The 572,478-nt window shown below is 38.6% G+C and overlaps 38 protein-coding genes and 1 non-coding gene across 89 annotated transcripts; 18 read left to right on the top strand and 21 right to left on the bottom strand.

Moving 5' to 3' along the window:
• Positions 1-1,041: 1,041 nt before the first annotated feature.
• chn2 (chimerin 2) lies at positions 1,042-29,424 on the bottom strand. Of its 2 annotated transcripts, none has more exons than XM_077528125.1 (13): positions 28,867-29,424; positions 20,949-20,987; positions 19,514-19,569; positions 18,498-18,529; positions 18,315-18,428; positions 17,140-17,410; positions 11,273-11,386; positions 9,407-9,491; positions 6,098-6,271; positions 5,933-6,010; positions 3,425-3,562; positions 3,251-3,356; positions 1,042-1,892 (listed from the first exon to the last, which is right to left on the bottom strand). In XM_077528125.1, exons 1-13 carry the CDS (start codon positions 28,913-28,915, stop codon positions 1,721-1,723), a joined length of 1,428 nt encoding a protein of 475 aa, XP_077384251.1. In that variant the 5' UTR covers positions 28,916-29,424; the 3' UTR covers positions 1,042-1,720. The 2 variants fall into 2 exon arrangements, with proteins under 2 accessions (XP_077384251.1, XP_077384250.1); XM_077528124.1 differs by having other exon boundaries at positions 11,273-11,356; positions 28,867-29,423.
• A 1,200-nt stretch (positions 29,425-30,624) lies between these two features.
• cpvl (carboxypeptidase vitellogenic like) lies at positions 30,625-37,584 on the top strand. The gene is made up of 13 exons (XM_077528123.1): positions 30,625-30,746; positions 30,855-31,036; positions 32,280-32,401; positions 32,541-32,658; positions 33,613-33,671; positions 33,746-33,825; positions 33,902-33,968; positions 35,235-35,357; positions 35,421-35,552; positions 35,633-35,731; positions 35,816-35,989; positions 36,838-37,020; positions 37,099-37,584. The coding sequence occupies exons 1-13, from the start codon at positions 30,733-30,735 to the stop codon at positions 37,195-37,197; spliced, it is 1,452 nt and encodes a 483-aa protein (XP_077384249.1). The 5' UTR covers positions 30,625-30,732; the 3' UTR covers positions 37,198-37,584.
• Positions 37,585-38,104: 520 nt separating this feature from the next.
• On the bottom strand, positions 38,105-113,093 carry creb5b (cAMP responsive element binding protein 5b). Of its 2 annotated transcripts, XR_013284412.1 has the most exons (12): positions 113,055-113,093; positions 104,139-104,209; positions 103,716-103,809; positions 101,309-101,430; positions 95,395-95,546; positions 75,186-75,312; positions 70,619-70,729; positions 50,077-50,406; positions 47,107-47,334; positions 44,975-45,083; positions 42,964-43,283; positions 38,105-42,835 (listed from the first exon to the last, which is right to left on the bottom strand). XR_013284412.1 is itself a non-coding variant. In XM_077527986.1 (11 exons), the coding sequence occupies exons 2-11, from the start codon at positions 104,190-104,192 to the stop codon at positions 43,129-43,131; spliced, it is 1,482 nt and encodes a 493-aa protein (XP_077384112.1). In that variant the 5' UTR covers positions 104,193-104,209; positions 113,055-113,093; the 3' UTR covers positions 38,105-43,128. The 2 variants fall into 2 exon arrangements, 1 of the variants encoding a protein (XP_077384112.1); XM_077527986.1 differs by having other exon boundaries at positions 38,105-43,283.
• Positions 107,333-107,405, top strand: trnak-uuu (transfer RNA lysine (anticodon UUU)). The gene has a single exon. It is a non-coding gene; the product is annotated as a tRNA-Lys (tRNA).
• Positions 113,094-119,663: 6,570 nt separating the features above from the next.
• jazf1b (JAZF zinc finger 1b) lies at positions 119,664-135,878 on the top strand. Its single transcript, XM_077528128.1, has 5 exons — positions 119,664-119,922; positions 132,012-132,084; positions 132,515-132,711; positions 133,058-133,227; positions 134,311-135,878. The coding sequence occupies exons 1-5, from the start codon at positions 119,808-119,810 to the stop codon at positions 134,488-134,490; spliced, it is 735 nt and encodes a 244-aa protein (XP_077384254.1). The 5' UTR covers positions 119,664-119,807; the 3' UTR covers positions 134,491-135,878.
• A 97-nt stretch (positions 135,879-135,975) lies between these two features.
• Positions 135,976-153,547, bottom strand: tax1bp1b (Tax1 (human T-cell leukemia virus type I) binding protein 1b). 3 transcript variants are annotated; one of them, XM_077528120.1, is made up of 17 exons: positions 153,387-153,547; positions 151,141-151,334; positions 148,004-148,106; positions 147,622-147,812; positions 146,727-146,885; positions 145,893-146,041; positions 145,641-145,731; positions 144,825-145,010; positions 144,488-144,739; positions 143,382-143,552; positions 143,183-143,255; positions 142,952-143,088; positions 142,751-142,876; positions 139,325-139,523; positions 138,966-139,129; positions 137,838-137,923; positions 135,976-136,744 (listed from the first exon to the last, which is right to left on the bottom strand). In XM_077528120.1, the coding sequence occupies exons 2-17, from the start codon at positions 151,315-151,317 to the stop codon at positions 136,546-136,548; spliced, it is 2,463 nt and encodes an 820-aa protein (XP_077384246.1). In that variant the 5' UTR covers positions 151,318-151,334; positions 153,387-153,547; the 3' UTR covers positions 135,976-136,545. The 3 variants fall into 3 exon arrangements, with proteins under 3 accessions (XP_077384246.1, XP_077384248.1, XP_077384247.1); XM_077528122.1 differs by having other exon boundaries at positions 143,382-143,549; XM_077528121.1 differs by lacking the exon at positions 153,387-153,547 and adding an exon at positions 153,129-153,296.
• Positions 153,548-153,885: 338 nt separating this feature from the next.
• hibadhb (3-hydroxyisobutyrate dehydrogenase b) lies at positions 153,886-160,799 on the top strand. 2 transcript variants are annotated; one of them, XM_077528126.1, is made up of 8 exons: positions 153,886-154,050; positions 155,557-155,717; positions 155,825-155,934; positions 156,023-156,144; positions 158,355-158,488; positions 158,595-158,671; positions 158,762-158,918; positions 160,218-160,799. In XM_077528126.1, exons 1-8 carry the CDS (start codon positions 153,981-153,983, stop codon positions 160,374-160,376), a joined length of 990 nt encoding a protein of 329 aa, XP_077384252.1. In that variant the 5' UTR covers positions 153,886-153,980; the 3' UTR covers positions 160,377-160,799. The 2 variants fall into 2 exon arrangements, with proteins under 2 accessions (XP_077384252.1, XP_077384253.1); XM_077528127.1 differs by lacking the exon at positions 153,886-154,050 and adding an exon at positions 154,978-155,092.
• Positions 160,800-163,545: 2,746 nt separating this feature from the next.
• On the top strand, positions 163,546-165,871 carry hoxa13b (homeobox A13b). Its single transcript, XM_077527201.1, is given in 3 exon segments — positions 163,546-163,560; positions 163,563-164,337; positions 165,612-165,871. Coding segments are annotated over 3 exon segments (1,050 nt in total).
• Positions 165,872-173,271: 7,400 nt separating this feature from the next.
• On the top strand, positions 173,272-175,438 carry hoxa11b (homeobox A11b). Its single transcript, XM_077527473.1, has 2 exons — positions 173,272-173,854; positions 175,203-175,438. Exons 1-2 carry the CDS (start codon positions 173,272-173,274, stop codon positions 175,436-175,438), a joined length of 819 nt encoding a protein of 272 aa, XP_077383599.1.
• A 3,269-nt stretch (positions 175,439-178,707) lies between these two features.
• Positions 178,708-181,546, top strand: hoxa10b (homeobox A10b). Its single transcript, XM_077527261.1, has 2 exons — positions 178,708-179,826; positions 180,983-181,546. The coding sequence occupies exons 1-2, from the start codon at positions 179,079-179,081 to the stop codon at positions 181,255-181,257; spliced, it is 1,023 nt and encodes a 340-aa protein (XP_077383387.1). The 5' UTR covers positions 178,708-179,078; the 3' UTR covers positions 181,258-181,546.
• Positions 181,547-184,487: 2,941 nt separating this feature from the next.
• hoxa9b (homeobox A9b) lies at positions 184,488-187,222 on the top strand. Its single transcript, XM_077527441.1, has 2 exons — positions 184,488-185,044; positions 186,973-187,222. Exons 1-2 carry the CDS (start codon positions 184,519-184,521, stop codon positions 187,209-187,211), a joined length of 765 nt encoding a protein of 254 aa, XP_077383567.1. The 5' UTR covers positions 184,488-184,518; the 3' UTR covers positions 187,212-187,222.
• A 9,897-nt stretch (positions 187,223-197,119) lies between these two features.
• Positions 197,120-198,393, top strand: hoxa2b (homeobox A2b). Its single transcript, XM_077527276.1, has 2 exons — positions 197,120-197,396; positions 197,648-198,393. Exons 1-2 carry the CDS (start codon positions 197,120-197,122, stop codon positions 198,274-198,276), a joined length of 906 nt encoding a protein of 301 aa, XP_077383402.1. The 3' UTR covers positions 198,277-198,393.
• A 2,357-nt stretch (positions 198,394-200,750) lies between these two features.
• skap2 (src kinase associated phosphoprotein 2) lies at positions 200,751-231,819 on the top strand. 2 transcript variants are annotated; one of them, XM_077526882.1, is made up of 12 exons: positions 200,751-200,903; positions 201,131-201,236; positions 201,309-201,334; positions 202,392-202,496; positions 205,537-205,617; positions 206,700-206,783; positions 206,876-207,000; positions 207,275-207,338; positions 207,431-207,550; positions 209,333-209,448; positions 214,063-214,160; positions 231,004-231,819. In XM_077526882.1, exons 1-11 carry the CDS (start codon positions 200,759-200,761, stop codon positions 214,153-214,155), a joined length of 1,065 nt encoding a protein of 354 aa, XP_077383008.1. In that variant the 5' UTR covers positions 200,751-200,758; the 3' UTR covers positions 214,156-214,160; positions 231,004-231,819. The 2 variants fall into 2 exon arrangements, with proteins under 2 accessions (XP_077383008.1, XP_077383009.1); XM_077526883.1 differs by lacking the exons at positions 214,063-214,160; positions 231,004-231,819 and adding an exon at positions 209,564-209,927.
• Positions 230,112-234,832, bottom strand: snx10b (sorting nexin 10b). Its single transcript, XM_077526884.1, has 6 exons — positions 234,692-234,832; positions 234,388-234,500; positions 234,205-234,305; positions 234,020-234,121; positions 232,022-232,234; positions 230,112-230,362 (listed from the first exon to the last, which is right to left on the bottom strand). Exons 2-6 carry the CDS (start codon positions 234,478-234,480, stop codon positions 230,242-230,244), a joined length of 630 nt encoding a protein of 209 aa, XP_077383010.1. The 5' UTR covers positions 234,481-234,500; positions 234,692-234,832; the 3' UTR covers positions 230,112-230,241.
• Positions 234,833-236,780: 1,948 nt separating this feature from the next.
• On the bottom strand, positions 236,781-241,970 carry cbx3b (chromobox homolog 3b). 2 transcript variants are annotated; one of them, XM_077526554.1, is made up of 5 exons: positions 241,661-241,970; positions 240,808-240,952; positions 240,030-240,174; positions 238,727-238,860; positions 236,781-238,545 (listed from the first exon to the last, which is right to left on the bottom strand). In XM_077526554.1, exons 2-5 carry the CDS (start codon positions 240,945-240,947, stop codon positions 238,425-238,427), a joined length of 540 nt encoding a protein of 179 aa, XP_077382680.1. In that variant the 5' UTR covers positions 240,948-240,952; positions 241,661-241,970; the 3' UTR covers positions 236,781-238,424. The 2 variants fall into 2 exon arrangements, with proteins under 2 accessions (XP_077382680.1, XP_077382681.1); XM_077526555.1 differs by lacking the exon at positions 241,661-241,970 and adding an exon at positions 241,271-241,459.
• Positions 240,947-269,729, top strand: LOC144022080 (uncharacterized). Of its 6 annotated transcripts, none has more exons than XM_077526549.1 (11): positions 240,947-240,982; positions 248,256-248,381; positions 249,730-249,796; positions 259,919-259,986; positions 260,068-265,850; positions 265,932-266,000; positions 266,079-266,240; positions 266,309-266,391; positions 266,481-266,628; positions 268,007-268,098; positions 268,175-269,729. In XM_077526549.1, exons 6-11 carry the CDS (start codon positions 265,979-265,981, stop codon positions 268,739-268,741), a joined length of 1,074 nt encoding a protein of 357 aa, XP_077382675.1. In that variant the 5' UTR covers positions 240,947-240,982; positions 248,256-248,381; positions 249,730-249,796; positions 259,919-259,986; positions 260,068-265,850; positions 265,932-265,978; the 3' UTR covers positions 268,742-269,729. The 6 variants fall into 6 exon arrangements, with proteins under 6 accessions (XP_077382675.1, XP_077382674.1, XP_077382679.1 ...); XM_077526548.1 differs by lacking the exon at positions 240,947-240,982 and adding an exon at positions 241,543-242,026; XM_077526553.1 differs by lacking the exons at positions 240,947-240,982; positions 248,256-248,381 and adding an exon at positions 249,187-249,412 and having other exon boundaries at positions 260,068-265,465; positions 265,804-265,850; positions 266,145-266,240.
• pde11al (phosphodiesterase 11a, like) lies at positions 251,225-263,237 on the bottom strand. The gene is given in 22 exon segments (XM_077526547.1): positions 251,225-253,218; positions 253,305-253,388; positions 253,998-254,072; positions 254,441-254,504; positions 254,589-254,666; positions 254,835-254,935; positions 255,413-255,503; positions 255,580-255,689; positions 255,996-256,103; positions 256,997-257,143; positions 257,282-257,332; positions 257,802-257,894; positions 257,960-258,027; positions 258,721-258,796; positions 258,961-259,087; positions 259,892-259,956; positions 260,075-260,215; positions 260,338-260,427; positions 260,908-261,066; positions 262,197-263,011; positions 263,014-263,051; positions 263,053-263,237. Coding segments are annotated over 22 exon segments (2,856 nt in total). The 5' UTR covers positions 263,121-263,237; the 3' UTR covers positions 251,225-253,011.
• A 569-nt stretch (positions 269,730-270,298) lies between the features above and the next one.
• Positions 270,299-301,128, top strand: osbpl3b (oxysterol binding protein-like 3b). 2 transcript variants are annotated; one of them, XM_077526881.1, is made up of 23 exons: positions 270,299-270,677; positions 282,254-282,393; positions 283,410-283,526; positions 284,621-284,674; positions 284,842-284,955; positions 285,166-285,330; positions 285,449-285,572; positions 286,139-286,242; positions 286,451-286,543; positions 286,627-286,783; positions 289,151-289,281; positions 291,931-292,026; positions 292,842-292,973; positions 294,749-294,842; positions 294,933-295,183; positions 296,643-296,780; positions 296,914-296,977; positions 297,062-297,140; positions 297,211-297,355; positions 298,325-298,466; positions 298,541-298,667; positions 300,139-300,261; positions 300,390-301,128. In XM_077526881.1, the coding sequence occupies exons 2-23, from the start codon at positions 282,298-282,300 to the stop codon at positions 300,484-300,486; spliced, it is 2,643 nt and encodes an 880-aa protein (XP_077383007.1). In that variant the 5' UTR covers positions 270,299-270,677; positions 282,254-282,297; the 3' UTR covers positions 300,487-301,128. The 2 variants fall into 2 exon arrangements, with proteins under 2 accessions (XP_077383007.1, XP_077383005.1); XM_077526879.1 differs by having other exon boundaries at positions 270,300-270,677; positions 283,407-283,526.
• Positions 301,129-301,787: 659 nt separating this feature from the next.
• gsdmeb (gasdermin Eb) lies at positions 301,788-306,358 on the top strand. The gene is made up of 10 exons (XM_077526985.1): positions 301,788-301,921; positions 302,114-302,381; positions 302,564-302,756; positions 302,839-303,010; positions 303,213-303,333; positions 303,451-303,573; positions 305,190-305,317; positions 305,388-305,565; positions 305,649-305,722; positions 305,810-306,358. Exons 2-10 carry the CDS (start codon positions 302,177-302,179, stop codon positions 306,032-306,034), a joined length of 1,419 nt encoding a protein of 472 aa, XP_077383111.1. The 5' UTR covers positions 301,788-301,921; positions 302,114-302,176; the 3' UTR covers positions 306,035-306,358.
• Positions 306,359-316,514: 10,156 nt separating this feature from the next.
• Positions 316,515-327,861, bottom strand: pals2a (protein associated with LIN7 2, MAGUK p55 family member a). Of its 5 annotated transcripts, none has more exons than XM_077527897.1 (14): positions 327,558-327,856; positions 326,143-326,215; positions 325,742-325,858; positions 325,174-325,292; positions 323,754-323,906; positions 323,123-323,272; positions 321,955-322,182; positions 321,305-321,436; positions 320,066-320,168; positions 319,921-319,992; positions 319,687-319,848; positions 319,375-319,577; positions 319,176-319,304; positions 316,515-318,087 (listed from the first exon to the last, which is right to left on the bottom strand). In XM_077527897.1, the coding sequence occupies exons 3-14, from the start codon at positions 325,770-325,772 to the stop codon at positions 317,911-317,913; spliced, it is 1,659 nt and encodes a 552-aa protein (XP_077384023.1). In that variant the 5' UTR covers positions 325,773-325,858; positions 326,143-326,215; positions 327,558-327,856; the 3' UTR covers positions 316,515-317,910. The 5 variants fall into 5 exon arrangements, 2 of the variants coding, with proteins under 2 accessions (XP_077384023.1, XP_077384024.1); XR_013284398.1 differs by having other exon boundaries at positions 317,939-318,087; positions 319,375-319,590; positions 327,558-327,859; XR_013284399.1 differs by having other exon boundaries at positions 317,939-318,087; positions 319,687-319,825; positions 327,558-327,858.
• A 436-nt stretch (positions 327,862-328,297) lies between these two features.
• LOC144022558 (peptide YY-like) lies at positions 328,298-334,214 on the bottom strand. 6 transcript variants are annotated; one of them, XM_077527464.1, is made up of 7 exons: positions 333,499-334,214; positions 333,338-333,390; positions 333,167-333,241; positions 330,342-330,441; positions 330,058-330,232; positions 329,896-329,985; positions 328,298-328,891 (listed from the first exon to the last, which is right to left on the bottom strand). In XM_077527464.1, the coding sequence occupies exons 5-7, from the start codon at positions 330,216-330,218 to the stop codon at positions 328,867-328,869; spliced, it is 276 nt and encodes a 91-aa protein (XP_077383590.1). In that variant the 5' UTR covers positions 330,219-330,232; positions 330,342-330,441; positions 333,167-333,241; positions 333,338-333,390; positions 333,499-334,214; the 3' UTR covers positions 328,298-328,866. The 6 variants fall into 6 exon arrangements, with proteins under 6 accessions (XP_077383590.1, XP_077383586.1, XP_077383589.1 ...); XM_077527460.1 differs by lacking the exon at positions 330,342-330,441; XM_077527463.1 differs by lacking the exon at positions 333,338-333,390.
• A 129-nt stretch (positions 334,215-334,343) lies between these two features.
• On the bottom strand, positions 334,344-336,443 carry malsu1 (mitochondrial assembly of ribosomal large subunit 1). Its single transcript, XM_077527458.1, has 4 exons — positions 336,057-336,443; positions 335,186-335,361; positions 335,001-335,082; positions 334,344-334,910 (listed from the first exon to the last, which is right to left on the bottom strand). The coding sequence occupies exons 1-4, from the start codon at positions 336,367-336,369 to the stop codon at positions 334,753-334,755; spliced, it is 729 nt and encodes a 242-aa protein (XP_077383584.1). The 5' UTR covers positions 336,370-336,443; the 3' UTR covers positions 334,344-334,752.
• Positions 336,444-337,011: 568 nt separating this feature from the next.
• Positions 337,012-342,057, bottom strand: smpd5 (sphingomyelin phosphodiesterase 5). Of its 3 annotated transcripts, none has more exons than XM_077528079.1 (8): positions 341,986-342,057; positions 339,286-340,420; positions 338,361-338,436; positions 338,125-338,265; positions 337,956-338,045; positions 337,818-337,881; positions 337,577-337,736; positions 337,012-337,402 (listed from the first exon to the last, which is right to left on the bottom strand). In XM_077528079.1, the coding sequence occupies exons 2-8, from the start codon at positions 340,342-340,344 to the stop codon at positions 337,310-337,312; spliced, it is 1,683 nt and encodes a 560-aa protein (XP_077384205.1). In that variant the 5' UTR covers positions 340,345-340,420; positions 341,986-342,057; the 3' UTR covers positions 337,012-337,309. The 3 variants fall into 3 exon arrangements, with proteins under 3 accessions (XP_077384205.1, XP_077384208.1, XP_077384206.1); XM_077528082.1 differs by lacking the exon at positions 341,986-342,057 and adding an exon at positions 341,801-341,946; XM_077528080.1 differs by lacking the exon at positions 341,986-342,057 and adding an exon at positions 341,561-341,749.
• Positions 342,058-343,090: 1,033 nt separating this feature from the next.
• grinab (glutamate receptor, ionotropic, N-methyl D-aspartate-associated protein 1b (glutamate binding)) lies at positions 343,091-346,149 on the bottom strand. Its single transcript, XM_077526784.1, has 6 exons — positions 345,812-346,149; positions 345,611-345,714; positions 345,107-345,307; positions 343,893-344,021; positions 343,665-343,808; positions 343,091-343,482 (listed from the first exon to the last, which is right to left on the bottom strand). The coding sequence occupies exons 1-6, from the start codon at positions 346,038-346,040 to the stop codon at positions 343,330-343,332; spliced, it is 960 nt and encodes a 319-aa protein (XP_077382910.1). The 5' UTR covers positions 346,041-346,149; the 3' UTR covers positions 343,091-343,329.
• A 656-nt stretch (positions 346,150-346,805) lies between these two features.
• rbm24b (RNA binding motif protein 24b) lies at positions 346,806-355,621 on the bottom strand. Its single transcript, XM_077527927.1, has 4 exons — positions 355,119-355,621; positions 353,946-354,069; positions 352,791-352,845; positions 346,806-348,451 (listed from the first exon to the last, which is right to left on the bottom strand). The coding sequence occupies exons 1-4, from the start codon at positions 355,284-355,286 to the stop codon at positions 348,088-348,090; spliced, it is 711 nt and encodes a 236-aa protein (XP_077384053.1). The 5' UTR covers positions 355,287-355,621; the 3' UTR covers positions 346,806-348,087.
• Positions 355,622-356,770: 1,149 nt separating this feature from the next.
• Positions 356,771-400,499, bottom strand: kif13a (kinesin family member 13A). 10 transcript variants are annotated; one of them, XM_077526863.1, is made up of 40 exons: positions 400,139-400,499; positions 399,876-399,966; positions 389,888-389,903; positions 386,788-386,848; positions 385,327-385,419; positions 384,030-384,210; positions 379,991-380,078; positions 379,239-379,373; positions 378,347-378,459; positions 378,063-378,174; positions 377,773-377,985; positions 377,587-377,697; positions 377,389-377,523; positions 375,018-375,148; positions 374,735-374,821; positions 374,490-374,665; positions 372,646-372,865; positions 370,331-370,493; positions 370,104-370,247; positions 369,854-370,003; positions 369,594-369,758; positions 368,486-368,659; positions 368,215-368,366; positions 368,000-368,132; positions 367,732-367,878; positions 366,336-366,368; positions 365,579-365,678; positions 364,804-364,930; positions 364,656-364,711; positions 364,420-364,538; positions 364,120-364,296; positions 363,493-363,585; positions 363,261-363,413; positions 362,952-363,029; positions 362,791-362,850; positions 362,505-362,586; positions 361,886-362,025; positions 360,830-361,021; positions 359,313-360,273; positions 356,771-358,676 (listed from the first exon to the last, which is right to left on the bottom strand). In XM_077526863.1, exons 1-40 carry the CDS (start codon positions 400,191-400,193, stop codon positions 358,543-358,545), a joined length of 5,751 nt encoding a protein of 1,916 aa, XP_077382989.1. In that variant the 5' UTR covers positions 400,194-400,499; the 3' UTR covers positions 356,771-358,542. The 10 variants fall into 10 exon arrangements, with proteins under 10 accessions (XP_077382989.1, XP_077382990.1, XP_077382994.1 ...); XM_077526864.1 differs by having other exon boundaries at positions 359,313-360,270; XM_077526868.1 differs by having other exon boundaries at positions 360,881-361,021.
• An 848-nt stretch (positions 400,500-401,347) lies between these two features.
• On the bottom strand, positions 401,348-405,493 carry LOC144022436 (E3 ubiquitin-protein ligase NHLRC1-like). 2 transcript variants are annotated; one of them, XM_077527216.1, is made up of 2 exons: positions 404,412-405,493; positions 401,348-403,760 (listed from the first exon to the last, which is right to left on the bottom strand). In XM_077527216.1, exons 1-2 carry the CDS (start codon positions 404,503-404,505, stop codon positions 402,541-402,543), a joined length of 1,314 nt encoding a protein of 437 aa, XP_077383342.1. In that variant the 5' UTR covers positions 404,506-405,493; the 3' UTR covers positions 401,348-402,540. The 2 variants fall into 2 exon arrangements, with proteins under 2 accessions (XP_077383342.1, XP_077383344.1); XM_077527218.1 differs by having other exon boundaries at positions 405,177-405,493.
• A 146-nt stretch (positions 405,494-405,639) lies between these two features.
• ptdss1a (phosphatidylserine synthase 1a) lies at positions 405,640-417,187 on the bottom strand. Its single transcript, XM_077527215.1, has 13 exons — positions 416,770-417,187; positions 415,268-415,359; positions 415,031-415,075; positions 414,837-414,961; positions 414,489-414,647; positions 413,467-413,618; positions 412,239-412,380; positions 409,710-409,822; positions 409,564-409,629; positions 409,230-409,329; positions 408,217-408,285; positions 407,987-408,074; positions 405,640-407,184 (listed from the first exon to the last, which is right to left on the bottom strand). Exons 1-13 carry the CDS (start codon positions 416,952-416,954, stop codon positions 407,090-407,092), a joined length of 1,431 nt encoding a protein of 476 aa, XP_077383341.1. The 5' UTR covers positions 416,955-417,187; the 3' UTR covers positions 405,640-407,089.
• Positions 417,188-418,088: 901 nt separating this feature from the next.
• LOC144022342 (uncharacterized) lies at positions 418,089-419,881 on the bottom strand. Its single transcript, XM_077527069.1, has 7 exons — positions 419,828-419,881; positions 419,500-419,665; positions 419,330-419,368; positions 419,187-419,243; positions 418,519-418,614; positions 418,285-418,407; positions 418,089-418,212 (listed from the first exon to the last, which is right to left on the bottom strand). The coding sequence occupies exons 2-7, from the start codon at positions 419,656-419,658 to the stop codon at positions 418,144-418,146; spliced, it is 543 nt and encodes a 180-aa protein (XP_077383195.1). The 5' UTR covers positions 419,659-419,665; positions 419,828-419,881; the 3' UTR covers positions 418,089-418,143.
• Positions 419,882-419,922: 41 nt separating this feature from the next.
• Positions 419,923-423,274, top strand: LOC144022881 (uncharacterized). Its single transcript, XM_077528048.1, has 5 exons — positions 419,923-419,966; positions 421,022-421,197; positions 422,380-422,499; positions 422,575-422,631; positions 422,692-423,274. The coding sequence occupies exons 2-5, from the start codon at positions 421,033-421,035 to the stop codon at positions 422,896-422,898; spliced, it is 549 nt and encodes a 182-aa protein (XP_077384174.1). The 5' UTR covers positions 419,923-419,966; positions 421,022-421,032; the 3' UTR covers positions 422,899-423,274.
• A 659-nt stretch (positions 423,275-423,933) lies between these two features.
• On the bottom strand, positions 423,934-450,227 carry plekhg4b (pleckstrin homology domain containing, family G (with RhoGef domain) member 4B). Of its 4 annotated transcripts, none has more exons than XM_077527794.1 (24): positions 449,962-450,226; positions 445,132-445,329; positions 443,533-444,760; positions 440,801-440,998; positions 440,542-440,665; positions 439,927-440,020; positions 438,829-438,918; positions 438,538-438,654; positions 438,212-438,310; positions 437,260-437,402; positions 437,042-437,180; positions 436,852-436,974; positions 435,212-435,376; positions 434,082-434,947; positions 432,680-432,929; positions 431,156-431,245; positions 429,894-430,118; positions 429,465-429,635; positions 429,221-429,398; positions 429,023-429,139; positions 427,878-428,156; positions 427,314-427,555; positions 426,007-426,066; positions 423,934-424,215 (listed from the first exon to the last, which is right to left on the bottom strand). In XM_077527794.1, exons 1-23 carry the CDS (start codon positions 450,028-450,030, stop codon positions 426,022-426,024), a joined length of 5,250 nt encoding a protein of 1,749 aa, XP_077383920.1. In that variant the 5' UTR covers positions 450,031-450,226; the 3' UTR covers positions 423,934-424,215; positions 426,007-426,021. The 4 variants fall into 4 exon arrangements, with proteins under 4 accessions (XP_077383920.1, XP_077383924.1, XP_077383922.1 ...); XM_077527798.1 differs by lacking the exon at positions 449,962-450,226 and adding an exon at positions 449,510-449,562; XM_077527796.1 differs by lacking the exon at positions 426,007-426,066 and having other exon boundaries at positions 449,962-450,225.
• A 15,857-nt stretch (positions 450,228-466,084) lies between these two features.
• Positions 466,085-503,752, bottom strand: nkd2b (NKD inhibitor of WNT signaling pathway 2b). 2 transcript variants are annotated; one of them, XM_077527320.1, is made up of 10 exons: positions 503,451-503,752; positions 503,307-503,333; positions 503,127-503,218; positions 471,808-471,868; positions 470,440-470,552; positions 469,491-469,586; positions 469,245-469,380; positions 468,914-468,971; positions 468,707-468,834; positions 466,085-467,334 (listed from the first exon to the last, which is right to left on the bottom strand). In XM_077527320.1, exons 1-10 carry the CDS (start codon positions 503,473-503,475, stop codon positions 466,736-466,738), a joined length of 1,335 nt encoding a protein of 444 aa, XP_077383446.1. In that variant the 5' UTR covers positions 503,476-503,752; the 3' UTR covers positions 466,085-466,735. The 2 variants fall into 2 exon arrangements, with proteins under 2 accessions (XP_077383446.1, XP_077383447.1); XM_077527321.1 differs by having other exon boundaries at positions 468,707-468,831.
• Positions 503,753-508,700: 4,948 nt separating this feature from the next.
• Positions 508,701-514,120, bottom strand: trip13 (thyroid hormone receptor interactor 13). 3 transcript variants are annotated; one of them, XM_077527325.1, is made up of 14 exons: positions 513,885-514,115; positions 513,575-513,644; positions 512,890-513,049; positions 512,697-512,823; positions 511,938-511,993; positions 511,678-511,768; positions 511,529-511,601; positions 511,373-511,436; positions 511,218-511,304; positions 510,139-510,245; positions 509,906-510,059; positions 509,715-509,827; positions 509,568-509,637; positions 508,701-509,488 (listed from the first exon to the last, which is right to left on the bottom strand). In XM_077527325.1, the coding sequence occupies exons 2-14, from the start codon at positions 513,640-513,642 to the stop codon at positions 509,393-509,395; spliced, it is 1,266 nt and encodes a 421-aa protein (XP_077383451.1). In that variant the 5' UTR covers positions 513,643-513,644; positions 513,885-514,115; the 3' UTR covers positions 508,701-509,392. The 3 variants fall into 3 exon arrangements, with proteins under 3 accessions (XP_077383451.1, XP_077383450.1, XP_077383449.1); XM_077527324.1 differs by having other exon boundaries at positions 508,701-509,491; positions 513,885-514,113; XM_077527323.1 differs by having other exon boundaries at positions 512,697-513,049; positions 513,885-514,120.
• Positions 513,990-519,925, top strand: brd9 (bromodomain containing 9). The gene is made up of 17 exons (XM_077527319.1): positions 513,990-514,148; positions 514,725-514,933; positions 515,019-515,144; positions 515,226-515,355; positions 515,443-515,500; positions 515,655-515,799; positions 515,889-515,999; positions 516,983-517,143; positions 517,238-517,370; positions 517,461-517,536; positions 517,617-517,712; positions 517,782-517,914; positions 518,013-518,124; positions 518,197-518,253; positions 518,326-518,431; positions 519,455-519,625; positions 519,705-519,925. Exons 1-17 carry the CDS (start codon positions 514,100-514,102, stop codon positions 519,785-519,787), a joined length of 1,956 nt encoding a protein of 651 aa, XP_077383445.1. The 5' UTR covers positions 513,990-514,099; the 3' UTR covers positions 519,788-519,925.
• A 267-nt stretch (positions 519,926-520,192) lies between these two features.
• zdhhc11 (zDHHC palmitoyltransferase 11) lies at positions 520,193-526,815 on the top strand. 2 transcript variants are annotated; one of them, XM_077528129.1, is made up of 11 exons: positions 520,193-520,497; positions 520,962-521,180; positions 521,394-521,572; positions 521,831-521,932; positions 522,013-522,137; positions 522,235-522,390; positions 524,275-524,393; positions 524,470-524,519; positions 524,603-524,666; positions 525,861-525,936; positions 526,151-526,815. In XM_077528129.1, the coding sequence occupies exons 2-11, from the start codon at positions 520,962-520,964 to the stop codon at positions 526,291-526,293; spliced, it is 1,233 nt and encodes a 410-aa protein (XP_077384255.1). In that variant the 5' UTR covers positions 520,193-520,497; the 3' UTR covers positions 526,294-526,815. The 2 variants fall into 2 exon arrangements, with proteins under 2 accessions (XP_077384255.1, XP_077384257.1); XM_077528131.1 differs by lacking the exon at positions 520,193-520,497 and adding an exon at positions 520,670-520,761.
• Positions 526,816-528,192: 1,377 nt separating this feature from the next.
• On the top strand, positions 528,193-543,784 carry tppp (tubulin polymerization promoting protein). Of its 4 annotated transcripts, XM_077528323.1 has the most exons (6): positions 528,226-528,347; positions 530,646-530,773; positions 535,128-535,208; positions 537,018-537,353; positions 541,295-541,448; positions 541,529-543,784. In XM_077528323.1, exons 3-6 carry the CDS (start codon positions 535,195-535,197, stop codon positions 541,736-541,738), a joined length of 714 nt encoding a protein of 237 aa, XP_077384449.1. In that variant the 5' UTR covers positions 528,226-528,347; positions 530,646-530,773; positions 535,128-535,194; the 3' UTR covers positions 541,739-543,784. The 4 variants fall into 4 exon arrangements, with proteins under 4 accessions (XP_077384448.1, XP_077384449.1, XP_077384447.1 ...); XM_077528322.1 differs by lacking the exon at positions 530,646-530,773 and having other exon boundaries at positions 528,193-528,347; XM_077528321.1 differs by lacking the exons at positions 528,226-528,347; positions 530,646-530,773 and adding an exon at positions 532,747-534,329.
• On the bottom strand, positions 543,142-548,763 carry cep72 (centrosomal protein 72). Of its 3 annotated transcripts, none has more exons than XM_077528317.1 (11): positions 548,398-548,762; positions 548,097-548,224; positions 547,823-548,015; positions 547,676-547,736; positions 547,337-547,473; positions 546,643-546,680; positions 546,464-546,557; positions 546,216-546,373; positions 544,574-544,700; positions 544,409-544,500; positions 543,142-543,982 (listed from the first exon to the last, which is right to left on the bottom strand). In XM_077528317.1, the coding sequence occupies exons 1-11, from the start codon at positions 548,471-548,473 to the stop codon at positions 543,941-543,943; spliced, it is 1,146 nt and encodes a 381-aa protein (XP_077384443.1). In that variant the 5' UTR covers positions 548,474-548,762; the 3' UTR covers positions 543,142-543,940. The 3 variants fall into 3 exon arrangements, with proteins under 3 accessions (XP_077384443.1, XP_077384446.1, XP_077384445.1); XM_077528319.1 differs by lacking the exon at positions 543,142-543,982 and adding an exon at positions 544,190-544,320 and having other exon boundaries at positions 548,398-548,763; XM_077528320.1 differs by lacking the exon at positions 548,097-548,224 and having other exon boundaries at positions 547,823-547,951; positions 548,398-548,759.
• Positions 548,230-563,042, top strand: LOC144023049 (kinesin-like protein KIFC3). 3 transcript variants are annotated; one of them, XM_077528315.1, is made up of 22 exons: positions 548,230-548,375; positions 548,956-548,984; positions 549,096-550,445; positions 550,548-550,667; positions 550,882-550,978; positions 552,182-552,339; positions 552,403-552,649; positions 554,850-555,010; positions 555,072-555,137; positions 556,113-556,250; positions 556,320-556,517; positions 556,606-556,779; positions 557,535-557,682; positions 557,749-557,879; positions 557,944-558,055; positions 558,160-558,341; positions 558,424-558,528; positions 559,508-559,638; positions 559,710-559,830; positions 559,918-560,047; positions 560,666-560,895; positions 562,301-563,042. In XM_077528315.1, exons 4-22 carry the CDS (start codon positions 550,569-550,571, stop codon positions 562,424-562,426), a joined length of 2,754 nt encoding a protein of 917 aa, XP_077384441.1. In that variant the 5' UTR covers positions 548,230-548,375; positions 548,956-548,984; positions 549,096-550,445; positions 550,548-550,568; the 3' UTR covers positions 562,427-563,042. The 3 variants fall into 3 exon arrangements, with proteins under 3 accessions (XP_077384441.1, XP_077384440.1, XP_077384442.1); XM_077528314.1 differs by lacking the exon at positions 548,230-548,375 and having other exon boundaries at positions 548,710-548,984; XM_077528316.1 differs by lacking the exons at positions 548,230-548,375; positions 548,956-548,984; positions 549,096-550,445; positions 550,548-550,667; positions 550,882-550,978 and adding an exon at positions 551,307-551,389.
• Positions 562,109-570,271, bottom strand: ccdc12 (coiled-coil domain containing 12). Of its 3 annotated transcripts, XR_013284481.1 has the most exons (9): positions 568,411-570,098; positions 567,341-567,417; positions 564,446-564,525; positions 563,967-564,028; positions 563,855-563,889; positions 563,719-563,795; positions 563,503-563,642; positions 562,600-562,681; positions 562,109-562,434 (listed from the first exon to the last, which is right to left on the bottom strand). XR_013284481.1 is itself a non-coding variant. In XM_077528326.1 (7 exons), the coding sequence occupies exons 1-7, from the start codon at positions 570,186-570,188 to the stop codon at positions 563,563-563,565; spliced, it is 495 nt and encodes a 164-aa protein (XP_077384452.1). In that variant the 5' UTR covers positions 570,189-570,271; the 3' UTR covers positions 563,308-563,562. The 3 variants fall into 3 exon arrangements, 2 of the variants coding, with proteins under 2 accessions (XP_077384452.1, XP_077384451.1); XM_077528326.1 differs by lacking the exons at positions 562,109-562,434; positions 562,600-562,681; positions 568,411-570,098 and adding an exon at positions 570,105-570,271 and having other exon boundaries at positions 563,308-563,642; XM_077528325.1 differs by lacking the exons at positions 562,109-562,434; positions 562,600-562,681 and having other exon boundaries at positions 563,308-563,642; positions 568,411-570,097.
• Positions 570,272-572,478: the final 2,207 nt, after the last annotated feature.

Raw genomic sequence — 572,478 nt, 5'->3', positions numbered from 1 at the left:
TTGGCTTCTGGTTGTTGTCATTCACCAATAAATGACATTACAAGGCCCCAGAGAGTTGCCTTTGAAACCACACGATTTCTTAAAACAACACAAACAGTTGGGTAAAAAAAATAACCTGAATTGGGTCAAGAATGGACCGACCCAACTTTTTGAGTTATTATAAAAGGTGGTGTTAAATTAAATTAATAATCCCCAAAAACAACCCTTATTTTTGGGTGGAGGGGTATTGTTTGTGGTGTATACATTTGACCCAACTTTTTGGGTTAATTGAATAACCCGATTGAATTGGGTCAAAACTGAGCCGACCCAATTTTTTTAGTTATTTAAGCCAAAATTTGGGGTCAAATGAAATTAATAACCCATAAACCAACATGATTTTTTTTTTTTATTGTTTGGCCAAACTTTTTGGGTTACTTGAATAACCCAAATGAATTGTGTCAAAAATTAACCGACCCAATTTAATCTCAAAAAGTTATTGAGTTATTTAATCCCAAAAGTTAGGTCAAATTAAATTAATAACCCACAAAGCAACCCAAATTCTTGGGCTGTTTTGTGGGTTATTGATTTAAACTTTTTGCGTTATCTATCCCAAAAATGAATGACCCACAAAGCTGTTTGTGGGTTATTCGCGTGACCCAACTTTTTGGGTTAATTGTGTAACCCAATTGAATTGGGGGAAAAAAAAAAAAAAAAAAAAAAAAGGACTGAAATAACTGTTTGAGTTATTTAACGCAAAAAGTTGAGTCAAATTAAATTAACAACCCACAGAGCAAACCAATTATATTGGTTGTTATACGTGTTATTCAATTGACACATTTTGGGTAAATGGAATAACCCAAAAAGTTGGGTTGGTCTCTTTTTGACCCAATTTAGACTATTTTCGGCCCAACAATTTTTAGAGTGAAATACTTGATAAATACTAGCATTGTAATCACCATCTGAATCTTGTGTGGAACGGGATTTCTATGATCTCATTGAAAAAGCAAATGATGTCTATAGAGGGCAGCATTTGCGACATATTGATAGAAAGGAACAAAAGGGTAAATTTAACACAGCTTTTATTTTTCTCAACTCTTTTGTATCCAGACACCAACTACACATGCATCATTCCCAACTGTATACTGTATATATATATATATATATATATATATATATATATATATATATATATATATATATATATATATATATATTACTGTGACAAAACAACATGATTCAGAGTAAAAAGACAAAAATAAACATCTTTACAAAACAAATCTGTACACACGTTGCAAAAAAGTGCTTCATGAATTGACCAATTGTCTCATCCGCCATCCTTTTGAATATTGATCACTTCAAGATCTTCTCTGAATGAAAGCTTGTCTTGTTTCCATAAAAGTCGGATGACACCCACACAAAATGATCCAGGAATTGCACGCGTGGGAAAGTTCACTCGTAATTCACACGGCGTGCGCGGGAAGGTAGCGGCGCACTCTTCAAATAAAAGCGAGCAGGGAACAGCGCTGCGGCTTGTAAACATCTCGGATCCTGTGCTAAATCAATCATGACGGTCTTGGCGCCCCGTGACAGACAGAAACAAGACAATGTCAACACCGAAACATGTCATGCGTGAAAGGAAGCTCCCTCAAGAGCATTGTGATCAGAAATGACTCTCCTCACGGTGGCTTGGATTTCCTGGTCGACAGAATAAATACGCGTCCGTGGCGGTGGCGTGCGGCACCTAAAATAAGACGTCTTCGTGCTCGATCATGAGCTGCACCACGAGCTTCTGCTGCCTCATGTCGTTCAGCGTGGTCAGGGCGTTCTGCTCGGGGGGCTGCATCAGCGTCGGACCAAAGACGATGCCCAAGTTCTCCGAGTTCATTAAATTGTCCTTCTCGAATGTTGTTACCCTGGAATGTGACAAAGAGAAGCTCTAAGCGTGATACCACTAGTCCACTAGTATGACTTCAGGGAACATGTATTATTATTATTATTATTATTATTATTATTTGCTGTACTAGAATAAAGTGCAATTGCGCATCCACTACAGTAGGTGGCAGTCACGCTCTCATTGTAAAACAGTGCGCAAGGAGTATTAGCTTCTCTGATGTGCACTTACAACAATTTTATAAACAAATTATACAATTTAGTCGAGGCAGAGAGTTTGAGGCACACAAAATATTTTCTTCTTCATGAAATCAAATAATGGAGAAGCACTGTGGTATACAATAAAACACACTGAATTAATTAATGTACAGTACAAGTAGAATAAAATCAAAACATTAAATAAAATAAAAAACATTAGCATAAATGAAGATTATGGCCCTGGTTGATCTCCTTTGTATCTGCTGCCACCTGCTGGCCGTTTGTGTAATAACTACCATTTCTGCAACCGTTCTTTGCAGTTGAGAGGCTGCATCAAAGCCTTATGTATAAAACAAAAACAAAAACGTATAAATACGTCTTTGGGACACTTATTAGTATTTACACGTTATTGGGAGCGAATGAGTTAATGATGCGAACAGTTACAGTATTTAGACACAATTTTAAATTTACGTGCAATAAATTTGAACTGAATCATTATTTCAGTACAGTAGTTTTTTTCCTTCCCATATTTAAATGTTAACATTAAATGGAAATTCAACCCAAGAATTTTCTTAACAATATGTTACATGTGCCCCCACTAGTCTCAACACCGTATTCTGATTAATATTGCATTTATGGAATATGAATAAAGCAGCAAAATCCACCTGTTTTTATTCATCTCAGTGGGCGGCCATTTTGCCACCTGCTGTCGACTGATAATGACATCACAGTCGCTCAGGTCTCAGCTAACGACCAATCATGGCTCAGCTTGTGAACATCATATGACCAAACTCAAGAAACATGTAGTTGATGATTTATTTACAATAATCTATGTTAATCTATTTATTTATCTATGCCAGCGATGTATAATGACAAACAGAACAATTAAAATGCTAATGCTAATATAAATCATTTTTTGGGACGTTTCTGTCTGTTCATGTGTTGTAGGCTTTTTCTAATGTAAATTTCATTGCCTTGGTTAAAAAATAAAAGTTGGAAAACACTGCTGTAAATGACATTAGTTCACGCAATACCTATAAAACGGCAACAGGTGTCAGTACTGCAAATTTTGTTGGTCCTTTTTCATCACGTGTTAGTGTCAAGCTTTTTACAAAGGATGAGTAGCTTACTACTGTATACTGTATTAGGAAACGTTGTGTTGACAATGTCTTTTGTGTCCCACCTTTTGAGGTGAGCCATCAGGTAGCGTAAAGTCTCATAGTGAGCCGGAGGAAGCTGCAGCAAACCCTCATGGACGGCCTCCAGCCTGGATTCAGCATTTGGAATTTCTGCAGAAATTTGATCGACGTGAATATCACGCTAGGGAGCCGCAACCGGAGAAGTGAGACGTCCTTACTTGCAGCCTGAATGAATTTGGGGTACAAGTCGAACGTAATGACAGGGATGGGGAGGTCTCTCAAGTAGAGCTTCAGAGCACCAGCAATGATGTTGATGTCTGCGTAGGCACTGGCACTGATGTCCGCCTTTTCACCTTCTGTTGACAAGATTGCAAACGTACATATAATGTTGTGCAGGCAAGAATACAAGCTATTAAAGGGGAAGTCAACCTTAAACATTTCTTGACAATAATATGTTCTATGCCAGGGGTGTCAAACATAAGGCCCGCGGGCCGGATCAGGCCCGCAAAGGGGTTTAATCCGGCCCGCGAGATGATTTTGTAAAGTAAAAAAAAAAAATTAAAAAAATTGTAATGCCAGACTAATAAATCAGCCGGCCATAATCCAAACATAAATTCGTAATCTCGCAAGCATTCCTCAGATGAGCAATGCAACTTGTACAAGGAAGAGTCATTATTTTACACACAACCTAAAGTTACGGTTTGTTTAAATTTTTCTGAAAAAAAATAAAATAAAATCATAGACCGATAAACGTATAAATACGACACAAATTCAATTACTGGTAACACAAATACAAATTAGAAAAATTAACGTCCTTATATCTTCATTAACTGCGCCAGATATTACATTCTGTGAACAATATATATGCAAAACAGGTCGATTTAACACATCCGGAACTCATACTGGCAAAGTGTTGCCGTGTTCCATTGGCATTCCTGTTACTTTTTTGGAACAATAGATTACAGCTGAGCTCCGTAATTTAGGGCTGGTCCACAAATAGCGAAAATCTGCGTAGAATTGATGGCAATTGTTTTTATGTTATATACCATTATTTTACTGATTCGGCCCACTTGGTCATATATTTTCCTCCATGTGGCCCCTGAGCTAATATGAGTTTGACACCCCTGTTCTATGCAGTCCCACTAGTCTAACTGGTTGATATTGTGTTAGTGGAATAAGAGTTATGAGGCAAAATCCAGCTGTTTTTATCCATCTCAAGGGGCGACCATTTTACCACTTGCTGTCGACTGAAGATGACATCACAGTTGCTCAGAGCTCAGGCAACATCCAATCACAGCTCATCTGTTTTCTGAAGCTGAGCTGTGATTGGTAGTTACCTGAGCAACTGTGATGTCATTTTCAATTGACAGAAAGTGTTAAAATGGCCGCCTTCTGATGTTGATAAAAACTGCTAGATTTGCTGCTTAACTCATATTCCACTAACGCAACATTAACACATTCACTGCCATAGACGGCTTTAGACGTCAAAGATTCTTTTTTTTCCTGCACACGCAATAAAACAATGTGTAAAAAAGCTTTTTCGTTATGCATCAACTTGGTATTAAAGCAACAACAGTAAATTGCAGCGTTTGCTACACATAGTTAAAAAAAAACAAAAAAAAAAAACTTTTGTGTCGTCTCCAAGAATATTCAAAACATGCGGACATCCAACTTTAACACATTCACTGCCATAGACGGTTTTAGACGTCAAAGATTTTTTTTTGTCCTGGACTGGCAGTGAATGAGTTAAACAGATTACCGTATTTAGAATAGCGGGGCTGCATTATACATATTATTGTCAAGAACATTTTTTGGGATTGACTTCCCCTATAAAGCGCACATTCATTCAAAAAATAAAAAATAAATAAAAAATTCCCAGTGTAAAATTTATGATCAGATTTCAAGCCATTAAGCTTTTTAGCCTCACCAGCACTGTTGTGTCAAATAATAGGGTTAGTGTTTGTTAACTTTCTTGATGCAATCTCAACAAAAATGTCACAAAAATATGATGACTAAAATGATTTCGTCTCCATTTACACACAAATTAAAATGCTTCGTGTAAAAAAACAAACGTCTCAATTAGAAAGCTGTTTGCTGTGAAATTAAAGTAGAAGTCAACCTTAAACATTTCTTGACAATAATATATTATATGCGACCTTACTAGTCTAAACATGACATTCTGATTAATATTACACTTGTGGAATATGAGTTATGAAGCAAAATCCAGCCGTTTTTCTCCATCTTAGGGGGCGGCCATTTTTCCACTTGCTGTCAACTGAAGATGACATCACAGTTGCTCAGAGCTCAGGCAACATCCAATCACAGCTCATCTGTTTTCTGAAGCTGCATTGTGATTGGTTGTTACCTGAAACCTGAGCAACGCTGATGTCATCTTCAATCGACAGCAAGTGGCAAAATGGCCGCCCCCTGATATGGACAACAGCTGGATTTAGCTGCTTAACTCATATTCAACTAACGCAATATTAACCAAAATGCCATATTTAGACTGGTGGGGCTGCATAGACCATATTATTGTAAAAAAAATAAAAAAAATAAAATAATAATAATAATAAATTGGGGGTTTACTTCCCTTTTAATTTTTTATTCCAGGTTGCTCAAAATGCAATGTAAAAATGTAAAGAATTTCAAGCACCCATGGGAACATTGCACATAACATTCAGTCAGTTTTAAACTTCCTTGTTCAAAAAGCTGCAAAAACGACAAACCTCGGTCAAATGCGAGTCTCACGTCCTCGATGTGCTCCGAGAAGCCCGACACTCTGTACAGACCTTCCGATTTCATACCTGCAACACAACCGTTGGGCAGGATATCACTCATCTGCCAATACTCCCGAAGCCCCCCCCCCCCCCCCCGACTCGCCACCATCTTACCTCGGAGCTCGATCTCCCGGATGCACAGATCCACCACCATGGGCCTCGGGGTGTTGTGGGCCTTGACCAGCGTGGTGAGGTCACAGCTGAACACTTTCTTTATCCGCCGCAGGTCCGGCTGGCAGTCGCTGGGGACCAGTTTGGAGCACTGTTTGTGTACATTCAGCCCGCAATCTACAGGGATGAGATAAGGAAAGGATGACGATAACAAAAAAACGCACCAAGTGATCGTGACGTGCACTGTCACACCGCACGCTCCTGCTCTGTCTCGTTTCACTGCGCCAATAGAAGATAAAAACAAACATGGCAGCCCAGAGTCATTTTAGTTGCAAGCAGAGTGTGTCTGAGTGCAGGTTTGAACGGTATGAGAGGATAAATGGATGGTGGGAAAAGGGAGTGAGAGAGGGCAAAAGATGGCCCTGCAGTTTCCAAAAGCACATGAGGTCTGATGATACGGGTCGTGCCGCAGGCTTGTCAGCATGGAACAAGTGTCAACAACAAACACTGTGTTTTTTTTGGGGGGGGGGGGGGCATCAGGTCTTGACACATGTCTCAGTTTCGAAATAGGAAATCTTATGATCTGTTATTTTTAGTTACGTTTGACCTGTCTATAACTTTTCACGCTTACATAAGTCAATTTTTGTTTTGTTTTTCTAGCTTTTATGATCAAGCAGCTGAGAGGATTCGGAACAGATGTGGAATTAGCAACATTTCTGCTCTACAAGCAAATTTATCGCCTTGTTTTGATTTGAATTAATTGCACATTCCAAAAAAGAACTTCAAAGCCGTAACATTCATTGTTACACTCCATTATAAATAAGTCGCGCTATCAGCGTAGCATCCATGGCTAACATTGGTTTGTTTACAGTGCCAGCGCATGCAGGTCAGTGAGGGGCGTGGCATGTGGTTATTGTCACAAGACTCAAGGAGCGACGGGCTCAGAGAAGAGAGGCCACATTCAAATCATGCTAGCAGCTTTGAAACGGCAAAATCCCCCCTTAACTCATTCACTCCCAACATTTTCACTTAAGTGTTTTCCTGGATTTTGACTGATTTTTCAAGGCCCGCGAAATATTATGCTCTATTGCTATAAAAATATGGAACATACCAAAAGAGAGATTAGAGTCTCTTCTTTTATCAGGGAAAAAAAAAAGTATATTCCTTTCTGTTTTCGCTGTGCAACAATTAGCAATAGAACATAGCTAAGTTTCATCGTTTTTCACAATTCTGCTTAGAACTGTGGGGAAATCAGCTCGTTTTAACATGGCGTGGTTGATCTCATATACTCTGCTGCCACTCAACCATTTTCTGCAGTAGAGAGACTGCATCAAAGCCTTCTCTATGCTCTGGCATAAAAAACGTATAAATACGTCTTTGGGACACTTAAAACATTTAAAATATGACGTATTTATACGTTTTTGGGAGCTAATGAGTTAAAATGGAGGTCAACCATAAACATTATATGTGACCTTACTAGTCTAAACATGACATTCTGATTAATATTACATTTGCTGAATATGAGTTATGCAGCAAAATCCAGCCATTTTTATCCATCTCGGGGGCGGCCATTTTGCCACTTCCTGTCGAGTGATAATGACATCACGGTTGCTCAGGGCTCAAAGCAACGACCAATCACAGCTCACCTGTTTTCTGAAGCTAAGCTGTGATTGGTTGTTACTGGAAACCTGAGCAATACTATTTGTCATCTTTGATTGACAGCAAGTGGCAAAATGGATGCCCCTGAGATGGCTAAAAATGTCTGGATTTTGCTCCTTAACCTATATTCCACTAACACAATATCAACCAGAATATCGTATTTAGACTAGTGGGGCTGCATAGAACATTTTGTCAAAAATGTTTTTTGGGTTGACTTCCCCTTTAACAAAGAAATGGTATGTGGGAGGAAGGGTCAATAACAATTGTTTTATTATATTGATGTGGTTTCCCTAGAAAAAAAACATTCTCCAACATGATTTTGAATCTTTTAATTAAGATGAAATGAACACACATGCTCACAAATTTGGTTTGTATGACAAAAAATAAATGTGCTTATCCGGACGGCTGAAAACATCCCACCAAGTCATGAACAACTTAGATCAGGGGTGTCCAAACTACGGCCTGGGGGCCATGTTCGGCCCACCGTCCATATTTTAGTGGCCGGCGACTTATGCTAAAAATGGTATTTGACTCAGTTCAAATACAATAAAAAAAAAAAAAGTTTGGAGATGGTCAAAGTAATAAGAGAAGGTGTCGAAAAACACAGGTACTATTAAAGGCTAAAACTAAAAAAAAAACTAAAATTCCAAAAACAATTTCATTAACGAAATAAAATTAAAACCAAAATGCTTTTTTAAAAAAGAAAACTAACTGAAACTACATTTTATGTTTACAAAACTAACTAAAATAAAACTAACTATAATTATAGTAAACATGTCCTTCGTTTTAGTCTTTGGTAATTAATTTAATGCATGAGCCTTTGGGGATGATTTTAAATGTGATTTTTATTAGATTTATTTTGATATAAACCGGAATAAAGACGTCACGCCCATGGTGTTTTTTAAATATTGCGCACAATACTACACATTAAAAAAAATAAAATAAAAATAAAACTAATACTGAAACTAACTAAACTAAAACTAAGCATTTATTAAAGAACTAAAACTAATTAAAAAAAAACCTAACAGAACCATCCTGAAAACTAATTCAAACTAACTAAATTAAAAAAAAACTCAAAACAAAATAAAAACTAAAATGAAAAATTCCTAAACTATAATAACCCTACTGTCATATTACAAATAAATTGGTTTATATACTGTAGTATTTTTACTAAATATGGAAAAGCACAAATAAATTACTTGTACAATTTTTAGGACTAAACACAATTTCTCTTCATAACATTATGGGGCCCTTGCGTCCTTCTGATTTTCTGTATGTGGCCCTCAAATGAAAAAGTTTGGACACCCCTGACTTAGATCATATCATATGTGATGTGTTTGCTGCAGAAATCATTCTGTACAAACCCCAATTTCAAGAGCTAGAGAACTCGACTGGCCTGCCAGCAGTCCAGACCTGTCTCCCAATGAAAATGTGTCACACTTTATTCAACTACTACAATGACTGAGACCCGAGAGTGTTGAGCAACTGAAGTTGTACATCAAGCAAGCTTCGATAATTAGGGCTCTATTTTTGGAGACTGTTTTTATGTATGTTTTACAATAAGTCCCAACTTCATTGGTTTGTACATGCCTGGTGAAACCCACAACCGACAAGACAGTCTTTGTCTCGTGCGCGAGTGCTCCATGGCGTTACCTGAGCAGCGAACACCTTGGGCAATCAGGCCCCACATGAAGTTGGCACAGTACTCGCACCAGTGGGGCCCTCGAAACGTGTGCACCTGCAGGTGGAGACCGCCGGGATTACAAGAACAGAAACACACAGTTGAGAATTACATCCCCCAAGAACCCTTTTGATGGGCCGCACAGAGCTTACTTTGTGGTCGGGATGGGAGACGAGACCCTTTAGTGGTCCAAAGGAGAGCATGTGTACATATGAGGCAGATTAAAGGATTTCCGATTATGTGTCTGGCATCTGCTGCAAGGCAGATCCATGCAATCTCTCAAGTCACATATGTGTATCCCAAAACAGTATTTGACTGTGTGGGAAGAATGAAGTGGGCATATGGAAGGTGCTGAGGGATTGATTTTGTTCTGTTTTCCAAGCCAAACGCTCTGAAATTTAATAGACATTCTCAAAATTGAACTTAAAAGTAGCTCAGGGGTCTGCATTGCAACCTGCGGCTCTGGAGCCACGTGTGGCTCTTTAGTCCCTCTCCTGTGGGCTCTCTGCGGATCGCTAAAAAAAAAATATTTTTTTTTTCTACAAACTATTACAAACTATTTTTTAGATCAAATATTATTGAAATGAAACAATGATTTAGATAAAAATGATTAATTAAATATTTAAAAAATATCAAGAGTCCAATTTTTATGTTGTCATAAAAAGAGAGACAAAAGGCAGATGAAAACGTTTTTAAAATGACCTAAAAATATCCAAAAAGTGACTACAAAATGTCAAAAAGGATTACCAGAAAATGGCCACGAAAATGCCAAAATCGTGAGAGAACTGAATTCTGAAGATAGAAAAGAAAACATTCAAAAAGTAATCAGAAAATGTCCAAAACCAAAGAAAAGGCAGAAAATGACCATAAAATATCATTGGGATTGCAAAAAAAAAAAAAAAAGGCAGAAAATGAATAGTAATTTTTTAAAAAGTCAGAAAAGAAAATGTTCAGAAAGTAACAATAAATTGTCCAAAAACAAAAGAAGAAATCCCCCAAATTACCATAAAATGTCCACACAATTACCAAGAAAGTCAAAAAATTGATTTAAGAAAAGGCTGGAAATGTTTTTTTTTTTTTTGTTTTTTTTTTTTTTTTAAGTAGCCATAAAAATGTCCAGAAACAAAAAAAGAAATCCGCCAAATTACTATAAAATGTCTACAAAATTCTCAGAAAATTGCTAATAAAAAAGGCAACAAAAAGCCAGCCAAAAACTAGCCCTAAAATGTCCAAAAAAGGGAAGACGAGTCAGAAAATGACCAGATTATGTCGATACAATTGCCAACAATGTCAGAAAATTGACATAAAGACAGAAATGTCTAAAAATGAAGAATGAAAGAAATGACAAAAAAAAAGTCAAAACCGGGAGATGAAAGGTAGTAAACAATGAATGTCAAAGCATTAGATGCGGTATATTTTTCTGTTATAGTGTAGCTCTAATTCGATCTTGGGCCCTTCGTACATCAAACTAACACTAACACTGTTTCCTTCATCACAATCTTAAAATGTTTTGCGACTTCAGACAGATTTTTTGTTATTTATTTGGCCTAAAATGGCTCTTTTAGCAGTAGTAAAGGTTGCTGACCCCTGCCCTAGAATAGTACAGGACATAAAATGGCAAATTATTTTACTTGTAGTCAACAGACTAAAAGAAAGAGCTTAAAATCAATTATGATCAATGCACGCCTCTGTTAATGGGTTCTGCTTGGCTATATCCATTAGTTACGCATATTGTGCAGGAAGTCAGATCAGCTGTGCGCTCCCATCAAAACAACATTTCAGCCGGTAATGAAAACTTTTGAAGCAAGTTTTGAGTTTTGAAACAAAACTCAGCTCACCTTGAAGTTGTGGATCTTCTCATAGGAGCACTGCTTCTCCGTGGTGTCCTTCAAGGCGCTCTGCCGCACCAGCGCGGACGAGATCTGTGGACAGGAGGCCAACAATTTGATAGGCTTCCACAAAAGTGTCCCTTTGCTTCCAAGTTTGACTCCCAGAGCAAAAGCCAACAGTTCCTGTCGCTTCCGCTCTTGTCTTTTGGCCTTGTGGTTGCTCATCTCCCCTGCCAAACCTCCTCGGTTATTTTCGGCCTCTAAACCGGACTGTTCCCGCAGACCCTCCATCGCCTCCGCAGGAAGATGCGGAAGGGAGCCGGTGCGGAATCCACTCTCAGCTCGGAGGGCGACTGACGGCCGATAGCGAGGGGATGGCTCCACTTCTGGCCTGAGTGAGTGTCAGCAGGGGAGTTTGACAAGACGGGCGGTGGGTGGCCTGAGGGCTGGAGTGTGCCTCGCACAATGGCCCTCTTTCACACGCCCAGAAAGGAGTGAGAGAGAGAGAGAGAACAGGCTCTGTGATGGGGAGGGGCCGTGGAGGGGGTGTTGCTGTCAGGACTGTTTCACACAGCTCAACGGCTCTGTAAAGCAGGATCAATAGTGCAGACGCCCTCTTTATATCACAGAGCACTCTCACATTAGCTCACTGCCTTCCGGACACACTCCACTCCACTTAGCTGCGGATTGAAATGCCAGCAGCACTCGGGCCTCCTAAATGTGTCACTCGCTGCCTCGGAAAAAAAGATTACTGGGCCGGACAGATGAGGAGCTTCTGTCGAAGAGATCGTGACCTCCGTCTTTGTCAGTTTGCTGGTGGAATTCGCCATCCTTCCACATACTATGACAGCAGACAACTTCCACCAGTCACAAGCAAAACTTGCAGAGCCAGACCAGCAACATGGGGGGGATTACTGCCATAATCCTGACATAGGGAATAATCCTAGAGTGCTGAAATCCATGTAAAAGAGCAAAGGAAGCTAATTTGCCGCTCTGCAGACATACGGCGGTTCACCAGTGGGGGTCTGTTGCTATGGTCAAGCTGAATTTGTGCACGTAAGCAAGTACTTAAGCGGGCTACAAGCCTGTCAACTGCCCTTATTATCATTCCATTGCAGAGCACACAAAAACACACAAGACTCCACAAAGTAATAAACGACAAGATTAAATGTGCTACAAAGACATACTGATTAATACAGTCGAAGCTCTAAAGTGACTGTGATTAGTTAGCATTGGCTGACTTTGAAGTTGTTCTAATAAAAAAATATATATTCACATAAAAATACAGTAACTTATCTGTTTCAGGGTTAAACTGCTGCCATCATACAGTAAAACCTCTATTTACTGTACAGGTAATGCTTTAAGTAAATGTCACATAAGTAGAAACAGAAGCAAACGTGAGGTGTGGAGTAGGATCCAAAAGCAGACAAGACTTGGGTGTTGGGAAACAAAACAAACAGCTTGCATTGAAGAAAGTTTGCATGGAAGACTACAGATAGAAAACCTCGACGTGCTGCGATAAAACCAACAATTGTATATGACAGAAAAGAGGCCTATATGACGATAGAAGAGTCATAAATACAAAACCTAAATAAGTGACAATTGCAGGAAAATAGCAACTGCAGAGCTATTGACGACTTCATCAAAAGAGCCATAGCAACTGCATAACAACTTATAACTTCATCATCACAAGGGACATTGCAACAGCATAGAAACTAACAACTTCATCATCATCATCATCACAAGGGACATAGCAACAGCGTAGTAACAGAAAATGTCATCATCACTATGAACATAGCAACAGCATAGTGTGTGACAACTTCATCACCACAAGTGACATACCAACTGCAGAGCAACAGACAACTTCATCATGACGGCCATAGCAACTGCACAGCAACTGAAAACTTCATCACAAGGGGCATAGCAAACTGCATTGTAACTGACAACTTCATCATCACAGCAACAGCAACTGCATAGCGACTGACAACTTCATCATCACAATGGGCATAGCAACTGAACACTTCATCAAAAGGGTATAGCAACTGACATCATCATCATCATCACAAGAGACATAGCAATACCATAACAATACAATGACCGCATTATCCAACCCAAAACGTCGCCATAAGAATAATTCTAAAAAATTAAAAGTGTTGGCCATTTTGCTCATGTAAACTTTTTTTTTTTTTTTTTTTTTTTTTTACTCACACAAACTAACCACTCCTCCACCTGGAGCCCGCTAATGTAAACATATGCTTGCTAATTTATTTGTGAATGTGAATATATTTCAGTAATTATATATTATTATTCTAATATTTCAGTAATGATAAATTTCATGTTTAATATCTTGTTTTTATAACAGCTTTCATTTATCCATTATTGGGACCTTCCTGTGGTCGTGTAACAAACTAAACTGGCAAACAAAAGTAAAACACTTGTGGTAGTTAATCCTTTGGATGCACATTGAACTGAAGTTTGTGATGTATCACATGATGCCATTTTGAACTCTTTGACTTTTGAGAAATGTTTTTCCAGAGGATTTCCATTCATAAAACTATTTTCTTTTTGTTTTGAGGCCTTGTTTAAAGTTAAAGCATCACTGCAAAGACTGGCATGACAGGTGAAGATATTTGTCATTGTTGGTGACATTCTTTGAGAAGACCAACACATACCAGAGGATACAATTTAGCATACAAGTCCGAGGGGACAGATGAGAAATATACCACCCTGAGATATTTTAGCCTCGAGAGAGGAGGGGGGGGCAGACCAGGGCTGAGCTTTGTCTGCGGGCAGATGGCCTCTTGTCTGGCCAAAGAAAAAGCGTGGAAGAAAAGGACAAAAGGTGGTCACACACAACAAGCTCCGCTTTCTTTCAGAGTGGCTTGACTCCTTTAGTTCAAGTCTTTGTGAAGGCGCAGCTGAGTGGACTCCTGCGAGTTAGAGCTTGCAATGGTGGCAAAACAACACAGTGGTCACTGACATGATGCGCCCCCTTACACATCACGAGACAAAACATCAGTAACAAGTCACAATTGTGACGAAAAGTCCAAGGGGGACAAAATGTTAGAAACGGCCACTTGGATGTACTGGTTTCTCTGCCTCATTGCTCCTTCCCTCCTTCCTCTCTTTAGTTTTTCCTCTGGTCTCTTGAGATCTCGTTAATTTGTTGGAATTTAGAGGCTACCGGGGTTGGTGTAAGACTTTGATTTTGTAACCATGGGGAAGGCAGGAAGTGTTTGGTCGGTGCTGGATTTCACTTTGATTTATCTTTCTTTTCTCTTTATCTTTTCTGACCGTTTCTCTGGTCTCCTGACCATTTGAACCTCACCACTTTGGCGAGACTCTGAAGTATCTGGTTAAGGCGAAGGGTAATGGGATTTTTATAAGGTTTTAGGTGAATTAATGAGTATAAATTTATACGTATTTGTACGCACACGCACGCGCACGCACGCACGCAAACGCACGCACGCACACATACAAAAAAAAACAAAAAACAAAAAAAGAGCAATGATGATAAGACGTTGAATCGGTAAGACTACCGAATGAACAATTCTGAGCTCTTAAAAAAGAAAAAGAAAAAAAAGAAACGGCCACTTGTTGTTTATCTAAAATATTGCTCGTGTTAGCAATTTCAACTAAAATACTCACACGCTAAAAAAAAGTTGAGCGAAAAAGAGCTTACTTTTTGAGATTTTCATGTGATAAAATTCGGGCTATTTACTGACAGAGCAGCTCATTATCTGAGCAAACAACACAGCCATTACTGTGAAAATCATTCCAGGGCAAGTAACCAGACCAGCCTGACCGGCACCTCGCTGATATTCCGCCAGTCAGAGTGGTGAGGATCAGGAGGAATGTGGTCGAGGTCTGACCACATTCAGCAATGCAAAAGGAATCAAACTGAGGAGATAAATCTACAGTCCCCCTTTCGGCCTCTGTGAAGCATTTTGGTTGCTCTATGAACCGCAGCCGTGTGGAGGTGCGTTCAAAGGGTAAATACGTGCACATATTGGCCATACAGTGAAGCCAGTGTGCAACGAAAAGCTTCAGGGCGCGGCTGTGAGAACGGTAAACACGCAGGTCAAAAAGACTTCTCCACATTGAAGCCATCAGAGGTGAGCTGTGCTTTTTAGATAAATCCAGTCAGGCAAATAAAAATATTTGCTGCAAACACCACCTGACTGCTCTGATCATTGTGTGCAGTATATACATTCAAAAAAAAAAAAAAAAAAACATCAAAAGGAGCTGCAGACATGCTCAAAATGTACACAGGAGTACTTTCAGGACACGCTGGTATCCTTAAAAGAAGGGCAAGGCATCGTAAATCAATGGATGACATGTTGATCGATGTCCATTTGCTGTATTAATGTCTTAAGTGTCAGGTTACAGAGAGCAAAGCGATGACTGATGCTGATAGCACAGCTGATGTTGAGACAGAGTTGTCATGAGTCTGTCAATAACAAAATCCCCCGAAGGGATGAAAGCTCATTACACACAGATGACAGATTTCATTCATTTGTTTGGAGAAATAACGTAGCTTGAATAAAAAAAAACGCCGACAGGCCATTATAGAGCACACACATTAAGATCGCCCCCTAGTGGAGGGATTGCTGAAGCTCTTCCAGGAAAGCAAACAACGTTTCCTTGTTTTTTTGTGGTAAGACATTCACAGACTATTACGGAAGTACTTCGCAGTGCCGGTGAAAACAATGAGCTGGATCAGTGTGTCCGATATGCGTGCCAGGGAGAGCAAAGGCCCCCGTCCCCTTGGTCATCATTACTTTTCAGAGAGGGCAATGAAGCATGGCAACAGTGAACACACCCGGAGGCAGCTCGCTGATAATGTGCACTTAACTCCCAGGACAACACGTCCTCTAAAAATCACTTTTGGCCCACTGTTAAAAATGTTCAGTAGGTCGAGAGCCGATCAAAATCAGAGTATACCCTCTGTTCAATCCAACCCCCATGTATATATTTCAGGGGTGTCCAAACTTTTTCCTCTGAGGGCCACATACAGAAAAATAGAAAGCTGCAAGGGCCACTTTGATTTTTTTTTTTTAATTTTTGTAAGTTAGTCATTCCCAGACCAGCAAAAAATGCATCATTTGACGTCTTTTTCCGTCAATGGCAGTGAATGAGTTAAACATGGTAAAAATCAGTGAAGCAATTATAAATTGTTGATATAATGTACAGTTACTTATTGAAAGCTGCTAACAGTCACAAGGCAAATAGTGACCCATGTGCCACTATAATAGATACGCCTCTCCACTGAGCAGCTGCTGAATCCCAACTTGACATTCTGAACCACAAGAACAATCGGTCGTCAACTGACCACACTTAAGAACCATTAATCTAATGTGATGTTTTCACAAATTGGACCGTGACACTAAGCAACAAGTGGATGAAACTTTTTTTTTTTATTTCTGAAACTGAATTATTCGCTGCAAATTTGTGTCTAGGCGTAGCTAGAAATGTTTAATCCACCCTCTTTTTTTTTTTTTTAAGTTAAGTCATTCCCAGACCAGCAAAAAAAAAATGCATCATTTGACATCTTTTTCCGTCAATGGTAGTGAATGAGTTAAACATGGTAAAAATCAGTGAAGCAATTATAAATTGTTGATATAATATACAGTTACTTATTGAAAACTGCAAGTGGATGAAACTTTTTTTTTTTTTTTCTGGAACTGAATTATTAGCTGCAAATGTGTGTCTTTGCTTAGCTAGAAATGTTTAATCCACCTTCCTTTTTTTTTTTTTTTAAAACAGCATTGAAAAATAATTTTTAGTATTTGCCGCGGGCTGCCAAAAAATGTATGGCGGGCCGCAAATGGCCCCCTGGCCGTAGTTTGGACACCCCTGATATACTTGAAACTGACCTGTTCGTCCCGTACAAAGGTGACCCTGCGGGATTCTGTGCGTCCGCGGCTCAGCCTGTGCACCATCTTGTCCTTTAGCAGCGAGGTGTAACCAAGGTGCTCGTAGATGGGGTTCGCAGTCATTTTGGCGATGTACTCCGCCGCCTTGGTCTCGATGTAGAGAGTGATGAGGGCGTCCGTGACCAGGTCGTGCACGGACTCGAACCTCTTCTCGGCGACAAAGTGCTTGCCATCGTAGAACAGCCTGTAGTTGAGCGTCTGCGGTCCGAATCTAGATGGAGACACGTGGTTGGACGTGCAGACCAGTTGGATGATGTAGTGACTAAATCAAGGGTCAACATTTTTGCAGCTAAAAGCTACTTCTTGGCTACTGATTAGTGTCAAGGGTTCCCAGTTTGATACAATTAGCATTATGGCTAGGGAAGAAAAGTCGACCAAAAAAATTGGTTGACACAAAAATGTCTGCCTAGAAACATGAGCGACGCCTGACTTAAGTAAAAAAAAGATTTGTTTGTAACAAGCCCTAGTTACTATATTTATAGTTATTAATTTATTCATATGAACACACTTATGTTAATAATTTTTCACAATTAGGAAACATATAAATACTAATATGCAACATTTTATTTCTATACAATTTTTCCATTGTTTACATTTTGAAATGATCACTTTTGCACAGAACATATTGCTTTCACTTGGAAAAAAAAATCTATTATTGTAATTTTTTTTCACGTTTTATTTTAAAATATTTTTTGTTTTCTGTTTAGAAATTATTACTATTTTTTATTGTTTTATGGAATATTTGTTTCTGTTTTTCTGAATTTTTTTTACCATTTTTTTCTGAATATTTCTTTCCTGTTTTTAATTTTTGTTCTGTTTTTCAGAATTTTTTTCCCTGATTTTTTTGAATACTTTTTTTCTGTTTTTCAGAATACTTGCATTTTATTTTTTTTTGTAATATATTAATGTCAGAAAAAATATTTAAAAAAGAGAAAAAATAATTAAAAAAAAACTTTTTTGGAATAAGTTTTTGTCTGTTTTTTAGAATTTTTTTTTCTGTTTTTTTGGTTTATATTTTTAATGACAAAAAAAAATCAGAAAAACAGAAAAAAAATCCATAACACAGAAAAAAAAATAATATTGGGGATACTGTGGCATACTGTCACTGCTGGTACCTTAAGGCCAGTGTGTGTGTCCCGGGCTGTCTTTGGCTTTCTCTGATCAAGTAGGAACCATCAGCTGCCCTGAGAAGTTCATCTGCATACTCTCGAGAGATCATGCCATGAAATCTGGGACGAATTATAACATATGGATTAAAAGAGTCACTTTAGAAATACTGTAATTAAGTTTACACTCACTCTCTGCCGTAGTATTTGGGCCTGGTGTCCATCTGTGAAACAGAAAGGACACAGTTAGCTCTGTGATATTAACTCATTTGCTCCCAATAACGTATAAATACGTTTTTTTTAATGTTCTAGGTGTCCCAAAGATGTATTTATACGTTTGTTTGTTTGTTGTTGTTTTTTTTTTTAATGCATCTTAACTCATTTGCTCCCAGTAATGTATAAATATGTTTTTTTTAATGTTCTAAGTGTCCCAAAGACGTATTTATACGTTTTTGTGTTGTTGTTTTTTATGCTAGCGCATACAGAAGGCTTTGATGCAGCCTCAACTGCAAAGAACGGTTGCAGAAATGGTAGTTATTAAACAAACGGCCAGCAGGTGGCAGCAGAGCAAAGGAGATCAATCAGGGCCATGTCGAAGAAAATCTCAATTACTTACAATTTTAAATAGATGTGTGAAAACTGATGAAACTTAGCTCTCTTCTAATGCTAATTGCTGCAGAACGGAAACAGATAGAAACATACTTTTTTTTCCTGGTGAAAGAAGAGACTTTAATCTTTCTTTTGATAGGTTCCATGCTTTTATAGCAATAGAACACAATATTCTGTGGGCCTTGCAAAATCAGTCAAAATCAAGTAAAACAGACGGGAGCTTTGGAGAAAGTGGGCAAAAAAACAACCGTTGATATTATACTATACTGTATTGTCAAGCTTTTGAAATTCAAACATCAGCATGATGATACTTTAAAGCTAGCAGTGTTCCAACTTGAATGGGTTGTCAGACACACAATAGTTAAGTGCGATCCATCTTCAGGGTAACCAACCAACAAATTACAGCCATTACAGTTTACTGCCACTGTTGGACATTAAAAGGTCCATCAAGTCTGAAAATTAAGTGTGGGATGCAAACAAGCAATGTAGGAGTAGACAGTTTTAATGAGTGTCTGGGTAAGCAAAAAAGTGTGAGTATACACTACAAATCCAGCTTCTAGCCTACAATACGTCTCGTGTCAGGGGATATACAAACTCACCTCTTTGGGACATACGATCCTTTTCGGTCGCGGGGCCTCCTGCTGTAATTGGTACACTGTTAGAGAGACATATGTGGAATTTAATTAAGGCCTCTGTGTGTGCAGTTCAGTGCACGTTGTAATTACTCAAAAATAGTAGATTCTTGCCCAAAAAGAAGTCGTCGATGTACATTTAAGAGGAGGTATACGAAATTAGAAGCAGCAAGTGTGGCCCGGACATTGTGAAATTTTTAGCTGTCACGGGAAAATAACCAGCCTGAACTACACTGAAATCCTTCTTTAAGTGCAAGTAACTAAACTATAGTATTGGGTGTTATGTAGAGAAGTTGTATTTATTTGAAAATGAAATGAGGTTGAATTCAATATGATATTTGACAACATTGTTGATTTGTATTGGTAAAAATTTGGATAGCTGTTGTTCACATTGTTGTAGCTATGTTATCATTGTGTGGCTATGTGCATGTTTTTTTTTTGCCAGGTGCATACTGTGCTCCACTTTTAAAGATCACAAATTGCCCCCCCCAATAGAAAAAAAAAAGAAAAAAAGATGTATTTATTTATTACATCTAAGAAACTTGGGGAAAGAAAAGCAACGCAGCATTAATCCGACCAGCACAAATCTTTTTTAAGTTGTGCACATTCTTTCTTCACTTTGACAAACACGAGTTCAACATGGCAATGAATAACTCATGTCGTGATTGTTTAATTTGACCTCAACCTTGATCTACAACATCTTTTATCATACTTATCACAAGCAGCAAATAATTCTCTATGTGAGGCTGAGCCCGCTTTTTGTTGCAGCAGATTCTGTTGGAATGCAACAAGCATCCTCATTGTGTATATTTTTTTGCACAAACTGACTTCAGATCTGGACATCATCCATCCCTTTGACACAGTAAGTGCTGATTAGACCACAGCGGGACAAAACACAATTATTAGAAAACTATGAATATACGGAAAGGGAATGCAAAAAGAAATTGCTACAATGTGTCACAGTTTCCATTTGCTTCCCAGTCGAAATGATTGGAGTCACATCAAATATGGAAGAGTGGATCCATTTCCTCCCACAAGGCAAAAACACTGGATGCTGAAGTGGGCGTTATGAGGACGTTCCGAACCTCTTCACAGAGAGAAAATCGTATTTCCTCCAGCGAGGGTAACCCATTTTACTCACGCTCGGCTTTGCATGCGTTGTGTGGGTGAGCGGCCGTGCTTGTGTTTGTGCTGCTTGGCATTCGGAAAGCCTCATTTGAAATGCAGGATTTTCATTCACTTCTTTCAGAATGAGATGATGTGGCTGAATTACACAGGGCTTTGTTCTAGTAAACGTGTTACTATTACTATTAAAAATGAGTGAGATTTGTATTGGAAGAGCATGTGGATGATTTACATTTTCCACACAGAAGGCAAATTCATCGTTAATCATTATACTCACAGTAGGACTTCCATATTGGTGGTTGGTAATCCTCAGGGTCTGTAAAAAAGACAAAATGTGAAGCAGGTCACTGTGCCGCTTGTCAACAGTGTAAAATTAAACTTCTAATCAGCATTTCTGCCTCAAGGTCAATCAATAAACGTCTGCTGGCTTTGTTTAACATCATTCCGACTCACGCGGGATCTGTGGCACCGGCCCGCAGGGTACACAACATTTGTTGCTAATATGGGTACAATTTCCTGTTAGCCGATAAAATAAAGGTTCTTAGTCTTTTTTTTTTTTTAAGCTTGTCAGAGTGATTCTCAAATACCACCTAAAAAAAAAAAAAAAAGGCATTTAAGAAAATGAAAAAAACATGACTGCACTTGAGGATTTTTTTTTTCAATTAAAGGTTAAGCTACCTAAAGTATTTGAACAAAAACTTAAAGCCAAAAGATTAAATGCAAATGTATTGTCGTGTTTTGGATTGGGTCATTGTGTTGTTATGATGACGAGGTTGTCAGTTGCGATGCAATCGTATGATGATGATGTATTTGCCACTTTGATTTTGTCTTGTGCTCTGTCCTGTATAATGGTTATGTTTTTGTTATTGTTATTATGACAAGTCACTATTATTTTGTAGTAGCTGTGCAGTTGCTATGTCACATGATGATGTCACTATTATTTTTTGACTAGTCATTATTATTTTGTAGCTGCTATGCAGTAGCTATGTCCCTTTTGATGATGTTGTCAGTCGCAATTGTTGTCCTTTATGATGATACATTTGCCATTCTTTTATAACTATTTTGTAGTTGCTATGCAGTTACTATGTCCCTGTTGATGACGATGTCAGTTGCTATGCGCTTGCTATGTCCCTTATGATGATGGTGTTTTCAGTTCCTATCCAGATTCTATGTTCCTATGATGTCTTTGTCACTCTTATTTTTTCTAGTCACTTATATTTTGTAGTCGCTATGCAGTTGCTATGTCCCTTATGATGATGTTGTCAGTTACTATGCATTTGTTGTCCTTAATGATGATGATCTATTTGCCATTTTTTGACACTACTATTTTGTAGTTGCTATGCAGTTACTATGTCCCTGATGATGATGTCAGTTGCTATGCACTTGCTATGTCTCTTATGATGATGATATTTTCGGTTTCTATCCAGCTCCTATGTCCCTTATGACGATGGTGTCTTTGTCACTCTTATTTTGTTTAGTCGCGTATATTTTGTCATTTCTAGGCAGTTACTATGTCTCTTATGATGATGTTGTCAGTTGCTATGCAGTTTCAAAGGTCATGTATTAGTCAGTCTTAGTTTGTCATATAGAATTGTGCCTTGCCCAAGCAGGACTTAATGAGTGACCCTTTTTTTCCCCCCCAGTAAGTCAAGGTTTCCTCTCCTTACTATTCCATGCAAGCTGTTCTTTCATGTGTTTGAGGTTGTTTCCATGTATCCAGTCATGCTCTGTCAATCGAGGTTTCTCAGTCAAGGTTTCTCGGTCAGATGTTTTCTTCGAGGCCATCTGAATCCAGCCCTGCTCTCTGTTGTTACTTCATATCTTTGTATATAAAAGGCAGTGATTCCTTTGCATACGAATAGTGGTACTAGTACACCAGAATCACCAAGCTAGTAAATACCCGCTGTGTAGCGTAGAAGCTACGGGAAAAGCAATAACTTGTGATGAAAACACAGTTAATTGTCAGCAATGTACTGAACGATTCCATGATGCCATTCATTAAGGTTTAGCACACCCTTGTTGACAAAACAATACGGAGCAGTTAAGAGCAATCTCATTGAGCTGCCGCAGGGTTTACTACGCGCATAATGAGTCATATCAATCCAGAGGACTTGCATTCTTTTGGCCTCCACACCCTTCAGACCTGAGGTGGTGAAATGAAACACACCTGAGCGCTGGAGGGGATTAATATGGTGTCAACCAGTAAGCACTTGTTAGATGTGGCTACTGTGGAACAGGCTGTAAAATATTATCAACCTCAAACTGCATCATCGCCGGCTCCCTCTGTGTCTTATTTAGTGTGGTAAATATATTTTCATTACTATTTCTTTGCTCTACTCACTGCTCGAGTGCAACATTATGGCACAAAATCACAAGCTCACTGTCGTTTGGCATCATGAGAGAAGAATTGAGCTTGAAGGAATGTTGGTGCTCCACTTGAAAGGAGTTATTATTTAGAGCAGGGGGCCAGTTTGGTTTTTATAAACACCATACTGAAAGTATGAAAAAAAAATCACATTATAAGCATGAACATGTGCGTTGATTTTCTTATCCAGATCAAATATTCTCGTGGTAGGTTGCGTACCTCTGCTCTAGAAGATAAAGAAATGAATCGGCATTAGATTGCGTTTGCAGATATGTTGCAGAGGAAATTCTTATCACTGAGCCTGTGTCGTTGGGCACAGCACTTGCAGCCTGAAAGATTTATTCCACTGCAGCTCGTTTATAGAATTTGATTTCATCTGGTTGCCTGCCAAATACTCCCTTTTAACAGGATTTTTCAAACCCACCATCCTGGTTTCTTCTGATTTCTTCTGAACACACCAACACTCGTCCACACACACACACGCCTTCGCAGATGTACACGAACGTAAATACAAGTAAACATGCGGAGATGATGCAAATATCCGTAAAACATCAAAAGGATGACACAGTTGGAGGCCTTTTCCCCCTCAAAGAGAAAGCAATTAGAAGCATCGCCTAGAGATCTTCAAGAGTCAAAGATACTCATTAAAATAATAATCATGTTTACTCAAGTGACAAAGAGCATAGCTGATGAATGAAGACCAAATGCCTTACTTGGCAGGCTTTTTTGTGACCTTTAAAGTGCCGCTATGATATGTGACATAAAAGTGCAGCGCCACAAAAAAAACAAAAAAAAAACAAACAAAAAAACGACATCGTGGAAAACTTATTTCCATGGCTAAATTAAAACATAAATAATACCATTTTTATTATATAGGAATTAAGGGGTGTCCAAACCTTTTCATTTGAGGGCCACACACAGAAAATCAGAAGATAAATTGTGTTTAATCCTAAAAAATTGTACAAATAATTTATTTGTGTTTTTGCATATCTACAAAAATGCTACCGCATGTCAACCAATTTATTTGTAATAGTGGCACCTATTTTTTTCGACATCCTCCCTTCTTACTTTGACCATCTCCAAACATTTTTTTTAAACTGTTTCAAATCCCATTTTTAGTATATGTCGTCAAATGGACACCATTGATGATTCACTTCAGAGTGAAATATGTAATTGTATTTTTTTTTTTAATAATTTGGATTATTATAGGTTAAAGATAACATTTTCATTATTATTATTATTATTATTATTATTATTATTATTATTATTATTTATTTTTTTATTTTTTTATCATTGAACCAAACATGGAGGGATGGTCATGGTAAAAAAAAAAAAAAAAAAAAAAAAAAAATCATTAATTTGCATTGCAGAGCTGATAAAATAATGTTTTTTTTTCACATTGGCCTTGGAGGAAGGAAGTGTCCTTCATGGTTGTGTTTTTTTTTTTTAATTAAACATTTAGAATGTTAACCTTCATGATGGAAAGTGGCAGACAGGGAGGGCAATATTAAATAATACTTGAAATGTTCAAAATCACCGAAAATGGATCAAGGCTATCTATGTATGCCACATTATTTGGATAACAACAAATTATATAAATAAATCATTCACCATTTTTTTTTTTTTTATTACGCTTGGTTTCAAGTCTAGGAGGTAAACAAATCATTTCTTGCTGGGCATGTGATAAAAAAAAAAGTTCACTTTCTCAGATGTGACCATTTCAAATGGTGCAACAAGGTCATAGAATGCTTGTTATTAGCCATGCAGCCAAAGGAATGTGTCCAGTCATACGGCAAGGTTTGGCGTTATCGTTTCCTCCACGGACGCCGTGTTCTCACAAAGCTACCATCACGTTGTAAGCTCATAAACTCATGTGACTGCTAGCAAGCTGTAGAAGAGGTTTACCTAACCACCCATGAGGAAGGCGAAGAACAAGCGTATTGTTGCTACCCCGATGTGTGTGCGCGTGTGCCAGCAGTAGGGAGACCATCTGTGTATGATGACCCCAGTCCAAAAGAAAAAAAAATTTAAAAAAAAATGTTGCCCTAGTGCAGATAAAATTAGATTGATATCAAATCATGGTAATCTACGAATTCAGTTTCACAAAATCCTCGTTGGAAAGGAGGCATAAATGTAAGTAGTGGAAAGACTTTTGAGGTGAGCAGTAATATTTAGCAGAAACATGTGCTGGGTGGTGTGAACCTCAGCTTTCATTTCATCTCCTTCAACCATGCTGTCATTCACATCCTGAAGCTCACCGTATACTTTTCTTTTCTTTACGCCATCACATAATTGATCCCCTGAGAGCCAGGTGGGAAATGGAGCATTGTTGCTAGCTTACATGCTTCTGTTTGTACTTATGCCAACAATGTGTTTTTAACATTTGGGCTTTTTCGATTTGAAATAAACAGCTCACGTACGACTATATCTATTGTGCGTAAATTGCATCACACTGTATTGTTTTCCTTGACAAGGTGTAGCATTTTTATTATTTACTCATGACGTGCTGGCTAGGTAGAGCTAGCCAAAAAGCACTTCCTTTACAGCCAGTACAGACGGCCTGATTTGGGTCAGCAAACAGCACCAGCCAGGATTCATTTCGCCTCGTGGTGGAGATTATTCAAATGTTGCGTCTGCCTGCCAAAAAGCTCTACTTGAAAATAATCATACCCTTGTGACAACCACTCCAACCCTGGCGGCAATGCAGTTAGTAACCTCTGATAATTACGCCGAGTAGTAATGACAGCCCTCCCAATGCCATCGAAAAGAAAAGTGTTTCCTCTTAAAGCAGGCAAGGCAGCAGTCAAAGAGTACAGTGTATAGAAAGTGAACTGAGGCGATGCTTCCCATTGAAATGAATGGAAATGAAATGAATCCGTTCCAGCCCCAGAACAAAGTTGTTAGTAGTTTACATTATTTTGTTTTAGTGTGTAGTTAAAAATATACACACTTTGCTATGAAGAAACAACAGTTTGTGTTTGCTAGCAAACCACTACGCAACATCTTTAGCCTTTTCGCATACTGTACACTATAAAAAAAAAAAAAAAAAAAAAAAAAAAAAAAAAAAAAAAAAAAAAAATTAAAATGCTGATTTTACGGTAAAATACCGGCAGCTGTGGTTGCCGAAAATGTACCGTTAAATTACGGTAACACATTTTCTACGTTTACGGTAAAGAATTGTTTTGACGCTGTTGATTTTACAATTATAAAAAGTTGATTTTTACTGTTAAAAAAAAAAGAAAAAAAGTTTTGGCATTAAAAAAAAAACGTTTTACCTGAAAATTTACAATTATAAAAACTACTTAATTCAACATTTTACTGTTCAAAAATAAGTTTTGGCATTTAAAAAATAATAATGTTTTACCTGGAAATTTACATAAAAAATAAAATAAAATGCTATTTCTATGGTAAAATACCGACATCTGTGGTTGCTAAAACACTACCGTTAAATTACGGTAACACATTTTCTACATTTATAGTACAGAAATATACTGATACTGTTTATTTTACAATTACAAAATGTACTTAATTCAGGATCTTGTTATAAACAAAAAAAAAAAAGCATATAAAAAAAACTGACAATTTACATTTACAAAATTAATAAAGTTTACCTTTAATTTGAAAATTTACATTAAAAAAATATATTTCTATGGTAAGATACTGACAGCTATACTTTAAGAAGCGAGTTGCATTGTGGGAGCTGGCGGCCATTTTGGGCTGACAGTATCCATGATGGATGTAAACAAGACTGTCTAGCTGCACAAAAAGAAAAGAAACGGAAGCGAATTTACAGGGAAACATTAAGCTACATATGCTTGCTAACGCTATCACCAGCGAACTCTCGTACTCTCGCTAAATGTGGTGCCTTTAGCTATTGTTTCCTTTTTCTTTCTTTTTTTAACAGTAAAACAGTATGTTTCAGCTTCCTAATAACACTTGATAGTAGTTTTAACTCCTTGTAGCTAGCTGCACAGAGGGCTAATTTCAAGTAATATGTTATGTGGCCTGAGAAAAAGCACAATTGAATCTTTGTTTGTGAATCAAATCTATTGCATAACCGACATACGATTGGGCTCGTTGATATAACGTAGCAAATGGTGGGTGATATTTTTAACTTTTAATTCCAGTCCTTCAAAATACGTCTTCACATGAACAAAATAGTGAAGTAAAATGTTTAATATTTAAGGCAAATAAGCCTTTGTGAACTTGGCAGCCATGCAGTCTCCTTCACTCCCTCACTCTCTACACTCACCTTTGGTTACTGGAGGGCCTCGACCTCAAATAGCAATGTGATAGCACAATGTGTATTTTCCACCCTAAGCAAACGTGAATGTGCTGCTTTATCAACACTCTCCAGTCACAATATTAGGTACACAAGCACATTTATACATACAATCAGTAGAGCTCTACTAATAATGTTTTTAGACTACTATCATTTTCAACCACAACTGCTGTACAAGATGTGAAAACTGAACATTTACATTGAATAACATTTTCCTGCTAAACTAAACTCCACTGAATTCAGATATAAGTGGATTATATAAGAGGCACTGTGTCACTGTATCGTGACATATTTGGGTTTTCACAACCCCAGAGAACTTCCAAGCTTGGCGCCGCATGCATGGAAAGTGTACTACACATGCCAAACGTGATTCTTCCTTGCAGCCCACCACCAAGTGGGAAGGCAAATAGGAAACTATGGATGTGATTGACAATGGCGTGCTGAGGTCCCAATTCAACATGTATAATAATATGCAAATGAACAAATAAGACAATGTGTGCTTTTAGTTCATAAAAAAGGAAAACAGTGGACTACATTTAATATACTACTGGCTAGGGGTGTTAAAAAAAAAAATCAATTCTGCAATATATCGCGATATTAAATCGCGCAATTCTTGAATCGATTCAAAAGGCGGCTGAATCGATTTTTAAACATCCATTTTTGATGGAAAAATATTCAGCAAAACGTCTTAGTTAGGGTTAGCGTTCACACCTTAATCATGGAAAATGTTATATTAATGGAACATGAAGCCTTAATAGTTTATTTCAATGCTGTTCAAACATGAAAAACATTAAATGCAGTGGCTCACAGTTATAAGAGTGAAGTTTCAGATAAATAATACATTTTCATACAACTCTTACAGTGTACGGGTACAAGTTTACTGATTAGTATTTTCTAGGGGTGTTAAAAAAAAAATCGATTCGGCGATATATCGCGATACTACATCGCGCGATTCTCGAATCGATTCAATAAAAAAAAAATCAATTTTTTTTTTTTTTTTTTTTTTTAAGAGCTCAGAATTGTTCATTCGGTAGTCTTACCGATTCAACGTCTTATCATCATTGCCTTTTTTTTCTTTCTTTTTTTTTTTGTGTGTGTGTGAATCGATTTTTAAACTTCCATTTTTAATGGAAAAATATTCAACAAAACGTCTGACTTCGGGTTAGGATTCACACCTTGAGCATGGAAGAATGTTATATGAACGGAACATTAAGCCTTAATATTTTATTTTAATGCTGTTTAAACATGAAACAGATTACAACCTCTATAAGACTGAAATTTCAGATAAATAAATAATACATTTTCATATAAATCTTACACTCTACAAGCTTACTGATTAGTATTTTCTAAATTTGAATGAAAAAAATCGCAACAATCGACTTATAAATTCGTATCGGGATTAATCGGTATCGAATCGAATCGTGACCTGTGAATCGTGATACGAATCGAATCGTCAGGTACTAGGCAATTCACACCCCTACTACTGGCCAAGTTTACCCACGTATTAGCCTATAATATATATTATTCTACAGAAATGTGAACTCATACCAGATGACACGGATGAACCGGAGAGGCTGGAATTACTGGAGGCTGCCATCCCGTCCCTCCTCTCCTTCACACCCGCTTAGCCAAGGTGCGCTCCGGGCAGCAGCAGCTCCTGCCCGGCGGTGCTTCCATGCCGCTCACGTTCGATGACGGATCCACGCTGGCTCCCGAGTCCTTTTTATTTTCTATGAATGAGCCGATCCAGTGCTCGCAGTGCAGCCGGTCGCCGAGCAGCTTCAAACACGGAGCAAGAAACGAAGGTGCAGCATTTTGTTTGTTTGTTTTGTTTTCAAGGGGCGAGAATACCCATGGGAAGCTCCACCGAAAGAGGCTCACATGTCTAACAGGTTGTGGATGCAGACGTACGGCAACATGCCCCCCATGTGCCTCCAGCAGGCTCGAGGTATAAACACACTCCGCCGCAGAAGCAGAAGCACAGACGCGCCTTCTTAAAGTGAAAGTTTGACTTGCTGCATGTGAAACCAAAACCGAGCGACCGATTTTGACTCGATTAGGAAAAACAAAACCGCAGGAATCCTTTACTTCACGGCCCAATTCTAAGAATCAGCGAAAAAAATTCTAATTAAAGCACACTGTAAATACATTGAATTCAAACGTGAGCTCATATTAGGTCAGGGTGCGTCTGAGGGGTAATAGCGCCACCTGGTGTGTCTACTTTCTCATCTCTCTCGCTCTCTCCCTCCTAACATTTATTGAACATAGAATACAGTAATACAAATACCAATCTACTTTCTCGTCTCATCGAGGCACCTTATGACGTCACTGAGTTTGCATGGCAGGTTAATTGAACACTCTAAAATCGATCCTTAGTGTGCTTGTGAGTGCGAATGGTTGTTTGTCTCTGTGTGCCCTGCGAGTAGTTGGCAACCAGTTCAGAATGTACCCCGCCTACTTCCCAAACTTGCTGGGATAGGCTCCAGCACCCCCAACCGCGTCCCTTGTGAGGAATAAGCGGTTAAGAAAATGGATGCCTGGCTAATTCTTACTTGTCATCATTTAATATAGGAAACAAATTATTTAATAAAAAAAATGCAAAACTTAAATACAGCATATTCAAATTATTTAATTGGACTATTTTTCATTTTATTTACAATAAATTAATCAATTTGAAATACGAAACATCGCTGGTGTCAGGCCTCCAAAATACTCACTTTTCAGAAGACCCCCAAAATGGCACATTTCCTCAACTGTTACTATTGCATCATCAAAAAGAAAATGCCATTTCAAACACTTTAGATTGGTCAATAATTTGTAATAAAATAAAATAAAAAATCATACAGCTTTTACAGCTGGCCCGACACCAGCTATATGTAAAAATGTTTATTTTACTAATTATTTTATTGTTCACTATTTCATGAAATGTATTTAAAATATATTAAAGGAATATTTATTTAATGAGATAAATGAGCTGAAACATTACCATGGAAAAAATGGAAAGCTCATAAATGTCATATAAGTGTAGAGTAGACCCATACAATAATTAACAAGGTCTTGTATTTTTCATACATACACTAAATATTAATGATACTCGCAAAGTGATTCTAACAGTGCACTTTCACTTTTAAGTGTGAACAACAAGATAAACCCCACTCGTATGCGAACTATAAAACAATCAACTCATCAATTAGAAATGAATGATTCTGTAATATGAATGTTTTCCCATCGTTTTCCTCCAAATTAAAGTACAATTTATGTCAAATCATACGAGTGCCTGTAAGGAAGAATTCAGGGCACAAATAACGTCCTTTTGAGCACGTGATCTGTTAATGCTCACGTGAGGTTTCATTTGATCTGATCATGTGACTGGGGATCTTTTAGTTGACTGAAGGACTGTTTTTGTTGAAAATCATGAGCCGCATGAGGTGAGTTTGAACAGATAATGAAATAAATTTGTTTTTTTAAATATCTTAACAGGCGTGTTGAAATGTGAGCGCTGTCTAACGTTTGTGCCGACTTGTAAACAATGGCAGAGCGTGGATGGAAACAGTGGGCGTCCTGTTCCTCCTGTGGGCAGCTGTGGTTCCTGTACAAGCACGCAGATGCTCGTCCTTTTTCTGCCGAAAGTCGCTTAATGTCAGCAGCCTCAACGGCGTGGACCCCGGATCTCCTCTTTTTCTCACTCCTTACCTGGAGAAGGGAGCCGTTGACGAAGGTAGATCCAGATCGTTCCAGAACTCGACAACGTAACATTCATTTGAATTCTTGAAATGTGGAAAGTGAAATTTTGGAAGGCTGTTGGATGCAGTATTGAAATGACATGGTCACTTTTTATGAAAACTGTGTCTTTTTTTTATGTTAAACTGTAAATTCAAGGCTCCAAATAACTTTTTTTTTTTTTGACGAGCAATTTAGCTAATCAATGACCTAATATGAGTAGCAGTTATACTATTTATTATTATTTTTTTTAGTATTTTTTCGAGGCAGAGACATGATTTTATTAAACAATAAATTATTTAACAATTAAAAATACAACAATATAGTGGGAACTGTTGAATTTAGAGCTGCAGCTATACTGAAAATTCTGTTGACTAATCGAGGGTCTGAATAAAAATTTTTACATATCCATATAAAATGAAAATAAGATCAATGAATACTTGCAAAGCTGGCAACCAACAGAAACTCACTTCAAGAACAATTTTACATAATTTTAAAATCATATCAAGATTATTACTACCGCTGGACAGTTCTTACTAGGGGTGTTAAAACAAAATCGATTCGGCAATATAACGCGATATTACTTCACGCATTTCTCGAATCGATCAAATAGGCGGCCGAATCGATTTTTAAACGTCCATTTTTGATGGAAAATATTCAACAAAATGTCTTACTTAGGGTTAGGGTTCACACCTTAATCATGGAAAAATGTTATATTAATTAATGGCACATTAAGCCTTAATATTTTATTTCAAAGCTGTTCAAATATGAAACAGATTGCAAACTGTTTGTTAAATACAGTGGCTCACAGTTATAAGACTGAAGTTTCAGATAAATAAATAATACATTTTCATACAAATCTTAAAGTGCACATGTACAAGTTTACTGGTTAGTATTTTCTAAATTTGAGTTAAAAAGAAAAAAAAAATCGCAACAATATACTTACAAATTCGTATCGGGATTAATCGGCATCGAATCGAATCGTAACCTATGAATCGTGATACGAATCGAATCGTCATAGTTCTTACAGTGTACAGTGCAATAGAATAGTATGTAAAAGATCTGAATAAGGTAGTTGGAATGGTTTGAATCAGTCACGAAATGTGGAAGGAGGCATGTTATGTAGTAGTATGTGTGTAAAATATCTCTAAACGTTTCTTGTAACTGGAATTTTGGGGAAATTAGTGTATTTGTGGACTGACTGAATTTAAATAATCTTCATGTTCTTGTTTTTGTTCCAGCCAGGAAGTTGAGTGTAGTTGGAGAGCTGCCTGGCGAAAACGTGAAGAGTTATGCCGGCTACCTCACTGTCAACAAGGAATACAACAGTAACCTCTTCTTCTGGTTCTTCCCTGCACTCATGGTAAACTCAAACCACTGCAAACTGCAAATTTACACGGGAATATAGCATGCTGAGTATTTTTAGGGATGAACTCCTGCTATACAACAACCACAAGATGGTGCTGAAATTCTACGACATTATTTTTGCGCGACTCTTCCAGCCATCCCATGACGGAAACGCCCCCGTCCTGCTGTGGCTGCAAGGGGGCCCCGGAGGGACCTCCATGTTCGGCCTCTTTGTGGAACACGGACCTTATGTGGTTTACAAGAACATGACGGGTAAGTAAAAGAATAGCGTCCTTGCTTGATTTAGAAATCTCAATATTCAGAGGAATCTAATTTAAATGTATGTTTTCAAGTACGAGAAGAGTACAGTGAACAACCTTCTTTATTGTATTTCCAAGTAATGCAAATTGCTTGTGTTGTATTTATTCAAAAAGTCAATGTCATCTGGCTAAATAAAGTCCATAAAGATCAAAATGTAAACAATGTGCGCATGCTGTCTTGAATCTTATATTGCCAAATCATAGAAGTGTACTTTATAATGTTGTGCAGTGGTCTGATAGTGCCCGCAAGCAGCATGTGATTTTTTTATAAATCAATTTCAGTATGTGAGTTGCCTGAGTTATAACTTTAACTCATTCACTCCCAGCCATTTTGAGGGAAGCAACCCCCTTCACTTCTGGCTATTTTACTGGATTTTGACTGATTGTGCAAGGCCCATAGACTATTTTGTTGCTATTGCTATAAAAACATGGAATCTACCAAAGCAAAGATTCGAGTCAGGAAAAATAAAATATTTTTTATCCGTTTTGCAGCAATTAGCATTAGAATATAGCTAAGTTTCATCATTATTCACAAATCTGTTTAAAACAGTGGGGAAAAGAGCTTTTGGCAACATGGCCCTGGTGGATCTCTTATACTCTGCTGCCATCTGCTGGCCGTTTTTGTAATATCTACCATTGCATCAAGCATTCTCTTCAGTTCAGAGGCTGCATCAAAGCCTTCTGTATGTTCTAGCATTAATAAAACAACAACATAAAAACGTATAAATACGTCTTTGGGAGCAAATGAGTTAATTGGTATGTGCTGTAAATGAACAACTAGATAAGACGCCAATTTTAGAATATTTTTCCATGAATGTTCCATCAATTTGAATTAAGAAAATCCGATTGAAAATGATGAAAAATGGCTATTGTTTATTTGTAATTCATAACTTTTGTGTCATTGCAGTGAATCTGCGGGATTACGCCTGGACCTTAAAATATTCCGTGTTATACATTGACAATCCCGTAAGTATTCAATTTAGATTGCCTACACATTATCGAAGATCTCAAATAGCCTTTTGTTTGTTTTTCTGTTTCAGGTGGGAACAGGTTTCAGCTTCACCGACGACGATCGTGGTTATGCTCGGAATCAGGATGACGTCGGCAGAGATCTGTACAGGTGCAACACTTGCTTCCATTTATTACATCGCTTGAATTTTCTTGGACTTAATTTTTGTATTCTCTTGCTTTCCAAGTGCTTTGATACAGTTCTTCCAACTCTTTCCCGAGTACCAGTCCAATGACTTCTATGCGACTGGAGAGGCAAGTCTTTGGAATTTCTGGAGGAAATGAAACAATTCGCTGGCGGTGGTTGACAGTTCAAAATAATACATGCTGCTGTTTGTGCATACAAATATGTATAGTATAGTTACTAGTACAAATGTTGATTTTTTTTTTTTTTTTTTTAACAGTTTTACTCCAATTTCAATCACACGTGTTAGCTTTTATCATTGTTAGTCAACCTCACTGCGATTGGCTGGCAACCAGTCCATGGTCGACCCCGCCTACTGCCCAAAGCTAGCTGAGATAGGCTCCAGCACCCCCTTGACCCTTGTGAGGAATAATCCAAAACTAGTTCACATAAAATCTTCTCTCATTTTTTAAAATTTATTTCACACACAGTATATCAACAAGTGACTATTATGACTCCATGCTACAAGCTAGTAAGCTAGCTAGCATTAGTTAGCGGTCAGATTAACATTGTTTGAACGTTTGAGCTTGTCGCAGTTGCATTAATGTTAACTGCTAACTGCAGACTTGAAAGGCACATGTCACATGTAGAAAGGATTTTACAAAATCATAATTTTCATCTCGTTTTCGTTTGTGAGCTAATATGTCCATAGATTTTAGTCCAGTCTTTATTAGGTGAGCAAAATTTTTGTCTCATTTTATTTTACAGATTTAGTCTCAATAATTGTTTATTAGTGGCTGTTTTAGTTTAATTTAGTCTAGTTTTTGTCTGGTAAAAAATGTGTGTTGAGGAAAATATTTTTATTTATTTTTTGCTAACAAAATTAACACTACTAATTGTTTTAACTCCAGTTTCAAGTTGACGTTCTGTCAAACTCCGAGAGCAGGCATTTGCGCAAAACTGGGAAAGTCAATCTGGAGGGCTGCTCAGCTACTCAGTAGGGATGTAACGATAAGCGCGATATCGTGATATCGCGATATCAAAACTGCCACAATATCGTCGTCGTCGTGTTGACGATATTTAAATGCAACACATCTGTGAAAAAAAGTCAGGTTGATTTCCATTTGTGCAGTTCTAGCACCCTCTGGTGGCTAGTTTTTTAGTGCAGTTTAATTTTCATTAGGGATGTTTTGGCTCTTCTGTTTTTAAAATCTACACTAATTGTCAGATGAAGGGGAACGTAATATGCCTGTGAAGCAAGTAAATATGTGGAGGAACATATTAACAGCATAACATTATAATAACATAAAAAAACATAATAATATTATTGTTATGTACAAAAAACAAAATTGTGCTTTTTTTTTTTTTTTTTTTTTTTTTTTTTTTTGTCTCTGCAGTCATATGCAGGCAAGTACGTTCCTGCCATCTCTTATTACATCCATAAAAACAACCCCACCGCCAAGGTCAAAATCAACTTCAAGGGCATGGCCATCGGCGACGGCCTGTGCGACCCCGAAATGGTGCGTATGTGCCGACGCGAGTGTCACACGTCGTCCACGGGAACGTAACGTCACATCTTTCAGATGCTGGGCGGCTACGGGGAGTTTTTGTACCAAACGGGCATGATCGATGAAGGCCAGAAACAGTACGTCGACAAGCAGACCGACTTGGGGGTGGCGCTCATCCAGCAGAAGAAGTGGGTGGAGGCTTTTGAGGTACACTGAAATGTCATTTTGAACCTGCACTTGAAGTCGATGGATTTTTAACATCACTCCTCCGTCCTGTCTTACGTCAGGTTTTCGACAGCTTGCTGAATGGCGATCTGACATCGGACCCTTCCTTCTTCCAGAACGCAACAGGCTGCACAAACTACTACAACTACATGTTATGTCGGGTACTAAGAAATATGACCCATCAAAACAGCACCTATCTTTTATAGAGGTAGAATTTTTCGATACATTTGTATGTTTTACGTCAGGAACCCGAAGACCAGGAGTACTTTTCCACGTTCGTCACGCTCCCCGAGGTGCGGCGCGCCATCCACGTGGGCAACCTGGAATTCCATGACGGCTCGCAGGTGGAGAAGCACCTGATTCAGGATGTGATGAAGAGCATCAAACCCTGGCTGGGTGTGCTTATGGACAACTACAAGGTGACGACTCCAACGCAATAAACATAAATAATAATAATAAACTCCTACATTTAAATATAGTCTCTCATATTTTCCCTTTGTGACACTCATAGTAGATTTAACGGAACAAATACTGTGAGCGATCACAAGTTGTTCAACGCTGCCATCTGCTGGCCATAATTGTCTTTTTTTTTTTTTTTGTTAAAGCAGAAGTCAACCCCCCAAAATTTTCTTGACAATAATATGTTCTATGCAGTCTCACTAGTCTAAATACGGTATTCTGGTTAACATTGTATTAGTGGAATATGAGTAAAGCAGCAAAATCAATATCAGAAGGCGGCCATTTTGCCACTTGCTGTCAAGTGAAAATGACATCACAGTTGTTCAGGTCTCACGTGACACCTCAGCTTCAGAAAACAGGTGAGCTGTGATTGGTCGTTGCCTGAGCAACTGTGATGTCATCTTCAGTCGACAGCAAGTGGCAAAATGGCCGCTCCCTGAGATTTTTTTTTTTTTATTATTATTTTTTATTTTTTATTAATAACAAATCTAATATTAATCAAAATGTCATGTTTAGACTTGTGAGATCACATATACAATATTGTTGTCAAGAATCCTTTACGGTTGACCTCCCCTTTAATGTTCAAACCACAGCTAGCCAAGACTTTGCTCCGTCTATTTCCATTAATAAATACATTTATATATATATATATATATATATATATATATATATATATATATATATATATATATATTAAAAAAAAAAAAAAAAAAAAGCATTGACGTCGATTTCCGTCTCTGGCACTCGTTGTTAGGATTCCCGTTGGCAACATTTATTTGGCCCGCTCCTGACTCCCTGTCGTCCTCAGGTGTTGATCTACAGCGGCCAGCTGGATGTAATCGTGGCGGCTCCTTTGACCGAGCGGTTCCTGCCTACCGTCAACTGGACCGGAGTGGACGACTACATGACGGCGCCACGCTTTCCCTGGAAGATTCAGCCCGACGACACGGAGGTGGCCGGTTACGTCAGACAAGTTGGAGAGTTCTACCAGGTGGGCTCATGTGACCCACTCCCACTAAAAACTACTTCATCAGCAGATCGCTTTAAAATGTGTTTTTTGATCACGCAGGTCATCATCAGAGGAGGTGGCCATATTTTGCCTTACGACCAGCCGGCGAGGTCTTTTGACATGATTGACAGGTTTTTGTCAACACGAGGCTGGATATGAAGAGCACAGATGATCAACCACTTTGACGAGTGTATGCAAATCAGGTTCTTCTTATTGCTGCTAATCACAACATTGTGTTCTTTTTTTAGGAATTCATTGCCAATCAATTCATCTTGAAAATGGAATTTTACACAATGCGTTTTAATATGTATGGCTAATAACATGTTTTTATTTGTGTTTTTTAAACATTGCCATTCACTCTTACTGATCATTTTAATTAGAATTGTTTGAAATTCTTTTTGACTGTGGCTTATTATTATTTTTTTAATCAAGACTGTGCAGCATAACTATTTTGAATTTACTTTTTTTTTTTTTTTTAATTTCCCTTCAAACACAAAATGTAAAAAATCTATTTTCAACTTGAACTGCCGTAAAATTAAAGGCACTAAAAAACAAAAAAAAAACAGGTGTGTCGTAGTGTGTAATATCCGGGCATGGTTTTGTGTACAATCAAACGATCTCTTAAAAGTATTGTATTGAGCGATACCAAGTGTAGTAACGATAATAACCACCAGAGGGCAGTGTTCGCAAAGAATTTTCACAAATTCACAAAGAAAACGATCCAGTCGGCTACTTCATTTGGAATCAGCATCTGATGAAATTTGCCTTGATGAAGATGTGAAATACATTTCACGTCAGAAATATGCAAGAAAAGTAATCAAATCACTACAATCATTATTATGCCCATACGTAGTTTTTCCATTTTTACACAATTACTGCTACATTTGAAAGTTAAATTGTATTCGGTAATGTATTGCAGCACACATTTAAAAAAAAAAAAAAAAAGAACTTTTTAGGCTCTACTAATAAGCAGCTCTGTCATAAAAACCAACTGGGATGATTTTGTTTTGCACTTTTCCACTTAGCCAGTTATGAAGTCAACTCAAGCAAATCTCTTAGCTGCAAGTTGCAGAGCAAGTGCTTTATTTTCCGAACGTAACTGCAGCGATAATGTTGAACATCTGTACAAATGGCCAAAACAAGTCGACATGGGGACACAGAAAGTGTACAAAGTTATTCAGGCGAGGGGTCAGAGTCAGTTCATGACGTATAAACAACGTTTTTAAGCGCTGAAATGAGCCTCGACGTATGACAAAAGGCAACAAGTGCTGTATGCAAACATACATGTGTATTCCCTTCAAAAAGAAAGGTAGTTGCATTACATGTACATGATTATAGAAATTCATGGTCTTATGTACATTATTTATAGTTTTACACTTAAAATTATACAAGTATGAACGCATAAGAATTATTCTTTACACAAACAGTTGCATTGAAGTTTTTTTGTTTTTGTTTTTTTGCATGTAAAGCATCACATAGCATTTTCTTTCCTACTGCATTTCATACAACCTGTCATGTCATTCCAAATAAAAACAACTGTTATTTTAAAGAAAAAGCCCACAAATGCTCATAATGTATAATAACGAACACTTATAAGTTTTTTTTTTTTTTTTTTTTAAGTACTGCATTGCCCTGAGGACTAAAACTAGAAAGCCCCCCCCCACTCCATAGTGACATCTTCCGAATTATTCCAGTTGAATTATCACATATAGGGGCTTGACTTGGAATGCTCTAATCCAGGGATTCTCAAACCTTGTGGGTCCAGGGATTTATTTTTTTTAACTGTTTCCCAAAATTACATATGAATTTTACAGTGTTTTATTTTATTTTATTGAAAAATAAAAATAAATCATAGTACTATGAAAACAAATTAGGACTTTCGTAAAAGAAAAGTTGTAACGTCATAATTTATTTATTTATTTTTTTTCTGTAAAATGGCGGCCATTTTGCCACATGCTGTTGACTGAAAATGACATCACAGTTGCACAGGTAACAACCAATTATGGCTAACCTGCTTTCTGAGTTTGGTCGTGTGAATTTTGCAGCTGAGCCCTGATTGTTCGTTACCCAAACCCTGAGCAACTGTGATGACATTTTCAGTCAACAGCAAGTGGCAAAATGGCCGCCACTGATGCATAAAATTGTTTGGACTTTGCTACTTAATTCATATTCCACAAATGCAATATTAATCAGAATACTGTGTTTAGTTAGACTAGTGGGGCTCTAGAGAACAAATTATGGTAAAGATACATTTTGGGTTGTCTTTTGCTTTAATATTTAAAAAAAAAATTATTACAAGAACAAAGGTGCATTGTTGGGATAAAATGTTTGCAATCTTACAACATTTATGTTTTTCTTACTACAGTCTTAATACTAATGTTGTTCCGATACTGTTTTTTGGCCCCCGATACCAATACCAATACCCAGCTTTGCAGTATCGGCCGATACCGATACCATACCGATACTTAAGTTTTTTTTTCCTCAACATGAAAAAGCTGTCCTACCATTGGTTCAGAGCATTCAAGGGCCAATAGGAAATCTTAGATCGGCATGCAGCGAACATGTCACATATCAGTGAATGTCGTGCGCCAGCAAGAGACAAGATGCTGCATCCAAAATCCTGTATTAGCTCTGGAATTAATGGTATCGGCATGTTACTTGTGAGTAGTCACCGATACCGATACCACTGTTTTAATGCAGTATCGGCACATCTGCCGATACCAGTATCGGTATCGGAACAACACTACTTAACTCATTCACTGCCATTGACGGAAAAAGACGTCAAATGATGCATTTTTTTTTGCTGGTCTGGGAATGAATGTGTTAATACAGTGGAATTTGGCTTATCTGGAGGTTAGTCGGTGATGAAAAAAAATTTATATACTAAAAAGATACTGACTGCAATTTTGGAATTAGCATGCCAATATTAGTTTTAATTAAAAACAAACAAACAAACAAACAAACAAACGTTTCCCCAGTCTAATTGGCCCTAAAATAATCTAGGCACAAGTAACTGGTTTATTATATTTATTTTATTGTCGTGTCTTCCTCCAAATGGAGGTATGCACTTTAATGAATTATATAATTTATTTCAAATTATTTTGCGGACCCCCAAGCTCCAACTCCCGGACCGCAGCTCAGTTTGAGAACCACTGGTGTAATTATCAAGAAGTGAGCGTTTTAAAGGTGAAACAAACTTTCCTCCTGCACTCACTACTGAAGGAAAAAAAAAAAAAAAAAAAGGCAAGATAGTAACAGAAGAATTTTGCTTCACAAAGTAAACTTCCTTCAACTGAGACCCAATGGATGAAGCCAAAGCCGTTTCTCGCTGGTGTACTTATAAAAGGGAATTATTTTTCTTCTTTTAAATATGGCTATTCGACCCTCTGGCACGGCAGAGGACAAAGTGCATAGACAGCTCTGCTTGACCGTACTGTACAACACAGTGCTTTAGGGTGCTCACATCGACATTCCTGGTCACAAAATGAAAGAAAAGTTCCCGTTTCCTCTGAAGGGAGAGCGTACAGTATGTCGCCATTGAATACAAAACAGAAAAAGGCCTGAGAAAGATGATGAATAATAAAGAAGAAATCCAAGACAAAAGCCAATAAGAGGCAAAACTATCAATAGCATAATGAGGCTGAAATAGATACAAGTCAAGAAGATTGCCAGAACAAAATAACCGAGGCACATTGTGACATTTGGGAAATCACTGGCATAAATTGCTCTTCTTTTAGAAATATAAAATCATACCAGTTATGGATTACAGAGATGCTCTCTTACATGCACTATATTATCCACTTACGGATTTGATCCAACCTTCCATGCAAGTCTAAAAATGAGTAAAACCCTCAGAGGAGTTATTAAAAAAAAAAAAGTGCTCATTGTTTGATCGTTGCACCATATTTTGTCATATGGCCCTTGGAGGACTTTGTAAAAACTGACAGGAAAAGGGTTCCCCGCCCTTGAGTTAAAGCTTGGGGTGGTCCTGGAGGAGATTGTTGGGACTCTTTAAGCTGCCACGCCGCTTATCACAAGTGTTCATATTTAGCGGACATATTTGATCATGATCCACACTGCGCCGTATTGCTTGTCCCTTGAGCACTAGATGCTATTAAGGTCATGATGAAGTTCATATGATTCTTTAAGACTGGCAGCAATGATGTTAACGGTCTGATAGGGAAGGAAAAGATGATCACATATAGCCCATAGTGGGGATTTATTTCAAGGCAACACCATCGCACCGTGCAGATTTACATTCAGGTCCACAAGTACAATTAAACAACGACAGAGTAATGTTGATTGTTTTGCTTTTATACACCAATTGACTGGAAACGAGTTTTCACAAAAATATGGCATTAGCTATTTTATGTTAGCGTCCTGCTACCTGAACTTTTGTCTTCAGAACGGCTTACAATTTGTAATGCACGGAAATGCCATTAATCTGCTCACACGAACTTGGCCACCAGGGGGCGGTATAATACAGAGCGACATAAACAAAGAAGATCGCGATGACATCGTGGGTTCGCATTAAGCTAGCAGACTTTCTGAAAGTTATATGATTTAAAAAAAACGAACTTTGTTTTAGGTTCCGTTTGATAATAAACTGCAACTGGGAATGACAACAAACCAACTTGAAGCCTCTTTTTGGAAAAATTGTTGGCTATATTGTTCCTCAATTTTTCTCATATCTGGCAAAATTGAAGGCGTGATAGGCGTAGAAAAATAAAAACCAATCCCGGCCCGTTTGACCTAGAGCTACGAAAATTGTCAGGCACGTGTAGCACCCCGAGATGCACAAAAAAGTCAGTGGAAGCCATTTCCTAAAATGTACAGGAAGTGAGCTATGAATTTTTGAATGTCCAATTTTCGCCCATTTTGGCACATTCACTGTGGTCATGCTTTTTCCCCCTTTGCAAAAATTTTTCATCCAATTGACTTCAAACTTGGCATGTATCATCTCAAGACCTGAGACAACAACTGGGCAAAATATTTTGACTATTCGAAATACTATATGACGGGGGCGGGGCATAAAAAATTGCCTTTCAAATTTCTTTTGTCCAGAAAGACAAAATGTTTAATAACTCCCATGTACAAGCTCAAAAAATCTCAAACTTCTCATTCAACTTAATAGTCACGGCCTGAAAACATATATATAATAAAATTCAGTTATACATTTAGCGCCACCTAGTGGTGACAATAAATGTCATACTTGACGTTTTTAGCTACTGTGCCTAGCTCGTTGAAGGGATCCAGTTGAAAATTGGTCAGAAAAGTCTTAAGATGTTGATCATGCCCCACATCGAATATTGTAACTTTTCGCCAAAGGGCGTGGCCGTTAAGTCAAGACACCAATGTACCGTATTTTTGTGAAAAAAATCATAGATTAAAGTCATCTACAGTTCAATCACTTATTGATTGTTTTAATATCCACTGTAGACAAATATAAGAATGTCATTGCTGAAATACTTCTGGACCTAAATGTACTTGACGTACTGTTCTCACGAGAATTTAGTAGCTTTTGTACAAAGACGTGACAGTCTGACTCTCAATTTTGAACATGGAATTTCCAACAAAACTGGAGGTCACTAACTGCTCTGGAATGAATTGTTCTCATATGGTAATAGTTCCACTAGTTTTCTACTAAATAGTTGTGAGAACATGCTAGGTGCCCACGTGGGAAAACGTTTGACTCATGACCAGTCCATGGGTCAAACGGAGAAAGTTTAAGAGATGAAAGCCTCCAGTCTCTTCCCTCATGTTCCATGAACGTTTTGGTCCATTTTGTACCGCTACACTGGAAACAAACAACAACAAAATTCTATAGCAACGCTGCCGACGTAACTCAGAAAAGCAGATGTAAAAAAAAAAAAGGCAACATACCGTCAAACATGTACACATTATAGGATCTATAAAAATACATACCATGGCTACTGTAAAAAGAACAGCCTTGGAGGCCTTTGAGGTTTTTCTTGATTGGAGGAGTTAGGGAGGTGGCGGTGGGCGATGTGTGCAGCTGGAGGGTCTCAGAACGCTGAGGTGTATTGGGGTGAAGGGAGGTCTTGTGGGCTGTCCAGTCTATCTGCTGCCCTAGTGGATGGGGTTAATGTCTGTTCGGCTGTTGGCTTGTCCGTGCACGCTGCTGCCCCCTACGGTGGTGGTGGAGGTGGTGATGGTGTTGTGCTGAATGACCTGCTGCTGCGTACAAGCTGGAGATGGACTTCCCGCTGAACTGCTCTCTGGACCTGCGGACACATGACTGGGGATGGTAAATGACCTTCTGGTTAGGGCCTGACCGATTTATCGGCTGGCCGATTACACATAGACACATTTGGTGCCATGGATGGTTCAAAGGTTTTAGGGTATTTTGATGTCGCTGAGTCTGAAAATGACTTTTTTTTTCCCCCCAGAATTGAGATGTCCCAAATTTTTGCTTAGAGAAAGTGCTAATAATACGCAAGTTATGACATTGATTTTCTCTTTATGCTACAAATTTTATGAGGCGTGAAAGACTGCAATCATTATCGCGAAAATTAGGAAAAATGAGCAGTAAATGGAAAAACAGGTGATGTCAAAGCCTAATCACTATTTTTTTTAATAACGATCAAAAGTAAATTTCGTAAACTGTTAAAGCACATTACTGGTCAATCAATTAATTGTAACCCCCCCCAAGAAAAAAACAAAAACAAAAAACCCCCCACCAGAAATAGCAATATCTTAAAAAAAATTAAATAAAAATAGTGACAATTCAAAGAAACTTATGCCATTTTTGACTCATCAGAACCCAAATTACCAAGAAATCCTTATAATATCTTTGGCACTCAAAATTATTCGTAATAGCAATTTTAAAATCAGCCAAAATGGTCCATATTTGCCAGTTGTATTATTTATTTATTTATTAACATATTGACACATTACAACTTGACATGACCAGTTTGACGGTTTACTGTGGTTAAGATTTCTCCATTAAAAAATTTTTTTAATAAAAAAAAATGATGCCAGCAGGTACTATTTAGCCCCAAGGAGCCCACGATTCCTTATTAAAAATAGTTCACTTAGTGATTAGGACTTACTAAGAACAATTAAATAATGATAATAAGAAGAATGGGTTCGTCTGGACAATTATTTTTAATATTTAATTTAAAATTAATTTAAATTAAATTTAATTAAATTTAATACCAACATTATAATTGCTCACCATTATCATATATTCAGAAGTTACAACTCGTTACAAAGTAAGAAAATATAGACAATCAAATAACCCCCCAAAAGGCAATTTTTTTCTGATATTTATTTTTGCAATTATTTGCATTAAATTACTTACAAACCCTCTCATGATCTTATTTTATTTTATTCACTCGAAAACCTCAGATTGAACAAAAACTTATTTGCTATTAAAACGGCATTGCAGACCGGAACAAATGCTCTTATGGGACATATTGTACATATTTGTAGGTTACCTTCTTTAGATAGATTTCAAACAATATGAAATCACCCCAAATGCCTCACTTGTAAAAACAGACCATGAACAGATAAGACAAAAATGGAAAATAGAATCACTCGTCTCTGTACACACGCCAGCTGACTTATGCTCACATTAAAGTGGACATGTGCGCCCAGCTTAAGAATCATTGATGAACGTCTCGCCCAGTCTGGGAGGAGGCTCTCTACTTTACAAAAGAAACATTCAGTCAGGACGGATATGAGCCTGATTTTCCTCAGTGGAAGCACACAGGGGAGGCTCGCTATCCTAATTATGTCTCGTATCCCGATCAAAGGGCGGGGCTCAAAAATACCGCTCATGACGTATTTGTCACGTCGCCTTTCAGATGTGGGATTTCTTCTTTTGTTTCAGACTAAATAAAGCATCTCCACAGCAGCGCTATCAACACATATTTGAGTTTGTTGGTGTGTTGTTCGTGTTTGAGTGACTCACTGAGGTAACCTTGAGACTCTTTTTGCATAGTGGTGATGGGACAGTCCTTGTGTGTGAGGAGGAGCTGCTTGAGCTGGGTCACCTCGCTCTTCAGCATCGTCACTTCATTCTGGAATAAAAACAAACACAATCATCATTTAACTCATTCACTCCCAGCCATTTTCACAGAAGCAATCCCGTTCGCTCCCGGCTGTTTTACTGGATTTTGACTGATTTTGCAAGGCCCACAGAATATTGTGTTCCAGTGCTATAAAAACATGGAATCCATCAAAAGAAAGATTAAAGTCAATTCTTTCATCAGAAAAAAAAGTATAGTTCTGTTTCCGTCAGCAATTAGCATTAGAAGAGAGCTAAGTTTCATCAGTTTTCGCAAATCTATTTAAAATTGTAAGTAATTGAGCTTTTTTTCTCGCTGGCCCTGGTTGATCTCCTTTGCTCTGCTGCCACCTGCTGGCCGTTTGTGTAATAACTACCATTTCTGAAACCGTTCTCTGCAGTTGAGAGGCTGCATCAAAGCCTTCTGTATGCGCTAGCATAAAAACAAAACAAAACGTATAAATACGTCTTTGGGACACTTAGAACATTAAAAAAAAACATATTTATACATTACTGGGAGCAAATGAGTTGAGATGCATAAAAAACAACAACAACAACAAACAAACAAACGTATAAATACGTCTTTGGGACACTTAGAACATAAAAAAACATATTTATACGTTATTGGGAGCAAATGAGTTAAGATGCTGAAACGTCAATTGACAGACTGTGTTTAATGAGTATATGTAAGGTTTGCAATACAGCTTTGTTTATTAGAGTAAAACATTAGGCTGTTTGACAGTTTAAACACCTTAAAAAAATAAAGAATGCAGTTGTAATTCATTTTTAATTCACTTATCCTCATTATACTCTTGACATTTGCAATTTCTGAAGAAGTTGTGTGTGAAGGCTGAAAACCTGAAGGAAAAAAACATTAAAGCATGTGGAATGATTGTGAATGATGTAGAATTGTATTGAATGGCATGGAACGATACAACGACCGGGAAATGAGTGGAAGATATTGAAATTTGAATGGTTTGAATCTGTCACTATACGTGGAAACTATAGGTGAATGTGTAAATATTTTGAATTTGGGGCTTAAAAAGTAATTTTGTGAATGAGAATAATAATTGAGATGGTTTGAACATGGTGAAGTTGAAATGTATTGAGGAAGGAGTGAATAATGTAGACTATGTCGTCATATGAGATTTTTTTGGGGGGTGAAAAATTGGGACTTTTTCATATATGCAACATTTTGGCATGTTGAAAATTGTTTACAAGATGTATTGACTGACCTGAATGAGCCGAATGATTTAAATTTTAAATTCGAACGACCTAAATGTGTAATGTTAAATATGGCTTAAAGGTAAACAATCTTTTGGGGAAAATTGGAATTGGGTGAAAAATGTTGAATTTCAGAAAAACTACAAACATTTGTCATGTGAAAAATAATAGCCCTCATGACGTGAATTTTTGGAATATGTTGAAATTATAACGATGTGAATTAAATGAATTATGTGGAAGTAGATGCATGTCAAAAAACTGTATCATTCTCCAGCATTCTACATTCTTGGTAAAACTAGACTAAGTGCAATTTCTGGAGAAATTGCGTGGGAATGCTGAAAGCTGAATGCTAAGATTTGAATGCATGTGGAATGCTTATGAAGTAAATTGAGAGATAAATTATGAAATTATAACCTGGTTACTGGACAATGCACTTTACCAACTGTGCCACCAAGCAGTATCAGACACCTGGTAATGATGATAAGTTATATGTATGGAAGTGGGCGTGGAAAGTGATACTTAGAAAAAGTTCAATCGCTGTCCCATTGAAAATGAATGGGGAAAGGTTGATATTAAACATTAAATTGTGCAAATACTGTAAGTAATGTGGAACCAGACGATGTATACCCCGGGAGGTGTGAAGTTGAAATTTGAACAGTGTAAATCGTAAATATTGTGTGGGAGTTGTTACACGGCAAAAAAGTGTGGAGAATAAAAATCACAATAACATATGTGGGAATGCTTCATTCCACAATTACAAAAAGTAGTTTGAAAATAAAACAATACATTTTGCTGTCGTTTGACTATGATACCTGAAGCTGCATGTTGGTCTGCGTGAGTTCTTCCGCTTTCTTCTCTAACGACATCACCCACACTTTCCTCTTTTGTCGGCATCGCGTCGCCGCCGCTCGATTGCGTTCCAGAAACTTCCGCCGACGTTCGTCCGGATCTTCGTCCACTGCTCGCCTGCGCCGGCCGCCGCTCGGGGGCGGGGAATGAAGCGTCTGCGTCGGCTGCATGTGCTGGGTGGCAGGAGACATCTGAAACACGGAGCGGGGTGGTGGGGGACGGCTTGGGGATTAATCATAACCCGGCTCTCTAATGAGACAGTTTACGTCTGCCAACTTGCAACCACAGACGCAATCTTTGTGACACAGCTGGAAAACATCCAGACACCTGACTGCAGCAGCCACCCTGCTGCTCTCCAAACACAAACAAGCGTCCATACATTTCCCCCCCAAAAGCTATTTCAAGTGTGCCAACTGGCCTCAAAACAACATCTGCTTCAATGAGTGAGTGACTGGGCTGATTCACCAAGCTGCCTACCTAGTTAAAGAGGTGTCAGCCACTTTTCCACCACCCACTTCCACTCAGACTAACAGCAGCAGACAACAAGTGTACGTGGACGGGCAGATCTTGACATATACTTGGCAAGGTCGACTGTTTGCAGCTTGGACCGTTACCATTTTTATGAGAAGCACGGAAAACACAAGCCGCTTTAATGCATGCCAAGCATACATCAAAAGTCTTGTTTTAATGTATTAATGGCGCATTTGGAGCGTACGGTGACTCGTATCGCCCGATGCAGTGACGATACATTATCCAACATAGCAAAGGGCATCAGACGACGCAAGGACAAAGCGACTTAAATCAAGTTATTATTAAAGGGATACTTCACTTATTTAGTCCATTATAGCAATAAAAAGTTAACATTTCGTCTATAATTAATTTGATACTTTCATTATTTTTCACATACAATTAGTACCTTTAAAAACACATTTTGCAACTTGCTGTCGACTGAAAATGACATCACAAGGGCTCAGGTAACCAATCACAGCTCAGCTGTTTTCTAGGTTTGGTCATGTGACATTCACAAGCTGAGCTGGGATTGGTTACCTGAGCCCTTGTGATGTCATTTTCAATCGCCAACAAGTTGCAAAATGTGTTTTTAAAGGTACTAATTGTACCTTGTGTAATTGAAAATGAATGAAAATATCAAATTTATTATAGGCAAAATATTAATGTTTGACTGCCAAAAACGGTTAAATAAGTAAAGTATCCCTTTAATCTTGTGAGCGAGCCATTCTTGCATACTACAAGCAAATATATTTGCAGGAAGGTGTCAGCAACGGGTGTGGAGCAAAAACAAACCTACAAGCATTCAAATTAATTTCATGAACTCTTCTCTGCAACTGGCTTTGCTAAAAGGATAACAATAAGACAAGAAGCTCTATGACAGTAGAGAGATTAGACAAATTAAATATTAAAAAAGGCAAGTTTGTAAACAATAGCGAAAAGTATTTACAGTCAGAGTGTAAAGTGGAGTAATGTATGCAATACACAGAAGAGTGAAAACTTAATGTGCCTTCAGGCTTATTCTATTTTAGTAAAAGAAAATACTTTTTTTTTATGAGATAAAATGTTTTTAGAAGCAAAAATAAAGCTTTGTCACAATGCACAACTGTTGTTATCGTAACACTGTTACCATATTTATGCTTGTATTATTACTTTTTAGTAATATTTGAATATTATTATACAACAGGGCAGGGATGGGCAACTGCAACCCGCAGTCCTGCAACCACAGCCTGCGTGGCCACTTGATTGATTAAACAAAAAGAAAGTAAGAAAAAAATTCCAAAATACATAGATTTAAAAAAAATTTTTTTTGTAACATACACCAAAAATTCTTTAAAAAACACTGGGAAATTATTATTTGCAAATATGTTCGAATGTATTGAAATATGTTCGAACATACTCGCAAATAAGTTCGAACATACTCGCAAATATGTTCGAACGTCCATGTAGGCTACATGCTACAAAGTTAGCATACCTTCCCATAATGCCACGGGGTATTATTTGCGCATGCGCGAGTGAAAACAAAACCCAATTTTTTTTTGCCATTTGGGCCACATTACCAATTCATTAGAAAATTAAGTAGACAAAAAAACAGTGTTTATTCGTAAATTTTATGATTTATTATGTCTGCCGTGCATGATTTAGGGTCGTCATTTTTTTCACTCGCGCAAGCGCAAATAATACCCCGTTATGGGAAGGTATGCTAACTTTGTAGCAGGTAGCCTACAAGTACGTTTGAACATATTTGCAAGTATGTTCAAACGTATTTGCGACTACGTTCGAACATATGTGCGAGTATGTTCGAACATATTTCAATACGTTCGAACATATTTGCGAGAATGTTCGAACATACTCGCCAGCCAAAAATGTTTACTCCACATTGGCAGCTCTACGCTTCCGTCATACTAAAATCTGCAAATATTCGATTTCCCCGGTGTTGAACTGCAAATATACAGAGGTTGGATGTCATTTTATGTTGTTATATCACCAATCACCACTAGATGGCAGACATTATTTGCATTTACAGTGGGACGTGTGTGGCCCTACGTGGCCCCCCCCAGTAGCAGTGATGGAAAACTGTGTCATTTAAGTTGTCCTAAAATCCCTGCTATATACTGTACTTTGTTGTTGGAATATTATTTTTCTTAACGTCAAATTTCTACTTAAAAAAAAACTTTTAAGTAGAGCAGGTTTTTGCTCTCTATGTTCATGAATGATATGTGAATCAATATTGAAATCATTGCTTCCAAAATCAGATGTTAATGTTCTAAATTTGATTGTAAAATCAAAATGTCAATACTTTTGATACTCTTTTGTCAGCCCACTGGTAGTTATTAACAGGAACACAACTAAAATGAACTAAACTATTATGATCGTAATACTCCAAAAGCAGCACGTGGCTGGCAAGTACCAAAGCGAAATCTTACCTGTGAAGCGGAGTGCATCTGCGGGTGCGGCGATGTCTGGTGCGGGTGCCCGGGGTGGAGGTGGGCATTGTGGGAGTTGTGATGCGGGTTGTGCCCCTGCGGGTGATGGTGGCCGCCCTGGCCGTGGCCCTGGCTGTGGTGGTGGTGACCGTGGTGCTGGTACGCGTGGGGAGGCGCTTGGAGGTGCTGGTGCGGGTGCGAGTGCGAGTGCATGTGATGGTGGTTGGCTTGCTCCTGCCGCGACGACATCATCTCCATCATGTGGCCCATGGAGTTCATGTTGCCGTTGGCGATGGCGCCGGGGTGGTGCGAAAGTGCAGCCTTCAGTCTCTGAGTGCAAAGGAGGAAATTTATGTAACATCTTTGGAGTAATTAGTAATTAGTCCATAAATTGTAAATTAAAAGTCATTGATGCAAAATGGAACGTAGTACTTGGTTGAAACCAAAAGGGGCACTGTTGAGTCAATCTATGCAATATTATGGCCAGAAGAAGAACAATAAGGTGAATCGCTCAATGCCATGGAAATTACTTCTTTTTTAACCTGAATATTCCTAACCGAATTAGTAGAAAGTAGAACATAGCAAAACATACATTAATTTAATTTTTACCTATCACCGTTATTGAATATTAATGTTTATCATCAACAACAAAAAAATAATAGCAAATTGCCCTATTTCTTGAGTCAAAGTCCTTAAAATCCTTCTTAAGGATTATTAGCGAATAAGTAAATCACTTGAGTGTGTTGACTGTAATTGAAAATAACAATCAACATTTAATATTGTTTACCATTTTGACTGCTTTAATCTATCGTTAATCGTCGAGTGAATTTTGTTTTGCTACCCTCTTCCTGAATCAAGTCTGCAATTGCACAGTAAGATTTTCTAGTCATGAAAAGGTACGGGGGAGCATTCAAAACTGTCTTGATAGATTAAGCATTTTGATGCTTTTAAGCACTTGAATTAAGACTAAAACAATTATTAATGATTGACTGATTTTCCCCAGACCGATACCACTACAAGTACTCATCTTTTAAGTAGTCACTCATATCGATACCAAGAACAGATATCACTGTTTTGATACATAATATCCCCCCCCCCCCACTAAAAAATTACAGATAATTTTAAAGGCATACCTGTAGATCCTAATATTTTTTTTCCCTTAAAATTGCATGAAATGAATATTCTTTTCTTATTGTTTGCCTTTTCTAGTTCCTGATTATAAAATGACCACAAGATGGCAGCTCCTACCTTGAAATAAGGCTGGATATCAGCCTGGTAGGGATCTAACAATATCCAATTGTCAAGATGTGATATTTTCTCGATATGAGGTTGTCGATATTATAATAAAGCTTATGATAATATATTAAAACTCATGATATGGATTCTGATACTGAAAGTGATGTTTTTTTTTGTTTAGTTTTTTAACTCTTTGGCCTCCAAAAACGTTTAATAACGATTCGTAAAATCACGATATATGGCGCCATAAACGTTAAATTACATCAACTATGTTTTTTTTTTAAAATTTTAATCAATGGGCAGTGCAACATCTTAGTGCAGTGTTGCCTGGTCAATACATTGTGGAATCCAAAACACTCACTAACTTTGGCCAGCAGATGGCAGCATTGTATCTCTTTTCAATGGACTGCCGGTGTATGAAATGACAAGAAAACATGATGAAATCTGATGAAATCGAACTTTTTCAAGGATGATGTGAATGATCATATTAAAGTTTTTTTTTTTTTGATAACGTGTGGCAGTAAAAGAGTTAACGGAGACGTACGGATTTCCCTATCATAACAAGATGACAATATCGCGGTAATTTTAATATCGCGTAATATATCACCATTATCGTTATATCCTTAATACTGATACCTAGTATTGGTACTCGTTGATTCCTAATAAAAATTGCAAAATCTATAATACATTTTTATTACTGTGTTTTAAGATGTTTGGAGGCCCCAGGAAATCATGGGGCACCAGGCAATTGCCCATGTTTGCCTAATGGTAAATACGTCCCGGAGTTAGCATACGTGCTAGTCAAGTTCGGCAAGCACGTCAGGATCTCTGCGTTAGTTCCACTGTGTTTACATTTGCTGACGTAAGTGATTGTTTCCAGAGTGTTATTAACATGCTTACGTTATATTTGTAAACATGAGCTAGCATACTTACACTACTTTCGTGTTTTAGCTTGATACAGTGCTTAATGTGAAGCTAGTTGGACCTTGACTCAAAACAATAATTTCCAATCCATACCAGGCAACTGCCTTCAAAATAAATATACCGTATTTTTCGGATTATAAATCGCAGTTTTTTTCATAGTTTGGCCGGTGGTGCGATTTATACTCTGGTGCGACTTATGTGTGAAATTAACACATTATTATATCATTTCACATGTTATTTTCACACTAAACCGCAAGAGGGCGCTCTAGGCCTGTGTTGATAAGTTCAACATTGCATTGTCTACCTCCCAAGTTGGGGGAGTTGTTTAAAAGTGACACGGAGGATGAAGATTTCATTGGATTTAGTCATTTGGAGTGAAACTGATAGTTTGGTAAACTTGTTAGCATGTTCTTTATGCTAGAGTTATATGAATAACTTGTAGTGATGGGAACATAATTCACCTGCGGAACGTTGGAATGAAGGGAGAGTTCCGGGTGGGAAGGTTTTGTTATGTAGAAAAGGGGAGTTAGCCTGTTAGCTTCTAGCTGAATGGGGAGTTGCTGTTAAGACCTCAGAAGCTGATGTCAATAAAACGCCGGCCTTTGGCTCCGCCTCCGACTCCCGTCACTGCTCGCTACAAACTCTTAATATGTTACGTCGTTACTGACATTACCAGGCATGTCAGTCATGTAACGTTAGTATACCGTACACTTATTCAGCCTGTTGTTCTCTCTTTTATTTTTATTTTAAATTGCCTTTCAAGATGACATGTATGTTTTTGGTGTTGGATTTTACCAAATACATTTCCCCCAAAAATTCGACTTATACCTCAGTGCGACTTATATATATTTTTTCCTTCTTAATTATGCATTTTTTGGCTGGTGCGATTTATAATCCGGAGCGATTTATAATCCGAAAAATACGGTATATCCCAGATGATGTATTGCTCATTTATCCCATTGTCATCAAGGATTTAGTCAAAAGCCAAACCTACATTCTCCATAAGCAAATCATTAAAGGCTTATAGGAACTGATATGTTTTTATCAAGCTGATTACTAACAGTTACGATGGTTCCATGCGCTGCCTAGATGAGATGATGAATAGCGCCATAAATCCATACGTCTGGGGAACAAATCAAAGCACTTAGTCTGTCCTCTGTCTCCCCTTCAGTCCTGTCATTCTCCCGCTTTACATTCCCTGATTGCCCATTCCACATCTTGCCTCTTCATATTGCTAATAACCTCCCTCTTTGCGTGTGCGTGCACGCGTGTCCGCTTATGAGATGAGCTCTCTGGCAAGGTGCAAGTCTCAGACTGTTGACCCAGCAGGAGGTTTGTTGCCTTAAGCGTGTGGTCTACTTAGCTGTGACTGAGGCGCTGGTTCGACGCTTTTCACGCTCGTGTTGTTTGTGTTTACCCGCTTGACTTTTCCTCAAGAGGTTTGTTTTTCTAGGCATGGCATGAAGACAAGATAATACACAAACACAAGTGGCCAGAATGCGCATTGGAAACAACTCTAATGCGCTTAGATTTTGCTTGATTTATGATTTTTGAAATAAAAGTTAGCAAATGAAAGACTTGAACGCTACTGACATGAATCCCACACTTTTCATCTGTGAACTCCCCTCCCCCCTTCCTCCCAGCTGCTGTCAGTAAGTCCATGGAGCATCCAGGGCTCCATATCTTTTAACAACCTCTACATTCATGATTCCCACAGGGAACGTCATCCAGCTGGTCCGGATCACAATACGCGACCGGAGCTCACCATCAGCTAGCTCGCCCTCTCCTCTCTCACACCATCCACGACTGGAAAGCTTTTTACCAGAAGTCCACTACTGCATTCTTTTCTGACCTTGATTTAGAACTATTCTCACAACCCCCAAATCCTGTATTGTAGAGAAACCAGGATTGTGAAACGATGACCTCGTCAAGCCTGTTTTGGCTGAGGATAGTTTCAGTTTGTCATACGAGAGATGCCTGTCATGTTGTTTTTCTTTCACTATTCCAATTCCATCCGAAAATTCAGCCCCTGGTAGCCGTTTTGACCGCAGCCTCAACAGGTCAACTCTCAGAGGGGGAGGACCAGCTCCACGGTGTTGTGACCACCGGGGTTAAAATACCACAGAGGCCATGCTAACACACAGCATGCAGCCTCAGGCCTGCAGCTGTCCACCGTTTGGAACACATGGAGAGGAAATAGTGTGAAGAAGAAATCACAAACTACGACAAACTGATCACGCGGCTAAGACACAAAACCATATCAAGCTTACAGACGTCCGTCATGTCGAGCGGTGCCGACGGGGACGTCGTCCGCCTATCACGGGATGAATTCTGAGGATGACAGCCGTTACTAAACACATTCCCTTCAACCTTCAACTTGTCACTTCGCACCAGGGAGGTGGGCCCCGCCCCCTCTTGCGTAAGAGGAAACCAATCAGACACAAGCGCAAGTCTCAGAGTCACGTCAGGTTATCGTAAGAAATAACATAAAATGGCCGTCATGCGCATCTGGGGGGGGGATGCTTGCCAACTGGACGCCATGATAGCAGGACGTTGAGAAAAGGTAGTGAGAGAGTGAAAGAGTGAAAGGGAGATTAGATGCCTCCTCTTAACACGCCATCAACCCACAACAGCGGCAGCTTTTTTTTATTGGTATGTTTGATAGAAGTCCAGCTGGTAATATGGTGCAATCGGTTCAGTAATTGAATTAGCAAGACACCAAAATCCAGATGCAGGTCAAACATAGTTGCACGGACGCTGAGTGGTGATGGTGATGAACTAGATGGTAACTATAACTAACTGTGCATTATTTTGGATTTTAAAACAGCCAATTGACAACAAGGTGATAGGCAAGGCCAAGGCTGCTGCATCTATAATAATAATAATAATAATAATAATAATAATAATAATAATAATAATAATAATAATAATAATAATAATAATAATAAAGGCAACAATAAAATAGTACTTCATTAATGGGTTGGGAAACTTCCACTCTACCACTGAGCCACGCCACCACCAATGGAAGCACACAATATAAAAAAATAAAATAAAATAAATTTAAAAAAGCCAATTTAAAAAAATAAAATAAAATCAGAGTTTAAAAAAATACATAAAAATCAAGCCGGAAAAAAAATATATATATATATTATTTTTTTTACAGTACTTAGGTTGATCACCCCCCGGCATTTCTGTGTTACTTATTTTATTAATTTTTTTTTGACAGTTTTTATTTTTACTCACTGCATTTAAAATCAGAGCATTAAATCGAGGCAGCAAACATGCCAACAATTCCACGTTGTGTATTTTACTAAAAAAAACACCTAATTTACACTTACTTAATGCTAACACACAATTAGCATCAATGTTAGCCATAAATAGGGCACGACCGATGTGATTTTTTTTTTTTTTTTGGCCAATATTGATTCCAATATTTAAAAAAATGAATAATGACTAAAACAACGTTTACAACAAATAAGATTACGGGCAGAACATTTGACCATTTTACAGAGCTTTGAATGATCATATTTGTTTAACTTACAGCAAAACACTTTTATTTCGAATTGGTACTTCTACTTGAGTACAAAGCTTGAATACTTTTGCAATGTCTGTATGTGACTAGAATTACATGCAAATTCCAATTTTCAATAAAGAAAGAAAGCCCTTACTGTGACATTACAGGTGCAGCTATCGTACAACAGGCCAAAAACTCAGCCAAAAGTGGAACCAAACATAAAGCTACTTCAATATTTGTGTCCACAACCACAGTGGTGCAACTACAGGGCGCTAGCAAAGTGATGATAAACATTCTAAAACGCCTTCCTCAGCTTTTTGGATGCCTCTCTAACACATGGTTGTATTTTGCCAGACTGTGCTGAGTACCACAACTGAGCTGCCACACGCATTTTACTCTAATAACACACACAGTACTGTCCATTTCTACATGGCAGCCACAGAAAACAGTCATTAAATAAGCACAGGTGTTAGCCTGTAGGGTTCGGGGTGCAGAATTTTGTCAGTTTTTTGAGGGGAGGGGTTTAGGGGACGGTGAGGAAAACACAACAAATTGAACTAAAAAAAAAAAAGAATATTACTGAAGCTTACAGATTAATTTAATTATTTTCACTGAAGAAAGATGATTTGCTAGCATTGTTGTTCCCGGTAGTTATGACTCATGAGCATGGTCTCAGAATGAATTATACTCTTATCTCAAAGCACAACTGTGCTGTACTTCAAAATGCAACACGATGCTACAGTACACATTTTCGCATATCAGGTTGAACTGGAGCACAAAAACGAGGAAAAAAATGAAAGTGAAGCAGAAGAGCACAAAATGCGCATTAATGACATTAAAGTCAAATCAGTTCGCTAAAAGGTTGTTTTAATATCATTGGCTAATAAAGGTGATTTTGAATGGGAATAATGAACCCAAAAAATTCAGATTGATCTAATTTTGATTTTCTTTAAATTATCCGAAAAAGTAAATTTTCAAATCACGATTGAACTCGATTAAACTAATAATTTTCATCATTTCCTATGTTTACAAACAGCCGAGGATGTATGGAGGACCAAAAATGCCAAAATTCAAAACAAATAAATAACTAAATAAATACATAAATGACAAAAAGTGAAAATAAAAGTGGATATAAAAAAATATAATTCGAAAATTATATCCAAAAAATAAATATAAATGAAAAAAAACAAATATATATATATATATATTTTTTTTTTTCACTTGTAGTAATTTATTTATTTATTTAGTCATTTATTTATTTTGAATTTGGGCAGTTTTGATCCTCCATAAGGATGCTTCTAAATCCGCAACTCTATTGATGTTTCATTGTTGATGAAACACCACATGGGAACATTCAGCCATCTTTTGTCCAGGGAGTATGTCTACTCTCAGGCCTTTGCCCCCTGATCTCTCTACTTTCTCTTTTTTAGTCCTTTCTCTTTTATGTGGTTTCAGGGAGAGCAGGTGATTAATGCTATTTATTAATGGCCACTTCCTCTTTGACACGGGGTTGCTGTGAGTGATGTCCTGTGAGTGCTCTGGGCACCTTCGAAGAACACGCCCGGGCTTCCACTCGACAAATGACTTCATATCTATTAACCCGAGATGGAGGAAGTGCAGAAGTGGTACTGAGGCCGGGAGGGCTAAATCAAGCCCAGTGAGGTCAAGGTGAGCAATTTTATTCGCCTTAAAAGTGGGAATGGGTATTATTTGGCTACAAGTGGCCCTCTGGCGCCACACAACAGCTCCCAGAGATTTAGCCAGGCAACACATCCTTGCATCATAGCTTGTCATAAAAACACAGTGAAATGTCCAAAAAATGGTCAAATTAAAAGTTCAAACGAATTTTTCAAGAAAAATACACCACAAAGGTCAAACGAATCGTCAAATCGTCTGAAACTTTAGTACATGAGCATCTTTTTTCCCCCCCCAATACCACCTGAAGTATTGTTCACTATCTGCAGCTTGTTGTTCGCAAGTCAAGACAAAACAAATAAGACGGGTGACGGTTCATATCTTGAATAACTCGAAGAAGTCGGGTCACCCATAAGCAGGATTATAATAGTTTTAAATTATAAATTATAGTGAGTTTTTATTTTGATTAGTGTTTTTTAAATTCAGTTAGTTACATTAGTTTGTTAAAAAATATATGTTTAAGCTTTTTTAAATGTATTAATTTGTATTTTCTGCATGCTTTGTTTTTGTTTACTTTTTTTATTCGTTTTAGTATTAGTTTTAGTTTTGTGAGTATTTGTCTAGCGCAAGATAAAAAAAAAAAAGTAAACTGTAATTTCAACCTTCTTTCTTCTTGCCGGCTGTACAGTAACGCCAAAATAAAATACATTTAAAATAAACCCCGAAAGCTCATGTAAGAAATTCACTAACAAAGATGAAAGCTAAGAACATTTTCACTAACATTTTAATTAGTTTTAGTTCATTTTATGAGTGTAAAATATAGTTTCAGTTAATTAGTTTTTGGAGTTTTATTTAAAAAAAAAAATAATAATTCTCGTTTTTATTCAATCTCATTAACAGAAAAGTTAAACATTGCCTTGACGTGTAATAAAGGATTTCTCATGGTAACGGTTTGAATTTGGATTGACTGTATTCAATATCCTTATGGGAAAAATTGTTTTGGAATTTGAACAACTTCATAACAGATGCAAGTCCACTCAACAAGCACAGCTTCCAGCGGTCACATTTGATGTGAAGATCATCATTTGTTGCATCATCCTTCATTGTCACAACTTCTCTGACAATATTTTGTGTGGGATTTCTTCCCCGAATTCCCAACCAAACATGGTTGAACATCTGCAATTCAAAAGCAGCGGTTCGTCTGTGTAGTTTTGCCAAGCGCTAAGAGGATGTAAATCCACTACGTGCCTGCCTGCAGAACCCACTCTCTGTCCCCTTCAACTCCACACCCCCCATTAGTTCACTTTTATTAAATTTCCCTCTCGCCCAGAGAGGCACTACCCCCCCCCCCCCCCCCCCTCTCTTTCCCTCCCCCCCTTTTCGCCCTGTGCTTGCCAAGAGCTGGGGACTGTTAAACTGATTTCCTCAGGGAACAGCGAGGCAGACAGTCTGATGGGAGAGCTCGGCTGTAATGTCGCCCCCTCTCTCCTCTCTCAGGTGCCGGGCCAAGTGCATAAGACCGAACCCGCCTCTGGCGGCGGCACGGACGCAAACTGGCTGTTCCAGACGCTCGGACGAACGGGACGCACACCCAAACCGAGCAGCGTGATCCAAAAAGCATGCGCTCATACGCTTAGCTGCTTCTCCACCCTGTCAACTTAATGGATGACGTTCTGACTGCAGTCTGTTCCCGCTCATGTAAAGCAGAGCTCTCAACAAGCATTTTATGCTTACCGCTACAACCGCTAAACTCAACAGAAGGCCCGATCATAAATGTGGCTGACAAAGCCGAAAACTTGGTCTAAAATTATAATAATAATGCACAATGACATACAGAATGTCTTAATGGATCATAAGATTGCTTTCATAGCTAGCTAGAGACCGATGCAACCCATTGTCCTTTGAAAGAAAAGGAACACCAAAGGGAGGCTTTTATTCCATTTCATTTCTGTTCTGTGGAGAGAAATTGGAGAAAAGAAAAATAAAGTGGGACCAAATGAGATCTCCTGGTGTCCAAGGAGATCAGATATTGACCAAAGTCTTCAATATTGACTTGAACGTAATCTGAGTGAAATCTCTGACCCAACAGTCTTAATCCAATCACCTCTCTAGTGTGTGAGGTCTTATTGTGCAGTCCGGGGAATAACTCGCTTGATGGTTGGTGGGTGGGGCCGCGTGTTGGGTTCATTGACAGCGGACCAGTACATGGGGCGACGGCAGCTGGTTTACCCAGGCCAGACCGGCCCATTCACAGGCCCTGGACCGTGACCAAATGGCCTTCGCGTCAGCGCGGCAAAAACAACATGGAGTCGTCCGAAGATGAACAGATGCAACACGGAGTCGCTCCCATCCACACATCAACCCCCACACATACTGTATAGCTATCAAAGCACATTCCAAGGGGGAGGGGGGGGGGGGGTGTTCACAAGTAACCCCAGGGAACTTTTTTTTTTTTTTGCTATACTAGAAATAAATGTAATTGCACATCCATCACAGTAGATGGCAGTGGTGCTCTCATTGCAAGAGACTGCACAACGAGTATTAGCTCCTTTGCAAAGGTATCTACAACAATTTTATAGACAAATGATACTATTTATAGTTACGGTGGAGAGTTGGAGGGGCGCAAAATATTTTTTTTTCTTCCTTGGGGCAATAGACCCAATAGAATAATAACCCAAGTCATTTTTAATTTACCTGTCACAATATCAATAAAAAAAAGTGTTTGCTAAAAAGTGGGTTTTGCTTTTTATATAGCTCTGTAAAGTCTGGGCTATATTTTTGTAGATTTTTAATATTTTATTATTATTATTTTTTTATATTTGTAATATTTTGTATTTTTAACAATATATGAATATTCTCATGCGCCCGTGCGCTTGGTGTAAAAAACGAGTACATTGTCTTTTTTGTGCCGGGGCAAGTCTACTTTGGCCTATTTGGGACCATGTTGCGCCTCGCTGGAAATTCCGGCAGAGAGAGCTGCCCACCCCCAGTATATCTGGCAATTTGGTAACAAAATGTAGACTAGAATTAGATCGGCGTTAATTTTATGGTCCTCGGGGTCTTTTTATGCATTTTTTTTTTTTTTTTTTTAATAATTTTTAATGTATTTTATTTAATTTCACCTATTGTATTTCACTATTTTATTGACTATTTATTATTTTTATAATTGGTTTCATTAGTTTTTATGTGTATGATAGTGTGCGGATGTCAACGTGCAGCACTTTGTAAACACTTGTTTGTAAAATGTGCTAGAGAATTAAAATGGATTGGATTGGACTAGAGACTCGCAAAAAGCAGGCCCAACTTGTGGCGCGGGTGGCGTGACGCTATTTTGGTGGATTTGATGAAGGGGGAAGAAGAGAGATTTGGCGGGATGGATATTATCGTATTTCATTCAGGAATATAACACCAAGGTGGGACAATCCTTCGGAATAGCAGAACAATTAATTGAATGCATTAATCATTATCATATTGAAAATCCTTTAAAAGTACTTCCCATTGTCAAGCACTGTGTGTGCTTTCACAGCCCTGATTTAAATGGGAATGAGGGGAGCCGCTTCGATTGGCCAGGAGTTGGCTATGTTCCATTCCATACAAAAAAAAACCCCATGTGCAGTTAGACTTACATTGAACACGAAAATAGGGCGAGATGATGAGTCACCCACATCGTTAATCTACAAAAGTTGAATCGAGGCAACTGGACTCTTGTTGAATTGCTTTTTTTCCCCTTTTAGGCTAACGATTTTTTTTCTTCTGTAATTACCTAATCAAGATTTACTTCGTGAGGTTATGACCCCAATTAAAATGTGAAACTTTTGCCAGTACAGTTTTATGTTATGATGCAAATCCTGGAAAAGATTTCCATTATTTGCTACGCAGAAAATGAATTTAACGATTGTTAAATGACTTCAGCGGTTCACCGATGGTGATTGTGCACATTGTCACCAAGATTTACTCGACGAGTGTCACGCCATCAAAAAGACAACAGTGGAAGAGACAGTATGTCTCCGTGTCAAGAAAAAAAAAAAACAACAACACACTGTGATCAGTGTGAGAAGGGGCCCCCCTACTTGGTCTGAGTCCAACACTGATAAACTCACAACTCCTCACTCTGACTCCGCTCACCTCACTTGTGAAAGAAACAATTGTATAGTCATCATCCGTAACTGTATGTCATCAGTACATGTTGGCGTGCGCGTCCACTGAGGTTAACTGTTCACAACTGCTTCGATAATTCGGCTGTGCATCAGTGACTATATAAGGACGACCAAAACTGCCAAAATAAAAAATAAATAAATGACTAAATAAAGACTAAGAGTGAAAATAAAAATGGATATAAAAAATATAATTAAAAAATTAAATAAAAGAATATATACATGAAAAAAAAAATATATATATATTAGTGCTGTCAAAGTTAAAGCTTTAACTAATTAATTAATCACAAAAAATTATCGCATTAATCATTGTATTACCACAGATTAATCACACTATTAATTTTGACGGCAGATGATCCATTTTAGCCGACAGCGGTGGTTACGTTAAATGTAGCTGTTGGAGTTTGAGCAATAAACATAACTACATGCATTAAAGTAAAGCAATTAATAAATGTTTACATATGCCGTAGGTCATTTTTTTCCCATTTTAAATTAGGCAAATAATTAATTGATTAGAAAAAGCAGGATGAGCGTGTGCAGTGGATATACATTTTTGAAGATATCCTTATAACATTAAATGTAAAAAAACAACAACACATAAGTTGGGGAAGAAAAGCCTTTTTAAGTCTGTGATTAATCATGATTAATCAAAATTCTAAGATGTGATTAATCTGATTAAAAAATGTAATCGTTTGACAGTTCTAATATATATATATGTGTATATATATATATATATATATATATATATATATATATATATATATATATATATATATATATATATATATATATATATAAGTAAAAATAAAAAATAAAAAGTATTCAAAAATAAAAATTAATGAAAAAATAAATGTCAAACATAATACATACATATATGCAAATGGTTTGTTGTAGTCCAGCTAATCCCCAAATGTGTTTTGACTCCCAAGGACTGCGAGGGCCGGTGGAATGAGCGTGAGTCATTTTTGTGCACGTGGTCCACACAAATATATACAGCACACGACACGTTCACTGCGGCTCTGCCTGCATTTTCAGCTGCGCTCTTAGTTCACCGTCCCTCTCCGATGACATCACGCCCTGACAATGTTGGCATTCATACAGATGTTGCTTACAAAACCTGGAGTTCCACTTGTATTGTGTGTGCGTGTGCGCGCGCGTGCGCCTTGCAACAAGTAGCTTAGCCTGAGGTGCTCCACAACGGTGCTAACAAAAGCGATCATGCGCTATAATTGTTTAAATGAAAGCAAATGACTTCATCCTAAAACGATTATAAGTGTAAAATGTATTAAGGGTGACGCATAAACACATGCTGTATTTGGCCACAGAACGTTTATGAAATGTCCTCATACTTTATGAGTGCAAAACTCACCTTTAAGGCAACACTAAGAGCTGTGTCAACGAAATGTAAAAAGCCACTTTAGTCTGGTAGAAACCTTTTTGATTATAGGTCCTCATGTGTACTATGAAATATCTCTTTAAGAGTCCACCCCCCCCCCCCCCCCCCCCCCCCCTCCGCGCAGTAAAAAGGAGCACATTTAGAACATGCCAGCAATTATGTCATCTAGCCATCGTGCGCCAGCTCGACAGCCAAGAGCGCCGCAGTGGAGCAACGTATAGCATTGTTTACCTCGTTAAAAACTCAGCGCCTAGCGTGATGCTAAGTGACACATTTATTGTCCTTAGCAACAATGTAAACAATGTCTAATTGGAAGCTAATAAATAACACATTTTTCAAACATTAAAAAAAAAGACTTGGCGGGGATGGAGAAAAGCACAGAAGATTATTTGAAGGGAACAAAAAAACAAACAAAAAACAATGTGCAGCACTTTGGAAATGGATGCGCTGAGTCATGACTCATTCATGGGGCACTCGCTCATGTTGTTTGGAACTAGTGTTAATTTCGTTAACGAAAACTAAACAAAAACATTTTTGTCAACACATGTTTTTCACCGGACGAAAACTAGACTAGACCAGACTAAAACCCTCATTAATAAACAATAACGGGGACTAAATCAGTATGCATATACGTCGACTAATGAAGACGAGACAAAAATGTACTTCACTTAATAAAAACTGGGCTAAAATTTATGGATATTTTAGTTCATGAACGAAGACGAGACGATTAATGATATGATTTTGTAAAATCCTGTCTCTGCTAATCCGTCATGTGACACACAGTGACACACCCCCATTCAAATCTGCGACAGGATGGGACAGACAGGAAGTGGATTAAGGGTGAAAGGTTAAAAAAAGAAGAAGTAAAGTATAGCTTTAATGTAAAATTAATCAAACGGTTATAATGTTCCAACAATAATGTTAAAAGGATACTTTACTTATTTAGCCATTTTTGGCGGTCAAACATTATTATTTTGCCTGTAATAAATTTGATATTTTCATTATTTTTCATGTACAATTAGTACCTTTAAAAACACATTTTGCGACATCACAAGGGCTCAGGTAACCAATCACAGCTCAGCTTGTGAATGTCACATGACCAAACCTAGAAAACAGGTGAGCCGTGATTGGTTACCCGAGCCCTTGTGATGTCATTTTCAGTCGACAGCAGGTTGCAAAATGTGTTTTTAAAGGTACTTATTTGTACGTGAAAAATAATTAAAGTATCAAATTAATTATAGACAAAATATTCACTTTTTATCGCTATAATGGGCTAAATAAGTGAAGTATCTCTTTAATCCGACTGCTAACTAATGCTAACTAACTTACTAGCTTGTAGCATGGAGCCATAGTAGCCAAGTTGTTGATATCCTGTAATTCGTGTGAAGTTTTTCATCAAAAAGATGAAAGAAAATTTGATGTGAAATAGTTCTATATCCGAAATGTTCACTATCTGCTGACAAAAAATTAAAAATTAAAAAAATAGAGAGAGTGGTAAAATGATTGTCCTGACTAAAACTAGACTAAAACGTTAACAGTTTTTGTTGACAAACTAGATGAATACAATTATGTTTTCTTGGACTAAAATAAAGACTAAAATGTTAGATTTATATGAGGTTGACTAACAATGATAGAAAGCTGCCACACTTTTAAACTTATGCGTTCATAAAGCTTGAATGAAACAGGACTAAAACTGAGACTAAATTTAAAAATGTCTGAAAAAATTAACACTATTTGGAACAAACCCGATAAGGTACCGTATTTTCTGCACTATAAGGCGCACCTCATTATAAGGCGCACCTTCAATGAATGACATATTTTAAAACTTTTTCATATATAAGGCGCTACAGTAGAGGCTGGGGTTACATTATGCATCCATTAGATGGTGCTGCGCTAAAGGGAATGTCAACAAAACAGTCAGATAGGTCAGTCAAACTTTATTAATAGATTACAAACCAGCTTTCTGACAACTCCAAAATGAATAAACAGCTGTTTTATTATTTTCTCTGAGGTAAAGTATTAGTTAGCGATCCAAGATGGCGGGATCTTCTGCACATGCTCGACACCGATCGTGCAGGGTCACCGATAGCGTCGTGACAGCGAGACCTGTTGCGGATCAATATTGATCCATATATAAGGCGCACTGGATTATAAGGCGCATGGTCAGCTTTTGAAAAAAATGAAGGCTTTTAGGTGCTCCTTATAGTGCGGAAAATACGGTAATCAAAGCAGAAAAAAAAAAGAGCTCATAAGTGCGTATATTAGCACAGCGCACGTTTACCTGCCTGCGTGCGTGTGCGGGTGTTTGTTATTGTGCGGAGATGATGAAACCGATTTGGAGCAGACTGCGTGCGCATGTGTGAGTGAGCGAGTGCTCACGAGGCCCTGCGGAGAACCGGCTCTGAACGCTGATGTAATGCGTTGGCCGGCACGCTGTGGAACTTGGCCTCGTCCCGATTTCCTTCACACTATGAAGGTCAGCTATCCCACAACCTCGAGCACCACAACACGCACCGTTCTGTTCCCTCGACCACAACAGAACAGAACACAACCACACCCGGCACCGCCAGCGCCCGGCGAGCCACACAAAAATCACTTGTAGCAAAACTAATAAAACGCTCCGATCTCGGCGAGCACTCCCGGACGACGAAACGCAAAGACAGAAAACATACAAGTCAGTTGTGACATAGTCTCGAGTTTTGCAGTACCACGTAACCAGAGGTGTCCAAACTACGGACCGGGGGCCATTGGCGGCCCGCCTTCCATTGATCAGCGATCCACCGCATATACTAAAAATGGCTGTGGCCAAAATAAATAAATAAATAAATAATTAAATAAATAAATAAATAAAAAATTAAAATAGGTGCCACTACTACTAATAAGTTAGTTTATATATTACAGAGCTTTTCTCCATATACAAACATACAAATAAAGTATTTATTTATTTAGTTATTTATTTATTTATTTATTTATTTATTTATTTATTTTCTATATTTTATATTTATTTTTCTAAAAAAACAACAAATAAAGTATTTATGATTAAAATAATAAAACAATTTTTCTTCAAACTGTGGTGAAAAAAGATTCAATTTTAAAAGCAAAAATTGTTTATTTCACTTTGTGGTCTGGGATTTATTTATTTATTTATTTATTTATTTAATATATTTTATTTTATTTTTTTTCTAAAAAAAAACAAAGTATTTATGATTAAAAAAAAAAATAATTTCTTCAAACTGTGGTGAAAAAAGATTCAATTTTAAAAGCAAAAATTGTTTATTTCACTTTGTGCTCTGGGATTTAGTTATTTATTTATTTATTTATAGTTATATCAGGCACAGCAACCGTTTCAGTGAATATGCCGGAAGGCTATTTTTCATTTGCAGTCCCGAGTCAGATTGTGTCACCCTAATAAAAAAATAAAGTAAAAAAAAATAATATTTTCCCCAACCGATACTATTATGATTACTCAGCTCTTGAGTAGTCAATGGCAACGATACTGAGTACCGATACCACTAATACTTTTAATACATACAATTTCAACCCAAAAAATAATGACAGATAATTTTAAAGAGAGACTTAGATGTATATATACCAATATACCCTTTTTCTTTAAAGAGACAGTGTGTAGAATTTAGTGCCATGCATTTTGAAGCATGTGCACTACAGTGCCTCGGAGAGACCACACTTCGCAAGCCTACCACCAATTACTACGTTCGCTAAGTTCTTCTCCTTTGGGTATCCGTAGCAGAAAGATGGCGATGAAACATGTCAGCCTCCTGTAAGGCACGTTGAGACCTATGTAATATAATTGGTGATTACGAAACCTACAATTAAAAAAAATAGTACATCGATGTGATTTTTTTTTGCATATTATTGAAATATTTTTATTTTTTTTAAATGAATGAACATTGAAAAATACAAAAAATTATCCACACTGTCCCATTAAAATTGCATGAAATATATGACAATTCTCTATTCTTCTAATTTCTAGTCCCTGATCAGCCAAAATATCGGTTTCCTACTCGACCACCCCTACTAAGATATCTTAGTAGTTTGCTTTTGTTTTGGTTCTGAATATGGAGATGGGATTTGGTCGCTTTTCAGTGAAGTGTTTGATCTAGTCTAGTGGGATACAGGCCCGAGGTCATCCAAAAATCTTGAAAATCTGATATACTATTTGACTTATCACCTTGAAAAGAAAGGTGTTCTGGACCAGTTTTTTTAAATTAACACAAACATCTAAACAATATATAATTGCTTGATTGATTGATTTTCCTTGCATCCTTCCATTTTTCTGTACGTTGGTGACTTAATGGGGTAAAAAAAAAAGGCAGACAGAAGAGAACAAATATGAACACTGATGCAGAGATGTCGTCTTTGGCCCGTAGAGCTCAAACAGAGAGCTTCGAGCGCGATACGAGTCCCCAAGGGGCCACAGCAGTCCTTTGGCTCATTAACTATTTACACCAGAGACAGGCCTCCCTGCTGCTCTGGCCCACCGCAAAATCAATTAGCCTTCATTAAGCCCCCCCCCTAAAGCTCAGTGTGCTTTCTCTGACAGGGGAGGGTTAAATCTGCAACAGGGGCCTCCAGTTACCGCAAAATATCAAACAAGCACACAAAACGAGTCCTTTCAAGTGGTGAATTATAGCAATTTCCCCGTGTTTGGGTCCTCGGAATATCAATGTCTCTCACTTTTCAACTCCCTGTCTATCTATTTCCCTCACGTCTATCAAAGTCCCACTCGATCCCCCCCTTCCCCGCTCCAATAATGTCAACTTTGGTGGGAGAGAGTGCACCCGGGTCCATGCCTCATGGGTGTGGGATTACAGTGCGGAGATTTCCCATTGGCGGGAACGTCAACATGGTCGGGGTAATGCGATTAGAGCCGGCTCGAGAACGTCGCAGGGGACACATGGGCCTGATCATGGCCCAGTTATCCGATAGCGAAGTCCTATTTATCGACCTGGCCCGGTTGCGGATATTATGGAATTTTAACTCCTTCTTTGCTTACGAAACGCGTGCTAAAGATTGCGTGCTTGATAACACAATTGCACCCAATTCTTCCGTAATCACAAAAATCCATCAGTTGTGTTCCGACATCAGGGATGAGAATCTGGAGTGATCCACTTTTTTTTGAGGGGGGGGGCTTGCGTCTGGATGGCAGAATAAAGCGGTGGCCTGTAGCCACTTAGTGACTGCATATGTTTATGGAAGGCCCAATGGAGCATTTACAATTCAATTACAAAGATAGGAGGAGTACAAAAACGAGTAAGATGTGTCTGGATGACAGCCAGAGGAGAGATAAGCCTAATACACCAATATTGTGTTACCCCCGCTATGTTACCATAGGAACCGTCCAGGAGATTCAAAAGACCACAAAGACGATCAATCTTGAGAGAGCAGGAGGAAGAGGGAGAATTAAATGCCCTGGGAATGCTCCTGCGCTCCTCTATCAGAGCAATAACTCTTCTAATGACCTCTACTACTTCTCTCGCTCGCTCATCCTCTCTCTCTCTCCTCGCTCCGTCCACTCCAACTCTTCCAGAAAAGTCAGCCGTCAGCGGCCATTTCCAAGCACGCTTTCCATTACTCATTATATTTCCAAGTAGGGACATTTGCTGTTTTTGTGGAGAAGTTCCTATTTTCATTGTCATTTTAGAACAAAAAGTTGGCTGACTGGTAGAGCAAAATTAGTTCAGCCATTACATAGTGAACACGGGGAGATTATTTACGAAAATGGAGATTTGGGAGGCATCGATTGAGGAATATAATATTCAACTGGGGCTAAATTCCAGAACCTGCAATATAAAAAAACTGCAATACAAAAAGGCCATAAACACACACTTGAGCGCCTACTGTATATTTAAAATGCATTAAAACTTGTATGTACTCTATACATTAGAATGCCTGTGTTAAGAGGCGGGGCTTGATGGGTTTGTGACATCAGTGAGACTGCATGTGAGTGTTTGGGCGTAAGCTGTGGCCAACAACAGTTATGTTTGTGTATTTTATTATCCCCTCCACTCTTTCATTAAATGACTGAAAGTGCATTGACAACTGTTGCTCTCCTTTCCCACATTTGAGGGTATTAAAGTGGGTAAGTATATTGTAAACTTAATCTGATGTAGCAGGGAACATTCACATTTCACATGCCATGTGCAAGTGGAGTCTAAAACAAAATTATTTATGGAGAAAAACAGAGAAAAGTCTGAGAATTAACTCAGAGTTGGTGGATCAAATAAGTTGCATAATAAACAATTACAACGTAAACATGGGCGCACACATGCTAATGACCGGAAAAGATGTACTTCCAGTCTTCCACACAATAAAAGATCATCTTTAACTCATTTGCTCCCAAAAACATATAAATATGTTTTATTTTATATGTTTTAGTGTCCCAAAGACGTATTTATATGTTTTTTTGGTTTGTATTTTTTTTGTTGTTGTTTTTTTTTGCTAGAGCATACAGAATGCTTTGGTGCAGCCTCTTAACTGCAAAGAAGGGTTGCAGAAATAGGTAGTTATTACACAAACGGCAGGCAGGTGGCAGCAGAGGAAAAGGAGATCAACCAGGACCATGTTGAAAAAAAGCTCAATTACTCACAATTCTAAATAGATTTGCGAAAAATGATTAAACTTAGTTATATTCTAATGCTAATTGCTGCAAAACGGAAACGGATAGAAATATACTTTTTTTCCCTGATAAAAGAAGAGACTTCTTTTCTTTCTTTTGATAGGTTCCATGTTTTTATAGCAAAAGAGCACAAAATTCTGTGAGCCTTGCAAAATCAGTCCAAATCCAGTAAAACAGCCGGGAGCGAACGGGATTGCTTCTGTGAAAATAGCTGGGAGCGAATGAGCACAGAGTTGGTGCTGCTGTTTTGGTGTTCAAATGGTCTAAGCAATAAATCATTTTGCTAAAATTGCCTTGCTAAAATTATGGCTTCTTTTCTTTTCTTTTTTTTTTCTTTGCCCTAATCATGTCCTCGGGATGCTGGACGCCTCTATTAAAATTGGCAACATCCTCAGTTGAACAGATCATGCAAAATTATTAATATCAATTATTAATGAATACAATATAGTGAGTATTTCGTTCAGTTTTTCGTGTTTTCTGAAAAACTAAATGAAAAACCGACTCAAGCCACTATTTTATGAATGTGATGATTTAACATCTGTACATGAACAAAAGCATCGATAAAAAACGAGAAAACTACACGTGTACATTTATTCCTTACATGAAATTGCAGGTGTCCATTAGAAGGAGGTGTTGTGGCTAATACTGTATTTAGACCTCATGCAAATTATTTGACAATATTTCTAATTTTGTATCTCTCGACTCATTCCTAACTTCTCCCTTTGCGAACTATGACATCATGTAAGCTTGTGAAACTCGTGCTAACAAGTTGCAGGAGCGACACAACATGTTCTGTACATTAAGATAGACATCAGGCAGCATAGAATGGGCAGCTGGGCCACAACTGCATAAAGAGCTCTTTATTCCACTCCCCGGCGCTTTGCTGGCAGGTTGAGACGCAGCTTTGATTACACACACAAATGATGAAATCCACACAGGCCGAAGAGAGCGGGGCCGTGCTTGGCAGAGCCCAGTGGAAAAGAGAGCCGCCACGCTTTTAAGCGTATGTGCTCATAAATGTGTATGTACGCGTATACAGTACTCACCAGTTTGGCCTCTGAGTGCATGGAGGGAATGTGCGCGGAGGAACAGGGGCTGCTGTGGGCGGGACCTTGCATACCCATCATGTTGGCGCCCATCGACATTTGTCTCTCCATCTGACAAACACGACGGCAACAGTGAGTCAATAAATCCCAAATATTTCGCCAAAAACGCGCGAGGCGAGAAGGCTGACATGAGAGACAACGAGCGGGGGATTTCACATGACAGGCTGCCCTCCGCTTTGTGTGATGATAACAGGAGCTTGACCCAAAACAGGAAGCCGGCATGGAGAGACTTAACACAGGAAGCTGGTAAAACAAGGGTGTGTGTGTGTGCTGATACACAGTAAATTTGACTCTATTTAGTGTGGGACCAAATAGGCTCAGTTTTAGAGTAATATTTACAATTGGAAGAGAGTAAAATAAAGAATTGGGAAAAAAATCAATCAAAGTCACTCAAGGGTTGAGGAACAAACTCATGACCTTCAGCTTGGGAGATAGCCGATCTACTCCCTATTTGTATATCGCTCGGGTCAACTGGAATCTTTATATATCCCAAGCTGAATGTCGTGAGTTCCTTCCTCAACCCGTGTAAATATTACTCAGAGTCTTAACTCGTTCAAACCCAAAAACGTATAAATACGTTTTTAATACTTTGTCCTAAACTCCCCAAAACTGATTTTTTTCCTTTTTTATGTTTTTTTTTTTTTTTCATGTTAGAACGGAAGGCTTTGATGCAGCTTCTGACCTGATGAGGTCGCTTAAAGCAATGGTAGTTATTCCAAAAAAACGGCCAGCAGGTGGCAGCAAAGTATAAGAAATCAGCCAGGGCCATAGTCCAACAAGCTGTTTTTGCCAGTGTTTTCAACAGGTTTGTGAATAATGATGAAACTTAGTTATATTCTAATGCTAATTGCAGCAAAATGGAAACACATACAAATATATATTTTTTCCTGATGAAAGAAAACTCTAATCTCTTTTTTGGTAGGTTCCATGTTTTTATAGCAACAGAACACAATATTCTGAGGGTTTTGCAATATCAGTCAAAATTCAGTAAAACAGCCGGGCGTGAAGGGGATCGCTCAAGTGAAAATGGTTGCGAGTGAATGAATTAGTCAAATTTACTCCAAATATAGTAAAATTTATTTTACAGAATCTACTCCCTGCGCCACGCAGCTTCTGTAGTATATTTGTATATCGCTGGGGTCAACTGGAATCTTTATAACTCCAAGAGACCAAAAATGGTCCCCTTTTGGATATAAGGAAACAGTAGGAGGGGCCTCCCAAGCTGAAGGTCGTGAGTTCGTTCCTCAAACCTTTAGTGACTTTTGTATTTTTCCCCCAATTCTATTTTACTCTCTTCCAAGTATAAATATTACTCTAAAATGGAGTCTATTTGGGCCCACTATTAACTCGTTCAAACCCAAAAACGTATAAATAAGTTTTTAATACTTTGTCCTAAACTCCCCAAAACGTATTTATACATTTTTTATGTTTTTTATTTTATTTTTTTAAGTTAGAACGGAAGGCTTTGATGCAGCTTCTGAACTGAAGAGGTGGCTTAAAGCAATGGTAGTTATTACAAAAATGGCCATCAGGTGGCAGCAGAATATAAGAGATCAGCCATGTTGCAACAAGCTGTTTTTTGCCAGTGTTTTCGACAGGTTTGTGAATAATAATGAAACTTAGCCATATTCTAATGCTAATTGCTGCAAAACGGAAACAAATACAAATATATACATATATATTAGGGGTGTGAATTGCCTAGTACCTGACGATTCGATTCGTATCACGATTCACAGGTCAAGATTCGATTCGATACCGATTAATCCCGATACGAATTTATAAGTCGATTGTTGCGAATTTTTTTCATTCAAATTTAGAAAATATTAATCAGTAAGCTTGTAGAGTGTAAGATTTATATGAAAATGTATTATTTATTTATCTGAAATTTCAGTCTTATAGAGGTTGTAATCTGTTTCATGTTTGAACAGCATTAAAATAAAATATTAAGGCTTAATGTTCCGTTCATATAACATTCTTCCATGCTCAAGGTGTGAATCCTTAAAAAAAAAAAAAAAAAAAAAAAAAAAAAAACGATTCTGCCGATTATTGAATCGATTCGAGAATCGCGCAATGTAGTATCGCGATATATCGCCGAATCGATTTTTTTTAACACCCCTAATATATATATATATATATATATATATATATATTTATTTATTTTTCCTGATGAAAGAAGAGACTCTAATCTTTCTTTTGGTAGGTTCCATGTTCTTATAACAATAGAACACAATATTCTGATGGCCTTGCAATATCAGTCAAAATCCAGTAAAACAGCTGGGAGCGAAGGGGGTGGCTTAAGTCAAAATGGCTGAGAGTGAATGAGTTCATAGAGTAAAATTTACTCTACAGAATTGACTGTGTAGTTGTGTGGCGAGAGTCAACTTCGAGCCCCTCTAGTTGGCATTGATGTGAGTTTGCCGTCCATTACAATACCAATGCTGGTCAGCCCGCTCGTGTGTGGAACTCAGCTGAGCGAGTAACGAGCGTACAGGAAAGAAGGCGCCTTTGTGTGAGTGCGTGCATGCATAAACGTGCATCTGCGAGCTGCTGCAACTTCACAGCTGCTAACTCTGGGTGGTGGTGTTAGTGGTGGGGTGGCCTCCGAGGGGAAAAGCCCCCCCTCATACCCTTCAGCCACAGAGAACGGTGGACTCGAACCTGACACACAGCCTTAATTGCACTAAGTGTGTTTTGTGTAAAAATATCACCCGAACCTGCACCCCTTTCCTGAACCGTCAATCTTACCCGAAATGGCTTAACTCTTAATTTAATAAACATGGGAGCTTTTTTTTTTTTTTTTTAAATCGTACCATAAACATGAGCTGTCTTGTGTTACAATGTGAACATGAAATAAATGGACAAAAGTATTGAGACACCTGGTCATGCAGGAAGTGACGACGAAAGAAAATATGGAGTCGGTCTACCTTTTACAACTATAACAACTTCCATTCTTTTGACAAGATGTTGGAGTTTGGGGGGGTGGGGGGAGATTCTTGGCTTGCTCTAAACTCAAACTTGTTTGTGTTATAAGATATTCTTTCACATCAAAACTCATGTACTGCAACTATCTAAAAAAAAAAATAGATTAAATTTATAGGCTGGGGCGGAGCTAGATAAGATGCTGGCTAAGTAGTCATTGTTGATCAAATGACCCACAGACAAGTTTTAATGAAATAAAATGCACCCATATACAGAACCTTGTCAAACACTCTCATAATAAAAGCAGGATCAAATTTACAAGAAAATGCAGTTGTTGTTGTTTTTGTTTTTTTTTACTGTTTATTGGTTTTTGTCATTCTGTCAACAGCAATCAATTGTCACTGACGGCCGACACCATTTCGCATACTACTGATCAATGGCTTATTAAATTGTATCTGTTCTATATATACAATAAGATTTCTTTTTTCCTAGTTTTTCATACTTTTGTTAACATAAAAGTGGATAAATAGCATTACCCATTTGCATCGTTCAGTTCATTGATTCAGTAATTTTAAAGTTATTGACTAAGTTTTTTGAGGTTAAAAAGATACACTAAACGTATGAAACATTGAGTCATAGATTGGTGTTGAAGTTTTTATCTGCCACTATAAGCCATTAGCCTTTCATGTTGGACATTGGAAACAGTAACACTTACATTTTTCTTTTCAAAATTAAGAGCAAATTACATTGTATAAATTTGAATGCCTCTGGACATCGTATTTAAAGCTTTTTAATGCCATTTAAAGAGGAAGTCAACGCCCACATTTTATTTTTTATTTTTTTGCAATATGTTCTATGGAGCCCCACTATGGTAAATATGAGTAAAGCAGCAAAATCCAGCAGTTTTTATTTCACCTCAGGGGGAGGCAATTTTGACACTTGCTGTTGACTGAAGATGACATCAATGTTGCTCAGGTAACAACCAATCACAGCTCAGCTTCAGAAAACAGGTGAGCTCTGATTGGTCCTTGCTTGTGCCCTTAGCAATTGTGATGTCATCTTCAGTTGACAGCAAGTGGCAAAATGGCCACCCCCTGAGATGGAGAAAAACGGCTGGATTTTGCGTCATAACTCATGTTTCACAAAAGTAATATGAATCAGAATGTCATGTTTAGATTAGTGAGGTCACAAATAACATATTATTGCCATTAAGGCCTTAATTTTAGCAAAACCTATTGAATGACTTGTAATGCTTTTGAATGACCCATGTTGGAGGTTCCACATTATTAGAATTCTCAAGAGGTTTTTTCTCATTCCCTCCTTCTATACTTTTTTTTTTTTTTGGCATCATTTCAATAAAATCTATATCCTGCACTCAGATATAGATTTCCTCTCTGTTTCTACAGGAAGTGCCTTTCTCGATAACCTGTGCTTAGTCAATGTAATAGTGACAGAGAGCATACACAGCAATGACTCCGCACAGCGCCGTGTGTAAACCTACCATATGTGAGTGAAACACTGCAGCGCATATGCGTGTGCGTGTCGGTGATTGACTGAGTGTGTGCTCTGTGCTCCATTGTGTACTCACGGGCATCAACACAGCAGAGGAGCCAGGCATGGTGGGGTCTGGCAGCGTTCCAGGCATGGAGGCTGGCAGAGGCTGTCTCTGTCTGTTCCGTAGGTGCAACAGTGAGGACAGAGAGCCAGGGACAGGCCTGAGAGGACACACAAAGTACTGCAATTGTCAAGGGAGTCAATGAAAACCAGGTCAGATCAATAAATCAAACATTCAAAGTGAATATTTAATGTATGATCGGCTAAGAAGTGTAATTATTACTGGAAGACGAACTTTAAAAGGACTTCTTTTTTGTTAATGAATGTTATGAAAAAAATATGCCCTAACCCACTAACCACGTTTTTATGATTTCATGGCAATCTGTTTTGTTTTCCACAGAGTGATCTGGAGCAGGGCTGGCCATTTTTTTTTTTTTTGGTGGTGGTGGAGGGGAGTGCTGAGAGGGTTAGGGCATGTGCATGATGCGAACACTGCACAGGGATACTCATGTTAATAGAAAATATCCAAATCAATTCTCACAAGAAGACAGGAACTGCCAATGTGGAGTAAACATTTTTAACTGGCGAGTACGTTTATTGCGAGTACATTCGAACATAGTTAAATACATTCAAACGCACTCGCAAATACAAAATGCGTTCGAACATACTTGTAGGCTAAATGCTACAAACATAGCAAATTTTCCCATAATGCCACAGGATGGGGTATTATTTATTTGTGCATGCAAAAATCAATACCCCAATGCATTATGGGAAGAATGCCAAACCTAAATCATGCACTGCAGACATAATAATAAATCATAAAAGTTATTACTATTTTTTTTTTTTTTTAAATTTTCAAACTAATTGGTATAATGTGGGCCAAATGCTTAAAAAAAAGTGTTGCTTTTCATTCGCACATTATGGAAAAATACTGTTTGTAGCATTTAGCCTCCAAGCATGTACGTTGGAACATATTTAAAGCTTTCAAATGATTTCATTTTTTAATCAAATTAATCACATCTCAGAATTTTGATTAATCACAATTAATCACGCAGTTAAAGTGATTTAATCAACATTTTTTGCTCACCAAATTTGAAGAGCATCTGTTATGTGTTAATTCTTTCGACACTTAATGTTACGAGGACGTCTTCAACATTTTTTTTGATCCATGCGCACTCTCATCCTCCTCTTTTTCTATTTCTATTGCATAATTTAAAATGAAAAAAAATTACTCTAGTAGTTTAACATGAGATAATATTCTGAATGTTATAAATGCTTTACTTTAATGCATGCAGTTATGTTTATTGCTCAAACACAACCTGTACTACCTTTAACATAACTACCCGCTGTCAAGCTAAAGGATCATCTGTGGTCAAAATTACTAGTGATTAATCTGCGTTCAGACATGATTAATGCAATATTTTTTGTGATTAATCAATGAGTTAACAACAACACTAATTTGAACGTACTCGCCAGTCAAAAATGTTTAATCCACATTGATAGTTCCATGCGTCCGTATAAATCAACATACAATGGAGGCTAGAAATCTTTGATGAATTATTTTTCATGAGAATATACTCTATAACGATAACCATGATGAAGAGTAGTTTCAAAGTGAAATAAACTGCAATGACAGTTTAAGATTAAATGCCTGAGATGTGGGCTAATCATTTTACTTAAAGTGCTTGATAGCTTTGTGACCTTTTTAACTATTGCATGCTCCAAAGTGCGGCTGCCAAAGAGCTATTGATTGTCACATTCCTCAAGAAAAAGGGTCGATGCAGGCTGCGAGCTTCAAAAAGTGGCGATGATCGCACGATGGACAAATGGATTTTTCAAAACTTAAAGACAGCACACAAGCCCACTTCATGACACACAATTCAAAACCCAGAAAGAAGGAATTATTTATAACCCGGAGCAGAAGAATTATCCAAAACATTTGTCACATTATCGTGGAACGCTTCTGAAACCTCTGCATAAAGCTGTTAAAAAGTGCGGTTATAACCCACAGAGTCTCATACTTCCCTCTATGAGTAATTGCTCTTATATTAATCATTTTCAAAGCAAGCTTTATTCCATCGACTCTCTGTTTTAGAAGCGATATGTCAGGATTGGAAAGTCAGGCCGCAAAAGTTGAGGTATCAGGGGATGGATTATGGATGTGCTTAAAACATCCACACTTCATGTTCAGTGACAGATGATAAAGTCAAAGCATTTATCATGGCGAACAGCAGAGATTACGCTGATGCGATTCCCATTCACAAACAGGAAGGCTCGTGGGAAAATTCTCACCAACATCACGTGAAAAGAGGAGCTCACTGGCTATGGAATCAACAATGGACAAGGTAACTGTAACTGGTATGTGAGAGCAGCCTAAAAATCACTGAATTTCATGACATAATTCTTTAATATAAACGAGTGTTGTTCTGATACCGTTTTCTGGCTCCCGATACCGATACCGATACCCAGCTTTGCAGTATCGGCCGATACCGATACCATACCGATACTAAAGTTTTTTTTTCCTCAACATGAAAAAGCTGTTGGTTCATTGGTTCAGAGCATTCAAGGGCCAATAGGATATCTTAGATCGGCATGCAGTGAACATGTCACGTATCACTGAATGTTGTGCAAGACACAAGATGCTGCATCCAAAATCCACCGATACCGATACCACTGTTTTTACGCAGTATCGGCACCTCTGCCGATACCAGTATCGGTATCGGAACAACACTAATATAAACCAATATTTAAGCAATCAATAACTCTAGTCACCAGTGTCATCAGGATGAATTACACCTCTCACTAAGATCAGCTCAATATCCACAAGCATTTAGGCGTAAGTGCAAACATTTAGGTTAACTGGCTTCAGCAGCTTCACGTAATTAATTGACCACATCATAGGCAGGCCCGGGATTATTCTATTGGCAAGGTCGCGTGCAAGACTGATGGTCACGTATGGGGGCGCAGCAGCAGTCCCACACCTGAATAAATACCTGTATTTTTCCAAACCTAAATATGTGCATTTAGCCTGCAGACATTTTGGATTGCTCCGTACACACAGCACGATTACCATCCCGACTGGGTGTCATTTCGGTCTAACATAACAATTTATCACAATCACACTCATTTAACAGCGCGTATGACACCTGAGCAGCGCCGCGTATCCAAACATTTCCACATGGGAAAAGTCATGAAAATACAATGAGGTATGTAGTGTGGCTGTGCACGGCTCGAACACAGTTTTCCTCCGCCAGCTGTCAAGAGTGTGGAATAACACGGCCAAGGCAGAAATAAACTGTTGATTTGCTAATTGTTTGTTGGACTTTCAAACCAGTTCTTGTCATGTACAGCACTAAAATAACATCTCAAGTAAATATGTGAAGTATTCAATTTTATTTATATTAAAAAAAAGTTGTTTGTTTCATTGAGTAACACTTCAATTCAATCAGATTTAAAAATAAAGGAAATACTGTACACTTAAACTATAATGTACATAAATACATCAGTTTGGGTATTTTCCATTAAAATCCTCTATGCTGCTATAGGCCATAACTTTTTTTTTTTTTTTACTTTTGTGATTGATTTTTGAATTAAACTAAATGCAATTAAATGAAATATCTGAATGAAATACCAGAATTTTAAGTAATAGCTAAAAAAAAATAATAATAATAATTACAATACTGTACTAAAAAGGAAACACAATCTTTTCCTGGACGCTGGTTGCTTTAAAATCAGTTTATGAAATTTTTTAAAACAGAAGTCAACCTTAAACATTTCTTGACAATAATATGTCACTAGTCTAAGCATGAAATTCTGATTAATATAACATTTGTGGAATATGAGTTATGCAGCAAAATCCAGCCATTTTTATCCATCTCAGGGGGCGGCCATTTTGCCACTTGCTGTCGACGGAAGATGACATCACAGTTGCTCAAGGCTCAGGCATTGACCAATCACAGCTCAACTGTTTTCAGAAGCTGAGCTGTGATTGGTTGTTATCTGAAGCAAAACCTGAGCAACTGTGATGTCATTTTCACTCGACATCAAGTTGCAAAATGAACGCCTCCCGATTTTGATAAAAATTGCTGGATTTTACTTCTTACCTCATACTCCACTAACACAATATTAACCAAAATACTGTTTTTAGACTAGTCGGGAAACATGTTATTGTCGAGAATTTTTTGGGGGGGTTGACTTCTCCTTTAATGCAATAAATAATTCCATTATTAGGTTCTTGTTGTTGTTGTTTTTTGTAAAAGTTTTTCATTACATATTTATGTACAATCAATAAAAGTAAAATTTCAATTACGGTATATAAAATATAAAATGGATAGAAAAATCTACACACCCCTAATCAAATGCCCTGGTTTTTGCAGTTGGGCAACCACCATTATTTCATTTGTTTATTTATCAGATTTAGTTGATTAAAAAAAAAAAAAAAAAAAAAAAAAACAACAACATTATCGGTCAAATTAAATGCTACATTCAAATCTTGGTAGCAGTTTGAAAACTTAAAACTTCTCCTTTAAGAGTAGAAACGACTTATTATTGGCTTTTTTTTAATCTGCCCTTTGAACAGGGGTGTGTAGACTTTTCTCACTGTATTCTATTTTGACAGCCGCTATGTTAGCATTCTGTCTCAACTTTGTCCTCAGGATGATGAGTCACCAATCCTGTATAGAATTTTGAATATTGTTGTAAAGAACACTTTGCGCATTGTTCTTCATTATTTCAGCTTTGTCTTGAACACGGTTTGTATTCCACATAAGACAAACCGCACTCTGCGGTGCCTCATGCGTCCTGTTCCTTAACATGTGTGTGTTTGTGTGTGTAGGTGAGTGAATAATAACAGGCTGCGGCTCCTCTGAGGGGATTGATAATAGCCTGGGCTGCAGGCCCCTCGGGAGAGCAGGTAGACACTCCACAGTCCTGACCCTGCACTCTCACATTACTGAGTGCTGGGCTCTCACAACGGCTCTTTTTCCGTCCCAGAACCACAAAGCCTCCACCCAACACCCACCTTTAGTCCGCCATTACATCACTGCTAGACCCTTTTTGCATGTATCCGTTCTTAATCCTTCATTAAAGGGATCACACCATAGTATTTTAAGCCCTTTCAACAGTTAACTATAAGCATATAATGATTAAATCTTACCTTTGACACCATGGCGATGTAATTTTTTATGTAATATTAGGTGTTTTGCTGGTTAGTTTTCTAATGTGGAAGTAAAACGCCTGGTTCAGTAAAACCCCGCCTCTCCCCGTGTAATTGCCGCGCCACCCGGCGAGCTGACTGCAGTCTGCTGTTGGAGATCTGCGTTTGAGCACTCCTCTGAATGTAAGCCATCAATTCTTCAATAAACATTTGAAAGAAATCGTGGAAGAGGAGGGGGGAGAAGAAAAACCCGGAGCTCATCTCGAACCAGGGACTTGCTGCTTACAGAGGGTGCACACTGTCCACTATTCTATTCAGTTTACACAAGTGTCAGCCAGAACCTTTGTGGGATTTTAAGACAGCCGATTGTCATTGCAAATGTAAAGGATAATTGATTGCTTTAGTTGGACAGAATGTTTACTGATAAAGGCTACTTTTGTCACTTTCCCATGGAGGCCTCAGAAAAAGTGGGCGTCCGTTTAGTCCAAAAAGGCGGTACGGGGGTGGGTCAGCACCTTATGATGTCAAAGAGTGCAAACAGCTTTCTTAGGTTGGAAGGGGCTGGTACATGGAGAACAGAATTACCTTGAATTTCTCATAGAGGAGCAAATGGAGGAATACACCACTCCGATCATATTTTGCTCCAGAATGTTGATTTTTCATGTTTCTGTCCCTTTAAATTAATATAGATTCTTCATTTTTTACAGCTAAACTGTAACTGGTTTCTTGTGGTCCACCACGGATGAAGACATTCCAGATTAGCCTGTTAGCGGACACTGGTCTATAAAGCATGTGTGTGCACAATCCCAACTCCGACTGGAGTACTATAGACTTCAACACAAGGGCCTTGGATGCACTCCAAAAGGAGAGGGAGGGGTGGAGAGAGAGAGAGACAGAGCGAGGCACAGGTCCACTGACTCATATCCTTCCCTCTCTGAGTCGACTCCAGCAATGATGTAATGCTTTTGGCTTTTCGCCCTCCCCCCACCCTGTGCCTGCCTACCCCAAGATTTAGTCCCTCCCTCCTCCAGTCCTCTCGCCAACCCCCCCCCCCCCCCCCCCCCCCCTCTCGAGCTTCATCCAACGTCGACGCACTCGCCCCGTGCCGGGGTGAAGTCACCGAGCTCCGGGTAGACACAGCAGCGAAAAACTTTCGATCGTAACCAAAACATCCCAGGGCCAAGTTCCAGACGCTCGGGAGACGGTGGTGCAGTTGCCATGGGAACCGAAGCAAACAGCGGGAGAAACAAGGGCCTCAAACAGCTTGCAGCTGCCTGGCGCTCCGAGTAAACACTACACAGGACCTGCCCCTGATTTACTGCCTTTAATCACTGGTGGGAGGAGAGTGCCATGGGGTTTGGGCTGAGGAAATAAAACGAATCTGATCAAATAAATCAGCGCTAATGGGTTAAGACACAGGCTGACTTTTATTAGCTGGCTAGTGGCGGGATGGATGCTGGGATGGCGCTACGCTACAGGAGGAGATGGGATGGATCTGGGATGGGGGTGTCCACATTTCAGGGAGACTTAAGATGAGGCAAGTGGGGAGAGCTCGTGAATGATAGTCTGTTATCAATTAGCGGACTGTTGCTCAATCATTTTTCGAGATGTGATGTGGCACGATGAGAACACCAAGGATTTGTCTCTCATTGGAAATGAAATATTATGAAAGCTGGCCTATAAATTCATTTCACCACTAAATGAGATAAACCTTTTGGCAACAATTAAACATCTTTTTTTTTTCAAAGGAAACTGACTGCTTCTGGCCTTGTTTCAATAGCCTCTTTTACACAGCCTGGTCGAGTCCGGATTTATCTGCATTTTTTTTTTTTACCTGGATGCTGCTCTGTGTAAAACTGTACCGACATGGAATGGGGTGACAAAGTCAACTTGGCCTTGGGAGGTATTATAAAAGCTGTGTGTGAGAGAATGTCAGAAAAGCAAGAAGTCAAGTTGCGTGTTGAAAGCTTTTCTGGGTTGTGTGAAAAATGCAAATGTTGATATACGACCTTCTGTTACTAATTTTGCAGCATCTTTGTGAAAATGAAACTGATGACAATTATTTGCACCAAGTGGTACGGTTCAATGGGTTTGGTACTGTATGATACATTCGTATGCCAAACCATTCCACTTTTCACTACCCCTTCATTGTATGCTTCAGGAGGGTGGAGCTCGACATGATGCTATCTCTTGATTGGTCAACGATGAACGAATGAACTTTGTGCACTGGAATCGTGAAATAGTTCTAATTTCGCCAGTGATATGCAAATTAGTTTCTAGTTCAATTTCTGATCCATTTACAACAGCAGGAAAATAAAAAAACGAGAAAATTTAAAAAGATGGTCCGAACTTTTTGACTAAGAAAGAAACACGAGATAAACACTGGATGTATATACATGAAATCCATCTCAACACCTCTGGGCTTCTGTTAATGTGTGGTGGTGATTTTACCCTCAACACCCCTGTATTTTACTATGCCATTCACTGGCATGACTGCCATTTTTTTTTTTTTTTTTTTTATCCAAATGTGTTGCAACTACAGTGGTTTTGTTGTATTTATAAGTATTTTTAATATTTACCTAAACAAATGAAACAAAACTAAATAAAATGTTGTTGTGCTTTGACATAAGCTGGGTGGAAAGCCAACGTTAACCCCTCCAGCCAATCACAAAGTGGATGGCGCGTCACTGTCGGCTCGCGGAATGTTATATATGAGCAGAGCGGATAGCGCAAAAAAAGAGGACGTAATTCACTACATAACAAAAATAAGTTAATATTATCTTGGCATTTACCCGCTTGTAATAAGTGACAAACACAGAAAATGTTAGCTTGCTAAATTAGCGACATGCTAGGATGCCGAGTCACACTGGCAAGGGTAACTCGGTAATACAGAACGAGGGTCAAACTTTTCTTATATTGTTATATTTACACTGTGCAATAGGTGAGGCTAAGCCAACAGGCAAATGTGTTTTTGTTTTTGTTTTGTGTTTTTTTTTTTGGGGGGGGGGGGGGGGGGGGTTCATGGGAGGAGTCCGTTTTTAATGGCTTGTTTACAAACGGAAAAGAGAACAACTTCAGACCATCCCTTTAAATATAATGTAAGGGATTCCTTTCAGTTCCGGAAAATGTTGGGTGGCTCAAATCCGAACGACCCCGTCCTTCGAGTGCAGTGAACACACAGAATACAAAGGAGGGTGTTGGTTGTTGCTCATCATACGAAAGTAGGCACAGCAGCAGACATCTTGGCAAGGCTCAAATTCACTGTACTGTTAAGGGTAGACGGGTTTTAGTCACAAACACCAAACCACAAACGTACGTGAACACTAACATAAAAGGGCCCCAGAAGCTCTGATTGCTGACATACAGTAAATTGATATGAAACCTAATGTATGCTTTTAATATAAGCATTCTTCTTCACTTGTACTGTTGAACTCTCAAACATACACCATGATGACGTTGCTACTGGAGTAGCTGTTCCATTCATTTTCCATTTGTTTTATGGAACTCAAGAGAATCCCTCACATTATGTTTACTGATTTTTCTGACAGTTAATGCGCTCAGAGTTTTTCTGTCCTGTTGTTGTGAATGGAGCTGAAAGTTAAGCTGAAACTAATTTGCAAATCATTGGCGAGATTGGAAATACGTACGTCATGGCCCTGCTGCGAGTAGTGCATCGAAAGGGACGACAAAAAGCTTTTAAAACTTTGTTTATAAAGCACTTAAAAAAAAAAAGTGCTGTCTACAAATAAAAAAGAATGCTATAAAACAATTTAAACATAAAACAATTAAAAAGTAAAACAGTAACACACTAAAAAGGTGCAGAGTCTCATGCTGTGTTGAACGCCAAAGAATAAAGATGAGTTTTAAAACTGGACAATATTGGGATTTCCATAATGTGTAGAGGGAGGCCTCTTTTTTTTCCCGATGTTGGACCAGAAAAAAAATTCAATTTAGACCTTGCTACCTCCACAAGCAGCTGGTCCACTAACCTGGACACCGAGCAGGAGCGCACAATTGGCATATCTCAGAGAAGTAAGGTGGTGGGAGACCATTTAGGGCGTTAAAAAACTAATAAGAGTCTTAAAATTAATTCTAAGCTGCACAGGCAACCAGTGGAGGGAGGCCAGAATCGTGCTCCCTCTTTCGTGCTCCAGTTAAGCATTGGAGATGTTTAAAGGAAGACTGGCGGATTGCTAACGAGTGTTTCACTGCAAATTTAAGCTATCTAACCTAGACTTAAACACTTATATCAAGCCATAAAGTCTTATTGATCTTGTGATAAGAATTATTTACTATACAAGAGCAGAATTTCTAAGATTATTAATGTTGTTTTAAGATTATTTGTCTTTTATTTCTTACTTAGTTTGTAAATCCTAAAATTAGTTAATTTTCACGTATAATAAACTAAAATGCTCTAAGAATCTATGTTCACTAAAAAAAAAAAAAAAAAAAAAAAAAAATCAGATATCTAACCCAGATTTAAATGCTTATATCAAGCCATAGTCTTCTTTGTCTTGTTTTGAGAATTATATACTTTGCAAGAGCAGAATTTCCAAGATGATTAATCTTGTTTTAAGATTATTTCTCACTTAGTTTGTAAATCTTAAAATTGATAATTTTTTATGCATAATAGGCTAAAAAAAAAAAAAACTACAACACTGTTGCATTTTATTGTAAGCCAGTTCCTGGTTATACTTACTAAGCTCATTTTCCGTCTTTCCAGTGATTAGGCTAACAGCTCCGTGGTCTAGTGGTCGAGTGTCTACCCTCAAACTCGGAGGTTGTGAGTTCGATCCCAGGCTGAGTCAAACCAAATGCAATTAAAAAACGGTGCCATCTCCCTGCGTGACAGTCAACTTAAAGTACAAATAAAGAGTGACACTTGATGCTCTGTTGCAGTAGGGATTTATGCTTTTAAAAAACACAAAAGATTAAGCGTTTATGGCTTATTTTAATATTGAATTGCTTGTTTTGTTACTTAGAATAAGTGCATACAGCTTATTTTAAGATTTAATTTAATAAATAAGTGTTTTAAGCTCATTTTAAGATTAATATAAGAGCTACACATTTTTCTTATTTCAAGAACTCTAAGTAAGTAAAATTATCTTACTGCACTGGCAGATAATTTCAAAATTTGTTTCTAGTAAATTTACACTAAGAACAAGTGTATTTTATCTAGTGCTGTCAAAGTTAAAGCGTTTACTAATTAATTAATCACAAAAAAATTATCGCATTGATCATTGTATTACCACAGATTAATCACACTATTAATTTTGACCGCAGATGATCCTTTTTAGCCGACAGTGGATGGTTACATTAAAGGTCGAGTTTGTGCAATAAACATAACGACATGCCCATTTTAAATTATGCAAATAATTAATTGATTTGAAAAAGCAGGATGAGCGTGTGCAGTGTTTATAAATTTTTGAAGTCGTCCCCATAACATTAAATGTCGAAAAAATTAACACATAACAGGTGCGCTTCAAATTTAGCGGGCAAAATATGTTGGGGAAAAAAAAAAGCTTTTTTAAGTCAGTGATTAATCATGATTAATTCAAAGATGTGATTAATCTGATTAATACATTTAATCGTTTGACAGCTCTAATTTTATCTCATATTAAGCAGACGTGTTTTTGCAGCGTTCTTGTTTTTAATTGGCAAATAACACATTTTGTCCCAGCCTAGGTATGGTATAATGCTACTTAGTGACTTGACACAGTTATCGCCAGTTTCCATTGAGTGTAAATGCAAGCCTGACGAGGAATTACTGATCCAAAACATCCTGTGGCAAACTAAACAGAACTGTACCGCTTGATGTCTCTTATCTCTCGTCAAGTAATTTACACTCCCACCATAATTTACTCGCGAATTCTATTGTCCCGGTTTTACAGCACTTTCTTTTGATCACCTTCCGATCTTTAATCACGTTTGTCTTCCGTACAATTTCAACATGATCTAACTTTTCCTTTCCTTGTGCAAACAAATCTCCGATCCTCTCCCGCCGTCCCGCTAAAGCCATCCGATGCCTCCCCTCTCGCAATCCTTCATTTCCTCTCCTCCATCCACCTCTGATCCCTTTCTTCCTCCCCTCCGTCTACCTCTGACCCCCCCCCCCCTTTTCCACACCTCCCCGCGCGCTGATCCCCGCGAGGCAACGTCCCTGCTCGCGCAGGAGGCTGCATGTGTGGTGGCCCCGGGGCAGGGATGACACAGGCCCGCTGGAATGAGAGGGAACAGAGACTTGCATGGGCGTTCCTCTACAAACGCACTATTAAACGCGCCGCAGTACACAATGAGCTCATCTTAATTCAGGTCAGATGTACGTCGGATGTTCTGTTGCTTTCTTTTTTCTCCCTCGTCGGGTTGTAATCGACTGCACACCATCGCTTCGCCGGACCTTCGAATGTATGCTCAATACGAAGCCACATGGTTGACTTTTGCTCGTGCGCTCGTCAAGTCGGGACATGAGGACACCTGGGGCATTTTGTAGAGGTCTTGCTCTCCCGCACTCAGGAAAAGACCTTTCCTCTTATCTCCCTAAACAAATCATAAACACTCATAAAATGTTTTGTTTAAATTGTCAACTCCATGAGGTTAAAGTTTATCTACAGAACACAAAGTGCTGTCTTGGTGACCCCGGGTTTTCACCGGATGCGGTTGCGGTGCGGTTGCGGTGCGGTGCGTCTTGACTGCATGCTCCGGACGGGTCAATTTTTTTGTCAATCCACACCGGCTCCGCACAGCTGCGGTCCGGCAGCTCCGTCGCCGCCCACTTCCCAACGTGTCTCGCGGGACCGCGCGCGCGCGATCATGTGGCATTTCACAACGACAAACATACAGAATGTCTGTGCTCTTCTGCTATGAGATTCCATGCAGCATCCTTTTTTTGGTTGTCCTTGTAAAGTATATTAATAACGAGAGTCGGGTCAGTGCGGGTCCACTCTTTATTTCTGTCTTCCCCGTCCGGCTGCCGCTCAGTACGGCAAGCGAGACGGGCACAACAAGCAATCGCGAACATCAAACTCACAATACATTACAGTCCTTATAAAGCGGATGTGCCGTGTCATATATTATTTTGTGGTTTTCCACCTCCAATATAAACCTCTCCTCGTCCATGTTCGCTGGTGTCTAAACCGTGAATGAGCACATGGCCCGGCGACGCCCACGTCACGTTTTGCTGAAAAACTTGCGAAATAGGAGCTGGCGAGTGTTTTATTCTGAAAGTTAACCGGAAATTTATTTTGAAACTGCGTCGGTCTTCCTGTCCCGCTCGATGTGTTTTGTGCTAGCTTGCCATTTGCCGGAGGCCTACCGCTGCGGCGTCCGGCAAAAATAGAAAATAGGTCTATCCTTGCGGAAGGCCTGCGGCACGCCGCAGCTGAGACGCAGTCGACACGCAACGCACCCGCAAGCGGTGTAAACTGCACCATTCGAATGAATGGAATCTAATTGCTTGCGTCGCCGGACCGCACCGCAACCGCACCGCAACCGCACCGCAACCGCATCCGGTGAAAACCCGGGGTGATGGTTTTTAACTCTGTCACCAACTAAGTAGGTATAGAAATTATAACCACAGTGGATTATTAAAAGGCTAAATGGAGTTGAGCTGTATTTAAGAAAGTCAAACAACGCCGGACGTCTTTCTACGGGCAGGCTTGTTTTATTTTATTTATTTAATGTGCATTGCATTCAGGACACAATTAGAGCAATACTATTGCGGTTCTGTTGTAAAGTTGCACACACTCACTTCAATTGTTTAGAAAATGGAAGGAAAAACGGAAACATAAAAGTGACCATTTCAAAGAAAATAATTACGGGTGTCTTAGATTAAATAGGAAAGCCACAGAAAATGTATAACCTTACACACGTTTTGAAATAAGACTAACTTCCATTTCCTTTTAAGGTAAAGATAAGGAGTGCAAAACTTGGTGGCTCCGAGGTGTGAAAAATATTGTGCATTTAATGCAACATAGAAACAAAATGACTTCCTGTTATGTGATACCCAAAGTTGCACACAGTGTGCCCAGTTTAAAAATGAGTAAAAAGGGGACATTTTGTTATTAGATCAACAGTAATTTGTTGACTTTATACTGATTTGATCGGCTGGATTGGGATTGGACGATATTTACTAGGGTTGGGTTTAAAAAAAATCAATCAATATCGATTCATAAAACCATGAATCGATTATTATTTTAACATCACTTTTTCCCATAAATTCACAAGACAATATCATTTTAAAGGACATATATTTTTTTGTATCTTATTGTTTTCTTCAAATTTACTGTTCACATGAATTTAAAAGTATTTTCTTACATTTATGAAAAACTTGAATTATTGCACTTTAAGACAGTTCAGAATCCTTTTAATTTATATTTACAATTATTGAATTTGAATTATGAAAATATCTTCATCTCATCCTTGCTGATGTTTGTGTAACACTTACGTGATTATAACACGTTAGTTTCATTATAAACCAAATCATTTCATCAGGTATGCCGTCGCAAAATTTAATTTGGAATGTGATGTTTGTGGAGTTTTTAATCATGTGCTTGATATTTATGACGAATTTATGTTTCAAATTGAATCGCGAAAAATTGAACTCGTATCGAACTAAACTCTTGTGCAAAATTGAATCGATTAAGGAAATTAGAATCGATAGACAGCCCTAATATTTACCATTTTTTGCAAAATTGGAGTTCGGCTGTAATGTCTTAGTTCTCCCAATCGATCAATAACATCATTGATCGGCTTCATCTTCAGCATTTGTCTTAACCTGGTTGCAGCCAAATAGAAAATTCTCTTAATTGCTTCAAGACATTATTAATCAAACTGAATCCCGCAAAATTGACCAAATTCTAATTGATCAATTCATCATAAGATAATAATAAATTTGCTTCAATTATTATCATTACTTTTCCCATTATAATTAGAGGGGTTCTAGTCCAAAACCACACCGACGACAAAAACTCTGCTCAACTGTTGACCCTTGACTAAAACAACACATTTTTTATGACATCAACCATTCAGGAAGGACATCTACTTCCAAATAGAACAAATAAATCGCCACTCAATTCACTCGGTTGCATTAAAGCTAATTGTGCTACGTAATGGAAACAACTGGACTGAAAACCCTCTCAGGAACCCAAGTGGAATCATGTCATTGTAAATGTCTTGTGCCCACACCCATCTCCCAGCACATCCCCTGTTATGAGTGCAAAAAAGTTGAGGTCTGCGCAGAATGTTCGACTTGTAACGTCCAACACATTTAACTGTGACATAACTCAGTCCCAGATGTTTACCATCGAAAAGCATTTGAATCGGTTTGAGACCCCTTTTCCTTTGTTTGATCACGATCGTCGTGGCTTTCAGTTTCTTATTCTCGCTTTTTAACACTGGTTTGTGTCAGTGTCGCTCCCCAAAGACCATTTTTAGGGACACGGGGAACGAGAAAGGCGAGGAAAAAAGGAGGGTGGGCGAGCGAGTGAGAGACGTCCTCAGGTTTCACAGCTGCAGGCCCGGCTCAACTCGAAAGTAAATGGGCTTGAGGAAAGCCAATCCTAATTGATTCCAAGCCTCAAAGCTCTTTAGTAAACATTGTGGAGCAATGAAAATGACTTGTTATCCTAATTCATTGGATGCTCGCGCTTGTGTGTTCAACAAAGCTCGAGAACAATTCGAGGAAGCAAAATCATGTGGTTTGGTCATAATTTTTTTTTTGCTCTTTTAGCAATAATACCTCTGCTGAGCTCATGTGCCAAAGAATAAAAGTTTATAGGCCTCCAGCGTTTGCTTGAAAACCGATCAATGAGGAAAACTCGTTATTGTATGTCAAAGTATTTTAAGTACAGTTATGTAACTTCTTTCAATAAATGAGCCTCAGAGGATGAAAATCAACATCGATGGGGAAAATCCAATATATATATTACCAATACATTTGGCCATCTGGGTCCAACTAAGAATTTGAGTCCAATATATAGTAAGCATGGGAAGTGCCATAATGGACAAACCCCATAGTTGAGCACAAATAGTTTCTTAGAGAAATTTATTTCACGTTTGTGAATCTTTTCTCACCCTTAATAGTCAAAAAAATAAAATATTCTTGAAAATACCACAAAAGTTAAACATTTCAAATGATCACTTAACTGACATTCCAACAAAATCCCAATTTCTCATTTTCCCTGGCCACTAACACAGACTAACTGAGCTATTTTTAGAACTGGCCCATCTGGTCCTTGGGGTGACCTGGTGTCCGTGAGCACCATGTTGGTGGTGACCCCTGATCTAAAAGGTCAACTTCACACGGCTTTGGGTTATTATGAGTGTGGATCCACACTATTTGCGAGGGATAGGGGTTGTAAAAACCTGCATGGTGTTGATGCTAGGGATGTCCCGATCACCATCACATGATCGGAAATCGGGCCTGATCACATCTTTTTTTCTTTTCTTTTTTTTTTATTGGAGTCGGGCGGAAAAGACTGAGGGGTTACAATTATTTATTTAAATTTATTTATTTATTCTCAAGGGCAACAAAATAATCCAGAGGTACAAAGCCAAAAGAAAAATTTTAGGATAGTTTTGTAAAAATAAAAAAAACAAAACAAACAAACAAAAAAAAAAACAACGGAAAAAAAAACCCAATCACTTATTATTATTATTATTATTATTATTATTATTATTATTATTATTATTATTATTATTGTTGTTGTTGTTGTTGTTGTTATTATTATTATTATTATTATTACATTGCCGAGAAATCAGATCGGGACTCAAAATCAGGTGAGTCAGGTGCAAAAAAAAAATGTGAGCGGGACATCTTTAATTGATGCCCATTATTTTATATAATTTTTACTCCCCCATCCCCTAATAGGAAAAAAAATTAAAATGCTGAATATGGGATTAAAAGCCAAAACGTGCTTGCCATGAAAAACGGGGGTTGGATGGCTAAAAAAATTAATAAATAATAATAATAATAATAATAATAATAATAATAAATTAATGAATTAAAAAAATACTAAAAAATATTGAAAAAAAATATCGACAATAAACCATTCATTTTTTAAATTAATTAATTTGATTTAAAACATTATACCGAAACTAATTGAATCACTTTACTCCCGCATTTTCAGTGGGGGAAAAATGACTAGTCACTCAGTGTCACGGCAAGTTCCACTATACACAAAAAGACAAAGAAAGCATTCAGAGAGTTAGAATAAGTGATAGAATGAAATGTCTACAAGCAGAAAGCATCTAACCAGAGATCAGACAAACATGTGTGACCATCAACCAGTGTCGAGGTGAACATTCTTCAGTAAGGTGAGGAGTTTTTAATGACAGGTAAACTCAGGTGAAGCAGGTCCCGCAAAGTGTAGGTTACCGGCTGTGATTGCCGCTGCACCTCCAAAGCGGATGAAATTCCATCCTTGCCCTTGACAAAGAGCCTGACGGGATGTCAGTCAGGCTTATAGCGATGGGCCTCCCATCCAATATTCACTAGCGTCTCAAGCTGTAAATCTACACAGGATAACCTCGACATCTCGATGTCTAGCTTCACGCAGGTCTGGTTTAAAATAACACAAAGCCGGCACAATTCTGAAGGTGCTCGGGGTACAAAACAGGCAGTTAAGGCGCTCGGTCAGTGTCATCGCAAGATAAAGAGCACCGCAACCTCCGCAAGAAAGACTTTCGCAGAGCTCGTACGTATCAAACCCTGAGCAGCTGAAAGTCTTCACTGTCACCACATACGTTGCTTTATCCTTTTATCAGGCAAGGGACCATATTTGGAAACTTAAGTGAGGGTTTAAGACGAACCCTACACACTTCACTGTGAAGCTAAATTCTCTCAGTCAGGCAGCAAATACAGCAAGAAATATGTGATGAATATGTTTTTAATGTGACTGTAATTGTGGGAATGCTGAAAGCATTCATCTTACTTATTATTATTTTTATTATAGCATTTTATTCTCCCCACTTTTTTGAAGTCAAACTACTCCCACATAATACTTCCAATTTACACCGTTCAAATTTCAACTTGTTATAAAATGTAATTGTAGTAGTATCAGAGCTGTTGAATGAATCCAACAAGGGGCATTAGAACATAAGAAGTAGGGGTGTGCCAAAAAATCGATTCATACAAGAATCGAGATTCTCATTTATTAACTCTTTGACTGCCAAACGTTATCCAAAAAACAACCCCATCGGTGCCAGCCGATTTCGAGCATTTTCACTCACCTTTCAAAGCAAACAGAATATTGTGCGGTATGACTACATAAACATGGTGGATATCATATGAAAGATTCGATTCCATTCTTTCATGAGAAAAGAAAAAGTATGTACTTTCTACCTTATTACGTTTTCTAGTAATCACCATTTGAAATTGGGTCATTTGTGACATAAGCGAAAATACAATAATATAACGAGAAAACTAGCTTTTTGTAAAATGATACATTTTTTTTTGCACAACAGGGACTTTGACACTAATATTTTTTGTTTAGTGACAAGGCAGCGCTGCACAAGACGTTGCGCTGCCCATTGAGAGAAAAAAAAAATGTAAGAAACGTAAATTAACGTTTATGGCAGCATTCATTAGGATTTTAAAATACGTCATTAAACGTTTTTGGCAGTCAAAGAGTTAATTCTATCGATATTAATATCCAAAAATCGATTTTTATTTAAATTAGAAATGAAGAAGAAGGGGAAAAGGCAGTTGTAGCGCACATGCTGTTTTTGTGGAAAAATGCACTTACAATACAAAATTGACCAATTTTGGCCCATTTTTGCACATTTACAGGGGTCATAACTTTTGCCCGCTTCTCCTACACGGTTAACCCGATTGACTTCAAACTTGGGCTGTACCATCTCAACACCATGGACAACATCATGGTAAAAAAAAATCTCAAGTTTTTGACATACTATATGACAGAGGCGAGGCATCAAATTTAGAGTTTCAAAACTCTTACTAAACGTAGCATTGCCGGTTGTACGTTTACCCTAGAGCTACGAAAATTGGTGCACATATGTAACAGACTATGACCTACAAAAAAAGTCTGTTGGTGTCATATGCGAAACCGAACAGGAAGTCTGCCAGAGGCGAGGCATCAAATTTTGTGTTTCAAAATTATTACTTAATGAAGCATTCCCGGCTGTACGTTTCACCGAGAGTTACCAAAATTTGAAGACATATGTAACAGCCCTCGAGGTACAAAAAACTCTTTTTGAACCATATGCTAAACATAACAGGAAGCCCGCCATTTTGATTTACTTTGGAACGTGTTGCCATTTTTTTGGCCATTTCATACGGGTCTTATTTTAACGAACTCCTCCTACAGAGTTTCTCCGATCATCTTTAAACTTGGTGTGATTCATCTTAAGATGTTGAAGATGAAAAGTTATTGAAAGCTTTTTATTTCGTCGCACGCTGTTGCCGTGGCATGCACTGCTTGCAAAGGAAAAAAAATCCGTCTTAATGAAGAATTACCAGTTGTACAAAGCAATTTTGAATCGAAAATCGATTCTGAATCGGATCGTAGGGCCAAAAATCGTAATCGAATCGAATCGTGAGACAGTCAAAGGTTCCCAGCCCTAATAAGAAGTATACCCTAACCCTAACCCATGCGTTCAACCTTAGAAGTTCTACTCCATTCCTGATTTCTGGTGTCGTTTCACACCTGTGTCATAAATGGAGCAAAACACGCCGCCATAGCTGTCATTCCCCCGCAGAACATGAAATGTTAAACCACTGTTAAAGCGGACACTACAGAGGATTTCAACAGTGAGCTCATCTTTGGCATGTTCTGCTTAAGGACAATGCTGAATGAAGAGCAAAAATATGTTCAGCTACCCCCACTGCTCAAAAAGGAACAAAACACTGACATTATCTCAGAGACCAGCGAGAATGAAAATTGGCGGCAACACAAAGGAGACAAGTCAAGCTTGTTACTACGTTTGTTGTGGTCAACACTTCTAGTCATTCTATACCAGGGGTCTGCAACCTGCGGCTCTGGAGCCATGAGTGGCTCTTTTGTCGCTCTCCTGTGGCTCCCTCTAAACATCTCTTAAAAAAAATAAAAAATAAATAAAAAATAAAAAATTGTAGAAAGTAAAATATACTTATTTTTACATAAGTAACGTCACGCGGGGTGATGGAGCCTACTGGCTTCGGGCAGTACACCCTCAACTGGTGGCCAGCCAATCGCAGGGCAACACGTTGTTATTTTTTAAGATAAATAATTTTCAAATATGAATATAGATAAAAAATAATAATAATTCAATATTTGAAAAAAAAGTCAATTTTTTTTAAGATAAATAAATAAATAAATAAATAAATACATAAAATTAATAAAGAGATATGAAAGGTAGATGAAAAATGTTTTAAAAATTACCTAAAAATGTTCAAAAATTGACCTTAAAAGGTCCAAAAAGGAAGCAAAAAAGCAGAAAATTGTCATAAAATGTCCACGAAATGGCCAAAAATGTCAGAAATTCAAATAAGAAAAGGCGGAGGAAAACATTTTCTTCACCAAGTGACCATAAAATCTCCAAAAGCATAAGAAGAAATCCTGAAAATGACTATAAAATGTCCACAAAATTGTCAAAAATGTCAGAAATAGATAGCAAAAAAGGCAGAAAAAAATGGTTTAATAATAAAAATGGCTATAACATGTTCAAAATGGAAGAAAGGCAGAAAATTACCATAATCGAGCAAAAAAAAAAAAAATGTCAAAAATGTCAGAAATTTGATCGAATGGCAAAAAAATCTAAAAAAAAAAGAAGCATGATAAATAATTTTAAAAAAAATTATACATATATACATATATATATATAAAGTATTGGATGCTGCACATTTTTATGATGTAGCTCTAATTAGCATTTGGGCCCTCAGTACATTAGACTAATATTAAAACACTGTTTCCTTCATCACTATGTTAAAATGTTATGTGGCTTTGGACAGATTTTTTTTTTGTTATTTAATTGGCCTAAAATGACTCTTTTGACAGTAAAGGTTGCTGACCCCTGTTGTATACAAACATTCTGGTTGGTGCATTCTCTGGTTCTTTATTAAATGTGAGGTTGATTCCAGTGGCTGACTCACCCAATTTGTCTGTTGGTGGATGGCGCCTGAGTGATGACGGAGCTGGACTGAGGGGAGGGTAAAGCCTGCTGGATCACGATGCTGGTGTCGTGGTTGCCCATTCTCGAGTGGGCCTGCTGGTGTTGGCCCCCCTGGCCGTGCAGAGAGAGGTTCTGAAATGCCAAATACAAAAACATGAAGTGAAAATGATCATAATGCTGTAACACAGGGATGGGTAAAGGGCTCGCGTGCATGCATAAAAAGTAACATTCAAGGATGGCACAAAACTGCTCAACAGCAAACCAATATTAAACAACTAAATTCATAAATTTTTCACAAAAATCAACACAAAATTCTACATTATTTTGGTATAAGCCAGTTAACAGTTTGACGCTTTATCATGGCTTTAAAAAGACAAAATTTCAATTAGCTAATACTGGCTGTCATCTTCTTTTCTTTTTTTTTTTTTTTTTTTTTTTTTTTTTTTTGAAGAGCTCAGAATTGTTCATTCGGTAGTCTTACCGATTCAACGTCTTGTCATCATTGCTCTTTTCTTTTTTTTTTTTTTCTTTTTTTTTTTTGTGTGTATGTGTGCGTGCGTTTGCGTGCGTTTGCGTGCGTTTGCGTGCGTGCGTTTGCGTGCGTGCGTGCGTTTGCGTGTGTGCGTTTGCGTGCGTTTGCGTGCGTGCGTGTGCGTGCGTGCAAATACGTATAAATTTATACTCATTCATTCACCTAAAACCTTATAAATATCCCATTACCCTTCGCCTTAACCAGGTACTTCAGAATCTTGCCAGAGTCGTGAGATTTAAATGGTCAGGAGACCAGAGAAAAGGTCAGAAAAAAAAAGAAATAAAGAGAAAAGAAAGGTAAATCAAAGTGACATCCAGCACCGACCAAACACTTCCTGCCTTCCCCATGATTACAAAATCAAAGTCTTACGCCAACCCCGGAAGCCTCTAAATTCCAGCAAATTTAGCGAGATCTCAAGAGCCCAGAGGAAAAACTAAAGAGAGGAAGGAGGGAAGGATCGATAAGGCAGAGTGAGATCAATAGAAGCCAGTACATCCAATCCATCAAAAGTGTCATCTTCTTTTCTTATTTTCATGGGATTTTAACCAGGGCACAATACAATTGGCTGCTTGCAGGACTGAGGAAAGAGCCGCCTCTTTGAACTTAATTGCCTCCAATTAAATTTTTACCCCCTTCTCGCTAGCAGAGTGGGGTAGAGGTGACCAGGTACAGATGGGAGCAAGACAAAATACATACTCGGTAAACATTTTGCTCTGCTGATTAATGAACATTGTCCTAAAAAATGGTGGCACTGTGTACTAATTAGCCCCAAGAACAACATGAGTAGCCTGTGACTGTTTAAAATAATAATAATAATAATAATAATAATAATAATAATAATAATAATAATAAATAAATAAATAAATAAATAAATAAATAAATAAATAAATAAATTTACAAAAAAAAGAAAAAGCTCACCAATAATGGGCCACTGTGACACTACTCATTTATTTAAACTTAACATGGTACATGTTTGTTATGTACTAAATATTCTTCATTTTGTTTAAAGGTAAAATAGTGTTAAAAAGGTATACATAAACAAACAAACAAACAAATAAATAAATAAATAAATAAATAAATAAATATGGAGTTTTTATTTACACACAGACAAAAAAAAGTCATTTTAGAGTTGTAATTTTAATATCATGATACTGCAAAACTTTTGTTCATGATTTTCATGCCAACAGAATCTAATATCTCCTATTCAGGTACTATGTTTGGCCTGAACATCAGTCAAAATCAAATAAATTATTTGGCTTACTCACGTTGCAGTATAGGTCAGTAGAAGACCTGGTGCAAGGGCAACAAAGACGTGGTTTTTTTTTTTTATCTTAATGGTGATATAACTACCTAAATCTATAGTGGAGGAAACATATTTTATACTGTAATTTCCCTCCCCCGAATTTGTATGGATTTTTTTGTAATTAATTGAGGGCTGATCAAAGTCACAAGTTGCAATTTGTCTTGCCTCTAACATTTTGTTATGGAAAAATGTGTGCAAACCAAACGTGGAAGCGGATAACCCAACTGGCCGCACCCAGTATTGCGTCTCCCGAACATGCTAAATTGCAGCACAGTCCATTTTCTCGCATTGTGGGAATACAATATGCAATACATTCGGCACGCCCAACGCGATTTATCAAACCTGAGACGAATTGAGTTGGCTGATTTTGCGTCTTGCAATACCGTGGCTGAAATGCAGGTGCAAACGGCACAGCTGCGCGCGGCGTAACCATGACGATGAGGCACATGCAAAATGAGAGGCGCCTGGGAAAATGGATTTTCTGTTTGTGTAAACATTTTTAAAATGCCAGAAAGCTAAATTATTACGACATATTGTAATGTTGGAACTTCTGAATGATCTGAAATTCGCAGGACTGATTTGGAGCCAGTGGCGATGACAAAATTTCTTTCAACCCAGCATGATCTTGCATCTGGGTCATTTTAGCGCACTGTGACAATTGTCTGGTGCTGGCCTCTCCCACAGCAGTTTTTCACGCATGCTGTCCCAAGTTTTAAACTTGGAGTGAGTTAAATGGAACAAAAGATGGCTTTCATAAGGCTGCTGGCTTTGCCTAAATTATCGGAGCGATAGAATTCATTTCTGTAACTCGGTAATATGTTTGTTTGCCTTCAACTAACACCACTTCAAACTCCACCATTTCAAACTTTGTTTTGCCTTGTGGTCTTCTCAATAATCTTCCACAGTGTAATGTGCAAAATCCTCTTTTAAATATGCCGGTTTTGACTACTTTAGCAAATAAAGATGACTTGACTTGACTTGACTTGACTTGAGCTGTTGCCAACAGCGTATGCAATCTGTTTGAGTGATTGAACACACAATTTAGTGCCTATTATTTGGAATTTTCACGCCCTTAACTCATTTGCTCCCAAAAAACGTAGAAATACGTTCTATTTTAAATATCACTAGTGTTCCAAAGACATATTTATACGTTTTTTTTATGCTAGAGCATACAGAAGGCTTTGATGCAGCCTCTGAACTGAAGAGAACAGTTAAAGCAATGGTAGTTATTCTAAAAACCAGCAGGTGGCAACAGAGTATAAGAGATCAACCAGGTCTATGTTGCAAAAGGCTTTTTTCACCGGTTTTAAACAGATTTGAATAATAATGAATCTTAGCTATATTGTAATGCTATGTGCTGCAACAGATAGAAAGAAATAGATAGAAATATACTTTATTTCCTGATGAAAGAATAAACTCTAATCTTTCTTTTGGGAGGTTCCATGTTTTTAAAACAATAAAACTGAATATTCTGTGGGCCTTGCAAAATCAGTTCAAATCCAGTAAAACAGTGCGAAGGGGGTTGCTTCAGTGAAATGGTTCAGAGTGAATGAGTTAATGAGGCAGACTCTGAAATACCACATTAACAAATTTTTACATTAAAATCATAGGCAACTGTCTTTGTACTTTTGAAAAATATATATTTATTTAATAGTTTCTAATTCAATTTTTATTTTATTTTATTTATTTATTTATTTATTTTTTGGGGGGGGGGGCGTAATAATCAGAGGAAAAAACACAAATTTTTCGCAAGAGTTTTTTTTTTCTCTAGCAAATCAGCAAGTTTAATTCTTTTAAATCTCCAACTTTTTTCTTGCAACATTGCAAATGTATTTCTTGTAAATTTGTGATTTTTTTTTCTTGGTATATTCAAAAAAATAAATAAATAAATGTGGCCCTAATAGCACCATCGTAAATCCTTGGTGATGATAATAGATCATATTTAAATTTTGTTTTCATATACTGTATTATGTATTATGATATGAATGTCAATGACGTACAGATTACATTTGATGCACAGGATATGCAAATTAGACATTTTTCACATTTTTTCAGTGCTATCATTTGTTCATTTCTTTGTATTTTGCTTGCTGGGACTCGCCCCCTACTGACTTGGCACAACCTCCCATCATAAAGCATACAGACTGGGGAGGCTAGACATGGCTGACCCGGGCACAGACAAGATCCAGAGTCAAAACACTTGGACAACAACTTGCCCCACACATTTTTCCAGACAGGCAGATAAGATAAGAAAGAAGTCTGTCTTGTGATGATTTGACGAGTAGCAATGCGTCGTTTTCGTCTGCCAAAACTACAAAGCGTGATGTATGATGATATGTTTATTTTAAATGTACAAAGGACTCCTAAACATTGATGCATGTCTGCATGGGTATTGTCAGCACTGGGGAAGACGGAGGACTCCCTCACAAGACTGAAGTTGTATTTGAAGTTACAGGTGGAGAAGTCAATCTCTCATCTCCTCACCTGTAGTGGATGACAAATCTCCACCTGCTAGCCAGGGCTGTCAATGTCAACAAGACCGACGAAAGGTCATAGACTGGGGCACTAAGCTGGATATACACAAAAATGTATCTAAAAGGTTTAAAGTTTAGATGCTGTTTATAGATTTTATCTTATTTATTTTTCTCTCCCCACCGAAGAACAGTAGAACCATCACTCTCCCGCCTCCTCGACCAGTTTATGACATTTGTGATGAACGAGGAACAAGCCCACTAACATATGAGCAGTCAAACAAAAACAAAAAATATGGGGCGCCATGATTTCCCCCACATTTGTTGGAGGAATTTACTTTGTATTTTTACTATTTGAGTCATAATGGAAGAGTTCACTCTCCTCCAGAATCAGCCCCTTAATCCCAATCGCTCAGTTTAGGCGGTTGAGGTCACATGGAGGTCACTAGGAACTTTTGAAACAGCATAAATTTGTCTGTACCCTTCCCCAGGTCTGCAATCCAAACTAGGAGGTCCACAGACAATTTATTTGACTTGATGATTGGCTTGTGCGCCGACATGTGCTCTCAACTGTACGACCTTAAATACCCAGGTGTGTGCCTTTCGAAATCATCTCCAATCAACTGAATTTGCCAAATGTGGACTCCAATTCAGCTGTCGAAACATTTCATTGATGATCTCTGGAAACAGGACGCACCTGAGCTCAATTTTGGGACTCTTGGCAAAGGTTGTGAATACAAATAGGTACATTTAATGTGCAAGTACATGTCACCCATTTTTTTTTAAATACACTTTAAAAAAAATAAAATAAAATACAATTTGTTTATTTTATAAATTAATACATTTTTATTATTTTATTTTAAAAATAATTTTCTGTATTTTGTTGTTATTGTCATTATAGGGAGTTGCGTGTAAAAAAATATTAATAAAATAAAATAACATTTGTTTATTTTATAAATTAATAATTTTTTATTATTTTTATTTCAAAAATAATTTTCTTTTTGTTGTCATTATAGGGAGTTGCGTGTAATAAAATATTAATAAAATAAAATGTGTTTATTTTATAAATTAATAAATTTGTATTATTTCGATTTAAAAAAGAATTTTCCGTAATTTTTTGTTGTTGTTGTCATTTTAGGATGTTGTGTGTAAAAAATAAAAATAAAATAAAATGTGTTTATTTTATAAATTAATACATTTGTGTTATTTTATTTTAAAAATATTTTGTTATATTTTTGTTGTCATTATAGGGTGTTGTGTGTAAAAAAAAAATTAAATTAAATTAAATAAAATGTGTTTATTTTATAAATTAATATTTTTTTATTATTTTATTCCAAAAATATTTTTTCGTATTTTTTTTTTTTTGTCATTATAGGGTGTTGTGTGTAAAACTATATGGAAAAAATGATAAGGCTTTCCTAACCTAATACCGCCAAGCGAACCGAAGTGTACCGCTTGCGGTGGAAAAGCGATATGATTGATGACTGCACCAGATAGGAGGTCACCGGCACCTGACCTGACCCCTTGTCAGAGAGCATGCGGCTTCAGGTTCACCTGTTTTAACCCGATGCTTCTATTCCCGCAGTACCTGTTTGGAGTCCTCTTCTTCCTGTGCCTTGCAAAACTCCTGCTCGATGGAGCAGTCCAGCTCGCTGAACAGTCCCACCTCCTCGCAGTTCTTCAGGAAGCGCGTTGGCGTTGGCGTCTGGTCTGCAGATCAAGCATGATTATCACTTATTTATGATATGCTCAATTTTCCATTTAATGTTGTGATATTTTATTGTATGAATGGCTTTGTTTACATTTTCAGCAGTCACATAACTGCTTGAAAACAAAAGGTGCATTACTATAATGTGGTTGCTATTATGTTTAGGAAAACGTGACAATTTTTCAATTAGATGGGGCAGGAGAGACGCTTCTCTTGACAACACCAGCGCAGCTGATAAGGTACAGATCTCACCCACCAAGAGGGGGTCTCATTTGTCGAGGGCACTCAAAAGCTGCGGTATTCAACTTGGCTTTGTGGGGGGTGCGCACGGATCAGGTTTCAGACAGTTGAGGGTGATTTTAGGGTTGTTTCAAAGGCTAAAAGCATAGCTCAGAGTCTGTTTATCTACTTTCAGGGGACCCAGGCTTGTTTCACTCTGACTTGCATGATGACCTATGAACCCAAAATAAGCTTTTATTTATTTATTTATTTATTTTTTGTGGTGGTGGCTAAAAGTGCTTGAAAGAAAACGAGAACACTGATGTCGAGTTGCTGATAAGACCTCTCTAAATAAAACTACTTAAATACTTTTTTCACACATTTAATGACTATGCTCATTATTTTAGAGAGGCTCAAAGGAAGAGCTACTTTCATTTGAAGCAACATCTTGTGACAAAAAAAATAATAATAATAATAATAATGCAAGCGCCTCGGAGGTGTAACCTGAGCAAGAAAACCAAAATGTGATCTTGCAGTCCAGGAAGAGGGCGAAGGGATGACACATGTGGCAGACAGACTGTAATACGGATTAGTTTTTGCACAGTAGATTGATAGATTATGTTAAGATTAGGCGTGTGCAAACAATTCTTTGTCATCCATATAATAATAGTAATCATAATTATAAGGATAATAACCGTGAACATGAACGGATGTTTGATTATAAGTGCCAGTGATTTCTACTTAAGGGGAAGTCAACCTACACGTTTTTCACAATAATATGCTCTATGCAACCCCACTATTTCAAAAACGGTTTTCTGATTAATATTGTGTTTGTTGAATATGGATTAAGCAGCAAAATCCACTTTTTTTTTAATTAAGTTTTTTTTTTATCCATCTCAGGGAGCAGCCATTTTGTCAATAGCAGTTGACAGAAAATGACATCAGGGTTGATCAGGGCTCATCTAACGACCAATCACGGCTCACCTGTTAGCATTTGAAATTAAATTTAAAACCAACTTTAAGTGTTCCATGTCCAAAGTTGCGACAGAACATAATTGACGCGCATCTGCTCTTAAGAGTCACAACGAAAACTATTGTCATGTTCGTTTCACAATCGTGATTGCACAATGTTACCATGAGTCATTCAGAAAACTATTTTTTAAATAATGTTAATCTCAAAACAAATTCATTACAATAGTAAAATCCTAGCTTTCATGTGTTTAATTTTTTAAAGACTTTTGAAAGATTGATTGAAGACATTTTAATGCCATTTAAGGCTTATACTTGGACATATCCTTGAGTTTAAAATATTTACCTCCAAATTTAACAACTGGCTGAAAATGAATCAAAACTGTGCCCATACTGTATGTAGTGAATGATCGATCAACATGTGTTATTGAACTCTATTATTTGATTTTTAGTATTTTTAAGGAATGGAATTTATTTTCAGATTGTGAATCAATTGTAGTTGGAGAGGAGTTGTAAATTAGCTTCTGCTAAATTCTATAAAGTCAAAAAATATAAAAATAAAATAAAATAAAATAAAATAAAAAAAAGGCAATGCCTAAAAAAAAAAAAATCTGTGTGAACCCTGAGAAAATGCTGGGTAATAATGCCATAATAATCCAACAGATTTTTTTTCAATGTTTTGACAGAAATGGCAGAAATCGTTTTCCAAAACTTTCATTTTTAGATCCAATTTGAAAAGAAAAAACAGTCTCCAAAATGCTTTTGACATGGAAATGAACGTGCATTACAGTATTCTTATTTTAATCATTGTTGGTATTATTTGAGATATTTCATTGTTGTCTTGCATGTATCCTTATGGTACAGGCCACATTCATAAAAACCTTCCCATAAATTATCATGCCACCTTTTGATTAAACACCTTACCAGCAGATCAACCTTAACGATGGCCGAATGCAAATCAACCGAGTGACTGTGAAGACGTTCAATAAACACGATTGTCTCGGTCATATGTCAGCATCTCTTGCGCGTGTGCGTCACATGGCTGCTGTAAACAAGGCACGTCGTGAAGATTACAGGCCACTGGCAAGCCGTAACTCACCTGATAACAAGTTGTCATTCTTTATGGAAGGAAACTTAAGGGTCATCTCATGTTTGTGTCGATGGATCATCAGATGGTCTTCAGTGGGAAATCGCTATATGGGAAATGTATAAAAACAAAGATTAATTTAACTCATTTAAAAGACTTTTTAACTCATTCACTGCCAGCCCAGTTAAAATGGAACTTTGACGTCTATAACCGTCAATGGCAGTGAATGTGTTAATGAATACAGTTTAAAAAATATATACATTGTTTATACATAAAGGATCCTGAGGTCTTTTTATAGCCATCCTTGTGTTCCTCCTTGATATGCAAGGCAGTAATCTCCTCCTCAGTCGACCTCTTTGTCCTTTTCTTCGTATTACACACATCAGCACACACTTGTACACACCGTGCGGTGTTGTTTTGTGTTGACACACTTACCTGAGAACAGCCAGGAGCGTTGCAAACATACGGCCTTTCCGGGTCTGAGTTCATCACAACTTCTCATAAAACTAAAAAAAAAAAAAAAAAAAGGACAAAAGAGGAAAATAAAGAGAGGAAGTAAATGACACAGATTTTCACAAATACACTCATTGTGTGGCATAAAATTATATTGCACCTGTAGCAGCTGCAAGGTAATTTCAGTAATAAACGACGCCTGCTCACGTTTCACTTGAAATTACATGAAAGTAATGGGTTGTGGTTTTCAAAGGCTGAAAATGATGGATTTAGCAAAATATCCTCTTGGGACACCTGACAAACAAAAGTCATATGGAATTTAGACCACAGCTGGCTAAAGGTTAGGAGAAAATTGTTTTCTCCTCAATAGTTTCTGCAATTTTGCAATTAGAGAAAAACGAGACAAATTGGTTGAGACACTCTTAATTTCATTTTAGGTTTTGGGGGATTATATCTTCAAGTTTCATCATGAAGCAGCCATTTTACCGTCAGTTTCACTCTGTCGGGTTTGTTGACGGTAAGAACAAGAAGGGCGAGATGTGGCGTAACATGCAGTTTTGTTCCAGAAGTTCAGGCAGTTGGGTTGGATGCTAACCGCTACCGTTAGTCACAAACTGGCAAGCTGCCGTTTAGCTTTGTCACTTGTTATCAAAGTTGTGTTTTGTTGGTTTTACAATTACGGTTAGTATGTTTTAAATCTAATTAATACTGTGCTAGTGGAATTACGAGTTATGCCGCAAGAGCTACTTGCTTTCATCAATTTCAGGGGGCGGCCATTTTGTTACTTGCTGTCGACTGAAAATGACATCAAAGTTGCTCAGCGCTCAGGTAACGACCAATCACGACTCATCTGTTTTTGGAAGCTGCTGAACCATGGTTGGCTGAACCCTGAGCAACTGTGAGGTCATTTTCAGTCGACAGCAAGTGACATAATGGCTGCTGGTATAGTTACAAAATTGTAAGATTTTACTATTTAACTCATATTCCACAAACACATTAATCAGAATACCGTGTTTGGACTACTGGATAAACATACGACATGTTGTAAAGACAATTTTTGGGCTGACTTCCAAATTAAAGATCATTTCTGGAAATGTACAAAGACGGAGAACTGTAGTTGTGGATATATAGCGTTAAACTGTTAAGTGCATACACAGTAGAGAAAGAGAAAGACTGAAGGGCGAGGAATTATTATTTTTTTTTAAACGAAGTCAACCCCCCCCCAAAATAAAAAATAAAAAATAAAAATATTGACAACAATATGTTCTATGCTGCCCCACTAGTCTAAATACGGTATTCTGGTTAATAGTGGAATAGCAAGTGGAATATCAGTTAGTCCAGCAGTTTTTAGCAAGCTCAGAAGGCGGCCATTTTACCACTTGCTGTCGAGTGAAAATGACATCACAGTTGCTAAGGTCTCAGGTAACAACCAATCACAGCTCAACTTCAAAAACAGGTGAGATATGATTGCCCGTTGCCTGTCGTCCTGCACAACTGTGATGTCGTCTTCAGTCGACAACAAGTGACAAAATGGCTGCCCCCTGAGATGGTTAAAAACGACTGGATTTTGCTTCATAACTCATATTTGACAAATATAATATTAATCAGAATATCATGTTTAGACTGGTGAGGTCACATAGCACATATTATTGTCGAGAAATGTTTAAGATTAACTTCCCCTTTAACTTTAAAGGTGCCAGTATGTGGACCTGGGATTCGGGTTGATTTGACCATATTAGAGTGCCTCGTTGTAAGCAAAAGTTAAGGCAGAAAAGTGAGAGGGTGAAAGTCACCGCAAAAAAAGTCAGTCTTGACAGCCAGTGAGTGGACCGGGGCTTTGTGCTGACATGGCCGCATTAGAGCGCCTTGTTGTCACAGTTCAGAAAAGCCCCGCAGCGACCCGGTGGAATATATTCCAGCTACCCGAAGCCTTGGCGGATATATCTTTGTGGCTCAAACATCCACAGCATTTGAGAGTGGAAAGAAGAACTTAATTTTTCACCATTTTAAAGCCTCATTTTATATACTTGGCCTTTTTTTAATTATTCCAATTTGGCAGGGTTGCAAACAATACTCTTCTCTGTAGTGGGTTAAATTAAGAAGACATTTATTTTCACTTTACAGTGACTTTAATATTTACAGCGGTTACTTTCTTTTTACATTTTTATGACGGATGTTAAAATTTGATTTAAAGCATTGCATGTACAGTTAATGTGTTACTGGCGTCTGGAACTAATTATTTCTTTTGGCATTATTTCCTATGGGAAAATTGTTTTGAAATCCAAACAAACTGGAGGTTGAGCAGCTTTCCGGGATGGAGTGTGTTCAACCTTGGAACTTCAACTTTATGGAAGCACTGCATTTATTGAGCAGAGGATACTCACAATTTAGAGACAGACTGAAGCACCTGGGGAAGAATTGGGGGAGTTTAATGCCTCGCTCACGGGGAACATTACTTACTGTGACCCTGCCATATACTTTGGCTGCTGGGAATTGGAGATGATAAAAAAATAAAGACTGTAGAAATATGAATTAATTTAATATTGCCAGGCACTGCCAAATGTAAAATTTGCTATGGCCAAGTACCATGCCATATATTCTACTATGATTTTAAAAAAAAAGAAAAAAAGAAAAAAAAAAAAAGAGTAATCTAGAAACAAAGTCATGGCACTTTGTAAAAGAAGCATGTGTCTTGTGTTCCATTTAAAAATAATATTTTTAAAACCCCACAAAGAATTATAGGCCTACAAATTTTCATCCTTCTTTTCACTTACAGTAATTGGAATGTGGACATGGCAACAACAAAAAAGAGACATTCGGAATTCATCTAAAAATGCATTCATGGTTGAGCACCAGCAAGAGAGAGAAAAAAAAAAAAACGCACATCAAAACATTTTAACGGCTTCTCAAGATCGATCCAAGGCCAAATATGTGACGGTTTAAAGGCTCTGAGGCCCGAGTGCATTTAGGAAAATACAACCTTGACTCAATGTTGCAAATGCAAAACTACAAGCGGGGATTGACTACCTGTCTCGGTTGCAAACTCCAACGTTTGATGAACCCATCTAACGCTCAACCTTGTTGACGAGATGAGAGTTACGTGGAAGTCAAGGACATTTGGAAGATGAAGTACAGTTGTAAGAATAGATTTTTCAACAGCCGATGCTCACATATGAGCCTGGATAGCTCAGTCGGTAGAGCATCAGACTTTTAATCTGAGGGTCCAGGGTTCAAGTCCCTGTTCAGGCGTAGTATTTTCAAGGCAGGAGTGGCGCAGACATGAATAGTACATGGTGGGTTAATTTGAGCAAAGTACCACGCTATTATTCATACGACAAGACACATTTTCCATATTGTGATATATTACCCTCAATCCGCTATGATCCCTGAATTTTGAAAATGAGAGTAAACATATTCTTCGTTCCACTGTGTAGGTCCTGCTTGAACTGTCATTGGTTGATAGGCCACTCGGTGTGTCGATAACTACAAGTAGGCTATTACCTGCTATTTAAATATTTTTTTGTAGCCATTGAGTTGCCCCTTCTGGCTCCTGAAGAATGCAGTTTTGAGGAAACAGTCCAATTCTTTAATTAGCATATTAAGGAATTAGAATTAATTAATTTCTAGTTATGTGCAACATCAAGGTTTACTAATGTTTTTATAGCTCAAGAACCGAATCCTAAGAGTGGTTCCTTCCCATGATGCCAACTTACAAAAATACATTATTATTATTATTATTATTATTATTATTATTATTATTATTATTATTATTCACAAGGCAGTGGATGCCAGGACAAGAGTGTAACACTGACTTTTCCTGCCCTGTTGTCAACAAGTATTGTTCTAAGTCACAATACCAAAATTATGGTTTTAATGCTATACCTGTATAAAGTACCTCAATAGTGATAATGAAGATACATGGCGAAAATATATACATTCCCTCCTCTTGGTAAAATAAAATATAATTTGAGGAGAGAAGTTTACAGCATGGTTGATTTGTGTTTTTTGAATGTTGACAATTACCGCAACGTCTATGCTACTTGAAGCTAGCCCAACTATGCGTTTCGGATTAAGCTAAACAGACTTTTAGGGTTTAAGTCTTTATTATCCCCCATCATGGTGAAAAAAATCAAAATTTAAGAAGATATTTTGTCAACATAACACTTGGGGTTGCTTCATTTGTGTTTTTTGAAGGTTGACAATTACCGCAACATCTATGCTACTTGATGTTAGCCCCACTATGCATTTCGGATTAAGTTAACAGACCTTTAAGGTTTAAGTCTTTATTATTCCTCATGGTAAAATAAAATAAAATTTATGAAGATATGTAGCCTACATAACTCTTTGGGTAGCTTCATTTGTGTTTTTTGAAGGTTGAAAATGACCGTAACCTCTATGCTCCTTGTCGCTATACTGTTTTGCATTAAGCTAGCACACTTTTGTAGTTTAATTCTTTGTTATCCCTCCTCTTGGTAAAATAAAATAAAATTTTAGAAGATCAGTTTACAACCCTCGGGGTTGCTTCATTTGTGTTTTTTGAAAGTTGACAATTACCGTAACATCAATGCTACTTGTCGCTAGCCACGCTAGGCCCTCTCGTATTAAGCTCGCAGACTTTTGTGCTTTAATTCTTTGTTGTCACTCTTTTCGGTCAAATAAAATACAATTTTAGAAGATAAGTAGCCTATATAACACTCGAGGTTGCTTCATTTGTGTTTTTTGAAGGTTGACAATGACCGTATCATCTATGTTACTTGTCGCTTGCCACAATATGCTGTTTTGCATTAAGCTAGCTGACTTTTGTGGTTTAATTCTTTGTTATCCCTACTCTTGGTAAAATAAAATGAATTTGAGAAGATCAGTTTACAACCCTCGATTTTGCTTCATTTGTGTTTTTTGAAAGTTGACAATTACCGTAACATCTATGCTACTTGTCGCTAGCCACGCTAGGCCCTCTCGTATTAAGCTCGCAGACTTTTGTGCTTTAATTCTTGGTTGTCACTCTTTTTGGTCAAATAAAATACAATTTGAGCAGATAAGTAGCCTATATAACACTCGAGGTTGCGTCATTTGTGTTTTTTGAAGGTTGACAATGACCATATCATCTATGATACTTCACGCTTGCCACAATATGCTGTTTTGCATTAAGCTAGCAGACTTTTGTGGCTTTTTGTTATACCTGGGAGCGACACACACACACACAAAAGAAAAAAAAACACTAGGTGGAAGCAAGCATGTTTGCTTATTCTTTGGAAAGATGTTAGTTATCTGTTGAGCTGCACAAGAGCATCTCTTATACCAGTAGGCTACTAACAAGACGTACAACATGGTATCGCTGTACAATTTTAAGCTGATTAATGCTATGTCTTCTGTTACTGGTATGGCAATTTTGCTGCGTCTCTTTATACAAGAGGCTATTGAAACATAAGGGGTGCTTTAAAAGACTGATGATTTACCCTGATTAATTCCACCTTATTGCACTTCATATTTGTCATTTATTCCACACATTTATGATTATTTTACCTTTAGGCAAGTTCAACTGGGCCCCAGATGTAAACTACTTAAATGTGTTTTTTTCATGGCTACAGACTTATTTCCTCAAGCACAGTCAAAACACTCAAATATTGTGTTATGCTAAGCAGTGCTGTTTTCCCAACAAGCTATGCTTCATGAGCAAGCCTGCAGAACAGGGTCTGGACAGGGTCTCTCTGTCAAGGACCAACGAGGCCCTGCTCTCGTTTGTTGTCACCAGGTCGCTGCGGGCCCCTGAAAGCTCAGCTGGTCCCCTTTGACACAACAAACAAAACATGAAGCCACACTGGAGGAAAAATGGCGAGTTTCATGTGCGTTTTCGTTGTCACTTGTTCTGTTTCTGCATCCTTCTTCAACATGTTGACAAAATAATCAAAAAGAAAAATATATAATGACCCAGATGAAAAATAGGTCTTTCTGCATTTCAAATAGGCCAAGAAATTCAAACCACGTGAGTTGAAAAAGGTGTTATCATTAATTCTGTAAATGACCCAATCACTTTCACACTTCTCATAATCAGTGCTAAATGTCCTTTCCTCGGAAAGACCACTTGGCTCTAATTTGATAGACGTTTAAGTTTAGCAAAGGAAATTTGGTTGCGCTTTACATTAACTATAACCTGATGTGCGCGCAGGGGAAGGATTAAGGGTGCGGAGTTCAATTTCAAGAAGAAGTAAGGGAATGAATTCTCCAGGTTGAGTGCATATTTGAATTTCAACAGCACATCAAGGGAATGACGGGGTTAAAGCAAGCGAAAACATGCACAGCAATCCAAACCTCCAGCTCCCCAAAGCCCAGGCCTTTGACAGCGCAGGTTCAAGGTGGGATCACCACAATCCCTCAGGCGGGGAACACGGACCACGTACACAATATCTGTGCACAACCGCGAGCGCTTTGACTGAACATGAAACACTAAGTAAGTGTACACCTGAATAGTTGTCACTTTGCAACATGTAAACTAACACGAGCAACTATGACAATATCATTTTCTGACACTACTACTATTCAGTCTTAATACATCAGATGCGCCGGGGGAAATTCTCCAATTTCACTAAACTTCACAAAAAAAACACTGTATCTTTGTTCATATATCTAAGCCAGCAACATATAGTGACAGACATACCAATTGAATGTGTTTCCACTCGATGTCAAAAGGTACATAATTAACCTGTGTATGCACTTGTTGAGACATTGTTGTCTGATGGCGTGCCAAGGGATTTTTCCGATGTAAAATATGCGCTTTGGCTCAATAAAGGTTGGGTAACACTGCTTTAAGATGATTGTTTATGACTGACTGAGCAAAACTGTTGACTGAACCGTGACTGATTTCAGAGATTGGGGCCGCAATTAAGAGAGGATGGTTTCACCTTGAAAACATGTAACAACCATCACGAAAGAAATGGAATGGAAATGCGGGTCATATTTCACGTGCAGCTGGATAATCAACAAGCTGATTCGAAGTATGGGAAGAATTAGGTCTGCATTAAGAACATAAGCATAGTTAGCTACATACAGTACAGTCAGTAACATTTTCAATTCTGGAGGCAGAAGTGGTTAAGTAGAAGGTCTCTGGTTCGATCCCCCCACCTCATCCAAGTTACCCTTGAGCAAGACATTCAACACAGTGTGAAAATGACTTCTACAGAGTCAATTTCGACACTTTTCCTGAGTTTATATAGCGCCACACTCTACGGAGTTGAATTGAAAATAATAATAATAATAAAATAGTGGTATCAAGCATCGCAAGACTCTTTTCAGTCACTCTTCAATCATCTTCCCATATACATGCAGTCATTACACGCAGCACTTTGAGTGGTCGTCAGTTTCACTCAGTGGGCACACAAATCAATCATTACACATATCAGCAAGAATTGCACATACTGCACAATATATAGTTTACATTTACAGTATAGGAAATCCTTAATCATTTTAGGACCTAATTTTGAATAGAAAGTTACTTTTTTTTTTTTTTTTTTTATCCTTGGCTATAAAATTGTGTGGAATTGTAAAAACATTCTATAAAATATAGGCATACTAATATTGTCATTATAATTTATAATATGTTGTTTTGGCTTCTTTTCCTTACATGTCAAAGTATTAAAATTAAATTTCATACTTCGCTAGGGGGTTAGTGAATATAGCTCAAAAGTAATGCAGAAGTCATGTAATGCATTACAGTTCAAAAGAAGTGATAATCTAATATTACTACTTTGAAATGACAGTTTACTAATAATATATTCATTAACGTACGGAACGTGCTGAACACAATAAAAAAAATAGATCATCGTGATAATAATGCTGGAACTGATGTCACTGGTCAAGATACACTTGAACAACTCATTTTACGACTAAAAAAAACAAAACAGTCATCCCTTGTTGCCACTAAAATGTGTTTGAAGTGATGGATTAAAACCACAATAAATTACATTAATCTTATGAAAAGCATTGATCTTATAATAAATACAAGTATGACAGCCTCTCTTTAACTGTGACCTGCTTTTACAGGTGTATGTATGCAATGTGATCCATATAGGACTGTACCCCCAAATGTAAGGAGCACTTAATAAATAATAGTATCATCAAGCTTAAAGCTTTTATATGAGGCGTTTGATTACTATAAATAATTAAAGGGGACACACTGGATAATGGTGAAAGCCGACATAATCATTTATCAACACTCACAGCAGCGTGCACTGGACACAAGTGGTTATTGATAGCGTGTCACATAAACATAATGACAGTGGGGAGTAATCAAATGATTAGAGCGTATATGTTTTTTTTTTTTTTAAACCTCGTCAGCACAAGCTCGCGCAAAAGTAAACCACAATATCAAATATCGACTGAGCTGCAAAATGACGTAATGATGTGGATGACTTTACTGCAACAACAACAACCATGAGTGCTTTTCTAAGTCGTTGTGAGAGGAAAACAGTGAGGATAGAGGATATGTGGTGGGCTGCAGCGCGCGCATGCACCGCACACCGGCTCAGCTGCCTATCCCGAGATGGGACAAGCATGACAATGAAAGCCCCGGCGGGAAGAGAAAACTATCCGAACCAAAACAACCGGCGGATCCAATGTCATAATAACGCATATTGCGCAATTATCTGCCCTTAGATATTCAATCGAGCAAGCGATAAATTCTGTGGACTTCAAACTTAACGGTCAACACCCAAGTGACATGTCACTGCGGCAGCGAGAGCATCGTGACACTTAATCATAAGTAACGTGCATCAATGAGGAAGAAATAATACACAAGCGTGTGACAAAACAAGCTGTTGCATTCAAAAGTAGAAAGGAATGCGTAAAAAAAAAAAAGCTGCATGGGACGCGTGCAGCCTCCCCCTTGCGAAGCTTTCAACTTACCAAACAAGTGTAGAAAACGCGAAGCAGCCTCTCAGAAGAAACCACGTTGGACTGAGAAAAGATTACAATACGATCTATTTAGAGAAGCATAACGTCACCCCGGGGTGACGTCACGTGGGATTCCTGAAGTTCTAAATCATCGCGGTCCGCTTGGAGGGCGGCGCGAGATGGGCGGAGTTTGCAAGTGCACTACACCAAAGAGGATGGATCCGGCGCTGGACTGCATGGGGCCGGTCGGGGTGGGTGTGGTACCGAGCTGGATGCTCCGGCCCGGCCAATTAAGTAGACTGTAAATAGTGGCACTGGACCTGGACTAAACATCCCGGCCCATTACTATAAATAAAATTGTAAAAATCCTTACTTGATCAATAGGGGGAGCTGAGAAATAATTTCTTACATATAGAATATTTTTTTTTTGGGGGGGGGGGGGTTGGGTCAAATTGATCCAAAACCCATAAAATGCTGGCTCAAAAATAACCTAATTTGGACTGACCTCCATACTTCACTTTTAAAAATTATTTAAAAAAAAAAAAAAAATATGCATCAAAATTTTGACCGTGCAGTGGACTTACTAGTTTTTTTTTGTTTTGTTTTTTGTACAAACCAATTCCAAAAATTGGGTTGTAACAGCTAACTTGGGTCAATTTGACCCAACATTGGGTTGTTTTGTTCAAAACATTATGGTTTGTTTTGCATGAAAACAACACAAAGTTGGGTCAAATTGACCCAAGCTGGCGGGTTGGTCCAAATTTTGGTCCAAATTGCGTCGTTTTTGACCAGGCAGTTTGAAGAGTAAAGTAGCAGATCAGTCCATTTTTGACCCAAATTGGGTTATTCTTGACCCAACAGTTTTAACAGCTGTGGCCAAAGATAATACTAATTTAATTGCCAACATTTTTTCAGATGAAGAAACAACTTTTCCCTGTCAAGAGTCATGACAGCAAGTGCTTGCATGATATGTTGGGCACAGTTTTGACACCGAACGCCCTTTCTGCCAAAACCCACCTAGTTTCTATAGGTGGGATTTGAACCCCAATCACGTCCAAAATCAGCGATACTACTGAATCACAACATCCGGCCACTAACAACGACTTTTAAAAATGATACTTCAACTTCAATGTACAAAAAAATGGTCACCTGCTTCAAGCTCTTCAGCATATGCCTAAATTCAATCTTTAACTCGTCGTGTCAAAATAATTAACCAAACTTCATGCTATATTTATGAATGAAATATGATGACATCCACCAAACATCTGCCTGCACTTGGATCAAATACACCAAAATCGTGGTAAATCACCTACACCACAACTTAGACCTGGTTTTACCTGGTCTAATGTCTAGTCTACTTTCTCCCGCTAATTTGTCAGGTGAAATAGAAAACACACTTGTAGCACGATCTGCCAAATTCCCAAATATGGTAAACTCAACTTGCCCCATCTGAGTACGTGCGCTGTCGCCCAACTTCCATATTTTGGTCCGCAGCAGTCTCATACCTGCAACCCCCTCCTACGCTCAAAGTGTGACAAAAAGTCTTTATGGATTTAAATATGACCCATCCAAAAAGTTTTTATGGCCTGTAATAGGAGTGCATTTATGCGTCTCAAGGTACAATCTCCACTAATGCACCCAATAGGGCTAATTATCGGGCTCCAACTGTTTGTACCACTGCCAAAAAGCAACACGTTTGCTCCCAATCTGTTGAAGCCAAGTCTCAAGGGCACAAAAGCAAACGCAGTAGACCTGAACAGTGTAAAGTCTGAACCGCTATTGTGTGTGACCTAAGCAGAAACCTTAGCAAATCTCACAGGGTCGCAGCACGCTTTAACAGATTAATTCTGAGCGTCTGTTTTGCTTTTTCATTGGCTTTATGTGGCTTTTTTTTTTTTTGCAACACTTATTCAGAAAGCTTGTCATGCAAGAGTTCAGCAACTCTCGCATGACTTGATCTCTGGACCAAAATATGGAAATTGGTACGGCTGCTGGAGAAATGCCAGTCCACTTTCAATCATTGTCGAGTTGCTCTTGATTAGGCACCAATCCCCAAATGAATGCGTTTCTTTCCTTCCCTGGATTCCTCCGCCTCCTCGTGACTCACATTGTTCATGTGTAGATTCCATATGTTGATGGAAAAAATATGGGATAAATTAGGTTTTCCCAAAGGTGAAAATGAAGACGAGGTACACACAAACCAATTTTGACATCTTATAACAGATTTGAGAGTCCACACGTGATGAGGAAAAATGGCCGTGTGTGCTTACTGTTCTTATATTGTGTGGCGTACTCGAGATGACCAACACAGCACACCACACACATAAATCAAAGAAAAAAAAGAGAAGAAAAGAGTACGGTAGTAGTGGAAGAACAAATAGAAGAAGCTAGGCTAACTGTTAGCTTGTATGGTAACTGCAGTGCAATTGTAAACTCTTCTTTTGGTCATTTTTATTGTGGTGAATGACTTGTGAAATACATTATACAAACACTCAACACAACCGTTTCATGTCACATTCAATAAGTGGACTGACTGAACTTGGAATGGTGAATATTGAACAGCTTTAACATTCATAAATGTAAAAAAAAATCCCACTTGTTAAAGCCCACACCGCAGGATAATTTTTTTTAGTGATGTCCAAAAATCGGGCCTTTGCTGATTTTGATCACAAATGAAGAGAATTTGGCCCACTTGTCAATATGTGTGCGCGCAAAGATTATTGAATTAATTGCCAACAAATTAATCAGTAATTCTTTTTGATAATCAATGGATAGTTTTAGGATCTTGTTTCATTTAAAATTGTTTCAGAAAAATCAGAAAAATCTCAGCATTTCAACAGTAAATATTCTCCAATTTCTGTAGTCCTTAATGAAAGCAGAATATCTTGGTGCTTAACCAAAAATTTGCAAAAGCAATTATGCTGTAAAACACTGATCAACATTTTTTTTTCCTGTTTTTGGATTTCATGGACAAAATAACTGAATCATAATCAATTTACGTTTGTTCATTTTCTGAACTGTCACATTGAAATGATGTCTTGATTTTGAATAAAGGGATCGGAATTAAAATACATTTTTATCTGAATTATTGATTAATCGACAAAATAATCAACACAATAATTAATAATTCAGAATTATCATTCGTGGCAGGCCTACCTAATTGTTTAGCATTTGTGGATAATAATGATCAAATTACTAGAGTAACTACTGCATTTCATAATTGTAATGCAGTGCTTCTCATTTATTTTTTGTTAGCCCCCCCAGGAAGAAGAAAATATTTCACGCTAATACTCCTCGTGCACTCTGACAATGACAGCAACACTGCCATCTACTGTAGTGGATGTGCAATTACACTTTATTCTAGCATGGCAAAGCACATAAATAAATAGATAGGTTATAGATTTATCTGATGTTATCGTTTCAATCACAAGCTAGTTGAGACTAAATAAACTTTGCATCACTTTTTATTAAACAATCATTAACAATCAATTCCACACAATAAATTGAATTTTTAATCATTTATTATGCCCATGTATAATAACTGTTTCGCTTATTTTCGACACGATTGCCACATTCTAATAGTTGCATACAGAAAACGATATTACTACTTTCCATTCACATCAACTACACTTGCTCCACTACACTGTTTTAATGTGCGTCTTTTTCAGCACATAAGAAGAGATTTAAAGGACTTCTGAGAACACGCCATTTATTTAGTCGCTCTGTTTGACCTGCTGGTGCCAACTGGCTGTGATTCCTGGGGGGGGGGGCCCACAGACGCTGCTAGTGAAGCCACAGCCCGGCTCCTGGGATTAATGACTCCTCGCACGTTGAGAGATGTTTACCACTTGCCTGCGACCACTCCGCTAAGAGCACTGTCACTGAAACAATAACGCAGTCTGAAAAGCCCTCATAACTCAGCGCTCCTCCGCCTGTGTCTTTTAACCAGAGTCTTAATCAACGTTTATGACATCCTTTTGTCTCTTTATTGCCAATATATTACCCAAGCAGTCCAAACATTATGTTCTCAAAGAAGCAGACTATTAAGGCTGGAAAGCGCAGTTGCGGTTTGGGTCAGTGACCCACACTAAAGCCGATTTGATCTATATTATACTAAACCTTTTATTATTATGCCTTTGTGCAACACTTATGAGGAAGTTCACCTTGGAAGGGATTGAGAGTGTTGCACGGATGGCAAAAGGTGCTCGATCTATACGGGTATTAAAGATCAAAAGTAGCTTTTATGAGTGATATTGAAGACGATTGGATATTTTTGCTATGCTACGCTGGAGCTGGAAAAATTTATACAAATACACTCAAACATTGGTGAAACAAATGTCTCAAGAATTACTCTTAACAAAGACTTTTTTTGTGTTATTTTTCTGTCCCTAGGGGGGGGGGGGGGGGGGGGGATCTTGTAAAATGGCCACAAGCGGATTAACAGTTGAGCCGATACAAGCATGACTGCTGAACCTAATTCAACAAAATGTATGGAGTGGGAGGCTCCCCATAGATAACCCCAGTGACACTGCAGCTTTCAAACACTTCAGCCTGTAACATTTACATTAGGTGGCTGGAGAATGTGGCTGCCTGTCTGATGCGTCTGTGGATTTATTAGGGTGGTCTGTGTGCTTACCATGGGCCCATGGCTCTGTTGACATCTGAATCGGGCTGATGTTTGTGTTTGGTCTCATGAAGGAGTAGAGGACCGCACTGGGGAAAAAAAAAAAAAAAAAAAAAAAGTATAAACTTTTGAGCACAGGATAATATGATAAGTCGCAATAGATCAAGTATATAAAACTTTTTTTGTGAAGCACCCCAGTAGCCCTTTTCATAAACTATTTTGTTTGCACAGTTTGTGACTCTAATACGTTTTATTCATGACATTTTAATCAGTTTATATGAGCCAGTTTTTAAAAACAAATATTATGATATACTGCATACTATTATCGATAGCTGCAATATTTTGATTGTGACAAAATGGCAGTAATACAGACTACTGTTATCGTCTTGTGACAATATTTTACATTGAGTTATTCCCTAATCACCACCACTAATTGAAGCCCATGTCAAAATATAAAAGGGTAAATTATTTCTTGATGTCAACAACTATAAAATAAAACGTGGCTTCTCCCTGTTTAAATAAACTGTTCAGTAAATTTTGATTGCTCCCAAACACAATTAAGTCGATTAACTCATCCATGTTTATGATCAAAACTGAAAAACAATGATAAGCTGCAGCATTTCTCATCAGTAACATCATCACTGATGCCAAAATCATAGAAAAAAACATGACTTTATGTACCCATTCATATTCTATTGTTCTGCTGGAACCGAAATTGCAGCTAAATGTTTTCCCCATCAGGTCCACACAAGCATGGATTAAACCTAACCAACACTGCCCCACTGTGGCAGTAACATTGTTTTACATTGCTTCTTCACATACAGTGCTCAACATAAATGATTACACCCCAAAAGGTTTGTTTTGTAAGAAACCTTTAGTTTCCTTTCAGAATTAAGATTTTCTATGGGACACTACAAAATACTCCCACAAATGTGGGCTATTGATTGCAAACAAGATTTGTTCATTAGTTCCCACGAAAAAAGGTGAATTTGAATTACATTTTTTAAAGTACATTTTGCACAAATAAGTAGACCCCGAGAAAAAGACTGATAACTTGTTAATTCCAGGCCGAGCAGGCATGTTGCTATCCATAACAGTCATGGAGGTCATAGAAAATACTAGATGTAGTCGTTTTTTTTTGTTGTGGGTTGCATTAATTTTTAGTATTAATTCATTTGATTAAATTGAAGATTTTGTATTCTCTGCATTCTGTTACAACCTTAGTTTCATGTTGTGAGTTAAGCGCACATTCTACAGAAAACATTTTGTCAAAATTTTGGAAATTGTTCTTATATGCTCATTGAGATATTGAATAAAATCTTTACATTTTTGTAAGGGGTGACAAACATTATATAAATAAATAATCTGAAGAAATACATTTTAATTAACACATTTTATGAAAAGTATAACAAATTAATGAAATAAGTTCAGAAGGACTCTTGATGATGTAAAATTGCAAATGCTTGGTGGTAGGGAATAAAGACTGGGCACGTGGACATGGTCGTTTTCAAGTAAACAATTTAATTAGCAATCACAAAAAAATGTGGTTAAAAAATAAAAATCAACATAACACACATTTTAACTGACTCCGTCTGAGTAAATGTAATTAGTGGTTTGAGCAACAAAATAATCTATATTTGTCAGTGCGTGTCTCAGTACTGATTTCTACAAAATGAATGAATAAATCTGATTTATTTCAAATACATAATTTTGAATTAAATACACAAAAATAAAAGACACAAGTAGCAGTACAGTATTCAATAGGTGCAGGCAGAAAGAAGTAAAACTAATATTCCTGTGTCCTCCTAACGCTCTGCCTTGTTAATTTCTTCTGTTTTTTTTTTAAATTATTATTATTATTTATTTTTTTATTTTTTTATTTAATCCCATTTCTCTGTAAAAAAATAAAATTATATAAGGCTATTGCTCATTGCTGATAACTACAACCTTTGTATAATTTCTTCGCTTTTGTTGTGAAGGGCAAGGCAGCTTACTTCCGGTAACATTACCTGTCTGCGTCGAGTTTGACGCAAAAAAGTCCCGGCCGGCACGCGGCACACCGCCCCTGCAGCTCCAGCTGTTCTCACCGCTGCGGACCGGCCGTCAGCCCGCTACCCCGCGGTTCCAATGCTGCAGCGACCATGACAGGCATCGCCGCTGCTTCTTTCTTCTCCAACGCGTGCAGGTTCGGCAGCTGCGGACTCCACTTTGACTCCCTTGCCGAGCTCATTTTGCATATCGAGGATAACCACATCGGTAAGCGCGCCCGACGGTCGAGCTTCTCGGTTAGCATTAGCGGCTAAGCTAAGCAGCTAGCCGGTGGCTTCCTGCTCCTTGACAACCCTGTTGCTAGGTGTGGTGGGAGTCGCTCTTCGCCTGTTATTATGACTGTACTTCCTGTCCATCACACCGTGACGTAAACACATCGCTTGTCCGCACGGGAACATGTCGCTACACGTCGAAGACCTTTTCACTGCACCAGGAAGAAGAGTTGTTGACATTTCTGTCTTCTCGCTCGTGCGACATTTATTGTAGTGCGAAGGCCCCCCCGCGCCAAACTACCGGAAGTTCGGTTGGCTTGTAGTCCACATCAACTTCAAGCTACTTTAAAACTTTTGCAGTCCACTGAAAAATACTTTTAGAGATAGCTTTACTTCGTTTTTTAACTTTAACAGTCTTTTTAAAAGATGACGCATTGCGAGAAGAGTTGCCAGCGGGCCGGTTCTTGAAATAGCAAAACCAGTGATGGGATAATTAATTCCCAGGAACGATTAAGTAGTGCTCATTTGACTGATAAATAGAAATAAAATGTTGCATATTAATATTTAGCTGTTCCTAATAATTATGAGAAATCATTAACAGGATCTGTGTCTTAACGTAAATAAATTGTAATATAATAACTAATAAAAGTACAATTACAGGCAAAACATTTGACTGTTTTACAATACTTTGTCCTTTTGGTATTTAACTACCGTAAATAATAAAAATAAATAATAATAACTGTGAAATTAAAGATCATTAGAATATTTTATGCCATTTTTTTGTGACTACTTTAAAAGCTCATATTGGGCGATTTAAATGTGTCAGGCCCTAATAATACCATTATTAAAAGTAGTTGGAACAAATTTATTACTTCAGAAGTGTGTATCAAACTGATTGCCTTTCACATTAATCAGTACTGAAGAAGTAGCTCTCAGCTTCAAAACTTTATTTATGTAGCCCCATTTCAGAAATACTGTATACTGTATGTCATGTTTGTATTTATTGATACAAGGGATATTCGGACATAAGCATGCGAGGTGCCACAGATATATTAAGAAAGACACTGTTCATTTATTAGACAATGGCATCTGCATGTGTGTCTATAGTTTTTAAATATTAATATCAGGCATATATCAAACCTGCCAAACATGTTGCTTTTGCAACAAGTGTCTTTTGTTGTTATATGTTTCCTTTTTGTTATTCAATAGTCTGTTTAAATCCTCCTTGCCTTAATGTTTGAAATAAATTAGCTGCTTATTGGAAATGTCAATTAATATTTATTTAGCCTTCTCCGTGGATGCGATGCTTTGAACGTAAGGCTTTGATAGTCCAGAGCAAATGTATTTTAGCTTGAGTAAATTCCTTCCCTTGCTCTCTTTTTAGCATGGTTAGCTCCTGCATCTGTTCCCCCCATGTAATATTTCAGTCTCATTATTGAAGCTGACAGGCCCAGCTGCCTCTGTTGTTCTTGTTTGTTGCTTGAACGGCTTTAATATCCTCTCCCCATGTCATTGTGTGCAGTGCGTGTGTCGAAGGTGTTAGTCGCAAGGGGAGATTTAAAAAACAAAACAAAAAAAACACCCAAAATGACTTATTGGGGAATAATGAGGCAATTAGTGTACTCTGTGCGGAAAAACTTTGTGCCCCCCTTACTCGCTCACCCCCACCCCCATTGTGCGCTGGCCTGTGCCCACTGGAAGAAGTGCGAAATCTCGCGCGCTGTGCCAAGTGCCTGTGAAGCGTAATTACAGACAGAGCGCCTGCTTTGGCCGCTCTTCCTCCTCATCTGGTGGCCTGCTGCACCAAGCACATTCTCCTTTGTAATTAGGCGCCTGGAAAATAAGCAACATTCTCCTTGCAGAGCCACAGGCTGCCTGGTGAGGCTGACAGACAATAGATGGCGCTGCCCAACTATGATTGGTGCAAAAGGGACTAAATTAATATGTGACAGGTTCTCTCCTTGTAGATGCTTTTGTCGATGTAGTGAGTCAGTGCGGGAGTCTACAATGAATATTGTAACCTCACTGAAAAGGAAAATGTTACACACATTTTTGTTCTATGGTTTTTGACCCAGAATGGAACTTAGATTTTTTTTTTAGTGTTTTATTGTGTTTACTGTTTTTGATATTATTAATTTATTGTTTTTACCTCTTTGTTTTTGTATGACTACTTTTCACTCCATGTACTTTGTATGCTGCAGTGGTTGTTTTTAAATGCTCTACAAATAAATTTGAGTTGAATTGACCAAAAAAACATTAGTAATATTAAAAGAAAAAAAATCTAATTCGACCAAAGTTATATTTTACAATAATGTTGTAAAATCAGTCATATTGTTACATTTTTTCCCCCCAGAAGTCAAGATAGTGCAACCATAAATTTGTGATATTACAAGGAAACACAAATAAAGTTAGAATATTATGAGAAAATGTTTAAAATTTAAGAATTAATTTGTCATTTTTAGGGATGGGCGAGTATCCCACAGCAGGTATCGATATCGGGCCGATACGAAGCCTTATCTCAAGGTGTTGGCATTCGTAACGGAGGTCAATATCAGTATCGGTACTCCCAACATCCAGTATCACCCACCATCTTGTGGCAATTTTACAATCAGGAATTATAAATTAGAAAAATGGAGGATTCATTTCATGCAATTTTAAGGGGAAAAAATGCTATACTGTTCCCTCATTTATGCAGTTACATTCCAAACAATACCCACGATAAGTGAAATCTGCTAAGCCGTCAGCTTGATTTTTTTAATTTATTTTACATTTATTATAAATGTTTTAAAGCTGTAAAACCCCTAATCACACACTTTATCCACTTTTTTTCATAGAAGCATTTATGTTTTGTCACATTTCTATCTTGTTAAACACTCTCAATGTTCAAAACTTTATAAAAAAAAATAAAAATAAAAATATGTATACTGCTGTAAATATTTATTATAATTATAGATTATATAGGTCTTCCTTAAAATCTGTCATTACTTTTTGGTGGGGAAATTTTATGTTTCAAAAGTACTAGTGGTATCAGTACTTGGTATCGGTGACTAAGAGTTGAGTATTGTATCAGTATGTAAAAAAAAAGTGGTATCAAACAGCCGTTGTAAATGTACAAGAACAAAGTAATGAAAGTGATCATTTTGAATATTGAAAATATAAATAAAATATAAATATAAAACATTCATCCTTCAACATTTTTTTCCCCTTACAACTGAAAAAATATATATTTTCATGACAGCCCTTAAGCTCCTCCACTGTACTTCCCATGACTAAATCAATACCACAGTTGCAATATGGTGAGAGTGGAAGCTGTAACATCTGCAAAAAAGGGCAGATGATAGATCACTAATGGCTTCCAACTTTGTGAACATGCAATGAAAGAGCAGATACTAACAAGGACCAGAAGAAAAGCAGCTTGCGAGGAAAGATTGCAGCATGGAGCCTAAATCAAGCTATTAAGCTTGAAAGATGCCCTTAGCGGTCTGCTGGGTATGTGTTGCAGGAAAAACCTCACTCCAATGTTTGCTTTGTTGCTAAGAAACCAGGCCCAAGTTGACTCCAAGCACACAGTGAGTGTTATGTGTGTGCGAGCGCTGCTGGGGCCTGGCGTCATGATGGCCCGCAGTGTCCAAAGCTAGCTAACAATCAGTCTGCTTGTTGCCAATCCTCACTGGAGGCTCATTTAGAAGATTTTGCTCGGCATCCCCTCCCCCGAAAAACTGTGCGGAAGTAATAAATTTGGAAAAGCACCAACTAGTGCCCTGATCTGAGCACCTGGTTGGCCTAATTAGATTTCCCCGTCCCCCGACACCAATTGCTCCTGTTCGTATGCGGTGACTGTCAAACGGGGAGGCTATCGTCCCCGCCAAAACATGTATCGATAATGGTGACTAGCTCAGTTTTCCACACACAATCATTAAATAGTTAACTACAGTGGGGATTTGAACACCTGCTAACTCAGTCGCTAACCAAAACAGGAGCACCGACTCATGTAAACAAACCATGTGGACTACAATGAGTACCAGTAGATTAATGGGAAAAAATTTTTATTTTTGTTTGAAACTCCATTTTATTTGACATGATGTATCATACAACAAATGTTATTTACCTCATTCACTCCCAGCCATTTTTACTAAAGCAACTCTCTTCGCTCCCGGCTGTTTTACTGGATTTTGACTGATTTTTCAAGGTCCGCAGAATATTACTATCAGAACATAGACAGTAGAGTCTCTTCTTTCATCAGGACAAAAAAGTATATTTCTATCTGTTTCCATTTTGCAGCAATTAGCATTAGAATATAACTAAGTTTCATCATTATTAACAAATTTGTTTAGAATTGTGGGGAACGAGCTTGTTTTCAACATGGTCCTGGTTGATCTCTTATACTCTGCTGCCACCTGCTGGCCGTTTTTGTAATTACAACCATTGCTTCACCCATTCTCTGAAGAAGAGGCTGCATCAAAGCCTTCTGTTTACTGTAGCATAAAAAAAAAACATTAAAAACATATAAATACGTCTTTGTGACACATAAAACGTTTAAAATAGAACGTATTTGTATGTTTTTGGGACCAAATGAGTTAATAGTAAAAAAAACAAAAAAACTGGTTCTACAAATTAAAGCCTTCCTCTGATAGACTTCCCACTTACTTGATGTCTACCCCATTTGCTGCTCAGCAAACCCAAAACAGAAATTGTATTATTATGATGTTCAACTTAATTTAAAAAAAAAAAAAAAAAAAAACACAGCTGAAACTGAATAAAACATGAATGAACATGAATAAAATCAAACGTAAACCACAAGTAGCAATAATAAATGACAAAACAATAAACATTACCTTTTTAAAGTTTTTTTTTAATAAGAATATAAAAGCTGTTATTACCATAAAACAAGTGGTCGTTGCCATTGCTGCCTCCTTAATGGCCCAGACAGGACAGCTCTCGTGTTGTTAGCACGAGCCTCTGTGCTAATATCACTTGCAAATGCTAATGCTAACCCCCCTCGAAACATTTTAGCATTTAGCATGTACATTCATTGGCTTGACTTCTTTAGATTCAGACCACGTATTTACTCGTTAATTAAAAATGATAGTTCACTAAGTAACTGGACATTGCTGTTACATGCTGCATAAAAAATGACAGACGTGTGTCTGTGTTCATGCATTAGTCGGCGCTCTTACGTTTTTGACGGATTGTTTGAACCACTTTCTGAGTACACTGCTGCAGCTCACACATGGAGCTGGACTGCTCTGTTTCATTTCCTTCTTGAGGCCACATCATAATGAATCGCCTGTGCCGCTCGTGTCCCCCGCTGATGGCAGCCGTCATAAACATGTCACCGTAAGGCTCGCCACTCGACTCTTACCCCACGCTGCATCTGGCCTTGAGGGTGGATAGGGAGAACCAGACGACGATGGAAATGAGAGGCGGGCGGGGGGTGTTAGCGGGAAGCAGGCGTCACTTCCTCCATTGCCTTCGGAAGGTTTGTTGGGTTCTTGTTGTACACTGTGAAACTACAAACTAATGATGGGCATTTGAAAGCGTTTCCTTGGCAATATGAATGTGCTAATTGGAATATTTGTTCTCCTTGTGTTTTGATCTCGGAGTCTTATTGAGTAAATTCATCTTACCCGACGGAGTTGTGTCACAGTTAAAGGTCTGCACGGATATTGCTCAACTTCCCATGACGTTTTGTTTTTCCACTTCAGGCCTGCTGCTGGTCAGGTAGAATTTTGGTTGTCATTTTTTACATCTCTCCAAAAAGACGATATGATACGTATCTTGTCATATTTTAAAGTAGAACGATGCAGATACACTCGCATCTTTTAAATCCAAACTTTTTCCGATTCTAATTATTTTTTTGTTACATCCCTACTATCAAACATACATAAACACACATGCAACAAAATAAACCCACACTTCTGCCTTAGTCCTTTTTGTAGGCAAAATCATGTGGGCTGCCTTTCATCAAGTTTTTTTTTTTTTTTTTTTTTGAATGAATGAATGAATGAATGAATGAATGAATGAATGGATGAATGAGTTTAGTATGACCGTAATTCTATAATGTTTGCTTCTGACATCCTCTTCTTCGGCTATTTGTGTCCTGGGAAAGATGCGAGAATCGGAAAAGCAGCAACCAGCTGTGATAAAAATTCCTTGTTTGTTTTTACATAGTTGGCCAATAATATAATTCTGATAAATATGGTACTAATGTTAATAAAAATTTGAAAGGACAGTACAACAATAACCTTCTTAAATATCTGTAAACTGTTAATATCTTACAACATAACTTGGAAACACATTTGTAGGTCTTTGTTAAAAATAAGCCGTAAAGACCTTAAACATTTCTTGCCAATATTAAGTTATATGTGACTTCACTAGTCTAAACATGACATTCTGATTAATATGACATTTGTGGAATATGTGTTATGCAGCAACATCCAGCCGTTTATATCCATTTTAGGGGGCGGCCATTTTGCTACTTGCTGTCAACTGAAGATGACATCACAGTTGCTCAGGGCTCAGGCAACAACCAATCACAGCTCACCTGTTCCCTGAAGCTGAGCTGTGATTGGTTGTTACTTGAGACTTGAGCAACTGTGATGTCATTTTTAACTTGACAGCAAGTGGCAAAATGGCTGCCTTTTGATAATGATAAAACCTGCTGCATTTTGCTGCTTAACTCTAACGCAATATTAACCACAATAACTTATTTAGAGTAGTTGGGTTGCATAGAACAAATCATTGTCAGTAATTATTTGGGGGGTAACTTCCCCTTTAAAATGAAGGACATTAGAATTCCTCTGTTTACCTCTTGAAGACCCACCAAACATTTCACCTTTTATGTTAACCATCATCTGAGTTTATAGAAGGACTTCTGTAACTAGATATGGTGACTAAATTCCCTCCATTCTTCGCCTGCTATTTTTTGCCCACCAAGGTGGACCACCAATGTCGTTTCTTTCAAGGTGTTCCCATCTCTACTTGAGGCACCTTCCTCCTGGTCCCCCAGGTCCTGGCCTGAGTGCTGGTGGGCCCCAAAAGAATAGCAAAGGCTGTAGGGAATTGCCCCCCGGAGACCCTCCATCCCCGCAGCCCCCACGCGAGGCGCGTTCGATTTACAGCGTGTGGGAACAGATTGATGCGCTGCTGTGTGAGCGGGCTGCCATTCCGCTCACGGAGGCTCATTAGCGAACTTCTGCTGGGCTCGCTCAGCAACAACATGACTTTTTGAGCCGCCTCTGGCATTTGGCGGTTTGTCAGCATCTTTCCGACACCGTTTCCATGACTTTGGATGGAGGGCGGAGTGTCGTGGTGCCGTCAATCCAATGCTAATGAAACACGTGCTTTACGTTATGGAGTGTCCTTGAGAGTGTCACACGTTGAAAGAGCCATACCTGCTGATTAGTATCATAAAAAAAAACGTTGCGTGTTGTCAGCTAAGCAGCTGCAGACTTTGGCCAATTACTTTGGAAACCCTAATTATATGAAAAACATCACCGGTATGTACACTGGACCCTTTTATCAGGTACACCCGCAGAGCATAAAGGGATCTCATATGAGAGCTGTATCACAACGTGTGCATTTACAAAGCTAATAATAGTAGAGTGCTGTGCGATATGGACTTAATTTTACCTGTAGGTCATTTTATATCCTTATAACAGTATATATCCCAATATAGTATGTTTTTCTCTTATTTTTTTTCCTTTTACTGTATAAACATATGAATTATGTCACACTTGCCCAACTGTTTATTAAACTCACAAGTGACCACTTCAACATTTAAAAGTAGCAGTTGCCGCTTTAACAACATCTTTACTGTGCCCCATTTTCCTGGCATGACTAATCGATAGGGATGGACCGATTATCTGCGACGATATTCAGCATTTTGACGAATATCGGAATCAGCCATTTTGACGAATCTTATGGCCGATCAGGGAACTAATTGTTCACCCTGGGAACTCTCTGCACCTTCTGTTTTTGTTTGAAATTAAAACTAAGATAAGTAACATTTTAATACTTCAGATATTTTGAAAACTTTATTTATTGTCTAAAACAATAGGGAAATATTTACTTAAGTTTTTATTTAACTTTTGAAGACATATTACTGCCCCTTATTTTTTTATTTTTTTATTTTTTTATTTTTGTATCTCCAATATTTTATGAACCCTCAAAGTTCTTCAATAAACACGTGCTTCAAAAAAAAAAAAAATATATATATATATATATATATATATATATATATATTAGGGGTGTCACGATTCGCCAACTCCACGATTCGATTTAAATTTCGATTTTGGGGTCACGATTCGATTTTTTTTTCGATTTTTTTTTTTTTTTTTTTTTTTTTTTTTCCGCTCCCCCACTTTATAACACAGAGGCATATGCTTCTGTAGGCTAAGGCTAGTCTATGATCATTGGTTCTATTCATTGTACAGTAAATCTTATTTCAAAAGATCGGCTACATATAGGTGATGCAATTTCCATATTATTTTTGTGTAAATTTATGTAATATATGATAATTGACATTAGGCAGGAATGATCAAATTCAAAGAATTTATTTACAATATAAAGTTAACCGTCTTGTTCTTACTGAAGTGTAAAATAAAAAATAAAAAAACAAAAACAAAAAGTCACAGTGGGTGCCTGCCATCTATTGACTGTTTTTGGTTACAACAGTGTGCTGTGCGTTCCTCTTAAAATAATGTGCAATGTGCAACAACAACAAAAAATATATTGTATCCAAAGTCATGGAACAAATACAGCCTGAACAAACTATATCCCAACATTTACAGTTGCTGGGCATACTGTAGCGTGGTTCAAGTACACTAATTAAATGTTTGAATCCAGCGTTTTCCAAGGCTGCAGGTCTGCTGCTATAAATAGACCTATGGATCTGGCGTTTCGCGCGAGCTGAAGTGTGTGGAAGTTTCACTGTAAATGAGGATGAAATAGTTGGTTGGACCGTTGTTTTCCCACTTCTAGTTGAATTTGATAAATCTAAATCTTTGTGATGCCTGCGTAAATGTCCCGTCATGTTTGTCGTGTTTCCCGTTGTTACGGCTGGCGGCTCGGGCCCGCCGCCGGCTCCGCTCCCCTAGTATGTATGTGTGTGTTTGTGTCGGCTGGTGCCCGTATAATGGTACTTCAGTTTGAATGCGCCAGCGCGACACTCTGATTGGAGGACTGTGCCAGCGCGACACTCCGATTGGACGACTGTGCCAGCGCGACACTCCGATTGGACGACTGTGCCAGCGCGACACTCCGATTGGACGACTGTGCCAGCGCGACACTCCGATTGGACGACTGTGCCAGCGCGACACTCCGATTGGACGACTGTGCCAGCGCGACGCTATTGTGTATCCGTGTATTATACCCCTATTGGTTATTGTTGTTTCTCCTCCGTTCTGTCAGTTCTGTCAAATGCGGTTATTATTTGTTCACCTTCCACTTTCACTCCCTTGTCAAACCCCTGCCTGAAATTTCAATTAAAACTACTCAGATGTTAAAGTCGACCCGTGTTTATCTACTCTATATTTTCTGTTATTGTGTTACTTCCCTTCCCCTTGACGAGCCGGGCGTAACACCGTGGCCGAGTACAGTACGCGCACATAGCATATCTTGCAACTGTGGTCTTTTTATCGACAACGTGAACGTTGTCGACATAACTCACCGGGAACGCAAAATGTTTCCAAACTGGTGACGAGAGAAGCGGGAGCGGCTTGAAGCACCATTGCTGTGTCTGTCCGCGCTTGCCATCATGACTGCAGGAGAAGTCAGCTAACAAGTGCCGTTAGCTAGTAGCTGAATGGCTGCGTCTCATTTGCTTTCCTGGGAGGTGGCGGTGGCGGCGGTGGCGGCGGGCGCGGGGGGGGCATCGAATCGTGTGTCCTCTCTTCTATTTCGATGCTCGAAATCGTGACGTAATTTCGATCGATTTCGATAAAAAATCGAAATCGTGACACCCTTAATATATATATATTTTCCCTTTTAGTGGAAATGAATATCGGCGTCCTTGACCACTAATAATCGGTATTGGGCCTGAAAACAAAACAAAACATATCAGTCTATCTCTGCTAATCGATTTACAGTCAATCATTATGCCCCGGTTGATTGGTCAATAATGCACAAATAGCAATATAAATGAGGGCAAGATACAGTATATTGTAATTTTATTTTATTTTATTTTTATTTTTTTATCACTCGGCCACAGATGGCTCCTTGTCTCCCCCTTGTAAAAAGCTAACTAAACACTATTATATATTTTGTGTTTCTGTAGCGGATAATTATCATGGAATATTTAGTGTGTAAACCAAAACTGACACTTTCAGCAAAATATGTTAACATAGTAAAAATGGATGGGTATCAACACTGTTTGCTGACAGATGTATTCGGCCTTTTTTGTGTTTGGCACCACGTACAAAGTCGTGGCACAAACAGCCTGCGGTATCAGCTGCCGTGAGTAAACGAGCGGGTGGACGGAAAGCAGCCACAGGGGGGTAGCAGTCTTTCACCGCTCAGTCGGAGGCGGACGAACAGGGAAGGCGGAGCTCCAGAGTCAGCTAACTTTTATGGCCCGTCTCTCTTCTCCCGCATGGACGCTGCTGTGAGGAACGTTTGAAGTCGGGCCTGCTTCACCTCAGGGTGTGGAGATTGGCTATTGTTGTACGTTTAGCGCCACGAAACAAGATGGCTGTCTGGCTCCCAGCTTGGTGTGTGTTGAGGGTAGTCATGAATGAGCAATGTGTGAGTGCGCTAAGCAGCTTTTTAAAAAGTGCAGTATTGAAGATAGTCACATAGATAGATCTGCTAGGGATGTCACGATAAGTTGTGCTATTGCCAATTTGCCATATTAAAATTGCCACAATAGCGTAACGATATTAACTCGAACAGTGCCATGGTCACCTAACTCATCTTTCAAGGCAAACAGAACATTGTGTGCTGTATACATAAACAAGGGTGGGTACCACATGAAAGATTGCATTCCATTCTTTCATTAGAAAAAAAAAAGTATGTTTCTACTTTATTCCGTTCTTTAGTAATTAACATTTAAAAATAGCTAATTGAGTGCAAATTGAAAAGATAACGAGAAAACAATTTTTTTGTGAAAAGATACATTTTCTCCACAACAGTGACTATGACACTAATATTTTTTTGTTTAGTGACACTCTGTGAATTTGGTTTACTGTGACAAAGGCTTTGATCATTCATGTCATTCTTGAAAACGTTCTATTTAATCAGATTTCATCATGTTTCATTGTATTTCCATACACTGGCAGCCCATTGAAAATAGATACAATGCTGCCTTCTGCTGGCCATAGTTAGTGGGTGTTTTTGATTTCACAACCCGTTGACCAGGCAGTGCTCCACAACACATTGAACTGCTCATTGAGGGAAAAAAAAACAAAAAATACATGGTAAACGTCAATTACCGTTTATGGCGGCGTTCATTGTGATTTATTCAACGTTTTTGGCAGTAAAAGAGTTAAAAGCAGCACATCTGTTAAAAAGGCAAAAGGCAAGGTTGTATTCCATTTGTTCAGTTCCAGTACCCTTTACTGGTTGGTTATTTAGTGCAGTTTAATTTTAACTAGGCATGTTTTTGGCCACCTACGTCTAAGACTTATGCCAAATAAAGGGAAAGTAACACATTTTCCTCCACAAATTGACTCAATTATACAATGTACACGTGCATTAAGTGCCTCAATATTAAGTGTTATGAGAGTTATGTACATTGAAGTTAATGTTACTTGTACTATTTGAAATATACGCATAATTATGACCTCAGCTAATTAGCATTGATTATTGCTCACGTGATCCGCATGGCAGTGAAAGGAAATACCATGATTTCTTAAAGTGGAATCCAGGGGCAGCAAAAACAATGAAAACAGCAGGGGCCCCAAAATTGATCCCTGTGGGACACCTTACGACAGATAGGCAAGTTCTGTCAGCACACACAGAGAACATATTAAAACACCTCTCAATTTAAATACAATTTAACTGACTGAAAGGACACTTGAAAGTATTCCGTAGCACCTCACACTCTTCTTCGCCAACGTCCCAACAATCTCTTTTTGTCTCCCTCAGATACCGACCCCCGCCTTCTGGAGAAACAGGAGCAGCAGCAGCCCACCTACGTCGCACTCAGTTACATTAACAGGTAAACAAACTCTACCAGCGACAAGCTCAGTCGACCCCCGTTTCATCAAATGCTGCACGTGCGTCACCGAGCGTTAGCGGAAAACTCCTTTGAAGACCCAACAGCCGTTTCAGACGTCATCTGGGGGATCGTTTAGCGGAGTTGAACCCAGATTTGGTAGCTGGTTTGTTTTTACAACACCGAGTCGACTTTGAAATGGTGGCGCATGATACAAAAACGTCAGCCGATGCCTCGCAGCATGCGTAAAAGCACGTTTATGTGGTTATCACGTAATTTGCTAATTCCACTTTTTTTTTTTTTTTTTGCTTGAACATTCATTTTTATGATGTGCCTTTAAACCAACTGTCCATAAACCCCTTGTGTTTGACTTTTTATGGGACTAGAGCTGGTGGTGTTGTCTTTTTATATTGACGTGCCCATCTTCCATCAGGTTCATGACCGAAGCAGCGAGACGAGAGCACGAGGCGCTGAAGAAGAAGACGCAGCCCAAGTTGTCGCTAACGCTAACGGGAAGCTCGTGTCGCAGCAGCGTGTCGGCGCCGCCTCGCCACGCCAGCGGCAACCTCACCCCTCCCGTCACGCCGCCCATCACCCCCTCATCGTCCTTTCGCAGCAGCACGCCAACAGGTAACAGTCCTCCACACAGCCACTCGCGCTTTGGTCTCAACCCCATTGGATCCGGGACATGGCACCAATTGAAAAGTTCTGGAGATCTTCTGCTGGTCCTTTTATGTTTAATGCTTGTGATATTACAATAACAGTAACTATCAGAAGTCCGAGTTGAACTATTTAATGGATGCCAGAAAGATCAAGATCATGGAGCCTTTTTCTGACAGATGCGGAAGAAGGTCTAATCTGTCCAAAACTTCCTCAGCCTCCATTAGTCACCAGTGTCAACTTTTTGGCATATTTAACAGTAGACTCATTTACCGTAATCTATTCTTCTTTTTTTATTGTGACTTCACGCACGCAGGCAGCGAGTGCGACGAAGAGGATGTGGACTTCGATGAGTCCGACAGCGACGAGTCGTGGACCACCGAGAGTGCAATCAGCTCCCAGTCCATCCTCAGCTCCATGTGCATGAACGGCGGCGACGAGAAACCCTTCGCCTGCCCCGTCCCGGGCTGCAAAAAGAGATACAAGGTTGCTTACATGCTACATTCGCTAGCACGTGTCTCGATGCTGGAGTACTAACAAAAAAGAATCTGAAGATAAAATTACAATAAGTATGAAGTATTATGAGAGTAAAGATTTTTTTTTTTTAGATTTAGGAGAAAAAAAGTCTTCATTCAAAAAAAAAAAAAAGGAGTAGGTGTGATATAAAAATTTAAGACCTGTTCCAAACGTTTTTTAATTAAGGATGTTCGATACCACCTTCTGCAGACCGATACCAGTACAAGAAATCGCTCTTTCAGTATTCACTGAAACCGAGTACCTTGTAGTACTTTTGATATATAATTCTTTGACACAGATGATGATTCAGCGATGTGTCAAAATGCCGCAGTATAGCGCCAACTACTGATGAGGAGGACTTACTCTGTCAGATTTTTATTTTATTTTTTTGCCTTAACTATTGGTACCTTAAAATAAGGCCCGGTTATATCATCATCATTATAATAATTCAAAACAATTGGAATATCATGAGGGGAAAAAAAAAGTCCTAAATTAATAGCAATAAATATATATTTCAAGAAATAACTTTATTCAGTATTATCACATATAATCATGATTCGAGTAAAATTTGGGCTGTTATTTTTTTCTTGTTATTTTAACAATTTTGTTCTCATAATAGTACAACTTCATTTTTTAAGCTATTTCGATAACTTTATTCAGTATTATCACATATAAACATGATTCTAGTCAAATTTGGGCTGTTATTTTTTTCTTGTTATTTTAACAATTTTGTTCTCATAATAGTACAACTTCATTTTTTAAGCTATCATTTTTACGCTACACAAAAAGTCCTCATATCACCAAAGTCAAGTGTTAATTCATATTTGAAATTATAGTGATAATGTCAAAAAAATATTTTTAAATGAAAAAAAATGAAGCTCACAACATTGAGTAGTAAGTAGTTTTCTTATAAAATTGTGTCTTTGTCATTTTTTTTCTTATCCTATAAACTTGCTTTACTGTGAAATATTCACTTTTATAAGCTATTTTTTGTTCTTGTTGGTCGTGCGCCAAGTCCAATTTTTTTTTTTTTTTTTTCCCCCCTCCTTGCAGAACGTCAACGGCATCAAGTATCACGCCAAGAACGGCCACCGGGCGCAGATACGAGTGCGTAAGCCCTTCAAGTGCCGCTGCGGCAAGAGCTACAAGACATCTCAGGGTCTCCGGCACCACACCATCAACTTCCACCCGCCCGTCTCCGTCGACGTCATCCATCGTAAGATGCAGCAGTAAAGCGGTCCAGGCGGACGATGGCCGTCGTCACCAGCAGAATTCTTCGTCTTCAGCATCTCTTCTGCTCACCGTGCTAGGACACTAGATTTATTTTATTTTTTTGCATGCTTTAAATTTTATTCCGAACGTTTAATCGTAAAAGTAGGTCACCGTTTTGTAATTTGCACATTGAAGCTACTATATTTTTTTTACTTTTTTTTTTTTTTTTGTCCTTAGGTTGGACCCACATGGTGCTTGTTGGTGCTGGTTGAATGAGGCAGATTATTATTATTATTTTTTGCAACATGCCTTTGTCATTCAACAATGTGCCAAACTGGGAACCACAGGCGCCAATTTACACACACTGGCCACAATATTAGGTACACTTGCACAATCGAAACACAAGGGCTGCCTTAATAAAGATAATACTGCTCAGTTTATAAAAGGTAGTTAAAAAAAATATTTAACCAGACTGGTTAATTGAAATTAAGTGTGAATGTGAGCAGGACACTGCATTGGCCCATAAGATGTCGGCCCACCATTTTCGCAGTTAGTTTGGATGTTCTGTAACTGATTTTTTTTTTTTTTTTGGTGGCCAGTGTGTGCTGACATTTCACTTCATTTTAAAGAGTTTGGTTACGTTTTATTATTCATTTCACCACGCCATCACCCGAGTGCCCAAGGGTGAACTCAGGTGACGTTTCTAAGCATTTCAGCAACCCTTCCCGAAACGTGTTCTCCCAGTGTTTTAAAGCTCCCCTCGCTTATCGTTTAGCTTCATTTCCCCTATGCAGTTTTTCAAGCACTTTTTGTTTTGTGGAACAAGTTGCCAACAGATGAGCATTTTTGCCAACCTCACGTTTCTGATGTTTGTAAATATATACAGTATATGTGGCAGCCATTTTGCAAAAATGAGCACCATAATTCCAGTGTTTCTCGTCTTGTGACGTTCGTCCTTGCCTTGAATTGTGAACCATTCCTTAACAGCAGCGGGGGCAGCCAGCGCCTCCCTGTCTTGTGAAGCCATGTTAAGACAGCAGGGGTGCGAAACCTTTTTCCTATCAAAGTCCTTCATGGGCCATACTAAATTTTCACTACGAAATTACCTGAATATTTATGGCTTTGGGTTTTTTCCCTAACAGTTTCCAAAGAGGTTGTATATGACCCACGATAAGTAGGTTCCACCACTCCTGCTATAAAGGGGGCCTTGACTTGTCTTTGTACTAGTTTTCATATTGCTCCAGGATAATTACAGCGTGTAATTGAATGTAGACGTTACCACCATGTTTAAAAAATGTTTTGGTGTGGAACTGCAGTCCAATGGCAAGTTGTGTTACTGCCATAAATCTTGGCTATAATGTACAGCTAGTGTATTAGGTTTAAAGTGCATTAAATTATATTTTCATATGTTCGGGGGGGGGGGGCTCACTATTACGTCATGAGGTAAATATAAAACTGTTATGTACTGTATTTCTTTGAAAAAGCTGCTTCATTTTTGAATAAAAGTTCTGATGTTTCAAATGATCTTTATTAGTTTCATTAACAGATAAAACAAGTATATGGAGGAAAATAATAAATCAGAAACTCAACATGCAATGACTCACCAACTAAATATTCAAAGCCGATAGAAAATCAACCCAAGAGTAGTACACACATGATCAAGTCTGTCACACTATCATTGGCTTACTTATTCTAAAATAAATTTGACAAATTTCTGTATAATTATGTCTTTCCACATAGTCATGGAATATATATACGGCTTTTTTTAAAGCAAGAATAGGAAACCTGTTTTGGTTATGATATATTATGAGTATGTGTGGCTTTTTACAAGAGGCCGCATGTGCCCCCACCTGACCTTACGTTCCCCATCTTAGATATCTTCAACAGTGTAAGGTTAAACATTTGGTTTTCAGGATTAACTGTAAATTGGAAATGTTACTTAACATCTCCACACAAAAAAAAGCCAGTTGCAAACTAAAATAAGAATTCTGATTTACTGACAAGCGGCTGTCTATGAAAGCGGTACAGGATGGTCATGCACAAAAACGAGAGCGCTGATCACGGTTTCGGCGGCCACTAATCGCATTCGAGCAGGTGCCCGTCGAAGTGGGTGAGCACGTGGTTCTCGAACACCTTCTGGTCGCAGTCCAGCGGGAACTGCTCGCTGCACATGGGGCAGATCTTCCAGTGGCTCTCCACGTGCTCCTCGAACTTGGACTGGTCGTAGTTGGGCGGGAAAATGACCTCACACAGCGGGCATCGTTTCATGTCCATGCTGCGAGGACACATACGGGGGAGAAGGGGAAGCATTAAAATTGTCTTCAGCAAAAGTGGCAGAAGTACGTTCGCTCTGAAGTACATATATTTGTTTTGTTTTTAAATACTTTCCTCACTAAAATGAATTTTAACTCATTATTCTTTTCCAGCATATTATTACAACATAAATACTGTAGTTTACAATGTAAAGATTGCCTCATGATGTCTGTTTCTGGCCACTAGGGGGAAGTACAGTACAAACATACTACACAGACTACACTATTAGTTGATTTTTGCAGAGGATAAAGAATAGATGCCCGTGAGTATTGTCGTATGCTGTCTGGATGTCTGAACAAATGTAAATATAAGTTATCATACATTTGCTGCTGTTTAATAAATGTCAGGTTTACCTGTGACATTTATTAAACACAACAAAAAGGAGAGAAGACGCTCAGTTCAAAGCTCACGAGGTGAGAGGAGAGGAACTGACTGATACAATTCACTACTGCACTCTCTGAAAAAAACATCCCCTCCTCACCCTCTCTTTTTATTTGGTTTCAACGCCCCTACTTACATAGGTGTTCCAACCCTAATAATGCAAATGCAAAACATAGTTGGAACACAGTGTTGTTGATTGTCTGTGTGTGTGCATGTGAGTGGAAGATTGCGGAGTACATGTGTGGTCAAATTTGCAATCATTTCTTCACAGAAAACAGGCGGCCTCAGCAGACTTGCTCTAACCATTCTGCTGCGTTAGATGTTCTGGTTCTTGTGCTTCTCGAGTCATCTTCTGTTAAGATAACATATAGCTAGGCTATGTGAGTGTGGATCACAGCAATGCATTCTTCATTGCAGCAAAAGTATGATAACTTGTATTTCAAGTAGTGTATATTCAAGTAGTGAATATGAGTAATTTCCCCTCATCTGTGGTAAGCAAGCAGCCAAGTGATGACGTGTGCAAAGCAGGGACACAAGGTAGTAAAGCGTCTGATGCGACGTGGGTGGGCCGCGGTGGGGAGGGTGTTTGCGTGGCAGAACAAACATGTTACATGTGTTACAATGTGTAGTGTTCGGGAAGCACGGCAAACTGGCTTGCTGCTCATGAGTGTTACCTGGGATCAAAGCAAAAGGGAGATTGTCCGTCATTCACAAACGGGTTGGGGGGTTCAGTTGCGGTGGGCTTGTCGTTGATGTTAACCTGAGAGGTAAAACAAACGTCGATTACGCACTGAAAACACTGATTACGCCGGTTGAATTTAAGTCTCACAAAATTAGGTGACTTGTGTGAAATCACCTACAATATTGATTTGAACTGCAAATTGGGCCACTTTTTAGGACGTTCAACTTTGGAGGTTTCATTGTACATGTCAATATGCAACCCAAAGTGCAAGTTTAAAAAAAAAAAAAAAATAAATAAAAAAAAATAAAAAATAAATAAATAAAAAGATATTCTGTTTAATATTACATTTGTGGAATACGAGTTAAGCAGCAAAATCCACCGGTTTTTATCAGTATCAGAAGGCGGCCATTTTGCCACTTGCTGTCGACTGAAGATGACATCACAGTTGCACAGGGCTCAGCTGACCTTTTTTCTTAATCTGAGCTGTGATTGGTTGGGCTGCCCCTGACATGGCTAAAAACTGGATTTTGCTTCATCACTCGTATTCCACAAGTATAATATTAATCAGAATGTTATGTTTAGACTAATGAGGCCACATATAACCGATTATTATCAAGAAATGTTGAAGGTCGACTTCCTCTTTAACTCATTCACTCCCAGCCATTTTCACTGAACCCCCTTCGCTCCTGGCTGTTTTACTGGATTTTGACTGATTTTACAAGGCCCACAGAATATTGTATTCTATTGCTATAAAAACGTGGAACCTACCAAAAGAAAGATTAGGGGAAAAAAGTATGTATCTGTTTCCGTGTTGCAGCAATTAGCAGTAGAATATAGCTAAGTTTAATCAATATTCACATTCCTGGTGAAAACAATGTTAAAAAAAAGCTTGTCGCAACATGGCCCTGGATGATCTCTTATACTCTTCTGCCACCTGCTGGCCGTTTTTTGTAATAAATACCATTGCTTTAAGCCACCTCTTCATGTATGCTCTTGCATACAAAATCATCAAAAACGTATGAACACGTTTTTGGGAGTGACGGACAGTATTAAAAAATAAACGTGTTTTCATGTTTTGGGGTTTGAATGAGCTAAGCAATAACCAAGGAGAGGCTGTTACATTGTTGTTGTTGGTGTTGCTCGGCGTATCGTCGGGCTCCTCCCGGCCGTCGGGCCGAGACTGGTGGCGGGTGGGTTGGATGCACACCACGTTGCTGTCCCAGGAGGGCGGGCCCACAGGGGGGAGGCAAAGCAGCTGCTCATCCGACAGCTCGTCGTCATCATCTGCAGAGAGCACATTGCCAGATACAGCTACCGTGAATGAGGAGGGATTTGGTTTTGAATCATGTACAGCAGTGATTCCAAATTACTTTTTGTCTTGTGGCAAATACTCTTTATGTGCACTGAACATTTGGCTAAATTCCAATTTGTAAGATTTGACAGGCTCCATTCTGTTTAATGAAGTGGACGTGAACCGACCTTTTGAGTCAGAGATTGAGGAGTATGGGTTCCCAAAGTGCAGCTTGCTGGGACTATGAGAGACCAACAGAGGGGTGGGGGCATCCGGGGCGTACGGCACCGGGTACTGCAGGAATAAAGGCACGCTGGACTGGACGTTCTCCGCGCCGGCTTTCCCGCTGGCCCCCTGCTCGGCATTCTTGTTGCTCTTCTGGACCTCCTGGAGAGGAAAAGGCAGGGATGGCAGAACGATGTCAACATACTGTACAAAGTGTCACAATTATTTCATAGTCACTAGTTTGTGCATTTCTTTCAGAATTTAAAAAACATTTGCCACATTCTGTGATGTGTTTTCGACAAAACACACTTTCCACCCTCTATTTGAAGAATCCCTGAAATTTGCCACTTTTAGGGGGTCTGTGTCTCATAAAAATGAGCCAAGATTCACCACACCCCCCTACTGGGGGTCCATTGCTGGGTATGAATTTTGTTACCATGACAACATGGAACAGAGTGAAAGAGTTGCTACTTGTTGAGCCCCAAATCTAAAACTGCGACTGCGTGTATTTGTGAAGATTTGTGAAATTGTTATATCATGTACTGTAGATCCATTTAAATATGTTGTCGGAATTTTGATTGCTAAATATTTTCAATTTGAAGCCTATTTAATTTTGTTTGTCTAAGACACAAATCGGGCAAACATTTGAGGTGCATTTGATTTTTAATAGACCTGGTATAATGAAAAAATAATCAGGTGTATGCTTACAAAAAATCTATATAATAATACATGTATTGATATGGAGGCGTCACAATTGATATTGCACATTCATTCATAAAGTTTCTCACAAAGCCGTTTCTTGCTCTGTACACACATTTCGACAAGACACGACGGCACTGGTGGTAAACCGGAAGTGCCGCTAAAAGCACAATAAGAAATCATTTTTACCATCGTGCATAATAAAAATATAATTTGACTGGTTTTCATAAAAATGTATGTTAGGTAATGTAAAGTATCGGGATACGTATTTAAGGCCATGTATCGGGATACACGTGTATCGCAATATGTATTTTATTGTATTGTATCGTGGCCACTGTATCAGGATTAGTGTTGTTCCGATACCGTTTTTTGGCCCCCGATACCGATTCCGATACCCAACTTTGCAGTCAGTATCAGCCGATGCCGATAATGTCCTAATACCTAAGTTGTTTTTTTCCTCAACATGAAAAATCTGTCCTGCCATTGGTTCGGAGCATTCAAAGGCCAATGAGATATCTTGGCTCGGCATGCAGTGAACGCGTCACACATCAGTGAATGTCGTGCACAAGCAAAGACACAAGGTGCTGCATCCAAAGTCCTATATTAGCATGGGAAATAATGGTATCGGTATGTTACTTGTTAAGTACTCACCGACGCTGATACCACTGTTTTAATGCAGTATCGGGGTCTATGCAGATACCAGTATCGGTATCGGGACAACACTAATCATGATACACATTATATCATTAGGTTGTTCGCAATGCCCAGCATTAAAAAAAAAATTTTTTCTATAATTCCTTTTACAAAAACTAATTACGTTTTTATTATAATACCAAATATGTTATTTCTATATGTAAAATGATTACTGTGTTTTAATTGCAGTATTTATAATAAACTAAATCAAACAATTGTTTTATAAGTGAAATGAACTTATTTTAATTAAGCAATTTTAGGTAAAAACACCTAAAAGAATGCAACAAATATTGCAAGACTCAAACATGAAAATGCTCAATAGGCTGAAATTAAAAAAGTTGGCCATCATAGGCCCAGTTATACTGATATTTATATTTCAAGTGTTGAAAAACCTTTTGGGACACCCTGTTTCGTCGTTATGTTTTAAGCTCCTCCGGTGGGTTCTCATAATAGGCTTCGCCAACATTTTCAAACAAAACAAAAAAAAATAAACAAAACTCATCCCTTTTCAAAAGCACTGGGACCGCTTTGTTTGACTGATGTTAGGCGCAGACGCCAATTGAATTTACAGTCTACTCCTCTAATTGGCTCATTCGGGCCCTCTAAAGCGGCCCCAAACATGATTTCAGGGCATTTTAGGCCTTCGTCTCGCTGTGGTCCAAACGGGCGGAAAGGAAAATAGGAACACATTCACTTTTACAATTAAGAGACATTTCACGCGCGAGACCAGATTGGGGGAAAATGGCTGCTGTTTTTCGGGAGGGATTTTTAAGGGTGGAAGGAGTCTATAAAAGAGAAAATGCAAGTGCTTGCAAAGCACCTCCAGTTTCTCCTTGAGTTCCCTCAGCCCCCGGACCTTCTCGGCTACCTGGCTCTGGAGCAAACAAAGGAAGAATGAGCACACTCATCTTTGCTTGTCCTTCGTCTGTCATGCACTCAACGCAGTGACTGACGTGAATTGCGCTACACTACAAAAGATTCCTCTGTGCCGAGCGCTGATTTATGCGCGGTGGCGCTCGGAGCCAAACAGCATGTTTGAGTTCCTCACAGACACCAGGGCAAATATCCGCCTGCCCACCCGAGCCAAGCGAAGCATTAGGACGGCAACTGGAGAGGACCTTTCCGAGCCAAGCTTCACTTGTCTCCAGCGGTGAACATAAACAGCCGTAAAGTGTTGTCTCGCAGACGGGCCTGCTCATAAACAACAATGTCACAAGGATTGCGCTCAAGGGAAGATGTAATCAAATGCTGATCCTCTCTGAGCTTACATTAGCTTACATGGAGGACATGACACTGGGATGGCATGGCCACATGAAGACTTTTTTTTTTTTTTTTTTTTTTTTGCTAACATACAAGTAATTATTTGAGCGGGCCACCATGGTGTGAAATTCCAAAATAAAAGCTGTTCTCCAAGTCCATACACAAACTTTGCAATAAGCCTTTTGGAAATTGTCCACTTTTCTGTGTTTTCTCAGAAAGTCTCTTTAAAATTAAAATCAACAAGCAATCAATTATCAAATTAAATACTATTTTAATAATCGAGTAATCACTGGAGCCATTTTTTAAATTTAAAATTGTTCAAATCTTCTGATTAAAGTATATCAACAGTAATTGTTTACTTATTTTTGTAGTCCTTCAAGAAAGAAGATTGATTATCTTCTGTGTTTAATTAAAATAAGACATTTGCAAACATCTATTTTTACTTTGGAAAACAATGACCGAACCGGTAGCATCAATCCCCCTTTTTGTTTTTTTGTTTTTAACCAATGACTAGTTAATAAACTTGCAATCAGGGGAAAAAATGCTTTTTGTAATACACTTTAAATGCAAAATTAAAATAAACCAGATTAGTCGATTGAATAATCGATAGATTAATCAATTCTAAAAATACTCAATAGTGACAGGCTGCACTATTCAATAAAGTCAACCTGATTTTATGTGGTCAAAATGCAAAAAAAAAAAAAAAAAAAGATAGAAAGGCCATAGGTTGCACCCACCATGCAGCGATCTTCCTCTGACGCCAGCTGCAGCTTGAGATTTTCGCTGATCTTTTGCTGCTCCTTCACTTTCACCGCCATCTTGGCAAGCTCATCGTGCATCATGCCGCTACGGTCCTTCGCCTCCTGCAAGATCAGCGAGAGGTGTGGGAAAAAAAAATGTGTCTAGATCTTGCACAGGGAAGCGTTGAAGCTTCTTACCATCAACAACTGCTTGTATTTCCTGTATTTCGAATGCTTGTCAGAAGCCTCTCTGCTGATGCCTTTCAGCTTCTCCTGGATGAGGGCCTCCAGCATGGGCTCTGCAGAACCAGGACTCCCTGTGAGGGCCATGAAGGCTAATCAGACAGTCAAACAAGAGTGAACAGATGGAAAAGCCACCAGCAACTGGCAAAGCAGTGACGTGCTTGTGTTTCAAAGTGACAGACTTACCTGGGACAGATGTGTCTGGACTCACTGATGCAGGTACTGTTGTTAGATCTTGTGCCGAGTTTCTCTTCAGCTCCTAACAACAAGAGAAAAGGCGCATTTCCATTATTGTAAATGACGCTAAAAGAAAAAAAAACATGAAGAAAGTGCAAAAGTGTGAAAGGTCGAGACTATCCTGCCAGTAAGCGGAATGGAAACCTACCCCTTGCTGCTCAGACAGTTTGAGCACTTGTTTTTGTAGCCGAGTGCATTCCTTGTATTTCTCCTTGTAGTGCTCAGCCGCCATGTGCAGACGCAGTTTCAGGTCCTCCACCTCTCTCTGCAGCTCTGCCATGAGAGCCGGGTCTGTACAGACTTCCTCGGCTTTGGCCTGCTGAACGTGACATGTTTGTTCAGATCAATGTCAATTATCATTTAAAATTGTAGGGGAGGTGGGGTGAGGGGTGGGCGGGACTACATGATTGACAGTTATAATGGAAAAGTCAAGAGGCGAGTACCGTAGTACAATGCGGGCAAATGACACAGGCCATGTCAAATGTTATTTTAGTCTGTGCTGTGAGACGCAATCAGTGAATGGTCATAGTTTGGAGCACCCCGAAAAGAATCGAAATCGAGAATCATTTGAAGCCGGAATCGAAATAAGGAACTGAAATCATTCAAATTCAAATGATGCTCAACACTGCTCTATGCTATATTTTGTTCTCGGTCATTTGGGCACCTGCCGGTGACTACTACATTTCCATTAAGTACTGTCTGTGCCATAATTCTACGTGATGACGTTTAATACACCCACTGGCTGTGCGAAAGCCGATATTATATTACAATCTCGAGTGCAACCTGTGCACCAAACGAACAGAGGTAGTGTGTGGGAGGTAGATAAAAACAGAGGAGCTAATAAACTTGTTGATATTCGTTATTATTTATCATTTTACTCTTGTGGAGAGAGGGATTTATTTATTTACTCATTATTATTTTTATTTTATACACTTTTTTTGTGCTGTTTTTTGTTTTGGTTATTGTGCTTGAAAATTATAAACTAAATAATAAAAAATTAAAAATAAATTAAAAAAGCATTGGCTAGTGTAAATTATGATTGGATTGTGAGTGAGAATAAAAATAAAATAAAATAAAAAAAACAAAACAAAAAACAGTGGCCTAAAATGGACTGTGTTCAACTTTAGAGGTTAACTGCAACAACATCCAAAATCAGGCTGCTGAGTCATCATGAGGTGGACGGTGGACTTCACCTTATCATTTACATCAAGACGTAAGTAAGTAATAAATTGGCACCTTGCTGTAGTGACTTACTGCCTCCTTCTTGGCATCCTCCTTCATCTGCTCCACCAGGCTCTCCAAGCGCCCACAGTGAGCCTGCGCCTCGGCTTTGGCCTGTCGCAGCGCATCGGCCTCCAGCTTCATGTGATACAGTTCGGACATGGTGCGGTCGCGGGTGCTCGAGGCGTCCCTCAATTCGGCCGCCAGCATGGTCGTCTGCTGCTGGTTGGCCTGGAGCTGCTCCTCTTTCTGACGCAGCTGCTCCTTCAGGGTCTTTAAATCTCCCTGTCACGTGCAAAAACACATTCTAGGAAATGGGGCAAATGAATTTCACGACAGTGAATATGACTTATTGATTGGCAGTGCGTACAAAGGGGGAAACTTTGGCCAGGATCTCTTTGTACTGGTTCTCTTTCTCAGTAAGGCACATCTGCAGGCGTCCCACCTCCTCTTTAAACTGAGCAATGGTGTTGTCTTTGTTAACGTCCACCGATTTCATCACCTGCAGCTCCTCACTCAGTTTTGTGTTCTCCAGCTCCCGGTTTTTAAGGTGAATCTATGCAAACACAAAAATCAAAAGAACATTTACCCCATGTATAGAACCAATAATCATTATAATAAGTGCATGTTGCTTTCAAAATAAATGTACCGTGACTAACAGTGAAATAAGAGAAGATTGGGTAGAGTCCAGCTGCCAGTTATCGTGCAAGTTAAATAAAATGTGGGATTTTTTTTTTTTTTTTTTTGGCCCATTTCCGTAGTGACTGTGCAGTTTGTGGCAATCCCATTTCCTTTGCAGTGCCCACCACAACAAAGACCCACAAACACCAGACACAGCATAAGACGGCCCAATATGGCAAGCCCGCTTTGGATGATGTTTGGAGGAAAAAGCGTGCTAAATAATCACAGTAGTTTAAAAAAAAAAAAAAAAAGTTCAAAACAGACCTCCCTTTTGAGGCAATCTAATGTTGTCAGAAAAATCGTAAATTGTACGCGACATATAAAGCTGTCACTGAACATAGTTGTCAAGTAAACCGCTGCCAACCAAATTGAGAAAATGATTATGTGACAGGAGAGCTCCTTGTTGCCACATCCTGGGATCTTGACATTCCAATGCTGCTTTTCATCTCCCAATGAGATCTTGTTTTCCTCAAGGAAATAATAGGAGAAAACCAGAAAACATTACCTTGTAGAGTTCCTTCTCATCTTTCTCGTTATTGAGTTGAGACTCGAGTGCTTCCTTGTCTGTTGTGAGTTTCTTCATTCTGTCCTTCAGACTACACAAAACACAACATAAAAAATATTTACCATATTTGAGTGATACAATTTTTTATAGCCACATTTTGAAAAAACATATATGCAACTGAATACTCTAATACTAATTAAGACAGAACATAGAAAATGAGCTGCCGTTCATGCAAGTATTGCAGTTATTTACAAGTCCAGCTCGGTTTCCTTTTGGAGGCCTCGCTGGGTGACTCCAATGAGGTCTTCCTCCAGCTGTAGAACCCTGGATGTGGCTTCTTCCAGCCTCCTCTTCACTTCCTCCTTCTCTTCTTGCAGGACCTTGGAAGAACTCTGCAGCTCCTGGAAAGCAGAAAATACACTGTTCATCAATGGAATGATTCTTAATAATAATAATAATAACAATAATAACATGCCCTCTTACTCTGAAAAACTTAATCAATTTTCATAATGTTTATCTTAAAAAAAGTTATTTGTTCAAAATAATTGCTTAATAAAAAGCATGTCTAAATAATGAAACATACTAAATCAAATTTTAAAAATGTCATTAAGAAACGGTAAACTGTTTTATTATTTAAGAGAATAATTTTGGTATCATATATTCACACCACATTAAAAAAAAAACATATAAAAAGTATGGCCATAAAATTAACAGCCACAAAATAAGTCATCGCTCTCTCGTGAAAGCTGTTTTAAAACGAGCAGATTTATGGCAGAAGTCATCCAAATGAATTCAAAGTGGCATTACAGACTTAATGGTTGAGTTGTAAAAATGCTGGATTGTGAGTTGATAATACAGACATACATATCTGTCAAAACTTGATTTATGCACCAGAGGCATACTTTAAAATAGATCTACATGTCTTTCACTAGGGGGAGCTAAGTGACTGTTTCGGGAGACTGGTTTAGCTTCTTAGTCAAAGCAGAGCAACATTAGCATGCAGCTATCTATGTATGTACTTTTTCTTTAGTGTGTATTCTTTGGTGCAGTAAAAGCACGACTCCTTCCTGACTAACTCCACATTACTTGATTTTGTCTTTTGAGCAGGGCGCAGGTCTCCTCCTCCCTATCGCACGCCTGCTGCAGACTCTCCTTGGCCAATTCCAGCTGCTCCATCTCCTGCTGCAGCAGGGCCACCTTTTTCACCAGCTCATCTTTCATTCGTTGGGTTTCCTCCACCTTTTGCTGCATAGAGAAAACTTGTTCAACTTGTTGAGCTGCGTCTCGGTTATAAATTATGCAGTAAGGCCAATTGTACGCTGATATTTTGAAAAGGTTTTTTTGTTTCATGTTCTGAATAATAAAATAATGCACTGTAATATAAAAACATAATAAAACCTAATAAAAGAATGCAAAGATTTAGACAATGCAGTATTTGTGCACTGATTGTGCCTTTAAGGGGTGTGGCCTCGTGGGAAATGTCAGGAGCTTTGACTCCAGCTTCGGGTGGGTCGTTTTCTACACGATTGGTGCAATGTAAATTCTATCTGATGCACCATTTGAGTGTCTTCATTCTGTATTTGTGTGTTTGGCCATTTGTCCTGCACATTAAAAAGCCAAAAAATGCTTCAGTGACAGAGGATAAGCCATATCTAAAACTCATGAAAAAAAAAAAAGCCCCACAAGCTTACAACACAAAAAAGTTGTAAGTTGGGGCACTTGGAACTCAAGGTACCATTGTATATATCAATGCACTCTCAACGGCACTAAAACATTTGCTATCCACATAAAAATGTGAAATATTTTGTTTTTTCTTTGATCTTTGATTTTAGCCAATCAGAAGTCTGGAAAACATTGATTTGTAGTCTGATTAAAAAGCAGTCAAACAAATGCCCAGTCTGTTGTTGTTTGCATGTGGATAAAATGCCCAAACAAAATACTATTCGGTGTTTACATTTGCATTCAACGATGCTGACTTCACCTCAAGAAAGCCGGCCTTGGTGGTGACCACCAGGATGTCCGAGTTGCATTCGTCCTCCACAGTCAGCAGCTCTTCCTCAGACGGGCTATTGGCGCGAAACAGGAAAGGTGTGCTGGCTCCACGAATCTCTCCTTTGTGGGTCACATAACAGAACTGGTAGAATTCGCCGTCGTCATTCGGCACATAGTATCCTGGAGAAGATGACAAAAAAAATATTCAAGAAAACCATAAAATATTGTATTAAAACACAAATGCCTCAACTCAATTACAATTAACACCAAAATACTCAGAGGATTTCTCATTCAACCATTTAAGAATGCATCTAACCTTTTGTTCATTCATAAAAGGTCCCATTTTACAGTATATAGCACTATGCTCTTACCCTGAAAGACCACTGTTCTGTTGACTGCGGTGCCGTCCACATAGTTCTCAGGGAGAGGGGACCACAAGAATGTATAATAGTCCCTCGCTGTGCTCCAGCCAACCTGCGAGACATAGCGGGGAATCTGTTCAAACAGACGCCTTCACCACATCAGTATAATATTACAACAATGGAGAAGCTAAAACCGGTGACTCGCTAGAGGCCGCACAGCCATTTTAGTGCGTCGTTATTACAGGAACTTTTTCATCACTGCGATGAGTGAGAGATGAGTGTACGGTACACACAATGTAAAGAAATGTTATAATTGAATGATTTTCAACTCATGGTCGTCATTGGCCACATGCTGTTGTTTATAACACAAAGAAGAAGAGGTGGCAGTTTTATAGAAAGCTGACTTGGAAATAAACGACAACTCCAATAAAACTATGAAATTCGGTTTTATGTGTTGTTAACCGATGGCTGATGATGTAAAAGTACAGAAAATTCATATTTAACTTCCGTCTGCTGCCATAAAACTGTCAAACAAAATCAATCAGAGGAGGAGGCTGGCTTTTAGTGTGCACCCTCACACATGGACACAAAACAAACCTACTTCCTTATTGTATTAAAAAAAAATGCTATATCATTTGAAAGCTATCTTGTTTATCTGTCTCAATGTATTCATGTGTAACGACGGATTGTGTTAAGCTATACATTAAAAACCTGGAGCTCCAACAGTGTCGGTGTTCATCAGAGCCAGAGATAGACGGCCCCCGTTTGCTACGAAACCCCCAGTTGTTAACCAGCGCACTTCCAGCCTCCAGCAGTAAAGAACAGGAAGCAATTAAAACATGCACATAGTGAGTTTATGTCATTACTGGAGGCGAGCCCCCACCAATGCACTCATTAGTGGCACTGGCTGAAAACTCTTGAGAGCAACTCTTTCACTTGCCTCAGACATGCCTACAATGTGTGAGTGTAAATAATAGACACTTACAGTCCACAACATTAGGCACACCAATGTGCTAGGTTTTGATTGACACCCAAGAGAGGTATACATTTAACAATGATTATTGTTAGGAGTCCAATTAACACGACATTGTACTTTTCTAATATTTTGTTTAACAGTTCTTTATAGAGAAAATACAGTTTTCACATGAAATACATTCCAAACCTACCCAAACTACAATATTGAGGGTGACACCATATAAACGGCTCAACTTCAGAAAACAGGTGAGCTGTGATTGGTCGTTACCAAAGCACTGAGCAACGGTGATGTCATTTTAAGTTGGCAGGACGTCACAAAATGGCCGCCCAAGACAGTTAGAAATGGTGGAAACGAAGATATCTTACAGATGTACAGTAAAAAACAACAGGTTGCTGCAGGAGTCCTATCTGTCAGAGTGAACACATGCAAGAAGTGTTTGTGAATCACATGGTGAGTGAGACATGTTAATTACAAAGCAGTGTTTGCTTTCTCCTCTCCCTCCTGACAAGCCGCCCAAACCCACACCTCCGAGTGCCCAGAGCAACACTAGTCACGCTGAATGGGAACTGTTCCAATGGCCAAAGGCTGAAATTGCAATGTGACAAAAACAGAAAAATGTCTAGTACCGATATAAAATTACAATGTTTGACATCTATTGACCTACGGGAGTAAATAAAGTTTTCTAAATGTGATTTACAGTTTTAGATTACCTCGTAGAGCAAAGTCTACAAAACAAGCATGTTAAGTGTAGGGATATAAATCACTTTTTTTTTTTTTTAAATTGAATGTCTTTCTTTCAACTCAAGCACTTAACCAGGTGCAGCATAGGCCATAAAAGTGAGATAAACATTATAGTAGGATCTAGCCCGTCTTGTGATGTAATAAGAGTACAAGTACTTCAAAATCATACTCAAATAAAATTTTCCCATCTCTGTACTTTATTTATAATTCTGTCAATTTTTGCCCTACTACATTTTCTAAATAAGATATGCACAGCAATGCATTTTCTCTCTTAGTTATTGATGCAACAAAATAAAACCATAAACTGCTCATTGGTGTAATGCCGGAACCGCAGCGAACAAAGCCTGTACAGAGCGAGACACTTTTTTTTTTGCACTCACCCATGCGCATTGTCACCACTGTGTGTGTATTTTTATTTATTTTTATTCACAATGCTACCTCGTTTCTTCCATCAGGCCATTAGCCTGGTGCTAAATCGCCATATGTTGAGCTACCACTAGCTGACTCACTCACTCTCTTGCTCAGACTTTACAGGGGCTGCACATGCGCATGATGCACAGCACAGGAAGTAAGGCACTGGGAAATGTTCGGCATCGACTGGAGTACAGAAAAAGAGAAGTCCAATAAAGCATATTTTTAACCGCAATTGAAATAACTTAAGATTTCCAGCCCTTGAAAACTTTAGTACAATGTCAGTCAATGTAGAATGGAAACTCTAAAGCCCATTAGGTTATTCCATACTGAATGCAACAAACAAAAGGGAACATACACCTCATAAGTCAAACATGACTTTTGAATAGTCGTTAAAAAGCACGTCATGCAAGACAATGTACTTCAAGACAGCTCAGCTGTTACCTTTTATTTGGCTTTCTATATCTTATTTCATATGTTATTAAGTTTCAAATTTGTAACAATTGTGCTCACAAAAACCATTTCAACAGACAACAAAGTCAAAACTGCATTGATGCAGATGAGCATGTTTTAAACTTGTACTATTTAGACAAATGCCGACAGAATAGTAGTACACATGATTATAAAAAACATAGGACACAAAGTGTTCTTGGCTGGGAGGAAGCACTGAGTACTAACATAACACTGCATCAAGGTTATCGGCAAACATGCCAAAGCAAGAACTTTGGCAGCAATCATTCGTCTGTCAACACTGGCAGAAAGACGGTCTGGATTTTAACATCTATTCTAACTTGGCTGAGCAGGAGGAGTTCTGAATCTGCTTAGACCTCACCTAACATCAGTATAATCTAAGCAAACACAGTTATACTGTACACAATTCATTGCATCACATTAGTTAGCTTTGTTAAAATAGCAACGTGTTTTTCCATTATTTTTAATCAGAAATTATATTGGTCACTATTACATTATACTACTCTTTGTAAGAGGTTGTTTTTAAATACCGGACATTGTTAGTCACCTTGAAGATGCCAACCCAGTCCTTTGGGTGTGGCTTGATGAACTGCGTGAGGGTATAGTGACACTCCAGTGCAGCATGAGGCAGGTAACTTTTGCCTACATTCTGGAAGATGACGTGGGCAAAGTTTGATGTGTCCATGTTGTTGTCTAATAAAGGCCCGTCCACGTTCAGCGCCATCAATCAGTCAACAATGGCTGGAAGAGATTAAACAAAACAAAAAAACAATGAGTAACAAATATCAAAGATAGTCACTTAAAGGCACGGTCTTCCGTTTTCACTCAGGAAAATACACTATATGAATACAGGATGTATACCCATGAACTCCTTCTCAGTCTACACCTCTGGGCTCCTGTTAGTGTGTGGTGGTGATTTTTTTCCTAAACGCCCAGCCCTGCAGCCTGTATTTTGCCATTTTGTGTCTTTTTTGTCAACAGCAGTACGTTTCTTTGGACAGACAGTTGTTTATCCCTCCAGCCAATCGCAGAGCGAGGGGGGCGGGGGGCGTGTCACAAACAGGGCCGGGCGAATTTGTCAGCTGCATGACGTCACTCCCGCGGCAACTTGACAGCACGCACTGTGTTTTTTTTTTTTTTTTTGGATAAACACCAATCACTGGTTAATATAGAGTAATTGGGGGGATGCTTTTGTAATACACTAATGCAAAATTAATCAGATTAGTCGATTAATCGATTGAATAATTGATATATTAACCTATTGAAAAAAAAATATTCGATAGTGAGAACACTACACGGCAGTAAATACAGTATTGGAGCAGTGAGCTACTTTAGCACCCAGGGAGCAGTTCATGGTATTATTGATGTGCCGCTCAAGGAAGCAACAGTTGTGGGTCTGTCACTTCCTCTCTAGTTCTACCCACACTTCATGAAGCTGATGGGTGTTTTTTGTTTGTTTATTTGTTTGTTTTTTTGCCTACATTCATCTGCCAACCGATGACTTGAACCGGGATCAGAACCCACAGGAGCAGGTTACAATCTTAACCACTTGTCCACGGCTGCACCGACTGACTTGTGTTTGGCTTCAGCTAGCAGTGCAATCGTGCAACAGTCTTGCCTTTCAGCCAAATATAAACCTTTCATCACAAGGTTACAGTTACACCCGTGTTGTTGCTTTGATATGAATGCATGGCAGGGATCAAGTGTTCATGGGAGTGTTATATGTCAAACGCCAACAATCTTTTTCAAGGCAACAATATCCACAAAAAACTTGCCATCATGACTACTCTTCAATTTTAAAAGACACCTCTTAAAATTCAAGTCTAATGTACAGTTATTTGCAAATACAGTGGCGCCATCGCATGCTCTATGCACATGCTCGATCTTAAAAAGTTTTCAAAAATATGGGCTGTCGCTTTGGTTGAGTATTTGCTTTGTATTCCCTGACACTTTAGTGATGTGAAAAAAAAGGCAATTAAGGTACTGTAATGCACTTCTGCAAAATTGAGAAAACTTGCAACTTGGGAGCTGCTGTTGGCCACAACTCATGTTAAGTTATGTCATTTTTGTTTTGTCCTTTTATACTCAAGTGGATACAGTGATGTTTTTCTTTGATGTTATAAAATGTGAAGAGGGTCCAAGTGGCTACGACAAAACATGTTCAGATGAAAAACGTTCAAAATTCACTTTAATGATTTTTAAAACATTACTTACGTCGCCGAAATAAATAAGAAAGACAGGTCTTTATGATAAACCCACGCGTTGAAATTAAGCCATAGCCCTAAAACTATGACTTTCGATCTAAATACAGTCGAATGGGCGATAGCAACTTATGTAGGAAATCATCTTTTGACTACGGCGAAAATGCTATGCCCGGCGATAACTTTTGTACGTTGTTGTATAACAAGATCATATTCAAATGTCGAAACTTGACATTCCAGAAAGACCAAGTACATGGCTGAAACTGACAGGCGAGGCCTAGAGCGATAAGAGACAACTCAGCGATTAGCTGGCTAATGTTAGTCTCATGTTTACCAAGAAAGGATCGTCCGTCGATTACACGATGATGGGAAACGAAACATCTGCCAACTACATCATCAAGCCACTTAATATTGTTCGTAGTTAACTCAATTTTTATCTTGACAGCGACTCGTCGACTAGACGGCAGTTAGCTAACGTCAACAGTTAGCAAACGCCGACTTTTGGGCTTTCAAACATACATATCAAACACGGCAATTTTTTTTCCCGAACGACGCATTAACAGCGAAAAAATCCTACATACGTAATACATACCCCGTTCCCATGCTGAATAACGACTTCAATCGTTATGTATCATAAAAAATGACTGTTGACGCAGTTCAGTGCTTCCCCGTATGCTCTTCCTGGAACAATAACAAGCGACGTCATTTCCGGGCAGTAGTGCGCAAAGTTGTTTGTAAAACCCGAGTAAGGATATTATCAACGAATTTGGTTGCAACGATATGGCCACATTTTTTTGTTTTTGTTTTTGTTTTGTTTTTATCATTTTTGAACTTTGGAGAAGCCTTAATAAACACAATTTAAACATTTTGAATGTAACAAATATATATTTTCGATAGATAGAATTAATAAAACTTTTAATATCATTTATTTTACTGTTAAGACAAAAAAATATTGTACATCAAAGCGATAGTGTTAATTAAAAAAAAAATCACATGCGTGCTTATATTTTCACGCGCAGGCGCACACGCACTTCAACCGCTGACCAACGCAGACATTCGAACCCGCCCCCGAAGCTCATTGGCTGAAACCTGGGGCGTGCTTGTGAAACACCTTATTTGATTGGCCGAGATTTCTGTCATTGACACGCGTAACCTTGCGTCATTAAGTTGGGAAGAGGAGACAAGCATGGCGGCCGTGCTGAGAGGGAGTCGGTACCTAGTCGGAAGGCGGTGCAAGAATGTTCACTTTGCGATTGGTAAGGATTTCCAGTTGAGACTGTGCAGGCGCTACACTTACTTGTTGACTGTTTGCTTTCATAGACCCTAATAGTTTTGCTATAAACGCTTAAAGAGAAGTTTGAGTACATTTTCGACACACTGTTATGCTAGTTAAGTGGGCTTTTGCCCTCATTTACATATTTTAGGAGTTTTTGCTTTTTCGATTTCTCCTCATTTGCCAACTAATGCTAGTTTCTCAAAATTATTGAAGAAAATATACCAACCGTGATGACATTATACATTACTTATAGAAGAAAATAGCTAACATGTGCCCCTGTTTGACTCATCTCATAATGCGATATTATGTAATATCTCAACTACTGTCAGGACGGCGCTTTAGCTATAAGGTCCGACGTTTTAAGTGGGAAAAAAAAGTTTTTTGTTTTAAGGCGTAAAAACTTTTTTTTTTTTTCCCCCTCTTTACTTACTATTACTGTATGCATGTATCGTAGTTGTTGGTTATAATTTCCAACTTACCCAATTTTTACTCCATGTTTTTTTTTTTTTTTTGATAGTTGTGTGCTAATTCACGGTGTACATGATTGCCATATATGCAAACACAGATTGAGAATAATTTGTGTTATTTTGTGTCTGAGACTTCTGACATACTGCAAACTTTGCCATGGTAATTAATGCAACTGTCAAGTAGGGTTGGGTGAATAATTTGTGTTTGTCAGGACTTTTGTTAAGTAACATATCCTTGCTGATGTGTATTGTCTGCGCTAACAACATGGCTACAGAGATGCTATAGTTAACAAAAGCACAGTTGAGCCACTTCTGCGCAGTATTCAGTAACAATTTTGACCCCTTGAGTGGCTATTTTTCAAATAAAAGTTACTTTAAAACCTGCTAAGAAACTGACTACATGGAATCATTTTCAAATCTTTCTTCGTATGACAAGAAAGGAGTCTGATGGAATGCACCACAATTTCACTCGTGCTGACCATATTGCAAAGATATGGTGGCCTTTATAAGCCACCAATCAGTGATAAGGCAACATTTTGGAACTTTTGACCCAAGGTAGGTGCTTCCAAGATCCTAGTATATTGCAGAGGGGACACGATATGTGATGTCTTTGGTGCCAGATGTAGCGTAATACTTGAATACATATACACTCGATTAAGATAATTTTTTAATTTTTCGCAAATGATGAAGAAAGAGTTGCTGTGAGTGTTGTCTGTCTACATGTGTTGCTGCACGTTTATGTTCAAATACCTGTTGCTTAATTGGTCATAACACCGCAAACATTGATGCTAGTTTCATTAACCCAGCTATGTTTTCATTAATCCAGCAGGCATTCATCAAACAAAATTAAGACTGTTACCGTCCACAGATGTGCATGTGGTTCTATTCATATATTTTCTATCAAGTTTTATCATTTAATCTTATTACCTTTTTGAAATGGATTAGCAAAACTAAATGATGTTACAGGAAAGCTAGTTTTCTTGGCATCCATGATAATAAGCTAACCATTATTTTTTTAGCCTCCACGAGGTCAATGGCCTCCAAGACACAGGTGGGCTTTATTGGCCTTGGAAATATGGGAAACCCAATGGCCAAGAATTTGCTGAAGAACGGATACCCAGTCATTGCCGCAGATGTCTTCCCAGAGTCCTGCAAGGAAGTTCAAGAGCTGGGTGCCCAGGTGGGATAGTAAAGATGTTTAAACTTCTTTTTTTTTTTTTTTTCATTTTAAACTTCTTCCACCTGTTTGTTCTCTTCAACCGTCATGACTCTTGTGCATTTCCTCAGATTGTTGAGAATCCTGCCGAAGTGGCTGAGAAGGCTGACCGCATTATCACCATGCTTCCGTCAAATCCCAACGTTATTGACGCGTATACTGGCACCAATGGGATTCTCAAGTATGGCTTTCCGTTTCTCCTCTTCCCTAATAACTTGCATAGGGTTTCCAAAGCCTTCATTTAACAAGCCTCCCCCTGTTAACAACAGGAAAGTGAAGAAGGGCTCCTTGCTCATTGACTCCAGTACAATTGATCCCGCCGTTTCGAAAGAGATGGCGGCAGCTGCTGAGAAGATGGGAGCAGTTTTTATGGATGCACCTGTGTCAGGAGGTGAATTTTATGTGCAGTATTTAACGGGAATATTGGCGGCATGCACGATTCCGTAGTTGCCTGTAGGTCATAATTGAAATGTTCCAACTGCGCAAGAGGGAGTTTCTTCTACCTTATGGACATTTTTGAGGATGTGGTTGATGTGCTGCTGTTGAGCTGAATAAGGTGGGTGGTCTAAAGCTGCGGAATTTGGCAAATATTTTCTTAACATTTTAGGAGGTACAGTAAGTTCTGATTTGTTTTCTATGCATGTTATAGATCAAGTATTGTCTAATTTGACTGTAGTTTTTCGTTTTTTAATGTTTCATGTGGGGTTAACCTCACAATAGTATCTCAATTAAGAAACAGGAGGCTGAAGTTCTCTGTCTGATTTCAATCACCATGCTAAGATCATAGGAGGCAACCTTTTGTATGTGCATCAGTAAAATGTACAGTGGCGTGGCAATTACAGTAGAATCCTATATGGTTAAATCATAAATGTTTAAAAGCACACATGGGAACGAGTCAGCATGTGTCTTCTTGCTGATTCTTCATGTGAAACAATGTCAGTACCAGATGAGAAAATTTAAACTGCCATCTGATTTTTCTTCAGAGTGGAATGATAACGCTTCTACTAGTGCAGGGGTCTTCAACCTGCGGCTCTGGAGCCACTAAGGCTCTTAAATCCTTCTCTGTGGCTCTATTAAAAACAATTAGCAGTTTGTTTGTTTGTTTTTACATATTTATTTTTAGTTTTAGATATAATATACTTTTAACTGAATTGATTAAATAAAAACTAATTGAATATTACAAAATTATTAAAAATGTCAGAATCCAAATCTTTGAGTTGTCAGAAAATTAGAAGCGAAAGTTAGATAAGTTTTAAAAACTACCTAAAAAATTCCATAACATGACCATAAAAAGACCAAAAAAGCAGAAAATTACCATAAAATATCCATGAAATTGCCAAAAATGTCAGAGAATTTATTTTTTTAAGGCAGAAAATAAACTATTCAAAAAAATGACTATAAAATGTCCAAAAATTAAAAGAAGAAAAAAATGTTCATGAAATAGCCAAAAATGTCAGAAAATTCATAGCTAAAAAGGCAAGCAAAATAATGTTTTGAAAAAAAAAGCCATAAAATATCCAAAACAAAAAGGAAGGAGAGGCAAAAAAGTTATCATATGTCCATAAAAATGTCAAATGGCAGAAAAGTCTGAAAAAATTACACGAAAAAAATCCCAAAACAGAAGATGAAAGGTGGGGGGGAAAAAAAAAAAAAAAGTGAATCTCTAAGTATTGGAAGCTACATATTTTTCTGTTATGGTGCAGTTTTAATTAGCTCTTGGGCCCTAAGTACATTAAACTAATATTAACACAATGTTGAAATGTTTTGTGGCTCCGGACAGATTTTTTTGCTATTTATTTAGCCTAAAATGGCTCTTTTGACAGGAAAGGTTTCTGGCCCCTATATCCTATTAGTATAACCGGTTGAGATATAGTCATTTAACAACAATCTCACAGGTAGAGGGAGACTTGCAATGCATTTGAGTTGTAGAAAGTTTTTTGTGATAAGCAATTGAAGCAAAGTTTCGTTGTATCATGCCAACCATCTGGCTTTCCATTGGGAATCTGTTTTGAAAAGTGAATGCTTAATTGGCTTACATCACCTACAACCAAATTATACGTTGCCAAATTGCTCATAAGACCTCATGGAAATCTTGGCTTTTTTTCCATTAGCGTCCTGTAAACTCGATGACTGATTCCAACATTTCCTGGTACTCGTGTGGCTTGCTTTAACCCCATATGAACCAGCAACACTTTAACGACTGTATTACGTTTAGTGAGGGTTCAACTTTCATGTGACCCGATTGTGTGCTCTCATTTCTTCCTTTATAAGCTTCGTTGAAATGTGTAATACTGTAAAAGTTTCTCTTAAACGTATCAGTATATTTGGTTCTAGTATCTAAATGGATTTTTTTATTTATTTTTTTAGAATAAAGATGTCTAACTTATACTGTAGCAGATATTCTTTACCTGTTCTTTGGTTATACTGCTCTCCCGAGACAAAATCTGTCAGTGAGTGAGTGAGCGAGACAAATATGAACCCGCTTGGCGATTTTCTGAGCACATTGATCTGATTTGCCCCTGCCACTTTTTCATCCATCCATCATCAGAACAGTTTGAAACTGGCAACAAACCGTGACAATCACCTGATTTCCATTGTTAGGTGTGGGTGCCGCCAATTCAGGAAAGCTGACTTTTATGGTGGGAGGAGCCGAGGAAGAATTTACTGCCGCCAAAGAGCTACTCAGCTGCATGGGAGCCAACGTGGTGTACTGTGGTCAGGTTGGAACTGGGCAGGTAGGAACAGTCGACATTTTCTGTGGTTTCTTTCCCAAAATTACATTACATCAAATAAGTAATGTTCAAGTTGTGAAAGAGTGTTTTATCAATCACTGGATTACAGGCTGCTAAAATATGTAACAACATGCTCCTCGCTATTGGAATGATTGGAACGGCTGAAACGATGAATTTGGGGATCAGGTAACCGCATCTGACAGTTGCTATGGCAGCAATCTGTTCCGAAATGATCTCATTTCACACCCTTGGTAAATGAATGTTCCCTCATTCCAGACTTGGTCTCGATCCAAAACTCTTGGCTAAGATCCTAAACATGAGTTCGGGCCGATGCTGGTCCAGTGACACCTACAATCCTGTACCTGGAGTGATGGAGGGAGTCCCTTCTGCAAATAACTACCAGGGAGGCTTTGGCACTCAACTCATGGCGAAGGTCTCTTCACTTGCTTCTTCAATTGTCATGTTGACCTCCGCATTCTTGAAACAAAAAGTGACCACTGAAGTTTCAGCAATGCATTTTTGAATCCTTTAACTGAGATTTTCATATCGCCGCTGCTATGTGAAAAACGTGTCCAATTTTTACATTTTTATGTTTTTGGGATGAAACTGAACGCAGACATCCCAATAACAAAATTTGAAGAAAAAAATGGACATAAGTGTTTTTCACATAGTGACGATATGATGTCATGCATGACAGTTTGAGCGACTAGCATACGCTGAAATGAGTCTGTTGGATATACACAAGTGAATATAATTTTATTTTGGTCAATATTCATGTTGGTGAAACATGATTTTAATGTGTGCAAAAACACGAGTCACATTCTGAATTTATAAGTTTCCACTTTATTTATTACCCTTCAGGATGAAACTGATCATGTTTGAAAATGGGAGCCCAAAAAGCATTAACTATGTGAAAATGATTGTTTTTCATATTTTTGATTCAAACGCCATAAAAGTAAGTAAAGATAACTTCCCATTTGGAGTTTGGGTGTATTTTGCACATAAATGCCTCAAAAAACAGGATTTTCGTGAAAGGATGCTGCAACCTTCATACCAAATGTCCAAAAATCAACTTAACTGATCGACTGCTGCTGTATATGTCCGGTATCAAGTTATCAACAGAAAGCTTAGGGTTCTCTGCAACCCCTGATTTAATTTAAATCTACATCAGTCCGCATATGAATAAACAAGAAGCCATAATAGAGTCCCTCGTGGTATAAGCGGAACATCCTTGTTGCTAGGCTAATGCTAAAAGGATGCTTCTGATTGGTCAGAATTACTTTGCATGTCCTCTTTGAAATGCATGCGGCATTTGTGGTTGCAAAATGGATACCAAAATAATGATGAAAATAATTAAAAATACAATCATAATTTCTCAAAATAATTGAAAATTTAAAGCTTGAATGAGCTACTATAAATGGAAAATGTATACAGAAAATAAATAAATAAAAACCAAACATTACCCAATTTTACATTCGATACATCATTGAAAAGTATTTGTAATGCCGTTTCAGGAAATGTACATCTAAATTTCTTAGATTTGATCCAGGTGTTTTATTTTGTGGTGGTGGGCCACATTTTATCAAAAAAATATATTTTCCCCAGTTTCAAAGTAGTTAGAATTAGGGTCCATCAAAATGATCATTTTCTTCTGATGACTGAATTGATTTCCGTAGAAATCCTACTAAAACGTTCATGAGAACAGAAATACAAGGTTTGCTGTCTTTTACAGGATCTCGGTCTGGCCCAGAACACAGCCACCAGCACGAAGACTCCCGTTCCACTCGGCTCCATCGCTCATCAGATCTACCGGATGATGTGCGCCCGCGGTTACGCCAGTAAAGATTTCTCCTCCGTGTTCCAGTTCCTGCGTGAAGAGGAGGGACAGTAATATGTGCTTCCCCCTCTCCGTCCCATGTGAGCCTTATATTTAGCGGGCCTGTCGGCGCACAGGACCGCTGCCATATTGTAGTCTGGGGGTGCCTTTGGGGACCCAATGAGGACTTTTCCAAAGTTGTCAAAGACAAAGCGAGATGAGCTCCCAAAACAAACTTTTACGCAACACTCCTTTCTCTGTTGGATGCGACACTATCCGACATGCAGAGGATTTGAAAGGCTGCCTCTGTAATAGCACTTATAGCACGATTTGTCACGTGTCAGGTGGAGGGTTTTAGTTACAAGAATGATACAGTGTATTTCTCGTTTGCAATCATTTTATGTTACTCTTTTCTTTATATTCATTGGCAATGTGACTAGCATAGAGTGTCATATAAATATCTTGCAAAGAAATAAAAACAAATTTCTCTGTCTCTTATGATTTGAATTCTAAAATATGTTTACGTACTACGTGAGTTTCCTGCCAATAATGAATTGCATGTTTTTATAGCAATAGAACACAATATTCTGTGGGCCTTGCAAATTCAGTCAAAATCCAGTAAAACAGTCCTGGAGCGAAGGGGATTGCTTCTGTGAAAATGACTGGGAGTGAAGTGAATGGGTGAAGGAGCGTCACAAGTTGACCAACAAAAAAAACTTTCCCTAAACAATTCCTATGATTAAAATGTACACTGTTGTTTTTTCTTTCTTTGCTTTTTTTTTGTCTGACCTTTTTCGAAACTTTTGGAAGCCATGAGTCATTTTATCTTGACTTTTTCCGCGGCATGTTTCTGATCTGCTCCTCCGAAGAGAGCCACTGAGGGGCCAGGGTGCCACAGGTCATGCGATCACAAGACAACCCCATAAAAAGTCCATTAAGCACTGTAGGCTGAGAGCTGAGTTGTCAACTGCTTGATGGGTACTGCAAACACAGCAGTACTTTGCTCTCGGGCCTGCTTGCGTGATCTCACGCCAACTCGCACCCGTTTATGCTCAACATGGGTTCGTTTTTGCTTCCGGCGTTGGCGTCAACCCTTCCGTGCATCCTGGTATTTGTTAGCTAGATCACATTTTAAGTTGCTGTTTTAAATCAAATGTAATAAGTTTTTATTAGCTAATTAAAGTGGAGGCCCCCCCCTCCAAAAAAAAATAAAAAATTCAGCAGTTTTTAATCAATATCAGAAGGCGGCCATTTTGACACTTGCTGTCAAGTGAAGATGACATCACAGTTGCTCAAGTAACAACCAATCACAACTCGGCTTCAGAAAACAGGTGAGCTGTGATTGGTCGTTGCCTGAGCCCTGAGCAACTGTGATGTCATCTTCAGTCGACAGCAAGTGGCAAAATGGCCGCCCCCTGAGATGGATACGAATGGCTGAATTTTGCTGCATAATTCATATTCCACAAATGTAATATTAATCAGAATGTCAGGTCATGTATAACATATCGTCAAGAAATATTAAAGTCCAAATGAATCATTAATTATAAGACTGATGAAAAGGTTTTGTTCAATTGAACACGAATATGTGTACTAACTATAACCTCGCTCTAGATAAAAACAAATTTGTATAAAATCATAGGCAGTCATGCAAATGACATCAGTCATTTGTACTGTAATTGTGCATATAGTTATCAGAATTACACACAAAATAAAAAGTGTCAACAAAAATATTAGAGCAGCAACTTAGTGCCCGCAGGCACAAGTTAGCCCCAAACATCCATGAGTGGCCCAAGCGCCTGATATAGAAATTGTGTTGCATGTTATCGGTTTCCTGATTATCTTAAGAGGTGATTAAATGACCAGTCTTCTACTAAATTATTATTCATTCTTAATAACGTTTGATTAAAAGTAGTTTGAACATCATAGAACCAAGAACCAGAATCATATTGCGCCCAAGTCTGTTCATTCTTAATTAACCAGGAAGTAGCCTGCTCACTAGATGGACAACAATCATAAATGAAATAGAAAGCTTTTAGAAAATGTTGTTTACTGCATTACCAAATTTTTCGGTGCATATCCTCCTAAAATATTGGGGTCGAAGTTATTTTGATAATTGTGCCATGTCATAAAGTTATAACGCATTTTCAGAAAATAAGTTACAAAAAAAATTAATTGAATCACACTAATGCTCGTAACTTAAAACAAAATTGAGACTGTTTGTTTTTGTTTGTTGTGAGCTTTCTGCACCTTTTTAAAAATGCAAACATATTTGTAAATCGTGTGTGTGTAAATTTATAGGCCTGTGTGTATAAACATTACGTGTAAAATGCGTTTTATTTCATAAATGTTCACACATTTGTCAGTAACCCTTTAAGGATGATTAAAACTAAGGTTATCCCCTCCGAAAAGTACACTTGCCTGTACACGAATTGGCCCATAAAAATTTACAGCCTCCAAAAGGTGGGAAAATTCTATTAAATAATATATGAAAGGACCTCGGATTTAGTTTAACGTGCATCGCTTCCTAAAATGTAGCAAAATAGCGTAAATTTACAAAATAGTGTTTTGTTTTTTTTAATACGTGCATGCTTTTAAAAGTTGTTTTGAACTTTCCAGAGCGAATTCTGCTGTTTGCTGGCGCTTCGACCATTTCATTAGCCTTTAATGTTTTTGTTTTTAAGATGACGCGAATGTTGATTGATGGGCGGTTTTTGTGTTTTTTGTGTCAAGCTTCCCTTTTGCTTTGCTTTTATTGTGTTTGCGGCTCTTTTGTCTTTCAACTTGACCTTGGACTCCAGCCGCGTCCTGCACGCCCGCCTTTGGACTATACTGCAGCTAAATGCTGCTCGATGTCATCGCCTTGTTTTGTTATTTAGTGGGCCTTGAAATGCATAAAAAAAGAAGAGGGTTGAATGATTGGTACATCTGATTAATAATTAGATTGACTTCTGTGTAAAATCTGCTTTGGGGATTTTTAAAGGGGGTAAAAAGCTGCACCTTGGACTCATTAAGTGTTTTAAGAATGCTTTGAAGATTGGCGCATGTGCAACTGTGCATTAAGTATTTCAGAAATTAGTCTGATATTGTTATGGAAGACTTCTAAGCACAATTTTAAAGGTAAAAAAAAAAGGGAATAGTGTTGTTTGCGTGGACAAGCGAGGCTGATGTGTCTCATTATCTCCCGTGTCGACCTTTATCATCTCCTTTGCATGTCACGTGTCTGGCCCGGGCCAATAACCTCGCGATGGTTCCGTGCGGGTATACGGTTCCCCTGCCAAAGAGTCCCCGTCTGGGTGCATTCGCTCGAGGGGGGTTCGAGGAAAAAGAGCCGCACGCGTGCACGTGTCGGGACATGCTATGACCGCGTCACTGCTGCTGCACTCGCACTGGGCCGAACCGCTCATGTTCGTCTACGACGGCGGCGCCGACGAGCGCGCCAAGAACATGCAGGACGCGCCGCCGTTCCCAGGGGGGAACTTTGCGCCCAACCAGTGCAGGAATCTGCTGGCGCATCCCGCCTCGCTGGCTCCGAGCAGCACCGCCGCCTACGCCTGCGGCGATCTGCTGCCCGCGTCCGGCGTCGGCGAAGCGGGGAAGCAGTGTAGCCCGTGTTCGGCCACGCAGAGCTCAGCCAACGCGTCCCTCCCGTACGGATACTTCGGCGGTGGCGGTGGCGGCGGCGGTGGCGGTGGTGGTGGTGGCTACTATCCGTGCAGGCCGGTGTCAAAGGCCGGCGCGCAGCCCTCCAGTTACGTGGACAAGTACGCGGATTCGTCGGTGCCCGCCGACGAGTTTTCCAACCGGGCCAAGGAGTTCGCGTTCTATCAGGGATACTCCGCGGGTCCTTACCAGCCGAGCTACTTGGACGTGCCGGTGGTCCCCGCGCTGGGTGCGCCGCCCGAGCCCAGACACGACCCCATCCTGCCAATGGAGCCCTACCAGCCGTGGTCCATCACCAGCAACGGATGGAGCGGCCAAGTGTACTGCACCAAGGAGCAGCCTCAGGTCAACTCTCTGTGGAAGTCGTCCTTGCAAGGTGAATTTCATTATTATTTTTTTTGCAACAATTTTTATTATATAGTGGTTTCTTGTTTGATCATATTGAATGTGCATGCATTTTAGTTCTTATATTTTCCAATTTGTTATTTTGTGCTTAAGAATAGAAAATACAGTAAATTTGTTTTGTTTTTTTTGTTTTTTTTTGTTTCCTTAGCAAGAGAACCCCGAGGCCATTTTAACGACGTGCACACGCAGAAAATTAGAGCTTTAAAAAAAATCAATTCAATGTCATTATAGAATTTTTATTTAATTCATACCCTGTCCAAGTTAAATACTATTTTCTAAAGGATAACAAACATGTTAGGAAACAAAACGTGTAGCTTCCTCCAGTTCATTTTAAGAGAATAAAATGTACGTATAACTGCCATTTTTAATGAAATGCAATATTTCACTTTCACAATGTTGACTCAAAAAATGTTCTTTAGTATGATGAGACAACAAAAATAAAATTCAGTAACAATTATTTAATTAAATACTTGTTCTGATGATTTAACATTATTAAATGTCACAAATCCTGCCACCACGTGTGGTGTACCAACGTACTTTCCTCTTTTTCTTTTTGAAAAATATCCTTCAGTCGTAGTGAAAAAAATAAATAAATCAATAACAGTAATCATATTTTAATCATTATATAGTCAAATAATTTTAATGAATAAAAATAGTGAAATATTGTTACCCTGAAAATGTCATCTTTGGGGAACCTTTTATATATATTTATATATATATATATATATATATATAACATTTGTTTTCTTCGACATAGGCCTATCATCTGAACCGCTTATCCATATTTTTTCTTCACTGTAACTACTACTGCTACCACAAGTAATAATAATAACTATAACAATAATTAGAAAATAAATAATATATATAAATTCTTATAAGAAACCGTAATTACGCATTTCCTTCACAATTAAATACCTTGTTTGATTAGGTGCATTAATACTTTTTCTTTCTGCACGTGGTTTACTGTATCCCTCTGTTTTTATTTTATTTATAGCGGTTTTGCTCTTTTTTTTTTTCTTTCAAAAATTATACTGTGTTGTATTTTTGTTACTTAATAAATGTTTTTGTTAAATTCCCGTTTTTCTCTTTACGATTAAACACGGTTGATCCGATTCATAACGTTATAATAATTTAGGAAATAAATAAGCTATATTTAAAACGTGTTTTTCTTGCATTTTCTTACATTGGTTGCATGTGCGTTGAGAGTTGCAAAAGTGACACGTTGCATCCCCCCCAAACATGCAGCAGACAACACATGTGGCGGCGGCGGCGGCGGCGGCGGAGACAGCCAAGTGCGCCGTGGCAGGAAGAAGCGCGTTCCCTACACAAAGGTGCAGCTCAAAGAACTGGAACGGGAATACGCCACCAATAAGTTCATCACCAAGGACAAGCGCAGGAGAATATCTGCTCACACCAACCTGACAGAGAGACAAGTGACCATCTGGTTTCAGAACCGGCGCGTAAAGGAGAAGAAAATCGTCAATAAATTCAAGAGCTCCTGTTAGCTCCTCGTCTATTTAGCTTTTGAGGAGAAAAAAAAAATGGACACAAACGTGCCTTGATCACAAATAAACTCTGCTATAATTTATTACCTTCACATTTGTCGCCAGAGTGCCTCCTTTCACGTTTTTTTCTATACTCGCATTTTAATTGGAAGCAGTCCACGTGGCGCGTTGACAGAAAGTCGGAAGTTTTCAGAATAAGTGTGTGTGATCAACTTCCACGCTCGCCCCCCTCACTGCTTCCCATGCACGCATATTCGTCTTCATTAGACGTCTTTCGTCATTTTTACAAAAAGATCAAAATATAGTTTGCTAACAAGCAAGTGGAGTTTTCCTCAAAATATTTAATCAGGGTTTATTTAATAAAGCAACATTTCTACATGTCACAAAAAGCTCCACATAAATCAACTTCATTTTTTGGAGAGGTCATCTAAAAGTCAAAATATGATGCAACAATCAAACAAACCTACAATTCTTCTGTGGTTTTATTTGCATGTTAGAATTGCATTATGAAGTGAATCAAATGCTCCATATGTGATTTAAATATACCTCATACTATTTTATTTTTTTTTATTCCAATTTCCAACCGTTACATCGAAATTTGACATTTTCAGTTGTTTGTATAGGAACATAACATTGTGACGAGAAATAAAGAATATCGTGTGGATGTATTTAAACGTGTAAATATTTTTGGGAAATATGCAAATGAAAAATGTTAATAAATGCTTTCGAGATGCTTTAAAGGCGCCTGTTTGTTCCGGTCCACTTTTGAATGCATGATTATTGTTGGGATATTGCTAATTTCTAATAAATTGATTACGTTTGTTTTGATCCGAGCTTCAATGTTGGGGCTACTGTATTTAGAGTTTGTCTCCATCTAGTGCACAAAGTATGCAATTACAGCGTGTGATTTTTTTTTTAGGCGGAATTTTCTTCTTTTGAAACGTTAATTATCAGCAATCAAAAAAGAAAACCGTATATCATGATTCTCAATGTTTTATTGTCAGTAATATGTTTATTTTATTCTGAATAGTTTATTTGCATTTGTATTTATTGATGTTTCTTTCCTTAATAGGCCCAGCATGCGACAGAATTGAGCAAGGTAAGTTTGCAGCTACTGTACGATTTTTTTTTTTATTATTGAATTTCTTTAAAGATTAAATCAATTGAAAAACTTTTTTTTTTTTTTTTTTTTATCCAAGTTGGGCCTTGATATTACAATTCGCAGATAAAACCCAAGTCTTATAATAATCAAATCAGAGGATGGATGGATGGATGGATGGATGGATGGATGGATGGATGGATGATTATACAAACTATTTTACATCACGTTCTACATATGTGACTTCTACGACATTTTGTTATCGCAAAGTGTAACTTTAAAGTTTTTATAGTTCAATCAGATGGATATTGTTTTGTCTAATTTACATAATTGAATCACTCTCTGAGGCTCAAGTAATATCTTTGTGGAGTTATTTGATACTATCAGGTTCCATGCAGCTTGTCTGGAAACCTCATTCTAGCTGTCTCTAATTTGGTGTCATTGCGCCCCCTAACGGTACATCAACTAAATTGTACAAAAAGATGAGAGCTGTCGGTTACCTTGGATGGCATTTACAACTAAATTATTTTCAGCTATACATATGCTCATAAATGCGTCCTGAAGGGAAAGTCAAGTCATTTTTTTTCTTTGCAATTCTAAACATGACATTCTGATTAATTAATATTACATTTGTCGAATATGAACACAAAAATCCACCCGGTTTTATCCATCTCATGGGGCGGCCATTTTGCTACTTGCTTTGAAAGTGACATTAAAGTGCCTATAGGGGCTCAAGTAACGGCCAATCACGGCTCACCTGGTTTCTTTGTTTAGTCATGTGACGTTCGTAAGCTGAGCCGTGATTGGCCGCTACCTGAGCCCAGAGCAAATCCGATGTCGTTTTTCAGTCGGGAGCAAGTGGCAAAATGGCCGCCCCCTGAGATGGCTAGAAACGGATTTTGTTGCATAATTCATATCTTACAAATGAAACATTCTGTAGTCAGACTAGTGGGGGTGCATATAACATATTATTGTAAAGAAAACTGATAAAGAAAGAGATGAATTGTTGCTTTATTAAATGTAATATACAACACCAAAAAACAGCAATAACAACAACAGAATTTAGTTCACACAAATTCCATTCACTATAAAATGAAATTAACCAAGACATTTCAATACAATTTAATCACACACTTGAAAAGATTTAACAGTAAAAGAATGTTTGACGTCATTTTCCATGTGATTAGCTGCAATTCTGTAACCAAACGTAGAATTTCTCTCCCCTTCGGCTGGCTGGAAATCTAATTTTATCTTTATGAACGCATATATTATTTTCATGCCCTTGTCACTGAGCCTTACACAATCAACAATTCTCAAAAAATCAACTTGTTTCCTTGTCATGGGCTTCTCTCCTTGCCCAACGTGAATACATTACATAAGTGACGTGTCAGCACAGCAAGTAGAATTGTTTGCTTGTTGCTTTTGGTCATCATCTTTACTGCAGGCTGGGAGCGAAGTGTTGCTTTTACTTCACGGCAGACGTGTTTGTATTATGACTTCCATCCTAGTGAAAGCGCCTCTCTGGGATTAATGCAATAACACACATTACGAGTGTCTGGTTAACCCAAAATATTTATTTAAAAAAACTCTTTTCGGTGGGCCAAACGCGCCACCAGCTTGCCACTGTGGAAACTGTTCACAGATGAATGAGAATCACAGAAGAATGACCGAAATGTGTTTTCATTTTGGATGGGTGAAAAAAAAAAAAAAAATCAAGTTGGTGTGTGAGCAATAAATCAGCTAGTACAGAACATTTCAAAAATGTCTACGCAAGAGGATGCTTTGTGATTTATGTGGCATATGTGGCCACATGGAAATAAATCACACTCACAGACAAATGCAGTTTTTGAGATGTATTTACATGCAAACGTATTGGAATTAATGACCACGACAGTTGCACCATAAAATATGAAAAATCATTGATTATCATCTTAAAAATGCTCACGCATGGATTGAAACATTAGAAAAGACAACTAGACTAAGTGCAATTTCTGGATAAATTGTGTTGGAATGCTGAAAGCTGAATGCTAAGATTAGAATGCATGTGGAATGCTTATGAAGTAAATTGAGAGATAAATGATAAAATTATGGACTCCTGGTTACTGGACAATGCACTTTACTTCATACTTATGTATGGAAGTGGGCGTGGAAAGTGATACTTAGAAAAAGTTCAGTGTCTTTCCCTTTGAAAATGAATGTGGAAAAGTTGTTATTAAATGTTTAAATTGTGCAAATACTGTAAGTAATGTGGAGTCAGGCGATATATACCCCGTCAGGCGTGAATTTTTTAAGCTAGTTGAAATTTGAACAGTGCAAATTGGAAGTATTATGTGGGAGTTAAGTGGCAAAAAAGTGTGGAGAATAAAAATCACAATAACATACTGTATGTGGGAATGCTTCAGCATTAAATTGGAAAGACAACTTCAAGGTAGAAGTAAAATCCTCTTTTGTCTTTTTCAACCAGTATGCTTTGCATTATGATCTATCTCGTTATCTCCACCTAATCCAAAGCATACCACATCATGTTTGCGGGAAATACATCAACGCAGCTTGGAAATGGTTGCAACTGTAACATACTAACCTTAAATTTAAGAGTTTGGAAATGTAACGGGACATGTATACTCCTGTTTTCCCCCCGTTGCTATGGTAACCTCATCTTTAGGGCTTCACTTATTTCATTTCTCGCCGAAGCCAGAGGCAGAGAATGTATCGCGTGTGGGTGGGGTTGGACTGTCAATGTGGAAAAACACCACATGCCATTTAGGTTTGCAGTGTTCTTTAAGCCGGGTCAGCATCGGGACTTTGGCAGTGTAGGAAGGGGAAAAATAACGTGTAACGTGTATTTATATATTTCCACAAAGTGTGATCACTAAGGTGTGTGCATCCTTTGGGGTTTCACCGAAGCCTCCCCCATTTTTTCCTGCAAAGACTTTTCTGAACAAAACCGTTGACTTGTTGAACGTGCACATAAAAAGTCTACACACCCCTGTTTGAGACCAAGATACATTGTTTCAAAAGTGATCAAAATAACGTGCAACTTAATTGAAAAGTAAAATAAACAGAGATCATGTCGTTGCATAAGTGTGCACACCCCGTTATGACTGGGGATGCGTCTGTGTTCAGAATAAACCAATCACATTCAAACGTGCCGTAAATGGTGGTCAGCACACATCTGCCACCATTTACATATTTAATAGTGCATAAATAGCATACATTTACTTGGGGGGGGGGGGGGGGGGGGGGGGGTTCAATGTGACGACAAAAAAAACCCTATACATTTCTGGAACTAAATCAACTTCATTAATAATATTTTTCTTTTTATCAAATACTACATTATCCTCCATCTAGTATCCTCATGGTGTCGAACTCAAGGTGCAGGGGCCAAATCCGGCCCACCACATTATCTTATGTGGTCTAAGAAAACCTGGAAGTGATTTGCACATAGGACGCAGCTACTTTTTGCATTTTAAAAAAGAACAAAAGAACAAAAACATTATTATTTTTTATTTTTTTTATTTTTTAGATTGTATTTAAAAGTTATTTGTCAAACTCCTTTTAAATGTACAGTCTTGTTTATAACTATCAGGAACTTGTGTTTAAAAGAAGTTTATTTATTTTGATATAATTTTGCTATTATTGTTATTTTATAATGTTTTATGTTTGTGTATTTATTGTGGGAATGCTGAAGCATTTTTTGTCACGTAACAACTCCCACATAATACTTCCAATTTACACTGTTCAAATTTCAACAAGCTTAAAAAATTCACGCCTTCCGTGGTATGCATTGTCTGATATCACATGACTTACAGTATTTGCATAATTTAACATTTAATATAAACTTTTCCCAATTTATTTTCAATGTGACAGACAATGTGATGCCCACTTCCATACATATAACGACATCATTACCAGGTATCTGATACTGTTCAATGGCACAGTTGGTAAAGTCAATTGCCCAGTAACCAGGAGGTCATAATTTCATAATTTATCTCTCAATTTACTTCATAAGCATTCCACATGCATTCAAAATCTTGGCATTCAGCTTTCAGCATTCCCACACAATTTCTCCAGAAATTGCACTTAGTCTGGTTATATTAAGCACTTAATAACTGCTGTTTTTAAAAAGTTAAGTTGAAAGATGAGATGTTGAATTTACAGAAGATGTTCTTTGTTTTTATTTTGTTTTGTTTTGTTTTTTTTCAATTTGTGGATTTTTGCAGAGTTGCTGTATTTTTACTTTATGAGTCCAAAACACAAGTGGGCAACATTGTCTGTGATGCTTCCTGTCCCACATGAATGACTCCATTTCCATCATCATCGTGTCCCTTTTTGACATTTCTGCCTTGATTTATTTTGGCATAGGGTCTCGCATTACAGTACAGACCCACATTAGGTTTTTTAAAGGGGGTGGGGGTTTCGAGTAGCGCACCTGTTTTACAATTGTCGTTTTGACAATTTTGAGAGGGAGGGTCTTTTTTTTTTTTTTAAGCAAATAATATCATTGCAAAGTGACAGGATATTCCAGTGCAAATCTCCAGGCTTAACCAGCATTAGCATTATTTGTGGTACAGTGTTGTGCAGCATTTGCCCCCAAATAAAATATGATCCTCCAGTGTTGGTATCGAGCCTAAAAGCCTTTTTTTAAAAAAGACACAGATAACAGAGAACTTTGGGAACCACTCTCACAAAAGCCTATGCGACGCTATAAATTGTTTATAACGGATGGTATGGAGTTTTCTAACCCATTAATTATCAGTCGTAAATTGTGTGGTGTACGCTCGCTTTGTGGCAGCTCAGGGTACACTGCCAAGTTGTAGTTTTCTTTCCTCTAAAGGGGCTTAAAGCAAGAGCTAAACTGTTACTGTTAATGATATGCTAGTAAACTAATAATAACCAATTTATAAACCATTTTTCCTTATTTTGCATATAGTGAGTCCCAATTTGTCTCCATGCAAATATATGTCAATTGAATGATGTTTATCCTCCAGTATTATTTATGTAACATCATTATTACATTACAATGTTTGGTTTTTTTATGCGTGGTCAAATTGTTTCTTATCAGGCCTCGAAAACTATAACTATAACAATTTTCTACAAAAAAAAAATCAACATTTAAGTCACCATAAGCCAAATGATGCTGACGTCACTTTCCAAATCAGACAATTCACACTGCTTTTTTTTTTGCTTTTTTTTTTTTTGCAGTGTCACGTGTAATTTTTACATAAGCATCTTTTGCACATGCGCGTTTGTATCGGTGGTCAAAATTATAAGACAATGCAGTTCTCTATAGGCTATATTTGAGGCAGTGCCACTATTTTTATTTTTTTTATTTACTGCATTCATGTTTGGCAAATAAATTTGCTCATTTATTTTGTAAAACATTTATAATTAATTTATTATTAAATATTAAATAAGAAATGAGTAACCAAGAAATATTTATTTATTTTTTCTTGAATATTTTTTTTGTCGATAACAAAATTCTGCACCACACAGAAAATCGGGGGAAATGTGAAGATTGAATTTCGGGTTAGGGGCCACGTTCTGCTCTTATACTAAAAAAAAAATAATAAAAAATAAAAATAAAAACTTAGTCAGGAGCCCTGCAATGTCAAGATCATTTTTACCGTTAATGTCGGAATGGCTAACGTTAGCTAATTAGCATAAAACTAAATGTTAAATTCAACAGATAAGGAATGTCCTTGATTCAACCTTACAACATAAAGTAAAACTTTTAAGTATTTTTTTTTTTTTTTTAGAAATCACATTGCTAGGCCTACTTTTTGTTGATATTGTGACAATAAGTAAAAAAAAAATGACTTGGTCAATGATGCTTATAGGTTAACGATAAGTAGCGTTGAAAAAACGATAATATTTATACAAATATATTTTTTCAATGACTACGTCATCAATTTTGATGAGCCACATTCACGTGGCATGCACGCACTATTAAACCGCGAGCGTGTTTGATTTGGAGTCAAGTAAAAGCAGTATAAGTGCTTTGAAAATAGCTTTCGTTGAAGAGATGCAATATTCCCCTCCTCTCCTCCCCGCGTGTATTTTTCCTCTGCAGGCCGTGCAAGCCAAAGGTTGACTTTATAGCGGCGAGCCATTGACTCATGCACACAAGCTCCCGCGGGCCCATTGAGGCGTGTGTCATGTAGTGCCAGTGGTCACATGGCTCGGGATATCCACATGGATCTCACTCACGCACGTCAGCTCACGACGTGCGCCTCACTAAAGTCACTGCAGCTCACTCAGTCAGGCACCGCGCGGCAAACTATGAGAGGACGATGCGATGAATATGGATTTTGATGCTTCCAATATGTATCTACCCAGCTGCACTTACTACGTCCCCGGAGCGGACTTCGCGGCTCTCCCGCACTATCTCGCCCAGGGTCAGCCCTCCTGCCCGGTGGCTTACTCGTACCAGTCGTCGGCGCTTCCTCAGGTTCCGTCCGTCAGAGATGTGGCGTTCAGGGACTACACGGTGGACGGCGCCGGGAAATGGCACCACGGCAGGGGGAGTCTCGCGCACTGCTACGCCGACGACGGCTGGAGCGGGCCGACCCCCCGCGGGGGAGACGTGCCGGTGAAAGGCGTCTCCTCCTCCTCCTCTTCCTCCTCCTCCGGGTCGGCCGGCGCGCCGGGAGGCTTCCACGGCGGCGCGGCCAGGAACGGCGTCCTGCCGCAGGCGTTCGACCAGTTCTTCGACTCGGCTTACGGCGGACAGGACCACGCAGCGGCCACGCCGAGTCAGGACAGGCTAGGCGCGGTCAAGTCGAGCCCCGCGCCGGCTCCCCAAGCACCGGGCTCGGACACCGCGGAGAGCTGCAGCCCCAAGTCGTCGCCCGGCCTCGGCGACGACCGGAGCGGGAAGGGCGGCGGTGAGCAACGCTTGGGCGACCTGCACTCACTCTTAATAAAAGACGTTTTACGTGCTCTTTTTAACCTTTAGGGTTCTTGAGGTTTATGGAGGGCCTGACAACAACAAAAAAAGTATGTTAGAAACGACAAGATCACGTGCTTGGGCTTGAAATTGGCCGTGAGGAGTTTCAAGTCAAAACGCTTTTTGGATCATATTTACACTCATATTGACTTCTTTTTTCAACAATTATTTACACAAAAAAAATGCACAAATCACTTTCTATAGCCTCACGTGTAAAGATGAATAAACAACAAACGTTGACTCATACAGTAAACGTTCCACACCTTCGCCAGCCTTTTTTTTTTGTGCGATTAGCAAACTCACATTTTGGAGTCTTTTAGCACATTAAACAATAACTAAACGTTAACTTTAAACGCGAATACATATTTTCACTTTTCGGTTCAATCAATTCTCGGAAAAATTCTACATTCATAATAGCCTATTTAATATGCAAATGAGCACTTTCCACATGTGTGTTATTTGAAATTATGAGCGCAGTGGACATTTTTTGGCTATTTTGTCAATATTAACTTAAATATGAACTTTAACTGTAAACAGCCAAATGAACACTTTTTTAAAATACACTTTCCCTTCTTATTGTCAACAATGTAAAACGAAGGAGCACTGAATATTATAAACAGCTCGTCATAAGATTTCACTAATATGCAAATAGGCTACTTTGCACCTTTTTGTAATACATTTACATAAAAAGTAGCGTCCATGTTTTTATACAGTTTTCAGTCTGTTTTATATACAAATAAACCGTTTAAACATCCAATTTACAAGCAAATAAATTGTACTTTTACGGTACTTTCACTTTTCCTTTAAATTCCTCGTTTTGCGCCCGTTGTAGCTGTTAATTAGCCACTTAAACAGAGAATCGACGTTTAAACTTGACCACTTTCGCCCCCTCCGCTTTCCATATCAACAATTTGAAAAGCCAGCGAGGCGTTTAATCCAACTTTCAAGCTTCGGCCTTTAAGAGCTGCTTATAATTTAATGAGCAATATGTGTACAAATTTACTGGGTTTCCAGGGATTTCATATGCAGCTGGCCGAATTGCAACACTTTACGTGAAACCCAAAGCGGACCATAAAAACTGCACTTGATACTGCAGCCTTCAGGTCTAAAAGTCCTCTTGACTGATTGTTTCAAAATGATTTTTTAATTCATCACATCATCTTTTATGCAAGGCCTTGAGAGGAGGGCGCCACTTGAACCCTGAGCTCATTGTGCGTAATCTCCCCCCCCTCCTGTACCCCCTTTTAAAAAATGGAATTAAAAATCATCTTTATGATTCCGATTAGGTGTCCAGCAGAAGACGCGCAAGAAGAGATGTCCATACTCCAAGTATCAAATCAGGGAGCTGGAGAGGGAATTCTTCTTCAGCGTTTACATCAACAAGGAGAAGCGGCTGCAGCTTTCCCGGATGCTCAACTTGACTGACCGGCAGGTGAAAATCTGGTTTCAGAACAGGAGGATGAAGGAGAAGAAACTCAACAGGGACCGTTTACAGTACTACACCAGCAACCCCCTGCTATAAAACTTGGACTGTATACACGTCAAACGCCTGATGCACTCCATTGGGAACCCTTCAAAAGTCCCAATGATTTGTCATTAAACGTCCTTTATCTCTGTTATTATTATTATTATTATTATTATTATTATTATTATTATTATTATTATTATTATTATTATTATTATTATTATTATTATTATTGCTGTTGTGACAAAAAAAAGCTCTTATGTTTTACCCCCAATTTGTATGCTTTTAAACGCACGCACGCACAGACTGGAATCGTTTTATTGGTACTTTTAATATTCTATTGTGCAAATATATATCTATATTGCATATTGTGCAATGGCTGTGATTTTTTTGTGTGCTGTTTATGTGCATCCAGTTGTATTTAACATCTACTTGAGCGCTCTTTTGATCCAAAATGTAAACAAAATCCACCCCAAAAAAATCCCTAAAGCCTTTATTTTTGTTTTATATTGAAGCACGTATAGTTCATATATGCAAAATGGCTCAGTAACAGGATCTGCTGCAGCTTTTAATTTGATATCCGTTACAAAGTGTGGGTCGTTTCCTGCAGGCTGATTTCTGACCTAACATGCCTGTTAGCGACCAGGGGGAAAAAAAAAAAAATCCCTTGCACGTTTTGGTGATAAATAAGTGTGTTTGTATATAGTTCATAGTTTGTTATATATAGTTTGTTCTATAGTTCCCATCTAAATATTCAAAATGTCTTCTATAATTTGTGTTTATTCACCAAAACACGATCAGCGACGATTGATTTCACCTTCGTGGAATTAAGACAAAATTCGACTTCCCCCCCCCACACACCTTCTAAAAAGAGCTTGAATGACCTGCCATAAGATAATATGGCTTCCTTATACCGTGCATCCTGTGAGACTCCCAGGAATTCCGCTTTGATTGCTGCACATCCTCCCAGTTGCTCCAGTAACTTGGCCATAAAGAAGGCGGACTCGTCTGGAGCATTTGGAGTGGCGTGCAATAAAGCGTCTGAGAACCAAGGTTATTAACTGCGACGGGAAAGGAGGCTTGCAAAACAAGAGGTGTTGCACCATTGAAGGCTGCGGCTCGCCTTGGTGCAGCATCGGCACGCCAAGCTCTTGCAGGAATATTCTGGATTGTTTTTTTTGTTTTTTGTTTTTTCAGCCTTGTTGCTGCTGTGGCGCAGTGGAAGGCCTTGCCGCTTTCGTCCACTGGAGGGCGCTCCACGGATCAATGTCAATGCCGTTTGATTCTTTCAGATTAAAGACAGGCTAAGGAGTTGTGTCGTTCAAGGTAAGCACATGATATGATCACGATGTGTTTAGTTGCATATTTAATATCTCAATTTAGGATGTTGTCAGGAAATCAAAGTATTATTGAGCTATTGCAACATGCAGATCGTGGCTCAAGATTGTGCAGAAAGTTATGGCCTGTTAACAACATCCAATTTTTTCCACTTTTAATCTCAACCACAAAAATACTGTTGCATTAGGTTACTATTAATTTGTAAGTGATATTACGATATTATCATTATTATGTGTGTCGGTTGACATTTAGGGGCCTATTTGTGTGGCAAGTCAAGACAAAGTAACAGACGTGTAATGAGTCAAAAAAAAATCATTGCAAGAGATAAAATCAAAAGCTATCCATCACAGATGACGCCTTATACTCCCGATTTAAAAATAAAAATAAAATAAAGTAATACATGCAAGTCACAGTGCACACATTTGTTTTTAAATACATTTTTTGGTAAGTTTGCATATATAGCAATTTTTCATGTGTACAAAAAAACAAAACACGTTTATTATTTTTTATGGGGTTCATATTAAACTGCACAGCCATTAAAAAAAATGTAGCAATTCAATAATAATAATAATAATAATAATAATAATAATAATAATGGCATGGTTCCCCCGCCATCATGTCATATTTTCCCAATAATAATAATAATAATATTTCACTCATTCAATGTGTAAACTTTTAACTAAACGTTTTCACATTTTAAATTCTGTGGACCATAAAACGATGTAAACAATGTTTTCGAACATACGCCATATTAAAAAAAAAATAAAGAAAAAAAATCAATTTCATGCTAAATTATTAGCGCTTTTTATTGTTTAAAAAAAAATAAAAGTAAAATCAACAAAAGTCACATTTAATTTGTGTTTTTCTGTGCATTTTTCCAAAATCGTATACGCACGCAATCAATTCAACTGGAGAAAGTAGGCCTAGTTATTATTTTTGAATCAATAAATTATCTTAAACCTTGTGTGTCAATAAAATAATAATAATAATAATAATAATAAATTATTTTTCTAAGTTTTCAATTTGACCCACATTTTCATTGTTTTTTTTGTTTTGTTTTTTACCAAAACAACCAATTGTTCTGTTTTTTTTGTTTGTTTTGCGATATATATATATATATATATATATATATATATATATATATATATATATATATATATATATATATATATATATATATTGGGCCAAAGTTGGGCTTTGCTGGACGCCGTACTTTTAAGAGTGTTGTTTATTTATTTAACCTAAAAAGTTTGTTTGTTTGTTTTTTAATATACAGGAAAAAGCTGTTTCGTTTAAAAACAACAACAAAAAAACAAGAAAGAAAGAAAGAAAGCAAGAAAGCAAAAGAAAGTTAGGTCAAATTTACCCACTTAGCGATCCGATCGGCCCAATTTTTAACCAAAATTAGGGTTATTTTTACCCACCAGTTTAAAAACGATTGCGGTTGTTTAATACAATATCGTTTACGAACCAAATTAAAGGGACATAAAATACAAACAAAAATATCAACAACAGAACGTAAACGAAACTGGTACGAACGTTTTTTGTAAAGATGATGTTCATAATAATTCCCTGTTTATTTTTAACAGGCTGTTAAAGAATAAAATACGTCAATGTTTAAACGAAATATATAAATAGGCCTGTAACATCATGTCTATAGGCTACAGTATCATATTTCGTTTTAACGTTTAAAAGTAAATGCACATGTCATAGGCCTACATTATGTATTTGTTTAAATGTTGTTTTCAGGATTTTGATGTGCATACATTATATCTTGTGTTTTGACTTTCTATATTAATGCAACTTGTAGTGCTTTATACAAATGTAGTCCAAGCCTTACACATTGAAGGATAAATTTCCATCCATTAAAAAAAAGGCACACGAGGCCAAATGTAGCAGTGGAAGCGTCAGAAATGATGAGCGCTCCACAAAAAAAGGGGTCAAGAGTCCCAGAAGACATTGAGGACCTTTTGGAAGTATGATGCACCGTGATGCACCTTTACTGCTCCCTTTTTTACAATGCTGTAAAAGCGGCCATAAAGCCGTGCATTGTACAAGACTGTTTGCAGCTTTCAGCTGCCTCACTTGCTCAACTCATGCTTCGCCTTGCACGCACCGAGGATGTGCTCACGGTTCAACATCCCCTCATTCAAATGATATTTTACCCATAATCCCCCTGTGCATGTATGTGCAACCCCCTCCCCCCGCCACTTTTTCTAACCTAAACTGAAATATACGACACCGAAGAAGGGCTGTTCGGACTGGGAGGAGTCTGCAGCCGCCTGCTCTTTTAATTGGCTGCCGGCTACAGTGAGAAGCGTGAGTATGGCTAATTATTCAGCAATGTTTTGCACAAGAAATGTCGGGCAGAATGGGCGATCTTCACCCTAGCACAGCCATGGCATGCCCCAACAACCAGGCTGCCAATCCCTTTTTTGTGGACTCGCTCATCAACGTGCGGGGCGATGCCGGCTCGTATTACCACAGCAACGGCGTCTACCTGCCACCGGAATACTCGTACGGACTCCCCGCCGGCTCCTCCTGCTTCCCCGGCATCGCCAAGCGCAGCGAGGGGAGCGCTCCGAGCGGCATCCCGCCTTCCGCGCCCTACGCTCCGGGCATGGAGACGTGGCTGGAGGCGTCTCGCTCCTGCCGAGTGGAGCCGCCCGGGGGCCAACACGTCCCCCAGCAGTGCTCCTTCACCACCGCCATCAAGGAGGAGAACGCCTACTGCCTGTACGAATCTGAGAAATGCCCCAAAGCGGCCACGGTGGAGGACATCGCCTTCTCCGGAGCGTCGTGTCCGCCCACAGGCGGCAGCACCGTGCCGGTCCCCGGCTACTTCCGCTTGTCGCAGACCTACGCCTCCTCCAGGCTTTACCACGAAAGCCACCCGAGCGTGAATAACTTCCCACCGCAGAGACCTCCCCGCGCGCCCGCGCAGCCGGCTCCGCCCGCGCCGGAGAGCCGCGAGGAGGCGCCCGAGTCCGAGCCCTGCGGCGCCCCGGCCAGAGAGGACGACAGCCGGCTGTCATCCGACGATGGCTCGTCGTCGCCGGAGCCTGTCGACGCGTGCAGCGTGGAGTGTGAGGAAAAGCCTCCAAAAGGTGCATTGCGACGACAAAAGACATACACGATGTGCATTGTGTGGATTATTCATTTATTTATTTATTTATTTCTAGAAATGGAAGCAATATATAGGCTAATAATTCCAAATGGCACACTGTGAATATACGCACGTTGTTTATCAAGCTTAATGTGTTTTTGTGTTGCAACGGTATCCAAGCTAGTCACATTTTTTTTTCCAACACCCACAAGACAGTTAAACAGACACAAGTCCCATTGTGTCACTATTCGATCTTGTGGCTTGCCTGGGAAGACTTCCAGGGTTGGTTAGTGCATGGGGCTTTTACGTTTTATGTCTTAATAAAGGAAGAGTTTGGAATCATTCTTAGAACTGCTAGATCAAAAACAACGCAAATAAGGATCAAAAATTAGACCGACATGCTAACGTGGGTCAATTTGGTACAACTTTCTGGCACCACATTTTTTTCTTTCTTTTCTTTTTCTTTCTTTTTTCTTTTTTTTATTTATTTATTTTTGCTCGAAGCACCCCCCCCCCCCCAAATTTTTGTTTTGTTTTGTATAAAACAACCCAAAGATGGGTAAAAAATTGGAGCCACCTGCTAACTTGGGTCAATTTGACCCAAATGTTGTTTGTTTTGTATAAAACAACCCAAAGATGGCCAAAAAATTGGAGCCACCTGCTAACGGATCAATTTGACCCAAATTTTTGTTTTGTACAAACAACCTTTTTTTTCCCTCCCCACAGAACAATTCCAAAAAAAAGGGCTGTTTTTGAACACAACCCAAAGTTGACTCAAAAATTGGACCGACCTATTAACTGCTAACTTGGGTCAATTTGACCCAAATTTCTGTTTTGTACAAAACAACTCTAAATATTGGCAAAAAAAAAAAATGTTGGGTCAATTTTGCGAGGATGCATAGAGGGCATGATGTGGTATGCTTTGGATCCGTGGTTCCTTCCATGCAGACAAAAATGATGTGGAAAAATCGTGTAATTTACAGTATACACATATTTATGTAACATTTAATATATTTATATATCAGTGTAATTCCCCACAAGATGACAAAATAAATAGCACACGTCATTCCATTCGAAAATAACGTATTTTCTAATTTGCACCTTCGTAATGTCGCCCACCTGTTGCCTCACGTCGCACCGTGCATTTTATTCATCAGATGCTGGCAAAATGGAGAGTCCGGCTAACTGGCTGACCGCCAAAAGTGGCAGAAAAAAACGCTGTCCCTACACCAAGCACCAAACTCTGGAGCTGGAGAAGGAGTTCCTGTTCAACATGTACCTGACCAGGGAGCGGCGGCTGGAAATCAGCCGCAGCGTGCACCTCACCGACAGGCAAGTGAAAATCTGGTTCCAGAACAGGAGGATGAAACTGAAAAAAATGAGCCGGGAGAACAGGATTCGGGAGCTGTCCGGAAACTTCGCTTTCTCCTGAGACTTGGCGGATTCGTCGTCAGTCATCTCCATCCCAGCCGACTACATGTGACAGGAAACAGGACCCTCGATAGGCTACTAGGCTAACTTATTGAATGTTATTTTTTTTTCTCGCTTTTCATCGTCGTGGATGTGTATTTATATAAATGACGTTTGTAACCGTTGTGTTTGAAATGTTCAGAATGTATGTATATGTACATAATGTATAGTGAAACCCTCGATATGTGCATGCAGAATTATACTCCCTTCGGTGTTACATTGAGAAATTAATGAATTTGCACACTTTTGTTTGTCAACGTAATAAAAAAAAAACCTTATATAAATGCTTTACTTCATTGACAAAGTTTTATGGGCAGGTTAACATTTTGGGAAATTTGTGTTTGCCAATAACAAAATGTTAAACTGCATCGAATTCCCAATGGCAAAGTGTTAAAATATACATCTTCGACTTTGGATAATTTCTAATGGCACAATCTCCAAATGAATTTCAATTGATTATGACATAATGTTTTGTTGTTATACTATTATTATTATTATTATTATTATTATTATTATTATTATCATTATTATTGCACTGCATCTAATTGTAACTCCCATTGAAACAGTGTTATGTTACGGCAACTTTTACAGTTGCACAATTAATTTTTTTTTTTTTTTTTTTTTTAGTACAGCTGTGCTCATGAGTTTACATACCCTGGCTGACTTTGTGAAATACTCGTTTTTTTCCCCAAGGAAAATAAAGCTAATGACCTGAAAGGGGAACGTCTAATTATTTTTCTTTAATAACTTTGCTTTTCTGAAATTCTAAACTTCATTTCTATTCAAAATAAAATATCTGATCATTCATGTTTTGTTTCTATAAAACGGTATCTTTTTTTTTTGTTGCCAGAGTATGTAAACGTGCGCACAACTGTGATTCCTAATGTGTTTTGCCACAATTTGTTCAAATTTATTTTATGACACAAGTAACGCACGTTATTATAGTCTCTCTTGGCATAATACTAAAATGCATTTTCATTCAATGACTCCATGTTAAAATGCATGTTATGGAAACAACCCATATCCAATTGAGCAAAATGCAAATGAATTTGTTATAGTAGCACTGACATGGTACTAAAATGCATTTGAATACCCATTTAGTACTATAGTACTATATGCTATGATGCTAAGTTATGGTAACGGAAGTAACAACATTTTAAAATCCATTTTTTAGTCATCCCTGATGACACAATGTTGAAATGCATTTGAATTCCCAATGAGTCTGGTAAAATCCATGTTATGTTAAAATCCATATTTTTATGGGAATTAATTACTAAAGGCATAATGTAAAAATGCAATCCATATACTTCCTTATGGCACAATGATAAAATGCATAACCTACTCCCAGTGACGCAACGTTAAAATCCTTTTTTAATTCTCAATGAGTCAATGTTAAAAGACATCTCACGGTAATGACAAAATGTTAAAATCCATTTTTATTGTAAATTCCTAAAATGACATAAGGATAAAATGTTACTCCCAACGACACAACGTTAAAATAACCTCCACAATTAGGAACTTCTATTGGCAAAAATGCATAAAAAATCCCATTGACGACATTTTAAATCATTATGTTAAAAAAAAAAAATGCAGTTTGTGCGCATGCGTTTTCTGCTAACTCCCGTATCGTGCCACAAAAGGCATCTAATTTCCACTGATCCAACGTGAAGTGCGTCTGTTGTAATTCCCAAGGACACGTTATATGCTGAAGTGCATCTTTTCGAGTGGTGCAGCAGCAGCAGCAGCAGCAGCAGCAGAAGAGGAGAAGAGCGGGGCTGTGTAGTGGTTTAGGTAGTCTCATGTTGTTGGGCTATATGTGACTTCCGTCCCACAACAGGAAACTGCCTTGATTACCTCAGTAAAAACTCGTCGCATATTGTGAAAAGTGACTTTCTATTCATTAGCCATTGTACTTATCAATAATTTGGCAGCAAGCAAATAAAACACATTACTCCCACAAGCGCCACATTATGTTTTATTGTTGTGCGTAAAAGCTAATCCGCGGTATTAATTAGACCCTCTGTGGGGTTTGTCTAACCTCCATTTAGCAAGCTATTTTATTTTATTTTATTTTTTAATTCACGCCTTGCGATTGAAGAGAATCCAACTGAATGGGCTTTGTTTGCAAAGAAGAAGGTACCAGGCGGAGAAAGAGAGCCCAGACAAGGCCTCGGTTATGATCATTGCAGTCTGCCAGTTGCCTCGCCGTAGGAAACGCCGGATGCGTCTGCTTTGCGCCTCAGAAAGGACACAAAGGCGCGGCTTTATTGGGGGATATTTAGCTTAGACAGCCAGGTTGTAACCTTAAGAAAAACAACCCCAATTGCCCGTGATAAAAGGGGCCGTTATGGCACCCAAATAACCTCGCCCTACTTTCCTGTCCTCTTTTTTTTTTGGGGGGGGGGGGGGGGGGGGGGGGGGATTAGCCCAAAGAGAGCAACAAGCATACATGGACATCTTGGAAAGTGGAGCCTGGACGTGTTTTGCTATCATAAATCCAAAACGAGCTTCCTTTAATAGAATTAGCACTGATTTTTTTCCTTTTTTTTTTTTTAGTCAATTTTTCATTCGGAATATTATATTTAAATGTATTTTCTTCATCAGCATACACTCAAAAACGACTTCAAAAATATTTTTGTCTTAGTTCCTTTTTTTTCCCCCCCAATGAGATTTCCTAACTTGCACATAACCTTTAAATGTCAGTGAGCGTTTAACCGGGGCCATATTAGATGTTAATGAACTCCTATTTATTTGCACAGACGTCTCGCTAGGAAGCTTAAAACGTTACAAGCGCACCAACGAGCGTGCTCCATTAATAAATAAAGATCTCTTGACAAAAATCATAACGTTTATTGCTTATAAAAGCGAATAGTAACTAGCGCGGGCAGCCCCAATAAAGGCGAGGGAATTTGCTATTAAAATATGGTGGTGAAAAGGGTGCCTATTGAGTTGAGCAGCAGCAGCACAGCAGCAGCAGCAGCAGCAGGCTGATTTATTATTTATTGTTCTGTCCCACGGTCACGTGATCGGGGCGCCCTATCCTTGCGTGGACAATGTTCACCGCGTCCAACTTGCATTGAGCGGCCAGGCTGGTGCACGACGAGGCGCAAATATCACGCGATGACACGCCGCTTGCGCCACTTTGCAGGATTCTAACAGGATTTGGTGTATTTCTCCTTTTTTTGTGGTGTGTGCGTGTGTTCTTGTTCCTGTCGCCGTTGCCATGTCGACGCTGAGCTACTACGCGGACGCCGGCGTCGTCCCCGAGCTGCAGCAGGAGGATGTGCCGGCGAGGTTCCCGTCGTCAGCTGCAGGGGTGGAGCAGGCGATGCTCGCCGAATATGGCGGACAGGAAGCTTGCCCTTTGCAGAAATCGGCTATTTTTGGCGCGTCTTGGGGTCCCATCGCGGCGCACCCGCCCAACACCGCCGCCCCGACTTACATCCATCACCACTACACCGGCAGCGGCGACGGCGACGGCATGTTCGCCCGCTCCTGGGCCCTGGAACCCGTGTCGGCGCCCCTGTGCCTGACCGGATTGCCGTCGACCGCCGCCATGCATTACGAGATCAAACCCGAGCCTCTCATTGGGAGTGGCGAGTGCACAACTTTGGAGACGCACACCCCTCTTTTGTCTGACGCCGAGAGCGCCGCGGCCCTGCAGGCGGAGGTGCCCTGCGAGAGCACGTCCACGTCCAAGCCGCCCGGGGATAGTCCATCGGCCGGGGACAGGAGGGAGATGGACGCCAGTAAGAAATGACTTCTTTTTGTCTCCTTGTGATTCAGTGAAGAGAGGCTTGACGTCGAGGCCTTGCATGACTCAAATTTGCTGCAGCTTGAGCAAAAATGCTAAATAGTAGCTTGAAATGTTCCTTCTCAAACAATGTTAAAATCCATTTTCGCACTGTGCATCGATGTAGTTTAAGGCTGCAAATGTTCCGATTAATCAATCTTTTAAAAGCAACTAAAATGCACCACATTTGAAAAAAAAAAATGTTAAAAGTAATAGAGGCTAATTCTCACGTAAAAATTCATATCTCCCAAATGTTCAAATGCATTCACCGCATGATCCCAGACACAATGCAGCGTTTGCACAAATAAAACCACTTGCTGTGCATTCCTCGTTCTTATTGCACAGGGGTTTCCAAATGGCGGCTGGGGGGCAAAATGGATCCAAATCAATTTTGTGTTGGGCCCAGGAAGGTTGTGTTAAGTGATTATTAAGCAGTCCTCTGGCTTTCTTTTCTATTTTTAATTCCGTGTTTACAAGACACTCAATGAGAAGTTCAGCAACATGTTTCTTTTAATTGTATGAAAAATCACTTTTGGGACCCATTCTTATCGTTGGTAACATATGGCACCAAATTGGTTCCAGATAGTTTTTGAATATTGATCCTAATACAAATAAAACAATGTGCATAATAAAATCATTAGAACTGCGACCTTTAACCCCATAGGTGTACAATGTTGTGATATGGTACCAGGGGCACAATATAGAACCTCTATCGCCTTTATATTTTTATGTGTATTATTAATTTATACTATATACTCGGGATCGGACTGATACCATGCAGGCCTTGTTGCAAGGTATCGGTACTTGCGACTGGCCGATACCAAATCGGCCACCCTCTTATAGCTTTTTGATCTAAACATTAGAAATTAAAAGTATATAAAATTGCCATTAATTTTGTGCAATTTTAAGAAAACGTGCTAAATTGGAATATAGACTATAGTTTTTTTTTCTATAAAATTATCTATCTTTACTTCTTTGGGAACATTTTGTGTATCAAAAAGCAAAAATCGGTTTCGTTTCTGCTACAGTTGTGTACACTTATTGGTATGGTCTGAAAAAAAAAAAAAAAAGTGGTATCGAACATGATAGGACCCAAAAAGTCTCGGAAAGGCCCGTTTATTTTTACAGTAAGTAACTATTATGTAAATTTTATTCATATAGCATACTTCATAAAGAGGGTAAGGGTTTCAAATAAGAAACACAACATTTGATATTTTTAGTTAAGACAAAAAAATAACACACATAAGAATATTTGAAAAATGTGTCCTAAAATGGCTGCCGAACAAACCAAACCAAACCAAACCAAACCAAAACAAACCAAACCAAACCAAAACAAAACAAAACAAAACAAAACAAAACAAAACAAAACAAAACAAAACAAAACAAAACAAAACAAAACAAAACAAAACAAAACAAAACAAAACAAAACAAAACAAAACAAAACAAAACAAAACAAAACAAAACAAAACAAAACAAAACAAAACAAAACAAAACAAAACAAAACAAAACAAAACAAAACAAAACAAAACAAAACAAAACAATACAATACAATACAATACAATACAAACCAAACCAAACCAAACCAAACCAAACCAAACAAAACAAAACAAAACAAAACAAAACAAAACAAAACAAAACAAAACAAAACAAAACAAAACAAAACAAAACAAAACAAAACAAAACAAAACAAAACAAAACAAAACAAAACAAAACAAAACAAAACAAAACAAAACAAAACAAAACAAAACAAAACAAAACAAAACAAAACAAAACAAAACAAAACTTCGGTGTATTTATTTATTATTTGATCATCAAAACCACTCGTTCAAAATGTAAATAGAGCAGCATGAAATTAATCTCGATCTGGTGTGTGCATCTACGCAGACAACCCGTCGTCCAACTGGCTCCACGCGAAGCCCACCAGAAAGAAGCGCTGCCCCTACACAAAGCACCAAATCCTGGAACTGGAGAAGGAGTTTCTGTACAACATGTACCTTCCGCGGGACCGCAGATACGAGGTGGCCAGACTGCTCAATCTGACCGAGAGACAAGTGAAAATCTGGTTCCAGAACCGCAGGATGAAGATGAAGAAAGACAACAAAGACCGGCGGAGAGACAGTTAAGTGGCAGAATAATACTGATTCGAGCTGTGAGCGGGCTGGGTTGGGTGGGGGGCGGGGGGTGCTGGGGGGGTTCTGTCCTTATTATTCTCAACTGTTACATATGTTGTTGTGTGTTTGTGTTGTTAAATAATGTTGGATTCGTCTATCTCATGTGTGTTTGGTAAAGTGAACTAGACGATTTGTTGATTATTTTTTAATGCATGGAAAGAAAAAAAAATCCTCGACTACCTGAATGTCTTTCAGCTACCTATTTGCAATGTTTACATTAATTATTATTTTTTAGATGATCTTTAGGTGTCCTCTTATTGTGAAAGCAAAATGCACATTCAAAATGAAATCGTCGTAGGTCATTTTTTAACAGTATGTAGGGAATTGTAATTATTTTGTATTATTTTTTATTATGCTTAATGTAATGCATTTTTAGAAAATGTACAATAGTCAACCAAAACTGACCGCTCTTATAATGTATTGTTCTGTTCGCCCAAAGACGTATTTTAATTATTTCTATAAATAATTACGTGACTGACTGAACTGAGAAAAAAAGAATGTATTAAAAGAAGTCAAAAACAAATGTTGATTTTGTTTTTGTTTATTTGCCACTTAAGATTTAAGTCAGATGCATGCGAATAATAATGATAATAATAATGATAATGAAAAAAAAATAACCCTGTTAAAATGCAACTGAACACGTCATTCATAATTCTGACGGAATATTTTCCAGTGACAGAAGCAGATACGATTAAAAAAAAAAGAAGAAAAAAAAAGGGCCATGTGAAACTAATTTATTACAAATCTAATTATGTGTAAAATTTAATTTGGTTTGATCTCAGCGTGTTATTTGTTGTCTGGGCCTTTAAACGCCCCGCAGCGGTGATGTCCCCCTCCGCCATAAAGCGCAATGGCGGCAATCGCATTGTGGACTGTTTATAAGGTGTGAAAAGAGCAAAGCATGTCGAGACTGCGTGACAGCAGTAAAGCACACATTTCCAATGAGCCTCGGCCGAATATGGAAGATTGCTGGAAGATAGGCCGTCGACACACAAACACGCGCGCACACACGCCCACGCACACGCACACGCACACGCACACATTGGGGGATCAGAAGACTCGTCTAATTACTTTACAACCATCGTCTTAACAATTAGACAGTCTCTGTGTACTGTCGTCTTTTCATTCTTTTACCTCCTTGTTTTTTTTTTTTTTTTTTTTTTTTTGCTGCAGCGATAGCATACACACGCATACACACACTGTTCAAGTGCGATAAAAAAAAACAAAAAAAAAAACAACGTAAAATATATGACGACAGTTGGTGAAGAGCTTTAAATGTAAGCAATATATTTTGGAGTTATTAAAAACCAGATACGAAATTGTTACACGAATAATTTTGGTTGAGCAAAGCCACGCTACGCTAAATCGGCCAGCAGGTGGCGGCAGCGGCTCACCGGGATTGGCTACGTCGGCCTGCCGGCTGATGCGTTCATGAACATCATGGAATTGGAAAAAAATATTGTTAAAAACATTTAGAGTAGCAGTGTACAAACTTTTTCCTTTGACGGCTTCGTGCAGACAAAATGGAGGATGTATTGGCCACTTATCTCCACAATGAATATAAAAAGTTTACACACCCCTATTGAAACGCCAGACTTTTGTGATGAGACAATTTAAAACATTTTGTCATTATTAATGTGACCAATAACCTGTGCAACGAAATTGAAAACAATAAAATAATAAAACTGCGATTGACTGGCAACCATTCCAGGGTGTACCCCGCCTACTGCCCATAGCCAGCTGAGATAGGCTCCAGCACCCCCTGCGACCCTTCTGAGAAATAAGCGGTCAGGAAAATGGATGGATGGATAAAATAATAATATTTTAAAGATGGGAAGTCTTATAATTTATTCTGACCACAGCCACATCCCAGTTATCAGAGGGTGTGCACACTTGTGCAACCACAATATTCTACTTTTTAATTTTGACGTCACCTCAGAGAAAAGGTGTAAAAATTGACAATATCATTGTACAGGTTAGCGGTCACATTAACTGTGGAAAAAGTTTGGAAATTATTTATCTTGTTAATATTTTAAGATCACAAACATGGCGTCTGAACAGATGTGCAAACTTTTTATAGATGCTAACACTCTTTAAATGATTGTTGCCTTTGACAAAATAAAAATTTTACATTGAAAAAAAAAATCTCTTGCCATCAAAAAAAAGATGCCACAAAAACCTGTATACAATTTTACTTAATGTGAAATCTGGATTTGTTTAGTCAAACACAAATTTCTTATTCTGTTGTATGAGTGGCAACAGGTTGATAAACAGCTCAATTGTACCTTCTGCCATCTAGTGGAAGATTCTAAAATAGCTTAAAACATCACATGACCAAATTCGGAAAACAAGTGAACCATGACCGTCAAAATTTTCATTATTAAAAAAAAAAAAAAACAAAAAAAAAAAACTTGACCGCTCAGCAACTGTGATGTCATTTTCAGTCGACAGCAAGTGGCAAAATGGCTGCCCCCAGACATAGATATCAATAGGTGGATTTGCTGCTTAATGTTAATATTAATGAGAATGCCATGTTTACATTATTGGGGCTGCATAGAACATATTATTGTTAAAGGGATACTTGACTCATTGAGCCATTTTCCAAAGTAAAAACTTAGTATTTTGTCAATAATTAATATGGTAACTTCATTACTTTTCATGTACAATTAATACTTTTAAAAAGTATTTTTTCTACTCACTGTCGACTGAAGATGACATCACCTGTGCTGAGGAAGTAACGACCAATCATGTCTCAGTTTGCTGACCAACCCCAGAAAACAAGTGAACCATGATTGGTCGTTAGATACTTCCTCAGCACAGGTGATGTCATCATCAGTCGACAGCAAGGGATAAAATCGTTTTTAAAAATATTAATTGTACAAGAAAAATAATGAAGTTATCAAATAAATTCTGGACAAAATATTAACTTTTCACTACTAAAAATAGTTCAATGAGTCAAGTATCCCTTTAAGATCATTTTTGACTTGACTTCCTCTTTAAGTAAAAGGAGGAAAATCCTTTATATTTTAATTGCAGAAATGTAATTAGCATCTTCAGAAAACTCGTTACAAATTATAAAATTTAATTTGGGATACAAAAGGAGAAAGATATTTTGGCAATAAAACTGAAAAACATCTCTTAAAAACTTTTTTTTTTTCAGTTAGAAACTGTATTACCTTTTAAATCATAACAACTACCAATAATTCAAACACGCAGCGTTTCAGCATAATTAAATTTCAAAAATGAAATAACCGTTATTGATCAGTCTATATAACAATGATGCATAAGCATTTAGCATATAACTAACTGACATTACTGTCTTTGTAAAGATTTTTCCATCCATCTTGTATTGGCTCTTTATGCTCACATATTGCATTTTTATGGGAATCACAAAGCACATTGAAACTTGCACGTTATGAACATGGAGTCAAAATTTGCCGCCCTGCCATCACGATTCACACCCTCCCTCTATTTCACATACACTATCTTATGACTTGGGGTGGTGGGGATTAACATTAAATCCTCAGTGTGTCTGGCCCTAATCCTTTATCATAGACACTATGCAGAAAAAAAAAACAGCACAAAATTTAGCAAGATGTCGCTTGTGATGACCTTGCCGGCCCCTGGCCAATTCATCAGAGCAGCCCTGAGATCTGGCAAGTGGGAGTCAAGTCTCCAACACGTGGGAGGCCATTTATCTACTGTACAACCCTTGTCATCTGCTCTGATCAAAGCCAAAGTGGACTTTGAGCTTGCTTGCTGGACTTATAAGGCCTTTTTTTCTATCCAACGCATGCAACTATGTAAACAGCATTCACAAAATCTTCATTTAAATCAGCAGAGACAACATGATAGGAAGTAGCAATGTTGCAAAAGCCTGTGAGAGCGTTTGGCTGTGCGACACATGGTTTGAACATGCAACGTGTTGGTCATCACCTTTTAGTACCTCCAACCTGCTTGTGTCGTTAAACTTGCTACATGAGCCAGTGAAGTGCCCACTAACTTCTGGGAGGGATCCAAATCCCCCCTCACCACTAAATGGCTCAGCCTTACAGATTACAGTGAATATCATGTTAGCGCAGTGAAGATTAGAATTTAGATTACAATGAAGCTTGTAGACTTTATTGATATAGATAATGTATACGTTTTAAATCCATGACAGTACAGTGCATTTTTTTTTACATTTTACACTCTAAAAACAGTTGGGTCAAAAGCAGTGTTGTTCCGATACCGTTTTTTTGGCCCCCGATACTGATTCCAATACCCAGCTTTGCAGTATCGGCCGATACCGATACCATACCGATACCTCAGTTTTTTTTTTTCCTCAACATGAAAAAGCTGTCCCGCCATTGGTTCAGAGCATTTAAGGGCCAATAAGATATCTTAGATCGGCATGCAGTGAGCATGTCACATATCAGTGAATGTCGTGCATGAGCAAGACACAAGATGCTGCATCCAAAATCCTATATTAGCATTGGAATTAATGGTATCGGCATGTTACTTGTGAGTAGTCACCGATACCGATACCACTGTTTTAATGCAGTATCGGCGCATCTGCCGATACCAGTATCGGTATCGGAACAACACTAGTCAAAAGTATCCCAATTATGGATACAAAATGGACCGATCCACATTATGGATCAATTTGACCCAACTTTCCGGGTTGTTTTATACAAAATGGCCCAATGTTTTGACCCAAGTAAATGACCTAACCAATATTTATGAGTTATTTTACACTAAAAGACCAATTTCTTGACTCAAAGTTGGGTCAAACAGACCCAAGTAGTGGATAGGTCCATTTTTTTTTTTTTTTTACGCATAGCTGGGTTATTTTTGACCCAATTGATTTAGAGTGCAAGTACAGTTCTCGAAAATCAGTTGGGACAAAATAACCCAAGTTAGATAAAAAAGGGACTCACTACTTGACCCAGTTTTTGGTCAAATTGACCCAAGTAGTGGATCCGTCCTTTTTTTTTTTTTTCGGGGGTATTTTTGAGCCAACAGTTTTTAGAGTGTATCATAAAGCCACCAAATAACACAAATTGGGTCAAACATGGATTTTGGGTTAAATAAATAACTCACATTTTGTGTCAAAAATTACCCAATTTTGGTAAAAAATTGGACCGATGTGCTAATTGGGCCAATTTGGCCCAATTTGTGGGTTGTTTGGTATAAAATAATACATTTTGTTGTATCAAACAAGCCCAAAGAAATTGAGTTGTTTTGATACAAAACAGCCCAAAGTAATGGGTTTGTTATTTATGACTCAGCAATTTTAATGATGCAAAAATTTTGATCAAATGATTAACCCACAACACAACTCCATTTGTTTGTGTTGTGGGTTATTCATTTGACCCTATTTTAAAGAAATAACTGAAATAGTTGGGTTATGACCCAATTTGCGTTTTTTTTTACCCAACTGTTTTTAGGTACATGCAGTTTCAATTGTAGTTCAAGTGGTACAGTATTGAACATTTAAGTACGGTAATACATTAGTATTTCACCTTTAAGTAAATTTTTTAAAATTAACTTACTGTATATGTAAAAGACAGTACATTGTAATCACATTATTATTTTCCCTATATTTAAGCACAGTGTTAATGTCCAAACATAATGTTACACTGGTTTAGAAATATAAATAGTAATACTTTGTTACTGGTTATGATGGTGCATGGTATTTGGAAATGATTTTTTTTTTTTTTTTTTTTAGCATATATTTGGTGCAAAAAGTTTGAGGTCAGATCGTCCATTCCAAAATAAAACACATCTGTATTCAAATTTCAGTTTTATGAATTCAGTAGACTTGATTGCTTCTGATTTGAAACAGGTCAAACCATCATAATTTGTGACATCACGCTATAATCAGCAAATCTTGCATGGCTTAATGAGTGAGCATCTATAAATAATAATTACCTTTATTGATCGTGATACCCCAAAACAGAAGGTTAAAAGTGAGGCCAAAGGGGGAAAAGTGTGATTATAAACATCGAACCAGGAATGGAACGATAGGAAAGCGGTACAGTCTGCTCTGGCTGCTCATAGCTACAGTGACATTATTGATTTCAATTATCATGAAGAGTGTCGCTGGAATGTAAGACATGTTTGTGACGAGACATACAGCGCAATCCTGCCTCTGCACTGCCAACTGTCATCAAAATTAATGGTGAGTACACAATTTGATGTTTTGTAAGCTTCCTGATCCAAAGCATCCCACATCAACGTGTATTTGAGTTTTTGTTAGAGAGGTTGAATTTATTTATACACTTGTATGCTAGTTAAAAATGTTAAAAAAGTGTGATGCATGAATTATTGTTGTCACTATCATTGAAAGCTTTTTTTTTTCAGATTATTTTATCTAACCACTTATTATGTAAATGACAAAATGTTAAAATGTTGCTAAAAGATTACCTGTACCGTCTATAAAGATTTTTGTGATGTTGATAGTTTGACCCTGGAAATGTATCTGCGCTATTTGCTGTGGAGGGGAAAAAAATGTCCATAAATGTAAACAACATGGCTAAGCAACTTCCCAAATAAATTTTGTTACTATGATCAATTCCAATTTTACTGCTAGTAAAACCATAAATTATCATTAGCATTAGAAAAATGTTAGCTATAATGTTTTGATTTGTTCATCAACAATATGAATTGACTATAGTGAGTTCAATAGTTGGGAATACTCACACACTGTTGTCAAAACTGCTTCCGCCATTTTTGTAGTTTTGCAGGCTTGGTATCATTATCGCTAACGTTAGCATGTGTTTAAAAAAAAAAAAAAACACTGAGGGCGATAATACAACAAGCTGCTGGAAACTGTGTGAAACACACAAACACACGCACGCGCGTGCGCGTTCAAATCTGTTTTCCAGCTTGAACGGTCCTCCTCCGTCTTATTTTTATTTTCCCTCTCAGGCAAAATCTGCTTTGAAATATGCTGCAAAAGCTCCAAAAGAACATTTACTTCTTGTAACTAACAATCTCAATAACGCCTCACAGTGTCACACTTTGTAAACAAGCCTGTAAATAATCCAGTAAAAAAGCTCTAAAGGACGAATGGGACAACCTCGTGTTGTTTTTGCAATTGTTTATTTGCCACGGAAGTAGATCAAACTCGCAGTACAAAATATGCACATTGATTTTTTTCTTTTTTTTTCTGACATCCTCCCAACGGGTGCACGTTGTTAGCCTTGTTGCTTCCCAGATGTCTCGTGTTGTTTGGGAACAGACGGGAAACGTGTCACAGCTCGTCCAACAAACACGTGTATTCATAAATAGAATCAAAATATATCTTTTTTTTTATTTTTATTTCAAGTGCAACTCGACAAACAAATCTTATTGTAACTTTTTTTTTGTTCTTTTAAATGCTATAACGTTAAAGAATATTAACTGTTCCATTAACCTGATTAATGCATTTCAATTCAATTCCGTCTACAAAATTTGATCAATAAGAAGAGTCAAATTTATCCACAATTTCGAGCGCATTCGATGTATAATTCAAGGCACATGCACATGGTGCACTGTTAGGAGTATTGTGCATGGCTGCAACAATAATTAAAAAAAAAAAAAAAGAGTGAATGGGAATGCCAACACCCACTCACCTCCACAAACAATATAAAGCTGCTCCATTCATTCAAAAATATTTTTCGAATACATTCCTCATTTTTTTCTACCATTTTAGTCCTTGTTCCAAAAAAAAATAATAATAAAAAAAAAATCAAGCAATCCTCCTTTTACTTTATTTCTCATCTACAATTTAAAAAAAACAACTAGTTTTTATTTTAATCCTCGCGCAGCTATACTGTTGGTCCTCTTGGCATTTCTGCAGGTCCAAACCTGATGCAAGGAAGTGTTCGATGCTTTAAACGTGTTCTTGGGGCAGGGAGCTGTCACGGCGTCCGGCGAGAAAGATTGATCACATGCAGGCTTCTTTGTTTAGAGGCGCGCAATAAACAGCCCTCACATCCTTCCTGCACCTTTCCCCCCCCCTTCCTCTGCCTCACACTCGGCTATATAGTACACTCTCCACTGCAGACGACAATGCTAAAGCACTAACACATTATGGGGAATTATTATAGGACATAGAAAAGCGTGCACACTTTGAAATGATGGATAAAATCACATTTATTATATTGATGCCTTTGCAGATTTTTGTACAGTACATTAAATAAATACATCCCAAAAATCTATATGTGCCTGCTATGTGTGCATGTGTCCCGCTTATGTGTATTGGGGGGGGAAGGGTGGTCACGTGACTGGTGAAACCCTGTAAGAAGGTCTCAAATACGTGAAAAGAGAAGGTGAGTGGGGGTGGCAGAAGCATTAGCGACACGTGGAAAAGACTACAGGGATGCAGTTATGGAATTACTAGAATGAAGTCATAATCTATACGACAGTTAAGTCGTAACATTAACAGCATATAATATGTTCCTGCTATATGATAAGCTGTTGAAGATGTCAGGTTAGGACTTTTTGCCTCGTAAAATGTTGCAGCCAATTATTACTTTTTTTTCTGGAGGCATTTTGTAGTAAATTTACGACTTGAAGACAAAAAAATGACTGTTTGCAACATGCGATTTTCGTCTTCATAAATTATTGACTTTTTTTTTTGTAACGGCGGTTTGTCCTCTTTAACGTTTCGATAGGTCTCCTTTCTAATTATGTATTTACCCTGTAGCATTGCCACTAAAGTTGTAATTTCTTTTGATTTGACCCTTTTTTTTTTATGGTGACATTATGACTCATAAAGTTGTAATATCCATCCATTTCTTCTTGACCGCTTATTCCTCACAAGGGTCGCGGGGGGTGCTGGCGCCTATCTCAGCTGGCTCTGGGCAGTAGGCGGGGGACACCCTGGACTAGTTGCCAGCCAATCGCAGGGCAAGTTGCAATATTGTCTCGTAATATTCTGAATTGATTCTTTGGTATTCCAATATTTTTTTTTTTTTTTTTTTTTTTTTTTTTCTATTTACCGTGGCCATAAAATGACTGAAAATAATTCTTAATAATTGTTCTCTCTCTCTCTCTCTCTCTCTCTCTCTCTCTCTCTCTCTCTCTCTCTCTCTCTCTCTCTCTCTCTCTCTCTCTCTCTCTCTCTCTCTCTCTCTCTCTCTCTCTCTCTCTCTCGTGTGTATGTTGGGGGATGGGGTGGTCAGATAATTGCACATGCATGGTGCACATGCATTCTTGCATATTGTATTCCCTTGTCTCCGTTATTTTTGTAAAATGTATTGGACTGTCTGTCTATCTATCTATCTATCTATCTATCTATCTATCTATCTATCTATCTATCTATCTATCTATCTATCTATCTATCTATCTATCTATCTATCTATCTATCTATCTATCTATCTATCTATCTATCTATCTATCTATCTATCTATCTATCTATCTATCTATCTATCTATCTATCTATCTATCTATCTATCTATCTATCTATCTATCTATCTATCTATCCATCCATCCATGCAGTGGGAATGTCACGTTGAGCGTGTAGGCGTCTGCGTGGACGTTCTATTTCTCTAGGCCTTTCTTTAAGGGAGGTGTGTAAATAGAGCAGCGGAACGAGGCGTTCCCCCTCCCCTCCTTCGATCAATCACGAGGAGGGACAGTGGTTTCTTTTGATTTAAAAAAAAAAAAAAAATCGCCAAATTGTCATTGGGCAGATGCAATCATGTGACAAGCCGCAGGCTTCTGATGCCGAGCCATGTCCTCTTGCAAAGCAACAGTTCACGGATTTTAGAGCTCCCCTAACGACTCTATATCCACTTTAGCAGTCTGATTAATTTCACTTGTTTTAAATGACTCATCTCTCAAAAGCGGCTTATCCGAAACCGAGGAGGAGACGAAGAAAAGAGGAGGAGATGAATTACGCGTTTGGCCTTGAAAGTGGTTTTATCAACAGCCAGCCGTCGCTCGCCGAGTGCCTGACATCCCTCCACGACCGCGATGCCTTCCAGAGTGCATCCATCAACACATCGACGCCGGTTCCTCCTCCCCCTCCTCCGGACCTGCCGGCGAGGGGTTGTAGAAGTCCGCAGCACGCCGCAGCCTCATCCGCTGCCGCGCATTACGCGTGGATGAAGGAGAAGAAAAGCAGCAAGACGCAGCGGGCTCCTGCAGGCTCTTCTCCACTGCAAGGCAAGACAACATGATTGATAACTCCCATGTTAATAACTTCCATGTTATCTGCTCGCATGCATGACAGGCATACGTGGGCGCCTTTTTTTTCTTTCTTCGGGATTTGGATTTTAAATCATGTCTTTAAATCCTGATGGCTTGAGCATCTGGCATTAATCTCCGCATGTCATAAATCTGTCGCATCGCCGCCACCATTTTACCTATGAACATTTTTCAGGCCACAATTTCAATTATATCTCCTTTTATTTCAGTTCCACCAGCGTTAATAACCGAGGGCGATTGCGCCGCGGCGTCCTGCAGGAGGTTGAGGACGGCGTACACCAACACGCAACTTTTGGAGCTGGAGAAAGAGTTCCACTTCAACAAGTACCTGTGCAGACCCAGACGACTGGAGATAGCCTCCACGTTGGATTTAAGCGAGAAGCAGGTCAAAGTGTGGTTCCAGAACCGCAGGATGAAGCATAAAAGGCAGACTCACTGCAAGGAGAACCGCGAGAGCGAAAGATGCATATTTTTGGAAGAGCAGGCACAGGCGCTCCCTGCCAAGGGGGAGAGGTATTTCCAGCAAAATACTTTCAATTCACAACACTGTCCTAATAGCCACAACGGCGACGATGATTCGACTTTGCGCACAAGTGAGAAAAATGCCAAACATGCTCCGAACTGCACTCCCACGGCTCCCATCTGTGCGTCAATAGGCCCGGACAATGATCACTCCCCGTGTATGGACGCCTCTTTACGGGAACTTTCCTCATGCGCGTCCTCGTTCTCACCAACCTGGTCCAGTTCGGTCCAAACTCCACTGGCGTTATCACCTGAAACTTTGGAACTTTATTCAGAAGCACTCACAACTATGGACTTGCACAATTTGAGCTATTGAAACGGTTTGATTTTAATTTACATTCTTTTTCGATGAAGTGTTTTTTCTCAAGTGTAATTATTTAAATAAATGGCACAAATAAGGTAAGTTAAGAAAAAATCAAGGACTATACACTGACTGATTCGGTTTACGTTTGTCAAAAAATAATCCTCTTTTTCTGCAAAAAACAAAACAAAAACTTAGATGTTTAATTTGTTTGCAATTGTCTCCCAACATAATAATAAATAAAATAAAATAAACCAGTATCCGAATGTGGATCTTCACATTTGGGGGGAAACAAGACGATTTGCGGTGAAATTCGTCTGCTTGGAGTCAAGGAGGGCAAAAGCTACGACTTTTCTCGACTCTCTAATTAAATTTTATTGCCTATAAAACTCACAGCAGTGAGTGTGCTTGTTTATTGGCTTTTTCCGTGTAATGCCTTCTTTGAATTAAGTATGTTTTGCACCATTGTGCTTTCCCCAAACTTTTTTTTTTTTTTTTTTAAATGATCAACACTTGGGAATTAATTAAAATCTCATGTTTCTTTAATTAAATATGTAAAAGAAGGTGAGTGAAAATATCTGCCTTTGATATTATTAACCTAATTCCACATTCAGATGTATTCTTGAAAAAATGTTTGAACATTTTTATTTTTATTGTTTTTCATAAACTGTTTGAAAAATAGAGCAATGCATCTGAAGGCAGGGTGGGGGTGGGTTGTTGAGGGTAATGATGAAGTTGTTAAGATGACTTTCAAATGGTTTTAATCACACAGACATTTTGGTTTGTTTTAGTGCAGGTCATCTTGAATCAAAATGATAAAATATGATTAATACACATCTAATGGTCATACTGTTTGCAAAAAAACATGGTAAATCAACTTCCATTAAAAATTACATTACATTTTGAGGCCTAACATATTTCAAGCAGATTTTTCTCTCAATATTTCAACGCACTCCAAGTTGAAATTTACTTTATAACTAAACATAAAACAAAGAGAATTACAAACTGCATATTTAACCAAACTACATTACTTTGTCATAAGAGCTAGCTTAGCTTAATGCTACACGTCATAGACAGGCTAATGAAACTAGCATCAATGTTGCTGTACTTATTTAAATAACTTGTATTTGAACACAAGTAGTAGCAACACAGGCAGACAGTTTACAATACTCACAGGTAGGCCTACATATTCTTTATCCTCTACAAAAATAACAGAAATTGCTTTATTGCATTTTTTCATTCTAATCTTTTCATTCTATTTAATTATATTATATTAATTACATTATTTTATAAAATACAATAGAGTGCTATTTCCCTTAAAACATGTTATAAAAATTTCCATTGTTTTTTCCCCCCCCTTTTGTTTATAGTGCTGGAACGGATTATCGAATTTACATTCATTTCAATTGGGAAAGATGATTTGACCATATGGGTGTTTTGAGTAATGAACATGGTAAAACAAAAATAAAAAAAACTTTTACGTCCAAGTACTACTGTATACATATGAAATGTACAGTAATATAATGCTGAAATCTTCAAAAAGTTTGACAAAAAGTTTTTGATAACCAACCATTAAAAAGAAGGCTCATTCTAAAAAGCATTCCATTGGATTTTCCTACACACACCCACACATGGGTGAAAGGTCAAGATGGCTCTTCTTTCCTCTCCAAGCTGGGAGGAACTACTGCCGGGTCAGGAGTGGGTCATGGTTTGAATGCACACAGAGGATTTGATCTACACCTTATGTGGCATTGGAGGATTTTTGTACAGCAAAATATGATTCATTCATTTTGTGTTTAATTAAAAAAAATAGGCTAACCGACAAAGTCAAAGGTTTAGAGCACATGTACATCTATCACATACGAATCCCCTCCAGAAGTACAATGACATAGGTCACATTGAAATGAGTTCAAAGGCTCTGTCTTTTCACATGAACAAGGAATGGGACCTGTCACAAGATAAATGAATGATTGATACTCTTGCAGAAATTCAGCAATAGCTGTTTCAAATATTCGGTAAAAATAATTTTGCGGTGGCATCATATTAAAAGCTATTTCTATTAATTTGCATTTCGATTTTATAGTTAAAGAGGAAGCGAAAACAGAAAAAAAAATTGCCTTTCAGATTTACAATGCTGTAAACTATGTACAGCATTTTATTGATGCTGTGAGGGGTATGTTACTGCTATCAAAAGAGGAAACACCTTTCTGCCTATCAATAATCCCTGTTTGTATTTACAATGTTGACATAAACATCATAAACTAAACAGTTTCCTCCCCCTCTTTTTTTGTGACATGTGCCAGGGATGATATTATCAAGAATCAATGTAAAATATGACAACGCTATTGTGCTGTGACTTTAATAGTGCGTCAAGCCCCATTAAAGCATCAAGTAGGCAGTAGCTGTCTCGTATTTCGTCTGCATGGACTGAAAGGCCGCTGCGCCCATAAACGTCACTGCGCGTGCGTGAGTGTGTGCGCGTGCCTGCTAATAAATAATGCACGGTTCACTTCCGCCTTGTGCACGCTTGAGCCACTTGCCGCTACTTCCGCATCACGTGACATTTGTCTCCCACTGGACTCTCACCGTTCACAACACAACAATGCGAGCCGTTCCCGAGGAACTAACCACGCTCATTTCAGGTAAAACATTCTTTTAAAACACTGCTAGACAATCGTTTTTTGTTGTTGATATAATTTTGTAACTTGAAATGTGGCTTAAACACACTTCCCCACTGTCTCATGCTTCTAAAAAGAGGAAGAAGAGACTTTAAAATGGATGACTTTCTTTTTCTGTCCGGTTGCACACCTGTTTTCATTTGTTGTAAGTCAAATATTATGCGCCCAAACCCCCCAACCCGAATATTTAGACCTTGAGACCTTCCTCTGTGATGGCCTCAGAGGGGAAAATCTCAGCAAGAAGGCAAAAGATAAGAGAGAAGCATTCATTAAACGGATTAAAGAGATCAAATTAGGGTATGTATCCTGTCTGTCTGTCTGTCTGTCTTTCCATTTATATTAATAGTACGTCTACTTTCTTCGCAACAGCTTTCCACATGATTTCAAGGAAAAAGGTATGTTATTTTTTTGTTTTTAAAGTAATCTACATCAGGATGGACAATTTAAAGGATGGAGGGGACCGCAATATTTTATCAGCGCTGCTGGGTGAAAAATATCTTATTACAAAAAAAAAAAAAAAAAAATGAATCAAGGGGCCACTCAGAGTGGGAGACCAATTGCCCATCCCTGAGCTACATTGTGCTACGCAGAAAATTTTCATTCCGTCCCACAATGTAGTGACACGTGTCCAATAATATGCTTTTTGTTGTTGTTGTGAAGTCATACAAAAACATTTGAACTCAAATGAAGAGAATTTAATTTTCCGCTACTGTACGCCACATGTGCCAAACTCAAGGCCAGTAAGCCAGTCGTCCACGTCATTATATTTGGTCTGTGACGTGACAGCTTGCCACAATTTTTCCTCGACCTGTTCAAATCGGCAATAGACCTATTCACCATTAGTTACACATACGTCCGGGTGGCAGAAGCTTTAGCACACTCCAGTGGCACCACAAGTAAGCAAACGTGATTTGAAGTAGACGCGTTTGAGAAAACGGTAAATGGCTTGAATGATGACTGTTGCCTTCGTAGTATGATTGGGTGAATTGTCATTCGAAAAGATTTTACGTGAGGTAAAAGGGAGATGGAACACATACATTACAACACAGATTGATTCAAAATAAACGCGGTGGAAATTCAGTTAACGTGATGATTGATTAATTGACTTTTCTGTTGCTTGAATTAGAAATGGATAGCATGCTGTTGTCTACTAGCAGGTTAGCTATCATGAAAATGTCTATCAAAATAATGATAAAAGTGCAGGGGTAGTTCTGAAATATGAAAAGCATACTGGTTATTGGTTGATGGCCTATTAGTCTGCAAACAAACACACTGCAGCTCAGCATCTGGCAAGCGGTGTATCACCATGAATTTTGAACCAAGGTGCCTTTATTGTTGGTTTACTATTATGACCCCTAGCAATTATAAAGGACATTTATGTGGCTTCAACATTATCACTGGCCCTCAATAACAACAAGTTTGACACACCTGTTTTACCACAACAACTTTCAGGTGGCGAGGACTCAGGTGAGGACGAGGAGGTGGCGGACAGCAGCAACAACGATGGAGGCTCACTGCAGTCTGAGCGCACCGACAAGGAGGAGGAAACCTATGAAGGTAAAAGTGCTTTGAACAAACTCTTTGCGAAGGTGTCGCTTGTTGTGAGCGAGTCTTTCCTTTAAACAAAGTGACTTGGAGTGTCACAGCGAAAGAGACATTCCAACTAGAGGTGTGCAAAATTTCCGATTCTTAGATTATTCACGATTCGGCCGTGGAACAATCGAGAACGATTCACAAACGTCCAAATTCCGATTATATAAATATGCCAAGGGAAGCGAAACGAGCGAAAAGTACGCGGAACTGAAACGCAGTAGCGCGCGCGGTCTTCGGGACGCTTTTTGGGACGGACCGGGAGTACACATCCACAACTCACGCCTCTAGATTCAAAACAACAACAAGCATGGCTGAGCTGACCAACCCACCTCTTTGTGAGATCAGACCTGCTCCGAAAAGGCAAACAACTTCAGGCGGAAGTATCAGCTAACTGGCTGCAGTGCGTCGGTTAGCGTTCTACAGGGCGCCGCGCAGTGATACGAACGAACGAACAGAAAAGTAGTGGCTGGCGGTAATGGCGTCTGACTTTATTCAGAAAAGAGTATTGTGGTGGAAATGTATCACGCTTTTGAAAACAAAAAGTTTTTAGAAGAAAAACGCTTTATTTCCGAGACCCCAGCCAGCTTGCTGGACTATTTTCTTTTTTATTTTCTTCTCGTCCAACGTCGAACTAGAACGCGTGTCACCGAACGCTGTCAGAAAGAAGTCAGTGCTGATCGCACACACGGGAGGTGAGGATCAAATCGAGATTCATGTTAAAAAAAGCCGAACGATCCCATTAATGTTTACACGTTCATGTTTACACAAGTTAAAAAGCAGAAAAGCACTTGAGGTTTTTTTTTTTTTTTGTACCTCTGAGAAACTTTAATGTTTACATGTTCATCTTTACACAACTTAAAAAGCAGGAAAGCACTTTTTTTTTTTTTTTTTTTGGCATTTGTATTGAAGTAGTAGTTCACATTGTCTTTCATTTATACCTCAATGCACTTTTGAGTGGATAAAAATAATATATTTTTGCTCAATGCTATGTTTTATTCTGTTGAAGACTGAATATACTTAAAAGCTGTTGTTACAGAATGAGGACTTGAGTATTTTATTTACTGTTTTGAACTGTTAACTTGATACTGAAATAGTAGTTTATGTAGGCTTGAGAGGACTTTTGTACTATTTTTGTAACTAATGTACGAAACATTAAAAGCACAAAAATACATTGTTTTTTTTCTGCTGCCTGGGGGGGAAATCAATAATCGTTTTATAATCGAATCGTAGCCTCTGAATCGTAATCGCAATCGAATCGTGAGGTGCCCCAAGATTCCCACCTCTAATTCCAACTGTAACTTGGCAACACACTTTGGGAAGACATTTGAGAGTGGAACTACTTTTCCCGCCACCTGTTTTACTGCACAGGGTTTTATTGCAAGCAGACACACTGGAGTACTAAGTCTGAGAAAAACCATTACCAAATATAAAGTAGATTTAACCCTCTGTGCACTTCAATTCATAACCTTGACTCAAGTATTTTTTGTTTATAAGCGCTACTTTTATTGCATTACGTTGAGCTACATTCCACTCCTGTTTGAGTAATCCAACAAAACAACTTGCGTTTGGCTCAATTTCACCCATCAAGCAGTGCCAGACAGTCACATTACGGAAAGTCTCCATAGCCCCACAGAGAAACAAAGTTTTAGTGACTCATTTGAGTGTAGCATGGCAGAAACAACAGGAGAGGCACAGCTATGAAAATAAACCGCTTATACCATGTGTCATCTGCGTCTGCCCAAAAATACCCACATTTCAGCCTGAGCATAAGAACGGCATTTCAAATTTGAGGAAACGCGTCACAGTAATTTCTACCTGTTGAGCCTGTTGTGCTTTAAACAAATACAGCTATTTTAAACACATTTCTGGTGGTTAATTTTGTCGTAATTTATTTATTTTTTAGATAAAAATTATGTGGCAATATCTGAAGTTGCACATTCCCATATTATTTTTTGTCTGTTTGACGTTTGTACCCTGATTAGAAAATAATAAATCAGAAGATACTCACCAGTTAACCAGTACTTGTTTAGTTTTTTCAATTTTTTTTTGACTTGAGTGCTTAGTCTTGCTCAAGTAGCAGTCTCTTGTTTATGAAGGACCATAAAAGAAGTAGTGATCAATTTATTTTATTATTTATATGAAAATTTATGACCCTCCCCACACTCCTATTAGTATTCTCATATCAACACTTCTTATTAGGGCTGGGACCATCAAATATTTTTAGATTGCATTATTTAGTTGATCATCCCATCTGTAAGTCCAGTAATTGCATAAATAAAAGATTTAGTATAATTGCAATACAAAATATGCTTGTGGGGTGCAAGTATTATGAATTTATTATTCCATGTATTATATCTATGACTTTGAATGTGTGTGGCTTTAAAAGGCAGGGCCTTGCCTGTTGAGTGGGGTGGGAGTGAGCGCATGACGGTACAGAGTTGGCTGTTGTTGGCTCAGGATAGCAACTAGCTGTTAAGTGGCGAACCATTAGCCGCTGCGTGCTGAGTGAAAAGCTAAAAGTGAACTGTCACATGTTGGGGGATGACTGGAATGATTTAGAAGACTATTTTTAATTATTATCCTGCAGTACTCTTACTTGAATACGATTATTTTGCTCTCTACACACAATTGAGTCATTACATGTCTTTGGCACATGCAGGGGTACCTAATCTTGTGGCCAATGACAGGTGTCTGTTCACATTTCAAAATAAAGTGTCAGGGAAGTCCAAGTGAAGTGGCGATTTAGTGTGGTGGGGGTTTATGGCCCGTAAGCAGCTGCCACTTTTATGGCGTCTCTTTCACACAAAGCAACTTTGACACAGCAGTTGAACATTTGCATTGAAGTTGCACAGCGCAGTCACGAGGCAAAAATGATCCCCGGCGGATGCGCCGCAACTTTTTGACAGCCATCATCATTGATTGTGGATGTCCGCTAGAAGTTGGAACCCATCTGTTGCTGTTTTTACTCGTGAAAAAGTTTTGAATGCTCATAATTCTCTTTCAGGTTCCCATCAGTCTCCACCAATGGCAGCGCAAGACCTGCAGTCTATTCTCATGTCGGGATACCTGGAGAAACGCAGGAAGGGTATGTAGTCTGCTCATTGAATAGGCTTACATGTGTGAAATGTTTTTATTTTTTATTATTATTATTTTTTTAGGGGTCTCAAAATTGGTGTGTTAATTTTGAGTTAAGTTAAAGTTCTTTTGACGCCACAATTTATTTATTTTTTTATTTTTTTTTAAAACGTGCAATTAATGACCACCCTTTACTTGGAAAGCCTGTACAGGGGGAACGCAGAAGACACATCCATGTCAAAGTTTAGCAGAAGTGAATTTAATAATAATGCATAACTTTGTGGAGTTATTTCATGTTAAATATTAGATGGCTCTTAATATGAAAAGAAAAAATTACCTAGCTGTCAACAAATGCAATTATGCCATCTAGTGGCAGAAAAATGACCAACACAAATCAATATCACAGTTGTTGTTTTTTTTACCGTACAGTACATCTTTTTAATGTTAACTCAATTTTATGAAATATTATGAAATTCCTGTATCAATGACTAAAAGATGGAGTCATATTTCTATTAGTTTAACATTTTCCCCACATTTATGTTAACAAGAGTATGAAAACTTTGAAAAAAATATTTTATTGTACATTTAGAACTGATAAAAAAAGTTGCAATTAATTGTGAGTTAACTATTGAAGTAATGCAGTTAATTATGATTAAACATTTTAATCACCTGACACCCCTAGTCTTTTAACACCTGCACGATACAAATACTTTGTTACATTCTAAAAACATGCATGTCATGCCAGGTTTATAGAAGGGTTTGGATTGCCCAAAAATATGAGTGTGAAAGTTTGTCTATATGTTCCCTTTGATTGACTGTCAGCTGTGATAGGCTATAAAAAATGGATGGTTTGTAAGCGAACTAGAGCTGTCTGTAATGTTTTTGCCCATGTAGCTAAATAAGACCGCCCAAACAAATGAGAGATTCCAACTTTTACATTGGAATTCTATTGAATTATTCATGCCTGTTCTGATCTGTTCATGAATGCAAAGTTTGCCACCTTGACACACAATTCCTCACTCATTAATTGTTGCATTAGACAAAAACGCATTATCAATGAATTCAAGCTAAGTTATTTGATCTTCTTGATAGATCACAGCTTTTTCGGCCAGGAGTGGCAGAAGAGATGGTGTGCTCTCAGCTATCGCACTTTCTACTATTATGGCCACGAGAAAGGTTGGTGCCATTTTACATTCTTGTCGCCATTTTACATTCTTGTCCATTCCTGGTTCCGGGATGATGACAGTGACGTTGTTGCCGTGTGACAGACAAGCAGCAGAAAGGCGAGTTCAACATCGACGGCTACAATGTCAAAATGAACAGCAGCTTACGGAAAGACTCCAAGAAGGACTTTTGTTTTGAAGTCTCAGCTCCTGACAAGCGAGGCTATCAGGTACTGTACATTTGCTGTCACCTTTTTTCAATATGTTGGTGTGTCTGTGCATGTGCTACATTTTTCTGCTGGGAATGTATTCATTGATTTCACACTGCTGCTTTCTCAACGTCTCAGCCTTGCATACATATTTATTCAAATGTGTATGTTTTAACATGAAATCTTCTTGCTTGTGGAGCATTTTTGTGATTGATGAATGCAGTGTTTGTTTATGTTAAGTGCCATGTGAATAATTTGTCTCTGACTGCCATATTTTGGCCTGTCCTTTCATTAGTTTTGTGCGTCATCGGCCAAAGAGGCAAAGGAATGGATGAAATGCATAGACCTCGTTTTGAAAGGTTTGCTATACTACTTATTGCATACGAATTATGGCCTCCGCAGCTCCAACATTGGTTTCTTTGAATTTATTTTCCTCCTAATGTGTATGTAGATAAGTCTGGTATCATCCAAGAAGAAGAAGATGACGACGAGGTAGAGAAGGAGGAGGAACAGCTGATGTATGATGATGTTGGACTTGCACCGGATACTGACATCTATGAAGTGCTCCCAGGTAAAATTTCACACAAAAAGGCACTTTATTAACACTATAATATTTTTAATTCACTCTAGCTGGCTATATCAGTCAGGCTAGAGACACAACATGGATTTGCAGAAGTGGGGCTATTATGCTAGCAACTTCAGTAAATACAAAAAAAAAATGATAACAGTGGCAGTTTTACATAAAAAAAATAAAAAAAATCTTGGGCATCGTCAGGTACTTTCGTCTGATGTGATTTTCTATAATTGCAATTTGTCTTCCCACAGCTGTTAGAAATTGCTGAGGCAACACAAATCATTTGTGATTCATGATAAAACTTTACAACTGAAATAAACTTTTTGGCTATCTAGCAGACGCAGCATCGTAGATCAAGAGAATGACTTGGATGCTTTTCCGCGATCCCGCCGCACATTTTCCTTGTCACTCGGTGGAGAATTGGTGGGGCTCGCTCACGAGGCCCAATGCCCAATTAAAAAAATTGGCCCGTGCCTGCCACCGCACGCTGGGCTGTTTGAATGACAAACTAGGGGCTGACAAAACGGCACTATGAGGATTACGAGACAAGTTTATTTATACACGTTCATTTCCCAATTGAATCATCGCTCTGTATTAGAAATAAAATGCCAAATTGAATGGAGGAAAACACCATCAGGTGGCCCTTGACATTAATCAATAAGTGCTACATTTTTGTTGGTTCAAGAAAGAAGAAGTGACATTTGGAGGGGAAGTTCTAAAAGTATGCAACCCTTGAAATAGTTTGCAACCTTCTTAACCAACTTCCTTTTACAATAAGGACTGCTGTTTTTGTTTGCTTCATATGTAAAATACTCAACTTGAATGAAATGCTTTATTTTCTTATAGGGATAGACCGATTATCGATGCCGATATTTGTCAAAATGCCAAATATCAGCATCGACCTTTTTATGACTGAAGGCCGATAAAGCCGGTATCTCAATAAGTGGTGAATGCTTGCAAACGTAGCGAATTTAGTTTTCATCAGGATTTGTAAGATGATCACAAGGCAGTTTTTAATTGTTTGCAAAGACATCTCGAACATCCATCCATCCATCCATTTTCTTGACCGCTTATTCCTCACAAGGGTCGCGGGGGCTGCTGGCGCCTATCTCAGCTGGCTCTGGGCAGTAGGCGGGGGACACCCTGGACTGGTTGCCAACCAATCGCAGGGCACACAGAGACAAACAACCATCCACACACACAAGCACACCTAGGGACAATTCGGAGCGCCCGATTAACCTGCCATGCATGTCTTTGGAATGTGGGAGGAGACCGGAGTACATCTCGAACATATTCAGATAATTTTTTGTTGTTTGCACAGATCTTTTGAAACCTTTTACAAACCCTAATGAAAACCCCAAATTAATTATACATTCGCAAGACCCTTTTATTTATAGATTTGTTAAAAATTCCACTTTATAAAAATGATGCTGACAACAAGGAACTCCCTACACATTTTATTAAAAAAAATAAAATAAAAATTGTTGAAATTTTAGAAAACTTTGGCTTTGGTGCAGCCTCTCAACTGCAACGAACGAGTGAAGCAATGGTAGTAATTACAACAACGGCCAGCAGGTGGCTGCAGAGTATAAGAGATCAACCAGGGCCATGTTGAAAACAAGCTGTTTCCCCAAAATTCTTAGCAGATTTGTGAATAATGATAAAACTTTACTAATAATTGGTATTGTATCAGTCTTGAAACAAAAAATAACAACATATTAGTCTATCACTATTTTCTTATATTCCATGTCCTATTTTTGTTTGTTATGATGCGCCCAGAGCCAGACGCAAGCACAGACTACCAGAACTACTACCAGGGCTTATGGGACTGTGTAGGGGACCACCCGGATGAACTCTCCTTCAAGCGTGGCGACACCATTTATATACTGAGCAAGGTAATGAAAAGCAGCCTTGTCTAAAACCTTGATATTTTTCTTAATGCAATAACTCAACAGCAATGTTGAGCAAGGTGCCGCTGAGCCAGGACCACCTAAACTAAGTTATTCCTAGGCCCTGGGAGGAACTGGTCCTTGATAATCCTTTCCTGGCAGCAGCTGGCCCGTTGCCTGGAGCTGGAGGCCGACTGGGCCGCAGTCAGCCTCTGGCTGTCTGATGGGGATTAGATGTGTCACGACGGTTTTAGTGCTGTTGGCTGGCCGCGCCGTTCTGTCACGTCCATCTGGGCACGCTTCCGCCGCTGCCGCCGCCTTCAGCCCACACACCTATCAGACGTCTCGCTCACCTCGCCAAATAGGAATGTGTGTTCTCAGGAAGCCAAGGGCCTTTTCTGACACGCTATTCAGAGCAGGCGAGGACGTGTGCTGGACGTCCAATTTCCGAGGCTTGTCAGCTAGCTCGAGGGTGGGGAGGACTGAGAGGACCTTTTTTTGATTTAGGCAAGTGAACACGAGCGTTGTTGTTCCTTCATGTGACCAGAATTGAGCTTTGTTATGCTACATCTGCAACACTTTTGCTTGCAAATAAGAAGGCAAATAAGGAAAGTGCTTTGAGCCCTTTCTGTGAAATGTTATCCTTATGGGAGTTGGATGGATTCTCTGTGAATGTTGCTAACTGAGACTTGCTGATGGCTTGCCAGGTCATTTTTGTAGTCTAGTCTGCCATCTAGTGGCCGTTTCAAGCAGTCATTAAAAAGGGCCAAGGATAAACAAATCATAGCGTATAAAAATAGATAATTATTTAATAAAATAAATCATATTTTACTACTAGTTATGAGGTGACAATAATTTCCCACAGCATGAGGTACACCACTGCAATCTGCAACTATAATACACACATAAGGACTGATACCAGATTAAATCTAAATATAACAAATAACCAAAGTTAATTCTTGAGCTTGCCTAAATGAGAAATTATTATTATTTTTTAATTACACTGATGAAACATTTTAATTTTTTAAATTAAGCTGAAATTCTCAAGTGTTACTTTTGTTGCTCAACGACAGTGTCAATCATGTGTGTTGATCAACAACATGAATAAGGTCCCTTTCACTGGTGTGAGGAACTAAACGAAACAAAGCAGACGGACGTTCCACTGCTCAATGGCCAAATGCTTGTTTATGACTCCTCTCTTTGTGCACGGAAAAGGGCCAAGAATCAAGTTGCCCTTTCACTCGGACCGCGAGCGCCATTAGCTGGAACCTTGGTGTTGGGGGTTGTGGCTCACTGCGAGGGCAATGACCATAAAACCTGTCTGGGCTGCAGCAGGAGGGACAGCCGACTCCTTGCTCCACTAACCCCCCCTCAATTCTCCTTTTCCATCCCTCCCCCACTCCTCAGCTCAGAAATAGCTGTAGTGTTACAGCTGCGGGACCCCCCAGTTGGGCCTGAGTGTTGATTATAGTGCCCGACTGTGGCTGAGGAGTGGGGGGGGGCTTTGTCCAGATATGCCGCACCAAACACCCGCTCCCTCCTCCCCGGTTCAAGTCACAGCACATAAAACTAATGGAGAAAAGTAACGTCTCACTTCCTTTAAGTGGCTGGAATGGTTGATAAAATGTAAACACTGTGCCAACATAATGCTGCTGCTGTGTGATGTTACTGTAGCCTATATTAACCCGCCCCTTAACACATACTGTCCAATATGTGCTTGTAAACAGATGCACTGATTGTTTCTATAGCCGTAGGTATTAAAGTGACAGGGCCGCATTAGTTGCTGAGCAAGGCTTCTGTGTGTTGGAGTGTGTGCAGCCGGTGACGGGTGCCATTAGTCGTTTGTCTCTTTCCCTCTCATGTTGTGTCCCGCACCCACTCGAGCACGACTTATTTGTCAGCCAGAACTGCACAATGAGGTGTTGCCACTTTCAAAGGCTAGTGACAGGAAGTTGTTATGGGCACGCACACACACGGGTCACTCTGGTCTGTTATTACATGTGGTAGGACGTCACTTTGATCATGTGACAAGGAAATACAATGAATGTGACATTGAGGATCAGTTAATAGCATTTCATCGCTGTCCTGTCAAAAACTGTTAGTCTATGTCCATTTTTGTCAATTTTTGCATTTTTACATTTATGGGATGAAACTGAATGCAGACAAAAAGACATCACAGGGCAGTGACATTTTTTTATTTTTTAATGTAAAAATTTCAGAACATGCCCAGAACATTGTTTTATTTGTATTACATTCAAATTTGGTGTATTGTAGACTTCAACATGGGCAGAAAATAGTATTTCTTGGATTTTTTTTTTTTGTGTGTGTTTTTTTCCCCCCCCTCTAGACTGATAACTGTACAAGTACAAAATGTTTAAGTACCAGTACCACTAATACTTTTGATGCATAAAAATTCCCCCCAAAAACAATGAGAAATAATTTTAGACAAAGTCTTATATCTCCCAATATAGTATTTTTTTCCTTGAAATATCATTAATTTAATGGCAATTTTCTATTCTTATAATTTATATTTCCATATCGTAAAACTTCCATAATGATACCCTGAAATAAGACCTGGTATCGGTACTTGCCCATTCCTAACTTTTTTTTGTTATTGTTGTTGTCATGGATTCAATGTTAACAGTTAACAGTTTTATGTGACCAATTAGTAGTTGACTGTTTTTTGTTTTGGCTGTCATGAAGAATGCCTTCTGGACATATAGTATTGGTCACCCTCTTGTGGCAGATTTACGATCAGGAACAAGAAATAAAAGAAGAATAAGAAAATGCCATTAATTCTATATCTATCTATCTATCTATCTCACACTGTATATTTTCTTTGGGAAATTTGATGTAGCCTATTAAAAGTACTAGTGGTTTCGGTACTTGGTATTGGTATCGGTGACAACTCAATTTGATTACACGTATTAGTCTGATTACACGTATTAGTCTGGAAAAAAAGTGGTTATCAAACATCCCTAGTAATAATAATCAGCAGTACAACTGCTTAAATTCTTTGTGACGATATCGCAGGAACAAACAGTTAGTTAGTCCCTTGCAAATTGTGTGTGAATGCTGCACTGTAATAGCAATAGCAATCCTTCGATATCATTTAAATATGGTACCCGCAGGAGCTGTGAGCAACATACGGCTGACGCCAGAGTAACCGGATTGCTTTCTGGGAACGCCGTGACACGCTTTTAATCTTCTTGTAGGAAAAGTCCAATATTTTCAATCAATACTATACATGTTTGGACTAAGAATAATGGTGGTAGTTCAGCATTCCCAAATGAGCCACATATTTTCTTTGAATCCGCTGAGCAATGCTGCTGCTTTTAAGCACGACAGAAACAAGTGGAAGAAGAATAATAGGATTTTTTTTGTGTGTGTGTGTGTGTGTGTGTGTTATTTCTTGGACGCACAACAGCATTTACCCAGTAAGTGGATCCAGATGTGGTCAGGTCTGGCTTTCAGACACTGTGCAGGTTCCTGTTCCTCCCTTTTGTGGCGTTCCCAGTGTTGATTCATGTCCTGGCCAAGACTTTGATGTGAGGTCAGGCTCTTGGTCAAAGAGAGAGGAGAGACGCGTCTCCACGGTGTCCTCAGCGCAGCTCGCTATGCTAACAGCCACTCGCAGGAACTTTTACTTTATGTCGCCGTGACAGATTTATACGTGATGGCTTTTACGTACATTGAGGCTGATGTGTGTGTGTAATCAGGCAGTCAGCAGGAAATGTGATGATGATGAATGATGCTGAGCAGAAAACAATGCAGTGTAATGTAGAAACAGTGAATGCACGAAGGTAAGGTCAGACACAGTTTGTTTATATCCTTAAAGGGGAAGTCAAGCCCCCCCCCAAAATCTTTCTTGACAATATGTTCTATGCAGCCCCGCAAGTCTAAATACTATATTGTGTTAGTGAAATATGAGTTATGCAGCAAAATCCAGCAGATTTTTAGCAATATCGGATGGCGGCCATCTTGCCACTTGGTGTCGACTGAAGATGAGATCAGTTGCACAGGTAACCAATCACAGCTCATCTTCAGAAAGCAGGTGAGATGTGATTGGTCATTGCCTGAGCCCTCAGTGACTGTGATGTCATCTTCAGTCGACAGCTGGTGGCAAAATGGCCGCCCCCAGAGATGGATAAAAATTGCTGGATTTTGCTGCATAATATATACCACAAATGTCATATTAATCAGAATGGCATGTTTAGACCAGTGAGGTCACATATTATTGTCAAGAAATAATTAAGGTTGACTTCCCCTTAACTAGAAATTCTTGAGGGTAATTTTAGGGTCAAATGAGGTAATCAAATCACTTGTTAACATCACTTCTAGTGTATGTTGTTTTTTACTTTGAATGAGTCGGCTTATTTCAATTAACTTCTGTTGCATTTTTGTTCTTCTACTTCTCATGTTTGTCTCTTCACACCTGTTGTTCAGGCTATTCATTTGTAAGGCCCAAATGCACACGCTCAATCGTTAATATTTCTGTTGTATGAGCCAGTCCTGATTTTTAGAAAAAGAGTTGTCATGTGTGAACGTGCACGTGTGTTTCTTTTCAGCTTCTTCTCTTCATCCATGTTTTAAATGATTTTCACATCTGTCTTCCTTCAGGAGTACCAGAGCTACGGTTGGTGGGTTGGACAGAAAAACGGAAATATTGGAATCGTGCCCCGAGACTACCTGCTGGAGCTTTATGCTTTGTAATACTGGTAATAATTTTTGCTTAGTTCAAAAATGTATTAAAATATACTGGCATGCACCCGCTAGCCGCTGTGATCCAATAATATTTGATTGAATTATTTTCCTGCAGACTGCGCTGTTTTTTCCTCATCAAAAATACTTCAGTATGTCAGTTATTCTCAACTGGTGGGTGGAGACCCAAAATGGGGTTACAGACTCAGTTTGGACGGGTCATAGAGAGTAGTAAAATATTATTGGGGTTCCTCAGTTCACATGAATGTTATGATCATGGTGCAGAGAACTAGTTTGTGCCGTTTTTTTGTGTGTTTTGTTTGTTTTTAGTGGCTAGAAGTGTTTTTAATACAAATATTTCATGCTTTTCCGATATGTTTTCACCTTAATTTACAATATTTTATTTTATTATTTACATTTTTGTACATGCAATGGTCATGTTCATTCTATATATATTTTTTTTAATAAGGTGCTCTGAAAGGAACATAAGCATGTTTAAATTTTAAAATACAGTATACGTTGAACATTTTATTTGTTGTTCTTCACTTCTATAATAGTGGATTTCTTTCCACTTAGCGACAACAGGAAAAGGCAAATGGGTTAACACGGTGGTGTCCATACTATGGCGTGGGGGGCATTTGTGGCCCACCAACCATTTTTCAGTGGCCCATGCCATATAGTAACTATATTTATAGCATACAGTTGGAAACTTCCTACTACTATTTTTCTTTCTTCCTACTAGTATTTAACTAATTTCATATTCTGTATAACTTTTGTAGATATTAAGATACAATTTAACTATTTACAAATAAAATGGGAACATTTATCTTCCTAACACTGTGGTGAATAATTGGTAATTCATGTTTAGAAGCAAAAATTGTTATTTCGTATTGTGAACCTATTACATCAATTAATTGTTTTAAAAAGGGTCAGATTACTAGATTGCGCTTGTTTTGGTTCTGAATATAAAGATGGGATTCGGCTTCTTTTTGGTACAGGGACGACTAATGAGATAAAAGGCTGGGCCAACATAATGTTTTGAAAAAAATCCTACACAATTGGCCTCAAAAGTAACTTTAATATATAAAATTGCTTGACTGATTGTGGCACATTTAATAAGTTGAAAATTTTTGAAGCAGCCATTGAATCCTTAGATTCTTCTGGATCCGGCCCTCAGCGGAAAAAGTTTGGACATCCCTGCTTTAACCCTGTAATTATACCACAAGGTGGCAATAGAGGGCCTGTGAAGGTCATAGATCTCACTGAGCCGTAACCTTTGCCCCTTTTAGTGTTGTAGTCGAACAAGCACTATCAATATGAGACTCTTTCAGTCACTTTTCAGATAAATACATATGTATCTATTTGTAATAAAATGATTCATTCATTCGGTCAGCACTTTTGTTGCGTGCTTCAAAGGGGTCTCGGTGTGTTTTATGGGGCCTGAGAGAGTTTGCCGGGCAGCGGATCACAGCGTGCCAGATGGCCGGCTGGGCTGTGTGCCGGAGGTGCACTAATAAGGCAGACAGGCACTCTGATAGCACAGACGCTTATCGCCCTCCGAGGGGCCGTTTGACAGCAGGCGAGGCCGCGTTTGCTTGGCGCGCTCTCGCCGAGGTTAGGCACACACTGTACATATCATTTTACAGCCTTCCTGAGTCAAATAGCGAAGTTGCAGCACAGTTGTTTTGGCGCACAAAGAGGCCCGCTCAAGGTTTTGTCAAGGTTGTGACAAAGTGAGAAGGGAAATGTGTCAACGTTCCCATCTTTGCTCCAGCGTCTGGGGTTTGTTCTTCCTGAGTGATGGGCGAGACTCCCGTCCTTTGGGTGACATTCAAAAGCAACATAAATCCTGCTCTTTACTGTACGGCACATCCTTGAAGCTTCTCTGCTGATTGGAGATCCAATGAATTACCATAATTAGTTATTGAATATGCGGCGTTGTCGGTGGTAGAGAGGAAATGTTTTGTTTAGGGTGGGAAATGGCCACAGTGGAATTTTCAGTCAGCACAGATCATCAAATGACATATGTGTGACAACAATATGTCATGCAATCATTTCAGCCAACACTTTTATGTTTTGATACTTAAATGAGGATTTCAACATGCCTTTCCTTGCTGCCTGGCTTGGTATTTACCCTCCGCGTCTTTCTTTTATTGTCCGAATATGGTTGCCAGAGGCAAGTAAAGCTAAATATTGCCTTTCATTTTTATGTGACAATAATGGATTTCCTTAATGGATGTCAACTATACCCCCATCCCCCATTTCGATGTAGACTGCCATATTCTGGAAATATACAGGTTCTTTTATTGCAATTTAACATCAAGATAAAATGTTTCCTAGATAAATGCCAGCGCACTATTAATCTGTAGCACACTAAATTACACTAATGATGCCACAACATCACCAATTAATACCTGCAACCATAAAGATGTGGCCTATATCATAGATAGATAGATATATGACATATAGATACAGATTAGAATCTGTAGAAAGATACTCTGGATTGTAGAGTCTAGAATCTACAGTTGATTATTTATTTTTAAATGGGATGTTCGATACCACTTTTTTTTTCAGACTGATACCAGTATGAGTACTCAACTCTTGAGTAGTCATCGATTTCCATGTACAAATACCACAAGTTTTTTTGTTTTTTGTTTTTTTCCCCCATATATATTTAACCTTTATTTAACCAGCTAAAAATGTTAGAGAACTAATTCTCATTTACAAACATGATCTGGACAAGAAGCCCCAACACGGACATCACAATGCACAATCATACAAATAAAACAACAAAGCACAACAAAGTCTGTATAATAATAATAATAATAATAATAATAATAATAAACATGCAAGTTCAAACTCACTTTGCGAGTTGCAACGCAAGCTCTTTCACTACAGAATTCTACAAATGGGTGATGGACAATCTTCATCTGTTTTGAAGTAGAGTACTTTTCTTTGACAGCCATAAGCCTAAGGTTACAAATAGGCTTGATGCAAAAATAAAATAAAATAAAATAAAATAGAAAAATATCCCCAAAACAATGATGGCTAATTTTAAAGAAAGGCTTATGCATCTCAATGTAAACATTGATAAATTTGCATAAACTTAATGGTAATATTCTATTTTTCTTAATTTCTAAGTTCTAGTAATTCTTAGTCATAAAACGGCCATTATTGTATCAGGCCGGCTGCCGTCTCAAGAACTGATACCCTGAAATAAGGACGGATATCGCCCACATACCGATACCCGGTATCAGTTTTCGCCCATCCCTAATAAATAATAATGATACCATTCTAAAATGTTTTTTTAGATACTTGAACCTGCAGGTTTATTTAATAAAAAAAAAAGTAACAATAGTGAAATATTATTATAAGCTTGTGGAGTATAACGTTTTGTAGGAGATTGGGCAGTAGACAATCATGTTACTGGAGGCAAGTGCAGTTTGCGAAGATTTTTAGCCGTGATTCTTGCTCACCACGGTCGAGGAATGTCATGCTCATGCATCCTCTTGACCTCTTATAGCCCTCGAGGCTTCCGCAAAGGGCTCAAGGCGTGTTTGTACACCGCTATAGGGACTTCATCTTGATCAAGCTGTCAGCTGTTCACATTCTTCACTTTCACCAGGTCGTTGTGACATACAGTAGATCAGCATGCGGCTTCACTGAGAGTTTCTGTCAGGAATAGCACCAAAGCTTTATTTATGCGCCATCGTCTGGGATTTCACAGCAAATGTATTGCCTCTCCAACTGGCCTTTTGTCAGCGTTCCATTAAAGCCCCTCTGCCGGTCCACATCCCTAAAAGTCCATATAGACCTTCTTCAAGAGCAAGACCATTTGAATTGAGGTCAGGTTGTGTGAACATAACTCACAGCATTTGACACATCAAGGTGTCAGGTGGCTAATGACTGAATGTGGGGACTGTTGATTTAAAATAAATATTTTTTATTATTAAAACCACAATATGGAATATTATAGTTTCTAATCTGTAGAACAGTGTATGTTCTCACGTGTTAAGGAGATTTTATGTCCAATAAAACTAAGGTTGAACTTTGTTTTACATATTGTTTGAAATATCAGTCAGTGGAAGCGCAAATTCTCCAGGATTCTGCTACGAAATCCCAAAAAAAAAAAAGGCTAAAACATCTGAAAAGTATTTGGGACAACTCTGAGTTACTTTAAATGGTGGCAGGTGTGCTTTAAATTCAGTTTTACATGAGTTTTAATGTGATGGTTAATTGAACACAGCCCCCACTTATAGGGTGTGTACACTTGTGCAACTTCATTATTTCAGTTAATAATTATTTTACTTCCTCTCTTGAAAACAAATGATAGATTGAATGAATTGTACAGTTTGTAGGCCACTTCAATATAAAAAGTTTTGAAATTATTTTATCTCTTGTTTCTGTTTTTAAAACACATCACAACTCTTTTTATATAGAATATAAGAACAGAAAATAAATTTTCCAAAATATCCTTTAAAAACACATATTTCAAAAGATACAATTGAAATGATTTTGGGGTTGTGTTGTGTTTCCGTGTGGGCATCTATTACACACGATTTCTATGAAACAATAAATGACGTCAAATTTCCTACCTCTACACCACACTTCATTTAGGAGCTTCCAAATCCACCACGGAATTCAGTAGATGGCTAACCACGCTATGGAAGAATGCTAATAGACTTTGGCGTGTCCAGAGTTGTAAGACATGCAAATTAATCGCCATCCACCTCGCTCCCAAATGAGCCTTTAACGCAATGCCTTTTTATGATTAAGTTGAATAAAATCCAAACGTTTCTTACCTGCTGCAATGCACCCACCTTCCTTCATGTTTCCAGGGTCTGCTGCTTTTATTTGTCTTCTAGTAACTGCAGACTTCTTTGTAACAACAGGGATGGCTTTTAAATGGTGTAAAGAGGCCTGTGGGTGCATTTAAAGGCAGCTTGTATCATAATGCTGCACAAAGGCTGTCCAAGTTGTAGACTCCTTCAAACGGAGCCCGCAAATACAGCTTTTTTTTCCAACCTGTTTTGAAGGACAAAGATAATATTCTTTGTGACTAATTATATGTTCAACATTTTGTGTGTAATATAAGACTATTTAAATGTGACTACGGTATACAAAGTAGAGAGAAAGATTATGATTATGTTGTCACTTGTCTGATTCAATATCACAGTGTGTCACGTTCATTTTCTAAAGTAGAACAACGGTAACCTAGTTCTACACTATAGTTATTACGTAATTTATGTTCATCAAGAAATACTGTACAAGCAATCGGTTATTGCTCCTCAACTAGCTTTGCTCATTATTGTATCATTATTTGGTATTGTCATAAAGAAGAGCAGGTGTTATCTCTTCTGTGAAGGAGCTAAGCGATAGGATCTTTATATCGAGGCTTCAGCATCCGAAACAAGTGTTGAAACTTGTTCTCGTCCGCTACGTAATACGGCTATAAATCTTTTGCTATAAAAGCTCCCGTAGCCTGGATTGTTTTCTTCCCTTTGACTGACTTTGAATTTGTTGACAGAACCGTGTCATTGTTGGCTGCGCTGGTGTACATTTTCCTTGGTCAGTGTGATTAGCAGCTCAGGATGGAAACTGCTAACATGAGTCCTTATATCGGTGCTGTTCCTGTCATATTGAATTTTTGTACATTTAAGCTTTACTCATCACGTAACTTGCCCAAATCGTGCTTCCATATCTGTCAGTTGAAATCTATATAAAGTTTGTGCACTCTGAAAAACAGTCGGGTCAAAAGTAACAAAATTTTAATTATGGATTTAAAAAAAAAAATGGACCGTTCCACTTTATGGTTCACTTTGACCCAACTTTCTGGGTTGTTTTATACAAAATGACCCAATTTTTGACCCAACGTTGGGTTAAATTAACCCAAGTAGAGGACATCTGACCCAACTTTATGGGTTGTTTTATCGAAATTGACCCAGAAAGTTGGGTCAATTTGACCCAAAGAGAGGATCTGATCCAACTTTATGGGTTGTTTTATACAAAATTAACCAATTATTATTATTATTATTATTATTATTATTATTATTATTGACACAACGTTGGGTCAAATTAACCCAAGTAGAGGATCTGACCCAAATTTATGGGTGGTTTTATAGAAAATTTACCTTTTTGTTTTGCAAAACAACCCAGAAAGTTTGGTCAATTTGACCCAAGTAGAGGATCTGACCCAACATTATGGGTTGTTCTATACAAAATGAGCCAATTTTTTAACCAAAGCTGGGTCAAGTTGACCCATGTAGAGGATCTGACTCAACTTTGTTTTTTTTTTTTGTTTTTTTTTAATTAATAGAAATTGAACCTTTTTTTAAAAAAAAAATACAATATGGCCCATTTTATTACCCAAAGTTGAGTCACATTGACCCAAATAGAGGATCTGACTCAACTTTTTTTTTTTTTTTTTTTTTTTAACCTAAAGGTGTGTCAAACTGACTCAAATAGTTCTGAGCCAACTGTCTGGGTTGTTTTATACAACATGGCTCAAGTTTTGACCCAAGTTAGAGGATCTGTCCATTTTTGACTCATAATTGGGTTATTTTTTACCTGTTTTTAGTGTAGTGTCCTTAATCTATTAGTTTCCAGGCTCCCTCTGCTATTTTGTCATTGCATACTGTACTGTCTTCCACTGCGTCGATACGCAATCATTCATGTCCGCATGCTTGATGCATCGATGATCTGATTAATTTCAACACCCCTTGTTCAATTCCGAGTTCCGATTAATTTTGAGAGCTTCCACTGTACTTTCATATTCCATCTTTCATACGGTGTGCATTTAGCAGAGCTGCCATGCTTGCGAAAGCTATTTGCTGACGTGCCACTCAGGATAAATCAGTCTTATGGGCGTGACAGGTGTTTGTCCACCTGCTATAAACATCTCCCACGCCTCACCCCCTGCTTCATCTCCTCGCTGGTTATTTACTGGGCTCCAGCCTCCATACTCTGGCTCTGTTTACTCTCTGCCTGGGGCTCTAATATGAGGCCAGAGCTCTGATTTACTCTACTAGTTAGTGAGCTGAGTAACGACCCCGGGCCGGATAGTTTACAGTGTGATGCGACCGATGCTCTAAGTGTAATTACAAGCCTCCGGGCACTGTTGCAGCTCAACACCTCACTGCAGCTGACTGGCTGCCAGTCTACAACACTGCCATCTTTCCCTCTCTTACTCCCAACACACACGCGGTGACGCCTCCCCGCTCGTAGTGACCTCACATTTCGGTGAGCTCCTCTCTCAATGTCAACTCTTTATATAGACGCGGTACACAGGAAGGGAGAAGGTACAAGGATCGAGTTGCAGGGCTTTACCAGCCACTAAAAAAGCAAATTGCTCGTCATTACTCTCATTAAGTGTCCGTATACTATTTATTCAAACGCGGGGCTGCCAAGCGAGCCCTAGCTAATTTAGCGTGCTGCTTATGGAGTTGCCACAGCAACCATGCATGTGTGATGCAGGATATGAAACACAGAACCTCCTGTGCGGCATATCATCAACACAGGGGATGATATTTTAAGATGAATGGCAATTGGCAGTGCCATGTTAACCACTATATTTGATTTATTCCACTGTCGTTGGGTTCAAACAGTAACTAATACTAAATTTTGCCAGTCAAGTTGTGAAATAATGAGTGAAATAATCCTAGGAATTTTGAAGAATATTGTGAAAACAAATACTGCTACACTAACGGCCTTTTATGTCATACTCATACCTTCAAAAACCTGACTCAACTGGGGAAAAAAACCTCTGCACACAAAGTAGCTTTGCTCTTTTATTTACTTTAAAAAAACAAACACTTTCCATGTGGCATGTAGTTTAAGCATACAATGTGAGCCAATGTTAGCTATTTCAATCAAAACAATATGTTGGATTGCTTTACTAACGTGAGCTGAGAAAAAAACAAAAACAAACAACAAATCTAAATTGTTTGTAAAAGCTAATAATTCTTGTATGGGTTTCATGAATGCCAGAAGCTGGTGGTTTTTATGCTAGCCCACGACTCATTCATGTAGCTGATGACATCAATAATGTTATGTCTTGCTTCCCATAATCTCTTGCCATCATGTTTAATAATCCTTGGTTCACATTCCTCCATGACGCTGCTGTTCCTTTTTTTTTTCCACCTCATAAAACCCCAACATATCAATCAATCAAGATCTTGTATGTTTTTTTTTGTGTTTTTTTTTGTTTTTTTTAAAACATCTTGTCGTCATACTTGGAGGCTGGAAAAAAAAGAAGCTTATTTTGACACCCAAGTAAGGAGTGGAAAGTACAGATGACTGTTTGTTTTTAAATGGAGGGACCAAATGTTAAAATGTTTACAGAAAAACAAATACTCAAGTAAAATACACACACCTGAAAAAACTAAAGTACTCCCTTCCAGAACCCAAGTTCTCCTCGGTTTCGTTTGTTAGCATTGTTCCGTTTTGTCGTGGTGCTATATTGAAGCAGAAAAACACCCCAAAACAAGTCAAGTCTGAACCAAGTCACTACAACAACATCAACATGGAGCTTTGCATCCTCTTGACTACACAATGCCCCAGTTGTCACAACTGCCTACATGCTGAATTCAAAGAAAAGTCAACCAAGCATCGAATCCACTTTTCTAAAACACAATTATTTGGCATTGGCCGTCACGATACAGTACGAGTATATCAAGGAATGTGAGGCAGACCTATTAAGTCACCATTACTGATAATTCTGTGAATTTAGGATTCTCATTAGGTCATGCGTGTGGTAGATGAAGAGCAGGTGGGTAATTGGAGTAATTTGTGGCTATGCAGACAGTGGCATGATGAATGGGCTCTGGAAAAGACAAGCTGAGCTGGCCGCTGGATCTACTGCAGAGTAAGGAGAATTTAGGCTCGCCATAAAAGATTTCTCCTTGCCTCTTATTTCACGCGGACATTTTTATGTTTTTTTTATTTTCTACCTCATTGCAGCCGTGAGCTGCCTGCTGATTTACACACGCTGGCAGCCAAGCGCCGAGGCCTCCGGAGACGGTGCCCTCTAACACCTCCATTCTCCCCCATCGCCTTTTCCGCAGCCGCTCTCGTCCCTCTCGCTGTCTCAACATTTACTGAAGTGGCTCGGACCGAAAGAGCTCCACCTCTACTCGTTCCTCATCTCTAACAAGACATTAGTCGGGAAGGGGGGTGGGGGGGGGGGGGGTGTTATTCACAGCGGAGGGGATGTTCCCCTGTGTCAAGACACAAATAAGGATGAGTAGAAGCCGTCACAGGCACTGATGCTATTTTACAATGCTCATGTTTCATAGCACGACTTCGAGTGCCGTTTCGGCTCTCTGCAGCCTTTTATTGCGTGAATTCCGAGAGACGGGCATTCGTGTAATGCTGGCGTGCACTTCTTAATCTTGTGCTCGTTTGTTTCCTGGAGAACAATGTGGGGCTTAATCATACACACCAACAAATGCTGGGTTGGTTTTCTGACCCACCCTCTGGGTAGCTGTGGATTGGGTTACTTTTACCCAAGGTTGGGTGAATTATGTCAACACAGAAGATTAGGTTGAATATTTGATTTGGGAAGGCTGAATACAGTTTGAAGTTGATTGAATGTAATATTGTTCAGAAATGGTGGCGGCTGGATGGCTCAGCAGAAATTTTGGGTATGAGGGTTCGAATCCCGGTTAGGTTGAATGCAAACATCCAGTTGGGCCACTGCTGGTCCAAAGCCTGGATACAATTTGGTACAGTTACATCCAGAAAGGCGTCGCTATAGTGACCCTTGAGTTGCTTCTTCTTCTTAGAAAGTGTTGATAATAACATTTTAACCAATTTCTCAGTAGTTAATTCATCAGTATAGAAAGTTTTGACTCCTTGTTTGATCAAACTCTTGACCCAACATGCTGGGCCAAAGTAAACCCTCAACCCAACGTGCTGGCTACAACTAACCCACCATTGGTTCAAGTCCCTTTTGGACCCAGCGATTAAGCCATTTGAAGTTATTCTTCTTACTCAGATTTATTATATAAGCCATTTCCCCCCAATTTGGTTAATTTACCCCAGCAGTTTTCAGTGTAATGTCTGCAAAGTGATGAGAAAGGCGGGTTAAAGGGGGAGTCAAATTAAACATTTCTTAACAGTATGTTGTTATTGAACTCACTAGTTATGTGTTGTCTTTCCTCGTGTAAAGCACATTGAGTTGCCTTGTGTATGAAATGTGCTATACAAATAAACTTGCCTTGCCTTGCCTTGCCTAGTTTAAACATGACATTTTGATTAATATTACATGTGAAGCAAAATCCAGCCGTTTTTATCCATCTCAGGAGGCAGCCATTTTGTCACTTGCTGTCGACTGAAGATGACATCACAGTTGCTCAGACAATGACCAATCACAGCTCACCTGTTTTCTGAAGCTGAGCTGTGATTGGTTGTTACCTGAGACCTGAGCAACTGTGATGTCATTTTCACTCGACAGCAAGTGGCAAAATGGCCGCTTCCTGATAATGATAGAAATTTTCTGGATTTTGCTGCTTAATTCATATGCCACTAACACAATATTAACCAGAATACAATATTCATACCAGTGGGGCTGCATATAACATATTTACTGTCAAAAAACATTTTGACGTTGACCTCCCCTACTGTACAGTTATCGGGTCAACTTAGTAAATTCTGCTCTCTATTGATCGGCATGGCCTCAGAACATTCATTCCATTAGGGAAAGATAATTTGAGATACAAAGATGTATATGCTAGAACATACATGATAATAAAAAAAAAAAAAGTTTGTTTTCCTTCACAACATGGGTTAGTGTTTTAGATACAAGCTTACCAAGTATCGAATCCCACCGCCAGATGCTTAAGGCTTGCTGTAATCTCCTGTGCTGCATAAATAAGCACTGCCGTCCTAAATTCTTTCTTTGGTGTCTACGTTCAGTGACAGCATCTGTCAGTGTTCACACGCGACGCAATATGTCACAATGAACGTTTCGGAAAGTATAAATAAACAGGAACTGTGAGTACCGAGACGCCGTCTCAGTGCAAGGTTCTCGTCATCCATCAACTCCCTCTCCAAAGACAGCGGGTCTTAGTTTATCGAGCACCTGACTTGAGGGAGCGCTCAAGCGATTGTATGATCTTCGGTTACTCTCAGGCCAATGTGCTGAAGGCAGCATCGCCGATCAGCTGTGATTACAGGAGAAATGTAGGAATTCCATGTAATTACTACATCTGTGTACCAACGTCATTCAAACTTGGAGGAGAAAGGGAAGTACAGAAGACCATTCAGTTCATGGAGTTTTCAGTAGAGGATAGGCTCAGCTCACGTGCAACTTTTAATGAAGATAAGCCATATCGAAAATCTGTTGCAAAACACAAATAGTGGACTGTTTAAGTTTAATTGTCCCGTGACCGCAAAATCAAACCAATCGTATCTCAAATCATCTGAGCATCTGTGCAAGCCTTTAAAAAAAACAAACAACTATTTATAAATATCACTGCAAAATTCAGGGACCTCCTGCATTGATGGCTGCTCTGTTTCATACAACCAGCCGTGATTTTGGAATATGGATTTTTTATTTATTTATTTTTTTTTAATTTTTATTTTATTTTATTTTTTAAAGCTAGATAACACTTTGTCTTCACGTGAGGCTTCAACATGCTCAAAATGTGACTTGGCGTAAATGACCTCATCCCATAAGGCTTTACAGTTGAAGATGTAAATCATTTCCCTTTTATGACTCATAATGTACAGTTGGTTGTTGTGTGTTATTTGTTAACTACAGTATTACTACAATTATATAAAAAAATATATTAATACTTTTGAATTGTTTAAATTTATACATTTGCACCTTTTCTTAAATTTTAAAATGACTAATTTAATTAAAAAAAATAGTGTTTCAAAGAATTTCATTGGTCTTAAATATTTTTTATTTAATTTATTTTTTTGTTTTTGTTTTTTTACGTTTAAACATTTTCTTGTTTTGTACCAAAAAATAAATCATCATCTCACTGCACAGTGCACATGCTGCACTAAAACTTCAACTTTTTGCCAACATAAATAAATAAATATATATTATAAATTCTGTTTGGTCCAAAAGGAACTTGCATAATTAAAATGTTTCTTTTCTTTTTTTTAATTGGTCTTAATATTTTTAATTGCTTGAACATTGAACATTTCTTGTTTTGTACCAAAAAATAAATAATTGTTTGAATAATCGTGATTTCAATTATTGCCAAAATAATCGTGATTATTATTTTTTCCATAATCGAGCAGCCCTACTGTTTTTGAACTTTGACTGGGAGTTCCATTCACTGCCAATAGCACTTTTATGTCCAGTTTTTGCTCGCAAGTCAAAGGAAAAAAAATGGCCGAACAACGTTTTTGTATCTGTAAAAACTAGAAAGCTGGGTCACTTGTACCTCGAGGCTGAACTCTCTTTTTTTTTTTTTTTTTTTCTTTAACTTTTAGCGCACTTTTAATTTCTCGAATTCTTTTGCAGTCACACACAAAGCCGTCTCGAGTAGCTGAGCCGCAAGGACCGTTAACTCATCTCGGCTTGCCCCGTCATGCCGATTTTTGCGGCCCGCTGCAAGTCAAAGGTCAGCTTTGGCATGAAAAGCGAGATAGCGTGAAAAAATATCGGGAGCCGAGTGGAGTATAATTAACAATTTAATTAATCCTGGACTTCCACACCATTTAGCTTGCCTCCCACTTGAATGAGATTGCGCGGCCGTATAACAAAGCGACACATCAGTCTCGCCAGCCTGGGCCATTATCATTTGGACCGCGAGCGTCTCGTCCCCGCGTCATTCCTTTGCTCTCATCTCCTGTCTATTGGCACATATCGACTGTTTCCGCATAGTCTCAGTCACGGAGATTTAATATCGCAAGTCATGCTGAACTTCTATGGCTACTAATGGATTGTGTATAATGTGGCACTTAAAATGCATGAGCAGCCACTGATTTATCTGTAATTTGCCTCCACTGGAGCGTATCTCCCTCAATACTTGCATTTGTTCTTGGCTTGGGAGCGCAGCGGAGAACGTAACGTTGGCGTTTGAACACACCAGCGTAAAATGGATTTTTGCGAGCGATAAGAGTGAGACAAGTGTGAAATCGCGGACTTGAGGTTTGAGCCACATCTCTCGGAGGCAGATGGACGTCTCCCAAAGGTTCCATTAGCCTTTTGTTTTTTTCCGACGCTGTCAAACCATGAGCATGTTAATTACAGTTTGCATTGGTCGCACATTCGCCCCAGTGATAAAAGTGGCATTTTTGAATAGTTTGAATAGTTGTGCAGTGACATTGCACCCCCTCCACGCCACTTTTTTTTTTTTCCCTCTTCATTCCCTTTGACCTCTTGGAGGTCACGCGACATGAAGCAAGGAGCTGTTAGCAGATCGATGTGTTGGGTTTAAAGGTGTCCGTGTTGTCATGGCAGCGGGCGAGGCCACCTCGGCTCAAGGTTAACAGCCGAGGGGCCGCGGTCATACGCCATTAAAGGAAGTGGTCGATGCCGCTGGACAGGTCAGACTGACACCGGCAACGTTTTAATCGCTCAGACTTTAAGTAAAGAAACGAGCTCTTAATGCTGCGCAGATTTATTGGCCATAGCCGAGCCATGCGGCCGACTGTAGAGTAATCTTTGTGTGATTTACTTAACCTAACCTGAGCATTATATCTTTAATTGCTGGCCACAAAGTGCTATATGATGAAAAGAAATGGGCCACCCTCCCGCATTAGCAACCCCATCTTTTAAGAATCTATAGTCATGAGTTTCCTATCAGAAACATTGCAATAACACATCCATCCATCCAGACATCCATTTTCTATCCCGCTTTTGCTGCTCAGGGTCACGAAGGAGCCGCAGCCTATCCCGGCTGACTTCAGGCGATAGGCTGGCTACACACAAGGCGGCAATTTTCTGTGATTGCTATTTTTTTTTTTGTAACCTCAGGTCATGGTTTCTGTAGTCTCTTCTTTCGAATGTGTTGCGCAGGCTGGCAGAAAAAATAAATCAACGATATTGGGAAACTACACTGGGGTCAAATAAATAAATACAGAATGTAATACTTTCTAATCCACAGTCAATACTCATTTCTAGCACATTTCAGTGAAATTTATGTTGAATTTGTATTTATTTTTGAGCTTATACTGTATACTTCAGTGCCTATGACGGCACCTTTTTTTTAGAAATGATGTTCCAAGTGCCATCATAATGACCAACATTATGTCTACGTGGTCAGAAAAAAATAATACTATTGCAAGTTACCTAAATGTAGCAAAATCTAGCGCTGGGTTTAAAAAATAAATAAATAAATAAAAATAATCAATGTAGAATCGATTTTCTGTTTCGAACTTAATATCTCTTTCTTCCATACATTTATAAGAAAATTAAATTTTAAAGGCCAAGTTTTTTTGTATTATACTGTGTTCTTGACATTTACTGTTCATATGAATTTAAAAGTATTTTCTTACATTTTTGAAAGACCTGACTTATCGTACATTACGACAATTCAGAATCTTTATTTAAAATGATTGAATTTGAATTAAGAAAATATATTCATCTCATCCTTGCTGATGCCAATGTTTGTTTAACACTTAAGTGATTATAACTAGTGTTGTTCCGATACCGATACTGGTATCAGGAGAAGCCCCGATACTGCATTAATACAGTGGTATCAGTATCGGCAAGTACTAACAAGTACTTGCAAAAATCGATACTGCAAAAATCGGTATCGGGGGCCAAAATACTGTATCGGAACAACACTAAATCATTTAACCTGCAGTTACTTCCTCCGCAAAATTTAAGTTGGAATTTAATGTTTGTGGAGTTTTTATCATCTCATTGATATTTTAAGAAAACTTGATGTTCCATAATTAATCAATATCGGATTGAACTGAATCGAATCGAATCGGGAAAAGAATCGAATCAAACTGAACTTTAATGAATCGAAATCAAATCAATTGAGGAACTTAGAATCAATACGCAGCCCTCGTAAAATTTTAACGAAAGAAAAAAAAATCCCAAGTGCTACTAGCACCACACTTTGAGAATCGTTCATGTAAAAGCGAGGTAACAACTTGACAAGTATTTGTATTATTTGTTGCCAAAAAACAGCTACAAAGTGACTGAAAAAATCATTTTATTTTATCAAGCCTGCAATGAAAACAAGGATAATTCACTTGAAAGCATCGGGACACATAATACAAAAAGTCTTTGGTGAGGTTACAGTGTATGTGTGCAGAATATAGATTTCCAATATGTAAATCTTCCCCTCACATAGAAAACATTATCATAAGTGGCCGTGCATGAGCAGACTTTCCACCTACACGTCTTCACACATCCTTGCTCTCATTTGAGCTTGAGGGCTCCTCACCCATCCGCAGTTCCCCCATCCTTTCGATTCCTTACATCGTTCTTTGTGTCTGTTCCTGCTCGGAATCTGTAATGAGGACGGCTCTCATCTAATTAGCTGTGCAGATACTGTATGTCACAGCAGCCTCGTCCTGTTTCGTGTTCATTACCTCCGCATGAGCACACTGCTGCTCGCTGGGGGGGAGCGCTTGCGTCACTAACCACATGTAGGAGCATCATATACAGTGAGTGTATGTAGGGGATGGGATGGGATTGGGGGCGGGGGGAGTTATGTAAATTCCAGCTACACTGTCTTTATGGCGAGTTATTCTGCAGGGAGGAGTGCCCACCTGTCCCTCCCACCTGACCATGTCTTAAAACTGTGCTCCGGTCACGACAAGATTGTCACACCTTATTAATAAAAACAGTCACTGTGAGACGTGTGTTTAACGTATCTGGAAGTCAGCCCACTGAATGGCTGTGATATGCGATACATTTGTTTATGAAGTAAATATAAACATGCCGAACACTCACGGTGTGTGGATGTGCATCAAAACAGATGGGTGTAGCAACACTGCCACCTTCTGGCTGCATTTTTCTGACACCATACTTTTACATTACAGTACATGTAAACAGTTGAAACGATCTTTTTACTTTACTTTGCACATTAATGTTAACATCAACACAATGACAAGAAACAGTTTAAAAAAAAAAAAAAAAAGTGCACAGGGTAACAGTTAACTTTGTTCTTCGAGATGATGTCATGGAGAATCTGAGGAAGAGCAGATGCTTTGCACCTGCTCGATTCCCACGTGATCGGATGTGGTTCGCTTTAACGCCAAATCTTCTTTAAATTGGCACTCTGAATCTCTGCATTCGGAGCTAGAAACACAAACAAGGAAGATTACATTTTGAGATGTGTTTTGCTTGCTTTTTGTTAGCAGAATTACGAAAAAAAAAAAAGTAAATGTAAGTGCTCAGCAAGAACCCATTAAAATCACGTGTCAAACGCAACGCCACTACATCATTTTATGTGGCCTGTAAATGTTGCGACAAATTTTATTTGGCTTATTAGTCGTCTATCATAAAGAGGGGGATAATTAATTGTGTTATATGAGTAGGTGGTGATTATTAGTGTTCCCGCAGGAAAAAAAAAAAAAAGGGTAGTGTCATGCAAACACAGTGCAGTTCAGCTTCTGGCCAGCAGATGTCAGCGCTCGTGATATGGCAGAACGTCAAACTTGTTTGAATATCATGGCAGCCGAAGGAAAAAAAAAAGAAAAGAAAAAGTAGAGCGCTAACAGCTCGAAAAAGAACAGATTTAAGCCATTGCTGTTTCATTTCAATTATCATTATATCTCCTCTTTCACAATAGATGAGGAATATTTCTTCCCTTACTAAACCAAACCTAAAACGTAGGCCTGTACAGAACTGTGATTTATTTATATGTTTATTTTAGGGGTGTGTACTGTTAGACCCCTAATAGCAATTATACCTTCATGTGGTTTCACCTTTCTTAACAGGGCAACCATAATGACAGTCTGGCCAATAAGTTCATCACCCCTGCTACATTTTCATGAGGATCTGAAGGAAAGTGTGGCTATAACAACAAACAAAAGAGAGGATTAAAGAAGGTAAATCATCACGCAATGTTGCAAAAATATGTTGGTTGTGTCTAAAATCCGAACCAAGTACAAACAACATGGGAAGGTTGTTAGACCAGCATTGGTAGATAGACCAAGAAAGTCATCAAATCATCAAGACAAAGAGAATGCAAAGCAAAACAAACGAGGAAAAAGTGGGAGGAAACTGGAGTCACCGTCTGTGACCGAGCTATAAGAAAGCGCCTAAAGGAAATGGGATTTACATATAGAAAAGCTAAACAAAAGCCATTATTAACACCTAAAGAGAAAAAGAAATTGCGAAGAAAAAGCAATCGTGGGCTATGGATGACTGGACGAAAGTCATATTCAGTGATAAATTGCAAATCTGCTTTGGGCAAGGTGATGATGTTGGAACTTTTGTTTGGTGGTGTTTCAATGAAATTTATGAAGATGACTGCCTGAAGAAAGCATGCAAATTTAATGATATGGGGCTGCATGTCACTGGGAAGATGGCAGTCACTGCATCTTCAATAAATGCACATTTTGGACAGTTTCTTTATCCCATCAATGACAGGTTGTTTGGGGATTAAATCATTTTTCGAGATGGTACTATAGCTATGCAGTGTGAAAAGGGATTTAGCCAGAAAGTATCCATTGAAAATATTTGTTTTGTGCCATGTCTGTGTTCTAGTTTATTTCTATACATTTAAACAGCTGAATGAACATCCTCTGAGACTGGTGATTCCATATTTTTTTTTCTATAATGAGGCGATTACACATTTATGATCTTTATAGTCATAATAGCCCTCTAAGGCCTCATGCCAGGCTCCAGTGTATTTTATAGTGCCGGTCTGAAACCCCCAAAAAGAGACTTAAAACTGATCCACAAACATTGAAATTTCTAAACCTCACGAGGGTGCACAAAGTATTGTGGTACCTGTCAGAATCCGAGTCCCCGGACATGCTCGAGTCCTTTTCATGCAAGGACTCTTGGGACAGAAACCTCCTGATGCCGCAGCATTGTACCGCCTCGGCCACCGAGTAGCGAGTCCTTCCTTCGGCGCAGGCCTCCATTTTGGCTACGCTGAGCTGCGACTGCAGGAAAAGGTGCAGGCAGCTGTCGGACAGCAGCAGAGGACTCTGGAGGATCCTAGATGATGGGATAGTAACGTTTTAGGGATGCCCATTGACCGTTTAATTAGATCACACTAAAAAATATGGAGTTATTCATTTAAATTGCAGTTTTACATTAGTTTCCAGTTTCAAGCTGTTTTAAAAACGTTCTGATTACAAACCAAATATTTTTGCTACTACGTGACAACAATAGCAGTGTATTTATTCATTTGGGAGCCCAAGGCAAACTCGGTTATCGGGCATTCCAGACCCGTGGACTGCAAAAATTTCAAATATTGTTTATCATCAACTAAAGTGTCAATTTGAGAAAATTCCCATACTTCCTGAACTGGATAAGTCCTTAAATCATTCACTCCCAGCCTTCGCTCCCGGCTGTTTTACTGGATTTTGACTGATTTTGCGAGGTCCACCGAATATTCTATTCTAGTTCAATAAAAACATGGAACCTACCAAAAGAAAGATCTGTCTCTTCTTTCAGTAGGGAAAAAAATTATATTTCTGTTTCAATCTTGCAGCAATTAGCATTAGAATATAGCTAAGTTTAATCATTATTCACAGATCTATTTAGAATTGTGTGGAAACAGCTTGTTTTCATCATGGCCATAGTTGATTTCATACTCTGCTGCCACCTGCTGGCCGTTTTGTAATTACTACCAGGTTTTTTTTTTCACCCGTTCTCTGCAGTTGAGAGGCTGAATCAAAGCATTCTCTATGCTCGAGCATTTAAAAAAAAAAAAATAATAATGTCTTTGGGACACTTAATACATTTAAAATAGAACGTATTTATACGGTTTTGGGAGTAAATGAGTTAAAGGGGAAGTCAACCCCAAAAATGTTCTTCACAATAATACATTCTACAGTATGTGGTTCCACTAAGTGTAAACAACATGGTATTAATGGTATTAATATTGCGTTTGTGGAGTATGAATTAACCAGCAAAATCCACTTGTTTTTACCCACCATTTTGCTACTTGCTGTTGAGGAAAAATGACATCACAGTGCCTATAAGGGCTCAGGTAACGACCAATCACCGCTCACCTGTTTTCTGGGTTTTGTCATGTGACATTCGCAAGCTGGCCTAATTGGTCGTTACCTGAGCCCTGAGCAAAAATAATTATAAATAAATTGAATTGTTAATCCAGAGTGAATATTTAAGTTTAATATTTATTTGTTTAATTATTAATTATAGTTATTAAAGTTAAATTATCAGTTCATTAACTAATATATTCACTTGTGTGTCACCAATTGAAGGAATTATTTAAGTTGGTTCAAAAATTCAATTTTTAGAATGTGATGTCATTATCAGAATGAGACCAAGTGACAAAATGGCTTCCCCGAGATGAATAAAAATGGGTGGATTTTGTGGCGCAATTCATATTCTACTATTTTATAGACTGCATTTGTACAGTGAGAAGAAGCATAGAAAGGAAGCAAAAAACAGAAGAATTGAATAAATTAAAGGGGGGGAAAAGGTCAGAAGGGAAATAGGTGATTTTAAAAAATGAGGAAGTACTGTAAATGTGAGCAGTATGACAGTCGAACGGTAAACACGTCTGACTCACTGTTCTGGGTTTGAATCCCAATTTTGGTAAGTAAAGAAAGGAAGGGAAGAAGGAATAAATTATAATTGCACTTTGTTTAATGTACATCTTCAAATTTGGCAAAAGCCATATTTTTGATTGGGATCAAATCAACATTTTAAATTTGACTAACTCATAAATATAATTTGAGAGGCCAATACATTTAACTAACAAATTAAGAGTATTTCTTAAAATGTATTCCAAAGTCTGATGATTCTTACTGTTCCAAGAACCTCTGGAGGCCCGCCATGCGCTCAGAGATCTGCTGCGCGTTGTTCAGGCTGAAGAAGGGGTTCTTGCGGGGCAGCTGCGGCAGTCGCGCCCTGCCAACGACAATTTCACACAAAATGACCCCCTTGACTGAGTGCAGCAAACAGGGGAAGCTGCCTGAATCAGTTCCGCCCACATCAGCATGGAGTTTGCTTGCAGCCGTTGTCGGAGCCAAACAAACTCGCGGAACCTCCTTCGCACTCGCGACATCTTCCTGGTGAAGAACACGCTGTCTGTCTAAAAGGTGTTAAAAAAGAAAAAAAAAATCAATTATTGACAGAAAACATTTTTGGGTTTAAAAAAAATGCTTTTTACTTACATGTAAGCAAATTTCATAGTCCATGTAGGCATGCCAAAAATCATTCTTTTGGATGCGTGGGTCTCGAACCCACACGCTGATAACCTGCTGCATGGAGGACTAATGCGGGAATACTGGCCATGAGAGAAGAAGAAAAAAAAAGAAAAAAGGAAGCTTTTATTTTTTGTTTTTTCTTAATCAGCAGATAGAGGAAGTGACATGACACATTTGGAAATTCCATACAAGTGTTCCTTATTGCTCAGGTCCAAAAAGGCAAATGTCTTGTAAACATAGTTAAAGGTCAAAATTTTATTATCAAGCCTACCTGAGTTCACCGGGAAGGTCGGGTCCTTCTCTTGCAAGTCAACATGTCGCAATTGTGTTTGTGTTTCAGAAGAATGTGTGATAGTGTTGCATGTAGCAGTGAGCTGGAGGGTTTTATTTTCAGCTTCACTGTTTAAAAAAAAAAAAAGAAAAAAAAAAGGACAAAGGTTTCAAAATATTGTAGTCACAAGACTTCCACTGGCACCTCCCATTTGCCCCTCCGGTGCTGCTGTAGCAAAACAAGGCTCTAACAATCGCTTGCATTGTCATATGCAATATGCATACTATGTATAGCTATACTACAACTATGTATGACTTTTTGTGCTAGAATAGCCTTAGGTTTTTGTTTTGTGCTTTAAATGAGACCAAAACAAATTATTTCCCAAACTTCCCCACCATTTTTGTAATCTATAATCTGGATAACTAAAATAATTTTGAGAGTGCAAGTAAAAATAAACTGTGGTTGCAAAAGTGTGCACACCCTGTTAAAACCGTGATGTGGTTGTACAGAACTAACCACATTCAAACTAACATCTGAGCCAGCAAACACATTCCACCATTTAACAAATCTGATTAACCCCAAATAAAGTTCTGCTGTTCTAGTAGGCTTTTCTTGACATGTTTTTGTTGGTTTCTAGCAAGGTTATTTTAACTAAAACTAATGAAAAATCTGAATTTCAAAAAAATTCGGAAACGAAATAAAATAAAAACGTAAATGCTTTAAAAAAAAACAAAAACAAAAAAACAACTACGTTTATATATTAAATTATAGCAAAAATGTCCGTTTTAGTCTTTGCTAATTCATTTAATGCATGAGCATTTGGGGATGATTTTAAATGTGATTTTAAGTACGGTAGATTTATTTTGATATTAACTGCCAGAATAAGGACATATGAAAGTGTGTCACACAGAAGTGACATCATCTAGCAGCAACCAATAGAAAAGCATTTTCAGATGGCGTCACTCCCATGTTTGTTTGTTTTTTTTAAATATTACACACAAGTAATACACATTTTTTAAATTAAAACTGATACTGAAACTAACTAAAACTAAGCATTTATTACATAAGTAATAATAATAAAAACTAACAGAAGCACCCTGAAAACTAATTAAAACTAACTAAATTTAAAAAAACTCAAAACGAAATAAAACCTAACTAAAATGAAAATTCCAAATCTATAATAACGGTTTCTAGCAGAAGTGTGAATTCTGTGTACTAACACGATTTATGGGTGTTCATAATTACTCTTGATTGAAACTCTAAAAACTGTTGGGTCAAAAATAACCCAAATTGGGTCAAAAAGGGACAACTCAACTTTTTAGGTTAACTACCCAAAAAGTTGGGTCAATTTAATACCCCACAAAACAACCCAAAAAATTGGGTTGCTTTGTGGATTACTAATTTTACACACCTTTTTGGGTTAAATGATTCAAAAATTGGGTCGGTTCATTTTTGACCAAATTCAATTGGGCTATTCAAGTAGGCTAACCCAAAAAAGTTGGGCCAAACAAATAACCCACAAAACAAGTATTTTAAAAAAAAAAAAAAAAAAAAAAAAAAAAAAAAGCTTGCTTTGTAGATTATTAATGTAATTTGTTGAGTACCGGTAACTCAAAAATTTGGGTCAGTCAATTTTTGACACAATTTGGGTTTATTTTTGACCCGAGTTTGAACTTTTGGCCATAATTCCAAAATATCTGAATAGGGGTGTGTAGACTTTTCAAATCCACCATTATAAGTGCTATCACTGTTTATAATACTGCAATTTTTTTTTTTTTATGTACCAATGACATGACATCTATCCTCTCTGTATCACATTAAAAGAAATGGTAGCGGGGTAGGAAATGAAAGTAAAACCGTTTTGTTTCCAAATGAGTCACATGTCTGTAAACCAAACGTGTTAGACTCGACTATTAAATCTATCTACAAGTTTTAAGCACGAATTCCCAATATGAACCCTAAACAACCTCATCTCCAGTACCACATGTCGCTGCAATAACATGTTAGTGGTCACGTTTGCTGCGGAGTGACTTGTCAGATTTGTGCGGTTGCGTGCGCGTGAGGAAAAAGAATACACACGGCCCTCGAGTAAAGGTCACACAATGATTCTTTTATTTGCAACCACGTCACAGATCTACAGTCTCTATATACACACACACACACACGCGCGCACCCCAACAGCCGCTCAGTAGTCGAGTAGGTGTTTTTTATTAGGAGGTGCAAGGTTAAGTCAAGCAGGATATGTCCCTTGCACGTGAGGAAAAATAAACTGGCCGATGACATCCCACTGCTCATCTGAAGTGCTACATTGGACTTTTTTTGACAGTGTGTGCAAAAATTGTGCACAACTCTTTAAGGGCAGTAAGGCGACTTTTTTTTTTTTTTTTGCTTTGTGGTGAATAGCACCAGTTTTTATGAACTAAAGTCAATTTTTTTTTTAGAACAAAAAATGGGAAAGAAAATATTTGGTACAAAGCAGCTAATTGAAAATACACTGGGCGACAATTTTGAATCAAACATCAGCCACAAAATACATTTTACAAGGACATAGTAAGACGGGAAATAAAAAGTAACACATTTATTCAAGTACTTTGCACTTAACCCTACTTTCCCCCTACAACATACGGAGTGGTTTCATTTACTAAAGCCTCTACTCCACTACATTTACGGAAAAGCTTTAGATACTTTTAAATTGAGCATCACAATGGACAATAATGGAACTAGCTTTTCACACAAATACAAAGCACACGTTAAATAAATAAAAAAAATAAAAAATGGGGAAAAAGTGTGGAGTCTGGTGCACAATTGTGAAAATTTGTGTTCTGTTCAAATTCACTTCAATTTATTTCCTCCACTGTGTAAAATTAATCTCTTTTCAAAGCCAGTGTTGTATTAAGTAGAATAAGTAATACAATAATAAGAAGAAGAAGATAACTTGGAGATGAGCCATAAGTCAAGTCTTCATGGGTTGTTGCTCATCTTCCCACAGATGACGTCACATTGTTCTTTTGAGACCTGATCAACAGTGCCTCTGCTGGTCAAGCTAAGTAGTGCAGTGGTTGACAGTGTGGTAAGAGTACCACCAGTGGCACACAGGCTCCCTCTAGTGGTGCGTAATAGAATCACTGAATTTAACTGTTCTTTTTCAACTTCTATTTTTACAGCTGTTTATTTTCAAATATATTTTTATTGAATCATTTAAGTACAGTTTTTTTCCCCTTACTGCACTTTAATGTTGAAGATACTTGAAGTATTTTTCGAGGTGCTGCTTGGTGTAATTTTTTTTTACTAAACTACTTTTAATTTAAATACTCAAAACTACATGATATGTGCTCCATGTCACATATGACAGGGAATAGCTTTACACTGTCTGCAGCTACTTCTTGAGTAATACACATTTACTTCTCGCGCCCCTGAATGTAGGTTTAGTAGAGATGTCAGTTCACTGCCTACTGCTAAAATGTGCTACAACACACACTGGAGGATGGAAAAAAAACGAGGAGAAACATGAAATTACTACCTTAAAAAAACAGATACAAACAGTCCACAGTGATAGGGTGTGCTACATGATAACACAAGAGGCTACAGGGCTGAAAAAAAAAAATAGCAGCGTTTCGTGTCCATCGCACGGCGTTATGTGCTTGAGGTCAGCTGAGCGACGCCGCTCAAGAGAGGTAAAACTCAACTTCAAAACTTCACGGCGTAGGTTCACCTCGACCCGCAACGCCGTGTGTCACTGCTCGTCCTCTCCACAGTGCCACGTCAGCTTCTGCTCGTAGAAGTCGATGACCGCCTGAGGGCACCTGGCGCTCACCTCGTCGGCCGGCAGCAGGGCCACGTCGCCGGAGTTCTTCCTGGGGCGCAACATATAAAAACATTTATGGACTGGATCGTTGAAAGCATAATGCACGGGCTAACAAAACTTGATGCACCACTTCCCGGAATTCAGTGCCACTTAGAGCCATTACACAAAAACAAAATCCCCCTTGCTCACTATAAAACTGTACAATCGAAAAAAAGAGGAAGTCAAGTTACCATTTGACTAAAAACATAAGCTCTCCCCGTCTGTCCGCGGAGCCGATGATGCATTCAAGTTCGGGGTAAGCGCTCAAGTCTGCGGGCGAGTCTGGATCATCACCGCAGGGCTGATTGTGTATCTGTGGTGGGGACTGCAACAAGAGTTGAATTGTGGTTTGACATTCTCATAAAACAACATGTGGGAAAAAGGAACAAAGTGGCTAACTTTCTTTCAAACAAAGACGATGTGATGCATATGCCTGGAAGTCATGTCTGCTGACTACTTTGCAATTGTGTTCTTTAAAAAAAATATCAAATGAAATTTTGCTTTAAATTGCATGAATTGGCTACACTCACATTTATGACGGCATATTAGGGCCCCGTATAAATATCTATATTTTTAAAGGGGGTTAAAATGCAGATTAAAAACTCACAAATTTCTGAGAAAAAACTCATATTTGCGACATTACAAAACTTGCAAATTTAGAAGCAATCAGCTCGCAAATTTGTGACAAGTGGCAAAATTGGGAGAGAAAAAAAAAAAATCACAAATTTATGACAGACTCGCAAATTTGTGAGATTAAGTGGCAAAATTGCGAGAAAAAAACCTCACAAATTTAGAAGAAATCAGCTCGCAAATTTGTGACATTAAGTGGCAAAATTGCGAGAAAATAAAATCACAAATTTACGACAGACTCGCAAATTTGTGATATTATAAAGTGGGGAAATTGCAGGAAAGAAACTCACAAATTTAGAAGAAATAATATCACAAATTTGTGAGATTAAGTGGCAAAATTGCGAGAAAAAAACCTCCAAATTTACAAGAAATAAACTCGTAAATTTGTGACATTAAGTGGCAAAATTGCGAGGAAAAAAAAATTCATAAATTTAGAAAAAATAAGCTCTCAAATTTGTGACATTATTTATTAAGTGGTAAAATTGAGAGAAAAAAAACTCAAATTTACAAGAAATAAATGTGCAAATTTATTATATTAAGTGGCAAAATTGAGAGAAAAAAACTTACAGGTTTGCGAGAAAACAAAACAAAAAAAAACTCAAAAACTTGCAAGAAATACACGTAGCACACTCGGATGTTTGTGCCAATACGTTTCAGTCGTGTTTTCAAATGAGATATTTTCTTTAGCAGAGATAACCATAGTAAACATGTCTGCTAATACATTACTACATACTACTCGTATGTTGTGACCAGAATATACTAACAACAATCATAGACGTGTCTTACTTGGTCACGTTGATTTTTTTTTTTTTTTTTTCTTTTTTTAAAGATGGAAACATTCCCGCTCCCAGACAAAACACTCACTATTTCTGTCTCCTCCATCATTTCTTCCTTGGGAACAAACTCCTGCTCTTCTTCCTCATTCTGGTGCAAGTGGCTATTTCTCAGATACTCCTCAATCAGTTCAGGACAGTCAAGGTTGTCCTCGGGCTCCCACGTGTTGTCTGCTCTGGAACCGGGGTGAATAAAAAGATGGATAAGATGGACTTGAAATCCTCATTAAAGTGTCATTATCAGAGTATTATACAGATACCATGCAAAATATGCTCCCTAGAGGTTGTCATAAATATGAAACAAAAAAATGCATTTTTATCCTAGGGTGACCAAGTATATAGCCAGACATGGCTACTTTGGAGAACCTATAAAAAGCATTTAATCAGGTATTAAAACACCTTTGGCTTGCCATAACCTTAGTAACTGTTCTTCCACTCTGTTTACAAGGCGCTTGAACACCACACTTTAGGTTTTTGTAGCACCCACTAGTACGGAGTAGGTAGAAGGGTGCAGAGACAATGACGGTAAAATGCAAGCTTTGCCCATATTTGCTGCTGGTTGCTAAGCAACCGAAAAGGAAGAAGTTGTCAGTTTTGCATGTTTTCGCTTGCTTGCCTTGTTTAAAATAGTGTGGATTAATATTCAGGCAAAAGTAATATTCTGGAAAGCACAACAAAGGGATTGATGGTGACACGATTTTTGCAGCTACACAAATACTGAAATTTGTGAAAAGGTCATCCAAATGAAAAGTAAGCCTACAGCACTGCAGCAATATGATTAAGAAAAAAAAAGAAAAAAAAGTACTCACTCGGTGAAGCCTTTCCACTTTAGGAAGTACTCCACTCTTCCATTGAAGATCCTACGACGAGTTATCTTCTCAACCACAAACTCCTGCACGTCAGACGAATCGTCCGTCTTCCTCTGCTTGGCCGTCTGCTTCTTTCTCATCCTTCCTGCAACAAGACACAAAATAGTTACAGAAAGTGAGTGCACACTTAATATTTGCTTTGAAAGCTAATGTCATATTACACGGCATTTTTGATGAGCCATTACATTTTCTACTCTACTAACAGGCGTGTTAATTTTAAACAGGCTTTAATGTCAATTATTTAATAAAACATATCTTGAGATAGCTCTTCCGTTGTACTTTTTTTTTTTTTTTTTTAGGAAAAGAATAGTTCCTGAGTCTGATTAAGTACCTTTGTGAATAAATTAAGATTTAATTATCATTATTTGACAATATTTTATATACTTTCATTTATGCTTGGCACCTTGAGATTTTTCTAAAGTAAAATATTCGTAAAGTGATTTTTTTTTTGTGACACTCTGCTTTTAACATTCACAGCGTTAGAACATAAAAATAAGTTCAAAGTTTCTATCTTTCCTTATTAACGTTCACAATATTAGAAAAGCAAATAACAATTCGACACCAAAGGAAGAAAAAAATAATAATCTTTTGTGACCTGCCGTATCCTCACACAACAACCCATGACGTATGTTTACATAGCTCCACCTGCTGGATTCTACCCGGAAGACAGCACGCTGCCGTTCAAACACGCTACTCGTCCATACATTTTACTTTACAGAACCTCCCACCAGGCTAGAAGTGTGCGTGGGACCGGTTCGGCTCATTCACGCCGCGTGGGAAAACATACACGTACGTTATTGTGGTACTAACGCGACAGCCCCGCTTCGGTCCTTCGGTTCTGTTCGGGGTAGGTGGGGTTCGGGGTCGTGTCTGGAGAGTAGTAACCCGCACTCCTCGTCCTCGGTGCCGCCAAACGAGCCGCTCCGCCGTGTTTACATGCGAGAAAAGAACTTTTCGGTGGCCGAGTTGCGATTAAAGATGGCCGTTGGATGCTCGGAGGAAGGAAGTGGTTGCCAAGGGAAAAGGTCATGCCAGGAAAACCGGGAGGAGACGACGGGAGCGCGCACGCCGCCGACCAATCACATGCCAGTCCGTCTCGTCCGCGTCCTCGTGTGCCGCTTGTCCGGAAGCTGCTCCGCCACCCATGGGTGTCACCTGGGTATGACACGCTAAGTGACATCTTCTGGAGTGATAAGAATTTTTTTTTTTAATCATTTGTTTATGTTTTCTTTATTCCTCTATAAATATATTTTTATGTAAATAATATACTAATGTTAGACCGCCAGTTTTCACGGAGAGATGTGCACTCACCGTCCCCTCAAACATCAATGAATGAAGAGACCAGCAAGAAGCCTCCCAGGTGTTTGATTGACAGCCCTCTTATATCCAATAGCAAAGCACGAGGCTTCTGATTGGCAACACAGAACCACGTTTTTTATATTGACGTTTTGAATATATTTCTATGCAGTTTTAGAGACAACCGACAGAGGGCAATGTCTCACTGCATAAGTATTATCCAGTTCAATTTATGGAAACCCGTTTGAGCATAACTTATTGCTTTGATATCAAGCTCGAAATTCATGTACTAGTATACCATATTTGTCTTCACTAGTAAGACTGTTGAAGGCACTAGTAGAACGATTGTCTTTCTTTACCTTTTTCCCCTACCATCTTCCACAACATTTTTGTACACGAGTACAAACAGCGTTCCATACAAACTATATAGTTTCTTTTAATGATATTCAATATAAAGTACTAGATATTAGATATGGCGCTCAGCATGATGCAGTTCAGTTCTACACAAGTGCAAACTGCTGCTACATAAAACCATATATATATATATATATATATATATATATATATATATATATATATATATATATATATATATATATACATATATATATATATATATATATATATATATATATATATATATATATATATATATATATATATATATATGAAATGTCTTGATGTAGTTTTCCCTGTGAGTTGTGGTGTTGGTTATCTGCGGCTTGACCTTTGAACCCTTTCTCTTGGCTAGCGGTTGCCATAGTAACTTAGCAACTACAGGGCTGCGCTGTTACTTCAGGCTCGGAAATGGCATCAATGCATCCTGCGGGTTTGAATTTATACCACCCCTGTCCTATTACTGTGTGGCTCCCTTTGTATTTTCTTAGCCAAACCGCACGGTAACCAGCGTATTACACAGTTTGATAACTTAGAGAGCAACATGAATATGTTTTATTTATTCACCAACTGTGGACATTTAAAAATAAAAAATTCACTCAATAATAATAAAAAAAAAGAAATCTGTATTATTATTTCCAAAAAATATACAGAGATACTATATACTATGCCTCCATCTTCACTTGATGTACAGGCCGTCCTTTTGAAAGTCCAACTTGATAAGACTGGTTTTTGTTTTCATTGTGAGCAGGTGATTGGGCGTGAGAGCTTCCAGATCATTGGGATCTCCAGATAATTTGGTGATGGGACGATCGTTAAGATTGGATTCAATTTCACACAAAACTGTATAGAATCCTTCATCGTTCATGGTCTGTTGACGCAAGACTGAAGTTAACTCATTCACTGCCAATGACGGCGATAGACGTCAAAGATCCATTTGAATTGGTGGGGTGGATAGTTTGCAGTGGTGTACATACTTCCTCACACTTATGCTGCACTTATTATTTTGCTTGCCTTAGTTACACAAGCAAGTCAAAAACACACATTCATAATGTTGCGGCCAGTTAGTGTATATTCCATTTAATTTGAGGCCTTCCTCATTCAATAATGACGTGCATTGAGGCACTTTTTTGTCAAAAGCCAAATGGAATGAACCTAACACCGCCCAGAGTAATAAAAATGAAATATAGTTCTTAATGAAATGACACGCTCCAGTTTACACAGTGAAAAGAAATATCACCTTTCGCCTGAACCAGGCACATTGCTGGCGCCCTTTGTGAACGTAACCCTCCCGTCAATGGGCCCCAAGAGCCACTGTCAGCGTAGAAAGGAGCTCAGATGGATCCCGCTGTGAATGACTCGAGGTCCAACTCTGACTGAATACGTTTCTCAATTGTCCCCTCTCCCTCGTCCTCCCCCAGTTCCACCCCTAAACCTCTCATGTTACAGCCAAAATGTGAGCAGTCGAGTTGAATAAAGAGCAGCGTTCACACTTCTCCTGGATGGAAAAGCGATTCATGTTTATGAGCTTGGAGTCATTGATCGAGCATTTATTTATAAGGCAATGCTTGTTGAGCATGCAAGTAGGCACGCCAAGTTTGGAGGGGAATCAAACCTGGGTTCTGACATTTTTGGGTAATGATGGGAATCATGCACTATATGACTTCAGAAACTTGTATAAAATATAATAATTCATGATTATAATGAACAATTGTCATACAAAGGAAAGGTATTCCGATATAAGGCACATAAAGACAGATGATTGTGTATTTAATAGTGTGGATAAATAGTTATTTGAATATGATAATTCTTAAGGTTGTAGGCATTATGATGAACAACATTGTCATTTAAGGCAACAATGCAGTGCTATAATTATTATTCTTAGACGTCTTTAATCTGGCCCACAAAGCGTTTACATTTTCAAGAATATTTAGCTGTTTTTCCCCTAAGATTGGACAATTTAAATGTATTATTATTTATTGTAATTTATTTGTCTAATTAAATAATTGGCTAATTAACTTATTGCAAATAATTAAATAAAACAGTAGCAAAAGATGTGTCTATATCATTGCATATTTTTATTTATTAAGTAAAAAGTCTCTCTCTCTCTCTCTCTCTCTCTCTCTCTCTCTCTCTCTCTCTCTCTCTCTCAGTTCATATTTTTCTTTGGGGGCGTCTGTCACCCGACATGAAATCCAAAGTATCCAGTAACAGTGTGATTGTGAATCTATCGAAGCAGAGACCAGCACAATGAATGCATGAGAATCAAAAGAAACAAAGCTTCCCTCTCAACCTTGAAAGAGAAAACAAACCCAACTGTTGGTATGTCTCCCATTTGTCGTCTCTCACAAATGCGCTTGACTTTTTTTCTTCCTATTTTTCCTTTTTCTTTATTAATCTGGAGGACTTTAAGGCAAAGTTTTGCGGCTGGTTAAAATACACGATTTGTATTTTCTTTTTCATTTAATTTGACGGTATTTGCCATAGACTGACAGGATTGTCTTGATGGAAGAAGCCAACACAGTTAAGGTCTTTGTGTCACAAACATACTGTAAAAGCAAAGCAGACCCTGATGTATCTTTGAACCCTTCCTTCTCTCAGAGATGTACACCTTGAACTGTTTATTGGCTTCTCATCCAATTCCTTTTTTTTTTTTAAATCATAATTATTATTTTTTTATCTCTACTAGTTCAAGCTCCCAGCTCTCCGCCACACACAGAGTCACATTGAAGCATTTCTGCACATTTATACATGCACCTTTGTTAGTCAAACGTTGTGGCTCAGCGAGGCCCTGAATGCCACCTGAAGGACACGTTTTCAGCGTAGGCGGAAGGAACATGATAACCAGCTTTCTTTTCTACCAAAAGAGAGAAAGAAAAAAATTCAAAGCAAAACCTTGCAAAGAATTGACCTTCAAAGTAAACACTGGCAGAGCACACTGGAAGAGTGACGTTTGAATAGCTGAGGGCGAAATGGTTTTATTTTCTACAGGGCATTTTTTTTTCAGTGTGTTGTACTTGAATTATGATTGGCATATGGCTTAAATTGATTTTTTTTTCATGTTTACAATTGCATCTTTAAGTACTGTTATTTAGAATCTTCGAATTTTGATACCATGTGAACATGGAAATGATCATGCGAGATAGAGATGACAGCAGAGCACTCTGATTTGCATTCATCATGAATAATAACTAGGGGCATCTGGCGATTAAAATTTTTATTCGTAATTATTATCGTAATCGCATGACTTCAATAGTTAACTCACGAATAACCACAAATTTTAAAGTTTTCCTAAGCTTTTATACTCGTGTTAACATAAAAGTCGGAAAAAAAATGTTTAAAGGCAGGATCTTCTGTTTTCACTCAAGAAAATGCAGGATGTATACCCATGAACTCCTTCTCAATCTACACCTCAGGACTTCTGTTAATGTGTGGTGGTGATTTTTTCTCCATTCATTAATATCGAAAGCACACTTACTTTGCGCCCCAGTGAACATGAAGGTGATTTACATCACCCCCCCCCCCCCCCCACCCCCACCCCCGTGCAATTGAACTCCAATCCACGACTGATCTGGAGCCTGTTACTGAGTGAGGAAAAATGTTTGCAGCTGAGTGGAGGAAGGGAACTTAAGTGGTCCCTCTGGTTGATGTTGCTGCACAGGAAACAGCCTCTTACTAGTCTGGATTTGAAGTGGCGAGCCCAGGTCAGCTTACGTTTCACTTGTTAGCGCAGACAGCGGGGCTCCAGTTTCTCCGGCGCTAGTAAACAAAAGGCAAGTGGGATCTTGATGATATGTAGACAGCACGCAGTTATTTGTCAAGTAAGACTTCAAAAGAGAGTTGTTGTTTTTTATATCAATACATATGAGGCATACATTCAAATAGTTTTTTTTAAAAATTGACTGAATGATTTTCAACACAACTAAGTTGATAACGTCAAATGTCATATCCGTACAGCAAATATTTCTTCACAGTGTGGTTATTACCATTTCAAATACCACCCCGACTGAATTCTAATTGAGAAACCTTGAAAGAAGAATTCAGGTTCAAGGCTCGCTGCCTTTGAATAAACGCCTTTTGGTCTTTTTAGCCGAATCCAATCTGAGCTTTTCACAGCAGAGAATTGTCGCGGACTGATGCAAAGAATGATAGATTCCACTTCCAAGCACGTGCTGCCTTTTAGCGTCGTCGCACCAATACTGCGCTGAGTGATGATTCACGCTGTGGCGCAGAACATACATTTATACATTCTGAGAGGTGGCACTCACAGAGTTGCTTGTCAACATACTTTTGACAAGTCATATAGCATTAGATTTCTGACCTTGTTGAATAATGGCCCGGATGCATGTGCTTTTAAATATGACGCAAAGAACATCATTTATTGAGGGCCATTTTCATCATTGCTGGTGTATCAAAAAGGCGTCTGTTGGTTTGTAAGTGTGGTGGCTTCCATCTTTCTACATGGCTTGAAACACTCGTTCCCTTTTCCTTTACTTTTACTTTCTGTAGTCTCAATAATTTTGTCCACATCAAGTATTCATATTTGTTTTTGCACAAACAGTACATTAAAAGTAAAATGAAGTGATTAAAAAAAAAGAAAAAAGAAAAAGCCAGTATAATAGTACAATGTGGTAGTAGTGTAGCATACTAAAGTATATACACGCCAGGGATGAAACGATATCCAAACATCACGATACAATATTATCACGATATGAAGCTCACGATACAATAATCATCACGCTATGGTGGGGACGTTGGCGATATTCAAAAAAGGTCACAATATTGTAAATGAAAAAAAAAAAATGAAAAAAAAAGTGTCTCAACTTGCCACAGTTCAGCTATGCGAAATGTGAGCACAAAGTACGGTGGCCTTCAAGGGGTCAAAAAGTCTGCATTTACTTTAACCACTGAATGATATCTAAAAAAGATTGATAGTGAATAATGTTTTTTTGGTCTATTGAAGAGCTTTAAAAAAATAACATAAAAAATATCTTCGGTTTTTGAGTATTTTTAAATAATCTAAGAAAAATACCACTTTGTTGAATAAAAATATACTGTAAAGAAATAAACTGACTTTCTTAACATAGTGAGTGACACCAGGAGCTGAGGTGGGGCTGGTTAGTCGGCGTGTGAGCTTCTGAGGGTGAGTAGTGGCCAACAGCAGCTCGTTTAGGATTTGAGTTTGCGTTTAACCTGCTCAGTAAACGGCTAAAAGCGACTTTGGCTCTCCTTGTTCACATGTGAGGGCATTACAGTACCTTATTGCTATATCTTTTTTAACTTCACTTTAAAATGGGCTTGTAAATTTTGGTTAAATCTAAGCAAGCGCAAAGCAAAAAATAAAAACCCAAGCGGTAGATTGAAACCTGTATTATGCACTGATTAAAAGTTTAATAAATACTACTAATAATAATAATAATAAAGCAATTTAAACTGCACCTTTGAGGGGCACTACCACAAGCACACAGTGTTATTAAATCATTCAGTGGTTCACTGTACAGTCAATGGCTGTCTTACGAATCATACGCATACACATAATGTTATGATAAATATCAACAAGCTGCTGCAACAGTTAAGTTCTCACTGGCAGCAGCGCATCATCACACACTGCAGCGCTGCGGGACGCTCGGGTGAGTGTGCATGAATCAATTATTCATCTTCATGTCAGAACACTGAAGAGACTTTGATTGTGATAGATGTGCAGACATAGCAGCAAAGCGCAAACACGCAGCGATCTCCACTGACTCATCTCTTCATGGCAACAGTGGAGGCTTTTGGAAAACAGCCCGCGGCACTTCTGGAGTCAGTACAAGACACTCGAAGTAAGTCCGAAATCCGCTAGTTTCTTTTTGGACTACTTGAACGTCCGATGGTGTTAAAGTGTGCAGGCCTTGTGGAGACAAGGTGATTGACTACAGGTGGGCTCAAAGGTTAAAGAGATGCTTTACTTATTTAGCCATTTTTGGCAGTCAAACATTAATATTTTGTCTATAATAAATTTTATATTTTCATTATTTTCCATGTACAATTAGTACCTTTAAAAACACATTTTGCAACAAGGGCTCAGGTAACCAATCACAGCTCAGCTTGTGAATGTCACATGACCAAATCTAGCAAACAGGAGAGCTGTGATTGGTTACCTGAGCCCTTGTGATGTCATTTTCAGTCGACAGCAAGTTGAAAAATGTGTTTTTAAACGTCCTAATTGTACATTAAAAATAATGAAAGTATCAAATTAATTATAGACAAAATATTAACTTTTTATTGCTATAATGGGCTAAATAAGTAAAGTATCCCTTTAGTCTTGGTGTTCAATCAGAATTTTCCTGACAGACTCTCACTCTTACATACATTTTAACGATCACAATTACTAGTTTTCTTTCGCTTAAAAAAGTGGTATGCTTTTAAATTAAAAATTTTGTCACACTACTTGAGTAGCCCAAGCATACTTGACAAATTTGGATGCAAAGTAGAATAATTCTTTTATAAATTTAAGTAAAACTACTGTACCGTACCAGTACTAGTCTACGTTAAGTATTAACCACGCCCCTATTCTGATTGACCTGAAATTGGAGCTCAGTGATTGGCTGGCAGGATGAGCAACCAGACCTGGAAAACACTGTTGACCGCCATCTTGTGCCTACTAGTATTATCTGTGCTTTTCTGCTGGTTTAGCATGAAGAAACATCTAAACAAGGAAGTCACTTGGGGCTGTGAAAGTGAACGTCCTGAAGGATGGTCTGTTCAAAATAGGCTTTTATTAAATTTTACTTCAAAGCGAACATTAGCTCCGAGTGGACGGCAGACATGGCGATAGCGGCCTCAAACACTGACGAAAAAGACCCATTTTTGCGTAAGTGTTTATGTGTGAACGGTTGTAGTCATTTAAAGTCTAGCTAAAATGGCAAACTACGCCACCTGCTGTCATTACATTTCACCCGCATGGGCAGAATGTTTCATGAATAAAGTGACGCAATAGGAACGTTCATGGGCAAACTATGTTCATTTTATTGATACATAACTAAAAGCTCAGCTGTCTTCACTTGATTGTATTTTGAGTGTAATTGAAAATTCCACCATTTTTTATATTTGGTTGAATGTACGTTCTTTGTTGGGGGAGAAAGCTGCGCTGTTAGGCTAGGAAGCATTAACATGATGCCGTCTTTTCAGAGTGCTGTTCAACCATACGAGATGACAATCCTATTTCCTGACATTCTCCATTGCTATTAATACACAGGTATGTTACTTTTTGAAGGTTGTTTCTGTTAGCCAACTGTGTTTTGTACTGCAATTTCTATTTCAAAAGATGCCAAAAATACTAAGGCGATAGTCAAGTGTTATAAAATTATATTTTTATGTCATTAATATTTAGAAGGGAGACATCTTCTGTCAAATTCTATAAATATGTACATATTTTGAATATGCATTTACATATTTAAAAGAATACATTATTTTAATCAATACTCTCCTCAATTCAAAGATAATGAAATCAGTATCCTTACTTTGCTATTTATAGCAAGTCAAATGAGCAATTAATATACTGCTAAATTACTAACTACTTTTCCTAACTAGTCCAACCACAGTAACAAACAGTCTCAGTCAAACCTGACTTGTTTAAGTGAGTGTACATATGAATATGATAAATTATTAGCCTCATTATTAATTAATATATCATTAAATGATCCAAAGGAAAGCTATTGCTGACTTAACTACTGAGAGTATGTATTAATATTTAAAGTCTACATCACGTGATTACGATTGTATGGCCTCATTGTTTAATAATAGATGTAGAACATTTGTCGTAATAGGCGGTAAATTGTGATTTCATTCCAGCTCAGTTTACATACCCAGCCTGCGCTGTCTACTGTATTCACCCTTACGCAGGAAGCAATCTTGAGGTTATTTAGCCCTGCAGGTCTATTTGAGGCGCTTGTTTCTCACCATGTCATGTGACGCAATGATGATGACTTAGCCTGAATACAAGTCTAGATGTTTGAGTAAGGGAGGAAAGTGTTGGAAAAAAAGCAGTCGAGATGGAAATCTATGGCCCTGAATATCGAAAATGAGGTTGGACGTCTTTCTCTCGCTCCCTGGTGATGATCGACCCCGCGCAGAATCCAGTCAATCCGTGGTAAATTATAGATTAAGGCTCAACTCAGGCTGGCTGGGTGCAGGCATCTAGCTGCATGTGATTTAAAGTGCACTGACTGCTGCTACGCGAGCCTCACCTCCAAGCCTTATTAAGTCAGAACATCAAACATTGCCCACAGATGAAGAAAGAGACTGTGTGAACATGTGAAAATTCTTACTGTAAAATGTTTCATTGTGTATGGACTACTGTATACGATGGCGTCACATCCCCAGGTCAACATTGTTTTTTTTTGTTTTCTTTTTTCTGCCAGGTAATATTTGGTTCAAATGGTATGAGTTATGTGTTTACATTCTCAAAAGGTTATATCTTAATTTACGTACAAATTTAATCTACTTTTCTAAAACTTCTGATAAAAGTGACAAATGTTTAGCTACAAACAGTTTTTGTGTTTCTGCGTGCATTTAATTGTTTTCCCAGAACGATTAAATAAACACCACAAAGATCAGTTTCTGTAGATTGAAATCATTATGGTAGCACAAGTGATACAACACTTTGAATATCATGGGCCTTTTATTTGCAAAAATGTGTATTAGCTTTTTTTTTTACACCAATGATTTCAGCACAGGTCAACTTATAAATACCATGAGAGAAATAATACAGTGACAACTCATTAAATGTAAATCTGTCTGTCAAGCAGCAATCAATATTTGTATCCTTGAGAGGAATGGCATGCAACAGCAAATCTCATCAGGCAGTCAAAGGCATTGCGCTCGTCCAGTATCAAACAAAATAGCGTACATGCAGATCAGAACTTTCTTACATTGATCAGCATGCTCCATTTCCTTACAAAAATATTGCAGTTCCATACATGGCTCAATTTTCAGGAGTGAACAGAACCACCTTGAGATCCATATTAAAAAAAAAAGAAATTCATTGGCGCTCCTGTGTCTCAATGTTTTAGGCAATTGATTGCACACAATTGCCTCACAGTTTACAGTACACTATGAAACATGCTGTTTACAGCAACAACACTTTGACGACCTAAGGCTCAGTTACGCTACAAATAATATGAATGTGGCCATGCAGCAAAAAGAGGAAAAAAGTGATCATCACGTTCAGGAATAGCGAAGGGAATCGAAAGATGGTTCTTCTTGAGTAATTTGAGTCCTCAGAATCATTTGATTGCTTGCCTGATAATTCAGTTTTTTTTTCTTATGTCATAAATGATGACATCACGTGCAAAAAGTGCATTTTGTTTGGGAATATTTTTAACATGACGTCACCGCAGCACTCAGAAGTTTGGCAATATTCCATGCGAAGATGACACCAAGGCTTCTTGCAACACTAAAAAAAAAAGCTTTAATTTCCCCAAAGCGGGGAATACATCCAATATGCTGAATAAATATCTTACATAAATAATGTTACAATATATATGATGATAATTAAATCAATGAGAATTGATCAGGAATCGGAATCGCTAAATTCTTATCAATTCCCATCCCTATTCAAGAACAAGCTCTACATTCAGGATGGTAGAAAACACAGGAACTATTTTTTTTTGAAGTTTTTCAACTACTTTGAGGCAGCATTCATTAGAAAATATGTTTATATTACATAAAGTGTCACCCTTTTGGATTTGAGCATTAAATTCCCTATAAATTTCAGTGAAATTTCACGACATGATCGAGCCGCTTCCTTGCCCTGAGTTTGACAGTGATACTTGCAAGGCGAAGCTCAGCAGATAAAACGACCCTTTCATGTACTCTACATCCTCAAATAGCCACCTCCGCTCTAACTGATGCCGTACCTCCAGTTGCAAGTTGCATCATCCACTTGAACAAAATGAACGTCTGTACACTTTTTCTTCTTTGCGTTTCCTTTACATAAAAGCAACCCGTGAGAACTGGGTTAGAAAAGAAACAAAAGACAAAATTCATTCATTCTTACATCTGTGCAAGTGCAGCCCTGAATAGACTAGACCTATCATTATCAACCATACCATGAAGGTTAATTAACTCATTCACTGCCAGCCCAGTTAAAATGGATTTTTTGACGTCTACAGCCGTCAATGGCACTGAATGACTTTTTTTTTTTTTTTTTTTTTTTTTTTTTTAATGCTGTCACAGCAAGCATCTACATGTTCAAGAGTCCTCTTTGTTGGATTCATGTAGCAGTTTTTTTTTCCCCAAAATAACTCCTGCTACTCAATGCAACCATGTGAATAAACAGCCACTACTTCAGGAAATCTGGAAATTCACATTTTTTAAACCCCTTTCCAGTAAGGTAAGGGTAAGGTTAGGACAGCATTCCGATCATTTCGGAAGCTGAACCTCATCTTGAAGACTGTCCTGCTTTAAACTTTACACTTGACCGTTTGACCCCAAGTTGGTGTTTTCCGCTGGCTTTGCGTTGGACTCCTCGCTGGCTTCTACAGCCTCGGGACTCTGACTGGTCACTGAGGCATCGCGTGCGTGCTCATTAGATGCGCACAGCTCCTGCCATTTTCTTCGGTTGGCATCTATCCCTTCCACCATTGGCTGCAATTTCCTGTTTAGCTTCAGCAGGGACTGCAAATGAAAGGAAAACGACATGCACTATTATATAAAAGCAGTAAATGCATGAGCATTTTGATCGCGCCCAGTGTAGGAAATACCTGATAAAGAGGTGCACAGATGCCATCTATCCAGTCCAGTTGTAAGGCAGGTAACTCATCTTTGCGATTTCGGTCAAATATGGCCTACAAAAGACACAATATGATCCTCCTTTAGAACATTAGTTTTACAACTAATTGACTCAATAAGCTGCAATAATATTAGTTTTTCCACAGACGATAAGGAATAAATAATACCTGTGAGTATTTTACACTGTGTTTTAGCACTAGTGGACTGTTTTAAGATGTGTTAATAGATACCTTGAAGTAAGTACCACTGCACAGTTGCCTCACTAAATCATTTGCGCCTCCACTATAAACAGCGTCATGGATGACTACATACTGTATCTTATTATTTTTCTTACAAAACACTAGGGCCCAACCTATTAATCGGCCAATATTAGCTCTTACAATCTGCAACATTTGGGCAAATTGTTTTGCTAATTTTTGCAGATATTCATTTATTTATTTCACATTACAACATAAGTCGAAGATAATAACATTGAAACTCCCCTCGCCCCACCAACAATTGGCCGATATTTGCCGATTTCTTTCTCCCTGATGTAAAATTAAACAAATTCTAAACGAAGAAGTACTGTCAAGAAGTCCAATGTCAAATATTGGAATCGGTCTTGGCCTCAAAAAGTCCATATCATTTGAGCCATACAAAACTTAAATTCCAGTGAGTGTTGTTACCGCTGGGGTGAGCTTCAACTCCGACCTCTCTCTGTCTCCTTGCTCAAAGAATTCACTCGTCACCAGCTCGGCAACCTGAATGGGCACATTTTACTTCAATGTGATACGACATAGGCTCAGAATCGTACAAACTGGATGGAATATGCAATTTTGTTGAGCCACGGTAGCTGGAGAGACCGAAAAAGTGAAGACCCCCCCCCCCACATTCTCACAAAATCTCATTAAATGCTCTCATGTCCCTCATAAATAATGAAATACATTGTATTTTAATCTTATTCAGGTCATGCAAATATTACATACAGTACGTATTTATGAGTCAGAGCTGCTTTTGTAAATCAACTGTGCATAAAAATACAGCAGGACAAAGCATGAAAATGATTGTAAACAAGCAAAAATTATGCCATTAATGAGTTCAAAATATGCCAAATGATAAATGCACCAACTTGTTTAGATATCTCCCATGGACGAGTGACTGCTCCTAAATCACAGGCTGTCATCAGCATAGATCTGTCAAAGGCCATCAAAAAAACATTGCAAACACAAAGTTATTGATTTCTACACTAGATTTTTTTTTTATTTTGTACAAAATACCTGAGGACTTCTCTATGATTTTCTTCCGTCCAACTGAATTCTTCAGCAAGCACGCTGTCAAAGAACTTGCTCCTGCGCCTTTGCAAAGCAAAGACAGTCAAGGACACAAGAGGGGGAAAAACAGTATTCAATGCAGCAATATTTTTCATAAAACTTGTTTTAAAGTAGAAGAATTGATCTTTTATTATTTTTTTTATTTTTTATTTTTTAACATTTGTTCTGAATACACTGAAAAAGACGACTTACTCAAAGTGCAAAGTGAGGTCTGTGGAGAGAATGGCCTGCTTCAATAGTTGCATCATGTTGCTATATTCTTTCGAGCAGAGGTTTGCAAAAATATTGTGACCCTGAAACATAAATAATAAATAAATCTCCATACAGTATTGCAGGCAACGGTGAGTAATAGTAGCTGAAATGTTCCCTTAAAGCAGATGCATTGGCAAACTCATCGCTCACTGTCTAATGAAGTCTCCATTAGCAATGTTAATTAGCAACACACAGTGACATTTTCTGCACTTTTCTAAAATGAATCAATAGATAACAGTGCTTTTATAATCCATCTCGTGTGAACTGGACACAAAAGTCTTAAAAATCTGTTGGCGGTCGCTGCCGCAGGAGACTCCGTCTCGACTGTTTCTAAGAACTCAAAAATCAATTTTGGGGCGATGATTCCCAACCACTCTCATCAATTGAACCATTTTTCAAAAAGCATTAGTTCAAACAAATGGCGTATTTTTGTCTGTTATCAGGCCACTACTTTGTAGGGCTATTAGCCTGCTTTTGTGTAACTCTCTAAATAATCCTGTCGGAGATATGGGCCTCACCTCGCTTTGCAGGATCATGACTGCATGATTGAAGTGATGATGTTCCAGGGTCGCTGACGTCCCGTAGAGCAACGCCAAAGCAGAACCTGTCCTGCAGACACAGTAGAAACATATTCAAAACAGTCATTTATCGCAAAAATTGTCATTGCACTGTGATTGAGCCTTACTTGGCTTGAAAGGCATTGTTGGTTCCTCGATGGTCCAGATCGTGGCACAGACAGCCAACCATCAGCGCCAAAATCTCTGCCTCAGATAAAACGTCCTGAAAGCTGGCTGACTGTAAACAAATATATTTTGCAATTCTGACAAATATGGAAAATAGCATATTGTATGACTTGATTCAGCTGTGCAAAGGAGAATGGTGTCAAGTGGGATGAAGGGAGGCTGATGGCAGTAAAACATGAGATGGGGGCACAGGGGCAAGGTTAGGCTAAGCTAGATGCTGGAAGGGAGCACTAAAACTTAAAATATGGCAGTTTATCTTGAGCGCTTTTAGGACTTCTGGGTGAACGGGGTGCACGGCTTCACGTGCTAAATGATCAAGACAACACAAATAAATCAGAGCCGAATGCGTGGAACTCACCGTAATCATAACAAACATGCACTGGGACACATTGAAGGCGTGCCTCCAGTTATGGTAGGCCACAGTTCGGTAGTTCTTCCTCACCGTGAGAAGCCAGCGACACAAAACCTAAGGAAAGTAGAAATTTTTTTTTGTTTTTGTTTTGTTTTTACTGCATGTTGAAAAGCCACCAAAACTCTCAAATGTTCAGTACATCTCAATGAATTACAATATCAGGCAAAATGTATTTCATTTTAGAAATTCAATCAAAAAAGTTAAACGTGTGTAGAGTATAACTAAACAGTTAAATATTTAATTATTTTATTTTTTGATATATTATTTTGATGACTATAGCCAACAAAAAGCCCAAGTTTAGCATCTCAATAAATTAGAACAACAACCAAAAAATATTTGTAACACGGAAATTAGGTTGGAACTTGTCAATTGAAAGTATTTTATTATGCATGCCATTATTTGGGATTTTTATTAACTAAATCCCTATAATTTTAGTTTAAAAAAAACTAATACATTAACTTTGATGATTTTCTAATTTATTGAGATGCACCTGAAGCACAAATATGAAATATTGGATTCTTTACTTGGTTGGACTCTAATCAAAAGTAATAATCTAACAATAGTACATGTAAACAAAAAAAATAAATAAAAAAGGTGAAACAATGCTAAGTCGAACAGCAAGACACTTGATGTAATGACAACTGTTATGCTTTAACATTCTTGACATACAAATATAAAAAGGAGTTGACCAGTATTAATAGCAGAACATAAACACAATAAAACAGTAACTGTACCTTTGCTTTTACAACGGGACACTTTACTACTCATGCCCCCCAAAAAAAGCCAAATTAAAAAAAAAATGCTAGCTGAACTTGATAATGTACTCCTGATGGTGACTCCAAAATGTACAAACAACTTAAAAAGTTCCACTGTACGTCTATTTACCTCAGTAGCCTGAGTGCAATTTAAACATCATACAGGGGAGCTTTTTCATTTTTTTTACTCACCTCATAGTCTATTTTAAAAGTTTGGACCACCCCAAGTTCCAGGAACATCCTGAGAGAAGCGGTGATCATTGCATCATTGTCCAAAGAGAAGTCATTGAAATGGAACTCGTCAATGCCAAGCTCGCAGCTCAGGGGGATTTTTGCAGCCTGACGAGAGAAGGTTGGGACAGAGCTGTCAGTCACATGACTCCAGCCACGGAGGAAGTGAAGCAATCGCAACTCAGTTGGGTTTGACTTTTAAGTAGACCAGATTGTTATGTTCCTATTTGCGCCAGCTGGGATTACCTTCAGTCTGTCAACTTCTACCTTTGAGCACGTAGCATGATAAGATAACATCTGGAAAGAACATATGCAAATAATTATGTAAAGGCTTCTTTTTATTTGTTCATCCTAGCTTGATCTAAATTCAGCATGAAACAAGAGGTCATCGCGTCAAAAAAAAGTTTTCATCAGGTGTTTTAGAAACCAACTGGGATAATGTGAAAATAACAAAAGTTTGACTTCATGAGGAGACTGGCACCATCATTTATTATTAATTATTGAACAGCTGAAATATTTATGCAGTAGAAAAGCAAGAGAGATACAGGGCAGCAAAGATTTTGAGTTTGACATGTACAGTAAGGTTTTGTTTGAGTTATTTTTGAGTCATTCAAGATGTGTCATCATTATCAAAATTGCTTAATTGATCTACGCGACTAGCAATTGCTACGGTCTAAGGAGGAACAATGTAAACATTTTTAAATCCACCGATCATTGTTAAATCGAATAAACCCTGGTAGTGATGAGTTGTGTTATCTCCACTCACATCCAATGCCACAGACTGCTTGGCCCACGTCTTCTTCACTTGATTGTACATCATAGTGTTGTTGATGCCGAGTCCACAGAAAATCACAAATGCCTGTAAAATAAAACATATTTCATGTGTTCAATCTATAGAAAACCGGCTGGTAAATGATTGAAAACCTCAAACAGTCTCTGATCCGCATCGTTGAAGGTCTTCCTGTCGAGACGATTCAAAATTTGTGCAACCCCTGTGGAGGAGCAAACACGAATGAAATAAAATGTTCAACTATTTAGCAGGCACATAAGTGTCGTTCAATAGAATTGGTGCTGGTCCCAATTAAAACTGCCCTAAGAGCCAATGAAAAACAACAACTGGCATTTGTAGCGTTTGGCAAACTCGGAACTGACAACAGTTTGTTGAATTTGGAAACATTGAATTAATAATTAGCGTTACTCTACAAAGAGTGCTATAAATTGGGGATGTCAGTAAAGATGAAGGTTTCTTAATAACTGAGTTAGTTAATTGCCTGGAAAGTTGTCATTTTTGCACCATAACAGTGCAGTATTTGACAGATACCAGCAGAAGGGACTGTAAATTCAGTTTCAACTAGTTTGCTGGTGAACGAAGCTTCAACCAGGTTGTCATCGATCATACGTTACAGCACGTTAGTGTATCATGAGAGATCATCGGGTGTTTTTTGGAAATTATTCTACGTCAATGAGTCCAAACTTGATTTTTGTTTTCACTTATGTGTACTATTATTGTAGCATTTTCAGTAGCACTGTCACAAAAAAACAAAAAAAGAGACTCCTTTGTGTATAGCAGCTTTGTGTTCTAAACAGGCCCAGATTTCACCCTGATGAACTGAATTAGTGAGTAAATTGAGACAAGATCATCGTAATTATTATTATTACTTTTTTATGTAATCTGGCAAACCTACCAATAATCTGATGCGTTCGATTCCAGATTGGCACACACAACACTGATCGGATATGAAATCCTGAGGCTTGATCTGCCTACAAAAACAGATTGTATTGATTACCATAGTTATTGAAATCCTTGTAAGTAAGTGTAAAATCATCCCAAAGTAATCAGATTATTCTAAAATCCACAAATTACATTAGTTTGTAATGAAAGCAGTGTTTTAAAAAAGTGAACAAAATGTTAGTGCTAAACTAACCTCGGCATCAAAGCGCGGGTCTTGGCACACGTCGCTGATGTTAACGGGCAGTCCCGTGGAGGCTACCAGCTCTGCGATGCTATTATTGATCAGCCAATCAGAGCACGATAGTTTCTCTATGCTGATGCTGCATATGGATAGAGTGCCATAAAAACAATCTGTGAACATTCAAACACAACAGTTCGCCTGCAGCTGACCAAATGTGTTGCAAATGTTAAATGGCTCGTGACCTTCGGTGGATCCAAATGTATTCATCTCTTGATTCTGATCATTATATTGTATATGCGCTGCTTGCAAAGATAGATATTAATAGATTAACTTTTTTTTCTATCAATTTTCTGACATTTTTAATTTTGTGGACATTTTATGGTAAATTTGAGGATTTCTTCTTTTGATTTTGGACATTTCATGGTTACTTTTTGAACGTTTTCTCCCATTTTTATTTAATTCTCTGGCATTTTAGCAATTGTATGAACATTTTATGGTAATTTTCTGATTTTACTCTTCCTTTTTTGGACATTATATGGTCACTTTTTGGACATTTCTATTTTTTTTTTCTTATTTAATTCCATCTTCCTTTCACCTCAATTTTTTCTGACAACTTAAAAATTTGGACTCTGACATTTTTTGAACATTTATTATTCATTTTTATGTAAACATTAATTTATTTAAAGAATATTGTATCAAAAATAAAAAACAAAATATGTAAAAAATATAACGGTATATATATATATTTTTTACTATTTTTTATTTTATTTTAGAGATTCACAGAAGAGGGACTAAAGAGCCACATGTGGCTCCATAGCCGCAGGTTGCACACACACCCCTGAGTTATACAGTAGTGCATTTTAGGTTCATCATGAAAGTTTGAGATTCCTAATTTACCCACATTGCCAGTTTTTCTGCATTGTTCATCTGTGTTTGATGTCACCTGATGTCATGATGCATGTTGCTCAAGGGGGACATCAGCTCGAATGTCTTGGAGAACTTCACAACCTTACAGGGCACATCATGGGAAGCACCACGGTAAATTTATAATTTCTCCTCTTGGGAAGTAAAGACCTCTATCATGAAATTAAAAAGTTGAAAACAGCTTTATTTTTCAAGGCCTCACCGGTGACTCGATGTCCTCAAGAAGCAGTACAGAGCAGCGTTCACACTGCAGGAGTGTCAGCGCTCGTTGCATGATCTTCCTCACAATCTTCTCCAAATCGGTCTGCTCCTCAAACAGATCGTTGACCACCTCCAGTAAAGCCTAAGGCAGCAAAAGGTAGTCTATAACTCTGAATGTATGTACAGTACACTCGAACCGCTGATGGATTACAATGTACATGCATGGAGAATAATACTGTCAATTATTTGATTGGCATCACTTACCCTGCTCCTTTCATACTCCTTGCGAGACTCAGAAAACAACTTGGCGTTTGAGATAGATATTCCACAGAAGGGCAGATACATCTGCAGTACCTGATTGCAAATACAAAACAAACAAAAAAAAGAAAGAAAGAAAATAATCAGAGGCTTGTGGCTTATGAGTATCAAGAAGATTTCAGCTTAGCAGGTCAAATCAAGCAAAATGAGCAGCAAAGCAGTTGAAACAACTTCATTCTGCCACCATGTGGACAATTTCATAAACACTAGTGGAAGGTGAACTGGGGTTGCAATATAATTGAGTGTATGATATGCAAGATTTCCCAACAGCTTAGCTGGATCTCCAATTGCTTTAATAAGCTCTGTTGATCGAGAGTGTACACTAGGTGTAAGTCAAGAGCAGGAAGAAGTGCTTTAACGCACTGAAGTGTTTACACTCAAACTGCTTCTCTGCTAGATGCGTTTAATGTTCCATGCTTATCACCGTCTCTCAGTATTTCTATCCATACGGCCCACTGACTGCGGGTAATGTAATGCGAGGGTATAAGAGGTCCATCCAGTGAGATGATGTCTCACCTTCTCATCATCCTCCGTGAAAGGCGTTCCCGTGGGATTCTTGTTGATTGCTTGTACCACTCCAATGACCTCGCCGTCGCTGTTGCAGATGGCCATGCAGAGAATGGACTGAGTCTTGTAGCCTGTTAACTTGTCAATCTCGTCACTGAAGCGGTGGTCCTGGAGGGCATACAAGCACATATAAAAGCACCTATAAATGCGCCCATTGTAAGAATGTATTTAAGTTTAGCAGCCTCGAGAGCACTTATGAAGATCACTACAGTCATCAGACATTGCCAAAGGGCAGCCAGTGACATTACAGTACATCCAACTCTGAGCCATTGAGCATGACATTAATGTTGGTAATTACTTTGGTTATGTCACAATAAAGACACTAACTGGACCTCAAAAGTAAATGACAGAGAGAAAAAAAAAAAGACTGAATAGGCTCCACACTTTTCACCAGAGCAACTAGATGACGCTCGCGTTACCTCGATGTTATTACAATGAAACAACTTTTCAATTTTTCAGTAGATCAAACAGAAATCTGGCAAAGATGAAAAATGCACATTATAAGAAACTCAACTGGACAAAATATTTCATGTAGATTGAATAAATAAATAAAACATCTATATTACATCATAAATACTTAAATACAACACTTGTCTTCAAGCCCTTTTAAATAATAAATGATACAAGATAACAGCATAGGCAAACAAAAGGATTATTTCACACAAATGTGTTCAAATCTGGAGCACAATGATAATAGAACAGAAATCCAATTATCTAGCACATGAATGGCCAATCCAGTAGAAAGAGCTTTAAAAATGTAGTTTATCTTTAAAAATATTCAAGAAGCTTTAGTTCAGATAAAATGCATATTTTATAATGATCTACTCTAGTAGAAAATATATAAAAGCTATAACATTTGCTATGTTCAATATATTGTCAATAATGTCAATGTACTACCGTTTCCAGTGATTGAACAGCATTGATCTCATTAGATTGCAACAACGGTCATAAAATGTAGTGCTTAGTAATGCAGATTTTAGCAGATATTTTGTTTGACATCTTTTGATTTTGATATCTTATTTTACCGCATTGAAGTTGATGGCAGGCATGGTGAGATAACATTTATACATATTGTTACTTTTTTCTCTAAAAAATAAAACTGCACATTTTAAAGTGGAAAATATAACTCCAGTTATATGCCTTTACAACATTATGTTCATGTTCATGTAGTTTCCAGACGTGTTTGATCATTGCCATTTTATTTTCCCATTCAAGTGTTTAGTGCTCGTTCCATTTACCTCGTATGCATTGGGGATGTTGACGGTCTCTCCATGCTCCGCCACGTATCCAATGATGCCCTTTCCCCAAGGCACCTGCACCTCGCTGGAGTTGAGGGTGCTGGAGGAGGGTCTGACCGTGGTGCCTGAGTGCACGTCAAACACTTTGGACACTAGCGTCCTCTTGTGTGCGGGTCCCTCCACGAGGAAGAGGGAGCACCTGTCGGCGTCCACCAGGATGCACGCGTTGATCAGGATCTTGTAGCTCAGGTTGGTCAGGTCCAGGTCGTTGGAGATGTCCTTAACCAGTTCCAAGAAGAACTCCCTCTCGTTGGCCTCCCGGAGCCGATACTTGTAGTCGGTGGCGGTGGACGCGTACTGTGGCACGCTGACTCTGGACTCCAGCAGAGCGCTGAGGATGTGCGCCGTGGTGGGAGGAAGCGAGCTGGCTTTACGCAGGAGCGCGCGCCGCCTCATGCTGGACTGGGGGTCCTGCTGGCTGAAGCTGGCGTGCTCGTCGTAGGTCCGGTGCGCCGTGGTGGCTTTGGATCGGGCGAAGTTGCGCCGAAGCTCCATGTGAGACGACCTGCGCCGGAGAGCGTCCGGATTGGCCGGACACAGAGAGGGCTCCCTGGCCGGGGCGCCTCCGCGTCTCTCATCGGCCGTGGGGACTTTCGGAGGCTGGTGCTCCCGCAGCCACCTGCTAATGTGCTCACACTTGGCTTTTCGGACCAGGTACTCCTCGAAGAGTTCCGGGTGGCCGTCTAGAAACGCCTCAACGTCAGAGTAGTCCGAAGTCATCATGGTGGGATAGACGTTGTGAGGAGCAAACGAAGAGAGCGAATGCTGGAACATGAGTGAAGCTGCACGGTGGGCTGGCTTTGCTGTCCTCCTAACATGAATCCATTCATTACCCATGTGAACGCCATCTTCTTCACAGCACATAGTGGGAGGGGAGGAAAGGAGCTACAGGTGGAGCACTCTTCTTTGATGCTACAGGTGCAGAGCACCACGTACACGTCTAAGAAACTGATGCAGTATGTACACTTTGAAACTGCTGGGTCAAAAATTGGACCAACCCACTTATTTGGGTCCCTTTGTTTGACCCAAATTAGGTTGTTTTTGATCCAGGTGTTTGAAGAGTGAATGTGTGTGCTACTTAACTACTTTATTTTTATTGTAGAACTTCTTATGAAGGAACGCATGCAATTTTCATCAAAATTATGGTGAGGAACAAGGAAGTACGTACAAGGTAGGCCTACTTGTAGGCACTAACCAGACATTTCTTCATCTCAATTAAGTGGCAATTGGCAATCATGTTGTACTGCTCATTACCGCCGCCTGCAGGATAGGGAGAGAAACTTTACCATTATTAGAGAGAGAGAGAGAGAGAGAGAGAGAGATACTTTTGCATATTGTTGCTTCAAGCCATCCTTCAGAATCATCCATCCATCCATTTTGCCATCACTTATTTATTATATTCAGGGTCTATGGAAGCTGAAGCCTATCCCTGCGGAATTTGAATGACTTGTGGGGCCCTGGATTGGTCACCAGTCAATCATAGGGCACACAGAGAGCCAGATAACCATTCAAACTCACATTATCACCATAACTGAATCCACGATGACCACAACTTTAATCAGGCAAGTGAACTTCAACACTATGTGTGACTCCCACAAAATGTTGTAACCTGCAAATGCTCATATAATAATATATAATGCACATTTGTCTCATTCAGTTGCATTCTGATAAAGCGCCAGCAGGAGGCACTATCTGTAAGACTGTTTACTTTTGGTTATTTAAAATAGCACATTTGATACAGTAATCCAGGTGAAGTAAAAAATTAAAAATAAATGTTCTCATCAAATACATTTAAAAAAAAGTTAATATAATCTTGGTGTTGCTTAGCCAGTGCCACTGCTGCACAGTATTATGTAGGGTGATGCAAATATGTTGCAATCAATCCCTTGTGTTCACATTAAACATTACCATTGTTAAACATCAAAAACACTGCCGGCTCCTCTCCACATTTCCTGTCGGATCCACTGTACTCATCTTTTGATCTTAGGCTTGCATGATGTTAGAGATGACTGATAACATTAAGTAGTGCGCATGCCTGACATCAACTGAACACCTTCATATGTTATGAAAACCAGACCCTGGTTCACTGGGAGTTAACTTCATTTAAAAAATAACCCATGGATGGATGGATGGATGGATATGTTAAAAGAATCCCCAAAGCAATATTGTTCTACATTAATTGATACATCACAAATCTTTGCAGGCAACTAAAGCTACCTTTTAAACCTCAGACAAAATTTCTAGTTAAATCCTACGTGTTTATGCAACCCCGTTTCAGCTGTCCTGTATCCTGTCTTTATCCTTTCCCTCAATATTATAAAGCCACTGCAATATTTGATTCAACAAAATGGCAAGAATTGGGAGAGCAGCTTTTCTATTGGACCAAATTGGTTCCTGGCCTGCTGGACATTTGTATTTTACTGAGACTCTCGAACACATCTCATGGGAATCCCAATTAAAAAAGCACAATGCGGCAGAGTCTTGGAGTAGCCTACATTGCTGCTGAGAGGCAAACGATATATAGCACCGCTGATCCGTGAAGGCTTTGTATAATGTCCAACGCAGAGCAAAATATATGCATTCATCTTTGAACACGATGGAATGGAATGCTAATGCATGCAATCCCTTATTTAACTGCATGGTTGCTATTGATTGATTTGTAGTTTATTTCACTTTGTCTGCTGGGCATGATAATTTCAATAAGTTGCAGTTGGCTGGCGCCCTAGCACTTATATGACACCTCAGAATGTTTTATGACATGGCATAATGTAAATCAAATATGAGTACTGATTATTTTTCCAGATGCTAATAATCTCCTCAATTGTCCCCGAGACTATGAGAGTAGTGTCGAAATGCAGCCTTGACATGTGGCTGCCTCCATTCTGTTGCATTGGTGAAAGATGACTCCTGTAACCAAAACCAAACTCTTCCAAGTTCCAAGGCACGTGTCTGGTTTCAGCATGCGTCCAACACTGGTAGCTTCAACATATTCTTTCAGCCCATAATGTGATTTAAGAAATCAGAGCTTCAATTGAACTCATCATATGATTTAATCCGTCTGTGACTTTAGAATTGTTGTTACAGTAGTTTGGTTTATTTGGACTTATCGGATCCGAGCCCTTAATTGTTTCTTTACCGCCTGCTGCTGCAATTTTAAGAAACCCAATCCATGGACAAGGTGGACCGACTGCTTGTACCTGTGAACTAAGGTAAAATAGAGGAACATTTGTGCTATGTTGCCTTCTTTTAGTCCTTAAAGTGTCAAATAGATGTCCATTGTGCAACATGTCTCTTAAACGCACCATGCCGATATATAAACACTCAATGAAAATATTATGCATATTAAGTATTCATATTTTTATGCATCATTGAATTAAATCCAAACCAAAGTAAATGAGTTGAGTAAAGTTAGTTCAAATGAATACAAAGTAACTTTTGCTTTCTTCATATGTACTTCCCAATGTTTTATGCATCTTTGCAACTCAAATACAACTGAATCTTTTTTTGTGGTGGAATAATCTGTTCTTCTGTTTAATCATCTAATCAGAGTTTTGGGAGCAGATGGGAGTCCCCGTCAGTAAACAACAGCATCATGTGAGCATATGGACACATGCATCCAAAACCTCACAAATGAATCCAAACTAACCATTACTGATTCCTCTTGTCCTTTCACAGGGAAACTTTGAGTCACTGTGACATCAGTGATGTAACAAAGAAAAGTGATGCACTCCTCAATGATCAGACGTGAGTAATCATATTTGTATCATTGATTAGCTATACGGTAAACAAGACAGACAAGGAGTAAATATGTGTTTTTCTTAGCATTCCAACATCCTTATGCATCCCACATCTCCCGTTTTGAGATGTTCCCATCCTTCCGGTCGACAGGTGATCATCGGGCAGGAGTCAGGGCAGCCCGGTTCCCTTTTGTCAGCCCCAATGTCCCACCTACACCAAAGGTTACTGTAATCAGCCAAGAGAATGGTACGACGAGAATATTTGGGTAGCGGGTGGCATAAAGTGACATAATGGACTGTTACTTCCTCATTCAGGTGATCTGTTCAGGCGTGATATTTTGGAGCCAATCACAAGGGCGAAGATAGCCAAATGGACAGGAGATTTTAGCGTTGTGGAGGTAAATGAACTTTTATGTAAATTTCTACAAAATTCAATATACCTTACCCATCTACATAATTGAGCTTTTATAATCATTTTTGTTTTCAGCGCCCAAAACCTGTGAGGGGAGTTAGGCATGCCTTGTACCCACATCCCACAAGGGCAGTCGTGTCCAAGGATTCTGAACGGACAAGTAACATGTTGGAGAACATCGATAAGATGCACTGGGTCACCTCGTATCAGATGCACTATAAAGGTAAATGCCTTTTAAATTAATGGTCCTTGCAAGAAGGTGAAATAGACACTCAATGCAGCTATTATATGATGTCAGATGCAAATACATAATGGCCGATCACTGGAGTGGTGCCCTCAATTATTTTGGGACTGCACAGACCAGTGATATGATATTGCATTGTCGTAGGCATTGGGAACAGTTGCGATATGTCCAGCAGAAAAGTATTGCAACTTTTCAAAATTCCCTAGCAACCTTTACGCACCTAACAAAAAAAAATTAAGCATATCTTGCAAAAGGTACACAAAATTTTCTTGAAATGGCTCGATTTTTATGCTCAACATGGGCGGAGTTGTCTTTTTTTAGGTATTTTCATAGATGAGGAAAGTTAGAGATCAGTGTTTGCGTCGTTGTGGGTGTGAACAGGGCCAACTACTTGTGTGCTAAAGGTGCACAGTTTTTGACGTTGCAGAAGCAAAAAAAGACTTGCTGGAGTCCATGCCTGTGATTGAAGCGCGCAAAGTTGGTATATAAGGAACTGTAAGTAGACCTCCATGGGTGGATGATGTAAAATTGGTCAAGGTAATCTCACAGGCGGCGCTATGAAGTGAGTACTTGGAGACCGCCTCCCAACCCGATCGTTCGGGTCTGTGTGAGAAATTCCAGAATTTCAGAGTGTCACCATGTAGGTTGAATCTTTTGTAATTAATTTTGTAATTTTCCTCTCGCCTTGAGTTTTTCTCCACTCTCCTGGGATATCTCTGCTTCATTTTCTGCACACTGTGCCAACTAGTTTGCATTGCTTATTGTTACCCTCTTTCTGAATCAAACAGTAAGGAGATGAAATAGTTCATTACATAAGAAGAAGGAAGAGCACTCAAAACAATCATGATTAAATATTTGATGAGTTTTTAAGCATGTGAAGGAAGACAAAAACAATAAAAATGTGTTTAAATGGCAGATCATTCTTATTAAATTTTGTTTTTATGAACATTTGGGGCCCTTAGAAATCTTGGTGTAGGAGGAGCACTAGAAACAATCATGATTAAGCATTTGATGTGTTTTTGTTTTGTTTTTTTAAACATGCGAATGAAGGCGAAAACAATTTTTTAAAATCTTTAAATGGAAGGTAACTCTTATTAAATTCCGCTTTTGGGAAACATTTGGGGGCCCTTAGAAATATCGTTGTCCCAGGAAAAGACGCACGCGATAGGTGCGTGAATTAAAACCAAAACAATAATAATTTATTCAAATGGAAGACAACCCTTATTAATCATTTTTTAAATGAAACATTAGGCCCCCCTGGAAATCTTGGGGCCCAGGCAATTAAGTGTGTTTCATTGTGTCCAGTATAGTACTCTCTTGATGAGCTTCATTGTTTAGATTTCTTTTTTTCCCCAAGGGTTTCACCAGACTGGTAAAATTGATGAATTCTGGGGAAAAGGATGTAATCCTGCTGGGAAGTCTTCAATTTCCACACGACTGGGAACAGAGGTGAGAAAATACACAATTAAAATCAACAACAACAAAAAATCATACCACGGTCCCTAATGAAAAGCTTTTCCTCCAGAGAACTATTTATATGCCGGCTGCCTCCAAACCGAGACAAGCAGCGATAAGAAGACAGGGGAGAAACCTGAATAGCACTTATGCTGACATTTTGTTTTCAGCAGCTACAAACCAAGACGCTACTTCAGCTCGAAGCCAACATGACTCTCAGACAGTTCAATGCAATAAAACAACGAGTCCACTCAACGTTGTTTCTAATTCCTCGCACTCTGTGAGTGTTGGAACACAAGCCATTGAGTCAAATCAAGTGGAGAGCAAGGAGGAAGCAAAAGTGCACTTTGATGAAAACCGCGCAAAGCCTCCCGTGTTGACAGTCGACCGAGATGTCCAATGCAATCTGTCACCGCTTTGTGTGCTGCCTGGCATCACACCTGTGGGAAGAACTGCCAGCTGTAGAAAAACTGCACGTGCGGACCTTGCGCGCATGCAAGCGGATTATAGCAGGTCAAAGGCCCATCGCGTCTTCAACAACTCCATCACATACCCTTCTTTGGACATGAGAGACCATTTGTACACAGGAAAGCAACACGAGTTCTATGGCGTTAACTCTAGCATCATCCACGGATAATCTTGTCAATCAACTTTTGGCAGCTCACTGATGTGTATATGACTGGATAGGCGATAGCCCATACGCACGTGCAAGCCGTTGAAGCCGCGGGGCGGCCATCTTACTCCTCCCATCTCGCGAGCAGATACGGTGTGTGCTGCTTTGAACACTCCCCTTTTCTTTTATCGCTCTGTTCCTAAGCCCCCCTTATTATATTTGGCAGAGGCATCTTTTGTTGAATTACAGTTATAAATCTTAATAATTAACTAATTAAACAATGAACGATTAATTAATTAAAAAATATACAGGATTCCTCCTGTAAACATCATTAAACATATAATTTATACATGTATTTAAGGCAAGTTGTAAAATGTCTGTTTGTTTATCTCATTTAAAACATCATAAATCACGTTTTTTCTACTAAGTACTGTCTCAAATCTTCTCCAATTTTGATACTGTAAATGTATAGGAACATATACTGATAAACGTTTCCTGGGAGGAGCAATATGGCGGCTTCAAAAGTCTTGAACTATCGGCTAGCCAGCCATATATACAGGTCAGAATAGCAGCTGAATTGTAGTCAAAATGAACCACATATATGAAAGTAAAAAATTGACTTTAAATATTTTAACAGTAGAAAAATTGTTAAAAGTAAAAGGCAAACATTCAGACAGGAGAAAAAGGGCTTCAACCATTGCTTTCAAACCGACGCTTTGTGACATAAAGTCCTTGAGGCCTGACCCGCAGCTCAGAGTGATGTAACATTCTTTTCATTTTTACTTTCATTCATTTATGCTTTTAAAATAAAATGACATTGATATTTGACACACACAAAAAAAGAAAACATGGACTAACTGTTGCAGCCCTTCTCTTTTGGGCTTCAACTTTTTACTGCTCCTTCTCTGACAGGAACTTGATGATAAATGGGATCACATTGGTTCATTTCTTTTAGTGCGTACGGGACTTTTATGCACATTTATTTTTATTGGCAGTAATAAAAAAATTAAAAAAAATAAAAAGTACAGCAACTGATGATAACCTGCAATAAATTTGTGGTTGCTTTGCCTCCCTGTGCAGTTTTTCTGTCCATATAATCGTAAATACGTTTAACAGACAATGCAAATTATGTAGGAGTAAATACATGCCAACCAAATGGATAAGGATCCATTTATTTTCAGAAGGAACTTCAAAATACAGGTGCTGTATATACTGCACAAACAATTTAATGACCCATCTCTTATTCTTTACAATATGTAAAAAAACAAAAATAAAAAATAAAAACTTCTCTTTTAATTGATATTCAATAAATTGAGCAGTTGACTTTCTAGGTTAATTTTACTGTAACTCTCAAATCAAAACCAGTCTCCAAAAATGAGCTTCCTTTATTTTGGGGTCTCTGAACTGCAAAGCTGCAATTCCACCACTTGGTCAATAGAAGGCAGTATGACATCATATTAGGTCCACCATCATTTTTAGTCCCCCCCACCCTCTCAGTCATGTCACTCAACGTTATAATCAGTCTACTCTTCCGTATTAGTTCAAACGTCCTCACGTAGTCCGTATGAAGAGATTTACTCTAAAGAGTTACACTACGTCAAAGAATGGAAAGTTTTAAATGACATAATTGAATCTTTGGGGTCCCCAACATACGTCATAAAAGCACACAGCGGAAAACACAAGCCCCGCCTTTTACCGTTTCGTCACCTTCCTTCTTAACTCTAATTGGCTCTTATTTGGATCAGCGACCAAGTATCCACCTTCTGCGTGCAGCGGTGAGCAAATGAAGGTTTTTTTTTCTCCTTACTGTATCTGCGTGTCACGAACCAGAAGGGGGTCTGCTTAATTCAGTGTCTTCTGTCATTTTCACTGCCTGTATCTTTTTTTTTTTGTGCCACTTCGGAAGCATCCATCATCATCATCATCATCATCAGAAAATCACATCTGCAACTCTGTCAAGGTGAGTGTGCTCTTTGTTCATTTCTGTTATTTAAAGACCGTTTTACAAGTAGTATAAAGTTAATTTATACTTTTAGCCTCGTCTTTGAACAGAAACGGCGTCTTGTTTTGAACTCAGAAGGTAAAAGCACTTATTAAAATTCATGAGACGCCAAAGCTATGAGTAATGTATTATTAAGAAAGTGACAAGCAATTGCTCATGCATGCTAAGATGTTACAGTACCGGTAAGTCACTGAGTGCATCTCAGCATCTCACACCCACTGTTAGTGCGTTACTGCAACAGCCAAGACGCAAATAATTTCTTTAGTCAGTTTCTCTATATTAGTCATGAGCTAACACCCACATATTTCTTTATAAATGCAACACAGACTTGCACAACTTTTGAGGTCAACATGACTGGCTGACATTCACACAAGCTGGGATTTAACGAACAACGCAGCATCCTTTGGGTGCACTGCCGGACAGAGGAGCCTTTCAGGTAATGCGTACAAGGGGGCTTGCTATGTGGCTACTGGGAATGTGTACCACTTATTGATAGGAACTGAAGACGGAAGCAAGTCTGCTTGTCAGCTTCAATGATGCAGAGCTGTTTTTCCTCCTGAGCGCATGATTGAAAGCGCAGCCTTGATTGATACCTGCTAGCCTGATTATGATTACTTAGTCATTCACAATGGAGGCGGCAAGGTAGACAGTTGGTTTGCATACGTGCCTTTCAGTGTGGAGTTTGCATGTTCTTGCTTTGGTGGGTTTTCTCATGTGAAACACTGCACAAGATTGGAGATTAGCTCCCAGTTCCTCCGCAAGACCCTGACCAAGTTTGAAGTTTTTATTTGCTCCAAAGCAATTAATTCCGGTGGAAGAGATTAGTGTCTGCTAAAGCCGAAGATGTGCTGGTGCCAAATTTGGTGTCCTCCATCATTAACATTCCTCACTGGCTCTCTGACAGAGCGTGATTGGTCTGCCAAGAAAAAGAAAAAAAAGAGAAGTTCAGAAGTTAATTCTGGAGTACGTATATCAATTGTGGAGCAACGCTGTGACCTAGTGGTTAGCACGTCTGCATCACACTTCTGAGGTTTGGGGTTCTATTCTTGGCGCCGGCCTTCATGTGTGAACTTTCATCTTCTTGTCATACTCCATTCATGTTACATTCATTGAAGACTGTAAATCAGAAGTGTCCAAATTGTAAGTGAGAATGGTTGTCTCCATTTGCCTTGCAATCAGGCAAAAGTTAGCTGAGGTGCACTCCAGCTCACCCGCGAGCGACCCTGACGAGGACAAGTGCTATAAAAAATTAATGGATGTACTAATTCTGTACCAGGATGATTTAATTATCACTGCACATCTTTAATTACCATCCCCTTAGGTTTTGTATTGTCCACACTTGGTTCAAATGTGACAATGTGTGCATGATCAGGGTTTCCAAGATGGAGGGTCTGGACCCAAAATGGGTTGTGTGGTCATATTTTATAGCCAGGGTAAAATGGACAAAGCTACTTTTCTGATAAAAAAAAAAAAAGAAAAAAAAAAACAGCAACCAAATTCCATGTTTGTGGCTCTGTATGCCAAAGTGAAAGGATGCCCTAAGGTCATGTAATTCTCAAATCACGAGACTGTGCATCAAAAGAAATAACTTCACAGGTGTTTTGCTTTTCTGTGATCAGTAATTGAGGTTTCGATTGAGTTATGAACACCATAGAAGGGGAAATGGAACTTATTGTGATGTAGGAACATGGTGCACACGTTTCTATCTTGCCTGCTGTCCAGTACAAAAAAAAACAAAAAAACAACAACAACAAAATAATATCCATCCATCCATCCATTTTCTTGACCGCTTATTCCTCACAAGGGTCGCGGGGGGTGCTGGCGCCTATCTCAGCTGGCTCTGGGCAGTAGGCGGGGGACACCCTGGACTGGTTGCCAGCCAATCGCAGCAACAAAATAATAGTTTTCTTTCAATTATGTGCTTGAACATTACAGCAGTGTCCAAGCTGACATGATCAGCCATCTGTTGAGTTCACTGTAAATGCTCAAAGGAGCTCGAACTGTACTCCTTGGCACAAGCAGTGTATTCCGAGTGATGGATTTGTAGACACCATGCATCATTTCCTTCAAGTTTTCCAATTCAAATGATTTATCCACTGGGGAGCGTGCCAACACACTGCTTCCTTCTTTAACGCTTGGGCACTTGTCCCTCTCAGCATTCGGTCTGCCAGGCCGCTTCTCTTTTTATTTGGCACAAATTGTTTACCCCCTTGCAGCTGCTCCTAATTCAACAGAATCCATACAGAGAATCAGTCCTGCGTGCATTACCACTCGTGTTTAGGTCTGACGTGATGGATTTTCTAGACTTGGCTTCAATTGGATGCCGTTAATGGCATCATTTGTCAGTGGCGGTGCGAACCCAAAGAGGCAATGTTGCTTAGAGACTGGCGGGCTTTTGGTTAACATTCAATTCTGTTGGTTTTCAGTCAGAAATACGTAAGGTGATAAGTAGTGTTGTTCCGATACTGTTTTTTGGCTCGCGATACCGATACCGATACCCAGTTTTGCAGTATCGGCCGATACCGATACCATACCGATACTTAAGTTTTTTTTTTCCTCAACATGAAAAAGCTGTACTGCCATTGGTTCAGAGCATTCAAGGGCCAATAGGATATCTTAGATCGGCATGCAGTGAACATGTCATATATCAGTGAATGTTATGCACAAGCAAGACACAAGATGCTGCATCCAAAATCCTATATTAGGGTTGGAATTATTGGTATCGGCATGTTACTTGTGAGTAGTCACCGATACCGATACCACTGTTTTTATGCAGTATCGGCACCGCTGCCGATACCAGTATCGGTATCGGAACAACACTAGTGATAAGTCTCCATACAGTAATTCTTCAGAGACTGGTTACGTGCTTCAGTCCTGCTGTTTTGGTTAGCAATGACATTCAAATGGGCTCAGCAGTTAACACTTTGGGCCCTAGTATTTTCTTTCTAGCGCAGATGGGAGAAAGCGTTTGCACCGCTGTGCGATGGAACGCAGCCGACTTCTGGCCAATTGAATCGGCTCCCCTCATTCTATTTAAAATCAGTCATATTATATAAAAATATCACTTATAGCTGGGAGGCAATTTGGGCCAGCAAATTTTACTCTCCAGACTTTGTTTTCTACAGCTTTAATTTGATGTAACTATTTATTTACTTTTTCTTTACAACCTGAACCTGGAAAATGTGATCTTAATCCTGAGGGAGAGTCCCTAAGTAAGCAAATGTGCGTCACGCCAGGTGCATGTGACTCACCTCCTTCAGAGCTGCTAAACATAACAACTGTAAAGGGACTCATTAGATGTCACCTTCTTCAGGTTTGTACCCACATACTCAGTCATGTGACTAAGGAGCTTCAAAGGGATATGTCAATAACATTGGCGTCATACTGTGTTGTGAGCTATATATTTTATGACTCAGATCGCATTAGCTCAGTATTAGAGCAAGAAAAGAAAAGAAGACAAACGTTTCAGGAAGTAGATAAATTGCAGCAGCAGAGATAATCTGTTTCCGATCTCATGTATACACAGGTGTTCCCTCTTTTTGTGTCACGCAGCAACTTGTTTAGGGACATTTCTAAAACGATGGAAAAACAACAGTTAGCCTGCAGTATACATTTAAGTCACACTGATTATTACAGTTTATAATATTCACGATCATCCTTAAACGTTTCATAATGCAATTTATTTCTGCCTGATTGTGTCTCTGTACTCATTATAGTGACACGCTGACATTTTTTAATAGCAGCTTGCTGTGCCAGTCTGCAGCCTCCTTCAGGCATCAGAGGCAGAAGGAAGCTCAAACACACTCCACCAGAAACTCCACATGAATTTTTAACACAGGCTGCACTTTCAGATCTTTTTAATGTAAAAACAATCACACATATGAAATAATTTCACAGATGATCAGAATTTTCGTAACTAAATTAATTAAAGTGGTCACTATGTATTTAAGTGGGAAGTGCTTTTTACAGATTTTTTTGCTTTTGAACTACTGTGGTCATATTCCATCAGGTTGACCACTGTCAATTAATCAAGTTTACTTAAGAAACCGTAAATATACAGTTAAAGCCTTTTGGACCTGTCCTTATGTTTGATTAATTAGTGTAGACATAATTTTAGGAGCATCTCTTGGCAATGGAGGTTATGAATGCTTGGCATTGACTTCATCCAGATAGCTGAATTTAAGCTAATGCCGTAAAATTTATAATTTACAATCACAAATAACCTACACAATTAGTTGGAAATAACATGACTGAATAACATGCTGAATACTTTTTAAAATTCCACATTGCAAACTGCGCAACAACAATCCATTTGGCATAAATGCTAATAAGAGTTAAGATGCTGAATTAGCATGCTAAAAAGCCCCTTTTGACTTGTAAGGCATATTTTAGCACTAATTTGTTACGCGTGTTGTCAGAAGTAAGTGCTGTGTGTTTCAGGCTTCTTCTGTGTGTTTGTTATTTTATGATTTATTCATGAATGCACTTTAACGAAAGGAGAATGCTACTGTACTACTGTAATCTTATTCCGTCAACTTGACGTCTGTCAATTAAGCAAGCTTATTTTCTACAGTGGGAGGTTTCACGCTCACTATTCACGTCACCTAAACTTATTTGTACGTAATCATGGAGAAGACATAATATTAGGAACACCTCTTTGCAATGACAGTGCTACTTTTCACCAACTGCTTTGCTATTAAGCTAATGCTATTAATAGATTATTTTAACTAATAATCAGCTTAATAAAATGGCCCTCTTGACTTTTAAGGCTTTATAAGACATACAAAAACACAAACTATTTGAACAAATATTTTTAGGCTCCTTCTTTGTATCTGCAGCCACCTTGTTTTCAAACTATTAAAGTGATATTCATGATTTATTCATGAATCCACTTTAACGAAAGAGGAAGGCTTTGTTGACACAGCTGTCGGAATTTGGGAACCAATAAAATGCCTCCAAACATTTGTTTTTTTCCCTGCTAATTTATCTCAAGGCAGTGCCATTTCTAAACACAGTTCAGATGTATTCAAAATTGTGGACCAGAGTGCATTTTACCTGACAAGTGGGACTGTGCGGCTTTATTATCCCCCATGGACACATTTAATCGTCCCTCTGACATCAAATACAGAAAAGGTGCCTTTTATAAAGATAATGGTGCTCTGTTTTAGAGGTATTCATTTAACTCATTCACTCCCAGCCACTTTCACTGAAGCAACCCTCTTTGCTTCTGGCTGTTTTGTATGATTTTGACTGATTTTGCAAGGCCCACAGAATATTGTGTTCTATTGCTATAAAAACATGGAACACACGAAAAGAAAGATTATAGTCTCTGCTTTCATCAGGGAAAAAAAGTGTGTTAGTATCTGTTTCCATTTTGCAGCACAGCATTAGAATATAGCTAAGTTTCGTCCTGACTTAGAGATATTCCTGGTAAAAACACTGACAAAAAGAGCTTGTTGCAACATGGCCCTCGCTGATCGCTTATACTGTGCTGCCACCTGCTGGCTTCAATAGCTGCCATTGCTTTAAGCCACCTCTTCATGTCAGAAGCTGCATCAAAGCTTGCTATTGCATAAATAAATAAATAAATAAATAAATAATAAATAAATAAACGTTTTTTGGGAGTGAAGGACAAAGTGTTGAAAAAACGTTTTTACACGTTTTTGGGATTCAGTGAGTTAACAATGTCTATTATTGTGTGGTGTGTGTGAGTAGATTCCAGCACTGCATCATATTGAGAGCTGTCCTTAATACGCTGCTAGAAATGACTTACAGCGGTGTCAATATTTTTTTTTCAGCTTTCAGTATGTCTCATTCAGCAACAGGAACCTCCTCTCTTTTCTTGGTAAACACCTCTATATTAAAGTGACAGAAGAGGTTAACAGCAAGCCGCCATTAGCAGAGCAGTTGAATTGTGTTGTAATCTTGCGTTCGGAACGCAGCGGCTGATTGTGCAGGTTATTATTGTGCAGAGCGAGGGCTTCCTATAAGATCAGCACATTTATGTCCTTTAGTGCTCTTTTGTCAGCATGTATTGAGAAGTTCGGGCTCCTCAAACTCCTAATGAGCTGCTGTTGAGTTATAAAGCCGTCACAGTTCCCCACACATTGAATATAACAGGAACCACTCGTGTGTGTGTGTGTTGTTGAGGATGTGGTTGATTAACAGGATACCGAGTGGTGAATGTGTTTGATATTTCCGACTATGAATGAAGCATGAGTTGAATGGTGTTGTTGTAGATGTCATTTGCCACATTTGAAGCAGCATAAGTCCGTTATTTGGACCCTCTCCCTCTGAGTTTGGCAGCCTTTGCCCATCGGGCCTTAAGCAGATCTGTGCAGGCGTTACCATCTGTGTTGTTTTTTTTCTTAGAAGGTATGGTCAGGCATACTAAACGATTCTCCTGCCATGAACAGTAGCACAGGTAGGAGCCAAATGAAAGATGCCAGGCAAAAGACGGTTACAAAACAACACTAGATAGGAAGGTTCAGTACACTGACAATAGGTCAGCATTGGCAACAGTATCCAAGCAAGGTCAATCTTAAACTTGCTTTGAGTCGGCAGCATGAACAAAAGATGCTGGAACTTGATGACAAGGTACAGCAAATTGCTGATGGGATGATTCATGAAGTTAAATACAGAAGGTAATCAGGGATAACGAGGCACAGGTGAGGAAAGGCGCAATCAGGAGCAGGTGAACACATAACGGGGGAGGGGCAGGACACACAGACATGACAGGGCATGAAAGACTTGTATCCCACTGGGCTTATATCGGATTTATGGTCGTCATTAAAGTCTTTCTATTTTTAGTGTACAGAGCAGTAGGTCACACTTATATATGGAACATGTTCATATTTTGTGCCAATGTAGGCCAAAAAAAGTGTCTCTACTTTACTTTTGACAAATGGAGCAACTTTGTACACCAGGGGTGTCAAAATAGGATCCTTGAGGGCTACTATCCTGCATGTTTTAGATGTTTCCCTCTTCCAACGCTCTTATTTTAATTTTTTTGACTAACCAACAGTATAGATTTCTTAAAAAATATACATTTGCCAAATTGTGACTTTTGAGGTTCCGGTCTGGGGCCAGCGATATCTGAATTGTGCCTATTAAGGGCAAAAAAAAAATAAAAAAAATAAAAAAAATCACCTTGCAGTGTAAATCCACCTATTTTTCTATCATGCATGAGAAAATCCAGTTTCTCAGTTCCTCTCAGTTAAGATTCTAAGAGTACAGTTAGACAATAATGCTGAGTCAAAACACATTTTTTTTCCTTTGTGTTTCGTAAACATTTCACAGATTTACAGCAACATCAACAAGAGCCCTTTATATACACACATAAAACACCCCCCCCCCCCCCCCCCCCCCCCCACACACACACACACACACATATGAAATGCTGAAATAGGCAAATAAAGAAAATGTGTCATGCCAGTACTAGTCGGTGATGGCGAAACTGTTTTGATTGCGCTTTTTTCGGAATTAAGCAATTTTTGTTTTTGTTGTGACATTTGTGTGCATGGCCACATTTAACATTTTAGAGGGATGTCCTTTTCTATTGTCTTCTTTTATTGCCTCCCTCTGTCTTCCTTGAAAAGTCTTCTGACTGACTACAATCTCAGTAGAAGTTAGGGGTTATAGAGCTACCTGTTATAATTAGATGCTTCTGACAGCATGGGCATTTTAATGAACTCTTTTTAAAAAGGAAATTATTGTGGAAAATGCCCAAGTGATGATTTTCTTTCTTCCTATTTTTTTTCCCAACCTCACATTGTACCATCCTAATTGCCGGCGCTCTTCACAAAACATGCTGAAGAAATATGTTAAGCTTTCACAAATCTTCTTGTGACATAGCTAATGAAAAGGTTATTGCCCGTAGTGTTCTCATTTGACAGTGAAAATGAGGAAAACTTGTCAGACTGCAATTGTAAGTACTTCCCTAACTATCCTAACGCTTTCTATCTTGGAAGTTGCTACTTTGGTCTGAATACGCTTTTTGAATACAACCTCATTAAATCTGTCTTTTTTTTTTCTTTGCTTTGTATTTATTTTGACCTAAGTGGTAAAAAAACAAAACAAAAACAACTGTTTCAATACTTAAAACTAGGGATGTTCGATACCACTTTTTTTTTCAGACCGATACCGATACTCAGACCCTCAGTACTCACCGATACCGATACCAACTGCCGATACCAGTAGTACATTTTGACAAATAAAAAAAATGTCTAAAAGATATTTTTAAAGAAATATATTTCCTTTAATTTTGACAAAAACAAAAACAAAAAAAACAGCACAGTCACTCTTCAATAGTCTTAACGCTCAAAATAAAACACAAAAATGCTCTTTTAGTTTAAGATTCACAATTTTGAGGTATTTCCAAACCGGTGAAGTTTTGGTGAAAAACTGCTGCAAGCTAGCGCCAGTTACAGTCAAGGAGGACTCACTTAACGTCTTCCCCCTCTGCCATCGCTCGCTTGTACTCGTCTGCGTCACGAGTACTCGAGTACTTGAAAAAAGGCTGGTATCGGTACTCGCCCATCCCTACTTAAAACATTCTAATATAGACTTGCTGAGCCCTCTTTCTTGTGCACTTTCATCATACTTGAGGAAAAAAAATTTTACACAAAAATGGAGAAAAAAGCAACTGAAATATGTTGTGTCATGAAAAAAACCCAAACATCTTTTAGATGTTATTGCAACAGAATCAGGCACATTGTTAGGTATCAGTGCAAGAATGTTCTTAAAGACAGCAAGAATAACCTTTCTGCTCAAGACAAGCTGGCCTTAGGCAAGTCTTGCAAGGGAAACAACGTCTAGTTAAATTAAGCAAAGCCTTATAAACTGGCACCAATCCAGATGGATGTACGGCCATCAGCGCAACAAAGAAACTTAACAACAAAGGCAGGAGCTTTTGTTTTTAAGCGAGATCACCCGCCTGTGCACGCAGAGATAATGTGTTCACACAACGCTGCACTGCATTTATTTATACGTTAATATCGACTGATTTAACGTTTGAAACAACAGTACGTTAGATCGCTTCAACCAAGAGAAATTAAAGTCTTGCGACTCACATCCTAATGAAGCCTAAAAGCCCGTTAGGCATGTCAGCATCCCCTTTGGCACACTCGGGAGAGACTGTAAAGACGGAGAAACATCTGCAACATGAAGTGCAGAGTGTAATAGAAGGCTTTCAGCTTTTGTCAATCTAGTTAGTGCAGACATTAGCCCATCTCAACTGAGATCATTTCCTCAGCAAGATTTGCTGAAAGGTCTCGATTATGCCGAGAGACTAAGAGAGGTTGTTTGGTGTCACGCACGGTTTTTATGAGTCAGTTCAGTGCCGACCCACTACGAATTAGTCTCCTATAGCGCTTTAATGTTGTGAATATGACCCCCAGTTTTGTTCCCCCCAATTTGTAGCTCTTGTAATGTCGATTTGACCTTAATGAAAGTCTGAGAAGTGGTCGCGTTATATGAGATAAAAGCGAGCCCCAATGGCGATGTTGTGACAGACCTCTGCGTCACTTGTGCGATCAATCGGATGTGGATGAACAAATCATAGAAATGGTGGCGGTAAAGTACGACGCCATGTTGCTGATGGCTACATTCGGATGCTGTAAATGGGGGTCCAAGCGTTGGGAGGGTGTAAAGGCCCGGTTGAAGGACGGAGGTTTCAGATGACCATGCTTTTGTCCATCCAACATGAGAGGCCGGCGCCATTACACAGCACAATGCTTGCAAATGCAGAGCAGGTGATCTGATTAACCTCATTGCTGCTTCAAAGTGCTTGTCGACAAATAGCTGTAGCTGAAACTGAACAATGTTATCCTGGTACTATCAGTAATCGGCTAATTATTACATTTAGGGTATTTCCTCCCACATATAGATCAGAACAGATCACCTTTACAACAGTTAAAGGGGATGTCAAGTCAAAAATGTTCTTTATAATATTATGTTCTACCCACTATAGTCTAACCTGTAGGCAGTATCTTATTTTGAAATGACTTGGTCAGAACCACCAACAAGCTTAAAACGGGTCCCAATACTGCCTACGGGCTAAACACGGCATTCTGATTAATATTGCGTTCATGGAATATGAATGAAGCAGCAAAATCCACCTCTTTTTATCCATCTCAGGGGGCGGCCATTTTGCTACTTGTTTGCGAACAAAAATGAAAATCGCAGTCGCTCAGGGCTCAGGTGCGGACCAATCACAGCTCCCCTTTTTTACGAGTTTGGTCACAAATCAAAATCACAAATAATAGTTTTTCATGCGAGTAACAGGCTACGTTAAAATTTAAAAATGTGCTAATTGAATTTGCGACCAGAAATACCTATATATGGGGGTCCATTATTTTGCATGTGCATGAAAATGCCTTACATTCTTACATTAATTTATGGTAAAAGCCTTGGTGCATATCTCCATAAGACACCTGTTCAATATTTGCATACAGTATAGTACCATATGTCACTAACATCTCCTCCCACATATGTTGACAAATACCAATGAACTTAAGCTGTCGCTTGTTCCCAAGTGGGTTTGGGGAACACAACTAATTAATGGCCATCACTGCTCTTAGAATAACAAACAGCTGTTGAATGCATAAACAGAACGTGGTTTTCATATTTTGACATGGTGAGCCACGCAGACGCGTACTGTTAATGAGTCCGTTGACTGAATGTTGCTGTCTACTAAAAAGGACCAATTATTTTTACACTCTGGTGAAGTGATGATTTCACATGTCTCTGTTGATGGCACATCTCACAACATTTTGACATGTGGCAAATTTCCAGATTTGTTCTCATAGTAAGCATTTCACTCAAAAGAGAAATGTAGCTATAAGTGTGTTTGTGCAGTTAATAATGTATTTATTAAAAAATCATTTCATTTCAACTGTCCTGTTCAGATCCTTGGTCATGCATGGTGGATCTGAGCTTTTTATGATGTAACACATTTTAAATATAGAGCAGTTATTGCGAGTAAGGGTTATCTAAGGTAAAAGTTAGTTAAAAGACTGTCAGTACTGACACATATAGATGTTCGTAATGTACAGTATATATTTGTATATACATGCACACATATACTTCAGTCGGTACCCACACTTCTCCAAGATTGCTAATGAACACACAATTTGAAGCCGAACTGAGACACACTCTCACAGCTTTCAGCATACAATTTCAAATAACATTCATACGATGAAAGCGTCGTATATTTTGATTGATGTGATTCTTCAACGTTGAAATTCTTGCACTCAGTAGGCGCCATAAAGGCACATACTTGTAAATTATTAAGACTATTGCTTTCATTTAAAGTCATTTTTTATGACCAATCTTGTCTGTCAATTTCATTTTCAGAGCCTATCATCCTGTTATAGTCCATATTAGAAATACAAAAACGAATCACTGCAAATAACCTAATGCATTTTTCAGTGAGACTGAGCTGGAAAGCTTTTAGAGGCCTTGACTATTAAAGCCATCTTTTTCTTCCCCTCATTCCCCTTATGACCTTGTGTCCGCTGTTTTGTTCTCACTAGGCTAAAGGAATGTTGCTGGCACTCCAGCCTTAGTGTGCGGTGAAATGGGCTCAGAGGAGCGCCCTTCAGTCATGTCGCAGAAGATCTCCTCCTTGTCCCGCAGCAACAGCAGCTCCTCATCAAAACATGACAGTCGACAGGTAAACAAACGTGCCTATCATGCACATCTCCTTACTTGTTGATTCCCATTCCCTGTATATTGTATGTAAAATATAACACAAATCTCTACAGTTCCAGGAATGCAGTGTTATATGTTTTTTCTTCATGTATACACTTTCACTTTTATAGGCGCTATAATGCAAATAAAATTGTTCAACTTTTCTTTGCCCTGGCACAAAGAATCTTTTGCATTGATATGCAGACCACAGTTTCCAGCTTGGCAAAGGTCTGCACTCTGCCGAGTCCCATTTTTATTGCCTTATTCCATGAATGATATTGAAAAGTTCTATCAAATCTGAGTGAGTACTCTCTCGTGCCTCCACAAATTACTGAAGCTATTGACACCACAGTTGTGGTGGTTGTTCCAAGCGGTGTATCATTCATTTTTCATGAGCCACAAAAGCTTGTCCATTTGTAAATAAAAGTAAGTGAGTGTTACTGCTGTGTTGCCCGCAGGTCACACAACCAACAAGGCCGCTGCTATAAAGGCAGATTTTTTTTTTTTTTGTTTGCTCCACATACAATCCAAGCTATTACCATTGTGACATAATCTGTATATGTCAGCAGTTCTGGTGAAAATTAGATGTGTAACATGGCATATTGTCTTGTCCTGTACGTCACTGCTGACTCCTTCTGAGTGCGTTTCGACCTTCACAATAAGTGTCCAGACTGTCAGACAAGACAGTATGTCCAATGACTCACAGTATAACAGTGTCACTGGGGATGTGACAAACCCTCGGATGGCAAGAAAGAGCCAAGCTTCTTCATTTAATAGTACTCCTTCACTGATTATGAGGCTTTCTTTTAGACAGAACCGCACCCACAAATCACATCCTCTCTTTCGGATGACATTTATTCTGAACTCTGTACACTGGAACAGTTATTTTTCAAAAGAAGTCTACCAGCAAGGCAACCAAGCCTTGAAAAGGACATATTGTGTTGTTGATTTAGTGTTATGCCTTTCATTTCCAATAAATTGTAATTATTTAACCAGCAGGACAGCTGGGAAATTGTGGAAGGTCTACGTGGAAGCTTCAGCACTGTGCTGGAGCCACAGAAACAGGAAAGCTATGTGCTGAAGAAAAGAAAATGGCCCCTGAAGGGATGGCATAAGGTACACTGCCTCATGTTTCCTTTTCAGTTTTGTTTCCCCTACATTTTGGCAAGGCAATTCCATAATAAAGGAATAAATAAGCGGTTTCACATTGAGCTTCTAAGGCAAAATTAGCATCAGCATTCATTAAAACACATTGAATAGCAAAACTAAGAATCATCCGCCAAAAGAAAGAAGAAGACCTGCTGGGACTGTCCCACCAAGCTTCATTGAGCTCATGTCACCTACCATGGATAGTCAAATGCTCTGTGCTACATAGAGTATATCGCAGCCGCTAGCTAGCAACAAGCTTCAACTGACTACTCGTTTGACTAAACACGTTGAAAAGTCAGTAACCATCGCCTCAGTGGTGGCGAATAAGCTATATTTTCGACAAGTGTCATTGTTATGAAAGGCTGATGACAAAAGATGGAAGAGCCATGCTAACTGCTAAGCTAACCTAAGATTGACACGGCTATAGATGCTTTGTTTGGCTGGTGTTCCACGGAACATTATCTATTTTGGTTAACTGATCTGAAAATGACTACAAATAATATATATTTGGATATTTGTTCATATAATTTAATTTTATCTATGTCAATAACAACATATAGTGAGTGGCATAAGAAATAAATGCTCCTTCATTTGGAGGCAGAATGTACATAATTGTACTGTGTATTTCCTTACACATGTATCATTTGTGTTTGGTAGTGAGACTTTTTTTTTTCTTTTTTCCCCCCAAATTTAAAATATGTACCTTGGCTCACTAAAGATTGGGAAACACACACCGTACAGTATGTAGTTTGGTTCCCCCGTTGCGGAGTGGCATGTGACATGTCGATGCTCCACATGCAAGTCTAACTGTTGATGCATTCGCTGATGGCCTGCTGGTTAATAGGGCTGTATATGTTTAGTATTGACATTTTGTTTTCGTGCTCTCAACGGTCACATGTGCAGGAAGAGCTTCAGCACTAGTCGCCGGTACAGAGTCAATGTGGAGTAACTGGATGGGGGAAATACAGTAGTAATGATGACAAATGACAATAGCCTGAGATGTGACGAACTAATGAGACTGTATCAGTACTTGCTCAGACTATTATTTTTTTTCTCTGTAGAGATACTTTTCCCTGGACAAGGGCATCCTGAAGTATGGCAAGTGCAGCGCTGATGTGAGTGCCTACTGGCTACAAATGACGTGGCCTTGCCTGTTACAGCATGTGGTCTTCTTCCAGTCTCTTCTTGTGTTGCCTACTTGACCAACAACAGGCAATTCATTTATTATAGATTTTTTAATTTATGATCCAGTGTGTTCATGGCGTAATGTGTTGACTTGCAGATTGAGAAGGGGAAGCTACATGGCTGCATTGATGTGGGGCTCTCCGTTATGGCCATTAAGAAGAAAGCCAAGTGCATCGATCTCGATGCTGAGGAGAACATCTATCACCTGAAGGTAAACCAAAAGGCTAGTCAACATACTGATGTATAGGAAATGAGGTTAAAAAAAAAAACATGCACCGTTCCAATTGTTTTCCCTTGCAGGTTAACATGTAAACTCTTAAATGAATCGAGGGTGACCTTGCGTCGTGTACGTGTGTGACACACGAGGCTTTGTTTGCGCCTGTCGGCTCACTTGTCCTTGTGCGGCGGATGTCTTGTGCAGATCAAGTCACAGGAGCTGTTTGATGAATGGGTGTCCAAGCTACGTCACCACCGGCTCTATCGGCAAAATGAGATTGCCATGTGCCCCAACGACAAGTCCTTCCACTTCCCACACTACCCCTCCCCCACATCCCCCAGCTTTGCTGATGGCGCCCCTATTAGAAAGGTATTTCTAATAATAATTCGCAATGAATCATTCCTTAGGTTAAACGCTTACCATTTGAGAAGAGTTAATAGGGATTATTGTTATTGAGCTGACCTTTTCTTTGTGTCTCTTTGTGCAGTGTGTGCCCGTACGCAGGCAGTCGACAGTGCATTCAGCGGGAGCTTTCCCTTTCAGCTGCAACAGCCAAGCCAAGGTAACAGCCTGGCTGCAGTCATCTGACGACATGGACAAGTGCTCCAAAGGTGAACACGCACAGCTGCTCATTGGCAAGCTTCATCATCACAGCCAAAATATATTTTGATCAAATCATGTCATGATTGTCCGAGGTAAAAAAGCAAGTATCTCCTATTACATAATATGTATCGCAAATATTCAACAGTAGTAGTTAAACTATAGCTCCCAGATGACTTCTCTCATTTTGAAACTTCGCCACCAAATTAGTACTCTAAATTGTCAACAGGTGTGAATGTCCCTGCAATTGACTGGCAACCAGTCCAGGGTGTTCTCGGCCTCTTGTCTAAAATTATTTTGAACCTAATTGTCATAATCAACACAGAATGAATGGATGGAAGTTGCCAATTCACCTTTTATTGCGCTTGAATTTGTGCTTTTTCAGCAACAGCGCCCTCTGCTGCCTCAAGTAGTCATTACAGGAGTGTACTTTATCAATAGCTGAATTTGAATCAATTTCCAGGACTGTAAATATACATACTGAACAGTTTCATCTCGTGAAAAGGACAACTGTTGAATCATTTTCTTGGGTACAGCCAAAGTCAAACGTGTTTATTATTTGTCCTCCTCTCTTTAGACTTGTCAGTTTGTGAGGCGTACCTACTGGAGCTGAGCCACCTTCTTCAGAGCATGGAGGTCCTCCATCGTACCTATTCCGCACCCTCTATCCAGGCCCTTCAGGTGCTTTGTTCATTTGTCATTATGAAATAACATCGTTAGTTTGGGTGTGAAGTGGAAGCACCAGCATAACAAAACAGAACAATTTGCTGCAGATTCGCTTGTCTGCTGCTATATATAGAACTTTCCAAATCCGTTTTATTTCAATTGTCTATCATGACAGCTCTTTTGTTAAAAGGGTAATATGCATCCGCTGTGTTATGATCGCTAGACGTCGACGTTTGACAGCCCGAAGAAGGAAAAGAGGCTTCAGAGAAAATGGCGCACAAAGAACTACAGCAAAGACATCAAAACAACTCTGCAGGTAGGTTGACAAAAAAGCTCCACTTTTTTAATGTCTCTTCAAAAATCAGTCGGATAATCTCTGCTGCTTTTGTTCCACTGCAGGTTCCCAGCTGCATCTCTGGTTCCGTCCGCCTCCATTCCTCGAACCCCAACCTGTCCACTGCTGTGCTGGCCAACGACAAAGCCGACCAGGAGTCTATGGATTCTACTTTTGATGTGGCCAAGCTGCAGGAAGACTTCTGTCGTGTTGCCACTAACCGTAAGTGACACATCGCAAGGGGGCTTCTTTTAATTAACACCTGGATTATCACACAAACAACACTACCCAATTCCTTTTCAGAGTAGCTGTTACACTGCTCACACTCTCATAATATTGTGTTTATTTGAAGCAATCACTTTTATGGGGTTTACAATATGCTAACTGTAATGCTATTGCATATGGGAAAGGAGAGCCACAGGTCGCCGATGGACTTTTTAGCTGTTTATTGAACAGAACAGTGTGCAAACCAACACCGAAACATACTCCTTCATTTATTTGTTGGATATAATTTCACACAGTTACATGTACAAAGTGACAACTGCAAATACAAAATGTATTCTTAACATTGACGTCTGTAACAATGAAATGTTGTATATGTTGTAACCAGAGTCACTTTTCGGTCCTGACCCACCAGCTGAGAATCACTGTTCTTAGTGCTCTAGCATGACAATTAAAATGTTAGTTAAACCTGTGCTTATATGGTTAACTGTTTTATAATGGTGGCAATTTAGCCTTGCAATGGATTTCTTCTGTTTTCATGATTTCCTTTGGGAACATTCAGTCAATCAAATTGGAGGTCGACTAGCGTCTTGGAATAGATTGTCGGATAAACACTGGAATTAAATTTATCAGGTTGCTATTCAATTGAGGCACAATGCAGACGGGTTCATGCTGTGGCTGCTGAAGATATTTTGAAGTCACGAACGGCGCACACAGAGATAGTCTGAATGTGTCATCATGTCAGTTTTCTTTTCATAAGCAGGCACAGCTAGAAAGGTGTATTTGCACCGTTGTGAGAGTGAACACATAACATGCTGCCAAGTGTTGGAGCTGATGTGATTGTCCTGCAAGATTGTATCAGAGGCCTGCACGCCTTCCGATGACGCCAACCGGAGTAGGCAGGAGATTAATCAGAAAATCAGTCCGAGATAGAATGCTGGAAGGTCTAGCATAAAAATGACATAGACAATCTTACACAGATGTGAGAGCTGAGTTTTTTGCTTAAACAGCAGCATCTGTCTTGATTTCATGAGCAGCTGGGCATCGTGAGAGGGGAGTGATTGTGACAGTCACCACTGTAGTTACTGGTTAGCATTTGATTGTTTTTGGCCTTTTTTCTTTCTCCATACAATGATTCAGTGGTTGGAAGTAAAAATAATTTGTAGTTCAACTTAAGTTGATTTTTAAGTGTCTATACTTTAATTGAGAATTTACTTTTCTAATGACTTAATGCAGTAGCTGTACTTCAAAGTAATACTACTAAGTCAGTTTTATTGTGATGTACAATATTTACCATGTTTGTGTGTGGGCTCCAGTGTCCGCATCAGAGCATGAAAAGCCTTGCTTGTCATTTGTTAACGACAGCATATGGACACAAATCCTTAGCAATAGTGACACATGATGAGATTCATTTCGCCCTTTCACAGCTGCGGGTTTTGCTAATCCTTCTATTGTTTGCGGTTTAGCAGCAACAACAGGCGGATTCTTCTGCTTTCCAGGGTGAAAACGCACACACTATATTTTTGTCTTACCTTATATATAGAGTAGGTTTTTGGTCTTTTGTATTTTCACATTCATAAAACCCTTTATGAGTGAATCTTACCCTGAGTAACTGTTGTCGTATACTGTAGTTAGCTTTCACCATCTTAGCTGCTCCATTCCCTCAACTCAACTCAACTCAACTCAACTCAACTCAACTCAACTCAACTTGACTTTAATTTTCATTCCCCGAATATCAGTTGTGTGTTTGAACACATTGTATATGAATTGTTAGCAAATCTCTACATCACGTGTCACATCTTCAACAGATTTGGAGAAGCAAGCTAAACATGGCGTAATTTAAGGGACTGTTTTTTGCTTTGTTTGCTCCAAGTAAAGCATGATTCATGTTGAAAGTATTATGTCTGGTGCCTGCCTAAAAACCACCAGTTTCTTTTTGTTTTGTCAGTTGACAACGTTAACCAAGCTATGGGAATGTGTTGTTGTGCTAGCATAAAAGCCTGAGCCAGGAAATGGAAACTCAGTCGGAACCTGAGGACCCTGCACTCTCTTACTCCAAAATTTTGTATGATCATGATAGCATTTATAGAGCAACAAGTCTAATGGATTTTGCACATTATTATATCTCACATCATGGTGCAAAGAGACACAGCTCTGTCTGGCTGTGAAATCAAGCATCAAACGTTTTCCCTAGCTGCTACTAAGTGAAAAGTTTCTGTACGCGCTTGTGGGGAATATTTTAGTAATTAGAAAAGTGCCCCCTTCGGGTGCTATTATTCTTCTGTCAGAGTAGCGCTCATGCTAAGTCTTTGTTGTCGTGAAAAGGCTTCCAAATTGCAATCACAGCTTGTTTTCTCCTCCCTTCAGTGCACACCACCATGAAGTCAGCCTTGAGTTCACTCACGTCAGAGAGGGAGAGATTAAAACAATGTGCCGACCAAGACACCTGTCCCCCAACTTCCCCGCAAGTGGTGGGTTTGAAGAACGCGCTGACAACGGTACGTGGGCTCTGTTAGCGCACACTCACAGACATCCTTTACACTCCACTCAAGTCTCCTTGAGGGCTTACCAGCGGAGGGGCACCCGCCCACCTGCCTGAGAATTGAGTCACCAGTGTTTCCCACTCAAGCTTTTTCCTTTTCTTTCTAAAGTTACACAGTGGAACTTCTGAGCCTTTGACTGCCTGTTTGCTGCTAATGAGTCTACGTACATGACCACACAGTGTGGCAGTAATGGCCCAGTGACGTCTTCTATTGTACATTGTGGGCTCCCTTGGCTTTCTGTCTCCAATGATAAATATTTAGCACATTCCAAAATTATTGTAATACCCTGTACGACATCATGAATTTAACTAGAACAGCACTCATTAGAGCACTTCATGGATAATTACCTTCTGCTCGGGTATCAATTTTGTCATTAAGATTAATTTATTATTCACTGCAAAATGAAGGAAAACACCAAACATTACTGCCAACATCAGATCATAAATGGTAGACCACCCTGTGTTTGTTCATCTGTTTGTCAGTTGCTACTTCCTGGTTCACAGAGGATGATGTCACACTTGATTTAGTCCTTCCTGTAGCAAACCCGGGCCCAGTATTTCAAAAATAATCCACTTGGCTTTTACCTGGTGGATTGGATAGAATTGGATATTTCAAACCACATTTAATCTTGAAAATTCAAATCCAGATTGGGAAATCCAATCCTGTCTTTAATCAAGATTTGAGACGGTGCGGGGTATTTCAAAACTTCAGGTCCAAATGTGGATCAGTTTGATCCTGAAAAAAAAGAAGCATTAAATTAATCCCATCTCGGGGTAGGATTAGACTGTGATCCCATGTATTAGTTTCACACATGCTCATCAATAAATAAGTATCTCTTGTATTTCCCGGAATTAGTAATGTAAAGAGATTTTCCATGAGGAACTGTGGTGTCATTTTCATTGGACAGCAAGTGGCAAAATGGCCGCCCTCTTGCATTTGCTATAATAATAGCAAATCCTTGAGGACACACGTTCTGTCCCCTGTCAGTGATTTTAGGGGTGAGATCGTTTTGGAAATTCCAACCCAAGAGTATCAGGATTAATCTGACCCAATCCAGCAAAGTTTTGAAATACCGGGATGAAACTGAAATTTGGAGATCTGTATCAGTTGAATCTGGATTTTATTATTATTTTTTATTTCTGGGCCTTGATGATCTGTATTATAACCACTACTATCCCATGCTGCATCTATGCCTATATAAAATACGAAAACAAATTCCAGGCATTAATAATTCAGAAAGAACATAATCTTCATATGGCCTCAGAAATGTTTCTTATTGTGTTTCATCCAAATGCTTTTCTGTTTCCAAGACATTCAAAGAACTGAAAGAAGCACTGGTCATAACACACTTTTCCCCCCATTTTCAATTCCAGTCTCAGCGGAGACTGTGACATTTCTGGTTTGTGTTGACGCCTCATGACTTCACGATTGTACAGGAGTCTTAAATTGAATTGGCGCAGTACTCAAGTGTTAGCTGATGTGTTTCCAGTTTGAGCTCAATGTGTTGTCAATCTTGTTATTCTCAGGATCTTTAATGGCATTATGGATTGCAGAGAGCGTAATCGCTAAATGCTATGCACTTATGCAATAGGTAATTTTATTACGCACTATACTGCATTACTGTGAGTCATTATGATCAAGAATCTATTTAATTAATAAGCAGTAGCGTATAGAAAATTTAAGGGTGGTTGGATGTTAAAGAAAACATTTTGCAGCTTTCAATAGACACCATGAACATGCGCCACACTGCAAGGCAGTAGAGCCATGTGATTTCATTCAGCCAATCAGTAAAGTAGGCAACATTAACTCATTTACTCCCAATAACGTATAAATACGTTTTTTAATGTTGTGTCCTAAAGACGTATTTCTACGTTTTTTTTGTTCTTTTTTTTATGCTAAAGCATACAGAAGGCTTTGATGCAGCCTCTCAACTGCAAAGAACGGTTGCAGAAATGTAAGTTATTACACAAACGGCCAGCAGGTGGCAGCAGAGCAAAGGAGATCAATCAGGGCCATCTAGAAAAAAACGCTAAATTACTTACAATTTTAAATTTGTGAAAACTGATGAAACTTAGCTCTCTTCTAATGCTAATTGCTGCAAAACGGAAACAGATAGTAACATACTTTTTTTCCTGATGAAAGAAGAGACTTTAATCTTTCTTTTGGTAGGTTCCATGCTTTTATAGCAATAGAACACAATATTCTGTGGACCTTGCAAAATCAGTCAAAATCCAGTAAAACAGCCGGGAGCGAACGGAATTGCTTCTGTGAAAATGGCTGGGAGTGAATGAGTTAATAATGAAAATCATCACATACAGTTGATTATTATAATAAGTGGTGCTCTAATAATATATATTGTCTTTTTTTAAAGTGTTTTTATAGGCTAGTACAGGTAGAAGTGGATGTTTGTTACATTGTGCACTGTTGTGGGCAGGAACACAGCCGGCCAATCAAATCCACTCCCCTCATTCCCTCTAAATTCAGAGCAGAGGGTCAAATGAAGGGTCAAATGAACAGTTAGGAAGAATATTTGTCATCAAATTTAAAATCAAATAACAAGGGGTGTGTGTTGAAATCACGTGTACACTGGTTATTATTTTTCAGGCTTTAGCCCAGAACCCAGAGCTGCGCGAGCGCCTCAGCAAGATTCACGCAGAGTCTCACATCGTAGACGCCACACTACTCACTGCCCCCGCGCAGGTGGGTGTGTGGGAATGCAGTCACTCCCATTAACCCCCCCCCCCCCCCCCCACCACCACCAGCATGATGATTATTCTGATTATTCCGATGATTACTTCCCTCCTTATTTACCTCCCACATCCTGAATGAGCTGTCATTTCTTTCATTCTCACCCGCACGCAGCCATGTTGCTCTCCTCTCGCCCCCTCACTAACGACGATTAGACATCATAAAAAAGGCGGAACACATTGAGGGTCCCGGCATTGTGAATCATTTGCATTCAGCCATGTGTTTATTGGTGTGATCACACGACGGGATAGCTCACACATGCAAGCGTTTGGCTCATCTGCTAATCTGATTTACTGTCCATAGAGTGGTTGTGATCATGATAATTGTGTCCCAGGTAATTTGATGAATACACACAGGGCATCCTATGAGATTATCTATTGGGAAAGTAACAAAATGTCCCTCTCTAACAAATGATATAATTGCTTGGATGCATGATAACCAGCTCTTCAAACAGGACCCATCAGTATTGTGGTTGTCTTTTCCTGCTGTTTTTATACATGGAACAAACTAGAGGTACACAAAACTCCACTGTTAGCAGACGTACAGCCGGATATTAAAAATATAAGTGCTGTGGTGCGCCTCATCATCTCAGTGGTTCATTAAGTGTTATCAAGCTTCTAATACTGATTATGTGCACCCCACCATAGAGCCATAATCAACATAATGTGATTATACCGTGCTGTGACAAAGACCGGCCCCCTCCCCAACTAGCTCCTCAGTATGCAAAGACCACTTTGTTTTTGTATTTATGATGTTGTGTCTCCTAGAAACAGGAGGAGTCCGCAGCCGAATCCCGTTCTTTGGTGCATCAAGAATCGAATGAAAGCAGAGCCGAGTCGCTGTCGGAGTTCTTCGACGCACAAGAGGTTCTGTTGTCGAACAGTTCCTCTGAAAATGAGGTCAGTGAGGGGAAATTCAAATGTTTACGTCTCTTATACAATAACAACAATACATTTCTGGATCTAATATCTGGTGTAAACATCTGGCCACTAAAAGAGAGAAGAAATTACACAAAAATGTGACAATGGAACTAAATTAGAGCTTTGTGTGAAGAAATATAGTAGCAAAGTAGGTAGAGTTTGTTAAGCAAGGTTAGGTTTTAAATGTCGGGTTTCAAAGTAGTGTTACGGTTTTTTAGCTATAGAGTCTCAAAGTAGGTTTTGGGTTTCAAAACAGTCTTTTGAAATAATGTTAGGGTTTTAATGTATGGATAGGGATTCAAAATAGGGGTTTTATAGTAGACTTAGACTTGACTTTATTGATCTTTCTAAAGTAGAGTTAGGGTTTCAACATAGCCGACTTTTTTTTTTTTGCCTGTTTTTTACAAGTTGTTTTTATTTTATACATTCACACTATAAGACATTCAATCACTCAAAAAAGAAAAAGAAAAGAAAATTGCTAATTTTTATGACGTTAAATAAATACTCAAGAAAAAAATGTTGTAAAACAGTCAAATGTTCTGCCTGTAATTAATATCTTTATTATTATTTTGTTTATTGTTTTTTTTAATGGGTTATCAAAATTGTATTCCTATTCTCGGCCTCAAAAGAACCATATCGGTCAAGCTCCACTGTCGACAAACCCCATAGGTAGCTACAATTTTTTCTGGTACCCATCGCAGTTAACATTTCACTTACATTTTTTTGCAGAGTGGGATGGCACGTTGTCGTGCATGCGAGTTATTTCACTGAGGAAGGAATGCTTCTTCTTTTTATACCATAGCAGGAAATCGTTAGTTAGAAATTCCACATATTTTGCAGAAGTCATTTTGAACCTTTGAGGCACACTAAACAGGCCTGCCAGATCAATATTCCTGTTAGAATGCTCTATAATTTGTTATAAGTTACGAGCATCCTTGAAAATTGGTGCAAAATACCATGTAAGGATTGTCCAATAAAATCAGTCATATGATTTTTTTTAAAAGACTAATATTTCTCATTAGCGTCCCCAGCACTATTTCTTACAGTCATTTGCATCTACAATCTACCTTTTCAACAAATAAAAATTCACTTTAACTCAAAACGTAATAATAGTTTAGTAGTGTTTATGAAAATTACCATATGAAAATTAGGACACAAATTGTTAAGAAAGTGTTTGTCAAAGAAAACAAACACGTTGAATACTATAACTTTTATATTTCAGTAATTTAGTAAGAGTAATTGTAGTTTTATTGAAATTGCTTGCAGATGTCCAATAAAAGCAGTAGTGGTGGCATGAATCCATGAGTACTTAAACGGATTCAGCCTGGAGCGGCAGAGGGCTGCCGAATGAAATTACAGTGAAATTGTCGACTTTACAACACAATCTGTTATTTTTTCAAACGTATTTGGACGGTTTACTGTCACATGGGATACGTTTGAAATTCAACTCTGGCTTCTTTTCGTGCTGCAGGCTTCTTCACTGACATGAAATACGGCTGCACTCTGACTGTACTTCATTCTTTTTTCTTTTTTTTTTCCTCATTACTTTATTGTCATGTGGCTGGTCAGAGAGCAGCATGAGCGGAGGTGGTGTAAAAATGGAAGTTAATTACTTTCATCTAAAAATACAGCTGTATTGTCGCTCCTAAGGGAGATCATCTCCAAATAATGTGACAGCATGTTGAAAGAAACCTGCCCTGTCTTCATAATAGTCTTGTCACACTTGCTAAAAGTTTGGATGTTTTTTTTTTCAGGTATCAGAAGATGACTCGTACAACAGCGACGTTAGTGACAACAATTCCATGGACAACTTCAACAATGAAACAGAAAATGGCAGACAAAATTCCGGTAACCTAATGAAAGAAAATGCTTAAACATACCAAGCATGGTCTAAAAAAAAATAAAAAAAATAGCGATGAATATTTTTGGTTTTGCCAGGTTCTTTGTCAGGAGAGAGCGGCGCGCTCGTCTTCCGGCGTCGATCGCGTCTGTCTTCGCCCAGCCCCAGCAGCAGCACCGTCAGCCTGTGGAACATCCTCAGGAACAACATCGGCAAAGATCTGTCCAAAGTGGCCATGCCGGTGCATCTCAACGAGCCGCTCAACACCCTGCAGAGGCTGTGCGAGGAGCTGGAGTACAGCGAGCTGCTCGATCAGGCCGCCGGCACGCACGATCCGTTTGAGCGCATGGTGAGAGGACAGCTTGAATGCGTTGGTTACTTAAGTGGGCCAAAGATAACGCAATTAAAGCGCTGACTACTGTGCTGACTATTTCTGGCAGTTGTTTATTTAGGGCAGGGGTGTACAACACACGGTTCCATGGCCACTTGTGGCTCTTTCATCAAATCATTAGTATTATGTTTCAATTTAAATTAGTTATTTTGTTTTGAAATGTAATTCTAAAGGTCACGATTTGTTTTGTTGCTCAAAATGTGTGCGACACCTGATGCTAAGCTTACCATGGCTAAAACCAAGAAAAGAACATTTTCTGAAGAAAACAGAATGCTACATGCTATATCAACTGTATTAAAAACAAAAAATATTGTACACCTCACAGCTGACATTTTACAATCATGTGTGAAAATGAAGCTAACGCCTACAGCCCTGATGTGCCGACGATGTATGCTAATTTTCAGAAGAAAAAAAATCATGTTAACTTATTCACTGCCATTGACGGAAAAAGACGTCAAATGATGCATTTTTTTTGCTGGTCTGGCAATGAATGTGTTAATAGGTTAAATAAATTTAACACACTAATTGGGGCAAGGGGGTCTTGGTTATGGAGCAAATTCTCTGTTACAATGAAGTACTTTTTTGTGGCCTAAAAACACCAGTACAGTATATAAAAAAAAAATGTTTGTTAGCCTAAAAGTGTTCAGTACAGTAAATTTCAATTTAACTTGATATTTAGACAAAAACAAAACATTGTACATATGCGAAAGTTTTATCCAAATGTTCCTTGTTGGTGCTTGTGAGGGGACAATGGCATGCATCTGGTCATGTTCATAAACCGCGACGTTAGCGCTTCATTTTTTCACCTCCATTATGATTACTTTACAAAACAACAGCTACGTATTCCACCAAAAATAGCATGTTTGAGAGATTTGTATACAGTTAACATCTGAGTAAAAAAAAAAACAGCCATAGTATGAATAGGTAGATACAACATGCTCATTTTGAGCTGTATGCTTATCGCGATGCAAAGCTAGCTTCATCATGACTTCCATTACATTTGATGAGGCGGTTGCCCCCGATAACATGGCCGCCATGTATGTACTGTTCATGCATTTGATGCTTTTAATGGGAAAGTTGCCCCTATCAGCAACATTGGCATGCTTTGTAGCCTGCTCTAGTCTATTAAGTCCTTTTAGTTATGACAAAAAAAAAGTAGTGCAAGTCAGAAACAGGTGACCAGTCTCTGTTGATGATCCATTTGTTCCTTACTTTTGCCTTGTAGGAGTTACACCAAAACGTAAGCCACTTTTACACAGATCATCCCGCAACACTGAGGCAAAATCATGCCTGCCCCCTTTTACTGGCAGTGTAAAATGCACTTTACTCTGTTCATCATCATAAATATGAAATATCGATCACAACTAGGAAGCTCCAAACTGCCACCTTGACATTTACCAGTTGTTTTTGTGCGTAGGTCTTCATCGCTACATTTGTGGTATCGGGTTACGCCTCCAGCTACTACCGAACTGGCGGGAAGCCTTTCAATCCCGTCCTGGGAGAAACCTATGAATGTGACCGGCCAGACAAAGGCTTCCAGTTCATTGCAGAGCAAGTATGTTTATAGCAGCAAGTTTTTATTTTGGATGTAATTCATGACAATTTTATCTTCTGTATGGTTGCTCTAGAAAAATATTTGGGTTAGATTGGAATCTGTTTTTTTGCAAAGTTATTGTTTCCATCAACAGGTCAGCCATCATCCACCAATCTCAGCTTGCCATGCCGAGTCTAAAAATTTCATCTTCTGGCAAGGTGCGTTCGGTAGCATAGCATACGTTTTTGTTTAGTTCAAGTGCAAAATTTTTGATTGTAAAAGAAAAAAAATGTATTTTGCAGACGTGAGGTGTAAGAACAAGTTTTGGGGGAAATCAATGGAGATTGTACCGGTTGGCAGCACACACGTAACTCTGCCTGGGTGAGCTCCACACACCAAAACGCAACACATATGTCACACAGCAAGCATTCATTCGTTGACATTGCTGCAGGTCTGGAGACCACTACGAGTGGAACAAGGTGACATCGTGCATTCACAACATCCTGAGTGGACAGCGCTGGATCGAGCACTACGGCGAGATCGCCATCAGAAACGCCAACAGCGACGTCTGCCACTGCAAGATTACTTTTGTGAAAGTGAGTCGAGTTTGCGAATGACTTACGTGCATGGCCACATTTGATGTCTTCCCGCTAAAATTGAGCTCCTGGGGTATATAACGTCTGATTCCACATTACTTACAGTATTCGCACAATTTAACGATAAATATCATTTCCCCATTCATTTTCAATGGGATAGACATTGAACTTTTTCTAAGTGTCACTTTCCACATCCACTTCCATACGTATAACTTATCATCATTACCAGGTGTTTGATACTATTAGCACAGTTTGTAAAGTGCGTAACCAGGAGATCATCATTTCATAATTTATCTCTCAATTTACTTCATCAGCATTCCACATGCATTCAAATCTTATCATTCAGCTATCAGCATTCCGCTTTCAGCATTCCCACGCAATTTCTCCAGAAATTGCACTTAGTCTAGTTACTAGAAACTATTTGTATCTAATGTATACAAACATATTTTTGTTGTTGTTATTTATGAGAAGATTTAGTTGGTACCTTTCCAAATAATAATAAAATAAATATTTTAAAAAATAATAATGCATAATATATACATAATAATAAATATATCAATATAAATGTAATAATAAATAAATAAATTAATTTTAAAATTTGTGCTACAACATCAAATGTTTACTATATAAATTAGAATGACTCACTACTGTAGTCGGGCTTTTATTACTCAATGACCTTTGCTCAAGCCAATATGATGTTTTTGAGATTTGATGTATGGAAGCATTCACTGAGCTGAGAAGGTTAATTGCTTTAGCGCTTCTCATTGGAAAGGTCCCCTAAAGGTAGAAGAGAAAAGGAAAAAGGGTGATTTATTTGTCCTCACCTGCCATTAAATACACCAGACATGCAATAGAAGCAAGCCGGTAAAAAACAAACGAAGACATTACCGTGAGGTGCTGGATGATGGAGTGTGATCAAGTGTTCAAAATAATGGCCTTCGCTTTGATGAATGTTCTTCTGTGTCACAGGCGAGATGGAGCTCAAGTGTGAACGAGGTGGAAGGGACCATCACGGATCAGAAGGGGAAGGTGGTCCATCGGCTCTTTGGGAAGTGGCACGAAGCGGTTTACAGCGGAGACCGACCATCGGCCGCGTGCATCTGGAGAGCAAGTATGACCATTTAGTTTTATTTCTAATCATTCAAAGCACAATGAATATTAAGCAGGTGATGCTCGTATGTGCAGATGCCATGCCAGTGGACCACGAGCAGTACTACGGTTTCACCAAGTTTGCCATTGAGCTGAATGAGTTAGACGCCTCATTAAAACCGCTGCTGCCTCCCACTGACACCAGACTGCGTGTCGATCAAAGGTGGGAGACAAAAACACATGGTCAGGCTGTTATCTTCTGCATCGACATCTTGATTTGTCTCACAGAATACTTTAATATCAGAGAGAGACAGAAACAAGGTGACCTTTCTTATTGTGACACTTAAATGAAATTATATTAATATATAGTTAACAGAATAGAATTTGCAGATGCAAAGAAATATTCCTCCTTCTAACGGAAAGTAATTCATTGGGAAGCATATCTCAACCATTGAACTCATTTGTGTCTTCTTGACGCTGTGATCATCAAACCTGCGCGACAGTCACATCAATAAAGGATAAGAATAGTAACTGCCCTCCTCGCTTCTGTGCATATCTCTTAAGTTAATTTTAGCTCACATTTGTAAGTTTTTCAGTGAATAGTTGAAATGTGGGACATTCTAAAATAACACCAGCGCTTTATCCTGTGTGACAGCTCAATATTGAGGAAAAATGTCAATGAAAAGCATGTACTTCCACATTTATTTTATTTCTCGCCCCAAAAATCTACAAAACATCCATCCGTCCATTCTTTTTCTGTAGCGCTTGTCCTCATTTGTTTTTTCAATTAACATCACATTAATGTTTTTCAAATATGAGAGCAAGTCACGTAAACAAATAAACCTAGAAACCTCGATGTACAGTACTGTCATCGGGTAACTCTCACAATTCTATATGACAGAATACAGACCTATAAGAGTAACGAGGCAAACAAGGAGTGACTAATAAAGGACCATAGAAACTGCATAGCAACTGACAACAATATCATCATAAGGGTCATAGTAACTGAATAGAAACTACAAAATAAGACTGTCTAGATAAACTAAGAGTAGCTAACATATCATCATCATCATCATGAGTGACATAGCAACTACAAAACAAGTACAAATATCATCACATCTCATGCATAGCAACTGACATCACAAGGGTCATAGTACTTGCATAGAAACTCAACTCAACTCAAGTTTATTTATATAAGCTAAGAGTTGCTAATATATCATTGTCGTCGTCACAAGTGACATACATAGCAAGGGAAAAGGGACATAGCAACTGACATCAACATCAATAAACCACAATCATCATCATCATCATCATAAGTGACATAACAACTACATAGCAAGTACAAATATCATCACAAGGGACATAGAAACTGACAACATTATCATTATAAGGGTCATAGTAACTGCATAGAAACTACAAAATAAGAGCGGCTAACACATCGTCATAAATGGCATAGCAACTGCGTAGCAATTGACATCAACATCATAACACCACAATGACCCCATGACCCAACCCAAAACACTGTCTTAACTGTAGGTAAATGGACTACATATAACCAAACTGAGCCCACGACCCTTTTGATGTCAAAAAGTCACATTTTCATGCTTTTCCTTTTGAACCGATGTTTTTTGTTTTGTTTTGTTATTTTTGTCCTTGTTTGCATGATAATGATGTTGGTGCTGCCTGGTGCGCAGACTGCTGGAGGAGGGGAAGCTGGAGGCTGCAGAGGAGCAGAAGCAAAAGATTGAACAGCTGCAGAGAGAAAAACGACGAGTCCTTGAGGACAGCAACGGTGCACATCAACCAAAATTCTTCAGGTAGGCTTAATCTCCAGTTTTAATAGTTTGCCTTAGGTGATCGCTGATTTCAGTATGACCTTTTTGCAGTTTTAAATTTCTTAATCAGAGATGACAATGTCCACTTTTCTTTCTTCATTCATGCTCAGGAAGTTAAAGGAGGACACGTGGGTGAGCAACAACACTTACTGGAAGTTGAGAAGCGATCCTGGCTTTGCTCACACAGATTTCCCAACGTTGTGGTGACCTGAACTGAAACATATTCGCAGGCAGAATTTCGGTGGAAACATCCGCATTCTTTTGTATTGTCATTGCCTTAACAACAAGTGCTTATCTAAGTTGTGTAAACATGTTATGCACCCTGAGAATGTTGATCAATATACAGTGAGTCCAAGTCTGAGAAATGTGAAAAGGATGACCAGTCCACCTCATTTAGGAGGTACTAATGACGTGGTACCTCATTAAAATTATTGAATGGCACCTCATCCTGTCATTTAGACGATCTCTACCTCAGAGATAAAGTAGCCTTGTTATGCCATTGATTAACATTAACATCTAATATTTATTCTGCACATGCCTGATGCCTTATTGGTGTTACTGTCATTGTTTTTTATTTGTTTCTGTTTCATATTGATGTTTTCAAAATGTATCATTTGTAAGGTGCTCTGTAAATGAAACAGATACTACTGAAAGTTTGTTTTCATTGGATAAAACAGTGGTAATTATTTGTTATAACTGTGCGAAATGATGCAAACTGGAGAAGCTGTAGCAAAAATCACACTCGTTCATTTGTTCACCTCATCCGATGCGCCTTTGGTTACACCTGCAACGTGGTGCAGTCCAAGCTGTGCTGCGTCAGCTCAAATAAATGCTGCGATGCTTCCCTCTTGTGGAGTCTTGTGAGTATGGTCAAGTCTTTTGAAAGAGCAATTTTACTCTTCTTTCTTTTGCTTTGGTTTGTTTATTTATAGAACATATAAACATAGACAAGTAGCAGAAAATAAATTTTTAAATAAAAAAAGAAACATTCAATCATTAATGACAATTTACACGTTCAAGGGAGTAGGAAGAAGAAGACGTTTTTGTGCTGTAAACTGTAAAAAATGTAGCAAATGCAGAAAACGTTTAAAACAGTATTAATGGATGTCTGGTAATGGTACAATTGTTTTATTGACAGTTACACTTCGAAGTATTCAGTCCTAATTTATTTACAAATTATGCAATCGCTCAGTGGACTCAAAACTCGAATTGTTCTTGCAAACTAATAAACATATAAACATTGCAAATATATGTAATGGGAGTTTTTTTTTTTTTTAAATACAAAATTGTATACGGTTAGTTGGGGCAGGACTTTAGCAAACAGGCCTTCAGCCATCAAAAATAATAGTCAACTTTTCATTACCGTTGTTGACAAGTTAATCCAATTAATTCATCTAATATAAGTATAAATCATTATTATTGTTGTTTCATACTGATTATTAACGCTACAGTTGTTTTTTTTAATTAATACCTTAAAACAACTCGTCGTCTACTTCCGGAGTGGGCGTGGCCTAGGTGGGTCCTTTGTGCGGAGTCTTCACAATCACTTCTGTCTTGAGTCGTTGAGTGAGAGTTCTTAATGACTGTCTTTGCAAAAAGTGTCTCGGTTGCTTCTTCGACGTAACACGATTTGGTGAAAACGGTAACTTAATGTAACTTTTTTTTCATGTTCTCTACTTCTGTTTTTTGGATAATTGGTAAATCTCCGTTGTTGTTGGTGGTGGTGATGCTAGCTCGTAGCCATTGTTCTCGTGGTCCGTCAATTTTTTCCATCGAAGACGCGCTGAGAAAATGTGTGTTTTTAAGTAAATTATAACTTCTTTTGGCATTGAAGGGTTTGCCGCGCGTGTGTGTACTGCCTGTGAACGAGCAGTCTCGCAACTTCCGGGCCGGCGAGATGTTCGCCAAAGCCACCAGGAATTTTGTGGAGGAGGTGGACCCCGGAGGTTTGTTGATCCCGGTGAGGAGCCTCAACGACTCCATCGCTCTTCTCACTGTGGTGGTGAGCCAGAAACGCTTCTGGTTCTGGCAGAAGCCCAAACATCTGCCCACTGACTTTAACCTCAACGACATCCTCACAGGAGACACGCCTATCACGCCAGGTAAACAAGCCTCGTCAGAACCTAAACCTTGTTAAACCTTTGCGATATGCATATTGCATAGGCCAATATTGCCATATCGATATTTTTTTTTTTATATATTGTGCAGCCCTATTGGATTTGTTGTTTGTCAATATTGTGGCAAAGTCGTCGTCTATGAACTTGACTTGCGTCTTCATCTGTAGTTTTAACCGAGACGGACTTCATCAAGTACAACGGGACATACGGCGACAACATTCAAGGGACGATGGACGCCACGTTCATCCATTCCAACGTCAACATGGAAGGCAAAGACTCTTCCAAACTCCAGTTCTCATTTGGCAGTTTGAAGAAGGACGAAGTCGATGTGCGCAGGCTGCTGCAAGATTCCAAAAACAGGTTGGCGTCCACTTGAACGGCGTTTCTTGAATTTCGACGCAGGATTTCTGTATGTCATGTGCTGCTGTTGTTTTTTTTTTAGGTTGCTGGACATGTCACACTGCCTGATCCAGCAGATCAAGAAGAAGCGTCAAGTGTTTGGTGTGGTCAAGGAGCGCATCGTGACCAGCCAGCCGTGCAGCGTCATCGAGGAGGTCCAGCAGGCAGAACAGTGTACGGGGACGCTCAGCCTCTGCGAGCCCAAGAGTCCAAAGGTCAACTTGGAACTCTTCACAAACGTGTTTACCACCATTATCTAATCTTTACTTACGTTTTACTACAACTTAGGCCACAGTTGAACCTCACATTGGGTTCATTTGGAGGTCGCATGACGTATTTACAAATCAATTTTGACCTACTTGAAGAAATTTGTTGCCTTTAAGAAGACCACCGTGTTGAATTTGCGAGTTTGTGCAGGTGTCGCTGAAAGACAATGGCAGCCTTAGCAAAGACAGCAACGTTACCATGGAGATTCCCACCAACACCACCTTGGCCTATGCCCTCATTGATCTCGAGGTCAAGCACGATGGGCGCTACGGTGAGGAGACATCAGTCATAATAAATATTGTTTTTACGTTTTTGGGATGTCTGCATTCAGATGATTAAAAATAAGCTGCACCTGTACAAATCTATATAAAAGATTTGTTTTCCGCAGAGCTGTGTCTGATGTCAAACAAGGGGGGCTTCGAGGTGGACGGCCCCACCCAGAAAAGTCTGATGAGTGTCACTGGAGCTCCTGGTGGGCAAAACAATCCGGGCGTCAGCCATCTTACACGAGGTCAGTTGTTGGTGACTCTGCACTCACATGACTTAGTTGAACACTTACAAGTCTTTTCAAAGTGCGTACAAATATGTCAGGCAGATGAAAATGTTTTTGAATGTCTTTGGTTACCATGGTAACTAAGAGCTTTCAAGTGTAGGCTACTCACAAGAATGACTCCACATTTATTTTATGCACCGCTAACTTTTTGTTTACAAAAAACACATTAGTCAAATTATTACAATTGCGATTTAAAATGCAATTATTTATTGTTTACAAAGTCCTCTTCTCGTGTATTTTTAACAAACAAATGCAATAAATTAATTTGTATTACAATAAACAATTAGGTTTGTTCTACTTAAATGTTTTGTTTTCATACATAATGCTAAAATGAGCCATACATTAATATGAAAGCAGTTTTTTATCTTCTTCAATTAGATTTGCTAAACACTTTGACTTGAAGTCTTTTAAGCGTTTACTATGACAACTTAATATTCTACCAAATAAGTGTAGCATAAACATAACTTAGTAAGTCGTAAGTCACATTACAATAATGCAATCAAACTTTTCATGAAATAATGATATGTAAACATGGACTGCATGAAAATGCAAATAGACCATTGCAGCCTCCCAATACAAAAACAAAAGAATAGCAATCAGCATTGTATTGTATTGGAATTGTATTATTATGATTTCATTTATAAAAACACAGTAATGACATAATTCAATAATAGAATATAAAGAATTGAACAATTTTCACCACGTTTTAGCTTCAATTCAATTGACATTGTGCTGCTCCTTTTGGCCACCTGGGGGCAGTATAATACAAACAAGACAGATGACGATCGACGTGGAAGATAATAGAATATAATAGAAATTCTTTGCATTATTAATATATATGACAAGTTGGGTTTTTTTTCCAGTTCCGACCTGAAAGCGTTCGACAGTAAACAACAAAAATGGCGGATAGTAGTAAATAGTTTTTTTTATTTTGCTCCGCAAAACTCATTTTGAGCTCCAGCAAACTTACCTGCTCGCAATTTTGCTTCATTTATTGTTTTTATCTGATTTCATACATTTCAGTTGTTCACCGTATAATTTCATGCGGGGAGATAGCAGGCATACTGTCACGTACGCTGTGTTACGTGAAGTTATGTTGAATATTTACGAAGGAAGAAAGCTATCTAGTTTTATACTCGAGTAAATTGTGTTTTGCCATTCAGCGTGACGTCACATTGCAGCGCGTCAATGAAGTCGGGTCCATTTTATTTATTTTTTTCTGACTTCATAAGTGGAATTTCCGTGTTCGAGGTGGCGTTTCCGTACACACTTCCTGGTTTGAACTCGGAAAAGTCCGGCTTCATGGTCGTCTTTTTTTTTTTTTTTTTTTTTTTTTTAATTAATTTATTTATTTATTTATTTATTTTTAAGCACCTTACTCAAAAAATGCTTTCTGAACACGGTATATTGGAAAAAACAAAACAAACTTACTATACATATTTTTTTTTGTGTGTTTGTTTATTTGTTTTTTAACGACCATCCTTGAATGCAGCATTAAATACGCAACACATTAAGTTTGACAAATGTGTCTGTTATCTCAAATGTTTGTTGCTGTCTCTCGATGACATTTTCAGAACTGGAGAATCTGCGCGCTCATTTCCAGCTGCTGGCAGCTCTTCCCGCCTCCAGCAGGTCGTCCCTGCTCAAGGGCATCACGGCGCTCACGCAAGACAGAGCAGCCCTCGGCGCTCTTCAGAGTCTGGTGAGTCGACTCAAATGCTTTTGACGGCTTGACGTCACGATGACTTGGGATCCTCCCTCGTCTCTCTCAGCTGGATCGGACGCTTCTGGAAAAGAGCGCTAACATGGCCGACGTTTCGGAGGCGCACAAACGAAGCATCCAGCCTGTTTTGGAAGTGCTGAAAGAGGCGGAACGTTTGTCAGAAGCACAGACGGAACGTTCTGTGTCGCTCCTCAGCGCGCTTCATCTCATTATTAGTGCTTTGGATGGTGAGTTATTTTTTTGTGTTTTCTCTTAACGTGCTCTTTTGCATACTTTCTCAAATCTTAAGTGCACATTTGTTTTCTTCCAGAACTGACTTGTGATAGTCTTGCCGCCCTGAGAGTCTGCAGCAGTCCCGACGTGTTAAAAATCATGGAGCTTCTGGTTTGTTAAAAAAAAAAAAAATAACAATCACAACCACACCAACTTTTTTTTAATGAGGTTTTTGATTTTCTCGCACATCTGTTGTAGGTACAGCACTTGTCGGGAAGCAGGGAGTCGCCGGCGAGCGGCGCGGAGGTGTCCGCGCTGCCAGAGGACGTCTTGTCTGGCATGCAACATCTGTTCGCCTCGTCTGGCGTGAGCCTGCAGAGGGACGGCGACACGGCGAGGAGCCAAATCAAGCAGATGCAGCAAGCGGGAAACCGACCGCTCATCATGTGCATCGCTCTCAGAGGCCTCCACTCACTGGTTTAAAACGTAACCCCCACTAACAAGTCATTCGTTAATAAGAGCAATCATCAAAATTGAAAAGCACCCAATAAGCTCTTTAACCAACTTTTTAAATTGTAGCAATTCACTTTTTAATGTGTGTAAATGTGCTCTGTTGCTGTTTTTATGACTTTATTAATTCTATTTGATACACTATCGATTTTTATGTCATTAAATGTTTAACCCTTTTGCACTTCTGTCTAAAAATATTAAAAAAGTATTAATTACCTTGGTTGTTGGAAGTGTAAGCCTAATTTTCTAAGCCTTATGGTCGTTTATTTAAAAAAAATAATAAAATGTCTTACTCTACATGGTCGTTTATTTAAAAAAAAAAATGTCTTACTATACATGGTCGTTTATTTAAAAAAGAAAATGTCTTACTATACATGGTCATTTATATTTTTTAAAAAAGGTCTTACTATACATGGTCGTTTATTTAAAAAAAAAAAAAAGCCTTATTATACATGGTCGTTTATTTAAAAAAAAAAATGTCTTACTATACATGGTCATTTATTTAAAAAAAATATCTTACTATACATGGTCGTTTATTTAAAAAAAAAAAGCCTTATTATACATGGTCATTTATTTAAAAAAAAAAAAAAGCCTTACTATACATGGTCGTTTATTTAAAAAAAAAATGTCTTACTATACATGGTCGTTTATTTAAAAAAAAATATCTTACTATACATGGTCGTTTATTTAAAAAAAAAAAGCCTTACTATACATGGTCGTTTATTTAAAAAAAAAAAAAAAAGCCTTACTATACATGGTCGTTTATTTAAAAAAAAAAATGTCTTACTATACATGGTCGTTTATTTAAAAAAAAATATCTTACTATACATGGTCGTTTATTTAAAAAAAAAAAGCCTTACTATACATGGTCGTTTATTTAAAAAAAAAATGTCTTACTATACATGGTCGTTTATTTAAAAAAAAATATCTTACTATACATGGTCATTTATATATATAAAAAAAAATGTCTTACTATACATGGTCGTTTATTTAAAAAAAAAAAAATGTCTTACTATACATGGTCGTTTATTTAAAAAAAAAAATGTCTTACTATACATGGTCATTTATTTTTTATTTTTTAAATGTCTTACTATACATGGTCATTTATTTAAAAAAAAAAAAAAAAAAGGACTTACTATACATGGTCGTTTATTTAAAAAAAATGTCTTACTATACATGGTCATTTATTTAAAAAAAAAAAAAGAGTCTTACTATACATGGTCGTTTATATATATAAAAAAAAATGTCTTACTATACATGGTCGTTTATTTAAAAAAAAAAAAAAGGACTTACTATACATGGTCGTTTATTTTTATTTTTTTAAATGTCTTACTATACATGGTCATTTATTTATTTTTTTAAATGTCTTACTATACATGGTCATTTATTTAAAAAAAAAAAAAAAAAGGACTTACTATACATGGTCGTTTATTTAAAAAAAAAATGTCTTACTATACATGGTCATTTATTTAAAAAAAAAAAAAAGAGTCTTACTATACATTGTCGTTTATTTCAAAAAAAAAAATGTCTTACTATACATGGTCATTTATTTAAAAAAAAAAAAAAAAAAAAGGTCTCACTATACATGGTCATTTATTTAAAAAAAAAAAAAAAAAAAAGTCTTACCATACATGGTCGTTTATTAAAAAAAAAAAAAAAAAAAGCCTTACTATACATGGTCGTTTATTAAAAAAAAAAAAAAAAAAGTCTTACTATACATGGTCGTTTATTAAAAAAAAAAAAAAGATGTCTTACTATACATGGTCGTTTATTTAAAAAAAAAAAAAAAAGCCTTTCTATACATGGTAGTTTATTTAGAAAAAAAAATGTCTCACTATACATGGTCGTTTATTTTTAAAAAAATGTCTTACTATACATGGTCATTTATTTAAAAAAAAAAAAAAAAAAAGTCTTACTATACATGGTCGTTTATTTAAAAAAAAAAAAAAAAGCCTGACTATACATGGTCGTTTATTTTGAAAAAAAAAAAAAAGCCTTACTATACATGGTTATTTTATTTATTTTTTTAATGTCTTACTATCCATGGTCGTTTATTTAAAACAAAAAAAATGTCTTGGTCGTTTATTTTATTTTATTTTTTAAATGTCTTACTATACATGGTCGTTTATTTAAAAAAAAAAAAAAGCCTTACTATACATGGTCGTTTATTTAAAAAAAAAAATGTCTTACTATACATGGTCGTTTATTTAAAAAAAAAAAGTCTTACTGTACATTGTCGTTTATTTTTTTTTTAAATGTCTTACTATACATGGTCGTTTATTTAAAAAAAATGTCTTACTATACATGGTCGTTTATTTAAAAAAAAAAAAAAAAGCCTGACTATACATGGTCGTTTATTTTGAAAAAAAAAAAAAAAGCCTTACTATACATCAGGGGTGTCAAACTCATATTAGCTCAGGGGCCACATGGAGGAAAATATATTCGCAAGTGGGCCGGATCGGTAAAATTGTAAAATAATTTTTAAAACATTGCCGTCAATTACATGCAGATTTTCGCTATTTGTGGGCCAGCCCTAAATTGTGGGGCGCATCTGTACAAATATTGTCCTAATTTTTTTTTGCATAAACCTGTATATTGTTCACTGATTGTGTGCCGGGTGCCGTTAATGAAGTTATAAGGACGTTAATCCTTGTCATATGTGTAGTTTAATGTGTCTTATTCAGCATGTTTGTGTTTGATTCATGTTTTTATTTTTTAAACAAACTAACTTTAAATTGTGTTTAAAATAACGACATTCAGAGCAATTCCATGTACAAGTTGCATTGCTCAACTGAGACCTACTTGTGTAATTATGAATTTATAAGCTTTGATTGTGGCCGGCTGATTAATTGGGCCGACATTAGTCTTTTTTTTTTTTCTTTTTTTTTTTTTAACTTTACAAAACCATCTCGCGGGCCGGATTAAACCCCATTGCGGGCCTGATCCGGCCCCCGGGCCTTATGTTTGACACCCCTGCTATACATGGTTATTTTATTTATTTTTTTAATGTCTTACTATCCATGGTCGTTTATTTAAAACAAAAAAAAATGTCTTGGTCGTTTATTTTATTTTATTTTTTAAATGTCTTACTATACATGGTCGTTTATTTAAAAAAAAAAAGCCTTACTATACATGGTCGTTTATTTAAAAAATAAATGTCTTACTATGCATGGTCATTTATTTAAAAAACAAAAATGTCTTACTATACATGGTCGTTTATTTAAAAAAAAAATGTCTTACTGTACATTGTCGTTTATTTTTTTTTTTAAATGTCTTACTATACATGGTCGTTTATTTAAAAAAAATGTCTTACTATACATGGTCGTTTATTTAAAAAAAAAAATGTCTTACTGTACATGGTCGTTTATTTTTTTTTTTAAATGTCTTACTATACATGGTCGTTTATTTAAAAAAAAATGTCTTACTGTACATGGTCGTTTATTTAAAAAAAAAAATGTCTTACTGTACATGGTCGTTTATTTAAAAAAAAAAAATGTCTTACTATACATGGTCGTTTATTTAAAAAAAATGTCTTACTATACATGGTCGTTTATTTAAAAAAAAATGTCTTATTATACATGGTCATTTATTTTAAAAAAGAGTCTTACTATACATGGTCATTTATTTAAAAAAAAAAATAATGTCTTGGTCGTTTATTTTATTTTATTTTTTAAATGTCTTACTATACATGGTCATTTATTTAAAAAAAATGTCTTACTATACATGGTCGTTTATTTAAAAAATAAAAAAAAAGTCTTACTATACATGGTCGTTTATTTTTTTTTTTAAATGTCTTACTATACATGGTCGTTTACTTACTATACGTGTTCGTTTTTAAAAAAGAAAAACAAAGCTTTACTATACATGGTCGTTTATTTAAAAAAATGTCTTACTATACATGGTCGTTTATTTAAAAAAAAAAAAATGTCTTACTATACATGGTCATTTATTTAAAAAAAAAAAAAAAAAAAAGCCTGACTATACATGGTCATTTATTTAAAAAAAAAAAAAAAAAAAAAGTCTTACCATACATGGTCGTTTATTTAAAAAAAAATCAAAGCCTTACTATACATGGTCATTTATTTAAAAAAAAAAAAAGTCTTACTATACATGGTCGTTTATTAAAAAAAAAAAAAAGTCTTACCATACATGGTCGTTTATTTAAAAAAATAAATAAAAGCCTTACTATACATGGTCATTTATTTAAAAAAAAATAAAAGCCTTACTTTACATGGTCGTTTATTTAAAAAAAAAAAAATGTCTTACTATACATGGTCATTTATTTAAAAAAAAAAAAAAAGGTCTTACTATACATGGTCGTTTATTTAAAAAATAATATCTTACTATACATGGTCGTTTATCCATCCATCCATTTTCCTGACCGCTTATTCCTCACAAGGGTCGCGGGGGGTGCTGGCGCCTATCTCAGCTGGCTCTGGGCAGTAGGCAGGGGACACCCTGGACTGGTTGCCAACCAATCGCATACATGGTCGTTTATTTTAAAAAAAAATGTCTTACTATATATGGTCATTTATTTAAAAAAAAAAAAAAAAAAGGTCTTACTATACATGGTCGTTTATTAAAAAAAAAAAAAAAAGCCTGACTATACATGGTCGTTTATTTTGAAAAAAAAAAAAAAAAAGCCTTACTATACATGGTTATTTATTTTTTTAGATGTCTTACTATCCATGGTCGTTTATTTAAAAAAAAAAAAAATGTCTTGGTCGTTTATTTTATTTTATTTTTTAAATGGCTTACTATACATGGTCATTTATTTAAAAAAAATGTCTTACTCTACATGGTCGTTTATTTAAAAAAAAAAAGTCTTACTATACATGGTTGTTTATTTTGAAAAAAAAAAAAAAAGCCTTACTATACATGGTTATTATTATTTTTTTTTTAAATGTCTTACTATCCATGGTCGTTTATTTAAAACAAAAAAAATGTCTTGGTCATTTATTTTATTTTATTTTTTAAATGTCTTACTATACATGGTCATTTATTTAAAAAAAAAAAAAAAGGTCTTACTATACATGGTCGTTTATTTTTAAAAAAATGTCTTACTATACATGGTCATTTATTTAAAAAAAAAAAAAAAAAAAGTCTTACTATACATGGTCGTTTATTTAAAAAAAAAAAAAAAAGCCTGACTATACATGGTCGTTTATTTTGAAAAAAAAAAAAAAGCCTTACTATACATGGTTATTTTATTTATTTTTTTAATGTCTTACTATCCATGGTCGTTTATTTAAAACAAAAAAAATGTCTTGGTCGTTTATTTTATTTTATTTTTTAAATGTCTTACTATACATGGTCGTTTATTTAAAAAAAAAAAAAAGCCTTACTATACATGGTCGTTTATTTAAAAAAAAAAATGTCTTACTATACATGGTCGTTTATTTAAAAAAAAAAAGTCTTACTGTACATTGTCGTTTATTTTTTTTTTAAATGTCTTACTATACATGGTCGTTTATTTAAAAAAATGTCTTACTATACATGGTCGTTTATTTAAAAAAAAAAAAAAAAGCCTGACTATACATGGTCGTTTATTTTGAAAAAAAAAAAAAAAGCCTTACTATACATCAGGGGTGTCAAACTCATATTAGCTCAGGGGCCACATGGAGGAAAATATATTCGCAAGTGGGCCGGATCGGTAAAATTGTAAAATAATTTTTAAAACATTGCCGTCAATTACATGCAGATTTTCGCTATTTGTGGGCCAGCCCTAAATTGTGGGGCGCATCTGTACAAATATTGTCCTAATTTTTTTTTGCATAAACCTGTATATTGTTCACTGATTGTGTGCCGGGTGCCGTTAATGAAGTTATAAGGACGTTAATCCTTGTCATATGTGTAGTTTAATGTGTCTTATTCAGCATGTTTGTGTTTGATTCATGTTTTTATTTTTTAAACAAACTAACTTTAAATTGTGTTTAAAATAACGACATTCAGAGCAATTCCATGTACAAGTTGCATTGCTCAACTGAGACCTACTTGTGTAATTATGAATTTATAAGCTTTGATTGTGGCCGGCTGATTAATTGGGCCGACATTAGTCTTTTTTTTTTTTCTTTTTTTTTTTTTAACTTTACAAAACCATCTCGCGGGCCGGATTAAACCCCATTGCGGGCCTGATCCGGCCCCCGGGCCTTATGTTTGACACCCCTGCTATACATGGTTATTTTATTTATTTTTTTAATGTCTTACTATCCATGGTCGTTTATTTAAAACAAAAAAAATGTCTTGGTCGTTTATTTTATTTTATTTTTTAAATGTCTTACTATACATGGTCGTTTATTTAAAAAAAAAAAAGCCTTACTATACATGGTCGTTTATTTAAAAAATAAATGTCTTACTATGCATGGTCATTTATTTAAAAAACAAAAATGTCTTACTATACATGGTCGTTTATTTAAAAAAAAAATGTCTTACTGTACATTGTCGTTTATTTTTTTTTTAAATGTCTTACTATACATGGTCGTTTATTTAAAAAAAATGTCTTACTATACATGGTCGTTTATTTAAAAAAAAAAATGTCTTACTGTACATGGTCGTTTATTTTTTTTTTTAAATGTCTTACTATACATGGTCGTTTATTTAAAAAAAAATGTCTTACTGTACATGGTCGTTTATTTAAAAAAAAAAATGTCTTACTGTACATGGTCGTTTATTTAAAAAAAAAAAATGTCTTACTATACATGGTCGTTTATTTAAAAAAAATGTCTTACTATACATGGTCGTTTATTTAAAAAAAAATGTCTTATTATACATGGTCATTTATTTTAAAAAAGAGTCTTACTATACATGGTCATTTATTTAAAAAAAAAAATAATGTCTTGGTCGTTTATTTTATTTTATTTTTTAAATGTCTTACTATACATGGTCGTTTATTTAAAAAATAAAAAAAAAGTCTTACTATACATGGTCGTTTATTTTTTTTTTTAAATGTCTTACTATACATGGTCGTTTACTTACTATACGTGTTCGTTTTTAAAAAAGAAAAACAAAGCTTTACTATACATGGTCGTTTATTTAAAAAAATGTCTTACTATACATGGTCGTTTATTTAAAAAAAAAAAAATGTCTTACTATACATGGTCATTTATTTAAAAAAAAAAAAAAAAAAAAGCCTGACTATACATGGTCGTTTATTAAAAAAAAAAAAAAAGTCTCACTATACATGGTCGTTTATTTTTTTTTAAAAATGTCTTACTATACATGGTCGTTTACTTACTATACGTGTTCGTTTTTAAAAAAGAAAAACAAAGCTTTACTATACATGGTCGTTTATTTAAAAAAATGTCTTACTATACATGGTCGTTTATTTAAAAAAAAAAAAATGTCTTACTATACATGGTCATTTATTTAAAAAAAAAAAAAAAAAAAAGCCTGACTATACATGGTCATTTATTTAAAAAAAAAAAAAAAAAAAAAGTCTTACCATACATGGTCGTTTATTTAAAAAAAAATCAAAGCCTTACTATACATGGTCATTTATTTAAAAAAAAAAAAAGTCTTACTATACATGGTCGTTTATTAAAAAAAAAAAAAAGTCTTACCATACATGGTCGTTTATTTAAAAAAATAAATAAAAGCCTTACTATACATGGTCATTTATTTAAAAAAAAATAAAAGCCTTACTTTACATGGTCGTTTATTTAAAAAAAAAAAAATGTCTTACTATACATGGTCATTTATTTAAAAAAAAAAAAAAAGGTCTTACTATACATGGTCGTTTATTTAAAAAATAATATCTTACTATACATGGTCGTTTATCCATCCATCCATTTTCCTGACCGCTTATTCCTCACAAGGGTCGCGGGGGGTGCTGGCGCCTATCTCAGCTGGCTCTGGGCAGTAGGCAGGGGACACCCTGGACTGGTTGCCAACCAATCGCATACATGGTCGTTTATTTTAAAAAAAAATGTCTTACTATATATGGTCATTTATTTAAAAAAAAAAAAAAAAAAGGTCTTACTATACATGGTCGTTTATTAAAAAAAAAAAAAAAAGCCTGACTATACATGGTCGTTTATTTTGAAAAAAAAAAAAAAAAAGCCTTACTATACATGGTTATTTATTTTTTTAGATGTCTTACTATCCATGGTCGTTTATTTAAAAAAAAAAAAAATGTCTTGGTCGTTTATTTTATTTTATTTTTTAAATGGCTTACTATACATGGTCATTTATTAAAAAAAAATGTCTTACTCTACATGGTCGTTTATTTAAAAAAAAAAAAGTCTTACTATACATGGTTGTTTATTTTGAAAAAAAAAAAAAAAGCCTTACTATACATGGTTATTATTATTTTTTTTTTAAATGTCTTACTATCCATGGTCGTTTATTTAAAACAAAAAAAATGTCTTGGTCATTTATTTTATTTTATTTTTTAAATGTCTTACTATACATGGTCATTTATTTAAAAAAAAAAAAAAAGGTCTTACTATACATGGTCGTTTATTTAAAAAATAATATCTTACTATACATGGTCGTTTATCCATCCATCCATTTTCCTGACCGCTTATTCCTCACAAGGGTCGCGGGGGGTGCTGGCGCCTATCTCAGCTGGCTCTGGGCAGTAGGCAGGGGACACCCTGGACTGGTTGCCAACCAATCGCATACATGGTCGTTTATTTAAAAAAAAAATGTCTTACTATATATGGTCATTTATTTAAAAAAAAAAAAAAAAAAGGTCTTACTATACATGGTCGTTTATTAAAAAAAAAAAAAAAAAGCCTGACTATACATGGTCGTTTATTTTGAAAAAAAAAAAAAAAAGCCTTACTATACATGGTTATTTATTTTTTTAGATGTCTTACTATCCATGGTCGTTTATTTAAAAAAAAAAAAAATGTCTTGGTCGTTTATTTTATTTTATTTTTTAAATGGCTTACTATACATGGTCATTTATTAAAAAAAAATGTCTTACTCTACATGGTCGTTTATTTAAAAAAAAAAATGTCTTACTATACATGGTTGTTTATTTTGAAAAAAAAAAAAAAAGCCTTACTATACATGGTTATTATTATTTTTTTTTTAAATGTCTTACTATCCATGGTCGTTTATTTAAAACAAAAAAAATGTCTTGGTCATTTATTTTATTTTATTTTTTAAATGTCTTACTATACATGGTCGTTTATTTAAAAAAAATGACTTACTATGCATGGTCGTTTATTTAAAAAAAAAAAATGTCTTGGTCGTTTATTTTATTTTATGTTTTAAATGTCTTACTATACATGGTCGTTTATTTAAAAAAAAAAAAAAAAGCCTTACTATACATGGTCATTTATTTAAAAAACAAAAATGTCTTACTGTACATGGTCGTTTATTTTTTTTTAAAATGTCTTACTATACATGGTCGTTTATTTTAAAAAAATGTCTTACTATACATGGTCGTTTATTTAAAAAAAAAAAAAATGTCTTACTGTACATGGTCGTTTATTTTTATTTTTTAAATGTCTTACTATACATGGTCGTTTATTTAAAAAAAATGTCTTACTATACATGGTCGTTTATTTAAAAAAAAAAAAAAAAAGCCTTACTATACATGGTCGTTTATTTAAAAAAAAAAATGTCTTGGTCGTTTATTTTATTTTATTTTTTAAATGTCTTACTATACATGGTCATTTATAAAAAAAAAAAAAAAAAGTCTTACTATACATGGTCATTTATTTAAAAAAAAAAAAAAAAAGTCTTACTATACATGGTCGTTTATTTTTATTTTTTAAATGTCTTACTATACATGGTCGTTTATTTAAAAAAAATGTCTTACTATACATGGTCGTTTATTTAAAAAAAAAAAAAAAAGCCTTACTATACATGGTCGTTTATTTAAAAAAAAAAATGTCTTGGTCGTTTATTTTATTTTATTTTTTAAATGTCTTACTATACATGGTCATTTATTAAAAAAAAAAAAAAAAGTCTTACTATACATGGTCATTTATTTAAAAAAAAAAAAAAGTCTTACTATACATGGTCGTTTATTTATTTTTTTTAAATGTCTTACTATACATGGTCGTTTACTTACTATACGTGTTCGTTTTTAAAAAATAAAAACAAAGCTTTACTATACATGGTCGTTTATTTAAAAAAAATGTCTTACTATACATGGTCGTTTATTAAAAAAGAAAAAAAAAAGCCTTACTATACATGGTCGTTTATTTAAAATAATAATAATAATAATAATAAAAAGTCTTACCAAACGTGTTTTTTTGTTTGTTTTTTTGTTTTTACACCTTGGTAAAAATTGCCATGATCGTTTATTAAAAAAAAAAAAAAAAAAAAAAAAAAAAAAAACACCTTATAATACATGGTCGTTTATTAAAAAATAAAAAAATAAAAAAATAAATAAATAAATCTTACTGAACATTTTTTTTACGCTTTGATGGTCATGAATAGTAGCAAAGCTTTTACTTAAAAAAAAAAAGACAAAAAAAACAACCATGTATTTTTTTTTAAACGCCTTACTATACATAGTCAATTTAAAAACAGGAAAAAAATAAAAAATAAAAAACGCCTTACGCCTGTTTTTTAAAGGGAAAAAAAAACACAAGCCTTTGCTATACATGGTCTTTTTTAAGTAAAAGCTTTGCTACTATTCATGATCATTTACAAAAAAAATAAAATCATCTTTACTATACCTGTGTTTTTTTAAGGGAAAAAAAAAAAGATCTGACTCTAATTTGTGTTTGTGTCAAATAGGCCACAAGCAATTGTCTGCCTTGCCTTATGGCAAACTATGCCTCTCACTATTTCAAACATTTGCTTTGTACCAGGAATTGAACACATCTTCCATTTGTTTTAAAAACAGCAGTAGGCCATACATTACATAAAAAAAAACATTTATTTAAAATTTGAAAATACATATCTGAAATATAAGTAAAATACACTTTTAAAGTCAGTAAATATGTTTTGAACAGTTTAAGTGGGATCACATCAAAAGGGACGGTTGACTGACACACAGCACCCTGTTAAAATTCAAAGGTCTAATTTTGTAAGTCAAATGCAGCACCACATCGAGTGAGAGGAAAATGTCAACAGTTACGTGATTTGTGCTTGGCATAGTAAGGGAAATAGTTGATGGACGCAAGCCTTCGATTTGACTCAATTTCAACTGAATTAGTCTTAAAAAAAAGCCTGAAAGTCAACCTTAAACATTATGTGACCCCACTAGTCTAAACATGACATTCTGATTAATATTACATTTGTGGAATATGAGTTATGCAGCAAAATCCAGACATTTTTAGCCATCACAGTTGCTCAGGCAACGACCAATCACAGCTCACCTGTTTTCTGAAGCTGAGCTGTGATTGGTTGTTATCTGAGCAACTGTGATGTCATCTTCAGTCGACAGCAAGTGGCAAAATGGCCGCATTCTGATATTGATAAAAAACGACTGGATTTTGCTGCTTAACTCATATTCATCTAATGCAATATTAACCAGAATACATAGAACATATTGTCAAGAAATGTTTTTTGGGTCGACTTCCCCTTTAAGTGGGCTGATGACAAATAGGACAGTACAAATAGTGGCAAAATGAGATGACAAAAGTGTAAACGCAAACACTGAGGTGAGGTATCAATAAGCAAGCCCTCTATTATCTTATCAGAATAAATAGACAACTTACATGTGTAACATTAAATAATGGGACTTGGCAACATTTTTTTTTCTTTCAAAACACCCTGACACAATATGACTTGATGAGCATATTAAAAGTTTGCCAATAAATAAGTACACTTCCTGTGTGCTGTGACTTGCATAGTGTGCAGTGCAGTGTCTCCGATCACATGGCAGGTGTAGCAGCTCAGGACAGCCCGGCGTCCCGACAAAATGGAAAAGAGGCTCGGCATCAGTAGACCCAGCTGACCGGGACCCACTGCGGCTCCACAAACAGTCTCTCGACCGCCTCCTGCAGCTGGTCGAACGCCTTGTCCAGGTTGTCGTTGCAAATGGTCAAGTCGAAGAAGTGGCTGTAGGCGCGGCGGATCCTGGCGCTCTCCTCCACCGTTTTCTTCAAATCGTTCTCCTGTCAACAAAATCACATTTTGTTAGGTGTGTCCGGTAAAAGCACTCTATGCATGTAAAGTAATTGACCGCATTGTTTGCAGCTCACTATTCATAAATTCATGTTAGCTTGGTTACAGATTGGCTCGGCCCCTCTGTCATCTGGTGCTCCACAGGGCTCTATGTTGGGGCCCCTGCTGTTTTCATTGTATTTGCAGCAATGGTTGTTTTCAGCTGCTGTATAAATAAAGTTGAGTTAACTTTGTCATTTTTTTTCAATCCCAGCATGTATTATAAGCTGTCCGTTTAGATTCACATTTATGTTCAAAAATGTTCTGTTTCAGTCTCTTCAATACTTTTTTATCCTCATTTGGTCTGCAACCTTTACTGTGCGATTTGAGTTTGACACCACATTTGTCTTTGAAGGACGCCTGGTAATGATCCAAAACGGCCGCTTAACACTGCAAAAAGTAAAATCTTAAGTAAGATATAATTTCTTAAATTTAACCTAAATTTGCTGCACTGACAACTTATTTTGACTTAAAATAAAATTGTCAGTTCATTTTGCTTATTTTTAAATACTTATTAGTACTTAATTATCTTATTTGATCAAGGAGTCTTAGCATTGAGTGTGAACAGCCAGTTTTAAGTTTAAAACAAACAATTTCCACATTTTAAGATGACTAACCAACAATCAAAGGCCCTGAACTTTCATAAATTGAATACATTTTCTTTTGTTAAGATTTTGCATAATCTAGTAAAAAGATGAATGGAAAAAATACAAGTATGAAAACAATCAGGCAAAAGTAGCTCTTGATTCCATCCAAATAAAATGCAGTGAACACTGAACAGTTTCTGAGTGGTCCTTTTCTCCCACTCGCGTTTCATTCCTTCTGATTGGATTGTGTGAATTATTGTCAGCCAATTTTAGTTTTCGTCTCAATGAATGGCTTCTATTTTAGTTTTCGTTTAATTCTCGTCTGGGAAAAAAAACATTTTGTGACGAATATTATGATGAAAAATGTTCGTCAACGAAATTATCTGTGTTTGCAGTGAATCAAAAATGATTTCAAGTTTGTCTTTGTGGGCTAAAATCCTTGACAAACTTACAGTAAGTAGTTTGGTTGTAAGTCCGGCATCCACGACAGCTTTGTGCATACTTCTCAAGGTGTCCAGCTCGGGAGCGGCGATGAAGACCACGAAGGGCATGAACTCAGCCGTCTTCAGCACTTTCAAAGCCTGAAGACAATTTCAGCAAACGGCGTCAAAACGAGACCCGTCTTGGCCGGAGTTGCTCGGCGGCGCTCACCTGCGGGTTGACGTCCAGGATGCAGGTGCGGCCGGCCGCCACCACTTGGTGGATGGAGTCGATCTTGGTGCCGTAGAGGTTGCCGTCGTACTCGCCGTGCTCCAGGAAGCGGCTGTCCTTGATGTCCTGCTCCATCTGGCGTCGCGTGACAAACGAGTAGTTCTGGCCGTCGCGCTCTTCTTCTCTGGGGCTGCGCGAAGTGACTGAAATGACAGACTATTGATATTATTGCTCACATTGTATGAAATATTACTCGATTTCTGACGATTTATCCCACTGGAGTTTTTCCTTGTTTTTCCGAGTCTCACTCACAGGGCACAGTTGTTCCATATCGCAGAGGATTCATGACAATGAGTCTGTTTTTCAGGCTCCGCCTCCCAACACCCTGAGCACCAATCAGAACCAGCGTTTTCCTCTGGAAGGGCGGCATCTTGGCCACCTCCTCGTAGATCTGCAGCTCGTAACGGTCAAATTCTGGTCATTTCAAAACAAGCAGGATGTTAAGATTTCCTTCTCGCGTGTGCAAAAGAGTTAATTGGGACACACCTGCGTTCTTTGCCGTGAGATACATCATTTTTTTCTTCTTCTTTTTCACATTGAGATTTCCACACAGCATTCCTGGTGCACAAATTTCATTTTGTCGCCCTGTTGTGGTGCTGCTTGAACGTGATGCGCTTGGAGTGGGGCTCACCTTTACGCGACGCATCCCAGTCTTTCCTCACAAACGCTTTCCTCTTCTCCTCTAAGAATTGACTGGGGATGAGGCCGGTTGCTCCGCCTACAACACTGCGTGCCTACAAGAAATTATTTTTAGCAATTAATTTTAATATGTGTAGATGTGTCATTTTTTTCACCATTTTTATTCAAATTTTTATCTCCCAATTACAAGACATGGTGGGCTGGTGAGTACGTCCGCCTTCCAGTTCTGAAGACTCGGGTTCGAGTCCAGGCTTTGGCCTTCCTGGGTGGAGTTTGCATGTTCTCCCCGTGCCCGCGTGGGTCTTCTCCGGGTACTCCGGTCTCCTCCCACATTCCAAAGACATGCATGGCAGGTTAATTGGGCGCTCCGAATTGTCTCTAGGTGTGCTTGTGAGTGTGGATGGTTGTTCGTCTCTGTGTGCCCTGCGATTGGCTGGCAAAAAGTCCAGGGTGTCCCCCGCCTACTGCCCAGAGCCAGTTGAGATAGGCTCCAGCACCCCCCATGACCCTTGTGAGGAATACGCGGTCAAGAAAATGGATGGATGGATGGATGTGCAGATAAATGTCCGTTTTTTCACCGTATTATTTTTATTTTTATTTCCAAATTACAAGAGATGTTTTTAAGTGATTTAATGTTAACGTGTAGATATGTCATTTTTTTCATCCTATTCATTTAAATGTTTATTTCCTAATCACAAAAAATGTTTTTAATATGTCTTTTTTTTTATCATATTTTATTTCCTAATTGCAAGACATTTTTTTTGTGATTTTATGTTATGTGTAGATATGTCTGTTTTCATCATATTTATTTTAATTTTTATTTCGTAATTACAAGCTAATTTGTAGTTTTTTAATGTTAATATGTGTAGATATTAAGTCATTTTTTTCATCATATTTTTTCCGAATCACAAGACATGTTTTTAGTGATTTAAAGTTATATGTGTAGATATTAGATAATGTCATTTTCTGCACCTTATTTATTTTAATTTTTATTTCCTATTACAAGACATGTTTTTCAGTGATTTAATGTTAATATGTGTAGATACGTCCTTTTTCGACTGCATTTATTTTAAAGTTTATTTCCCAATTTGAGATGAGGCCTTTACTTTTTCATCATATGCTAAACAAGCTTCGAAGTCATTCATTTGGCGTTTCATTTCACTCTCACACTAAGAAGTTAAAGTGTTGAGTGTTGTCTTTCTTCTGCATATTTCAGAAGACGCGAGCTCACCTGCCACCAGTTTGGGTCCTCCTTGTTGACCACGTGAAGGACGTCTCCCTTGGAGAAAGCAAGGCCCGCCTCTTTACAGGGAATCAGGTTGTCGGAGGCCGGGTTATAGTTGAAATGTGGCTTCAGATAAACCTGATAAGAAATTACAGGTATAAGTCAATAAATCAGAATAACAAAAATATGTAAGAAGAAGAAAAGTTCAATTTTTCCAGTAGCTTAATTTTGATACTGAAACTCATGTTAAGGTAATCCTTTAATGATGTATAGGGAAGATTCAGGGATGAAATTGCAATTCAATCACGATGCTTCCCCAGCAAGAAGGTCACATGGTGACGTAACCCTGCACGCTGGCTTTCAGCTGCTGTGCTCTTACTGTACGCGGAAGAGAGGGCCCTATGTCCCAGACAGTATTTGTGTGTGGGCAGGGGGCTTATTAATAGATGCCCCTTGGGCTCGATTTACAGCAGTTTGGCATTCTGAGATCACACAGGTCGGTAAACGCTCCCTCGTGGATGGAAAATGGATGGATGTTTGTGGAGTTTTTATCATGATATTTAAGAAGAATTTAAATCAAAATGTACGTAATCGAACCGACTCTTGTGAATCACAATCAAATGGATTGAGGAAATTAGATGAATTTGTGTCCTCACCTGCGGAAGGGCCGGTGCGTCCTTGTAGCTGGGCAGCACCTTGAGGGTGACGCTGCCGCTGCAGTCCCTCAGCAGCTCCTGCAGCTGGCGCGGGTCGCCGCCCACCTGGCGCCCGTTCACCTCGCGGATGACGTCGCCCGCGTGCAGCATGCCCTGGCGGTCGATGGAGCTGTCGTGCAGGATCCGCGCGATCACCATTTCGCCTTGCTCCACGCGGAAGGTCACCCCCTTGAAAGAAGGGCTTTGTTATCGCGCCGCCGCACGTCGTAAATTACGCAGGGGGTCCGACGCGCGGAGAAAGTCATTCCGGGTCGCGCGGATAAAAGCAGACGTGATATACAGTGGATAGAGAAAGTCTGCACACCCCTGTTCAAATACAAAGTGTTTGTGATATGATAAAATGAGAGCAAGATGAATCATTTCACAATGTTTTAATTCCACTATTTATGGATGAGAAATTAATGACCAAAAAAAGTTTTTTCTTCGGGTGCATATGTGGCCTTAAACAAAATGGGGTAATTCTGAACAATTTCAAACATCAATCTGCATTAACACAAAAACTATACTACAAGGCAAAAAAAATGTCAGAAAAAGCCTACTAGAACATCTGAAATTTATTTGGGGTACCATTTAAATGAATTTGAATATTATTGGTAATTATAAGCAGAACCCAATCGCAGGTGTGTACACGTTTGCAAATTATTTCCCCTCAAATTTTTTGTTATTTCAATTAAATAGTACCTTATTGTCCAAATTAATTGTGAAAATGTTAGTAAGTGGGTATGTATACTTTTGCAACCACATTAATTCCCCTCACAATTTTTTGTTGTTATTTCAATTTAATAGTACCAGTTATTGCCCAAATTTATTGTCAAAATGTTAGTAAGCGGGTGTGTGCACTTCGGCAACCACATTATTTCCCCTTCCATTTTAAAAATTACTATTTCAATTAAATAGTACAAGTTATGATCCAAATTAATTGTTAAAATGTTAGCAAGCAGGTGTGTACACTTTTGCAACCACATTATTTCTCCTCATATTTTTAAAATTATTATTTCAATTAATTAGTGCAAGTTATTGTCCAAATGAATTGTAAAAAATAGTATTAAATGATTTATCATGGCCTATCCTGGCATTTCATCAACAGGGGTGTGTAGTCTTTACTTACCAGTGGTTCTCGGGCTTTCTTCTGGATGCCGATCATCCTGATGGCGTCGGCTGGCATCAGACAGCTGGCCAAGGTGGTGGTGCAGTTCACAGCAGCGTTTGGCATCTCATAGCACTTTGCAGCCACTTGGTCATGAGCCTCTATCAAAGACTGCAGACGACACAAGTCAGTAAGTCAAAATGGGACGGGGGTAGTAGATGGTCATAATACAAACATTTTTTTTTGTTTTCATTAAGTATGGTTCTCAAAATGTTACCCATTCGCGCACTACAAGACACTACATGACTTAGCTACATGGAATTTATGTCCGCTGATAAACACGGAGCCAAAAGAATGAGAGCAATGTTCTTACCCCAGCAGCAACCACAACATTGGTTGGAGACCGCAAAGTGCATCAGCAACTCCAAAGATTTACAAAGACTGGAGGTGACACAGTGCTCTCCCATTCACTTACCCACATAACTCGGCCAGCCATTGGTCCAAAGAAAACACCCCCACCCACTCCACTCCCTCCACCCCATGCTGCAGCGAATGTGTGGCGGAGGATGAAAGGAGCCAAGTACAACTCGGACTAAAGAGGTTGTGACAAGCATTTCCACGTGACGCGGAAACAAGCGAGAGCGTCAGCTACCTTAAAATGAGGCTCCTGAAGGATTCGGGTGAGCTCAACAGTGGCGGCGTCTTTTTCCGTCAGCTTGTTGAGCGAGTCCAGGATCTCCGAGATCAGCTGAACGTTATCATCTCGCACCGCTTCCAACTTGACCTCCTCCAGCCGCTCGTGGGCCTGGCAACAACAACAACACAAGTTTGTACACATGAATCTTATGATAGTCCTTCTCAAACCTTTTACAACACGTACTACTAAAAATAAATACATCTCCTGTAATATTGAGGCTGCATACTTGTCAAACTACCAGGAATAAAAAGTTACATAATAGAGAATGGGGGTGCATTTTTCTTAGTCTATTAATAGACTGACCGCGTGGCCTCATTCTGTACCACAGATTTATCATCATGCTGTTGGCCTTATTGACCTCAGTCAACACATCTATTTAAGATGTTACGTAATGTTCACATTATGTTTAAAACACTCAAATTCAGACCGTACACAAGTAAGATAAAGATATTCTATTGGATTATATGTAATCTGTTGTCATTTTTCACTCTGGCTGGAGTGGTCAAAATATATTTACTGCAATCTGTCGATGTGTACCGTTTATAAATGATGTCATAGCGCCAGGTAAAGGCTGTAAAACTGTGGAATGGAATCAAATGTTTGTCTTTGCTTATGTCACGAATTGAGAGCAACAAAATTCACTTAGCAGTTACAACCTGCCCATAGGACATTAAAAAATAAGACAGAAAGGGAAGCCTGCCGGGTCGCCAGAACGATGCCCCAAATTCTCAGATGAAAAAGAAAAACATAAAGAAGGGGGATGGGGGAAAAAACAGCCGATTATTTATTTTATTTGGGGGGGTGTTGTTGATAGCTTTTTTTTTTACAAACACAGTTTCAAAGTGGAAGTAAAAAACAAAAAACAAACAAATCTTGACAATAATATGCTATATATGAGCTCACTAGTCTAAAACATGACATTCTGGTTAATATTACATTTGTGGAATATGAGTTTGAGTTATGCAGCAAACTCCAGCCGATTTTATCCATCTCAGGGCGGCCATTTTGCCACAACCAATAACAGCTTGAATTCAGAAAACAGGTGAGCTGTGATTGGTCGTTGCCTGAACCCTGAGTAACTGTGACGTCATCTTCTGTTGACAGCAAGTGGCAAAATGGCCGCCCCCTGAGATGAACATAAACGAGGTCAGCTATATTATTGTGAAGAAATGTTTAAGGTTGACTTCCACTTTACTTCCTGTTGATACTGAAGTTAAAACTTGGATATTTAGGAGTTTAGCCATTGTACATTATGTGTATAAAACCTTATTTAGCTCCATGAGAAGCGGTAAAATACTAGAAACAGCTCAATATGATGCGGTGCACTTCTATACCACTTATTGATTCATAGTAACTTCATCCACATTTTCCGTACCTTCGCAAGGGAGCGGACGACGCGGCTCTCCATGATGCCCCGGAGGAAGATGAGGTCAATATCTTTGGCGAGCGAGCCCGTGGGCAGGTCTTTCAGATTGTCCAGAACCTGCTGCATGGCTGAAGGGGTGAACACCAAAACAACATCAAGAACACAGCTAATGAAAACACTCCGAATAAAAGAGCGGAACAATGTGGGACAGTCAATCAATGGGGGAAGTTCACGTTCCCTAATATACTTGCACGCAGACACACAGAAATTCTTGCACCAGCAGATGTAACAACGTGCACACAGGAAACTCTGCTATTGTATAAAAAGTCTTACAAAATGCAGGAACTAGTCGTGGTTTCATAATATTATTTAGCAAATGGATTTAAACACAAAGTAAGACAACTCAAAAATAGATAAAAGGACAGCAATATGTTTGAGAAGGAAAGCAAACCTTCAGGCTATCGTTTACTACTAATTTCAGTTTGCAAAGAGCCCAACTATAAAATATCAACTTGATCAAACAAAACATAACGGTTCATCTGTAAGAGTCCCTCTGCCAACTCCGGCAGCAGCTTACCTGAGCCTGACTTTGCATTGGCCACAGTCATGGTGTGTGCTCTTCAGTTTTAGGATGGCAGAAACCTCTCCACAAAGTCAAATTCTGTCCAACAGCCCACCCACAGCGACTGCAGGGCTAAAGAGAAGACAGGTAGGCCACAAACATTGAACACTATGACAAACTAGGTATTTACTGGCATGTATCACCACAGAAGACAAGATGACAATTAACATTGTAACACTAATGTGAAGGGAGAACAAGGAGTGGCAGTAAATGACAAATCATTGATGACTCTGTTTCTGAAAAAGGTTTGCTCACACACTGACTACAAAGACCCAAGGAGGAGGGTGAAAAAAACAAGCATAAACTTGTCTGTCATGCAAAGGAAATGGGGGTGGAGGTGGGCGACAGAACCTCACCCACAAATTGTGTTCAAATCATTTGCACGGCACTCCAGCATGGAGCCGCTAGTCTTTGACAGGCATCTGGAACCTCGAGATCACAGAAAGAGAGAACAACATGAAACGGGTCTCATACAAACAGGTATTCATATGCAGTAAAAGTAAAATAGGGTGGTACACACTGGCAGCGCTATATAATTTTATCTATAAAATAAACATAATATTAACTGATACACGATACATACGGACATAAATACCCGTTTATGCTGCCATTCAGTGAACTGAATTATTAATAGCAACCAAACTGACATTTAACATGAATTCAGATTGCTTGTAACAGTTTGTTTTATTATGGGTGTCCTCCAAGTGTTTCTGGCTGCTATTTTTAATACCATACTACACTATAAACACTAGAAGAAGTAACGCGATCATCCCTTGCAAATGAAACTACAGTAATATATGGACCTTAATTTTGAAATGTTTCACGTTGGTTCCTCGAAGCTATGACGACGTTGCAGCGGCAGCCAACTGCAGGACGTTAAAATGTGGCATGACAGCCATGTAGAACTATCTGGAACTCGGCTTCCCCATTCCAACGTAAAATGAGATATTTATAAATGGGAAGTTAGGAGCAACTGTATCAAGTGTTACACTACTCAACACGTGTGAACCCCTTTGGGGTTAAATAACTAACTGCAATGAATAGAAATGAACGTTAAAAAAAATAAATAAATAAAAAAATTTAAAAAAAAGAGGAAAAAAAGAACAAATGTTCGTAATATGTTAATAGAGACAACTAGTTTAATACTGTCCGTAACAATGCCCCAAAAATAGCCACTGGCGCAAAGTAACGTATCTGACCACTTCTTACTTTTACTTCCTACATTTAGGGAAAAAAATAGAGGACCGGTGCGCTACAATGTATGTTTGTACTTTATTTCTGTGCACTCGCTTCGCTGCCCAGGCATCTTTCCCCCCATATTTTTAACAATTAATGTACTGTAGCGTGACATTAGCTGAAGTCAGTGCTGCCCATTGATTATGAATTCTCCTTTGTAGTGCTATCACGCAATGTGACACCTTAAACCCGACCGAGCCTGTTCAGTGAAACCCTCGGCGCCTAATACAATAATTGTCACAATTTGAGTTAGCTTTGGCTAATATTCGCCAACATGTTAGCGTTGCTAGCACACGCTCACTCACGTGCGCGTTCACGCGTTTATTCATCGCTCCCACATTGATTAAAATGTGTAGTAGTGGGTGGAAATTATACGACACGCGTCTCTGTGTGAATAATCTACTTAGTGTACCTGTGCAAATGTCATTGATGTAGATAAATTAGCTACTACAGCCAACGCTTGCTGAAGTCAACTAGGAGCTAGCACTACGTTGCTAACGTGACTCGGGTCCAACATTTAAACGCATGTTATTACCTGCTCTCTTCACTGGAGTCCAGTCTTGCTTGCTGAATTAATTCCACCTAATATGTCCATTACTGTCGTTTTATTGCACACGAGTCGGTTTCATGCTCAGCGTGCGTGTCTGCCAGCCAGGATGCTGCGCCCCCTTTTTCTCCTTCAGTCAATTCACACACACAAAGCTTCTCTGTGAATCACATCGAATGTTATTCAAAGTTGTGGCGAACACCTTCAAACTAAACTAAAGTTCTAAACTCCCCCATTGTCGACATAATTTCTAATAAGGCTTTCTTTGTGAGTTTTTACTTTTTACTGTACTCCTCTGTGTATCACATTCTACAAGAGATGACTGGGAAACGCCAGGTACAATTTTCTGTCAATTTTTAGATGTATTTAAAGGAAATATACAGTAGACACAGACCTGTCGTTCTCAAAACGTTTTCTACCAAATTCCAAGTACCACGACAATAAAAAAAATACAGTAATGTGTTCAAATAATTAACCAAAAACGAGGCAATTGTTTCATTCTTAAAAAGTAGATTTAATACAATTCTAAACCACTGTAACATTATGCAGATTGAACAATAACATTCCCCCTGTACTTAAATATATGCAAATAAATATATGTACTCAACGCAAGTGCATTACACATAGCCTAAAAGTTCAATTAAAATTACCTAAATAAAAGTAACAGCAGACAGTTCATAAATATGAAGTGCACATCGTATTATAGTATGTTAAATACAACTGAACTGTACTTTTTTTTTTTTTTTTTTTTTTTTGGCGTATACGGGATCCAGTACGACAGTACAATCAAATCAACATACACCGTAACTTGGACATTGTAAAACATTACAAAAATTACAAATAAAATAAACACCCTAGTACAGTATACATTTAAAAAAACAAACAAACAACTATCACCTACCACAAACAAAGGCATTTTCAACATTTGCAATATGATCCATTCTATCATAAAATAAACAGGGGGGAGGTTACAATGTATAGCGACTACTAACAATAATATGATAATATAATGATAAATGGAAATACAAAATAAATGAATATATCTTATTCTCAACAGTTTCTCATTTATTGTTTTTGTTTTATTCCTGTCTCAAACACAAAACAATCCAACAGTGTTGAATTCCCAAAATATTGTACCGCAATAAACCACGAGAGGGCACTGCTGAGTAAGGGACGCTGCACCACTAGATGTGGATAAACATTATTTACTGTCCATTTACTTTAATAAACACAATATTTCATGCAACACAATTGACAACCAACCCCAAATGAAAAATTTTAAGTAACTCCGGCATCATCACCACATTGGCAGATCATCATACCTACAACACAACAAACATACAAGTCATTAGAATAGATTAGAATTTAGAACCGATTGTTGTGAACGAAAAAAAAAAAAAAAAAGAAATCTTATCGAGAAAACTATTTTCAACATCATTTTGTAAACAGTATTCGATAGCTAATAGTACTATTAAGAGAAGACACCAAGCTAAATAAAACTGCAAAAATACACCAGTGCTAACCTTGTAGTTTAGATAATGTTTAATAACAATATAATGTCTGATTAAAAATAAGCATACAAAGTGAAAAGTACGTGCACCTTCAGGGATTCAAATGAACATAATAGAATTACATTACAAAAAAACATTTTAAATGTATTTGTTTGCTTTTAAACAGACAAAACATAATAATTTGTATTTACAGCTGAAGAAATCTTAATTAGTCAAGTATTAAAAAAAAACAAACATCAGAATTGATATGGTGATATGATTGATCAGAATTGAACAAGATATTTACAATGCACTGAAGACCATCCAACAAGCATCTTGTCAGACGGTCAGCCGATCTTCCGGATTCTATTTCCTTTTTGACTGCCTCTACGCACAACGTGTTGTCATTTTCCACATTGTTATCTTGAGAGTGCTGGCCTTGACATTATTTGTTATTATCAAATGGTTTGTAATTTTGCAATCAGGTAGTGCGCGAATGAAACATTTTGATAGTATAAACCATATCAATAATTGCAAAAAAAAAGTTACAAAATATTGCTCAAGTGACGTTTGAAACTGTGGCAAAAATTTCATATCAAACAAAACCTCAAAAATGTTATAAAACATATCGACTCAAAACATGCAGTGAATAATAATAATAATAATAATAATAATAATAATAATAATAATAATAATAATAATAATAAAGGAAAAAAAGGTTCCCCAGCACTGCTTTAAATGACAAAATGAAAAAACGCTGTAGTTAAAAAAAAAAAATAATAAATAAAAAAAAAAAAAAAAAACTGTCAAAAGCAAATGGATTCTGCAGATCATACCTGACATAACTGGACCCGGGGATCGTCTCTGTGCTCTCCTTTACAAACACATCAGAAAACATTGTGTCCGGAATGTCTCGTTTTCCATACCTGTGTGAGAATAACAGCCAGGCAAGATGTCAATAATAACAATAACAAGACTGTCTCTTCTACGTCACTCACCTCTGCCTTGTGATGAGGTTGATGTAGTGTCTGAGTGCAGAATAGTATTTGGCCATTTCCTCGGGGGGTGCTCCTTCTTTGGGGCTGACAGGCTTGCGTGGATACGCGTCGATGCCCGAGTGAACACAAGCCAGCAGACAGAGAAGCACAACCAGCGACATCCCAGCAGAGAATCCTGGATCACATCAAAGAAGCAAAAACTTTACAATCATAACATGCAGTAATCATCCAGTTTCAAAAACAAAAACAAAAAAGCAAATGAGTGATGATCCTGAAGGACGTACGTCGTTCGAGGCTGAAAATTGCGCTGTGGAGTGACTTCCAATGTTTTCCAAGCTCTTCTGTCAGACTCCCAGCGCTGCCAGTGTTTTATACAGGGTGTGTCTGATGGGGGAGGCGGGCAAATTTCACTCACTTTAACAACCCCCCTGAGAAACATCCCACAGCCTCATTCAATTAGTAATCCTACGCTAATGACACAAATGTCAGTATTTTGCAACTTCATGACGAAATGCATGCGTAAGACACCAAATTAAGACTTTTCGTATGTGCTCACGTGTTGCGCATCATTTCACTTGTGAATCACATTTAGGAGAACACTTATTACAGTATTTATTTATTTATTTTCCATATAGACTCAAACCTCTCCATTACACTGCACTCTTTTCCTGATTTTCCCATTTGTATTTTTATACACCACCACGATGATTTTGTAATTAATCACGATGTGATTGAAATGTACAATTTTAGCTTTTATGGCATTTACTGTACAATTTAAGTATGACAGACATGTTATGTAGAGGACTCCATTTTCAAGGGTCAGAATAGTATTTGGTCAATGTGACAATTATATTACTTACTTAAAAGATTTTTATCGAAGTATTATAGCCATTGTCCAAATAATATTGTGCCTCTGTAAATAAAGGCATGCAATTGCTCTAATTCCCAAAAGGTACAGGAAATGCTATTTTTCTGTGAAATCTCATCATTAAAGCTGAAACTTATTATTTTGAGACTTCAACATTTCACCCTAAAACATTGAGATTTTTCCATTTCATATCCATTATAATCATTAGATGTTATACTGTTAGAAATCCATATTGGTAAAACTTTTACACTTATATGCTAAATAAGCTAGCTAGCACAGAGTGGACATTTTTGACTAATGTTAGCATATAATGAGCATAACGGTGGTGCTTCATTTCATTCAGTTAGCCATCTGACTGTGTACTGTTAAACGAATATATTTAAAATTTCTGATATGTTTAAATTAATTAATATTTTAATTTGTTAAAGTGGATATGTAAACTTGACAATATTCAATGGAAATTGTATTGAGTGTTTACTCTGCAACTAGCCGCTATTTTAACCTCCATTGAGAAAGACAAAATGCGAGTCGTAATGTCGCAAACACATTTTAGATGACTTGCTGGATTAATATACGTGCAAATGTTTGTGTGCAAATAAGACCATAGAATTTAGTTATTCTGCTACATTTTCATGATGACTAAGTGATTCTGATGACGTCAACAGACGCACTGTATCGTAGACTACTATCATTGTCCAAATACTTTTGTGCCTCACTGTTTCCAACGTGCAATACTAATAAATATGGCTATCCTGCGGGGTAAGTGCATTAGAGTGCAGGGAGTCCACATGTGCACCAAAGGATCAATACCTTTTGAATTACATCCCAGCAAATGTCCTGTTTTACAACATGATCAGCTCCTAAGCAGCCAGCGTCCATTAAGACATTAAACTTAAATGAATTGCACAAACACTCACAGGCTGGCGTACAATTGATTTCAATTTGCAGCCTTTAAATATTCAATAAGAAAATGAATGGGGAGACTCAATCATTATGTTTAATGTTGACAAAAAGTAGAGTGAGGTTTTTTTTTTCCAACCATAAGAATGTCGGGCTGATAATAATGGCTGATGATGATGTGTATTCACATTAAGTAGAAATGTGATCACTTTCCGCTCTAGTGACGAAAGCACCGAGTCTGTGTTTTAAGAAACAAATAACACGATTAATCTGAGGTAATATATCAACGGAAGCAAAGTTACATAAATTAGACAACAGCGTTTGAATGTATTGTAAACACGGAGAAGAAGAGTGCACATTGCTCCAAAATCGTCTCAAAATGGTCAGTACTCAAATGTTTGAGGTGTGGGTAATGGAGGTCTCAAAAGCTTTCAGGCCCTAAACGACAGCGCCACTTTAACACAAGTACTTTGTGAGCAGGAGAAGAGCATTACGCTGGATTGGGGGAACGAAGCCTTGGCAGGAAATGTGCAAAAAGAACTTTTGGTCATTTTACAATAAAACAGGCATTTGCATGCTCATATGCTCTTGGAATAATACAATTAAAATAAGATTAAAATGATGTTACTGCATAGAAAAAAAAAAAAAGCAAATGCAACACAGGGGCAATAGAAAGTTTTTTTTTTTTGAGTAATGTGATTTATGCAAATGTATGCAAATGATTAGGGACTTGCTCTGTCAAAGTATAAACATATATCTGGATTTGACCATGTGTGGAATGTTTAATTTAAAAACAGCGTACTCAAACGTGAATCAGCAACCTATTCTAAGAGTGCACATTCATTGATCTGTCACAGAAGTATTCATTTAATTTTATTTAAATTTAACTGTAGGGAGAATTGAGAGATTTATTTCTAAACACAGAACAGTTTGTTATGGTCCTCAATGAGTCGCCCTTCTACACTAAGAAGAACTTGAGTGCCTTCATTCGCATCAGGGGTTAACCAGCACAATTACGGTGTGTAGTTAGCTAGCTAACTACCTACTACCACTACTCAATCGTGACACACTAGTAGTAACAGTGTGCACAATAAGTTTGAAGTTGGGCCAACATTTCTATTTGAAAATCAGTCGGCTATCTTTAAAAATGTAATGAGCTGTGGTGGCCAAAGTGAAGAAGCCTAATTTTTCTTCCACAGTATGTAAGAATAATGGTGATTAATGAGGATGACTAGGGTTGGTAGAATGACTGTGCAGCTGCTAATGATAACAACGAGCCGCAGTAGTGCAGAGGTTCGAGTTCAACTAGCAGAACTAAAAATTGTTTGAGAAATGTTTTACCTGATATTGTCCATTCTTTCTTCACGTCTTCAGTCATGCTGAGCATTGGCAAACGTCATTCATCTTTGCAACATACTGTGTGAATAAATACAGAAGAACATAAGTGGGGTCCTAAAGCACTAAATTCATTATTTGGACATTTTGCTAATGATCTGATCCAGTGTGACTCACAGCGGGTCAATGACACAGAACGGTCACTTGCTAGGCCACAGATCATTTACGTTCTTCAAAATTAATGACAAAAATAAATCAGAACTTGTATTTGGGGGAAGTAAAATCTTACCAAATGCAAGTACTAAAATAAAACATGAATACATTTACTTAACGCATACATTGCTCCATAGGTTTGAGTGTGATTGTTGTCGGTCAGTCCAGGATGTAGAAAATGCTCAAAATCCATCTCACCTGCAACCCTAATGAGGACAAAAAATGACAACTTACAGATATAAACGGATCAATTTTCTGTGCAATTTAAGTCGGATTAAATTTTAAGTATTTTAGTATTTAACCTTTTTTGCATTAGGGCGTAATGTTAATGTTCAAACTGTGCATAATGTAACAGTGACTTTTAATATTATTAAAAACTGTATTTTAATGTTGCTCATTATCGTGGAACTTGGAAAGCTCAGTAATTTTTAGGTGGGTACTTGGTGTAAAAGGTTCAACAACAACTGGTCTCACCCTTGCTGTGGGCTTGTCTGCTGAATGCAGGGAAAACCAGCCCCACCCAACTGTTAACTGTCAATCAAATACTACAACTGGAGATAGCAGTGTACCCATGGCACTAGATCAGGGGTGGCGAGATCCGGTCCTCGAGGGCCGCATTCCTGCTGGTTTTGGATATTTCCCTTCTTCAACACAGCTGATTCATGATCAGCTCATCAGCAAGCTCTGCAGAATCCTGATAACGAGCCTGTTAATTGGAATCAGCTGCACTTCGAGTAGGGAAATCTACAAAACCTGCAGGACTCCGGCCCTCGAGGACCGCAGTTTGCCACCCCTGCACTAGATGATAAAAACATTGGTGGCTTTATAAAAAAAAAAAAAAAAAAAAAAAAAAAAAAAAAAAATAGGAGGCTTACCTTCAAAACTGAATAATTGGGTGAGGGGCAACTAATCTCAGTCACCCAAGTGCGTCATTTTAGCCACACCCAAGAAAAATTGAAGAAACCAGAAGTGATGAAAAACAGTTTAACATTACATCACCACACATTTTCAATGCTTATCTTCAAAGGTGCAATGCAGTAAGAAGACAAAAAAAAAATGAGTTCCCTACAACAGGAATTTGTAATACTGTGTGATACAGTAGAAATATTAAGAAGCCTCTCTCAATGTATGATCCATCGATTACAACGGATATTGTTTATAGCGTGGTGAAAAGTTAAGATTGTGACCAAAAGCTAAAAGATAGTTAAGACCAATATAGAAAAATAGCAATTTATTTTAAACCGTCAAAACTATTTGACAAGCAATTTCTCAATCAAAATGCGTGCTTCAAATGACAAATTATATTACACGAGTCACCCAGAGACTTTCGCACAAGCAATCAAATCCTGCCTATAATAAAGCTGCAATTTCAAAAAGTCTTATAACTTAGTGTCTTCTAGGTCATATATGAAATCTTCTGGCAGCTTCTCTTCAGGGATTCTGCTTAGCTGCTCATCATAGGAGCGCAGAGTCCACAGTTTCTCCAGTTCATACACTTCTCTCATCTCTGGTAGCATGAAGTGAACAACTATATTGCCTGCACGACAAAAAAAAAAAGGCATGGAAAAGTGCAACCCTAAAAATGGTGTAAGTTATGTCAAAAAAAGAGAGAGAATGTTTTACATACCGAAGTCAATACAGATCCAGTCGTCTGCAGCCTTTCCTTCAATCTTAACATGAACATCGTGATCTTTCTTCAGGAATTTGTACTGAAGGACATAGTGGTGATTGTTTAAAAAAAACCAACAAAAAAAACCACACACCCCTACTTGTAGGTGTCAGAATAAAACTGAGAAATTGCAGACCACTTACGACTTTGACGGCATAAAGTGCCATTGCATGCAGGTGTCTCGGTGATACACCGCTGACAACGATGAAGTAGTCGGTGTATTTCACGTGGTCAGGTACTTTAATCACGCAGATGTCAGCGGCATTTTCCTGACGCAGGAGTGCCACGAGCACGTCCAGGTTGAACGTCTCAACGGGCCCTGCAGATTACAACAGTCATGAAAACAATAACATATATTAACAGGTAAACAAATAACTTTTCACTTATTATGTGAGTCAGCTACAGCTGCATAGTCAGAGACCACCAAAATGTATCTTACCACCACACACTTGCTGGACATGGTCATTCATTCTAATACTTAAGTGAATGACAACATACTTAAGTTATCTCCCGACGTTATGTAATACATTTTTAAGTGTGTAGTTATGCAACTTAGTGGAGAAATACTAATTTCCTGCATGACATTGAGAAATAAGTAATAATTTCATTAAAAAACAAACAAACATAATTTGGCACCTATTTACTTAAGTGTTACAAATATTGCAGCACAAACAAATCTCAAATATACTTAAGATTTAATGTCTGCAATTAGTGTTTTAATGATTTTTTCCCCAACTCCAATGCGTAGGATGCAATGGCATGATAATTTGAAAATGCAGTTCTGAGCTGAAATCAAGGATACATCACTGAGACTTATGAAAATAGGAGATATTATGAAAATGACACCATCCAAATTGAAGCACTTTAATGTGAATACTGTAATTACTTTTTCGACACTACTTCAATTTCACCAATCTTAACAATGAAGGAAATTAACATTTTTTAAACGCCTAACGGGATGAAATTACACCCCTCGGTGGATATAATGAAATCAAATAGAACGTTTTAACTCACTTTGGCTCGGGTGACGCTTGTCATTAGAGTGGCCATCCATCTCGCGTGATTCATCCTGAATAACGTCAGTCCTCGTCAGTAAATGACTGTGGCCGACGTCCATTTCCGAAAAGCATCTTTTCGTGTTTAAGTGACAAGTGGGTTCACGATGCATATGTGAGCATGAGGTTAAATATGTAGTCAAATGTCGAGGAATGAAACGGCTATGACGAGGAACTTTAGCGACCAAGCACAGCCTTGTGAAGACGCGACTCTGTTCTACTAATACTCTACTTGTACATACTAGTGGGTTAATGCACTTAAAAATATTCATTATTTGAAATTAGTACGACACCGACCTTCGACTGTCTAACAGATAAACACGGAAGTGAAATATGTGCTTGGATTTTGATAGGTTTACAGGTGTTCTTCGACTGTAGTGAAACACAGTGCAAGTGCACATATCGCCCTCTATCGATTACAACCGGAACACGACGAAGAGGCGCAGCAGGTGTTTTTGTATACGACTCTCTATAAAATATATTGTATTTCTATTTTAAAAGAAAAAGTTAAAATATAATTCAAGGTTTCTATTTATACTACTACGCACAAAAAATGTAAGGATATTCAACTTTCATGGGAATTTTCAAGATGAAGCCAAAAATGCTTTATAACCACAAAAAGCAACTTAATTAAATTGATACATTTTTCTATGCACATTTCCATTTGCACAACTTTATGTTCTAAATGGCTATCCTGAAATGTCACCCGGAAGCTGAATTTCACTAACCCATTGTGAGTCTTGTATTTCAGCCAAACAATCTGTTTCTCTTTCACTTGTGAATATAACAAGTTGAAACGAGATTTTCTGGTCAGGCCGGCTCATCGGGTTGTGACAGCAGCTCATGTCTTGACATGAGATTTGTGAAAGAAGTGTGTCACGGTGTCAACAGCAGAATAGCAAAAGTAATAGGCATTGTTGAACAGTAATTGTTTATTTCTGTAAAGAATTCCTGTAATGAAATAAAAAAAATGTATACAAAATTCCACAAGCCTAAATGTACAATATAAATTGAATACCTTTAGTATCCAGAGAAACCATACCAACACCTGAGATATTTTAGAGATTTCTAGTGCATCATCAGCATTACATTTCAAAATCAAAATACAATATGTAAACATAAGATAATTATGGCTATAAAGCAATGTACTTTCAGTACATTTTGTTCCCTTTCTCTTAAAATGGAATTGTTTGTATTTGTTCGAACTAAAAGTCAAGAGTCCATTCGGACATTCAGTCTCAAGCCCACGGGAATATGGTCTGTCAGGCCAGCCAGCTGGGTTATAAATGAGACCTCTTCCACTTCCTAAAAGAAAAGGAGAAAGTTTAGTTGTCATTTTACAAAAACAGTGAACAAGCATGTGATCTGTGTCAACACGTTAGCTCATCAATAGTGTTTACAAACTATTTTGTTGCTTCCACAGATTGGTCTAAAGAAGAGAGAAGCGGACAATGAGAAATGTTAAGTGCAGCCACATACGGTTTGGCAGTGCTTGGAAATGGACTTTTCCCGGAATAGGATATAATCAATCCTCCGTCCAATCCACGGCTGGTCAGTTTCGGGGTAAACCAATGGCGAGCCTGTGGCGGGAATCGGAGAGCAGATGTATCGTTTTCTCAGCATGTCATTCTCCAACGTTCTGCAGAGATACAAACAAAAGTTAGTCAACTTTGCATCATTTTAGTTCTATGGGTATTCAGAGGATGTGTATATTAATTACCTCTGGAGGTTTTCTGGAGTGTTTACATCATCATCATACAACGTTGGCTGCTCGAGCAGCGTTCCTGAAATGCAGAAATGACGATTTAGATCTTTACACGTTTAAATGGAACATCGTGTTTGCCCACGAGTAACACACCAATGACCCAGGGCTTTTCTTTCCCCGGCCCAGCTCTGCAAGGATCTTTGTAATCCTCAAAGAGACCATGATTCTGTTCCAATGTGTCATCTAAACCGACAGGACGACAGGTCAATACTAAAGTGGATGAATTGGGGGTAAATGGCAATTGCAGGCGATAAAAACACACCCGGTGAGCAGTTGTCAAAGTTGAAGTCTCCACAGAGCACATCAAAAACCACTTCCTCGTCAGGCTGTCTGCTGGCAGCTTGGAAATCACCAATCCACTTGGTGACCATGTTCAGCTGCTCACAGCGGACCTCTCCTTCACCTTATTCAAAAAGGCATATGTCATTCATGTTTGTTCGTTTTTTGTTTTTTTTTGTTTTTTTTGTTTCCTCAAAATAGTCTGGAAATGGAAATTACCTTCTGGTGCATGAAGGTGGATACAGTTGAAATAACCAACCAGTTTTCTCTGCTTCTGGTTTTTCCCGATCAACACCTGAGAATATAGAAAGTATTTTTATGAAACTTTGAAGCAAGCATTCTAGAATTTGACCACATTATATAAAAACACTAACAATGCCATTTGTTCCTAATTTTTTATTTTTTTTTGCATTTTTAGGGTTGGAACACCCATGCAACTAGGGGCGTGGTCGCGTGGAAATCAAATAAACAGAGAGGGTGAGGAGAGGAATCTTCAGAGTGCAGGAGTGAATTGTATCATTTTCGCTAAAAGGGAAAATATTGGCATCACAATTTTTTTAAAATTAAAAAAATACAAACTACAGCTCTTGAATTTTTTAAGCATATGTGTATTTAACAACTTTTAGGATTCGTAAAATGCTGGAGTTTAAAAAAAATCTTAGTTAATAGCCATCTTTGCTTTAAAAATCTAACAAAAAAATCTAACAAAAAGTTCAGGGATCTCTATCATGTCTTCAAAAGTTAAATAAAAATGGAAACACGTACATAAGCCCCTATTGTTTTCTACAACAAATAAAGTTTTCTGAAATGTAAATATATCTTAAGTACTATTAAATTTTTACTTATCTAGTTTTAATTTCAAACAAAAACAGAAGGTGCAGCAAGTTCCCAGGGTCAGCAGCATCTCTTATTACATTGACTAAAAATTTAAATAGTTCCCTGGAGTTAACACATTTTTAATTAATCCATTATTGGCCATATGATTCTTCAAAATGGCCGATGTCGATATTCGTCAAAGTGGTGTCGATAATCGATCGATCCCTACCAATAAGAACAACGAGTTGCAGTTTCTCATCCAGTTCAGGAGGCGGACCTTATCGGGTCATTCTGAGCATGTGACTTGCAAAACAAAACAACAAAGTACCTTCGTGGCAAGAAGACCCTTGGCAGCCAGCGCGTCTTCACCTTTGCTGTTGGGAAAGCAGTGATACTCGGCCTCCACGATGGGGAACCGGCTGGCCAGGAAGAGGCCGCTGTTGAAGAACTTAAACGAGGAGCAGCTGCACGGCGGCTGGCAGGCGTAGCCGCCGATGTCGTAGAGTATGTGCGCAAACAAAGGACTGAGCGCCCGCGTGAGTTTCTGTGCGGCTCGTTTGTCAAACACCTCCTCTAAACAGAGGATGTCCACGTGGGAGGGAAACATGGTGGACACCTCCCACGGCACGTCGCCCGGCTGGCCGAGTCCCTGAGAGAGCAAAGCGCGCGGGGCGCTGCGCTCGCCTGTTCGGCCCTGCCGGTTAGAGTTCTGGTTGGAGTTGTGCTGGATGGAAACGGCGGCTTCTTTTGTATCTTCGCAGGGGATAAAAACCACGTCGCTGTTGGAATGTGGGATTGAAGCCTGTCTGTCTGTAGCGCCGTACATAGATGTGTTGGATGCGGGGAGGATACTGTTGGAAGGGCTGAGCGTGTCGCAGCTGCTTGGGGAGTCGATGAAGATACGGATATTGGGTCGGCCCACGCCGTGAGCGATACACTCACCGATCACAGAGGCCCTTTGCTGGGTGTTGGGCAGATTGTTGAAGCGAGCCAGACCGTCGGGCAATAGACACAAGTTGGCCGAGGCGAAGACGAACGACGCCTTTCCCTCCAGCTCCAATCCCCGGTGCGTCTCGCTCTGGAGCGATGCCGTCTCCCGGTGGTAGCAGAAGGGTCTGCGGCACGCCTGCAGCGGGGCCCACAACAGGAAGCCCAGCAAGGCGACGGGCGCGCTTGCCACGAACAGAACCAAGAAGGCGATGGAGCCGAAGACGACTTTGAGGGGGTAGAGATAGCACACGTCCTGTCGTCTCCGTTCCAGGGTGGTCAACTTGCACACGGCGATGAGGCGGTCGAGAAACCAGAAACACGGCAGGATCAGTGCCCATCCCGCCGCGTGGGCCACAGCGGCACAGCGGTTGGGGAATGGGGATGTCTGCAAGGCCATAATGCGGGGCCCGTCGCTAAAAACCCCCGCGAAACAAATTCAGGTGTCGCCTCATTTCTTGTTCCTCCACTGGACACTAAAAAAAGGTGAAAGAATCCACGCGTTATCACACTGCATTACAATAGAATGTGGTTTGACAAGATGAGCGATGACCTACGGGACTGTCTCAGAAAATTTGAATATTGTGATAGTCCTTTATTTTCTGTAATGCAATTTAAAAAACAAAAATGTCATACATTCTGCATTCAGTACAAATCAACTGAAATAATGCAAGCCTTTTATTATTTTAATATTGCTGATGATGGCTTACAGCTTAATCAAAACTCAAATATCAATATCATAAAAAAGTATACTAGTAGGCTATTCAACTAATCACTTAAATCGTCTAATTAACTCGAAACACCTGCAAGTGTTTCCAAGTGAATCCAGAATGTATGACATTTTTGTTTTATTAATTGCATTACAGAAAATAAAGGACTTTATCACAATATTCGAACTATTCTGAGACAGTTCTGTACATGTAGCTGTGGTGGTTCACTGGCATCATACGATGGCAGGATCACTTTCTGAGGATGTGAAGAGGAAAAACATGGTAAGGGTCTATAATCCACCATCTGTTATCCCACAGCAGGAAATTTGATGCTGCCTTCATGTGGTATTGTAATTATGGTAAATATCACGTGTTGAGTAGAAAATTGCACGTGAACGTCGTATGTCGAATGTGGTATTTTCCACTGGACAACTGGGAATTTATTTTGATACCAGAGATTCCGAGTTGATAGAACTATTCAATTCAACATGGCTGAGAGCGCCGAAGGATTCGTGAATGGCAAGAAATATTAACACTTATAATTAATTTTTTGCCATAATTGTTCGGTTTTACGAGCAAAGAGTACATCAGCTGCTATGTGTATTTTTTCTTTTTAGCTATTACAACAGCACATGAACAGAACTTGGTCGTAATTAGGAGTATGCTCCGTCAACAAAATGTCAACAAAAGATGACGTTTACTTTAACAGCATGCAACGGTAATAGCTTTAGCCTTAATGAGTCAGCTGGAATACAGGGCGGAAGATTCAAACAACCAGGAAATGTCATTCATTCATCACTTTACTGCATTATGAGTTGTATATTGTATTTGTTGTGTACATCCCGATTTATATATGGCGACACAAACTTCCCGCACGTGCTCGTACTCGTCTTGCTTCCGACTCACATTTCCTTCCTTCTTCAGGTGAGGATCGGAATCTTGTCGCCGCTCCTGTGTTGGTATGCTAAGCTAACAACGTTGAGAAAACAATCAAAGGGCACTGTTCGTCCAGGGAACTGTAGTAAACGTGGTCGTGTGTTAAACCTTCCCGACACAGCCCATAGTTTTGTCAACGCACGTCGATAATGTGGTAATAATGTTAACGACGTTGGCTAGCCTCAAACGGCTAACTCAAGACATGCCTACCTTTTGGCAAGGAAAAGGAAACTGGGGCGCACCGTCCCAACAGTACATGATCATGTAAAACTGTATAACACCACATTTGGTGTAATTGTCCAAGTCAAGCAGTCGTGTATTAAAAAATGAGCCCCACGTTTTACTAAGACGAAACAATTAATTAATAAAGTAGTCCAAATCAGATGAACACTTACCATGTTATCAGTCCCTCATTACGGACCGAGTGAGCCGAGCCTTAATGACGTCACACGGGTGGTTTAACCCGCTGGTCACGTGTCCCCACCTGTGGCCACGTGACAAACATACCTGACCCAGGCACAATCGCCACAAAAGCGCATAAGTTGTGATTTCTTACCGACATGTTAAGTTGATAAAACAAGATAACCTTTATAGTCCCACAGTGTACATGCTCAATTTTTCCTAATATCTTTTTTTTTTTTTTTTTTCGTTTAACAATAAATAATTTATTAAATAAGATAAATGGATATTATATGCACATTCGATTAAAATATGTTCAAATGTGTTTTGGGTTATAAATGTAAATTTGATTTGTATTTACCAATTACCATTAATGCAGTGATCCTTTCACATACCACTAGTGATACTTGTACCAAACTTTGAGAATCACTGCATGAACCAATTTTGAAGGAAAACGGGTATGCAACATATAGGACTTTTGGAACTGTAAATGCTTGTTGGGTCAGATCAAATAACTGGCCAATGGCCATTCTTTGCCCACCTTTAGACTAAATGCTTTTTTTTTTTTTTTTTTTTTTTTAAATGGTGAATTATGTAGCTTGACATTTTGCTGTGTTTGAAGTTGTTTCACGATTATCAATGACAGTAGACACAATGTGATAAGAAATGTGTTGCGGTCAAAGTACGATCTGAAATCTGAACTGCACTTCAACGTTTTTCAGGAACATTGTATTAGTGTGTTAGAAATGTTCACACTGAATAATTTTAGAATGTGAGGTCCATATCAAACTTGTGATTGCAGTCATGATACTGGAATAATTATGTAGAAATGAACGATAAACCAATTGGTGGGTTTGCAATGAACTGATGATATGATCAAGTTGCATACACATCACCTTCACTTTAGTTTGCTTGAACTGAGTTAGCAGAGTTTAAACATTGCATTTAATAAACTATTACTTTTAAAGTGCATTTATTGTTTATGTTCCGGGTTTGCAATTAAAATGTCCGGTTTTGAGAGAGCACACGTTTGGAAAATGTGATTGGTCAAATCAAACGTATGACAAATTTTAATCGAACAAATTCTTGAACCAACTGATGTGTAGTACTTCTACAGATTTAATAATGCAAAATATTACAACCAATGTAGATATTCTTTCATAACAGAATCACCACTGAACATTTCGATTTTTTTAAAAGGCCATGTCAAGAAAAGACAAATTACCACAATACTTTGATCAGTGAAAAAAACAAACAAAAAACAAACTAACAGAGTACACAAGATCTCACTTCCTTGAACGCAATCAGCAAAAACAGCATTCTGACATCATTTTTTAAGCTCAGCTGCCCCTGGCTCTCCCCAGAAGAGCAAGAATGTAGATAAAGACGTTGATGATGTCCGTATAGAGGTTAAGCGCAGCAAAGACGTATTCTTCAGGATGCAGGGACAATTCCTTGTTGCCAAGCAGCAGCTGGGTGTCCACTGCCAAGAACTGGAACAAATGAAAGCGGATTTATATGGACTTGTGTATAAACAACACTGACTTTTTGGTATTGAGACTTAAGGAAATTGGTAATCGATATCAAGAAAACTAATACTGTCACAGACTTCTGACATCAACCACAAATCAGGAAGCAAATGCGCATGTGTGCGTCTGTTTACGTGAGGACTTACACAGGTGAAGAGCAAGGCTGCCAGTCCAGCATACAAAATGTTCAGGATCCTGTTCCGTATGATGATGCACAACAGGCTGAAGAGGATGACGACAACCAAGCAGACGAACATCACACCATAACAGGAAGTGAAGTCATACTTGGTCTGTGGAAGGGGCGACAAGCATGACGCTCAAGTTGTATCGCTTCTCAAACTAGTCGTGGTTAAATGTACGTGGCGGATGGCAACCTGGAGAGAGAAGATGACCACTGTGAAGCACACCACAGCTGTGATGCCCAGCGCCATCACCACGATGTCGGTTTCATGGAAGCTGGCGATCATTCCCACCATGTACGACATGCTAAGGGTCAGGATGGACTGAAAACAAGACACAATATTTGTTAGAAGACAAATCACACCTACAGCCTGTTTACAATCCCGAAACAGCATACTAACTTTAACTCATTCAACTCCAAAAACGTATAAATACGTTTTTTAATACTTTGTCATGCACTCCTGAAAACGTTTTGAAACATTTTTTTTTTTTATTCTACAGAAGGCTTTGATACAGCTTCTGACATGAAGAGGTGGCTTAAAGAAATGGCCGTTATTACAAAAAACGGCCAGCAGGGGGCAGCAGAGTACAAGAGATCAGCCAGGGCCATGTTGCAACAAGTTCTTTTTGCCAATGTTTTCACCAGGAATGTGAATATTGATGAAACTTTGCTATACTCTAATGCTAATTGCTGAAAAACAAAAACAGATACAAATACTTTTTTCGTGATGAAAGAAGAGACTCTAATCTTTCTTTTGGTAGGTTCCATGTTTTTATAGCAATAGAGCACAATATTCTGCATACCTCGCAAAATCAGTCAAAAGGATCCACTATAATTATGCAAGTTCCTTTAGAATGAAACAAAATTTGTGATTTTAAAATTGTAAAAAAAAAAAAGGAGCAAATGTATAATTTTAAACAACTCAAAATTAGTATTAATATTTTTTTATTTTTTTTTACGATTATGCTGATTTTGTAATTGTGGAGTGTAATAATTGAAATTGTAATGAAATTTCGATTAATTGCACAACCCTACCTGAATATGCTCGTTTATTGTTAAGTTTGTATGAAGTCACCTAAATTTCCAGTTGATTGGCTGTCATCATATTGTCATGGGACAAAAAAATATATACTTTATTTATTTATATCTCAGTTGAGGTCTGCGCTCTTCTGATTATTAGTCGATTTTAATATTGTTGATAAAACTCTAAACTTGATTATATTGTCACAGGTTGTTGACATGTTTTACATCAAAACATGGTATAAGATTGTTACATTCTATCACGTAAATAACCGCACAACCTTGACATAATTTTCATTCTAGAACCCACATCAGATACAAAAAAAAAAGAACTCGTCAACACTGTTCACCATTTCGAACAAACCAAGAAAATAAAAGAAGGCTCACTAATGCAATCAGGTTCCAGGGATGTTTCCTCCGCAGGTTTCCGCAGCAGCTGATGGCGCACATGGACACGAAAAATGTGACGTAGGACACAATGTAGGGCCAGATGTTTTCCCTCGCGTACGCCTTGATTTCGTCCACAAAGGTGAAGACCATCACGAAGGAGAACGTCACCGCCAGTTGAGCAGTTAGCACCAAGAACACCTGCAGGGTGAAAGCAACAACATTTTCAGTTTGACATTAAACTTCAAGTGAGTCAAGTTAAGTTTGCTGCCATCATTTAGTGCATTTTTTCCTCATTTCCTTGGTCAATGTGCCACTCTACTTTTTGTACCATTTGTGTTTGCCCTGAGATTTTAAAAATATGCCTTGGCTCAATAAAGAAAGTGAAATACTGCATTAGGCCACAGTGCTGCCCATAGTCTGTCTATTAATGAATGATAAATTATTGTCTAGTTGTAATATTTTCCTTTATGGTATGTCTCTAAGTAGAACACTGCCCCCTACCTTCCGAATGAAAGCTCTTCTTATGGTTTTGTTATCCAAACCGAAACCGAAGTCCTGGTTATCGTGAAATGGTGGTGGGTCCTCCTCACTGTGATAAGCATCACCTGAAGTGACAGCAGCCAACCATAAGGGACAACAAATACATTCGCGTATTTGGAAGTGAACGGAAATCTACAAACAAACAGGACACTTCTTCCTTACTGCGTATGTTGTCGTGAAAGTCGAAGGCAGGTGGAGAATACGGTGAGGATGCTGGGTTACTCATACCGAAGGCTCCAGGTACACCAGGCCCAAAAGCAGCTGGCGGGGGAAGAGGAAGACCCCCGGGAGAGCCCACGAACACGTTCGGGCCTGACGCATGCTCGAATGACGTCTGCGACAGCGGGAGTTCCTCGTCCAGTCGAGTGTATGCAGTTTTATCCGTGGCCATTTTTTCGGCTGCGGTCGAATGTAGACATCCGGTTTGCGTAGAAAAATTACACGCTAACTGTCGATACAAAATACACGCCCCGACAGTGACGACAGCGCAGTGACGTCAAGGTCACGTGATGGCTGTTTTCCGGGTCATGCATCCATCCATCCTTTTTCTAATCTCACTTTGCAAATGACGCTCGTTTCTGGTTACACTTATTTTTATTGCTAGATTTGGTAAGTTTTTACTTTTACTCCTTACATTTGAAAACGGAGGGGGAGCTAGTGACAAAAGCATGTCGCCATAAACATAAATTCATTTTTGTTGTAAAAATAAGCTAGCTGGTAACGAAATGGGAAAAGGAACAAAATAGTAGCAGTGTTGTCAACACAAAACTACTATGTAAACGTAAAAGTACATTTTTAAAGTTGCAAAACAATATGACACTTGGAAAAAAAAAAAAAAAAAAAGGCCAACATTATTTTAGCTAAAATCACTTCTGTTGTAAGTTGCCTGACAGTGATTTTGGTGTACATTACACACAGTATATCAAATGACCTAGTTAAGTGTTATGTAAATAGGCAAGTACCAAACGTCGTGGAAAGCAAACATAAACTTCGGCCTTAAAAGTGTCCGATTTCCAAACATAGGCGTGGTTAAATGATGGTAAAATTATATGACTATAAATAGCCTCCTACTGCAGTATAACTCGTACTTCCTCATTGGAGTTTAGTGCACTTTTATTTTTCTTCATACAAAATATTGACATGAATTCAGAGCCTGTTAACAAAACACAGAATAGTAGAATTACTTTTATTTCACATACAAATGTCCAACTATGTATTTTTTTTAATGCATTGTAAAATGCAAGGCAAAATGCCTTTGCACTTCACATTCAATGTCAGATGACATCAGAAGGTTCAAGTTCACAAGTTTCCTAAGGTATTTGCTACTGTTCCACTCATATTTTGTTCTTTATACAAATAGTAGCAGTTTCAAACATCCACGGCCTGTTCTTGCTGAACGTTGTAGTGGACCTATCTAAACACCAAACACACAAAAAATAAATGGTTTATTATTGTAAGCTTCCATAATAAATACATAAATAGCATAATTTAAAAGGCACATTAGGAAACAAAATGAAAGATCCAAAAACTTTTTTTGCTGAGCTTGCTTGATGTGCAATTCATGAGTGAGGAAGTGTGTTTTTGTTCCAGCTTCACTTTCAGCTATTTATCTTATCTGCTATGGGAAATATGTACAATATCACAAAGTTAAGAAGAATGGGGCTTTTGGGTTACATTTCAGAATGAACCTAAAACGCACTAACTTCACAGGTGTATCAATTTGACCTCTAAACCTTTGAACGCACACATGAATGTTTCAATTTTTGCACAACTTGCTGTTGCTGAAGGGCAAAATTCACGTTGTACCCATAAAAATTTCCAATGCTTTACTATGACTCATTTAACAACACTGACCAATTTGAGCTCAATGCCGGTTGATCATTTAGTTATTTTGGTGTCTGTCATGGCGGCAAAATAATAACAGCATGATGAAGCTTAAGATCCCATGTCATGGTTATAGTACATTTCAGGTTTATGCTGAAATTTCACCCGAGCCCATTATCCCGTTTATGAGTAGTGTATATTCTTAAGGGGAAACTAGAGGGCGCTGTTTGCATAGATTGAGCTGATACAAATCCTGAAAAATGCACCATGATTGACTCACTCATTCATACACGTTTTGGTATATAAAGTAATGGGGAAGACAATCCTAAGACTGACGCTTGGGAACACTTACAGAATATATATACAAAAAATAGTCTTGAGGTTCAGTTAGTCTGCTTTAGTTGACATTCAATCTTTTGCTGATGTATAAATATTAAATAACAAAAAAATACTGATCTAATTTGAATAAAATACAGCATTTGTATGCACATCCTGTGTTTTCTTCACTTTTCAAGTTAAAAAGCTTGTGCGGACAACACTCATTCAGACAGTAGCTTGACCCCAGTCGCACTGGCTGGTGACCTCTCGGACCGCGTCACAATATTTTCTTTTCACTACATGCGATCCGTCTGCAGCTGCTGAGGCTGGTACTGGCTGAAGGCGGCGGCGGCGGCGGCCCCCGGGGTGGCCGCGGTGGCGAGCGGCTGCTGGACGGCGTAGCCGTAGCCGGCTGTGGTCATGTAGCCCGTGGGGGCCGGGGAGGCGGCGTACGGATACTGTTCGTAGGCGGCGGCAGCTGCTGCGGCAGCGGTGGCAGCTGCAGCCGAGTACTGCGCGTAAGCGGCTCCGGTGTAGTCAAGGTATGGCGAGGTGGCGGCGGCTGCGGCAGCTGTCGCCGAGGCACTTGAGGGTTGCACGTGAGGGATCACCATACTGGGCTGGACAAAGGCCTGAGGGTAGACATAGTGAGCCGGGATCCTGGAGGACACAAACACACACTTGGTGTCAAAGGTTAAGTCGCAGAGGGTTATCCTGCCACAAAAATACGCCAATCCAGTCCTCAGAACACAGCAAATCCATCCATTAATTAACAACTTGGGGAAAAACCCTACCTAGATAAAAAGTTAAAAGCAGAAAAAAACCACAAGCGCAATAAAAGCACCTGAATCTTAAAATGGCAACTCAGCGCCGCACCCAACAACCTGGCAACACAATGCGAGTCGACCGCACGACACCACAACGCCAACAAAGGAAGTGGACATGGTTGTGCCCACTCGGTCACGCCAACAGCACACGCCAGGCATGCCCACACATGTTAGGTCCTTCAACACAAAACAAAAACAATCAACTGCAAACATTTCCACTCCACTGCTATGGAAACGGCTAAAATGAAGGCGCTAGCAAGGCTAGCTTCTGGGAAAGTTTTATTGATTGAAGAAAAAAAAAAAAAAAGTGAAGATCCCCAGCTATGTCATGGTTCATCCTTTTCATCTCTATATCAGATTTTAAAACAACTTATGAACATTAAAATTACAAACGTTTCACAGAAAAAAACTCTACTCATGTTAGTATTTTTTTACACTTCCGCCAAGTCCGAATTTAGAGTTGTGCGCCTTTTGTGTAGTACCATTTAAGTGTAGTTAAGTCAGGGTAGGAACAGGCAGCGAAAGTATGCTGTTTGTATGTGTTGCTACTCCATGTGTGTTAAAGTAGTAGCGTTTTGATAATATCATAACAAAAGTCAACCCAAAACATTTCTTTACAATAATATTTTCTATACAGCCTCACCAATCAACACATGACATTCTGATTAATACTGCGTTTGTGGAATATGAATATTTCATCCATCTCAGGGGGCGGCCATTTTGTCACTTACTGTCGACATCACAGTTGCTCAGGGCTGAGGCAACAACCATTCACGGCTCAGCTTGCAAACGTCACATGACCAAACTCAGAAAAGAAGTGAGCTGTGATTGGTCATTACTCGCCATCCGAGCCTTGAGCAACTGTGATGTCATTTTCAGAGTCGACAAGAAGTGACAAAATGGCCGCTCATTGAGATGGATAAAAATGGGTGGATTTTGACGCGTAATTTAGAGTAGTGAGGGCGCATACAAAATATTACTGTAAAGAAAATTTTTGGGTTCACTTCCCCTTTAAAACAAAAAATTGCAAAGAAAAAAAACTTTCAAGCATAAAATGTACATGTATTGAAAATATGTACGTCATGATAATGGAATAAAAACTAAAAATGTTTTATACAGTAAATAAACCTTAACAGGCATACCACAGCATGATAGTTCTTAAGAACTGTACTGTTAACTATGAAACATGAAGGATTATGTAGGGTTAGAATTTGGTGAGTCCCTTTAATGTTGTGACTAAACAGCTGACTTGGCATTTACATTCCCATCTTATCTTTTAGTATTGATACTGATATGAAGAAACACTTGAACCACTTCAGTCACTACAACCAGATTCTAATTTTACATTATGTCATGTTATCATTTGTGCAACTTCTGTGGTGTAATCAATCCTAAAAAGTGGGCAATTGGAAGCCAAAGAAAAGCAAAACGCATTGAAGTTAATTGTTTAGATGAAGGGATGGTCAATCTATAACACATTTGAACTTGTTTTGATCACAAATGAACTGAACCATTTGTCCGTTTTGTAAATTAAATGTTGCCCATCCATTATTAGAATACAGCTCTCTGAGCTGAAGATTCTATGAGGTATCACATGACATCATATATGACAAAGGTTCGACCTCCGTGTTTTTGGTCGCCTCAACTTTTTTTTTTTTTTTTTTGGTGGTGGTGGTGGGGGGGGGGGGGGGGGGGGGGGGGCAAATTGTGAAATTTCTGTACCAGTAGAAGGGCTCCAAGACTACATTTGGCCACACCGAATTTTTAAGTCACTCACAAAATATATTGAGAAGCAGGTGTGCAGGGGTTATATCTGTCCCTCTCTTGGACATACAAGAGCCCCCACACACAAACGTACACATGCCAACTTGATTGACAAGGGAGGCTGGAGGCAAGGCTATTTTTGCCACCCTTGTCATGTCCAAAGGACGTGCTGATCTCTTTCAGTAACACATGGCGGGCCACTCGTCAACTGGAGCGACTCATCCGTGCCACTTGGGGCTCTGATCTCATGGGTAGTAAAAAAAAAATATCAGATTGGCAAATAATCGTCTCGCTATTCTTAGTATCGATAAACAACCATCAAATTCATATACTTTAAAATGGGTGGCTATTTAAAAGGACATTGCCATTTATGTATTTTTATGGTTCATTGAGATGACGCAAAAAAAAATAAAAAATCCTCTACGTGTGTTTTATATTAACTCATTTGCTCCCAAAAACGTATTTATAGTTGGGTTTTTTTTTGGGTTTTTTTAAATGTTTTTATGCTAGAGCATACAGAAGGCTTTGATGCAGCCTCTCAACTGCAGATAACAGGTGAAACAATGGTAGTATTTAGAAAAACGACCAGCAGGTGACAGCAGAGGATAAGAGATCAACCAGCACCATGTTGAAAACAAGCTGTTTCCCCACAATTCTAAACAGATTTGCGAATAATGATAAAACTTTGCTATATTATGCTAATTGCTGCAAAACAGAAACAGCTTGAAATATACTTTTTTTTCCTGATGAAAGAATTACTTTAATCTTTCTTTTGGTAAGTTCCATGTTTTTATAGCAAAACAACACATTATTCTGTTGGCCTTGCAAAATCAGTCAAAATCCAGTAAAACAGCCGGGAGCGAAGGGAATGAGTTAAAATACTAAACGCTACATGTGCTAACAACTAGAGCTGTCAAAATTACTCCGGAAAACAATGACCGAACTGGTAACAGTGCAAACTTCAATCCAATTTTTATGTATTATTATTATTATTAGTATTATTATTATTAATTCAATCTCTGGTGTAATAACCTTATTTATTGATTGATTGAATTATTTTTTATTTTATTATCTGTTCTTATTGCTGCTAGACATGTAAATTTCCCAGAGGGAGCCATCCCAAAGGGATCAATAAAGTCAAGTCTAAGTCTAAATCTAAGATCAAGCTATTTTGTAATTACCACATTTACGTCAACATTCAACAATTTTCACCTCACCTACAAACGACCTGCGCCCACCCATCTGCTTCAAAAATCAAACATGACCCTTGACTATGATCTTGTACTAATATGAGCTTTGAAAAAGTAGCCTGCTCTTACTTTGATACATATTTTTGCCGTTTTTCCAGTGGAGCGCTAAATAAAGGTGCTTTGTAAATCACCAGGACGGACGCATGAGTAATCCGCAGCATGGGACCAAAAGGCTTCCACCTGTTGTCCACAGCTGAGCGGCGCTGCCTGCGCCATGCATTATTAACAGCGCTGCTCCTATTTTCCATCCGAATCCGAGATCATCGTGGCAGACAGCTGCTGCCTGTGAGGCGCGCTCGGATCTCGTGTCCGCAACATTTGTCTGTTGACCTACCGAGGTCTACAGTTGGCCGAGTTATTTTCCGCCCGGTTCTGTATGTGGACAACTGAACTCAAAGCAATGGGTTAATTGAAAGGAAACAAAATGCCCACATGCAGGCCAAGTGTTTGTTTTGTTGCAGGGAATCCAATTGTGAGCTCTTATCAGAATCCTTTTTTTTTTTTTGGTCCATTCACAACAAAACATCATCATCGTAAGGTTAACTCAAAAACACTGAAGGGAGGCAGAATAAACAGCAGGCTACAGCACAAAGAATTAAAGTGTCAACAACACCCCATTGCAGAGTTACACCATCCTGGCAAAACTCAACTCAAATTGTGAACAAAAAAAAAAAAGAACTCCCCAGCCCCAAATAGTTGTAGAAATGAGCACACAAGTTAAGCTGAACACCACATCATACTGAAAACAAGGCACACACCAATCTATGTGCTATGAAAACCAACAAAAAAATAAATCAAAAATAAAAAAAAATACACCCATGCATCTAGTCACCATTTCAGCTCGTTTGTGTATGTTTACAGGTAACACTTTAGCCCAATCGGCTATTCCTCAAACCATCATCTGCTATTTTAACCGTTACCGAGCCTGTCAGATCAGAGAGAGACACAGACAACATGAAGTCAATCCGGCAGTTGGCTAAGAAAGAGTGGGGGAGAAAATGAGTGGGGGAGGAAATGAGGGAGGGGACACATGTTCAATTCCTTCACAGTCAACACTGAGAGGAGCACTCATCATCACTCACATGTCCGCATTCAGCAGGGTTGAAACAGGTGATAGACACAATAAAAATGTCATAAGAAAGTGATTGTGCAACATACCCATAAGGCCTTTGGATGAATGCGGGGTGGATCTGAGGCATGCCAAATGCAAAGCCTAGAAAAGACACAACAAGTTCAAACAAAAATATGTTAATATTAACAATAAATTGTCACAGTTTGAAAAGTCCCTTTGATGTCTTGGAGGCAGGGTTATTATAGTTTTGGAAATTTTCATTTTAGTTAGTTTTGATTTCGTTTTGAGTTTTGTTTTTTATAAAATTTAGTTAGTTTCAATTAATTCTCAGGGTGGTTCTGTTAGTTTTTATTTGTTTTATTTATTCAATAAATGCTTAGTTTTAGTTAGTTTCAGTATTAATTTTAGTTACTTTTTTTTAAATGTGTAGGCTATTACTTGTGCGCAATATTTAAAAAACATAGGAGTGATGTCTTCTGAAGGTGATTTTCTATTGGCTGCTGCTGGGTGAGGTCACTTCTGCGTGACACACTTTCAAACATCCATATTTCAGTTCATATCAAAATAAATCTACTTAAAATCACATTTAAATTCATCCCCAAAGGCTCATGCATTAAATTAATTACCAAAGACTAAAAAGGAGAACATTTTGCGATAATTATAGTTAATTTTGTAAACATAAAATGTAGTTTTTTTTTGTTTTGTTTTTAAACATTTATTTATTTATTTTTATTTCGTAAATGAAATTGTTGAATTTTAGCAGTTGTTTTTTTCGTTAGCTTAAATTAACTAAACTAAAATAATCTTTCTTGGACCAAGGTTACTGAGGAGTTTGTTTATTTTTGAAAGAAAAACTTAAAATTTTTAGCAAATGCCTAGACTGTATTTGTGATGAATTTAACAATTATCTTCATTGAAACAAACACCGTTTTCAAAAGAATATAAGGACGTCTTTAAGTGACCCAAAACTTTTGAGCAGTAGCGCATATAATGTATATGTACACCTATGCTTTTCTTTAAAAATATAAAATAATAATAATAATAATAAGTAGCACTTATAAAGTGTAAGCACAAAAGTATGCGCATTATGCTGGTTTGTACTGTATTTTTCCTGGACTTTTCCTGTCTTGTACCGTTAGGATAAAATTGTCAAGCGTGAGACCCCAGCAGGGCTAGCGGCCACAAATGAGGATCCAAATAAATAAATCCTTCTCCTGGAGTGTAAAATGAGCACCTCTCACCTGGCTGTATGACCCTCGGCTTGGCTCCTAGGTAGGCCAGGTTCACATTGGCCTTCCTGCCATCTATAATGGGGTTGGGGTCCTTGCAGGCTCGATCAGCGGAGGCTCGGTCTGCCATGGTCACCTGGAAAAAGAGAAAAATGACACTTCAAAAAACTAGTACATGCAAACTACAAAAGCTTAAATCTAACTAAGAAAATGAGATGAATGTTTATTTTCATAATTGGTGTTCATCAATGAATGTAGTATGCTCAGCTGTATGTCATTATGGCAATACTTGGTGGAAGCCGCAAAGTAAAGTACAAATAATCAATTCTGTACTTGAGTATTTTTTTTTTCCCAGATGACTGTACTTTCTACTCCTTATTTTAGTTTTTCAACCTCCACAGATGACAACTTGATGTAAAAAAAAGAAAAAAAGATGTAAATAGAAAGAAGTAAGGTCAACCGAGGTTGACTGATACCTTGGGGACCTGGCATGAACCAGGGAGCATTAACATGACAAAACAGATTTGAAGAAGCAAGATATTCCTCATCTATTGCCTGAGTTAAGAGATTTTTTTGGGGGGGGACAGTGTCGGCTCTAAGATGATTTGTGGTGAGTGTGCTGTGTCTTGTGCCAGCCTAAAAAAAAATAAAAATAAAAAACATCTTCTGGGGTATAAAAACTAGAAAAACACATGTGAAAGGTCTAGTTATTTATTTTTGCTTTTGTTATCATTCGCTAATTTAGCTAGGACATTTTTTTCTTGTACGAAGACATAAATATATATTGGCATATTTGGACTATATTGTAAATAAATGCTTTTAATGACAATATTGTATTTGGAATTTGAGAGTTATGCTGTCAGTAGTATATAGAATTAAACCAAAAATAACCCTTTTACTCATTCTATTATAGCAACATCAGAAGTTAAAAAAATAAACTTTTTTCACTTTTCCTAAGATTGTATTTTTTATTTTTTATTTTACACAAGTCTCTATACTTCTAATCTCGAGAGTACAGTGTTGAGTACTTTTGCCACATCTGCTTGTATGCATGGTACGCTCATTAACTGTGACACATGTCAACATGTCACATATTGGCAGCAAAACAGCCGGTAGCACGTGTTCCAGGAACGTTACAAAACTTTTCTCTCTCTTTTTGTTTTGTGTATGTGAATGAACACTTACAAATCCATAACCTCTGGACTTCCCCGTCTGGCGGTCAGTGATGACAACAGCCTCTTCGATGTCCCCGAACACCTCGAAGTACTTCCTGAGACTCGAGTCGGTAGTGTGGTAGGGGAGACCTCCCACGAAGATTTTGGTGAAGGTGGTGTCTTTCTGGGCCGAATGCATATTTTTTTGGGAGTTAACTGACTGAGAGGTGCTAAAAATTAAATTTTAAAAAAGAAAGAAAAAGACACTTGGGAGCTAAGAAAAACGTCTGAGTGCAGGGAGAGTGCGTGACTGTGTGTTTGGAGTGTGGCTCGGACAGAAGTCCCCTGATTGCTAGCGAGGAGGAGGAGAAGGAGGAGGAGGAAGAAGAAGACACCTGTTAGTTTGTTGCCCACTTGTCAGAGTGTCTGACACGTAAATGTAACTCCCCCCCAAGTGCGACCATCACACCAGAACTGCCTCACAGGAGACCGAAGTACGAAAAACGTGTCACACAAATGAACGTGAAATGTGCTAATGTTGTTTAATACATTATGGGGTTTGGAGGAGTTGACGTGAGGTGATACTTGCACGCTGAGCGCCCCCTGTTGGCTGGAGGTGGTTAGATGCATTTTCTCCTCTGGATAGGAGCTAAACAGGTGTGTTTTTGTGTGTGGTTGGGCTGACGTAGTGCACCTCCGCACGTTTTCGACTTTAATTTACAGGTAGCACTAACGTAATGGTGACTTGTGAGGTTTATTAGTCAGCTACAGAGGACACACACAGCCATGTTAGTCACAATATTAGACCACTTAACCCACGCACGACTTTCTGTTGTCTAAATTATTTTTTTTTAATATTTTGGAAATTAAACTTTTATATTTTATAATGGAAACATGTGATAACTTTTAAAGTTAAATTGATTTATCACGTAATTTTGGCAAAATTTAAACCTGCAGCCAAAATTCCAGTAAGGGGATTCATCTTTCATAGTAGCCAAATTTAGATTTTTTACAAGCTACAAACACTGACTGTATCATGTTTTATATGTGTGTCTTTGTATTAGTGCATGAGATGTGAAAAGGTCACATAAATGGAATGACTGCCACCAAGTCACAATGTCATACTATAGCACACTGCAGGGACACCCAAATGAAATGCAGTCAGTTATAATGCTATGCGCTACACCTCTGCTTTTCCTATATGACAAATTATGTTTTGTAAAAATAAATAAATAAATAAATAAATAAGAACCACCCATGACAGTGTCCTCTATGGTAGTTGTCGCACTTTTGTACAAATTATCCCACAGTGCGACAAGTTAAGTTTAGATTGTGCCATGTTTAAACAATAGCTTGAGAGAAAATACACTTAACTATATCAAAGTACTAACCAGACCTTGAAACAAAATTGTGAAGAAAATAGAAAAATATAAATTTAGATTTTTAAGCTACGATTTTGCAACAATGCAGGCAGGCAAGATGACATTGCAATGCAGTATAAAAAAAAATATCACACTATCACACTGTCACCATTTAATGAAAAACACGCTTTTATCTAATAATAACAACAATAAATGTAATTTAATTTTCTTTTTTTGTTTTCTTTTTGCAAAAACATGTGAAGGAAAAATGTAGTTAACTGTCCTATTGTCAAAACAAAAACAAAAAAAGTATCAACAAATATTGGGACGATTTATCGAGAACTTTATTTGAACACTTTTTTTTAAACAAATTGATTCGTGTTTCGGATTTTAAAAAGCGATTTGGATGCACAGTACATGCCTTTCATTAGACAGTGACTGCATCAACATGAAATACTAAGTCAATGCAACATAAAAGTCAACACAGTGGCTTGATTGTAAATGTTCTATTCTAGAACATTCTTGTACCAATTAAAACACTTTTGCAATACACCATAAATACAAATCTGTACATTATAATAGCGTAAATACAATAAAAAAAAAAACACTTGTATTTACATCTCCGCAAGGGAGAGCAGCTGAAGGGAAAGAGCTTCAATTTACAACTTGAACATATACATTATATATATAGATGCATCACAACTTTCTTGTCTGTCGTGGGCCACATGTTCATACAGAACAACCTCATCCTCTCTGCAACGCGACACCGTTCATCACAATGTCATTCGATCCGAAATAGGACATAATGCATTATTGAGTACCTGCTAATAATGTGTAGTATTACGTGTCAGTCAGTCAGTCAACATATACATTTCACATGAACACACAATAAAAGTAAAAAAAATAAAAAAAAATAAAAAAGTATACACATCAGTCAAGCCAAATAAGGCTGGGTGGCGTCATAAAAATCAACATACACATTGTCAAATGTGCACCACCATTTTTTTTTTAATTTTTTTTTTAAGGTTATGTGTCCACCTTTACGGAAGCAGGGACATTAGGCATTCTTGTATCCAAGTTGTGGATAAACCCTATAAAATGCTCATATCCAAGTGCTAAACAGAGTCTTATAAAATCTTCCTACCGATGACATCATACGGCTTTTGCGTCCTCTCAGTTGAAAACGTGAGAACTCGCTCGGTCAGTTCCTTTCCAGTGCAAGCATTCATTTCAAACAGCACGATTCTCATGCTGGATGGGGATTGTTCGATCCACAGTGTTACAGTACTTCAACAGGAACATTTAAGAGTCACAAAGTGAAGGCAATGCAGGTTTTCTTGTTCATCTTGAGGATATGTGGAATTATTCCGTATAGAGGCATGGCACTAAACTTACACAGCTATACTCAATATGCTGTGTTTTTCCACATACAGTAATGTTAGAAAACATTACATAAAAATTGGTATGTAAAATTGTGTTATTTTTAAAGATGGAAACGTTCCAGGGGAAATAACTGGAATTTCTAGGAAGTAATATGGAACTTAAATGGTGTTGGATAGAACCATAATGTTGGTTAAACAACAGTTTAAGGCATTTTTTTTTAAACCCTGTTAAATGAAAAAGTAAAAAAAAATAAAAAAATGTACATTTGCCTGAATGCCTGGTTTACTTGTTTGGATTCCTTAGTTGAACTTCCCATGGAAAGTTTCCTTTTCTTTTTTTTTTTGCAACTCCTAACAGCAGATATGAAACTCTTTGGTTGCCCCTGACATCACACATCAATGAAAATATCAAGGCTTATTGACAGTAGTACATTCTTAATCTTCATATCCCAGATTAATCATCATATGAGCCTCAAGGGATTACGACACCATATAAAAATATGCTTTTTAAGTGGCTAATATTTCCATATGGACTCCCAGTTATGCATTTCCTCTTAAAAATACACCCATATGGAAAAATATGTGCATAATGAGCATGTGCATATTCAGTGATTAGCTTCATTAGAAAGTCAAAGCCAAAAAAAAAAAAAAAAAGTCAAAATGTGAATCTTGGCCAAAGAAATCAAACCGTGGCCCCGACTGTCTCTTTGTCTTATCTGAGGAGGGTGGTTGGTTGTGTGTCCATGGAAGGCGGGCCTCTGGTCAGACGAGACGGTTTCACGAACACGCCGTGGCCTGGCGGACATCGGAAGTATACTCGACCCTGGACTGTACCGTTGTGCTTACCTGAGGGAGGGTTCGAAATATTATATAATTATTCAGCAATATTCAAAACACTGAAATGTTTTGTAGGTCTTAACTATGTATGTTATCAATAATCCTGATCAATTATGGACCAAAGTATAAGGACAAACTTCATATTAATCAGAGTTTTTATTCTTTATCTTAACTTCTGATATTTACGACTAATATAGGCTTCCAATTGAGGTTTGCGGAGTAATTCACTATCGGTTCAACACATCTGAATCAATTCACCACCTGGCCAGTGGGGGGCGCTTTGCTTGCGATTCACATTGCATGGATAAAGGCCACATTGGAATAAACACCAAAATGAAATGGATGAATAAATAAATAAATAAATAAATAACTGCAATCTCAGCTGGCTTTGGGCAGTAGGCGGGGTACACCCTGAACTGGTTGCCAGCCAATCACAGAAATTATGTAATTACTGTACAATATTATAGAGGGAGATTTTTTCTTATTTAAAAAACACTTTTGTTTTTAGGCTGCATGATTTTAGAAATTAAACATCTCAAGGCACCATTGTACTTGCAGATAAAATAAAGAGCACCCTCTAGTGGATAAAACCATCAAACGGTAAAAGGTGCAGTATTTCATTTGCTATACTTTGATTGAACTCACCCACTGCCAGGTCCAGTTTGACCCCAACCCAGATTCCCTTGGCAAACTCCACCCCTCCGACGTAGTGGACGGTTCCTCGTCTCTTCCCCACCCACACCATCTCCCCGGGCGCCATCCAGTCGGGGAGCTGGGCGACGGGGGCGCTCTCATCCCCGCTGGAGTCGCCCGAGGGCTCCGTGCTGCTGGGGTCGGGGCTGGGACAGGGGCTCCCGCGGGGCACGTCTCCCTGCGCCGGCTCGCGGATCGGGGGGTCTCCTCCTCTGAGGGGCGGGACTTTGGTAACAGCGGACGGCGACGCAGAGGTGATAACGGAGGAAATTACAGTGTTACTTGAAACAGGATGTTTATGTAAAGCGGCCGAAGCTTTGTCAGAATTGTTCGTCATACTAGCGACATCAGAAGAGTCGCACGTTTCCGTCGTAGTCGTCTTGAGTGTTGGGGCCATCTCACCCTCGTCTCGCTCCCATTTTTCTGTAAAATCGCCCAAATCCTCTTCTGCAATCGTATCATCCGCCCCTTTAAAGTCAGTGAACTCCTGACTGCAGCTGAGCTTGCAGTTTTGAGGCAGAGGAAAAGTTCTCTGCTGGTCATCGCTTCCGGCGGGAACGCTTTTCGTTTGCGCGTAGCCCCTCCCGGCGTGACATCCGACGACGTCGTGGGACTCTCTGGGGGTGCAGCTGAGATGATCGGAGCTCTCGCTGGAACTGAAAGGGAAGTCGGACAGCGTGGCGTTGGAGGCGCTGTGGGAAAAGTAACCGCTGGTGCAGCTGCTGGCGGTGGGGCTACGAGACACCTCCTTCCGCTCCTTCGGGTCAGCGCGACTCTCCAGGGTGGCGTTGTAGATGTCAAAGTTGGCAAAGTCCTCTGGGATGTATGAACGGAAGCCGGCGCCGTCGTTTTGAAGGCCTCGGTCCAGATTGAGAGTCACATCCACTGTAGGCTCCTCCTCATCCGATTCCTGCTGTATAATTAAAATCAGCAGACATTAGCGGGAAGAGACTTCATCTGTTTTACTCAAAAGTTAACGAGGGCAGAATGTCAACATGCAACATGGAAGTTGATGGCTTGTATCTGTTGTGATGATAGCGCACATTTTTCCAAAGGCTGAATTTACACTTGTTTTTTTTCCCAGATGTGGCTCAGTTTGAATTAGGGATGATTGACATCTCATTGTTTCATGAAAGTTTAAAGGGATACTTGACTCATTAAGCCATTTTTAGCAGTAAAAACTTAATATTTTATCTAGAATGAATTTGAAAACATCATTATTTTTCATGTACAATTAATACCTTTAAATACACATTTTTCCACTTCCTGTCGACTGAAGATGACATCACCTGTGCTGAGGAAGTAGGTAACGACCAATCACGGCTCACCTGTTTTCTGGATTTGGTCAGTAAACTGAGCCATGATTGGTCGTGACCTACTTCCTCAACACAGGTGAGGTCATCTTCAGTCGACAGCAAGTGGAAAGGTTTGTATTTAAATGTATTAAATGTAGTGAAATGAAGTCATACCGTGATCATGTGACGTTTACTTCCAATGGGAGCAGCGTGTGTCGCACTTACAGCAGCGCGCGGCAGTGTGCGGCTGAGCGGTCTGCAGGTGGGGGTGAAAGGCTTGCAGTGGCCCTCGCTGCCTGCCCTGGGTCTGCGCCAGGGGCAGGGAGGGGGGAGCAGTGCAGGGCTGTCCACACATGAGCGCATGCTCTGCGGATGGGTCAGAACAACAGCACAGACTTCACGCACACACACATCGACAAACACGTTGCATGCGGGCATGCGGGGAGCTGGGCGGGTCGGTTACTAAGTTAGTGGCATGCATTTCAATAAACGGCTTGCGGTGGAGCAGGGTTAGTTATAATAGTTGGAATATAGATACATTATGTGATTATTTTAAAAAAAATGTGTGGGAATGAAGCAATATTTAGTCATTATGTGGCCATAGTCATGCTATTAGGAAATTGTAGAAAACTTGTGCAAATACTGATGAAGTACATAATGCTTAACTCATTCACTCCCAGCTATTTTCACTGAAGCAACTGGATTTGGATTGATTTTGTAAGGCCCACAGAATAATATGTTCTATTGCTATAAAAACATGGAACCTACCAAAAGAAAGATTAGTTTCTTCTTTTATAAATATCAACTAGCATTAGAATTATAGCTAAGTTTCATCATTATTCACAAACCTGTTGAAACACTGGGAAAAAGAGCTTTTTTAACATGGCCCTGGCTGATCTCTTATACTCTCCTGCCACCTGCTGGCCTTTTTTATTTTATTTTTTATTTTTTTTGTCATAACTACCATTGCTTTAAGCAACCTCTTCAGGTCAGAAGCTGCATCAAAAGCCTTCTGTGTGCTCTAGCATAGAAAAAAAATATTTAAAAAATTATAAATACATTTTTGGTAGGGAAGGACAAAGTATAAACAAACGTATTTATAAGTTTTTGGGTTTGAATGAGTTAATGTATGTGCAACCCTTGAGAAATGCATATTGATATGATGAGTGGCACAAAGCACGGGGGTGGAGGATCACATTCATTCGGAAAATAACACTCATTTGTTCTTGCCTCTTGTCCTAACAGTGGGCGGGCCTCCAGGACTTTCTTCTCCTTGTTCTCCTCCTTGACAGGTAACAAGGACTTGAGGAACTTGGACGGCTGAGGGGACAGAAGCTTGAAGGGACTGGAGTTGAAGAATGTAGGACTCTCTGGAACGGAACATGTGCACAGACATTAGGCGAAGCAGTACTTTTAATACAGTAGCAGGACAATAACAAGTTTAAAACAGATGACAAATTATCCAGCCTGTTTTCCATGTTTCTCTCCACTAACACACCTGATTCATGATCGGGATCATTATCAGGCTTCTGCAAAGCTTGCTGATTAGCTGAACATTAGATTCAGCTGTGCCGAAGGACGGAGACATGGAAAACAGGCTGGATAGGGGCTCTCGAGGACCGAACTTGGAGACCTCTGGTGTAGATAAAGTGCTATATGTGCACTCCATTTACCATTATGATCAAATTGGATTATTATTATTTAGTTTTTTACGTGTTTTTCGACAAAAGTACAATATTCAGTTGGGATTCGGCGGTCAACAAATATGCAAACAAGGATTTGGGGTATGAGCCCAAACATATCATACATCACCATCACATTTATTGCCAAATTCTCTCATGTTGTTTACCTGGCCCTTCCTTGCTTTTGACTGGTGTGCTGCAGAGAGAGCCATCCTGAAGATTGCAGCTGTCAACATAATCACAGTGGTCCTAGAAACCAAAATGTAGACCACGTTAGCTCAAATACTAGCTCACCTCCAAAAAGCAAGAAAGACTCCACAGCTTTGTTCTGTGTTTACAACCACTGCCACTCGTGCATATTATTTCCTGAGTGCGGTGTGTAGTTATTTTAAACAAAGTGCATTCCCAGACTACAGCTGTAAAACATGTGATCAACACGGTGTTACATCATACCTCACATATTTTGCGGTCTTCATCCTCACAGCCAGTCAGGTCTGTTTTACTGCAGGAAGACTGGAGAGCAAGAAAATGTGTTTTCCACGTCACATGTCAGTTATTATTTCCATGTGATCCACATTGTGTGAAGGTGTGAGATTCATGTGCTCATTACGTACATGCTGTACATTTGGTGTGCTGAGGCTTCTTCTGAGATGTCTTCCTTTAGTAGTGAGTGCCTCTTTCACTGTCACAGCCTGAGAAGAAACAAAACAAAACAAAACAGTATTTATATGTTCAGCTCAATATTTACTGTGGAGACTTTGGTGGTGTAGTTCTGCACGATATCCAGCAGACGGCTCTGTTGGTATCATGAGATACATTGCATATGTACAAATCGGTCAGAATGAATCAATCCAGATGTACACTACCACTGGTTTATCTGGTAATTATCTGGGTAATCCATGGCTCCCGTGGCTCGACCGTACCTGCCGCAGCCTCTCCAAGCTGAGTATATTCTCCACTTGCAAAACTCCCCGGGTGTATTTCTCAATGTAGGTTTCTCCATCCTGTGTCTCCTCGCTGTCTGCACGAGCAGCCATGAGGGCCAAAGTCTCTCTCTCTTCTGGCTCCTCTGAGGCCTGACATTAAAAAAAAGGAGGTTCATTACAAAATACTTCTTTGATTCTATTATAAGAGAATAGAGAGAACATGTTTCACCTTTGGTATGTTGGAAACAATCTCATAGGTCACACCGCAGGAGTAAAGCGTGTTCTTAAGGGACATTCTCCTTTTGAGACTCTGTGTGAAACTCTGTATAAGAAGAGTCAAATTAGGTGAGCTAATTAAATTAGTATGTGCAGCTTTATAAAGTGGAAGTCAACCCCTTTTTTTTTTCTTTTTTTTTTTACAATATGTTCTATACAGCGTCTGGTTAATATTGCATTAGTGGAATATGAGTTAAGCAGCAAAATCCAGCCGTTTTTATCAATATCAGAAGGCGGCTATTTTGCCACTTGCTGTCGACTGAAGATGACATCACAGGTTGCTCAGTCTCAGGTAACAGCCAATCACAGCTCAGCTTCAGAAGACAGGTGAGGTGTGATTGATCATTGTCTGAGCCCTGAGCACCTGTGATGTCATCTTCAGTCGACAACAAGTGGCAAAATGGCCGCCCCCTGAGATGGATAAAAATGGCTGGATTTTGCTTCATAACTTATATTCCACAAATGTAATATTAATCAGAATGTCATGTTTAGACTAGTGAGGTCACATATAACATATTGTCAAGAAATCTTTCAGGTTGACTTCCGCTTTAAATCATAACATTGTTCTTCGCATACGGACCTGCTTGTTGTAGATGTTGACGGCGACCCTCTTGCGAAGCACCAGCTCCATTGAGGCCGGGTGGCTGAGCTGCACGGTGGTTTTGAGGATCAGGTAGATGCGCTCGTGAGGAGACGTGACCCGATTCAGGTGCACGGAATCGTGGATGGATGAGTCCCAGGAGCACACTGCTGACACCTGGAAAAAGAAATGAAAGGTACACAGGGGATCCGTAAAAGTCGATGCACACAGGCACTCACAAAGCTAGCGCAGTTCCATCTTTGAACACAAGAGGGCAGTCAATGCAAAGTAATTCCTCACCTCTTCTTCGCTGTGCTTGATAATGGGGAGATAAAAGAACTGGCTTCCATGCTCCTTGGGTACGATAGAGTTAACGCCTGCAGCATGTGTCAGCTGCTCATTCACTGTCAGATTATCAGCTGGAGGAACAAAACATCTAAAATGAGATTCTAAAATATACATGCAGTCTAATCAGATATAACATGAGCTGAATAGTACAAATGTTCTTTACAGATACACTCATGGGTTTAACTCACCATTCAAATCAAGGAAGAGGACTGGGATATGAGCTTCCATTCCAGCAGGTGGGCTCCTACAGGCAGAATTTTGAAGCAAAGTAAAAAAAAAAAAAAAAGGATAAAAAATCAATTACGGTAAGTTTGACACAAACTACACATTGTATACCAATCAGCGGGCGCTCCAGGAATGCCACTTCCAGGTGCGGGTACGAGCACAGCGTTTCTCTCCTCGGTCAGGCCGACCCATTGTTCCACCAGGCGGGCTTCACGCTCGACGTCTTCCTCTGACTTCTCTGGATGGATGAAGAGAAGGGAAAGTCGCAATCACAAACCTTAAGGTCAAAAGAAAGAGTAGATTCCACTTGGGGACCAACTGATGTGGTGCTTAAAGGCCTGCTTTCAAAAAGTTTGGTTGAGTTTTGTACAGAAGTGCCACATGGTTTTGCTTGTGTGGGGTGGAGCTAGACACATTGCTCATCACTGTGTGGTCACTGAATTGTCACTTCAGTTACAATGGAATGCAACAGTGCAAAGAGAATAGACAAAAAGACGCATTAAAAACAAAAAACAAAACAAAAAACAGAAATGTGGATAGAAAGTTTAGGCTATTATGCTGCGTGGACGGATTGTGGCGCACAGTAGTAAAGCTTGTTGGCTAATAAGTGAAGTAATCAGGCCATTATGTGGAGAGGTCATCTGCTGCCCAAAGGCTTGATGGAGCAACGGAAAGACACATTCACTAAGGGTCCACTAATATTAATATTTATAGAGAGTGAAAATTGCTATAAAAATTAAATAAAGTAAAGATACATGAAAACTATTTGTACTCTTATATTACAGGACGGCGTGTGGTTTACCTTTTCAAACCATACAAGATGTTGTAAACTCTGCTACTGAGTAAAAAGATGGTGAATTTGTTTTTTAGTGGTTTCTCAGCTCACCGTGTTTGTTTATGATCTTCTTGATTTGTTCATCGAGGTACTCCCGTCGTTTGATTAAGGCCTCAGACCATCGCTCTCTTACGCAGCTGAGATCTTCCTCCTACAAGCAGACATCAGTCAGAATCAGTGCAAGTTGGGCTTCGTTAAGGAGGTTGCATGACACCATATGAGAGCAAATATGCACCTGATGGAGAGGGGCATATCTGCTTATTAGCTAATTGTTAGCATTGTACAAAGTATAGCATACAGACCAAAAAGAGCACTGGAATAGAACTCCCACACCAAAGATTTGTGCTAGCTAAAAATAATTAGGGTCAGATAGGAAAAAAAATATGCCTATAAAACCCTTTTTGACACGCATTCATTCACACACGCAAATTCTCCATTACAAAATGAAGAGAAACCAAAAAAGAAAACCAAACCACATCACACCTCTGACATCATGCAAAGTAGTGACAGCCATGCAACACAAGTGTTTAGATAGCATTGTATTGTTCCTGCAGCTCTTCAGTAGTGGCAAGCAAACAGTAGCATTAGTGTGCAAATGGAGTGGCCATGTCAGCGACGGGTGGAGCTGTGTTTGGCCGTTATGATATGTTATTACAGCATTGTGTGTTTTGTTTAATAAAGCAACGTTTTTTTGTTTTTGTTTTTTTTAGTTGGGCGAGGCACAGCCTTCTTCCTCTTCCCTCGCAGGCCCTCAAGCAAGGGGCCTTGTCGCAAACACGTGATCCTTCATGCTGCGGGGTGAGTGTACCTGATAACTATCCATATCGTCTTGCACCTCTCTCTGGCAGGACAGAACACACTCAGTCAGATGTGTGTGTATGTGGAGAGGGGTAGCTGACAGCTCAGAACATTTTATAGTTCATAATATTTTATATATCTATTTTTTAGATTTTATTTGTTATTATAATATTTACAAATGTATTCAAGTGTACTGTGCTGCTTGTTTATTTTAATGAGGAAGTCAACCATAAACATTTCTTGACACTAATATGTTATATGTGATCTCACTAGTGTAAAAGTGACATTCTGATTAATGTTACATTTGTGGAATATGAGTTACAGAGCAAAATCCAGCTGTTTTGATCCATTTCAGGAGCAACAGGGACAAAAGATGAGATCACAGTTGCTCAGGGCTCAGGCAACGACCAATCATAGCTCACCTGTTTTCTGAAGCTGAGCTGTGATTGGTTGTTACCTGAGCAACATTGATGCCATTTTCAGTCAACAGCAAGTGGCAAAATGGCCATCTTCTGATACTGATAAAGACTGCTGGATTTCGCTGCTTATCTGCTGCCAACTGTATTAAAATGTAATCAGAATTTATTATTAAATAATGTCACGTATGAAACGTTTTTCAAATTCTATGTTAGGATATTTGCTTATAGAGACAAGTATACAAAACACATTTAACTCATTCCCTCCCAGCCATTTTCACAGAAGCAATTCCCTTCGCTCCCAGCTGTTTTACTGGATTTTGACTGATTTTGCAAGGCCCACAGAATATTGTGTTCTATTGCTATAAAAACATGGAACCTACCAAAAGAAAGATTAAAGTCTCTTCTTTCTTCAGGAAAACGTTTTTGCAGCAAGTTTCATTATTATTCACAAACCTGTTTAAAACACTGGGGAAAAGAGCTTGTTGCAACATGGCCCTGGTTGATCTCCTATAGTATGCTTCCACCTGCTGGCCGTTTTTTGTAATAACTACCATTGCTTTAAGCAACCTCTTCAGGTCAGAGGCTGCATCAAAGCGTTTTTGGGACCATGGCAATATTTAAATCAGAACTTTTTATATGATTTTGGGAGGAAATCAGTTAAGTGTATCCAGCTCGATACATTAATCAAAAATAATTTCTTTAACACACTATTTTAAGTGGCCAGCTTTAGGGTACAACATAGGAAATCTCTTTGTTGAAATATCTCTTTGTTCAAACCAAATCTTTCAAGATTGAGCTACCCAAGATTTTACATAAAACAAATCCATTTATTGCCTTTGATACTCAATTCGAGTTAGTGTAATAATCTAACTGGTGTGAAACGATCACTGTGTTCCAGAAAATTTCTTTTGAATACAAAATTGCTATACTGTTTTTGTCAGTGTCTCGGTGTCATGTGCATGTCCAGTAAAAATCTGTTTCACGGACCTGGTATGTGTCGAGGGGTCTCTGCAATTTGATGGAGCGTAGCGTCACGCAGCCGATCGAGACAGACAACATGGCCTCCACCAGCAGAGGCAGCGTGCCTGAGTTTTGGACCGGCCTCACGCTGACGTGCAGCCTCCTCGAGTGGCCCTGTTTGGACAGATTAACCTCAGTGTGGCGCTTCTAGCGCTTACTTTTTTAAAAATGTGTTCTTTTTTTTTTTTTTTTTACATAATTACATGAGTCACAATGTTTTCTGTTTTTTGCCGACCTGCCGCAGTTGGAAGACTCCTCCCGTGCTGATGTCTTTTCCAGGCTGCACCTCCACAGCGGCGTACTCTCCCTGTTCGTTGAGCTCCTGGATGGAGACCCACAGCTCGATCCTGCGAGACACTTCGCTCCACCTTTATGGAACGCGCATCAAAGTCAGGGAAGTGTACAAAACCTTCCGTGTTTATCCATCGGTGTTAACTCAATTTACGGTACCTGTCTCGGAGCGTTTGAGTCTTTGCTTCCAGCACGTCTAATTCCCACGGAGAACGTCCATTCCCAGCACAGCAATGACCCCATACCTCTATTGCCAACGCTCCGTCTGATATGAACTCCAGAAAGTCATCTGTCACATGTATAACATAGTCCTGAAAAAAAAAAAAAACATGAGACTGGTTGATTTCAGAAACAGCGCTGGTGATTCTGCTTGAACATTCATTCATCACTTGCTCCTTAGTGGAGATAAAAATCAGCAAGTCTTTCTCACCTTGCAGTGATCAAACTGGACATTGAACTGTGCATCTGGGCTCCGAGGGGAAGGTCTGTCCGGGCTCACCATTGGGGGCGCCACTGTGGGTTCTCCGTGTTCCCAAAAGGTGTACTGACAGAAGACGAAGTTGGACAAGTTGAGGGGCAGCCCTGTCGCTTCCCTGATGCGAACCTGGAATGTGAAAATGCACACAAAGAATGAAACCTACTTACTTGAGGACAATGGTACCTTAATTCACATTATTATTAATTGGTCAATGGAGCCTTGAGATATGAGGGACACAATTTAAGGATTTTTCAAGATGTACTCGTAAGCTCCTTTTCGGTCAATTTTTTCCTTTAACTTGCAAGCCCTTTTTAACTAGAAAATCAGATGACATCCATCTCACATGGCTGCATCTCAATAAAATCTACTAAATTCATGTTACATCCATTGTGCCACTATTTAGACCTGATTTTTGCGAGTCTAAAATCTAGTCTACTTTTTGTCAACAAATTGCTAGATGCACCAGGTGTGCAGCAGCTCGGAATGCCCAGCTATTCGTAGCCCAGCTACCAAATTCACAAATACGTTTAACTAGGCTTGCCATGGCACAAAAATGAAGATGCTCCATGTAGGAGCGTATGGGCAATGAAAATAGGGACTTACAACTTACGTACTTAAAAAAAAAACTAATTAAGTTAAAACTAACCAAAAGGAACTACAAATATAGCAAAAACTACCTTTTTTTTTCTTTGTCAATTAATGTGTGTTTTTCTATTTTGAGAATTACACAACACGTAATTCTGTTTTGTTTTGTTTTTTGTTTTTTTTAATCTTGCACCTGCCAAAACTTAATTATTTAAAAAAAAAAAAAAACTAATAAAAACTAAATTAAACTGAAGCATTTTCAAAAATAAATAAAATAAAAATAAAAACTAATAAACCTGTTCTACAAAGCAATTAAAACAAAAGTCAAATCGAAATAAAAACTAACCATAATAAAAATCCAAAACTATTATAACCCTGCCAAGCTAAGACTCATAACTCGTAAATTGGGGCACTCGTAAGTCAAGGTACCATTACACCAGCCGTGTGGTTGGTTCTTAAAAGGTACAGCTTTTACCCTGATAATGAGCCTCTTGGCCATGTGAACAATTTCTCCATTGGTGTCCAAGACTTCGTAGCAGCTACTCTCACTGGAATTTTCGGAGGAATCGTCTCCACCGCAAAGGCGCTCGGGCACGGCACCGCTGACCCGCATCAGCTCCACATGGAGCCTGCCTGCTAACTGCGCACAAAAAGACACAAACAACTCTCTAGTGTAAAAAAATAAATAACTAAAATTCCATGTTTATAAGGCTGTTAACGCTGGTGTACTTTTACCTCCCCCTGTTGGCTGATGATGGGAACAGCATATTGCAGTTTGACATCATGGAAGAGGCACTCCAGAAAAATGTTAGCCACTCCTATTAGGTTGTGGTTCTCTTGTGCGTCGTAAAATGGGTCACAATGTTTACCATTTGCCTTGCTGTACTGTAATACACACAAAAAAACATAATTAAATTAAATGAACAAAACTTTTTTTTTTATTTTTTATTTTTTTTTTTTTTTTTTACTATTTTCAATTTCTTACCACTTCCTCTGAGCCTTCCCTCCAGTCCCTGTAGTGGTCTCTCATGTCCACCAGCTTGTTCTCCAGCTTCTCAATGGTCCACACCTGAGTCCCCCTCCCCTTCCTGCGCACCTGGATGGCTGGCTCACTCACGATTGCTCCACGCTGAATGAAAACAAGCACCTTAGACAGGCCTGAGCATGCAGACTAGTTCGAATGATTGATTGTCGGCGGCTCTGTCGGCTGACCTTGCGGTTGGCGCTAAGGTTGGCTGCAGGAATCTGAAGAGTGACCTGATAGTCGGTCAGCTTGCTCATCTCCTCTGCCAAAAAGTTGGCCTCTCGCACCAGGGTGTTGGCTTTCAGAACCTGTTCCCTCAGGCGAGAAAGACTGTGTCGGAAAAGTTCATCCCTGACACACAAAAACAGAAGAAGAGAAAACATCCTTTATTCAAGAAGAAACATGGGTGGTTAAATTTCTATTACTAGCAAATGTACTTTATGAGTGTTTTCTTAGCACAGAACAACATCAAGTTTAACAATCCACAAGGAACGGAACTTTTTGTTTTATACGTCATAGCAATCCAAGTACAAATACAGTACAACCCAAATAGTTTTTTACTATTGAGCCATACTTCCATCTTTTTACTACCACTTATCAAATCAATTCGAATGTTCATCATTACACATTAAGAACGGCAGCCAATAAAATGCAGATGTCAAGACAAGGACGAACAGACCTAATTTAGGTGATTACTAAATACAGCAGTAAACCTTCATGGATACAAGCTTGTCAACATGATTTATACAGGCGGAAAAAAACCTGAGGAAAAAAAATCCTTCACAAGGATTAAACCCGACATTTTAAGGGTTCTTCCTTGGCCCACCCTCCAGAGAAGTGTCTGTTAAAGTTGAGTAAACAGTGCAAAGTCCGACTTGCAAACGTGGAGCAAATCTTATCTAATTAAAGTCAGGTGTACATCGATGTGTACAGATTCCGCAAGTAGGATGCACTTCTGCTCTTCGGGAGTCGAAAATGTCTGACTTATGTCCTGATTTCACAGATTTGGAGAAAACTGACCCCCACAGAGATGCAATAAAATGATTGTTGTTTGGGTTGGGTCATGGGATTCATTATGTTATGATGTTGGTAGATTATGCTTATGCAATTATTATGCTTATGCAGGTCAGGGGGTCAGTGTGTTATGGATGCATTACCCTTATGCAGTTACGATGTCCCTTATGATGATAATGTGATGATGAAGATGTTTTAGACACTCACACTTTTCCAAATTTTATGCAGTTACTGTGTTCCTTGTTTTGATAATTATACCAAGTTTTATGCAGTTTCTATGTTCCTAATGATGATGTTTTTGCCGTATTAGCCACTTGTAGTTTTCAAAGTTTTATGCAGTTACTGTGTTCCTTCTGATGCGAATTATGCCAAGTTTTTTGCAGTTACTATGTCCCTTATGATGATAATGTGATGTTTTCGTTGTATTAGCCACTCTTAGTTTTCCAAGTTTTATGCAGTTACTGTGTTCCTTTAGATGAGAATTATGCCAAGTTTTTTGCAGTTACGATGTCCCTTATGATTATAATGTGACGATGGTGATGTTTTAGCCATATTAGCCACTCTTAGTTACCCAAGTTTTATGCAGTTACTGTGTTCCTTATGATAAGAATTATGCCAAGTTATTTACAGTTACTATGTCGCTTATGTCATAATGTGTGTGACGATGATGATGTTTTAACCGTATTAGCCACTCTTAGTTTTCCAAGTATTATGCTGTTACTGTGTTCCTTATGATAATGATGCTAAGTTTTATGCAGATACTATGTTCCTATGTCAGTTGCTATGTGCCTATCTTATTTTGTCCAGGGACTCTTTAGCTTATCCTAAAGGCCTTTATTCTGTCAAAGAATTGTGCATTGCCCTAGCGAGAGTTACTGAATTTGACTTTTGTCATAACATTGAGGTTCCGAAGCCGAGGTTACTCTCAGCACGTTGAGATTTTGTATCCCTATTGGGATCGCAACTTCTATACGGGATATTATCCACAATAATTGAACAATAATAGCCAAAAACAAAAACAAAATGAAAAGAGTCAGTGGTGAGACATGCAACACTGGAATTTCCCCTGGGTGCATAAGGAGGCTTTAAGACTAAATCCAGGACACAGGCAGTTGAATGCTGCTTGGTGGCGATGTTTCAGTTTGTGGTTTGACCTGACCAGAACCTTGAACGTGACCCAGAGCTTCACTTCACTGAAGCCCTTCCAGTGGCAACTTTTAAGAGGCGGTTTATCTTCACTCTATGAGGACAGCCGTAATTTTGCATTACTCACTACCCTAAACACTGTCTTGCAGTATCTCAATCCTTAAAATTTGATGGAACCTCGTATTATGGGATAACTCTGCTTGGGAAAAACTAGCAGAGCGGAAACTGACTGTCCTACTTAGGAATGCAATATGTTGTATTCTCTATTGAGTAACAAGTGATGAATAACAGATAATATATTCTACAAACAGGCCAAATTATTGTGTGTTTGTGTGCCACCAACCGTTCCTCCGTCCACAGTTGCATCTTGCTGTGCGCTGTGTGCATCTGGAACGTGAGGCGGTCACTGTTGCTGCGGTGGTGCTGTTGCGTTTTCTCGGGAGAAAGTTGTTGCCGAAGCGATTCCAGCTCCCGCTCGTACATTATCCTCTGCTCCTCCAGAGCCGTGCGCTTCTCTTCCAGGTACTGCTTTTCCAGGACCTGGACCACATTCTGCATGGGGTCTAGAAAAACACATGCAGGTGTGTTAAAATGCGATGCATGAGGCAAATAAGCTATAATGTATTTGAAGAACTAAAATGAATCGTTGCTATCATTTGAAAAGTGGTGTTGTCGCATTGTAGAGTGGATGTAAAAAGTCTTCACACCCCTGTTAAATGCGAGGTATTTATGATATAAAAAATGAGACCAAGATGAAAAACGTCTTCCCTACATTAAAGCGCTCTGTAAAATTCTGTACAAACATTTTTAACTCATTCAACCCCAGAAACGTATAAATACGTTTTTTTTAATACTTTGTCCTTCACTTCCAAAAACTTATTTATACTTTTTTTTTTTTACGTTAAGCTTTGATGCAACTTCTGATCTGAAGAGGTCGCTTAAAGCAATGGTAGTTATTACAAAAAACGGCCAGAAGGTGGCAGCAGAGTATAAGAGATCAGCCAGGGCCATGTTGCAACAAGTTCTTTTTCCAAATGTTTTCAACAAGTTTGTGAATAATGATGAAACTTAGCTATATTCTAATGCAAATTGCTGCGAAATGGAAACAGCTACAAACATAGTTGTTTTTTTTTTGCTGATGAAATAAGAGACTCTATTCTTTCTTTTGGTAGGTTCCATGTTTTTATAGCAATAGAACACAGTATTCTGTGGGCCTTGCAAAATCAGCCAAAATCCAGTAAAACAGCCGGGAGTGAAGGGACTTGCTTCAGTAAAAATGCCTGGGAGTGAATGAGTTAAAAGAAGCTAAAAATAACTGAGGAAATGTGATTTCACAATTGTGTACACCCTCTTAAAAATAGGATGTGGCTGTTCTCACTTCAGAAGATGTGTGAGTTCACACCTGCCACAATTTAAAATAACTTTCATCCTGAATTGTGTTCCTGCCAAATCTCCCTGTCCTTTCACTGATCTGTGCCCATTTGCCAAGGAAATAACATATGGACACAAATGAAAATAAACATTCTGGCTGTCTAATTACAATGCTGCTACCCAAGTTAGACAGACAGCATTTTAGTGAAATTTAATGTCCATTTTTATTCTAGGCTTGCAAAAATGCATTCCACAAATTCCGCCTCGCAACAAGTGGGGGCCAATTCGAACACAGTTGATCACATCGCCACAACTTTTAAAAGTGTGGCTACAAACAGCTCTAATGAAACATTCATGATAAAAATGTTAACTAATGTTTAGCATTATAATATTTGGCTATTTTGGGGTAATATCTGTTTATGCTTGTGGCATAAGAGGCCTCTTCCCCAAGTTGCAAAGGAAGCAATAAATAATCTGAGCAGTTCTATTGATTTATATTAAGTTTTGTTGCCATTTTTTTTTTGGCTGATTATTTATTCAACATGGTGGTTAACTTTAACTCAAAAAGGTTTCAACGCAGCAAACTTTTAATTGTGTGGCTACAAATCACTGCCAAGCTAACACAGATGACCAAAAGTTGGCGCATGCCCGATAAAAATATGTGACAGGTATGGCATTTTAAAAAATGTGATGATAAGGTGGGGGTAACTTCAACTTCATGAAGAGTTTCAGATATGGAATTTTTGGTCTCTCTCCATGTGCTGGTTACAGAAATGTACTGTAGACTGCGAGCTGAAATAGGCTTGCCCTAATTACCATTGTTTCCCAGCGTCTTCATGATGACCTCCATTTGGGCAAACTCATAACTGTAGTCCTGCTCAGAAGATGCCTCACTGGCCGTCTCCACATCCATCTCCACAAAGCTGGCCCGAGGAGAGGCCCTCTCCAGCTCCTTCAAACGGTCCCGCCGCTTTCGTTTTGGCAAATTGATCCTGTGACAGATTAATTTTTTTTTTTAGCTTTTTAACTCATCTTAGTCTTATTATCAAAGTGTGGCGCACCTAAAAAAGTGGTTGTTGCCCCATAAGATACGATCCCCATGCCAGAGATGAACCAAAGAATCAATCATTGTCCCATTTACACAGGTCCTGCAGAGAAAATGTCAAGTAGGATTATTATCTGCATCCTTCCAGGAAACAAACCGACGGAGGTTGAACAATTCATTTGCCGTTTGGAGGGGAAAACATGCTTGTGATATCAAAGCAGACAATTCAGATTCCTGGACGATGAGCTCATGTGAAGCTTCAACAGACAAAAGTAGTAGTCGTTTTAAGCGCAGCTCACCGGGCGTTCCCTATGGGCATCAAGGTGACATCACCATCCGGGCACAGTTCCAGTACGCAGTGCAGCGGCTGGATGCCGATCCCAAACAGCTGGATGTCCTGAGAAGTGTCAGCGCCGACATGGGTGCGCTCCTACACACAGGTGGAAGAAACATTAAGGAGACGATAACAGCAGGCCTGACAGGAATTACGTTCATCTCCCCCATGTTTGGCCTAATTTGTTGTGACAAAATGAGAAAACAAGACTGCGGCTGCAAGAATAAAACTGGGGCAAAAAAAAAAAAAAAAAAGTGTGCTGCGCCCTCACAGTGTGAGTGGGCGTTGTTAGACAAACATCTCCTTTTTCAAAGGATGTCCAACCCTTTACAAACGAACCCATTTCACATTTGCGTGGTTATTCCACATTGAAATTGCAGAACCCAGACAAAGGCCTGTTGTTCAGTACGCTGCGCAGGTCGCTTCCTCACACGCCTACACGTCTGTCTTGCAAGTTGTTTCGGTTTTTCGCAGTCATACAAGATTTCTGAAATGTTCAAGTTGTTTACAATACTCTAATCACATTGAAAATAAGACTCTCTGGCTTTTGAGGTGTTTTTGACTTTGGCAGCTGCTATTGGAAAAATTGACTTTGCCTTCACTCGTGAACTGAACTCATGCATGGATTAGCCAACATGTTCTACAAGTGAACACATAAAACACTTGTTTAATCTGAAGGTATCAGAAGATCGAATTTAATGGCTGCCCTGCAATTGGCTGGCAACCAGTTCAGGGTGTACCCCGCCAACTGCCCAAAAGCCAGCTGAGATAGGCTCCAGCACCCACCTTGTGAGGAATAAGCGGGCAAGAAAATGGACGGATAATTTAATGGCGTTTGTAATGCAACTTAAAACTAATTTAATGCCCATGTTGTACTGCATAGACACACGTGCACTCGCACACACATACTGTACATGCATATATTAATATACTCTTTATATATTAGGGTTGCCAGTCAAGTACGATTTTTAATCATAATAAATTGCTTGACTTCGATAGTTAATTCACAATTAATCACAAATTAATGGCACTTTATATATATATATAGATGTAAAATAAAATATTTTTTCATGTTTTTCATATTCTTGTTTGTTAACATAAAAGCGGACAAATAGTAATCAAATACAAATGTTTTTGTATATTTCAGTTCATTGATAGAGTAATTTTATAGTTTAAAGTTTATTTCAAGTTAAAGAGATATACAAAACAACAGTTAAGAGGTAATTTTCTGCCACTGGATGGCATTAGTGTTTCATGTTGGACATCGGTGACGGAAACAGTACATTTTTCGATTCAAATTCAGAAGAATTGCAAATTACAACCAGTTACCACAAACACAATTTTTTCAGCACTTTTATTATTGCTAAATTGTGTTATAGTGACTCCTTTACACAACGTTGTATGAAAAATAAAGCAATGAACAACAATGTTTTTACACCAATTGTATTTCAATTTTCAATGCCTTTGGAGATTGCATTTAATGTGTTTTAATGCCATTTGAAGCCTCAATTTCAGCATTTAATGACTTTTAATGCTTTTTAATGACCCTTGAAACCCTGTAACAACTACTTTTTAGAATGCACGAAAAATAAACAGCAAGCTTTACTATGTAAAGGCAGATAGCAGAACATGATTGTAGACTAAATCTTTTATAAATCTACCCTGTATGTTATTTTTGAAGCTATTTCTCTCTTTACAGGTGCAATTTTAATGCATGATAATTAAATTCAGCCATTTTCTCTTTTGAACCTTTGTTACTTATTAGTTATTAGAAAGCCCGAATCTAGATTCCAAATCTCAAATCTCCAAGAACTATGAGGCAAATGCGCCATACACTTGTCCACCGTGCTGCCGCATGTTATAACTTCGCTTTTTATATTAAATAAAAAAATATTGTATATTTTTGTTTATGACCATTTAATGTTTTAACCAAATAAACTAAAGTACACTAAGCTAAAATAAACCTTAATAAATAAAAGATTGCAAGACATCCCAGTCCAGTTAGTCGGGTCTTTAAAAAAAGAAAAAAAAAGAAAAAAAAGGGAAGGAAGGAAACTCCAATTAGAAATCCGACCAGCAAACACTTAGGGTACTTTTGACTTTCAATGATGCAATGGATGATGATGGATGATCAAAACAAGCCTTCACTTCCCTGCATTTAACACCTACTCTCCTGTGAACACCTTGCATGTGATCAATAGAAAGCCAATCACAGACGTCATGCAATATTACCGAAGCGTGCAAGCGAGATCACGTGTTTTGTGGCGAGAGGGCACACATAGCATAAAGCTGCGAGTATTAAAGAATGACCCCCAAGCCATCAGTAAAAGGAGTACCTTTAGATAGTAAACGAGCAGCTCATTTAAGGCAGGATCCGCATTCAGATTGACCAGGAAACACTTGTCTTCGCCCACTTTAATGCCAGATGTTTCAAGAGAGATTCCCATGCTCTCCAGTTGCTTTTGGCGTTCCTGTAAATGCAGTAGGTGAGCATAGTGGGTCGATTGAATGGATATTATGTCATATATACAGACCGTGGCGATCTCCTCAGTCTTCCTTAGCTTTTCCTCCCAAGTGACAGTCATCTCCATGATGAGTTTCTCTGACTCATGCAGCTTCTCCTTCAGCTCAGGAGCTTTCAAAGACTTTGGAGCAGATCAGGATTACATTAAAGCCATGGAAAATGGCTGTGCAAGCTTCTGTTGGATACACAATCTCACCTCAGCCTGAGACAGCTGAACTTTAAGCTTCTCCACCTCCTCTCGGAGCTCTCGGATGATGCGCGCGTTGGGGTCTTCGTTGACGACGGCGTGGTTGACGATCCTCTTGGCTCGATCGGCGTAACGCAGAGTGGAAAGAGTTTCTTCATAGTTGTCCGCCGCTGGGCTCACTGTGGCTATCATAGCCGTCTTGCTGTTACCACCAAGGTTGTCCTGAAGAGAAAGAGTGTCAACATTCTGACGACAGACAACATCTAACGTCAAAAGGCAGCTTAGCGTGGAGGACTAACCTTGAGCAGCCAGGTGAGGACTGAGTCTCTGTAAGGCACAAATTTGCCCTTCCCCTTTCCTGCAGACTGATCAGCCAGTGCAGAAATCACACAACCCAACGTGGTCAGGGACCTACAACCACACGCAATACCTAATGATGTGTCCGATTCCCATGTTGCCTTATAGCCTGTAGGCAGTATTGTGACCCGATTTGGGCTTTTTGATGGTTCTGACCAAGCCATTTCAAAACAAGATACTGCCTACGGGTTTTAATTAATCATGCAGCATCTCCGAATATACACACTTGTTTATGTTGCTTCCTTCTTTTAGTCGCTCCCCAGCAGCTCCCGTCTTGGACACACGTTCACTTCCTGCCAGGTCAACTAGACTCATCTTGCTCACCTTCTCCCCAGAATTCTGGTAATGAACCCAATCAATTGTCAGGAGAATACATTTGAGGAATATGGAGGCCCAAAAATGCCATAATAAATAAATAAATATATAAATAAATACATAAATAAATAAATAAATACATAAATAAATGAATAAAAAAAAAAAAAAAAAAAAGGGTTTTAAAAACTTCATTCAAAAATTAAATATAAAAATATAAATATAAACAGAAATAAGAACAACACAATATTTATATACACAAATAAGTAAATAAAAGTAAAAATAAAAATGAGAATCAAAAATAAAAACTATTAATAATAAACTAATTAATTTGGAAATAAATACAAAAATAAATATATAAATAGATTTAAATATCAGACAATGAATAAAAAGGCTCTGCTCTCTTATTTATTTCATGTTGCCCGCCCCCTCATATGAATAACATTTCATTACACATTTCATGCTGACAGCGTATGCAGCATGAAATACATGAGAGCAGAGTATTTTTATTTATTGACTTGACATTTAATTCTATTTCTATATTTATTTTTGTATGAATTTCCACATTTATTTTTATATTTATTTATATATTTTGAATCTCACGTTTTGTTTTTGCATTTATTTATTTATTTATAAATATTGCTTTTATTTCCATTTATATTTATTTTTTGTATTTAATTTTTGAATTACCTTTTTGATATCAGTTATTATTTTCACTTTTATTTATTTATTTATTTTTTATTTTGGCATTTTTGGTCCTCCATAGAGGAAAGCATTGTGTCCTAAAGTATGTCAAGAAGACCCACCCCAGATTGTAGATCATAGAGCGTTTGTGTGACAATAATACTGAAGACGGCGTGAGATCGGCTGCTCTCCTCGTTCATATTGGTGGCTGCCACTGTGCGAGATTTGTTCCCCTCCGACATGAGCACCTCAATGTCCTGAAGTCAACAACAAACAAGAGATACAAGCGATAAACAGGCTGCATGATGGTTTGCTGTCCATACCAAAGTAGTTTAATATTTGAAATTGGTACGGTTGAGCTGCTGTACGTTAGAAATTGTGCGCCCTAGTTGCTAGTTATTGGAGCAATACTGGCAACATTGATACATTTCATAAGTTTTACAGTTTGAACTCTTGGAGCAGATTTCAGTGGATTTAGGAAAAATGTGCAAACAGATCCTTTTGAGAACAATAAAAGGCAGCCAATGCTCAGTTGGGTCACGACAGGCAGCGAGACGAATCTCTGGGAAATTCGGTGCATTAATATCAGGCAAACCTGGTGCACAGAAATAGGGTGGAGATGTTTAAACTTAATTAAGGGAAGCCCCGCCAATGCTTGGCATACAATCCGCCCCAAAACCACGCGAGCGCATTCCACATTCACATAATATGTGTCATTAGGAGCTGATGAGGATTAAAACCACATTGTTAAGCTCGGTGCTATTTTGGCTGGAACAACCAAGCACAATAAATGATTTCTTTGCATTTGTGAAATTTGAGTAAATTCCGTTTAGTGGTACAACGTGAAAGGAAGCCAAGCGTTTTAAAGACATACCTCAAAGTTGGTCACGGCCAGCTGAGACAAACCATCCACGTATGGACCCAGGACTTTGTGTTCACGAACCTTCAGAGACTGTCGGCTCCTTAAAAGAGGGTCAAGAAGAGGTCTAGTGAGTGAAAGGAGTGTAAATGCCTCTCATGGCACCAGGCACATTTAATTTCCTCATTCTCTTCAGTCTTTTTTTCATGGCTTTTATGGCACTTTGGAGGGCTGACACCATCAATTTCACTTCAAGCATGTCATTAGACTAAAAGGACAGATTTTTTTTAAAGGCGTGTATGGATTGTGTGCCCACCCATCAAGTGTGAAAATACACAACCAAATACATCTTTTTTCAATCAGCCTACTTCTGAAAAAGGATCTGAGCGAGCTGTTTTGAATTTTGCACAGTTGTGACCATTGATTTATTGAATAACGTGTTACACAATAATGGCTGCCATTTCAAGTAGCTAGTGATCTAACATGTTACGACCAAAATGAGGCTGGTTGTACACTCCAGTCCCTAGTGTAGATAAAGTGTTATCTAGCTTTAAAAAACAAAAACAAAAAAACAAAACAAAAAAAACAAGTGGAAACACGGTACATTCAGGTTTAGTCCCAACAGGTTGCGTGAAGCAGAGCTGAAACGAATGCAAGAGGTCCCTGAATTTTTTTTAGCTATAGTTATTAGGGGTGGTAAAAAAAAATCGATTCGGCGATATATCGCGATACTACATCGCGCGATTCTCGAATCGATTCAAATTTTTTTTTTTTTTTTTTAAGAGCTCAGAATTGTTCATTCATTCATTTTTGTGTGTGTGTGTGTGTGAATCGATTTTTAAACTTCCATTTTTAATGGAAAAATATTCAACAAAACGTCTGACTTCGGGTTAGGATTCACACCTTGAGCATGGAAGAATGTTATATGAACGGAACATTAAGCCTTAATATTTAACGCTGTTCAAACATGAAACAGATTACAACCTCTATAAGACTGAAATTTCAGATAAATAAATAATACATTTTCATATAAATCTTACACTCTACAAGCTTACTGATTAGTATTTTCTAAATTTGAATGAAAAAAAAATCGCAACAATCGACTTATAAATTCGTATCGGGATTAATCGGTATCGAATCGAATCGTGACCTGTGAATCGTGATACGAATCGAATCGTCAGGTACTAGGCAATTCACACCCCTAATAGTTATAAACAATGTACATTATAAATATTAAGTATACTATTACAGTATTAACAGCTAAATATGTCAGGTAAAAAAATGACGGGCTTTATTTTATATGTATAAAAAAATGTATTTATGTTAAAGCTACTGAGCGCAGAAAATTGAATTTCGAATCGCTACTGCCACCTGTGCCCGAAAAATGAAACTGCATTGATCCTTATTCACATACACAATGCGCACATGACATCACATCCGCAGACAGGGGGCAGGAAATTCAAACATGAATCCAGTCTGAAAATCTTTGGTTTTGTCTTGCAGGAGTTCACATTATGAATTGCTAAGTAACTAATAAAGTTACTTTGACACTAGCTTTGTTAATTTTAAAATCAAGTAGTCAGTAAAGTAACAAAGTTACTTTTTAAAGGCAACTATGGAAACAATGATTGTGACGTGGGGAGGAGCTGAGGTGTGTTTGTTTATATACAGAGCTGCAGACTTATTGACAAAGTGTGATTTGGCAGCTTGGTGATGAAGTGCAGCCACCATAAGTGAAAATGCAAATCCATTAACCATTGTGTATTAACACTAGGAAAGCATGCCAAACAGCATTTAAGACACCTGGGAATTGTTTTAAATGTTGGCTTTAAATGGAGGAAATTTCCATCCAGATTCAACATGTCATCTGGAACCAATAAAATAATAACATCATGCATAATAACAATAATAATAAACCTTGATATGATGACATATGAGAAGCGATGTAAGTGTCAGAATATTCAGTATATATGGGATTTTAAATGTTGAAATCTATTGTTGCCAGATGCGCAGTCTGGAGCAGATCCGGAGGAAACATGATTTAACATTTAGCACCTGATGTTAATGACAAGATTTGGCTGATGCAGATGTTTTCTGCTTCGAAGGAACAACCTTGAAAAAAATCATCATATAAATATATGCTACTATATCAAAAACTGTGGGCAGAAAATTGCACACAAAAAAAATATAAACCTTGTGATGGATAGAGATAAAAACAGGAATAGCTTAAATGTCAACATTTTTTTCCCATCACAGTATTAAGTAATCGCTAGCCATTGCCTAATAAGGATTGCCTTTGGAAAGCATAAACAAGACAGCTCTGCTTGCCAATACATTAGATAAGGTTGAAATAATGATTTCCCTATTGGACATGAACGCATTCTTCCCTCAGGAGTGCCTCATTTTTCAGTTTATATGTGCAACACCATCAATACTGTGACTTGTAAGAAATAGCCTTAAAAAAATACAACCCCTTAAGGCTGCCTGTTAGTTGTTGAGGAGAAATCCAATACAGTAGCTCAGTTAGCCACTCTATCCAACTCAATGGATACACTCAGCTCAGGTTAACAGTTACCAGGTTTCTTCTTTCCATTCTAGTGATCTACCACCCGCTGTATTTTTTTGATTCCCCAGTCAGTTGGCCAAACTCTCTCGTGCTGACATGCACTTCCACTACATTTTCAGCAGCTATTCCATCTGTAATCCAGCAACTGGGGAGGCTCTTAGAGACGCACAATACAATGTTTACATTCTTAGCAAAGCCCCATATGTTTGGAATGATGAAGGAGTTTATTTTACCCTTTTGAGAACAAAAAGGTATATTTTTCTATGCACTTTGACTTAGTGTCTGCACCAAGGTTATTTTTTGTCAAACGAAATAACTAAAACTAAAATTGAAACTTTTGTTAATGGAAAAAAAATTTGATTGATTTGAGTTTTTACCACAAATGCCCAGAAAAAAATAACAAAAAACTAATACTAAAACTAATAGAAACTGAACAAAAACAAAGCATTTTGGGAAAAACGATAAGTGTAAAAAAAATAATAAAATAAAATAAAATAAAATAATAAAATTTAAAAAAAAAACACTCCGACAACTAACGAAAAAAAACAAAATAAAATAAATAAAATAAATAACCTACAATAAAAATTCCAAGACTATTATAACCCTGGTCTGCAAGTAAATAGCTTGTAAGGTAGATGAAAACTTTTCTTTTTTTTGTAACACTGGTAATAGTGATGACTACTTTTTTAATGTAGGTGGGAAAACATGTTTTTTTTTTACTAGCTTGTCTCATAAATGTATAAACATTAGAATTTATTTAATTACACAAACCATTGCTACATCGTGACCTACAATTCATATTTAGCTCTGATTTTCTCAGAGACGGACTCAACACCACTCTATTGTGACTCAATTTCATCAACAATCAATTCAACAGTTAATTCATTGATGATGCCACCAATTCATCGGGAATTCATCCCAATTGGGAATGAATGGTTTTGAAAACTGGAGTCATTTTAAAAAGTGGACATGGTCTGAACCATACAGTATTCTAACTACCTCAAAGAAGAAGTTCTGTCATCCATCACCTTTCTTTTCCTTGAGGTGCAGTAGCAAACACCTGCACTTACTATGATCTCCAATTTCAAAAAGGACAATACCACTCAAACACCTTCATTCAAACTTTGGGAAAGTCCGTCTATCCATCCTGAATGGAGACACATCCGTGAGACAAGACACAACAATGGCAGCGGCAGCGCAAATAATAAACCAATCAACAGTGGGAAGTGGCCGAGGCTTCCTACTTGGCTCCGTCACAGCCCTGAGTCAGACAGAGCCACCGACAGCCAAAGTGGGAGCAGCCAGCGAGGTCAGTGCTCATGCTGGAGTCGGAATGAATCAGGAAAAATGACACACCAGTTTGCGCAAGCAGCTGTGTGTTGTGTCACCGCAAGACCAAAGCATTAGCTCACTGGCTTCATATTCGGGTCGCATGTGTGTTTAGTGTTTACTATGAGAGAAAAGCGCGAGACCACCCATCAAACTCACCCTTTGGGATCAAGTAGGTCGCGGACCTTTTCGTTGTAGATTTCCATGTATGACACTTCCACTTTGAAAGTGTGGCCGTCGTTAGTCTCTTGGTGGACCCTCTCGAACAGCGAGCAACACAGTCGAGGGATCAAACCTGGATGCTCCCCGTTCCCCATCATGGAAAATGACTTGCCAGAACCTACCAAGATAACAAATACATTTAAATTGTTTACATCTGACATGAAGTTTGGGCTTGGTGATACAGCCCAAAAATAAAATAAGATTTTTTTCCAAGCATTAATTTAAAATAACTTCCATAGAAATAATAGAAATGATTACATTTTTTATTGTAAGAAACTGTTTCCTCTTAGATGTTTGGTATGTAAGCACCCAAATATTCTACAAAATGTCATTTTAGATGTGTAATTTTAATATTGTGATACCGCAATATGTTTTTTTTGCTCGCGGTTATCATATTGTCAGAATCTAATACTGGCCCATGCAGAATTGAGACAGGCTACCTTGGCAAAATATTTTTTGCGTGGAGCACATACTGTACGTCAGGTCAAAAGTTTCCAACATGTAATATGCATAACATGTAAATAACGTAAAAGCTCTGTGATTACCCTGAAAAATAAACTTGAATTAAACAATCAAATCAATTACAAGAATTGCTCATCCCTACTTTAAGTTGAAAAATATCCAATAATTCTTGGCCAGTGTCCACAAACAATCTGTTAAATAATATTAGTGGAGGGACCATTTAACTCATTCAAACCCAAAAACGTATAAATATTTGTTTATACTTTGTCCTTCACTCCCCAGGACGTATTTATGTTTTTTATACTAGAGCACAGAGATGGCTTTGATGCAGCTTCTGACCTGAAGAGGTTGCTTAAAGCAATGGTAGTTATTACAAAAAACATCCAGCAGGTGGCAGCAGAGTATAAGAGATCAACCACGGCCATGTTGCAACAAGCTCTTTTCCCCACTTGTTTTAAACAGTTTTGTAAGTAATGATGAAACTTCGCGATATTCTAATGCTAATGGCGGCAAAATAGAAACATATACAAATATACTTCTTTTTCCTGATGAAAGACGAAACTCAAATCTTTCTTTTTGTAGGTTCCATGTTTTCATAGCAATAGAACACAATGTGGGCCTTGTAAAATCAGTCAAAATCCAGTAAAACAGCCGGGAGCGAAGGGGGTTGCTTTAGTAAAAATGGCTGGGAGTGAATGAGTTAAACATACAGTAGAGCCATCATTTCTTTTCTATGTTCGAATTCTACAATTCTGTATAATGTCAGAATTACCAGTTTGTCCATAGGCAAATATGCAGGCATTATATCCTTGGAATGCATTTTCAAGTATTCCCTCTCCAAGGCACTTGAAAACCACCTCTTGACCTTTAAGACAAAGAATCAGTTACCATGGAGATTCGGGTAAACAGATTATCATTGTGTCAAACGCATGCTTTGGTTTGCATCTTTAAACCAATGTGGCAAACTAACAACAAGTTAACAAGAAATCTAAACATAAATACAGTGACCAATTGCTGCCTGGTCATGAAACTATTTGGCTATGCCGTGCAGTTTCTTGTGTCGTGCTACTTCTAAATAGAACAGCTGTTTATTAAGCTAAATAAAGCCTTGGCTCTGTAGTTTCAGACGGTGACCTGAGCGGTCAGATTGTCTCCTCCATGTACTACAGTACATCTCAGTCACAAAACCGAGTGGTGAGCCACAATGAATGAAAATGTGCTGTCGGCTTGTGCAAATTAGCCAATTTTCTTGTGTGATTACATCAGTGGAAATTTTGTGTAAAGGGTTCATTAGCGATATGAAGAGATGCTAAAGATATCTGATTAAATAGGCACAAGCACATGAATGATAATGTCAAAAGAATAACGCATGAGCACACATGTAAATAGAGACACTTTCACATTGCTACCTTTGCCGAGGAAGTTGTCTTTATTGTTTGTTAGCCGTGGCTAACACGTGGCTATTTTCACTTCTCTTAAAATTTCAAAGAATTTTTTGATTATTTAACCCCTTATATCCCCTTTTTTTTTTTTTTTTTTTTTACACACACAATGTACCATTTTCACAAATTCACATTTTTTAAATGAAAAATACAGTCATCAAGTTTATATGATTCAGATAACATCACAATCATTGTATTTTCACTTCTCTTAAATTATGCATTTATACATATATATATACATACATATATATATATATATATATATATATATATATATATATATATATATATACATACTGCACTTAGCCCTTCAAATGCATTCTTTATGGGCAATGGACCACTGAAACTCACATTTTTAAAATTCAAGATAAATTAAATTAAAACAATCAAACATATATTTTTTAACTTTACTTGAAATTGTTTTCCATCATTAACATATATGCATGAATGAACCATGAAATATACATTATTATCATTAGTGACATGAAAATTAATGACGAAAAAATTCCCATTATTTTGGGATGTACTTCAGGTATACAATTTGCTGTTGAACCCAAGTAAGAGACATTTGAGGAGGTCTACTATTATATAACAGCTGAGATGTGTTTGTATGATGGGCTAAATACATCTAGGTTCAATTATTATTTTTCTATAATGTGAAACTTCGGATGATTGCCTGTTCATATTTAATTGTGCGCATTCAATCCGAAAGAATTGTATGATCCAAAGCGCAGCCAAATTCTTGAAATGGGATTCAAGTGAGGAGTGAAGACTTGTCACGTGTGACTCACCGGCATATTTGGGAACGTTGGACTCATCCATGGACCAGAAACAGTGGTCAAAGGCGAACACCTGCAGAGAAGACAGCAAAGGGATCACATCACAATTTTCACACCTGTCCAATCATGTTGGGTCCAACACAAATTGATCCTGCTTCCTTACAAGATACAAAATCCGGCTTATTTTCCCATGTAAATCGGCAGGATAGTGCATGTCTGCAAGAGTAAGATGCAGACTAACTGAGCGTATTGTTCAAAGTAATGCTCATTAAGACGGTCTGTACAAATCCACTGTTAGCTGTTTTGTCATAGCGGCTGCAGCTAAATGAATTCATAAATCAGGGTCAGCGCTCCCCCAAGAAATTCCAGCACTCAGTGACCCTTGTCTCCAAGGAAACGGGGCCGGAGCGCTTCCCGGCGGTGCATGCTGGCTCACAGCCCTTAGTGCTGGGTTTCACAACACAGAATTGAGTAAAAGAGACCCTTTGCTTTGTATCCCGGAGGCACCTGCATGCGATCTGGACCAGTGACACAGAGAGATGCTCTCTAGAGGGAAAAAAAAAGCCTCTTTAAGCACGAGGAATACAGCATCTGTTACTGTCTATAATTTGATCTGAGCATGTTTTCCTAATTTATAACTTGACCCCTAAAGAACATAATGTCAATTAAACACAGATGACTCAACATTCAAATAGCTCATCAGTCAGGATGAAAGCAAATAAAAAGATTATGTTGTTTGAATCTGAGCACTGTTGCAAAATTGCTGCCAAATCACAGCTCTGCTCCAACTCCTTACTAATCATGATAGAGGCTATTGGCTAGGAAGCTTCTGTTTTTGCACAGTCAGCATGAGAAGCTTAGCGAGCAGTCAGTGAATACTTTGAAAACAAAACCTCTTCTTGTGACTTCAGTCAAGTGAGCTGGTGCCTTTGAAAGGAACAAAAAGCGCCATCATTCTCAATTAGAGCTGCTTTGCTAGCTACGGCCGAGCAGTCTCCTCTGGACTGTCTTGCTCCAACAGACAAAGTGATTGTGTGTCTCCTTTAAAAAAAAAAAAAAAAAAAAAAAAAAACATTCTTGATTGAACAATAGATTGTTTTTCAGTCTCACTTCCGCTACCTGTTTTTGAAATTGCAATCAGATGTAATCAAAGTGGCACAGTGTGTGATGAAATAGCGTTCAGCCCAAAAACAACTGAGTGATTCAACAACAGCTTCAGTCGGGGCTCACATCAAACCAATACAGACCAAAGAAAGCAAACAGAGCAAGAAACATACCCACTGGCAGGCTCGAAGATGCTAACCAAGGCAAAAGAGCATGCAAACAGCTTGCTAACCAGCCTAAGGCTAACAGCGCAACCATTTCTTATCTTGTCAACTTGAGAACAAAATGAATATGATAGTACACTGTATAAGCAGTTTCATTGAAATATTGTTAGGTTTCTGTCTGAAAATATTAATCTTGGAGCTTGATCGCCAATGGTGCTAAAGCTAGCATAGTTCTCATCATATTGTGCCTTGGTTTTACCCGTTCCAAAAACAGCAAAAAATTACTGTTTCTACTGGTGAATGGGCCATAACGGTTTGGTAAGCATTTTAGTGTTTGGCCTAAAATCCTGGTGTGTTCAAGTCACTTGCTCATCAATATGTGTGTGCCAGGTGTCACCCTAGGTCCTACTAAAGGCTTCTGTCTGCAACTCCAGGCCTGAATGCAGGGCTAATTCTCCATTTTCCCTCCACTGAAATAATAACAAAATATTATTCATCTCACCTTTCATTAATATTTTGGCTACATGTTATTTTATTAGCAATTGAAGATAGCAGAAGATAAGAACATCTGGAAGACACACACTGAGGCAGACAACTTGTTTTTTAGCAGGGCTAACCTTACTTAGCAACAAGTCCCTGGTTCGAAACCAACCCAAGTTTATTTATTTTTTCCTCCTTCTTTCCTCTCTTCTTCTCTCCTCCCCTCATCCTCCACCATGTCTTGCGGCAAGGAACCGTTTTGTTTCAAATGTTTATTGAAGAATTGATTTGCGTCAAGTTGCGTGGCATACTCAGAGGAGTGCTCAAATGCAGAGCTACAACAGCAGACTGCAGTAGGCTCGCCAGGAGCGTGGCAATCACACGGAGAGAGGCGGGGTTTTACTGAACCAGACATTTTAATTCCGCGTTGAAAAAATTACCTGCAAAACACCTAATATTTCATAAAAAATTACATCGCCATGGTGTTAAATGTAAGATTTAATCATTATATGCCTATAGTTAACTTTTGGAAGGGCTTAAAATACAAATCTAAATCCCTTTAAAAAAAATAAAAAATCTTTTACGTGTCGTGTGCTTATGTACCTTTGGAGTGTATTCAATGAGAGACAAAATATATTTAGCCAAACATTTCAAAATAACACATTCTAGAGCTGTTATTGCAATAGCGTTAAACAAATGTTTTTGCTCAGGATTATCATGCTGTCAGAATCTGACATGCCTATGCCTAATTACAAGTAATTATCATTAGCACTGCACAATAATGATGCTGACGTTGATTTCTAGTGAAATAAACTATAAACTGGACTACAACCTGCGTTTTGAAACACTCCGAGTGAAGTTAGCAGACACGTGCTGGTTTAGCCACAGGGTAAATTCAGGCTACAGGCCCAAGAGACCCAATTCCCCAGGACCCGGTCAACGAGTGTACTCGACACAAAAGACGGCCGCCGGTGTATGAACCATCCCCGAACCGGTCACCAGTGTGTCGTCAAGGGGAAGAGTTGGGGGTGTGCTCGCAACAATGCAGCTTTGAATGTGCGCACACACACTGGCCCAGTGTCCACGCTCATCCTGCTCTCTTTGTAGAGCCTTTGTGGGTGCTCAGCACATCTTAGAGCGCTGACACATTCACACGGACATCTATCCAGCTCCTGCTGACCAACCCAAAGACTAAAACGCCCTCAATCACTGCCATTGTGCACAGAGATGCTTCACATCCTCAAGGAAACTGTCTTCGGCATCGGCGACCGGATTCTTTTCAAATGCTTACACTAAAATGGTTTCTGTTGATGCGGCTCGGAGTCGTTATAACAACACAGACAGTTGAGGCGTCGGGTACATACCTTAGATTGCTTCCTGCTGAATGCCATGCCGCAATCCATCATACAGAATAGGATTCCAAGGTGGGGAGCCGGCAGAAGAGACACAAAAAGAGCAATTCGGAATGATTACATTTAATAAAAACATACTAAACATGCTTCTCCCTGAAGCATCCATGTATATACACTAAATTAGAATTTGTTTTTAATCTCCTCCTGTTTACTTCCAAGCAGCATTTACGGGTGCTGGTCACGGCTATGATTGGGTTCATGATTGGGCCAGTGGAGCGTAAGCGAGGGAAGAGATTTAGCATTCAATGTCCCACTGACTCTGTTGAGTAAATAGATCTTCTGCCTGTGGACTTAACAAAGAGGCCAAGTTGGGGCTAGCTGCACTCAGCATACCCGGATGCCGGAACTATGGACAAAAGGTTTGCACGGTATACACAGCCTCAAGTGATGTAGGATTACACTATTATCTGGTGAGGGAATTCCCCAAAGAGGAAAAACAGGCCCAGATGTCCCCCACAACCATATCAAATCAAATCAAACTTTATTTATATAGCACCGGCTTTCATACATTCAAATGAAACTCAAAGTGCTGAACAAGTAAAACATCCATAATACAATTTAAAAAAAAAAAGCCATCCCTCCCCCCATATCCCCATGATCGTACCCACAGACACACATGAAAACGACAACATGGGAGGGCACAGGAGAACCCTGTGAGGAAAGGTACCCAGGAGGAGTTTATCCACACTGAGAGGGATGACGCCCAACCACCACAGGGAGGAATGCCATCCCAGAGACCGCCGACCCACAGTGACCGCAGCCCGCTCCATACAGACTGAAGCGAGCCACAGCTCCCCGGGGCCAAGGGGCCCCCAGGACAACAGCCCGCCCACAGGAGTAGACCAGCCATCCCCCCCAGTTTGGAGGATCCCCCATGAGGAAACACTAGAGCTAAGAACTTAGTAACTACCAAATAAAAACATTTAAACACTAAAACAAAACATTTAAACACTAGGAAAAAAAATCAAATAAAAGGCAAAAACAAAGCTAAAAGACAACATAAATTAAAATAGCTAAATAAATAAAATGGGTTAAAAAAAACCAAAAGAAAAACAGATCATTTAAAAGCCAAACTAAAAAAGTGAGTCTTGAGCCTCCTCTTAAAAACATCAATAGTCTCTGCAGAGTATGTACGAGTATGCTGCAGTATGATGAAATCAATCAAAATAACACTGCTAGGACAACTGGCCATTAAGCCATCATTAAATATAACAGCTTCCATTCTTTTGGGATATGTTGTACAGATGTTGCAAGAGTAATTCTGTGGGAATTTTGTGTCCATTCATCCGGAGGAACATTTGTGTGATTAGATGTCACTGATGTTGGATGTCCTGAAACGGGGCCTGGCTCTTTTCACAATCTTCCGTTCCAGTTCATTTCAGATCTTTTTATTTTTTTTAATAGGTTGAGTTTAGGGCTCAATGTTTTTTTCTAGTTTATAAATACATTATACATGTTTAAAGGTAAATGCTGAAAGCGTGAAGACTTCAATTCTGGAGGTAAGTGTTTTCACCATTTCGGTTATCTATTTTCACTTTACCGGGTCCGACAACTGACTGATACAGATGGATACGATGGAGAGGTTTGTCTCAATACTTCTGTCCCTTTACTTTTACATTCGCAGTTCAGTCCTGCACTGATCATCAGATCCCTCCAATAAGTGTCAGCCGGCAGAAAGGCAGCGGAGGTCGTCACCTTCGCACAGTAACTAATACATACTGTATTAGCCAGGCTGCTTTCACAACACTGGAAACACTACACCTGAGGGCCACTCACATCTCTTGGAAGCATCACTAACATTTCCACATCTACAAAACGCTGCCACACACAAAACTATGCCACCATAAATTTCTGTAGATAGGTTAAACTGCAATCATTGATATATGATAGCTAGCTAGCTAGCCAGAGTGATGGACTGGGGTACCATTTAACACAAACAATGTGGACTAAATAAGACTTGTAATAAGAAATCTCCATGCGGTAAACAAACATTGAATCCAATGCCAGCAAACAAACCCACAATAACTACAAACTATACAGACTCAGGACAGATGTGAGTATAACCAGAGAAGGCGATACATGTGCTACAATGTACAGTGTAACTCCCTGCAGTGATTCCCTGGCTGGCTTTTGTCTGTACAGTATTCACGACCACATCTGGTATGTCGGGAATGCCGAGCAAGACAATGAAGCGAATTGTATCCAAATGGCTATAAATAGATTTTAATTACACAATTACTTCCTCACTGAAGAAAAACGCAGACTTCATTCATGACTTGTACATTATTTTATAACTGCCTCTATCGCTTTAAGAGCCCCCTACATAAGTTCCAGCACGTTATAGACTCCAGTTCTTCCACTCAGCCTCGCGATATAATCTTTTAATCTCACCAGAAATCTGCCTCTTTCTTAACAATGTCATACCTTCATGCTAGAAATCAATTTTCATTATTTAATGGTCTTATTTCTAATAAACCGTTTAAAATGACTTTCTGCATGTAAATTAAAACCCGTGATCATTTTTATGACTGTTGAAAATAGTGCAAACGCAGCACTCAACTGATTTGAATTTGGCATGAAATCAGTCAGCCGAAATGCTAAGTGAAGTGCATTCACGGCGTTCCGGCGCCAGCCATGGCGACTCGGTCACAAAGCTCGGACGGCGCAGCCCCGAGGCAATTTGATTAAAATTTAGCGTGTATGACATGTTGAGGTTGGAGGGCTTATGTTGCGCTTCAGCACACACGGGCCCCGTCTGCTGGTTCTGCGCGCTTGATTGTGCGCCGTGCGAAGTGTGTCACCGTGGCCGTACGCTGGCTCCCAGCCTTCCAGCCATCCGATGATAAGACATCCGGAAAACATATCAACATGGCCGGGAGACAAATGCAGTTAGAATTCAGCCAACCCCATAAAAGGTCAAGGTGATCTTATCGAGCACATCTTTAGATCTCAAGCAGAAAATACCTCCCTTGAGACTGAGATGAAGGTTATTTATAAAATTCTTTGTAGGGCTGTTGTGAACGCTCTTGAGGTCTTTCTGCAGCCTCCAGTGTCAGATACTATATGCTCCCCAAAAGGGAAGTTATGAAGAGTGGGAGTGCCAGCAGCAGAATCCCCCCGTGGATATGGAGCAGGATTAAGGCCACTGGGTCATTATGTTGTCAAAAAAATGTCCTCTTCTAGCCCAGCGGGAAACAAACACACAAGATTACAGTATGTATCATCCACCCACAAAGCGCCTACACCCACAAGTGCAGATGTGTCAGCTCCAAATTTGCAAATGAAGTAATTTCAGATTAACAGTTTAACAGTCTGATGACATAATCCTGCTGCTCAAACGGACCACGTACAGTCACACACACAGGAACAGTATCACTCATACACCTACCCCGGAGATTCAAATTCCGCCCGATTGCTAAAACTCCAACCCTCCAAACCATTTAACCTCAATTTAACCACACATAAGACTCTTTCCCCCTGCTCGCCTGTCAACATGATTCAGACAATTACAATTCATACGCGTTTCGGAGCCAAACACAATGTTGGGATCTCTCGCCCACTTTGTGTGTGTCAGTTTTGGGTTACAGCGCAACGTGCTCCTCTGCAGTGAGGGCTAACATTTCAAATATTCCCCTCGCATGTTTCGAACGAATCAAGCCGGCTGCCCCCACCCACTCGAAGCAAGAGGTCAATCTGCTGCACGAACACACAGGAAAATACTGAGCAGTTTTGTATGGGTTTGCTCAAGATGAAGACGATTCGGTAGAAGGCCATCAGTAGAACGCAAACAAGGCTGACCTGTCAATAAAAGTGAAATAATTTATTTTTGTGATTGTTTGTTCATATTTTTGTTGCATATTCGTGAGGCTGGAAATAGCAATTGATTAACTAACCATTAAAAATGTGGTCGATTGAGCAACCAGCAAAGTTGCTGTTTATTCAGTTGCAACTCGGTTGTAAACCAAGGAAGAACAACTCCATGCGAGCGATGAGAAGTTGAGTTACATTCCAACAGACTTCAGCGATGACCCCACTCCCTTGTGCAGCATTCAATTATTCAAAATGACACCGGCATTCAAATAAGAGTGCAGAGGTTCCAGAGACAATTTTTTCCATCCCATTATAGAAATAAGAGTGATGAAAAAAAAAAAACTAGAGTTGTCAAAATTAATTGATTAGTCAACAAGTAATCGATTATGAAATTATTCGACAACTATTTTAATAATCAAGTAATCCTTAAAACATTCAACGCTCATTAAAACACAGTGAATAGCAAAATTGAGAATCAAACTCCGAGACAACTGTCAAAAGAAAGTAGAACAACAACTTACTGCTCAAATGTCTTTTCAGGAAGGATAAAATGTAGCAGCGAGCACATGTTTACAGAAACCTTAAACTATATAAATTATGTAACGTCACCATTTTTGCACTTTCAGGAACCCATACATCATAAATGTTTTACAAGTCCAACTATTTGGGTGGCTGTGAAATATTTCTCATATGGTCATCAACCTAACTCTGTGCCTCGGCAATGGCTGTTGCTCGGCAACCGCCCTGCAAACACGGAGCCAAGACAAACGGCCGGCCTTGTGAGTCAAAGTTCCGACATGAAAGCCAAGTTCAGGCTGTCAAAAACAGCCTTAATGAGGAGCAATGCGCCGGATGCTCCCGTACGCGGCTGTTGGGGAATTTTCCTGCGCACATGCCATCGGCACAGCAGATGACGCAGGCATGTGCGACACCGCAGTGACAAGGTGGGTCTGCGGGCCATGCATGCCGCCCCAGAAGCATTAAATCAGTTTCACAGGCAGCGTTTCAAAGGGAAGCAAAGTTCATCAATTGGTTTATTTCGATGCGACTCTCAGCCCCAAGGGAAAGCAAGTGACATTTACTACTGGGACACACCTCTTTTGACCCTGTCTACTTGTAGATGTCACATGTATGAATAGGTTCGGCGTGTGGCCGCTACGGACAAAAGGTCACAAAAGCAACAGGATTTGCTGAGAAACACGCATCACAAACGTCACTGAAGACATTACTGATGTCATATTGATCCACTCGCTGCTTAAGCCCACTCGGTTCATTTGAGCGAAAAACAAAAATTGTTGTGTGAATTCCTATAACACAAAGAGAGCAAATTCTTAGTTCTCACCGCAAGAGAAACCACATCTGAGGCTGATGAGCCACAGACGCTACAAAGATGGACGACGCCATCTTTTCTCCATTCTGTGCAGAGAGATAAAAACAATAGGCCGGCGTGTAAACAAACAGCCCTTTTGTGATTAGGACTACCGAGTCAATTTATGTAAACAGCATTTTGATAGAATGTATTATTGTAGCAGGAAGTGCTCTAAACATCTTACTGCATGGAAATGTTGAGTAGTGACAGGCTGAATAATAGAAAGACAACGGAAACATTCCTGAGGGCAGTCACCGGACAAGGCAGCATTGTCATTTTTGGAAAGGCGTGTTATGGTTACTAAAAAGAGGGAAAGTTCTATGTACAGTACATTGAAGACACTGAATTACTGCACTTTCAATAACGTGGTTTTACCACAACAGCATCTAATACTACATTACCAACTAGAAGCAGTAGAAAGGCAACAAATAGCAATACAATTTGTCTTAAATTGGTTACAAGTAACTTGTAGAACACTCTTTGGCTCGTCTAAAACTGCTTAACAGTAGCTAGTAATTTTGTCACAATCGCAAAATTTTGACTTCGGTACCTATACCTGTTTAAAGTACCTCGATACTGGTACTGAAATGATATAAAAATGGCAAAACTTTAAAACATCAGTAAAAAAAAAAAAAAGCACTAAACTAGCTCACAACTAAACTACAAATAATTTTTATTTGTATTAATTTAAACAAATACTATAAGGATACTACAACACCCTTAAAGAATAAAAACAACAACAACAACAAAACAATTTAAACTTTAAAAAGATCATTGAGCATTTTAAACACCAGCAATACTTTTACAGTATTTATTTTTCAAAAGGGTATTAAAAGATTTGTTGTTTGGACACTATAAAAAATCTCACTGTATATTTAAACAGTCAATCAAGTCAAAAATTATCACTTTAATGTCAAGCACAGCTGCAGTGTTAGCATGGATTAGCATTAGCTACATTACCAGTTCTTCTTGTAACTGACACATTCGTTTGGCTAAGTTGTTGATGCTGGGGTGTAGGGATTTGTGTTTGACGAATTGGCAAAATGTAATTGAGCATTTTGGTGATGAAGTAGTGCCTCTATGAGTAAAATACAATTTAATATTTATGAGGGAAATGTTTCAATTAGCCAATGGTAGCTTTTGAGCAACCATCATTTGCAACTCAATGCATACGGATGAACATCTTCTACATAGAATGTTTCAAAGTTGCCAATAACTGGTTTGTTGAAAAATAGTCGCTAGATGGGTTAATAAGAAGTTGTGATTTTAATCATGGTGTTAAAAGTAGATATCAAGTGCACTGTAATGTTTTATCGCTTGTGTATTTTGGCAAAAATCAGAGAACTAGACACCTAGGAACGGTTTTAAACTGTGAAAAAAATGCATAATAAGTCTACTTTAAGACTTAAATGTTTCACCTGCCAAGCTAACTAACAGCTCACATGCGACACGGACATCTGGTCTCTGTGTCATTATTAATGATGGGAAGAGCACATCAAAATTTCATTACATCTTCCTCTCAAAAGGCATTTGTAAGTCTTGACGCCTTTTTATTCAGTTGTGTTGGCAGGCATGTCGGAACATGACAGATTGTAATACGGGCCCCCCTCTCCAGGGGTATTTCCTTGTCATGATGCCCCTCCACTCATCACCATCACAGACAGCAGCCTCAGGTGCTTCTCTGCCTCTCCACCCCCACTAAACCATTGTGTCGACGGAACACAAAACTAGCATCCCCATGTCAAATATGCTATGAGTGCGCCAGCATAACGCGCAGATGAAAGCTGAGAAAGACGACTAGGAATTTAGGGAAACTTAACCTGCCGCCCTGGGGTCCCTTCACAAGCTGCATGGAATTGGCCGGCAGCTTCGGGATCACGGGTGTTGCTACAATGTGGTGAGGTGCAAAGAATGAAGCTCAGCCATCAAAGTAAATCCCACATACGCCTTCAAATTCTCAGGCGACACACGTTTGCTTCTACTGTGTGGTCTGACTGTGGAAAACATGATTTTAGATTTTTGACACGTCAAACCTAATTCTACTTTCATATTTTTAGAAATACAAAACATAGCTATCGTTACGTCTCTCTTTCTCGCTTTCTGTTCCCACGAGAGGAAAAATTCCCATGACTGTGTCCCCTGAAGCCATATTTGGCAGTTCAATACCCGCTAAATTTGACCCTTCTCCAACACAGAGTAACAGGTGTCTTCAAAACACGGCTGCAAAAGGAGAAGAAAACCTCTTGCAGCTCCACCACCAGCAAGAGAGTGAAATGATATGTTTTTACAAACCCACTGGAGTCTAAACACAAGGAGCCAAATCACAAGCAGCAAGAGTACAGTGCTGCGCGCCGCGTCATATGTGAAAGCACGGATGGACAACACCATTTCATATGATTTGTCACATTGGACAATTCAGGTCTTAAGCTATTATTAAGGTAGAATTCTGCATAATAAAATAAAAGGTCACATGCACAGACATAACCAACATACCATCTGAATATAATATGGAAACAAACACAAACTTCATCTCAGCCCTCAACAATAGCAACTAGCATCCCAATACGTCTTTGGAGAGTGACCTCTGCCAAGTGCAAATTGTTGGTTGGTGAGTTTGTGAGCAGTCTCTGTAGAGACGTGGTTTGGTGTATAGCAGCTCACCACCAACTGTTAAATGTTTAAAAATGTGCACTTAGCTTATTGTTAAAAAAATAGACACAACTTTCTATGCTTCCTCATTTCTTTAAGTTAAGAATGTTTAAAGTGTTGTACATTTTTAACACACTATTACAGCTGTTATGTTAGACTGTACTTGTGGGCTAAGCTACGTCAAACATTACAGTTTTATCTACATTATTTATTTGTAATTCCGCATTGAAGGGCTGTGCATTTTATACCTGGACCTTCAGTTTGGATCACAAAGCCGAAACATACGTGACCTCACATGAGAGATCAGCAAATTTCAACAGACCCCAGCATACCTCATTTTTACTTCTTCTTTGGCTTTCTTGTAGCAGACAAACAGCCAGCCTCAAACGGGGTGTCAAGAGAGGAAGGCAAGAAACACTCAATTGCTAATGCTAACTGTTAGCACGAGCAGCTAGTTAGCTGGCCACTGCCTAGCTTGCTGCTATTCACGTGTCGTCACTTGTTAAAATTAAGTTAGTGGTTTGTTTTTGCATGTTACATTACATTACAGTCGTGTATGGCAGTTAGTTTAAAATGATAAATCCGGCTTTTATTATGCTCTGCTATTAGTCAACATACCAGTGGTTAACTTATTTTGTTAGAAACACTATTTATCCATATTCCTCCAATGAACACATCACCTTTTTGGTGGCCTCAACACGCCCAAAAACTCACCAGTTTGATGAAAATTTACAATTTAGTTGTCCTGAACTATGGCTAGGTAATTTCTAATTTAAAAAAAAAAATGGTATCGCTAATCTCAATTATGACCACTTTTTTTTTTTATATTGTTAATTTGCCTGCTTTAAAGCATCTGTACTGAAAACTAAAGAAACTTGAGAGTACTGCAACATGTATCAACATATAAAGTAAAAAAAAAAATCTAACAAAATGAAAAGATGAACATAGAAAAATACTAAAACAATTTTCACTTTAACAGTAGACCTACAATAAATTTAGAAAAAGACAGACAACCATTCAAACTCACATCAGTGAGAATTGTATCTAATCTGTCTGCACTTAAGCCATGCGAGTCTACCAAAATCATCATGACCCCATTCTGGAACCGATTCCATTATTTCCTTTGTGGAAAATTCCACTATAGTGCACCAATGGTTAATCAAGACAACTGTATAATCATTTATGGCACCTACAATACATCTGATTAAACGCTAACTTTTAAAAATACTGTATAAAGAAACATTATATTGATGTCAAACTTTTGCTTGCTTAGATTCAGTCTGAGTGTGATAGATAATACTTTACAGCTTCCATTCTTGACTTTAAGTGAACGTCCTGTGGAACGCTGTGATGTTACCCGGCGGCCTTAGCTCAAATTAGCTCAGCAGCAAACCTTGAGACATTCATCGACTAGGTTCAAATGCGTCACAATTGTTATGCTGAGCTGATGGGTATTGGAAACTTAGCGTCAATGGGACAACATCTCAAGTTGCACACGGATGGGGGTCACATATCACACTTCCTTAGCAACTTTCCAAACGGCATTTAATGTGTCAATTGCAATGCACAACTGATAAGTTACAATTTGGTTTGGTGGCTTATTTGCTAGGTCAAGGTTTGCTAAATTGTCAGCCAGGACCGAAACCGCAAGTCCATTTTTCTTTTAATCAGGTTGCCCATTGTCAATGAGGAAATGTATCTATTCTATTTACTTTTTTTTTTATCCATATATTTACGAATGTGAACCAAATAGTAAGCCCAAGATTCAAACCCAGAACCTCAATTTTGAGGCACATGTGCTAACCACTATTGCAATACAGTCGTACACTACACCATATATTTATGACTATGTTATGTTATTGCATACTGCAGGGACAGCACGCTGTGTGAAAGTTATTTGTGCACTTGCACTTGGGGTCAGACGTTTACATAACACCCCTGGAGCCCGATGGGTGCTCCAAATATTTGGTGACACTTAAACCAAGCACAGTAATCCAAACTATGTAAGTGAAACATTTTGCAGCAGGGACCACCACAATTCAAACAGAATCCAACTGAAGTGATTCTTGGACATTAAAAACAAAAGTAAGGAATAGTTGGTTTAGTTTTTACCTGTTGTCTCCTTTTGCATTGGAGGGTGGTGCGTGCAGAACCGTCTGATTATCCTCCATGTCCACCACGCATTTCGTATTCAGCTCAATTTCTGCACCAAGACGTTTGTTTTGCAAAACAAAGCAGACGGCGGGGTGTGAAATGCGACTTCATCTGATTCCGTTCAAACTCCACAAGTCTATTGAAGTGGCGCTCTTTCAAAGCCATGGGATGAAAAGTTAGCGGATTTAACAACACACACAGCACACTTCAAAAAAACTTACCTCTGCGGTTCATAGGCCGAACTCTCACTGCAACTTTTACCTTTGTATCCGACATTTTTGGCCACTTTTCGCCTGTCTGCTCTCAGCGGGGGAAAGTCTCCGGACAACAAGTCCGAATTTGTACCGAGGCAAAAGTCGACAGATTGCGACTAAAATCGCCCGAAAAGCGTCCGAGCGTCAAAAAGAAACGTCAAGGAAGCGTCCATGGTTGTCCTTTAATCCACCGGGGTTTGGTTTTTACGTGCAAATCCACATCTCGACCCCGCTTCCAGACAGCATCCCCACCGCCATCTTCCTCCACGGACCGCCCGGGAGCTCCACGGCTCTGCTCTGCTCTCCTCTGGCAGGCTGTGGAGGCTGCAGCACAGCACCAAAAGAGGGGCAAACCATTTTTGCACTGCGCACCAACGAGCTGCTCATTGGTGGGAAGACGACGAACAGACGTGATGGAGCGCGGTCGTTACAGGCACCCGTGAAATTTCATTTTCACCAAATAAATGAAGGTACAGCAACAGTGGTGTCCAAATTACGACACGTGGCCTATTTCTGGGCCTGCTGTCTATTTTTAGCGACCCACAGCGAAAATATTTTACATGGCCTGTAAAGAAAGAAAAATTCTTAAAATACTATTGTTATTTCCCTTTTTGGCTTGAATAGAAATCTATAATATATATTTGACCCCACAATATAAAAACAATGTAAAATTGCTTGATTTTAGCATGTTTTAGAAATTGAATCTGAAGAATGTCAAAGTGGCCCTCTGAGGAAATAAGAAACTTGGACACCCCAAATATCCCAATGTATATAGTTATTCGTGTTGTTGTGAGGGCCTCGGTTTATGAATGTATGGAAATGCTCTGTTTCCAGGACGGACTAGTTTGCACATTGCTGTGTAAAAGAATACGTCATCATTCAGGACAAGATCAGTTGCTGGACTTACAGCTTTCCGTTTAATAATATAAATTGCTTGTTTGCTGTAAATAATTACCCATTTTGATAACTTAACACAGTGGGGGAACAAGATATTTGCACACAAAGTAGATTCTTTCTTGTGTATAGGGCTCATAGGAGAAAAACAAAAAAAAGATTACCAGACACAGATTTGCTAGCTAAATCCTGGCGAGATATCAGGACCAAATTGACAACAGGACAAGCCTGAGCCAAACAACAAAAAACTTCTAAATTAGCTAGCAAATGGAAAAATACACCTTACCTGTATGTATTTATTTATTTTTTTCCAGATGAGACAGAGTTTTCTAATATGAGAAGCAGACAATGCATTCACCACAAATCATTTTTGTATCTGACTAAATAAAAAATAATGCCAAAGAACAAGTAACACAGTGGGTATCATTCTGTCCTGGCTGTTTAAAATCAACAAAAGAACAACTGAATGTACATCACAAAGTGAGCTTGGTTAGTGTTGATGTGAAGAGACTTACCTACCAAGTAGAAGCATTAATCTCTCTCTGCACATTCAGTGCTCTGTCGAGTGATTGTCATCAAAGTTAAGGGTGATGTTGTAACTTATTGTTTTCTATTGTAAATCAGCTTATTTTTAATCTTACTAAAAGCAAATCAATATATAAATAAAATGCATGTATAGTTAAAAGTTTTGGATGATGACAATCTGACAGATTTGTTTTACATTGTTAATTAAATAGATTCTAAATGTGAACTAATTAGAGGTTGACCCCCACTGCAATGTTTTGGGTATTGCCACACTATTGACATGCTATGTGCAAGAGGCGCAGTGTAAAGCTGTATTTCTGGAGGGTGTGACAAAAGATGGATACTGCGATGGATCATATTGCTATTGCTCTTCTCAACATAAACCAACATCAAATATTGATATTGCTACTCTACGATGCTACTTCATGTCAGCAAATTGAAACAACCATGAGAAACCAGTTTTATAATATTATGTTTTCAACAAACATACCAATTGTCCATCTAACGTATATGGTGTATCTCAATAAATAAGATGGATAGATAGATAGATAGATAGATAGATAGATAGATAGATAGATAGATAGATAGATAGATAGATAGAATCTATTACTACTACTACTACTACTACTACTACTACTACTATCTATTGACTAAAGATAGATATTTCTACTACTACTATTATATAAAGATATATAGTATCTTTCTATCTATCCATCTATCTATCCATCCATCCATCCATCCATCCAGCTAGCTAGCTAGCCATCTAGCTAGCTATCTAGTTGGCTAGCTTAGCTATATACCCGAGGCCTATTCTAGCTAGCTAGCTTGCTGTCTAGTATCTAGCATCCTAGCTACTGTATCTAGCTAGTCTACTATCTCTCTGACTTTCAACCGCACTATCCATCTATTGATGGAAGAATAACATAAGATTGGACATTTAACTACAGTCCTCAGGAGTAAATTTTGACTGTGTGGTCTTCAGCATCAACAATGATAAGAGTGTTGTTAAATGGCACCAGGCCAACAGGTCTCATGAGGTTCTCTGCCACAAGAGGAATGAGGACAGCCCCGCTTTCCACACTTCCAAAAGTCCAAATCACCCCTTGAAGGGAGTCGGCCACAAGCAGGTGTCCGTTTCTGTCAAACGTCACAGCGGACATGTTTATTGTGACTGAGGCCTTCAGGCTAACACTTAAATTGTCTGTTTGATAGAGGATGTGGAAGTCTGGAGTGAAAACTGTCAGTCTGGAGTAACTTTGCATCCTTGCGGAGTGTACGTCCTCTTTTACATGCTCCATCACCGCCGTGTGACCCGTCGCCCCGCAGCAAGCTACGGCTTTAGGATAATCCAGGTGTGAAGCCACCGCTGTCTCCTCCAGCGCGACGCCATGTTTGTAGTCCACCTTAATGCGGGACAGCGTCCCCGCCTGGACGTCCGACACCAGGACGCGTCCGCCGCTGTCCGTGTCCACCCCCCACGGCATGGAGAACCCGGCCTTGACCGTGATCACGTGGTTTCCCCTGGACGTGAACACCTTGACGGCTTTATCCCCCGCGTCGGTCACCACCACGTGACCGCAAGGGGTCACCGCCACATCCACCGGGTAACAAACCTCCTCGTCCGCGTGTCCTCTTTGCCCGAAAGCGTGCCGCTTCTTCCCTTGAGGAGTGAATACCACCACCCTCTTCTCACCATCATGCACTGCAAACACAGTCCCCGAGGATTGCATCACCGCCAACCCAGTAGGGTTGATAAGAGTCCCCCAACCGCCAAAAGTCAAACACAGGTGTAAGGCTTTGCCGCTCACACCTTCTTCCAGTTTCTCCACGTGAGAAGAAGTAGGAGTGAACATGAGCAGCTCCTGCAGGTCACAAAGAGGCTGGCAGTGGGAGGTGGCGTCAACAGGGCACAGCTGTCGACAGAAGGGGCACTGCAGCTTCCTCAGGAGTGGGTGGGACAGGGCCCCCACGCATTCCACACACAGGACGTGACCGCACGACAGGTTCTGCGGCCTGCGCTCGGCGCGCTGAGCGTTGAACTTCTCGAAGCAGACTTTACACTCAAGCAAGTTGACCCGGATCGCTTGCAACGTGCCCTCGGGTCGAGGAAGGCCGCCACGTCGCGGACAGCTGTGCGCCATGGCTGCAGACGGATGTTCCTTACCCTTCACTGCAGGAAAGACAGAAAACAAACTGGTTTAGGTGCTTCTAATGGAGCAGAGATGAAAGAAAATGGAGAGGCATGAGAAGAGCACTGCAACATTGTTGTGCTGTGCAGTGTGCAGTAGGCCCAAGTCACGTGACGTTTGGCATCAGAGCGGGATTCTCTGCTACCCTCTCCTGGAAAACAAATTACATCACATGCTGCTGAAGAGTTATTTGCCGTTTTTTTTTTTTTTTTTTTTTTTTTTTTTTTTAATGTAATAAAACAGACATCTATGAAGTTAAAAATATAAAGTAGATTTTTTTTTTATGTGAAATAGTTGATTTTAATAATATATATTTATCAGACATCTATTATTATTATTATTATTTTTAAATAGCATGTTTTGTTTTGTTTTGTTGTTTTAGTGTGAGATGAGGCTGGAATACCATAACCTGGCAATAGCCAGATTCATATTGCGCTTCACTCAAGTGAGTTCTCCGCAATAACCATCTGGTACCTTTCCACCGTAATTTGCTCGGGAAAGGCGGGACATTCTGCACAATAATTCGAGCTGATTGGACGATGCGACATTGTTACACGTTATAACCAATCACGGCCACGGGTGAAAATTTCGTCTTCGTTCATGTCGAAGGGGTTGAAAGCAAAACATCTTACCAGCTAGAAATGCACGAAGCGCCTCTCGCTGTTCAACATTCAACAAGGAAACGGTGAGTAATTCTGTGAGAACATAATTAATTGTAGCGTCCATTCGTCAATGTTAGGTTTGTTTGTTAGCTCAGGCGTCCCGCGCTGGCTTCCTGGTTTCGTCACAGTTGAATGTCCCGCCCCAAACACAACGTCGCACTGTGATTGGTGATTCGAGATTGTGAACTCTCAAATACCGCGAGAATTCATCTTGCGAGAGCAAGGTTAGGAATACCAGCACAAAACATACAAACTTCACACAGGAAGGTCAAAATGGGGATACGAACTTGAATTTTAGAACTGTGAGGTAGATGTTCTAAGTCTGTTATTTACAATTAACTTTAATTAACTAACGAAATTGTTTTTTTAACTGATATTTTATAATTTATTATACACTACAATTAGATTTTACAAGAAATTGATGTGGAAACCTTATTAAACTGCTTTAGTTCTTACACATAAAAATTTACATTCTTACAGTATAATGTGAAGATAACTCACTACAAAAATATTAAAAACATACATTACAGGACGTGCTGTACTGCATTAATATAAAAGCTCGGTGGGCGGGATTAAGAAAAGGACCAAGCCACACTAACCCCTGGGCACAGATTTCCCACCACTGTTTCATATCAATGAATTACTGTGCCTCCCTGTGCAGCACAAAGCACATTTTTCTTGAAATCACAAGTGGTTTCATTTCATGCGTTTACACGCAACATGATGGATACTTACCACGCCTCTCAGGAGACTCCAAATTCCAACATCTCTGTGTGAATCCACGTCACAATCCCGCAAGACTTTTTGCCCTTCGCCGCAAAGTCACATTTCCTTGCAGCAGTGCAGCCGTGATGCCGCCTGACATGAGGAAGCTATTTTCGTTTCATGATGCGCATGCAGTGAAATTGGATCTCACACAAGTCAGTACTCGAGTCAGCCAATTTCGTTCTTCTTGGCTGAAGGAGGGCACCCCGCCCCTCAAGGTCAGCCAAGGTCATTTGTTGTTTTCTTTTGTCATGAAGACAATCTACTCCTGGATTGACATTGACCGTATTAGGCATGTTGACCTTACAGTTTTGAGGTTCAGAGTTCAAATCTCAACTGTGTGTGGAGTTTTTTTTGGGGTGGGGGGTACTTCCTACTACTTTTTTGGGTGCTTCCTGGATGAATGGCAGTTATTTAGTCTGGAAGCTAAGAATGAGTCTTAACATGTAAAACATTTTAATGTGGTTCAGTATTAATTCACAGTGATACATAACGGCACAAGTAATTTCCCACGTAAGTGTTTTGGCAAATTACAAATACATCCAGAAAAAAAATGTACCATAGACAGTCTTTATCTCACAAAAGTTGCTGTCTCAAAAATCTGATTTGTCAGGAATTTTTCATTAGAGGTGCATCATCACTTGAACATTCCATCATTCAAAAAAAGAAAGAAGCAAGCACAGGCAACAAAGTACAAATGTAGTAAAAGCGCCATCTCCATCATGTGTAGAACATCTCTTTGAAAACTCAACTGCTCAAAACATCAATGTTGATACACAAACGTCGAGACAAAATGTGCTTGTATACTTTGACAAAACTGCAAGACTGAAGCAATAAAAGTGAAAATGTTAGTACAAACATGAATACGCAAAATTTGGTGAGTAAGTTCTGAATGATCCAACTTTGAAGTGATATTGCACACGGGTCACATACTGCATGAGCTGATACCGATGTTACAAAATCCAAATAAATCATTAATTAGTAAAGAAAGATGACCCCAAATTAGTCTTATTACACACTGAAAGAATTGAGACAAAAGAAACATGGAGACAGGCACAAAAGGTGAATTCAAAAAATTAGAAAAACAGTTGGGGGGGGGGGGGGGAAACAAAACAAAAAAACAAAAAACCGCTGCCACCATGGTGTGTTGCTTCAATGTTGTAACATTGCAAACATGTACGTGTAACAATTCAAATATTTGCCCTTCGTTTACCATCACGGTAAAAAAAAAAAAAAAAAAAAAAAAAAAAAATAGCAGCCATTAATAGACAAGTCAAGGAGTAAAATCACAAACAATGAATCCCAAACATGCTAAATGTAGTGTTCTTCAGAGCAAACTTTCTGCAAAGTGCGTTTTTAACCGTGTACTTTACTTTGTTCCAGGTCAAAAACACTCGTGTGGAAGCCCCGCCCACATTCAAGTTAGGGTCACCAAAGGGTGCCGACGTACATGGCAAATTATTTGTAAACCGACAAAAGATAACGTGTTATTATTATTAATAATAAAAGATTTGAACATGAGAGGCTCAAAAGATTATGATCAATTCTACATGGTGGTGTTAAATAGTGAAATGTCTGGAGCGGTAATGAACAATATCGTGCATCATAGCAGTTCTGTCCGTAAATGATCAGCGACACGGAGCATGCAGTTAAATATAAAGGTGGCAGTTATTTATGATTACCATCACTCTTTTTCACGCACACACATACAGACACTCACCTGTCAACAGTTGTAAAGAGTTTTTACGAGCCCAGCACTGCATGGACCATTATTAGCCTCTCCTGGAGTACGGGGGACATCTTACACTCATCTGATACCTCAATGCCCCCATTCGAACCCTTTTGGGGTGAGTTTAGGAATAGGAAGCATCTTCCTGTGATTCCTACTGGCTCTCCAAGCCGTTAACGGAGTTGTGCTTTTCCGAGGTCTTTCCTCTCAGTCGGATTTTTGGGCAGTCGCCTCCCACCTCAGGCTCGCCTGAAAGACAGAAAGCCCTCACCATGAATATCACACAGCATTTTTCTATGCGTTGTTTGGTGCTCAGTGTGTGTAAAGTTGCAGTTGTTTGAAGGTTTATAATGACATTAACATTTATGTTAATTTTAGAGCTGCCAAATGATTAAAATATTTTTAATCACATCTTAGAATTGTATGTGTTAATTCTTTCGACATTGTCAATCTTAAGGATCATCTGCGGTCAAAATTAATAGTGTGATTAATCTGCGTAAATACATGATTAATACGATTTTTTTGTGATTAGTTTATTCGTTAATGCTTTAACTTTGACTTAATTTCCTAATGCGTTTTGCAATGTATGTTAGCATTAAGCTAGCCGACTTTGGTTAGATAAAATGAAATGCTGTGGGTCAACATTTTGGTGTTTATATATACAATATTTAATTCTGTTGTTATTCATGTGCCAGTTTTACATTCAATTTGAATTGCGAGTGACAAAACATCTTGAAGCAAGAGTGGCTCGCATTTTGAAGAACTGCGTGAGCAAGAAAGTCTTCACTTCTTCGATGAACAGGTACTTTTGGATACTTTAAAAGTGATTTAGTGTGTTTTAATGAAGTTTAAATATGTTTAAAGTGTGTGGGAAGGGATAAATCTATATTAAAATTGTGAGAAAAAAAAAAATCTATTGTGAGTATATAACATTTTGGGGGAGGGATGGTTGTTGATCTCAATTACTCTATGCTCTAATTCGCAGATAGGGCTCCGTCCCAATCCCCTAGAATAGTGGGGGTTAACTGTACATCAAACAATTCACCAGTACCTTTAAGTTCTTCTAACACATCGTCAGCAGACTCCGTGTAATTGCCAGCAAATTCTGTGTAATTGCTGTCCTCGCATTCTGAGAAACTCTGCAGGAGGAAATACACACACGGCATAGTTCAGATTAGCTAATACTGCATTACAATTACTGTGTCTTAAATGTAAGGTTTTTTCCTTTTTGCACCCTTTAACTCAATAGGAAAATAATGAAATAGGCCTGACCAAGCATACCTTTTCTCTTGGACCATAGTTCTCTGCATATGACACCATTCCAAACAAACACAGGAATGTAATGAAGGCCTAAAACAGAGCAATAGAAAATATATAATTAAGAAAAATCAGTGTAATGCTTACGCGGTGGCATGACCTTTATTTTCAGACCATTTAATTTCAATTCATTTATTTCAGACAACAACTTACAGTTGAACTCAGGAGCAACAATTCATACTGTAATTTCATAATATGAACAGAAAAAAAATGAGAGAAAAAAAAACAAGGATCATAAGTTAACTCATTCACTCCCAGCTATTTTCACTGGAGTAACCCGGATGTTTTACTGGATTTTAACTGATTTTGCAAAGCCAAAAGAATATTGTGTTGTTGCTATAAAAACATGAAAACTACCTAAACAAAGTCTCTCTTCTTTCACCAGAAAAGAAAGTGCATTTCTATCTGTTTCAATTTTGCAGCAATTAGCATTAGAATATAGCTAAGTTTCATCATTATTCACAAACCTGTTGAAAACACTGGCAAAAAGAGCTTGTTGCAACATGGCCCTGGTTGCTTTCTTATGCTCTGCTGCCACCTGCTGGCCGTTTTTTGTAATCACTACCATTGCTTTAAGCGACCTCCATGTCAGAAGCTGTATCAAAGGCTTCTGTATGCTCTAGCATAAAAAAAATATATATATGTTTTTGCCAGTGAAGGACCAAGTATTAAAAAACGTATTTATACATTTTTGGGTTTAAATGAGTTATTTTAATATTTTTATTGAACTGGTCAGTGTGTGGACTGCTAAACGTAAAAATTCAAATGTCCCAAACACAACATATTTATGGCTTCCAGTTGGAATCCTTTCGTGCACATTACTGATAATGCTTGCGTCTCAGCATTTACACGAGAACATGTTTTGGTAAAACAAGATTAAACAAAGGGTACACAAAAATGGTCATTTGATACTGTCAGCGGCAGACCAGTTTACTATTGACACAAAAGCAAAAGAGTGCTGAGGATGTTGATCTTACCAAACAGATCAGCCACAAGATCACATAGAGGATCTGCGTTTTGGAGAACAGGTCCTGTCCGAATTTGATACACGCTAGCGCCTCCAGAAAGGCTATGGCCCTGGGCAAGGTGAAAATAACAACACAAAGACACAAAGTCAAACCCCCAACCACCTGCAGTTGACTTGAAACACAGAAAAGCAATGTTACGGCCCTTAACGTTTGTGAGATTTGTGTGATAGTAGACTGGATCAATTTATCATGCTACATTTTTCAACCGCAAAAAAAAAAAAAAAAAGCATGATTGACACTTTGCACTTGTTACATACGAAATGACCTTCGGAGGCTCACTTACCCAAACACCCAACATTGGGTCCCAACTCTCTTACACTGGGTGTCTGTGAGGTACGCGTAATACTGCCTGAAGCGAACGTAAACAAAACGTCAGGGAAGACTGAGGCGAAAATGGATACATAATTGGTAACGATGCAAATTTTTCACCTGACTGTTGGCGCCGTGATGATGCCAATGAACAGGATCCGACACCAGCTGAGGGCGTGGCTTGCCGGAAAGACGAATATGTGCTTGAGGAAAAACGTGTTTAACTCCGTCAGCTGGAAGGCAGACAATAAATGATTGTTGCTACAAAGTTGTCACACTTTCAATGCTGAGTCATTACTTACAAACAATCCTGAGTCATTATTTACAATCAGTGATTACCAGTGATTAACAAATTCACTCCCAGCACATTTTTCGCTGTTTTACTGGATTTTGACTGATTTTGCAAGGCCCACAGAATATTGTGTCCCATTGCTATCAAAACATGGAACCTACCAAAACAAGGATTAGAGTCTCTTCTTTCATCAGGAGAAAAAAAAAAAAAAAGTATATTTCTATCCGTTTCCATTTTGCAGCAATGAGCATTAAAATATAGCAACGTTTCATCATTATTCACAAATCTGTTTAAAACAGTGTGAAAACGAGCTTTTTGCAACATTGCCCAGGTTGATCTCTTGTACTCTGCTGCCACCTGCTGGCCGTTTGTATAATAACTACCATTGCTTGAAGCATTTTCTTCAGCTCAGATGCTGCATCAAAGCCGTCTATATGCTCTACCATTAAAAAAAAACAACAACATAAATACGTCTTTGGCAACATGGTCATATTTAAAATAAAACGTATTTATACGTTTTTGGGAGCAAATGAGTTAAGAAGTGTACCGTGAGGAATCATCAGGTGTGCTGTGATGAATTATCCAATTAATCCTAGTAGATCTCAAAAGTTTTCATTTATTTACAACAAATAATATATCTTTGTTTCTCTAGCTATGCTAGTGACATACAGTTTAGTGACCGTCGGAATAATGAAACGCTCGTCCACTAGATGACAATGTAGCCACCTGTTGCCATTTACACAACAGATTAAGTCATGACTTCATGTGAGTATATCATCTTTGTAATGTGAGTTTTGTTGTAAAAATTAACTTGTTTTTGTTCTTACCTGAGGGATCAAGGACCACATTCTGCTAAATCTGGTGCAGCAATCTTTTAAAAGGCTGTTTGAAAGCGCTATATAAATGAAGATGACTTGAATGTATTTTCACACTGTCCTTTTTAAATAAAGAAACTGTAACTTTATGGTAAACTAAACATGCCCAGATTTCATAGTAAGTACATCTGTATACTGCTCAGCTTCAGAAAAGAGGTGAGTTGTGATTGGTTGCTACCTTGAGCAACTGTGACGTCATTTTCAGTTGACAGCAAGTGGCAAAATGGCCACCCCGAGATGGATCAAAATGGGTGGATTTTGCTGCTTAAACTCATTTTCCACAAACAGAATATTAAAGGGATACTTGAATCATTGAGGCATTTTCAGCAGCAAAAAGTTAATATTTTGTCCTGAATGAATTTGCTAACTTCATTTTGTCCCTACGTACAAATAATACCTTTAAAAACAACATTTTCCACTTTCTGTCGACTGAAGATGACATCACCTGTGCTGAGGAAGTAGGTAACGACCAATCATGGCTCACCTGTTTTCTGGGTTTGGTCAGCAAACTGAGCCATGATTGGTCGTTACCCACTTCTTCAGTGGTGATGTACTCTTCAGTCGACATCCATCCATCCATCCATTTTCTTGACCGCTTATTCCTCACAAGGGTCGCGGGAGCTGCTGGCGCCTATCTCAGCTGGCTCTGGGCAGTAGGCAGGGGACACCCTGGACTGGTTGCCAACCAATCGCAGGGCACACAGAGACGAACAACCATCCACACGCACAAGCACACCTCGGGACAATTTGGAGCGCCCAATTAACCTGCCATGCATGTCTTTAGAATGTGGGAGGAGACCGGAGTACCCGGAGAAGACCCACGCGGGCACGGGGAGAACATGCAAACTCCACCCAGGAAGGTCCGAGCCGGGACTCGAACCGGAGACCTCAGAACTGGGAAGCGGACGTGCTAACCACTCGACTACCGTGCCGCCCCTCTTCAGTCGACAGGAAGTGGGAAAAAAAAGTTTTTAAAGGTATTAATTGTACAAGAAAAATAAAGTTATCAAATTCACTCTGGACAAAATATTAACTTTTTACTGCTGAAAATGGGTCAATGAGTCAAGTATCCCTTTAATCAGAATAGTGGGGCTACATAGTCCCCATGCTGATCCATTCTTCAAGATTGGTAATTACTGTGTGCAGGCTAAAGCGAGAGGAGCGATATTGTTCCATTAGCGCGCAAAATAAAAGGGAACCCACGTTGTGTTGCCATGGCAGACAAACACTTAAGACAAGGCAGCTTGAGTGTGATGCGGAGCAACGGCACTCAAAATCGCACCCTCCTTAATTAATTACGCCCGAGTAATCCGGCCTCTTGATGGGATTAGCTGTTAATGCGCAGACAGCAGGACACCCGTGCATTAAACGGATCCGAGTGAGGCGAGTTTTAGATTTTCATCCACCGAGACGGCAATTAGATTAGCCCGGATTTAGTACGGCCAACACACATGATGATCCCCGACTAGAGGAGCGACCCACCTGCCAGATGATCATGAAGAGATAGACGCCCATCACTCGCTGCAGGGACGACTTTGGATCCAGCCAGCGCACGTACGTCCAGCTCGCCGGCGTGAACTGTAAAACGGCTCGCTTGATCTTCCCTGTGGTGGTGTGGATGTCCCTAGTGGGCCATGACAAAGAGTTACAGTAATTGTTGCGTAATGTAATTACACTTGGCCCCCAATACACTTGTGTTGGCATTACAAGACAAATAAACAATCAATGTCCATTCTTAGTGGTAACACTTTCAAGCTTAATGTCATCGTCCGAGAAATGTTTCCAATATTTATGTAAATTATTTAAAATGGGTTATTTTGACAATAAAATATTGATCCCTTTTTAAGGATGTATGTATCTATATTTCAACCAGCTCAGGTCTATTGTTCACAGTGGTGCCTAAGATATAGTACGAGTGACCTGATTTACTAGTTTTTCAAGATACCAGAAGTCATTCAGCAAATTTTCAGCTTTGACTAGTCAGTCAGAATTTGAGAGAGTGCTACTCCTTTGAGGAACACATTTCTAACTCTGCGGCGCAATTATTTTATTTTATTATTATTATTATTTTTGTAGGTTAATCCTACTGAACTGAAGCATTATTAAACAATGAAAATATAACAATATAATGAATGAACATGTGTTTTTCTTTTTTATAGGATCAAGTTGTTTTTTTTAACATTGCGTATAGAAGCAAACATTATTTTTCGTGTCGTAAAGATAAGTCGATTTGTAAAAAGTTATAAAAACTGGCTCTGTTTCATTCATGATGAGTGATGACCAAGATGCAGCACTATTTTTTTTGTTTTTTGTTTGACATTTCATTCTCAGTTGTGCGAGTCACAAATTTCACATTTTGACACGCAAACTGCAGTGTCAGACCGCTTTTTACTTTTTATAGCCTTGCAACAAGAAGCACTTTGCCACTCCCAGTTGAGGTTTGCTGACAAAGTAAACATTGAACAAAAACAATTACACATATATTTGAAACAACCACATAACTTTGCATGAGATAAGATCAGTCAGTTTAACTGAATGCTAACAATGTAAAGTTTCGCAAACGTGGTCAAGGAATGTATTAACCTTGAATTTTAAGACACCACTATCTATTGGAAAAATCAATACAGCTACAAATCTATGCGCTGCTACCGTTAAAGCACAAGGACAAGGCATACAAATGTATGGAAAAACAACACTATGTAGTTCATACTTAATACTGGCCCAGTGGTACGTCCTCATCTCCAGAAAGTGGCACACCGTCATGCCGAGCCAGATGCCGCCACCGTTACACAAAACGATGTCCAGAATCACCTGGTCCCACCAGCACTCGGCAAAGTTAGGCAGCAGATGCATGAAGAAGAGCTGAAAAGAACCACGGGTGAGATTTAACCTCACAGATGCAAAACACATGTTTTAGCATGTGATATAATTTCTTAAATTTAACCTAAATTTGCTTATTTTGCTTTGACAAGTTATTTTTCACTTCGAATGAAATTGTCAGACAAGATCATTCTGCTTATTTTAAGATACTTGTTACTCATTTGATTCAGCAGTCTTGGCGTTGAGTGTTAGCAGTCAGTTTTAAGTACTGTGAGGCTTAAAACAAACATTTTCCATATTTTAAGATGACTTCTAACCAACATCAAAGGCCCTGAACTAGGGTTTCTTAAAATGACTTTTATTTAAAAAAAAAAATATTGCATAATCGAGGAATAAGATAAATAGAAAAAATAAAAAAAGTTTGAAAAGTTGAAAACAGTCAGACAAAAACTGCAATCTAGCTCTTTATTATAAGTGGTTAATTTCCTTATATTTACTATGCTAATTTTTTTTTTCTTTTTCCAGTATTGGCTTAGTGGTTTAGCGGTACAGTGTCAACCCTTGGAGGTTGTCGGTTCAATCCCTGGCTGGGTCACACCAAAGACAATAAAAATGGGACCTGTTAACTCCTTCCTTGACACTCAGGCTAAGTTGGCCAAACATAAATTAATAGTTTTGTATTTTAAGAAAATAGTTCAATATATTACAGTTTAAAAAAAACTCGGTATTACTTGTTTTCAGTCTAAAAATACTATTTTCAAGACCACTGTGGTTGATATTGGCCTAGTATTTTCTTATTTTTAAAAATCTTATAGGTAAATATAAGTACAATTTTCTTGTTCTGTTGGTAGATAATTTTGCTTATTTTAAGTCAGAATTTTCCTTAAAATTTTCTACACCATGCAGTAGTACCTCAGTGAGCTCCCAAGTAATACTGATTGTCCAGCACAGGCCGTAACTTCGGATCAAGAGGGCCTTCATGCCCCAACCCCAGAAATGGCTGAACGCGAAGATGTCAAAATGGCTGAGAATTCTCTCCCAGGTGATGACATGGCAGTTGACGGCATACTCCTGAAAAAGGCAGCATCAACTTCAGCGACTACTCACACACATACTAGAGTTAAATTAGTCATTCCAGTGAAACCACCAAAGTGGAACAGAATCAGATCTGTCACACTGGTTGAAATCGAAACTGTGTGACTTTTGCAGCGTTCAACCGCAACAGGTTCCACTTTATTGTTGCTGCCCTACAATACTCACCATTATGTCCGCTTCTCTTTTGGCATAGCGCAGGTTCGGATCAAGCCAGTACATTAACTGTTTAACCTGCTGCCAGTTCAGGAAGATGATGAAAACCAAGAAGAGGAAGTACAGCACACTCAGACCTGAACAACAGAGGGGAATTAGATAACAGTGGGGGGGAAAAAAATGCTTTCTTTTTCTCATTTACTCACCAAAGACTATTCTCCATATCGCTGGATGCGGTCTGGTGAATGGACCTGCGGAGAAGGAATGTGTGAATGTAAATGCGTTCAAACATGCAGTCGACTAAACCAGTGATTCCTAACCACAGTTGTGACATAGGATATCTGACAAACTCCCACTTGTAATTGCCAATTGTAATTGTCGTCCAAAATTCAGTCCGCAAAACCCCCTCCCCTTCCCTGCAAGATCTGTCATTTGAAACTCACCATTGGGAAATGCCAAAACGCTGATAACAAGGAAGAAGGAGATCACCAGAATCAAACCAACCCAAACATTACTGTCAGGATTTCCATCATCTCTGGAGAAAAAAAAAAAAAAAAAAAAAAGGGAGAGAGACATGTTAAACCTGCATTAAAAAAAAGACAATCTCAAGGTCCACTATGTATCACTATGAAGGTTTCTGAAGCATTGAGTTTGCATTTATTACATTAAGATTTGCAGTAAAAAATAAAAATAAAAAAAAAACGCCCACACACAGACAAGCGATACATCAATCTAGATTATGATTTAAAAAAAAAATGTCTGATTGATTATACATAAATGTTTTGGTTTTATAGAACGGGCTTATGCGAAAAGAAATGCAAATTAACCAAGAATTAATATGAATGACTAATGACAATACCTCAATTAGAGTTTAACTTAATGTCTTTTACGTGCTTGTTCACTACAACACTTTGTAAAAAAAAATTCCAAACAAATATGTAGAGTAAAGTCATAAATCAGATTACAATACACATATGACACTACATAAATAAATAATTAAATAAATAAAAATATATATGAATAAAATTACATAATAAGCAGTGGGCCCTTGCATACTTGCAGTTCAGCACACACAAATTCCCCTATTAACTGTTTGTTTGTTTTTCCAATATTAACTATTTTTTTATTTTAATGTATTTATTTTTATTTTTGTAGAAAACATGTATTTGAGGGGTGTTTTTTTTTATGGATTTTCAAAGTTTTAATCTCTTTTTCCAATGCATTTCAATGGTCGGCAATTATACGTAGACTTTCTATATTCCCTGGTTGGCTTGATCTTTATCGCCGGCAAATGTAACATGGATCCAGACTAACTTTATTTACTTGGAGCACAGCGGCCTGCAACCTCAAATTTTAGGGGAGCAAAAAGATTTAGGGGAACATACTGACTTGCAAAGTAAATATTCATTATTCATCTCACTTATTTTTACTACATTACAGATATTTGGGATTAAGGGGGGAGCACGTTTTTCAGCGATATTTTTTTCCCGATAATAGTTAATTATGTTTAAAAAAAACAAACAAAAAAAACAGCAAATTTACTGGTTGTACTGGCGCAAGTAGATGACAATTTTAGTTGCGTTGTCTTTAATTTTAGGGGTAAAATGTCACTAAACTGGAAATATAAATAAAAAATAAAAAATAAATAAATAAATTTCGCGATGTAGCGGGGCCGCGAAAGAACGGGGGAACGCTGTACTTACTTTTAGGACGTGTGTTGTTAATGGAGTCATAGGACTTACATGGCAGCTTTTCATTCCGTTAAATGTAACGTTTAGTAAGCTTTAAAACAGACAATACCTCGCTGGAACAGCGCGTACTTTGTTGACTTAGTTTGTGAGAAGTGAGAACACAAAGTGTAGCGGGCTCCGTGACTGTCGGAGCATCACAGCCACTGTTAGCCACCTGCTAGCTCCCCAAGCTAACCCCTTTTCATCTGGCTTACCTCGCGAAGGCGAAATACATCAAACATAGCACCGTGCACGTCAGCAGCGTGATGGTGTGCGGCCGGTAGAAGAACTCTATGGTTATGTCCTCGACCTGCTGCTCGTTTATCATTCGGAAATGCATTCTGTAGTTCACGTCATCTTTGCTCAGGGTATGCGACCCTCGGCTGTACACTGACGCCATAGCAGGAGCAGCGGCAGGCGCTAGCCCCCCTCACCCAAACCGCAGCAGCGGCGGCTAGCCGGCCAGACGAAGGAAAATGTAATGATAGGAATAAACACACATTACTCCTGTAATAGGCAGAGTACGAGTGTGAAGGGTGACATCCGAGGAAGAAACGCTGAGGGGGGAAATGAAAACGGTGCTGCTGATGAGTTTTGATTGGCGTAAACACAGAAGGGAGTGCCCACAATAAGCGGAAGAGCACATTCGCTCTCCTCCGTCATGTGCGGGAACGAACGTGACCACACAAAAACATTACGAACGCCTTCACCCATGTAATAATCATGATATATAAACAAAATATGTAAAGGAACATTTGAATGTGAAAATGGAGTTTCACAGAAAATATCCTCTTTTTCAAGGAGACCCGCCTTGAGGTTTCTTCGCATTTGTCGCCCTCTGGTGGTTGTTTATTGCTTTGCATGAAGGAAAACAATAATGGGCCAAGTATGGCACGCTCGCCACATACGGCCCGATATGTTCTATAATCCGGCCCACATCATCAAGTGTCCTGTGATATTTGATCATTGTTCAGGCGTTTTTACTCACAAAATCTGGTAGTTAAAATGTATTATAAAATCTTGCTCTAGTAAAAAATAAATAAATTGTGATTTAAAGCAATAAATAAATAATAAATAAATAAATAAAACAACTGCAGTTGAAGTATTTTAAAAAGCAACAAAGTTACAGCAACACTAAGTTGTAGTCACAATAATGATCAATCGCCATTTCAAGAAATTACAAAATCAATACTTGGATATTTTAACAATTATATTACTCCTTAGTTGTTTCTTGATGTCCCAATATATTTTCTACTTGCAAGGGCTTCCTGGAATAAAAGGAATAGAAACTTATATGAACTTCTGTCGGCCATCTTGTTGTCGGTCATTTTTTTTTCTTTTTTTTTTACACTTACAAACGTTAACCACTGGATGGCAGTGCATGTCAAGACTACAGTAGTGTCACACTGGAATGGCTAATGGCCAACTGTGGCAAAAAGATTCATTTATAAAGGAGGAAACGTTTTAATAGCTGCCTCTCCACTGTAGTAACCACTAGCAGAGAAAGGGTTAAACAGCAAAATATACTCATATATTATAGATTGAAGGGTAAACAACATTGATGTGGTGATAAAATTATTACAAAGAAGTCAGTTGATTTTGTCGGGTTGTTTAGTTGTTTCAGCCAGTTCATCTTCATGTCTCATCTGAACAATAGGCTGTAGGGAAAAGGGCTCATCATGAGTTTGCTTGCTTTTGAGGTGAAGCGCATCAAAAAAAGGCTAACATACCAGCGTGTTGAAATGTTGTCTGCACACTGCTTTACTCTGCCAGTAGATCAGAAACAAGGCAATCAAGCTTTCCACTGCAAAGAGGACCACAACCGTTGCGTTGATTCCTGCTTGCAGCTGTGGGAAACAAAGAGGTGAATCTCATTTTCAGGCCTTCTAGCCAGAAGTAAAACTAATAATAATAATTAAAAAAAAATCTAATATTGAACTCACTTTGAGCTCTTGTGAAGTAGCCTCTTGAAACAAATGGTCCAAATGGATCACAGAAAGACAAAGTGACACAACAGACCACAGGAAGCTGATGATGTTCAGACAGAATGACACCTTGGTCTAACAAGGGTAACAAAAATACTTAAATAAAACAAACAAACATCTTTAAACACATTTAACTCATTCACTGCCAATGACGACTATAGACGTCAAAAATCCAAGCAAACAGCCAGTGCAAATTTTGACAAGAAATTTGAATTTAGTTTTAGTTATTCATTGTTTTCATTCATATTTATTAATCCCCATTGTTATTAATAATAACAATTTCATTGCTCAGTGCTAACACCGTGCATAGTGATCGGTCTTGGTCTCACTGAGACCACAAACTGGGTCTCGACCTTCAGAAGTCAATTTAGTCGACTAAAATTGCTCCTTATTTTTGTCGACTAAAGTTGGATTAAAACTCAAATACAATCAGGTCAGGAAGTTATGACTAAGGCTTTAATTATATTTCGTCAGAAGACTATAACTAAAACTAAATTGAAATGTCTTTTTTTTTTTAATTAAAATGTTAATTTAATGTAGTTTTATTTTATTTTCAAAATTAACACTGGCTGTTTGCTTGGATTTTTGACGTCTATAGTTGTCATTGGTAGTGAATGAGTTAAAGACCAATTTCCCAGTCCACCTACCACACGCATGTTGGGGACGCGTCCCGCCGCATAGGTCAGCATTCCACAGAGCACAAACTAACATCGATGAAAGAAAAATCACAAATTAGAACGCGTCATTTCAAATATAAATCAAAACAGGATTACACTGAAAGGGTCTTTACCAGAATGCTGGGACAGACTCGGAGCACGTCAACATATCTCTGAGAGACCATCAGACCAAGACTGACAAGTGACACTCCAACAAGACATTGTGCTGCCTGTATATTTATATGAATAATCATAATCAGATCAAATTGTACTATTTGTCCATCTTCACAAGATAGCCACTTACCCCAAGAGGTTTTGGGAATCCATTGGAAGCAAAAACCTTGAACGTGTCTCGGAACACACAATGAAACTCTCGGGGCAACGCGTGGCCGCGTCCTTCGCTGTCATTCCGGATGGGAATATTGATGATTATGGATTCGTCACATACAAATGTCTTCCTCATTGTTTTTCTGGAACAGGAAAGAATGGTGATAATCTGGTGTTGATCCACAACGTACTGGATTTACCTCGCCTGATGTTCATCCAATGAGTTTAGCAAAGAAATGACATATAGAACATTTAAAAAAATATATATTGAAGTCCACCTCATATGTTTTGAAGCGACTACATACCATAAAATGCAGGCTTTACAGTCGCGGAGGATGATCTTGCAGCCAAGTGTCGGCCGAGTAAGGAAGTGACAAGTGTGACCTCTTTGTCATGTATTCTCGCAAAGACGCTTGTTGGAGAGACAAAACATTTTCTGACTCGGTAAGTAACAACCTGCCCGCTTTCTTTTTTTTTTTTTTTTTTTTTTTTTTTTTTTTTTGTGTTTTTTTTTTTTTTTGTTGTTTTTGTTGTCAACCTGCCCGCTTTCTTATTCAACATGTTCTCAACATATTCTTATTCATTTTGTGCACCACTTAATATGTCAAAGATTTGATTAGATTTTGTTGAGTGCACATTGTACTGTAATGCTTTTATTATAATGGAATATTAAAAGATAAAAACCAAATGTCAGCGCAATAAAGAAAATGAAATGTCACTTTTAATATTATATTATTAATATTTTATTGCATTTTGTGTACACAAATGTAAATATCTAAATAAATCCAATATCAGAAAGTAATTGAGTGCATAGACTTATGACATTAACTGTATGTAATTATTCATTTACAATATTATGGAATATATTATCAAATATATCAATATTAATAGTTCAATATTACAAGGAAATTGTTCAAAAAATAATATGCAATGATTATATACAGGTGTGTATACTGTATATTTGTGTGCATATAAAATGTAATTAATTTACACTATATCTTAAACAATATAATACAAAATATTATTTTATTATTAGTAGTATTTTGTTTGCAGATGACATCACTCTATCTTATGCCAGGAAAAATATATGTATAATGTCTTACATGTAATAGAGAAAGAGTTTAAGAATATTATAAAGTGGTTCAATGCCAACAGACAAATATTAATAAAACCAGATGAATGATTTTCAGTTGTAGAAATATAGATATTGAAGCAACACTGACAGTGAAAGGAATAGAAATAGAAAGGACAAATGAAATAAAGTTTCTAGGTATCATTATTGATGAACATTTAACATGGAACTCACATATAGAATATGTTCAATCTAAGCCAGGAACACTGAAAACAGGAAACAAGATATAACATAAAACAAATCGAAATCTAATCAAAATGAAGTCAACAAAGACACAAATCACAAATATAGCAAATATATTCCTGACATTAAGACCTTATAAACAATATTTACAAATAAACATTTATTTTTGATCATGTACGTGCAGGTGAGTGCAACATGGCTTGTTCAAATGTGAAAATGGAAATCCAAGAAGACGACCAACACCTGTGCAAAGATGTTGAGAAATTGCCGAGGGTGGTACGTTACCAAGCCACCAAGGTCGAAGACGATGAGAAGCGGGCCTTGCACGACCTGCTGCAGTTTCAGACCTCTGTGGTCGGGGTGAGGCCGACCGGCATGTACAAGTACACGTACAGCAACTTGTTTGAAGAATGTGGCTGCACGTGAGATCCGACAGTCTAAGTTGGAGTGAAGATTTGTTAGCATCAGGCCAGGATTTGATTTATTTGTTTTGACTTTTTTTTTTTTTTAAACATTAAGTTAGTTTTAGCTCAGTTTTAAGAATGGGTTTATTAGGTGTTAGTTTTATTAGTATCGATATTGGTGTGTAAAAAAAAAAAAAGTGGTATCAAAGATTTCATATTTTTAAAATGATTTCGTTTTTATTAGGTTTAGTATTAGTTTTTTAAATTTACCACCATAAATATTGTGTAATAAATTAAAGTATAATTCCCAAACTGTTTGACCTTCCTTCTTCTACTGTATATGGCCGTACAATTGAAAAAATGCATTTAAAATCAACCCAAAAAGTTCAATCATGAAATTGACAAAGATGAAAATGGATATTTTTATAAAAGTAATATGTAGTGTCAGTTATTTTATTTTTTATTTTTTTTAAGGAAAACTACCACAAAAACATAGAGAACTATTATACACATTTTCTATACATATTCCACAAATTTACGCTGTATTAAAATACATATTCATAGGCAGCATCTTCTCTATAAACTCCACTTGAAATGTCAGCTTTACAAATGCCATGCATATTAATTTCATCCATGACTCATGATGTCATACTAAGGGCAATCACAGCCACCTGCAATTTTTCTACCCCAATGAAAAATAAGGAGATAAGGATTTATTTGGGGTGCGGCATTCAATTTGTTTATTTCAACCAAACGGTGATTAATTTGAGCATGGAATTTATTTGAGGAAAATATGTTTTCAAACCTCATTGTTGAGGAATGTGAGTGAATATAACAACAGTTGATACACAGACAGATACTGCAGATAGAAGTTTTGAGGTGTCCAGCCTGTCACTAACAGGAAACTCCCACAGGTTGTTGTGTTCTTCCTCTTAAATGTGTGAAAAAAAAAAAAGAAGTTTCACATGTATTGTAGACTGACCTACTTTTATTGCAACAAAAAAATAGTGACTATAAATCTTTAATTTAAATAAACTTTTACATCTCCAATTTTCTCACCCTACCGCACTATTTAACATATTTTGAAAGAAACACTGTAAACATTTCTCATAAATTGATCATGGATCAATGGTCGCAGCCCCTGCAGGTTGTCAGCGGACTACCCAGTGTTGGAATTGGCCTCACGAGGGCCATAAGCCAGACGATTAATCACTCGCTCGTCACTCTCTTCAGAGTTTCTCACTTGACCGGGATGATTGTAAGAAATCCATTTATTATTTGGAATCATATTTATTTCACAAAATCATTTGAAATTCTCTTTTTTTTTTTTCAGTTCATTTTTGCAGGAGTTGTTGCCAGCATGCTGATAAGATATCCGGTATTAATAACTGTAAGTACACCGCATGTCGCTGCTATAATTTCTTTGAAATAACGTCCATGTTTCTTTCAGGTCTGCCTTGCAATCAACCGAGCTTGTATCGTTCTTGCGATAGTCGCCATGGGTTTGATCACCGCTGACCTGACGCAGCGGGCTCGAGAACAAAAATATTTGGCGCTGGAGCTGGTGGAACTCGGCATGTTGGCGATTCAGCTTTTGCTCAGTGTCATTCTCTGCGTGTGGATCTCCAACACGAAATGTGGCAGGTTGAATGAATAACTAGACGTGAAGTGACTAGAAGTGCAGTTTCTGGAGAAATTGCGTGGGAATGCTGAAAGCTGATGTCATGTCCGCGGTCACTCCCGGGTTAAGTTTGAGTTCATGACCTGTTAAGTTTGGGTTCAAGTGTCTGTTTTGTACTGATGTAACCATCATCTGGCTTCAACTGGAAAAATGTTATGTGATGTTAAGACCTATGTGATGTCAATCTTTAATCCTTTACTTGGTGACAACCAATCAGATCGATTCACTATCTGTAGTAGCGTTCTGAGAAGTATTTGCCGGATTATTGTTCTCTGTCCCTCTGTGCAACTCTCTTTGTTTCTCGTCTAGTCAAGTTTCTACGCCTCTCGATGTGAATAAATAGTTAAAAGCTTATTTGTGTCTGCGTTTTGGGATCCAACCTTCAGCACATGACAGCTGAATGCTAATAGCTGAATGCTAAGATTTGAATGCATGTGAAATACTTATGAAGTAAATTGAGTAAATTATTATGAAATTATAACCTCTTGGTTACTGGACAATGCACTTTACCAACTGTGCCAACGAGCAGTATCAGACACCTGGTAAAGATGAAAGTTCGATGTCTGTCCCATTGAAAATGAATGGGGAAAAGTTAATTTTAAACGTTAAATTGTGCAAATACTGTAAGTATTGTGGAGTCAGACGATATATACCCCAGGAGGTGTGCATTTTTTTAAGCCAGTTGAAATTTGAACAGTGTACATTGGAACTATTATGTGACAATTGTTATGCGGGAAAAAAAAGTGTGGAGAATAAAAATCACAATAACATTGTGGGAATGCTTCAGCATTCCCACAATTAGCACAATATTTGAAGCGTGAGGGCTGCTTAGTGTAGTTTTTTTTGTTTCATTTCAACCTTTACAGCAAGAAAAAATAGTTGTGGTAAATGTGTGCCCTTAAAGGAAAAAGAACCGCCCCCACAGTTCTTTGTGAAATGTTACTTTGTGGTTATTATAGTGCTCAGGGTGTATTACAGACTATTTGGTAAAGAAAAAAAATTCAACAGATCTTTCAGTACAAACTTTTTTAATCATCTGTACAACGCTGGACAGCAAACAAAAGTAATAACCTGCAGGTTTTTTTTCTGCATTTGTAAATTACACAACAATAAAAATAACATGAAAACATCTACAATATAAACACAGATGCATATTGTAAAGGAAATGTTAGAAACCATATGAGTACCATCATGGTAGTGTGTATTTTTTTTAAGTGGGAATCTCCAAATAATTTCAGTTGAATGCTGTATCACGTCTTCGTTGAAATGTTGCTCCTTGTTGGGACTTCACAGCTGCAAAGAAAAAAAATAAAAATAAAATTTTATGAGAAAAAATAAGCTATATGCACGTAATTATTTAACTGAGTTTGCATGCAAGCTGCTGTGACTTTCTAAACAAATGATGCTGAATTACTGAGCAAATTTTTTTTTTCGCATTCAATTTCATAAAGTCAGACAACTGATAAAAGTCTACACACCCTTGTTCAAATGCAGGTTTTTGTGATATCAAAAAATACTAATAATAACCAATACAAATCATTTCAAAACTTTTCCAAATATTAATAGGACCTATATAACCTGTAAAATTTAATTAGGAAAAAATATATATATTTTTGAGAGCGGAAGCAAAAACAAAACTGAGATAATGTGGTTGCACAAGTGTGCACACCCTCTTATAACTGGAGATATGAACCAATCACATTCAAACTCGGGTTAGATGGGAGTCAGCACATACCTGTCTGTCACCATTCAAATGCTATTACTCCAAATACATTTCCGATGTTTTAGTAGGTTTTTCGTGCCATTTTTAGTTGTGTGCAGACTCCAATTTAACAGGAATTTGAAATAATTATTCCAGTTATTATTTTTTTATTTCCACAGGAGTAAAGATTTTATACAGGTTATAGGTCACATTAACTCATTCGCTATTTATGCTCTAGCACACTGATGTCAAACATACGGCCCGCGGGCCGGATAAGGCCCGTAAAGGGGTTTAATACGGCCCGCGAGACAATTTTGTAAAGTGGGGAAAAAAAAAAAAAAAAAAGTATTGTCGGACCAATTAATCAACCAGCCACAATAAAAATATAAATTTGTAATTTCACAAGCAGTCCTCAGATGAGTAATGTAACTCACGGACTCACCCTGGAAGTCATTATTTTACATACAACTTAAAGTTATGGTTTGTTTAAAAAAAAATGTTTTTTTTTTAATCATAGACCAACATAAACGTTTTAAATATGACACAAATTCAATTACTGGGAACACAAATACATATGATAAGGATTAACATCTTTATAACTTCATTAAGTGTGCCACACAATGCATTTTGGGAACTAATATATGCAAAACGGGTGGATTTAACACTTCCAGAACTCATACAGGCAAAGTGTTGCCGCGTTTCATTTGCATTTGTGTTGTTTTTTTTCCACAATAGATTACAGTTGAGCTCCGTAATTTAGGTCTGGCCCAAAAATCGAAAAAATCTTCGTATAATTAACGGCAATTGTTTTGAAGTTATATACCATTATTTTACGTATCCGGCCCACTTAGTAATACATTTTCTTCCATGCGGCCCCTGAGCTAATATGAGTTTGACACCCCTGCTCTAGCATAAAAAAATAAAAAAATAAAAAAAAATAAAAAAAATAAAAAAAAGTATAACTACGTCTTTGGGACACAAAAAAAACAACAACAAAAAAACGTATTTATAAGTTATTGGGAACAAACAAGTGAATGTTGAAAAAAGTTTGAAATGATTTCTTGATTCTCTGGCACTTGAACAGGGGTGTGTAGACTTATGATATCCACTGTCCATTCAAAAAGGAAATCACTGAGTGCATTCAGGAGCATGCATGTGTTCACATACAGAATCATTCCAAAATGACAACACTGGATTGCGCAATGGCAGGCAAAGTAAAACAGCTAATTGGAGCAAAGCCATCAAACCCACACGGGCATGCATGATTTTATTTAATTTTTTTTCCCACACATACTGTATTAGTAACAAGGCCATGTGTCGTCATTGTCATGGTTGTTGAACAGCCTGTTAACACGACCGCAATAGTGACACTGAATACTTACTGAGCTAAGCTTTAGTCAGACCAATGTTGACAGGCCGACTGCTATATGAGAAGTTTGGCTCTGGCAAAAACAAGACGGCAAAAAGTGGAGTTTTTATATGAAGCTACTACCTACCGCTTGTCCTCTCTCAATGAAGATCATTCCACATGGGTTGTACTTAAATTCTAATTTGAGACACTTTAAAAGGCAAAGTGGCAACTCAAGCTTCAGTTGAAATGGATGCAAATTTTTTTGTTGGGGGGGGGGGTCATTGTTTTACTTACAACTTTTTTTCTCTTTTTTTTTGTACAAAAAGACGATGAGACAAAAATGACAATTATAACGTTAATATGCAGCACAAAACTGAATGATACTTTTCCTATTGAAGGAGACGTACCGGTAATTAATAAGATGAGGGGGGCTCAGAATAGCAGCAAATATTTGATGAAAATAAAATTATGGCTTACAGCTTAAGAAAATTCAAATATCCTATCTCAAAATATTAGAATATTTCCTCAGACCAAATAACAAAAAAAAGAAGCCATAATCAGCAAAATTAAGACAATAAAAAGCTTGCAATATTTCAGTTAATTTGTAATGAATCCAGAATGTATGGCATGTTTGCTTATTTAATTGCATTACAGAAAATAAAGGACTTTATTACAATATTCTAATTTTCTGAAACAGTCCTGTATATATAGGTGTATGTTAATCAATTTGAATATTGTTTAAGTAACACTACAAAATGGGAAAATTCCCTCCTAATAAATATGTGAAAAATCATTGATTGTAATATAGTTTTTAAAAAAAAATATTATTTTTTTTAGCAAATTTGGTTTTTGTTTTCTCTCAACGATAATCATCAAAACCATGAAAATAAAAAATGAAACTTTCCCTTTTTCATTCGAACTACATAAATAAAGTTTTCCATAGTAAATATCAAAAACAACTATGTACAATATAATATAGCATGGCTAATAATAGCAATAGTTCAAGATTGATTCTCAAAGTGTGGTACAAGTTCCACTAGCTGGCTCCCTCTAGTGGGATGTGAGAGAATCACTGAATAAAATGTTCAAACTGTATAATGTCCAGTTATTAGGTGCAGTGTTAATTTCCAAACAGTCCATAATGTTACAGTGGCATACGATACCATTACATATATCTTTCAGGAATTTAAGCTTCTGCCTAGTTTTTGATGAACACTTACTGCTACTTTTGTTTAATGTTAATCATGACAGAGCTAAATATTATTTTAGTTGGTGTTTAGTAAAAAAAAAAAAAAAAAAAGGTTTGTGAACTGCTGGTTTAGCATTGCAAAGACTCACTGCTGTGATGAACTTGTTGCCCTGCGGTTGGAGGTCTTCACTTTTGGAAAAGAGGGAGGAGGCCTCCATGGTGGAAGGCGGCACGGAGGAGCAGCGGAAGGAGGCGGAGTCCTCGCTGTTGTTGTTGTTGTTGTTGTACGAGTCCAGGAGACCGTCGGGGGGGCCGGGTAAGGTGAGGGTGCTCAGTCCGGTCACGCTGTCATTGGAAGTGCATTGGGACGACGTCTCGGAACTCTCTGTGACTGACAAAAAACAAAACCAAAACAAAAACAGCATTTATGACTAATGACAAATAGTTTGAGTCATCATCATTTGTGCTGTCAAGGCAAGTTAAGGCAATGTGTTGTGCTTTTATTATTATTATAGTGTTGCGTAACACTGTGTTGTGCAAATATAACACTTCTAACGGAAGAAGCACTTTAAAAAAAAGAAAAGAAAAATAGCAAATACTAATAAGTGTTTTTGGTTGAGGCTGCGTTCCCAAAAATGTGTTTAGTCGGCTAAAAACACCGGATGGGTTTCATGGAATACTTTGAAATTGTGGCCTGGAAAATCCCAACTCACGCATGGAGGGCTGACTCCCAGAGTCGTGCTCCAGCTCGTCTTCCTCGATGCAGTCGTACGGCCACTGGCTGAAGGAGGGAACGGTGGCCAGCGGGTAAGCGTGAGCGTGCGGGTGCGAGGGCGAGGAGTAAAGATGGAGGTTGAGCGACCCCAGCAGGGAGGACGACGACTGGCTGCCGGAGGACGACGTGCTGCTGTTGGAGATGGTGGAGTGCGGTCTCTTGATGGAAGCCGAGTATTCGTACGACGGGACCGCGATGGAGGCTCTTGTTCTACATTCTGTTGGCAACATCAAGAGAAAAAAAAAAAAAATTGAAGAAAATAATTTTAGGGTGGTGCGCCATTTTCAATCCATTTAAAAAGTATGCTTATCCCATTGATTTTGACTTTAGAGTTCATTAATCTGCAATATTATTATTATCATTATTATTTATTTATTTATTTATTTATTTATTTATTTGTTTATAGACCACTAAAAATGGTCATTTTGGATAACTCTGGTCAGATTATGCTGTTTTGTATTATTGTTGGAAAGGGGTTGAATATTATGGAAGTGTATTGGATTCACTTGAGAAACCCCCCCCCCCCAAAACTCCTGTTATTCTGACTAATGTTTTTGTGAGCTATGTTTTTTTTTTTTTGAGTATTTTTTGTTTTTGTTTTGTTTTTAAATATTTTTTTTCTGTCATAAAAAATATTACAAAAGACGGAAAAAATGTATTCAGAAAAACAGGATGAAAAAATTATTCAAAAAACAGGGGGTGGGTGGCATTTAAAAAAAAAATAAATAAATTCCAAAAATGAGCACCAACTGCTCACGAGGTGGGAGTAACAAGATGGCCGCCCTGTGACTTCAACGGCTTGCACTAGCGTGTATGGGCTATCGGCTATCCAGTCATATATACAGGTCGGTCTTCAACAAGTCTATTGAATTTCGGCTGGGAGTGAATGAGTTGCAATACAGGTCAATTTATTGCTTGTGTTTGTTAAAAAATGAACGTGAAGTGGACCTTGAAAAAGATAATCACTTATTAAATCGCAATCACAATATGGAGGAAAAAAATATTTTTCAAAATGTTTCAGCCCTAGCATTATGGGTAACTAAAAAAGGAATGATGGGGGGGAGAATAACAAGTAAGTCTCACCAGACCCCTTCATGATATAGTCGATGGCTCGGTCATTGATGGCTGCATCGCTGGGCTTAATGTCCATGAACGGCTTGCTTCCAATGCCCATTGACACCATTTCCTGCATGCGCAATTCTGCAAGACAAAATACACAGAGAGAACCCTTTTATGAGAAAACGTTTTTAAAACAAAATGTTAATCGTAAAAGAAACACACCCCTGTTTCGTAACGCCTGCCTCCACAGGATCTTCCCTATAATGGAAGTCCACACCGCCTTGATCTCCACCGAGCTTGCTTGGAGGATGAACGTGTCTTGAGACTTCCTTCGCCGGAACCAAATCTCAAAGCGCAGACCGCTATCGCCGACATTTTCAGTCATACCTATCTCTGCTGTCTATTTTATATAAACAAATCAATAAATGGGTAGTCCAAAAAGTAGCACTGAAAAAACAAATCTTACTTTGTAGGATTGTTTGTAGATGTAAATGTCATATCCTCCTTCTATCTTTTTGGTCTTGCTGAAGAGGATGAGATCTTCAAACAAGAAGACGTGGCGGAGGTACTTCCTGCGTCCGCACCAGACGATGAACTCATCTTGGCAGCGAAGTTGACCTTGTTCTTTTAGGTTCACCTAGACAGGAAAGGCCTCGGGTCACATACGTCACACACAACAATGGAAGTTGTGGCGGGATGCTGACTTCACTCGACTGTATACAAAAGAAGATGACATCCAAGTCCAAAAATACACTTTGGATAAAACTATTGGGACACGAGCTTCCTTTAAGATCTTCAAGTTTTTCCGTGGACATTTTTTTCTTTTGCCACAAGCTACGTATATTTTTTTTATTTTTAAATACTTTTGTGGATTCAGTGTAGACTTTCTGCTTACATCACAGCCCCGAATGGCGTCCATCGCCAGGAGGTCGTTGCCATGGCGAAGCTGAAACTTGACCATCTCCTCGGCGGTGCGAAGGTCGCTCAGCTCTTGCGCTTGCGACTGGCCGCACTCCTTGATGAGGTCCTTGAGCAGCAGGGCATATTTGCTCATCCTCTGGATGGGCTTCAGCAGGTAGGATGCCAGATCCATCTTGTCCCCCAGATCCAGCTGTTTATTCTGGGATGTGAGGGGAGGGTGAAGATGGTAGTAGCCACTTGTGTGTATTTTTTTTATTTTTATTTTGTATTTTTTTTTATTTTGTTATCAACATCAATCGTCATTACAGCTCTTAAAATAATTGCCGGAGTCATTTTTTTTAGCTTTTTTTTTTTTGCCTAAATCATCTCCTCATGATGGAAATGGTTCAATTTTTTTGTGCTTCCTGAATATTCTGGAAAAAAAATGACTTAAGCGATTATTTTAATTAAGAAGACCTTGATGTATAAAATGCCTTTTTCTATTTGAGCTATGTAAGCTTTCTTTCATAAGAAATTAGGAATGTGTTATTAAAATTGTTTAAAAAAATAAACTTTTTTAAATCTACAGGTGCTCTAAATAAGAAATTTGTGGAAAACTTAATTTATTTCAGGTAGTTCTATTTAAAAAGTTAATTTTCTAATCTATTTTTTTCTAATTCATTTAGTACATTTTGATGATTATGTACTAAGAAAAGGGGAAAATAGTTTTGAACAAGAATGAAAAGTATTTTCCTGTAATTTACTGAAATGTAATCTTTATGTCACGGCAAGGCTGGACTGGCCATCTAGCATGCAGTGCAGATGCCCGGTGGGCTGATGTCTTTTGGGGCCGATGCATTGATTTTTAAACTATAATTTTCTTCTGTTTTATCCCAAGAGACTGGCCCACAATTTAGAGGGACTAGCGCATTCATCCATTTTGAATATAGACAACAAACTGAACCAACATCAGTCAAAATATCAGTGGCAGAACATTGTGTTAGAAAGGTATGGTCAAGAGTTGGGCTGGGCCGGGACGGTGGGCATTAGTCAAAATGCCAGGGCCGATTTTTTTGTGCCAGTCCAGCCCTGTGTCACGGAGAAACATTTTGCACACTTCTGTATTCATCAACAAGCACAAGCTCATAACAATTTGAGCCACTGTGACTTCCTTGACTTCCTTTTAGGTTGCCCCACTGTGGATCAGTGCTGACCTTTTTACCCAGCGAAGAACGTTACCAGAGTTTCCAGACGCACCTTAAAGAATTCGTTCCCATGGCTGCTGAGCAGGGAGTCGGACAGGGGCTTATTCTTGCTGTACAGGGCATACATTCCAAACTGATCCTCCTGCACACACGCACAATTAACAAGTTACAACACTCCAGAAAGTAAACTGGCATGTCAGCATGCTCTCCTGCACAACGTGTACAGTAAGTGATTTAAACCATATGAGCTGTATGTTATTAACTGCAAGGCTGAACTGTGTGCAGTTTCCCACCATATCCAGCTGACAGCAAACACACGCGGGCAAAATCCTCTTAAAGGGGAAGTCAACCCTCAATTTTTTTTTTTTTTTATATATTTTTTTATGAGAGAATAATATGTTGTATGTAGCCCCACTGGTCTAAATATGGCATTCTGGTTAATATAACGTTATACGGCAAAATCTAGTCATTTTTATCCATCTCAGGGGGCGGACATTTTGCCACTTGCTGTCGACTGAAGATGACATCACAGTCACTCAGGGCGCAGGCAACGACCAATCACAGCTCACCTGTTTTCTGAAGCTGAGCTGTGATTGTTTGTTACCTGAGCCCTGAGTAACTGTGATGTCATCTTCAGTCGACAACAAGTGTCAAAATGGCCGCCCCCTGAGATGGATAAAAACGGTTGGATTTTGCATCACAACTCTTATTCCAAAACTGTTATATTAATCAGAACGTCATGTTTAGACTAGTGAGGTCACATATAACATATTATTGTCAAGAAATGTTTAAGCTTTAAAAAAAAAATAAAAATAAAAAAAAAGTCACAGAAATAGTTTGAATCTAACAAAATAACAATTTTCTGAATTGTGGTTTTGAATTATAAATAAATAAATAAATAAATAAATAGGTCTGAAAGAAAAAACAAAAAACAATTCTACTCCTCGAAAATAATTGCTCAACCAAGGTGTGCCCTCTAATTGGCAACAACACAGGTGTCTTTAATCTTCATCTAATTAGTTAGTCCGTCAGGCTATTTTAAGGGTGGGAAGTATTCTGGTGCTGTTTGGTGACAGTGTGTCTACCACGCATAACATAGACCAGAGAAAATGACGAAGAGAATTATATCAGGAAATTTGAAAGAAAATTATAGACAAGCATGTTCAAGATAAAAGCTACATGTCACATTGTTTTTACTAATTACAGCAAATACAGACTAGTAATTCAATGGAAACCCCCCGCATAAATGCTCCTCATTATCCTTAAAAGTAGTTTTAGGAGTAATTTATTTCATGTGTTTATGTCATACTTTACACTATTTGAATGTAATGCTTAGAGCATGAAGGGTGACCTGTGTCGTTTTCCTGGTATGAAGCCTGTCCTTGTGTTAGGTATATGTTTGCCCCCATACAAAACGTCACTAGAGAAAACAAAATCATGACCCTGGAAACACTACATTTTGTTGCCAAACCAGAAGTCTAAAGGTCATGACTGTTGATGGAACCTGAGAGCTCTTCGTAAGTCGTCGGCGAGCCTCCTCGGGGCACGCCGACTTGGTGTGCACACACTCACTCACATGTTGGAGAAAGCAGCTGCTGATGGACAGCGGGGAGTGGGCGCACGTCTCCAGGTCCTTGAGGAAGTACTGGCTGTGAAAGTCCCACAGCTTCTCCACGTTTCCGAAAATGATGCTGCGTTTCCCGCGCAGGTCCTGAGGCAGATCCAGACGCTCCATCTCGGGGAAGTAATGCTCAATGATGTAGCTGAGAGAGCGAACGTATTCCCTCTCTGTGGAGATCATCTCGTCCATGATGTGCTGCACTTTACTGGAAACAGAAAAAAAATGTATAATATAATATTGATAGTCACCTTTGCCATGCAGGAGGCTAGATTATATTTTGTAGCGATAGACCAATGGTTTTTTTTTCACCGATTATAGTCAAGGAGGCCAATAAACGATATTTGGAGCCAATATACATTTTCACAAAAAGGGAAAATTATGGCATAAAAATAAAAAATAAATACAAACTGCAACTCTTAACTTTGTTGAATTTTGAATGCTGAGTGAAGGATCTACCAGGGTCATTGGCATGTCTTGAAAAGATAAGCTAAAAAAGTAAATAGCTCCAAATTGTTTTCTACAGCAAACAGTTTTACAAAATGTACAAAATTAGTGCAAAATATTCTGTAATTAATTGCGATTAATCACATGTTTTAGTATACTATTTTCTACTAAGCTTGTAAGAGATATTTGCTTCAGTAAAATCTTTGAATTAATGTAAAGTAAAATCATCAAATAGAAAGTAAATGTAGATTCAAATACAAATAAAAAAGTACAAATAATATCTATTTGAATTTGACTCTGCAAAGTGCGCAAATTACTTTCGAGTTCTCCACCAAGCATCAAGCAAGTAAATCAGAAAGTAAAACTACCTATAGTCTATTTTTAGTCAGGTAATTTATTTTTAAAAAACTTTAACAAATTTAAATTAATCTCCAGAGTTAACACTTTAATTTTGACAGCCCTAGTAAAAATAAATAAAATGTTAATTTATTTAATTTATTTTAGTTTCAATAAAAAAAAAAAAATAAGGTGCAGACTGCAGAGTTCACAGGGTCTGCAGCATCTCATAAAGTTAACTAAAAATTTAAATAAATAGATTAGCAATTCACATTTTATCTAGCATATAGATAAGTTTCATCATTATTCACAAATTTGTTTAGAACAGTGGGGAAATAAAGCTTGGTTGCAACTTGGTTGATCTCTTATACTCTGCTGCCACCTGCTGGGCCGTTTTTGTAATTCCTACCATTGCTTCACCCGTTCTCTGCAGTTCAGAGGCTGCATCAAAGCCTTCTGTATGCTCTGGCATAAAAAACAAAACGTATAAATACGTCTTTGGGACACAATAAATAAAAATAGAACGTATTTATACGTTTTGGGGAGCAAATGAGCTAACAATGAAAAGCGTTCTGACCTGCTCTGTTTCTTGCCATCTCCTTCACTATGTCTGTTATGCATCCTGGAGGGCGTAGACATGCTGCGACTGCGTCCTAATGCCGGGCTCATAACATCGGGTCTCTGCAGCTTCTTCTCAGCGGACACGTTATTGGCCACCTCCAGACCCTTGATGTACACCCCCGTGTAACCGTGCACGTGACTGGAGTCCGAATGACCGCCGTCCCTCGGCGTCAGCTCGTAGCTCATGGTCTTCTTCATGATCTTCTTCATTGGTGACTTGCGGACTCGGGAAGCGGCAGAGAAGATGGGCTCCGAGTGGCATGAGATAGTGGAGTCGATTGTGCAGTCGCTGTCCGTGTCGTCAAACATCGACGGGCTCATCTTGCTGTCAGGCGGGAAAGTGAAGCGCGAGGAGGAGGCGATGGAACCGGAGGGACTTTTGGAGAAAGGCTCGTCGGAATGTGGTGTAGTGTCCTCGACGGCCAGTGGCGTAACTGTCCTGCTGGAGCAAGAAGAACCTTCACCAAGAATCCCACATCCACTATCGTCCGCTACGCTAATTTGGATCTCTGCAGGCTTTAAAACATCCGTAAGTTCAGAGGAAATAGAATCTGAAGAAGCCCTCATGGCTCGGGATAAAGTGTTCTCCAGCTGCTGCTTGGTCTGCTGACATTTGTGCCACACTGCGTTCCACTGCTGCACTTGCTGAGGACATTCCAGGGAGAGCACCATATCGTTCAATGTGCTGAAGTTGTCCACGGAGAATTTGGAGGCCTCGGTGCAGTAATCCTGCAGGATCGGGACCGCGGCGGGTGAAAGCGCTTCATCTGAAGTGTTAAGGTGGCTGACATAGTTTTGGCAGTGTTCCATCCATTGGTTTACCTACGGATGTTTAAAACAGAGTTCAGTTTTTTGTGCAGGATAAATATAGAAAAAAAAAAATCTATTTTGCTTGGCTATACAGAATTAGACAACGAATGAATAGGTAAACAATAAAATTACCACAGAGTCATCTAATATGTGTTTGAAGTACATAATAAAATAACAATAAATAAAATAAAAAAAATTAATACAAAAACAAACAAACAAACAAATAATAATAATAAAAAATAAAGACTGCAAAGCTTTTTTTTTTTTTACACTTACAGAGTCATAAAACTCATAAAGGTTTCCCAGTATGTCCAAGTGTGTCTTCCTCTTCTCCGCTCTGCTCACAATGGAGGCAAGATGTTGCTTGAATTCCATCGACACTGAGCCAGGAAGAGCCGATGGAAACTCTTTCACCATCTGCAGGGCATGTCTCTGCTGGTGCTGTCAACCAACACAAGGACAATTGATTACATTATGCTCTACAATGCACAAGTGTGGACAAATTGTGTTACATATTTGGCCCTATTTTCGTGCCAGGCGAAAGTTAAACTTGGAGTGGACTCGTCGTTCTCTTGGTATTTTCACACGATGCGCCAAGTTCCCTATAAATTCCGCAGAGGAGGTGCGCTATCTATGTGGCTGAAGATTGACGTGCTCAAAGTACGTTTATTTGGAACTGCAAAAGGATCTCCACTTGCGGATGATGTGAAGTTGGCTAAGGTGATCAGGTCAACGTGAAGTCGGAACTTGGAGACAGCGATCGTTCATGTGTGACTGCTAAACAAAACTCAAAAAATCAAGATGCACCAGCGTTTATGTCCGAGTGCATGTGCGCTGTCGATGAAAATAGAGCCCATAATGGTTGTCTAGATCAGGGGTCTGCAACCTGCGGCTCGGGAGCCACATGTGGCTCTCTAAAAAATTAGTAGAAATTATTATTTTTTTAACAATTTATTTTAAGTTGTTTTTTTTTTAGATAAAATATTCCTTTAATTAATTAATAATTTAGATTAAAAATGAATAATTAAATGTTAAAAAAGTAAAAGTCCAAATTTTAAGCTGTCTAGAGACAAAAGGTTGAAGAAAAAGTTTTTAAAAATGACCTAACAGACAATTACCATAAAATGTCCATGAAATTGCCAAAAATGTTAGAGAATTGACCAAAAAAGGGAGAAAAGATCTTAAAAAATAACAAAAAAAATGTCCAAAAACAAAAGAAAAAAAATACATCTAAAAAAAATCCCATAAAATGTCCACAAAATTGCCAAAAAAGTCTGAATTTTTTATTTTTTTTAAAAGGCAGAAAATAACACATTTAAAAAGTACCTGTAAAATGTCCAAAAACAAAACAAGAAATTTCTGAAATTACAATAAAATCCCCACAAAAATTGCCAAAAATGTCAGAAAATTGATAAAAAAATAAATAAAAATTTGCCATATGTCCAAAACAGGAAGAAGAGAGGCAGATAATTGTAATCTGGGAGAGAAGTTTAAAATGAATGAAAAACAGTCTCAAAAATTTAAAAAAAAAAGGAAGAGAAGAAAGAAGTAAGAAAAAGAAAGAAGACAGTAAAAAAACAAAAAAAAAACAAAGAAAAAAGAAGAAAATGAATGTATAGATATTGGATGCTGCTCTCCTATATTTGTGTTGTGGTGCAGGTCTAAATAGTTCTTGGGCCTTCAGTACATCCGACTAACACACCTAACACACTTCATCACAATCTTCAAATGTTTTGCGACTCCAGACAGATTTTTGGTTATTTATTTGGCCTATAACCTCTGGTCTCGATGAAGAATAAGAATACATTGATTAATTAAGAGGAGTGTCTCACTACATTTTGTCCATATCATGTAAGATCATTATGAATTCCTGTGTACAGTACTGGCATCGTCTCCATTCTTGTTGAGATATTTACCACTGACTCTTTCAGAAATTGGTCCAAGCTCTCCTTCATCTCTTTTATGCTGCTGACAGACAAAGTGAGTGATTCTAAAGGTTTGAGATGTTTCTCTCCCTCCAGATTGAACCACAGTTTGACCTGAAAAAAAAAAAAGAGCCGTTACCTCATTATATAGCGGAAAGAACAACGAGTGAAAAAAGCTGACCTGTTGTGTCTGTTCCTCAAACCTGCACACCTCCAGAAGACCTTCCAAGTCCTTTTGAGACTTGTTGGACAGAATGACAAGCTCATGGACCTCTTCGTCCACTTGGTTGTACAGAGCACTCAACATATCTACAGCATCCCTAAAGACAGGCAAAAATATTAAAAAGCAAGGTCAGTTTTGTGTTAACAGGAAGCGAGAGGCCTCGCCTGCAGCCGTACCTGTAGCTCTCGTTGTCACAGGCCTCTTCCTTCCTGATGCGTGCGAGGATGGTGCCTCCTTCCAGACGTAACCTATTTAGATGGGCGTCATCGAGCACACACTTCATGAGATGCTTCTGCTGCTCCATCATCTGAGACACCTCCTAAACACACAAAAAAACTCATGACGTTTTAAGATGGCTTATTATTGTGGGAATGCTGAAGCATTCCCACATATGTTATTGTGATTTTTATTCTCCACACTTATTTGCTGCGTAACAACTCCCACATAATACTTCCAATTTACATAGTTCAAATTTCAACTAGCTTAAAAAATTCACGCCTCCCGGGGTACATATCGTCTGATTCCACATTACTGAAAGTATTTGCACAATTTTAAATGTTTAATATCAACTTTTCCCCATTCATTTTAAATGGGACAGACATTGAACTTTTTTACTGTTCAGTGGCGCAGTTGGTAAAGTGCTCAGTAACCAGGAGGTCATAATTTTCATAATTTATCTCTCCATTTATTTCACAAGCATTCCACATGCATTCAAATCTTAGCATTCAGCTTTCAGCATTCCCACGCAATTTCTCCAGAAATTGCACTTAGTCTAGTTGTCAGTTCAACATGTTTCATTGCAACCAAGTTTAATAAAGACTCCGTTGTGTTAAATGTGTCTTGCGTGTTAAACTAGAAGTTACAAATAGGTGTGCTGTGATTTTCTGTATACGTTGAAATATATGCTGAAGGAAAACATCAACTAAATTAGCAATTTAATTGACTAAAATTGCTCTCTTTTTTGTCAACTAAAATTGCTCATCGTTTTCACTGACTAAAATTGGATTAAAACTAAAATACAATCAGATGACTAAATGATGACGAAAACTTTCATTAATTTTGATCAAAAGACTATAACTAAAACTAAATTAAAGTTTCTTGTTAAAATGAACACTGATTTTGTTGTACCTCAGATGTCTTCAGGTCACCATAGTCACTTAATGTGGCGATAGATTCCTGGAGGGAAGCGATGGCTTCGCTACAGCTGCTGGCAAATGGTTCTATTTTCTGTACGGGTTTAAAAAAAAATAAAAAAATAAAAAAAATGAACATTTAGCAGGACACTTCCTTGGTCATCAGTTTATGGTAAAAGGTTGAATTAGGACAGCATTAGCCTCAGGTGATGTGGAAAAAACAAACAAACAACTTTTATGCTTCCATTGCATTGTAACACTGCTAACAAACTCTTACTGATATGGATTAACAAATACAGTAATTCACATCATCCCGCTCACCTGTCTGAAGAGCATCCAGTGGTTGTGGTCGTAGTGGAAGGTGCCGTCCAGGTCGCGTGTGAGTTGATTCTGTTCAACGTGCTTCAATAGGGCCTTTAATGATGACAATGTCTCAGTCTGCGGTGAGAAAAACATAAATACATTGGTCAGTGCACACCTTGTCTGACTTGAAATCTGATAATAAGAGCTTGGAGGGGGCTAAGAAGGCAATAAAAGGGAGTTACAGGAAATGATGGCAAGAACAGCCACCACATGACTTATTCATATGTGACAATAACAATATTTACCCACCTGTACGTTGACAATGTCTCTTTCAGGTTTGGCTGCTCCCTCCTTATCCACCAGGAAAAAAACTGAGTAAAGTGCATTTGGTACCAATGTCTGAAACAGAAACATGCACATTTTCATGATTAACTCATGTGCTCCCAAAAACGTATAAATATGTTCTATTTTAAACGTTTTAAGTGTCCCAAAGATGTTTTTTATTTATTTATTTATTTCTAGAGCATACAGAAGGCTTTGATGCAACCTCTCAACTGCAAAGAACGGGTGAAGCAATGGTAGTAAAGACAACAACGCCCAGCAGGTGACAGCAGAGTATAAGAGATCAACCAGGGCCATGTTAAAACGAGCTGATTTCCCCACAGTTCTAAGCAGATTTGTGAATAATGATGAAACTTAGCTATATTCTAATGCTAATTGCTTCAAAACGGAAACAGATAGAAATGTACTTTTTTTCTGATGAAAGAAGAGATTTTAATCTTTCTTTTGGTAGGTTCCATGTTTTTATAGCAATAGAACACAATATTCTGTGGGCGTTGCAAAATCAGCCAAAATCGAGTAAACAGCCGGGAGTGAAGGGGACTGCTTCTGTGAAAATGACTGGGAGTGAATGAGGTAAAAGATGATTCCTATTACTCATAATGTCAAAAGTTGAAGGATTGAGCGTATTTACTGTAATGCCCTATAAAACTACATTACATACGCAGAGTCGCAGACAGGTGCTAATAATTTTTTTTTTTTTTTTTACAATGTCTAGGATTTCCAGACAAAAGCATCTTTACATCAGTAAGTCAGACTCAAAACATAATCGTATGGATTTTGCAAGTCTTCTGAAACCAACTCACTCGCAGTGTGTCGTTAAAAACAAACAGACATGTAAGCACAGGTTAGCCCTGAGGCCAGGATTTTCTCAGAAGAAGCTCTTGGATGTATCGTCACTACAACTGGAAGGTGTGCCTCTATTTCTGAAACGTTGAAAATGTGTAAGGCAAAATGTAAAAAGAAGTACTATACCAGTAATTGCCGTTGCTTGAACACGTGAGGTCGGTAAACTTTTTACGGGTTGTTGGAAACCAGGTCAGTGCAACATTCACTGTCTGTGCTCACCTGAAATTCAGACAGCGATGACAAGAGAGCTGGAACAGGCTGCTGCCTCCTGCTGTCAATCACAACTGTCAGGCCTTCATCGCGCTTTTCTTTCCTACAACCAGAACAAACATAATACAGTTACTTTGACTACATATTTACATTGCTAAACTACAAGTGCCTTGTGGGAAAGCAAATGAGTTAATAAGCTAGTGAAGTTTAGTCAAAATCTCTCCTTGCTTTACTTAGAATTTCTGAGTGAAAAATAGTTAATAGGTTTTACATGTGATGGGCAAATAAAAAATATTTAAAGTAAAATTTATCCTGAATATTTGACTCATTTCTATTTTTACTCATTTTTACTCTATTTGGAGTGGGACCAGATAGACTCAGTTTAGAGTAAAATTTACTCAACAGAATTTACCGTGTAGTTTATACTCAAATTTATACAAATGTCTGTTTTATGGATGCACTTTTACAAAAATGCACGTTTGCATCTGTTTTAAGTCATTAGATAAAGAAAGTGAGCGTCTGCCAAAAACTGTAAGCTGCAGGTAATGGACACCAGCAAAACTGGCTAAAATCAAATATTTGGTGAATAAGAATGAAAACAAAAGGTGACTGTTCTCAACTTACCGCAGTGTGGCGTGTAAGTAGACCAGCAAACTACTGAGGTCATGCACCGTGCAGCTTTCACCTGCCCACACCTGAGCTCTGGTGCACACCTGCAAAACGGCCCTCCCACTACGATCTCTGCTTCCTGGGAGACAAAAGAACAGCAGGGGGACAAAACACTACTTTGAAAAGACGACAACTACTTTTTTACGACTTTAAAGTTGAAAACAAAACTCTATTCGACAAGCTTTAGAACGAAATGAGGCCAAGGCGTCCTTACCTGGCAAAATGACAGCGCCTGATGCAAGCAGCTCCTGATTGACCTCGGACATCCGTTTGGGGAGGGACAAGCTACTGTCATTGGAGGAGCTTGATGATGACCCCAGCCCGATGGCCGACCCATTGGCCGTTTTTGGGCTGATGGACTCTTCCTCTGAGAGTCTGGATTTCCTGTCATCACCGGTGTCCTCTTGCTGCCCTGTAATAATAATAATACACCACAACTTAACAAAACGAGAGAAGCTTCCTTTCACCTCAGTGTGGTATAATCACAGTAAATCACACTGACTCATCCACCAGGTGTATCATCAGCATGAGTCAAAAGCGATTTTGCTGTTAGTAGAAACGTCAGCACTTTGGTCCCCGGGGCCCGTTTGTAAGTACAGTGCAACTCACATTCTCTACTGGTAACACAATTTCCACACTTGATCCAGTGTGGGTTTGGTGAACATGCATCTGAACAGGATTATTCTTTGTGTATATCAATTAGCACTGATCTCATGTTACATTTCAGTACAATACAAGAAAGTTCTCACTATTGTGTTTTGTGTGACTCATTCCAAAAATAAAAAGAGAACATGTATTTTCTCTTCTTCATGTAGCTGCAAAGCGAAACTACAAATTGATGATGTCACTTAAAGAAGAAAAAAAAACACCTGATACTGTTTGTCTTATCCAAAGACATCCTTTAGTGTTCTAAACTCCTGTTTTCATGGTACTATTCTACAAATTTAAACCAAACTGACCTGAAAGAGACAATAATAAACTTTGATGGCAGTTTGCAACCAAACAACACTGCAAAAGTCCATGATTGCGTGCCTGATCCTGTTGTGTGTTTTTCAAAAGTTGGAGGCCACTTTTATAGTCCCGCCAGTTGTGTGGGAGTAAACCCAGCCAGCGCAGCCTCTATTGTCTTCAAATAGTCAGTGCATTTCCTGTGCCACTGTGTGAGCGGGCCTGTGTTTGCCGCATGTTTCCTAAATTGCTTTGTTTTCACAGGAAGTGAGAAACGTCGAGTAAAGCCTCTGGAGTATTGTGAAAATCTGCTTTTTGTGTCCCGTGCTAGACACATCGCACTGGTCGAGGCTAAAAATCTGCATCGGTCAGTCGGATGGGGCTCGATTATAAAGGAAAAGTCTTTTCAATTTTCTACAGAGCTTGCTTGATTCTTATAGTTTGGGTGTTTATTCTCCTTAATGGCTGATTGGGTCACAAAGGATACTTTTATGCGCAATCCATGTGTGATCCTTGAAAGCACTGTAGGTAGGGCCCCCTCATTGTAGGGGTCCCTCTGCCTGGTTTACAGAATCTTTTGTTGTCTTTGAAAAACTATTGTGGAAAACCTGCTTTACAACTGCCGAAATGCAATCCCCCTCTGAGGTCATCAGAGGAGTGCAACGTGGATCTGATATTTGATTACTTCTTCTACTGTATTGAGATTTATGTGAGATGCTGGTGGGCTGATCCATTTTTTTTTTTTTTAATAACTCAGTGCTTCTAAATTATTTTTTTGTTACATCCCTCCAGAAGGATTTCAGGAGGACTGTTTAACTCCAATAAAATATTTTAAAAAGAAGGGGGGAAAAAAACGCAGAATATAAAATTTAGAACACTTATTTAGATCCTAATGTGCAGAAACTGCTCAAGCAACGTAGTTATGATTCAGTGAGTGACTGGTTTGGTCCACAACGAGTTGAAAAGTCGGCAAAAATGTTGATCATTGCTTTCCAAAGTAAAACCTTTTTTTTTTTTTTTTTAAATTCTGATTCAACACAAACATAATCAGTCTGCTTTCATGGAAGACTACAGAAATCATAGAATATTTACTGTTGAGAAGCTGAAAGTCCGACCATTTTGACAATTTAATTTGATTAATATTGTTGACATATTAAAACTACAATATTGAATCCTAGACAATTGAATGGAGTAAATTAACATAAAATTATTTTATTCTAATGATATAATTACAATAACATTATTTTCTCAACATTAGCGAAACATTTTCGGATGTCAATGTTGCAAATGATGTGATCGATGTAACCTGTAATGTGTCCGAACGGAACGGAACGGAACGGAACGGAACGGAACAAAAACAAAAACAAAAACAAAAACAAAAACAAAAACAAAAACAAAACAAAACAAAACAAAACAAAACAAAACAAAACAAAACAAAACAAAACAAAAACAAAAACAAAAACAAAACTAAATTATTTTCTCAACATTATTGAAAATTCTTCTCTAAGTGAGCCATTATGAACACCCACTTAAGTCACCAAATATTGTTTCCCAACAACAAAAAACACCGTAGACGTCACCCTCACATTATCTGTTACCTCAGTTACCCTGCATGAAACATCACAAAACAAAACAGAAACTCCGTGCAAAAGACAACACACAGATGCGACTTGACTTCACTTTCCAGGGTAGGGCCAAACCCGCGCCCTATAGGCGTGCACCCCCACCCAAAGGTGCCAAAGAACACAGCAGGTCGCCTCTGAAAAGCAATCTGTCAGCGGTGACGCTGTTGTCTCACCCTTGATGAGCTGTTGTAGCTAGTCTTGCTGGAGGCTATCATTACAAAACCTACCCACGTTAGCCTGTTATGGTTTTAAGTCACACAATTTGTTTTGACACCCTCAGGTTTGTGTTATTTGTGAAATGATGAGCTACACAGTGAATCATATGCTGAATATATTTATAAATAAGAAATAAGAAAATAAACGTGTGGCATACCTATTACTTCTTTGCTGCTCCTCCGTTCACAACCAGGAAGCGAGGCCTCCACTTCCAACTTCCCAAATCGAAGAACATATCCATTCATCAGCTTTTTCGGGGAGATGCTAGCTGAGCCCCCAGAAGAAGACCTTTCCCGATGAGCTTTCCCCTGGCCAGCCTTGTTAGTCCTTTCCAGTGACTTGGAGCGGCGCTCCGCCCGTCTCTCCGCACTCCGCAGCCCCTTCTGTAAGTAATGCAAAGGTGTGCTGGGCCTGGAATCGTCACCACTGAGCCAGCCTCGGCTCCCCAACCTCCGGGATAAGTGTTCTCGAGAAGATGCGCGAGTGTCCGGGCTGCTGCCCGGTGTCACGGAGCCCTCCCTTAGGCCACCGTGTTCCGGACTTTCTTCCAGGATGGACTCAGTGCTGGACCCAAGGCTCATGGGGTTCTGCAGTGCTTCCATGTAGGATTTCCTGAAAAGTCTTCTGCTCTCAAAAGCGACGGAGTCTCTTGGGTGACGTCTACGAGGGCCCGGATTGCTGAGGTCTGTACTAAAAGAAAGCATCTTCGATGCTGGTCCTCGTTCACTCCCACCTGTGTCCTCCCCTCTGTGCGCTGTCCCACGCTCTTCAGTGGGGCTGATCTTAATAATGGGAGTTGTTATGTCTACTCTACTCATGCTATGACTATCGCCGCTGGTATCCGTGTGGTTTCTGTTTGGCGAGCCGCGCTCCGAAAAGTCCGCTCCCTGAGAATGGAGGGACTCCCTGGAGCTGCGATGGCTGTCCAGGGTGCCCGTGGATCCGCTCGTACTGCAGGCGCTGAGCTGGCCGCGGAAGCCGACCCTGCTGCAATGCGCTTGCATGATGGCTTCCGCCGTGCTGCCGACAAACAGGGGGTTGACCACGTTCTTCCACGGGGTCCTGTACACAGATTTCCCGGTCGTAAGCAGGCAGTTCTGTAACGGGTGCAGGTTCCGTTCCAGTGTTACATTCTGCAGGAACTCAGCCGTGAAGACGCTGCCATACATGCTCTCCGCGATGGGGATCTCCACAATAGCCTGCCCGCTGGCCGACAAGCATTTTATCACAAGCTTGGCAGCCTTGCGGCCTAAAGGTACGATTTGTAGGTAGAAGTCTCCTTGCTTTAGTCGCACTTTGTGCAAGGGCGATAGCTGCAACACCACTTTGTCGTGAATGCAGAGAGGCCACCCTTCATTATAGAGCAGCAGTCCTCGGAACCTTAACTGGGAGAGGAGAGCGATACGGTTAACACTCACCCCAGGAAAACATTACTTTTTATGTGTGAAGACAGCTTGCGGTATGAGTTGCATCACTGTCTGAACAATCGGCACAATTGTTACAACACATCTTTAACTTTAATTGAGAGTCGCGACGCACATGATGACTCACTCACGATGATCATTTGTCTTAAAAGAAAGACCTGTCTGATCAGGTCTAGTTTCCAAACAACCAAAACACAAATCTTCCTTGTGACAGAATGTGAAAAAAAAAGTATCTCTAAGACCGCTGACGTGTTTTGTGATTGTAAGCAGAAAGAGTTGGGAGAGGACTAAGATAAAAATGTCACATCTATTCACATAAAATAATCACTCACGCTAGTTTCTTGCTGGATGATCTGTAGAATCCTCTTGGCAGGAAGCAAGAAGTCGATGAAGCAGCGGAGGCCGTCTCCACGGTACTGTCTTTCCACCACACTGAAAAGCTGCCACAGGACGGTGGAGGCGGTAGCGCTGAAGGGCCGGTACAGGGCCGACAAGGTGCTTTGGATGCAGCTGTCCAAAGACTCTGCGTCCTGTGAGAAAGATGGAAATGCTCAGGCAGGTGGTTACAGTTTGGTTCGCTTTAGTTGTGTGTTTCTATTTAAAAGATTTTATAAGATAATCAGACTAACTGATCTGTGATGCTGAAATATTGAATGAAAAAAATATAGTAACCTAGAATTATATTATATGAGGTGGAATGATGTTGAAATATATGGAATTATGTCGAATTGTATCAAATGATTTGGAATGATATTAATTCAATGATATTGACCAATATAGAATGATCTTGAATGTTCGTGGTTGCAAAAAAATGCATACACTGAATGATGTGGAATGAATGCATGATATTTATATGGAATTGGATTCAATTGTATTGGTGAAAATGTGCAATATGTGAGTGAAAAAATATGGAATTTGTGGTATGCGGGAACTGTGGGGATGTTGAAAATTGTTCCAAAGGGGAATTGAATGAGATGAATATTTTGAATTTTGAATAACTCATTTTGTTGCTGAAGTGTGCAATGTACAGGTGAAAATGTGAGATTTTTGCAATGTGAGATTTGGGGCAGTAATGAAAATTTATCCCAAGGTGAACTGAATGAGGTAAATATTTTTGAATGAATTTTTTCATTGGCAATGAATGGGAATTTTTCTGGTGATTTTTTTTTTTTAATTCTGAGAAAACTGGGAATGTTTGGAATGACAAAAATAATAACCCATGAAACGTGAATTTTTGGAACGTTTAGATGTTGGAATGGTTTGATTCGGTCAAGAAATGTAGAAGGAGTTGAAGCACGAAAAGCGGCATAGGGAAACATCGAATAAGAGCTGAGTGAATGCTTTTAGCATTCACAAAAAACTCCAGTCACATTATTTATGTAAATGACACGGTCACACAGCTATTGCCATACCGCCTACACACATTGCAGTAAAACCACAAGATAGATAAGTGTCCACCATTCTAGAACTTCATGTGACAAGCTGAACTAAACTCTTGTAGATAGACCTTGGCCTATTGCAAAGCAATTTATACACTGTAATTTCCCAATGATACCAGGAAGAAACAATGTTTACATTTATGTACCGGATAGATTGACAGTTTGACATGAATGACCACTTTTATAACAGCAGATAAATATGCTTATTTACAGAGTGAAACTGATCCCAAGTATTCAGGAAATTGTATCATGATAGGAAACGTGAGCTCGTGATGGTCTTTCCATCAGACAGAGGGGAAACACCTGGACCAAGTGACGTCATTGTGAATGGACACAAACACAACAACTGGAAAGTCCACCCAGTTCAACGTGACCTTCTAATAGCAGCCATGTCACCTTTTATTTATTTTTTATTATCTGACCTATATATGACCTGAAATGTTAGTATATATATTTAGAAAAGGACATTAGGAGAGCACATGTCCGACATGGAGCATGGAGCCTGTACTGAAGTGGTCGTCATGTTCACAGTTCAGTCATGGGTGCCTTTACAGGAGGGAGCCAAGGCCAAACATCCTTCTGCTATCTGTCCTTCCCGAATGGAACACAACAGTGGAAGAGACATCTGCCCCTCGTGATAACCATGCAGATAGACAGAAAAGCCAGGGAAAGTCCCACCATTTGGCAGCCGTGTACAATGTTGACGGACATTTTGGTACTTTCACTTGGTCACATTAGCATGACAATGTGAACTAAATCGTAGCATCCCATGTGCTCCAGTGGTTTAAGCCAGACAGCGCCATGTTTCACCCTTTGTAGGACTGTTGATCCAAGCAGCTCAGCGCTGTTTATTAGCGGAGATTGAGTACAGTTCACTGCATTGGTACACATGCCACGACTTGGCTACAAGGCCCTCATTGTGATCGCCGCCTCCCTAAGTGGTGTGTGCAGTACAGTGTTGGTCTCCAGAAACAAAGCGCCCACCTCCATTAGTAGTCACACAGCACTTAAGCGGGCCAGAAATGTCTCTGGGCCTTAGTCACTCGGCAGAAGAAGAACAACGTGGTGTTTTATGAGGAGAATGCAAACAATGGGAGGAAAGCCTTCGTGACACTGTAAAGACGGGTCAGTAGGTTTCCTTTTGAGGTTCCCAAGGCAGGAAAAAAGTGCAAGTAGGGACTTGAGCGTTTCAAGCTAGCGCATGTCGAACACACCAAGTCCTATCTTAAAGAGCTACTGTAGCCACTGCCAACAAGGGTTCAATTAACAATATTGGGAACACCTGCACACTCTAATGACATCAGTTTTGATCGACACTGTCAGTGACAATAAAAACAAACCATTTTGAAATGTCTTATTTTCTTAATGAGGTTGTCCTGTTTTCGACCCTCGACAATGACATACAAACACGGAAGTACCACAAATCCATAATTTCAGGTCTCGTTGGTAAATGGCTGCCTGTGTGATGGAGGATAATGGTGGTAATTAGTGGCCTCTACATCCAGGTGGGATACTTTTATCTGCGGTATCAGCAAAACAGCTGTTACGAAGGTGCGTAGAAAGAAGCCCGAGGATTTACTATGTCAAGCGCCACTTATTTTGCTTTTCAAATATGCTTTCTTCCAATAGTTCTTAAATTGGGAAGAAAATCAAATGAATATAAACATACACAAAAGCTGCATCCCAGAGAAAGGTGGAGAGAGTGTGATCGAGAGGTGCTCACCGACTCATTTAGTGGGTCACGGGCACAAAAGGCTGCCTACCAGGCGTCCACTGGAGCATGAAGCCACCAGCGGAGTGTTACAGGAGAGCCCGCAGCTACTGAGAGTCTCTCATAGGCAGTGGGATGATGCCAAAAGGTCACAGGTTGTCGGACATGCCAGGCCATTTAAACACCCGATATGAAAAAAATAAAATAAATATATATATATATATATATATATATATATATATATATATATATATATATATATATATATAAATAATAATTCTTGACAATAATATGTACTATGCAGTTCCACAAGTCTAACTACGGTATTCTGGTTAATATTGTGTTAGTGGAATATGAGTTCAGCAGCAAAATCCAGCCGTTTTTATCTATATCAGAAGGCGGCCATTTTGCCACTTGCTGTCGAGTGAAGATGACGTCGTTGCTCAGGTCTCAGGTAACAACCAATCACAGTTCAGCTTCATAAAACAGCTGAACCGTCATTGGTCGTTGCCTGAGCCCTGAGCAGCTGTGATGTCATCTTCAGTCGACAGCAAGCGGCAAAATGGCCACCACGTGAGATGGATAAAAAAGGATGGATTTTGCTGCATAATTTATATTCCACAAATGTAAAATTAATCAGAATGTTATGTTTAAACTAATAACATATTATTGTCAAGGAATGTTTAAGGTTGACTTCCCTTTACTTAGCAGATTTCTTTTGGGTTTGTAGGGGATGACAACCAAAGAGATGGCATTATTATTCCGAGGTTCCAACTCTAATGCACCTTTATCCATATTACCACCAACTTAAAAAAGAAAAAAAAAGAAAAGATAAATAAACAACTACCCTGTTAGATTTGACTACTCTAATTTGGTAGAATAAAAACAAGAGTCACAGTGTTAAGCGTCACTCACTGGAAGGTAACCATTTTGGGAAGTCTTGACTGGAAATACTGACCACCCAGTTATTTACACACAACATATACATCTAGGAACAGAAATATTTCGACAATGACAGTTTCTATGATATTATATACCACTACAAGGGATTTGAAAAACATGATTAGCTTTAAAGTAAGAGTTATAAGTATTACAGGTCCCATTTAGAAAAACAAAATGGTGCACCTACTGTAAATAAATGTCAACCAAGTTTTAAAAAGCTCATAACTAGGACCTTAAATTTGAAGTATGAGACTTACAATGCATCACAACTGTGCCGTGGTTTCAAGTAAGAGCTGTTTTTACAAGAGTCTCACAAGAGTGAAGCGAAAGACTTGATTTATGTTGTCGGCCGACTGATGTCTTTGTCTGACAGGATGTAAACAACACTTGCTTCAGGATATTGTTCTCGAGCTGCCCATGCTGACCTCCGTGACTCTATGCGTTGGTATTCTTCTACATTCCTCAACACACATTTGTGCACGTTTTATTTACATCAATGGAAAGAGCGTACACGAGTGATTCTCATTGATTTGGGAAGTGACAGCAAAATCAAAAGAGATCAAGAAAAACAAAATCGGTATATTCTTGTGCAGGGTTAAATATAGAACGGGTGCATACCAAAACAAGTTGGGAGTTGATGAGCTGAAACTTGCTTATCAGAGAGGATACAAAGTTGTGTACTTCACTGACCCCAGCAGTGATACGAAGCATGCACTTTAAATCTTGTTTTCTATTGCTTAGCATTGTCACGAGTCTAACCACTAAGAATATTTTAAAGCTCTAGCCTACAAATCAAGCGTAGACAAATTTAGCTCCAGATATTTGTATTCAAAACGCAAAGAATAATGTCTTTCATTTTCTAATTGAAAACACAAATGGATGTGGAGAAACATGCGTTTTATTGGACAGTATGCAACATCAGCATTTACATTGTTCCTCTCATTGTTTTATACAAATACAAACAGACAGCTGCGATGCGTGGGATAACGAGTCATACACAGTGACACCAGTAAGCACAATAACACAACTATTAAAGGTCACCAAGTGCCCAAAACACGTCAAGTCCATACCTTAATACTCAGGTAGTTGTCACAACTCCTCGACTTGGCTCTGGAGTGCATTTTGCCAAGTGACAGCATTGATGCACCTGATCCAAATCCCAGCCAGCTCTTCGACCACAAAATAAGCCGTGTCAAATCCAAATAGTACAATCCAGCGTATGGTAATAATCCCCGTTCTTCCCTATCACCAGGTCCATTTCCAGCTCTTGTGCTTTGTGGCAGCTGGAGCTGAATAAACTCCCGCTGGGGCGTGAGAGAGGCAGCGCATTGGAGTCACCGTCACTCACCCGCACGCCCTCCTCCTAACCACAATACACCCCCACCCACCCCGCCACAGCCCTGCCTCTCTATGTTGAAACTGCCTCTTCCAGCTGGATAAATGCATACTGCTGCAACTCATCATTCCAAACACACACACATGCGCACACACACTACCTGGTCTACACGCCAGTCTGGAGCCCCCAAACTCTCCACCCAGCAGGGGTCGGACTCTGACTAACTCCTCTGTGGCCCACTGACCCCACGAGCGGCTCCCAACACCCCTCCTGGCCACAATGGGCCCTCTTTTGTCCCCACAATACAAATGGACTAGGGTTTCAGCTTATTCTGCTGCTTTTCAAAGCGGGAGAAGAGAAAGGAAGACATCAGCACAGGATTGGTGGTTCAGGTCACCCACGACAAAAGCATTCCCTTTAAACTTTGTCAGGGGAAAACCCAGTACTTTAACTAGCTATACAAGCCTGTGACACATGAGGGAGATGAATATGACATCTTTCAAGCAGAATGATCTTGGAAGATAAATTAGGCGCAAAGTGCGGTGAAAGGTGAAACAGTTTGTTCAAGCATCAATTATGTGTGCCCGCCACAATACTTTCCTCAATAGATTCAATTTTGATTCATCAGATTTCCGTTTGATTCGATTTAAATATGTTCCCGATACAGTTAGATTCACTTCAAATCAATCTGATATTAGTCAGGTTTCCATCCAATTGTTTTGAATTTTTAATGTAAATTTACTGAAAATGCGCAAGGCGGACATGCAACTTATGCCCGTTTCCATCTGTTCTTCTTTTGCAAATATTGCTGTAGGTGGCGGTATACACCATAGAGATGTGAGCCCCACCAGCTAACAAACAAAACATCCAAAAAACAAGCGAGGCAAAACATGGGGGAACTTCAAAGCAAAAACGGGCAGCATGACGGGAGGAAACCACACTGAATCGACGCGTACAGAGGGGAGACAAGATACTAAATACACACACACTAATTGACAATTAGACACAGCTGGGCAAGACACAGGTGGCAATGGATGCTGATTGGTTGACACATGAGGAAGGACAGGCAAATAGGGGTGGACATGACAATGCTTGACAAGACGGGGGGGGGGGGGGGGGGGGGGGGGGTCACACAAGGACAACAACGCAAAACACAGATCATGACTGAACTTAAAGAAACATGAGGACAAAATCAAACTAAACCAAAATTAAACCTAAGCCATGACAAAAGTAGCAAAATCAACTCAAACCCAACCCAAACCATGACAGTCAATTCTTTTCAGAAATGTAAGAAAATACATTTAAATTCATGTAAACTGTAAGCACTAAGCAATGCATAGTTTGTGTAAAAATAAATAAATAAACAAAACATCACATTAAGCCATGTTGCTGAGACAAAGAAGGTAGTGAGGATAGGTAATCAAATTGATTTATATTTAGAAAGAGGCCCTGCTTCCTTGCAGGCCCTCGTTAAAGTAAGACACAATAAGTGAGATGACGACACGCTGTCTCCTACTGTGTAACGTAGCACGCATTGAATCACACAAACATACTTTATAGATACGTTGAAACTTCCATAGGAAGGTATAAATAACTATTGTTTGAGAGTATTTAGTCTCGTGTAAATGGTTGCTGTATAATCTACAGTATAAACAGAAGCAAACATACCTCACATAGACATTCTACAAATACACACTCCTCCTCTGACACAGTCAACCTGTAATTTGTGCTAGCCGGGCCATTTGCAGTGGCTACACTGTCAGCAAGGGCGGGCTTTTCTACTTTCATCCCCACTAGTTTTCTCTTTAGCCCTCCTTTTAATCCTCACTTATCTAATTACGTTGGAATTGCTGCACATGAGCGGCAAAAAAAAAAAAAGAAAAAAAAAAGGAGGGGGTGGTGGTTCAAGTGGAAGTCATCATGAATTCTTGGTTGGGGCCTGAGCGAGAGATGCAATCATGTCACGTCAAGGGTACCCTCTATGGTTGCGTTTAGTCCAGATGTATAATTTTGTGCGAGCAAGCGAAAATGCAGGCGTGTCTGCACGGCCACATGGTGAAATGTTATGCTTGTGACATTCTGAAGCAGCTAGTCTGAAAAGAAAAAAAACAAAACTGAGTTAGGGCTGTGCAATTAATCGAAATTCAACTACAATTTCAATTATTGCACGCCACAATTCCAAAATCAGCATAATCGTAAAAAAAAGATTATTAATACTAATTTTTGAGTTGTTTAATTAAATTTATACATTTGCACTTTTTTTTTAATTTATTTAAAGTAACTTGAGCTTCGAGCTTTCTTAAAGCTGTAAGCCATAATCAGCAATATTAAAATATTAAAAGGCCTGCAATATTTCAGTTGATTTATAATGAATCTAGAATGTATGACATTTTTGCTTATTTAATTGCATTAGAGAAAATAATGGACTTTATCACAATATTCTAATTTTCTGAGAAAATCCTGTATATCAATAAAGATTACAGTCCTATAATCACTCAGTAATCATATTATAATAAATTGTTTGTTTTTCTGGATGTAGTTCTTTATTTCAGAGTTCAGACCAATAACTCATATAAGAGAAAATACAACTAGAGAAAAAGAAAAAAAAAGATCATATAAACAGTTATTATTATTATTATTATTATTATTATTATTATTAGTAGTAGTAGTAGTAGTAGTAGTAGTAGTAAATTGAGGTTTCTCATTAAGAAAAGTTGATTGTTTAATTATGTATAATTATTTATCTGTTTTTTGTTTTTGTTTTTTCAAAGTTTGTTATTCCAGGCCAATTGCCTATTAGCCCATTAAAACAAAACAAAAAAGACAAGGTAAAAAAAATGCCATTTAAAGTCACACATACTGTAAACTATCTTGACAAATGGCCAGATAAAAACAAAGACAAATTATTGGTAAGTATTAAAATTGCCAACTCTCTCTCATAGTTTCCCAAATGCTAAATATTCTAAATAATATATGCAATGCAAACATGTCTTCATTGTGGACCGGCATGTATTTTTGGATGCTTTCCTGTGTGTCTTTGTCTCCCATGTGTCCACTAGAGGAGGCTTGTGGGCCGAACGGCTTACACTTGAATAAACAGTCAACAATTTAGTGCCTCAGGATTTCAAGCTGCGCTTCAATTGAGGAAGATTTATCTCTCCCAAAATAAAAGTTTCTGTAGACAGTAACACTGGACACCGTAATTACCAACATGTTTGGCTTCGACGACGACAACGACAACAGCCCCTTGAAGATTGTCTCTCTGTTAATATTGTTTGTGCAACTCCAGAAATGAAACTTTTCCTGTTGTTTTTCCACGCAACAGTCACGAGATTTTAAAATAGCCACATTTACGCAGGCTTCGGGTAAGGATTATTTATGTGATGTGAAGAAGCGATATGCTTGTCTCTTGGGTGGCACGCCTGATAAAACTACCCTGGGAACATATTAGCCAGATGTCACGAGTTCTCAAGCTCGTATGTTACAAACACACATTGATTGAATAATAAAATCAAACAAATGCCCTCTTAACTGTAAATGGGTGGGTGGTCATTTGCAATTAAGAACTACACGCACACACACACCAAACTGTGGAATGTGACACCTTGGTCCTAGCTCACTCCGGACCGACCTCATAGTAGCACACTGGCCACCCATCAACAGTAGCTATGAAAACATGGTCTTACTTTTAAACTCAAAATTACATCTGCTGAATCCACATTACATTCAACATACTGCATTCCGAGGTACACAACCACTTTTGGTGACCAAAAAGCCACAAGTCAAAATGAATGGAACCACATAATACTTAGAACATCTATCTCTATATCTATGCATCTCTACTCACAGGTCACATTTTTGAGAGGCTCAGACATCATCCGTCGTCGCTTGCCCTTCCATCCTCATATCCCATCACCGTGCAGACGTACGCGCTCTCATCTCCTGCTGCTTGTGAGCTACCGGCCACTCACTTTAAAGATCCCTTCTCCTCCCAGCCATGATGTCACCCCGCAAATGCAAACAGCTACGCAAACAACACGCGCCCTCGCTCGGCTCCGGCGCACACGTGAGGATGCTTGGAATGAAATTTGGGGGTCAGTGTGACGCAGCTGTTGCGCGTGCAACCCCGAGATCCCGTTGAAGAGGGAGGGAGGACGCCACCTGTCGCGGAACCCCGTCATAATGTACCTTCGGCCCCCCTGCTGTGCGGACGTCTTACTCCAATACAAAAGCCTGTGTTTTCTCTGAGCGCGCGAGCGCAGGTGGCCAGGTCGAGTTACACAGGCGGCTCCCACACTCTTCAAAGTGCAAACTTGGGCTGACAAAGTTCATCTAAAGTTTACATAGTGCGGTCTAACTAAGGGACTTCCTCATTAACTATTCAACAAAGACAGTGTTCAAACTTTAAGACAAACTAAAATTCTTTGAAACACTATAATTATGCAAGTTATTTTTGGATGAAACTAAATTTATTTAATGAGTTATTTTAAAATTTAAAAAAGGTGCAAATTTTATATATTTAAACAACTCAAATTGTATTCATCTTTTTTTTTATCATTATGCTGATTTTGTAATTGTGGAGTGTAATATTTGAAATTGTAATTGAATTCCGATTAATTGCACAGCCCTAATAAACAGTATATCCATATAATTATGTATGTATGTACATTCTGCCTGTATAATCATCCATCCATCCATCCATCCATCCATCCATCCATCCATCCATCCATCGTAACCGCTTCTTCCTCACAAGGGTCGCGGGGGTGCTGGAGCCTATCCCAGCCGGCTTCAAGCAGTAGCCAGGGTACACCCTGAACTGGTTGCCAGCCAATCACAGCCTTTAGAATCAGTCATAGAGAAAATGACTTTCAGTTGTGAGAAAAGATCCAAGCCTGTTCTGTCTTTTAATTGTATGTAAAGAGCAGAGTATTCCTGACCTTTCTGTCATATGAGTCATTATTTACAGATTTTGTGGCACTGGTTTTACAAACTGTGGATAAAAGCAATGCATTTATACTTCAAGCAGCCCTTATGGGATAAGTACCAGTTAAGTCAGTTACTCCTTTGGTTGTGGTTGAGCCTAAATTCTTCTTATTTCATGCGTGGGCATTCAGGCAAGTCTGTGCAAGGAAGGCAAACTATTGCACTAAATACTGAAATATTTTTTAATATGTTTTTATTTATTTATTTTTATTTTTTTACGTTTAAACAGTTTCTTGTTTTGTACCAATTTTTTTTTTTTGTTTTTTTTAAATGGTCGTCCTCCTACTGCACAGTGCACATGCTGCACTCCAACTTCAAGTTTTTTCAAACATAAATAAATAAATAAATATATATATATTGTTATAAATATATATTATTATAAATTATGTTTGGTCCAAAGGGTACTTACTTACATAATTATACTGTCCTAATATTTTTAAATCCTTACACATTTCCTCGTTTTGTCCCCCCTAAAAAGCCCAAAAAATATTAAAAAAAAATAATAATAATCGTGAGTATTATTTTTTTCTATAATCGAGCAGCCCTACTGTTTATATATTAGGGCTGTCAGTCAATTACAATTTTTAATCATAATTAATTGCATGATTTATCTGTTCTAATTGTATAATAAAATATTCTTTCCAATTTTTTTATACTTAAAAGTGGACACATTTCGCTGATACGTCCATTAATTTTTTTTTTATAGTAAATAGTTAATTCATTCAAGTGACTTGAATTTTAAAAAAAAATGTATTAAACAGTTAAAAGGAGTGTCAAACATTGATACATTGATTTGTGTTGAGGTAATTTTCTGCCACTCTGTGGCATTAGTGTTTCATGTTGGATGTCGGTGATAGGAGCAGAGCATCTTTCTTTTCAAACTGGTAATTGGAGCATGAAGCAACTCGTGGACTCCAGGCTATTTTGTTCATTGTAAATTACAACTAGTTACCAGTCCCCACAAATACATATTTTTATCCCATTTATTATTTATTTAAAAAAACAAAAAAACAACAACAAAAAAACATTTTACATGAACTGTATTTAAAATTTTAATGGCTGTGGACATTGTATTTAAGGACCTTAATGTTAGAAAAATCAATTTAATGGCTTTCAATGATTTTTTTAATGCCCCATAGAAACCCTGGCAAACAACGCAGCAAGCAAGGAAGTCACCATTTTGAGAATAAGCACTCACCTCGGGCCAAAGTGCAGTTCTGCAGCGTCAGTGTCTGACTCTGTGGGCCGTGCGTGGCTGACAGCTGTCGAACCAGAGGTGACCTGCCCCCAAGTCCTGTCGGAACCTGACGCGCTCCATCAAATACGCTGCCGGGAATGGCCTGAAAACAATTGCAACATTAAGTAAGGCAAGCCAGACAGAAAAAGTTCTCCCAGCCCCCTCACCACCCCCACACCCCCTCCAGGCATCCCAATTCCTCGTTGGGGTGTAACCCAGTCGTTTTATCTGCGCCCATCTCCTCGTGTGTGTACACTGCGATTGGAGGCCAAAGTGGTGCAGCTCGACTGGGCTGCCATGTCAACAAGCTCAACATCAAACTATATTCCATGTAGGGAAACGCAAAAGTCTTGTGTAAATATTAGAGATTCCATCATCCCTGTGACTTTGCCATTCATAGGTGTCATACTGAAATCTGCTGAATAAAAAAAAACAAAAACAAAAAAAACAAGAGTGCAGTACTCGCATTGTTCTATGGATTACTCGAGCCACTCAGCAAACACCTCCAGGTGTGCATTCCACACCAGTAAGGCAAAGTGGGAGCCACTCCTGAATCAATAAAAATTGCTGACTTCTCTCTCCCTCTGCGTTACAACACTTGCATACCTGAGCTGAAGGAAAGACTTGCATGAGCAGGGTTAAGTGCAAATTGCTTCCACCAAGTTCAATTCATGTGGCTCGGATCAATGTACTGGTGTACCAAATGAGGGATGGAAATAGCTAAGTCAGCAAATGTAAATAGGGTGATGTTATAACAGTGTTTGCCTAAACAACACAGTATATTATTGTACACTGACATTATCAGTGTGGAAGTGAGAATTAAGAACAACCTAATAAGAATAGAAATGCTTTATGCATGCCAGGCCAGTAGTTGGCGATCTCCAGAAATGCACGCACAACAGTAACAGCCTTAACACTTTTCTGCAGATGCATTCTGAGTACAAGGATAGTACAGTACAGCACTCACATGCGACTCATATGTATTAAAATTAGTGGGGTCAAAATTTGTGCGTTAGGTTTGAGTTCTTTTAAAGTTCCTTTAATGCCACTCATTTTTCAAACATGCAATTAATGACCGTCCCTTACTTGGAAAGCCAGTAATACATTTAATAATAATGCATATATTTGCGGAGACTAGGGTCAAGTTGTATTTACAATTTTAAAAATGTGCAGAATTTCACGTTAGTTCATGTTAAAGATTAGATAGCTTCCAATTATGATCAATTATGCCATCTAGTGGCAAAAGAATGGCCAATACAAATCAATATCACACTCGTTTTTTACAGCACAGTACATATTTTTAATTTTAACCCAATTTTCTGAATTATTATAAAATTACTGTATCATTGACTAAAAAATGCAGGCATATTTCTATTAGTTTAACATATTTCCACTTTTGTGTTCACAAGAGTATGAAAACTTAGAAAACAAATATTATTGTACATTTAGAACAGATAAAAAACTTGGTGAAGTCATGCAATTAATTAAAATGAACATTTTTAATCACCTGACACCCCTAATTAAAATTAGGGCTCGGACTCGCACCTTAAATTCCCCGTTTCCTGTGTTGACAGCAGTGAGCAAATTTGTGTTAAAGTGTGTACAGTTGTCCAAAACGCAAAAGGGAAAAAAATTAGTTTTTACTTGGTTACTGTCCACATTTTAAAAATGTTTTAATTTTCAGGCTTTAAAGAGATATCTGACTCATTGAGCAATTTTCAGCAGTAAAAAGTTCATATTTTGTTGATAATTAACATGTTAACTTCAATATTGTTTTTGTAAAATGAATACCTTTAAAAGGTAATTTTTCTACTTGCTGTCGACTGATGATGACATCACCTGTGCTGAGGAAGTAGATCACCAATCTTGGCTCACCTGTTTTCTGGGTTTAGTCAGCAAACTGAGCCATGATTGGCCGTTATCAACTGCCTCAGCACAGGTTATGTTATCATCAGTCGACAGCAAGTACAAAAAAAAAAAAAAAAAAAAAAACTTTTTAAAGGTATTAATTGTACATGAAAAATAATGAAGTTATCAAATTCATTATGAACAAAATATTAACTTTTCACTGCTGAAAATTGTTCAATGAGTCAAGTGTCCCTTTAAAATGCCTTTTGTTGCCAATCATGGCTCACCTGTTTTCTGGGTTTCATCAGTAAACTGAGCCACGATTGGTCGTTACCTACTTCCTCAGCAAAGGTGATGTCATCTTCAGTCGACAGCAAGAGAAAAAAATAGTTTTTAAATGTATTAATTGTACATGAACGATAATGAAGTAATCAAAATCATTCTGACAAAATATTAATTTTACTGCTGAAAATGGCTCAATGAGTCGAGCATCCCTTTAAGAGCTGCCAAAGCAAGACCCTTTATATCTATTTTCACTTACAAAATATGTCAGCAAAACATCCCTCATTTGCCTCTGTTGGACACATTTCAAGCAAAGCCTCCCAGCCAGCAGTAAAAACTGCACCTCACACAGTTTTGTAAAGTTTGCAGGAGGCGGAGCGCCGCACACCAGCCGCGCATGTGAGATGAAGGGAGAAAGAGACAGAAGGCTCATCTTTAGTCTGGACCGTACACCTGGTCTATTCTGGGTCTTTAATCTTGGTGGGAAGAAGCAGAAATTAGAGGCTCCACTCCCGCATCGCTCATGCTGGACCGAGTTACCACGCTGGCGTTTAAACATTCACCACACATGAATCACTGGCAGGCTCAAGTCGAGGCACTGATACAAGAAGAGAAGTTGCAAATTCCAACATTGTAATAAAAAGGAACTTTTGACTGTTTTTAAGTCGCTTACATTTGCTGTACTCATCTTGAATCAAACCTTAACCAGACGACTGAGGAATATTAAGATATTCTATCATATTCTGTTTTTTGATGTTTAGTTTTATATTTGGTTTTCTCTTTCATACTTTTCTAGTTTTCTTGTGGTTCATGTCTTTGTCCTGCTTGTTAGGACTTTTGTTTCCACCTGTGATTTGCCAGTTTGATTGCATTTAGTTCTCTGCTTCCGTTCAGTCTTTGTCAGTCATGTTTCCCTGATTTATATCTCGTTTCCTCAGTTGATTCCATGGATGTCGTTTGCATCTCATTTTTGGACTTTCTGTTAATTCCATTTGCCTTTTGGTTCTTTTTATTTTATTTTTTGTTAGCACTACTGGCTTGCCTCCCTACATTTGGGTCAAAATAAAGGTTATTTTAATGAAAACTATCTAAATAACAAAAACTGAAAACATTTTTGTTCATGAAATAAGATAAAAATGAAAATGCTTTCAAAAATAAGACATTTTATGTTCAAAAAATGAATTATAGCTGTTTTCTGTTATGTGCTGAGGTTGGATCCCAAAACGTAGACACAAATAAGATTTTAACTATTAATTCACATAACATCGAGAGGACATGCGTCAAACAATGAGAATGCATCGAGAATCACGAGACGCCACGTCCCCTTGGGCTGTCCAGATGCACAGAGGAACTGAGGTAATAATCTGACAAAATACACTTCTCGGTTTGGCTTAAATAGACAGTCAATTGATCGGATTGGCTGTGGCTAGACGTGGGTAACAGGCAGACACTTGACCTCACGGTCATAACCCTTGCATGACCCAAACTTCACCCTGGCATGACCCAGTCATGACATTTTCATCTTTAGCAATTAATTTAATACATGACTTTTTGGGGGTTGAAGCAGGGTTATGCACTGTTTACATTACGTGTATTTGATTTGTGTATTGTTGTTTTTTTAATAGATTTTTAGTGGATTTTCTTTACACATATTTTTTTTAATAACTTGCACACAAGAAATGTACAAAAAAATAAGATGAAAAGTACTAAAACTAATAAAAGTAAACCAAAACAAATCATTAAAAAAAAAAAAACAGAAAACTTAATTAAAACTTAAAAAAAAACCAAAAAAAACTACAGTATAATGCTCGCCTGGCGGGGTGGGCCTGCTGGTGGCGTCTGGGGACCGACTCACCAGTTCCAAATGACTGGGACTAGCCACAATCTACACACGGACATTCAAGATGAACTGAGCGAGCAGTGTCTGGGATAGTATGGGATGGATAACGATAAAAATTAATGACTATTCTAAATAATGTATATGATTGATGCGTTATAGTAATGGGTCGATGGGGACGGGTCTCGAATAAGCTTCGGCTTCTACCCGTCAGCCCTTCTTTCGGATGTCAATGTTGCAAATGATGTGATGTGATTGATGTAAACTGTAATGTGTCCGAAAGGAAAAAATGAATAAACTAAACTAAAAATACCCCAAGAGTAGAGCAGAACGAAACATAAAGAAAGAGGGGGTAGGGATGGATGTGGGACTTGGGGGCAGAACGATAGTGAGGGCGAGGTGTTTCCTGTTTCCATTGCTCCAATTATACCGCTCCCATAGGGACAAGAGCCCATCACTTAGAGGAAATGTGTGAGTGAGGATCTCCTCAATCCAAAAACGTCAGTTAGGCGCATGTCCATCAACGATACATTAGAAACAATCCACGCGTGCATAAGACAGATAATTGAATATTCAGCATGAGGTTATGTCACTGCTTTAATTAGTAAATTCTAATGCAAAGTCCATATACTCAAGGTGGATTGTCTTAATGAACAAAAATGTTGCTCAGTGCAGTTACTTGAGCCAGCAATGTGCTTGTAAACACCTCACATCTGTTTTACCATGCACACTGTCTGCCTGTCTTTGTTTGAACGAAACTTGTGCCACTTGTTTGTGTGTCATTGTCACAGTAATATTGACATCCTGTTTAAAGATGCCAACGAGCTAAACCAGTGAAATGATGTGACGCTAGATTGATGTTGAGGGCTCAATGCTCAAAGTAACTCAAAAACATTTTGAAAAAATAGAAAAACCATTTATAAACTGCTTGGAGTGTATTGTTTTTAGGTGGAACAACTGCCCTCTTCTGGTAACAAACAGGTACAGCAAATAATGTGAACCGGTTGACCTTCTAGTCACATTTATTAACTTTCTGCATAAAATGCCTGGATTTTGTCATTAAGGTTTAACAGAAAAATAATTTAAAAAAATTTAAAAAAAAAATTAAATCAATGCAACATTCTCATCTTGAGATCCGCTTTTTAGCATGCAGAAGAGTTTCTGAGAGTAGAGGTTGGGGGTAGCTCGACTGAAAAGAAAGATGGAGAGTGAGAAGCCTTGGGGGGGGGGGGGGGGTGATCATCGAAGCAGCCTTCATCCAGCAGCTCTCATCGCCTAGCAACCTCCACACCGCGCTCACACACTGTTACAGCGTTACTTGATTACAATTAACACTATTAAAACAACACCTGCTTTTCTAATACCAATTGACAGGACGCTTTCACACCTGTGAGTAAACAAACATTTTTTTTTTGTACATGAATGCTGACACTTGTTTGATAATAAACAAACACAATACTAAATACATAAATAAATAATTTAAGTACTGAACTACGTCAGCATATTTGCCTTAGCATTAGCTGTCAACACACCTGATATGCAAAAGCAGTAAAACGACGGAGCCACCAGATTTAAGTAGTAAGCTTAAAGAATCTTAATGTTTATAAACAGCATGAGGTTCAGGTATTATTTTTGTCCGCTTGGGGCACTGACTTGTATATATGACTGGATAACCGATAGACCCAAACACGCCAGTAATGTTAGCCGTTGAAGTCACAGGGCGGCCATCTTGTTAGTCCAACCTCACGAGCAGAGCACACTACTGTAACTATACGTCCAGATGAGACATATACAGCTCGTAGGCAGTTAGCATAATGCCAGAGGCGGGGTGAGGTGGGGTGGGGGGGGGTCTTGTGCCGGGGTGGTCGCTATTTTTTAACAAGTAAAAAAGGGGGAAAAAAATTTAAAAATTAACAAGCGGTAAATGTTGCTTTGAAGACCCCCTTTTTCTTTTATCGCTCAGTTTTTTTAGACCCCAATATTAGTTTTGTCAGAGGCATCTTTTGTTGAATTACAGTTATAATTCATTAATAAAAAATATATACAAGTTTCCTCCTGTACTCAACAACAAAGCATATAATTTAGACATGTATTTAACTTAAGGCAAGTTGTAAAATGTTTGAAGTCCTCATGTTTATGTTAAATAAAGTTAAAACACCATAAATCATGCTGTTTCTACTAAATACTGTTTCAAATGTTCTCTAATTTCGATACTACAAATGTTTAGGATCATATGCCGAGAAACGCTTCTTGGGAGGAGCAATATGGCGGCCTCAAAAGTCTTGGCCTATTGGCTATACAGTCATACATATCAGTGGCTTGGGGTCACCATCCTCAAATTCTATGGAAGTATCTATGACTTTGAGTGTATATGGCTTTTTTAGTTAATGATTATTTGCTAAAAACAATAAAGTTGATCAGTTTCCACATTAAATATATTGTCTTTGTTGTGTATTCATAGGCTGAATATGAACAAGGGTTGATTTGCAAATCATCAAATGTAATTAGCCGTACTTTGTCCTGTACTCTATTAACATTTTATTTCTGGTTATAAAACGGGTACAACACCACAACAACAACAAAAAAAGGTTTCATTAAAAAATAAAGAAATAAATAAAAAAGAAGATATTTGACCCCTCTCATCAAGCCAGGTCCTCCTCACCCCAACAGAACAAACTCTTCCCAACTTATTGAACCGGTCCCAAATTAGAGCAGCGCAAACACTCTTCCCTCTTTTGTGTTGCACTTGAGAGTCAGAATTAGGGAACCATTTTCCCTCCACATTCAAGCGGGGCCGCTCAGCTCGGGGCTTAATCAAGTGGAAATGGGAATAGGGGGTTGAGGGGGCGTCAGGATCGCGGGGTGCGGGGTAGAATAGCGCAATTGTTCGCATAAAGGCCTCATGTTGAGCCCACTTTGAAGTTTCAGTTGGGGAGGGCGGGCGGCGCGTATGCAGTGTGGGGGGGGGGGTCTGTGCTGGGGTTTTACAGTAGCAAGACACCATTACTGGTCTTGTGCATGGTGAAACACTGCAGGGATGCGAGAATGAGCCTAAGTGAGGCTCATATTTTAGTGCTGAAAACAGAATAGCATGTAAACACAATATCCCATTATTATGCTGGTAATATTTCCAAATATTGTTCTCTCACGCGGACACCCGGCAGCATCAACATTCAAGGGAGATTCCCCTCCATTTGTCCCAGTCCCATACAACTAGACAAGCTCCCACTGATCTATTATGTTGCAAAGCCTTTCTCATGCATGTCTTGAATGCTCAGAGGATAATCACGTTTCCCTGAGACAGGCTAAGCTGCGCTAAATAAGCCGCACGTAGAGCGAGGGAAAAAAAGTTGTGCGGCGTACATAAACTGTAATGCTGGAAATGTTGCATTGCTAACAAAGGATAAAAGATAATTCCACTTGAATATGATGAGTCAATTTTAATAACGTGTAGCCTTACCTCTGTTCTTCCTGTTACAGCAGGTGTATTTCAATGATGCTGTATCCAGTCTCCAAAAAGGAACCTCGCAGTAGACATTCCCACTTGTTGCACCTTTACACACCTTGTCGAAACTTCCTCAGAAAACAAATGTGGAAAAAGATGTGTTAAAAAAACAAAAAAAAAACAAAGAAAAACTCAGACTAAACTGCAGTGCACACTTGTTGCTTGGTGGTGGATGTCAGAGTTGAGAGCAGCAGGTCCTCTGGGGGTGCACAAAGTGGATATTTGCATTAGATGGACCCTCCCCTCGCCTTTCATAGCTGCCATTGTTTGTCCCAGCCGGGGCTCGGATTCAGTCCTTCCTTAAATCCCTCACCACTGGAGCAGGGAATGCTGATTTTTTTTTTTTTCTCTCTCTCCTGAGCTGTCGGCAATTAACAAAAGACACGTTGATACAATGCCCACTAGACACCATGCTGCATTTTTTTTTTTTTTTTTTAACTTTCAGTAGACATATCAAAATCAAGACGGAAGAATGTCCAAGGACACATGAAAGAAGGAGGTTTAGCACCTTGACCAGCTAAGTTACCGTAGTGATTAGAATAGTCTAATTGGGAAACAGGTGAATAAAAAATATTTTCATTTTCATTTTCATGATTTAGTAATGAACTTTATATACTGACCAAGAGGTGAGTGGTCTGTCAGGGATAATCAAAATATTTATACTCGTTAGAGGTTAGAGATTGATTTATTTTTTGCCCACCTGTAGATACTGGACTTGCTGCTCAGCCTTTTGTAAAACAAACAAACAAACAAACAAACAACAGCTAGAACTGTGAATTTGGGAAGCTCAAACAAGTGTCTCTTGCTGTCATCTAGTGGCTGACTGGTCTTACTACATGAAAAAAAAAAAATCGTCCCGTAGCTAAATTACTAACAGTTCAATATCAACTTAATTAATCTCCATTTACTTCTATCATACTTTCGTTCTGTAATTCAAGTCATTGGCGTTTATGTCCTTCAAACAAATAGGAACCTACGGCCAAATAAGAAATACATTAGTTTACCGGTGGCTGGCAGCTAGTATGAAGCTAGGTAATTAGTAGTTAGCTTCACAGACAAGAGCGTCATGTCGCTATGATGGCCACTAAATGTGAGAATTCGTTTACCTAAAAATTTCACCCAGATTTCTCTGAATACTGTTAAAATAAAGACGTCCTCAGGCGCAAAGCCTCAAAAAGAAAATGCTGAGTTCTTACGCTTGCTTTAACACTGGAGTCACCATTGATTGTGGCTACTTGCTAAATCACCGACAGTACGCTATACCATGTAATTATTTGCATGTATTTTTTTGTTTTTTTGGGGGGGCTGCTAAAAAAAAAAAAAAAAAAAAAAAAAAAAAACGGTGTAAAACTAAAAATGTCACATTTTCTTATTTCTTCTTCTTTTTTTTTCTTTTTTTTTTTTTTTTTTTTTAAATATGTCGTCGTTTTGTGAAAACCTGCATGGACTCGTCTATCTTATTTTCTACACCAATCTAAGGTGTCAATTTCGAGATGTGTGTGCAAAATATTTCCCTAAAACCTCAAACATAGAAAAAGAAAATATATACACATCCTTACCTTTGCTTCGTGTTAAAAACAGTTACTGAATTATCACATATTCCGTGCATCAATCACTTTTCTTGTTAAGAACATAAGGCACTATTGAAGGGACAATTTCTTTTTCTCAGAATAATATTATTTTTGAGAATGTAGTCCTTTGTAGTCTTTTTCCTCGCAAAAAATAGACACCTTTTTAATTCCAATGGCATTTAGGGGTACACATGGTAGTTTATATTTATCCTTTTCTGAGTAAAGGTGGAGCTGGTTAATTCGGTAGAAGGTGTTGCTATGATTTAAAATAAATAAATAAATACATAAATAAATGTCGTAGATGTGAATGTGTAAACGCTCATCAAATGTGAAATTTTCACAGTCCAGTTACTACAGCTTGTCACCGCAAATCATCAGAATTTACGGCACCGCTGTAGCTATGCCCTCTGCCGAAATGTCAGGTAGAAAGAATGATCAACATCTTGAAGCTTTTGCTTGTCAGGTGATTCTGGTCACTCTTGATGCAGTAGATTAAAATATAAAAGATGACATAAACAACAGAGAGAAAGAAAGAAACCATGCTATCTGCACGCAAGCCAAGCAAGTTAACAACTACAACATTAATGATTAACATGAACTCTATAATGTTTATTATAATATATAAAAGACAAAATACACATATGCATAATTATATTCATGATGAAATATGCATATATAGTATCATAATTATACAGTAAAATGTGTTTATATTTATATATATTTTTTATACAGTACATATAGCAATATTTATTTTTGCATAAAAACTGGCAGTGGTGTTTTTATAAACCCCCTTCCCCTCAAAATCCCCACAGTCCACAGACGAAGAGGCCTCTGTGAAAAAGCAGCACCTTTACACCTGAGATCCATGTTTTTTGTTTTGTTTTTTTTAGGTCTCCCACCAAACATGTCATTTAGCTTCCAGGGACGGCGACCATCAACAGCATCAGGAAGGAGCAAAAGGTGCCAAAGTTCTCCTGCTTTTTGACTTTCTGATGTGTGTGTGCTGAAAATAGGTCCCAGCAAAGGCTCGATAAAAAAATAAAAATAAAAATAAAAAAAAAATTAAACTGTGCCACACAGCATCTGTGATAACTTCACAAAACCTTCAGGTCCTCTACAGCTTGGCATCACAATAGAAAACTCCTCCATACGCGTTAGGATATATCTGAATAGCTTGAGGCGAGTACGAAGATCCTCGACTGCGAGTGGTGCTTGGTCCTGTACGCTCGACGTGAGCGGAGGCGGTCATGTCTGGTGGTAATGGTGATAGTGGTGGTGGTGGTGGTGTTCATGGTGATGGTGGTGCTCGTGGCGCTGGACCACAGGAACCACAAATCCCGGGCTGCCCGGGGGTCCGGACGCCTGCTCTCGCTCCGTGCCCGGCAGCACGGAGGGCAAGGTGGGCGGCCCCTGGGGGTGAGGCTGCGGGGAAAGCGGCGTTTTGGAAGGGGAAAGCGCCTCCCGTGCTTTGGCTCTGACGCGTTTGCTGTGACTGTACTGCAGGGGGTGCTGGTGGTGGGCGGACGCTTGGACCTGGTGTGGTAAGTGGTACACATCCTGACCTCCGTGGGCGGCTGCGCTGCCACCGTGCAGCACGTTTTGCAGGGGAGGGTGGTAACCGTGACATTTAGTGGATCTTCCCCCGCCGCCGTTCCCGCCTTTGTTGGTCCCCTTGGGGGATTTCACAAACTGCGCTCCTTTGCCCCGAAACTCCGCGGGGTTGTAACTGTCGCCGATGACCTGCGAGCGCCGCTGGTGAAGGAGCTGGGCTTCGGGCTCGTGGGAGCGAGAGCGGCTCTGGCTCTGGGAGCTTCGACCGTGACTCTCCTGGGGAGGGCTCGTTCCTGAAAGACAAGAGGGAGCTTCAAGATCGTTTTTCGCCGCTGCTTGAACACAATGCGTCATTGTGCTAACGCTAGCAATCAAGCATTCAAGCATGTGGCAAAAATGTATTATGTGAATGCTGAAGACAAGGATTCAATTCAAAATCATATTTTCATTCCTTCTGCAAAGTTCAAAAAAGAAAGACAACAGGTTATATGCACTCTAAAAACAGTTGGTTCAAAAATTGGACCGACCCACTAACAGGTCAATTTGACCCAAATTGGGTTGTTATTGTCCCAGTAGTTTAAAGAATGCACACTCTAAAAACAGTTCATGCAAATTGGGTCAAAAAAAGGACCACCCCAACTTTTTGGGTTATTTAATTAACTGAAAAAGTTGGGTCAAATAAATAGTCCAGAAACAACCTCCCAATTATTATTAATTTAATATGACCTGACCGTTAAATAAACCATTAAATAGCTCAATAAGTTGGTCAGGATCTTTTTTGACCCAATTCAATTGGGTTAATCAATTAACCCCCAAAATTGGATGAGCTGAACAACCCACAAATAACTATAAAATATTGAGTTGCTTTGTTGGTCATTAATTTAATTTGACATAACTTTTTGTAACTCAAAAAGTTGTGTTGGCTTACTTTTGAATCAATTCAATGGAAATATTTTATTATCTCCAAAATTTGGGTCAAATTACTAACCCACAAAGCAACCCAAAAATATTTGGGTTACTTTTTGGTTTATTCATTTAATTTGACATAACTTTTTGGGTTAAATAACTCAAAAAGTTGGGTTGTCTTACTTTTGACCCAATTTAATTGAGGTATTTGATTAACCCAAAAAGTCAAATCAAATTATTAACCCACAAAGCAACCCAGAAATATCTGTGTTCTTTTTTTGTTTATTAATTTAATTCAAAGTAACTTTTTGGGGGTTAAATAATTCAAAAAGTTGGGTTCTCTTATTTTTTTTCCTCAATTTAATTGAATTATTTAATTAACCCAAAAAGTTAGGTCAAATTACTATCCCACAAAGCAACCACAAAAAAAATCAGGTTGCTTTTTGATTTATTAATTGAATTTGACCCAACTTATAATTAAATAACCCACAATTAAGTAAATTTTTCTGGGTTGTTTTGTGGGTTATTCATTTGACCCAACTTTTTGGGTTAAATAACTCAGAAAAGTTGGGTTGGTCTATCCTTGATCCAATTTGTTTGTTTTTCACCCAACTGTTTGTTGAGCGATTGATGTGTTTGGGTTTGTTGAATAGGTTAAAAAAAAAAAAAAAGTGCATCCATGAGATGTGAATGCAGCAAGGATGTCCTGGCATCATTTTACTGCACTCCAATAAAAAAAGAGCTAATGATGCAGCATACCTTCAAATCTGGAGGTGTAATTCTCTATGCCAGCCAAATCCAGGTAGTGATTCCTCCTCTCGGTGTTCTCATCCACACAGTAATGTTGGCCTTCAGCGGCTGGGGCCTCATTATTTTGCCCCCTGCTGCTTCAAATAAAAATGAAGTCAACACGAGCGTGCAAAATCAGAATTTTTATGTTCCATGTGCAATTTTCAGCATACTGACCTGATATAGGCAGACATGCGCTTGTCAGCTGAACGACCATCCTCTTGGTGACAGCGATCTGAAGACGGAAAGCGAGTGTGTATGTGGAGGAAAACTACAATTCTGATTTGATTTATTTTCTATATCGCTAATCCTGTTCATGGTCATGGAGAGCTTGTGCCTATCCTAGCTGACCTTGAAGTCAATCAAAAGAATTGTTGATGAATTTGCACCAAAGACTACAACATAAGTGACCCCAAAACAACAAACAATACGTGATAATAGTTCACATAATTTTATGTTAAGGAGCTTTGACAAGTTACCATTGCAGCATTAAAAATATTCATCTGACCTGTTTCTCTTTTGTGGCATTTAGGCTCAGGAGTGACAGTCAGCTTAACACGCAGCGTCTTGCTTTTATTATTGCAGGATTGATTGACCGAGGCGTCCACGACATCATAGATGGTGTGCATCAGGCTGGACATATCCTACAATAATAGGAAAAAAAAAATGCACAAATTGGTGACTGTGTATAGACAAAAGATTTCTGAAGACATAGCATATGTAAGCATGCACATCCTGACTTGGAAACACGCACCTCCTTTGTCACTTTGCCGCTGTTGTCGAAGTCGTAAAGTGTGAATATCCATTCCTGGCGGTTGTCATCCTCCACGGAAACATCACACTCCAAATCCTGTGCATACATCAGATTATGAATCTTTTAACTCATTCAAACCTAAAAACGTGTAAACACATTTTTTAATTCTTTGTCCTTCACTCTCAAAAACGCATTTAGATGTTTTTTGTTTGTTTTTTTAATGCAAGAGCATACAGAAGGCTTTGATGGAGCTTCTGACATGAAGGGGTGGCTTAAACCAATGGTAGTTATGACAAAAAATGGCCAGCGGGTGGTAGCAGATTATAAGAGATCAGCCAGAGCCATGTTGCAGCAAGCTCTTTTTGCCAGTGTTTTCACCAGGAATGTGAATATTAATGAAACGTAGCTATATTCTTATGCTAATTGCTGCAAAACGGAAACAGATACAAATATCCTTTATTCTTAATAGATTAAAAAATAGAAAAAAAATAATAGAAAATAATAATAGGCAAAATAATATTAGAAAAATAGAAAAAAAAGTCAGATGAAAACTTGAAGAGGCAACATCTGGTTTGCTGTCGGCCTTGGTGGAGGAGCTGTGTGAAAAAGCAGCGTACATTTATGAGCGAAGGAGAAGCCGCCCTTTATGGCTCTATAATGTCTCTTCAGCACATGCGGTCAGGACTGATCACTAAAACATTTTAAACATGGAAGCCAATCCTAAATTGTAGTTTGTTCTGGAGCAGTATACTGCACAGACAGATGTTCAGTCATTCCATTCTTCCTGTAAACACTTTGAACTGAAGAAACACAGAAGTGCTTCTTACATAAAGCTGCCGAGTTAGCCTCTGTTGGTTTGATTTGAACTTTCTTCCCCTTGCCTCCTTATTGCTCATCTCCCAATCAAATCATGACAATCAGATTTATTATTGTCACAGTGTAGACTTACATCCAGACTGATGCGTTTCTTCCCGCTCGGTTTCATTTCTCGCTCCCCGTCCTCCGCGTGAAGGTACTGAAGGTAGTTCTCGCAGCCTTCCGCCTTCTCAGGAGGGAGAGCCACTGTCGCAAGAGAGACAGATACCAGACTAGAGTGTGTTTCCTCATTAGCATCATGGGAGTGCTGGAGCCTATCTCAGCTAATTTTAGGTGAGAGGCAGGATACAACCAGAACTGGTCAGTAGCTATTCATATTTACATTCATCACCTACAATATATGGATGTTTTAAGGACTTCAGTGAACATAAAATGTTCCTGAAGAAAAACCACACAAACGTGGCGAGAAAATATACAGACTGGAATTTGTGACTTATTGACTGTGAGACAGACATGCTATTGACTAGCTAATTGTGCTGGCATATTATATTATATTATATTATATTATATTATCAGATAATGGATAGATAGATATTTTGTTTTAAGAGACCAGAACTTTTTTTTTTTTAAGTGGAGAGTAACTGAGGAGGGGGGAAAAAAGTATACTATGAGAATAAAGTCGTATTTTTTTTAGGCCAAAAAAATAAATGATTCTGCTGGCATATTAAATTACATTATTTTATAATATCAGATAATGGATGGATATATACTACTTTGTTTTAAGAGGCCAGAAGCTTTTTTTTTTTTTTTTTTTTTTTTTTTTTTAAGTATACAAATAAAGACAAATAAATAAATAAACTAATAAATAAATAAATAAATAGATAAATAAATAAATAAATAAATAAATGATTGATTTAAAAAAAATACTACACAGCCTAAAATTGTAAAAATGTGTTGGTTTTACTGGTCTCTCTCATAATATTATGTCTTTTGAAAACTTGAAACTTTTGAAAATTTTTATTTTTTCCTTCCCTCTTCTCAGTGTGGCTTAATACTAGACAAGGACTGGTGCAGGCACACTGAAAATAAGAAATATTAAACTGAGATTGAACATGTCATCTTAGGGAAGCAATGTTTTAAAGTCTCAATATTACAAGGGGGGAGGGGATAAAAAAAATTTCTAAAACTTAATGAAAAAATATCTTACCTGTCATTTCAAATATACTTGTTTTCCTTTGTAAAAATATACAACTTAATTTTTCATCATAGTATGACTTTAATCTTGAAAATGTGACTCTTTTAACCATTCAACTTTATTGGTGTGGTTTTACTACTTTTACACAATATTACACATTTTATCTCAAAAATATAAATGTGTTTCTTAAAATCAGGCAGCTTTATTTTCATTATTTTATTTTAATCTCACAGTAATTTTTCTTTCTTTCGAGTCGTGAATAATTTTTTTCCATCAAATTTGATCAGCGAGTCCTTTCCAACTTACCCTCAAGGGGGCAGTGTTGATCTGCGAGGTGTCCTGCTTTCGTATGCCCATTTGGAAACTCCTGCGAGGAGAAGAGAAAGATCAGAGATGTAAGTGAATCTACAGTTCAGACCTCAGACGCAGAGAAAATAAACATTTCAGGCAAAAACATTTCCTCGTCAGATGTGTGTTAAAAAAAAAAAAAAAGGCGGCCTTAGCGCGGCCAAACACTTTGAAACATGTGCACCACGCTTATTGTGTTTCACTGTCTGGGATACAAACAATCTCTGCCAAGTATTTGAGATTCCTCCCAAGTCTTCAAACGGACCTTTGCATCCATCAAAGAAAAAAAAGAAGAAGCTGCATTTCATCTTGAGAGCACTTGCTTAGCCAACTTTGGTTCTGACAGAAAGTGCTCAGTGATGAAGATGAAAGAGGCTAAAAGTTAAAGAAAGTTAGCAAGGTGTGTATTTGTTTTCAACCGAGGACGGCCATTTTGTTATCCCATTATTCTGCAACTTCAATTAAGCACAAGACAAAGTGGTGCAAGGGGCACAGCGAGGGAGTGCTGTCATCTGGGAATAATCCACTTCCTACACAAAACAGAACCACTCCACATGTGTGAACGCACACACTCTCATTTCGCCTGGATTGTGGAAACAATGACAATTAAGTGCAGCGCAAGCCTAAAGCCGCAAGAATTCAAACAACAAATGATTCATCTTATTTACGTCATGCGCGCTCCTCCGCTTTGAAATCTAATCTGCGGCGAGGCCCGCTGCGAGGAGGCAAATAAAAACCAGATAGATGCTCCAAAAACAAAAGAACTGCATTGTACTGCATGTGAGTTTGAACATCTGCATGCGTTTAGGTGAAGGATCCCCCCCGAACCCCTCCTTCTCAATTTGCCCCTCCCCCTCCAGCCTCTAATCTAACCCTGACCTTCACCGCCGATAGGGGAGCGAGCAAATCGCGTCTCAGGGTCAAGGTTTGAACGCCCGATGCAAATTGGCCACATGAGAATTTTGGGGAGAAAGCAGCTAAAGGGGGGAGGGGAGAGAGAGAGAGACAGGAAGTAAGGGAGTAAAGAGAGTGAATGCACAAAAGAAGAAAGGGATGATAAGAGGAACAAAGATGGGAGAGGACCAGATACCAGAAGAGGATGCTGTTTGCCTAACAGGAGACAGATAGTCCCTATCTACTGTTAACTAGGGCTTCTGGCTAAGAACTGGAATGGAGGAGGTTTTTTTTTTTTTTTTTTTAGACACTATAAGTCTTTTGTTCCCTTGGCACCCAAAAAAAGTCTTTAATCACCACAAACTGTACACACATGTCAAACTAAACAGTCAGTCAAACGCACAACAAAAAACATCTTGTGTTTTTTATTTATTTATTTATTTTTTCTTAACCTCATGAGTCTCTTAAGGGCCATTTTACACGACAACATCCTTTTCAGGCCTTAAAACGCAAATGGTTGAAAATAGGTATGAAAGTACAGTTCTTGTGAAAAGTGTGCATTTAATTCACTTTTAGAATGTCCAGCATTTACTCACTTAATTATAACCAATTATAGAACCGCATATATGCTGACAAATGGTATTCAAAAGACAGTGTGGAGAGTTTTATGTTGTATTTCTTTACAAAGTGACATTTATATGCAGCTCTGTGTGTGCCACTTTCGACCTGACCGCACATTTGAAAGAATAAAAAAAAGACATACTGTGCTTCCGGTTCATTTATTATCCAGAACTAAAACATATTTAGTTTTAAAAGTGACCGGATTCTCTCTGTTACATGTCTATGACGGACTCACATACCAACATGCTAATTATCTCGGTTGCGTAGCGCTGATACAAAATCCACAAGTTAGCAAAATGAGTAAAAAACAGACATGTTTGTAACGTTTGCAACTGTCACGGTTGAAAGTGTGGTGTGAATGTGGTGGATGGACCCAATGGCAGAGACAGATGACGGGAAGAGGAATGAGAGTAACTTTATTGACCATAAACCACTAAAAGACAGGACGGGACTTGAGAGGACTGGTCGCTAAGACCAGACCGGGCAAGAGGAAGCAGGTAGTCATGATGGGGCGGGACGTGAGTGGACTGGTCGTCATTGCTTGACTGGACGTGGGGCGACTCGGCAGGGACGTGGAAGGCTTGGCTGGGACGCGGGGCGACTAGGCAGGGACGTGGAAGGCTTGACTGGGATGTGGAAGGCTTGGCTGGGACGTAGAAGGCTTGGCTGGGACTTGGGGAAACTTGGCTTGGACGTGGGAAGACTTGGCTTGGATGTGGGGAGACTTGGCTTGGACGTGGGGAGACTTGGTTTGGACGTGGGGAGACTTGGCTTGGACGTGGGGAGACTTGGCTTGGACGTGGGGAGACTTGGCTTGGACGTGGGGAGACTTGGCTTGGACGTGGGGAGACTTGGCTTGGACGTGGGGAGACTTGGCTTGGACGTGGGGAGACTTGGCTTGGACGTGGGGAGACTTGGCTTGGACGTGGGGAGACTTGGCTTGGACGTGGGGAGACTTGGCTTGGACGTGGGGAGACTTGGCTTGGACGTGGGGAGACTTGGCTTGGACGTGGGGAAACTTGACTTGGATGTGGGGAGACTTGGCTTGGACGTGGGGAGACTTGGCTTGGACGTGGGGAAACTTGGCTTGGACGTGGGGAGACTTGGCTTGGACGTGGGGAGACTTGGCTTGGACGTGGGGAGACTTGGCTTGGACGTGGGGAGACTTGGCTTGGACGTGGGGAGACTTGGCTTGGACGTGGGAAGACTTGGCTTGGACGTGGGGAGACTTGACTTGATGTGGGGAAACTTGACTTGACTTGACGTGGGTAAACTTGACGGCACACGCCAGCAATTAATTAATTTAATCCTTGCGTCCTCATTGTTTTTAATTTGATCGTCCTGCATTTATGACCCAGAAAAACTAGTTTTTGCGAATATTTACAGTAATTATGACTTAATTAGCATGTATTAGTATAGGTTAGTGATAGACTGTGAGCATTTCAACTTATGTACAAATTTGGCTTTCATTGCCACCGTAGGAGCAGAACTCTGCCCTAAATCATAACTCAATGCTAAAAAACAAACAAAAAAACAGCGTGAAGTTGAAATTGGTCCACATGCATGTACGTAGTGTATATTTATTTTTAAAGTGGGACATTGAAAACTACTGGCCTGTAGTTCATATTACAGTCTTTCTTCCATATTTACGATTTGCTATTTGTGAATTCATTAAAAAAAAAAATCTTGTGCTTAGACTAATGCTGTCTACTGTAAAAGTAGTGATTTAGCGCCATCTTTTCTCATCATGGTGCCAAGGATCTATGTTGTAGTGAATGGAGCAGCTTGTTGTTGACATGAGTGGTGTGTTTTTACAGCGATATGAACTACTGGCAGGGCATAATTCATCTTACTGCAGTTTTAGTCCTTTTTACAGGTCAAGGACTACTTTTCACAAAGTCTTTTCACATGAAAAAAAGATTTCAGTTTTCACTACATCTTTGTTGTGTAAATGAATGCCCTAACGAAGGCTGGTATGCAGTGGAAAGTGAATTGTTCTGTAGCTCAAAGCAACATCAAAAAGTCGTCTCATCCCTTGACAGACACAGCAAAGCGTTAAGCGCTTGTACGCAAGAGAGGGGATTGTCATGAAACAAACAATAAAGCCGTCACCCTCCAATTAAAATGGAGGTTCGGGGAGATGTAACGTCTCGCCGATTGAGGCAGAACCTCCTCATTACATCCGCTGAGCGAGCTAATGAGAGAGCAGACTGTGTCTGACCGCAGTCTGCAGTTTTAACATCGAAACGCATGGCATCTCCGTCGACATCGCCCACGGTGTCGGCCTCCAAATCTGCCAGCCACATGTGTAATTAACCGCCTTCTGGCATCTCGCCGCTGCCATTCTTTCTCTATCGGATCACAAGATGCTCGGTGAGGCTACACAAACAAGTCTGGGGATTTCGTGTTTTCCACCTGGAAGCTATACACCATGCATATTTTGAGTAAGGGGAAGAGGCAAGCAGCGGTGCGACAATGACAAGGACATCATTTGTACTTGCTCACAATAATAAAATTATCTTGACTTCATTAAGAGCAGTTTGTAATTATTATTGGTAAAACCTGCAGTCTTAAGCAATGTAAAATATATTTATCATGAACCATATATGCAGTTTAAATATGGTAAAATAATATTTAATGAACAATGAACAAAAACAGTCACTATTAGTGTTTGGTTTAAAAAAAAAAAAAAGAAGAAAAATAAAAAATAAATAAAAAAATAAAAAATGAAAAAAAAAGAATAAAAATAAATAATCAATATTGAATCGATTTTCCTTTTCAAGCGTGATATCGATTCATAAAACCATGAACCAATTATTTTAATATCCCTTTTTTTCCGCTTAAATTAAGAGGAAAATAGAATTTTACTGTTTTCTTGAAATTTACTGTTCACATGACTTTTAAAGTATTTTCTTACATTTATGAAAGACCTGACTTATTGCACTTTATGACAATTCAGAATCTTTTTAATGTATATTTACAAATATTGAATTAGATTGTGAAAACATTTTCATCTCATCCATGCTGATGTCAATGTTTGTCGAACGCTTAAGTGATTATAACGTGTTATTTTCATTATTAATAAATACATCATTTAACCAGTTACTTCCTCTGCAAAATGTAAAAAAAAAAAAAAAAAAAAAAAAATCGAAATCAGCTTGTTCACAACATGGCCCTGTTTGATCTCGCATACTCTGCTGCCACCTGCAGGCCGTTTTTGTAATAACTACATGTGATTCAACCATTCTCTGCAATTAAGAAACCGCATCAAAGCCTTCTGCATGCTATAGCATAAAAAAAAAGCATATAAATACGTCTTTGGGACGCTTAAAACATTCATAATAGAACGTATTTATATGTTTTTGGAAGTTAATGAGTTAAATATTGCATACAATACACATTTGCGCAACGAAAACTAATAATGAAACAAACTAAAACTGAGCATTTTTTTAAAAATAAATAACTAATAAAAACTAACAGAACCACCCTGAAAATGAATTAAAACAAACCAACTAAATTTAAAAAACCAAACTCAAAACGAAATAAAAACTAAAATGAAAATTCCAAACCCTGATAACCCACGCCGGGAATCGAACCCACACCACGAGCAAGTCACCGGTGTATGAGCACAAAGCGCTTCTTTTGAACTAAAACTCCGGGCCCCGCCCTGCTCTGCCTTTGATTGGCTCAGCATCAAATTATTAGCCAATCAGCAGAGGAAGGTGAGCTATGGCTTCACCATCCTTGAGTAAAAAATGGGTAATCTGGCTCACATATATTAGCGATTTAGCATTGGGTATACGCAATGTTGACTAAAAAATTATATGCTCTGGACTACACCACTTCCAGGCGATATGGCATAAGCATGAAAAGTGTGTGATATTTGTTCATATTTTACTGCAGCACCTCTGCCAAGCTTCCCGACAGCTTTAGCTTCTACTGGCAGACTTTAATGTGGGTTAAGGCAACCGGGGGGGAAGCTTTCATAGCTCCCCACCAGGTGACATCAGGCATCCCCCCCTCACCGCCGCCAGGGTCCCACCCATCCTCCCGTTGGAAAACAGTACACATCTTTGTTCTTACAACCCCCCCAGCCAGCTCACCCACTTAAAACACACACGCGTAGTGCTACTTCAAAACACATGATGTGCACAACACGTTTTGAAGAAAAAACAAAAAAAAACAAAAAAACGAGGCTAGCACAAATTGCCTAAACAGTTCCTCTGGCCTCAGGGTATGAATTACAGCAGCGTGTATGTGTATCCAAGTCCAAACATACTGTATGATGGAGAAAATAAAAAACAGGATATCTTCAAGAGGATTCCTCATATTTTCCAGTCGACGCGGCTTTCTGAATTTGTGCAATTAGCATCCACGCAACTTGTACAGTGCAGCTCTTCTTGCCTTGTCCAAACAAGATTTCAGCCATTTCCTCAAAAGTGTCACACACTCTAAGTCACCTGACACCTTGAGGAAGGCGCCAAGAGAAATCCTTGAAGCCCTTCAGCGGACTATTAATCGTGTTTGATTGGAAGGGGGCTAATTGCTAACGGAAACACGGCTCCGTTGGTGTCGGCGTAAAGAAAGGAACACCACTTTGTAAAGATTTGGTGGAGTCGTCACCGCACGATGAAACTGGAGAGCGCGAGAGGCCATTGAGGAATAAAAGACCTCCATTCCAGGAGAAACCAACCTGGCTTCGACTCAAAACCAGATGTAAGTGTTTAAACTGGTGAGCCAGTGAAAGGGAAGAAGATGGGGGGGGAAGGAAGAAGTGAGTGTGCAAAAAGCTCTTGCAAGACGGTAAAAGAACAATGAATGGATGGCAGACATGCGGGTCTTCTTTCTTGGTGGTTCACCAAGATTTCAGCCTAGAGCCCGAGTCGGGATAATTATGGTGGTGAGTCAACACAGAACACTGACCTCAGCTAGTATTGAATGGCAATAGCGTTGGACCACTGAAATCGAACGCAATCCAGTCCCAGATGATTGCTTGGATTTCGAGTAGATTTTTCTCATTGGACTTCCATACAAATCTTAAAATAAGTTTATCACTAGGAACCGGTTCATTTTAAGAATTGCTTCACAATAAGTTGATTTCTTAGAATTTATTGGCTGTGATTGTTTTGACATAGTGCCAAAACTTTGGGTTGGCGGGTGTGATATGCGCCAATTAATATTTATCAACTGGGGCTTTTCGGTAACATGGAAATAGCCAAATTGATATTGTGATCCACTCAAGTGAGTTCTCCACAATATCAATCTGGGACTTCTCCAAGGTGATTTGCTCAGTTAAGGCGGGACGTTCTCTACAACACTTGTAGCTCATTGGACGTTTGTTTTGACCAATCACGGCCACGGATGAAAATGTCGTTTTCGTTCTGGTCGAAGGCGGGAAAAAATCACTAACATCTTTACCTAAAGACAAACATTCAACATTCAACAACGAAACAGTGAATAATTTTGCAAGAACAGAATTAATTGCAGCGTCCATTCGTCCATGTTAGGTTTATTTGTTTGCCCAGGTGTCGACACTGGCTTCCTGGTTTCGTCACAGCTTCATATCACGCCCGGTGATTGGTTCGGAGCGGTGGAAATCAACGGGCTCGGTACAAGATGTATTCTCGGAACGGAGTTTGTGAACTCACAAATATCTGAGAATTCATCTTGCAGAGCAAGGTTACCTTTTCGGGCCAACTCTTCAATAAACTCACACAATTCCCAAATGGAAAAGCCCTACTGCTATTGCCTGGCAACCAGTTCAGGGTGTACCCCGTCTACTGCACGAAATGGTATAGCCCTATAGGGCTGCAGCAATCAAATATTTTGGTATTCGGATCCTACTGAAAAATTCTATCGAATAATCAGTCATTAATCAGTCATTTACATCCATTAAGATGCCTTGGCAAGGTAATCCGGTGGCTCTCTCTGTGAGCCGCTAACGCTGTTAGCGCTAGCGCTATTAGCTGCCGCTAACTCTGGCAACAGGCGCCGTAAAATACGTCAGCATAATCAAAACATTTTTTAGTGCCATTAATTGCCGATTTGAGTGTGATTTTAGGACGAAGTTATGTTGTTGACATCGATAGCAAGTTTGTGCAATCGCCTCAATTACATTCAAGACAGCAGTTACGTCGTGACACGCCGGGAACAAGTTTAAAATCTCCAAACATTATTTGGTAGGGTAAGGTTTGTTTTGAAATGGGCCTTCTCACCATGTTGGCGGTGTTTTGTCAGATACTGTGTCAAATATGCCCCACAACATAAACTGTTTACTTCACTGTAAAAACAAATGCGCCTCCCACATCTTTTTTTTTTTTTTAAAAACACTTGCAATTCTTATCACAAGTTGTCAAGTTCCTTTGATTCTGACTAAACGCAAGTCTTATGAGCTACACTGCAGTTCTGTCTGACATCATTCGTCACAGCACTTTGAGCTTTGTTAAGTTCCGTGGGCATTCAAATTGAGAGATTCAACCGTATTAAAATAAACAGGAATGCATGGCGAGTGTGTGGAAGCCGCTTTGAAGTGTCAGTCAACATGTACCATTGTCAGGTCAGCTATGGAATTTGAAATAGACGGGTATTTAATGGGGAATTTTATCAATGCATCAGTTTGCCGTGACATGTCTTTCCCTGAATGGCATTGAGATGAGAACAGAACACCGTGCTGTCATCTGGACAGGCTCCATGTGGCCGAGATATAACTCTCGCAGGCCAGCGGGACTCTGTTTGAGGTCAAACAGGAGGCAGAACTTCTCCCTTGGCAGGACATGAATCACGGGGGGTGAAGCCTCTTCGGTCCTTGTATAACAACAGCTGTGAGAGGGGGGTGGGCAATGGGTTTGGGCAGGGGGAGCTTTTCATGAGAATGCTTCGCCATTGACATAAGTGCACCTAAACTACTTAAAAGTCACCTGCCCCTCTACAATTGAGAGATCTTCTAATACCACCCCGCTCCCTCCCTTTCCCGAACCTGATTATCCTCTCACTTTGATTTGACCTGCTGGACGGTATAAACAAAGATTATCGCCGCTAGCTGGCCGCCGCGCATCTGTCAACGATGCTGTAATCAGCTCTGCTTCATTAAAGCCAGCGTTGATAGCAACGTGATGTAATGGAGGACCTTTTCTCAGCTGTTACACAGGCGGCGGACGCTAAAGCTACTCGGAAACCGCACATCTCATTCCACTGAGTCGTGTTAGGTGTTAAATAGCAGTTCAGTTATGTACAGTATTCGATTAACAACAGGAAAGTAGTTGCACTTAAATTTAGCTGATATATTCATTTTAGGGATGGACGAATACCGATAACAGGTATTGGGTCGATTCCCAGCCTATTTCAAGCTGTATCAGTACTCGCGATGGCGGCTACCTCTTGTGGCCGTTTTTCGATAATTGGAACTAGAAATTAGGATAGAAAATTGCCATTAATTTCATGCAATTGTTAGGCAAAATGCATACTAGGCAAGACACCTCAACACTGTAGCATATTTACTAGGGGTGTGAATTGCCTAGTACCTGACGATTCGATTCGTATCACGATTCACAGGTCACGATTCGATTCGATACCGATTAATCCCGATAAGAATTTATAAGTCGATTGTTGCGATTTTTTTTCATTCAAATTTAGAAAATACTAATCAGTAAGCTTGTAGAGTGTAAGATTTATATGAAAATGTATTATTTATTTATCTGAAATTTCAGTCTTATAGAGGTTGTAATCTGTTTCATGTTTGAACAGCATTAAAATAAAATATTAAGGCTTAATGTTCCGTTCATATAACATTCTTCCATGCTCAAGGTGTGAATCCTAACCCGAAGTCAGACGTTTTGTTGAATATTTTTCCATTAAAAATGGAAGTTTAAAAATCGATTCACACACAAAAAAAAAAAAAGAAAAAGGCAATGATGATAAGACGTTGAATCCGTTGAATCCGAATACCGAATGAACAATTCTGAGCTCTTTAAAAAAAAAAAAAATCGATTTTTTTTTTATTGAATCGATCCGAGAATCGCGCGATGTAGTATCGCGATATATCGCCGAATCGATTTTTTTAAGAACACCCCTAATATTTACACTATATTTAACTGTCTATACAGATACTGATGTAGGGCTGGCCAATATGGCCAAAATATACAACCTCCATTTTTTTTTCCCACTCATTCAGGACGAGTTTAATAAACCCAATTAACATTTATTTAAAGGTTTCATTTATTCAAAAATCATTCCTGTGTTCATACAATAATAATGTGTACTAATTCTGAAACAGTTTTAACATAAACGTAACACTCAGAGTTTTTTGCTTAAATGCCACAATGAAGTAGTTAGTAGCGAATGTTATAACAATAACATTTGGACTTAACAGAACATAAGAACAACAGCTTCTAATAATGCTGAAGACTTGATTTCACGATTTAGCAAATTTTCAATAATTCGATTTTTAAAATGACTTGATTTGCGCTGTCTGATGCCAAGCAAGCACTTGAACGGGCGCATCTGATCTCTGTGTTTACACTTCACCCCACCTCTAACCCAGTACAATCTCAGACCAACTTTTGCAGTTTCTCTAATAATTTCAATTATTTGCTAAATTTGAGCACAACTTACCTGTCTATCTTTTCAAATATGATAGACCTGTTGTAAGGGGTGTGTGGACATATTAACTCATTCCCTCCCAGCCATTTTCACTGAAGCAACCCCCTTCACTCCCTTACTGGATTTTGACAGATTTTGCAAGGCCCACAGAATATTATGTTCTATTGCTATAACAACATGGAACCTACCAAAAGAACGATTAGAGTGTCTTCTTTCATCAGGGAAAAAATGTATATTTCTATCTGTTTCCATTTTGCAGCAACTGGCATTAGAATATAGCTAAGTTTCATCATTATTCACAAATTGTTTAAAACTGGGGGGAAAACAGCTTGTTGCAACATGGCCCTGGTTAACCTCTTATACTCTGCTGCCACCTACTGGCTGTTTTTGTAGTAACTAACATTGCTTCAACCAATATCTTCAGTTCAGAGGCTGCAATAAGCGCACTGTATGCTAGTACAGCTCTAACATAAAATAATAATAATAATAATAAAAACGTATAAATACGTCTTTGGGACACTGGTATTATTTAAAATAGAACAGATTTATCCGTTTTGGGGAGCAAATCAGTTAAAAAGAGTATGACATAAAAAACATTTAGTTTGTACAGTTCTTTAGACTTGTACAAGTTGACTTGAATGGGTTCAAAGGTTTTTCCGGAAGAACGTACCAAGAAACCATAAGGAAGACACACGGGACACCCTTTGAGCACCCACACACACACCTCGTCAAAGAAGGAGGCGGCGCCAGGCAAGGAACAGGACAGGCGCTTGGCCTCAAACAGGATGTGCCGCTGTATGTGGCCTCCATGTGAAATTCTGTAAGCTCCCGCGCAGGCCCCTGGCTCTTAAGCCCAGCCAATGGGGAGCGCATCCAGGCCGATAAAGCTGAACAGATTTGTTCCACATTCCACGGGCCCTTTAAACAACACAGAAGACCTCAGACTGCCAGGTTGCGGCCGAGCTGGCGCGGACAGCAATCCCACCAGGGCCCGAAGGGACTCCACCTCTTATAAAAGTCATGCGGAGACTCTCTTGTCTGGTTTTGAAGGGTTTAGTAGAAGCTGCTCTTGAATCAAGTTGTCTGCCACTCACAGTCAAAAAGTGAGGATTTGATGCACATTCCCGGGCTCTGAGGGTGAGATAGCTTGGAAAACAATCCTCAAAACCAGCAATCTCACCAAAAAGCACTAACTCTGATCTATGAAAGCCGGATAGAAGGATGCTAAACAGTCCGACAACACAGAAGCGCGACAAAGCGTAACAAGCTACAAAGAACGACTGCTAGAGGGCAAAACCATGTCGTTCTTCCAGTTCAATCCCAATGTTGCATGGAAATGACAATTTCTGAATCTAGTATCATCTTTAGTATCCAACTCAATTACCCCACTATGGTTCCTTTTCAACCTTTGATAATGGAAATGTAATTTATTTTTTAAATTTGATGATAGGTTTGATTCTAATCCTAAACCTCAGAACTGAAAGGCAGATGTGATCATCACTACCTCATCGTGCTGCCCAGATCTGTGATTCAATTCAATAAATAAGCATAAACAATATAATAACCTTTATGATAGCTTCCTTCGTCTTCTGATCTCATTCAAACATCTTATTTTTCCATTGGCAGTTACAATTGAACCTTATAAACTCTCCCTGGAAACGAGTGGCTAAGGTGTGCCATAGTGATGAAAAACAATCCCAGCTATTCTTTTGGCCTACATTGCTGCATCTGCTAGATATCTTAAATTTTATTTGAGTTGTAAAGTTTTATAGTGATGGAATGACGAATTAGTTTTGTTGTACGACATTGTCGTTGGAAGAGAAACTGGATTCATATTTTAAAAAACACAAACAGTAAAAGAGAGTAGAGTGACCGCTGCAAGTTACCAATGTCCCACCCAAGTTGCCTATTGCACAACCCATGATCACAAAACACTTCTTTTATATTATTTAAAAGGGAAGTCAACCACCTCAAAATTTCTTGACAATAATATATTCTATGCAGCCCCATGAGTCTAAATACGTTATTCTGGTTAATATTGCGTTAACAGAATGTGAGTTAAGCAGCTCAACCCAACCGTTTTTCATCAATATCAGAAGGCGGCCATTTTGCCAATTGCTGTCGAACGAAAATGACATCACAGTTGCTCAGGTCTCACAGCCAATCCTATCTAAGCTTCAGAAAACAGGTGAGCTATGATTGGTCATTGCCTGAGCCCTGAGCAACTTTGATGTCATCTTCAGTTGACAGCAAGTAGCAAAACTGAGATGGATAAAAACAGCTGGATTTGCAATATTAATCAGAATGTGATGTTTAGACTAGTGAGGTCACATATAACATACTATTGTCAAGAAATGTTGAAGGCTGACTTCCCCTTTAAAACTTATCTTTCAACATTAATCGGCAAAATAAATACCTAAGATGTTATTTGATTTTGAAAAAAAAGCTGCTGGTATAAATGCAGTCTTCTCATCACATAAAAATTGCTAATTACTACTTTCCTATAACTGTCCACTTTGGTGGCATCTTATATACAAACAACACAAATACACAGCAATATTTTTTCTACGTTTAGGTTCTACAGAAAGAGCCGCAAATGGGGAACCACGGGTAGATACGGCTTAATTTTAATGTAATTTTCATTGCATTGAAGTGATTCGTGCGCCACAAACTGTTTTTATGTCAAAACATTGCATCTGAGGGATGCTCAGCCCGTTGTGTCTGTCAGTGGGAGTAACCAAGTATTTGTAAGCACCCTCATCCTCTGCTACGTTCCAACACGATCACTCTCACCCGTAAGGACACTTGTGGTAGTACGTGTCAGGTTCCCAGCTGTCTGTCTAGCATGGAGATGTCAGTTGTAATTGCTCTCACCTGCGAGATAAGCGCCGACACCACTGTTTTCCCCGCTTGTTTTGTTAAGCTGCGTGGGATTCCAGCCTCGGCTTTGAAAAGCGGGCCCGGCACTTCATAGGGGTGAGGCTCTGTGGTTTGGGGGGGTTGCTGGGGCCACGGGCGTTACAGAGCTCCTGTGGGTGACTGAGAAATGTAAACAAACCACGGCGGGAAGGACAGCTGCCTGCTGAAGAGCGGCAAACGCGCACACACTCGAGGGATGCTTTTCCATGTAATCCACAATGACTTTTTTTGGTTGCGGCACTCCCGCTGTTAACGGCTTGCGGGCTGCTGGATAAGCTTCCCGCTGGGTTTCCGGAACATGCCTTCCAGCGGGATAAGAGCGGCTTCACGGTCAGGACCGCAGCTCTACAGTCCACTTGTCACCGCTCCCAACGGGTAAGTTACAAAGAGAGGCGCGGATCCAAATGACCGCCGATGATGAGAGGCGCTCATGCAGCCGTGACCAATCAGCGAGTAATGTAGCATAAACACTACACACTTCCATTTGGGAGGTACACTGGGCAAATGGACACGGTTGAATGTTATGTAGCTTGGTGCCATTACCACATTCAGCCATCAAGAAAACAAAAGGCTCAGGATGCAAGAAAAATGACACAGAAAAACGTTAGCCACAGAATAAGTATTACCTATTCACAAAATACTAGAAGTAGGTATAACATGCACAAAATACCAAAATGTAGCCATGAAAAATTTATAATTTGCACACGAAATACAAAATCATGGCCACAAACATGATACAATGCGCACAATAAATATATTTTAACCATGAAGTCAATATATAATGTGGGCAGAAAATACTAAACCGTGGCGAGGAAATGGATAGAACTGCGCACTAAATACTCAAATTGTGGCCAAGAAATACTATATTGTGGCCACAAACGAGATGTAATGTGTACAAAATACTAGATTGTGGCCATGAAATGGGGAGAAGTGTGGATGAAATACTAATTTGTAGCCAAGAAACGTAGATAACTGAGCACAAAATACTAAATTGCGGCCACACAATGGATTTAACTGTGCACAAAATACTAAATTGTGGCCACGACGTAGGTATAACGTGCACGAAATATTAAATGGTGTCTCTGAAATACGTATAAAGTGTTAAAAAAATACTAAAATGTGGCCACAAACATCGTATAATGTGTGCATGAAACACTAAATTGTGGCCACAAAATAAGTATAAAGTCAACTAAAAATAATATATTGTGGCCAACACTTGCAAATTTTTGCCACAAACTTGCTCATGCTTGTGAAATACTAATTTGTGGGGACGGAATGGGTATAACGTGTGTATGAAACACAAATAATGATTCCTTGCAATGCCAGGCTTTTCACAAAAAAAAACAAAAAAAAGTCTGTAGCTCATCTGCAGCCTAAAATAAAAATCATTATAAAAATTTAACTCAATCATGATATTCAATATTATCTTGAAGCTTTACCCTCAGCCTCTACCTCAACCTCACCATTTCTAGAGAACTCACTCTCAATTACTTACCCAGCTGTCCAATACAGAGCCCCAGCTACTTCGTAGCCACAAATTAGTATTTTGTGCACATGCTATATTTACATTGTGACCACAGTCTTAAAAAAAAAAAAAATCCCCCATGTCATGTCCAGAGCTCCGTATTCTTTATCCTGCCAGCATGTTTTGGGCAAAAATCTCCTAAACACATGTTGCACAAAACACAAGCGGTTCCAGCACCTGTTTTGTCTCGAGTCTCACTTGGATTTGTTGAGTAACTTGCCTGACTGTCTGTGACTACTGCCAGTTTAGGGAAGACCACAAGAATTCTTGACCCTGCAAGAAGAGGCTTGATTCCAAGTTGTGAAGTTCCTCACAAGCCTGGAAGTAGACAAGGGTCAACGCCAAGTGTATTCTTGATGATTCGTGGGCAAAGGACGTAGAGGAGAGTCTGCCATGTTCAGATGACGTGAAGGAATGCCTTGATTTTAAACATGGACAATCTCCAAATGTCCCCTGGCTGTAATTGTTTAGTGTTTCAAGGCATTCTCCCATGAATATAAGGCAGTGTTTCCCAACGTTCAGTCAGCCAAGGCAACTACTTTGCATGAGAAAAATCTCACAAAATGAAATCTGGACCTGTTTAGTTGACCACAACCCTACTACTCTTCTGAACGAATGGGAACAGGTTGATTACATGAGTTAACTCATTGGCTGCCATTGACGACTATAGACGTCATAGATCCTTTTTTACTGGATTGTACTTCTGCCTGTGCTTGTGTGCGTGGATGGTTGTTCGTCTCTGTGTACCCTGCGATTGGCTGGCGACCTGTCCAGGGTGTCACCCACCTACTGCCCAAAGAAAGCTGAGATAGGCTCCAGCACCCTCCGCGACCCTTGTGAGGAATAAGCGGTCAAGAAAATGGATGGATGGATATACTTCTGCCATCTAGTGGAAGAGCATTTAATTGTCCTGAGCATTTATTGATACGCTACTGGCATGGATTAGATTAAGATAGATCGGATAGATCGATAGATTTAAGTATCTATCTAGAGATAATGGAAGTAAAAAAATAGCATCTAGCTAGCTAGCTATCTCTCTATCTAGCTAAATAACTAGCTATCTAGCTGGCTAGCTAGGCTAGCTATCTCTCTATCTAGCTAAATAACTAGCTATCTAGCTGGCTAGCTAGCTTGCTATCTAGTATTCTATCTACTGTATCTAGCTAGCCTACTATCTGTCTGGCCATATATCTATCTATCTATCTATCTATCTATGGAAGAATAACACAAGATAGCTAATTTTCAGTTCAATCAAGTGGAATTGAATAATTTCACGTGGCACATCTGATGATCTCTTGATGCACATTGCACAGTGGTTGTGAAACACTGATACAAACATGAGATGTGGAAAAATGAAAGGAGTACGTCGGTCAATTACTGATGCAACAAAGTCATGTAGCTCAACCAAATTTCTGATGAATTATTCTCAAAGGAAATTATTGGTGAGGGTGCGGGGGCGAACCGAGAGAACATGATGATAAATGTCTTTGAACTGGCAGGCCCATGCACAAAGCGTGAGCCTACATTTTAAACACGACACTTCACCGATTTTGTGTGCTTCTTCTGGCCGTGCGTGCACTTTCGTGACCTGACAGGCAAGCTGCGTGTGCACCAAACACGCTTCCCCAGTGTGAAATTCAGGAACGTAATTCATCCATGGCAAAAGCGGAGATGAAAAGGCAATGGTGCAGAGGGCAGCTCAGCGCGGCGCCGCCTCCTTCTCAGCTTTTGCAGCGGAGCGCACGGGGAGCTGCTGCTTTTCAAAGCCTCGATTATTGCAAACCAAGTCTACGCGGCTGTGCTTTGGATAGGCTCGTCAGTTTTGCTGGCGTATTCTTATCTTATCTCAGATGCTCAATCCACAAGACTCGACCGAGTCTAGTTGTGTAGAATGTCTGGAGGCAGTCCACTTAAAAGCACAAAGTGAGACACTCTAGTATTGATAAAAAGCTCTTGAAAGCCTGGAAAAGAAGCATGAGGTGGTGATGTGCGAGAGGGGCTTAAAAGCTATGAGATAATCAGGTAGTACCAGGATGGAGGAGTCCTCAAAGCCAAGCACATGACACTGGGGGGCGGGGAAAGTTCAGATATTCTGATACACTAGCATTCTTGAAATGATAGGATCAACTGAGCCCCCATCAACATGCAGAAGTAGGTGCTGGTTATAGACAGAGTCCTTACTCAGACTACGTTCACAGACTACGACTACAGAGTTTGGCAAGATACTTCTCCAATTATTACATTTCAAAAGAAGTCCATCGCCAATCGCAATAGCCAACCAATTGCCTGTATAGACAAACAACCACATCTATGGGTAATTTAGTTTCTTCAGTGAACCTAACAAGCAAATTTTTCTAATGTGGGAAGAAGCTGGAGTATGCAGGGAAAAAAAAAAAAAACACGCAAGCACAGCAAGAACATGGAAAGTCCACACAAGAAGGCTGGAGATTTGAACCCAGAACATCTAAACTGTAAGGCAGACGGGCTGTGATTACATCAACCTGTTGGCTTCTAGAAGATTACGTTTGCCCAAATAATTGTAATTAATTCTACTCGGCATTTGCCCCAGGAGAACTTATGATTGACGTGTGCAGTAGACCACTGGATGATTGGACAGTGTCTGAAAACCTGCCAATAATGTTAAAGTCAGACTGTGCATGAAGCAGAATTTGTAGCAATTACACACAGTCAGCAAAGTTTTTTTTTTCCTTTGCATTTTTCAATGTTCACATTTAGACACAGATCAGCTGCTTTCAATTTCTAAATGGAAACTGTGTAAAGCAGGGGTGTCCAAATTTTTTCGTTACAGGGCCACAAACAGAATAATTATTGACGGATGCAAGGGCCTTTTTGCGAAAACCAACCAAGCAAATATGTTTTCATTTATTTTGACAGTTTTTTCTGTTCTGTTAACAGGTACAACGGCGTATTAGGCCCATGTATAAATAAATATATTTTGTAGAGGGGGTGGGGGCAATATTCTGAGAAAAAGAAAAAAAAAATCACAAATTTATGAGAATAACCTCACAGATTTGTGACATTATAAAGTCTCAAATTCGCGAGAAGAAAAATCACAGATGTACGAGCAATAAATTTGCAAATTTGCGAGAAAACCCCCCAAAAAACTCAGAAACTTGTGAGAAATACACGTAGCCTACTCGGATGTTTGTTTATATCCGAGTTTATTTCTCGTAAATTTGTGTATCTTTTTTTCTCGCATATTTTCCACTTTATAATGTCACAAAATATTAGTTTTTTTCCTGTAAATCTGTGAGTTTTTTTCCCTCTCAATATTATGCACATCATTATATATTATAAGAGAAATGTTGTTACTACTTTAGTTGTAAATATTTACTTTGCATATCTAGTAAATCTCCATAAGTTGGATGCGTTAGTAATAGTAGTCTAAGTAGTTTTTAGGTGTGTCATACTGTACCCATGGGGGATTTACTTGTCACACACACTCAATAGCATTGCAGGGCGCATCAAAATTATTTTTTTATGGATATGCTGTGGGCCACTATAAAACAAATGCAGGGCCGCAAATGGCCCCCGGGCCAGAGTTTGGACAGCCCTGGTATAATGAATACTGTCTTTACAATAAATCATTTGGCCTCTTAAACAGAAACCCTGGTCAAAGCCGAGTGATACATGTCTGGGATAAAGGTTTCAAGGCTGTAAAAGATATAATAGGCCCAATGTTACATCAAAATATAACACATTACTACTATTGTTGTAATCATTTTACTTTTGGAATGTGTTACTGTTGTTTTGCACCTCTTTTGTTTGAAGACTGCACTTTCTTTGCGGAGAACCTCCTGTGAAGCAAATGGTGTCTGTGAAAGGCTCTTAGTGAGGGGCCAGGCATCCTTTACGGAGAACTGCTGTTTATTTGAAATGAGCCTTTAGGTAAACACGTTACACGGCGCACAGGGCTAGGTCAGCTTTTGAAGTGGACGGGCCTCAGGAAAGAAATGGGTGGAGGGGGGGGAGAAAAGAAGGCTGCCTTCAGAGGAAATGAGAACAGAGACTTCATTCAGCGCCGTTTCATCATCTCCACATCCATGCACTAAAAGAGCGCAGAAGTCTTCTTGTATTCCTTTAATGTATTATCAAAACCTCTACATTCTACTTTCTTCTGAACATGAGTGCAAAGTTCTCCTTTCGCAAATTCAAATCCCTTGTACAGGACAAAAATAAACCACTTCCTCTTAATGTAGAGTGTTGAGGGTTCTGATGGCGGGAACAGGTTTGTGGAACAAAAGCGAGTTTGCCGTCCCCTCCTCCCCCTCGCCCCCTCAACAACCCCCCTTTGGAGAGACTTTAATGTGATGTGCAGAAAGCGGGCCAGGCCTGCACTGTCTGCACAGCCCGTTTCCAAGCTTTGAAGCCGCTCGAGTGTTTCGACAGCTAACCACTTTCAGATGGGACTGTGGCATTTTATGAGCCGAGTAAAAGCGATACCTACACATATGTAAGCTCGGGGTCCTAAAGTAGGCGGGAGGCTCAGAGCAGAGAAGAGGATAACTAACTCCTCCAGGGTTTCGAATGTGGACCTTTCATCAATCTTATAGCATCGTATATGAAAATAAAGGACAGGAGGATGGTATCAGTGTTCAGGCCTAGATAAAGCAATCCGACGTCGGGAGTCGAACAGCGTCGTAAGGTCGGCTCGAGTTGGAATACGTTGGGTGGTGGTTTTCAGCAAATTTGACATGTTGAATCAGCGTCGGGGCATTTGAACACTGTGATTGGCTGTTAGCTAGCGAATCAGCGCACGGGGGAAGAAGAGCAATTGACGAACGCGGATAAACAGTACTTAGCTCATTTTGTGCATTGTCAATTTGTCACCCTGCTTTACCCTCCGCATTTGAACGTACAATGTCTGTCTGGACAGAAGACCTGGAAGACTTTGTCTCATTGGTTCAAGAGAGATATTACCGTTAAAAGGTTTGCCGACAAAGGTATGAAAGCCAAACAACTATGGCGTGACATTTGGATGCAACAAGATATAGTAGGTAGGATTGACTTTCATAAGCGAGAGTTTCATTCACCTGGGAGGACATCGTGAGAGAAAAAGTAACCGGTATGCATTGTTGACGTTTTTATATCCCGCCCCCGTAAAGAGGTTTCTGCTTGCCTTTAAGGAATAATGACTACCGCCGCCGATGGTAATGGAGGGGAATTACTTCTCGCGTATACGCTGAAGGTACGTAATAGGTGGGTTTCATGTGACGTGACGACAAGCGCCCAACCTCAGATGGGGGGCAGGAAGTAATTTCCCCATAGGAATTAGCGGAGAAAATGGAGAAAAAGTTTTGTGCTGTTTATGGCTGTACCAACCATTCTAATCAAGAAAAAAATCAAAGATACTTTCACGGCCCGAAAGTAGTAATCCATTAGGTTACTACTACCAAAGGTCATTTAAAAAAATAAAATAAATAAAAAATACCGAAAGAAGACGGCAGACCTGGATTAAAAACCTTCGTCTGAAATCCAGAGGATACGCTCGTATATGCAGTGTTCACTTCGTGAAAGGTAAGGATAGAGTAATGAAACTACTTACATAGCTGAATAAAACTCTCAACAGGCCCGTGATATTACCGAAACATAGCTAACCGTGATAATACTATGTGGAGTTTGTTCTACAGCTTGTGTGTCCATGCTAGGTGGCTGTGTCTTTGTTTTTAGCAATGCTATCTACGTTAGCTATCACAACGAGTGGTTCTTAAATTGAGGTCCTTCTTCCAGGAAGACCACAACATACGTTAGACCTCTGAGAAAGGTTAACCTAGCAACACGTAGAAAATAGCAGGTAAAGCAACAGTTAGCCAGCTAGCTAGTAGCCTGATGCCAGTGGTACCTTTTTGTACATTTGTATTGAAAAGAGAATGATCATGAATCACATTTACTCACCCTAACAAAAACAAGACGGCAGTCATTTAATGCTTCTTTTGATCAGAGTTCGCTGACCCAACCACACACGAAATAGTTGCAAGCCTCCAGGCTTTTATACACTTTGATTTGGCTAGCGGTGTAGTACGATGTCTGGAGGACGAGGTAGTTCGCAATGTTGATTGCCTCCACACCAGGCAAATCCGAGTCGAGTTCAGAAAAATCTCTTTTCCTCAGAGTGTAAGGATCATATCAGACATAGTTTACTATTTTTAGAGCCTGTCAGCTACGTCCAGGCTCACCCAATGCTTTTGCATAGTCGCTTTCCATCATTTTCATTTTCTACTTCCTGACCCCCAGTTGAATTTCACGCACCGCCAGAATCATGTGATTGCGACCCACCAATAGTCAGTGCGGTGTGTATTTACGACATTTTTCTACGCGACGTGCCGACGCCACAGAGGGTTGAATTGGTGTATCTAGCCCTTTAAAGGCTCACGAAGAGAAAACGATGCCAGCAGGACCGAGCACCCTCCACTATTTTTTTTTAGTTAAGTCGACAGGAAGTCGAGGGGTTTGTGGCGTGTGTGGTTTTATTCTCCGTGACTCCAACCTAGCAGGGTGTCACTTTCAGGAATGTGAAGCAAGGATGAAGTTTCTAAAGCATTCGGGGGACTGTCTGAGGTTTCTTTTTGTAGTAAATCCAAGAATAACAAAGTAAGTGGTTGCAACCTTCCAAAGGGACCAAGCTGGATGCACATTGCATCACAATGTGAAGAGTTACATGACAAGCTGGGGGGGAAAAAAAAAAAAAAGTAATTGCACACTAAATGATGCATTTATGGCACGGCTATTTATGCTCTCGACAAGCAACAACAAAAGTACGTTAGAACTCGACTACGACAGATTTATGACTAACAATCTATTGTGCTGTTTTAGTTACCCCCCTCAAGATCTATTGTGAAATATATGTCAGGTCGCAGCCTGACCTTTTTGGAGACAATCTCAAGTTTTCCACCACACTTATCCAGTCGAGGGGTCCCCAGTCCTTCTAAAAATAAATAAGAAGCCTCCATTTACAAATATTTAAAGAGACAACATGCGGGAGTGTTCAAGCGGCTTTAGTCGTCAGTGAGCTCATCGCATGCACAGACATCACTGAAGATGGAGTGTGCGCAATTAGAAATGCCCATAATAACATCTCCACCACCCATATAAGCGGAAAAAAAAAAAAAAAAGAATATTCCCCTGGCTGATCCAAGGATTGCGAAATGAAGTCCACTTAGAAAAGAGCAGCAACTTTCTAAGGAGAGGGGGGTGGTGAGGGGGACAGGGGTTTATGTGGAAACATACCTTACACACTAAAATGTAATAACCTTTGAGTCTCCCGGTGTTTTACTTGGCTGAGAGACGCAACAAGATCAAACACAGACTTGGATCCAGACGCTTTTGCCAAAAATGTCAGCATTAAGCACTGGGCTCCAGCTTCAGGTATTTTCTTTCCCCTGGCAGCAAGCGAGAGCAGAGAGACAGACCGGCGTTAACCCAAGCATCCCGTCCGCTAACGCCGCCGCCACACAAAGCATGCTGGGAAAATGAGGGCTACCTGCTGCTATTGACGTCCAGTCTAAACAGTCACATCGGATACATTTAAAGACACCGCATGGATTGTAAAAGCATGGTTGGATGAGTTTGGTGTGGAAGCACATGAGAACCCTGACCTCAACCCCATCAAACGACAAAAGAGATTTCTGACCTCTCAAACATCCTTCCAGATTAAAATTGTGCTTCCAACCACAAAAGCATGACCAATAGAGGTGTGCAAAATTTCCGATTCTTAGATTATTCACGATTCGGCCGTGGAACAATCGAGAACGATTCACAAAAGTCCAAATTCCGATTATATAAATATGCCAAGGGAACCGAAACTAAAAGTGGACCGGAGCGAAAAGTACGCGGAACTGAAACGCAGTAGCGCGCGCGGTCTTCGGGACGCTTAATGGGACGGACCGAGAGTACACATCCACAACTCACGCCTCGACATTCAAAACAACAACAAGCATGGCTGAGCTGACCAACCCACCTCTTCGTCCGATCAGACCTGCTCCGAAAAGGCAAACAACTTCAGGCGGAAGTATCAGCTGGCTGGCTGCAGTGCGTCGGTTAGCGTTCTACAGGGCGCAGCGCAGTGATACGAACGAACGAACGAACAGAAAAGTAGTGGCTGGCGGTAATGGCGTCTGACTTTATTCAGAAAAGAGTATTGTGGTGGAAATGTATCACGCTTTTGAAAACAAATAGTTTTTTTTTTAGAAGAAAAACGCTTTATTTCCGAGACCCCAGCCAGCTTGCTGGACTATTTTCCTCTCGTCCAACGTCGAACCAGAACTGGTGTCACCGAACGCTGTCAGAAAGAAGTCAGTGCTGATCGCACACACGGGAGGTGAGGATCAAATTGAGATTCATGTTAAAAAAGCCGAACGATCCCTTTAATGTTTACACGTTCAGGTTTACACAAGTTAAAAAGCAGAAAAGCACTTGAGGGTTTTTTTTTTGTACCTCTGAGAAACTTTAATGTTTACATGTTCATCTTTACACAATTTAAAAAGCAGGAAAGCACTTTTTTTTTTTTTAGGCATTTGTATTGAAGTAGTAGTTCACATTGTCTTTCATTTATATCTCAGTGCACTTTTGAGTGGATAAAAATAATATATTTTTGCTCAATGCTATGTTTTATTCTGTTGAAGACTGAATATACTTAAAAGCTGTTGTTACAGAATGAGGACTTGAGTATTTTATTTACTGTTTTGAACTGTTAACTTGATACTGAAATAGTAGTTTATTTAGGCCTGAGAGGACTTTTGTACTATTTTTGTAACTAATGTACGAAACATTAAAAGCACCAAAATACATTGGGTTTTTTCTGCTGCCTGGGGGGAAATCAATAATCGTTTTATAATCGAATCGTAGCCTCTGAATCGTAATCGCAATCGAATCGTGAGGTGCCCCAAGATTCCCACCTCTAATGACCAAATCCAGGATTCCCGATGAGATAAATTGTGGTCGTCTACAACATTTAGTGATTAGCGTGCCGAGACAGATCATCACGTTTGTCGCGTTAATTGGTCTTAAAATGATCATTATTTACCACGTTATTTGTTTTGTTCATCTATCTTTGCCAGCAACCTATAGTGAGAGGAAGAACAATTAACTCTTCTACTACATGGCAGAAGTTACGCGAACTAAACTGGATTTCAAGACACTTTATCATTAGTTCAGTAGTTCAAACCGAACTTGAATCTGTTCCGTGAACATGCTCATAACTCAAAGCGCTCATATCTCAAATCATCTGTCCCCATTCAAATGAATGGAAATGACATTATCGCTGCCACCATTCAGCGCTAATGTCTCAGGTTTGCGCTCACAAGTCAAAGCAACATTTCGGCCAAACGACGACTCATACCTCGAAAAACTTATATCGGGTTTTTGCATACTTCCTGTAATGCCCTTGCATGTGGGACAGGAGAGACAATAAAGCGTATGAAACACAGTGAGCACACTCACGTCAGCCACAGCCCACGCAACGCTCAGAAGCAGATTCACTGACGTCACATGCTACACCACCAAGCTCCGCCTCCCAAAGGCACATAGCTAACACCAGAGGTGGGAAGTAATGTGCTACATTTACTCAGTTACATTTATTCAAGTAACTTTCAGTAGTTTTAATGCAACGCTTGACACAATTGATTTTTTTTTTGGGGGTGGGCTTGGTTTGCGAGACTTCCTGCTCGGGCTCTGTTCACCAATCAAACGTAATCACGATAGTGACGTACATTTCACCAATCAAACAAAGCCAGATACCCACATAATCGCACGCAGGCTTTGCTAAGCTTGTCAAAGTGACTCATTTCCGTGAAAAGAAGTGGAGGATACATCATCATGCGACGTTTCAAGAAGAATACCCCTGCTCTCACATGATTAAGACAATGTTTACGTTCACGTGTACGAAAAATAACAGTTTCGTAATGAGCTGTCGTCTGTGTCTGACCAAATGTCAACCTATAAAAGCTCGACGTATAACTTGAGAACGCACGTTGCGCTAAGTTGAGAATAAAGAATAAAGGTTGTGTAACACTTGGCAACAATACTTCATCATTTCTTAGATTTACAGCTCCTTTAGGTATCCCAACTTCATATAGTTCATGATCAAATGCTGACATCTTGCCATTCTGCGCCGTGCAACTACACACGGTTGCTCTCTGAAGTCCAGAAGCGGCAAACGGCGTAAACAGCATGAAAAGACGCGAGTGACTCCAAAGCGCCACTGACGGCACGGAGAGAAGGCGACACAACTTAATTCCACGAAGATAACAGCTCTGATAATAATGGAAGTGCGTCTCTTGTCTAAAAATATTCCCTTTGAGCTGTCTGAGAACGACGCTCATGAGATCCTTTCAAGCTCGTTACAAGGCACATCATTTTTTTTTTGTATTTGTATTCAGTAGATGGACATCCACATGCCATGCCGACATATATGCATATGAAAAAAACAAAAAAACAAACACTTTTAACCATCAAAGTCTAAGGAATCAAACTATATGACCTTGTGGTTTCACAAGCAAACAAGTCAGACGGACATGTTCAGGATTGCTTGGCCTTGGCGGAGGTCATCTCTCTACTGAGAGCTATTCTAATTGTCAGCGCACGATTGTTTCTGTCCTCCCAGGGTGTTACGACGGTGCTGTGTTGAACGTACTCCAAAATACCCTCATGGACATGTAATGCTCCAGCAGCGCCTCTTTCCATCAAACACACCGAGTGGGTGAGACTCGCCCTCTGACTCAGAGGCGTCGCGGTGACGCTCATGCGAACGCCAGCGACATGAAAGAGCGGCTAAATAAGCATCTCGCGCTGGTGATGAGTGCGGAAGCCGCCCTGGTGATGATGTTTACAGTGACGGCGAGGTCAGTATTCGGCAAATGGCAAATCGACATGGGAACAGATAAACAGTCGTACAAGTGTGGAGTGATGCGCATATTGGTTGACTAATAGTTGAAGGAAGTGAAGGTGAGATGAAAAGACACGAGGTTCGGTTAAGTTCAGCTCGCTAAACACGGATTTGATTTGGATTTGGTAGGAATACAATAACTGATTTATATCACCAAAAGATTAATTCAACTTTGCCAAGTTAGTGTCACTTGAAGAGTTTTTTCCTCCTAAACGTCAATCTAATGTATTCACTCATTTACAAACTACAGTGGACCTCTGAAATTTCAATAGGAGTTCTGTTTGTCCACCAATCAATGGGCCGCAAGCGTGTCAAGCTCCTCCCTCTCTGTGGTTGTTACCACAACTAAAGCCTGCCAAAATGTGGTTTATTTTAGTATCATTCAAAGTTTGTGACAATGGGAAAACTTACTAATAGATCTGAGCTGAACTAAACCGAACCGGTGGTAAAAGAGCGTCTTCCTCCCAAAAGTAAGGCAGATGTTGCCCCACTTTCTCTCCCGATACCTCTGAAACCCCTCAAATATCTCCCCAAAGAAGAAAAAAAAAAAAACACCCTTAAATCCCTACTCCTCCTCTTTTCCTCTTCCACGGCAACCTTCCACCCCCTTCCCACCACAGCCCCTCTCCCCGCTCCAGGATTTTTCAGTACAAACCAGGAACAGATGTCTGCCGGGGCCGTGCTGAAAGACCCCGCTGTTCTGGATGCCAGCCACATGCTTTTCATTCAGAGATGAAGGCTCACAGTTCGCCTTCTTGTGAAGCCATTTTCAAGGGGGGTGTGGGGGTGGGGGTGGAAAAAAAACAGACCCTCCAAATGCCTCAAGACTGTTTAAAAAGAGCTACATATACCAGCGCACCTTTATGTCTCCTCTCTGCTGTGTTCGCATCTCAGGTGGTGCTTTTTTTTTTGTTTTTTTTTGTTTTTTGGGTGTTTAGTCGTTCCAAATCATGAGCAAGGCAGAGTACAAAGTCATGGTGCGTTGCTGGTGAGAATGTTATTTGCATCCAGATGGGCAGGAGCAACATCTCTCTATTGATGTACTGATTACAACCTCAGGTTAGGTGTTGACATGTTCAAAGGCAACAGGAGCAGATTGGTGTGAAAGTTTTAATGATCTCAATTGAAGCAACAATAAGTTCGAATTGTGCTTTGTTACAATAGCTTCAAATTTCAAAATCATTTGGCAGTTTTGGTTTTCTTTTGGCTTTTTATAGCCAAATTTGAGTTAATAAAATCAAATCTCCAAGTGTATAGAATGACTAAATACGCTAAAATCTATCAATCAAATACTACCATTGTGACAGCAAACAAACTTTCCCTGTAATCGGCATCCCGGAAGCAAAGCGTGAACAAGGGAGCCAATTGGCATTCCAAAAAGCTGACCAATAGGATCGCTCCAAGACCCTCGCTCCTTTTACGTCCGTTTTCGGAAGGCTGACTGTAGTCTGTGTTTACATACAATCAATAACCTTTTTCCTTTTGGCCTTTCAGGGATTTAGAAAAGTTCATCAGTCCCATTGAAGATGAATGGGGGAAAGTTGGTATTGACGTTAAATTGTGAGAGTACTGTAGGTAATGTGGAATGAGATGATATATACCCCGGAAGGTGTGAATTTTTCAAGCAAGTTGAAATTTGAACGGTGTAAATGGGAAGTATTATGCTCGTATAATACTTTCAGCATTCCCACAAAAATCTAAGATGCATCTGTGGGACAATCATCATTAAGTTATGACCATGTGCTTTAGTGTTTTTATGCTTTATTATTGATGGCACTTATATATTTATTTGCTCTTTTATGACGGACAAAATTTGTAAAATCGTACCTAAATCACTGCCTAAAAATTGAGTAAAGTTTTGATGGCAACAGTACTGAAAGAAATATTTCTTTTGGAAAAATGCTGCTAAGAAATATAAACATTAGCATTCCAGAATAGGTTTCCACCGTACAGAGGTATAGGGTCTTAACAAACAAAACAAAAAGAAAACACTTATTCCTTATTGCCGCTTTAAATCTTATTTTTACTATTGACATTTATGTCACAGAGCGTTTGGAACATGATCTCAACTGAGCCCCTTTTTACTCCAAGTGTATTCATATTAATCCTTTTAAAGTGGAACACCAAAGTTTTCTTTTGTCATGGAATGTACAGTGTTGACACGGTGGCTCCCCACAAGCAAGTCTGTGGCAAGACTTGAGAGAAAAGGCGGTGCTGAAAGGCCAAATTAGCCTGTCATTATTGGGGCATCCCAGCGAGCCCGTTTGAAGCACTTTGCTTGTGCGCGACAGCGTTTTGGACCTTGTTGATGTTTCCAGAGGTGAGACGCACAGTGAACCCTCACACGGCTCTCGTGAACTCATGAGCACACTCCCCCAGACTGACTTAGGGACTTTTAAGCATTCAGTAAGTGCAGGCTTGCTGATTTTTGGGGAGCTAAAATACATGCATTGGTCTCACTTGAAGTGAAGGCGTTTCAGGCATGACCATGCCGCTGTCCACTTCTGCACTGGAAGTGCGATTACACGCCGAAGGCAACCAGCCAGCCGACTGGAGTCATGCTTTGCCGAAAAACCAATATTTAAACAAGTTTGATCGGCTGTTATTTCTTCCTAAAGCAAAGCCTCCGCAGATTGCCGGGTCAAAATTAAAGCTTTATCAAGAAGCTTTTCTCGGTTTACACAGACTCGCGTTGGGCACAGGCCATGTTTGCGCTTCTTTTCCCGGCAGTACACCAACCCCTGCACCCCCCCCGCCAGACATCCTCGCCAAGAAGGGGCAGGGGGATTGAGGGGTGAGGGGTTTGGAGGTTCCACTGATATCAGAGCCCTTTTATAACTCTCAGCACTGCACTTTGAAGTCGCAGCCAGACAGCTCAGGAATCTTACTCCCCCGTTTGACAATGAGGAGGAAAAGGGGGGTGGGATGGTCGCAGGCTCGCAGCTAAACAACATGTTTGGCCAATCTGCTCCCCTCTCTGAAGTCACAAGTAACGCTATCTGTCCCTGCAGCTCATTAAACAGGCCACTGCTAAGACAAAAAACACCAAGTGAGGGCCAGATGTTGAGAAGGTCTGCACACTAAAGACTAGACCGTCCTACTCTTCAATTGTTTCATCAATACCTTCAAAATTGCAGTATGAACTTTTCTTTACCATAATTACTTGCACTTGAGATGCTGAGTCATGATAATCACATAAAAATGTATCTTTAAGATGGCCAATTTAAGACCAGCACGTGTTCCATCCATAAAAACACCAGATGAGCCTTTTTTCACAGTGGAAAGAAGTCGAATGTCCTATAAATCATTTCATTCCAAATATGCTTCACAAGAGTTTTTATTTGGCCTTTAGCTGTGCATTTTCCAAAACAAAACAGCTGAACACAACAGATGTGAAGAGTGATGAAGATTAAATGCTAGATGTGAGAAAATGCAAACTCACATTCAAAGCAGTGTCCATTCTAACACTAATCCCCATTCGATTTATTGCACAAACAGAAACAAAATAAAGAAGAAAATAAGTGTATTCAAACAAGCTGCTGTGTCCACTCAACAGTATGCAGTTTGGCTAACGGTTAGCCAGCCGCTAACTTGAGCTCACAACAATAAACTGTACACTCGCCTTGCATGACTCCCACGTCACTATGTCAGGCCCCACCTTTTAAAGCCATACACACTCAAAGTCACAGATATTATAGTTTCAAACGAGGTGATGGCGACCCCTAGTGGACAACAATAATAGCTGCATCTCACAAGCGCATTTTGTTGTTTGAGAAAGAAAAATATATATTTTTTTTTTTTCATAAATACAGACAAACTACAATCCATTCTCACATTCACAATTTAATGAGTGAATGTTGAACCCACACTACGTGAACAAAAATTAGGCAAACATACCAGTGGCATACATTTTAAAATAGTTGATAAACTGTAAAAGCAATAACTAAATTTTGAACTTTTCCACTAAACTAGTAATGTTATTCTGAAGGACTACAAAAAAAAACAAAAAGAAAAATTTGCTGACGCTTGCCTTGAATTGCAACTACACACACACAGACGTCTAATCTACTACTACCATTCCAAAACATGACACGATCTGATCCTGGTACAGACTTCAAAATTGAAAATATGTGGCATCAAAATTGCTGCGCTATGGTAGATACATTTTCAATGAGCTGCACTGGGACGTTAAAACACCCCCAAGGACGTTTTTACATCAATAAACTCAAACATTAATGTAACGCATGAGCAGGCAGACCCATTTTTTCCTCTGCCGTACCGAATATGAACTCATTTTCAGTCCGTATTTCATAGACAACACAATCATGTGAGAGACTTTTTGATGTTTTTTTTTTTTTTGGGGGGGGGGGGGGGGGGGGATAAAAAATCTCCTTTTTGCCAGATTCTGGCGACAGCTGACATGCATAAAGATGAAAAAGGGGCTGAATATGCAGATGTGGTTCCAAGGAGGGAAACGCATGGAAAAAGGATTACTCTCAACTTTACCACCGACACTATAGTACATGTGGTCACATATATATATATATATGATGGCATATTCGGCCATGTTGTCTCACTTGTTCCTATTAAAGTTTTTTTGTGAAATATGGATCGTTACTTAGCTCCTATTATAATGCGACTGACTACTTGTAATGATAGCAAATAAATTAGTTGCCTGGAGCGTTATAGACGTACGGGTGGGAAGCACCTACTAATAAAAGCCTTGTGCCTTTGGTGGTTTCCCCTCCAGGGCGAGTGTGAACTCCAGCGCCCCTTTAATTTGCCACCAGTGGGCGGATAATAACCTGATTTAATCTTTAACTCTAGCACCATTACAACCACCCACCTCACCTACTATACTATACTCCCGTGTAAAACTCCACATAATTTGTGGGCCCCTCAGAGGGAATTGAAGTGATATCATGTGCTGCTGATTGGGAGCTACTCTATAAAATGGGATGCATTGAAGGAGGGGTTGACACAGGTTAAATTCCTGACCCCAGCAGCCACAAGAGCAAACTTTACACACCTCACTTGGGAGAAAACGCAACCTTTCCATTCACTGTGTACAGTATGTGTGGCTTTCTTATCCTATCCAGTAAAGGTGGTGTGGAGCGGGGCTATAATCGCAACAGTGTTGTGTCGGGAGCCAGACGTGGCCGAAAGAACAACAAGACACTTTGCGCTTGTCTTCACGCATGCTCGTCAATACACTTCGCCTCCTCCTTAAAAGTCAAGAAGTGCTCATCTCCTCTTACAGGGTGGAGGGGGGTGAGATGGTGTCACAGCTCCGAGCAGACAACTTTGAAGTGCCTGACACACTCATCCCATCAGCAAACGCACCCACACAAGTTTTCAGTTTTATAGTATTTCAGTTCTATCAGTTTCAGAACCCAAAATTGCTTTCGTTCCAGTAGAAAGAAAATGTGGCTGACTCAATAAAAAAAAAAAAGATAACCAGCCACCCAATTTGGACCCCAATCCAAAGTTTGGGGAACCCTACATGATAGATAGATAGATAGATAGATAGATAGATAGATAGATAGATAGGGGGCATTTATAGAATAAGTGGAATATCTGCGTTTATGCATTTGGTTAAATATTTACAAATAGTATGTAAAGTACTTCACATGTTTGCATCAACAGTGTATTTATTCAACTTTGTTAATTAACTGCACACGAAGAGCTTTTGTATGAGATTAAAACTTCCCATTAGTGGTGAATACAAATTCAAATACAGTATATGACCTTTAATAGTCTGACTTTTTAAGTTAACAATAACCACCATATTAGATAGGAGTCAAGTATCCACTATACCTGCACGTTCTTCATCTTGTGATCCATCCCTCCATAGCGCTCAGATTCGTCCATCCCCCTCCGGAGGAAAGCGTTCACAACAAAACTGTCCCCTGACACATAAAAAGAATAAAGAAACAATCAGCGTGAAAAAGTTAATCACTGCTGAATATTCTTCATGCACTTGTTCATGAGACTAACCTTCTGGGTTCTCTCTGCGCTTGCAGGCTTTAGATCATGAGAAACACACATCGTTAGTTCATGCTTTAAATGCTTCATGTTTATACGGTGCAGCATAAAACAAACAAAAAATATATAAATAAATAAAGAAAATAAATCTCTTACCGTGTTTCGATTGTAGTTTTCCCATTCTTGAATCCCGCGTCGCTGGATCAGTAAAACGGTACCGAGTAAATCCGAAGTGCCTCAGCTCAGATGCAGCGTGGTCACATTGTGCAGCGGCCGAACTCCAACTTTATCCAAAGTCCGACAATTAAATGTCTCGTTCATGGAGGAAGTACCGAACGTCCACAAAAATAACACAGCGAAGTCGTCAAAAGTGATGGTGGGAGACCTTTTAGCAGGACGCCCCCTCCTCTCATTTCACTTGAATCCGACTGGAAGTGGAGCGGCTGTGAAGTGGAACAAACCCAGCAGCAGACGCGCTTAATGGTTGGCAAGTTCGACGTCACAACGGCTAAGTGCATCCGGTTACGTCTTTAAAAGCAAAAGCTTGCAATAGCGGTCAGCCACGCCAATGGGGAATTTTGTTGAGTACAATAATAAATCGTACGTAGAATCAGATCTATAATTATGTACGACAGCTTCTCCGCATAACAGATAGAGTAATAAACTATCTATCCTATGCTGAGGATGAGAACACCCTATGCTGGAAAAAAATCCATCCATTCTTCAGAGATAGTAAATTGCCTTATGTTAAATGTTCAAATAATTTATCGAAAATTAAAATAAAAAAATAAATAAAATTAAATTAAAACAAAACAAAACACTAATAATAAAAAAATAAAAAAGGTACACCGTACACCTAACTGAGGTATAAAACTTCATTTTGAAGGGCATATACTGAACTTCCGGTATATTTTAGATTGACCATCCAGCAACGATTTAACGCCTCACTATGCAAAAGGCAGATTATAAAAAGTCATCAAATGGTGAGTGTAAAAAAAATGTAACGATACATTATTCAAAAGCTTTTCTCATCATTAATGTGACATATAACATACAACTCAATTGAAAACAACATTAAACAGCGAAAGTGTGGGTATACAAGTGTGCGCACTTTCTTATAAGTGGAGTGTTCAGAATTAACCAGTCACATTAATGTTAAGTGTGATATGCATACTTTTGCAAACACATTCTCTCATTTGTCTTTACTGTACCTGTCTTGATTTGTTTTTCTCAGATGACTTGTACAGGTTATAGGTCACAGTAATGGTGGAAAGTGTTTTGAAATGATTTTTATTTAGGTCTCTCTCTCTCTCTCTCTTTTTTTTTTTTTTAAATATATCAAAAGATTTGAACAGGGGTGTGTAGACTTTTTATATTCCTATTCCTTCTTAGTTATGTTTTTTTTTCCTCACTGTTATGCACTACATTAAATGGTTGATTAAGCTGTCGAACTTGCACAACAGAACTGGCCTAAGATCAGATCTTTTTTTTTTTTTTTTTGCCCACAATTGATTTTGGTGTACCAAAACGGTTTTAGAGTTTAAGGAGCGTGCATCACATGTGCTAAAGATAAACTGCTGTTTGTAGAAGAGAACCTGGAAGAACTCGCTGTACTTTGAACGTTCTTCACTTCAAAAGCTGCTCCACACTTTTATGGTTTGTTTCTGTTGGCGGGCGTTAAAATCGTCTGGCTGAGGAACACACGCGTCCTCATGTTATGACTATGTAAGGGCCATCATTTTTTTCCCCCCCTCTGCATGAACTCATTAATGTGTATTTTGTACACAGCACACTCCTGCTGAGTATCTTCCAAATGAGTGGACATGATTGCAGGTGGTCCTCAGTTAACATTTCTAGATGACAAACGGGAAAAAAAAAATTGCTTGTCCAGCCATGTCAGAATTGTCACATGGCGGAAGAAGGCACGCTCAGTTACCACTATATATATTTTTTTGTTTAATGTTTTATATTTACTGCATCAAAGTGTTTATCATACAAAAATGTAGTGTTATTCCAACTACTGCTGGATTTGTGTAGCTTAGTGATTACTTACAATACGTTCTGACATGTACACAGTCACCATAAACTGAGGACTCCTGTACTGTATTTGAAAACTTTTTGGGTATAAGGACTATAGAGATGTAACGATATTCAAACATCACGATACGATACCACGATGTGAAGTTTACGATACGATAATTATCACAATATTGTGTGGAGGTTGGCGATACAAAAAAAAATTGTTCATACTCCAACAAAAATACAATATCGTGCTTTTGTACTTTACAGCACCGTATATAAACAACCTACAATCTTTAATAACACTTAATATTGAGGCACTTACTTGCTAATACAAGCACACATTGAGTTCCTCCATATATTGACTCAGTTCACAAGCATATTACGTTCTTCATCTGACCATTAGCGTGGATTTTAAACATAGAAGGGCCAAAACATGCCTTGTGAAAATTAAATGGCACTAAAAAATAAAAAATAAAAAAAATAAATAAACTAGCCACCAGAGAGTGCTAGAACTGCACAAATGGAAATCAACCTGACTTTAACAGATGTGCTGCTTTTAATATTGTGACAGTTGTAATATTGTGATATCAAGATATTACAGTTATCGTTACATCCCTAATAAGGACCCATTCAAGTGGTGTGCTGCAAACTACATCCTGGGGGCCACTTTCCGGTCTGAATTGTGAAATATCACACTAATGATAAACTAAAATCCTCAAGTAAACGTTCCTTTAAAAATGGTCATCTTATTACCGGTTATGCTTACTTTTGTTCTGAAAGTGGAGATGTGATCACAGCTGTGGGCCACTCCAAAATTATGAAAAAATACGACCGTTTCCTTTCTCACCATTATCAGGTGTTAAAAGCAAGAGAGAGAAAAAAAAGTTTGGACACCCTTGCCTTCGAAGGTAGCAGAGTTAGGTCATAGTGGAGCTCCTTTCTCGGGGCTGCTGCACTCTCGGCCCCGACTTTGCACGCCATTGTCCCTCATGATCATAACGTTTGCCTGTAAATGCCATGACAATTATTTTTTTAGATATTTAACGCAAAATATTCAGTTTCATAGAAACCTAACAATCATTAATTGTAAATATTTACCCAACTTTGCTAGCTGATGTGCACTACTTTCACTACCGACATGGCGGCTAAAAATAAATAATAGAGGACTTTTGGTGCATCCGGTTAAGATATTTGGTTGCAATATTTATGTGTCGTCCAATACAGTGCAACTCAATGTGCAGTCCTATTCCACTTCCCGTGCGTGACAATATTACTTGACTGAGAGAGGACCTTCACATGTGTGCTGGTGCTGCTGCTACTAGGATGAGCGTAGGCATTTGCATATCTCATTGATGTCAGCCTTCACTCATCCTGCCTCGCCTAATTATTGCCTTCGCTTCATGTAGCCCGGCTCACAGGATGCAGGCTGCATCCTCCTCGCGTGCCTCTCTCTTCCCTCCGCTACATCAGACACTTTCCTTGAAGGGATCACAAACATGCGGGAAAATGTCAGAAAGCAAGGAGAGAGGATCCTGGGAACGGAAGCAGGAAATTCGGATAAAATGTCCTAACCTAGCAAAGATGTAGAGAGCATCATTAGAGCAGTATCACATATTTCCATGTACAACACTAAGTGAAACTGCAATTTTTTTTATTACTAAACAATACCAAATAACAGAACTCATTCACTGCCAGTCATTATAGAAAATTTTTACATTTCCAATACTCACGTGATATTACATTCAATAATTATATATAAACCGAATCTACCAAATAACAGAATAGACTCCCTACTTTTTGTCCCGTCCCGTTCTTTTATAATTGACAGCAGAAAAATGTAGGTTTGCCAAAATACAGCCATTTCTCCCATGGACTCTGAAACTGTGTTTATTTCCTATAAAATGGGGCAATGATGTCATCTACCGGTGGTTGGGCATCAGTAAAGTTGTTTCCAAGTTTGATATTTACAGTGGAGCATGCTCAGATTCGCCCCCATTTAGCACCGCTCTAAAAAATACAATTGACAAGTATACTTGTCAAAGGCAGTGAATGAGTTAATAAATTAATTTTGGGGGGTGGGGGTGTTGTAATACACTAATGCAAAGTAGAATTTACCAACAAATGCATATTACAACATTTGGCTGTGAAACGTTTGCCTATGTTGTTTGTAAACGTTTTGACCCAAGACTAGCTTTTAAATGTTTGAAGCAACGTACTTTTGATACCTGTGTTCAGTTAAAAACTTTTTTTTTTGTAATGTTTTTGGTATCCAAAACAAAACAAGTGGTGTTTTCCATTGTTGTTTTTTTGTTTGTTTTCTAAACACGTGTTCCCGCCAGCATGCTTTATAATGTGTGCAAATGAATCACCATTGGCACATGCACTGGTATTCCATTGCTTTAAGCGACTTACTTGACACATCAGATTATGTTTGTTTTGTTAGGGCTTCTCTGTCATTTGAATAGTGAGTAAAAAAAAAAAAAAAAACAGTTGGAAACAATAACAACGAAGCTTTTGACTTGTCTTCCTCTTCTCTTGATTAGCCTTTGACAGCTACTTTCAGAAGATCGCAACTTCCAGACAGAGCAATTATGGTTTTATTTACTGTAGCCCTGCCAATAGTATTTCTCCTTCTCCGTTTTTCTCACTTAAAAAGCATGTGCCCTTGTAACATGAGAGACTTTTTGAGCATGGAGGGAACCCAATGCAAGATTTCTTTTTAAAACCCAGCTTTGAGATGTCTATGACTAGAGTACAAAAACAAAACCCTGCGTTTGATCCTTAATGACAGAGCTGGGATCGTAATACACTGTGTCAATTGTTTTTAGTGTGACAACCCAAGCAAAGTTGTTTTAAAGGTGACACTGGTGTGATTGTGTGGTGGATTAAAGATGAACTTTCCTTTGCATTCTGCAGAAACTTTTGAAGTTGTGCGAAGAAAAAAAAAGAGCTGTTGGCCAACAAACAAAGGGCCCATTGTGTGCACTCTGCAGCTGACATGCAAAGAAGCCGAGTATCCACAGAATGTGAGACATGCTCCTATGAACAATGCCGCCACTGATCTCTTCATATAAACACTGCTTATGACTGATACATATCAGGAGCCCTGTGACAGTTGTGCGTTCGGGTCAAGGAGGCAGCGAGCGCCAGACGAGCCCGGAATGTCACGCCGTATGAACTCATTCTGACAACTTACACGAGCAAGTCTGGAAATTTCCCTAATGCAAGTGTTTTACAAGGAAAACTGGTGACTTTTAATAGTGCTTAATTAGATCAACTTCTAATTAGCAACAACTAGCATTTAATTGGAAGCGTTTCAAAAGGAGCTAAGGATACTTGCAAATGGCATTGGGGTGACATCTGGTGACAAAAGCGTTTCACTGCTGCTGTTGTGCACAAACACAAAAAATAGTTTATTTCAGTTATGTACAGCTTTTAAACAGTGCAAATTTGATTTGTTTGCATAAATATGGAACAATGTCCATTTATAAAAACTAACAAATCTGTTTAAACTATACTGGGTAAACCTTTTTTTTATTTTTCAGATGAGACATTGGACATTTTCTTAATTTTCTGCTCAAATCTAAATATACGACAATATCCATCAGTCTTAAGGTCGGCGGGATACGAACGATCACTGTAAAAATTCAAACAAATTAACATAACCAGTTGAGGTCTTCGGGTTATGGTGCCAACATATGTGGCACAAAAAGGCACACTCCTTCACCAGCGTACTGGTGTGCATTTAAGGCTTGTATGCGTTTTTCATACAAATACTGACTTTACTATTACAGTAGCATATGTTAGCAAAAGACAACAACCTGTACAAAATACAAATTTGGATTTTGTTGCTACCATAGGAACTGTCATGAGACCAAGACCCACTGTGTAGGTCTACCCTTAGCATCTTAAACACTTCCCAACTGGAAGAAAAAGTATGAAGCATTTCTTAACAATAACTTTCCGTGTCTGAATCAATCTGTGTAAACATTCAGCACAAAGTTACCTGATGATGCCTCGTTAAAAAAAAAAAAAAAAAAAAAAAAAAAAAATGAAGCTTGTAGACTACAAATGTGTCAGACACCATTTACGAGATGAGCTTTTTCCTCCTTCTGCTTATCCACAGCTTGGTCCAGGGCCTTTAGAAACCTTTCCAGGGTCACTCTGGGTGTCTTCTGGGAAAACAGCACGATTAAGAAACAACACAACTCTTATTTGTATGTTCCTTTCGGATTTCAATCCAATGCTTACCTCGACGAAGAGTGCATGAGCTAGAAAGGGTAATTTCCTCAGTGCTCTTCCACTCATTCCTTTGCTTTTTCTGGAAAGAACCAAATGAAATATTCCAAAGAATAGCACACGAATAGCTGCTGGTGCATCATGGGAAAGTGTACTCACAAGGCGATGTTCCTCAGGGTCAGGCTGTGTTCAGCTATATCACTCTTAGCAAAGCCCATGGTCTCTAGCTCAAAGATGGTGAAGAGGGGCTGTCGCGGGTAAATGATTTGACACTGCACACATCAGGGAATCATTATTAATTATCACACACTTCCACATGCTCACCTTCATTGAGGAGTGAATCTTCCTACCTTCATAAGCTCCTCAAGGCAGGAAAGAAAGATGTCATAGATGCCCTTCTCCGACGGAGGTCCGATGTACTGTTTGATGTCAGCTCTGTCTACAAACGCCAAGTCGATCTTTTCGGTCACATTGGAGGTAGTAAGGATCACCACGTTGGAATGTCTGAAGTAAGAACCTGAAGGTTAACATCATGGTAGAAAGGGAGGGGGGGAGGCTGAAATAGTGGGTAAAATTTTCCAACCGTTTGATTTGGTCCAGCTGAGTGAGGACAGCGTTGACCACGCGGATGGCGTCAGACGGTTCCGTTCCCGCCTGGCAGGCGTTCCTTGCTGCCGTCAGACTCTCCACCTACCATCAGTGACACAAGACAAACAGGCCCTTTGGATTTTGGAGAAAAATACACACTCATGTATTTATATAAAAAAGGGTAAGAGTGATTTAAAAAAATACTAATTAAACTGATTGTGTACTGTACACCAAGTCCATTAAGATTTTTTTTCTTTATTCATTGCACACTAGTCCATAAACAATTAATTGATCATATGTGCCCTGAGATTGGTTGATGACAAATGAATCCCTCTTGCCCAAAGTTACCTGGACAGCACACCTGGAACCCTAATGAGGTTAAAAGTTCAAAATGGATGGATAGTGTAGATTTTCGTGACTGCGGTCAGAGCAGCATTAATAATGTGAGTAACTAAAAACGAGCTTTTCCACAATATCTATCCAATTATCACCAAAAGTGTTGGACATATAGGAGGATTTCCAAAGTCTAACACCAGACTGACTAAAATGCATAAATCTCAAATAAAGACACAAATCGAATTAAAGAAAGAAAAATAATAATAATAATAATAAAAAAGTCTGAGAGTGTCCTAATAAAGCAGCAGGAATGGGAAGGGAACAAAAATAAAAATAAAACGATCTTTTGCTAAAAGTCAAAGAAAAAGTGAACTAACTAACCATCTGATGTACTCAGATGATACGTGTAGGGCATATTTTACCAAAATCTTTGGTTGAACTTGAACTTTTGTAATTTCAGAACAAAATTTGAAAAAAGCCCAACTGACTCATACTCAAATTACCATAAAGCCGCTGATGAGGACTTTCAAGATATAAACGGCAAGTACTTTTTCCAAACAAAAATCAGTTAAATTGCTTGAAAATTCCACCAATCTAAACCTCTAATTAAAACTCGTAAATTAGCATGAAAACATTTTATATATCTTGATATGCCCTCACAACTTTGACAGAAAATTAACACATTGCAATGGTTGTCTGTTCCAGCAAATGCGATGATAAAAACTGTGTTTTGTTTACCTCATCAATGAGAACAAAAACAAGAGCATCTTTGTCGTCTATTAACTGCTGAATCTTCTGAAACATCTTTGTGACCAGTTTCCCACTCTGCAGTAAAGACGCATAGTTAGAAACCAAGGATCCGTTCCCTTGACACCTGGAAAATGCTCATTTACCTCAGAGAACCACTTTGAGAACAAGCTGTGGCTGTTTATCTCGATAAACTGTCCATACGTGTACCTGCAAGGAGAGGGAGTAGAGTATGCGTAGGAATAAAAACAGCAGGTGTGTTTGAAGCCCAGGTGGTTTTAATTAAATGAAGGTCTTCTCACCGACTTGACAGTCTGATTGACAGCTTCTGGGCAAGAGCTTTGCACAAGGATGTTTTCCCGGTGCCTGGGGGCCCTGAATGTGTGAACACAGAAAAGTCTTAACATCCGCGATGTAATAATAACCGGGGTATTGTTCTTTAAATTGATACCATGGAGCAGCACAACACGATTCCATGAAACCAGGTTGCTGTCGACGTTTTTGTCCGAGAAGTAAATTGTTGTTGTGACATAATTCAGTAGCTGGAGGAGAACCAGAGTAATTTGAAGTTTAGCACTATGCTGTACCTGAAATTCTATGTAAATGATGTCATAACAACTACAGCGTATTCACAGAAAAGTGATTTGACATCTCATTTAAATGGCAGACAAGATTACTTCATTAACCCTGTGGAAAATTCATGTGCTTTACCTGAGTTTTGACCCCGCTGTCGTACACCAAACTCTCCCAAATACCATGGAAATCAGCTGCGATGAAACAATGAGAAAATTATCATTTAAATGCATAATTGAAGCAGTGAATACGGCTGCAAAGTTTGTAGTTTTAAAAAGTGAAAACCGGTGATGCAGTATTAAAGATGCATTTTGTCATAATTATGAGCAGAGAATCAAGAAAGCAAAAGATGCAAACGTGTGAGTGTGCGTGCATGAGGGATCTCTGAAATGTGACAGAGGTCTTAAATCTGATATGCAACTTTTTCACAAAACTTAATCCTTTCGTATGGAGCCCCCTGGTGTTCAGACTTAGACACCACATAAATGAAATGGCTTAGCGTCCAACCACTATGTAGAACATGTACAGTATTTTTTTGGATATATATTTTTAAATCAATAACGACAAGGTGTTCTTCTAAAAAGTGCTATACTTGAGTAAAATATGCTATGTTCAAGAAAAAAAGTTTTGTATTAATAAACAATATTTGATTAAAATTAACAAATTTGTATCACAATTGCAAGAAGTAATGGCATTCTTATCAGTATTCTGTATCAGTGAGTACTCAAATACATAAATTATGTGAATATTATTAAGGCTATATATAAAATAGCATTCATTTTACACTTGTAAAGTGCCTCGTTTTCATTATTCCTCTCTATCCAAATGGAAGTATATCGCTTAGTATTACAATGAGCTATTAAAACTCAGTGTTCTGTCCTGCATGTCCTAAATTACCTGCTGGAAGCAACCAGTGGTTAGCCGCTGAGAGCTCCTCATCCTCCTCCAAAGTGAGTGTGCTTGGTCCATCCTCATTCAGGGTGAAGATGTGAAAGGAAAGCGTGCAGCTCATCAAATCGATGGGCTGAACATGGAGAATCAACAATGACAAAAGAGCAACGTAAATAACCACCGAGCTCAAATAAACTACCTGTGTTGGCATCTCTTCCTGATCAACAATAGCCACAGATTCCACGTGAGTGTGCAAGAAGCCTTCATCAAACTCTGTCCACTTGTAGTTTCCGAATACCATGCTGTGGCGACTTAGCAGAGCCTGGACGTGCATTTTCACCTCAGGCAGTTTAGCTGTGCTACAATATCAACAAGATACATGGGGGGAGGGAAAAGCTATCAACATATAATAACACATTTTAATCAAAGAGTTATTATGGCCAAAATAATGCAATTCTACAACCAATAAAAACACTGTGAGAGTTGTCAAATTAATTGATTTAATCAAGTCTTACATACAGTGCCAATTTATGGCAGAAGTTATTTATAAGAGTCTGCCTAAACTGGTTGGATTTAAAAAAACAAAAAATAAAACAAAAAAAACATGACAGAGGAGAGCGAGATGGGATGTGGACCTTGGGTCAAATTGGTTGGGAAACACTAGCGATAGTGAGATTTAAACAGTGAACCAGAGCACTGTGTACATTAATTGTATTAAAAATAAGCATGTGATGTTATGATGATATGCTGGGATAAATGTACTAACTGTGGCTAAATTAATTAGCAGGTATAAAAGTGGGATTGATGGCTCCACTCTTGGAAAAACCGGCACCTGGCTTCCACCTACCTATTATAGGTAAAAGGAACACCCAATGTTAACCCACCTTCGGGACTTAACGTGCACCTCCAAATCGATTGTTTGTTTTCTCGTATCCATATCGTTACTTTCCATTCCTGTTGACAAACGAACTACATTATGAGAAGAAAAATAAACATTCACATCTTTGCCGAGGACTCTTTTGCTCTGAATGTAAGTAATGAAAAACTTCATGGAATTCTCAAATGGTAAACTCTATTACAGTAGCTCGCTGGGTAAGTACGCACGACAACTAAGTGTTGTTGTTGCTACGGAACCAAACATAACCAAACTCAGTGTAAAATACATACATACATAGATATGTAATATATACATACCAAAATGTACTTTACTGAAGCGACGTTGACGCTTTATCGAAAAAAGACGGTGATGTCCTAAAGCTCGAATTCAGCGCGCTGCTTTTTGAACCGGAAATAGTACACAACATTCGCACAACGTCATTTCCGGTTAGCGTTAATGGAAAGCCAATGCTAACGAGAATGCCTGCTACACAGACTCAATAAATTTACGTTTTGAGCATAAATTTTGCGAAATGGGGAAGAAACACAAGAAACATAAACCGGAATGGAGAACCGTTGATGGTAATCGAATGCATTTGACACATTTTGTTACGTAACGTTAGTCTGTTATCGTTGTTGCAGCCTTTGAGCTAGATTCATTTGCTAGCAGTGGCAGCAAATTGAGTTTGTTTTGTTTATAGGCTTTTAATATAATCATATACTGCATCATTACACAACAATTATTTTGTCAATTATACATCTGACGCTCTCTTAAGTAGCATACTGTTTTCACTATACTGTTATACGTAGTACTGTATAGTGCTTCAACCACACTAGTGCATTTTAGTAAGTCAAGTTTTCTGACAATTCAAAGTATTATGAAGATACGTATATTAGTGTGCCATGTAAATATTAACATCCTATAGTCTCATACCCACCATGTTTTCATAAAAAATACAATGACATGAAAACAAAAACACTATTTCGAGAGGATTCCATTTGCCCTGAAAAGGCATAAAAATACTTTTACGTAACATTTCAACAAGAGATAAAATATTATATCGGTTTAGTAAGTCAACATGTCTTCGAAAACAATTGTATCCTCTACTCTTTTCGATAACTACCTATTTATAAAATAAAATAAAAATATATTTTTAGATTATGAGGACAAGGCATTGGAGAAGCCGCTGAAGCTTGTGCTCAAAGTCGGTGGCAGTGAAGTGACAGAACTCTCGGGTTCGGGCCATGACTCCAGCTACTATGACGACAGATCAGACCATGAGCGCCACAAAGAGAAAAAGAAGAAGAAAAAGAAAAAGTCTGATAAGGACAAATATGTGGACGACGAAGAGAGAAAACGACGGAAGGTCGGTTATGACGCCTACATGTCAATGACAAATTGAAACTTTTTTTTTCTTTTGTTCAAATACTATCTTGTCTATCACCTAACAGGAGGAAAAGAGGAAGAAAAGAGAGCGAGAGCAGAATGAATCTGAAGCAGCACCTGCCACCGTGGTCAGCACAGGGGTGCCTGTTGAACCTTTCATGATATCAAAAACTATGAATATCAAAATAGAGGTGAGGAATGCTAATTAAAGCCTATAATTGTACATCTACTCTGAAGAGTGTGATAATCACACAAATGATGTTATCAATCAGCCAGAAGAGAAGAAAAGGAAGAAGGAGAAGTTTGAGAGTGAGCCTGAATTTGAGGAATTTCACCCTAGTGTGAAGGTAGAAGTCGAGCACCAAGGAGAAAGGCCCGTGCGAGCATGTCGGACACAACATGGCAAGGACCCACTTGATATTTTTGCCGTTAGCAAGATCAAAACATGTCATGAAATTGCTACATTTTCATTTGTTTGCCCCAATACAGAGAACGAGTCCACGCCTCGGCAGCTGTTACTTGAACACTTCCTGCGCCAGCTGCAGCGGTGAGGGCGGGGAATGAACTGTTTCCATTTGGGCTACATCTCTGGCTCAAACACTTTAGTTTAAAAGTGTAGTTCAAGTGTGCGCACAGCAGAAATACTAAACTGGTCTCAGCAAAACCGCCCTAACTATTGTGTTTATCTCTTGTCCTCACAGAAAAGATGCCCACGGTTTCTTTGCCTTGCCAGTAACTGATGCGATTGCTCCCAATTACTCGGTGATCATCAAACATCCGATGGACTTCAGCACCATGAAAGACAAGATTACAAACAATGAGTACAACACCGTTACGGAATTCAAGGTGAGATAAGGAAATGATCACTTGGATAAAAAGTAGCAAATGGAATGATTTCTGACGCTCCGCCTGAATGAATCCATTGTGTTCTTTAGGCAGACTTTAAACTGATGTGCGACAACGCCATGGTTTACAACCGTCCAGAGACGGTCTACTATAAGGCGGCCAAGAAACTTCTCCATACTGGTTTTAAGATGATGAGCAAGGTAATGAGTGCATTAACACAGTACACGTTTACACAAGATGGCACAAAATGTAGTCCCTGAGGTCCCAGATTTACCCCTTTAAGTACCAAAAAGAGACCTATGTATGAAATGAAAAATAATATAATTCCTATTAAGAGTGTGACGATATATCGATATCGTGATAAATCCTGGTACTGTCTCCCAATCGATTATTGATTTGCCTACGTCAAGTATCGATATTTTTAGTTAATAAACAGCCGCATTGTTCGTTACTTATTGAGCAATTACTTGGCGGGTCGCTAGGGGGAGCACCTCATAAGAGTGGCGTGGAAATGGACGGAAGCTTGCTTGTGTAAGACATTTATCTGTCCAGCAACTGACTTAGTTTTGCATACAATTCTATGAAAAATGTGTATTATATCCTCAATTTTAAAGTTTTAAAACATATTTTATGTTTCGACTTTTTGAAACACACGGTCTGAAGAATATTATTGATTTAATTTAATATTTACGTAATTTTATTTATTATGCAATGTTAAACGAAATATTATCACCGTTTATAAAATGAAACAAATGACGTGACTGACTGACGTGTTGCATGACAATAGTGTTTAAGAAAGACGCAAATTTGTTAACAGAAAGTTGTCTCTGTTAAGACATTTGTATTTGTTTTTACAAAAAAAATACACTAAAGTATTCACTGTGAAGAAGACACCAGTTTTGTTTCAGTGATGGTACAAAAACAATTTTCTCGTTGAAAAAACATCAGTTTATGTCTTGATTAGTTTTATCGTAGATTATCGTGGACTCATTACTTGACCAATATATTGATAATCGTGGTATCGTCATATCATGAGATAATCGTTATCGTGAGCCTTGTATCGCATATCCTGAGGTTCCCACCCCTAATTCCTATTAGTGTAAATATTGACACTATACTGTACATGAAAATGTTTGATTTGGATGTGACCTTAAATGTTTCCGATTTTTTGTTTTGTTTTCAGGATCGCCTGTTGGTTTTGAAGCGCAGCATGTCTTTCATGCAGGACATGGAGGCCATTTTGGGAGACGAAGAACTTGCACCTGATATACCTCCAACAGAAATCATTCCTATGCCAGTGGAATCAGCCAGAAAGTCAAAGAAACAACCCGCCAAAGAGATGAAGTAAGTTTTTTTTTTTTTTTTTTTAACTGAAGGAGGAATCAAATTCGGTAAACCGACCATAAACGCTTTCACCGCCTGGCCTCTCTGATTTCAGCTACCTTTTTGAGCCGGAGGGAAACGCCTGCAGCCTGACTGACAGCACAGCAGAGGAACACGTTCTCGCCCTTGTGGAACATTCGGCTGATGAAGCCCGAGATCGCATCAACAGATACATGCCGAACTCAAAGGTGTTGTACTTTCCATGATCAATATGTTTAATCATATTTCCAAGTGTGTCAGCGCTATTTACATCGATACGGTCTGCTTGCTGTTTTTAGATAGGCTACTTGCAGAAAGAGTCCGACACTTCTCTTGTGTACACAGTCGTCAATCAGCTCGATCCTGATGCAGAAGGTTTGCATGTTTTCGACCCCCAATTTTGTGATTGAACTATAAAAATAATACCCACACTTTTTTTTTTTCCACTTCTGCAGAAGAGGAGACCCACAAAGTGGACTTGAGTTCTTTGTCAAATAAGCTTCTTCCTGGATTAACAACGTTGGGCTTCAAGGACGACAGGAGACACAAAGGTACATATTAATTAAAATGCTTGCTTTCGAATTTTGTTACATCTTAGAAATCCTGTCCTTTCTTTGCAGTGACTTTTCTGAGTAGTGCCTACAACATTCAGAGTCTTCAGAAGAACTCGGTATTTCCAGACCTTCTTCCTGATGAGTCAGACCTGCTGTGCTCTGCGTATGGAGATGAAACGGGGGTACAATGTGCGCTGAGGTAAGGATGGAGAGTCATCGCTTTTGGACAATATTGACGTTTAGTGATAAAGCCTCACCAATTTCAGCTTGTGTACTATTTCCCCCCACCACTTTAAGCATACTGGACTTTGTGAAGGGCTGCGGGAGTGTCACCAAGTGTTGGGTCGATGGAATTCTGGATAAGATGACAGGAGGGGATCACACGAAAGCTGCCAGTCAGATCCGACAGGTCTGTGGCTCGCTACATTGTTACATATTGAACGTTACACGTGCCTCAACTGATTATTTATTTTTTTCTCAGAAAAGAAACATGATGATGAAACCTGACGAAAACAAAACGGGCCTCTGTGACATGCAGGTGGGCTGCATGTTGCGCTGCATTAAAGTCAAACAACATCCAAGCTCTGACTCGCGTTGTTTTCGTGTTTAGATGGCGGATGGCGCCGGTCTCGGAGACAGCGGTTCAGTGTTGGATTTCATGTCACTCAAGAACTACCCTGACATGTCTCTTGATATATCAATGCTCAACACTTTAGGTATATGGAAAATGTGGTGAATATTCGCAAATTTAGAATGTAAATCGTTCTCTTAATGGCAGCTAGACATGGAGCTGCAAACGGAAAAGTTGAACAAAACTTCACAACCGGCCCGCAGAGATCAAATTCCACCAGCATACACTCGCTGATAATGTGACATAAGCATAACAGCACCTCAATTTGGCTGCAGATGTGTCCAAATTTTTTTTTAGGTTCAGTGATTTTTATTGTCGCTGTGTTCAGTGAGGCGTAGCAGTAAGCAGCATATCATGCACCATCTAAAAAAAACAAAAAAACAAGCTTGTTTTCATGACAGAGCCCTCAAAATAGGTTTTAGATTTATCAGAAGTGATGTACAACAAACTACACTCCCCAAAACTTATAATTTAGAGATGTCAAACAATTACATTTTTAAATCAGATTAATCCTCTTAAAATGTTTAATAATCATGATTAATCACTTAATTAAAAAGGCTTTTTTTTAAATCAGCATTTTTTTGCCCACCAAATTTAAAAAGCACTTTTTTTTTTCTTTTTTCTTTTTTTTTTTTTTTACATTTAATGTTATGACATCTTCAAAAAATTGTATCTACTGCCCACACTCATTCTCCTCTTTTCCAAATCAGTTAATTCCTTGCATAATTTAAAATGGGGGAAAAAATGACCCCAATAGTGTGACATGAACAAATATTCTGATGTCATTAAATGCTTTATTTTAATGCATGTAGCATGTTAATTGCATAACCATCCGCTGTCAGCTAAAGGATCATCTGCGGTCAAAATTAATAGTCTAATTTTATCTGCATTGATACATGATTAATGTGATATTTTTGTGATTAATTAATTAGTTAACACTTTTAACTTTGACAGCACTATAATTTCAAACTCATCTTAGAAAATTAGCATGAAAAGAAAGAAATGGCTTATGGATGATATATGTATATATTATACATACATATATGTGTGAATTATTTTACCTGAATAGCACTTCTTACTTAGTTCATTCCTCCCATCCATATGCCAGCTAAAGGCGTGAAGAAGGAGCCGGGAAACGAGGAGGGCCAGCAGCACTTCGATGACGCCGACAAGCTTCTGCAGGAGTTTCAGGAGGCTCAGGTGGACAGAGTCGGCTCCAGGCCTTCGTCCAACCTGTCGTCCCTCTCCAACGCCTCCGAGAGGGATCAGCACCACTTGGGTAGACATGCTGTCAATTTGAAGTCTTGACAAACCAAAGTATTGGCTCTCAACGCTAAACACTTTTGTTTGCTCAACAGGGAGCCCGTCACAGTCCGAAATGGTTCACGATCCCTACGAGTTCCTGCAGTCACCTGAGTCCGAGAGCCCAGCCAATAACTGACCACGTTATTTAATTCTTCATCTGCGTCGACAACGCCCGTCACTGTGATGTTGGACTGGCCCACTACTTAAAAACTTAATTGTACAGATTGTTGTTTTTGTATGAGTAAAAATAAATGCTTGCACGTTTATTTATAAATATGTGTGGTTTCATACTCTGCAACCTAATCAGGATTCATCATTCAAAAGACAGGTGAAATTATTACTGCTTTGTCGAAAACAATAGTATCGTAAACAAGAATCCCTATTTAGCCATATGAAAAGAGTCAAAATATTATAAACGTGTCAGTAAAATTCAGTTCTCTAACGCTGCCAACTACAATCATAATAACAAATTGGAGATGTCAAACAAAATCGCTGATTATCGTCGTGGTCTGTGAACTGTGGGGGACGTGAACGCAACACGAGCAGGTCGGCCGCTAGGGGCGGGAGACCGACAGTACGCATGCGCAGCAGTTGCCATGGCGCATCCCAGCGCCGCCGAGCAAACTGTTTCTTTAACTTAAAAAGTCAAGCAACATCTTTCGCTTACGTCGAGACATCGGCATCAGCAGAGGCACTTTTATCTGACCTTTTATAACGTTTTTCATGTTTCCTAGTTAGCGGTGGCATGTAGCGTGACGTGAGATTTAGCGCAGTGAAAATGAATTGTGTGCATTGTTTGGATCTAAAATCGATGACTCGGATGTTGATGTGAACGCTGCAACCAAAGTAAGTCATTCTCGATGCATTTCAAGGGATAAACATTCACCCGAAAAACTTTTCTGTGTATCCCAGGGTGTAAAGTTAATTTGTAATTTGTGTTCAAGCCAAGGCAAAACGGCAACGTGTTTTCTTTGTCTTTTGACGTAAAAGTGGTGATCACTGCGTGTTACAATCATGATTGGTTAGTCAATTACGGCTTTAAAATACACATGCACACGCACATAAAAAAAAAAAACCTTGTGTCAGCATGAAGGGCCCAGATCAAAACATGTGAGTCAGATGACTCTAAAAAGGGATGTAGCTTCTTTTTTAACCTCCATTAACCACTATTGACTTTAAGACTTTCACAGCTGCCTATTTGTCTTTTGCAGGAGAAAATTGATTCCTGGTTACCTAAATAAGATTGACATTATTTGATGCTTCACTTAATCAAGTAAGGGCCTCACTGTCTTGTATCTTATGTCGTCTAGATGAACGTCCTCAGTGGGAAGCTGAGACGGACGGCCCCCATGCACGGCAGCAGCCGAAGCGAGCTGGTCTCATCCAAGACCCCGCGGGTGAACGGTTGGACTTGGCCCCCTCAGGTCTTCCAAGTCATTGCCTGGCTGATGTACAACTACCTCGCCGTGGTGGCCTTCGGCATGTTCATCCCTCTCCTACCTCTGCCTTGGAACCATGTGCTCTACACTGTATCCTCAACTCTCTCAGCAGACGCTCATCTGGCGATCAAGCTCACAAATTAGCGTTCACAACCAAACAAGGTTGTTCTTGTGTGCGGGGGGCTTTTCTATGAGCTTCTGTTACAGACATGAATCTCTGCTTGTATCACGAAAGCTAAAAGGGGTAGAAACAGTGCTGTTTTTGTCGTATCTGCACTTTTTCTTAACCCTAGTGACATCCAGTTGACAGGTTTGGCCTTTTTTGTGCACTTGCTCAGCCATATTGCGGCGGTCACGATAGATCCGGGAGATGCCAGCGTGAGGGCCAAAAAAACATACGCCGGCCCGATGCCACTTTTTGACCGCACACTGCAGCTTCATGTCATCCAGGACTTGCACTGTTACCTGTGTGAAGTCAAGGTGTATGTATGCTAGCCATTTAAAATGTTATTTTCATTATGTTTACATTTGGATGTTTTTAAGCTTATAATGTCTACTCTGTCAACTGATCTAAAAACTGTTGAGAAATTGAAATATATTTGTTAATTAACCAGTACACAGTTTGCTAACTGAAAGGTAAGATCATACATGCTAACATTAGCCAAAAATGTCCACCCTGTCTTTGTCCACCCTGTCAGCAAGCTCACTTATTTTGCTGTTTGCATTTCCACTGTCTGCAGTGGGCCCAAAGTGAAACACTGTAGCATTTGCAACAAGTGTGTGTCAGACTTTGATCACCATTGCAAATGGCTGAACAACTGTGTGGGTGGCAGAAATTACAGGTAAGACCATACTGTAATTTTGACTGTGATGTCTCTTTGTACAATTAGGCGTTAAACATGTTCACCTGCGTTGCTTTCAGGTACTTCTTTGCAGCCATGTCCTCTGCAGCAGTCGGCACGGGCCTGCTTGTCGCTGTCATCTTGTTTGTATTTATCCAGCACTATCTTGATCCGAACATCCTACGGACCAACCCGCAATTCCACAGTGAGTCATCGCACTATTAGATGGAGAACACAAGTGGATTGTTTGTTATGATAATTTCTTCATTCAAGCAAGTGTTTGTGTGTCCACTTCTCTGCAGGTGCGCTGGCAAACAACACCTGGCTGGTGTTTTTACCATCAGCCCCCATAAAGACTAGTTCAGCCGGTCTCCTTATTGTGGCCTTTGTTACTGCGTTGCTGAGTCTGACGTGCCTGCTGCTCATTTGGCACCTGCTTTTTTTCCATTTCTACCTTTGTAAGTCAAACCACTGGGGGGCAACACGTAAAATGGCTGTGTCCACTTGTATTATGTAAACAAGCAGACACTTTATTAGTATTAGCTGAAGGTGCTTTTATGCTACACTTTTATCAGCAATTATATCATGAAATTTAAACTACACTGTATGTCGCCGAGTGAAATATTTTTTTCTCTTTTCAACATATTTGATAATGTGCAATGTATGTACCGTATTTGCCCTCACTTAAAATAGCTTTTTGTTACGCAACAAGCTAGCTAGCGAAGCGCCTGTCATGATGCTCCAAACCAGTAGGAGGCAGCATATTTAAAATATGTCTCTGTCCAACCATATTTTAAAACAAAATACACATTAACTTCCTTAGTATAGACCAGTGGTGTCAAACATGGGTGTCACGGGCCGGATCAGGCCCGCAAAGGGGTTTAATCTGGCCCGCGAGATGATTTTGTAAAGTTAAAAAAAATCGAAAATTGTAATGTCGGACTAATTAATCAGCCGGTCACAATCAAAGTATATATAAAATTTGTAATTTCACAAGCAGTCCTCAGATGAACAATACAACTTGTACGGAGGAATCGTCCTGGATGTCATTATTTTACACACAACTTAGTTATGATTTGTTTCATCATTATTATTATTATTATTATTATTATTATTAGTTATTATTATTATTATTATCTTAATCATAGACATAGACCGACATAAACGTGTTAAATACGACACAAATTCAATTACTGGTAAAAAAAAATAAAAAAATAGATATGACAAGGATTAGTGTCCTTAAACCGTCATTAACTGCACCACGCAAAGCATTCTGGGAACAATATATATGCAAAACAAGTCAATTTAACACATCCATAACGTATACCGGCAAAGTGTTGCCGCGTTCCGTTTGCATTTGTGTTATTTTTCGGAACAACATGATTACAGTTGAGCTCCGTAATTTAGGGCTGGTCCAAAAATTTGCGTATAAATGAGCGTTGGTTTTTAAGTTATATACCGTTATTTTACCGATGCGGCCCACTTTTTAATATATTTTCCTCCATGGCCCCTGAGCTAACATGAGTTTAACACCCCTGGTATAGACCCTTCCAGTATGACGTCACATTTAAGTGCGCCCCTTGCGGTGGAGGGCAGGGCATCAATTTGTTTGTTAGCAGCTAGCAAGCTAAGATAGCTTTCAAACTTTGATATGCAGCAAGACAAGTATATCCGGACACAAACGATTTAATGAATGACAATTTACACCATGAAAATAGTGATTGACATACTGTTTCAAGCAAAAACAACATACCTTAAGCTTCCGCTTCCACTTTGTATTCCAACAAACTCCTTTTTCTAGCTAGCGGCTCCAAACGGCTGGTTTCAATGAGTCGCAGTAATGTAGTGTCCTACTCGGGACGTTTTTTTGTGACACTTGACATATTTCCCACCTTTTAATGAAAACGCTCGCCGAAAATCAAGCTCTCTACATTTATTTGTTATGGGATGTTTGCCCTCGGTGAGGCGCAGCGGAAGCTAAGCAGTGACGTTAGCTGGGAGGGTCTATTAGCTCATGTTAAAGGTGCTTTAATGCCACTGATTTATTTTAAGCTAAAAATTTTAAATAATGTCAGAGCGCAACATCCTAACTGGTGACGTGCTCGTCACACTCCAAATTAGGAGTTGCTGTGTCTATATATCAAACAAGTAAATGCTAACTTGCTAACTTCCTGGGCATTAGCAGGAAGGTGGGAAGTTGGATTTATCCCACTACTTATTGTTGCCTCTATAAAATGTAGTAGTAACAACAAATTGCATGGACTGCTCGTTTTTATCCGTCAAAAAAATATATCTCTGTCTATTTGATGTCAATTAATCTTTCGTAATGGGTATTGTTGCAGTGTGTAAAGGACTAAGCACATATGAGTACATAAAACTGCAGCGTCAAAAAGAAGCCAATGGCGGAGACGCTGAAGTGGGAAATCCAAACGAACTGCAAATAAAAAACAAGATCTCACAGGTGACACTTCTTTCTTGGCCCCTCTCTATTATCACTACTTTTATGTTGTCTTTTAACACAAGTTTCTATGCTAAAGAATCCATTGAACTCTATGGATTGTGAGCCCACCCATATTCATGGTGCAAGGTAACATCAAGTCACTACTGGTCCTGTTGTGCCAATACAAACTGTGCCAAGGATCTCTTTGAATGGTGTGTTTGTTTCAACAGTAACTGCAAGCCTGATGATAAAGACCCACTTTCCAGTCGACTGTCAGAGACTATCTGCGCTGAGGTAAGAAAATATACTTAGATTACGATTGCATTAAAGTTAATACTTTTTCAAAAGCTTCAACCCTTGCTGCTTAAACAAAATAGTGCAGTGTATTTTGAAAGATTTCTGATCCCAGAAGGAGCCTCACTTTTATTCTTACCTTCTCTTTAACTCACCAAAATTGTGTTTCCTGCTTTTGAATTTTCCACTGAGTTCTAAAATGCACACATATATACACAACCTTGTTTAGCATGGACACACCATAAAAATAGAATATCCAACAGTACTGTTTGCAGGCATACAAAACCATATATTCTCTCTGCTTTGGGGGAAAAATGACAACTGTTGGGTGATTAGCTTGCACGTCAAAGAGGGCAATATGTGCAGATTATAAACCAGTATGATTTATATGAAGAGTTTGGCGAAATTTGAAAAAGGTCACAATATTGTAAAAAAAAACAAAAAAAACAGAAATGCATATAAACCACCTACAATCTCTAATAACACTTATTGAGGCACTTACTTATTGCACGCACACATTGAGTTCCTCCACATAATGACTTGCTTCACAGGCGTATTACGTTGCCCTTCATATGACAATTAGTATAGATTTTAAACATATAAGGGCCAAAACATTCCTCATGAAAAATGCACACAAAAAAAACTAGCCACAAGAGAGTGCTAGAACTGCACAAATGGAAATCAACCTGACTTTTTTTTTTAATAGTTGTGCTATTTTAAATATTATGGGCATGACGATGACGATATTGTGGTAGTTTTAATATCACGATATTGCACTTATCGTTCCATGCATTCTGTTCAATGGACAGAATTCTACCGTGTTTACCTTGTGCTCGTACTTAGAGCTGCTCGATTGTGAAGAAAATATTCATCACAATTAATTTGGTTGTAATTGTATTCACTTAGTTGTCCTAATCAATTAGGACAGTTATTTGTTTTTTGGCCCAAACAAGAAAATGTTTAAACATGAAAAAATATTAAGACAAATAAATTTCTTTGAAAACTGCAAGTTCCTTTTGGACCAAACAAGACTCATTAAATTAGTCATTTTAAAATAAAATGGTGCAAATATATACATTTAAACAACTCAAAATTAGTATATTTTATTTTTGTTTACGAGTGTAATAATTGAAATTGTAATTGAATTCCGATTAATTGCACAGCCCTAATTGTACATTGTTTGTTTTGATCTAGATTGAAAACACCAACACACCATCAGAAAAGGAAAACAGCTTCAATTATGAAACACATAATTCTGCAGAGAAAGACAGTGAGTAATTGTCATTTTTGTACTGTCATGTCTACATAGTCTTCCAAAAATATTCCTTGAAACTTTCTCACACACAAACATTGTGCTGTTATTTCAGATGTTTTATTACTTCCTTTTTATCCCAGATTTCCATTTATACTATGTTGGTTGTCAAACTGTCGAAGTCATCATGAATAACTGTGCCCCCCTTTCACGTTCAAAATTTTCCAAAAAGGAGAAAGCGATATGAGCACCTCGAGAGGCTGCAAACCTGATGCCGGCGATGAACTGCAGAGTGAAAGCGTCAAATCGGTGGAGAGCGTTCCGGAGGTGCAGGATCCCCTTGGAAGCTTAGTGATGACTCCGGATGACACGTAACAGTCAGCGCTGCACTGGGATAATACGTTACACTCAGGGACATCTTGTTAGGATGAGTTTCCATGGAGGCATCGGTGTTAATGAGGACATCCACAATATGACACCAGTCATGAAACCTTTTGGAAGAGGACACTATTCCACTCTTGACTCCTTTTTTTTTTTCATCATTAGTTATCTCCACGTTGTCTTTAATTTTTTTGAATGTTATGGACTTTTATGGTGGTTCAACTCCAATGTCGGCATATGTGCCATTAATCTTAGTCAAGTAGATGTTTTTGGCATCTGGAGATCTTTTATTTATTTTCCAAACGAAATCTGTTCCAAGTACAGGGCAGTAACGCTTAAATCATGTAATTTTATCTGCCGGCCAAAGCAAAATCCTTGTATGGTCAAATAGGTCCATGTGTTGAGAAGAAGGGTGGAGCACATTCTAGTGGGAGAAGATGGAACGTCGCTTCTGTGTTAGATGTTTAGTTAATTGTGTTGGCGACATTTCATTTCAGAGTAAATAATTAAGAATGAGTCATTTTCTCATCTCCTACTTACCTCTGCTTGAACCCATGTGACGGGATTCCTACTTTTAGGGCTTTTTATATTTTTCCAAGGACCCCCCTCATAATCCCAACACCAATTAAACATAAGTACCATTTATGCCAAACAAATTAAGGTTATAATAACAAATATATTTTTTAAGTGTTTTTTTTTTTTGCTATTTTATGTTAAAAGCTGTATTTTTTTTCAGCACATCTTTTCATTGGGATAAAGTCTTGGGAGAAGAAAGCATTAATTAACAAATACAATTTTATTGTTGTATATTACACCTTCAAATATGGAAAAGATGCTTCTTTTCTCCTGGAAAAAAAAAATAAAAAAAATCATGTTTGGGGTCAGACATTTTAGTAGGTCCAAAGCTAGCAGTGCTCCAGGGACGCCATTTTGAGAGCCACCCTTCAAGACGACGAGTTGTACAAAATCAGAACCGCTTATCCATAACAGCACAATCAAAACATCCACAAATTATCATTTTCACAGCCCTCCATGCAGTTAATTAGCTACAACTTGCTGCAGTTTATGTAGTAAGCTATTCAATTTTTGAAACATTTTTTGTGTGCCAGTGAGATAAGTTATTTCATCTAATATACATGAAAGAAAAATTCTTTGGCAGACCTCATTTGGGGCCCCTGCAGCATACTGCGTGAGCCCCCAGGCTTCAGTCAGCATACACTAATCAGCGCCTGTACATAACAAATGTGACACAAAATGGCTGGGGAAATGCTTTGAATTGAATTCATTATTTAGCGAAAAATTCCAAGTGAATGTATTTTCTCCCAAACAGCGCCCCTTGTGGACTGAAGCAAAACTTCTAACATTGGGCAAAATACAGTATAGCCTCGACTGAATACAAATAGTGAAAAACTGAAAGTAATTGATGCCCCCAATTTAAAAAAAAATAAATAAAAAAATCTTATACAGGTTAAATGAATACTCTAGATTGTCCATAGTCGTGAATGGTGTTCAACTTGCGTGATTTGTCTTCTACTCAAATCTTTTGTGAGGGGTTAATGTTATGATGGGCTACAAGGTTACATAATGTCCATCCGAGTTCAGCCATTAGGCTCACTGGTTGTGTAACAGCCTTTAAGTTGAATCCGGTTCAGAGGGCAACCTGAGTACATCTTCCACAATTCTATAAAAAAATAAAAATAAAAAAAAATGTCTCTTCCAATTCCACCAGAATGGCAAAAACAACACATCTCACTACATCTACGGTCAATTAAAAAGGTGATAAATGTTTGCGAATGAAGCTGCCAATGATGCTTTAAGTCTATACTGAACGCACAGCACCGTGGTCGAGCGGGAGGAGAGGAACTGGTCGCGGGGCCAGAGCAGCCAATCAGCGGGCTGCTCTCTCTCCAGCATCCCTGGGGGGGGGGGGAACCGTGCCGTCGTCGCTAGACTGGAGCGCCCGCAGCCGAGAGGAGCGGAGAGACGGACGGAGGTGCTTCTTAACTATGATTTTGAACTGACAACGAGGTGGGGGATTACGTCACCAGGTGATTGACTTGATTCATTTATTTATTTTTCTTTCTCAAATTGCTCGTGCATGTTGAAATGTTAAAAGCAGAAGTCGGCTGTTTCATTTGCACAACGCATCCGATTCGAGAAGGTGCGCTTGTCTTTGCATTCCTTTGCGTCAACGCTCCCTCATATGTCACACGGTTTTTTAAACAGACGGGATGCAGCTACTTGAGCTTATTAGTGCAATTATCTGAACGTTTTTACGAGCACATTTGAGGCCCGCCTGTGTGAATGTGACATTTGCGGCTTTATGTAACACTTGTCCCGGGCAACAGCTGCAGCCGCAGCCATGTCTGTGTAACATCAACAACACGAGTGTCTTCGCCTGTGTTTATCTTCTAAACGCACCCGTACGAGCGCGCTGATTGGCCGCCGAGGGTGACTGACAATTCGGGGGCCTATGGTTGCAGCCTTTCATGCCAAGCGTATGCGTAGGCCAAGTTACATAATTATGCACGCAAGACAGGATGCATGGCACCATTAATCACCTTCTTGACGCTTTGGGTTGCAAAATAGCATGCATGCACATGCATTGAGCGTTGAATACAATTACATCAAATCTGCCTCACCGTTTAGAGGTTGCGGGTTCGAATCTTGGTCTTCCTTGTGTGCAGAAGGCTGTTGTTTCATTTAATCTGTGCCTGCTTAAAATATAAGCAGTCTGTTTTGCATATTGTTCCTTTACTGTGCTCAGTGTGAACTGGGTGAAAGGTACTCATACCTGACTGTGAAATTTGGTGTACCCTTACACACCATATTTACTGCTCTGAAAAATGAGAGTGAATACTTATCTGGCAAGCAGTCAAGGCTGTATCCAGCTCACCTGTGACCCGAATGTGGACAAGCACTATAGAAAATGGATAACTGTGTATCTATTACAGAAACACAAGTATGTCACGAGGGCAGATATGGTGACGCGTTCTCCCGATAGGTTGAATCAGACATGCATGGGAGGAACACAGTCATTGGCCCAGATTTCACCAAGCTAAGTGCCTTTTGGCTGATGTCACAAACACTTTGCCTCACTGTGAAAATGAATATGCACTGGAATTTAAAAAAAAAAAAAAAAAAAAGGGTCAAAATGAGGTCAGTAAGTGTCACTCATCACCAAGAGTTCATAAACATGTTACTGTAGTACAGTGGACACAATTCTCTATCAAAAAAATAATGCCAATTAATTTATTTTAGAGTGAAACTGTCGCCATGTCTTCCATCCATTTTCTATAAAAATTTGTCCACGTTAGGGTCATGAGTGAACTGAATATTTGAACTCAGAACCTCTTGACTATGAGGCAGATTTGCTAACCACTACGCCTCCAAGATGCCAGTGTAAAAATGCAACTTTTTGTTTTAGAAAAATAAACCAAAACGTTGGATCGGTCCATTTTTTGACCTAATTTAGGTTATTTTTTTACCCAAGTGTTTTTACAGTGTAATATAAACAATGACAGAGATGCATATGCTGCATTCCAACATCACATTAATTAACCCGTAGGCAGTATTGTCACCCGTTTTGGGCTTTTTGGTGGTTCTGACCAAGTCATTTCAAAATAACGTGCCTACGGGCTACGTTCAGTTTCCGGTTCTATGTTTATCATCTGCCATAAGTGGTGTAAAAAAAAAAAGCCAAAGAAAAAGCAAAACTCACTTGTGTAGTCAGTACTTTAATTGCTCACAGTTCTGAAGTGTCAGAATTGCCGTGCAACTTTAAAAGTGTACTTTCACAGAAACATTGGTTGTATTCAATCTCAGGGACATTTGAGGTTCCTTGAAACATACACGAATAAGAATATTAGTTTTTCTTTCATGACAACAGAAGACACCGTAGCCTAAAAATTGCTACTTGGCCTTACCCCTTGCCGTCTATGGCGTCATGCTTTCTTAACACAGTCTCTATTGGTCTCACTGCCGCTGCCAACAATAACCGCTGTGGCTGCCTCTAAGCATCTTGTTACTCTACAGCTCAGTGCACGCCAACGTGTGTGATTCAGAGGGAGGCGAAGACTGATGGAGAGTGGATAGTGGTGGTGACCACAGGTCTGTGTTGCACTGTGATGATATCATTCTGATGTTTCTCTTAAAAGGGGTGGGGGGGATGGACAACGACTAAAACCAAATACAGTATGTTCTCAGGCTGATTCCAGTGTCATTAGGTAGTGCACTGTTCGAGTATTGTTGATGTCATATTAAAGAATATTGTAAATGCAGTACTTACATGATTGGTTTAGGGCTGAATGATTTGAAAAAATCATTTAATTAATATTCTTTCCCAGGGCGGCACGGTAGTCGAGTGGTTAGCACGTCTGCTTCTCAGTTCTGAGGTCTCCGGTTCGAGTCCAGGCTCGGACCTTCCTGGGTGGAGTTTGCATGTTCTCCCCGTGCCCGCGTGGGTCTTCTCCAGGTACTCCGGTCTCCTCCCACATTCCAAAGACATGCATGGCAGGTTAATTGGGCGTTCCAAATTGTCCCTAGGTGTGCGTGTGAGTGTGGATGGTTGTTCGTCTCTGTGTGCCCTGCGATTGGTTGGCAACCAGTCCAGGGTGTCCCCCGCCTACTGCCCAGAGCCAGCTGAGATAGGTGCCAGCAGCCCCCGCGACCCTTGTGAGGAATAAGCGGTCAAGAAAATGGATGGATGGATAATATTCTTTCCCCGTCAATATCTGCCCAAACAAGCTATAATCTGTATTACAATATCAGATTTCATTTACATAAATGTTTTGGTCTTATGTTTACGACCTATGACCTTAATGACCCTAGCCCTAACCCAACCATTATGCTCAAATAAAGGTAAATAAACCATGAATTATTATAGATAACATTTTATTTATCCACTTACAATTGTGTCATGATTAAAAATATCACTTGAACTTGCTATGGACTGGAATTTGATTAAAAATAATAATAATAATAAAAAAAGTGGTTGAGGACCACTCACCAAAGTATAGCTCCAGAATCTGCTTGGCAGAGATAAAAAAAAAAAAAAAAAAAAAAAACATCAGACAAACTCAAACAGGACATCAATTTGTGACTCAACCAAAGCTGGGGCGAAATTATTCTTCATATATCATGATGGCTCGCATCACCATGCGTGTTGACACCTGCTATCAAAAGTTAAGACTGCTGACCCTGGAACAGATTTTTTTCTGTCTTTACATGACAAAATCAAAGACAAAAAAATCTGATCGAGACCAGCATCTTGGAAAAGATTGTGTGTACTAATGGGGGCGTGGTTTGACTGTAAGTAATAATCGTTATTTCATGATTGACTTGTCCTTATCGAGACCCTCTTCCTGGCAAGGACGCAGATAGAACACAGATGAGGTTCACTGTGATGCGTTGATATGATGTTGTGTAGCCTAAACACTTCCACCTCCTCGCCGTCAACGATGTCATCATTTTATATGTCACACCATCTGCCAAACAAGCACATTTTTTGGCAGCTCGTACCTTGCACGTTGTCTACACTACAGGCTGATCTCCTCTCCTGAGCATGAATAGAATGTTTCCAGTCGTGATGGCGTATTGTCGCTCTGAATAGATGCAGTTAAAATTGGGTCAACTTATGTTTGGCGCACTCATGTGTGCAGCATGTTGCCAGAAGGCGAGTGGATGTAAGCATGCTGTCATACACTTACGGGTTTCTCTCTGGAGAACTGCCCTCAACCTAGCATGGAAGGGTTGAAAAACAACACAAAGATGCCAGTGTTCATATTAAAGCTACTTACAATGTTGCTTTAACATTTGAGCTGGCATTGTAGTATTTATTTTTACTACATCTCTCTATTAGTCAGCATATGGTGTGAGAAGGCGTGTTGTCTTCTTGACTTGGACACTTGAGACTACAGACTATAAATTGGAGGACACTGGAGAATAGAGTGCTTTGTTCCACTATGACTTTGCCCAAGCTCCATTGAAATGCAATGAATTGTCAAAGTTAATAATAAAGCTCGAGTAGACATGCTTACTCAGCGTGTAATATGTAGGTTGGGTTTTACGTTAGTTGCATTAAAATGATTATGCTAAATTCAGGGGTCTTACATTTTTATAATTAAGCTTATTTATTTAAAAGTCTTACATTTCAGTAACATGGGTGTGCTTATTTATTTAGGGGTCTTAAATGTCAGAAACATGATTATCCTTGTTTATTCAGGGGTCTTAAATTGCAGGAACACGAGTATGCTTAATCATTTCGGGGGGTCTTAAATTTCGGTAACAAGTCTTAAATTTTACTAACATCATTATGCTTATGTATGCAGGGGTCTAACATTTCGGTAACACAAGTAAGCTGATTCGGGGGTCTTAAATTAGGTAACACGATTATAGTTATTTTTTCAGGGGTCTTACATTTCAGAAAATGATTATGCTTGTTTATTCAGGGGTCTTAAATTTCAGGAACACGGGTATGCTTATTCATTTGGGGGGGTCTTAAATTTCGGTAACACGCCTGTAGTTATTTATTCAGAAGTCTTTAATTTTAGTAACATCATTATGCTTATGTATGCAGGGGTCTTAAATTTCGGTAATACAAGTAAGCTGATTCAGGGGTCTTAAATTTCGGTAACACGATTATAGTTATTTATCCAGTGGTCTTAAATTTCGGTAAAATGAGTATGTTTATTCATTTGCGGGGTCTTAAATTTCACTCACATGACTGTAGTTATTTATTCTGGGTTCTTAAATTTCAGTAATATAATTATGCTTATGTATGCATTGGGTCTTAAATTTCGGTAACACAAGTAAGCTTATTTAATTGTGGGTCTTAAATTTCGGCAGCACGATTATAGTTATTTGTTCAGGGGTCTTAAATTTCAGAAAATGATTATGCTTATTTATTCAGGGATTTTAAATTCGGTAACACGAGTATGCTTGTTCATTTGGGGTGTCTTACATTTCGGTAACACGATTAGTTATTTATTTATTTAGGGGTCTTAAATTTCAGTAACATGATTATGCGTTTTTATTCGGGGGTCTTACATTTTAGTAACACTCTTATAGTTATTTATTCAGGGGTGTTAATTTTTTGTAACATGATTATACGTATTTATTCAGGTATATTAAATTTCTGGAATATAAAGAGACAGTAAATTACGTTTGCCGTAAAGTGTTTGTCCAACAGATTTAATGACATGTTACTCTTATGAATGATCACTTTAACTGTGCATTGTGACAAACCTAAAATTTGAAATTCATTTGTCTAATTTTCATAATATAAGTATAATGAACATTTCAAATAATGAATATATTGTACAAAAAATGCTTTTATATTTGTTTAGAAAAAGGCTAAATCTTTGGAAATCGAGGCTCATGTTTTGAGGAAAATTATCTCTTTAAATCAAATAAACAAAAAACATACAAATCTACTAAACACTAATTCAAAACTTACAAAATGGAATAATAATACAGTAATAGTTTAACATAAGGTAGATGTCAGAGGCATAATAAAGAATAGGATTTTCTGTAGACTTCAACTCTGCTGGCTTGAGTCCTCGATGACAAAGTGCCTTGCGTCAATAGTGAGAGTCTACGATGTCGCCATGTGTGTGTGAATAAATGTGCAAGGGTCGCACAGAGAGGGCCCTCGAATTAGACAAAGGCCTCCCAGTGTTTGAATCTCTGAAAGCCACATTATTCAGACATTTATATCTTCTTTTACACTGTGTCACTCTTAGTTTTTGTACCAATTAAGGTTACGTTCTTCAAAGTATTGACTGTCCATAGGCTGATAATGGGAGACAATAGACTTAACTTCACATGTTGTCTTGTGGGAGGGTGGTCAGTGAAGAGCTTCACGAGTCACGTGAACAAAAGAGGTTCTCGCTTCAAGCAGGCACGTTAGTTTGTTAGACTCAGCATTTCGTACTGTACTACTTGAAGTGGTAGCTACTCTTGGTGTCTTACTTGCCATAGCTACACACATTCTTTAAGGATGCCATGTTAATTATGGGAACAGCTCAAAGGTGAGCATACGGGATCGCTGGATTGAGTTTGGAACAGATGGCGTTTTACTGTATTTGATTTTTAGGTACAGTATATCATTTTTCTGCTTTTTATGTTATGGATTGTAAGCAATGTTTTTTTTTTTCAAACGTGAGCTGAGGTCAAGTTGATGTGCTGCTACTCTCAGTATGTAGAGACATTTTCTGAATATTTGTAGTCAGTCTGTCATGTTAAATTCTCCTCAAGGTAGGTTTGTTCTTCACTATTTTTCTATAGATTATTGTGTGAATGCTAAGAGGTTTTAACGTAGCAACTCGGTGCATATTTTTATGGTATCTAGGGACCGATACGTTATGGTGTACTGGCATGTACTACACAGGGATACTAACTGTTCAAACAAGTAGTCCTTATGGTCAATGATGTTATCAGCTACATAAAATTGCTTTAGATGTTTTTGTTTTTTAAATTACAACCCAGTATGTGACCATTTTGGTTGAAATGCACTGTGGGTAGATGATATTTTTTTGTTGTACCACCCCATTAGTTTATACTCGACTGCCATGAGTCATCCTATTTCTTCTGTGTTTCCAATATGAGCTGGAACCTCATACGGATGGCACTAAAAACATTTCTACTCGGTAGATGGATGGATGATGGATGCAAACTAGCTACGTTATTCATCTCATGAGGGAAATTAAATTAATTTTATTACCGGCAATACTATAATCGTAACACATCAGAGAAAGTCTTCCTCTCTATTGTCATCACGTGGGCACATCATCTCACAGTATCCACCTCCATTCTCATCTTTTCCACAGCACAAAGAGAAAACACAAGTCAGCTCATCCAAGCACTGCACAGAAGGAAGCTAATTCCTGCACAAGCATGGCAGACCAGAAGTAAGTTTGAGAAGCTACGTACTCAGAAGCGGTCATGTCAGCCTATGCTTGTAATACACGCCTAAAGCCCTTTTCACACTGCACGCGGTCATAAAACCGATTCATTGTAAAAGTGGTTGAGAGGTGGGGACCACGAAATGGAGCATTGCTGGGTGCCATGGTGCGACACGGCAAGATTCTACTCAAGAGGAGCTGGCGGGGTGATCTAGTGCTATTTTGATGGACTTTATTTTTTAAGTGGAAGTCAACCCCCAAAAAATTCTTCACAATGATATGTTAACATAGTCTAAATAGGGTATTCTGGATAATATTGCGTTAGTCGAATATAACTTAAGCAGCAAAATCCAGCAGTTTGTATCAATATCAGAAAGCGGCCATTTTGCCTCTAGGTGTCGAGTGAAAATGACATCACAGTTGCTCAGGTCTCTGGTAACAACCAATCAGAGCTCAGCTTCAGAAAACAGGTGAGCTGTGATTGGTCGTTGCCTGAGTCCTGAGGAACTGTGATGTCATCTTCAGTCGACAGCAAGTGGTCAAATGGACACCTCCTCAGATGGATAAAAATGGCTGGATTTTACTGCATAACTCATATTCCATAAATATGATATTCATCAGAACGTCATGTTTAGCATAGTGAGGTCACATATAGCATATTGTCAAAAAATGATTAATTCATTCATTCCCAGCCATTTTTACTGAAGCAACCCCCTTCGCTCCCGGTCAGCTGTTTTATTGGATTTTTACTGATTTTGCAAGGCCCACAGAATATTGTGTTCTATTGCTACAAAAACATACCAAAAAGAAAGATTAGAGTCTCTTCTTTCATCTGAAAAAAAATTATATTTCTAACTGTTTTCCTTTTGCAGCAATTAACAGTAGAATATAGCTAAGTTTCATCATTATTCACAAACCTGTTGAAAACACTGGGAAAAAGAGGTTGTTGCAACATGGCCCTGGCTGATTTCTTATACTCTGCTGCCACCTGCTGGCAGTTTTTTGTAATAACTATGATTGCTTTAAGCAACCTCTTCAGGTCAGAAGCTGCATTAAAGCGTTTTCGTTTGAATGCTGTGGCATAAAAAAAAAAAATACATTTTTGGGAGCGCAGCACAAAATATTAAATAACTTATTGATACGTTATTGGGTTTGAATGAGTTAAGGTTGACTTCCTCTTTAAGTAACGGCCCAATTAAACTCCCCAAGTTCCCACCAAGCCATTAGTTCTTCTCTGCCTCTTGTGTCCCCCTTCTCCTCTTTAAAATGACCGAAGTCAGAGCTTTCTTTTGTAACAACTAAAGATACATCTTGCTGGGTGACCTAATCAGTGGCAAAATCTCAGTTTTTACTTCCTGGCAGGCTGTTACGTCAGCAATTCTAAGTATGCGCACACTGGAAACCGGTCATTCGCGTTGCCGCGCAACTCTTTCATATTGAGCGAGTGCAGTGTGAAAAGGGCTTAACATTTGTTTTGTTACATTTGTCTCTGTAAAATACCATGAGACCACAACAAATAAATCAGTCCATTCACAGTGCACTTGATTTTGGCAGTCAAATTCTGCTTGCAACACTTCACTGACAGTTGGTCAAAAGCAGAACAGGTTTAGACCACTTAGATCTTCTGAAGGCTGATTTTTCCTGGAGCACTTATACAAACAAAGAGATGTGTTTTAATGTGTAATCTTCCAGCATGTTGTCTACCTCATTTATTGCGTAAAAAACTCCAGACATTGCATTATATGATCTTATAATCTGTCTTATTTGTCTTTTCCACCACACTGATGATCAAACCGAATAATCTCATTTCTCCAGAGACAGACTAGAAGACTTTAAAGTCCAAACACCCAAGAATACCAACATCAGCTCGGCCCAACTACGGCAACACAGTGAACACTCGAGAGACCGCGCCTCCAAAAGGCTCTCCACCGACTCGAATGGGACAAGCGACGGAGGCGTGGGCTCGTCCACGCCGGTGGAGTTGACAGCTTTAGAGGAATCCTTCCGGCGCTTCGCCATTCACGGTGACACGCGCGCTACCGGCAAAGACATGCACGGCAAGAACTGGTCCAAGCTCTGCAAGGACTGCGGCGTGATCGACGGCAAGACCATCACCCTCACCGACGTCGACATCGTCTTCTCCAAAGTCAAGTAAGAACGCAGACTTCTTCTACCATCAACATAACAGATGATAAGAAGGAGTCGATCCAGACATGACTGTGAGACTGATGTAATTGGATAAATGTGGTTCACCACAGATGTGCCATGACAGGACTGCTTCTATACTAGTACTGAAGCAGCGATGACTTAAGAGTTAGTCACTGAATTCTCACGCATGCCCCAAAGTCCAATGAAGTGGCACAAACATTGCTCAGGTTATAATTACAGGAACATTGAAGGGGAGAGGAAAAACACATTTAGATGTGATAAAACATGCAGCAAGACTGGTCCGTGGTTTGATTTACAACTGTAAACATCAAGAAAAAAGATTTTTTTGTGTTTGTGTTTTTCAAAAACCCGAACAAAAAATCTGGATGGATGGCTCCTCCTGTACCTCCCCAGGCCAGATTGGTTCATCCTTTGCCGCTTGATTTAAGTGCACGAGACTAATAATAAACTGTGACCTCAATTGCACTAAAGAGGGAAATGTTTTATTTACTAACCGAACAAAGTGTGCTAGATTGGACGTATCACAACTTGTTCCTGCAAATATGCACCGCATAATCAAACGGTACTAACCAAGATCAATGACATGGAAACAGGAGTATGCGGTTGGAAGTAACTCATCATCATTTGTTGCTGCAGGAGTGGAAAAAGGCCATGAAATAGGAAATCTCACGCTGATTTAGTGGATTTTGTGCAAACACGGCTAGACTTGTGTCCATTGTTACCGTTCCCATGGCAATGCCGGCTATAATAGGCAGTTTGTCGAATTTTGGATTTGTGGCATGAACAGTAGGAAATGAACGGATCCGTCATACTTAAGTTGTATAACTTAAAAATTGGGCTTTAAGCACTCTTGTAAGGGTTAAAGGGATATTTGACTCATTCAGCCATTTTCAGCAGTAAAATGATAATATTTTGTCCAAATTAATTTGTTAACCTAATTATTTTTCATAAACAATTAATTTTCCACTTGCTGTCGACTAAATATGACATAACCCGTGCTCAGGAAACATGTAATGACCAATCATGGCTCAGCTTGTTTCAGCACAGGTGATGTCATCTTCATTTGACAGCAAATGGACTGCAAGTGGGTTCGCTACCCCGCCCAGGAGACCATGTCTGTTTGTGAGCGTGTTTATTTGAGTGAGTGCAAAAATAAATAAAAAATGGCCGCCCCCCCTGGGCTCTGGGTGGAAGATTGGAACCGTCACTTGCCTTTGGGGCCAGTTGGCATGGGTTCGCGTCCCTGCCTGGGAGACCATGTCTGTTTGTGAGCGTGTTTGTGTGAGTGAGTGCAAAAAAAAAAAAAAAAAAAAAAAAAAAAAAAAAAAAAAAAAAAAAAAAAAAAAAAGGCCGCCCCCTGAGATTGATCAAAGCGGCTCGATTTTACTTCTTACAACTCATATTCGACAAATGTAATATTAATCCGAATGTCATGTTTAGTGAGGTCACATATAAGGGAATTGTTTGATGTTTTTAGCTAAAAGAATGATTTGTGACAAATACGGTCTTTTGTACTACTCAAAAAAAAAAAAAAAAAAAAAAAAAACAGGTTCTGGGATACAAAAATTCTCCATCTAATCTGAAAAATCCCAAGTAAAGTGGATTTTAATATTAGCTAATTTAGCGTTTTTATACTCGGTTCATATTAGCAAAGCTATATGAGAACAGGTTATTTTGATATCACTGAAAGGCAATATGAGATTTGTGTTTGAAAAACATCCAAAGTTGGCGATTTGGTGAATGCCACAATATAATGACAACAGACATGTCGGTCAGCCTTGAGGTCAGTACAGTAGCATCTGTGTCAAGTGCAGCGCTGGCATTCATGTTCTGACCTGCTCCAGGCATGACTGAGTAGTAGAGCCAGCCGTGCATTTCCTTTCATCAGTGTCAAGGCTCTTTGCATGCACACGTACATGAAATTAAAGAGCGCTGGCTAAACACCTTGTGGCTGAGTGATTCCAAGTGTTGAGAGCATGGAGCCTCAACATAAACTAAGGCGGCCGTAGAAATCTGGTGTAGACTAATTAATTACTGGCATGGTTTAATGTTGTCTTTATTTTCCATGCTGTGGTTCCCCATCAGTGAACATTATTGGAAGCTGTGGATTAAACAAATTCTTCCGTCTGCGTTCTTATGCTTCGTGGTCCAGCAGATGGTTCAAGTATGTAAATTAAACAGGTCAGCTGCGGTTTTCCAAAGTGAAATAATGTTCCGTTCCCTGTTCAACATTTATTCTTCTTCATTGTAACCTCCCTAAATGCTGATTTGCTGTTTATTTACACAGCTTCATTTGGATATTTGAGTATGACACCGATTTGTCTTCCGGCAGTGGAAGTTCAGCTTCCCGTCTGACATTAGACAGCGCGGGAATGATTCCGAGCATGGGGCGCCCAAAAATATTCAACACTGATGGACCGCCTAAACACAACAAGGTCAAATGGGTGGGAGAAAAAGTAATGATAAACCCAAACACCCCTGTTTACCGTGGCTTGTTGCTATGACGGCAGGTTGCCCTGGGAGACGGCGGGGGCTTCATACGCTGTTGTTTGCTTGATCTATCTCCACAGCGATGAATGTTTGTGTTTGTTACTATGTGGAAGTGAAAGGGGCACATGGCCAACGAGACAAGTGAGGCGCTCTCAGATGGAGCATGAGTGAGGGAGGTCGGACTTATTGCCAGCTGTTACAAGTTGACCTTATAAATGTCAAAGCATTTGGTTCCACATGAAGTAGCCTGTGACAAGCAAAAGCGTCTTTCCTCAGAAACGGTGCATGAGGGCTGAGAGATGTTGACATTCAGCCAAAATGTAAAAAATAAATAAATAAATTAAGGACGATAAAAGTAGTCGATATATCATGGCAATTTCAATGCAAAGCAAATAATTTCACTACAGGCTGGGGGTAGCATAAGGATGAAATTGCAGCTACAGTATCTGGTTTTATGATTTGACGACCAAGTTCAGCCCAATTGAACGTGATACGATCTGACAAAATATTATAAAAGGTCACCATATGCACAATATTAACAGTGCATTTTTCATAAATTCACTTTTTCTTCTCAGCTATCGACTAACCTATTTGCATAATCTTGGCATATTTTTGGACTCTTTATCCAACACCCAAAGATGCCACAAGATGGCACCAAAGCTCTGTATAATAGGAAAGTAGTAATTGGTATCCAAGACCTTTTATTAATGCAATTCATAAAATGTCCTAAGAGCTTGGGGAGGAGCCAAGTTTAACCTGCGTTGTCATCACCACATATGTATGTTTTTGCCCTGCTGAGTAGCTATTACAAAATTCAATGTAACAAAGGGAAGCCATAACTACAAAGCAGCCCACGACAAAAATGAGTTTGAAACCCCTAGTTTTAGTCTAGTCTAAATTTAGCCCAGTGAAAAATGTGTTGATAAAATTTGACGTCTTTTTCCGTCAATGGCAATGAATGAGTTAAGCTATTACTATAACCACCAATTATTCTCAATTTTCACTTTGCAGCATCGCTCGATCCCCTGTGAATGGCAGGAATTTACACTACAATATTGGAATGTTCACCTTTCAGAAAGATAGTACCGAAAAGACAAGAGACAAATCAGAGGTGTCACCAAGATGAAAAGCAAGACATGACTTGAGGACATCATATAAAAGCAAGGGAGATGATATTGGAACAATCCAATTGATACCCGGTGAAATCGTCTAGCAGGAAAAGTCCAATTGTTTTTACCCAGTAAGTGTTTGACTTAGATAAGTAATACCGGTAGTTGAAATTAGGTGAGTGATAGTGAATTACTGTCTCTCAAGAGTCCAGAGGTCAAAAGGAGTAATATGGGAGAACATTATAAATCTGAGCCAAATATACAAACTGAGATGCAAGATATTTAGAGTTCTCAGTGCTTTCCTGTAACAAATCACTGTTTCAGGAAGAAATCCTGTCGCACCATCACATATGACGAGTTCAAGATCGCGCTAGCAGAGCTTGCCAGGAAGAAGTACAAAGAGAAGAGTGGAGAGGATGCGGAGGCTGAGGTATTCAAGCTGATTGAGGGGAAGGCGCCTGTCATCTCCGGGGTCACGGTAAGAGATCTTGTAAAAACCAAATCCTCAACTCTGACCTTTTGGAGGCACTTGAATATCCTTGCTAACTTCCCTTGCAGAGAGCCGTAGCTTCCCCGACAGTGAACCGACTGACAGACACCACCAAGTTCACGGGGTCGCACAAGGAGCGCTTTGACGACACGGGACGCGGGAAGGGGAAGGCGGGGCGAGTAGACCTGGTCGACACTTCGGGGTACGTCTCAGGATACAAGCATCGAGGGACCTATGAAAAGAAGGTCACCAAACCACCCGTTGCCAAACCCATGTGAGGGGCGGAGATAAACATGCATCGACGGCTAGGAGCATTTTCTTTGAAAAGAGTACTCAAAAAAAAATATACAAACAAAACAAAATAGGTTGTCATATATTTTTTCCCACCCAGTCATTTTGCGTGCGTGTGCTGAGAGAGTTCCTCTCCTTGTGAAAGTGTGAGAACTGGAAAACTGTTTACATCTATTTTTACAAAGTCTTCACCAGCTGGTACATTCCTGTCTAATAGTGAGTTACTGCCAAGAGGAGAACGCCAATGATGATGATGATGATGATGATGATAATGAAGCTGTTATTTTTCGATCGGGCCTTAGAGTATTTATCAAGCACAATGAACAATGAAAGCCAAGAAAAACAACAAAAAAAAGGTACAAGGGTTTTATGTAATTACATTGCACTTTTTTGCATTAAAAAAACAAACTTTCTACACCCATTTTAGGATTTCAATTGGCGCAGTGTTCCAGGTAATTGGCACACATTTGTACATGTATATTTAATATTCTGACTTATGTCTATTACTTGTCTACTATCCCCACTTGTCAACTGTTGATAAACTCTGCTGTTCATATTCTTCATTTTCTAAGGTCAGTCATTTTATTAATATGTCTTCAGCGCCGCCATTTTGTGTCTCCCAAGTAACTTCAATGGGATTCCCTATTTTCTCTCCCATAACACTATTTTGCATCGAATTTCCAAGCGTTAAAAATTCTTAATCTATGAATAGAGCAGGCAGAAGCGCAGTTGTGCAAGATTGTATTTTAACATTTGACATTATCCCCCCAGTTTATGCACAGTACCTCGAAAATATTTGTGGTTAGATTGTGTATAATCTAATAACTGTAGCCACTTGTTTGATTTCTGACACTGGCTTTAATATTCCTTTCTGTGTTTCTGTACCTTGTGCATGTTATTATGTATATTACATTTGACTGAGAAGCACAGAAATGATAGTAGAACTTTTGTTGTATTTGATCTACTGTGCCTGCTGTAAAGACAAACTACTGGACAGTTGTATTCTTGCTTAGAAATCTTAAAGTGGAAGTCAACCCCCCAAAATTTCTGAATAATATGTTCTATGCAGCCCCACTAGTATAAATATGTAATCTGGTTAATATTCCTTTAGTGGAATATGAGATAAGCAGCAAAATCCAGCAGTTTTTATCCATCCCAGGGGGTGGCCATTTTGCCACTTGCCGTCGACTGAAGATGACATCACACTTGCTCAGGTCTCTGTTAACGACCAATCACAACTCAGCTTCAGAAGACAGGTGAGCTTTGATTGGTCGTTGCCTGAGGAACTGTGATGTCATCTTCAGTCGATAGCAAGTGGCAAAATGGCCGCCCCTTGGGATGGACATAAACAGCTGGATTTTGCTGCATAACTCATATTCCACAAATACATTAATCAGAATGCCATGTTTAGACTAATGAGATCACATATAAAATATTATTGTCAAGAAATGTTAATGGTTGACTTCCACTTTAAGTAATGAAAAGTAATGATGAAACAGTCTTATTGCTTAAAATCTATAGAATATTTACATGTACAAAGTTGGCTGCCATCAAATGCTGTTATATTTGTTATCCAGAGAACCTTTAACGTGTGGTACTCTCATCCGAGGCACAAATTTAACTGAAGTAAAGCAGGGAATGCCGATTATATCCTTAAATACTGTCTGATGTAAAAGGGGGAAAAAAAAAATCGAAACAGTATACTTTTGTAGAACATTTTTAACATTGTGACAGTGTTTGTTGTCACACTTGCCTGCGGTCGCAAAACTATAGCAGCTATCAGTGTGATTATTTTGTCCGCTGCAGTCGCTCGAGTAAGCTCCCTGTGCTTAATGCCAAATTACTGTGCACCTTTTATGTGGAGGAACAATGTGTGTATTTTTTAATCCATAACATTTTAATGTGCTATTGTGTCCCTGGTGCATGCAGTGGATCTTTGTACTTGTTCTTTAGAACTCTTAATTGTGTGTTCATGATTTGTAGTGCATTATTGAAAATAAAATAAATAAATAAATAAAACACATCAAACACTTCTGCGGTGAAAGTGAAAGCGTCATGTTACAACTTGTTTGGTTATATAAAAATTAAAAAGATAAATTATGTAGAAGCATGTGATGCCTCAAGTTAGAAGTACTGTTAAAAAAAAAAAAAAAAAAAAAACTCACAGCACAGCTAGAATCTTGATGCATTCATTGGGCTGCAATGTTGTTGAGTCTCCCAACTGCTTTGACCTACAAAAGTAAAAAATAAATAAATTAAAAAAAAATAAAAAATAAAATAAAAAAAAAAGAAGTGAAGAGGAGGCACAACCTTGATGCTAATCTAGGTGTCTCAAACATTTCCCTCCAAAATCATTTGTTAAAATAACAGCAGGCTCCCACACTTATAAACAAGAAGCCTTTAATAAACACTGCTTTCTACAGTTTTAAATAAAATAGCTCAACAATCTCAATGCAAATATATTGGAGGGTAAAATAAGGCAAAACTACAAATCTGGCTAGCATTCAAACAAGGCATGCACTTTTAAAAGTTATGCTTCATCCCTGCAGGAATCTTTTTAATCACATTCCTGTGGTGAGAGAAAAAACAAGCCGCATAAACAAAGCAAGTATATTTGAAGTCGCATCGTTTTACAAAGCTGAGATGGTGGCGGATACCTGAGGATGCTCATTGGCGCTCTGAGCCTCCTTCACTTTTCTCTTCAATTCTTCCACCTCCTCCTTCATTTCTGCCACTCTTCTCTTAGCCTCTACTCATGCAAATATGACAGTTTATTGTCACAATATTGCTTGAAATTACTTTAAATTGACCTTGCCACGCACCTATATTGTGGCAAGCGGGCAGGTGCTCCATCATATATTGGCGATACATTCGTTCTGACGTCAGCAGCTCTTTTCGGAGGGCGATGTTCTCCTCCAAGGCGGCCCTCAGCTGCGTGTTGAGCTCTCCCTGGGTTAGTTGGGACAAATACTCATCTGGCTCTCGGTTGTGTGTCGGTTTCCGTGGGGTGTTACATTTCTGGAAACTTTCCATGGGAACTTTTTATTCTAATGATCATGGATGTTTAATACTGATGATGTAGGTATAAAATCCACTCGGGACAAGAGTTGAAAATGAGTAATTGCTGTCAAGTCTGTGCAGCTCATGACTTGCTTGTATTGTAGCTATATTAAATTTCATTGTCACTATAAATCATTTGAATGAAGAAATGTAATACTGCAATGGACAAACTATTAGATAGGAGTCTGGTAAGTTAATGAAAACATGCTTGCTTGAATGTAATCTGTGGGTTCAAATGTGGCTTTGTGGCTCTTTATTTTATACAGAGGTATAGCAGGGTCTGAAACCTGCCACTTAGGAGCCACATGTGGCTCTTTTGTCCCTCTCTTGCGGTTCCCTGTGGGATTTTCTTTACACTAATTCAGGATTTAGATTAAAAAAAATAAATAAATAAAAAATAAAATGTTCAAAAAATGTCCAAATTAAGTTGTCAGAAAAAGAGAGCGAAAGGTAGATAAAAAGTTTTAAAAATGACCTAAAAGTTACCACAAAATATCCAAAAAGGAAGAGGAAAAGCAGAAAATTACAAGAAAATGTCTTTGGAATTGCCAAAAAGTCAGAACATTTAGCTTTAAAAAAGGCAGAAAATATTCCAAAAGTAATTATAAAATGTACCCAAAAAATGTAAATAAATAAATAAATAAATAAATAAAATTAAAAAAACGTAAAAATTACCATAAAATATCCTAAAGGAAGACGTAAAGCAGAAAATTACCAGAAAATGTCTTTGGAATGCCAAAAAGTTGGAGAATTTGGCTTTAAAAAAAAAAAAAAAAAAAAAAAAAAAAAAAAAAAAAAAAACATGAAATGTCCACAATATTGCCAAAAAATGGTCAGAAAATAGATAGCGAAAAAGTCAGAAAAAAATAACTGTCAAAAAATAGCCATAAAATGTCCAAAAAAAGGAAGAAGAGACACAGTATATGACTATTTGCCCATAAAATTGCCCAAAATGTCAGAAATTTGACATAAAGTCTTAAAATCCATGAAAAATTAAGTATGAAAAATAACCCCCTCCAGAAAATCCAAAAACAAAGTACAAAATCTAGACGAAAATGAATGTCTATGTGTTGGATGCTGCTTTCATATTTCTCTATTGTGATGCAGCTCTAATTAGCTCTTAGGTCCTCATGAGACTAACAGTTTCCTTCATCACAATGTTCAAATGTTTTGCAGCTCCACACAGATTTTTTGTTATTTATTTGACAAAAAAATGTCTTTTGACAGTAAAGGTTGCTGACCCCTGTACTAGACATATGTTCAGTCTGCCTGTTCTAAATTTCTAGATTTTATTATATTTTTTTTCCCAAAAGTTCTGTATTATTCAACTTACATAAATCCCCATGAAAAGTTTTCAACAATGTAAATTCTCAACATGTTGCAATCCTATCTGTGTGTCATCACCATATCAGCGGTGAACTTGTTCACGTCAGCTTCGTATTCTCTTCGTTGCGCGGCTGCAAAAAGACACAACGCGCCCACTTCCTCTTTTAAGTTCTTGACCTCAACATCCTGACTAGAGATATGGTTTTCCATCAGAGAGAGGATCTGGACAATCTGAGCTGGATCCAGAAAAGAGGGAGAATGCGAAAAAAAATTTTTTTTATTTTTATCTCAACTTCCTGCAATTAGTATCCCCAATGCAAACTCACTCAGGAAGTTGGTGTTAAGTTGCAGGGTTTTCTCTCCCACCCAGTGTTTGTCCAAGAGGTCAAGCAGCTCGCCCAAGGGCTTCCTGTAACTATCCTAGGAGGAGCATTCACATTATCTGATTGCACATCAATGTGGCACCAAGCAGTAACAAAAAAACATCATAGCAGGTAATATGTACCTGCTGCTTGTTCTCTGCTTGTGGCGACGGGCCAGCACCTTTGGTCAACCATGAAGGATACAAAATGGGGTTGAAGCCAGTATGAGATTGGTGGGCTTGACATTGAAAATTACGTTTAACACCAACACTTGTACAACTACTACTACTAGGTTTTGGGTCGAAATATACCCTGGATTTGTTACTTAGTTTTCTAAGTATCAAGCACATGTCAAGAGTTGAAGGGATCAGATCCGGTGGCTCTGTGCCATGCTCAAGAGCAGTTAGGTAGCAGATTGCAATCTCTCCAGCAACTATTTTCTTTTTTTTTTTTTTTTCTTTTTCGCAATTACAAATTTGAAAGTGTGATGTCAATTTGGGCTGACCTAACACCTAACAAGTTACCAACTACATGCAAAAAATAATCACTCATCAAGCTGAACACTTGCAAACTGTTTTAAATTGGCCCTCTGTTGCCACCTTGTGTTGGAATCACATAACTAAAATCAACAACAATGCAATGGAAGCACTGTACACTGCACTATTTCTCTTTCTTAGATTCTGTTCAGAATTTCACGTTAAAAGATGTTTAAAAAAAAAAAAAAAACACTCTTCCTTAAAAAAAAAAAAAAAAAAAAACGTTATAAAGATTCTCACAAATAAGTATAACTGCATGATTTTAAATTAAAAAAGCAACAACAACAAGGACACATTTCACCTGGCTGCTGCTGAGATGAGTAATGGCGACATCGGTGATTGGCAGCAGCGTGGTTCAAATCAAGATCATCACTCTCAGTCAGAAAAGAGAGCTTCATGCTGAGGCGGTCCAATAACGCCTGTCTGTTATCACGACTCCTGAAAATCATTGAGCGAGGCAAGTTAGACAACTAAGACATAAGTGGAGTAAATAACGTGACTGACAAAAGTGGTAACAGAGGGACTGTAGAGATTTGTGGACTTCATGAGGAAAAAAATGTGCTAGTGTTAGACCAGGAGAGAAGGCCTGGCTGACCCTGACAGACTGACACAAACACCACAAATTGTATTTTTACTGTACCTTTGTTGTAAATACTGCTTCTTGGCATTCTTGCGGTCAGCATCTTTGACCGGACATCCGTCTGAAAGCAAACAAGAGTATATTAAATACTAAAAACTGATTAAAGCTTAGCAGTCTAACTTTTGAGCAGGCTGCCTGAGATTTTACCTAATTTACGTAGGCCGGCCATGGCATGCACCACAAAATGTCGGTAGTACGGGTCAGTTTTGCTCAGAGGATTGAGTCTGAGATCAAGTTCTCTCAGGACCGGCAACTCAAAGAGGACCTTTACCTCCTCTAGGGAAGGTATGCAGTTGTAGTATAGATTTAGAATCTTTAAATGTTTCAAGTGTTGCAGACCCTAAGCGGGTATAACAACGTAAAAACAGACAGGTTAGGATAGAATTACAGACAAATCAGTAACCCAAACACTCTAGCCTACCTCAACAGAGACCAATGAATTATGTGAAAGATTCAGATATTTCAGACGCTCAAAGTGGGCCAGTCCAGTTCCCAGATATCCAATTTTCTGCTTATATGTACCAGGGAGACTCAGTGACCGAACATCGCCTGTCCAGAATATATAGCTGGATTTATTTTTTCACAGTAATTCAGTTGATAGCTATACTGACTGATTTACAGTAACTTTGTTATCAAAGACAGTGAGGATAGCCAATATTTTTCCTTCTACTGACTTTGAAATCTACTTTACTCATGAATGGTAAATAATGAAGGGATGTTACCAAGGCGTTGCTGAGTTAAACCCAATTTGTTCATTATCCATTCTTCAGTTAAAGCCGTCAAAATCAACGGCGCCATTTTTTGTTAGTAAAACTCGTAAATAATAATACAAATGATATTTTCAGTCAAATAAACGGCAGTATCAATTTCTAATTCAGCTAAAATAGGAAAGTATCAGCATCTGAGACGAGTGAGAGCATATCAAAGTCAAGTTTTAAACGGAGTTCAACGGAACTTATTATTCAGGTGACCCGAAAGATAGCAGCTAAAACAAACAAATAATGTAGGGCAAATGTCCGAGTTTGCAGGTTACAGTGAACGCATCAATCCTGCGCCTGCGCACGGCTAGCGTCTGACTGTGTCACGTGACCAAACAAGCGTGCCTCTGTTTGGCGAAGTTCTGCTTTTTGAGAAACCGTTTTGCTTTAACCACATATTATCCGATTTTATTTTTGCTGTGTTATAGTTTTAGCTATTTCCAAACGCACGACCCATTTGTTACGTATTAATGGCGTTCAATGTGTTGACATCATTAATCAACCTAATTTTATTTTCCTCAGCTCTTTTCTCCTCATATAAACTCTTTAAGGTAGGTAGCCCAGTTCGGTTAATTATGCATTAAGTATGACCTGTTTAATTTTTAATGCGCATTACACAAAACAAAACAATGTTTTCATTCTCTTTTCTATTGCTTCTGTAGGACCACAGAGCTCCCTCAGTTGGCTTCTTCCTGGTTGGACTCGCTGCAGGACTTGGTGTTTTGCCTTCCTCAAGCACACTCCTCACCTCGCTGCAGAAAGATGCAGAATATGCCGGAGAGATTCTGGCTCCAGCCCTGCTTGCCTTCCACTTCCTTTGGCTCAGTGAAGACCGCAACACAGCATGTATTCTCCTGTTTGGCTCCTGCCTGCTGCTGGGACTGTGTGACAGTCTCTCTTCAGATACACTCATTGTCCTGAGTCGCTGCATTGGCCTGGCGTCCTTATCCTGTTGCCTCATGGTGTGTCTGTTTGCAGGAAATCCCATAGGGGCCCTGACTAGTGTCGCAATCAGCCTGCCCGTAATTTTGGCGCCGAGTTTTGGATCCCACACTTTTGCCTCGCTTGTCTCTCAGGCCACCAATGAGGGAACCATAAAGTGGCTTTTGAAGGGTTCCATGTCCATAGGCTGTTGGACTTCAAAACATTCCCTGGACAAGTTTCTGTTGGATGTGACTGACCGATATCACTTAAGCATGTAGAACGTTGTTTATGCACATGTATCGTGGCAAGCATATTCAATTATGCTCTCAAAGACTTTCTGGTGTGGTGGTTCTAGTTTAATGGTTTTAAAGGGGATTAAATGGTGATTTAATATACACAAAAATACAGTGGAACCTCGGATCAAACATAATCCCATCTAGGATTCTATTCCATTTTTCCCATAAGAAATAAAAATTGGCAGCACAGTGCTGTTGCTAACTGAGCGGTTAGCACATTTCCATTGAATATGGGTGCTAAAGACATGCACTTTGTTTACTCATCTGCTTTACTTGAATAATGCTCAGGATTAAACCACATTTATTATTCATCTTGTTACAATTATCTTCATATATTTATCAGTCAAGTGTACTTATTTTCCATCCACTTTATGCCCCTGGGTGTATATACCAGCCACTCATAATTGCTGAAGTGATTTATTCTACTTGTCCTGATATATACTTACAAGTTAATTAATAAAATATTGAACTTTGTTTTGCAGTATTTTAGCTAAAGGAACTCATTATTTTAACACTGAGCAGTTGAATCATGTCTGTCAAGGCAGCTGAATGATGCCCTGCACTGAGCATGCTCGCTGCAGCTGCAGCCTGTAAATGGGCCAAGAGTGCAGAGGAGGAGGAGAAAGAGGAGGAGAAAGCATTCAGATGGACCGCACAGCGCTGGGATGCTGTTGCTGGTATGAGAAAAGGAGCTGCATGGGACAGATGTTTCATGGATGAAGTGTGAAAGGGGAATACAAATGACGGGAATGTGGAATTATCGCCACAAAGGAGAAGACGACACACGTTAAGGTAAAGATGGAGCGTTCTGCATGACGGAATGTGATCACTGTTGAAAATTTTAAATGGCTAGAAATGTCCTCTGCTGCATGAAATTTTGATTTCAATTCACAGGAACTGTTGCACGGCGTGGAGATGTATGCCTTCTACTCCCTTTTAGTCTACATCTTCTACACTGTCTTCAAGAAGGAGGAGGAGGAAGCCTTGGAGGCATCATGTGGAGCATCCACAGACGTACGTCTCGCTACATCATATCCAGCCTCGGGGGTCCCTTTGTCAAATAATAGCATTTTGCGGGCGCAATGTGCATGAGTCATAGAAAACACATGACAGTTAAAATGTCATCTCTTTTTTTTCTTCTTAAACCGCCATTGCGCACAGCTCTAGGTGTGATGTTTAAATATTGTGATTATTACCACCTGACCCTCATTTATCTTGCTGTTCTCAGGAGCCAAGACCTGTTTCCATGGAAACAGGGAGAAGAGGGAATGATGGCCACTCCCCCAGAATGAGAAAGAAGGCCTGTGCTAGGCTTAGTGACTCAAGTAAGTGTTCATAATAAATAGTGATGATATGAATGCATTGTGGTGTTTACTCTGTTGAAGGGTAAGTTAAGCCACAAATTTTCTTTACAAAAATATGTTCTATGCGCTTAAGGATACTTGACTCATTTAGCCATTTTAAGCTTTAAGAAGATATTTCATCTATAATTAATGTGAGATAATTTTTTGTATAAACAATTAAAACCTTTAAAAACTGCATTTTGCCACGCTGTTGACTGAAGATGACAATGCACATGCTCCGGAAACAGGTAATGACCAATCATGATTCAGTTTGCTAAAGTCACATGACCAAGCCCAGAAAACAGGTGAGCCGTATTTGGTCGTTATGTGTTTCCTGAGGCATAGTCGATGTCAGTTTCAGTCGACAACAAGGGGCAAAATGTGTTTTTAAAGGTATTCATTATTTACAAAAAATAATGCATTTATCACATTAATTATAGACATAATATTATAATCTTACTGCTTAAAATGGCTGAATGAGTCAAATATCCCTATTGCGTTTGAGGAATTCGAATTAAGCAGCAAAATCCATCGCAAACGGCGGCCATTTTGCCACTGTTTTATGACTTTACTGTTGTTTAGGCCTCAGGTAACGACCAATAACAGCTGGGTCATGTGGCATTCACAAGCTGAGCTGTGATTGGTCGTCGCCAGAGACGGGAAGTAACAAAGTACAAATACTTCGTAACTGTACTTGAGTAGTTTTTTTCAGTACTTTGTACTTTTCTGAGTATTTATTTTTTAGTCTACTTTTTACTTTTATCCGTTACATTTCAACATGAGTATCTGTAATTTTTACTTGATACATTTTCAAAACATGGTCGTTTGTCGGTTGTTTCTAAATGCATGAAAACGATAATACTTGAAAAATACTTGACCAGAACCTGTATTTTTTTTTTTCTTTTACCAAGTGTTTTTTGTTTGTTTGTTGTTTTATATAGTCATTGCACTTTTACTCAAGTAGAGAATGTCAGTACTTTTCCCACCTCCGGTGGTCACCTGAGTACTGAGCAACTATAATGCCGTTTTCAGTTGACAGCAAAATGACTACCCCCGCAGATGGACAAAAACGGGTGGATTTTGCTGCTTAATTCATATTCCACAAATGCAATATTAATCAGAATACCTACACTAGCTGGGCTGTACAATTTGACTTACCATTTAATGTGATATGTTGTCATCCAGGCAGTAGCAGTGACAGTGATGACATGTCCCTGAGTGATGAAGATGAGCAAGATGGCACTGACATCCCAGCTTGCACTCCTCTGGCAGCATTTTTATCCTTTAAGCAGGAGTCTGACAAGAGAAGGAACTCACAGGGACAGCTGGAGACTACAGGAAAGGTAATATCTTGACGACATAAATGATAATCACCAAACAGGTGCTACAAATAAACTTGTTCTCAGTTGGGAGACTCCCCCCTGATGGCCGTCATGTCCCACCTGCTGAGCTTCCTGGAGCAATACTCCCACTTCCAGCAGCTGCAGCAGCAGGCCGAGCAGTACCGCGTCCAGCTCAAGAGGCACCGGGTGCAGCACCGCCGGCAGATGAAGGCGCTGCGGGCCTCATACCGCCAGCGTCTCAAGGACAAGAAGAGCATCATTTGTAACCTGGAGGAAGCCGTCAGCCAGCAGCTGAGCCCGCAGAGTGACGGTGAGCGGCAGTGTCGAGCACGGGAGGGGGGAGGGGGAGAGTATTGCTCATAATTCATTCTAAACCGAGTAAAATTTACACTTGGAAGATATTAGTAAATTTCAAAGTAAATTTTACAGCAGTGTATGAGAAAAATAGCCTATTCCACGACAAAAACCGAGTCAAGTTTTTTTTTTCCCACTCAGATATTCTAAGTAAATTTTAGAAGGACATTTTTCAGTAAATTTTACTTAAAAAAAATAGTTCCACCAGGTTTGAGGAACAAACTCACCACTTTCAGCTTGGGAGACTTGCCACTCTACTCTACCACCTGAGTTATGCCACTCCTAACTGTTTGTTAATATCCAAAAAGGAGATACGAAGATTCCAGCTGACACAAGCAATATACTAACACACATAGGAGTTGCATGGCTCAGGGAGTAGATTTTGGCTGTCTCCCAACCTGAAGTTGTGGGTTTGTTCCTCAACCCTTGTTTTTTTTTTTTTTTTTTTTAATAAACTAGTACAATTTTGTCAAAATTTCTCAAAATTTACTTAGAATTTCTGCAACCCTTGAGTGCTTTTTTTTTTTATTTTTTAAATAAACTAGTAAAATCTAGTCAAAATTTCTCAAAATTTACTTGGAATTTCTGCAACCCTTGGGTGATTTATTTATTTTTTAAATAAACTAGTAAAATTTAGTCAAAATTTCCCAAAATGTACTTAGAATTTCTGAGTGACAAATCTTTAATAGATTTTTCATGGGTTAGGTAAATTCTCTTGTACACAGTAAAAATACTTTGAGTACAATTTGACTCTTTTCCAAGTTAGTATAAATTGTACTCTGTTTAGAGTGGCACCAAATATACTTTGTTTAGAGTAAAATTTGCTCGACAAAATTTACTGTGTATATGGTGGGTCTCTGAGGCTTAACGAGCAGCGGAAGATGAGCTGCTGAGGTTCGTTCAAGACTATAAATTGTTCATCGATGTGAATGCGAGTATGAATATTAATTAGCCAGCTCGGATAGGCTCCATCTCACCGTTGACCCTAATGAGCACAAAATAGACAACCTTTTAGTGATGTAGCACAGACTATAGTGTAGTGTACATGTTATGATGTGAGTATATGATACATATCAGCATGGAACAGATGGCTCTTTGACCCGGGAGCAGAAAGGCAGAACTAATTCTAAACCGTGTGCTCGTATGCGTATTTATAGCATGTTCAGATTGTTCACATGTGCATGATTCTGGAAGCGATACCGCCACAGACACTATGTGATGTCCATCTCATGAATATTGACGCTTATAAGCCACAGGACAAAGATACAACAATTCCTGGTTGGGTTAAGTCGCAAGCGGTTTAGTGCTGTTTATGAATAATATCTGAGAATTTCATTCCCTGCAAATGCATTTACAAGTCTGGCACTTCATGCAAGGTGGCACGTGTACTCGTGTTGGTCTAAAAATAGCTGCAGCGGTTGGTGTCCTTGTGTTGTAAAGCTGTTTGCTTTGTTTTGTTTATAATGCAACATGCAAGGCCCGAGGAAGTGTGCCTGTGACTTTAGACAAAAATATATTCTGCATTGAATTGTCTCTTTCTGTTTTATTGAGAATTCTCGGCTATATTTTATGTGCACAGCTTTCTGGTTGCACCGTGGTAACGCGACAAACCAAACATGACACATCAATAACATTAACATGGTCTGCATTGAAGATCAGAGGTGACAGAGCCGGTCTGGTCAATCTTTAAGGTGTGATTATGAATATGCTGCTGGGGGGTATGCCTCATCTGTTCTTATTAAGCTGTATATGGACAAGATTGTTGTTGCCTTTGTGCTTGAGTGAGCCTACACGTGATCTTGGCTACCCTGGAGAGGCCAAAGACAGCAGTAGCTAGCACCACCGACTCACTACATCGTGTGTGAAAAGGCTTTAAGTGCATCTTTAATGTTTATTAATATTACACGCATTCACGTGTCAAAGCAAACTGGAGAAATTGGTTTCTAAGACGATCCAAGTTCACTTTGAGTGAGAGTCAATTGCAATTACCCAATTTGGTTAAGGATTGATGAAAATTCATCTTTTACAAAGCAGGTCATAGGCAAATTAAAGCATTACTATTTCTGGTTGACCTAATATGAAAATGGATAAGATGTGACTGACTATAATGAGAGCTCATTCCACTGCTATTAAAGAGTCTAATTGTGTACATCCAGGCGAAAGCAGCAGTGACCCGGGAGTTCGCAGCCTGGTGGAGTCTCTGTACGGCCTGCAGGGCGAACGCAGCAAGCTCAGAGGAGAACTGCGTATGCTGCGTTCACAGCTTGAACAGAAGGATCGAGACCGACACGCACGTATACTGGCTTTTCAGCAGCAGGTAGGTAAAGTAGACCGCCACATAAGATCTGGGTGTGTCTAAATCTGTTTTTCTTGCACAGATTGATGAGCTTAAAAGTGGAATTGAAGAACGTGAGGAGGAGCTGTGCAGACTCAAAACTGCCACTGTAAGTGCTATCAAGTGTGGCCACAGTATATGAAATTGTTTTCATAATGCAGCAAACCTGATAGCAACTCTAATACACACAGACATTACATATATACAGTTGTGCTCATAAGTTTTCCCTCGGTGTATGTGAACTTATGAGCACAACTGTATATATATCCATTCTCCACTAGTTGACAGACATAATTTGTGCTCATAAGTTTACATATCCACAGTATGTAAACTTATGAGCACAACTTGTAAATTTACCTACATTTACATACCAAAAGTATGTAAACTTATGAGCACAACTCATAAGTTTACATAAGTGTACATACCAGCACTATGTAAATGCCATAAGATGGCAGCAACACATGCTCATAAGTTTACATACCCACTAACTAAACTTATGAGCACAACTCGTAAGTTTACATTATGAGCACAACTAATACGTTTACATACCCACGGTATGAAAACTTATGAGCATAAGTTTACATTATGAGCACAACTTCTAATTTTGCATATGTTTACATACCGACAGTATGGAAACTTATGAGCATGACTCATAAGTGTAAACTCTGAGCACAACTCATAGGTTTACATATGTTTACATACCCACGATATGTAAAGTTGTGAACACAACTCATAAGTTGACATCATGAGCACAACTCACATTTACGTATGTAAACTTATTAGCACAACTAAAAAGTTTACATTATGAGCAAACTCCATAAGTTTACATACATTTCATACCCACAATAAACCTATGAGCACAACTCGTAAGTTTACATAAGGAGCGTCACTCATACAATTACATACGTTTACTCTCAGGGTGTTACATACTCTCAGGGTGTGTAAACTTATGAACACAACTATACATTTTACCAAACCCATTTGAAAATTCATAAAAATCAAATCCATTCTCACCTCTTACAGTATGTCATTGTGTCTAATAACAGGCATAACATGTAAATGCCATTATGCTTCATTTTATCAGGGCGCCACCGATTCCGAAAAACGAGCGTTGTGTCTTTCGGCGGAGAACGAGACCCTCAAGCAGAGCCTGACTGTCACCCAAGGCCTCCTGCAGCAGCTGACCACCATCCCCTCACAGTCCAGTACCATGCTCATCAAGGTGAGTCGCACCGTGGCTCCCGTTTATTATAGTGCCGCATTTCTAAACGTTTCCAATTGTCTGACTTAGGAAAACGAGAATCTGCGAAGCCGGGTGCAGCAGCTGGAGGCATCGCTGCAGCAGCGCGCAGAGCGGCTGTCGCAGCTGGAAGAGCAGAGCGAACGGAGCGAGTGGAGGAGGGGGGAGGAGCTTAGAAGGCGAGAGGACAGAGTGAGAGAGCTTCAGCTAGAGTTGGACAGGGAAAGGGGCAAGGAGCCTGTGGTTAAGGTACAAAAGTAGTTAAGGAATCTGTCGTGTGGAAATATGTGACATGGAGACAGGTGTAGTTTGCTCAACATGTTACTGTTCCTCCCAGTATGTCACCCAGACCGTGGAGGTGGAATCTCCAGCCACCATGAAGCAGCTGACCAAAGCCAGACAGAGGAATGAGCTGCTTTCCGAGAAATTGTCCAACCAGAATGAGCGCTGCAAACAGCTGGAGGAGCAAATCCGGAAATCGGATGAATACAGCTGTAATCTGCAGCACAAGGTACAGAACACATCTTAATTACAGTATTGGCCAACAAAAGTGTGCTGCGTGGAATTACAAAATGAATTGTTTTTAATGAAAACTCTTTCACTCCCAGCCATTTTCACTGAAGAAACCCCCTTTGCTCCTGGCTGTTTTACTGCATTTTGACTGATTTTGCAAGGCCCGCAGAATATTGTGTTATTTTGCTATAAAAAGATGGAACCTCCCAAAGGAAAGATTAGAGTCTCTCTTTTTTTTTCATCAGGAAAAAAAATATTTCTATCTGTTTCCGTTTTGCAGCAATTAGCATTAGAATACAGTTAAGTTACATCATTATTTATAAATCTGTTCAGAATTATGGGGAAACAGCTTGATCTCTTATACTCTGCTGCCACTTGCTGGCCCTTTTTGTAATTACCTTTTTTCACACGTTGAGTGGCTGCATCAAAGCCTTCTGTATGCTCTAGCATAAAAACAAAAACAAACACCTATAAACACCTCTTTGGGACACAATACGTTTAAAATAGAACGTATTTATAAGTTTTGGGGAGCAAACGAGTTAAGCGTGCAATTTTGAAGCCAAGGGACTGTATTAAAATGAGGGGAGGAGCTACATTATGGTCTCAGAAAAAAAAAGTGCTTTGCTGCCATCTTATGGCATCAGTTGGCAATTACAATTCACCTGACTATTGAGTTTTCTGAAATATGACAAAATGTTTCGTAAATTGCAAACTCTCCCTATAAGGTGGACATATCGGCGTCCCTTTTCACAGATTGCAGCTTATGAGCGGGAGATCGGACAACTGAGGGAAGAGCTGTTGAAGGAGATCGGCCATTTGGAGGAGAGGAAGGAGGAGGCAGTGAAGGCCGCTGCAAATTGCTCGGCAGAACACTTTCAGGACCTGCAGCACCAATTCTTCGGTCAGTTATTGCACAGTTTTCATGTCAGTCTATTATGCCTCATCGAAACATAATTCTTCTCGACAGGTTTACAGAAGCGTCTGACTGCCCTCCCCCCAACTCTGCGCTGCATGAAAACAGACTACGCCAGCCTGCGGAGCCAAGTTCGGAACTTCTCGGAGTTTTACGGCGCGGCGATTAAGGAGGCAAAGAAACAGGTAACCAACATCATAGTGTTGATATTAAGAGCACAAAAATAATGTGATCAATTTCATTTGGCAGGTTTCAGCAGCAATCTCTGAGATGTCCGAGGCCAACAAAGACCTTCTGGAGAAATACAGAAAGGAGGTTGCACTGCGCAGGAAGTTGCATGAGCAGCTGGTGGAACTAAAGGGTAGGCACTAATGCAAAATAAAATCATTTTACTGAGACTTTGGTACAAATATTGTCACTGATGGTTCTCATAGTAAATACTGTAGCTGTGCTCTGTCCCACTAGGCAACATCCGTGTGCTGTGCCGCGTAAAGCCTGTGCTGAAAGAGGACCAACACGAGGAGGGCCAATCCGTGGTGGTTACCACAGACCCTGACAACGAGTCCTCTCTGAGCGTGCTGAGTAAAGGCAAGGGTCGCACTTTTGAGCTGGACAAGGTCTTCCATCCACAGGCGACACAGGAAGAGGTCAAACCCACTAAACAACACAGACATGGAGAAGGAATTGTCCAGGAAGCTGGAATATATTTGACATTTTTGCATCTTTCAGGTCTTTCAAGAGATTGAGCCGCTTGTGACCTCGTGCATCGATGGCTATCATGTTTGTATATTTGCATATGGACAGACTGGTTCTGGCAAAACATATACAATGGAGGTAATGATGTAGGTTCTATGATATGAAACTTGTTCAATTTTTTCACTGCATGATAATAGATTAAAGGGGAAGTCAAGCCAAAAAAATTTTTTGACAATATGTTATATATGAGCTCACTCGTCTAACCATGACATTCTGATTAATATTACATTTGTGAAATATGACTTAAGCAATAAAATCCAGCCGTTTTTATCTATCTCAGGGGGCGGCCATTTTGCCACTTGCTGTCGACTGAAGATGACATCATAGTTGCTCAGGTAACAACCAATCACAGCTCAGCTTCAGAAATCAGATGAGCTGTGATTGGTCATTGCCTGAGCAACACTGATGTCATCTTCACTCGACAACAAGTGGCAAAATGGCCGCCCCCCTGAGATGAACACAAACGTCAGGATTTTGTTTCGTTACTCATATTCCACATTGTCATGTTTAGACTAGTGAGGTCACATCTAACGTAATATTGCCAGGGGGAACTTTACATTTATTGATTTATTTAAATTTCCACTTTATTAAAAAAAAAAAAAAATGATGCTGACACTGAGAACTCCTTACACTTTTTATTTAAAATAATAATAATAATAATAATAATAATAATACTATTAAGAAATTATGTTAAAATTTTGGAAACAGTAGAAAACTTTAGGGAACTATTTACTTGCTTAGTTTTTAATTTAGCTTAACAGATGCTGATGACCCAGGAAGCTCCCTGCAATTTTCATTAGAATTTTTAAACAAAGCTGTCAATTCTTTATATGTTTAAAATGAAAAGAAAAAGTATAATATTTTTTAATTCCGATGCTAATATTTTCTTTTTTACTGCAAATGAATACCGGCTTGAAATATCGGTTATCATCGCCTTGACTACTAATAATCAATATCAGCCTTGAAAACTAGTTTCTACCAATGGAAATACATTGTGGTCAACTACAACTATCTGCAATACCCAATCAACATATTGTGTGTTTGTTTTGCTATTTAGGGCAGTGTGGAGAACCCTGGCATCAACCAGAGGGCCCTGAAACATCTCTTTAGCGAAATAGAGGAGCGGAAGGACATGTGGTCTTACACCGTCACGGTCAGTTCTGTGGAGATCTACAACGAGGTGCTCAGGTACAAATCTAGATCAAAGCACAATGATAGGATTACGACTGTCGGTTAAATTGATATATTTTAAATTTTAGAGATCTACTAAGCAAGGATGGTGAGAAACTAGACATCAAAATCAACCCGGACGGAACAGGACAGCTGCACGTGCCAGGCCTCAGGGTCATCGAGGTTAAAAGCTTTCAGCATATCAAGAAGGTGACAAATGTTTTTACTGTTACTCTTCGGTATGTTAAAGCACGCTGCATTATAAAGTTGAACAATAATCCATTTGTTTGTTTCCAGATATTAGCCATGGCCCGCAGGAACAGGATCACATTTGGCACTCAGATGAACCAGCACAGTTCTCGCTCTCACGCCCTGCTCTGCATCACGGTTCAGGGTACCGACCTCGCCACCGGCTCCAAAACCACCGGTCAGTCGCACAGGCATCAATATTTCAACATCTTTGTGAAAATAGATGTTTTATAACTAACACATTCAAGCCAAAAACGTGTAAAAACATTTTTAATACTTTGTCATTCACTCCCAAAAACGTGTTAACACGTTTTGTTTTGTTTTTTAATGCAAGAGCATATAGAAGGCTTTGATGCAGCTTCTGACATGAAGAGGTGGCTTAACGCAATGGTAGTTATTTAAAACACGGCCAACAGGTGGCAGCAGAGTATAAGAGATCAGCCAGGGGCATGTTGCAACAAGCTCTGTTTGTGTGTTTTCACCAGGAATGTGAATATTGATTAAACTTAGCTATATTCGAATGCTAATGGTTGCAAAATGGAAACGGATACAAATATATATTTTTTTCCTGATGAAAGAAGAGACTCTAATCTTTCTTTTTGTAGGTTCCATGTTTTTATAGCAATTGAACACGATATTCTGTGGGCCTTGCAAAATCTGTCAAAAGGGGGTTTCTTCAATGAAAATGGCTGGGAGTCAATGAGTTAATAGGATTCGACATTTTCACTAATAGGCACAGATGACATTTCTAAGGTAATTTCAGGATCGCTGACATTTTCCTTTTTGTCCCCCTCAGGGAAGTTGAACCTTGTTGACCTGGCGGGATCAGAGAGAGTATGGAAGTCTGGCGCAGAGGGCGAGAGGCTAAAGGAGGCCCAAAATATAAACCGCTCGCTATTGGCCCTCGGGGACGTCATCCAGGCCCTGAGAGCTCGACAGACGCACATCCCGTTCAGGAACTCTCGCCTTACGTACTTGTTGCAGGACTCGCTAGGTAAAGGCAGCAAGACGGCCATGGTGGTGCAGGTAGGATTTGCAATTCACCACATTGGTTTTTGTGTTTGGTAACATGGTGGTGGCCTTAGTGGTTCGCTAGCACATTTGCCTCACAGTCAAGAGGTCCTGGCTTTGAATCTCACATCTTAGTGTGGATTTAGCAGTTTCTGTCTGGCTTTTTGCCACATTCCCAAAACATGCATGTTAGGTCCCTTTTGACTCTCAGGGGTGTTGAAACGTATTTACCCGAAGGCCACATATAATAATAATACATAATACAATGCAGTTATGATGAGAAATGTTACTTTTTCTAATTTTAAATAGTTAATTTGCATAAATAGGGGTGTCAAAATTAGTGCGTTAATTTTGAGTTAAAGTTCCTTTAATGCCACTTTTTTTTCTTTTTTTTTTTAAACGCGTAATTAATGACTTCCTGGGAAAGCCTTTACTGGAGGAATTCCAGTCGCAACGCAGCAGACATGTCAAAATTTAGCAGTAATAAATTGAATATTAATGCATATGTTTGTGGAGACTGTGGTCAAGTTGTATTTTACAATGTAAAAAATGTGCAGATTTTCACAAGTTACTTCATGTTAAAGATTAGATAGCTCTTAATATGAAAACAAAAATGCACTGAGTTGTCATCAACATCTTACAAATGCCATCTAGTGGCACAAATGACCTCAACACAAATCAAAATAACTCGGGTTTTTTTTGTTTTGTTTTTTTTTTTACAGTACATCTTTTGAATTTTAACTCAAATTAATGCATTATCATGAAATTACTTTATCACTGACTAAAAGATGCAGCCATTTTTCTATTAGTTTAACACTTTTTTCAAGAGTGAAAACTTATTAAAAAAAATATATATATATTGTACATTTAGAACATAAAATTTACGATTAATCATGACTTAACTATTGAAGTCTTGTGATTAATTACAATTAAAAATTTTAATCGCTTGCCACCATTGATATAAAACAAATTTATTAGTCTATGTTGCGGAACACTTTAAAATGGATGGCGGGCCATAATTGGCCTCCGGGCCATAATATGGACAGTTTGGACACCACAACTCTAAACTGCCCAAAGAGCTGAATGTGAGTATGAATGACTGTCTATAAGTGCACCACATGGCAAGCTACCTTGAAAAAATAATCACATATTAAATCAATTGCAGAGAGGGGAAATGCAATTATTATTTTTTTAATTGCTCAGCCCAACTTGTGACCCTAATGAGGACAAGCGCCATCGAAAAAGGATGTATTGTTGGAATATGTTCACATTATAATGCTATGTGCAATGCCAACCAAAGTTCACACAATTTCAGGTTGCAACAGTATATGTATGTATTATTGTAACTTGTAAACTCTCTTGTCATACACTCACTTGAACTCTAGCACGTCGACCCTGATTTTTCCCTTCTCTTCCAAAGGTTTCTTCTCTGGAGAGCAACGTAGGCGAAACACTCTGCTCGTTGAAGTTTGCCCAGAGGGTGTGCAAGGTGGAGCTCGGCCCCGCAGCCAGGAAGATCGAATCTGGCGGCGGGCAGTGCGACTGAACCAGCGACTTCCCGTAGCCACACAAAACACAGTTACATCGTTACCTTTCAGTAGCAACCAACAGCTATCCTGCTCAAGGGCTAACTAAATCTGTCCAGGTCAGACATTCTTGACACAGACAGACAAGTGAGCACCCTTCGCCGGCATCGAGCACATGCAGGAATATTTATACCTTCACTCCGAGTGCCAAAGCAACGTCTTGCCTCCACCACATTTGATTCTATGCTTCCTTGAGCCACTGTTCTCTCACTTTCCTTTAGAAGAAATAGAAAATTCAGGATCTTCTCACTGATCATCATTTAGAGCAGCATCAGCGTTTGTTTATAACTCCCACTGTCATCTTGTGATGTTTTGACTGATTTTTCTAACGTATATCGTCAAATGTGTTATATGACACTGAATTTGCATATTTACAGAACTGTAGTTTATGTGCTACCCGATGGGAGAGACTGAATGCTTTGCTTCTCTTTAGAGCCTTATCTTTTTGCTCTTCAACAAAGGACAAAGGCAGTCAAGCGTACAGGTGGCCTTTGTATTGTCGTGATTAGTGCAATATGCGCCTCAGGAGAAGGTTTGGGCCTATGTGGACAATAAATGCACTTTACAGATAAAGAATAGGATGCTGTTATTTCTGAGAAGACTGCTGAGATGCTGGCAATAGATATCACTAGTGAATGTCACACCAAAAAAAAATGTTTCTGTTGTCTTTTCCATCAGTTCCAGTACATCGCCCCTTTGAATCAAATCTCATTTGGTTCACTTGTAGCAAACCATCAGTGTAATGCTCCATAGTGTTAACTTAGAGATGGATAGTTTTCCTAATAAATATAATCTATTTAAGAAGTGTGTGGATGCTGAATGACCCAATAAAAGACAGGGATTTCAAAATCATAAGTTGTACTTTACTTCTATTTAAAATGTAACCATACAAAAGACAATTTGAAAGGTTTTGAATGGTTGTTCACAATTCAACCACATATACACATTGTACCATTAGATTGGCATGATACAAAAAAAAAAAAAAAAAACACAACACACACACAAGGCAAGACTGGACAAAGTTTGCAGCACACACCTCTGACAAACTATTCCCGGAATATTTCCAGTGTGTTTTTTCTTCTCCCATATCTCCAAATCAGTCTGAGTCTTCCTGTTCTGCTTGTACCGCTCCCACCACAGCAGCCAGCTCCTCCTCGCTGCCTCGCAAACGATCGCCTGGACACCATACGCAGATACATATTCGGATTTCAGAAGATATTAAACAAAACGCGGGGTTCACAATAATACTAACGAATGAGTTCAGCGATGGCCCTTTGCGTTCTCCTTGACAGCTTCTCCAGTTTCTTTGCCACGTCTCGCTTGAGATCCCTAAATCCAAAACCACACTGTCAGTCACAGATGACGATTAAAGTGAAAGGTTTTCTTACCAGTCTGGTTTTCTTGGGGCCAGGTTAGCCAAATCCTGGGAAAATCACATTTAAAATGATATTAAAAAACATTTGTGTGAATAAAATGAGGAATGAAGAAAAGAAAACGCACCACTTCTTCGATGATGGGCTCTGGATTGGCTGCCTTTAACTGGTCCTTGACTTTATCCTCCACTGGAAATGAAGAGAATATCATTATTATGATAAATATGAATGTTATGATACACGATGTCGACATAACTAATGACACCCTCTCTATTAATTAATTAATTAATCATGGTTTGGACAATTATATGCTTCCGATGTAGCAACCTTCTAATTTTTCCAACATTATTTATCCCTAACTTGAGGAACTGCTTCTGGATAAATGGACAAAAGTTTTGGAAAGACTTAGTTGAATCCCAATTTGTAGTAATTGTTACAGTGGGGCAAAAAAAAAACATTTAGCCAGTTTCCCATAGACTTCCTATTGGATTTTGGCCAAATACTTTTGTACCCCACTGTTTATGCAAATGTTGCCTATACTGTAGGACTTCAAAAACTCTGCCAAAGTCCGAACATATTTGAGAAAAACGAATATACCGCACAAACCTGATGCTGGTTTGGCTTTGGGGACCTGCCTCTCCTTTAGCTCGGCATCCTCTGGAGTGTAGTTTCTCAGCTTCAGATCCCTGAGCAGAGACGGAAAAGTGTGACAATCTTTCATTGAATGACTTTTGAGTATATCAGCTTGAAGTAAATTTGAGACGAGATGAGATCGTCATTATTTACATATATATACTCTTTGGGCAATGTGCTGTGAGATTTTCCTAATGTAAAATATATATCTTGGCTCAATAAAGGTTATTTGGCAAACTTAACTAGAGCGGGGGGTCAGCAACCTTTACTGTCAAAAGAGCCATTTAGGCCAAATAAATAACACAAAACACAAAACCTTTTGAACACTGTGATGAACTAAACAGTATGGACATATTCGGGTAATTTTTTACCTCCGCTTCCTTTTTTGGACATTTTTAGCAATTTTGTGGACATTTTATGGTATTATTTTGGTGATTTCTTCTTTTGTTTTTGAACATTTATAGTTACTTTTTAAATGTTTTGTTTCCGACTTTTAAAAACACATTTACTGACTTTTTTTTTTTTATGACAAATTTGTGTACATTATATAATTTTCAAGATTTCTTTTTTTTTCTTTTTGAGATCCTCAGGAAACTTCAAAATACTTGCTTTGTTCTTGTTTACCGCAAAACTGATGTTTGTTTATGTACAGCACTTTGTATACAGAAACGCCTGTTCTTAAAGCGCTTTATTAATAAAGTTGAGTTGAGTTGAGTAAACGAGAGCATACAAATTGCAGCCTTATTGCTTGCAGTAGGGGGCAGTGTGGGCTTTAGGCAAAAAAAAAAAAAAAAAAAAAAAAACACGACCATCTGCATCCCTGTATGAGCGCCTGTTGATTGACTGGAGGCTGGGGAATAAAGTCGCCCTTTTTCCCCTCCCTGTGAGCCCGTCTAGTTAACGCGTCCCACCTGCTCTCGGGCACAGACAACAACCGGCCGAGGAATGCCGTCCTTGACATTCTAATTACTTTCATCATGTGTCTTCATAGAGGAATTCTTGGCACACTCAGCTCGACGACCACACAGGGTCCGCGAGCTATGAAGGTAAACTGCCGTCTGGCCACGTGTGGAACAAGAAGAGAGTTCTCTGAGCTAGCGGGGGCATGGCGCTGACACATTCACCACCCCCCATCCATCGCCCTCCGCCCCGCTTTGCAGCCAACAGATGCGTGCCTTGTATGGCTATCGGCATGGATGCTGGTCATGTTCGCCACTCTTACTTTTCTCCTTGCATTTTAAGTCTCTGATGAAGAGGCAAAAAAAAAAAAAAAAAGCACGCTATACAGTTGCCACCTGGGGCAATATAATACAGACAGAGACACACACGAAGTGGAGCGTCACAATATTATTAATTTTCTCCAAAGGATAAGAATATGTGCACCTGAAAAATATTGTTCAACTTCAATTACTCTTAAGACGGGATTTTTTTTTTTTTTTCCAATGGAATGTAAAAGTTAAATTCTGGAATAGGTTTTCTGCCAAAATAAAAAACACAATCCCATTTATCGGCACACTTTTTTTCAGCCTCGAGTTTAACAAATCTACAAGTCACAAATTTAGCTTTTGCGCCCCTCTCTGTCAAGGCTGACATTATTTGCTTTGCTATAGATAATATGAACAAAATAGAAGCTGACAAGGAATCCTGGAATGGATTGTGTACATCCTTCGAAGACCCACTTGAACAAATGTTGGTACAAAGTCTGACCTTAAGAGCGGCTGTTAAACAAAACGGTCACAAGTTCGGAAAATGTTTTAGGAATTAACTTCAAGGCAGGATTAATATCTGCAGCAAATACCAACTGTCTAAATATTTATTCCAGACAAAAAGAAACACTGGCCTCTTTAAAAAAGTTGACAGTCACCGTTCTTGTCGTCATAAGTCTCCTTGAAAAGGCACATTTTGTACAGTGTGATATGAAAGAAAGCCAAAGAAAATAATGTGGAAATGCGGATGAGCAGCAAGTTAGTTTATAAACTGTTTTAGCTGATTCAGCGACAGATTAATCAATTATTAAAATAAACGTTAGTTGCAGCCTAACATGCAATATCTTAATTTTTTGTTGTATTCTTGTTTAGATTAAAATTTATTTTAAGGCTGCTCTGTTTTTTGTTTTTTGCATTATATTATTATTACGAGTTTATGTGTGAGTATTGCCGCTGACTGAGACACTTTAATATCCCTCAGAATGAAAAATGGAATCAAACTATCAATCTGTCTATTGCTGGAATTTACCTTGTGGTTAATAAAGTAGCTCGCTATCTATATCATAACTACCCGCTGAACTCAGCAACACAACCATTAACCTTTAATTTTTTATTTTTTTTTGCAACAAGCATGCAGTCTTCAACATGAGTTGGGCAAAGTGACACCTCATTAAATTTTCAACATGTGAAACATTAGACACTCGTTCAAAAATGGGTCTTTTGAATTGCATAAAAATTAAGTTAAGTGTGATTTTTATTTTCCTGTAAATTGTCATTCGTATAAGGCCGCAATATCATTCCTGCTGAGAGGTTTATTCAGTTGGACCAGGGAAAATACAGAGGCACTCCCTTGGTACTGTCACATTGCAGTCATTAAATATAAACAATGGAAAAGGCCTTGTAGGACAGGAAAGATGGCTGCTTGCGCATATGCCAAATGACACCAAGCTGCAGGATATTTGAACAGCCAATAACACGAGGATGTGATAGTAGCCAGAGTCAACAGAGTTCAATGTGTCACCAATAATTAGTGTTGAGATGAGTTGGAGATAAATGTTGTGGTATTCCTTCAGATAGGTTTCACTTCCGTGCAGTGCAGCCACGAAACAACTAAGAGGGCAAGATCTTCAATGGCACAAAGAAATTCATACGACGAACTAACTTGTGTCTCGATTCCAGAGTTTCCTCTTCCAATGAAGCTTTTTTATGCTCTGGCTCCCCATCGTCCTGCTCTCGCCCCTGTTGGAATAAAACATTCAAAGGTTGCATTTGTCAATAAAAGTAAAGACATCACCCTTTACTACATGAGCAGAACACAAATGTTAATAATAATTCCATTGTAAGTATAATGATAACAATATGAAGGCGCGTTAGGCCCACGCTAGGGCTGCTTGATTATTGAAAAAAATAATAATCATGATTATTTTGGCAATAATTGAAGTCACGATTTTTTTATTTTTTGGTACAAAACAAAAAGTTTAAGCATTTAAAAATATTAAGACAAATTAAAAAATAAAAACACTATAATTATGTTAGTTCCTTTTGGACCAAACCAAACTTATATAAATATATATTTATAATAATATACATATATTTATTTATTTATGTTGGCAAAATGTTGAAGTTGGAGTGCAGCATGTGCATTGTGCAGTAGGATGATCATCTATTTTTTTGGTACGAAACAAGAAAATGTTTAAATGTAAAAAAAACAACAATAAATATTAAGACAAAATTATTTTAAACACGAGTCTATAATTATGCAAGTTCCTTTTGTTTTGAATGAAACAAAATTTTATCAAATTGGTTATTTTAAAATGAAAAAAAGGTGCAAATGTATGAATGTAAGCAACTCAAAAATTAGTATTAATATTTTTTTTCAATAATTATGCTGATATTGTAATTGTGTAGTGTAATAATTGAAATTGTAATTTAATTTTGATTAATTCCACAGGCCTAGCCCACACTGAAAAAAAGCCCGTGGGCATAGTCAAAAACACATCACCCGTGATGGGACATGGTGATTTCCTAGGTATGTTTATGTTGTAAACGTAATCATTTAAAAACTGATGGAAGTAAAGGCTATAATAGGGGCTCATTGCAAGATGAGCTAACAAACTGAACCACATTTGCAGCAACAATTCATCGATCACAATGACCAGTTGTGACAAAGTAAACAAGCCTGCACAAATCCTGAGAAAAGAAATGACTGTAACAAAGGATATCAAATCCCACCCGATGTGCATTTTCCTGAAGACGCTTCCTGTCCTCATGCTGCAACAATTCATAGCTCTGACTCACTCTTGAAGGGGAGTACAAAAGGAAAGCAAGGAATGTCAACAGTGCTCCATCAAACTTGGCTTTCCAAGTCAGTTTGCTTCCATATTGTATCTCCTCAGTGGCATTTCGTGTGTACAGTGAATGAGCTTCACGACTACAGGAGGACATTGTTCGGAAACACTGCTATATTAAAGCAGTTAAATCACTGACAACAGCATGACTCGAGATGCACCAACACCACTTTTTTAGTTCGAGATAATTTAACTCTAAAAAATAAAAATAAAAACTGATAAACATTCAATACATGTTTTCCATGAAAATTGAGGGAAGTAAAAATAATATTTTAGAATATTCGGAAAAAAGAAAAAAATAATCATTAATATGTGATTCCACAATTGCCAAACCGTGATTAATTGATTTCTACAATTCTTCAGAGGGTTCTGTGCATGCTGTTGTCATATTTGTGACTTTAATACAATAACATCCACCACACATATCATCAGAGAGCAGAATCTTTCTGGCTGCACACACATCAAATTCGTGTTACTCTACCTGCGCCAATAGTTAGACGTGGTTCTAGCAGACGGTAAAGTTTAGTTGTCTTTCAGTCAATAAATTGTCAGGTACAGGTCCAAGTCAAAAGAAATGCCCCCTGTATGTCACTTTGGCTTAGAAGGGTTTTCCATATTCCCGAAAAAGGCTAAATGAGACTTGCACCAACTCGAAAATTAAGATGAACTTGTATTTTTCACTTCAGCATGAATATATAGCCCTGCGAGTTAAACTTTCTCATTTTTCCATTATAATAACATGGCTAACTTTTTTTTCATACACCTAACACCAGACACTGGAATGGCTCTATTTCCATTACAAAATCAATCTAATTTCTATATCGCCCATCATCATGCCCTCTTTAGGTCATCTGGAGCCGGCTTATCTCAGCTGACTTTGAGCGAACTGCAAGATGCATCCTGGACTGGTCACCAGCCAATCTAAGGGCACATATAGACAAGCAACTATTCACGCTCCTATTCACATCTATGGACAATTTAAAGTCTTCAATTAACCTAACATACTTGTTTTTGTAATGTGGGAGCAAACCTGAGCATAACACATTTCATTCTACATACAAACGTATATAGAAATGAAAACAGGATGGCCTCTATAAGATAAAATAAATGTACACTGTAGTTACAGTGAAGTGCAAGTTGAGGTAAAATAATAATAATAATAATAATAATAATAATAAGGTGCACTTCTGTTTTGTTGCCTTAAGGTTAAGTGTTAATCTGTTTTGAAACTTCCTCTTTAGTTTTCACAAGTCTTTCCGTAGCCGATACAACGCAAAAGAGATAGGATGTGATTCGATGATGTCACAATTTGCATCAACGCTAAAATCTTAACATAACGACGAAACCAACGCAGAATACGAAATTGCAGGTAATTCAAAGCGGGTTACATGATATTATTTTACATGTATTCTCCTTGTACATTACTCAATGCGACGGAAAAGTCCAGGAATATGTTTATGCCCGGTTATCATTCAACAGCTAGCTACAGGCTAACATTGCTACACGTGGCTTCACAACAAAATAGCGATTATTTCTGAACACTAACTTTCTTTCTGCCCGACTTGCATCTGTACTTACGTGGAGCTGTTTATCTCTCAACGCTTTCAATCTCTCTTTTCGCTTCAGGGCTTGTTCCTGTAGAGACCCGATATTTTTTTCCATGTTTCGCCCCTACACGCCGCTCGGTAGCTCTTTAATCCATTACAAAACCTACCTTCGGTTGGTGTAATCAACTAACGAGCAATCGATTGCATTGGTCTGCTCTGGTTGGAGTAGCCAGTATTTACTCACGCAAATACTGTCTAAATAACTTCATTTACTAGATAGATAGATAGATAGATAGATAGATAGATAGATAGATAGATAGATAGATAGATAGATAGATAGATAGATAGATAGATAGATAGATAGATAGATAGATAGATAGATAGATATATCTATCTATCTATCTATCTATCTATCTATCTATCTATCTATCTATCTATCTATCTATCTATAGATAGAACAAATTTACAAAAAAGCATTCAAAATCTTTTCAATTTTATTTATAAAGCACTTTAAAACAATGATTTGCTGCGTACAAAGCTGCTGTACATGAAGTAAAATTCAGTCATGACAGGTGAAACAAGAAAAAACAAAATAAATTATTATTAATATCATAAGTAGGGTAGTAAATAACACAAGAAGTATGCAAGTGAATAAGGAAATAAAATAAATATAAATACAGTATTAACACAAAGTCCGACCGGCACCATAAAACACAGCTTAGGTTTATATCGCATGCATCAAAGGGCCCAAGGACGACTAACACTATCTCATGGGGCTCATTAAAATTTGTGTGCGTTGGTGCGTGCATATGTGTTTTTGTTTGTTTGTAATCATGTTACAAAATGTATGCTTTGGTGAACAGGAGGTGTTTAAGGAACTGCATGTACCTGTATGCTGTTGGACTTGTTGACCGTTTTAATTGATTCAACTTTTTGCATGCAATAATGTAAACAAGAGCCACATATAGGACAGAGAGGCACTTTCCCACTGTCAGGAATGTAGGCCATCAACATGGAAGTACAACTGATCCAATCTTCACCAGTTCCTCATATACAGGTAATAGCATGTAATCACTCAAACTTAGGTGGGGTTGAAGTTAAAGCTGCCAAATAATGTCGGCTATTTGCAAATTGAGTTGTTCCCCCTCTTATCTGTTCAATTATTTATCAGTGTAGCACCTGTTTCCTGATTTATTTATTAGCCACCAAAGTAACAACAATATGCTGTGGCATTATACTGTAGTGTATATGCAAACTGCTAGCTTCATCAACAAATAAGAGTTTATTATTAATTCAAGTAATTAAATGTACACAGCAAAACCGCTAGATTAACACTAAGTAGGGTTAAATCTAACACTAGAAAAATGTTTTTATGTGTCCCCAGCAATGAGTGTCAATCTTACACTTTTCAAAGTGTTACTTTTTTTTTTTTTTTTACACTTAACCAGTGTTGCTACAACACTGTCCACTGTTAGAAATCTACACTAGTAATGAAACATTTAACTCATACTACATTTATATAGCGTTTTTCCTCCTTCAAATATCCTCAAAGCACTTTTGACTAACTGATGACACAGAATCAGCAGCAACTTGGGGGTTCAGTATGTTGCTCAAGGATACTTCAACTTAGTATAACACTGGCCTGGGATCGAACCCACGCTCTCAGGGTCAGGAAATTACCATTCTACCACTGAGTCATGCTGCCCCAACAGCAACAACTGGATGTATCACTATTGAAAGGCCGACAGCACGCCTGCAATTTTGGAAAGTTTGACCACTGGAAATGAGGGTGTGGTCAATTTAACACTCAAGGCAGTGCTATTCAGGTTACACTTAGCTTTCGCTCCAACACTTGAGGAAATTTACTCTGACAGAGTAATTTTTTTTATCCTAACAATAATAACAAGAATAACACTGTTTACACCAGATTTCATCAAACACTGGAAATCTAACACTGACAGATTTGCTGTGTAGAGGTCACCAGTGCTTATAAAGTTGCTTAAACTGTCTGACATCATGTCCTGCATTATATTGTGTTGAATTAATGTAGCCTATCTATTCTGGACCAAACAGTAAAATTCAAACAAAAAAAATACTTTGCAATCAATCTTTTGGTGTCCAGGATGCGGAGGTGAGGTGAAGGTGTGGGGCAGGGCAGGGGGCTGAGAACATTCTATGACTCAACAGTGGCGTCAGATCTCGGAGGGAGTGGTCTCAAGTACTGTCAGTGTAAAGTGGACAGGCTGATAAGAAAGACCATCTCTGTCCTAGTGCGTTCCCCTGAACCCATTGCAGGTTGTGGGAGAAATGAGAATATAGGAGCACTGTTATCTTGTCTAATAAATGATTCCCATCATCAAAACACTCAGCAGCTCCTTATGTGTTTTACTTTTTACTATTACTAT

This window comes from Festucalex cinctus, chromosome 7, assembly GCF_051991245.1.
Source record: "Festucalex cinctus isolate MCC-2025b chromosome 7, RoL_Fcin_1.0, whole genome shotgun sequence".
Lineage (NCBI taxonomy): Eukaryota > Metazoa > Chordata > Actinopteri > Syngnathiformes > Syngnathidae > Festucalex > Festucalex cinctus.
The sequence above is the reverse complement of the archived record's forward strand: the minus strand, read 5'-3'. Positions and strand labels throughout refer to the sequence as shown.

Bases quoted from the DNA above. Each gene is read 5' to 3' on its own strand.
- chn2 (XM_077528125.1), bottom strand. From the start codon at position 28,915: ATGGCAGCCTCCAGTAATTCCAGCCTCTCCGGTTCATCCGTGTCATCT. The intron at 17,411-18,314 runs GTACCAGCAGTG...GTCTCCATCTAG, and splicing joins ACACACACACTGGCCTTAAG to ATTCGGACCGCAGACGCTCA. The intron at 9,492-11,272 runs GTGAGCTGAGTT...CTCCACCTGCAG, and splicing joins AGAAGATCCACAACTTCAAG to GTGCACACGTTTCGAGGGCC.
- cpvl (XM_077528123.1), top strand. The intron at 32,402-32,540 runs GTAAACTCAAAC...CGACTCTTCCAG, and splicing joins GGTTCTTCCCTGCACTCATG to CCATCCCATGACGGAAACGC. The intron at 35,358-35,420 runs GTGCGTATGTGC...CACATCTTTCAG, and splicing joins GCCTGTGCGACCCCGAAATG to ATGCTGGGCGGCTACGGGGA.
- creb5b (XM_077527986.1), bottom strand. From the start codon at position 104,192: ATGAACTCAGACCCGGAAAGGCCGTATGTTTGCAACGCTCCTGGCTGT. The intron at 75,313-95,394 runs GTGAGTCAGCCA...GTGTCCTCTCAG, and splicing joins TCCACCAACAGACAAATTGG to GCCTGTCCCTGGCTCTCTGT. The intron at 43,284-44,974 runs GTGAGTCACTCA...ATGTGTCCGCAG, and splicing joins AGAGTCTCAAGGTTACCTCA to GTCCAGAGAGCAGTTCAGCG.
- jazf1b (XM_077528128.1), top strand. From the start codon at position 119,808: ATGACAGGCATCGCCGCTGCTTCTTTCTTCTCCAACGCGTGCAGGTTC. The intron at 119,923-132,011 runs GTAAGCGCGCCC...TGTCTCCCTCAG, and splicing joins TATCGAGGATAACCACATCG to ATACCGACCCCCGCCTTCTG. The intron at 132,712-133,057 runs GTAACAGTCCTC...TCACGCACGCAG, and splicing joins TCGCAGCAGCACGCCAACAG to GCAGCGAGTGCGACGAAGAG.
- tax1bp1b (XM_077528120.1), bottom strand. From the start codon at position 151,317: ATGGCGCTGAACGTGGACGGGCCTTTATTAGACAACAACATGGACACA. The intron at 147,813-148,003 runs GTAAGAGCATAG...CATCTTCTCCAG, and splicing joins CAGAACAGTGGTCTTTCAGG to GATACTATGTGCCGAATGAC. The intron at 139,524-142,750 runs GTGGGTGCAACC...TTTCCTCTCCAG, and splicing joins CAGAGGAAGATCGCTGCATG to GAGGTCCAGAAGAGCAACAA.
- hibadhb (XM_077528126.1), top strand. From the start codon at position 153,981: ATGGCGGCCGTGCTGAGAGGGAGTCGGTACCTAGTCGGAAGGCGGTGC. The intron at 158,489-158,594 runs GTAGGAACAGTC...ACTGGATTACAG, and splicing joins GTCAGGTTGGAACTGGGCAG to GCTGCTAAAATATGTAACAA. The intron at 158,919-160,217 runs GTCTCTTCACTT...TGTCTTTTACAG, and splicing joins GCACTCAACTCATGGCGAAG to GATCTCGGTCTGGCCCAGAA.
- hoxa11b (XM_077527473.1), top strand. From the start codon at position 173,272: ATGGATTTTGATGCTTCCAATATGTATCTACCCAGCTGCACTTACTAC. The intron at 173,855-175,202 runs GTGAGCAACGCT...GATTCCGATTAG, and splicing joins CCGGAGCGGGAAGGGCGGCG to GTGTCCAGCAGAAGACGCGC.
- hoxa10b (XM_077527261.1), top strand. From the start codon at position 179,079: ATGTCGGGCAGAATGGGCGATCTTCACCCTAGCACAGCCATGGCATGC. The intron at 179,827-180,982 runs GTGCATTGCGAC...TTTATTCATCAG, and splicing joins TGAGGAAAAGCCTCCAAAAG to ATGCTGGCAAAATGGAGAGT.
- hoxa9b (XM_077527441.1), top strand. From the start codon at position 184,519: ATGTCGACGCTGAGCTACTACGCGGACGCCGGCGTCGTCCCCGAGCTG. The intron at 185,045-186,972 runs GTAAGAAATGAC...GCATCTACGCAG, and splicing joins CAGGAGGGAGATGGACGCCA to ACAACCCGTCGTCCAACTGG.
- hoxa2b (XM_077527276.1), top strand. From the start codon at position 197,120: ATGAATTACGCGTTTGGCCTTGAAAGTGGTTTTATCAACAGCCAGCCG. The intron at 197,397-197,647 runs GCAAGACAACAT...CTTTTATTTCAG, and splicing joins AGGCTCTTCTCCACTGCAAG to TTCCACCAGCGTTAATAACC.
- skap2 (XM_077526882.1), top strand. From the start codon at position 200,759: ATGCACGGTTCACTTCCGCCTTGTGCACGCTTGAGCCACTTGCCGCTA. The intron at 202,497-205,536 runs GTAAAAGTGCTT...ATTCTCTTTCAG, and splicing joins GGAGGAGGAAACCTATGAAG to GTTCCCATCAGTCTCCACCA. The intron at 206,784-206,875 runs GTTGGTGCCATT...GCCGTGTGACAG, and splicing joins CTATTATGGCCACGAGAAAG to ACAAGCAGCAGAAAGGCGAG.
- snx10b (XM_077526884.1), bottom strand. From the start codon at position 234,480: ATGCAGCAGGTTATCAGCGTGTGGGTTCGAGACCCACGCATCCAAAAG. The intron at 234,306-234,387 runs GTAAGTAAAAAG...AACACCTTTTAG, and splicing joins ACTATGAAATTTGCTTACAT to ACAGACAGCGTGTTCTTCAC. The intron at 234,122-234,204 runs GTGGGCGGAACT...TGTCGTTGGCAG, and splicing joins CAAGCAAACTCCATGCTGAT to GGCGCGACTGCCGCAGCTGC.
- cbx3b (XM_077526554.1), bottom strand. From the start codon at position 240,947: ATGAGAAAGAAGCAGACGGCCAAGCAGAGGAAGACGGACGATTCGTCT. The intron at 240,175-240,807 runs GTGAGTACTTTT...CCCCGGTTCCAG, and splicing joins AAGTGGAAAGGCTTCACCGA to AGCAGACAACACGTGGGAGC. The intron at 238,546-238,726 runs GTAACTTGACTT...GTTGCGCCCCAG, and splicing joins CTTATGTTTTTAGTCAAATG to GAAGAACTCCGGCGACGTGG.
- LOC144022080 (XM_077526549.1), top strand. From the start codon at position 265,979: ATGCACTCCTCAATGATCAGAC. The intron at 266,001-266,078 runs GTGAGTAATCAT...TGTTTTTCTTAG, and splicing joins GCACTCCTCAATGATCAGAC to CATTCCAACATCCTTATGCA. The intron at 266,392-266,480 runs GTAAATGAACTT...TTTTGTTTTCAG, and splicing joins GAGATTTTAGCGTTGTGGAG to CGCCCAAAACCTGTGAGGGG.
- osbpl3b (XM_077526879.1), top strand. From the start codon at position 282,298: ATGGGCTCAGAGGAGCGCCCTTCAGTCATGTCGCAGAAGATCTCCTCC. The intron at 285,573-286,138 runs GTGAACACGCAC...TCCTCTCTTTAG, and splicing joins CATGGACAAGTGCTCCAAAG to ACTTGTCAGTTTGTGAGGCG. The intron at 294,843-294,932 runs GTAACCTAATGA...TGGTTTTGCCAG, and splicing joins AAATGGCAGACAAAATTCCG to GTTCTTTGTCAGGAGAGAGC.
- gsdmeb (XM_077526985.1), top strand. From the start codon at position 302,177: ATGTTCGCCAAAGCCACCAGGAATTTTGTGGAGGAGGTGGACCCCGGA. The intron at 303,011-303,212 runs GTCAACTTGGAA...GAGTTTGTGCAG, and splicing joins GCGAGCCCAAGAGTCCAAAG to GTGTCGCTGAAAGACAATGG. The intron at 305,318-305,387 runs GTGAGTCGACTC...CGTCTCTCTCAG, and splicing joins TCGGCGCTCTTCAGAGTCTG to CTGGATCGGACGCTTCTGGA.
- pals2a (XM_077527897.1), bottom strand. From the start codon at position 325,772: ATGACTGTGGCCAATGCAAAGTCAGGCTCAG. The intron at 321,437-321,954 runs GTGAGGACACAA...ATTTCTTATCAG, and splicing joins ACGCACCGGCCCTTCCGCAG to GTTTATCTGAAGCCACATTT. The intron at 319,849-319,920 runs GTGTGTCCCAAT...TGAAATGACCAG, and splicing joins TCTCACGGCAAAGAACGCAG to AATTTGACCGTTACGAGCTG.
- LOC144022558 (XM_077527460.1), bottom strand. From the start codon at position 333,212: ATGCTCAGCATGACTGAAGACGTGAAGAAAGAATGGACAATATCAG. The intron at 330,233-333,166 runs GTAAAACATTTC...GATGTGATCCAG, and splicing joins GAAAGAATGGACAATATCAG to GATTCTCTGCTGGGATGTCG. The intron at 328,892-329,895 runs GTATGATCTGCA...GTTGTGTTGTAG, and splicing joins CCCGGGTCCAGTTATGTCAG to GTATGATGATCTGCCAATGT.
- malsu1 (XM_077527458.1), bottom strand. From the start codon at position 336,369: ATGAATATTTTTAAGTGCATTAACCCACTAGTATGTACAAGTAGAGTA. The intron at 335,083-335,185 runs GTAAGTGGTCTG...TATGTCCTTCAG, and splicing joins CACTTTATGCCGTCAAAGTC to TACAAATTCCTGAAGAAAGA. The intron at 334,911-335,000 runs GTATGTAAAACA...TTTGTCGTGCAG, and splicing joins CTGGATCTGTATTGACTTCG to GCAATATAGTTGTTCACTTC.
- smpd5 (XM_077528079.1), bottom strand. From the start codon at position 340,344: ATGGCCTTGCAGACATCCCCATTCCCCAACCGCTGTGCCGCTGTGGCC. The intron at 338,437-339,285 runs GTACTTTGTTGT...CTATATTCTCAG, and splicing joins AGGGTCTTCTTGCCACGAAG to GTGTTGATCGGGAAAAACCA. The intron at 338,266-338,360 runs GTAATTTCCATT...TTTTTGAATAAG, and splicing joins CCACCTTCATGCACCAGAAG to GTGAAGGAGAGGTCCGCTGT.
- grinab (XM_077526784.1), bottom strand. From the start codon at position 346,040: ATGGCCACGGATAAAACTGCATACACTCGACTGGACGAGGAACTCCCG. The intron at 345,715-345,811 runs GTAAGGAAGAAG...CTGTCACTTCAG, and splicing joins CTTTCACGACAACATACGCA to GTGATGCTTATCACAGTGAG. The intron at 345,308-345,610 runs GTAGGGGGCAGT...TTCACCCTGCAG, and splicing joins GAAGAGCTTTCATTCGGAAG to GTGTTCTTGGTGCTAACTGC.
- rbm24b (XM_077527927.1), bottom strand. From the start codon at position 355,286: ATGCATTCGGCCCAGAAAGACACCACCTTCACCAAAATCTTCGTGGGA. The intron at 354,070-355,118 runs GTAAGTGTTCAT...CTCTTTTTCCAG, and splicing joins AGTCCAGAGGTTATGGATTT to GTGACCATGGCAGACCGAGC. The intron at 348,452-352,790 runs GTATGTTGCACA...TGTGTCCTCCAG, and splicing joins TTCATCCAAAGGCCTTATGG to GATCCCGGCTCACTATGTCT.
- kif13a (XM_077526863.1), bottom strand. From the start codon at position 400,193: ATGTCGGATACAAAGGTAAAAGTTGCAGTGAGAGTTCGGCCTATGAAC. The intron at 374,666-374,734 runs GTGCGCCACACT...AATCTGTCACAG, and splicing joins GGCAACAACCACTTTTTTAG to GATCAATTTGCCAAAACGAA. The intron at 364,297-364,419 runs GTGAGGAATTAC...TTCTTTTTCCAG, and splicing joins TCAAGCACAGCGAAGAAGAG to GTGTCAGCAGTGTGCTCCTG.
- LOC144022436 (XM_077527216.1), bottom strand. From the start codon at position 404,505: ATGGACGCTACAATTAATTATGTTCTCACAGAATTACTCACCGTTTCC. The intron at 403,761-404,411 runs GTAAGATGTTTT...TCTTTCCTGCAG, and splicing joins GCTTCGTGCATTTCTAGCTG to TGAAGGGTAAGGAACATCCG.
- ptdss1a (XM_077527215.1), bottom strand. From the start codon at position 416,954: ATGGCGTCAGTGTACAGCCGAGGGTCGCATACCCTGAGCAAAGATGAC. The intron at 409,823-412,238 runs GTGGGTCGCTCC...TCTGCCTTCCAG, and splicing joins TCTTCATGATCATCTGGCAG to CTGACGGAGTTAAACACGTT. The intron at 408,075-408,216 runs GTATGCTTGGTC...TTCCTCCTGCAG, and splicing joins ACTATGGTCCAAGAGAAAAG to AGTTTCTCAGAATGCGAGGA.
- LOC144022342 (XM_077527069.1), bottom strand. From the start codon at position 419,658: ATGAGGAAGACATTTGTATGTGACGAATCCATAATCATCAATATTCCC. The intron at 419,369-419,499 runs GTAAGTGGCTAT...ATGGTCTCTCAG, and splicing joins GATTCCCAAAACCTCTTGGG to AGATATGTTGACGTGCTCCG. The intron at 418,615-419,186 runs GTAGGTGGACTG...TACCCTTGTTAG, and splicing joins GCGTCCCCAACATGCGTGTG to ACCAAGGTGTCATTCTGTCT.
- LOC144022881 (XM_077528048.1), top strand. From the start codon at position 421,033: ATGGCTTGTTCAAATGTGAAAATGGAAATCCAAGAAGACGACCAACAC. The intron at 422,500-422,574 runs GTAAGAAATCCA...TTTTTTTTTCAG, and splicing joins CTCACTTGACCGGGATGATT to TTCATTTTTGCAGGAGTTGT. The intron at 422,632-422,691 runs GTAAGTACACCG...TGTTTCTTTCAG, and splicing joins GATATCCGGTATTAATAACT to GTCTGCCTTGCAATCAACCG.
- plekhg4b (XM_077527794.1), bottom strand. From the start codon at position 450,030: ATGCTGTCACTTGGCAAAATGCACTCCAGAGCCAAGTCGAGGAGTTGT. The intron at 444,761-445,131 runs GTGAGTGATTAT...CTCCTCTCCCAG, and splicing joins TCATCCAGCAAGAAACTAGC to TTAAGGTTCCGAGGACTGCT. The intron at 431,246-432,679 runs GTGAGTGAGTGT...GCGTGTGTGCAG, and splicing joins GCAGCTGCTTTCTCCAACAT to GAGGATCAGTTTGGAATGTA.
- nkd2b (XM_077527320.1), bottom strand. From the start codon at position 503,475: ATGGGAAAACTACAATCGAAACACG. The intron at 503,219-503,306 runs GTTAGTCTCATG...TTTATGTGTCAG, and splicing joins GCGCAGAGAGAACCCAGAAG to GGGACAGTTTTGTTGTGAAC. The intron at 469,587-470,439 runs GTAAGTCTACAC...ATGTATGCACAG, and splicing joins AGAAACGCATCAGTCTGGAT to GATTTGGAGTGTGATGTTTC.
- trip13 (XM_077527323.1), bottom strand. From the start codon at position 513,642: ATGGAAAGTAACGATATGGATACGAGAAAACAAACAATCGATTTGGAG. The intron at 513,050-513,574 runs GTGGGTTAACAT...TTGATATTGTAG, and splicing joins GTGCACGTTAAGTCCCGAAG to CACAGCTAAACTGCCTGAGG. The intron at 511,305-511,372 runs GTAAATGAGCAT...TCTTTACTGCAG, and splicing joins TCTCAAAGTGGTTCTCTGAG to AGTGGGAAACTGGTCACAAA.
- brd9 (XM_077527319.1), top strand. From the start codon at position 514,100: ATGGGGAAGAAACACAAGAAACATAAACCGGAATGGAGAACCGTTGAT. The intron at 515,145-515,225 runs GTGAGGAATGCT...GTTATCAATCAG, and splicing joins CTATGAATATCAAAATAGAG to CCAGAAGAGAAGAAAAGGAA. The intron at 518,432-519,454 runs GTATATGGAAAA...TCCATATGCCAG, and splicing joins ATCAATGCTCAACACTTTAG to CTAAAGGCGTGAAGAAGGAG.
- zdhhc11 (XM_077528129.1), top strand. From the start codon at position 520,962: ATGAACGTCCTCAGTGGGAAGCTGAGACGGACGGCCCCCATGCACGGC. The intron at 521,181-521,393 runs GTATCCTCAACT...AGTGACATCCAG, and splicing joins GGAACCATGTGCTCTACACT to TTGACAGGTTTGGCCTTTTT. The intron at 524,667-525,860 runs GTAAGAAAATAT...GTTTTGATCTAG, and splicing joins CAGAGACTATCTGCGCTGAG to ATTGAAAACACCAACACACC.
- tppp (XM_077528321.1), top strand. From the start codon at position 534,304: ATGTTAATTATGGGAACAGCTCAAAG. The intron at 535,209-537,017 runs GTAAGTTTGAGA...TCATTTCTCCAG, and splicing joins ACAAGCATGGCAGACCAGAA to AGACAGACTAGAAGACTTTA. The intron at 541,449-541,528 runs GTAAGAGATCTT...CTTCCCTTGCAG, and splicing joins CTGTCATCTCCGGGGTCACG to AGAGCCGTAGCTTCCCCGAC.
- cep72 (XM_077528317.1), bottom strand. From the start codon at position 548,473: ATGGCGCCGTTGATTTTGACGGCTTTAACTGAAGAATGGATAATGAAC. The intron at 548,225-548,397 runs GTAACATCCCTT...TATTCTGGACAG, and splicing joins TTTAACTCAGCAACGCCTTG to GCGATGTTCGGTCACTGAGT. The intron at 547,474-547,675 runs GTACAGTAAAAA...AATGATTTTCAG, and splicing joins AAGCAGTATTTACAACAAAG to GAGTCGTGATAACAGACAGG.
- LOC144023049 (XM_077528315.1), top strand. From the start codon at position 550,569: ATGTATGCCTTCTACTCCCTTTTAGTCTACATCTTCTACACTGTCTTC. The intron at 550,668-550,881 runs GTACGTCTCGCT...TGCTGTTCTCAG, and splicing joins CATGTGGAGCATCCACAGAC to GAGCCAAGACCTGTTTCCAT. The intron at 559,639-559,709 runs GTACAAATCTAG...TTTAAATTTTAG, and splicing joins ATCTACAACGAGGTGCTCAG to AGATCTACTAAGCAAGGATG.
- ccdc12 (XM_077528325.1), bottom strand. From the start codon at position 568,623: ATGTCCTCCTGTAGTCGTGAAGCTCATTCACTGTACACACGAAATGCC. The intron at 563,890-563,966 runs GTGCGTTTTCTT...TGATTTTCCCAG, and splicing joins AGCCCATCATCGAAGAAGTG to GATTTGGCTAACCTGGCCCC. The intron at 563,796-563,854 runs GTAAGAAAACCT...TTTTGGATTTAG, and splicing joins GCCCCAAGAAAACCAGACTG to GGATCTCAAGCGAGACGTGG.